The 576716-nt window shown below is 39.9% G+C and overlaps 4 protein-coding genes and 2 non-coding genes across 8 annotated transcripts; 2 read left to right on the forward strand and 4 right to left on the reverse strand.

Annotated features, from left to right (window-relative positions):
- Positions 1-44020: 44020 nt before the first annotated feature.
- LOC126413380 (protein TAPT1 homolog) lies at positions 44021-179987 on the reverse strand. The gene is made up of 10 exons (XM_050083260.1): positions 179753-179987; positions 167854-168017; positions 148125-148222; positions 123660-123837; positions 123444-123579; positions 113207-113304; positions 112826-112976; positions 60253-60422; positions 45360-45646; positions 44021-44887 (listed from the first exon to the last, which is right to left on the reverse strand). The coding sequence occupies exons 1-10, from the start codon at positions 179931-179933 to the stop codon at positions 44419-44421; spliced, it is 1932 nt and encodes a 643-aa protein (XP_049939217.1). The 5' UTR covers positions 179934-179987; the 3' UTR covers positions 44021-44418.
- Positions 76516-76590, reverse strand: Trnal-caa (transfer RNA leucine (anticodon CAA)). The gene has a single exon. It is a non-coding gene; the product is annotated as a tRNA-Leu (tRNA).
- A 20-nt stretch (positions 179988-180007) lies between the features above and the next one.
- LOC126454952 (spermine oxidase) lies at positions 180008-260570 on the forward strand. The gene is made up of 6 exons (XM_050091140.1): positions 180008-180212; positions 180358-180527; positions 180628-181600; positions 230862-231060; positions 231142-231262; positions 258695-260570. Exons 1-6 carry the CDS (start codon positions 180008-180010, stop codon positions 258878-258880), a joined length of 1854 nt encoding a protein of 617 aa, XP_049947097.1. The 3' UTR covers positions 258881-260570.
- Positions 260571-267772: 7202 nt separating this feature from the next.
- LOC126413396 (protein CREBRF homolog) lies at positions 267773-376764 on the reverse strand. 2 transcript variants are annotated; one of them, XM_050083261.1, is made up of 8 exons: positions 376478-376764; positions 374728-375899; positions 355810-355908; positions 316732-316930; positions 308751-308927; positions 296246-296319; positions 283095-283217; positions 267773-272227 (listed from the first exon to the last, which is right to left on the reverse strand). In XM_050083261.1, exons 2-8 carry the CDS (start codon positions 375887-375889, stop codon positions 272118-272120), a joined length of 1944 nt encoding a protein of 647 aa, XP_049939218.1. In that variant the 5' UTR covers positions 375890-375899; positions 376478-376764; the 3' UTR covers positions 267773-272117. The 2 variants fall into 2 exon arrangements, with proteins under 2 accessions (XP_049939218.1, XP_049939219.1); XM_050083262.1 differs by having other exon boundaries at positions 376109-376764.
- Trnat-ugu (transfer RNA threonine (anticodon UGU)) lies at positions 286643-286717 on the forward strand. The gene has a single exon. It is a non-coding gene; the product is annotated as a tRNA-Thr (tRNA).
- A 77985-nt stretch (positions 376765-454749) lies between the features above and the next one.
- Positions 454750-550934, reverse strand: LOC126413422 (uncharacterized). Of its 2 annotated transcripts, XM_050083263.1 has the most exons (11): positions 550803-550934; positions 548992-549432; positions 526438-526626; positions 503280-503396; positions 494827-494890; positions 494666-494747; positions 492241-494580; positions 465194-465410; positions 464544-464687; positions 460492-460628; positions 454750-458517 (listed from the first exon to the last, which is right to left on the reverse strand). In XM_050083263.1, exons 3-11 carry the CDS (start codon positions 526612-526614, stop codon positions 458337-458339), a joined length of 3459 nt encoding a protein of 1152 aa, XP_049939220.1. In that variant the 5' UTR covers positions 526615-526626; positions 548992-549432; positions 550803-550934; the 3' UTR covers positions 454750-458336. The 2 variants fall into 2 exon arrangements, with proteins under 2 accessions (XP_049939220.1, XP_049939221.1); XM_050083264.1 differs by lacking the exon at positions 503280-503396.
- Between the last annotated feature and the right edge of the window lie 25782 nt (positions 550935-576716).

Raw genomic sequence — 576716 nt, forward strand, 5'->3', positions numbered from 1 at the left:
GATGGAAGTCATTAAAGCAAAGATGTTTTTCGTCGCGGCGAGATCTATTTACGAAATTTCAGTAACCAACTTTCTCTTCTCAATGCGAAAATATTTTGTTGAGCCCAACCTACATATGTAGGAATGATGATCAAAATAAAATAAGAGAAATCAGAGCTCGAACAAAAAGGTTTAGGTGTTCGTTTTTCCCGCGCGCTGTTCGGGAGTGGAATGGTAGAGAGATAGTATGATTGTGGTTCGATGAACACTCTGCCAGGCACTTAAATGTGAATTGCAGAGTAATCATGTAGATGTAGATAGCTGTCTCAAATTCAGTTGTTAGAACAGGACTGTACACACATAGCTTACACAAGTTACCCTACAAAAAATACACTATCTGATCATCCCCGTGTAACGGCGAACTGGCCGCTAGATGTCACAACACCCGGACACGCTAGTATTAAAAGACGCTGGGACTATTGTCAGTATACAAGCAGTAACAGCAGAATGGGTCGCTCAGAAGTGCTCAGTGACTTCGATGGTAGACTAGTTATTGTATTTCGCCTGAGTAACAGATCCATCAGGGACATTTCAATCCTTCTAAACCTGCCCAAGTCAGCCATTGGTAATGTGACTCTGAAGTGGAAACGCCAGGGACAAGCTCCTGATCAATGACGTGTGAGATTTGGGAGTGGGGTTGCCGTTAAAGGTCACTTTTCACATTTTTCTTAAATAACTCGAATACTGCTACTTCTAGCGAACATTTTCCCCTGTAAAAAATTAAACTACATTAAATTTCACGTACACAAGGTGCTATTCATTTTTTCCCTAGGACTAATAGATTAAACACTGCAGTGGATGAAAAATTAGCAGATTATTAAAAATAGAGTTTTAAAGGTATACAATTAATGTTTATCATTAAATGAAGTGGATTACAAACAAATTTTAAATGTGTGTACCCCACGTCTAAGTGCATCAGAGCCGTACTAAGAGGTAAATTGCGTACGTGGGGTGCAACAAGGCGGGTGTGGGAATGTGTGGGCTATTTGTACGAGGAGAGATAATTCGCCGAACTGTGTTCGTACACTTCTCTCCTTCATAGGTCTATGAACTGAAGATCCTCGCCGGCCGGGGTGGCCGAGCGGTTCTAGGCGCTACAGTCTGGAACCGCGCGACCGCTACGGTCGCAGGTTCGAATTCTGCCTCGGGCATGAATGTTAGTGATGCCCTTAGGTTGGTTAGGTTTAAGTAGTTCTAAGTTCTAGGGGACTGATGACCTTAGAAGTTAAGTCCCATAGTGCTCAGAGCCATTTTTTGAAGATCCTCACTCCGTATATTCCAGTACGTCACAAGTAGCTACTACAAGTTGCATCGAAGTTATACCGACCCTCCACACTGCGCCTTATGAATCACTGGCGATGCAGTACACAGACATGCGCGAAGGGTGTTTATTTTCCACAAGTTTCGTTAACACTACATGGAATGCATGTATGAGTTACTACTAACACTAAGGAAAGAAACGCATATAGACAGAATCTACATAAATCTCTGTACACTATTCTCCATTGCCAGAGGGGAAATTGAGTGCTAGTCCTCCTGTAGGGCAGCAGTGACATTCTTCTGCGAAAGGCGACTTCCCCCACTATGAACTCTGCCCGATTTTCAGTATACCGACAGAGTATACCTCCTCAGAATTTCCTGTCCAGTTCTCCTATGTGAATAGGCAAAATAACTCCATTGAGCATTGTTTGTGAAGTGGAGTTAATTTCGGTTTGTAACTAAGTACATATTTGCAGTTGTATCTAAAAAAAGGGTCAACACCTGGAGCTGCCAGCTGTCTGCCACACTGAAGAGTCTGTCCCAATTGTACGATATTCGACAATGTCGATTTCAAGGTCTTCGCCATCATTGTCTGGAATACATTTCACTTCATAAGATATCAAATGCATCAACCCTGCCTCAGCTTTCCCAGAATCTGAAGAGGCCTGGAAACTAAAATTGACTCCCTCTGCAACAGATATATGACATCTAGGTGTTACAGAACTTCAGATATTTCATTGTAAGTCGAGCAATGCATTACAGCAGGTTATTGTTCTAAATTTTGACATGATCAATTCCTTTCCATCAGACATACCCAATCACATCTTGAAGGATATGCTGTGGATGTGTGGTAAATGTCTCCACTCAATGCATCTCACCCTACAATTCCCGAATGGAAAAGGTTTGTGAAGTCTACTAGTAACACAATCAATAGTGAGAGAAGTGCAGTGACTTTCTGGTCATTCATTAATTCTCTGCCAAGCGACTAAAGCACAATTACATGTCTTCAGAACACGCTGTCAGTAATAGGCAGCACCATGGTGCCACATTTACAATCCAACCCCTTTAGCACCAACACTAATAGGAGACTGGCTAGGCCGGCCGGTATGGCTGAGCGGTTCTAGGTGCTTCAGTCTGGAACCGCGCGACCGCTACCGTCGCAGGTTCGAATCCTGCCTCAGACATGGATGTGTCTGATGTCCTTAGGTTAGTTAGGTTTAAGTAGTTCTAAGTTCTAGGGGACTGATGACCTCAGATGTTAAGTCCCATAGTGCTCAGAGCCATTTGAACCATCTGAGATTGGCTACATCACACTCAGAAATCAAACGCTCCTCGGTCATTGTTCACAAGAATGTATTTTACATTAAAGCAACAATCGCCAAAAAGTACTCATTTGGTACAGTGAAAATAACTCCACTACGTCAACACGTGCTCAGTGAAGTTATTTTGTCCGTTCACATAAGAGAACTGAACAGAAAATGCTGGGGAAGTAAAGTCTGTCTAAACTGAAACTGAGCAGCGCTCGTTGTGGAGGAAGCCGCCTTTCCCAGAAGAACATTACAGCTGCTACACAGGTGGACAAAGAATCAATTTCCCCTCTACCAGAGTAGAACAGTGGTAGACATTTAAGTAGATTCTGTCCATACCTGCGTTCCATGTGGTGTTAACAAACTCTTCGGAAAATAGATACCCCTCCGGGCATGTCTGCGTACTGAATCGCCAGTGATTGATAAGGCGCAGTGTGGAGGGTCGGTATAACTTTGTGAAACACCTTGTAGTAGCCTCTTGTAACGCACTGGAGCAGATGGTGTGAGGATCTTCACGGCGCCATATCCACCTTGTTACACCCACAGTACGCAATTTATCTATTAGCATGGCTATGCTACATTTCGATGTGGTACACACAGTTAACATTTGTGCGTAATGAAGTTCAGTTAAAGATAAACATTAGTTTAATACAATTAAAAAAATATTTTCAATAATCTGCTATTTGTTCCATCCCCTGCGACATGAAAACTGTTACTCCTAGGGAAAGAATGAATAAGCTCCTCTTTGTTCGAAATTTAATGTGGTTTACTTTTGTACTGGGAAACGTTTTTCCTAGAAGCAGCGATTTTCGAGTTACTCAAGAAAAACGTAAAAGAGTGATCTTTGAACAGTTCCCCCCCCCCCCCCCCCCCCCGCCCACTCACACCCTATCAGTCAGGATTGTTTGGATAATATTCACAGCACTCCATCACACCTCTGTACAATAATTTGCGACTGCACGAATTTTTTCCCCTAATTCCTTGCACTAAGGTACCGACGGCCAGCAACCGTCAAGCATTTCGGAAGGTCACTGGAAAAAACTACATGAAATCAGCGAAAAGAATCACACGTTAGTTCCAAAGCGCTACTAGCTGTTCAGCTAGCAAAATGAGTGTTCGTACGCAGTTAAAAAGAACATCACCTGATAAGTTGGAGCAGTTGCTCATAAGTCACACATTTCTGTAGCCAGTTCTAAGCGAAGATTGAGATGGTATAAATAACGAAGCCAATGGACAGTGGATGATTGGAAACGAGTGATTTGGTGTGGTGAATCACGCCATGCCCTGTGGCAATCTGATAGAAGGGTTTGGCTTTGACGAATACCTGGAGAAGGTTACCTGCCATCATATCTAGTGCCAACAGTGAAGCACGTAGGAGGTGAAAAAGGTAAAAGGGTATTTTTCGTGGTAAGATTGTCCCATTATGGTGGTTAAGAAAACGCTAAATGCAGGAGGATATAAACAAAAATTTGTAGCGTTGTGTAGTGCATACAGTAGAAGTACAGTTCGGAGACGATGGTTGTTCGTATCAGCATGGCAATGCACCATGTCATAGATCAACATCCGTAAAGTAGTGCTTTGTCAACATTAACATTCCTGAAATAGAATGGCCTATGCAGAGCCCCGACCTGAACCCAACGGAACTCCTTTAGGATGAGTTAGAACGTCTACTTCGCTCCTGACCTTCTTTGGTTTCGGTTCTTGAGGAAGAATGAGCTACCCTTCCTCCACATACATTCAGTCACCTCACTGAAAGTGAGCTCAAGCCGTCCTAAAAGCGAAAGGTGAAACCACCCCATATTAATGTTCACTAATATATACATCCGTATATTTTACATAATGTTTTTAAATACCAATAACAGCAATATTTCCAGAATGAGATTTTCACTCTGCAGCGGAGTGTGCGCTGATATGAAACTTCCTGGCAGATTAAAACTGTGTTCCCGACCGAGACTCGAACTCGGGACCTTTGCCTTTTGCGGGCAAGTGCTCTACCAACTGAGCTACCCAAGCACGACTCACGCCCGGTATCACAGCCTTACTTCTGCCAGTACCTCGTCTCCTACATTTCAAACTTTACAGAAGCTCTCCTGCGAACCTAGCAGAACTAGCACTCCTGAAAGAAAGGATATTGCGGAGACATGGCTTAGCCACAGACTGGGGGATGTTTCCAGAATGAGATTTTCACTCTGCAGCGGAGTGTGCGCTGATATGAAACTTCCTGGCAGATTAAAACTGTGTGCCCGACCGACTCTCGAACTCGGGACCTTTGCCTTTCGCGGGCAAGTGCTCTACCAACTGAGCTACCGAAGCACGACTCACGCCCGGTATCACAGCCTTACTTCATATCAGCGCACACTCCGCTGCAGAGTGAAAATCTCATTCTGGAAACATCCCCCAGGCTGCGGCTAAGCCATGTCTCCGCAATATCCTTTCTTTCAGGAGTGCTAGTTCTGCTAGGTTCGCAGGAGAGCTTCTGCAAAGTTTGGAAGGTAGGAGACGAGGTACTGGCAGAATTAAGGCTATGATACCGGGCCTGAGTCGTGCTTCGGTAGCTCAGTTGGTAGAGCACTTGCCCGCGAAAGGCAAAGGTCCCGAATTCGAGTCTCGGTCGGGCACACAGTTTTAATCTGCCAGGAAGTTTCAACCGCAATATTACTAGGTTATTGTCTATTATGCTCTATTATGTGCGAGCATAGGCTCCCGCTATAACCCTACCACTACTACTGTAATTTAGTATGGCTTTACCTAAATAACAGAAAACCCTGTCACTCTGTTGACACGTATACTATACCCCAACAAGGCAAATATTCCTGTCACAGGAAAAGCCTCTTACTAAAATTTGGTTTAGTTTCCAAATGACGTACACTATGGGAGCATAGTCCTGTTAATAGGAAAAGGTAATCAACAGAGTTCCCTTGTTACAGGATTCGACTGTATGATGTGTCTAATGGAGAAGTAAATCAGACTGTTCAATTCTTTTCCTAAGATCTTACCCAGCCGTTAGATAGAACGCAGTATGAATAATATTATACTGAAGCTAGGACAACTCAGTTCCAAATTTATTTAATGGTTTAGAACAGGTACTACTGGTCGCCAGCCTATCCAGGCAATGAAACAGTGAAGTACTGGAAAAGCAGAAGTATGAATTTTGCCTACTCTCTTGCTACTGTTTAAGTTGCTTCTTCAAATAAATATTACTCCACGTATACAATGTTGGACTACACCCTTATACATTACGATTTTAAAAGAGAAAAAGCCCAGTAGATAACTTCAAGGAAGCTAAAAAAATTTTGGTCAGTGGGGACCTTTAGAAAAGCATTTTCTGTAATCAACCAACTTAAATACTAAAATACTTAGGTACTAACGCACATACTTTTTATACTGAACATTTAACTTCAAGAAAACCTCTTTCTTACTGGAATTTACTTTCAACAGCTATTATTCTTTGAACTAATTCTGTATAGTCATTTAACCCATTCTAGTAACTTTGCTACACTCTGATTGAATTTTCCTTAAGCAAACTTTGCAACACAAAAACAATTTTAATGGTGCCTCTTCATATTAATTTGGCAGTTCGTAAGTCTGTAAAACAGGATACTCGAATTAATTAAACACCAGGAAGGAACCCTATATAGGTGTATGATTATGGTGAAATGACAGGGTGAATCAGTTTATTTAAAGTTCAAGAAAGATTATTAAAACACAGTTTAAATTAGTGGTTCATACCGTTCAAAAGCAAAATATAAATAATACTTATCTGGTGACTGTAGGCTTGGGTGTGGCGAACAATTATGACGGCTCCACTACCCACAGTACGGCCTGCATGAAACTTGCTGTATGTGCTCAATTTCTCTTCTTGGCGTCGTTCAGTTTTACATACAGTAGCCCAACAAGTCGCAAGAATGCCGTGAGCTGTTTGCAGTTTTCATCCGAGGCATTTTTGTGCGAATTTGCAGGCAAACCTTCTCCTGCTCCACAAAGGTGTTGCCTCAATCACAGCTGCCTACAGACTATATGAGTTACTTCCCGCGCTTGCTCTAGGTAGAGCACCAATTCGCCCTCGCCACCTGTTCCACTCCCCAGAGCCACTTTCATTTTAAACAAAAGCGCACTGGCTTTTGTATAACACCTATTTCTTACATTGTTCCTAAGAGTCACCATTACTTAAACTGTCAAATTTACATCAATATGAACAATTTATACACACAAATATTTTAAAATCCAAAATGTCATCAGAAAATTATATAACGTAATAAACTATTTGCATAGTATTTTACATACTTTACTCATATACAATACAAAGAACTTCAAACTCCAGTATAGCACACTTTCCTTTACATCTACAGAAAATATAGTACCAATATGCGAAAATTTTAAAGCAAAAAAAATTATAAAAATTTTAATGAACAATAAACAAATATGTTATGCCGCGACCATTGTCAAATTGAATTAAACTTTTAAGCGCGTCGTCGTGTTGTTTAACAGACCAACGTTTAGGCCACTGTTGCAAGCGTCGTTCGTCAGGATAGTGTACTTTCTATTGGGCCATGGTAGCATTCAGATCTTATGTAGTGCAATTTTTTCCTGCTGGTAGAATCTGCTTGCCAAAAACGTCATTGAACTCTAGTTTTCGTTGAAGGACAAGAATGGAGAGACGGGAATTGATGAACTTTACCGACAGTAGTTTTTTTTAAATTCCTTTTGGATGTATCGACAGTATACTCACATAGTTTTGTTGCTCCCGCATTGCCCTGTGGAGGTGGAGATAACACATTCCGTCACATGCCATGGGCCCTTAGTGGCTCGCTATCAGTTTTTTTTATCTTAAATTTCTTTGTGACTAATGCCCTTTTGGCATATTTAATATTTTATAAATGACATATAAGTACTGCCAGTCTTTCATGATAATTCCGTACTTATAATTTGTATCATACTTTTTTAGTCATAATTCTGTGACCATATTATAGACCATTCTTTGGTTTAAATTCTGAGGAAGACACTCCTAGCAGTGTCGAAACCCGGTTAATTCGTTAAAATTTAGTGACCGAGGGCTGTTTTTCTTTTAATTGTTCGCCTCATATTATTTAACGTGTATTTCGTGTTGTCACACTCAGTCATTTGTGATAATTTTTTAGTTCGTGTTTGTCTCCATTCAGTGGTGTAGAGCTATGTTGAAGTACCGATTTTTCCAATAAGTACCCAATCCTCGTCTATTACCTACATTTTGTGCTTCCTAATTTTCTTTATCTCTTTATCCTCTGTTTGAATGTGAGTGTATATGTTGGATTTGCCTTTTATGCGGTAGCAGTGCAGCGTCTGGCTGTCTATTGTGGTAGAAACAGTGTAGCCAAGGTAGCTTTCTCAATCAAGGCAAAGAGATTTGTACCCTTTCGGTGGTTCAAATGGCTCTGAGCACTACGGGACTTAACATCTGAGGTCATAGTCCCCTACAACGTAGAACTACTTAAACCTAACTAACCGAAGGACATCAGACACATCCATGCCCGAGGTAGCATTCGAACCTGCGACCGTGCGGTCGCGCGGTTCCAGACTGAAGCGCCTAGAACCGCTCGGCCACACCGGCCGGCCTTCGGTGGTCATTCGGCAAAATCTTTGGTGGGAGAAAGGACCCCTCTGGTATATTCTGGCTACCTGGAGGAGGTTTGTGCTCTCGGGACTGAACGTTTAGTGAGTAGAGACGGTAGTCTCAAGAGCGGCTTGGCGCTGGTGAGTGTGTTAATGTGTAATGGTTTCAAATGGTTCAAATGGCTCTGAGCACTATGGGACTTACCATCTGAGGTCATCAGTCCCCTAGAACTTAGAACTACTTAAACCTAACTAACCTAAGGACATCACACACATCCATGCCCGAGGCAGGATTCGAACCTGCGACCGTAGCAGTCGCGCGGTTCCGGACTACAGCGCCTAGAACCGCATGGCCACCGCGGCCGGCGTGTAATGGTTTGTAACTATTCTAACTGAGGTACGCATTTGATTTGCTAGTTCAGTTTCAAGTTCGGTAGCCGATTTCATATATTTTTCAGAGTTTAGTCACGAGTATGTTTAGCGTATTTAGTAAGTTTTTCCTGGCCTTGCTTTGTGTAACCAGAAGAAGTGGTGTAGGAACTTCGTTACTTCAGCACAAATTTAAAATTCAGTTGCCTGACTTCTCTTGGAATGTATTGGAATGTATGTGTGAACTTTTCTCGCATTTGTGTGTTTTATTTCTTCTGCTTTTCATTTCGTTTCAATTTTAAGATTGTGTAGCTTTGTTCGTATCACGTGGTATAAGCATTTTGCATGACATTTTACTGTGGCTGTATGATCTACATATTTTGTTGAAGTTTTCACGAGTATTAGCAGTTTTACTTTGTTGTTGTTGAATATTGGCGGTATTTGCGGGTGTTTCACGCTAGCGTGAAGATGTGTGGAAGATGATGCAGATGAATTTCCTTGTCAGAAAATTTTCCGTAGCATTCGTATTCACAATAGTTCAATCACAGCTATGGATATGAAATTCTGAGGTCACTAATGTTCAGTGATGCCAAGGCACCAGGGAGACACGTTGGTGACGAGCAAATTCTATCATGTCTCGGTCGCCTCCTAGGGAAATCTCGCCTGTTGTCGCCTCCTAGGGAAATCTCGTCACTGGAGGTAATGCAACTTGCGACCTTCTTGAGTCGCGATGCCTGCAGCCATGTGAATATTTTCGTATCGCTGTTCAGCAACGCGATTGGTCGATAATCGTGGTCGGTTGATTGCCCCTGCAGTTTGTGAACGGGTATGATGATGCCCTCGAGATAGCTGTTAGGGACCACTGTCATTGGGGACATCAGCTCTTGCGCGATGGTCGTGCGTGTGGTAGCCAACAAAGAATTGAAACTTTAGTAAGGTTCGATGGGGATACCATTGGACCCTGGGGATCTGTTATCAGATCCCATCTTGATAGCATCGAGTACTTCATCTGTGGTCACGTCTTCTTCGAGTTCATGCACTACCTCCATCAGGACAGTGCTCGTAGTAAGTTGTGCGACCTCTGTGATCAGTTCCACGGAATGTGGTACAGCTGCATACAATCCCGCGAAATGATTGTGGAGAGCATGGCTCATGTTTTGTTGGATCTCATGCCGGTAGCCCTCCGCATCAGTGAGGACGTGGGTCAGAGCCCTGCGTCTTCGTTGTCTTTGCTGGAGGAGGTGGTACATCAATGAATGTTCTTGAGATGTACGATTAGAGATCCGAGATCGGACTGCAGTGCCTTCCAGGTGACGCCGCATTATCAAGGAGATCTGCGCCTTTGTTCGGTGTACCACCATCTGCCTGGCTGGCGAAAAAGGCATAATCGCACAAAGAATTGAATAATAAACTGCAAGATATGGTACGCCATGCCTTAGCTTCCTTACCATAGATCATCAATGTTTTACAGAAGGTCAGCTCTGCACAGGAGAGTCACCAAGATAAGGCGGACTCATAGGCGTCACGACGACGCCAGCCAGCATTGTGCCCGAGCTTCCTCGACCATACGGCGACACACTGGGGAGGTCAGGTAGACAGCATTGAATTTCCACAGACCACGACTATGCCACACACGCTGTCGGGTGAGAGTGACGTCTCAGAAGTATGCTTCATGGTCTGAAAAGGTCATGGGCCAGACTTCTGCGTGGCAGTTGATGTCAGCGAGCGGGCGGGTCAGGTAGATACGGTCTATGCGGCCTGATAAGTGAGCGGTGTAAAATGTGTAACCTGGTTGGTTCCGTACAGCTTTGTCCAGGTGTCAATGAGTCACAGGTGATCGATGACCATCGAGAGCGATGAACACTTCCTGTAGGAGTGCAATATCAACACCCACAGAGTAGATGGTGTCTCGGAACGTGGCCAGTTTGTGGGGGGCTCGGATGGTGGCAAGATTCATTGTGGCGACACGATATTGCTCTGTATGGTCCCTTGCGGTTGATTCAGAATGCGTGATGGAAGCATCCTACACTTATAGACCCACCAGGTCTGCCGCAATGGTCATGATTACTGGCAGGGCGCCGGTTCAGGCGCCTCCGTGGGATGCTCTCGCTCGGACATGCTGGTGGGCTGATCCGCTCCTTCTTCAACATCATTGGCCCAGGATGCTGACACCGAAGACAGGTGTTAGTCGTTTACTATCAGAGCGGGGAAGCAGGTGCTATGACAATAGCACAATATCTGTGGAGGATCTGTCGTCCTCATATACTGAAACATTGAGTTCGTGTTCTGGACTGAGGGAGGATTCGTCACAGGAGGAGCGTCAAGAGTGGTCGTATCATGCGACTGGACGCAGTATGGAGGGTCACCATCAGACATCCCGTCGTCATCTCGCGAGGTCATTTGAAAAATGGCTCTGAGCACTATGGGACTTAACATCTATGGTCATCAGTCGCCTAGAACTTAGAACTACTTAAACCTAACTAACCTAAGGACAGCACACAACACCCAGTCATCACGAGGCAGAGAATATCCCTGACCCCGGGTCATTTGAAGGAGAGCGTCATAGAGGAGTGTTCGTCGGCGTTTCTTGCGCTTCCCGGGCAATCGCTGTTTCCTAATGCGTTGTTCCGAATAGGAATGTGGTCGCCCATTACCCGATGCTATATACCCTTCTGGATAAAGGCAACTGTCGGCATGACATTAGTTCGACGTCCATGGTTCGATCAGGGTTGTCCGCCACGGTGCTGAGAGTGAGTGTTGCCGGTGCGAGCACTGGGGTGACGCCATGCTGGTCTTGTCGGCGTGTTGTGGTGCAGCGGGTCGCGTTGACGATGCTTCAGGCGTATCCTGAAGTGGCATGGCAGGGTTTCGTGCTACTGTCGCGTAGGTGACAGGCAGGGACGTGAACTTCGATGCCGGGGTCACTTCATCCAGCGGTGTCTGTACCAAACGTCGGCGTAACCATTCGGATTGGACATGTCCTTCCTGGCTACATCCGGAACACATTCGCGGCTGGCTGTCGTACATGACGATGGCCCGCACACCACCAATCATCGGGTACGATGGAACGTGTTTCGTCAAGTCAGTTTTGATCTGACGGACGCCATTTTACACTGGGTAGATCGTAAATGTTCGACACTTCTCCGCGAGGTGACCCAAGACGGTTCCGTATGGCTGGAAAGCGGCAATGACCACTTCTTGAGGCACCTCGAACGACAGCTCAAACACACGCAAAGTTCGGAGACTGAATCCCGCGTGGTCCAATGTCACTGCACCTGCACGTCCATCAGTGTTTAAATTTTAGTCCGGCGGCGTGTCGTTGGACAACTTCAGCGCATAGACCCTTCGTCGACATCTTGATGTATACAACACTTACTGTGATTGGAAAATGTGCTATGACCGCGTCCCGGGGTTTCAAGCGCAGATCCTCTAGTATGAACTGTTCAACTTCAAAAGCTCTTGGTAATGGATGATCGGTCTGGAACGTTACTTTGATCGTAACACGGCGGTAAGAGTGAGTCATGAGATACGGCAGTAGAGGACTCTGTAAACACGAGTACCGCGACGCGAAAGTAAACAACTCCGAGAGCGGAGCGCTGGTAGGCGCGCGGAGCAGTTCCACACTCGCTACCACGGTTGACAGCGAGAGTCGACTACCCCTAGACCACGTATAGTATGTTCCGATAAATCACGATTTTGCACCTTTCCAAACGATGCAAGGCATCGACCACGCTAACAGCCCAATGAGAAACTTAACCCACAATGTTTGGAAGGTGCAGTTTCTGCCGGAGGTGGCTCGACATTCAGATATACATAAACATGAACCAGGAAGTAAGCATAGGCTTCCGCGGCCGTTGTCACCGTCAATAAAATTCTTCCGGGCTGTTGGCCGTATTGTCAGTATATACCGACAGTACTCTCCGACGTTTCAGCCACTGTTGTAAATGGCCTTCCTTAGGGCCTCGTGCTGAGCTTGGTCAGCTCAGCACAAAGTCATGAGGAAGGCCATTTGTAACAGTGGCCTAAATGTCGGACAATTTTATGTATTGGTAATGCAGTCAACAGTCCAGAAGAATCTTATTGACCATGAACAAAGATACTTATTTCAACATTTTCTGAGACTAAGTGTCGCGCTTTCTTCTATATCTTCATGATGAGTATGCTGCGGACAATCCAGTCTCCCAAAATAACAGCAGCCGTGATCACAAGGCTGCATGCCTATGTTTCTGGTTTGATTAACACCCAGGAGCCGTATCGCATGTCGACTGGCCCTCTAAATCAGCCGGCCTTAATCCCATATAAAATGTCTGGGACTGTTTGGAAGTATGGGTGAAACGCAGCAGTCAACATCCCCAAATTTTCGTTGCTCTACAGGATACAGTACGCAACAGAAATCAAGGATCGCTTTTTCGAAACCCTTCAGTCCCGTCCAGTGAAATGCTGTAAGAGCCTGGGTCTCTTGTTACGGGTTCTGTCTGCACAGGTACGTTATAAAGATACTCAACGAAGCCGGGCGTGAGGCCGAGCGGTTCTAGGCGCTTCAGTCCGGAACTGAGCGACTGCTCGCTCGCAGGTTCGAATCCTGCCTCGGGCATGGATGTGTGTGATGTCTTTAGGTTAGTTAGGTTTAAGTAGTTTTAGGTCTAGGGGACTGATGACCTCAGATGTTAAGTCCCATAGTGCTTAGAGCCATTTGAACCGTTTGAAGGCGGGTGGTTGGCAGCGAGCATTTTGCCGAACTGGGAGATCTTTGAAAGACCCTTTGCCAATTTATTCAGACAAATGTCAATACCACATCCCCCTATGATCGCGCAACAGTAAAGCGCGAAATAAGAGGGATGAAAAAGCATAAGTGCTCTTGTCTGCTTCGGATCACATTCAGATTCGTTGAATGCTGTTGAAAGGTCCCTAGTGGTTCCAACCCTTACACGAGAGCAAAAACTGCGCTCACACTGCGCGCGAAAGGGGCCACATCACGGTTAATGGGGATGCAGCCCCACGATGCCGTTAGAGAAACGTTGAAACGTCCGAGGGTGTCAGGAGTGTCAAAGGCCGTAAAGAACGTCTTCCTGTTGCTCATCGCACTATGATTGTCGTTTTCGGCTGCGAAATGTGTGGTCTCAACACTCCAGGGAGAAGGATGGTTTCATTGATGTTCTTTATGCTGATTCTGATCGGCGGATGTCTGGAACGTTTCCCTCGGCCTCGCAGAAGAAAAAGTGTGATTTCGACGCTGTGGGTAACTGTTATAACCTCCACCACAGAGACGTCAAAAGAACGAATGAAATACGAGCAAAAGGGGCTGTGACGACCTGCCCACCGTGTGATACGTCCACGGTGGCAATGGGCAGAATTGTGGTGAAGTTTGGTGCCAATGTGACATCATTAACCCACCTTACACATCACATGAACTTCTGAGCTGTGGCCTTTCTTTCGCTCGCTGTTTGAAGCGTCATCGAGCTCAAGAATGACGTCACAGAGTGCCATTACAGAGAAAGACTGTAGGCACCTTTGAACCAAATTTCAAGCTTAAGCGTAGTGATAGGTGGGAAGTGCGCGACTATTATTGAACTATATGAAATAAAATCGTCACAACTTCTGAACAGTTTGCATTAGAACGTTCAAACTTCACGGTTGGCAGCGGGGCATGATGAGAATTAGTATGCGCTATTTGGTTTTGTTTTACGACGAAGCCCACGTCAATAAGCAAAACTGGCGCATTTGGGGGACTGAGAATCCGCATTTCGCGATCGAGAAGTCTCTTCACCCTCAACAGGCGACTGTGAGGTGTGCAATGTCCAGTCAAGGAATAATCGGTGCGATATTCCATGATGGTACGGTGACTACCGAACGGTACTTGAAGATTTTGGAAAAATATTTCTTCCCTATCATCCAAGATGTGGTTCAGCAAGACGGAGCAGGAGAGTGATGTCCTGGAGGACAACTTTGGGGACCGCATTCTGGCTCTGGGGTACCCAGAGGCCTCTGGTATGGGCCTCGATTGGCCGCCATATTCTCCGGATCTGAACACGTGCGACTCCTTTTTGTGAGGCTATATTAAAGACAAGGGGCATAGCAATGACGCAAAAACCAATGCTGAGCTGAAAATAGCCATTCAGGAGATCATCGACGGCGGATCATGCAGAATTCGTCTGCGCCATATCAATGCCAATGACGGTAAGCATATCGAACATGTCATAACCTAAATCCGAATATCTGTAGTAACGTTTACATACTGAATAAAAAGTGTGCAGTCCGTATTTTGTCCGTATTTTGTAACTAATTTAAGTGTTTTTCCATATGTATCAGTAATTGTCACCCTGTATAATCATCAGTTAAAGGCTTCAACTGGATATGGCAGACCAGAGGACTCTTTCTTGCCGAATAGAGACCACTGTCAAGGCTAGAGGCGTTGTTACAGGGTAACAGAGAGATATTTCGTGGCTGGCACTAATTTTTTGTACGGTATGCTTGCATGGAAGTAACTAACGGACTGAAGCGAAGTTTCGTGCCTGTGTTCTGGAGACTGTAATCATTTCGATTCTTTACTTTGACAACTCAGCCTGCAGTGTGTCTCCGCTAGTGCTGGAGCGTTGTTGCCCAAACAAGTCATACCAATTCTGTACTATCCTTTCTATAAATGTATTTCGCCTGACACAAACAGACGTCTTGCTTAAATAATAATAATAATCTGGTAAGAATTCTAATTTATGATAGTGAAATACGTCAAGCTGATGTCATCAGCGGCCTGAATACATCCGAATCTAAGGTTTTCGGCAGATATGACTCGAGACACAGTTGTGTATAACGGTGAATAGATACACAGTTATCTTATTTTGACTAATATTAACACATCTCTAGTTACAGCTTCCTAACAACAGTCTCATCACTTTCTTGGGTAACAATTAATGTTTGTTCTTGAAAACTGACATAATAAAGAACATTGAGAAGTTCAAATGGCTCTGAGCACTATGGACTTAACTTCTGAGGTCATCAGTCGCCTACAACTTAGAACTACTTAAACCTGACTAACCTAAGGACATCACATACGTCCATGCCCGAGGCAGGATTCGAACCTGCGGTCGCAGCGGTCGCGCGGTTCCAGACTGTAGCGCCTAGAACCGCTCGGCCACCCCGGACGGAGCATTGAGAAGTACTGCTTGCTATATGGAGCTATGTAATGAATTTGTGGCTCAGAAAAAATTTAGTTAACGTGATGACAGCGAGAAGACGTAGGGTCAAGATCACCCTACATGCCACACAATTTGCATTATGAGACCCTAAACCGCCAAAATATTACATCTCCCATCAAAATCACTATATTAGTTCAAAATGGTTCGAATGGCTCTGAGCACTATGGGACTTAACTGCTGAGGTCATTAGTCCCCTAGAACTTAGAACTAGTTAAACCTAACTAACCTAAGGACATCACAAACATCCATGCCCGAGGCAGGACACTATATTAGTGGTTTAGACTGTAAAACATGTATCCCAGGTATTTCTGCAATCCAAATATTGACTATAAATAAAAATAGTCTTTCTGATTTAAGTACAAGTACCTCAGTGGGAAAAATAAAAAGCGGTGGTCGGTGTCAGCGAGGATCACGTTTTAACATCTGTTGCGGTAACATTCATTACGAGAGTTATGTTATGCTGTAAGATGCTTGCACGTTTTGTTTCACGGCGATCACAGCGTTATTTTTTTCAGAAGAAAGTTGAAAGCAAATAACACTCTAGTTTATTGTGTTCATAAGGGCACCAGTGTCGGTTACCTCTTGCAATGTTCCTATTTTTAATAAGACTGTAATTTCACATTCTAGCTTCACTAGTTGTTCGTTGCTTCACTGAATCTCGATGCAGCTGCTCTTGTGATCTAAGCTGTTACTAACACCCTCCATTCAAGGTACTGCTTATGATTTTTTTTTCACCTTAAAGAGCTTATACGAACCATCAAATCGTTACGTTTCATTTCGCCTAAACATATCTAGATCCAGAGGGAAGCGCACCAAAGATGCAACACGTCGAGATACTCGTACATACTTGCCTTTCGTAGCTGCCAGAGAATTGGTTGCTGATAAGCTAAAGTTCAAAACGTCATAAGATAGAATGTCTGTAACAACGTTGACTGGTGACTTGAACTGTAATAATCTATACAGATATTGTCTCTTAGGTTCCTGCCTAATCACCCCCTCGAAAATCGCGACCTATTGGGCAAAACACTCAAATATTTGTGATAAGTCAGAATACAAATGCCATTGCTGTTCGTTTCACTCGCAGCAATTTCATCTTTCGTTATTTAGCCTCACTGAAATTACAAAATCGAAGAAACTCATTCCTGAGAGAGCACACTTTTGTATGTAAATGACATCGAATATTGCAGAACATACCTTTATTACACTAAGAAGAATGTCCCAGAAACTGTAACAAACGTGATGACGAAAACAATTAACATATATCAAGAGATGAACTTGATTCCATTGGCTCTGTAACCGCATGCTTCTGTTCATTTCACTACAACGAACGCATGCTAATCTTGACATTATCTTTCTTCTTACAATGGCTGGCTCTGAGCACTATGCGACTTAACTTCTGAGGTCATCAGTCTCTTCTTACAATGTCCAGAAGGTTTTCGCCACCAATATGTTATTAACTGACATTTAATTATAACAAATCGCACCAAGAGGAATGTGTCTGTGATAAGTCTTCAATGCACTGTTTTCTTGAAGCGGCATACTATCATAACACACGACTTATAATACGAATGGAATTAAATACGACGAATCGTGTATGGCGTCCCATTGCTATCACGTTTCGTGGTCGCATCGAGTTACACAATGACGTCATGAATGTTAGCCAATCAGCAAAGCCAATTGCTTGACGACTTCGAAATGCTGTGGCTTTTACATGGTCGTTATTAAGAGTCAGGACTCTTTTGATCTTTTAAAGCTATTGTATGTAGAGTACTTATGAATTGTTGCCAAGTATATACTACTATAATTGGATTTTCTGCACATAATTATCAGATCTCCGAGGCACTAAAACGTAAAAAAAGACTCCACTAACAAAGACGCCTTAGTATTCTTCATCTTCCATATGCCATGAGTTACTGTAATTTTACTAATATGTGAAGCCAGCTTTTTCGTAGCTTCATTAACTTTATTTACAATTGTGTAATTCCATCTCTACCATAGGTGGTTCATAGTGAAGTTAAAAAATACGCTGTCTTTGTCCTTAATGGTGTAGTCCTCTTCGAAAACATGAAAAATAGGTGATTTCGTGTTTGGTTTTTTTTTTGTGTCAAGTAAAATAAAAACTAACGCTAAACCTAGTGGTGCTGTTTTATTCCTTACATTTTTGTCTTTAAGAAATCATTATTCGGTTCACATCGCAGGATCTCTGTAAACGCTGCTCCAGGTGGGATTCCCGAAGCCTTCTTATTGGACCCGTAATAATAATTTTGTATAACAAACTGCCTATTGGCTTCTGTCTCGGGTTCTTCGGCCGACGTTCATCTAATGATTTTTCTGACGTTTCGCCAGCACGAGTGGCTGGCATTGTCAAAGCTTCACCCTCCATTGCCGGTAGTGAACTGGAGCCGAGCTCGCGGCCGCAGACTATATGTACGTGGCGCGCCAACGTCCGAGGGCTTCTCCGCGGTCATTTCCGACGCGGTTCTCCTCTTGCTACCTGCGACGGTCGTTCGCTGCAGTACGGAAAGCCAGGATCCGTTTACCTTAAGGCTTTCCTCTTTCTTGTTGAAACTGTTCACGTGTTTTTGTATGTTTACAGCTTCTCTGAACAAGCGCGTGTGATAGTGCTTCTCTACAGCCAGAACTTCCGTGTCGGCGAATTTTATTACGTGGTCGGTCTCATTCAGTGCGTGCTCTGCCACGGCCGATTTCTCCGTCTGCCCCAACCTGTGATGTCGCTTTTGCTCTTTGATCCTGGTGTTAATTGATCGTCCAGTCATTCCGACATAAACTTTTCCGCATGTGCATGGTATACGGTATATTCCCGACATTGCAAGTGGGTCTCTCTTCTCCTTCGCCGATGTAAGACACTCTTTGATCTTCCTTGTCGATGGCGGAAAGGCCGTACCTGACATTTCTTTTTCTGGTTCCTTACTTCGCCGAGTGTTTGGCTCTGTTACACGTGGGGAAGACCGATACATACATAAAGGACTCAGGACATTTCATTGAGAAGTTGAAGAAACTGAAACTTGCACCAAACGACATCCTGGTCAGCTTTGATGTTGTTTCGATATTTACGAAAGTGCCACTCAGTGACGCTCTGGAGCACATCGGTTCCATTTTCCCGCAAGACATCAAAAAGCTCTTCCATACATGTCTCACCGCGAGCTATTTACGTGGAATGGCGATTTCTACGAACAGCTGGAAGGTGTCGCCATGGGTAGTCCTCTTAGTCCAGTGGCGGCCAACTTCTTCATGGAACAATTCGAAGCACAGGCACTGGATTTGGCGACTTGCAAATCTAAGGTGTGGTACAGGTACGTCGATGATACTTTCGTGGTGTGGAGCCATGGTGAAGAACAGCTCGGTGACTTCCTAAGACACTTGAACAGCCTCCATGCCAACATAACATTTACCATGGAAGTAGAAAAGGACAAGACTGCCATTTCCATATGTGCTGGTCACAAGGGACGACGCCGGCCGTGGTGGCCGAGCGGTTCTAGGCGCTTCAGTTTGGAACCGCGCGACCGCTACGGTCGCAGGTTCGAATCCTGCCTCGGGAATGGATGTGTGTGATGTCCTTAGGTTGGTTACGTTTAAGTAGTTCTAAGTTCTAGGGGACTGATGACCTCAGATGTTAAGTCCCATAGTGTTCAGAGCCATTTTGAACCACAAGGGACGACGAAAACCTGGGATACAGCGTGTATCGAAAACCGACACACACGGACCGATACCTGCACAAACTGTCAAACCACCACCCGAGCCAGAAAAGAGGCATGATCAGTACGCTCGTAACGAGAGCAGGACGAATAAGTGAGCCGCAACACCTCAAACGAGAAATGCAACACCTGGAAACTGTTCTGAGGAGCAATAGGTACTCCACAAATTATATTAAAAGTGTAACAGAGCCAAACACTCGGCGAAGTAAGGAACCAGAAAAAGAAATGTCGGGTACGGCCTTTCTGCCATATATTCCCAGAGTGAAGGACAGAATCAGCCGTATATTGCGCAAATTGGCGTAAAGACGATTTTCAAACCGTCAAGGAAGATCATAGAGTGTCTTACATCGGCGAAGGAGAAAAAGAGACCCACTTGCAATGTCGGCAAAGCTCCGGGATCTATTTGCTGGCTATGGCAGCCGCCGTGGCGACAGCAGCGGCGCTGCACTCCCCCGTTCTTTATCGAAAACGCCTGCTACCGCTCATCGCTTTTGATGATTTAAAACGCTTTATTATTAAATGTTGCTCCACAGAAAATTTCTACAATTTCCATTCACGCTCAAAAGCAACGGAGACAGACGTCCTGATTAGTAGGCGGGTATTATATTACATTAATCGGCAAGAGCTGAGTATGGCCCGAAATTAATTTTATAGACTGGGACGAAATTAAACCACCTCACTACATTCGATGAATTTACAAATGCTTCATACCTCGTTTCTTTTCCTTTCAAACTCAATTATTTGTGCAACTTTTGGTCAATGTTCGGATGTTTTCGTCAAGCCAGAGTGAGCGTCTGTGGTGTAAAGTGTATTACAGTTCTTGTTTCATTCCTTATGGTAAGTCTATGCGATAAACTGTGTGAATACCTTGCAATGCATGCTCTGTAGCGGTGCAGGAACACTGCACATTTGGAGTTCCATGTATGGGTTCATGAAGTATTTATTGTTGATCGGAAGTGATAGTGAAGGTCATCAGATTTAAACCAGAAAAAATTGTCGTTTTGGAGGTTTCAGAGAACGGAAAGGAATTGCTAACGCCGGTGATAGAAAACGTCTGCAGTTAAATGCTATTGGAAAAATTTAGAAGAGGGAAAGTATATTAATCAACATGTGCACTTCATAAACAACCTTCTGACCTCTTAGACCTATATGACGAACAAAGCTCAAATTTATATCGTTGACAGTCGGTTTGAATCTTTTCAGGATCTATTTTACAGTGAAGCACCTTGGCATTTGCAAAGCAGACAACCATGATATTAACTTATTTACTAAATCGAAATCGGACGAAGATTGATATTTAAAGGCATTCTTCAGATTTCGCATAAGGAATTTTTACTAGCAGTTTGCAACTCCATTAATTAAAATGGAAAATAAAAGGTTGTAGTCAGCGGCTTCCACCGAGATTGTAACTGCTATGTCGTACAGTACGAACAACACAACGCACAAGGGAACCTCTTTTTTTTCAATTTTGCTTTTTTTCTTTTACTTTTTTTTACGATACCCCCTTTTTCTCTCTTATTTTAAAGCCCCTTAGGAAAATGGCACTAAAAAAAGAAACTAAGTGCCACTGCCACTTTTCATCCTGTAACAAAAAAAAAAAAAATCTTCTCCACTTCAGGCGTTGGCTCCTGACTAAAACTTCACCAGAGAGCTGCCTATATACCAGGGGAAATATGGGAACTCAAGGTTAGGGCTATCCTTACAAACAAAACAAAATCTTCCTTTTTCTGAATTTTATTTTTATTTTCATTTTTCTGTTTATTTTTGTTGTGTAATTGATCAGACGTTTTCTGCGCCCCGCTGGTAATATGTTGAGTCACGTCTTCTCGAAATTGATGTGTTCCGTTCAATAGTTCAGAAATGATCATTGGTTCAAACAGGAAACCTTCTTCACTCTTGGCTTAACACATTCCAGCTACGAGGCTGGTCGTGGAAAGCACTCCGAAGGAAGTTCGAGAAAAATTGTCTGTATTTAGGGTGACGGACAACGACTTAATGACGGTCGTTGAGGTATGTCCAAAAATCGAGAACAGAGTCTACTGTTTGTCCAAATAGGTAGTGAATGGCATGTCTGCGAATCCAATTCACAGCATTGGTCTTTGTCCGAGGAAAATAGTTACGTCCAGGAACTAATAATGAAAGGGGAGTATTCCGATTCAGAATGTCTCGCGTTAGAAAAGCCACAATACGACGAATAACCTCTGAGCTAACGACACACTGGCGACAACAGACGGACTATAATCACTGCGATGTTGCCTGAGCCTCAAAACGCAACCTTAAAACACACAAACAGGTGTTACTTATGTGAAGAACGCCGTTCTTGGAGTCCAGAAATTAAATATACTTTCTAATTGTGTCATCTTACGGTGGATTATGTCGTACGAGTCTTCGATGTGGAAAACGAATGTCAAGTGAATTTAGCGACGTAATGCCGGCCTACACCAGGAAGTAAATGCACTATCAGAGTGTTGACAAATACTTGCTACGACGCTACCATTTCTCGGCTGTCTTACGAGGCAGCTATACAGCGAAATGCTTGCCGTGATTCTCCGATACGGTTCTTCAGAGTGGAGACGCGCGCGCACGTTTGGTTTCTATGCGGCGTTCTCCCCTGATGGTTTCTGACGTCGCCTTGTGGGCTATGTATACATTCGAGACATTCAATTATCATTAATCCAGAATGATACAAGTTTCAGCTTCCGGCGTGGAAGAAGGCTGTTGACGCCGACATTATGTCATTTCAACGTAGGGAAAGCAAAACGGATCATTCAATGTTTCTCATTCAACATAAAGCATGTGAGATAATTTTCCGTAACGTTCATAATCATCTAAAAATACAAACGAAGTAAAAATATATCGGAAGCTTATTCGAATTGAATATAATGTAAGATACCAAACGCTTTGCACCTCGATGTCGAATTTGTCCACGTGCAATGTTTTGCAGCATACACAGAGAATGTCATGATTACCACGATAATGAAGAAATATGTTGGTAAGGATGGAAGCAAGAAGAGACGCAGCCAACAAAAATTCGATTCCTCATGGCATTCATTTCATTTGAGACGTAAGAAGGGGTAAAGCGGGATATTACTTTCGTTAACACGAAAGATATGCCGCACATATTGATAACGAGCAAGTCTGCGTCTTCATACGTTTCCTCCTTGAAATCTGTATGCTCTATTATATACTAAGTAGCCCGATCATTGTTTCAGTAATGTTACCCTCTTGTTTGACCCCGTAACGATGAACAGATTCCAAATGCATGTCTTTGCATGAAAGTAGCTGTTCGACCCTTCCTGGGTTGTTTTTTGTGTTTTATTGCTTGGAATTCCTGAAGCAGACCACTGTGCCTTCCCCCCTCGTGGGTTAGGTCTCAAAACTAAACCGCTTTTTATCCAATGGCATAATTTATTCAGGCAGCATCAGCACAAGACTATCAAACAAAGCCTTTCATTTACAGTTGCAGCACTCTAACCAGCACTGACCGAAGTGTAATCCACGGTCATGGTCCGAAATTAGCAGCTGTCTGCTACTGCGGCAAAGTCCGTACTACACTTTCGATTCCGCAGCACCATTTTATCTGGTAACACTGTGGTTGCAGAGTTGTGCCAGCATGTCTGCCCTCACACTGTCAACTTTATGTATCTCACTTCTCCTGTAGCGTTGATCACGAGGAGTCGAAGTAAATGAGTGTATTCTGCATGACGTAACATTCAGTATTTCCTTCTTTCATAGCCACTCTTCATGTGCATCGATACCAAATAGGAATGTGAAAACTCTGACGAGTGAGAGAATGACAATAACAATCATAACAAGAACAAGCAAATAATGAATGATAATTATTCCAACGCAGAACGAAAATGGCTTTAAATATAAAAATCTATATTTATATCTATATCCATATCTATTGATCTTTGAGTTGGCACAATGCAAATATATTCTTAGCATTTAGTTACTGAATTTAGTTCTGGATGTTTACAGAGAAAAGGAAACGTCGGTACTTCTCGCTAGTGTAATATAATGTGAAGCAGCAACTACCCTTTCCTTAGAACACGACTCAAGCAGGTCCCCAAGTAGGTACCAAGGCACTGCTGCATTCTGTTCCCGGACATTGCTCTGATGACGGTTAATGCAGATAGTTCCGATTATGAAGTACAAAACGTATTGCAGGTTAGTTCCTAGGATAGTAACATTAAATTTGCGTTGTAGACGGCATATGAACGTGACGACTATCCATATTACTCATCAGTATAAAAAGACAATATTATGGGAATTTAGCAGGATTACTCAACATGAATTCTGAAATTGGGTGACTGACCGCACAGGTGCTAAACGTCGTCAAGAGTATACGATGTCCTAATCGCATTAGGAATATGAAGATCGTCTTCGACAGCTCGCAACTTTCACATTGCTATCTCCACCCTACTCCAAACAGCCCTCGATGGAGTTGCACTACGTTGCCGATGTAATGGAAGGCCTTCAAACCGACAACAGACCACATATTGAAAAATACAAGCGAATTCTCTTGCAGCGTAAGCTTATTGTAACTAATCTAAAAATTATTGGAGAGGAACATTGTCCTATTCAAAAAAAGTAAAATGTTACACACTGTTGACGTCGAACGGACATTATCTATGTCCTGTCTTGTGTCCTACTCATCTATAATATCAAGTGTACTATGAAAATGATTATATATAATGGATGATAATGTAATGTATTGATACCAGATGGTGGGTTCACAACAGTATTAATGCGAAAATAAAACAGAAGTTCGCAAAAGTGCAGGTGTGCATTTTCGTACGTTCTCACCTCGAGATGTACAGTCGTGCTCAAAAGTATCCGAACGACCTGAATTGCATTTCGCCTGATTCGCATGCAACCGGCATAACGCAGCTGTCTAGCAGGTCCTCTAATCGCTCCTTGGTACAGTCGTTTGACTATTGAAAATGGTTCCAATAAGTCACCACTAGAAAACACTGCTCTGAATCGCAATAACTCAAGATGTAAAGTAATACCACGATACTACAAATATCAGGGAACACCTTATCACAGATAAGACTGTCCTTAAGACTTGTAAGCTCACATTTACTACAGTAAATGACATACCTGAAATGTTACCACTCTCATTATTACGTCAGATTGGTAATGCACGTAGGAAGTTCGTCGTATTCATGATTTCCTCTTCAAAGTAACATACCGTACTTATTATTTAACACAAAATGACATTAAAAATTTAAGTTATTTACGAGCAGCTAGTTGAGAATATGTATGAACTTCAAATAACACGACGAACCGTCTTGTTCCGCATATGGATTCAAACCCAGCTCATGCAGACTAAGCAAAAATTTCGTGACTGACGGAAACTAACAGTCATTCCTGATTAGGCATACAGAGAGTGATATACCTCGATTTTAGACAGTATCAATTAGCAAATATCAACTTTAAATTGCATAACGCAAACATTTTTAACGGACGCGAATTCCTACCCAGCATCTATTGTCCCTGTTAACGAACTACGAGAGATGTTAAATATTGCTTCTTCACAAGTAACTTACTTGAAATTCCCTGAGGTAAAGCTTTGTGTTGGACACGGATTCGAACCCAGAACCTAATCGGATTGCTATCGAAGCACAGTCAAATGTGACATATCGGATTTTCGCGGCAGTAGCTAGATGTTTTAACTGAAATGACGAGACGAAACATTAATTTTTTCTTTCCCAGGACTCCAACCCGGCACCTATCGCTGTTATATTCTAGAGAAAACGAACGTTAAATATGGGTTTGTTGCACCAGCAGTGACATGTGAGCATGTCTGAACTAGAAATAATATGACGAAGAGTTCAGCGCTCACTGGGAATAGAGCCCCACACATATCGTTGTTGACTACACACAAAGAAACGTCAGCTACCGAATTTTTCTCCACCAGCTGCTCAGAATAACATCTTGAACTTACAGTCATCTCGCAAATAGTTCTGTGTCTCACTGGGAGTTAAAAACGTCAGATATCGTTAGTGTTGACAACGAATGAAAATACATTAAAAATCAGAATTATTATCCACCAGCAGATAGGTGTTCTCATGCTAGAGCTTGATAATACATAATTAAATCTTTAATGCCGGGCCAGGATTCGATCCCATTCACGAGTAATATGTGGAGATGTTGAGGAATCTGCAGTTTTGAACAAACAACAAATTGTAGCCGAGCTGTATTGCCACGAAGGGATCAAATTCCGCGTTAAGGGCGGTCTGAGTTGCATTCCCAGTTCAGAACCAATTTTATCAACATACAGAAGCTCGGATAAAAGATGGAATAAGTGTCCTGTGACCATACATAGCATTTGTTTCGTCACTTGAAATAAATAACTAGTACAAGAAAGGTTACTGGTGATAGAGTTTCTACATGTCGCCACTCCAGACTTTATTGAGGTTCAACCTACCGTCTACTTGGTAGAGGACGAATATCATCTTTAATGTGAATTTTCAGACCACACTGCCATTATATCTTCTTCACTTGCTGTAGCCAGGAGAGAATGGAATCTGCCTCTCCCTATCTAAAATCATTGACAGAAGTGGGAATCGAACCCAGACCATAGGTATAACAACCTACCATCCGTCCAACAGACCACGAAATCCTCTTCTCTGCGACTCATTTTTCTGTCGTAACGCCGTTGCGCCACACTGGATGAGAATTCTGACACACAGGCTCCCTGTAGTAATTTGCAGCATGTTCAGTAAATTCATTTACTTCGTTGACCGAATCACCATGAACTAGCTGCCTCGGCTACCCAGTGCATACATTCGACTCTATTTTGTAATCACCGAAATAAAATCACGTAACTGCCACCTACACAGAACTGCCAACAGTGAAGGATGCAGAAGTATTAATAGGAAGTATTCCTTTCCACTTGAGCTATTCTATTGCGCTATCTGTTTGTAGAAAACGTCGTTCAGTCCAAAAGGAAAGCTATAACTGTTTCTCTCTCAGAAGTCAAGACCTGGCCATATGCACAATCTCACAGTGCTGTGGGATCCAAAAGTTCTGGTGGAATAGCTGTCAAGTGCTGGAGCTGTTATAGCTATGTGTCAGCTAGTAGCGTAGATAATATGTTGCGAGTTCGAATACATTCAGTGCTACATTTTTTAAAACGCAATTCTGCTGAAGTTATCAATCTAATGGAACTTTGAACATAATTCCCTTCACTTCTCAACCCAAAGTAGTCGCATGTGGAAAAAGGGCTAACTACTGTGACATTTTGTTCTATTCAGGTTTAATAGACAGCAGGCAGCAGATGCAGCTCGAAGATGTGTAGGGAGAGCGCATCGTGCCATAATGTGTTAGAAAAGTATTTTCTACATTAGCTGTCGTGTGGTAGTGAGATTTTATTCTTCTTCAAACTTTGTTTGACAGCGTTAACTCAGAACAAGTTTTCTACATGCATGTAATCAATAAACTGCATGTGCATTGTCAGACTGTCATAGGTAACATCAGAGAATTCGCATATATCGTATGATTAATTTCTCTCTCGTGTTTACTATTATTTTAACAACACTAAAGGAAACCTTACGAAAATTGTGCACTGTATTATAAGAAATGAAATAAAACTAACCACGATAACCTTACGACGAAAGTCTGTTTTAATAAAACCGAGTATCTGTACACAAGCGTGCCTCTATCGACACGAAGTAGTAAAATACTACTCACTTAAATTTTGATTGGATCTGTGTTTAATTGGTATGCTGTGTCATACTCAAGAGGTATGCAAATGTGGCATTTCATAAATATAGTTACGTATTACTTGAAACTCAAAATTCGCTTGTCAGCAGCGGAAAGAGGCGTTATCTGTTGTGCAGCATTGTAAGTTTTTCAACATTGCACTATGAGCCGAAAGCATTTTCTTGCGATTTCCTTATTGATGTTTGATCCAACTGCTTGTAGCTCTTTCACAGAAGGGATAAAAACGTTACAGTCAGTGAGACTGGAACTGCGAACCATAACAGACGCGTCTTCACAAGTCAGCACGTTTCCACAGGGCTGGCGAAGAGGTATGGGTCTGAGCTTCCTCTTACGAGGTCAATACTGACTATAACTCGTAAACCGCTATTTAAAGGTCGAGATTAGTTGCGATTTCCACCTGCAACGACTTTCCTGGGCTGAAAACCGTAAATTTACAATCTTTTGTTACCCTTCAAGCGATAATAACTCAGATTATTCAATGGAAATGACAGGTAAAATCAAGTGAACTTTGAGGCTTAATTCTGTGCACACCGGGAAGTAACTCGTCGATCACAGAGTTGCCAAACATACGTTGCCTTGTTGCCAAATCTCAGTTACAGTACTAGCAGGAAGAAGATGATCCGATATGATACTACAGGGGGCTGGGAAGTGACCATAGCTGGTGTCTCCAAATCGTTGCTGCTATGGCCTGGAATACGTAATGCGTCTGATTCGCTTTCTGTAACTAGGTTTAGCGACTGGAACGTAGTTACTAATAATACTCAGAACTGACTGCAAACTAAGCATCATAAATCAGTAACTCTCATTGTTGTTTTTATATTTCTTTCGTAAGTGTACTCAAAACTAGGAAACTCATTCACAGGCGTTTTCGTGCCTCGCCGATGGACGATATATTCGTGGATGCACGGTAGGTGTGCAGTTCGATTGTCGCTTAGGCACGAAAGTTTGTATTCTCATTTTAGATTCAGACACCTAGCGGCTCGTAAGAAAAACCGATACGTAACATTTGATTTTTCTTAGTTAACAATCCAATTACGTGTTGGTTCCTATCTCCGTTACAGAACTTCACATCATGCACTTCATCTTAAATGCATGCACACTTTGTTACTTCAGAATGGAGGTATATCAGACATCTTCCGTAGTTAGATAACAGGGACGAAAGGGTCTTGAGAGGAGTCACGGTTTATTACAAAAATTGTCGTCTTTTATTTTCAAGTTTAGATTTGGTTACTGGTATTGGCAAAAATTTCGGTAATTCATGACTCTTCATGGCTAGTCATCAATATTACATTAGATTAATTCTTGTTCCATGGATCATGAATACGACATTTCGTAATGATGTGGAACATGTCATTTTAATGAAAGATTTCCTTAAATACCATGATTCAATTTCTTTTCAAAAGTTTTTTACACTCTCTCTCATTGCTTTTTATATCTCGCTCTCTCTCTCTCTCTCTCTCTCTCTCTCTCTCTCTCACACACACACACACACACATACACATTCTTTTTTATTTTTATTTGTTTGTTGTGCTCGACTATCGGCGAGGCACGAAAACGCCTGTGAATGAGTTTCCTAGTTTTGAGTACACTTACGAAAGAAATATAAAAACAACAATGAGAGTTACTGATTTATAATGCTTAGTTTGCAGTCAATTCTGAGTATAACTAGTAACTACGCTCCAGTCCCTAAGCCTAGTTACAGAAAGCGGATCAGACGCATTACGTATTCCAGACCTTAGCAGCCACGACTGGGAGACACCAGCTATGGTCACTTCCCAGCCCGCTGTAGGATCACATCGGTTTGTCTTCTTCCTGCTAGTACTGTAACTGAGATTTGGCAACAAGGCAACGTATGTTTGGCAACTCTGTGATCGACGAGTTACTTCCTGGTGTGCACGGAATTAAGCCTCAAAGTTCACTTGATTTTACCTGTCATTTCCATTGAATAATCTGAGTTATTATCGCTTGAAGGGTAACAAAAGATTGTAAATTTACGGTTTTCAGCCCAGGAAAGTCGTTGCAGGTGGAAATCGCAACTAATCTCGACCTTTAAATAGCGGTTTACGAGTTATAGTCAGTATTGACCTCCTAAGAGGAAGCCCAGGCCAATACATCTTCGCCAGCTCTGTGGAAACGTGCTGACCTGTGAAGACGCGTCTGTTATGGTTCGCAGTTCCAGTCTCACTGACTGTAACGTTTTTATCCCTTCTGTGAAAGAGCTACAAGCGGTCGGATCAAACATCAATAAGGAAATCGCAAGAAAATGCTTTCGGCTCATAGTGCAATGTTGAAAAACTTACAATGCTGCACAACAGGTAACGCCTCTTTCCGCTGCTGACAAGCGAATTTTGAGTTTCTAGGAATACGTAACTATATTTATGAAATGCCACATTTGCATACCTCATGAGTATGACACAGCATACCAATTAAACACAGATGCAATCAAAATTTAAGTGAGTAGTATTTTACTACTTCGTGTCGATAGAGGCACGCTTGTGTACAGATACTCGGTTTTATTAAAACAGACTTTCGTCGTAAGGTTATCGTGGTTAGTTTTATTTCATTTCTTATAATACAGTGCACAATTTTCGTAAGGTTTCCTTTAGTGTTCTTAAAACAATAGTAAACATGAAAGAGAAATTAATCATCAACGATATATGCGAATTCTCTGATGTTACCTATGACAGTCTGACAATGCACATGCAGTTTATTGATTACATGCATGTAGAAAACTTGTTCTGAGTTAAAGTTGTCAAACAAAGTTTGAAGAAGAATAAAATCTCGCTACCACACGACAGCTAATGTAGAAAATACTTTTCTAACATATTATGGCACGATGCGCTCTCCCTAAACATCTTCGAGCTGCATCTGCTGCCTGCTGTCTATTAAACCTGAATAGAACAAAATGTCACAGTAGTTAGTCTTTTTTCCACAAGCGACTACTTTGGGTTGAGAAGTGAAGGGAATTATGTTCAAAGTTCCATTAGATTGATAACTTCAGCAGAATTGCGTTTTAAAAAATGTAGCACTGAATGTATTCGAACTCGCAACATATTATCTACGCTACTAGCTGACACATAGCTATAACAGCTCCAGCACTTGACAGCTATTCCACCAGAACTTTTGGATCCCACAGCACTGTGAGATTGTGCATATGGCCAGGTCTTGACTTCTGAGAGAGAAACAGTTATAGCTTTCCTTTTGGACTGAACGACGTTTTCTACAAACAGATAGCGCAATAGAATAGCTCAAGTGGAAAGGAATACTTCCTATTAATACTTCTGCATCCTTCACTGTTGGCAGTTCTGTGTAGGTGGCAGTTACGTGATTTTATTTCGGTGATTACAAAATAGAGTCGAATGTATGCACTGGGTAGCCGAGGCAGCTAGTTCATGGTGATTCGGTCAACGAAGTAAATGAATTTACTGAACATGCTGCAAATTACTACAGGGAGCCTGTGTGTCAGAATTCTCATCCAGTGTGGCGCAACGGCGTTACGACAGAAAAATGAGTCGCAGAGAAGAGGATTTCGTGGTCTGTTGGACGGATGGTAGGTTGTTATACCTATGGTCTGGGTTCGATTCCCACTTCTGTCAATGATTTTAGATAGGGAGAGACAGATTCCATTCTCTCCTGGCTACAGCAAGTGAAGAAGATACAATGGCAGTGTGGTCTGAAAATTCACATTAAAGATGATATTCGTCCTCTACCAAGTAGACGGTAGGTTGAACCTCAATAAAGTCTGGAGTGGCGACATGTAGAAACTCTATCACCAGTAACCTTTCTTGTACTAGTTATTTATTTCAAGTGACGAAACAAATGCTATGTATGGTCACAGGACACTTATTCCATCTTTTATCCGAGCTTCTGTATGTCGATAAAATTGGTTCTGAACTGGGAATGCAACTCAGACCGCCCTTAACGCGGAATTTGATCCCTTCGTGGCAATACAGCTCGGCTACAATTTGTTGTTTGTTCAAAACTGCAGATTCCTCAACATCTCCACATATTACTCGTGAATGGGATCGAATCCTGGCCCGGCATTAAAGATTTAATTATGGATTATCAAGCTCTAGCATGAGAACACCTATCTGCTGGTGGATAATAATTTTGATTTTTAATGTATTTTCATTCGTTGTCAGCACTAACGATATCTGACGTTTTTAACTCCCAGTGAGACACAGAACTATTTGCGAGATGACTGTAAGTTCAAGATGTTATTCTGAGCAGCTGGTGGAGAAAAATTCGGTAGCTGACGTCTCTTTGTGTGTAGTCAACAACGATATGTGTGGGGCTCTATTCCCAGTGAGCGCTGAACTCTTCGTCATATTATTTCTAGTTCAGACATGCTCACATGTCACTGCTGGTGCAACAAACCCATATTTAACGTTCGTTTTCTCTAGAATATAACAGCGATAGGTGCCGGGTTGGAGTCCTGGGAAAGAAAAAATTAATGTTTCGTCTCGTCATTTCAGTTAAAACATCTAGCTACTGCCGCGAAAATCCGATATGTCACATTTGACTGTGCTTCGATAGCAATCCGATTAGGTTCTGGGTTCGAATCCGTGTCCAACACAAAGCTTTACCTCAGGGAATTTCAAGTAAGTTACTTGTGAAGAAGCAATATTTAACATCTCTCGTAGTTCGTTAACAGGGACAATAGATGCTGGGTAGGAATTCGCGTCCGTTAAAAATGTTTGCGTTATGCAATTTAAATGGTTGAAATGGCTCTGAGCACTATGGGACTTAACATCTATGGTCATCAGTCCCCTAGAACTACTTAAACCTAACTAACCTAAGGACAGCACACAACACCCAGCCATCACGAGGCAGAGAAAATCCCTGACCCCGCCGGGAATCGAACCCGGGAACCCGGGCGTGGGAAGCGAGAACGCTACCGCACGACCACGAGATGCGGGCTATGCAATTTAAAGTTGATATTTGCTAATTGATACTGTCTAAAATCGAGGTATATCACTCTCTGTATGCCTAATCAGGAATGACTGTTAGTTTCCGTCAGTCACGAAATTTTTGCTTAGTCTGCATGAGCTGGGTTTGAATCCATATGCGGAACAAGACGGTTCGTCGTGTTATTTGAAGTTCATACATATTCTCAACTAGCTGCTCGTAAATAACTTAAATTTTTAATGTCATTTTGTGTTAAATAATAAGTACGGTATGTTACTTTGAAGAGGAAATCATGAATACGACGAACTTCCTACGTGCATTACCAATCTGACGTAATAATGAGAGTGGTAACATTTCAGGTATGTCATTTACTGTAGTAAATGTGAGCTTACAAGTCTTAAGGACAGTCTTATCTGTGATAAGGTGTTCCCTGATATTTGTAGTATCGTGGTATTACTTTACATCTTGAGTTATTGCGATTCAGAGCAGTGTTTTCTAGTGGTGACTTATTGGAACCATTTTCAATAGTCAAACGACTGTACCAAGGAGCGATTAGAGGACCTGCTAGACAGCTGCGTTATGCCGGTTGCATGCGAATCAGGCGAAATGCAATTCAGGTCGTTCGGATACTTTTGAGCACGACTGTACATCTCGAGGTGAGAACGTACGAAAATGCACACCTGCACTTTTGCGAACTTCTGTTTTATTTTCGCATTAATACTGTTGTGAACCCACCATCTGGTATCAATACATTACATTATCATCCATTATATATAATCATTTTCATAGTACACTTGATATTATAGATGAGTAGGACACAAGACAGGACATAGATAATGTCCGTTCGACGTCAACAGTGTGTAACATTTTACTTTTTTTGAATAGGACAATGTCGAAGACGATCTTCATATTCCTAATGCGATTAGGACATCGTATACTCTTGACGACGTTTAGCACCTGTGCGGTCAGTCACCCAATTTCAGAATTCATGTTGAGTAATCCTGCTAAATTCCCATAATATTGTCTTTTTATACTGATGAGTAATATGGATAGTCGTCACGTTCATATGCCGTCTACAACGCAAATTTAATGTTACTATCCTAGGAACTAACCTGCAATACGTTTTGTACTTCATAATCGGAACTATCTGCATTAACCGTCATCAGAGCAATGTCAGGGAACAGAATGCAGCAGTGCCTTGGTACCTACTTGGGGACCTGCTTGAGTCGTGTTCTAAGGAAAGGGTAGTTGCTGGTTCACATTATATTACACTAGCGAGAAGTACCGACGTTTCCTTTTCTCTGTAAACATCCAGAACTAAATTCAGTAACTAAATGCTAAGAATATATTTGCATTGTGCCAACTCAAAGATCAATAGATATGGATATAGATATAAATATAGATTTTTATATTTAAAGCCATTTTCGTTCTGCGTTGGAATAATTATCATTCATTATTTGCTTGTTCTTGTTATGATTGTTATTGTCATTCTCTCACTCGTCAGAGTTTTCACATTCCTATTTGGTATCGATGCACATGAAGAGTGGCTATGAAAGAAGGAAATACTGAATGTTACGTCATGCAGAATACACTCATTTACTTCGACTCCTCGTGATCAACGCTACAGGAGAAGTGAGATACATAAAGTTGACAGTGTGAGGGCAGACATGCTGGCACAACTCTGCAACCACAGTGTTACCAGATAAAATGGTGCTGCGGAATCGAAAGTGTAGTACGGACTTTGCCGCAGTAGCAGACAGCTGCTAATTTCGGACCATGACCGTGGATTACACTTCGGTCAGTGCTGGTTAGAGTGCTGCAACTGTAAATGAAAGGCTTTGTTTGATAGTCTTGTGCTGATGCTGCCTGAATAAATTATGCCATTGGATAAAAAGCGGTTTAGTTTTGAGACCTAACCCACGAGGGGGGAAGGCACAGTGGTCTGCTTCAGGAATTCCAAGCAATAAAACACAAAAAACAACCCAGGAAGGGTCGAACAGCTACTTTCATGCAAAGACATGCATTTGGAATCTGTTCATCGTTACGGGGTCAAACAAGAGGGTAACATTACTGAAACAATGATCGGGCTACTTAGTATATAATAGAGCATACAGATTTCAAGGAGGAAACGTATGAAGACGCAGACTTGCTCGTTATCAATATGTGCGGCATATCTTTCGTGTTAACGAAAGTAATATCCCGCTTTACCCCTTCTTACGTCTCAAATGAAATGAATGCCATGAGGAATCGAATTTTTGTTGGCTGCGTCTCTTCTTGCTTCCATCCTTACCAACATATTTCTTCATTATCGTGGTAATCATGACATTCTCTGTGTATGCTGCAAAACATTGCACGTGGACAAATTCGACATCGAGGTGCAAAGCGTTTGGTATCTTACATTATATTCAATTCGAATAAGCTTCCGATATATTTTTACTTCGTTTGTATTTTTAGATGATTATGAACGTTACGGAAAATTATCTCACATGCTTTATGTTGAATGAGAAACATTGAATGATCCGTTTTGCTTTCCCTACGTTGACCGAGCGGGGTGGCGCAGTGGTTAGACACTGGACTCGCATTCGGGAGGACGACGGTTCTATCCCGCGTCCGGCCGTCCTGATTTAGTTTTTCCGTGATTTCCCTAAATCACTCCAGGCAAATGCCGGGATGGTTCCTCTGAAAGGGCACGGCCGACTTCCTTCCCAATCCTTCCCTAATCCGATGAGACCGATGACCACGCTGTCTGGTCTCCTTCCCCAAACCAACCAACCAACCAACCCTACGTTGAAATGACATAATGTCGGCGTCAACAGCCTTCTTCCACGCCGGAAGCTGAAACTTGTATCATTCTGGATTAATGATAATTGAATGTCTCGAATGTATACATAGCCCACAAGAAGACGTCAGAAACCATCAGGGGAGAACGCCGCATAAAAACCAAACGTGCGAGCGCGTCTCCACTCTGAAGAACCGTATCGGAGAATCACGGCAAGCATTTCGCTGTAGAGCTGCCTCGTAAGAGAGCCGAGAAATGGTAGCGTCGTAGCAAGTATTTGTCAACACTCTGATAGTGCATTTACTTCCTGGTGTAGGCCGGCATTACCTCGCTAAATTCACTTGACATTCGTTTTCCACATCGAAGACTCGTACGATATAATCCACCGTAAGATGACACAATTAGAAAGTATATTTAATTTCTGGACTCCAAGAACGGCGTTCTTCACATAAGTAACACCTGTTTGTGTGTTTTAAGGTTGCGTTTTGAGGCTCAGGCAACATCGCAGTGACTATAGTCCGTCTGTTGTCGCCAGTGTGTCGTTAGCTCAGAGGTTATTCGTCGTATTGTGGCTTTTCTAACGCAAGACATTCTGAATCGGAATACTCCCCTTTCATTATTAGTTCCTGGACGTAACTATTTTCCTCGGACAAAGACCAATGCTGTGAATTGGATTCGCAGACATGCCATTCACTACCTATTTGGACAAACAGTAGACTCTGTTCTCGATTTTTGGACATACCTCAACGACCGTCATTAAGTCGTTGTCCGTCACCCTAAATACAGACAATTTTTCTCGAACTTCCTTCGGAGTGCTTTCCACGACCAGCCTCGTAGCTGGAATGTGTTAAGCCAAGAGTGAAGAAGGTTTCCTGTTTGAACCAATGATCATTTCTGAACTATTGAACGGAACACATCAATTTCGAGAAGACGTGACTCAACATATTACCAGCGGGGCGCAGAAAACGTCTGATCAATTACACAACAAAAATAAACAGAAAAATGAAAATAAAAATAAAATTCAGAAAAAGGAAGATTTTGTTTTGTTTGTAAGGATAGCCCTAACCTTGAGTTCCCATATTTCCCCTGGTATATAGGCAGCTCTCTGGTGAAGGTTTAGTCAGGAGCCAACGCCTGAAGTGGACAAGATTTTTTTTTTTTGTTACAGGATGAAAAGTGGCAGTGGCACTTAGTTTCTTTTTTTAGTGCCATTTTCCTAAGGGGCTTTAAAATAAGAGAGAAAAAGGGGGTATCGTAAAAAAAAGTAAAAGAAAAAAAGCAAAATTGAAAAAAAAGAGGTTCCCTTGTGCGTTGCGTTGTTCGTACTGTACGACATAGCAGTTACAATCTCGGTGGAAGCCGCTGACTACAACCTTTTATTTTCCATTTTAATTAATGGAGTTGCAAACTGCTAGTAAAAATTCCTTATGCGAAATCTGAAGAATGCCTTTAAATATCAATCTTCGTCCGATTTCGATTTAGTAAATAAGTTAATATCATGGTTGTCTGCTTTGCAAATGCCAAGGTGCTTCACTGTAAAATAGATCCTGAAAAGATTCAAACCGACTGTCAACGATATAAATTTGAGCTTTGTTCGTCATATAGGTCTAAGAGGTCAGAAGGTTGTTTATGAAGTGCACATGTTGATTAATATACTTTCCCTCTTCTAAATTTTTCCAATAGCATTTAACTGCAGACGTTTTCTATCACCGGCGTTAGCAATTCCTTTCCGTTCTCTGAAACCTCCAAAACGACAATTTTTTCTGGTTTAAATCTGATGACCTTCACTATCACTTCCGATCAACAATAAATACTTCATGAACCCATACATGGAACTCCAAATGTGCAGTGTTCCTGCACCGCTACAGAGCATGCATTGCAAGGTATTCACACAGTTTATCGCATAGACTTACCATAAGGAATGAAACAAGAACTGTAATACACTTTACACCACAGACGCTCACTCTGGCTTGACGAAAACATCCGAACATTGACCAAAAGTTGCACAAATAATTGAGTTTGAAAGGAAAAGAAACGAGGTATGAAGCATTTGTAAATTCATCGAATGTAGTGAGGTGGTTTAATTTCGTCCCAGTCTATAAAATTAATTTCGGGCCATACTCAGCTCTTGCCGATTAATGTAATATAATACCCGCCTACTAATCAGGACGTCTGTCTCCGTTGCTTTTGAGCGTGAATGGAAATTGTAGAAATTTTCTGTGGAGCAACTTTTAATAATAAAGCGTTTTAAATCATCAAAAGCGATGAGCGGTAGCAGGCGTTTTCGATAAAGAACGGGGGAGTGCAGCGCCGCTGCTGTCGCCATGGCCGCTGCCAGTAGCCAGCAAATGGATTCCGGAGCTTTGCCGCGTACAGCGTCCAGAGGAGGACAGTCTGCAGGAAATCTGCCGCAAAATGGTTACTGGATAAAATTTTGATATCGGTGTGTCAGAAAGCGAAATAGATTCAATCTGCGCTACCATTACATTCACGTTTTCAGCATTCAGACAGAAGAGGCTATAAAAATATTTTATTCCAAATGCTCTCGATCCACTGACATTATGAACAGAAACAACGCACGCTACCGCTAGACCACAGGCGTAATCAGCCTAGGGTTTCTCTATCATGGGACAAGTTTTCCTCCAGGAAGTGCTGCAGTATACAGTGTTGCCAGATTGTGCAGATAACCGGACTAGGAGAATTAGCGAGTTGGCCAGTTTTTTTGTCCCATGTCGCGATCAGCGCGGACTTAGCCTCTGAAGCGGCCGGCCGCCGGTCGAGTTTTATGTCAAAGAGTGTACATATAGTCTGCGGCCGCGAGCTCGGCTCCAGTTCACCACCGGCAATGAAGGGTTAAGCATTGACAATGCCAGCCACTCGTGCTGGCGAAACGCCAGAAAAATCATTAGATGAACGTCGGCCGAAGAACCCGAGACAGAAGCCAATAGGCAGTTTGTCAACAAGTGGTCACGAAAGCCTTAACAATTTTGTAATTTTGTATAAGTCATTTCCAATGTATTTGTGTGTTAAAAAATTTGTCGTTTCCTTTGCCCACAAATCCGAGACAAAAAGTGCACCTAAAATAGAGTTTTGGAGATATCGCAAAACGGCTACGTATGCTGATAGAGAATTCAGTTGTGAATGCTGATACCAAATTACAATCAAAATCGTATGTACCGTTCTCAAGTTATGTTTCCCAGCAATTTGAAAAATACTTTTAAAGATACGAGTTACAGTTTTTGTAGTTGTGTTAAACTAGTCAGCATTCCCCATATCGTACGGCAATCCTTCCAGCTCCGGAAGGAAGTCTCCCCCCATCTTCTTCGTGGCCGAGGTGGCCCCGAGGACCTCTTTGACAGCTCCTGTCTTCCTCTGCTCACCTCGCTCGATACGCTTTCTGTCCGTTTTTGTGCAGAAGTGTGCCACATCTGGCTGGTTCGATCTCAAGTTAGAGTATGATTATAATTTCCTTAATGCCTCTTAGGCCGTCGTTGATATTATATGTTGTTTATTTCGTTCCCACTGTGAATGGTTTTCCGGAAACACTTTTCCACCAATGGCCTAGTAACTCGATAGCGGAGTTTCTAGAGAATTTGGGATCAACGCTACAATAAAGTAGACATCCTGAAGCACATTTTAAGCTATAAATAAAATTAAAAAGATTTTTAAATTTTTGAAAGAGGACTACTCCCTTAACAGTGTAACTGTTATTACCACAATGTCGGATCTGACGCAGTTTCTGTAGAGTGTGCAATGTCTCCATTGCTGGTGCTAAAACTGCAACAGCAGGAAAGTTAGGAAATGATGAAATTTTACTTACTGGGCGTATACAGCATGGTGGGAAACAAACGTGCCCAAATTTGTAGGGAATTTGGGATATACAGAGTGCGAAATTTTGTACAGGGAGCTACCACATCTGGCAGCAATGATGATTCTAACCCTGCTGCGGAACGAGTCGAAGTGAGCTTGAATGACAGGAAAGAGAACGCCATTACATGCTGCTTCAAGTCATTGCCAGAGTTCGTGAACCACAGTGGCTGCCAAGTGGTGGCATGCTAGTCTTTCGGTAACTGTTGACCAAATGTTTTCAGTGGTTGAGTGGTCTGGATAACGTGCTGGCCAGGGAAACAGTCCAATACGCTCTTTAGCGAGGGTAACCAGGGCAGCACAGGAAATATGTGGTTTTGCGTTATCTTGTTGAAAGATAACGTCTTTAAGTTCTCGAACATAGGTAACAACCACCGGCCTGACCAAGACACAAACTTAAGGCCTGTTGTCTAAATTACTAGCTTTGAGAACCAGAGGTGATCGTACTGAGAACCAAATGGCATCCCATGCCATTGCGCCAGGTACTTTCGTGGTACAAAGGTGATGAATGCTGTCTGGCAACTTTCGTCCCACTCGGAGCCTCCACCATGATTCTACGTGCAAAACTGACACATGTCTGAACACACGACATGCTGCCAACTCTGTATCTAGTGTTGTCGTTGGCAGTACCATCGCCATCGCACCTCTGTTTGTTGGAGCCTCATGAGGAGCCGTCACTTTGGTCAGCACGCTGGCAGTCCATGGTACTCCAGACATCATCACACTGTTCATGTGGATACAGCTGCAAGCAGACCCATTTCCTGACTCAAGATATGTGAAGTGATTGCACGATAGTACATGGTCGAACAAACAATAAGTGTCGTTGGCAGTACCATCGCCATCGCACCTCTGTTTGTTGGAGCCTCATGAGGAGCCGTCACTTTGGTCAGCACGCTGGCAGTCCATGGTACTCCAGACATCATCACACTGTTCATGTGGATACAGCTGCAAGCAGACCCATTTCCTGACTCAAGATATGTGAAGTGATTGCACGATAGTACATGGTCGAACAAACATTAAGCCTTTGCTCTCCGGTGCCTGGCACGAGGAGCCAATGAAGTCAAGTGTGGCATCGAGTATTACTGTCCTGAACTTGTGGACTCCATATTCACATGACAGTTGAGGTACCTGGACCAATACAAATGGCAGTATCACAATACTATAAACTGCATGCTCGATAAGCCACGAACCTGGCACTGTCGAGTTCTGGTACATATTGGTGATGTTGCTCTTATCTCACGTAAAGCGTAACACAATTTTCTCACGAGCAACCAACGTCCAACTGTGATTTCTGCATGAGAAACCTACTGTGCAGTTTTTCCCTATACAGGATGTTATTAGGAGTGTAGGTACAGATATTGTAATCATTAATATCTTAGTATATACCCACATCAATATGTTTGTTGCTTTTGTGCTGCGTTTAACAGCCTTCCCACAAAAACATCACATAATTCACTACCTGACACCTTCTACATGGTCGTAACTGCGCCGTAAAGTGGACAACGCCCGTCAGTATAAACTAAACATTTTGCATCTGCGCACCCACACTTCAATTACTGACCTGCTGGCCAGAGGGAAATTAATGTTAATGGCCTGCTTGTAGTGTACATAATTGGGGGTACTAAGCAAACTAAAAAAATATTACTCGTTATAGCTATAATTATGAATTGGCAAATGAAGTAAATATTGATGTAATGTTGTTCAGTATGCTGTTTCAGCCATCAGTAGAAATATTAGGTTGGTGCATAAGATAGAAGCCTTTTTCTTTCGCATGTAGATATTCTGATTGCTACCGGTTTATTTATCGATTATCATTTTCATTTATAGTTCACTGTTGCTATTTGAGTTTACATATTGTCATTTTGTCAACTGGAGGGAGGGAGTGGCGTTTTGGACGTTAGAAAATGGAGTGTCAAGTTGAGAAAGTGGAACATTTCCGACATATTCTTTCTGTTTGAATTCAGTAGGGGGTGACAGCAGCAGAAGCAACCAGAAACATTTGGGCCTTGTATGGGGATTATGCCATTGGACAGAACAAGGCAAGAAAATGGTTTTCTCGTTTTAAGGGGAATCGTTTAGACATTAATGACTCTCCACTTTCATGAAGACCTTCACGGTTTGATGAAGGTCGTTTAAACACATTCATCCACAATTACCCTCGTCATTGAACTCGAGAACTGGTAAATGTGATGAACTGTGATCATTCACCATCGTGCAACATTTGCTTGTGGTGGGGTAGGTTTAAAAATCAAATGTATGTATACCGCATGTGCTAGGCCAAAAATCAGAAAAATCAGCAGGTGGCCGGCCATATTGCATCTCTGCTTGCTCGTCACCAATTGGCTCATGAACAACACCTATGCTGTATCGTTACTGATGACGAGAAATGGTGTCTAAATGCTAACTTAAGGAAAAGAAGGGAACGGCTGAATCCAAACAAAGCAGCAACTCCCTGTACAAAGACCTGCGCGCACATACATAGTTCACTACACAGACTTTCCATCCCAGGCCCCTAACCTGTCAGAATGTGCTGGTATTTACAATAGTAAACATAAATAACAGTTACTTTGATCACAATACACATGTATTCAGATATCAGCATGACAGACAAAAGCAATAAGACAGTCCACATCTTACAGACAGCAATCACAAAGAGATAAGGCACCACATTACCAGCATAGCAACAGCATTTACATACTGTACTTACAACTTAGAACAGATAGGACAGGAGTGTGTCCATGGGCTTTAAGTAGGAATCATCCAGGCATTTGACTGAATTAATTTAGGGAAACATTGGAAAGCCTAAATCATGATGGCTAGAAGAAGAATAGAGCCTCCACCTTCCCAAATACAAGGCTAAACTGTCTGAAACTGTGCTACCTAATATGGTCTATCCCTCGTGTACAATGCTGATTTGCAAAGAAGTTATTTAATAATGTAAAGGTTAGAGCTACACTGTTCATTCATTTCTCACTCCTAGTCACTGTGCACATGTTATTTCATAATGTAACACTACAAACATGATGTCAGGACCATAGCAACAATGTTTGGTTTCCATTTTGTGTACCACAACTTCCCATTTGCTAGCCTGAAAAACTGAGTCATTATTCCTCTGCAACAAGTCAAATGCTGAACTCAGAAAGAGGATAAAGTATTGGTACCAGCACAGTACATTGCATTGCTTTGGAAGTAAAGTTTTCCAGAAAAGAAAACCAAGAAAAAAAATACACAAACTAGTGTAAATGTGTTATGGTAAACATATGATAGACGTTTTATCACTGTTGTTCTTCTTATTCTTATTCTTATTATTATTTTTATGGTATAGTTTTTACTGTACATCTACTCTACATTATCTAAATAATCCTTCCTATACACAAAGTATTGCAGAACAGTTACTTTTTAACCAACTTTTAAAATAAGTTTCTTTTAGTAATGTCTTTAATCTCCTTGGGTGATTTAAATTTTATGCTTATTTTTTCATGGTAAATGTTCAATGTAGATCTTATTCTATGGTCACGGACAATGTTATTTTTGATGTGCACAATTGATTGGTAAATGTATTCACGTTGTGTACTGTTAAAATCCCTATTGTTAGGAAAAGCACTTTACTATGAACTAGATTCTTATTTTCGGTTATATTCTTACAGCCTTTTTCTGCAGTTAAAAAACTTTATTCTTATTTTGTATACTTGTTCCTCAGAAAACAATTCCATAGTTAAGAACTGAGTGTGCATGTGAACACTATGAAAAATAAATAAATAAAATAAAAAAAAACACTGCCTGTTACACATTGATGACAGGACCCTTCCGGCATAATATGTTGATGACTTTTTATTTGAATGTATCTTTGTGTGTTTGCAAAACTTTAACAGAAAATCAGTACATATTTCTGAAAATTTTGTGTTTATTATGTAGTCTGTAGAGATGTTTTCTATGTTTAATTAAACAGTGCCATTTTTCGTCTTCAAACTTAAGCTCTTGGCATTTGTTTTCTTTATGTTCAGTTTCACTTTATTGCATATTGACCTTTGATTTCGTTTGCTTTCTCTGCAATAAGTTCTCTTATTTTCTCAGAGGCTATAATTAATACTGCTTTCCAATACCGCTCTCATTAGCAAAAAGATTTTTCCCCATGACTAACACTATTGGGAAATCTGTTGATGTTTATCAGGAACAGTATTGGTCCTAGTATGCCGCTCTGAGTGACTTCTGTGTAATTACTGTCTTTAAATAAAAGTGTCACTCTTTGATATAAGTAAATAGTTATTTCAAGTAAGTCTTTGGGTTTGAACACGATAGTCTTGTTTGGTGCAAAACAGCAAGTTGCATTAACGAACTGAAAATACTCATTTTTAACACTCTGACTGCTCTTCTTTCAATTTTATGGTTAAATTTTAAAGCGAGTTAAGTTTGGTGGATAATCCTCCAATACTTTTACCTCCATTTAATCACCCATACATTTTACACACCAGAAATCATGCAATTGCTACTCACACAAAGACTGTATTTAACAGTTACACAGTATCCACTGGAGGCTGTTGATACTTATATTTTCATATAATTTCTTGATACACTTCTGAGTTCTTGTAATGCCGTAATATTAAAGTTTAACTTAATTTCATCTTCACAAAATACCTTGGATGTCTGATGTGTTTTTACTGAACAATTAAAATCCGACATCGAGACAACACCTTGCATTCCTATTGTGAACACTGACAACATCCCCCCATAAAACAAAATATTAACCTTACTATCAACCTTTATCTTCATACACCATTCACTTGCAATGACCCTTACATAAGACCAAACCAATCCTTTCATACCTACCAATTTACCAAGATACACAGGTACTATGGAGTTAATTTTGGACAACTGGTGTCAACTGTCCAGTCATTTTCAAACTACATCCTGCAACATTCGAGCACATGTTCCAGCACTTACGATTTCGTCTTGGAGAAACCACATACAGTGTGCTGCTATTACACAATGGAGACCACCATTACACTCCACAGTTTCTGGAAAGCTCTTCCAGGTACCCAACGCAGATTAGCCACAGAAAATGTAACAAACTCCTAATTTTAATGGCCCCTGGTTGCTGTCTGTGCCACAAATATGCACACGTTAGTCAGGACACTGGTATGTGGAGAGTTATGCTAGAAGAGGCAGAGAAACTCTTGATGGTTGTGTTCAGCTGTCTGCAGTGTTTTGCTTGAATGAAGTTCTACTAAAAAAATAAAATTTATTTCAAATAAAAAGTATGAATATACAGACTTAGTCATGTACAATAATCCATCATGCAATACCGACAAATGAAAGAAGAACATATCATCACTATTGCCAAGTTTTTGCAGCAGAGCTGTGAATTAAAAGCAACAATTTTTTTCACATATTCTTTGTAGCTGTTCTTTGAATGTAGAGTGACAAATCTTTCATGCAGAATCAAAAATAACATTTTAGTCCACTTGTAGTCATCAGCACAAAACGCCATATGGCATGACTTTTGCAGAGCTACACATTACATTGCAAAACGAAATTTAACATTTTTAAGTCACAAAATGCATGGGAAGTCAAAAACTGTTTTCTTTACAGTTCCCACCATGTCAGCAGAAAATGTCACTTTAAAATTAGAGTGTAAGAAGCAAAAAGAAACATTGAAGTTATGAAACACTGGCCCTTTCTGCATCAATCACAGAAGGTATGGAAGGTTCTGATTCTGCTCTCTTTTTGGAAAATTCATCACTCTTCTGTGCGGCAGATTCATCCTGCACCAATGAATCACTAGCACCATCAACATTTAGATTAGCCTGGATATTTGGAACACTTCTAGTTAGAACTTCATGTTCAACAATGCTTGCAAGACCAGTCTCTGGACTTCGTTCATGTCGCAACAATTCCTCATTCAGGCAGACACTATCAATGCTCACAGCACTGTTAGAAAATATTGCTGCTGGACCCAGGCTGCGGTCAGAAGGCGCTTGGAGTGGAGGTTCTTTTTTTTCTACCTCACTAACTCCAAAACCCTGTTTTAAAGAACTTGCATCAACAGTCACTGATCTCTGCAAAGTATGGTGTGCTGGGCTTGCTGATATGCCACCATCTGGTAACAACTGGCGCGCTACATTTGGTCTGTAACAAAATACATTTTTAGTGCTTAGAAATACTTTTTAATATTGTTAAAGATTGCCAGATGTGTCCAACATTATGTATTGAAGAATACGTATAATGTTTATAAGTGGCTTATGTAGAAACTGTCCTAATGATGAAGATGGAAGTCCATACAATGTTCTCTAAAGTTAATGCTGTATTCACTGATAAAAGATAAAAATTATCACAGAAGATGTAAGTCAATAAATGCCTTCTATTGCACGATTTAAAACAAGAATTAAACATTCATAATTCTTTGTATGCATCTCTAACATCTGTCAAAGAACTGTTGTGTTGCAATCATCACTAATAACCATTTTGTATGAGTATCATGATTCAATGTTGGTTGAGCTGACACCATTGCCTTTATTAAATGCTGATACTGTATCACTGAACAATAGTACTTGTAGTAATACAAATTTTTAAATACTGTTTTTTAAATTGATTTCCTCACCTGCCATTTATAGGACTTGTTGCTCGGCTTACAGTTGATGAAACTGCAGGGGTCCCAACTTTCTCTTGCTGATATTGCTTTATTAATCCACATGCTTTCCCAAGCATTATAACACTGTTGAGAATGCGAAAAGAAGCAAGACACAAATATGAAAGCAGTAGAAGTATGAATGCTGCAGGTCCTTCGATGTGCAATGCATGACCAAGCACTCGCATCATCACAACTCCAAGAGGCAGGGGTATAAAACCCATTCTTCGGGCCACAAGATCAGATGGATCCGAAAAAGCCTGTACAAAATAAACATACAATAGGATAAGTTGTTTTACAAACGAATAACACTTTTTAAAAAATCAGTTGTACAACATTGTATTAATAGTTATGATATGGTTTCTCAAAAGCAATGTGCCAACAATGTAATACGTGAAAAAGACAGAAAATTAAATGTTTTAAACTTTTTTTTTTAATAGGAAACTCTTTCATGCTGAGACATACATGATTCATACACTTAACTAACACAGTTATTTTAGGTTGTGTAAAATTCCAGGAATCTGCATTTCAATTGTATGTATATATTTTCCAATGCCATTGAAGATTTTTCACTGTACGGGAAACTATGCAGCTTCACATCCCAATAACACACAATTGTTCAAAATGAAGGTGATAGCTGGCCTCCATTATCTCACAGAAACTCTTATAAGAAAGTAACACGTAATATGGTGTGGTAATAGGTCAACAATACTGCATCCATACCTTCAATACAAGCAGGAGGCAATTTGAATCCAAGATACACATGTGCGAAAAACTTAAGGATGAAAATGACTTTCATATGATGTGTCACTGCCAAGTAACAAGAGCTCGATAAAACTTGGACAACACGTAGAAAGGACTGATATAGTATAGTACAGAAGCTGACTGAATGAAATATGCAATGAGACAAACAGAAATGGCACTTCTATTCAAAGACAAGACAGTGGTTGGTGCATGTGATCATACGGCAATACATCTCCCCAACACACACCAATGTCCTCAATGGGATTTAAGCAACCCTGAAAAGACACACATGGGGAAAGAGTACAATTTCACAACAATGTGGACCGGTGAGTATACTGTATTCAAAGAACTGGAGGTCAGTACACACACACACAATACTAAGCCTCCCTACACCGTAACACCTGGACCACCAAAACAATCACATTCGGCAACGTTCTTGGTTGCATTACATGTACCCACCTCTCGTCACATAAGGGTGTATGCAGCATTGTGTCAGGCATGATTGGTTTGGAGGTGCTGGTTGTGATATAGCATGGTCGATTCTTCCCAATCCCCCCCCCCCCCCCCCCCCCCCCCCCCCCCGTCACACACACACAAGTAATCAAATATTTTTTGCTTTTTTTAATCTCATTTTCAATATTTTTATTTGCTGGCACGAAACACTTCCCTCAAAATTGAAGTTCTTATTTACACTGTATTTCATTTAAATTTATTTTTCATATTCTTATTTTCATTTTTTGGATTCTACTTGGTGGTTAATTTTCATTAGGGCACTCATAATTAGAAAATACTGTTAACTGATATACTTCGCTACAAGCAGAAACCCTATGAGTTAATAAACATATTTGAGGAAAGTGACTTACAGCACCAGTCAAAAATTAAGCATTGCGACTTTTCAGTGACATATTTTAAATTACCTAGAATTAATTACTATCTGCACTAATTAAACTTGAAGCTTAGAGCCACTACCATTTTCAATTGCAGATTTTGTCATAAACACTTTACATTCATACTTGACTATGTACTTTTGTTGCCTTAATTTTTCAGAACAAGATGACATACAGCATTGAGTAACTGACTCACTAATCAATAGTTTCATGTAATTTAGTAAAATTAAATCACTCATACATGAAAACAAGGGGATGTGCATTGCACAAGGATAGTAGTGACAATGTATTTTTCTAAATTTCTGACCAGTCAGACATTTCTATAGGCCAAAATCACCTTAGTTCTTGCAGTTCATCAAAAACAGTAAAATGGAATCTAGTCAATTTTCAATGTATAACATAATTTGCAAAATAACAGTTTGTTCTTATGCCCATCTGTAAGTAATCAAACATCACCCAATATAGTTATGTGGTTTGCAAACTCACAAGTAAGACCTGTGTTTCAGCGCACTCTCAGTGTTAACTCACATCACAGATATGTTGTTCTGCACGCAAAAATTTGTGCACCAATCACCGAGAAACTCAAGAACTCCAATGTTTAATACGTTTTGAGTGACCTCTGTAAACTAAATTACTGGCTATTCTAAATAGACTGAGTTGTGGTTAATGTAAGTGCGGAATGTCATTGTCAGCAAGGTGAGGTATTATTGGAATCTGTGATGTGCATTACAGACTGATTTAGTTAAAGTGCTGGGGTGTATGGTATTCTAATGAATTACAAGGGCAGTGCAGAGTACTAGCTGGAAATATCATGTAAATGTGAACTGTTTTTAGGTGCCACAACAGAATATTCAACTTTTCCATTGTGGCTGTTAGGTACTGTAGGGGCTATCCTGATGAATATGCTAATTATTCGTTTTATATCCGATAAATTGGTCATTGATTTAACAAAGCTTACTAAAGGTGAATAAAAGTGTTAATTGAAACTAAAATTGTTGAGTTGTGTACATTATTCAATGAAAACCTCCCAATAGCCACTAAGGTTTTTGCAGCTTCATTTCATCTATGCACTGAAGATTGCCAGCAAGAGGCCTCAAGACAAGCCGTGTCAGGTTTGGTTTGCTAAAGCATTATGGTGTGGAGAGGCATAATGTTCCATGGGTGTACTCACCCTCAAATCTTTGAACACGGTACAAACACCTGTCAATGTTATTGTGACACTGTACTCCTTCTACATGTGCATCTTTTCAGGGATGCATTTAGTGGCAACTTCATTTTCAGGGATGACTGTGCACAACCATACAGAACAGCACAGGTGAAGGAGCTCTTGGAATGAGAGGGTATTAAGCAAATTGACTGGTCTGCCTATTCACCTGAGTTAAATCCCATCTAGCCCATGTGTGAAGCACTGGGGAGACATATTCCGGCATATCTACATGCACCAATGACCACCCAGCAGTCATCAGCTGCACTGGTGGAGCAATGGAACACACTACCACAAGCACTCCTTACCAACCTTGTGGCCAGCAGGGGAACACATTGCAGAGCATGCACTGCTGCCTGTGGGGGTCACACACTTTATAAAGAACCATGTCCCTCATTTTGCAAATGTCCAGGGACCATCATGGATCATGGTGACTTCAGTGTAATTATTGTCTTTAAATAAAAAATGTGATTTCTGTTTGTCTCATTGCATATTTGTTCAAGTTTGCTCCTATACTATATTTGTATCAGTTATTTCTATGTACGGTCCAAGTATTATCAGACCATGTTACCTGGTAGTGAAACAACATGCAAAAGTTACTTTTGGCCTAAAGTTTTGGTCTCCAAAGCAGAAGACAACAGTAAAACTAAACTACAAGATTGAGTGTAATCATAACATGGCAGTACTTTCTTAGTTGGCAGTTACTGGTGTATGCAATGCAATGCAATGCAATGCACTAACACTGCAGTTATAGCCAACACAAAAAGCCAGTGCCCAGATGAGGATGAGAAAACCATCCAGATATGTATGTTTTGCCAATACAGACCAGTGCAATTTGTTATGAATTACAATTTTGCTCCTTGGTATTAGTTATACTTTGTCAACTGAAGTTAATATGACTACTACAAGCAGTAATTTTCGTCTCCATAATGGAATTATTTTAACATTTTGTTATTTATCAGGTTAATTTCTTCATTATCTGACTTTTTAAATTAGCCATTAGTTTAATCATTGTCTGCCACATTATCTACATTGCTACTGTCTGCATATTACTGAATCCAGAATTAGCCATTAGTTTAATCATTGTCTGCCACATTGTCTACATTGCTACTGTCTGCATATTACTGAATCCAGAATTAGCCATTAGTTTAATCATTGTCTGCCACATTATCTACATTGCTACTGTCTGCATATTACTGAATCCAGGCTTGTGATACGAGATTTAACAGAAATCATTATAAAACATCCACTGCCATATCATCAAAACTGCTTCTGTCTGCACACTGTTGAATCCAGCCTTGTGATATGAGGATTAACACTGTTTGCATTGCTATTTCCTTGCTCCAGTCCTTGCTATCTGTGATCTGATGGTAGGACACTATTACTCTGCAGATAAATGCTCCACTGTAGTGATATTTGATTGCAGGAAGTATGTGGCATATGCACTTCAAAGATCACCAAAGCTCTCATTTCAAAAATCATAACTTAGCATATTTACTTGTTCATCATGACCACATTCCTTCCATTAAGACAACTGTACAATATCTTAAAAGCCCAATGCCTCTCACAAATGCCCCCAGAAAAATCCTTACACCTCCTGAAAAATTAACTTCTATTTCAAATGCAGTGTTACGCAAAGAGGAGCATCCTGGCAATTCTGCTGCAGTAGGCTTCAAAGTCCTAAATAAATTCATTTCCATACTGGTAGAATGTCACTTCCTAGCTATCACAGAGGGTTTCCCATACTACACAAAATACATCAACTACTTCCAAGAATGTCTCAAAGCCATTCCTAAACCCCTCCCATCTGAAACCATCCTTTTCAACCTACTCTATGCCAACATTCCCCACATGCATGGGCATTAAACCCTTGAATGCTACCTCTTTCAAGCAGGATGGCCCAGCCCTACTGCAACCTTCTCAAGCGACCAAATGAAAAAGGCTCTCCTCATCCAGAAACTGAGCTACCTAGCTTGATAAAGATTCATCATCTTTGTGGTCTGGATTCAAGGTGAAGAACAACTCCGGACCCTTTTCAAAACACAAAGCTATCTATTTGGATGTTGACCTCCACCTCACTGAGTCTTGGATCCAAACTTCACTCCACATCTGCTTCCTTTCCTACAGTGTATCCATGATACACGTATCTGTTATAACATCAAATCCCTAAACATATGTACCAATAATATCTCTCTGGCTTTTGTCTTCTGCAACTATCCCACTGACTCTGATCACAAACTAAACTCCCAGACAAGTTGTTCTTTTGTTCCAATAACCAATATAGCTCTCACTTCCAACAAAATCAGAAGCCACGCACTAGCCAGTTAGTACAAACTAGGTCTTGAACACACGAAAGATTACTCCTTTTCAGATACAGCCCTGAAATGATGTTATCTCTTTCTTATATCCTCCCTCGCTGTTCTCTGTCACCTTCTTAACCTACGCAAATCTCAAACTCATAACATTCCCACATCATTGTCCATACCCCAATATATTCTTAACACAACTGCTTACACATAATATCGGTCCCAAACATCCTCCCACAATCATTTATTCTGGGCCCACAAATGGATAATTGTACAACATCAAAGACAAGGGAACATTTAAATCAATAACACTGTTTACCCACTGAACTGTATTCACTACACAGCTACATACAGGCTGACTGGCAGAATGTATAAATGTGAATGTTCACCTGTGGGACAACCAGTAACCAGTTGCTGAGCACTCTCCACTGTAGATCAAGGAGACCTAATGACCTGTTATATCAAACAGACCATTTGGATTATCCCTCTGAGCAATAGTTTCCCCAAACTTCAGATATGGATTCTTGCTTTCTACAAATCTTATGAGCCTACCACCCTCTTGGACTTAAGACTGTCATGTATTGCCTACTTTTTATTAGTTTAAATTTCAACTTATTTCATTACTGACTCTTTTACCCCCCCCCCTCCCTTGTCCTCTTTCTATCTCTCTCTCTCTATGTTTTGCATAAAAATAAGGGAAAGGTAGTCACTTATCTATCTTTTCCTTCATATTGTCCCGCCCTCCTCTTATGTTAAGGTCTGAATGTGCTCCTCCCACCCTTCGATTCTGCCACCCCTCAAATCCTTTCTTCCTGAAGAGGGAGTTTACTGTTCTGAAAGTTATTAGTGCTGTATTCTGTTTAAAGTGGTTCTATCCACATTACTGTTAGTTGTTGCTTGAACATAAGTAATTGTCTGCCTTTCCATCTCTAGTTAATTTAACCATGAAGAAAACCTAAAAACAATCTGGATTTACCAATAAAAGTAGGTGCAGCTGAGGTATATATAGTGTGTCATTTCAACGTACTGTAGAATGAGAACCACTGATCAGAATGACATCAAATTTGAACTGCATATTATTGATTTAAGAGGAAACATCATGGAACAAAATAAATTAGCAAAAATTTGAGCAGTAGATGATGCTGCAAGTGTTAGAATATAAATATCAACAGATGCACAGCACGCAGCTGTTCCTCAGCTTGCGTCCAACACACTCAATATGATTGTCTCCCTGAAGGATCATGCACTGTTAGCAAAGCTCTATTACAAGAATGTTGACTGTGCACCAATAGCCCTGCAGAAGTTCCGGACACTCAAGGGTACGAAAAAAGGCATTGGTCTGACATCTGCTAAGGGTCTGGAGAAAATTATTACACAATTCAAACACACAGTTTCTTTTAGAGTTCAATGTGGCAGAGGGAGGAAAGTAGTTGATCCAAAGTCTGTCAAAGATGTGGCCATAGCACTGCAGTAGCAGTCAAGTGGTGATGTGCACACATGCAGTGGACAGAGAACTGCCCGAACCCTGGACATGCCTGTGAGCACGGTGCATAAAATCCTGTGAACAATCTGCATTGTTATCCACAGAAAATCACCGATGTTCAGGAGTTACTTCCTGCTGACCTGCCAGCGAAACAAATGTTCGCTCTGTAATTTCATGCTCAGCTGGGAGTGGACAATGAATGGCCAAGGAACCTTCTCTGGACTGATGAACCATATCTCCAAGGATAGGTCAATATGTGAATTGCAGAATATTGTCAATGTAAAATCCATAGACACATCAACTGATACCATTTCATTCTGAAAAGGTGACTCTGTGGTGCAGATTGACAGCATTGTTTATTGTAGGGTCATATATTTTTGAGGAGAAGTCCTGTTACCTGTACCATCACTGGTAAACAATATGAGAGTCATGTATGCATCAATGTCATTCCAACCCTTCAACAGTGTGGACGTGTGGGTAGGATCAATTTTATGCAAGATGGCACTCCTCTGCACATTGCACTGCCAGTGAAGCCGCTGCTGCAGAGGCATTTTGGAAATGGTAGAATTATCAGCTTTCATTTCTCTACAGCCTGACCATTCAGAACACTTGAACCTAATCTCTGTGACTTCTGGCTGTGGTGTTATCTGAAAGATGGCATGTTCAGTGTTCCAATTGTGAACACAGCTGAAATGAAGGCATACATTGCACAAAACATTCTCAATGTAACCCTCAAGACACTTCAATTTGCTGTGGAACATGCTGTTTCTCGAAATCAACTTGTGGCAGCAAATGGTGGACAGCAGGTTGAACATGTCTTGCATCAGTCTCATGACAATTACAAACCAATGGCATTGGGCTTTTTATGCAGTCTTTTTACCTCAGGACAACTAAAAACTGATTTTTCCATCTGATGTGGTACAGCACTGATGTGGTGGATGCGCTTATCTAACTAACAGTGCCACAACTGTTGATGGCCAAACTTGTGCAGTTATGCATGCTGAACAGTGGGGATGGTGTAATGTACAACTCAAGCCATAGCCACTGTATTGCGATTAATCTGTCATTTGTAGCAGACCCGGTTTACGTTGAGATACTTACAGTGCCATCTATTGCTAAAATGTTCATCCCTCCCACCATAATGTTTTCCCCTGTGTCAGTAATATCCTGATCAAATTTTACATCATTCTGATAGTGGTTCTCTCTCTCTACACCATTTTGAAACTGGAACTTTGATTATGGACACCCTGTATTTAACATAGAAGGCAGCATGCACTATAGCCATGCACAAAACATGTATTCATTATACCTGCATTAAGGCAACTGCTTGCCAGAAAGAACTAATGTTAAATTTTCGAATGCTGGAAATTTCATATTTGTTTACGCCTATTTTGCAGACTGTGGCATCAACAAAATGTGGCACACCATTTTTCATTCCATTATGCACTGAATCCGTACTCTATGTTTGCAATTATTTCAAAAATCATCCCGTAGTAATAAATCACTACATAACTTCAGCACAGAAGAATGCACCCGAAGGCACATGCACGTGAAGATTCTTTTTGTCACTGGAACTGGTCATCCTTTGGCAACAGGAGGGCAATTTAAAAATGTTGACTAGTGTTTCAGAGAAATGAAAGAGCAGATTCTCTCGGAAGAAAAGGAATACCAATCAGGAGTAATTCATTTAAGAGTAAGACATAAATGCTTAAAGCTATCATTCGAGATAAGACTGAAAATACTCACTACTAGTCACAACCACTATTCACATGGCTAATGCATAGAAGAAGGGACATCTTAGGACTCCAAAAGCTATGCTGAAATGAAATCCAAGCCATAGCTCCCTCTTCTGTAAGGTGTGAATCCATATAGTTCTGTTCCTATCTGGTACATAATAATGCCTGTCAGCTTAAGCTGTAGACAAGTCTCATCACAGCATTCCTTGGCAGTTATGATACACTGCTGCAAAATGTACAATTCTGTGAAAAACCAATATTAAAGGTAAAATTTTCTAGATTGTTAGACCATGTCATGTTCCACTTCAGTTTCTTCTAACACAACCAACATTTTGACCCCTTTGCTGGAATCTTCTACAGGATCTTCTGTAATCAGCCGATCCTGAAGAAGATCTCGCAAGAGGGGTTGAAATGTCTGTTGTGTAAGAAGAAACTAAGGAGGAACATGACACGGCCTAACCAACTAGAAAATTTTACCTCGAGACCTGCAGATTCAATTAGTCCCATATATTTGTAATAATCAGGGGTGGGAGCACAAGGCTACCTGGTGAATATTACAACAGTATGTGCCATGAACCATTCTGAATAAATTTCATAATACTTCTATGAAGTCTGTATGGTAGCTGATACGTCAGCCTGTCCACTTTTGTGTGAGGAAACCAGGTTTAATTTCTGGTACTGTTAGCAGTTTCCTGGATGGGAAAAGGTGCACTCAGCTTCATGACACCAACTGACGAGCTTTGAGAGCTTCCTGAATGAAATGAAGTAGCTCCAACGTCTAGAAAGCTGACAATAACCAGAATGATGTGTCCCATATCCTTTATTCCATATCCAAATGATGCCATATGGCAGAGGATGACATGACAGAGCAGCCAGTGAAATACAGTTTCTCTCTGTGCCTGCTCATGGAGATAATTTAAAACAAAATGTATTTCCAATTTGAAACTTCAGTTAAGAGAGAAGAGAGAGAGAGAGAGAGAGAGAGAGAGAGAAATCCTATTGATGAGATCCACATTCCTCAAAAGTAAATATTATTGTGTTTGGGGTATAACAAATATCAGCAAGCCAAAGACCACATTTTTTCTCATGTGACTGAGCGATGTGTCAAAGCAGTTAGCACACTTGACTCACATTTGGAAGGTCACCAGTTCACAATACAGTTTAGCCATCCAGATTGCAAATTATCAGTGGTTTCCTTTAACTGCTTAAGGGAAATGTTGGAACAGCTTCTTTTAAAAGGACACACCAATATCCTTCCTCATCCTTCCCCCAATCTCAATTTGTGCCCCGCCTCGAATGATCTCATTGTCGATGGAATGTTAAACTGTAATTTTCATTTCTTTTTTTAGGCACCCTGTAGTTTATCTGTTACATGATCTGTAACTGCACTGTTTTCTTAACAGAAATTTGAAATTTCATCACTTTTATAATTTTAGATCTCCCATGCGATGGGTGCTGTTGATGTGATTTAACATTGGGATACATAAAAAACTTATTAACGATCACAATAACTCACATATTCTCATAATGGCCACCACTCCTTTATCCTTCCACCATGATGTATTCATCTATAATGGTGTGCCAGTAAGAATTCATTTCACCCTAGTCAGTCAGTCAGATTCATTCCAGCTGTCCTACTTACACACCAGCAGAACAACAAGTTACGCATTTACTTTTTTCTGTGTTTTCTTTGTAAGTTAATTCTTAAATTATGTACGTTTTTATGTTTAAGAGGCATAATCTAAAGTTTTTTGAATTGTAAAGTTTAGATTCGAAATCTGTAGCCAGTTGTCATTTCTTTTGAAAAGCCAGCTACATTTCTCAGTAAGCCATCAGCCCCCATTGGTGACATGTTAGGAGGGGAACAATTTGGATATTTAGGTTTCACTGTGTGCTTTTATATTTCAATTCTTAAGTTAGTCATGGCGGCATAGATAGGAGGTGCACATGCTGTGTGTGGATGCACAAAGAGCTGCCCGCAGTTCACCAACAATTGAAAGCACTTTTGGCTGCAGCCAGCTGTCTTCAGGCTGTTGCCTCAAAGTGCAGCAGTGGCAGCGGATCTGGCGCACTGTATGGATCACCTCAGGTTTTGCTTGTTTCACCCATGGGCTCTGCTGCTGAGGCATCTTCCAAGTGTAACCCATTCAGAGTATCTGCTCTCACTGCATGATATGCTGTGGATGTTTGCGTTGCTCAAGGGGCAGAGTCAATGTGGAGGCTCACTGTCTGGCCTCGCTCCTTCAGCTGGGTCTGAGCAGGCAAATGGGGATGGGAGGTTGCTGGTTATTGAAAGTTCCAATGTTTGGCATGTTATGGAGCTCTTTAGGGAAATAGCATTCAGGGCCAGAAAGAAAGACAACATGCACTCAGTACATCTGATGGGATGCTCATCCAAGATGTGAAAGAGCATGCAGGGTGCAGTCATCTGAAATTTGTGGCTGACATCGGCATAACTGACGTCTTGGGTTCTGATACCATACTCAGTTCATACAGGCCATTGGCAGAAGTGGTGAATACTGCTGGCCTAGCAAGCAGGGTGGACAGAGTGCTCACAATTTGCAGCATTGTTCCTAGAGTTGACTGGTGTCCTTTGGTTTGGAACTAAGTGGAGGGAGTCAGCCAAAGGCTTCATCGACCTTGCGATGGTCTTAGTTGCCAGTTTCTGGACCTGCTTTATCAGGTGGACTGGTTAGGGGTGCACTACACAAAGAAAGCAGTACTCAGCTACCAGGGTACCTGTGTAACGCACAAAGGGCTTTTTTTAGGGTAGCCATTAGTTTGAGATCAACAGTCAAAGCACAAAATTGCAAAATCAGACCGCATTCAGGGTAAAGACACTTACACCCTCAAAATTTTATCAATATTCATAACAAAATTTCCAAGTTTACAGCCCTCCAGGAAATTCTTTGCACTCAATTATTTTCTGCACAATGTTTTGAGAAATGGAATAAAAGATTAGACAAATATATTAGTGCCAGTGGAGAGTACACTGAAGGAGATTGAAGGTTTGTGTTTAAAAACGTGAATAAATAAGTTGAAAAAAATGTTAAGTTTTTTTTGGATACCCCCTTCTATAGCTATGGACCTAAATGCTTTTGTAGACTTTTCTTAACCATCAGATCTCATGACATGTTTTACGCTTTTGTTCTTAGAATGATAAAGTATTCGTTCTTCTAGGGGTTGAGTGCTGGTATGTACTTCTTTCAGGTATTAAAACTGCATTAAGCATTCATTCTGATCCACCATAATCATTTCTGTCCTGAATATAGGCTCCAGACAAAACATACAATTTAATTATTGTAATATGAAATGTAATTACCTACCAGTAATAACTAGCTTTCTATCACAGTGGCCAAATAATACTTGCTTCCTTTTGCAAATAGTATACCTTTGGCAATACACACACCAAAAAAAGTTTTGCATCACCTTGGTTCTGAGAGTTCCAGAACCTGTACAGAAAACTGGAGTAGAGATCAACATAAACATCATTTCAGCCCTTTTTATGGCTCATGAAAACCACACAATGCATGTTGTACCACCATGCAGCAAGACCTTCAGAGGTGGTGGTCCACATTGCTGTGCACACCGGTACCTCTCATACCCAGTAGCACATCCCGTTGCATTGATGCATGCCTGTATTCGTCGTGGCATACTATCCACAAGTTCATCAAGGCACTGTTGGTCCAGATTGTCCCACTCCTCAACGGCAATTCGGCATAGATCCCTCAGAGTGGTTGGTGGGTCATGTTGTCCATAAACAGCACTTTTCAATCTATCTCAGGCATGTTCGATTGGGTTCATGGCTGAAGAACATGCTGGTCACTCTAGTCGAGCGATGTCGTTATCCTGAAGGAAGTCATTCACAAGACGTGCACAATGGGGCACGAATTATCATCCATGAAGACTAATGCCTCGCCAATAAGCCACCAATACAGCTGCACTATCAGTCGGACAATAGCATTCACTTATCCTACAGTTGTTTGGGCGCCTTCCATAACCACCAGCGGCATATGTCAGCCCCACATAATGCCACCCCAAAACATCAGGGAACTTCCACCTTGCTGCACTCGCTGGACAGTGTGTCTAAGGCGTTCAGCCTTACCAGGTTGGCTCCAAACATGTCTCCTACGATTGTCTGGTTGAAGGCATATGCAACATGATCGACGAAGAGAACGTGATGCCAATCCTGAGCAGTCCATTCGGCATGTTGTTGGTCCCATCTGTACCACACTGCATGGTGTCGTGGTTGCAAAGATGGACCTCATCATGGACGTCTGGAGTGAAGTTGCGCATCATGCAGCCTATTGCGCACAGTTTGAGTCATAACATAACATCCTGTGGCTGCACGAAAAGCATTATTCAACATGGTGGCATTGCTGTCAGGGTTCCTCCGAGCCTTAATCAGTAGGTAGCCATCATCCACTGTAGTAGTAGCCCTTGGGCGGCCTGAGTGAGGCATGTCATCAACAGTTCCTGTTTCTCTGTATCTCCTCCATGTCTGAACAACATCGCTTTGGTTCACTCCAAGATGCATGGACACTTCCCTTGTTGAGAGCCCTTCCTGGCACGAAGTAACAGTGCAGACGTGATTCAACCACGGTATTGACCATCTAGGCATGGTTGATCTACAGACAACTCCAGCTGTGTACCACCTTCCTTGTGGAATGACTGGAACCGATCGGCTGTCGGACCACCTCCATCTAAATAGGCGCTGCTCATGCATGGTTGTTGACATCTTTTGGTGGGTTTAGTGGCATCTCTGAACAGTCAAAGGGACTGTGTCTGTGATACAATATCCACAGTCAACGACCATCTTCAGGAGTTATGGGAACTGGGGTGATGAAAAACTTTTTTTGATTTGTGTAGTATAAAACAGTCATCGTCAAACTGCAGCCCAAATCAAATACTCATGCAGCCCTTGGTTCTCAACCGTACTTTATAACAATATGCGTCTAGCAGCTTAAATCCAATAACACCAGCTAGTGTTAAGACCTACATGAGAGTGTAGTTTTGCTGCTCAGTAACAGAAAAAGATAACAACAGGGACAGTAACAGTTTAAGATGTGCTCAATTGTAATTGATGTTCATGAATTCAGCCTTGAGCTATGTAAAATAGGCTGCCTAACCTCAGGGGCAGAAGGATAAATAGTGTTGCAGAGGGGTAAGTAGTGCTACCACTGTGTAGTTAGGGGACATTATCGGGGGATTGTTTTATTGTGTGTCTTCCAGTGCTGACAACCCACAGCCAAATGTGCCTCATACTGACTATCTGTAAGAATGGATTTCAAACAGAAGTAGCATTGATTTGTGAATGCATTTTATAGAGATGGTTATCTTCTTATCTGCAGCAAAGAATATCTAGTTAAATAATGCAGTACAATCAACAGAAGAAAAATGACATTGAAAATAGTTAGTAAAAATTTCTGATAGTTTTTCATGCTGCATTATGCATTTAAATGTAAGTATAATTACTATTATTAATCAGTCACTCACATAGACAACACAACAACAATTCATCAGGCAATTACAATGTCACAAATTTGGTGTCACTGAGGAGGGCAGCAATCTTAAACAGATGACGACAGGAAGTGTTCAGAATTGTCCCCAGTTTTAATTATTAGTATTTGGTGGATGATGGCCAAGTTATTGCACCATTACTATAGGGGCTCACATCATACATATTTACATAGGTTAGCAATTAATATGATTATGACATTGCAGTGCCTGTGTTGCATGTCCAAAGGAACACTGCATCATATTTCTGAACAATACAACCACTGCAATATCATATTTATCCATTGACACCAGGTAAGTGACTTTCAATTAAAATCTCTCTCTTGTACAGGAATATATATAATGAATGTATGAGTGCAGGTGGTAGACACATGGTGGACAACATAAGAAAGTTTTGGTCTGGCCATGAGTCATGCTCGGATAGCCTAAGGATAAGGCGCGATTGCTCATGATAAACGAGAAATCCAGGTTCAAGCCCCAGTCCGGCATAAATTTTCATATCGTCCATTACACAGCTGATGGTTGTCTGTATTTACAACTGTGAATGTGTTTCATGTAATAATAAGATTGATGTATATGTGGCCTGAGGTGCCTCCCCTGACTCTTGAACACAAAACTTTGATGACCACTGGTATAAAAGATGAAGAACTGTTCCACTTACTGAAATGAGTTTTCATCATATGTACTTAAGATCTGTTAAGTGCTGAAACATATTTTTTCACTTTCTGGTCACAATAAAATTAAAAAAATTCAGACATTTCATCCGGATTGTCTTCCCCTTAATTTAAACTTTTTCTTGTCTATTTGAATTATGCCTTGCTGTCACCTTCTTTCTCAATATGTGAAGGATAAAAACATATTCCATAATATATATACCTTTTATACTTGAGTGTATGAAGTTCACATGCACATGCACTTAAATCCACATTTTAATACAGGAAAAAAACTGAAAACATACAGACCACAGGAATCAATAATAAATATCTTACATGCTTCTGTCGTGTTTCAGCCATATCGTAGGCCAAACTAGTTGTGTAATCCTTATACACATCAACAGGTAGTTCATTGAACCGAGTAATAAATGCATGCTTAATCCAGTCAACGAACACTTCTGCCAAAAGCACCATCATACAGTCTGGTAAAAGCACCCAAAATCTTTCTGTGGGATGAAATAAACAGTAATCAAAAATTAATAAACAGACAAAATGTGAAAAAAATCAAAACTGGGAAGTAATCTTCCACAAACTATACGCAATACAAAGGATGCCAAGAAATTTTGGCAATCTGGGCTACAAGTGGATAAGTCACAATTTTTAACTAATGAGTTTTTAATCACATGATTAATAAATAATATAGTTTTTTATGTCTAGCCAGACTGACAATTCCACTTTAACATGTTGGATGTTCTGGCAGTGATCACATCTAGAACCATCATCATAGCATTGGATGACGACAACTAGCCCAATCATCAAAATTCTGAGCATCAATAAAGAATCATCAAACCGTCTGGGCACCTTAAAACATATCTGCTTCTGAGTCTGTTTGGAATTGTTCACACATGCACTGTCAAACAGGCCTCAATTTTTTTTTTTATAATACTCTGTTCTGAACCACACAAAACTGTAAGAATATTAAGAACATGAGTATGCAAAAAACCAACCAATAAGACATTTCTTGGTGGACGAAGAAGTGACGGAAAAGATGCGAATGGGCATCCTTGGCAGCACGGGAAGGAGTGGAACGTTGCCCGACACATAATCAGAAATATATGTATGTGTGTGTGTGTGTGTGTGTGTGGGGGGGGGGGGGGGGTGTTTACAAGCTTCGCAGTGGCAGGTGCAGCGAGGAGGGTATGCCACAATGCACCTATGGCTCCGTCTCATACTGCCATTGCCAGCAACACTTCTGCTATAGTTTTGGAGACTACAGGTGGAGTTAAGGGTTAATTCAGTGCAACCTCTAACATAAAGATGGTACCCATTCTCTTTGCCATATAGAGGAAAGGATGGCTCCCATCTTATGAAATGAACTATAAATTCATTGATTTGTTGCAGCACTATCCAGTTAGTGACATTAACTCTGTAGTGAAATTTGTTGTTGTTGTGTTCTTCAGTCCAGAGACTGGTCCGACGCTCCTCCCCGTGCTTCTCCCCACTTCAGTTCAGTAGTTACATGATATACCCACCTAATCGTCAGCATTCTTCTGTAACACCACATTTCAAAAGCGTCTATTCACTTGTTGTCTAAACTATTTATCGTGCTTGTTTCAGATCCATACAAATACTTTCAGAAAAGACTTCCTGATACATAAATCTATACTCAATATCAACAAATTTCTCTTCTTCGGAAAGGCTGTCCTTGTATCACCAGTCTACATTTTATATCCTCTCTACTTCGACCATCATCAGTTATTTTGCTCCCCAAATAGAAAAACTCATCTGCTATTTTAAATGTCTCATTTCCTAATCCAATTCCCTCAGCATCACCTGATTTAATTCAACTACATTCCATTATCCTCATTTTGCTTTTGTTGATGTTCATCTTACATCCTCCTTTCAAGACATTGTCCATTCCAATCAACTGTTCTTGCAAGTCCTTTGCTGTCTCCGACAGAATTACAATGTCATGGGGCAAACCTCAAGGTTTTTATTTCTTCTACCTGTATTTTAATTACAATGCCCAATTTTTCTTTGGTTTCCTTTACTGCTTGTTCAGTGTACAGATTGAATAACATTGGGGATAGGCTACAAGCCTGTCCGACTCCATTCTCAACCACTGCTTCCATTTCATGCCCTTGACTGGGGCAGGTTACAGAGGATTTAGGTTCACTATGTAGAGGCTTTACTAAGGAAGATACTGTGGTTATTGTGGGTGGGCCGGGCAACAGTATTGACACAGATCCAGGGTACAGCATAGACTGTGACCTGGCAAAGATTGCATCAACATCAAGTCATACCAGTGTTCGGTTTGTGTTGGTTCTGGAGCGCCACGACCGACCTCATTTGAGCTCTTCTGTCAGGAGAGTTAATTTGGAGTTGGAACGGCTACTTGGATCTGGTGCAGGGTCACACATTGGTGTGGTTCCTGTTGATTCACTCTGTAGGTGGGACTATACTAGACATGGCCTACACCTCAAGAAGAAAGGGAAGGGTAAACTGGCTGGGCTGATAGCAGGAAATTTAAAGGGGGGAGGAACTACATCTCATGGTGGATACTCTCTTTTAGTGTAAGATCAGTATCCAGTGGGAAACTCAGCCAGGCAAGTACTAAAGATGTTAAAAAAGTTCAAGATACAAAAGTAAAGTGGAAAATAATGTTAGTATATATCATCAAAATATTGGGGGATTGAAGAATAAAATTGATTAGCTTCTGCTTTGTTTAGGAGATATAGAAACTGAGAATGTAATAGATGTACTATGCCTGTCTGAGCATCACGTTGTCACAGATATGCAAAAGGTTAGCATCAATGGGTACAAATTAGCTGCACATGGAAGTAGAGATAATATGATGAGAGGAGGAGTTGCCATATATGTCAAAAGCTTCCACAGTGTAAAAAATTTAGAAACTAAAAAATTTTGTGTAGAGCAACATATGGAAGCATGTGCCACTGAACTTAAACTAAAGGATGGCACTTTCATAATTGTAACAGTGTATAGGTCCCCCTCAGGGAATTTCCAGCTATTTCTAGACAACTTGGATGCTTTGTTGTGCTATCTGTCAGACCGGGGCAAGCAAATTATCATTTGTGGGGATTTCAATATTGACTCCCTGAAAGAGTGTAATAGGAAGAATGGCCTTGTAGTATTACTCAGTTCTTTCAATTTGAGTTCCGCCATTGATTTTCCTACTTGGATAACAAAGAACAGCAGTACATTGATAGATAACTTTTTTATAGACCAAGATAAGTTTAAGGACATAAATGCTTATCCTGTTGAGAATGGTCTTTCTGATCATGGTGCACAGCTAGTTACAGTACATGACATAGCTCCATGCAGTATATCACATCAGACTTTCAAAGCAGTGTGTTCAATTAACAATATAAATATTGCAAACTTTAGGGAAAGCCTACAGCAGCTAGACTGGGATGAAGTGTATAAGGAACCCGATGCAAACTTGAAATATAACTTATTTCACGATACATTTTTAAGGGTATTTGAAAATTGTTTTCCCAAGAAAATAGTTAAACATAATTCCAAGAAAACATATAAAAAACCTTGGCTAACTAAAGGAATAAGAATATCTTGCAACCGTAAAAGAGAACTGTATCTAACAGCAAGAGTGAGTACTGACCCTGAAATTGCTCAATATTATAAAAACTATTGCGAGGTACTATGAAAAGTTATTAAAAAGTCCAGAATCATGTGTATCATGTCTGAGATCAGTAACTCTGATAATAAAATTAAAGCAATTTGGAATATTATTGAAAGGGAAACAAGGCAACCAAGAGCACAGGAAGACTTTAGTGCCATAAAACTGAATGACAAGTGCACTAACAAACAATCAGAAACTGAAAATATTTTCAATAATCATTTTTTAAATGTTGTGGAGAAAATAGGATCTAGATCTTCACTAGAAGAGGCAAGGCTACTAATAGAAGAGGCCATACCTGCGCAGTTTGAAACAACTGTAATTCCACCAACCTCTCCCTCTGAAATCAGTAAAATAATAAACTCACTGAAAAGTAAAAGCTCTTACGGAATTGATGGCATTTCCAGCAAGGTACTTAAAGCTTGTTCCCCACAGGATTCTCAGCCACGTATGTAATAGCTCTTTGGAGCAGGGTGTTTTCCGCAATAGACTGAAATATGCCATCGTAAAACCACTGAATAAAAAGGGGGATATGTCGGATGTCAACAACTACCGCCCAACCTCTCTTCTGACAGCTCTATCAAAAATGTTTGAAAAAGTAATGTACTCAAGAGTAGCCTCCCATATTTGTAAAAATAAAGTACTAACAAAATGTCAGTTTGGTTTTCAGAAAGGCTTTTCAACAGAAAATGCTATATACCCTTTCACCGATCAAATATTAAATGCTCTGAATCACCGGACATCACCCATTGGTATTTTTTGTGATCTCTCAAAGGCCTTTGATTGTGTAAACCATGGAATTCTTTTAGATAAGCTAAATCATTATGGTTTGAAGAGGGCAGTGCACAAATGGTTTAATTCATACTTAACTGGAAGAATGCAGAAAGTTGAAATAAGTGGTTCATGTAATGTTAAAAGAACAGCTGATTCCTCAAACTAGGGGCCTATCAAGTATGGGATCCCACAGGGTTCGGTCTTAGGTCCTTTACTGTTCTTGATATACATTAATGACTTACCATTCCACATTGATGAAGATGCAAAGTTAGTTCTTTTTGCTGATGATACAAATATAGTAATAACATCCAAGAACTAAGTGATGTAAATTGTAAATGATGTTTTTCACACAATTATTAAGTGGTTCTCAGCAAACAGACTCTCTTTAAATTTTGATAAAACACAGTATATACAGTTCCATCCTCCCCATGAACCATGGACCTTGCCATTGGTGGGGAGGCTTGTGTGCCTCAGCGATACAGATAGCCGTACCGTAGGTGCAACCACAACGGAGGGGTATCTGTTGAGAGGCCAGACAAACATGTGGTTCCTGAAGAGGGGCAACAGCCTTTTCAGTAGTTGCAGGGGCAACAGTCTGGATGATGGATTGATCTGGCCTTGTAACACTAACCAAAACGGCCTTGCTGTGCTGGTACTGCGAACGGTTGAAAGCAAGGGGGAAACTACAGCCGTAATTTTTCCCGAGGGCATGCAGCTTTACTGTATGGATAAATGATGATGGCATCCTCTTGGGTAAAATATTCCGGAGGTAAAATAGTCCCCCATTCGGATCTCCAGGCGGGGACTACTCAAGAGGACGTCGTTATCAGGAGAAAGAAAACTGGCATTCTACGGATCGGAGCGTGGAATGTCAGGTCCCTTAATCGGGCAGGTAGGTTAGAAAATTTAAAAAGGGAAATGGATAGGTTAAAGTTAGATATAGTAGGAATTAATGAAGTTCGGTGGCAGGAGGAACAAGACTTTTGGTCAGGCGAATACAGGCTTATAAATACAAAGTCAAATAGGGGTAATGCAGGAGTAGGTTTAATAATGAATTAAAAAAAAATAGGAATGGGGGTAAGCTACTACAAACAGCATAGTGAACGCATTATTGTGGCCAAGATAGACACGAAGCCCACGCCTACTACAGTAGTACAAGTTTATATGCCAACTAGCTCTGCAGATGATGAAGAAATTGAAGAAATGTATGATGAAATAAAAGAAATTATTCAGATAGTGAAGGGAGACGAAAATTTAATAGTCATGGGTGACTGGAATTTGGTAGTAGGAAAAGGGAGAGAAGGAAACATAGTGGGTGAATATGGATTGGGGGTAAGAAATGAAAGAGGAAGCCGCATGGTAGAATTTTGTGCAGAGCATAACTTAATCATAGCTAACACTTGGTTCAAGAATCATGAAAGAAGGTTGTATACATGGAAGAACCCTGGAGATACTAAAAGATATCAGATAGATTATATAATGGTAAGACAGAGATTTAGGAACCAGGAGATGAGACCTGGAAAAACTGACTAAACCAGAGGTTGTACAGAGTTTCAGGGAGAGCGTAAGGAAACAAATGGCAGGAATGGGGGAAAGAAATACAGTAGAAGAAGAATGGGTAGCTTTGAGGGATGAAGTAGTGAAGGCAGCAGAGGATCAAGTAGGTAAAAAGACGAGGGCTAGTAGAAATCCTTGGGTAAGAGAAGAAATATTGAATTTAATTGATGAAAGGAGAAAATATAAAAATGCAGTAAATGAAGCAGGCAAAAAGGAATACAAACGTCTCAAAAATGAGATTGACAGGAAGTGCAAAATGGCTAAGCAGGGATGGCTAGAGGATAAATGTAACGATGTAGAGGCTTATCTCACTAAGGGTAAGATAGATACAGCCTACAGGAAAATTAAGGAGACCTTTGGAGAAAAGAGAACCATTTGTATGAATATCAAGAGATCAGATGGAAACCCAGTTCTAAGCAAAGAAGGGAAAGCAGAAAGGTGGAAGGAGTATACAGAAGGCCTATACAAGGGTGATGTACTTGAGGACAATATTATGGAAATGGATGAGGATGTAGATGAAGATGATATGGGAGATACGATACTGCGTGAAGAGTTCGCCAGAGCACTGAAAGACCTGAGTCAAAACAAGGCCCCCGGAGTAGACAACATGCCCTTAGAACTACTGACGGCCTTGGGAGAGCCAGTCCTGACAAAACTCAACCATCTGGTGAGCAAAATGTATGAGACAGGCGAAATACCCTCAGACTTCAAGAAGAATACAATAATCCCAATCCCAAAGAAAGCAGGTGTTGACAGATGTGAAAATTACCGAACTGTCAGTTTAATAAGTCACGGCTGCAAAATACTAACGCGAATTCTTTACAGATGAATGGAAAAACTAGTAGAAGCCGACCTTGGGGAAGATCAGTTTGGATTCCGTAGAAATATTGGAACACATGAGGCAATACTGACCCTATGTTTTATCTTAGAAGCTAGATTAAGGAAAGACAAACCTACATTTCTAGCATTGTAGACTTAGAGAAAGCTTTTGACAATGTTGACTGGAATACTCTCTTTCAAATTCTAAAGGTGGCAGGGGTAAAGTACAGGGGGCGAAAGGCTATTTACAATTTGTACAGAAACCAGATGGCAGTTATAAGAGTTGAGGGGCATGAAAGGGAAGCAGTGGTTGGGAAGGGAGTCAGACAGGGTTGTAGCCTCTCCCCGATGTTATTCAATATGTATATTGAGCAAGCAGTGAAGGAAACAAAAGAAAAATTCGGTGTAGGTATTAAAATCCATGGAGAAGAAATAAAAACTTTGAGGTTCACCGATGACATTGTAATTTTGTCAGAGACAGCAAAGGACTTGGAAGAGCAGTTGAACGGAATGGATGGTGTCTTGAAGGGAGGATATAAGATGAACATCAACAAAAGCAAAACGAGGATCATAGAATGTAGACGAATTAAGTCGGGTGATGTTGAGGGTATTAGATTAGGAAATGAGACACTTAAAGTAGTAAAGGAGTTTTGCTATTTGGGGAGTAAAATAACTGATGATGGTCGAAGTAGAGAGGATATAAAATGTAGACTGGCAATGGGAAGGAAAGTGTTTCTGAAGAAGAGAAATTTGTTAACATCGAGTATTGCTTTAAGTGTTAGGAAGTCGTTTCTGAAAGTATTTGTATGGAGTGTAGCCATGTATGGAAGTGAAACATGGACGATAAATAGTTTAGACAAGAAGAGAATAGAAGCTTTCGAAATGTGGTGCTACAGAAGAATGCTGAAGATTAGATGGGTAGATCACATAACTAATGAGGAGGTGTTGAATAGGATTGGGGAGAAGAGAAGTTTGTGGCACAATTTGACTAGAAGAAGGGATCGGTTGGTAGGACATGTTCTGAGGCATCAAGGGATCACCAATTTAGTATTGGAGGGCAGCGTGGAGGGTCAAAATCGTAGAGGGAGACCAAGAGATGAATACACCAAGCAGTTTCAGAAGGATGTAGGTTGCAGTAGGTACTGGGAGATGAAGAAGCTTGCACAGCAGAGAGTAGCATGGAGAGCTGCATCAAACCAGTCTCATGACTGAAGACCACAACAACAACATACAGTTCCATACAGTAAATGGCACAACTCCAGTAATAAATATAGACTTTGAACAGAAGTCTGTAGCTAAGGTAGAATTTTCAAAATTTTTAGGTGTGTCCATGGATGAGAGGCTAAACTGGAAGCAACACATTGATGGTCTGCTGAAACGTCTGAGTTCAGCTATGTATGCTATTAGGGTTATTGCAAATTTTGGTGATAAGAATCTCAGTAAATTAGCTTACTATGCCTACTTTCATTCACTGCTTTCGTATGGCATCATATTCTGGGGTAATTCATCGTTGAGTAGAAAAGTATTCATTGGTCAAAAATGTGTAATCAGAATAATTGCTGGAGCCCACCCACATCTATTTAAGGATCTAGGGATCCTCACAGTATATATATTCACGTATGAAATTTGTTGTTAATAATCCAACCCAGTTCAAAAGTAATAGCAGTGTGCATAGCTATAACACCAGGAGAAAGGATGATCTTCACTATGCAGGGTTAAATCTGACTTTGGCACAGAAAGGGATAAATTATGCTGCCACAATAGTCTTTGTTCACCCACCAAACAGCATCAAAAGTCTGACAGATAGTCAACTAACATTTAAAAATAAATTAAAAGAATTTCTAGATGACAACTCCTCCTACTCATTGGCTGGATTTTTAGATATAAATTAAGGGAAAAAAAACACAACTTAAACATTAGTGTCATGCAATATTTTGTGTAATGTAATATCTTGGACAGACATCTTTTATTAACCTGACACATTCCACAAGGTGTCGTATTCATGATCTATAGAACAAGTATTAATCTAATCTAACCTAATCTATAACTGCCATCTGATCTCTGTACAAATGGTACATAGCCTTTTGCTCCCTGTATTTTAACCATGCCACCTTCAGAATTTGAAACAGAGTATTCCAGTCAACACTGTCAAAAACTTTCTCTAAGTCTATAAATGCTATTAACATAGGTTTCCCTTAATCTATCTTCTAAGATAAGTTGTAGGGTCAGTATTGCCTTGCTTGTTCCTACATTTCTACAGAATCCAAACTGATCTTCCCCAAGGTTGGTTTCTATCAGCTTTTCGACTTGTCTGTAACGAATTTATGTTGGTTCTTTGCAACCGTGACTTATTAAACTGATAGTTTGGTAATTTTCACACTGTCAGCACCTGCTTTCTTTGTAATTGGAATTATTATATTATTCTTGAAGTATGAGGGCATTTCATCTGTCTCATACATCTTGCCCACCACATGGAAGAGTTTGGTCATGGCTGGCTCTCCCTAGGCTTTCACTAGTTCTAATGGAATGTTGTCTACTCCAGTGCCCTGTCAAATTCTTCATGCAGTATCATGTCGCCCAATTCGTCTTCATCTACATCCTCTTCTATTTCCATAATATTGCCATCAAGTAAATCGCCCTTGTATAGACCCTCTATGTACTCTTTCCACCTTTCTGCTTTCCCTTCTTTGCTTAGAACTGGGTTTCCATCTGAGCTCTTGATATTCATACAAGTGGTTCCCTTTTCTCCAAAGGTCTCTTTGATTTTCCTGTAGGCAGTATCTATCTTACCCCTAGTGCTATACACCTCTACATCCTTACATTTGTCCTCTAGCCATCCTTGCTTAGCCATTTTGCACTTCCTGTCGATCTCACTTTTGAGATGTTTGTATTCCATTTTGCCTGCTTCATTTACTGCATTTTTATATATTCTCCTTCCATCAGTTAAATTCAATATCTCTTCTGTTACCCAAGGATTTCTACTAGCCCTTGTCTTTTCACCTAATTGATCCTCTGCTGCCTTCACTATTTCATCTCTCAAAGCTACCCATTCTTATTCTACTTAATTTAATTCCCCCGTTCTTGTCAATTGTTCCCTAATGCTCTGCCTGAAACACTCAACAACCTCTGTTTCTTTCAGTCTATCCAGGTCCCATCTCCTTAATTTCCTGCCCTTTTGCAGTTTCTTCAGTTTTAATCTACACTTCATAACCAATAAATTGTGGTCAGAGTCCACTTCTGCCCATGGAAATGTCTTACAATTTAAAACCTGGTTCCTAAATGTCTGCCTTACCATTATATAATCTGAAACCTTCCAGTGTCTCCACTTCTCTTCCATGTATACAGCCTTCTTTCATGATTCTTAAACCAAGTGTTAGCTATGATTAAGTTATATTCTGAGCAAAATTCTACAAGGCGGCTTCCTCTTTCATTCCTTACCCCCAGTCCATATTCAACTACTACTTTTCCTTCTTTTCCTACTATCAAATTCCAGTCCCCCATGACTATTACATTTTCATCTCCCTTCACTATATTTATGTTATCTCATCATACATTTCTTCAAACTCTTCATCATCTTTGTAGCTAGTTGGCATGTAAACGTGTACTATGGTGGTAGGCGTTGTGATGTTTGAGAAAGAAATATTTTATATTCCCAACAAAGACAAACAGAGATGTTTAAGAAAGAAATATTTATTTTTGTGGGTAATATAGAATCCAGGAACGATTTTTTGAACCATTTATTTGACATCTCCTGAAGCCCTGACAATCATTCACTCTATGTATTACAAATTTTCCTCCAAACTTTTAAGCAGGGAGCACCATCAAATAAAGTATGAAGCTGCCTGATGTCATCTCACTGAAATGAGCACTGTGAAGACGATAAATAGGTGCATTTTACAACTAAGATATCTTTGGCTTCCCTCTGACAACCATGCCTCCATCCTTGCAACCCTCCCTGTTTTCCTTTCCCTGTTGCTTCATAACCTAGGTTGTGAGTAACTGAATCTACTTTCCCTTCTTCCCTTTCTTTCCCCTCTCCTCCCTGATGAAGGAACATTTGTTCCGAAAGCTAGGAACGTAAATTTTCGGTTCTGTTTTTTGTGTATCTATCAGCTGTACTGAGCTGAGGTAAGTACTGGCCAGCCCCTCTATCTCTTTGTTAGTATTTGTTTCACATCTTTATATGAGATTTTCCATTAAACAATTAAAATACAGTTACACATACCCTTTCAGCCATGGACTTCATCAGAAAAAGAAAGAAAACACACACCATTCATTCACACAAGCCAGCAAACCTCATACCTGTCTTCTGCAATTTAATGTGTCATTTTTACGGTAAGTGGAATCTATCTTTTCCCACATTGCTGATATTCCAATCTAGAGTTTCCATCGTTTGAACTTAACAACTAAATACAAGTTTTCCATGCCATTATACATTCACCATACTTTCACTTGATTAGTTATGTCACTATTGCAGCTTGGTGCTGGAGCCATGTAAGGTAATGTCTATCGGTAGTAGTCATAGTAGTCAATCATTAATACTAATAGTAAATTTTATCAGAAAAGGAGAATCATCAACATACGGGGTGGCCAATTGCTGAGAGCAGAAATTTTTGGAAATTTGTGGTAAGGTTCTATGGTGCCAAACTGCTGAGGTAATCGGTGCTTCTTAATGTGCATATTTCTATCAGTCACCGAAATCATTTACTCTCAACAAACATATATTGAATCATTATGCTAAATCTAATGAAGTCCAATGGCTACAATTACAGCTACCTACTGAAAAGTAGAATGCAGTTTTGTGAGTTTTGTGACAACTCGTACCTGATGCTGTACCAAACACTGGTGAACACTACACAAGGTTTGCTAATTAGATGACGGTTGTCACATTTCATGTACAGACTGTGAAGAGTGGTACTGTGTGTGACATGATGAATTTGAAAAGACTTGTCCTATTAAGAATTGGTTCCAATTAAAGGCAATGCCATTTTGCAGTCAGAAGAAGGGGCATAAGTAGGATAAGAAGTAAGTAATGGTCAAAACAATAAGTTGAGGCAATTGATGAATATGATAATAAGTACCAAGAAGATATGAAGTCAAAGTAGGATGACTTGCTAAAAATGAATTAGGCAATGCATTCAGAAAATTCCTTACTTACAGCGGATTTTTTTAAAAAAAATAAAGAATTGTAAGGTATGGAACTGTGGAACAAAAATAAACAAATGTAATATATATTGAAACTGTTGCTAGAATAGGAAACAAGTGCTCAGGTGAAAACGAGAAAGAGAATAATTGTAACAGTGGAAATGAGCCAAAAAGGATAGAATGAGACAATGTTCTCCACCTAATGTTCCCATTTACATGGTGGCACAAATAGTGAAATCGTATTTCCACAATGGAAGGAGATGACTCAGGCAGAGGAAAGAAGACTTGTGAAACAGAAAGAAGTGACACAGAACAGTCAAATTAGGAAGAATAGGCATGGAGCAAAGAAAAAATTCACTACCATTTATTTAGGAGATAAGCTGTTGGTCAAAATTCAAGGAGGTGCTGAAACCGCAATTTTTCGAAGTGAACGTGGGATCATCTGAATTAGTGAACATTCCCACGTTAATGCTTTATATTTGATTTGTCCTAAATACAGAAAAAGTTTGGAATGATAAATGCTGAAGATTTTAACTGAATCATGAAAGGAAGAAATAAAGGAAGGGAGTAGGGGAGTTTATAACTTAAGAGAACCTACATGTGGCATACACAGCTCCCCAGTGTGTTTGCAGTCTTACTTAATTTTCATCTTTCAAACTGCTTTCCCTTAACCTTCATACTCTTCTCTAAATCTGTTAGTAGTCTTGAACAGTATACGAAAGAAGGAAGGGAGAAAGGTTAAGGTTTAAAACCCTGTTGACATTGGGGTCACTAGAGATAGAGCACTTCATGGAATGTGTCAAGGATGGGGAAGGAAATCGGCTGTATCCTTTCAAAGGAATCGGCCCGCATTTGCATGAAGCAGTTTAGGGAAATCATGGGAAACATAAATCTGGATGGCCGGATGCATATTTGAAATGTTGTTCTTCCAAATGTGAGTCCAGATTCAAGAAAAGAAAGGGAACTCAGAACTTAGAAAGAAAAATTGGCTGTGAAAGAGATTCTCAATTGAATTAGAAGGGTTATAGTAACATTAATGATTTCAACCAAAGGTAAAGGTATGTAAAGGAAGGTAGAATAACATGAAGGAAAGCTATGGGAAGGATTCCAAAATGACAGCAGATAAAATCTGAACCTCTCATAAGAAATGAAAAGCATAAAATACTGCAGGTTAAACTAGAAGCCAAGAATGAAGAGAAGTGTGCTGAGATAACAAGACAATGTGACTCAAAAGGATTTCAGTGAGAAAGATCGGGAATAGAGAAAGAGAATGAAAGAGATTCTATTGAAGGAGTAACAGAATATAAAATAAAAACTGCAATTAAAAAAGTTAGAAGGATGAACTGAGTAGGAATTTATGAAGGAAATCTGACCTGCAAGGAGTAAATGGAGAAAGAATATGGTGTTCCAGATGATATACATCTTATAAATGGGAGACACCTTTCCGAATGTTAGTGAAGCACACAAACTGAAGGAGGTAACATAAAGAAAACAGGTGTGAAAATGACCAGACTATCAATTTAATAAGTCACGGTTGCAAAACACTAACACGAATTCTCTACAGACAAATGGAAAAACTGGTAAAAGCCAACCTTGGGGAAGAAATGTAGGAACATGTGAGGCTAAACTGACCCTCAACTTATCTTAGAAGAAAGGTTAAGGAAAGACAAACATACATTTATAGCATTTGTAGACTTAGAGAAAGCTTTTGACAATGTTAACTGGAATACTCTCTTTCAAATTCTGATGGTGGAAGGGGTTAAATACAGGGAGCAAAATGCTATTTACAATTTGTACAGAAGCCAGATGGCAGTCATAAGAGTCGAGGCGCACGAATGGGAAGCAGTGGTTGAGAAGGAAGTGAGACAATGTTATTCAATCTGTATATTGAGCAGGCAGTAAAGAGAACAAAAGAAAAATTTGGAATAGGAATTAAAATCAAGGGAGAAGAAATAAAAACTTTGAGGAGTGCCAAAGACATTGTAATTCTGTCAGAGACAGCAAAGGACTTGGTAGAGCAGTTGAACGGAATGGACAGTGTCTTGAAATGAGGATATAAGATGAACATCAACAAAAGTAAAACGAGGATAATGGAATGTAGTCAAATTAAATCAGGTGATGCTGAGGGAATTGGATTAGGAAATTAGACAATAGCAGATGAGTTTTGCTATTTGGGAAGCAAAATAACTGATGGTTGAAGTAGAGAGGATATAAAACACAGACTGGCTATGGCAAGGAAAGCGTTTCTGAAGAAGAGAAATTTGTTAACATCGAGTATAGATTTAAGTGTCAGGAAGTCTTTTCTGAAAGTGTTTGTATGGAGTGTATCCACATGCAGAAGTGAAACATGGATGATAAATAGTTCAGACAAGAAGAGAATAGAAGCTTTCGAAATGTGGTGCTACAGAAGAATGCTGAAGATTAGATGGGTAGATCATATAACTAATGAGGAGGTATTGAATAGGATTGGGGAGAAGAGAAGTTTGTGGCACAACTTGACTAGAAGAAGGGATCGGTTGGTAGGACATGTTTTGAGGCATCAAGGGGTCACCAATTTAGTGTTGGAGGGAAGCATGGAGGGTAAAAATCATAGAGGGAGACCACGAGATGAATACACTAAACAGATCTGGAAGGATGTAGGTTGCAGTAGTCACTTAGAGATGAAGAGGCTTGCACAGGATAGAGTAGCATAGAGAGCTGCATCAAACCAGTCTTTGGACTGAAGACGACCACCATGATGACCACCACCACCACCACCACCACCACCACCACCACCACCAAAAAAAAAAAAATCACTTAGTCTACAGCAAGAGATATTGAATGCTCTACGAGTCTTCTGTAGCTTATCCATAAGAGGCACTGAATAATTATTCTAAAAAATTAGAAACTCAATCTTCCAGTAGTTGTGGTACTCAAACCAATGAACGGTGAGATCATAACCACCATGCTTACTTAATAATGTATTTCAGACCACACACCAAAAATGGATGTGTGTTATTTCACTTCCACTACAGTCTTTTAATACCACGGATCCAATTCATATTTTTATTTCGCATATAGACTGAGGTTCATTTCTTAAAACTAAGAATCAAGATTAGTACAAATGATCAGCAATCAGGTGACATTAAAGCCTATAATTAAATGGAAGGATACAGGGGTTGGGCAAAAATAGGGGAATACTACAAGAAATGCATGTTAGAACATAAATGCAGTTGCTGGTCAAATCTGCACATATGGTTCCAGAATAGGGGCAAAAAACCTTTTCAGTAGTTGCATGGGCAACAGCCTGGATGATTGGCTGATGTGGCCTAATAACATCAGCTAACACAACCTTGCCGTGCTGGTATTATGAACAGCTGAAAGCAAGGGGAAGCTACAGATATCCATTTTTCTCAAGGGCACGCAGCTCTATGGTATGGTTAAATGATGACGACATCCTCTCTGGTAAAATATTAAGGAGCTAAAATAGTCCCTCATTTGGATTTCAGGGCAGGTACAACTCATGGTAATGTCGCTTTCAAGAAAAACAAAATTGGACATCTATGGGTTGGAGTGTCGAATGTTACATCCACATCTGCAAGCCACTGTACGACACTTGGCGGAGGGTACCCTGTACCACTACTTGTCATTTCCCCTCCTGTTCCACTTGCAAATAGAGCAAGGGAAAACCGACTGTCTGTACACCTCCGTATGATCCCTAACTTCTCGTATTTGATCCTTCCAGGCTGTCCCATTTGAGTTCCTGAAGCATATCCGTAACACTTACATGTTGTTTGAACCTACATCTAGCAGCCCACCTCTGAATTGCTCCAATGCCTTCCTTCAATCTGGTCTGGTACAGATCCCAAACACTCAAGAAGTACTCAAGATCATGTTGCACGAGCATCCTATATGTGGTCTGGCTTACTGGTAAACCACTCTTTCCTAAAACTCTCCCAATAAACTGAAGTTGACCATCTGTCTTCCCTACCACAGTTTTCACATGCTCGTTCTGTCTCATATTGCTTTGCAGTATTACACCCAGATATTTAAATGACTTAACTGTGTCAAGCAGGACACTATTAATACTGTATCTGAACATTACAAGTTTTTCTTGCTACTCAACCACATTAACTTACATTTTTCCACATTTAGGGCTAGCTGCCATTTGCACACCAATTAGAAATATTGTCTAAGTCATCTTGTATCTTTCTACAATCACTCAACTTCGACACCTTACCATATACTATGACATCATCAGCAAGCAACTGCAGATTGCTGTCCACCCTCTCCGACAAATCACTTATGTATAAAGAGAAAAACAGCAGTCCTATCACACTTCTCCTGGGCACTTCTGACAATATCCTTGTCTCTTAAGAGCACTCGTCATTGAGGACAACATACTGGGTCCTATTATTTAAAAAGTCTTCGAGCCACTCACATATCTGTGAACTTATTCCATGTGCTCATAACTTCGTTAACAGCCCGGAAATCTAGAAACATGGAATCTGCTAGTTGACCTTCATCCATAATTCTCAATATATCACGTGAAAAAAGGGCAAGGCGAGTTTCGCATGAGTGATGCTTTCTAAAACCATGCTAATTCATGGACATAAGCCTCCTAGCCTCAAGCAAGTTCATTATAAAACTTCCTGGCAGATTAAAACTGTGTGCCGGACCGAGACTCGAACTCGGGACCTTTGCCTTTTGCGGGCAAGTGCTCTACCAACTGAGCTACCCAAGCACGACTCACGCCCCATCCTCACAGCTTTACTTCTTGCCAGTATCTCGTCTCCTACCTTCCAAACTTTACAAAAGCTCTCTTGCGAACCCTGCAGAACTAGCAATCCTGAAAGAAAGGATATTGCGGAGACATGGCTTAGCCATAGCCTGGGGGATGTTTCCAGAATGAGATTTTCACTCTGCAGCGGAGTGTGTGCTGATATGAAACTTCCTGGCAGATTAGTTCATTATATGATATGAAACTTCCTGGCAGATTAGTTCATTATATTCAAACTGAGAATATGTTCCAGGATTCTGCAGATTTACGATAAATCCAATGCCAATGTCATAGAGTACTCTTTGTAGAATCGAACTGGTCTTCCATCCGGAGCTGGTGATTTATTTGCTTTCAAATCATTCAGTTGTTTCTCTATGCCGGGTATGCTTAATTCTATGTTGTCCATAGGGGAGTCTGACTGATGGTCAAATGACTGCATGTTTGTACAGTTCTCCTATGTGAATGATTTCTTGAATATGAAATTTAAAACTTTGGCTTTCGTTTTGCTATCTTCAACTGCCACACCAGACTGGTGAACAAGGGACTGAATGGAAGCCTTAGACCTGCTTAGTGATTTTAGATATGAGCAGAATTTTCTCGGGTTCTCTGCCAGATCTTTTTCTAAGGTGTGATAGTGGTAGTTGTTGCATGCTTCATGAATAGATCTTTTCCCAGATGCAAGAATCTCTACTAACCTTCACTTATTATCATTTGTGCGTCCCCTTTTGCTTCCTCAGCATCTGCCAAATTTTGTTATTAGCAAATGGAGGGTCTTTTCCATCCTCCATCCACTTACTAGGTATGTAACTCTTCAGACAATGATTTACAATCTGCTTAAACTTTGCCCATAATTCCTCTATATCCATCTTACTGGATGCTAATTCACTGCCTGGTTAATAACTGCTTATCTGCTCTATCTAGCAGAAACACTCTCCTAGCCTTCTTGACTGATTTATTAACTGTCGTCAGAATAGTTGCTATAATGACATCACGATCGCTAATCCCCATTTCTATACTGACACAGTCAATAAGGTCTGGCCTATTCGTAGCTACAAGGTCCAAGATATTTCCATTTCACACAGGCTGCCAAGCTGGCGTCTAAAAACAATTTTCAGAAAATGTGTTCAAAAGTATTTCACATGACTGACTGTCTGTAAACCCCTCCCCCGCAATGAATCCATAGATACCCCAGTCTATATACTCAGCAGGTTAAGGTCACCTCGAACTAGTATTGCATGATCTGGGTATTTATGTGCTATAGGCCATAAACCATAAACTATCTTTGAATGACTCTAGAACTGTCAGGGCAGAATTGGGTGGCTGGTAAAAAACATCCAACAATTAACTTAGTTTCACCTACACCTACCTCTTATACACAATTCAATGACTTCAAAGTCACACTCAACTTCCGACCTCAATAGAGACAATATTTTTGATAACTGCAATGAACTCTTCCCCTCCTATGACCTCTAATCTGTCTTTTGATATACGTTCCATGACTCGCTAAATATCTCAGAGCTTTCCACTTCAGGTTTCAGCCAGCTCTCGGTCCCAAGAATAATTTGAACACAAGAACTTTCCTGGAAGGCAGTAAATTTGAGAACTTTACTTTGAATACGTAGACAGATTACTGATAAAATTGTGACAGTTGAAATGTCTTTATTCTGAACACAGTCTGACTCCCCATGCTGTGAATTGACTGGCAATTATTCATCAAAGCACCTCCAACTACTGCCTAGCCACAAAACCCTCATGCGCACTTCACAAGTACCCTGCTACCCAAGTAGCTGCTTGTTTTGTGTATTGCACCCCTGACCTATCAAGTGGAGCTCTACAAATCCCCACATAGTAACGCAGGTCTAGAAATCTGCAACCAGAACCATCAGAGAGTTGACGAAGACTTCTGTTGAGACCCTCCACACAGATCCAAATCAAAGGACCCCAATCAACTCTGGGAAAAGTGCTACAAATTGTGAGCTCTGCTTGCACCCTGCACTCGAGACCAGCAGCCTTCACGACCTCTGTCAGCCACCCATTCAAACTGAAGATTGTCTCAGAGCCCATGTAACAGGTGTCGTTGGTAATGACATGAGCCACACCTTGCAGACAACTGCACCCTACAAGCTTGATAGCCAAAGGCAAGGCCGCCTTCAAATCTCAGATGATGCCCATAGGCAGACATACCGAGTGCACACTGGCTTTCCTTCCAGCCCTCAATGCTATCAGCTCAGAGGCTCCATAAGGCACCAAACATTGGAGCTCCCAATAACAAGTAAACCCCTCTCCCTGTGTGCCTGCTCAGACCCTGCTCAAGAAGCAGCCACCTGTCCACTTACAGGGTGAATGGGCAAGGCTAAGTGCCAGTCTCCACATTGGCCCTCTGCCTCAAACAAAGTTAGCACGTTACCACCCGCCACTCACCTTGCTGTGAGTGAGAATCCACTGTGTCGGATAAACTAGGAGTGTCTTGGAAGCAGAGCCAGTGGGCAAAACAAGTGACACCTTAGGTATCCCATGTGAAGCACCAGATTCTCTGCCACTGCTACACCCTGAGGCAGCAGCCTGAAGGCGACTAGGCGACTGACCGTAGCCAACACTAAGTTCAGCTGTTCGTGAACTGCGGCCAGCTTCCCCTGCATCCGCACAAAGCATGCACACATCCCATCCATCCTAGAAGGACTAACTGAGAAAGTGAACTACAGAAGCAGATAATCCTACAGATGCGACTTGCCACCCTCCTGACGTGTCACCAATGAATGCTGATGCGTTAAAGAGCTCCACAGCTGGCTGTTAAATGAGCAACTATTACGCTGAAGACTGAATGAAATTACACTTACAAAAACGCAAGAATAACCATTTTAAACACAGAAACATGCATGAAATGTGATAAATAAACTATGTGGAAAACATAGAAAAGGATAAACACTTAACTTGCTGCTCTGTAAACGTACTCATATCACAGCCGAGAGCTGGAGCCTGTTAGATCCCTTAATCAGACAGGTAGGTCAGAAAAATTAAAAAGGGAAATGGATAAGTTGAAATTAAATGTAGCAGTAATTATGAACACATCATGGTAGGCAAAAATGACACAAAACCAACATCCACCACAGCAGTACAAGTCTAAGAATTATTGAAGCTGAATCAGTCTTTGCTTATCACCGTGACCAACGGGTGTCCCCTGACTCTTTTTTGGGGGTTTTGGGCAACTTTTCTATAACTCTCCCCATTTCCTAAACCTCACCAGTCCTTTCCCTTCATCCCTCTTCCTTTCCCTTCCACCATTCTACCAAAAGAAGGAGCCAAGGACTCTGAATGCTTGTGCTATCAGGCCAGAGGCTCCATAAGGCACCAAACATTGGAGCTCCCAATAGCAAGTAAACCCCTCTCCCTGTGTGCCTGCTCAAACCCTGCTGAAGGAACAGCCACCTGTCCACTTACAGGGTGATGAGTAGATACTTTATCTATCCATATTATATTATGGTGAAATAGTTAATGAGTGAACAGTTGTATATCAGTGTCCATCAGACACAATAATGTAATTTACGGAAATATATGTACTACATTTTTATTTAGAACCATATGCATGAGTAACTAAATTTTCATGAAGGTGATTACAGACAAAATTTTCTTCCTGCACAAATTTAATACACTGAAGGAAACACTGTGATAAAATGGCACAGACACATCACATCATTCAAGGACTTGTTACTGCTCATACCAGTCTCAAACGTCTGTATGCATCCAGTGGCGTCAGACCTATCTACATATAATATGGTGACACATTCTTATAGAATTCGAACAGGGCAAGCTAACAGGTGACAGTCAGAAGAAATTTCCATTTTTTTTTTTTAATTCTGTGGATATGCAGTGCTCATAAGCTCATGATGTCATTCAAAAAGTGCTCATAAGCTCATGATGTCATTCATATGTAAAGAGTACAACTTTGAAGATGTTACTATCCAGTGCATAGTACGTTTCCAATACTACAACCAATTGTGAAAAGTAAAATTACGAGTCTAAAGTAATGAACTTAGCTGCAATGGTAACACAATAACATAATGGAAGTTAAAATGAAACCAGTAGATAATTTGAGTGAGAGATACCTTTCCACACAGTAAACAAATTTGACAGAAAATGGCAATATGATGGAGAGAGAATGAAAAGTGAACTAGTTGTTTAGGGATACATTTGACATGTATGATGAATTTGACAATTATTTCAGTCTTTAACAGAGAAGAGCAATATACTGGGAACTGGATGCTAAGCTGTAGGATTTCTCCCACAAACTGCATGGCTGTTCATTCAGTGTGCAATGTGATGTTTCCTTCTACCTCCATTGCAAATTAAACAGACAGTTCTTCACATTCCAAATTCAGAGTATGTCTGATTTTAGTAAATGAAGACTTAACGGGAAAAATAGGATGCTTAGGGTATAACATACAACTGACGATGAGCTCATTAGATATGTAATAGTTACTTGTACTTGAAGAATGGGATCAAAAAGTTCATCTCTCAATCAAGTCTTACCTGTTCAAGTAAACTAGGGATAATGTCAAGATATGTGTCCAATAATGTTCCTTATTCTTACAAGTGTATGTCACACAGGCAAAGCTAGAAGCAGTGAATTTCAACGACTGTGTCACAAATTCTTGATCAACAGACAATTGAAGCTGAATTTATTTGATATAACAGGTCACTCATCTGTCAGCTCAAAATGTTGAACCAACAGTGAGAACTTGTCTACATCTACATCTGCATCTAAGTTGGTTCTAGACACTTTCTAAGCCAGTTTTCATGGAATAGTTTACATCTATCTTCACACATCTGCAATTCAATTCTTTCATCATTTTTGCGACACACTCTCATGGGTTAAACAAACCTGTGGCCAATCGTGTTGCCTTTCTTTGCATCTGTTCAATATCCTCTAGCAATATTCTGAGGTGGATCACAGAAGTGTTTTGTATGCAGTTAAAATATGGCAGAATGGGATACCACATTATGAACAGATTGATACCACCTTTTGGGGAATTACAATGTGAACAGATCAATACTAGCTCTTGGGACAATACATTATGAACAGACCAATGCCAGCTCTATTGGAAACTGCAGTACCTACATAACTGGCTGCATATGTGAAGCAGGGCCTACATTCAGTTTTCAACTCTCTGTATCAATGTTATTCAAATAAAATAGGAAGTTTTTGGTGCAATTAGTGAACCTACTATGTTATTTCAATGGACCTGCACTATACTGTACTGGAAAGATCTTCATAGCTGCCATGTAATGATACAAACACAGTTTGTGATATATTTCGAATACTGGTACAAAAATAAAAAATACAATAAATAACATATGATGAAATTACAGCAAAAATATGTTGGGAACACTTATTTTTACATAATATTGAAATAATTAACTTTTTATGTGACGCATTGTTCAGACAAATAAGATCTCATATCTATGCGAGTTAGTGAGTGTAATTCTCCTAAGCTGTTATAATGTATTAAAGTTTATACAAAAATGTACCTGGATTTACTAATCAGCTATCCAAAACTGTAAAACTTTAATTATAATCTGAAGAGGCTGAAAAAAATCAGCCAACCAGTTCCAAAGATTTATAAGCCCTTGACCTATGTTTTGATATTTCTAAAAATATTTCCTTCCGAAGGAATGGGCCTTGTTACAGCACATGGTGGTACATTACTACAATGTGATGTAATAAGGCCCACTCCTTCTGAAAATATGTTTGAATTATGAAAACCTAGGTCAAGGGCTAATAAACCTTTGTTTTGCAACTGGCTGGCTGATTTTTTCAACCTCTTCAGATTTATACAGTTGCTGATTTGCAGCCATGATTAAGATTTTAATTATAATACGTGAAATGTACTTTTCGACATTCAGTATTCTAAAACTGTAAAAGAAGCATGGTGGTAGCCACGCTTGTGTCAGTGTTGTAACAGATTTGGTGTTGCCAAGACTGTGTTACATGATGCTAAAATTTTTTAATTAATGTTTTGAAGTTAAATTCTCAGTTTCACGGGAATCATTGTGCAGTTAGCACATCACAAATCATCTGATATTGCAAGGAAATAGACCAGAGGCAACAAATTTAAATTAGGAGTTATAATACCAAACGTGTTACACCAACCTTTATTTCACCAACTGACACCAAGTTATGTAATGATCTGTACCATTCAACCTGGGAACATTTCAGTCTCCTTTGCAGACTGACTGCTTTTTCCTGGTATTCTACCATGAACAGCTGTATGCCACATACTTTACCAATGACTGAGACTGTGTGATCAGTCCATTTTATATTGCTATGAGATGTTATTTCCAGGTATTTGTATGAGTTGACAATCCACCTGTGACTCACTGATATTACAGTCGTAGGATACTGTATTTTTTGCCATTCTGTGAAGTGCACAATTTAATAATTCTGACCATTTAAAGCAAGTTACCAACATTTGCATCACTTCAAAATTTAATCCGGCTCTGACTGAATCATCTGCAAAGAGTCTGAGGTTACTGTTAATATTGTCCACAAGGTCGTTAATATGCAACGTGAACAGCAAAAGCCCCTAAACATTTACCTGGGCACAACCATAGCTACCTCTTACGTCTGTCAAAGACTCTCCAGCCAAGATGACTTTTTGCACCCCCTCTACCAAAAAATCTTCAATCCAGTGATAATAAGCATAAATATGGGATTGAGTAAAATGCTGTTTGGAAAACGAGAAATACTGTATCTACCTGACCACCTTTATCTACGTGACATGAGTTCGGTTTCACATGATCAATGTTTTCAAAATCAATGCTGGTTGGCATGGAGGAGGTCATTTTGTTCGAGATACCTCACTACATTTGAGCTCGGAATATATTCTAAGATTCTACAATAAACAAATGTCAAGGATATTGAACATCAGTTTTGTGGATCACTTCTGCTACCTTTCTTGTGAACAGGTGTGACCTGTGCTTCATTCTAACTACTGGGAAATGTTTTTCGTTCGAGGAATCTATGGTAGATCATAGTTAAAACATGGATGAACTTAGCTGCAAATTAAGTACAGGATGTGACAGGGATTCCATTGTTCCCTGGAACTTTGTTCAATTTTTAACGATTTCAGATGTTTCTCAATGCCACTGACACTACAATATATTTCACATATCTTCAGTTGTAAGAGAATTAAATTGGGATAATACTCTGGGTTTCTTTTATAAAGGATCACTTGAACACTGATTTAAGCATTACTACTTTCGCTTTACTGCCCTCAATTTCAGTTCTTGTCTCATGCTTGAGTGACTGGGCATTAACCTTTGTGTCAGTAACATCCTTTACATCTGACAAGAATTTGTCTGGGCTTTGTAAAAGATCTTTAGACAATATTCTGCTATGGTATTAATTGAAGGCTTCATGCATTGCTCCCTCGACAGCCAAATGTGTTTCATCTGTAGCCTTATGCTTTGTTTTACACTATTATGCAGTAGTCTCTATTTACTTAGAAGTTTCTTTAAAGTAACTGTATACCATGGTGGGACCATCTGATCATGAACTGTTCTTTTAGGTACATATTTATCCAGTGCATGGCCAATTAGCCTTTTAAACCTGATCCATAGTCAGTGGTGGCTAGTGCCTAAAATGACTGAGGGTTCACAACCTCTACAGCATTATGCAATTTCATTGCAAATATGTCTATGACCCTCTCGTTGAAGTCAGAAGCCTGTGGATTGTTTTGTTTTCCAATGATAGCATGACAAGAGCATACTGCCTACATTCATCCACAGTACTGCTAACAAACATATTGATCCACGGCAAAATGGAAAAAACTTCTCTGTTTCACACACTGTCACTGATACAGTAGCTAATAATTTCAACAATTTCATAATGTCACCAAAAGGTTCCTGCAAGTTATTTTCTATTATAAACTTCAGAAGAGCTACTACATTTTCATTTCTTGAAAATCACTTCAAGAATAAATGACCTGTAGTTCTGTTTTTGATTTAGCTTTATTTAAAAATAAAATGGACAGCACAACAGTAGAAAGAATTTCTTCAGTACATTTACTTTTCAGTGAAGGGAAGAAGTGCTGGTCAAATGGAGAATTAGAGGCCAAATGGAGAATTCAAACCTCTCTCTGCTCTGCTGAATTATTATGTCTCATACTTTCTTTGCTGCTACATTCATTGTTAACACGTCCTTGCATTTGCTTTTTGCTACATTTGGTTCTTCCTCAATTACAATATTACCAACGTCATCTCTGATTTTCAAAATTTCATTTTCAAAATGATTCTACTGCTTCCTTTATTGTTATGGGATCACTGGTGCACTTTTGAAATTGCCTGTACAAGACATTCACGTGGGGCAATATTTTACGAAATACCTCTAAAGAAAAGGAAAATTTTGATTGTTGCAGTTTCTACCTTAAACTATATGCTGGATTCACAGTCGTCATCTCGTTTCTCATATCTTTAATGTGCTGAAGGGAATATAGAACAGTTTCTTTATTCTCGTGAACTGTAAGGACTTTCCCAATTTAAAGTTTCATCTTCTGGCTGATCAATGGGGGTCTCTTCATTTCACAATTGCATTTAGAATAATCTCTCTTTGAGGTGAAGGAGAGAAGAATATTGGTACTTCTGCAATAGTTCTGAAAAACAGTTTTACTTGTTTATTTTGACTTTTAGCTTGGGCAAGAATTAAGTTCAGTTGGTGTTTGTAACAATTCACATATTACTTGAAATGGTACTCTTCTCTTACAATTGGGTGCAACCCTGCATGTTGGCTGCGTATGACGCAAGCATCACATAACTTTAAGTTATTACTTTTTCTTTCTGTTCTTGGCCTGCATTGGCGACATTTTTAATCCAAGCCACTAAGAAGGAGGAGGAGGAGGAGGAGGAGGAGATTAGTGTTTAACGTCCAGTCACCAACGAGGTTATTAGAGATGGAGCACAAGCTAGGTTAGTGAAGGATTGGGAAGGGAATTGGTCATGCCCTTTCAAAGGAACCATCCCGGCATTTGCTGGAAACGATGTAGGGAAAACACGGAAAACCTAAATCAGGATGGCCGGAGATGGGTTTGAACTGTCGTCCTCCCGAATGCAAGTCCAGTGTGCTACCACTACGGATGAAGTATCACCACCAGGGGGATTTAAAAATAACCAAAACCTTTCAACAGGCTCTCCAGTAGATAATAGATAACAAACTACTACAACCACCTGAAATTTAGAAGATACATGAGAAGTTTCATCTGATATCATAAACGCAAAATGTGCCTTAGTTATTTCTGTATTAATTCCTTCATGGTACACGAGGAACATAAACTCTAGTAAATCATTTCGCATATCCTTGGATGCCCCCTTAAAGACTGTACCATTTTTCGTGTGCTCTTCTACATCTGCATATGAAGCTGAAGTGGAATTAAGTAGCCCTCAGGATTGTTATAGTGTCTAATGTTTCATCATGTACACATGAGGCAAGTTCAAACACACCGCAGAACTTAATACAGTCAATTATTTTGGGACGAACATAGCAATTAGCAATTTTTTCCTTATGTTGTCATTTTGTTTTTCTATATTCTATCTGAAAGCTAAGCGGTTGCTTAATTTCCATTTTTCCAAGGACTGATAAATCTAAATATGCATACTTAGGTGCAATGAATTTGTCGTGCCACTTAACTTTGTGTGTTCGTGTCTAGCTTGTATCTCTTCCCCTGGCAAAAATCAAACACAGAAAACAAAACAGTTTACTTGTAGAAATGCTGTCATGAATCCAACTACTACGTTTACATATATTTATACTGTCACGTAGAAGAAGGTGTAATTATATGAATGACAAACACTAACTCCACTTAACGAAGGTTTATTTAGCACCTGCACATACAAGAGCGCGGAGCTAACTGCCTCCTGCCAGAACACATACAGTGTGTGTACAGCTACAGAACATTCCAGTACAATGATTCTTGACATTTTAGGATACTTCTAGAATGTACTCGAACTAAATGTACAAATTAAAATTGTACAATAAAGGTGAGTTTTCAACTCACGGCCCTCCATGCAACAGTTTAGCATCGTAACCACTACACCACAGTGCTACTCAGCTTCTTCTGCGACACTGCTTCCTCCTTAAGTGAACAGCGTCTCGGTGTTACGTCATCCTAGTCCGGGAACGAGTCATTGGTCCTGCATACTCCGACTCCCGATGACTGATTCTCGCCCTGGTGGTGATCTTCTTAGAAGTTCTTTTGCCACTATATTCTTCGTCAGCTTTCCGCTTGTTACCTGTCACTGGAGCTTCGAATTGACCCTGGGTTGCAGGATCCTTATAGGGCTTCATTCAAAGGATGTGGACCGTACCTCTGATCTTTCGTGATCTTGTGTCAGGGTCGAAATCTTCAACTTTATAAGTAACATCAGACAACTGTCTTACAACCTTATAAGGTCCAAAGTAGCGCCTGAGGAGCTTCTCAAAGAGACCAACCTTCCAAACAAGAGTGAAGATCCAGGCGAGGTCACCAGGCTGGTAGACAACAGGGCGGTGGCTCATGTCACTTTCGGCGATCGTTTTCTTGAGCCTGCAGCATGCGGAATCGACCTAACTGCCGAGCTTCCTCAGCTCTGGTTAACACCTGACCAATGTAGTTGTCGTCCGTGTCATCAGGACGTAACGGAAATAAAGTGTCTATCGCTGTAGTTGCCTCACACCCATGCACCAGTAAAAATGGCGTAAATCCTGTGATGTCTTGTTTGGTGGTGTTGTAGGCCAATGTCACAAAAAGTAGCACCTCATCCCAGTTGCTCTGCTCAACAATGACGAACATTGATAGTGGCCAAGTTCTTATTAAGGCATTCAGTAAGCCCGTTAGTGTGTGGATGGTAGGCAGTCGTCATGTGATGAGTAATGTTGCACCGATGGTTTATCTCTGTCACAAGATTCAATTGAAAAACTTTCCATCAATCCATAATTAACGACCTAGGGCACCATGTTTTAATACAATGTCTTCCACAATGAATTTGGCTACCTCGGATGCTTCGGCTGTTTTCATGCTTTTACAATGGCATAGAGTGTCAGATAATCAGTGCAAACAATAATCCATCTATTGCCACTAGCAGACGTTGGAAATCATTTGCAGAAGTCAATCCCAACACGCTAAAAAGGTGTTTCGGCAGGTGGAATTGGTATTAGTTGGCCAGGTGGTTTCTGAGGAACTGCCTTTCTCCTCTTGCACTCTCTACAGAGCGACACATAGTGACGGACACTCCTAAATAAACCTGGCCAGAAAAATCTCTAGCGGATTCTACTGTATGTCTTCATAAATCCTAAATGTCCATCCTCAGGTGTGTTATAGAATTTCTGTAGAACATCTAAGTGCATGTGTCTAGGAATCACTTGTAGCCACCTCTTTCCAAAAGGATCAAAGTTTTTCTTGCAAAGTAATCCATTAACTACCTTAAATTGTCCTTTCACATCCTCTGACTGATTTAAGGCAAGCATAATTTGAGATATCTTGGCATCCTTCTTCTGCTCAGCTGAGAGATCCTGGAGAGCAGCAAGATAGTCACTATCTTCATCAAAGTCTTGCACATGGTTCCTTGAGAGACAGTCGGCATTTTGGTGTTTTCTTCCACTTTTGTACACTATGGTAATGACATACTCCTCAAGACGTAGTGCCCACCTGGCGAGTCATCCAGTTGGATCCTTAACACCTGTCAACCAACAAAGTGAATGATAGTCTGTAACAACTGCGAATGGCCTTCCATAGAGAAACTGTCGACATTTGCACATGGTCCAGATCACAGAAAGACATTCTCTTTCTGTATTTGAGTAGTTTCTCTCGACTTTTGAAAGTGTCCTAGAAGCATAGGCTATTGCCAAGATATCTCAAATTATGCTTGCCTTAAATCAGTCAGAGGATGTGAAAGGACAATTTAAGGTAGTTAATGGATTACTTTGCAAGAAAAACTTTGATCCTTTTGGAAAGAGGTAGCTACAAGTGATTCCTAGACACATGCACTTAGATGTTCTGTTCCATCTGAAATTTGCACCAGAACAACACCAATCCCATACCCGCTGGCATCTGTGTGTAGTTCTGTAGGTGCTCTTGCATCATACAGACCAAGTACAGGGTCAGTCATCAGAGCTTTTTGCAGCACATCAAAAGAATCTTGTTGCATCAGCTTTTAACAACTCTTGGAGTGGCCTGGCTTTGATACAAAAGTCTTTGATAAAACTGTGGTAATAAGAACATAATCCTAGGAAGCTTCTCACATCTCTAATACTTTTAAGAATAGGAAATTCCGTTATGGTTCTCACCTTTTCTGGGTCTGGCCACACACCTTCATTTGACACAAGTGTCCAAGTATTTTGATTTCTTTTGCTCCAAAGAGACACTTTCTTGAATTAAGTTTCAGTCCGCCTTGTTGGAGACACTTAAGAATGGCCCTCAGTCTTTTTATATGTTCATCAAATGTCTCTGAGAACACAAAGACACATCGTCCACTTCAGGTGCCTTAGAAGATTATCCATCATCCGTTCAAAAGTAGCTGGCGCATTACACAAACCAAACAGCATTACCTTAAACTCATACAGGCCTTCAGGGATGATGAATGCAGTTCTCTCATGATCAGCCTCATCTACTTCGACTTGCCAGTATCCCGAGTACATGTCCATGGTTGAGAAAAGCTTAGCCCCCTTCAGTCAATCTACTGTATTGTCAATTCGTGGAAGAGGGTAAATGTCCTTTTTAGTTATCTTATTAAGCTTCCTGTAATCAACACAAAAGCGCCAACTGCCATCCTTCTTCCTGACAAGAACCAATGGTGACGACCATGGGCTGTGCGAAGGCTGAATGATGTCATTCTTCATCATTTTCTCTACCTCGTCGCGAATTATTCGACGTTCAATTGCTGACACACGGTATGCTCTCTGGCTTATTGGTTGATTGTCTCGAGTGCTAATCCAGTGCTTCAGCATCGATTTGTATAATTTGTTCTTCACCTGCGGATTGAAGCATTCAGAGAACTCTTGAAGAATGGCAAGTAGCTTCTTCTGTTGTTCCTTAGTGAGATCTGGTGATAGTTGAGCTAGAAGATCTTGTCTCATAGTGGTAGCACTAATTTCACCCACAGGCTCGGCATGGAAGGTTTCTATGATGCTCAGCTGTTCTTCAATTAACGGCTCAGTGTTTGCTACGCACACGCGTCTTGGAAGAATCTGCGTTACTCGGCGACAGTTAACTATCCACAAGTCACCGAATCCGTTCTTAAATGAGACGACAGAGGCTGGGAAGACCAAGTTATTCTTCAGTGGTATGCTTCTCTTACATTCCACTACAAGATCCATGGGTTGATGCATGGCATGACACGTGACAGTTACCTTTCTAGCGCTGACTGCAGGAATGATCACTTCATCCAGCACACATAGTCTCCACACACTTGGATGCGCATCTTCCTGTCCACAGTATCCCATCTCATCTAGCATAATCTTCTAGTGATCACAATCTATAATTGCCTGAGAAGCTTTCAAAAAGTCCCATCCGATAATGACGTCATGACTACACTCTTGTAAAATGATGAATTCTAAGGGCTGTGTACGGCCACTTATACCCACAGGCCACTTATACCCACACGAATAGTACACCTTCCTGTAGGTTTTACATATTTCCCATTAGCCAACTTCAGCAGAGATGTTTTGTTGTCAACGAACACCCTTTTCTGCAACTAGCGATGGTACTTCTCCCAAACGACGGTACTTCTCTGAAATGATTGAATACGATGCTCCAGAGTCCACAAGAGCTTGGGCTGGTCAGCCATCCATGAGTGTATTGACGTAGTTTCCCATCATTTTTGTAGTGATCGACAGCGAAGGATTTCTCTCTGTGGTGGCCTCCAAGGAAGGTTGCACCCTTTAGTTTTCCAGGTTGCAGCAGCTAGGTGATCGGCTGGAGCTTCTAAACAACAATGGAAACCTTGATCAGCATGTTGGGGAGTGTCCCCTACAGCGGCTAGCTTGTGGCGATGGTGACCTACGTCGTCCTGCACCCAAATCTTCCTTGTTCATCTTTGTCATCCCGAAGTTGACATTATCTAAGATCGGTCTGCTGTCTACTGGTGCGGGCGTCATCAAATATCCGACGCCTTTCTTAACAATAGCGCACCACATGTCCTGGTCGTCCTCAGTGGAAACATACTGGTTGGTTATCCTGGGTCCTCCACAAGTCAGTCTTCCTTGGTGCCCAAGCAGGTTCCTCATGCAGCAGTGTAGGAACGTAACTGCACCTGGGTCTCAACTTTTTCACCGTCTTAAAGGGACAAGAAGGACGAGAGATTGGGTTCAATGTCTGTTCCACTTCCTCCCTTATGACCTCTTGAAGCGTCTCGGTTTCTTGCTCGCCATGCAATCCAAGTGCCTTCTGAACTTCCTCTCTCACTATCTGATGAAGAACACTTGTGAAATCAGTTGCTTCCTCCATCACAGACATCGATACGACATTCTGGAAGCTGTTCAAAATTCCTGTGTGTAATTCTTTTTTGATGCATTGTCTTGATATACTGGCACCATTTTATGAAGTCGTCTGCTGCCAAAACCTCCTTCAGGAGTAGGGCTTGATACATGTCCTCAGCAACACCCTTCATGAGATGTGCAACCTTATCTTCCTCCTTCATTCTAGGATCCACTATTTTCCACGGCTCCAAGACGTCTTGAATGTAGGATGCTGTAGTTTCTCCTGGATGCTGTGCCCTGCACTTTAATTTATCTTCAGCAACACTTCTGTTGTCGTGTGTCACCGAAATACTTGTGCAGTTCCACCTGAAATACTTCCCAGCTTGTGAACTTCTCCTCGTTGTTCTCATACCATTGCTTGGCAGTGCCCTCCAAGTAGAAAAATATGTTAGCCAAACACATGGTGTCGTCCCACTTGTTAAATTTGGCTATACGCTCATATACCTTCAGCCACTTGTTCGGATCTTGGCCATTGTCACTAGAGAACCCGGAAAGATGTCTCATGTGGTGGCACACAGTTGCTGTCATCACAATGTCTTCTTCTTCTTCTTCTTCTTCTTCTTCTTCTTCTGTCTCCGATAGACTGCGATCCGTTGAATATGGCTCGAACTCGGGTTTCTCGCCATGTAAACGGCAGCTCTGTCATGGTCTCATGGGAGCCACTGTGACGTCAATAATATGCGCTATCACAAGGTCCAATACCCACCAGAATAATCTCACATAGAAGAAGGTGTAATTAGATGAATGTTGAACACTAACTTCACTTAACGAAGGTTTATTCAGCACTTGAGGATACAAGAGTGCGGAGCAAACTACCTCCAGCCAGAACACTTACAGTATATATACAGCTACCAAACATTCCAGTACAATGATTCTTGACATTTGTGGATAATTCTAGATGTACTCTAATCGAATATAGAAATTAAAATGAGTTTTGAACTCACGACTGTCCATACAACAGTTTAGTATCATAACCACTACACCACGGTGCTACTCACCTTCTTCTGCAACAATATTAACAGACCTGGTAAAAGTCTTACATCGGCTTTTTTTGCACTATTTTTAATTTGAGCTGAGGCATCAGCCTACTAATCTTCTTTATTTCACACTTCTGTTCCCAACTTAAAGCTGAGAAATTTGTTTCTAAAAGATACTGAACACTGCTGATTACTCTTTGAAAAAAACTTCAAGAACAGATGAATATGATCAGAACACTAAAACACAACAACAATGTAGGAAAAGACAGATTGCTACTAATCATAAAGATAACACACTAAATTGCAGATAGGCACAATTAAAAGACAGCTACACAAAACTTTCAGCTACAGCCTTCATCAAAAAAAGAAAAACACACACCATTCATTCACACAAGCAAGCACACCTCACACACACGGCCACCAACTCCAGCAGCTTGGGCCAGAATGGAAACATCACACGGGATGGAAGTAGCAATCTGAAGGGAGCAAGGAAGGAGAAGGAATAGCAGTGTATGGGTGGGGAAAGAGAGGAACGCTATCTGGCGGCATGTGCAGGGATCAGAATGCCACAGTTGCAGCGTCAGAGGGTTGTGGGGCAGAAGGTGGGGAAAACTGAGCAATAAAGATAGGAGAGGAGCAGATACATAAGGACAGATGCTTTGGCAGAGGGTGCCAAACAAAGAGTGTAAGAGATAAGAATGGGGAGGAGGTGATACGACAGAGTCGGTGGAAACTGTTGGGTGGAGGGCGTGGGGACAGTATGTTATCATAGTTTGAGGCCAGGATAGTTACAGGAGTGGAGAATTTGTTGTAAAGATAACTCTCATCTGTGCAGTTCAGAAAAACTGGTGTCCGAGTGGAGAAACCTGATGAGGATCCTCACCACATGAACTTGGATCCTCAAGCTAACCCATCCCTCCTCCCCCTCCGCTTACTCCCGTACCTCATCCATTCCTTTTCTCCCATGTTTCAGTACATTTTAAATATAATTGTGCATAATTTTATGTGCTTTCACATGGTTTCATGCATTTTTGCGTATTTTTATGTATATGTGTGCATTTTTGCATATCTTTACGTGTTTCTGCATCTCTTTATGTATTTTTAAGTGAATTTTTTATGTGCATTTTCTCTTATTCAGCTTCTCTCACAACCATCAGGGCCTATTTTGCCCATTTACACATCATTCCCGTTTCTTTTACAAAATTCCTACCACAATGGACCCCAGCTCCATCTGTTTGCACCAGTTCAGAAAAGTATCACTTTTCCTGGCTAAAACCCTGTCCAACATCCTATTTCTTAAATACTATCTAAACTAAGGGATCCCTCCAAACCACATAACCATAAAAACTCCTTTCACAATGACCTTCACCTTTCCAGAGTCCACCAATCCTTGGCCCTCACAAACCTAGTACCTCAAAAGCACATCTCCATTGCACAGGTATCCCAGAGCCACCTATGCTCCCTCCGAAAGATACTGCTACTGTGCAATCCCTACTTCCTACATCACATCTCTGAAGCTGAATCCCTTATTCTCCAGCACCGGGAGGAGCATTCCACATGCCACCTCCGTAAGCTATCCAACCCCTATCCTACCCACAGTGTTTCTCCTTGTCCACCCCTCACAGCAGCAACTTACCACATCCCCCAAATACAGAGCTGAAACATTCCCGCAACATGATTGTTTATCTTTCCACCAAAGCCCTCAGCTCCAAAGAAGTTTCTGTCCTATCCAAATGCCTCACCTTTAGCAACACACCCAAATTTAACCTTGCTGGACTTGTCAAAGACCTACTCCCCTTCTCCCAGTCCCTGCAATGGGAACCCTTCTTTACTTCCAATCCCTCTAACCAAAACCAACATAATTCCAACACTGAAACCTGCCTCTCCCAGTTCATACCACCATCCACCTGTGATCCTTCCCCCTCCCACCAACTACCTGCTGCTCACCTTCCAGGAATTCCTTACCTCCAGCTTAGTCTCACCATCCTTCCCCACGTCCCTAACTCACAACACCAATCTATCAACAAAAGAAAGAACAGCCACACACAACCTCAAAACTAATCCTGACCTAATCATCCCACCTGCAAACGAAGGTTCAGCATTGCTGTTATAAATCACAGTGACTACCTGGCAGGAGGCCTCCACCAATTATCTGACTACTCCGTCTAACACTGTCAGAGTGATTCCATCCCAGAAGTCCAACACAAACTCCAATCCCTGGTTAAAGCTTTAGGCCCTTCCCAGAACCTCTGCCATGAATCCATTTCTCTCCTCACCCCTATGACACTATGCACATCCACCTTCCACATTCTCCCCAAAATCCACAAACCCAACAATCCTGGACACCCCTTTGTGGCTTGTTATTGTGTCCCCCTCCCTTCCTCAACTGAAAGGATTTCGGCCCTCATTGACCAACATCTCCACCCAACTGCCCGCGATCTAGCCTCCTACATCAAAGATACCAACCCCTTCCTTTCTTGACTTTCCACCATCCCCACTCATTTACCTGGATCCCTACCTGTCCCTGCTGACATCATCTCCCTATACACCAACCTCCCTTATGCCCATGGTCTTACTACCATTGAACATACCTTTCCCAGTGCCCTTCAGACTCCGAACGCACTACCTCATTCCTCATACATCTTACTAAATTTATTGTAACCGACAACTACTTCTCCTTAGAATGGAATGTATACAAACAAACCGATGGCACAGTCATGGGCACCCGCATGACTCACTCCTATGCCAACCTGTTTATGGGCCACACAGGGGAGAGCTTCCTGCCCTCCCTAAACGTCAAAATCCTAACCTGGTTCAGGTACACTGGCGATATCTTCATGATCTAGACTCAGGGCCAAGACACCCTATCTTCGTTCCTTCACAACCTCAACAACTTCTCTCCCACCCACTCCACCTGGTCCTCCTCGAACCAGTGTGCCACATTCCAAGACATTGACCTCCCCCTCTCTGATGGCTCCATCCACACCTCTGTTGACATTAAACCCACCAGTCATAAAGATTACCTGCATTTTGACAGCTGTCATCTCTTTCACACCAAAAAAAAAAAATCCCTCCCTTACAGCCTGGTCACCTGAGGATGGTGTATCTGCAGTGACAAAAATTCCTTTACCCAGTATGCTGAGGGCCTCACCAAGCCCTGCCATTTCCCCTCACACCCCAAATTCTCCCACCACCCCCAAAAAACCAGTCACAATGGAGTGCCCCCTTTGACACCCAATACCACCTCAGACTGTAACAAGTGAACCACTTCCTTCACCAGGGATTTGATTACCTGTCATCATGGCCTGAAATGAAGGACATCCTACCTGGGTGGTGTTCCACTGCCCACACAACCTCCAGAACATCCTAGTTCATCCCTATGCCATTCCCAATCCCAACCCCTTGCCACAAGGATCATACCCCTGTGGAAGACCCAGGTGCAAAACCTACCCAATCCACTCACACAGAACTTCTTATTCCAGTCCTGTTACAGGTTTATCCCACCCCATCAGGGGTCTGGCCACCTGTGAAAGCAGCCATGCCATTTACCAGCTCTGCTGCAGTCATTGCACAGTTTTTTATACTGGTATGAATACAAACCAGCGGTCCACCAGGATGAATGACCACTTCCAAACTGTGGCCAAGACCAAAGTAGACCACCCTGTGGCACAAATGCAGCTGAGCACAAATTGCTCAATTTCAATGGCTGCTTCACTATCCGAGCTATCTGTTTTCTCCCCTCCATCACCAGAGGGAGTTATCCTTACAACATATTCTCTGCTCCATAAATATCTAGGCCTCAGCCTGCAGTAACATACTGTCCCCGTGCCCTCCACCCAACAGTTTCTGTCCCTTCTGTCCTATCACCTCTTACCCATTCTCATCTTCTAAACACTTTGCTTGCCACCCTCTGCCAATGGACCCATACATCTTTCTCCAATCCTCTCCTTTTTCACTCAGTTTTATCCACCTCCCTGCCCCACAACCGCCTGACAATGAGCCTGTTGGCATTCTACATCCTACACACTCCACCGAACAGCGCTCCTCTCTTCCTCCACCCATATACTGCTATCACTGCCCCTTCCCCTTCCCCTTCCCCTTCCCCTTCCCCTTCCCCTTCCCCTTCCCCTTCCCCTCCAGATTGCTGCTTCTGTCTCACGTGATAGTTGCATTCTGGCCTGAGCTGCCAGAGTTGGTGGTCATGTGTGTATGTGAGGTGTGCTTGCTTTTATGAATGAATGGTGAGTGTTTCTCTTTTTCCAATGAAGGCTGTAGCTTATGTGTAGGTGTCTTTTAATTGTGCCTGTCTGCAACTTAGTGTGTTATCTTTACCGTAAGTAGCAATCTATCTTTTCCTACATTGTTGATATTCCTACCTGGAGTTTCCACTAGTGCAATTAAGACACACATGCTATCTGCTTTGCTTGTGACCCACATTCTTTCACTTCAGGTCAGTTCGAGCATTTCTGCCAGTGTCTGACTGACATTTGAGCTACTTCTTCCATGAGTAGAAATGCACACATTACTAGTGATGCTTCCTCTTGCCCCTCCATGCCGAAGAAACCTCATAAGCTTACTCATGGAGGTTCTGAAGTGCCTGGGCAATGCTTTGGCACATACACAAGTTATCCGAATGACTTAAAAAAGATTTTCATCTTGTAAAAGTACTTTGAAAATGTAGATAAAATGATCTAACATGAAAAGGAAACTAAAAATGATTGTTTAAATATATACATATGTAATTTGCACAATCAGCTTTTTTCCCAAGATTCACTGAACCACTGAATACATAACACCATGCCAGTGGCAATAATTCATCTACGTGCTCCTACACTAAGCTAAAAGTTTCAAGTTCCTCACTGAGAAATGATACTACTGCTTCATTATCTAGTTTACTGAACATATAAATCTTTCTCCTTCACTTAATTGTCCTTTATACTTTGGTAATTGTTTTTGCTACAACTGCCTCATGGACACCGTCGGAATGCACAATACACATGAATGGATGCACGTGATCAGACAGGATGCTTATGTACATGTCACCTATCAGAATCGTATCTAGATGTATCAGGGGTTCCATATCATTCCAACTGCTCCCATGCCACACCATGAAGAGCCTCCACCAGCTTGAACAGTCCCCTGTTGACATGTGGGGTCCATGGATTCATGAGATTGTCTCCATATCAGTACACGTCCATCTGCTTGATACAATTTGAAACGAGATTCGTCCGACAGGGCAACATGTTTCCAGTCATCAACAGTCCAATGTCGGTCTTGATGGGCCCAGGTGAGGTGCAAATCTTTGTGTCGTGCAGTCATTAAGGGTACACAAGTGAGCCTTCAGCTCCGAAAGCCCATATGGATGATGTTTCATTTAATGTTCACACATTGATGCTTGGTGATACTCCAGCATTGAAATCTGCATCAATTTGCAGAAGGGTTGCACTTCTGTCATGCTCAACAATTCTCTTCAGTCTTCGTTGGTCCCGTTCTTGCAGGATCTTTTTCTGGCCACAGCAATGTCAGAGATTTGATGTTTCGACAAATTCCTGATATTCACGGTACACTCGTGATATGGTCATTAGGAAAATCCCCACTTCATTGCTATCTCGGAGATCCTGTGTCCCATGGCTCGTGTGTCCACTATGACACAACTTTCAAATTCCCTTAAATCGCCTGCCATTGTAGCAGCAGTAACCAATCTAACAACTGCGCCAGACAATTGTTGTCTTATATACCGGTAAGCGTTGCCGACTCCAGCACCTTATTGTGCCTGTAAACATATCTCTGTACTTGAATACAGATGCCTATATCAGTTTCTTTGGTGTTTCAGTGTAGCTCATTACTCACACAAAGTGTTGAGTGCTACTGACAGGGGATTTCAAATTGATTCCGTATTTCTAGATTTCCAGAAGACCTTTGACACTGTACCACACGAATGGCTTGTAGTGAAATTGTATGCTTATGAAATATTGTCTCAGTTATGAGATTGGATTCGTGCTTTCCTGTCAGAGAGGTCACAGTTCATAGTAACTGACGGAAAGGCATAGAGTAAAACAGACGTGATTTCTGGCATTCCCAAAGATAGTGCTATAGGCCATCTGCTGTTCCTTATCTATATAAACAATTTAGGAGACAATCTGAGCAGCCACCTTCGGTTGTTTGCTGATGATGCTATTGTTTATCGTCTAGTAAACTCATTTGAAGATCAAAATAAATTGCAAAATGATTTAGAAAAGGTATCTAAATGGTGAAAAAATGGGCAACTGACCCTAAATAATGAAAAGTGTGAGGTCATCCACATGAGTGCTACAAGGAATCCATTAAATTTCAGTTACACGATAAATCAGTCTAATCTAAAGATCGTAAATTCAACTAAATACCTAGGAATTACAATTACGGACAACTTAAATTGGAAAGAACACACAGAAAATGTTGTGGGGAAGGCAAACCAAAGACTGCATTTTATTGGCAGAACACGTAGAAAACAGATCCGCTAAAGAGACTGCCTACACTATGCTTGTCCGTCCTCTTTTGGAGAACTGCTGTGCGATCTGGGATCCTTACCCGCTAGGATTCACAGAGTATCTCAAGAAAGTCCAAAGAAGAGCAGCACACTTTGTACTATCACAAAATCGGGGAGAGTGTGTCACAGACATGATACAAATTTGGGATGGAAAGGACACCATTAAAAGAAAGGCGTTATCTGTTGCGGCAGAATCTTCTCATGAAATTTCAATCACCAACTTCCTTCTCCACATGCGAAAATATTTTGTTGATGCCAACCCACATAAGGAGAAATGATCATCATAATTAAATAAGGGAAACCAGAGCTCACACAGAAAGATATAGGTGTTTGTTTTTTCCACGTGCTGTTTAATATTGGAATAATAGAGAATTATTATAAAGGTGGCTCGATGAACCCTCTGCCAGGCTCTTAAGTGTATCCATGGTGATGTAGATGTAGAGAAGGAGAACAAAAATTTAATGATTCTATTTGTCTCTTAGCATTTCTGACTGTACTGTATGTACAGCCAGCATCAAAATCAGCACCATTTGCAGAGTTATACATGGGTCAGTATATGCTATCCACAAGACGGTTGCCAATTTTGCACACTTACTTTGGATTATAACATGAAATATAGTCATTTGTCACCACATAATATGTTTTTCCACTAATCATGGTCCTATCTCTGGTACTGACCCACACACTATATGAAGTAATGTCTAGCAATTCTCAGAATTAAATGTGGCAGCTTCTTGGCTACGTACACCTCTTTTATATTACACATACTGCATAGTGATAGAAACAGACATATTCATATATACAGCATCCAATCTTTAGTCAGAATACGACGAAGCACTTCTGAAAATACTTTTGAGAAAGAAGCTACTGTCAAGAATTATCAGATCACAAATACTTAATCTGAGTGTTGATAAGCATAAATGACTACATTCCACACAGACTTCATTCCTTGCATTATGGCGAATCCATTCACTGAAATGACATTCTGTAAATTTCTAATAACTGTTTTGTCTTAAAGTCGCCAGTTGTGATTACAATGAAATCAGACAATGCATAACAAATACTGCAATATTTCAGGGTGTTGTCTGTTGTGTATCTTTAAGAAGTGGCAGATAAACTGTAATGCGGACAAAAGCACATGCACAAGTGAATGATTGAAAGATGTGTAGTGGAGTTGAAATGCAGTGAACGTGATGGAATTTCAGAGATGCATTTCAAATGTATATGAAGAAAGCAGTGCTGGTTACAGGGATGCAACAGATAAACCACAGGATAGAGATAAAGGAAGGAAAATTACAGTTTAACATCCCATTGAAAATGATGCCATTAAGAGACAGAACAAGCTCATATTGTGTGAAGGATTAGGAATAATATTGGCTGTGTCCTTTTAAAAGGAACTGCTCCAGTATTTGCCTTAAGTAACTTAGGGAAACCACTAATAACATAAAGCTTGATAGCCAAACAGAAATTTAAACCAGTGTCCTTCCAAACATCTGTGCTACCTTGCTTAGTCACAGATGTCAAGGAGGACACACACACACACACACACACACACACACACACTCTCTCTCTCTCTCTCTCTCTCTCTCTCTCTCTCTCTCTCTCTCTCTCTCTCCCCCAGACAGACAGACAAACACACACACACAATTATTGCATGTTCAGGACCTCTTCAGGAGTTGTCTAGCAGACACAATTTTAGCTTGTTTATGGGGTCAAAGATTTTCATGGCTGAATAGCTCACTCCTTCTTGTGCCATACTTATGCTGAGCGATGAATGGTGTAAATAATTTTTTACTTCTGATATTTTATTTATGAATGTTGGCATTGTTTTTAAATTGTGATTAACAGCTAACAACAAACTTTGTAAGGGAATAAATGTGTTACTGAGAGGCTGTTGTCAGTACATGCAAATGTTTAAAGAGTTGTTTACAAGAGGTGCTAGAGGGGACATCATATATTATGCACATAACACACTTCTGTACAACAAATGTGTTCTTCCTCACTGATGAATTACACCAGAATATGATGCCATAAATCGGAAATGGAAGACAACATGTTGACATTTTCACCTCCAAAATCTGATATTATCCACAAAGCAAAACTAGTGCAGCTTAGATATTTAAGAAGATTTGACTTCCGTTCTTATCAATATAAATACCTAAGAACTTAAAATATTTTGTTTCAGTTATTGATACTATGCACATGCATTACTCTTAATGATGTGGTTAGGACATGTGTAGTACAGGACTGCATGTATCGTGTTTTGCCTAAGTAAAGTGACAGTCCATTCGCAGAGAGCCATTTTCAGGATGCTATTTACACTGTCAAGTGTGTATCGTTTATTCACTAAACTTGATTACAATAATTGAATTGAAAAAAAAAGATAATTATTTCTGCTTCTTTGATATCAGAAAAATGCGCGCAACCCCCCCCCCCCTCCTCCAACATACACACATACACACACACACACACACACACACACACACACACACACACACACACACACCTCTGTGCAGTTATTGTTTTATTGTTCCAACTGAACACACCATGCTGGGACTGCAGTTCGTCAGGTAGACCGGGTTGTGGGATTGCAACGAGTGGGGTGTTTAAATGGAGCAAAGAGACAGAAGGCAGGAGCAGGGGTTGGGGTTGGGGTTGGGGTAGGGTGGCTGATAGTTTGGAGGAAGGCAGCAGGTGCATGGGTTAAGAATGTAGGAGGAAGAAGAGGCAACAGATGCACGGGATAGGAATGCAAAATACGGACACCACCATTAGCACACGATGACAATGACATGTTGAAGTGGATTGGGAGAGGGTGACAGGACAATGGAAACGGAGGTTACTGGACAAAGGGTGAGAGGCCTGTGTGTTAGTGGACATTGAAACCAGGAGGATTACAGGAACAAATGAGGTGTTGCAATGGTAACTCCCATCAACATAGTTCAGAAAAGCCAGTGCTAGGGGAAGGATCCAGATGGCAAAGGTTGTGAAACACCCACTGAACTCAAACATGTTGTGCTTAGCAGTGTGTTCTGCAACTAGGTGTCCAACCCTGCTGCTGGCCACAGTTCATTAATGGTCATTCATTATGGTGGACAGTTGGCTGTGGTCATACCCACAAAAAAATCTGTCCGGAAATTGCAATAGAGCTGATATATGACATGGCTACTTTCACAGGTGGCCCTGCCTGTGATGGAATGGGATAAGCCTGCAACAGGAGTAGAGCAGGATGTGCTGGGTGGGAGAATCAGACAAGTCTTGCACCTGTGTCTTCCACATGAAAATAACCCCTGCCGTAAGGGCTTAGGAAAGAAAATGGCGTAGGAAGGGACCAGGATGTTGTGTAAGCTGGGTGGGTGACAGAATACCCCTTTAGGAGAGATGGGATGCATTGTGGGAAGGAAGTCCCTCATTTCCAGGGAAGACGATAGACAAGTGAAGCCCTGGCAAAGGACATGGTTTGGTTGCTACAGTCTGAGATAATACTGAGTGATGTCGGGATGTTCCTTTACAGCTGGTTCGGGGGGAATGGTAAAAATCTCCAGGCTAGGTTTGAGGGTAGTACTTGTTTGAGAAGGCCTTTGTGAGACCTTCAGTGCCCTGGGTAAGAGAATTCTCATCACTGCAAATACACAGTCCACGGGTGACCAGATTATGTGGAAGTGATTTTTGATGTGGAAGAGATGACAGCTGTCAAAATACAACTTTTTTTGATGTTTAGTGGGCCTGATATGGACAGAGGTACGGATGGAGTATGGACGGAGCCATCAGAGAGATGGAGGTCAATGTCCAGCAAGGCAGAACATCACATCATTTATATATAACAAGATCAGGCATAATAATCATCGCTGTGGTACACTCATAGTGATTATGCTCTATTCCGAAGATGCTGTTTTATTGTGCACACTTCATGAGGTCCTTAATGCAATTCTCTGCATCCTTTTAGTTAGTTAAGATGAAAAACAATTGCCAGCAAGAGTTCTGATATCATCATATTTAAGCTGCTCCAGGAGAATACTGCAATCTGCACAATCGAATGATTTTGACAATCCACATAAAATACCAGTTGGCAATATCTTCTGCAGTACCTTTGAGGATGATATAAACTGTGACACTGATCATTAATTATTAATATCTGTCTTACTATCTTTCTTGTAAGGGGGTCTGACAACAGAATATTTCAGTGTGTCAGGAAATATCCCCTTTGATAGTATGTATTGCATACGAAAACTGAATACATTGCATGTATGTGAAGAATAGGTTTGTAATATTTTAGCTGAAATATCATTAACTTCGTGAGAGTTTTTGGATTTGAGGGAGCTAATTACACTCTTAATTTCTTTGGCAGAGCATACAGTAACAGCATGTGGCAATAGCACTGCTTTTTGCATGTATTCTGTTACTTTAGCCCCTTGTCAATTTTAAGAACTACTCCTAGAAAGTGATTACTAAATACATTGACTAGCTGAATGTTATGATTTATTATTTGTCTCTTTTTCTTCAATGACCAAGTCCCCAAGCTCCTTAACTGATTTCACACTTTCCTTTTTAACAATTGCCCACATTGATTTAATTTTATTATCTGAATAATTAATTCTACACAAGATTTTCTTCTAATTTTTAATCACTTGCCTTATGAGAGTACAGTATTTCTTTGTTTGTGTTAGGCATTTCATATCATTTTCTTTTCCTTGTACATGATATTTTGATTTCTTTGGTAATTCAAAAATTTTTCATGACTTATTAGTGGCATAATTCATTGTTATCGGAAACAGCCATTCAAAATCGATACAAATCCATCTATAAATACATTAAATCTGAAATTAACATCCGCCCATCCCTACAGTTATCTTCCTGTAAGGTTGCCTTGAAACTTTCTGTTATTTGTTAAGCAATTACTCTTTTCTCCATGTCCCCACTTAGGTGTAATCAGGAATGTTATTTAATATGGTTACTGCATCATGTTCAAAGATGCCATTCACTACTGGATCAACATTTATATAATTTAACACTAATTGAATTTTCCACCTTTGCTTGGCAGAACACAATAATAGTATTCAATAGAAAAAACTTCCGAATGTTCTGTAAAATTATATTTATTTGGTCACAAACTGACTTCCAGCTTCTTAGGCCATCCTCAGGTGACAACTGAATGTCGCAAGCACAGATTAATGATGTGTGACTAAAGTAGATATTATTTACAGAAAAGCTACAGAAGTTATTATATGTAGATTACATGTATCTTTTGTATCCTCTGCGTAAAAATATATCTGTGTAAGTCACACATCATTTTATCTGTGTTTGTGACATTCAGTTGTCACTGGGCAGTACAACATATCACTTTAATGAAGTGATATGTTGCACAAGCATTTTCGGAACTGATGAATGATGATTGTCAATATAAAAAGTTTATTTTTGTAATGAATTACATACACTTCTGTTTGACTATATGTTTGGTTTATGCACATGCATCATGAGATGGATGGACACAGCATATCTACCGGTCGGGAAGATGATAAATGTAGTATCACGTTTGTGGTACCTGCTAGTCAAGAAGTTTATTCCATGTTGTCGCTTCCTTCCCTGGAGATATGGTGTGCTCCATAGAGGAAGAGTGGCTGTGACAAGCCTATGACATCATAGGGACAAGAGAAAACTTTTATGTGGATACAGTCAACTGAAATCTGTTAAATGAGATTTTTGGACTTTGTCCTTATGAATGTTTTCAAATGTTCCAAATACTGTAACAGCTTTGTAATACACAGTCAAGAGTACAATATAAGAGATAAGAGACGTGGTTAATGAGAAGCCTCGCATTTATTTCGAGAGCTGGATGTCAGATTTGTACTCTTAACTTCCAGCAGTAACTGCAGCACTTTGAGAAAAGAAGTTCAATCAGAACAGTTTGGTGAGTGTGCTGAAATAAGGGTGAGCAATATTAAATAACAGGAAGTCTTATTCCCTGTTCAGATTTTACGTCACCACCCGATATCACAGTCAAAAACCAGTGGGACATTGCAACCTGAAACTGGTTCATAACCAAAGAAATATACTTTAACAGAATATTAGGAAGTGTTTTTCCTACTTAATATTACTGATGTCATTACCTATATGTTCATCTATAAACGTGTTGTCCATTTGCAGCCATAATGTTATTCACTGATGGGTCTTCCTGCAGGCATTACAAGCAGTCACAGACTATGGACGACTGAAGTTCCGAACTGATGAAACTACTCCCAACATGTCCATGCAACAACAATTTGTCTGCATTATTGTCTAACCTTGAAGACACATTTATTCCACCAATATCATCAATGAAACATGACCTAATCAACAGTCTGAATGCCCAATCAAACTGTGAAGTTCTAGCTGAGTGCAAAAAGATACTCATCTACACCAAAGAAATTTACACGGCCATACCGACCATAACCACCAAGAGTGGACAAGGAGAATTCGGAGTCAACTGCCATGAACAGCCACAACCCATCCATAAAGGTAGGTGTATAGGTACAGCTAAAGCAGTCCAAGAAGGTAAGCTCAGTCATCCTCCCATCACACAGTACTTCAGTCAGTTGTCAGAGGAGACCTCGGTGTTCCCTTGTATCTAATATTAGGAACTGATGAGCCCTTGGATTGGGAAAGAAAGCATGTCACACTATAGATATGCTGAATGGCCAACGGTAGATTGAAGCTGACGAGGCTGAATTGGTGAAGACTGCTTTTCATGAAACCTGAAGTACTCTATGAGTTACATTGTTTGATCTGTGCACTGTTATAGCCATCTTTGAACACAAGATGGACAACTCGTTTTGATATCTTACATGGACAATATGTCTTTGGTGCTTAGATGAAGTTATTGCCTTCCTGAACATATTTGAAGAGTATCCAAGTCATCTGATAACTACACTGATAGGTGTCATAGATGCAGGTCTTTGCTTGAATTTGAGAAATGTCTCTTCACCGCCCAAGAATAAACATCTTGCTGTACCTAGTTAAAAGAAATGGAGTTCATCCCAATCCAGGCAAAGTAGCAGCCATAACATATTTTCCAATTTCTCAGTACATGTGTGATGAGAGGCTCCCTCAGAACAAGTTGTTACTACAGACACGTCATGAAGGATTTCAGTTGTACAGCACAATTACAAGAAATTCAGCAGGGACAAACCACATTTCCTTGGGGTGAAGGGGCAAGCAACGTCTTTGTGTTTCCTCGATGAGGTGCTGACATCTTCACCAGTTTTAGCACTTCTCGACAAGAATGCCAAAATGGAACAACACACTGATATGTGACAGGTGCTGTTCTGGTGCAAATCCAAGAAGGTGCCATTAAAAGAGTGAAAACAAAAATGCGCATATGCACACACACACACACACACACACACACACACACACACACACACACACACACACACACACACACACACAATACTCTTCTACTCTGATTAAAATTACTCTATGAGTGAGAGAGAGTGCCTTGTCATCGTTTGGACCATAGATAAGTTTCAATTTCATTTTACAACAGGCCACCCTCTATTGTGACTGGCCACCATTAATTAAGCTGGCAGAGAAGCAAGAAGGATCACAATGATTGGTAACATGAGTATAAAAAATGGATCCAAACACAAGGATGCCAAGTACCTTTAGCAGAAACCATCTGAGGAGCATTACAGCGTTAGTGTACACCAGTCAGTGTTGCACTAATGAACATAGCTACTGCACAAAAGGAACATCCAACAGAGGCCTTATGTAACTAACAATATGTCACCGGAAAAGTCAGATCGACAGATGGAACAAACATTGTATAAAATAAATTGTGACCCAATGGGAAGAATATTGTCAAATTGGCACTCAACATTCCAGTTCATTACCATCAGACATACTGAAATATTTTCTTGACCAAACTTCTACTAATCTGCCAGACATTATGTAAGCCGCTGTACAGAATTTCAACATTGGAACCATGTGCCTCAGTTACTTCCAGAACATCTAGTACCAATTCCACCAGCAGTAGCCCCATTTCACAGAAATGTAATTGAAGTGTCAATGGAAATCAATGGATAATGGTGTATACTCATTATCTCACCCACTAAGCTGTCACCAAGGGTTTACTAATGGCTGAAACTCTGGAAATCACCTTGTTTCTTGTACAAGACATAATTCTCAAGCACAGTGCCCAAGCCCACATGCAATGATATCTTACTGTGTAGAAGCGTTTCAGTCAAGATTGGTATCAGAAGTATTTTCAAAGCAACATTCTCTACAAATGTCAACCACCTGCAAATGAACGGCCTCAGTGAACATTTTAATAAGATGTTGGCAGATTGCTCTCTTGATGTATGTTATCACTGAACAGGGAGACTGCTTGTTCTTGCATACGCACACAATACATGCAATAGACTATAGGTTTCGTGTAATTTTTACTGATAGGAAGTCACGGAGCTGAAACAATGAGTGGATACTTTGTATTTGTACAATGGTCAGGATGATTATATCTAAAAGCTCATCACTGGAACTGAAGAAATAAACAGCTGGCATGCATATGGAGCTAGGACACTGACTCTGCACTTTGTAATGCCAAAAACTAATCTGTAACCTATGACCTAGGTGATCTGATAAGGATTCTTATAACTGTGTGGAACAGTGGTTCATGCCAAATCCTATATTGTTTGTCAGACATCACCGATGAAGTGAAGACATCTACGCCCTTCACGTGAAGTCATATCATAGTCCTGACACACAGATTGATGATATGGGCTTCTGATACAAGGAACATGAAGACCTGCTTAACCTGTCCCATGAATGCAAAGCCTTAATGGAGATAATTCTGTTTAAGTGTTGCAGTGACCATGAGGACGTTGTAATGGTACTTTAATTACATAACCATTACAGCACCTCACCTGAACCTCTCGATACCAGTAATATTCTACTGTTTTTCTTTAAAATGGTTGACATATTTCTGAGACAACATTCAGATTTGATTTCATTAATGTAGAAGTACTTTGATTCATCGATACGTTTATATTGCAATGATATTATTCTTGTGTGTATTTTTTCTTTTGTCACTATGATCTTTGACATACTTGTAACTCTGATTTTTGGGCGCGTAAGCGATTATTAGTTAGTTAGATTTAGAGAGTCGGACCTTGAGAAAGTCAAGTCTCGGACGTCATGTTCGAAAGACGCATATTGTAGCCAGTTTATAAAATGTGAATTTTAACAGTGAGGAAGACGTTTTCAAGTATGTTTTGCATTGTGAAGTGATGTTTTGTGTGTTACGCGATATTGCAGCAAAAGTAATAAAAAAAAAGTGTAACTTAAATTCAGAGTGCTGATTACTTTTTTACGTCACCACTGTCCTGCAAAAGGGTAATCTTCAAGAATGGTTTGTGAAGCGCATCTACAAAACTTTTGAATATCACAGAATAAAACCTAGGCCTCTTTGCATCCGAGCTTGGAATCACCACCACCTAGATTTTCGACGATTGAGCCATGATTTTACAACGAGACCAGAGTGGGAAACACGAAAAGATGAGTGCCTAGTTTATTTATTATTACATGAAATGACTTTATTAACTGTGTTCTAATGACACCTGCCACATAATAACTTTGTTGTTGCCCGAAAATGCAGTATTTAGCAGCGTGAGCAACACCACAATCATTATTAAATTTTGACCTTTGTTGTGGTAGGGTTGTTAGAACGTGTCACATTTAGAATACAAACATTTACTCATACATAGGACCACAGACTATGTCCAGATCCGGGAACATATAGTCCACTCCAAAACAATAAGTCACTGTTTTGCAAGGAGGGGAGCAATGTCACATGGAAGGAAGGGAGGAAGGAAGAAAGATTAGAATTTAATGTCTCACTGACAGCGGGGTCACTAGAGATGGAGTACAAGCTAAGATCATGAAAGGATGGGGAAGGAAACTAGCCATGCCCTTCCAAAGGAACCACACCAGTATTTGCCCTGGGCAATTTAGGAAAATTACAGAAAACCTAGTTCTAGATGGCCGGATGGGGAATGGAACCGTCATCCTCCCAATTGCGAATCCAGCATGCTAACTACTACAACACAATGCTTAATCACATCTTGTTCAGTGTCTGTCGTGGTTTAGCAAAATGGTAAAATGAAGGCCTCCGGTTTGATTCCTGCCTCTTGCAGTTAATTATCATTTAACATTCCTAGTTTCTGTAAGCTTCTGGTACCTGCTTATTTATGGGCATAACATGGAACACAATGTGGGATCCTACAAAATATTGATACTGAGCCCAATCTTGTTTCCCAGCTGTCTAAATAATTTTGTAACAGTTTTAAAGGGCAGTTCAAAAACTGTAATGTTTGCTGACTGACAAAAGCCTACTAATTAAGAGTCTGAACTTAACCTTGGGAGAGGCAACTTAGACGATATGTAAACAGGCCTACAACTGGTTTAAAGGTGTTGCTATTATTGTTGTTGTTGCTTTCAGTTCAAAGACTGGGTTGATGCAGCTCTCTGTGCTATGCTATTCTGTGAAAGCCTCTTCAGCTCTAAGTAACTACTGCAACCTACTTCCTTCTGAACCTGCTTCTGTATTCATCTCTTGGTCTCCCTCTACAATTTGTACCCACCATGTCTTCCTCCAGTATTAAATTGGTGATCCCTTGATATCTCAGAATGTGCTCTACCAACAGATCCCGTCTTCTACTCAGGTTGTGACACAAATTTTATTTTCTCCCCAATTCCATTCAGTACCTCCTCATTAGTTACAGCTACAGATCTAACCTTCTGTATTCTTCTGTAGCACCACATTTCAAAAGCTTCTATTCCTCTCTTGTCTAAACTGTTTATCGCCCATGTTTCACTTTTACACATGGCTACGCTCCAGACAAATACTTTCAGAAAAGACTTCATGACACTTAAATCTACATTTGATGTTAACAAACTTCTATTCTTGAGAAATGCTTTTCTTGCCATTGTCAGTATAAATTTTATATCCTCTCTACTTCGGCCATCATCAGTTATTTTGCTGCCCAAACAGCCTCTTTAATTTGATTACATTCCATTATCCTCATTTTGCTTTTGTTGATATTCATTTTATATCCTCATTTTGCTTTTGTTGATATACATTTTATATCCTTCTTTCAAGATACTACCTATTCTGTTCAACTGCTCTTCAAAGTCCCTTGCTGTCTCTGACAGAATAATGTCATCAGCAAACCTCAAAGGTTTTATTTCTTCTCCCTGGATTTTAATTCCTACTACAAATTTTTCTTTTGTTTCCTTTACTGCTTGCTCAATCTGCAAATTGAACAACATAATGGATAGACTACAATACCGTGTCACACCGTTCTCTACCACTGCTTCCCTTTCATGCCCCTCGACTCTAATTACTGCAACCTGGTTTCTGTACAAGTTGTAAATAGCCTTTTGCTCCCTGTATTTTCCCCTTGCTGCCATCAGGAATTCAAAGAGAGTATTCCATCAATCCCAAAGAAAGCAGGTGTTGACAGATGTGAAAATTACCGAACTATCAGTTTAATAAGTCACGGCTGCAAAATACTAACGCGAATTCTTTACAGACGAATGGAAAAACTAGTAGAAGCCGACCTTGGGTAAGATCAGTTTGGATTCCGTAGAAATATTGGAACACGTGAGGCAATACTGACCTTACGACTTATCTTAGAAGAAAGATTAAGGAAAGGCAAACCTACATTTCTAGCATTTGTAGACTTAGAGAAAGCTTTTGACAATGTTGACTGGAATACTCTCTTTCAAATTCTAAAGGTGGCAGGGGTAAAGTACAGGGAGCGAAAGGCTATTTACAATTTGTATAGAAACCAGATGGCAGTTATAAGAGTTGAGGTGTATGAAAGGGAAGCAGTGGTTGGGAAGGGAGTGAGACAGGGTTGTAGCCTCTTCCCAATGTTATTCAATCTGTATATTGAGCAAGCAGTGAAGGAAACAAAAGAAAAAATTGGAGTATGTATTAAAATCCAGGGAGAAGAAATAAAAACCTTGAGGTTCGCCGATGACATTGTAATTCTGTCAGAGACAGCAAAGGACTTGGAATAGCAGTTGAACGGAATGGACATTGTCTTGAAAGGAGGATATAAGATGAACATCAACAAAAGCAAACCGAGGATAATGGAATGTAGTCGGATTAAGTCGGGTGATGCTGAGGGCATTGGATTAGGAAATGAGACACTTAAAGTAGTAAAGGAGTTTTGCTATTTGCGGAGCAAAATAACTGATGATGGTCGAAGTAGAGACGATATAAAATGTAGACTGGCAATGGCAAGGAAAGTGTTTCTGAAGAAGAGAAATTTGTTAACATCGAGTATAGATTTAAGTGTCAGGAAGTCGTTTCTGAAAGTATTTGTATGGCGTGTAGCCATGTATGGAAGTGAAACATGGACGATAAATAGTTTGGACAAGAAGAGAATAGAAGCTTTCGAAATGTGGTGCTACAGAAAAATACTGAAGATTACATGGGTAGATCACATAACTAATGAGGAGGTATTGAATAGAATTGGGGAGAAGAGGAGTTTGTGGCACAACTTGACAAGAAGAAGGGACTGGTTGGTAGGACATGTTCTGAGGCATCAAGGGATCACAAATTTAGCATTAGAGGGCAGCGTGGAGGGTAAAAATCATAGAGGGAGACCAAGAGATGAATACACTAAGCAGATTCAGAAGGATGTAGGTTGCAGTAGGTACTGGGAGATGAAGCTTGCACAGGATAGAGTAGCATGGAGAGCTGCATCAAACCAGTCTCAGGACTGAAGACCACAACAACAACAACAACAACATAATAAAAATCAGTTGCAGATGAACTACTACTGCACAATCACAACATGAGAGACAAATACAATTTTTGAGTGGACCTTGTCTGCCATTCTGAATCAAGGTGTGTACTCTCGTGAGAAGACATTCAAAAAGCTCCCAGTTCACCTTTTACACAAAGTGTCTGGATTCTTGAATTCAGGGATTCAAAAATTTTGTTATCTACATAAGTAGATGTTCATTGTAAAGCTGCATGACAAGTGGTAATGTACCCTAAACAGGACTACGTATTTACAAATGCAGTAAAGTATTTTCTTTGAAAAATACCATTGTGATCAAGTACATATTAAACCACCAATAGCAGGTACAGAACAGTTATACAGTTTAAATGAGGAGACACCTGTTTTCAAAGCAATAGCTTTCTTTCTAATTTAATTGATTAAATCCAGTTAGTATTATATTTAGTAGTGTAATTTTGTATGACTGTTAATAAAAGGTACAGATTAAGTTTCTGTGATTACCTTGTCTTTTGTCCATGTATACCTTGACTCATTGCACATTATGGAAGGTTATCCTTCCTGATGGATCTACAGAACACAATGGATAAATAATGGAAAAAATATTGATGTGTGTACAAACAAGAACACATTCTGTTGAGATAGACTGTTCAGCTCCACGTGTTCTTTCATGTGCACTCAGTAAACATCATTTCTGGTGAAGTGTTAATACTTGACATATCTGCTCTCATAACTGGTATTTGATTCTGGATAATATAAAACGATATTTCCTAAGAAATTTCAATAATCCCCATAGAAACCAATGGGAGCACTACTTGTTATTGTTATGGATAACAAAAGGTCAGATGTGTTGACAGTAGTTGATACTTTGTGACAGGCTGAAGCATAGAGAAAATTGCTTTTGTGGTCAGAAATATACAATGCATCTGCTTCTACGAATGATGAGAGTACCTAGCAAAGCAACTTTATAAACATGTAAGATATTTGCCGTCACACCAGCGAATAATGCACGTGTTCAAGAAGTAGTGACAAATGTTCACAAGTGCGCTGTTACGTGAAGTAGACAAATATCATGCTTTGCAACAGAGAAAACCAAAATTTATTTTTTCAGAAAGTCTTTTGCAAGAAGGGTGCTCAAAAACATACCATTTGGTCGCAAGCAGATATTCCTACTGGTCTGAAAATGAACCAGAATTAATGTACAATTTGTTCTACAAACTTCTCAATGTGTAACAAGCATTCTGGTTTCTCTTCATCCCAGCACAATGAGCCATCAGATTTGTAAGTGAAAAATGAACTATGCCTGACCCATTTTTAGTTATTAGGTAATGACTGTGGCAATTCTTTCAATATTATATGTTCCTTTCAAACAACTAGAAAAATATATAGAAAAAATAAGAACACATTACCTTCTTTCCAGGAGTACTCCTTCATAGTCTGCAGTACTACAATAAATAGCAGCACAAATAAATGGAAACGTTCACGGACATCACTACATGACACTTGGAACAGATTATTTTTATCAAATTTCTTGAAGACACTTCCCTTCAATTCAACAAACTGAAAAAAAAATTGTTTAAGTAAGACACAAAAAATTTTTTCAGCTTAGATTTAACACCACTTTCACTTAATGGTACACTATTCTATGGTTAACAGTAAAACAAAATTTCATTTCGTTATGGCACATAACTGAAGACAGAACCATTACCATTTACCATTTCCAATTTTGGCTGTGAACTACCCGTCAATTTTAGTCATAAAATTATCAGTTAATAATGAATTGCACTTACATTATTTGACATCATAATTGTTAATAGAGCTTTATTGTTGGAGTTTATAGCTACATTGAGAGTTGTAGCTTGAAACAGCACAAGTAAGCTGTGTAATACTGCTATAAGTCAAGGAGTAACAACACAAAAATTTTCCCTAACAGTTTCTCTCCACAGATACAAATATAAATGTTACAACATATACTCTTTTTTTAATTTTTTGCAACTTTTCCAAAGAGTTTATCAAGAAATTAAAACACTTCACTTGACGATTGTACATACTGGAGGTGAAAGCATTCATCATATGTTCTATGCCCCTTGAGTGCTAATGATAAACCAGGTGCAGTTGAGAATTAGCAGCACTAATAAATTCAACACTAGGAAATAAAGGAGAAGAGAAGGAATAAAAATTAAGATTTTACATACCACTGACAACAAGGACATCAAGCAGAGCAAAAGTTGGACAACAATATGCAAGAACTTGCCAATGTACTTTTCAAGGAAAACTTCTCAAACATCCACAAAGAAATTCACGAAAACTATGGAAATTTTAAATTATTACAGCTGTAAAGGAATTTGAGCCCTGCTCCTCTAAAATGTGAATCAAATATCTCATCCACTGTGCTGCCTCAGTCAATACAAACAACTACCAAACCAGATGGATCTAATACACACTAAAACACTAAATTGTTAGAATCTTTACTTTTATGTTCATAATTATCGTAATAAAGGAAAACTGTTTAAGGGTTCAGTGTAAACTATTATGCCATGGTATTTTCAAAATGTCTTTTTTATAGAAACTCTTTATAATACATTTTCAGGATAATCCTCATCTATTGCTCCATTTCAGTTACACATTTTTAATTAGATTATATGTTTTGATCGCTCACGATTATCTTCAGAGCTAAGTAATTGTGTCAGCAACCTGTCTTATCTGCTTTACGAAGAGCAGTACGCTGATATATGGTTCTGAGCACATAAGACAGGTGGTTGATGCAACTACTGACCCCCATATGAGAAGCCTTTAGAATGAGATTTTCACTCTGCAGCGGAGTGTGCGCTGATATGAAACTTCCTGGCAGATTAAAACTGTGTGCTCGACCGAGACTCGAACTCGGGACCTTTGCCTTTCGCGGGCAAGTGCTCTACCAACTGAGCTACCGAAGCACGACTCACGCCCGGTACTCACAGCTTTACTTCTGCCAGTACCTCGTCTCCTACCTTCCAAACTTTACAGAAGCTCTCCTGCGAACCTTGCAGAACTAGCACTTCTGTAAAGTTTGGAAGGTAGGAGACGAGGTACTGGCAGAAGTAAAGCTGTGAGTACCGGGCGTGAGTCGTGCTTCGGTAGCTCAGTTGGTAGAGCACTTGCCCCGCGAAAGGCAAAGGTCCCGAGTTCGAGTCTCGGTCGGGCACACAGTTTTAATCTGCCAGGAAGTTTTGAAGCCTTTAGTTATGGTATGCACAAACATGTGGTGTTGTCATGAGAACCAATTACTGAACCATAGGCAACAATGAAGGATGGGAAAAGGACAACATCTGATCGCAAGTGTGCTAAGTAAACCAGTTGTTGAACTACGTTAATGTGCAATAATGCTACAGAAGCATGGGACAAACTACAAGCAGCACAATTTGAACATAGCAGCATGCAATGCTTAACAGGCTAATTGAATATCTCCCCCCCCCCCCCCCCCCCCATGTCTGACATGACAAAACGGAAGATATTAGCACACATGCAGCTAAGCTGCAGAAGTTATTTATAGATCTATATGATAAAGTAGCAACACATGAAAAGAATGCATTGTCTGAAGGAATATTAAATGGTCAAGTCATGCCTATGCTGGGAATGGAATACGAAAATTTAAAGATCTATGGCACGCAATATCGTCAGAACACCAGAGTTTGAGTTTCCTCACTGGATTGAATGAACAAAATACAATGCAATCTATTACATCCGTTGTTTCTAACACATGAAAGGGAACAAAATAATAATTGAAAGAAGATGACAAAAGAAAGAGCAGAGTAAAAATGTCTACGTAATAAGTGCAAAAAAACTAGGGGACTGGGGAGCAGACAACACTAACATGTGGCAAAAGGAGAAGATAAGCAGAACTGCTGCATTTACTTCATGCATCACATGTGCATCAACTGGAAACTACATTGCTGAAAATAAATGGTATAGAGGCAGTGGTGCTATGAAGTATATCACTTTAAACATAATGTAAATTGACACACAAAAAAAAATCTCTTCACCTAGTGGCAGCAGGGGAACACATACAAAAAAGTATTTAACTTCCACATGCTTTCGGAGCCAGTGGGTCCTCCTCCTGCCGGAAGACTTGAAGGGGAAGAGTTGAAGGGGAAGAATTTACGTTATAATATCAACACTTCAAATAAACAGTACTTTCAAATTTAAAGAAAAACAGCAATCACAAAATCCATCACTTATTGGAACAGATCTACATTTTGACTGTCACATAGTCATCATTGGTGCGATTAGTAAAGCATTGACACTGATACATGACACAAAAATTGAGTTTTATGTCAGTCACATAAGGTCTGTGTCATTTATCAGTTTTTATGCTCTGGCACGTTGGTATCTAAGTCACTCTTTGGTAATTGAACCGATAATGACAACATAATATTCACAATCTAGATATGTTCCAATAAATGATGGATTTTGTGACCTATTGCTGGCTTTTAAATCTGAATACTCACTGAGAATCTAATGGATTCCAACTTAGTTAAAACAGCATTCTGTTTTGTAAACAGAAATTTGATATTCTTGAAGTCGTTTTATTGGGAACACGAGGACTAATATGGGTGCATTTGATCAATAAATGGTTAATATTGACATCCTCTGAAAGATTCCAGGTGTACCACAAAAGATTTGGTGATCAAGATAACCAACACATGAAGAATATCTAGAAGAAACTTGATATCAATGCAGAACATTACAAGAATGATGTTTTCAATGGTTATACATTATAAAAAATGCACAGAAAACCATTCAAACAACTAAAACATCATTCCACAGTTGCTAGCAAATTAAGTCATGGAGCTGTCACTGGACCAATGACTACAAAATCATTTGGAGGTGCTAAATATTAATTATGTTTTAAAGCTAATTACAGTAAATTCTATCAAATTTTCTTTCTGAAACACAAATATGAAACCACATGTCGCACTTAAATGAAGCACAAAGCACTGGACATAGAGTTAAACAATTAAGATGTGATTGAGACAGAGAATTTTATAACGAGAAAATCTAGGAATTTCTCATAGATAAGCTCGTGGTGTTGCAGTAGCGTCCTTGCTTCCCAAGCAGGGGGTCCCGGATACAATTCCCAGCGGAGTCAGGGATTTTCACCTGCCTTGAGATGACTGGGTGTTATTGTGTCATCATCATCATCATCATCATCATCATCATCCATCACCATTACAGTCGGAGGAAGGCAATGGCAAACCACCTCCACAAGGACCTTGCCTAGTATGGTGGCGCGGGTCTCCCGCGTCATTCCCCTACGCTCTGTCAAGGAGTATGGGACTTCATCATCATCATCATCATCATCATCATCATCATCAAGGGAACAGAGTATTGATTCTTCCAGCCTATATCCTTGAGCAAAATGGTACAGTTGAACATGAAAGTACTCTAGTACCTTCCACCGCGGAAGTCGAACATGCGGCAGAACAAATGGACGTGGTCAGCCCATAGAGGGCTCCGCCTCCACGGCGGCTATTCCGTGTGGCGGCTATTCCGCGCAGCGGCTCTCGCGCAGTGAGGGCGCCACCACTAAGCCACGTGCAGACAGCGGCCAATAGCTGCTCCCTCCGGTTTCGTATATAGCGACCCGCTCTGCCCTAGTCCAGCCAGTCTGGTACTCGCTCTGGATTTCGTTTCTATCTCGGCAGTACTGCGTTCTGGTCGTTGCTCGTTGTTGACATTTGCCTGGCTCTGGTTCCGAGTGGATTTACGTTTGGTGTTTGGTGTTGTGGTTTCCACAAGCCTCCGTTGTTTATCTCTTCCTTGTTGTGTCGCTCATAGTCAGTCGTGGTCAGTTGTTGTCAGTTGTCGTTGGTCTGTCGTCCGACTCGTCCTGTGTTTACCCGGTGGTGCGTGCTCCACCGCCGGCGGCTTCCCCACCTGGCAGCTCCGAACCGCAGCCCAAGGCGTTCCCACTGTTTGTTGTTGTTACTACAGGTACAATAATTGTTGATGCTCAATGTTCAAGGCATGTAAACTGCCAAAAGGATTGTAGGCAGAAGCTTGCAACACAGCATTTATGTCTTAAACCATACTGGAAGGTCTTCATTTCCAGATGAAAACCTTTATGAGCTGTTTTTGCATGTCCATCCTTTTGAGAAAATGAAACTCCTACAGCCATCCTTATGATTTTATTTATTTTGTATCTATCAGTTTTGGCACTTCAATGCACCATCTTCACGCTGTAGTTGATGCTGAAGAGGTGCTTATGAGCTGTGGTACAATCAAACAACAGGAAAATTTGATCACCTCATAATTTTTGGCACAGGTTAACATATTTGTGAAAACAAATCTTTCTATTCAAAGTTTGATGACAAGGCTGTTTTTTGGATAAGTTGCTACGTATGTCAACAACATAGGTAAATTTAGAGTCTGGAGTCAAAGAAGGAAAGTAGTCTAGAGTCATAACATAAAATTTCAGCCAGGAGCAATTTTCAGCTTCTATAGTGATAATGTTGAATGCAGTATTTCTCAGACCCAAAATAGTTGGATCCGTTACCCAAAGCACAAGAAGGCAAATGTCATAGGCGGTCTGCTACCAAAGGAAGTCAAAGAACAACAATTTGGCACATTTGATTGTGGAGAAGACAAGTAACAGGTGACTGTAACAAATAATCAACAGAATTCCTGGAAAGCAAAAACTCCTGAATTTTCTGAAGGTGGTAAACTGGAGAACAACGAAGAAAACCAACCTGGGAGGAAATTGGTGAATTCTTGATGCTAACAAAAGTTGGTATTTATGAACATAAAGATCCAAAATGTGTTTTCTGACATACTGCAGTCAAATGAGAAGAGAACATAGATGCAAGCTATTAATGAAGAAATGGACTCACTTAAGAGACACAATACATGGGCATTAGTTGAATTCCTATTAATGCCAAAATACTGCTGAATCACTGGGTTCTACGCCAAAAGTCTTGAAGAAAGTGGATTTTCAAAGCAGTGCTGTACATCTTTATATGTTTCACTGCAAATGGAATGAAAATAGATTAAACATAGCAATTTACATTGATGACGGGCTAATTGTTGGCAGCAACTTTTTTGAGTACTTTACAATGTGAATTTGATATAACGACAGGTATGCTTGATAGTTTCCTCAGTATAAAAATAAAGCTACTCATCGTCACCTATGGAGAAGTGGTCAGAGAGAGAAACAATATAAGAAATTCTTCTTCATTTGCCTCAATTCAGAAATTAAAATTTATTTTTGTTTCGCAACTACCTTCATCAATTATGCCTGGAAAGTTATACGAATGAACTACTGCCTAAGGCCACATTAACCAGTAAACAGTGCCCCAGGCACACTTCCAATTCTATCCCAGTTCCACTCTGATATAATGCCACTGAAACTGAACATTGTGCATCATTGAGATGTTCATGATCACTTCACACAGTATCAACTATGTGCAACCAATATGCCTCAAATTTTAAGTGAAATGAAGTTCATGTTTAGTTGATGATTATTCTACAGCACTATAATTATCACAAGAGTAAGTACACATGCGTAGTTGTGTAAAAAACATAAAATCTTTGGTGGCGACATGAAGAAAAACCTAACAAAATGTTGATTATCAAAGAAATTAAATGACAGAAAATCCAAGACGAAATAACAGCAACATGAAAAGGATAGATTGCTACTCACCACATAAAGACGGCATTGAATTGCAACAGGCACAAAAGAAAGAATACTAAAAATATTCAGCTTTTGGACTATGTACTTCTTCAGAAATAGAAAACTCTCACACATTCACACAAGCAAAACTCACACTCCCTGTCATCTTTGGGTGCTAATGCCTGACTGTAGCTGTGTCTAGCTGGGGTGGGCAATGGAAGTATGAAAGAATCATGGGATTGAGGAGAGGGAGGGGTAACACAGTACAGGTGGGGAAAGATTCTAATGCTGCCTGTAAGCCCATGAAGGACATGTAGGAGATGGCATTGGATAGCTAGATGGAGCTTCAAGAGAATGCACTTTGAGGGAAGCAGGAGGACGGAGGAACAGGGGGGGAAGGTTGGGGGGGGGGGGGGGGGGGCAGAGAACTGGAAAGGACTTTGTATGTGTGTTGGCAGGAAAGCGTGTGAGTACTGGAGTGGGAGCTGGGAAGGGGATAGGCAAGTGGAGGGCTGAGACTAATGAAGGTTGAGTCCACCATATAGCGGAGATGCTGAGTTGCAGAAAGGCACAACAAAAAGACTGTCACACAATTAGCTTTTGCCCAACAAGGCCTTTGTCAAAATTAAACACACACACACGAGCACAGTCTCTGGCAGCTAGACCCAGGAGAGGTAAGCAGGAGACTGAGGCAGGGAGGGGGAGGGATAGCAAGATAGTGGTGGTGGAGAGCAAGTGCTGCTAGGAGCATGCAGGGTTGAGGCAGAGAGTGGGGCAGCTAGGTGCAGTCGGGAGGCTAGACAGAGTGTGGGGGAGAGGGAGGGGCATAGCAAAAAAGGAGGTGGTAAAAAGACTCAGTGCACTGGTGGAATAGAGAGTTTTGTAGTGCTAGAATAGGAACACGGAAGGGGCTACATGGGTAAGGACATTGACTAATGAACATTGAAACCACGAGGATTATGGGAACATAGGATATACTGCAGGGCAAGTTCCCACCTGCGCAATTCAGAAAAGCTGGTGATGGTGAAAAGGATCCAGATGGCACAGGCTGTGAAGCAGATATTGAAATGAAGGACATCATGTTGAGTGGCGTGCTCAAAAACAGGTTGGGCAAATTGCTTCTTGGACACAGTTTGTTCGTGGCCATTTTGCGAACAGACAGCTTGTTGGTTGTCTTGCCCACATAGATGGTTCAAATGGTTGAAGTGGGTCTGAGCACTATGGGACTTAACATCTGAGGTCGTCAGTCCCATAGAACTTAGAACTACTTAAACCTAACTAACCTAAGGACATCACACACATCTATGCCCGAGGCAGGATTCGAACCTGCGACCGTAGTGGTCGCACAATTCCAGACTGAAGTGCCTAGAACCGCTCGACCACACCGGCTGGCCTTGCCCACATAGAACGCAGCACAGTGGTTGCAGCTTAGCTTGTAGATCACATGACTGATTTCACAGGTCACCTTCCTTTGGTGGAATAGGTGATGTTTGTGAAAGATTGAGTCCAGAGGAATTTCAGGAACAACAGGTATGTCGCAGGAGAGTGCCCATTCACGCAGTTCAGAAAAGCTGGTGTTGATGGGAAGAATTCAGATGCCACAGGCAGTGAAGCAGTCATTAAAGAGAGGCACATCATGTTGAGCAGCATGCTCAGCACCTCTGTGGTCCAGCTGCCTCTTGGTAATAGTTTGCAGTGATAATTCATGCAGACAGACAGTTTGCAAGTAATCATACCCACATAGAAAGCAGCACAGTGGTTTCAGCTAATTTGTAGATCACATTGCTGATTTCACAGCTTACCCTTCGTCTGATATAGTAGGAGATTCCTGTGACAGGACTAAAGAAGTTGGTAGACGAAGGAAGTGTGGGACAGATTTTGCTTCTAGGTGTATTGCAGGGATATGTGCCAAGAGGCAAGAGGTTGGGAGCAGGGGTTCAGTATGGATGGAGAAGGATAATGTGTACATTGGGTGGGTGGCGGAATATCACTGAAAGGGTAGCGTAAGGTAGGACAGTGGGGACGATATTTCTCATTTCAGGGCATGACAAGAGGTAGCTGGATTCTGGTGGACAAAGTGATTTAGTTGCTCCAGTCCTGGGTGGTACTAAGTCATGACAGGAGAACTCCTTTATGGGCAGACAGTGGGTATGCAGGCATACGGTAGATGATTGGGAGACAAGGCAAGGAAGATCTGTTTTTGGACATGGTTTGGAGGGTAATTTCAGTCTGTGGATGACTCGGGGAGATCCTTTGTATTTTTGGAGATGGACAGAACACCACTACAGATGTGATGACTCTGTGTGGCTAGAGTGCATGGAAGGGACTTCTTGGTGTGGAATGGGTGGTATATTTGAGGTAGAGATATTGCTGGTAGTTCGTAGGTTTGATGTGAACTGAGTACTGATGTAGCCATTCTTGAGGTGGTCTACATCAAGGAAGGTGGATTGGTGGTCTGAGGAGGACCTGGTGAAACAAATGGGGGGAGGCTGTTGAGGTTATGGAGGCATGTGGATAGTGTGTCCTCCCCTTGGTCCAGATCATGAAGATTTCATAAATGAAGGAGGTTTTAGACTCTGGGTAATCAGGAAGGATTCCTCTACATCACATTGGATGTTGCCACGCAGGTGCCCACTGCTGTACATATTCTCCACTGGGGTTTCAACTATCTCTTTCATGTCCTGAAGTGAGAAATATCCTCCCTACTATCCTACCATCCATCCCACAGTGAGATTCTAACATCTGCCCAACTTAAGCAATATCCTCGTCCATATGTACTGAACCCCTGCTCCCAACCCCTTGCCTCATGGCTCACGTCCCTGCAACAAACTTAGATGCAAAACCTGTCCTACAAATTCTTCTACCACCACCTTCTACAGTCCTGTTCACAGGCAGTTCCTACACCACTGAAAGCAGGGCCACGAATAAAAGCAGCCATGTAATCTACAAACTTAGCTGCAACCACTGTGCTGCTTTCTACATGAGCATGACTACTTACAAGCTGTCTGCCGCCACCAAACTACCACCAAGAGACAACTGGACCACTGAGGTGCTGAGCATGCTGCCCAACACAATGTGCTTCACTTTAACAAATGCTTCAAAGTCCACATCATCTGGATTCTTCCCAACACCAGCTTTTCTGAACTGTGTAGATGGGAACTCTCCCTGAAACATATCTTTTGTTCCCAATATTGCTCTGGCCTCATCCTTCATTAGTCCCTGTCCTCCACTTGCCTATCCCCTTCCCTCGTCCCACTCCAGTACTCACACACCTTATATCCCACCAATATACAAACATAATTTTTACCCATTCTCTAATTCTCTCCTCTGTTACCCCTTTCCACCTCCCATCACACACCCTTCTGATGTTACAACTATCAGCCTTTTGCTGTTCCCTACACATCACCGCATGCTCCCAAAAGCAGCACTCACATCTTCCCCCACCCGTACAATGCTATCTCTCTTCTGTAGCCCCCACTACTCACCCCAGACAGAGGCTGCTAATCTCAGTTGCAGTTGCTGCAGCCTTAGGCCCTTAATATGACTAGTGTGTTTCAGTTTTCCACTTCTGATGAAGTATGAACTATGAAAGCTAAATACTTTTAACATTCTTTCTTATTGAGCCTTTCTGTGATTATGAAAGAAATGTGTTTTTAAAGCAAAGTTACTGGAAAATTAGACACAACACACTCATCTCACCCCCCCCCCTCCCCCGGGCGCGCATGTGCGCACACACACACACACACACACACACACACACACACACACACACACACACACACACACACACATGCACAGTAGACAACTTCAAAACTACATAACCAAACTAAAGGAAGAAGTACACAACTGCAAGAGAACAGTAGTTAAGTTCCTGAGAAATGGTATAACATGTATTGAAATTTGGGTGGCAGGTACCTGCAAATCTTGCCTCCTGTAATGATACCTACCTTGTCTTAACTTACACAGTATTGGCATTTAAACTCACCAATTCACCCATAAAATTATTTATCTCTCTCCATTGCTAGAATCTATGCTCTTAAAAAAACGACTTTTTCCTACTATATTCTAAAAGTAAGTACTCCACACAGCTATAATCTGCTAGCCATCACACCTGGGCACGGAGAAAATAAGAGCATCAGTACCACACACCTCCTCCTTTTCCTATAACTTTAGCAGATGGTACATATGTAGACTGACAGGCTATATACTTCTGCAAATTCCCATTATAGTCATTATGCAAAACGACCATGAGGAAGTAGTAGTCTTCCTTATTCTTATATGAATAATTCTTTCAGTTATGCACTATGCCTTTTTATGTGGCTTCCACTGTAATTAGTTAAACATTTCTGTGATGACCTCACACTGTTACTGAAGGATACATACATATACCATGGCAAATAAGAGATGAGGTATTACTCCTAAATGCTCCCTTTTCCGATCACGAGGTTCTGTTGCCGTCCAAAAGAGAGCATCTATAGTATCTTGGCCAAAAGCGGAAAACAATCTATCACCAACCTGAAAATTGGTACAACCATTTATACAAGATAATATGCACAAAAGGAAAAAAAAGTTAGGTGACTTACAGACAACTTTACCTCCAACATATTGTAGAAGATGTAGAGTTTAATGACAGACTGACTTTTAATAAGATGATACATCATAGATGTATCAATATATGACATAATCATACTACACATGACCAAAATACAAGCCTTCAAAAGATCACAGATTTCTGCAGGTTTCAAAATCTTCTTTGACTTCGAGTTCTTCAATCTGGAATCAGAAATTATCAAAAACTTTTTCAGTTCATGTCATCTGCCTTTTGACACCTCAGAATACAACATGATAAATGAATGAGTGAATCTGAATGTAAAATGATTATAAAGATATTCACATGTCTCAAGTTGAGGCACCGCAGAATGGAAGGAATTTTATATGGTGGAAGTGTGTGTGTGTGTGTGTGTGTGTGTGTGTGTGTGTGTGTGTTGGGGGGGGGGGGGGGGGTTTGTAGAGATCAAAGCTTTACTACAGTAAGGAAGATCATGTGATTGTAGCCTGCAGTAGTTCTGCAGAGATAAACAGACTTACACAGAATAAACTAACATGGAGAGCTGCATTAAACCATTCTCATGATTGACCACAACAGCAACAGCAGCAGCTGCAGCATCTTTATCTGGAGCACAAATCATTACTTCCTACAATGAACTTTGACACAATTTAGAGATGTTAACAACCTGACGGTAATACCAAAATTTGGGAGAGCAAAGTCTCGGGGAGAGTTGACTCCCCACCCAAACCCCTACAGCAACACTGCCTAGCATACTATCTAGCTGAAGGTCTTCCCAAAAAATTCATAAGTAGTGCAATGACTAATTGATATTATTGAAATATGAAACAGTTACCATAAATTAGTAACTTACTAAGAACTTTTGGGTATGTCAACATTTAGGAGAGCAAGTTCAGGCCACCTCTCCATACCAGACCCACAGAGATAGCCAACTCTCCCACACACTACCAAGTCCAATAACAACTGTAATAGTAACATCAGAGGGTGGGATTGCACCGCAGCATTCCTTTACATAACTGGGAAACTAACATTATGGGGGAAATTGGTTTTTTTAACCTCAACAACCATTCACCCCACCAATATGTATTACACTTTGAGGATTTGTGGGCAACTGAGACAAGAGCCTCATTCCCTGTAACCCACAATGTAATGCCAAACAGTGGTTACTTAACCTGGCAGATAGTTTAAGTAATGGAGGACTCGTGGTGCTGGACAGTCTGCAGCCCAGGATGCCAGGACTGCCATGCCTGTACTCAGCCATTACTTGCTAGCTCCCTGAGGCTCCCTGAGGGTAGTATAATGGACAGTCAGAGGTTACACTTGTAGCACGGAAAGGGACATAGTACTGTAAAGACTCGAGGCCTAATTTTCTAATTTTCACCAATCCTATGCTCATAGCAAGTATTGAGCCACCTGAAGGAGAAGAGGGGTGGGGTGGGGTGGGTGGTGGGGATGCTACAAAATTAAGTGTGGTTACAATGATGCATGATTATAGGATAAATACAAGACCTTCAACAAATGAAGTTTGTTTATTTCTTGTTTGTCTGATAATGAGTCTGTGGCTGAAAAAGTTCACAAAAACATATCTCTTTCTATAAACCTTAATTTTATACAGATGCATAGTTTTCTTTTACCAAGCAAATAATTTAAAATCACATGCAAAATGTCACTTGAAGGTATTTTTCACTGTAGGGTTAATATTATATATGATGTTGGATAATATGACTTGCTTTTAAAAAGGATGCAAATCTCCTCCATTGTTGTTGTCATCTTCAGTCCAAAGACTGGTTTAACGCAGCTGTCAAAGTTGGTCTATTCTGTGCAAACTTCTTCATCTCTGCATGACTAACACAACTTACATCCATTTGAAACCATTAATGTATTCAAGCACTGGTCTCCCTTTACAATTTTTACCCCCCCCCCCCCCCCCCCAACACACATGTCCTTACATTAAGAAATTGACAATTCCTTTATGCCTATGGACATTTCCTATTGATAGATCCCTTCCTTTAGTCAAGTTGTGCCATAAATTTGTTTTCCCAGATTTGATTCAGAACCACCTCATTTATCAATCTCCCCTTTCAATCTTTAGCTTCTTCTATAGTACAATATTTTGAAAACTTCTATTCTTTTCTACTCTGAACTGCTTATCGTCCATGTTTCACTGTCATACAATGTTGTGATCCAGACAAATACCATTGGAACAGACTTGCTAACACTTATTAAATGTTATCACATTCCATATTTTCAGAAATGGTTTTCACACTAATACCAGTCTGCATTTTATTTCCTCGCTATTTTGGTCATCAGGAGTTATTTTGCTGTCCAACAAAAGGGCAGTCACAAATAAACTTTTGGCCAGCAAGGCCTTTGTCAGAAATAGATGACAGACACGAGTTCAGTTGCTGGAGAATGCAGTCATGTGCATGTGAGGGGTGTGTGTGTGTGTGTGTGTGTGTGTGTGTGTGAGAGAGAGAGAGAGAGAGAGAGAGAGAGAGAGAGAGAGAGAGAGACTGTCCTCTAGTTTTGATGAAGGCCTTGCCAGCCAAAAGCTTATTTGTGACAGTCTTTTTGTTGTGCTTATCTGCGACTCAGCATCAAATATCAAAGTTTTTAATTCTTCTCCCTGGATGTTAATCCCCTTTCTAAATTTCTGCTTGGTTTCCCTCACAGTTTGCTCAGCGTACATAGTGAATAAAATTGGGGATAGGCTACAACCTTTTCACACACCCTTTTCAATCACTACTTCCCTTTCATGTCCTTTGACTCTTACAAGTGCTGTCTGGTTTCTGTACAAGCTATAAATAACCTTTTCTCTCCATATTTTACCACTGCTACCTTTGAAATTTCAGAAAGTGTAATCCAGTCAATATTGTCAAAAGCTTACTCTAAATCTATAAATGCTATAAATGTCAGTTTGTCTTTCTTCGACCTTTCTTATAAGCTACGTCATATGGTCAGTGTTGCCTTGCAGGTTCCTATGTTTCTTATCTTCCTCGAGGTTGGCTGTTATCAGTTCTTCCATTCTTCTGTAAATAATTCTTGTCAATATTTTGCAAACAGGACTTCAAATGACCGTTCAGTCACATTCAAACCTGTCAGCACCTGCCTTCTTTGGAATTAAAATTATTACTGTCTTCCTGAAGTATGAGGGCACTTCCCTTATCTCACGTATCTTACACACCATCCTTTGTCTCCCAGGGATGTCAATAATTCTGAGGGAATATCTGCTACTCCAGGGTTTGTTGACAGTTAGGTCTTTCAGCGCTCTGTCAAATTCTTTTCACAGTGTTTTATCTCCCACCTTATCATCATCTACTTTCTCTTTGTTTTCTACAATATTGTCCTCAAATTTATTTTGCCCCTCTATAAATTCCTTGCACCTTTCAGGTTTCTCTTCTTGACTAAGTACTGGTTCTCTATCTGAGATTTTCATATTCATACAGCTGCTTTTTTTTCTTCTTCAAAGGTCTCTTAATTTTTCCTATGGTTGTTGTCTATCTTTCCCCTGTACATAGGTACTTTTACTGCCTTGCATTTGTCTCTGAGCCATTCCTCTTTAGCCATTTTACACTTTCTCACAATCCCATTTTTTTACCACCATATTGCCTTTCATCTGCTTCATTTCCTGCATTTTTATATTTTCTCCTCTCATCAATTAAATTCAATATCTCGAGTGATATCTGAAATTTTTACTAGACCTTGTCTTTTTATCTATTTTGTCCTCTGCTGCCATCACCATTTCATCTCTCAAAGCTACCCATTCATCTTCTACTGCATTCCTATTGCATCACTGTCTAATGCTTCCTTTGATACTGTCAACAACCCTTGGTTCTTTGAACTCACTCACCTCCATCTACTTAATTTCTTACCTTTCTGCAGTATATTCAGTTTTAATTTAGAGTTCATAACCAATAAATTATTGTCGGGGTCCACATTTGTCACTGAAAATGTCTTACAGTTTAAAATCTGGTTCTGAAAACACTGTCTTACCATTAAATATAATCAGTCTAAATGTTCCAGTTTCCCCATCTCTTCCACGTATACAAACCCTCTTTCATCATTCTTAAATGAGTTTTAGTGATGATTAAAAAATTATGCTCAGTGCAAAATTCTACCAGGCAGCTTCCTCTTTCGTTCCCGCTATCAAATTCCAGCCACCCATCACAAGTAAATCTTCATTTCACTTAACTGCCTTAAATATCTTTCTCACATCATATTCTTTCAATCTCATCAGCATATAGCTCCGAAAGCGCGCGCGCGCGTGTGCGTGTGTGTGTGTGTGTGTGTGTGTGTGTGTGTGTGTGTGTGTGTGTGTGTGTGTGTGTGGTTCCCCCCCCCCTGCCGTTTCCAAGTGAGTAGATTTTTTATATGTATCCAATCTATATTATGCCATCATAATCATCTGTGGAACTAATTGGCATATAAACTTGCATTACTGTGGTGGGTGTTCGCTTTTTATCTATCTTGGCTCCACTAAAGCGTTCACTGTGCTGTTCATGGTACCTTAACCAGATTCCTACGTTTTTACTCAGTATTAAGCCTACTCCTTCAAAACCCCTACTGTTTTCTGTGTTGATAACCCCCCAATTCCCATTGTATATACTAACTTCAACATACCAAAATCTCTTTTTAAATTCCCTAACATACCTACCAGATTAAGGGACTTAACATTCCATGCTCCGACACGATAAATGCCAGTTTTCTTTTCTCTCATGATGACATCTTCCAGTGAAATTCTAGTACAAAGATCCGAATAGGGTTTGTTTTTTTCCAGAATATATTACCCAAGAGGATGCCTCCATAATTTAACCATACATTAGAGGTGCACACCCTATGAAAAAGAAACAGCTGTGGTTTCCCCTCGCTTTCAGCCATTCACAGTATCACCACAGTTACATTCACCAATGTTACAATGCAAGATCAGTCAATCACCCACACTGTTGCTGGTGCAACTAGTAAAAAGGTTATTTCAGGAACCACTGGTTAGTGTGATGTCTCCACAGATAATCCTCCATTGTGGTTCCACTAACAGTACAGCTATACATATCATACGGGACGCAAGATATGCCATCCAGCAAGGTCCATGGTTTATGTGGGGATGCCTTCCTCACTAGAAATTATTCTCATCTTTGGAGAAGTATTAAATATTCTTGTACATTTTGATTACACAGTCCCATATAACATCTCTAAAATGTTGTTCAATGAATGTTTATATATGTGCTGAAAATTAATAAGGTAAAGTTGTAAGTATAATCATACAGCAGTACTGTTTGATTGAAGTAGTTTCATTCTTTGATTTAAACTGAAACTTCCACCAGTACCTCTCCTGCCTCCAAACTACATAGAAGTCCTCCTGCACAAGATCTAACACTCCTCAAAACAATTCCTTAGGCTATCATTTAACAATTTTGTCTGCATTTCCTATCCTCCAGGAGTTCTAGTCCTGCAACGTAAGCGGGACAACTTCTGTGAATTTTGGAAGTCAGGAGAGAGATAGTGGTAAAAGTGATCTGTGAGGAATGGCTGTGAGATGTTCTTGAATCACTCAAGTGGTAGAGCACTTGCTCACAAAAGTCAAAGGTGTCAGATGCAGGTACAGTTTTAGTCTGCCACAAGTTTCAAATCGGCGAACACTCCTGCAAAGTGAAGATCCATGCTTGAAACTCCAAATTTCTCCACAGTTGCTGCCAACTGCCAATGTTGTTGGTGATGATTCATGAATAAAGGGACCAGCAGCGCAGAGTCTCTCTCTCTCTCTCTCTCTCTCTCTCTCTCTCTCTCTCTCTCTCAGACAGGCATGCCAAGTCAACCACACAGCCTGACGTTCCCCAGCCCCAGTGGCCAGAGACAGTGGTGTTGGTGTTGTTGTTGTTGTTGTTGTGGTCTTCAGTCCTGAGACCGGTTTGATGCAGCTCTCCATGCTACTCTATCCTGTGCAAGCTTCTTCATCTCCCAGTACCTACTGCAACCTACATCCTTCTGAATCTGCTTAGTGTATTCATCTCTTGGTCTCCCCCTACGATTTTTACCCTCCACGCTGCCCTCCAATACTAAATTGGTGATCCCTTGATGCCTCAGAACATGTCCTACCAACCGATCCCTTCTTCTGGTCAAGTTGTGCCACAAACTTCTCTTCTCCCCAATCCTATTCAATACTTCATCATTAGTTATGTGATCTACCCATCTAATCTTCAGCATTCTTCTGTAGCACCACATTTCAAAAGCTTCTATTCTCTTCTTGTCCAAAGTATTTACCGTCCATGTTTCACTTCCATACATGGCTACACTCCATACAAATACTTTCAGAAATAACTTCCTGACACTTAAATCTATACTAGATGTTAACAAATTTCTCTTCTTCAGAAACGCTTTCCTTGCCATTGCCAGTCTACATTTTATATCCTCTCTACTTCGTCCATCATCAGTTATTTTGCTCCCCAAATAGCAAAACTCCTTTACTACTTTAAGTGTCTCATTTCCTAATCTAATACCCTCAGCATCACCCGACTTAACTCGACTACATTCCATTATTCTCATTTTGCTTTTGTTGATGTTCATCTTATATCCTCCCTTCAAGACACCATCCATTCCGTTCAACTGCTCTTCCAGTGGTGATATGTGTTCGGTTGTGCTTGTTTGAATTTGTGTGTGTTTTCTACTTTAGAAGAAGTCTTTTTGGCAGAAAGCTCAAATGTATAGCAGTCTGTTTGTTTCGCTTGTCTACGACTCAAAATATCCTCTATATGATGTGTAGCAATTTATCCTTTTCATAATATTGTTATTATTCCATTCTGTATTTTCCATTGTTAGGCTTATTCTTTGGCCAGAATGTGTTTTCTGGTGCTCAGTCTTTTGCAGCTGACAAATTTTCTAAATGTTTTCTTTCAGCAGCTTTTGTATCAGCCTACAATGACTTCACATGACATGGCTTTGTACTGTATTGAAACGTAAAAGCTCTTCCCAAGCAACCCCTGAAATTACAAATATATCTGTGTCAGTAACAACATGTAACAATTGTCTAAAGACTTTCTTCTTTCACGGTGGAGAAACCACAAGATAATTTTTCTCTAATTGATTTAAAATGTTGTTTAATTTACACATTTTGTTTGCTAATGACACTGATTATGCTAAGAAATACCTGTAAAATATTCACAGTTAAAGTTTTATGACACTTTTCCTACATATGTCTAGGTTAGATAACACCAGTATATTTGTTCTTCGTTATAGAGCTATCATTACACACGCTAGGAAGTTTTATGCTGTAAAAAACGCAACTGATATATCAGATAATGCAATTTCTTGTGATATATACTTTTTAACACTTATTGATACCAGGCATCATTACCTTTAATATGTTTAATGCTTTATAAATATGATTTATTACCTATGTTATTACGTATGTTTCTTTATTAATGTTCATCCTTGACACTACACAAGAATGTTGCACATTGTCTGATTTTTAACAACTCAAAGAACAGTTAACTTGTTTGTTACGAAACACCTCATTCATAACTCATATGACAATTACATGATACACATTTGAGACAAAACTTATGGTAATGGAAAGTCTTACAGATTCTGTGTGTGAAATAAATATTTTGTTTACAGCTATCACTTGGTATGGAAAGATAGGTGTTGGAAATACCGATGGTGTTAGGAAGTTAGTGAGAGGATTTTGAAGTATTTGCTTAATGGAGATAATGTAAGAAGTTTGTGATAGAGGGGAAATAATGTTACAAGATGATGATGATGATGATGATGATGATGATGATGATGATAAAGATGATGATTACCATCATTTATGATTGCAGAAATATAGTAGATAACAACATTATGATAAAAATAGTATGTTTTGAAGCTGAAAAGTTAACTATTATAAGAAGTATGTCCAGTAAAGTATGTTGTTGTGCGACAGAGAATATAAAGTAAAATTTGATTTGGTATAGCTTCTACCTGGAATTTTCAATCAAATTTTGAACTGAAGGGATGCTCAGGCTAGCAGAAAGATCTGTAGTGTAGTGGTAAATGTTAATTTACAGTGACAATATGAAAAGGATACACACACACACACACACACACACACACACACACACACACACACACGGCCACTGTCTCGGGGCACTAATGCCTGGAGTCAGTGGCCACACGTGTGTGAGTTGTTCTTGTATGAAAGTGTGGTTTTCTACTTTTGAAGAAGGACTTTGTCCGAAGCTGAAATATTACTAGCACTCTTGTTCATTGTGCCTATCTGTAACAGTTCATCGACGTGGTGAGCAGTAATCCCAGTACTCTTCACTTCATTTTACCAGTTTTGTGTGTAGAACTCAGTAAATCATTAAATACAGCTTCTGGGGTAACAGTTGTGTAAGTAATGCTTCTGCTTGTGTCATTCTTACATATAAAACTGCTATTAATATTTCAAACAATGAAAAATCCAGGATGGAATGTAACAATATTATGAGAAGGAAAGTTGCTACACACCATATAGCGGAGAGGCTAAGTCACAAATAGGCACAACAAAAAGGACTTTCACAATTAAAGCTTTCGGTCATTAAGGCAATAGTCAAGAATAGACACACATAAGCACATACACACACTTACGCAAACACAACTCACACACACAACTGCAGTCTCAGGCTACTGAAACCACACTGCGAGCAGCAGCACCAGTGCATGATGGGAGTGGTGACTGGGTGGGGGTAAGGAGGAGGCTGAGGTGGGAAGGGGTAGGGATAGTATGTGGAGGGGAGGAGGGGACGGACAGTGAAGTGCTGCAGGTGAGGTGGAGGTAGGGGTGAGATGCAGGGGAGGGGGGGGGGGGGGGAGGTAGCGGAAAAGGAGAAAAATAAAAAGACTAGGTGTGGTGGTAGAATGACGGCTGTGTAGTGCTGGAATGGGAACAGGGAAGGAGTTGGATGGGTGAGGACAGTGACTAACGAAGGTTGAGACCAAGAGGGTTATGGGAATGAAGGATGTATTGCAAGGAAAGTTCCCACCTGTGCAATTCAGAAAAGCTGGTGTTGGTGGGAAGGATCCATATGGCACAAGCTTTGAAGCAGTCATTGACATGAAGGGTTATTGTGTTTGGCAGCATGTTCAGCAACACAGTGGTCCACTTGTTTCTTGGCCACAGATTGCCAGTGGCTATTCATGCGGACAGAGAGCTTGTTGGTGGTCATTCTTACACATAATGCAGCACAGTGATTGCAGCTTAGCTTGTAGACCACATGACTGGTCTCACAGGTAACCCTGCCTTTGGTGGGATAGGTGAGGTTAGTGACTGGACTGGAGAAGATGGTGGTGGGAGGGTGTATGAGACAGGTCTTGCATCTAGGTCCATAACAGGGGTATGTACCATGAGGTAAGGGACTGGGAGCAGGGGTTGTGTAATGATGGACAAGTATATTGTGTAGGTTCCGTTGATGGCAGGATACCACTGTAGGAGGGGTGGGAAGGATAGTGGGCAGGACATTTCTCATTTCAGGGCACGATGAGAAGTAATCAAAACCTTGGCACAGAATGTAATTCAGTTGCTCCAGTCCTGGGTGGTACTGAGTTACGAGGGGAATGCTCCTCTGTGGCCGGACGGTGGGACTTTGGGAGGTGGAGGGAGACTGGCACGATAAGGCACAGGAGATTTGTTTTTGTACACGGTTGGGAGGATAATTACAGACAGTGAAGGCTTCAGTGAGACCCTCAGTATATTTCAAGAGGGACTGCTTGTCACTGCAGATGCAACGACCATGGGTAGCTAGGTTGTAAGGAACGGGCTTCTTGGTATGGAACGGGTGGCAACTGTCGAAGTGGAGGTATTGCTGGTGATTAGGAGGTTTGATACGGACAGAGGTCCTGCTGTAGCCAACTTTGAGGTGGAGGTCAATATCTACGAAGGTAGCTTCTGGGATTGATTAGGACCAGGTGAAGCAAATGGGGAAGAAGTTGTTGAGATGCTGGAGCAATGTGGATAGGGTGTCCTCCGTCTTCGTCCAGATAGAAAGATGTCATCAATGAATCGTAAACATGTGAGGGGTTTAGTATTCTGGGATTTTAGGAAGGATTCCTCTAGAAGGCCCATGAGTAGGTTGGCACAGGATGGTGCCATGCGGGTGCCCACAGCCCCAACCTTATAATTCTACCTGCGGACTGTTGTTTTGAACCGCAAGGATTACCTGGTGGAAGAACTCCGCCAGCTGTCAGATACGTCCACATACAAACCTTGCCACGATGACCTCATTCCAATATTCCAGCAGGGTCTCCAGTCATTAATCAAATCCTTAGGCCCATCCCAGAACCTCTCCCCGGAGTCCATCTCTCTACTCACCCCTACGACTCCCCACACTCCTACCTTCTACATGCTTCCTAAAGTCCATAAACCTAACCACCCAGGACGCCCCATTGTGGGCGCACACTGTGCCCCCAATGAGAGAATCTCTGCTCTCATAGACCAACACCTGCAACCTATTACCCGGATCCTATCCTCCTATATAAAAGATACCAACCACTTCCTGCACTGACTGTCCACAGTTCCTGCACTGACTGTCCACAGTTCCTGTCCTGTTGCCACAAGGTGCCCTGCTCGTAACTGTTGATGCCACCTCCTTGTACACTAACATTCCTAATGCCCATGGCCTTACCACAATTGAACACTACCTTTCCCAATGCCCCACAGATTTCAAATCAACAGCCTCCTTCCTAATCGTGAAGACGAACTATATCCTTCCCCACTATTACTTCTCTTTGAAGGCATTATCAACAAATAAATCCGAGGTATGGCTATGGGCACCCGCGTAGCACCATCCTATGCCAACCTACTCATGGACCATATAGAGGAACCCTTCCTAAAAACCCACAATCCTGAACTCCTCACATGGTTCCGATTCATTGATGACATCTTTCTATCTGGATCGAAGGTGAGGACACCCTATCAACATTCCTTCAGAACCTCAACAACTTCTTACCCATTTGCTTCACTTGGTCCTTCTGAACCCAAAAGGAAACCTTTCTAGATGCTGACCTCCACCTCAAAGTTGGCTACAGCAGGACCTCTATCCATATCAAACCTGCTAATCACCAGCAATACCTCCACTTTGACAGCTGCACTCTTTCCATACCAAGAAACCCCTTCCGTACAGCCTAGCTACCTATAGTCATTGCATCTGCAGTGACAAGAAGTTCCTCTCGAAATATAATGAAGGTCTCACTGACCATTGTTATCCTCCCACCTTGTACAAAAACAAATTTCCCATGCCTTATCATTCCAGTATCTCACAACCTCTCAAAGTCCCACTGTCGCCACAGAGGAGCATTCCCCTTGTAACTCAGTACCACCCAGGACTGGAGCAACTGAATTACATTCTCCTCCAGAGTTTCGATTACCTCTCATCGTGCCCTGAAATGAGAAATGTCCTGCCCACTGTCCTTTCCATCCCTCCCACAGTGGTATTCTGCCCCCCACTGAACCTACACAATATACTAGTCCATCCTTACACAACCCCGATTCCTAATCCCCTACCTCATGGCTCATACCTCTGTATGGACTTGTCTCGTACATCCTCCCACTACCACCTACTCCAGCCCAGTCACTAACATCACCTATCCCATCAAAGGCAGGGCTACCTGTGAAACCAGTCATGTGGTCTACAAGCTAAGCTGCAACCACTGTGCTGCATTATGTGTAAGAATGACCACCAACAAGCTCTCTGTCCGCATGAATAGCCACCAACTAACTGTCTCCAAGAAACAAGTGGACCACACTGTTGCTAAACACTCTGCCAAATGTCAATGACAGTCATGTCAATGGCTGCTTCACAGCCTGTGCCACATGGATTCGTCCCACTGACACCAGCTTTTCTGGACTGCGCAAGTGGCAACTTTCCCTGCAATACATCCTACATTCCCATAACCCTCCTGGCCTCAACCTTTGTTAGTCACTGCCCTCACCCATCCAGACCCTTCCCCGTTCCCATTCAAACACTACACAACTGTCATTCCATCACCACACCCAGTCCTTTTATTTCTCTCCTTTTCCGTACTCCCCACCCCATTGCACCTCTCCCCTGCCCTCCGTCACACCTGCAGAACTTCACTATTAATATTTCATTATTTTTTAGTCACAATATAAAATTAATATCTTTCAAATAATTATTTCTTTTGTATTTATGTACAATTGAACACAGATTAATAAGATACAGAATCCTGTATTGCAAATAAATTATTTAAAAATTAACATTTATAGCACTCATCATGTGATCTTTCAAACCTCTAAAAGTCTGTAACTATTTTTGGCAGGATCCTTTATTTAAAAATGACCCAGTTCTAGAATGGAGTCGTTTGAGTTCATATATTATGCGACTACAAACAACAAGTTGTAAATAAATTGGAGTAGCATATGTTTTTGAGTGGGTTCCGCCTTTAGCAAAACACTATTTTGTTTTTGTCCCAGACATGTTTCACTGCAGTTGCACCATCATCAGTGGTTTTTTTTTTTTTTGTTTTTTTTATTGTTATGGCTGTTAAACTTAAGGAATGTTCTTTACCGTTTAAATACATACAAATATTAGTTTCTAAATTGTAATAACAAGTTTTTGAGGAGTACACAAAATTGTGTATTCATACCTTCTTATCACATGGTCTGGTTTTTCTGCTGTATTACATTTTTATGGCGTCTGTTTTTCTTTACAGTTACTCACCTGCAACTATATACAACTTAATGTAGGCAAAACATTTACACAAAAATTACAATTTCTAAACTGTTGGGGCTATGCCTGAGATTAATAATTCATGTGAAAGGTTGTGTGTGTGATTCATTTATTACTTGCTTTCCTTCAACTATGGCCTTTTGTATTTGATAATTTTCTTCAATAATTATTTTTGTGGGTGGCTGTTGCTGCATTTGAGAATTTTCAAATCCGTGTTGACGTCTGTTGGGATATGTTCTGTGTATCTAGTATTAAAATTTCTGCTTGTCTGTCCTATATAAACTGATTTGCAGTCCTGACATGTTAGTTGGTAAATACCAGATGTGTTGTGTTTGTCTGCGCTTGTGTTGGTTGTCCTTAGTTTCTTCTGTGTTGAGTTGTCTGTCCTGTAGGCTACTTTTAGCCCTTGTTTTTTGAGTTTATTGCCTATCTGTGGGGTGCTTTGTTGTTGTAGGTGAGAGTGAACCACTTGTTTGTTGTTGTGGGTGTTTCTTGTTCATGTGTGCTTGTTTGTGTGTTCTGTGTCTTTGTAATTTGGTGAGAAGGTTTGTGTGTATTGGGTGTATTTTCAATTTTTTTTTAATTCTGTGGTTACGTTTATCTATAGTGTGTCATGTCCATTCTCTACAGCTATTTGTCTGAAATTCATTGTTATAGTTGCTTTCAGTCAGTGGAGTTTTGTTCAGTCGGTGTATCATACATTGGAAACCAGCTAGTTTGTGTGTAGTTGGATGATTGGAATGTTTGTGAATGGTTGTGCTGGTGGTGGTTACTTTCCTAAATAAGGAGAATTGGTGTTAGTTGTTGTCTCTGTATATTGTGAGGTCAAGGAAATTTAACATTTTGTTGTTTTCTGTTTCTAATGGCATATGACATCATCTACATAACAATACCAATATATTATCCGGTATTGTTTGGGTCCTACTATTGTTTCAAATATTTTATTTTCAATGTGATTAAGAAAAATGTTGGCTAGAAGTCCACTGGCTAGTGACCCCAGTGTGGCTGTTGTGGGCATGTTGATGTCTTTGATTTTTCGTATCAGCTCTTCGTTGTTGTATATGCTTCTGTTATTTATGTATGTGTAATGTTTCTATAAGTATGTGTGCATTTCTCTGGCTAAGTGGTATGTGGGTGCACTTCTGAAGTTGACAACGGGGCATATTGGAATGACCTTTTTGTGGAACTTTAGTAGGTGTTCAGTGTGGGTGCATGGGTGTTCTTTTGTTTCAGCCATTTCGCTTTCTGTTTTGTGATTATGTGTGAGATATTTTTTAGAAGTGCTTGTGTATTTTACTCGTATATTTGTGTTGGGTCACTGGTTAGCTTTGGTATGTTGTTGTCCTCCAGAAATTTTAAGGTTTTATCTTTGTATTCATCCTGTTATATAATTATCATGGTGCTGCCTTGTCCGTACTTGTAATCAGTGCCTTGATGTTTTTAAGTTTGTTTTTTATTTTCCTGCATGTTTTTTCTTCTTCAGTTTTTGTTCCTGTCAATATGTTGTTCTTGTTTTCCTTTATTATGCATCTTATTTCTTCTGCAACTAACTCTCTTGTCAGATCCGCATTGAAGTTTTGGTTACTGTTTCCTTCTTGTTGTTTTATGATGTATTCACTTTCTGTGATGAGATTCTCCACTGTCTTGTGTGTAATGTGTGTGTGTTGAAATTGTATTTTGGGCCTTTTTCTAGAAAATTTATTTCTTGGTTAGATAGTTGTATGTCAGTAAGGTTGACCAGACGTTTGTGGAATGTGTTGTTTGTTTGCTTTCTATTCTTATGTGTAATGATTTCACTTTGTTTTAAGAGGGCATTTAGTTTTTGTTGTTGTTTATTCCATTTGGTTTTTATTTGTGTTTCTGTGTTTTGTTTGACGTATTCATGATATCATTAAATATTTCACAGATTTTGATGTGATTTCCTAGTTCCAGGTGAATTTTGAATAGTTCAACATTGAGTTCCTGCTTTTATGTATGTAGGTATCTAATTTCTCAGCCACTCAATTTCAGCTTTGTGTTTGGCTCCTCAAAAACCTGTAATTACGCTAAGGCGGAACCCACTCAAAAACATATGTTATTGTTAAAGCAAACACAGACAAAAGAGCTTCAACATCAAGATGATCAAATTGGAGTATTTAACAAAACTGGAAGTTGAAGTTAAATCATAAAAAGAATGCCAGTATCACTATTTCCTCTTGCAGAATACAAAAGTCAAGAATAATTCAGAAAAATAATGAAATGTTGCAAGGAAATTTTGACAAGATCTATTAGACAAAAGATAAGTAAAGGTATGTCATACTTTGTGACCTCAGACAATTTTAAAAAACACTACAATGTAACCACCTTTTTGTCATACACCGGAATTACAAATGAAGACAGAATTAAGTGCCAGACCATACACTTAGAAATTGTTGACAACAATTAAATCTTTAATGGAAGGTAAAATATTAAGTATTGGAGTGACGTGCAGTTAGTAATCTAATGAAATACGTAATAAATGTATTATGAAAGGGATAGACTTCTCGTCACCATACAGTGGAAATGTTGAGTCATAGACACAATGAATTTCCCATGCAATCCGCACATGTGACAGTTTGTTTAATGGGTGTATACCATGTGTTCTGAGGACATTTGTTGACTGTACTTTATCAGGGTGTATATGTGGACAAGGAAAAAAAATTCCCGGATTTCCCGGTTAAAAATACACTTCCTCCCAGGTGAAAATACAGTTTTTCCGTGTTAAGTGACAGTATACTCTTCTTCGGCACTGTAAAACTCATCAATTCTTTGAATGTTTATGTTTTTATATACCGACGTTTTGAAAGACCTTTGATGGGCAGGAACATGTACGCTGCATATTTCTGTATTACGAAGGTATAAATTTGAATTCCACCAAACACCGCATGTCACTTTCCGAAGCATTGAAATCGAGATTGCGAGGCGCTTTTGTAAGCCAGTCATAGCTCATTGTCACGTGATTTTGCCAGCTGATGACAGCACAGACACGTGATGTAGTAAGCCAATAGCAAGACCACTCTTAAGTAGCGCGAACGCACAAATAAGAAAAGTTAATGGTTCAAATTAATATACATAGCATTCACATATAATATTGGTCTCTAAGATTAATAAGCTGGAAGAGGAGCTAAGCTTCCATATATAATGTTGATCTTTTTTGCGCGTGTTACACTTTAAGATACATCACACAAATGTGCCAGCAAAATTTTTAATAACGACGTAAATGTTTGATTTTCTGGGCTCGAAATTCTTCTAAATGGTCGTCCTCAAAGAGCTGATTTTTAAATAAAGTCAAACGTTTTGTTATTTAAGTAATTCATCGTAATTCTCGCACATAGTTCATCTTGCGTAAAAGGAAATTGGGTTTGAATGTAACGCTTTTCAAACCACCATTCGCAATATTTTCCTGCGACGTGTTAGAAATAGGTTCGTTTCAGCAGTTGGAAGAGAGCGCCAGATAATAGGCGTCACCACGCTTACACAGTTATGATGACGCAGGAAGCCCATATGTTCGTACGTGTAAAACATTAAAAGATCTTACATTATGTCATAAAACAAACAAGACATAAGAGGATACTTCAAGAGCATCGGAATTTCGTGAGCCATGCTAAAATGCATAATTCGGCTTAAAATGCACATTCATATCTCCAGATTCGTATGTAAATTTTCTTGGAATACCAGTACTGTATTATCTCATGTTTGGTTCTTTATTATGGCATAATGCCATACGTGCACTTGAAATGCAGCGAACAGCTGACACTAGCCAATACTGTGAAATTAAACACCTCGTTTCAAATAAAACAGAAAAGATTAATGAACTTCATTGTTCTGCAAGACGATTAATGCTTGACTGTCAGGAAGGTGGACATAAAATCTAAAACTAATACCATATTTCAGCTTTCCGTAATTATGCGAAAGTATTTTAATTCATTTGATAACTCCCGGGCGCAAAAATCCGTTTGTTATCATTTAATGTGAGAGCAATAAACTAAGAGAAAACAACAAAATCACTGAACGTAAACACAGGTCACGTGGAGACAATCCATCTCCGCACCACAACTCAGACTGTTGTGGTCATCAACGCCAGATTTACTATATTTCCGAACTGGGGCAATATTAAGTACTGGCGCCCAGCCATATTTCTGTAACCAGAAGCGAAAGAAGGTACTACTCGTACGGGACTCAACTGCGCATGCGCATGAGCCAGCCCGCAACTGCTCAAACGAGTCGGCAGACGCTTGTATGAGCACTGTGTTTTTTCGTTCTATACGGCGCATTTCCTTTTTAAGTTTTATTTTAGTTTTTTTTCTCTCGTTCATGTTTTGTTGCTGCGTATTATTCTGCAATAGCGGGATACAGTAATATCCTTTGTTAGAGTTTTGGATCTTACCAGTCACAATCACAAAAATTTAGCTGAAAACTAAAACAATGAAAAATTCCCGGGTTTTTCCCGGTTGTCCCGGGTCGTATACACCCTGTTTATGCAGTTATTCATGGCATGTGAGTTTTAAATTAATGTTGACAATGTAGCCACAAATGCAACTAGGGGCACAGTTGAAAATGGGCAATGCCCAAAACTGATCGTGTGAGAAATAAAAGATTTTATACGCAGTTTGGTGGAGAAATGCCATCCTTCAAACTGATAATGTTGTCATTATTCCATTCCAGACTTTCCACTGTTTGAAATACTTAGTAAATGTTAGATGACAGATAAGCTTCAGGGTAATCTAGACAGAGAAGTAATGCAAAGCAGCCATCAACTCAAAGATTAGTTCGAACACCAAAGTGCTTTACTACTCATAATCATATTCCAGGTGGTATTGACACAGACTGCAGTGGAGGCACCACATGCTACAGGTTCACTCTAAACATATCTGTACCACCTACTAGACCACACTGGAATATACTACAATCTCTACCCATAATGTATGTAGTGTCCCCCTCTTCCTTCCCACAATCAGTACAATATTTTAAAAAAATACCCCACTTCCGAACAGTATAATGGCTAGGAACCTAAAAATGTAGCATCTATTTTTGGTAAACTAGAATATACTTTTTAAAAGTAAATAAATGATTACACGTATAAATTTAAAAGACTCTGAATCTTCCTGTTACTAGCATGTTACATTCTGTAGTTTATAACTGCTTCATTAACTACTACTGTTTCCTCAATCTCTTTGAAGAAAGAAACAAGACAGGTATTTCACAAATAACTTTTAAAAATCTGAATTTTTGCTGCTCAAAAGAAAGTAGTGTACATATCTCATGATTGCCCATCTTCAGACCATTTATACTGAAATGTAGATACAGAATGGATTTAGAGGGAAGTCTGATAATAGTAGAAACACACAAAATATATGATACACAACAAAAATTAAAAGAAGAAATTGTACCAATGATGATATGTGATGATGGTGAATGAATAGAGCAGCTTTTGTGATTCCACTAACATCAACTGCCAAAGAAAGTAATGTAGCTCCGTCCACTAAATATCGAATTATGTCAGCGATAACCAAAGAGACATACAGGACATAAAACAATAAGGTGCATACAGAATAGTTATACAAAAGCTAATAACAAATTAAGCAAATAGATACATCACTTTATATAAAATGAACCTAATTGCTCCATTTGTTACTAGCTTTTGTGTAACTGTTCTTTATGTATCTCACTGTAACAACTGTTTTCCATCCTGTATGCCTGACTGGCTATAACTAGTGTAATTCGGTATGAGATGGGAAGAGTGCTGCATATTTAAGCAACAACTACATTGTTGTCCTTAGTAGCTCACATTCGTTCACCGCCATCACCTACCATCATGGGCAAAATTTCCTGTTTCTATTTATGTTATAGACCATGTATTTTATATGTTACTACTATTACCAGACTCCCTCTATTTCATTATAAACAGTCAGCACTGTTTTTAATCCATTTTTAAATCTCAGCATTTAGGGAAATAACAAAAAACCTAACTCTGGATGGTTGTGCATGGATTTGAACCATCGCCTCTTGAATATGAGTCTCACACACCTCCTCGTTCAGTAACTATTGGAAACCCATATACGAGGGCTATTCAGAAAGTAGGGAATGTTTCCATCTGACGCCTCTACGTGCGTGCCAATCGTGTATATTTTGGTATGTACATGCTCGGCAGCTCAATCGGCATCCATCGGTGAAGCGGGAACATCTCTGCGCATCTGGTTTTTTCGATATTCGAATTTGAAATGTGTGCTGCAATTGAAAATCCCTCCAGTTGTGAAACGCGGTCTGTGATATGGTTTTTGTTGGCAAAAAACCTAAAACCTATAAAAATTTATCGTGAACTGTGCAAAGTGTACGGAAACAACATAATGAGTGAATGTTCTGTCCAGAAATGGTGCATTCGGTTTAAAAACGGCCAAACCAATGTTCATGATGAAGAGAAGAGTGGCACCTGAGCATTGTGACTGACGATCTTGTCGCTAAAGTTCATGAAACGATGTCTGAAAACCATCGCTTCACAATAACTGAGCTTTCGCTTTATTTTCCACAAGTTTCACGGACTTTGTTGTTTGAAATTGTCACTCAAAAGCTAGGCTGCCACAAGTCTCAGGCGGCAGAATTTTACGATGAAGGTCTTTCAGATGTGTATAACTAAATGTATTTCTTGCACTTAGTTTTTTTTCTAATGCCAAAACATTCTCTACTTTCTGAATAGCCCTCGTAACTAAAGCTACAAAAAGATAATATCCAACATATATGCTTTCAAGCCTTTCAAGATGAACTGGCCATAAGTTGTCTTAAAAACTTCTCTCCGAAAATACACAAGTAAATTCACCCAAGAGAGCCTACAGAACTCACATCTACAACAAAAAGGCTCACCCAAGCTGTTTTGTAAGTGGTCAGAAAGTGATATTCCATTGTGCTTTTCTTTTAGCTCATTTGTCTTTTAATTTCATGTATAGCTACTTTTCCTCTTTCTAAGTTGTTTTAGCACATATGATATACAAAGACTATGTGATAATTTTAGAGATTATCTCCACATTTGTTTTTTCAATGAGTGTGATATACACCTCTACAATCAGGCACTACTACAGTTATTAAAGCAGAAGCCTTGCATGCCAGTGAAGCCCTCAAGGCTTCACATAAAAGATGACATGAAAAACACCCTAAAAGAAGAAAGCAAAAATGTAATTAAGGTTCCTGACACCATACAAACTGGGGACCAAATAAATCAGAAGTTGGTTAAAGACTACAATCCTGAAAAACAGTACAAAAATTATCCAACCCCATGGCAGATATCCAAAAAAGAAGATTAAAATTCTATGGACACATCCACAGACATTCAACAAGACTTCCCCAAAAAAATTTGACACCCTTGGAACAACTGAAAACTACACCTTGGATTCAACACATCAAAAAATATCTAGAAACAACCCAGATTAATTCCATAGACAGAAATTTGTACAGTTGTAAAAACCGACAGGTGGGAAGGATAGGCGCAGAATGAAACTATGAATAAAAAGTGAACAAAACAGACTAAAGAAAGAAAGAGAATTTGTGGAGAGAAAAAAATGGAAATTCAGAAAACTGATTCAAAAAGCTTTGTATGATCCTGTAGGATCCAGTAACACTTAATAAATGTACCAAAAGTATCCACCCCGATGAAGGCTGCCTGCAATAATAGCAGAAACACTGGTAATGTTATAATATGCGGTCACACTTCAAGAATTATTTTACTGAAATAGACTCTGTCCATGAAAACCTACACTTTTATATGCACCATAATATCACCTCTGAAAAATAAATTACTTAACTGGCAATACTTCTCATGCAGAATTCTCACATACAATAGATCATCATTCAAATATTCAGCAGTCTGTCACCATCCAGTTTTTTGGGTTTTGGGAAAACAATAACAGTTCTCTGCCTAAAATTGGTTATCTCTTTTTTAGCACTATTTAAGTTTGCAGCAATAGACAATTGTTTCTATCAAAAAGTAGAGGCATTTTCACATAAGGCAACAGAATGATTCACTGACTGAAGGCTTCTCAAGGTTATCTTCCTTTTCCCATCCAACTAAACAATTACAAAATCTGGGGAGCACAGTTTTTGAATTTGTAGCAAATAAACCTTGACTAGCACATTACTGGGCCCTTTTTGATTCATAGCCATATATTCTCATACTTGACAACACTAAAGAGAGAACTGACAGGGTATTTAAAGTGGAAGTAGAAGCAAAATGAAAACTCTTTGGGTTGCCCAGAGAGACTCCCGCAATGCGGCAGATAAGAGCATCTGAAATGACAGAAATAAAATGACATCAAACAGTACTCTTTGGTCTTTGGCTGCTGCCAATGTTAGTTAGCAGACAACATTATGTTTAGGGTAACTACCGTATTTACCCGATTAGAGAATTAGATTTTTTCCCAAATTCATCATCAAAAAATACACGGTTGTCTTCTAATCGCAGATTAAAATAGTGCTGCTGAGGTTAACATTTTTACATAGTTTACTAGTGTTTATAGGGATCGTCTTTACATTTGTGGATGAAGCTTTGGTTACTAAGGTCACATGCAGATTTATTTTGAAAAATTTGGAAGGGGCAAATGATACTCACTTTCAAACAGGCTCATGATTTCCCCGATATGACAAAACACTCGATACACTGTCAACGTTGTTAGAACAGTCACATGACATTTGACTCGTGAAGCGCTAGTGCAAGGGATGCGTGAGAAACTATGAACTAATCATCAGAACAATCTATTTCTCTGCTTAAATTCTGATAGTTTTGTGAAACACAGGGGAAAATAGCACTAAATCTGTCATCTTACAAATTCTTGTTGTATTTGAATAGATTTTCAATAAATGTTCTCATACATGTAAGGGTATCGTGTACAAACATTACAGTAATCCTGATTTTTAAGTAAAGGTAACATTCAAAAGTGGAAACGTTGTCCTTCAAAAAACAGTATTTTATTCTGGACCCAGATTGGCATTTTATATGATTACGAGAGACTGTAATGATTTACTTAGTGGGTTGCAAATGAGAAATTTAGATGCTGTTAACAGACGCCAGTAGATGGTGGGATTACTGAAATTCAAGAGTTGATTCAAATCTTTTATTTATGTATAAGTTGCTGCTGTTACATATGACTTGAAAACTAGAAGATATTGCAGTTTGTGTCTCACAGTTGCTCAAGCACAGCACTAGGTAAGGTTGGAGGAGAAACAGTGGTATCAGCCTAGCTGCGAAGAAGATGAGTGTGGGGAGGGGAGTGGTGAGCAGGCAGCAAATACCATCTGATTGCCAACTATTGATATCTATACCATTTATTTTGGCCTTTAGGAGCATCTACCATGTTTAAACTGCAGTTTGCCTGAATTCATTTGAGGTTGAATTGAAATGACTTAAAAAAATGCACAAATACTCAACACTGGTATTTATTTCTACAGGAGACTGTAAAAGCCTAGACAGATGCCAGTGACATACTTATGTGTTTTGTGTTGCAATGTTGTCAACGCTCACTGGGACACGACTGGAATGAAAGGGAGTGTGTCAGCTGCCAGTCCTATGTAGTCAGTGGGCAGACAATGTGTTTGGAAGCAAGAGACACAGTAACATTCTAACATCGGCACAGAAGTGAAATACGATACGTATTTGGATGAAAACAGCTGTGTTCTAAGGTCCTGCAGTATCCACAACCCTCAGAAATCACAACCTATTTGGAACAAACAGCAAATATTTATGACAACAAAGATATAAATTTCACAGCTCAGCCGTTAGGATGATGATAATGATACCATAGACAACAGGGTTGGTAAGCGAAAAATGTAGAAAATAAAATAGTCACAAATTAATATACACCATTTCTTTTTGTTTATTTTATTTCTCAATGTATTTTCAAACTGCAGATGTTCAATAAATTTATAATAGGTATAACATTACCTGTTTAGGCAGATATTTTATGCCAATAAAACAGTTTGTCATTCGATGAGTCAAAACATGTTAAAAGTAAATTTTTCTCAAGAAACCAAGAAACCTCAAGAAAAAATGGGGGTCACCTTATACTCAGGTAAATATGGTATATCTATGAAACCAGAAGAAAGAAACAGAGTTAACAATGACTGAAAAGTTGAGTTTCATAGACGTCAAAAACATCTTAGTTGTTGGCACGCTATCTGCATTAAACACTGTGCAACCAGCGAGGTTAAGTTGGTAGCAAACAAACAACAATACAGGTCAACACATTTCAACATATATCAATTCAGTTACTCCCAAGCAGCTACCTTGCAGGCTGAAAGTCCCACGCACATATGCAGTTCTTTAACAGAACCCACAACTGAGTCCTACAATTCCATATGCAGCATGTATCTTCCAGAGACCTTTCACTTACCTGACAGCTGATGAAGGCATCTGAGCATAACTTACAAGCACCTTGACACACTGCTGTGTTCATGCAGAGGTGCATTTTTATTTTATTTTACAAACACATTATTATGCACCTACTCCTTCCAAATAAGGCTTTGCCAGGATATCATTTTTGTCCAATACCAATACAGCAACCAAAAATTGGTTACTGAGTCAACATCTGAACATCTGTGTACATATATTAAAGCTATTTGAAACTACCACAGGTAAAAATCACTCATCTGGATACAATCTGCTACAAAATAGCATTTGCTACGTAATTTTTATTTTCAGCCTCAAATTTGTACTTATGCCTAGTAATGCCACACTTCCACCTTCGTTTAACATGTAGAATTTTGCTTGTATTTTTTTACTAACACAACATATTTGTTCAATAGGAAGTGATGATAACTTCTGTGTAATGTGCTACAAGAGAGAGAGAGAGAGAGAGAGAGAGAGAGAGAGAGAGAGAGAGAGAGGGAGGGAGAATAGAGAATAAAATGAGTAAAGATACTCATTGTATAGTGTAAAGAACGAGTACAGTAATTGAAAAGCGTGTAGAAATGAAGCTGAATGTGATATTTCGGCTTTCATACTTACAATCAAATCCTGAGAGAAAGATTGTGTGTACATTAATTTTTTTTCTGGGCTAATTGAATATGAAAATATACTCGGTAGGAACAAACTACAATTGTCCTTTCCCATTCCGATCACCAAACAGTGCCAATGTTAAGCAGCTACAGGAGTCAAAAGAAGAAGTTTAACAATATAGCTCTGCCTCTGAACTTCTCACATCATCAGAGCTCATGCGCATAAATACAATCTTACCACATACTTGCGGCACACACACACACACACACACACACACACACACACACACACACACACACACACACACAAAAAAAATCACATTCTCCAAGTGTGGCTTGTGTATGTGTGTGTGAGGTGGGGGAAGGGAGAATGTGAGGGAGGGGTAGAGGGAGATGGAGGGTGGGAGCAAGGAGTACAGGAGGAGGGTGGGGAGAAAGTGTTCCGCATATGAACATAGATTCAAAGGCTAAGCTAAAATGCTAATTCTTCTTGGATACCTATCACCTACTTAACACTTGTATCGTGTTACCTTAACACAGTTCATAGTTGTTTGCATTGAGAATTTTTTCACTGCTACGTTAACACTGCAACAAATAATGCATTATTATGATTTTTCCATAGTTTTTAATGCAGTCCTGGTGCCAGTGTACAAAGGTTTAGCAATTACCATGTTTATACAGTTCAAAAAACAGTGAAATTAGACTGCTCATAACAGCTTTTGTATGATGTGAGTGACTCCTCCAAGTTTAGACCCACTCAATACAATTCATACGCAAAAAAAAGAAATTATACGTACCCAAAACATCCTCTGACTGGCCGGCTAATGACAGACCACAATGCCAATATAAATCGTAGTGGAAGAAATGTATACACAAACAAAAATGAATCAGCACACTGCAACAGAAGAAATATTGAACACACCATCAACAATTAGAAAATCAATCCAACAGAAGTTTATTAAAATGAGAGAAATAAATATAACAACAACAAAAGTAAGTGTTGCCTGCTGTAACAAAACATAAATGCTGGCAAGTTATCAGCCACTTAAAATTGTTGAAATCACTGGAGTCTAAGTATTGACTGAAGTAAGAGCATGTGGGTGGGTGGGAGATGGGTAGCCGGGATCTGCCGCAAGGCCAGAGTGGCCACCTTGACCAGCAAGTTAGGGGAATGGAAGTTCGGTTTTACCAAGGTACGGTGAAGTGATATTTCATTATAATATAAATACAATATTACCATATACTTGTGGCACTATAGTGCATCAGTTGAGACATTGACATTACAAATATAATAAAAGCTATAGAAGTTAGTCACAGTAAATGAATATTCTTACAAAAATACCCTTAGAACACTAATAATTGCTTAGCACTTCATGTGATCTTAACAAACAACATATTGGGTGAAAGCCACACGTTTATATGTTTTCATTTATTAAGTTATTGTTTTTATATCTTTTCAGTTATGTAAGTGTGTTAAAACATTGAATTCCCCACATTTATGCGACAAATGAACCGGCTTCCCCTATGTCTCTACCACTTAACCTTATGTCTAGATTATTATTTGAGTTCTAATTTAATTAAAAGTTAATTCAGCCAATATTAAAAAAAACTTGTAATTCAAAAGTGGTAAATTGTTTGTAATATTGGATAGCACCAATAGATAGTGTGTAAAAGGATGCATCTATTGAACAGGCCAACTTTATTGTTTTACATGTATTAACAACTATTTCCTTGTTATTTGTCAAATGCATGTATGCACAAAATTTATGTTTTAATTAATTGTGCTTAAACTATTGTATACAGAATAATATCTTCAGTCTTAATGGAACTGGAAGAAAAGGAGCTTTTATTTAAGCCACATATCAAATTTGTAACTTGTTTTTCAAAAATTTTCTGTAAGTTTAATTATACATATGTTATGGATTTTGGTGGCACCAGGTCATTCTGCATCTGAAAGTCAACCTGTATGGATCAGTCCTAAGGTAACATGCAGGTGAGCCAATAATGCAGTTTCAGGCTGGTAAAAATGATTGAGTTTGGGTGGCAAGCTGCCAAGTGAATACTTTAACATTCGTTTGTACTTATAAAAATTTCTAAGTCACATAGGACTTACACTCTAAGAGATGGCTGAACTCTAAGAGATGGCTGGAGCTTTAACATATCATGAGCATCCAATGATGTGCAGCCTGAACTTGAACTTATTTTGGAATGAACACTGGATAGATTATGAGAATCACCTTGAGAATTCACACATATTAATATAATGATTGGCATAAGAAGAGTTTAAGTGTTACGAGCTGGCGAACATATCGTGTTAATTAACGGAATGGGACTCTTGCTTTTCACATACCGGTGACGTTTAGATAGCATTTGGGAACTCTCCTGCCAATTTAACACACACACACACACACACACACACACACACACACACACACACACACACACACACACACACACGTCATTGACCACTAGACATACAAGGTACTACCCAAAATTTTCGGAACTGGTGCTGCCATCTGTTGAAATCCTACCTTTGGACTAATGGTCACCATCACCCTCGAAGTAGTTCCCATCTGCACATGAACACCGGTCCCAGCACTTCTGCCACTGGTCAGACGTTTTCTAGAAGTCCTGTTCTTTAAGGGTGTTATTCACCACCAGCGAAGCTTCTTGAATCCTTTCTAGAATGTTGAACCGACAGCGTTTCAACTTACTTGAGTTTCAGTTTTGGGAATAGCGCGAAGTCGTAAGGTGCCAAATCTGGTGAGTACGGTGGGTGGGGTACAACTGCCATGTTGTTTTTTGTCAAAAATGTCCTGGTGAGCAAGGACGTGTGACAGGGTGCGTTGTCGTGATGCAGCAGCCAGTTCCCTTGATCACAAAGTTCGGGCCATCGCAACACGTCCCAGTAGTATGCGGAATTCATTGTTTGGTTGGGTGGGAAGAATTCTTTGTGCACAATTGCCTTAGTATCAAAGAAAACAATGACCATACTCTTCACTTTGCTCTTCACCTGTCTCGCTTTTTTGGGTTTGGAGAGCCTGGGCTCTTCCACTGGGACGATTGTTGCTTTGTCACTGGGTCATAACCATAAATCCAGCTATCGTTGCCGGTGCTAACCCGTGACAAGAATGTTGGATCATCAGATGTGGTCTGACGAAGGTCCGTGCATACTTCAACATGCTGTGGGTTCTGATCAGCAGTCAAGATCCTTGGCACAAATTTTGCGCCGACACGATGCATGCCCAATTCATCAGTCAAAATTCGTTGACATGTCTCATAACCAATACCCACTTCATCAGCAAGGTCTTGAATGGTTCGACGTCGATGCGCACGAACCAATTGTTGAAGTCTGGCAACAATGACTGGTGTTGTGCGGCTAAAGGGCCTTCCAGTGTGATCATCATCTTCAACGTCTGTATGGCCGGCCCTGAACCGAGCATGCCATTCAAACATATGTGTACGGCTCATGCTGTCCCCCAAACACTTGTTCTATCATTGCAAGGGTCTCTGTAGCACTTTTCCCAAGATTTGCACAGAATTTGATACACACGCACTATTCTGTTCACAGATACATCGTAAAATTGCCACACCAAACACAGAGTTTTACGAAATCACTGTGGACACACAACACTTCCTCCCTGTTGAATGCCACTCCGCACACTGACTCATCAGATATGCAGCTCTCGCCACCTAGCGGTGCAAAGATCAGCTACTCCTACTTTCCAGATGGTAGCACCAGTCCCAAAAATTTTGGATTCCTCCTCATACTCTTAGCTGCTGCATCTGCTAACAGATTTTCTGGAATTTCCGTTTTCCTGACATCTTTTCTGGTTTTTTCAAGCAGGAGTGGACTGTTATATGATTTGGGATACTTTCTCTGATGGGTACGTGCATTGATGAAATTATGTGGAATTTATTAGGTCAAAACAGATACAAAATTTCACTGTCATCTACTTCATCCATCACTGAATTGAAAGTAACCCTCTGTAAAAGTGGGACTTCAGGAAATGCAATGGGAAATCCACAAAAGAATTTCTTAGTGCCATTAACTTAATAATGGTCTCTGAGACATCTTATCATTGTTTGAGTAGTGGTATATCTTATTGGATTAACTTCATTAACCTAGACCAATATACTAGAGTTACAAAGCTGTACACGTACACTCGACCTCACTGGCTGACAGGCAGTGAACCAAAAAACCCACAGCCATTAATTCTCTGGTAACCACTTCCAATTAATGATCTTCCCTTACTGGCTCATCTAAAACTTTGATTTGTTTACATGCCACTCTCTGTCAGTAACACCCACACTTCTGGTGGTAAGGAGTGGATGAAAGCAGCTCTAATCTTAACTTACACTAAGCTCATTCTGACACATACATATTTTTAAATTATGTCTCAAACTCACTAAAGTGTAAAATTTGCTGCAACATTCCCCACTGGAGTGCATCACCATCTCACTTACTAATTGCAAATCAAATTCTCCCTAGCGAATCTTCTGTGAATCCCTCCACAATTCACAAATGACTTCCTTAGACGATTTAAGAAAAATTATTGGATGTCCATTTCCATTTTGGCTTAAATGTAGAGAATCTGTAACTTACATTTCCTCCTGCCTCAAGCTTTAATTCTTCCCATACATGCTATTTGTGTTTCAGTATATACAGGGTGAAGCAAAATTTGTGCACTCGGGCTTTGCAGCGCAACTCCTCACATGCCAGTGATAAATAAGTGTGTGTCTCAAAATTTCTTCTGGCGAGAACATTCGGCAGCAAAAGGACGTTAAAGAGTGGCAGTCTGGCAACACTGTAACCACATGTATAGTACAGTGTGTAAACTTTTAGATGGCAGACCTCTCCCTAGTCCTGAATCGGTAGAAGTCGGTAAACGTCGGGAGGCTTCGGTAGGCACACAGTTTCGACTGCTGCCAACATTACGTAGCTGACTGTGTTGTACAAGGTAGCCATTGTCGTCTGCTTCATTATTGTTTTGCGCTGTACTGTTCTGCGTGTTTTTATTGTGCAGTTCTGCTAAACATTATCAAAATGAGTGAAGAGGCAGTTGCTGGCCCATCTCGGGAGTCGGCAACAACCCCTACCAGTAGGCCTAAGGTTAGAAGGAAACCAGAACTACGTAGCGATGCTCGCAAAATTATATTGCGTGTGACTGAATGCTGCGAAAGGGAAAGGGAGCAAATCTTCAGTGAGAGCTGCTACATACACAGGACAAAGCATGCATAGCATTGGAAGATTCAAACAGTTTTCCAAGAATCATCCTGGCGTATCACCACAAACGCCTGGCAAGAAAAGGTGAGTTTCCATTTCCGATATTTTGTTTGCGATCGCTTTGAAGGAGCCCCAAATTTCGTTCGAATTACCTTCTATTTCATTTTTCCTTGCTACCGTATTGCTTTGTATGGAAACATCACTGGTTACTGTATTATTTCGAAACACATTCATATTACAGTACATTTCCAAATGGTCTATGAGCGCATAGTAGACAAACATACATACATTCATTTTTATATATATAGATTTTAATGCACATGATGATTTCAGTTTCGTTTACGAACAACATTTAAAGCGAGTTTTACTTCCAAGCCTTTCGTCTGCTTTCGTGTAAGCACTCCCTTCACAACTCTGCCGTCTTACAGTTACCACACTGTAACTACCTCTGTCGGCACATATTAGTTGTGCTGTACAGTTAGTGCACTGGGTAGAGTTTTGTGTTAGCATGCAAGAAGTCGATGGTTTGATCCTGGGTTGAGGCACATGTTTTTTGTTTGGTAAATGTAGTCCAGCTGGTACAGTATCTGGCATCTTAATCGTCAACAGCAATTGCAGCGGGTCCTCTGGAAAACATATGCCCTTACATACTACAACTGTAAAAATGGAAGATTGGTCAGCTTTGAAAGAAGCCCTTTCCATGCCGTAGACATGAATTTATTTGCACCACTTCATTTACTAGATGCGAAACCTATTTTCTTTGTACCCTCCTCCAATGGTCCCATAGATTAATACCAACTATTACTCTTGCATCCTTAAGATCTATTACATTTCGTTAGGGCCCTATGTTACCAGTAGGACTAGCAATGTGCTTTACGAATGATGTCCAAACTCAGTTACTATTTGTATGTATTATCACCATGGTCCTACAAATTATGCCTTTCAACACTGAGTCTGGTAACCATATGCTGTTTGCTACGTATCTCAATGCATTGTTATCATTATCATCATCATCATCATCATCATCATCATCATCATCATCATTATTATTCTTTCCTGTCTCAGACGTTATGTCAGGTTAAAAATGGAAAGTGACGTGGACCTTGATCAGGCGTGACTTCCTTTTAACTGTACAGTATATGTTACATTGCATTTAGGAACTTTCGGGTAATTGAACATGCATCAATAATTGCAGATTTCTGTAGTTGTATATATACGTTTGGATGTAGCTGTATTGCGTTGATGTGTGGTGGATATTGTTTGGTATGTCTCCTGTAGTCAATAGTATAATTGGTATGATGTCAACTTTATCCTGATGCCACATGTCTTTGACTTCCTCAGCCAGTTGGATGTATTTTTCAATTTTTTCTCCTGTTTTCTTCTGTATATTTGTTGTATTGGGTGTGGATATTTCAATTAGTTGCGTTAATTTCTTCTTTTTATTGGTGAGTATGATGTCAGGTTTGTTATGTGGTGTTGTTTTATCTGTTATAATGGTTCTGTTCCAGTATAATTTGTATTCATCATTCTCCAGTACATTCTGTGGTGCATACTTGTATGTGGGAACATGTTGTTTTATTAGTTTATGTTGTATGGCAAGTTGTTGATGTATTATTTTTGCTACATTGTCATGTCTTCTGGGGTATTCTGTATTTGCTAGTATTGTGCATCCGCTTGTGATGTGATCTTCTGTTTCTATTTGTTGTTTGCAAAGTCTGCATTTATCTGTTGTGGTATTGGGAGCTTTAATAATATGCTTGCTGTAATATCTGGTGTTTATTGTTTGATCCTGTATTGCAATCATGAATCCTTCCGTCTCACTGTATATATTGCCTTTTCTTAGCCATGTGTTGGATGCGTCTTGATCGATGTGTGGCTGTGTTAGATGATACGGGTGCTTGCCAGGTAGTGTTTTCTTTTTCCAATTTACTTTCTTTGTATCTGTTGATGTTATGTAATCTAAAGGATTGTAGAAGTGGTTATGTAGCCAATGTATTTATATGAGTGATTGCTTTGTATATTTTGCTAGTTTCTGCTCGTTCTAGAAAAAATTTTCTTAAATTGTCTACCTGTCCATAATGTAGGTTTTTTATGTCGATAAATCCCATTCCTCCTTCCTTTCTGCTTAATGTGAATCTTTCTGTTGCTGAATGTATGTGATGTATTCTATATTTGTGGCATTTTGATTGTGTAAGTGTATTGAGTGCTTCTAGGTCTGTGTTACTCCATTTAGCTACTCCAAATGAGTAGGTCAATATTGGTATAGCATAGGTATTTATAGCTTTTGTCTTGTTTCTTGCTGTCAATTCTGTTTTCAGTATTTTTGTTAGTCTTTGTCTATCTTTTTCTTTTAGTTCTTCTTTAATATTTGTATTATCTATTCCTATTTTTTGTCTGTATCCTAGATATTTATAGGCATCTGTTTTTTCTATCGCTTCTATGCAGTCGCTGTGGTTATCCAATATGTAATCTTCTTGTTTAGTGTGTTTTCCGTTGACTATGCTATTTTTCTTACATTTGTCTGTTCCAAAAGCCATATTTATATCATTGCTGAATATTTCTGTTATCTTTAGTAATTGGCTGAGTTGTTGATTTGTTGCTGCCAGTAGTTTTAGATCATCCATGTATAGCAAATGTGTGATTTTGTGTTGGTATGTTCCAGTAATATTGTATCCGTAATTTGTATTATTTAGCATGTTGGATAGTGGGTTCAGAGCAAGGCAGAACCAGAAAGGACTTAATGAGTCTCCTTGGTATATTCCACGCTTAATCTGTATTGGCTGTGATGTGATATTATTTGAATTTGTTTGGATATTAAGTGTGGTTTTCCAATTTTTCATTAGTATGTTTAGGAACTGTATCAATTTAGGATCTACTTTGTATATTTCCAATATCTGTAGTAACCATGAGTGGGGTACACTATCGAAAGCTTTTCTGTGATCAATGTATGTGTAGTGTAGCGACCTTTGTTTAGTTTTAGCTTGATATGTCACCTCTGCATCTATTATCAGTTGCTCTTTACATCCTCGTGCTCCTTTGCAACAGCCTTTTTGTTCTTCATTTATAATTTTGTTCTGTGTTCTATGTGTCATTTATTTATGTGTAATGCCTGAAGTTAATATTCTGTATATTGTTGGTAGGCATGTTATGGGGCGATATTTTGCTGGGTTTGCTGTGTCTGCTTGATCTTTAGGTTTAAGATAAGTTATTCCATGTGTAAGTGTATCAGGGAATGTGTACGGGTCTGCAATGTAACTGTTAAATAATTTAGTTGGATGTGTATGTGTTGAGGTGAACTTCTTTAGCCAGAAATTTGCTATTTTATCTTTTCCAGGGGCTTTCCAATTATGTGTAGAATTAATTGCTCGGGTGACTTCATGTTGCAAAATTATCACTTCGGGCATTTGTGGTATCATCTTGTATGTGTCTGTTTCTGCTTGTATCCACCGTGCATGCCTGTTATGTTGTACCGGGTTTGACCATATGTTGCTCCAGAAATGTTCCATGTCTGTTATGTCTGGTGGGTTGTCTATTTTAATGTGTGTGTTATCTATTGTCTGATAAAATTTCTTTTGGTTTGTGTTGAATGTTTGGTTTTGTTTCCTTCTATTTTCACTTTTTTTGTATCTTCTAAGTCGTTTGGCCAATGCTTGTAATTTCTGCTTCTTTGCTCTATCGCTTCTTGTTGTGAGATTTTACCTAACCTTTCTCATTTTTTGTATGATATTTCATTTCTTATAAATTGTGTTAGCTGTCCGATGCCTTTTCTCAGTTTTTCTATTCTGATCTGTAGCCTGTGTTGCCATGCTGGTTTTGTGGGTTTTTTCTGTGTGTTGGTTTGTTCTGATCTCTGCCTAGTGTGTATATTTAGTGTAGTGAGTGCTCCTATAAAAACCAGTAGTTGTAACTCTTCCATAGTTGTATTTTCATTTATTTTGTTGTGTATGATTGTGTTGATAGTTGTTATTGTTGTTTCGACTTGTGCGTTATTTGGTGGTCTATGCAAAAATGGTCTAATGTCTGTATTTGTGTCTTTGTATTCTATATATGTCAGCTGAAATTTTTCTTCTATATCTAACATGTGTGTCACTTCGTGTTCTATTTGTGTTTGTTCTGGTGGCTGTCTTAAGATTTCGTTTTCCTCTGATTGTTTAATCGATGCATGTTGTTCTTTGTTTGTTTGCTCTGGGATGTTTGAGTCCATTACTGTATTTTCTTCTTCTTCTGATTGCACATTATTTTGTTCCAGTATTTGTTGTAATTGTTGTTTGATGTTTTCTAATTCTGACTGGGGTATCCTGTTATGTTTGATTACTACACGGATCTGATCAGCTAGTCGTTGTTCTGTTAAAAATCTTAATTCTGGGTATCTGGTAATAAATTTTGTGTATACTTGTGATCTGTATCCAGTTGTTTTGGTTCCTAAGTTTGTTGCTTGGTAATAACAGAACATGAGGTGTCGGTTAACTTCATCTGACCATCTCATCCTGTCTTTGTTTTCCTTCTAAGGTGGTTGCAGGAAGCATATCCTGCAAAACACCTCTATTTGGATTTAAATCATTTTCCGTGTGGCTAGCAGCGTCGTTACCATTGTGGACGGGCATAGGGTTCAAGCGTCGTCCCCGACCATGACAGCGCTTGTCCGAGGCTTCATAAGTTCTGTCCTGAACCAACTAATCATACTAAAAGGGGGGTTAGCCCTATTAGTGGTTTGTTATTTTCATCGCCTTTTAAGACTGGCAGAACATACTGAAGGCTTATTCTTTTCCCGGGCCTCCACGGGGTTCATTATTATTATTATTATTTCTTTCTTGTCTCAGACGTTATGTCTGGTTAAAAATGGAAGGTGACGCGGACCTTGATCAAGCGTGACTTCCTTTTAACTGTACGGTATATGTTACATTGCATTTAGGAACTTTCGGGTAATTGAACAAGTGTCAATAATTACAGATTTCTGTAGTTGTATATATAAGTTTGGATGTAGCTGTATTGCATTGATGTACTGGTGGATATTGTGTGGTATGATTTCTGTAGTTGATAGTATAATTGGTATAATGTCAACTTTATCCTGATGCCACATGTCCTTGACTTCCCCAGCCAGTTGGATGTATTTTTCAATTTTTTCTCCTGTTTTCTTTTGTATACTTGTTGTATTGGGTATGGATATTTCGATTAGTTGTGTTAATTTCTTCTTTTTATTGGTGAGTATGATGTCAGGTTTGTTACATGGTGTTGTTTTATCTGTTATAATGGTTCTGTTCCAGTATTTATTATTATTATTATTATTATTATTATTATTATTATTATTATTATTATTATTCTTCTATCGCTGGGCTTGTGAAACGTCACATCCATTATCGAAAGGGAAACAGTGTAATTTGAAACCGAACAATTCCATATAGCGGTGTCGGGATGAATCATGAAGAACAATATCTGTCAGAGGAGTAATCTGCAAAAGGTGGAACAGCGCACAGGACTGAGAGCATGTTTATACTGTGTGCACTGTCCACCAGGCAGGGACTAGTTGCTAGCAGAGTAATGCACCTGTCACCGACCCCAAAGTACATGTGTACACGTATCGAATTTTCTCATTGTAAACCTCTAAACCAGTGTGGCTGACGTATGGCATACGCAAACGATGAATATGTGGATATGCTTCTGGCCCTTGGTGCATCTGACAACCGGACTGGTGTTGCCGCTTGTGAATATGCTGCTAGATATCCTCGTCGCCGGCATCAAGATAAAAATTTGTTTCGTTACCTGGAGCTGCGCCTTTGAGGTTCTCTCCTTCCACCATCGCATGACAGAGGTTGTCCAGACTCGCCATACTCCTGCTACTGAGGAAGCTATTCTGGAGGTCATACGCCAAGAACCTCAACGAAATATCCGTAGCGTAGCAAGGCAGCTGCGTGCCTTGCAACGCACGGTCGTTAACGTGCTGCACAAGCATGGGCTGCACCCCTATCATTATGGTTTCACGCAACACCTGCATACTGCAGATCGCCACCAGCGGATGCAATTCTGTGAATGGTTCCAACAACAACAGGAAGCCAACAATGACTTCGTGAACACCGATATATAGTCAGATGAAGCAGCATTCACTCGTGAGTGATCAGTACATACAATGCCCACCACTGTTGCGATGTTAACCCTCACGTCACCCGTGACCGTGGATATCAAGTTCACTTTGGTATCAACGTCTGGCCAGGAATATTGGGCGACAGGTGTTTGGACCCGTACATGTTGCCTGACCAGTTGACTGCACGAAGGTATCAAAAGCATTCCTCTCAAACTATCTGCCCGATGTGCTGGAAGATGTTCCACTACATGTTCAGCAGAGGGTATGGTTCCAACATGATGGAGCACCTCCACACTCTGAAATTAATGTGTGTCAGTATTTGGATAGAACATTTCCAGGGAAATGGCTAAGACATGGTGGTCCAGTTGTATGGCCACCACATTCACCTGACTTAAATCCCCTGGATTTCATCCTGTGGGGACATCTGAAGGAGCATGTGTATTCTACACCACCAATGAATGTGGCACACAGTGTAAGACAAATACATACAGTATTGTAACGAACTCTACTGTACTTTCCCTGGAACAGGAGTAATATTTATACAGGGCTGGCTCACACGTGGTAGCGCGTGTTCATGCAGCTCTTATTACTGTGGATGCAGCTTTGCTGCGAAGGGTCCAGATCTGCATGATCCAGCGAGTTGCGCAATGTTTGGACATGCAGGGAGGTCGCTTTGAGCATCTGTTGTTCCGAGGACAACATATTCTGTTGTGAAGGTCATGTGGTCATTAATATGGAAATTATTATTGTCACTGGTTGCTAATGTGCGACATCTGAGTGTTCATATTACATGTATTATAAATAACACGTTCACGAAACTTTATTCACTGCACCAACTGTACAATGCTACTAACATCTGCTGACAGAGGTACTTATCATACATGTGGTTACAGTGTTGCCAAATTGCCACTCTTTAACGTCGTTTTTCTGCCGGATGTACTCGCCAGATGAAATTTTGACACAGACATTTTTTTATGGCTGGCATGTGAGGAGTCGTGCTGCAAACCTCGAGTGCGCGAATTTTGCTTCACCCTGTATATCTGTTAACATACTTTTTCCCACGTTCAAACTGCACTGACAGGTCGAGTACACCTCTCACTATCAACAATTAAGTAAAATGTTCTATTATACACTTGTGATTTTGTTAATTTTCCGATTGATTAATGACTATCTATACGTTCTCCAATCTAAAATATCATGTATATCATATATACACACACATTCCACGTGGGAAAAATATATCTAAAAACAAAGATGGTTTTTTGAGGTGGAGGGTGGCATGCTGTTCTAATTTGCGGTTGGTCTGTAGGAGGATGCTCTGAACAGCCAGTGCGGATGTGGGAGAGGAAAGACTGAGGACTTTTATTAAGGATAGGAGTTGATGGGTGTGTTCGTTGGCTGAGTTGATGTGTAGGTGAAGGATTAGGTGGGTGAGGGCAGTGGATTGTTCAGTTTGGAATTGGTATAGGGACTGATGGAAAGAAGGGTTGCAGCCAGAGATAGGAACTTTAAGTGTGAGGCCTTTGGGGGTAATGCCAAATGTCAGACAAGCCTGAGAAAATAAAATATGGGAGCGTAACCTGGCTAGGGCAAAAGCATGTTTGCGGAGGGAATGTAAATAAAACTTAATGGGGTCGTTGTGGGGGTGTTGTGAGGGTGACATGGTATTAGAAGGTGGAAAGTGTAACATGAGGCTGAAACAAAAATGAAAATAAAAATATATGGGGAGAGATAAAGGTGAACTAGAAAGCAACTGGAGATCTGGTGTGAAAAAAGGCGAAAAAGTGTTGGTTAAAGCTGGGCTATGTTGATCCTGTGGTGAACTTGGGTTGGTAGACAACGATGTGCACAAAGGTTAGGTGGTTGTGTTGCTGCCAAAACACGTTAAAGGGTGGAGAAATTAGGGAAAAATTCGAAAAAACTGCGAATAAATGTATTAAAAGGAGTGGTTTTGTGGTGGCAGATTATGAAAATGAGGTTGACAATTGTCTGACGAAGAAATAATGACGTTAAAACCTGTGGGAAGTGGCTAAAAATGATCAGTGATGTAGTTAAAAAACGGAAATGGAAATAAAGCGAAAGTTATTAGAACTAATCGAAATGGTTGTTTAATAGGTGAAAGGAACTGTTTGTGAACTAGAAACGGTGGATTTTATAGCGGAAAAAAAAAATTTTTTTTGGTTATGGTTTGGAAGTGGGTTACGTATTATTGAGTATATATAAGCGGGATAAAATTGTATAGTAGATTACGGTAAAAAGGAGAAGGTGAATACAAAGTGAAACTAGTGGCAAAAACAGAGAGAGAAAATAAGACAACAGAAAAGATTTCGAAATGCAACAGTGACAATAACACAATCTGGAACCACAACACCCTAATTCAGTAGTTAACCTTTCCTCCAAACCTCTCTTCCAATCCAAAACCTCTGTCCTATCCAAAGGCCTCACCTTCAGCCCCACTCCCAGATTCAACCAAACAGCCCTTGTCAAAGATTTACTGTCCTACACTCGTACTCTCTGCTGGAAATATCACTTTGCCACGAAGAAAAATGATCCTAATCCTACTCCTAATGATCCAAATCCCCAAGACACTATCCAAATTGAACCCTGCCTGGAACAGTTCCGTCCTCCATCACAGCGGGACCCACCTCCTCTTCCTCAAAATCACCCTATCCAAACCTTCCAGGAATTTCTGACTTCCAGCCTTGCCTCTCAATCCTTCTTAAAAAACCTTAATCCTACTCCAAACATCACCACTGCTGAAGCCCAGGCTATCCGTGATCTGAAGGCTGACCGATCCATCGTCATTCTTCCGGCAGACAAGGGTTCCACGGCCGTGGTACTTGATCGTCGGGAGTATGTGGCTGAGGGACTGTGTCAGCTTTCAGACAACACCACATACAAAGTTTGCCAAGGTAATCCGATTCCTGATGTCCAGGCGGAGCTTCAATAAATCCTCAGAACCTTAGGCCCCCCACAAAACCTTTCACCTGACTCCATCAACCTCCTGACCCCACCGACACCCCGCACCCCTACCTTCTTCCTAAAATTCACAAACCCAATCATCCCGGCCGCCCCATTGTAGCTGGTTACCAAGCCCCCACAGAACGTATCTCTGCCTACGTAGATCAACACCTCCAACCCATTACATGCAGTCTCCCATCCTTCATCAAAGACACCAACCACTTTCTCAAACGCCTGGAATCCTTACCCAATCTGTTACCCCTGGAAACCATCCTTGTAACCATTGATGCCACTTCCTTATACACAAATATTCCACACGTCTAGGGCCTCGCTGCGATGGAGCACTTCCTTTCATGCCGATCACCTGCCACCCTACCTAAAACCTCTTTCCTCATTACCTTGGCCAGCTTCATCCTGACCCACAACTTCTTCACTTTTGAAGGACAGACATACCAACAATTAAACGGAACAGCCATGGGTACCAGGATGGCCCCATCGTACGCCAACCTATTCATGGGTCGCTTAGAGGAAGTCTTCTTGGTTACCCAGGCCTGCCAACCCAAAGTTTGGTACAGATTTATTGATGACTCACAGTGAAGAAGAACTCCAGAATTTCCTCTCCAACCTCAACTTCTTTGGTTCCATCAGATTCACCTGGTCCTACTCTAAATCCCATGCCACTTTCCTTGACATTGACCTCCATCTGTCCAATGGCCAGCTTCACACGTCCGTCCACATCAAACCCACCAACAAGCAACAGTACCTCCATTATGACAGCTGCCACCCATTCCACATCAAATGGTCCCTTCCCTACAGCCTAGGTCTTCGTGGCAAACGAATCTGCTCAGTCCGGAATCCCTGAACCACTACACCAACAATCTGAAAACAGCTTTCGCATGCCGCAACTACCCTCCCGACCTGGTACAGAAGCAAATAACCAGAGCCACTTCCTCATCCCCTCAAGCCCAGAACCTCCCACAGAAGAACCACAAAAGTGCCCCACTTGTGAAAGGATACTTTCCGGGACTGGATCAGACTCTGAATGTGGCTCTCCAGCAGGGATATGACTTCCTCAAATCCTGCCCTGAAATGAGATCCATCCTTCATCAAATCCTCCCCACTCCACCAAGAGTGTCTTTCAGCCGTCCACCTAACCTTCGTAACCTCTTAGTTCATCCCTATGAAATCCCCAAACCACCTTCCCTACCCTCTGGCTCCTACCCTTGTAACCGCCCCCGGTGTAAAACCTGTCCCATGCACCCTCCCACCACCACCTACTCCAGTCCTGTAACCCAGAAGGTGTACACGATCAAAGGCAGAGCCACGTGTGAAAGCACCCACGTGATTTACCAACTGACCTGCCTACACTGTGAAGCTTTCTATGTGGGAATGACCAGCAACAAACTGTCCATTCGCATGAATGGACACAGGCAGACAGTGTTTGTTGGTAATGAGGACCACCCTGTGGCTAAACATGCCTTGGTGCACAGCCAGCACATCTTGGCACAGTGTTACACCGTCCGGGTTATCTGGATACTTCCCACTAATACCAACCTGTCAGAACTCCGGAGATGGGAACTTGCCCTTCAGTATATCCTCTCTTCCCGTTATCCGCCAGGCCTCAACCTCCGCTAATTTCAAGTTGCCGCCGCTCATACCTCACCTGTCTTTCAACAACATCTTTGCCACTGTACTTCTGCCTCGACTGACATCTCTGCCGAAACTCTTTGCCTTTACAAATGTCTGCTTGTGTCTGTGTATGTGCGGTTGGATATGGGTGTGTGTGCGAGTGTATACCTGTCCTTTTTTCCCCCCTAAGGTAAGTCTTTCCGCTCCCGGGATTGGAATGACTCCTTACCCTCTCCCTTAAAACCCACATCCTTTCATCTTTCCTCTCCTTCTCTCTTTCCTGACGAAGCAACCGTGGGTTGCGAAAGCTTGAATTTTGTGTGTATGTTTGTGTGTCTATCGACCTGCCAGCACTTTCGTTTGGTAAGTCACATCATCTTTGTTTTGAGATATATTTTTCCCACATGGAATGCCCCCCCCCTCTCTCTCTCTCTCTCTCTCTCTCTCTCTCTCTCTCTCTCTCTCTCTCTCTCTCTCTCTATGAATTTGCTCACCTCTACTAAAGGGCTGTATCTGTAATAGTTTGTAACCACTCACGAAAGGCTTTGTCTTTTTAAGAATATCATCTACTCATATATCTAACTGGTCAATCTGAGCTTCCATCTGAGCCTTAAAGTCCTCTAGACACTGCTCAACACAACAAACATAAAACCTAGTCTTTATGTGAGTTTGAAAGTGGTCCATCATGATTTTTAAAGTATTAAATTCCCTTTGGAGGTGCTCAACCACATGCAATAGTAGTACCCAGGCATTGCCTTCATTAACAATTGCCATTGTGAACAACTGAATAACTGTTAACTTTAAAGCCTCATAAAATTAATTAATCTACGAGAAGACTGATTTTTTTAAATTACACATGGAAACACATTTGGTTCTCGATTACAATCACATGGCACTCATTGTATACAAATCCTACATTTATTTTGTTTTTGTATAATGAAAGAAGCAATCCTTGGTACACTCCCAATTCTATAAATCAAATAGATTCCACTGGGGGACAACCCTGTAAAAGGTCCCCACTGTTGTTGTTGTTGTTGTTGTTGTTGTAGCAGCTGCATTGCTCTCCACTGGCGCCCATGATGACAGCTTGTGACAGCACGATCCTCAAGCACTGCCGACATAACGTGTAGCAGGTAATGTGATGCACACAAGTTGTAAGTAAAGTGGCACTCCCAAAGCAACCAAGTGTCAATATAAAACAGGAGAGAATATGCGCTTCTTCCCATTGAGATATAGGTACTTTCTCACGAGTGTCAATACCTTATCTTTCCTTTTCTTCTGTCTTCCATTTTCTTTCTTCTATTGATGTCCATCATACATTTCAGGTACGCCATTCTCAAGTGAAAAATAATCTCTTTCTATTATTCCCTATTTCATTCAATGTTTTATAGAAATTAATTAATTAAAGCTTTCTCTGTCTGCCTCACTTTCTTCTTCAAAACATTTAGCATGAAAGCAATAGTCAAATGTGGTTGAAACTCTTGTTTATATCTGTTGTTCAACACAGTTTCTGTGACTTTATTCCAAGGAACTGAAAAAATTTCTGATCTTCTCCTAGAAATAACACACTGCAATCTTGAATGGTAGCTATTAGAGAAATTCCACTCACTTATTACTTCCTGACTTGTGTTCCTCAGAGTAAATTTCCGCATTAATCTCCAACCTGTAACCTCGCTCATATGCTGTATACACAGTTGCAATCAAATTAATAATTTTTGTTAAAATACCAACTATTACCCAGACATAATTCATAACACGTGCTCACTTTTAATAATAATATCCACATTAACTCTGATTGCTTCATAACATCATATATCAGCACAATCCAGTTCCAATCCATTATAGTCCCATTATCATCTCATTACATTATAGTTGCTTTTCTTCCATGCATTTAAGCATGCTATTACAGAGCCTCTGTCCAGAGGACAGTGGTTGGTACCCATAGGCCCCACCCAACATTTAAACTCAGCAGGTGCATGTCCCAGGATTCATGCCACTGACCACTGACTCAAGAGGAACCTTTTAAACTCACAATGTATCAGAATTAATAGTAACACATCATGATAGTGCAGATGAGGACAACTTGAATCTCTACTCGTCTCTCTTAAACACTGGGCCACACTATATACCTCCAGTCAGCTACTGTCCTGTTTCTGTCTTGTATTGTTTGGCCCATTCAAAACATGCAGCTTTGCTGACAGCCATGACCTATGATCTTTTGCAACGTACTGGACTTCAGGTGTAAATTGTACACAGTTCCCTCCCCATTGTTCACTCAGCAACTGGTTGGAATGAACCTGTATTAACTTTGCAATCACTGTTGGGTTTCAAACTGATTGTAATTGATAAGGCATGATACTCATCTCAGGACATCGTCAGTTATGGTCTTTTTACAAAAATAGAAATATGTCATGTTTCATGGCTGCATGGAGTACACTATTCCTTGGTGACATGCGGTCTGCAGTGATTCATCAACAAATCGAGCAAATTAATTCATTCCTATATCCATATATAGGGTGATTCAGAAAAACATTTCCAAGCTGACATGGCACATCGGACCTACAACAAGCATCAGTAATCACATGCGAACTGGGGGTTACAAAGACCATCGAGAGCTACTAAATGGCATTGAAGATATAGGTCACATGCTATGAATGGACGTCCAATACAGGAGACACTCTTAGTTTTGTCCACATGCTTTGAAACACACCTGACATCAACACTGCATTAAAAGGAACACCCTCTCAAAGATATCTGGTGTATCTCAAAAACAGCTTGCTACCCCAACAATCCTGCCAGTAGGTCTTCCAGTGATGTAACAGGTGTTTCATACAGAAGGTCCTTCAGATACCCCCAGAGGAAAAAATCAGTTGGGGGGTCATTGGGTGATCGTGGTGGCCATACGACTGGCCCACCATGAACAATTCAGCAACTGGGAAAGGTTGCCTGCAAATGTGCCCCCAATTGTCTGCTGAAATGTACAGAGGCTCCATTATACTGAAATGGTGATGAGTAGGCACGGAAACATCATTCAGCATGTTCTGCAGAACTTCTCACAGGAATATGAGATATATATGACCATCAAGTCAGTCCTAGAGAATGTACAGCCCAATTAAACAGTCTCTGATGATGCCAGTCCACTCGTGACTGTAGCTTCTGCTCATGGTGTTTGCCACTACCGGTTCCTATGTGATTGCTGATCCTTGTTGTATGCCGGATGTTCCATGTCAGTTTGTAAGCAATTTTTTGAATTACCCTGTACAATATCTTCTTTCTGCTATTCTGTCACACCGACCCACATTACTGATTTGGCACATACACATCATTTCACTGCCATGACTTGTGTCAGCAGTGGATGGTCACATGACTGCTTGGTCCCAGTTTTACACCACATTCAGTACAACAAAGTGATGAGTATGCTCTTGTATGGGGAGTGACTAATATTTTGTCCACTAAAGTTATTGATGATGTATTCAAACAGTGTACATAGCAAGAACAAGAAAATTCAGTAACAAATAAGGCATCCTCTGCATAGGATTTTTCAGTCTTTCTCAAAACAGTGCAGTCATAAGATAAAGATCATGCAGCCAATTGGCAAAAAACACATTAGCACCTACAGCAAACAAACAAAGGCATCACAAAATGTCAATTGGATTCACATTTTTGGCGTCTGGGACATCCTTATAACAGATTCCTGAGCTGCCTTGATTCATGAATAGGATGGCCAAAACAGGAAAAAGGTCTCACCATTTAGGAAAGAAGACAACCAATACACTCAATAGTCTTGGGGAGCTACTTCTAAATTCTGCACTACTTTCTTTGGAAGAAGATTCATAACTGTTTGGTTGGAACAAAAAATTTTAGTAGGAATTTTGTTTTCATAAAGATGTTTTGTCTGAGATGTCATGTGCTCTAGTGTTTGGTCATCTTATCATACTCAAGATATAAAATCGAGAGGGATCTTTATTTTTGGCATCATTTTGTCACTTACAGAAACCAGAGTATTCTCTCTCTCTCTCTCTCTCTCTCTCTCTCTCTCTCTCTCTCTCTCTCTCTCTCTCTCCTCTCACACACACACACACACACACACACACACACACACACACACACACACACACCCCTTACTGTATAAATTTTATGAAGATGATATCTGTTCTTTCAGACATGTCCCAAGGAACAGATACCACCTTCATATAGATATGGCTTACCGGCCAATGATCTTCTTCAGTGCAGATGCACTCACATTGCCCGAAGTCTTACGGGAATAGGTAGATTGACTGCTGCGAGTAATGAATATAGTGGGCAGGGGCACTACAAATGTAGTGTGTGGACAGAAAGTTGGAAGTGTGGATCTCACGGGAAGCATGCCAGGGATAAGCCCCTGCAGTCACACTACCCTGTGTATCCTTGATGGCTCAGTCGGAGAGAGCGTCTACCAAGTAAGCAAGAGATCCCGGGTTCGAGTCCCGATTGGGGCACACATCAACGCCTGTAAGCAGCTAAGTGTCTGGATTTCATTGTAGTTTCATATAAATGTTTGGTAACATACGGTTGTAATGACTCAGTTTTGTTTTTTAAGTAAAACAACTCGGAGAAAATAATGTTGTACCAGAATTTACAACATACTTGCCTGGAAAAATCCATAGGCCATGAATTTCTCAACTTCACGTGGGATTTTCATAAATGAATAAATTTTCTCCCTCCGTGCAGAGTACCTTTCTTCATCATTCTCCAACAAGTAGCCTCTAGTGAGCTCCACCCTCAAGAAACGTAGTAGTGACACTGTCTCAGCTCCTGTATCCATCAAAATAAAAAGTTACTACACTACAAAGGTGTCTGTAGCTGCTGTGCCAGCTGAGAAAAAATTAATACCAATCAGTAATGTACTCAGATAAATTGACCATTAAAATAATACAACTCTAAGATAAAATTTACCAATGCAAAGAAACAACACTGAACTAACAATTAACTTCAGTTTCTCTGAAGATGTACAGCTCCAGCAGCTTACATGTCACTTTCATATGCTGCATTGTATCATGCTGTTATTGCTGTTACAGTAGAAGTGTTTCTTGTTATTTAGTTTCTTAGTTAGGTGTTCCACTGATCAATCTCACAGTAACCGTTATGAAGTGGAACAAGTCAAGTGCATAAGAAATGCACACATGAATCAAGGTTCAAATTAACTTTGGTTTCTCTGAATATATACAGCTCCAGCAGTACATGTGCATAAATTTGATGGAAAATACACTTTCATTTGATAAAATTGCAACACTAAGGTGAATACACCTAGATGAAATGGATTTCATATCGCAAGTTAGGTACATGACAATAAAAAAATTCCTACAGTTACAGAACCGTGATTTAACAGAGGCTTTTAGATATTATATCTACAAGTGTGGTTCGAAAAGTTCTCAGAATCACCATGAGAGGTCAGTGCTAGCGCAACAAGTTGTTCATGTAATATTCTTTTGAATATTGCCTATAAACACATGCCACGCCAGTGCTCTTGAAAGAGAGTTGTGGCAGTGACGTGGCCCTGTTGTTGTTCCCGCATAGTGATTTGTGAAGATAGAAAAAAAAAAAAATTTTAAAAAAATCAAGAATCAAGCAGTGATTAAGTACTTCATAAAGAAAGGTATGAAAGGAAAGGACATTCATGCTCATTTCCAGAATACACTGGGGGCTCTGCTCCTTCATATTCAACTGTTGCCAAGTGGACAAATGAATTTAAATTTGGTCGGGAGAGCTTAGATGCTGCTCTGTGCAGTGGTCGACCAAGATGTGTCACTACTAAAGAAATCATTGCAAAAGTGCACAAAATAGCCATGGTGGATCACTGATTAAAAGTGCGTAAACTGCTCACACTTGCCAGATGTCATCTGCAAGGGTATTTCACATTTTAATTGAAGAATTAGAAATGAAAAAATTATCTGCAAGATCGGCGCCGCAACAAGACAATGCATGCCCACACACAAGTGCCATTGCCTTGGCAAAATTACACAAACTAAGTATGAATTGTTGCCACACCTGCCTTATTCACCTGACATGGCTCCATTAGATTTCCATCTCTTCCCATAACTGAAAATTTTTCTTGGTGGACGAAGATTCACTTCAAACAAAGAATTGATAGCCGGAGCTGACAACTATTTTGCAGTCCTTAGAAAACACATTTTCGATATGGGATCAAGGCACTGGAACATCATTGGCCCAAGAGCATTAATCTACATGGAGACTTCATTGAAAAATAAAAAAAAGTTTCAGTGATGTAAGTACTTTTTTCTATTCTGTTCCAAGAACTTTTCAAACCACCATTGTATATCTTTACCCTGCAAAATACAGTGAAGTGCACAACACAGGGTACTTCTCGTTGTATCACTTATTGTGGCCTCTTCCCATGCCATCTGAATAATTTTATTCCACGGGACAAACGACAACTGAAATGTCTCTGTGTGGCCTGTAATTGGTTTTATTTTGTTTTTGTGGTCCCTATGGGAGGAGGAGTACATTCCTATATTCCTCATTTAATGCTAGTTCTTGAAATTTTATAAGTAGGCTGTCAAAGAAAAATTTATGTCTATATTCAAGCATTTGCCAGTTCAGATTTCTCACAATTTCCATGACACTCTGCCAAGTGTCAAATAAGCCTGCTGCTACATTTGCTGTGGCTCCTGTTATTCATTCAATATCCAATCTCTTTGTTTGTGTGTGTGTGTGTGTGTGTGTGTTTTTATTTTTTATAGTGAATTGCCAATCTTTGCACAACTTCAAAATCTTCTGAAGATGTTTCTGAATAATTGTACAGTTTTTTTTCTGGTAGTACTTCATTATAGATATCAGTATCGTCTGCAAAAAGTTTGGCGTTACTGTTAACACTGCCTACCAGGCCATTAATACACAACATGAACAGCAGAAGGACTCCCCTGGAACTTGTGTAAAATTACTTCTGCATCTGTGAATGACTCTCCATCCATGGTAACATGTGTCCTCCCTACCAGGAAATCCTCAATCCAGTTATATTTTTGCTAGACCCCATACAATCATACATTTGATAATAAGAGTAAGTGTGGTACTAAGTCAAAAACTTTTTGGAAGCCGAGAAAAACTACATCTACTTGGCTGTCTTGATCCATGGCATTCAGGGTGTCCTGTGAGAAAAGAAAGAGTTAGGTTTCACTTGATCAATGTTTTCAGAATGCATGCTGGTTGGCATGGAGGAGAACATTCTGTTCCACCTATATGGTCAATATTCAGTGACATGACTGGAATGCTCATTCAAGGCAAGAAAGTCTAATAAACAAGAGCTCTAAATGCATCCCTTAAGAGCTATGAGCACTTGTTTAGTAGCAGAGATGTGTTTCACAGGAGCGAAGATGAACAGGTTCTCACAGCTCTTAAGGAATGCATTTTAGTGCCCGCGTTTATACATATTTTTGCTTTGAATGACCATTCTCGAATATTAGCCATTCCTCCTGGGTCATCCTGTATACCATTACATGTGGGCTAAGAATGTTCTAAAAGTTTACAACTAACTGATGGCAAGGGTATCAGACAATAGTTTTATGCATCACCTCTGCTTCACTTCTTGTAGATGGATGCAGTCAGTGCTTTATCCCCACTACTGGGCACAGTTTTTAGTTCCAGAGATCTATGTATAATGTGGTTAAAAAGTGTGGCTAACTAATCTGCAAATTCTGTTCGGAATCTGACAGGGATTCCACAAGCCCTAGAGCTTTGTTCAGTTTTAACGACTTCATATTTTTCTCTTTACAAGTGATACTAATATCTATATTACTCATCCTTGCATTAAGAGTTTATCTTCCTGTTCCATTCACATATGGAACAGGGGAAGAATGACTGTTTCAATGCTTCTGTGCATGCTGTAATTATACTAATCTTGTTCTCAAAATCCCTATGTGAGCACCATGTAAGCAGGTTGTAGTATATTCTTAGAGTCATCATTTAAATCAGTTCTTGAAACTCCGTCCGTAGACTTTCTTGGGATATTTTATATCTATATTCAAGAGTTGGCCAGCTCCGTTTCTTCAGCATTACTGTAACGCTCTCCCACTGGTCAAACAAACTTATGACCATATGTGCTGCCCTTCTCTGTATATGTCCCCTCTTACTCCCACTTAGTACAAGTCCCGCACAGTTTAGCAATATTCTATAAATGGTTGCACAAGTGGTATGCAAGCAATCTCCTTTGTAGATTGACAGCACTTCCCCAGTATTCTACCACTAAATCAATGTCTACCACTTGCTTTACCCCTGACTGCGTCTATGTGATCATTCCATTTTATATCCCTACAAAGTGATACATTCAGGTATTTGTATGAGTTGACCAATTCTAAATGTTACTCAGTGATATACTGGCATAGGATACAATTTTTTTTTTTTTTTTTTTTTTTTTTTTCATTTTTGATGTGCACAGTTTTACATTTCTCAACATTTAAGGCAAATTGACAATCTTTGGAGCACTTTGAAATCTTATCAAGATGTGACTGAATATTTATGCAGCTTCTCTCTCACGGCACTTTATTATACATAACTGCATCACCTGCAATAGGTCTGAGATTACTATTAAAACAATCTGCAAGGTAATTAATATACAACAGACACAGTATGGGTCCCAACACATTTCCCTGGGGCACACTCATGAAGTTGTTTCCACTTCTGACAATCACTCTCAATCCAATATTAACATGCTGCATCCTCTCTGCCAAAAAGTCCTTAATCCAGCCACAAATTTCACTTGCTACCCCATATAATCATACTTTTGACAATTAATGTAGATGTGGACTGAGTCAAATGCTTTTCACAAATCAAGGAATACTACAGCTACCCGACTGCCTTGATCCAAAGCTTTCAAAATGACATGGGAGAAAAAGTGTGATTTGGGTTTCACACGATTGCTGTCTTCGGAATCCAGGCTGCTTGGCATGGAGGAGGTCATTCTGTTCAAGACATTTCATTATGTTTGAGCTTGAAAGCATTCTAAGATTCCATGACAAATTGATGTCAAGGATACTGGATGGTAGTTTTGTAGATCACTTCTACTTTCCTTCTTGTAGACGAGTGCAATCTGTCTTTCTTCCAACTACTGGGAACAGTTTTTTGTCCAAGGGATCGATGAAAGATTATAGAAGAAGAGGAGCTAACTCAGACGCAAATTCAGTATGGAACCCGATAGGGATTCCATCAAGCATTAGAGCTTTGCTCAATTTTAACAATTTCAGCTTTTTCTCAACTCCACCTACACTGAAACGTATTTCACTCATGTTTTCAGTGGTGCAAACTCTTGAGTTTTCCTTTGTAAAGGATCATTAGAAAACAGATTTAAGCATTTCAGCTTTTGCTTTGCTAATCTCAATTTCAATTCCTGTCTTATTTGCTAGGGACTGGATACTAACTTTGGTGCCACTAACAGCCTTTACATACAACAAGCATGTCTTTGGGTTTCTTGAAGTACCATTTGGTAATATTCAGCTATGGTAGTCACTGAAGGCTACACACATTGCTCTCTTGACAGCCAAATGTGTATCACTAAGCATATCTCTATCTGCAGTCCTATGCTGTTTCTTTAGGAGTCTCTCCCATTATGAACTGTCCCATTGGGTACATATCTATACAGTGCAGGTTCAACTATTCTTTTAAACTTGAGCCATAGTTCCTCTACATGCTCCCGTCTTGTGCTTAAAGTTTCAATTTCCCCACTGAGATATGACATTACTGACTTTTAATCTAGTTTACTAAATATATATAATTTCTGCTTGTTTTGGCTGTTCGTTGTACACTGATAATCATTATTGTGACAAGCACATCATAGTCACTGATGCCACTTTCAATGTGGACATCCTCAAAGATATCAGATCTATCTGTTGCCACTAAATCCAATATATTTCCATTATGAGTGGGGTTCTGAACTATCTGTTCTAGGAAGTTTTCACAGAAGGCATTTAGTAACATTTCTCAGGCTGTCTTATCACACCCACCAGCAACAAAACTGCAATTTTTTCAACTGATTGTTGGAAGTCTCTGCCAATGATTACAATATGATTGGGGAACATGCATACACAAGAACTGAGGTTTTCTCTGAAGTTTTTGGTCTTGGCAGCTGATGAATCTGAGTCTGGTGGATGTCACAAGGATTGTATTACCATTTTATGCCCACCCCTGACACTGAGTCTTGCCCAAACAATCTCACAAGCAGCCCAATTTCTGTCTCGCTGAACCTGAGTTTCTTGTCTTCTGTGACAAATACGTCACCTCCATTTCCCATTAGCCTATCCTTTCAATATACACTTAAATTTCCCCAATAACCTCACTGCTATCAATTTCAGGTTTCAATTAGCTTTCTGTATCTAGTACTAACTATGTGAGATTCACTGCTTTTCAGGAGGATTTCAAACTCTGGCACTTCGTTGCAAATGCTTCAGCAATTAACCACTAGGATTTTAATACTCTCACTTGTGGGGGGGGGGGGGGGGGAGGCATTTCTTTTGATCTTACACTGATATTTCTGGGTTTCCTACAGCTATCATTATCTGGGCTGCATGGAGAGTCATTTAATAAAATAAAAAAGTAATAAAAAAAAACTAATGTTCACCCCATACACAGTCAGTTACCTGGGTGGCAGCCTCTGATGTGCAGTGCAGCCCTGACCCATTTAGGGAGACCCTACTGTTCTCAAGTCTTTGGCTCAAGTCCAGGAAGTCGCAGTCTAGTTTGCCACAGAACCTTTGAAGTCTCAGGTTCAGTCCTTACACCTGACTCAGAACCAAGAAGCCACTGACTGATGGACACACACCATGGATACAGAAACATTTCTCACATCATGGGTACAGAAACATTTAAGGTGGAATGGATGTCTGAAAATTGAAGTGAAAATAGAAGCAACACTTCTAGATTTTTTGTAAGAGTAAATTACTGTAAATATTATATTTTAGGCAGTAGGTGCTGCATAATGGTCCTTAACCAAATTCAATCACACAATAAAGAATAAATTAAACAGCAGCCTAAGGAGTTACATGATGTTATTTCTACAATTTATCACAGCTTTGGAATATAAACAATAACAAAACTGGGTTTCTTCAGAAGTAACTTTGAGAGACAGTATACCATGCAGCTCCTCACTCCTCCCCTACCCCACCCCCACCCTCAAAAAAATCTGTTCTACTTGGTAAAATTCTACCAAGTGCTTAGCCAATTATCCTAACACACAGAAAGTCAACAATCAATTTCGACTGCAACTGTTATTAAAAAGTTATATGTGCACCCTTGGTAGCTTCATTTGTGTGGTACAAAATAGATAATTATTTTTACTAGAACCCATAACTGGTGACCTCAGTGTGATAGTCTGTACACAAGACTCACTCCAATCATTATTTCAGTTTTCTGTGGCAATTTAAATTTGCTTTTTAAATGGAAAACGTACCAGTATGGAAATATTGCATGTGACAGTGAAACTGTCACTTTCCTAGCAAAAGAAGTGGATCCCCAATTTATTACCGCAAATATTAGCAACGAGGTGACAAAATATCATTATATTTTTTATATCAAGAACGCACATAAAACTTTTGAATAACAGTCGCAATGGAAACTATAAATAGAAATAAACTAATTACTCCAATGTGTATACACAAATTTTACAGAGTTTGCATTTCACTGTGTCCCCTGAAGCCACACCACCTTGAGTGAGCTTCCATACTCCCTGTTCTAGGTAGTTTGCAGGGAAAGCATTTAGTAAAGTTTCACAGATTGGCACGTCACACCACCTCTTCCAAAACTGTCGTTATACCAATTGATTGTTTGATGACTGAAGTCTCTTCTGATGACAGCGCGATTGGCGGACATATGTACAGAGAGCTGAGTTCTTCTCAAAAATTCTTAGTTACGCCTGGTGCTGAGATTAATGATCATTTGAAGGAACTAATTATAAATTTATGGTCAAAAATTTAAACTGAGTCTTGCCCAGATAATCTTTACTCTGAAACCTAAGGTAGGAGGAAAAGTTTACACGAAAATTATCTTTATGTCAAGTATTGCAATTCTGTAGTTTCGCTGGAACTTTTTTATTGTCAGCAACAAAAACCATTTAGGAGAACAAGTTTTGATAAGTTAGTGTAAGAATTCAAATATCTTTCAAAAGGCTTCAGCAAGATGTTTGGTCATCTGCTTTAGAAAATATTCAAGCCCAGCAAGCTAGATAACAGTGTCCCGTTCAGATATGCATAATATACAGCTGTTAGTACACATCTTGGTAGATATCTCTGCGCAACAAAAATGTAGCTGGGCTACTCACCAACAGCCCACATTCAATCAGCAACGTGGGGGATGCCTGTAATCCGCTTTTATCAGCATGTATACTGGTGATGGTGTTGATCCCAGGAGAGATAAAAAATAGAAAGAAACTTATCACACAGATGTCTCATCTCCACTGTACAATGCACAACAAACACACATGTCCACATGCCTCTCATTTTATAAACCTACACTTTCACTTTTCTCTTTGCAGTCTCCCTCTTTTTTAGTTTATCCCCATCACCTGTGCCCTCAAACCTCTCCACCATTTCACTGTGTGTCACATTCAGTTTCTCCTGACTGCAGCAGGACGGGCTCACTAGTAACATTTCGTTTCCAGCTGTCAACCTTTCCCCTCCCACCCACACATCCCTCTCCTCTATCCATCCCTAAACCCTCTCCACTTCCCTATTCCTTTCACCCACTCCATCCAACACATCCCCTCACCGAACATGGCTGTACTGCCAGAACAATGGAGACAAGAGGCACAATGTAATTGTGTATGTGTGCTAGCCTTTGTTAGCCATGATCCTTGACTTTTTAGATGGGGATGTGCCATGTAAAAATCCAGTATCAACACTCCCCTTCTGTTAAACACTACCCCACTACTCTCTTCCAAATAACCATCAATCTATCTACCATCAGGTCACAAGTAAGCTAACCTCTTTTCTTGGGAGCTGTAAAATTTTCAAGTAGTTTCTCTTTCAGCATAGTTGTTCTGTGACGAAACACAGTTTCCTACCAACTGCAAGGACTTCCAAGAACATTTAACTTTCTTCATGTTGATGAAAACATTTTACTTCATGAATCTGCTAAATGGTATTCTTATGATCTAACAAGCATTCAAGTAGTTTGCTTAAACTGTCTACATGAAACTGAAATGTCATTCAAATTTCCTCAAAAGCATTATTCTTTGCTGCAATGTATTCCTCAGCCTACTGCAGAAACCTGGACACACTTTTGAATTCCACACAGCCTGCAGTTGGAAACTTCCTTATTGTATCCAAGTTCTCAAGCAATGGGAAATCCTTCTCTGTATTTATCTCACGCACAGCCTACTGCTCCAATTCATGTAAAGTTCCCTACAGAAGGAAGCCTGAAAGCTTTTGCATATAGAACTGCCATTCTTTAATGTATTCTTCTTCTATCACCACTAGATCAATTCATTAATGACCATGGTTTAGAGCCCATGGTAATTTGTGGGCCCTCACAAAATTCCGTCCAAAAGCCAGAAGACGACAAGGGCACACTACCTCCATTAGGAAAATGCATGGCAGAGTGGTCTTCAAATCAATCTCTGGATTGAAGATAGTTTTAAATTTTTTTACACCAATGTATCTCAATGAAGACATAGGCTGCTACTTGTGTGAGTGAGTAAGGGGTGTGCAGAAATGCTAATTTCCTTTGGTACACAGTTTATTACATATACATCTAAATACATACTCCCCAAGTCACTGTACAGTGTGTTGCAGAGGGTACCCTCTATGACTCCTGTTCCACTAGCAGACTGAGTGAGGGAAAAATGACTGTCTATATGCCTCCATATGAGCCCTAATTTCTCATATCTTATCTTTGTGAGCCTTATGTGAAATTTACATTGGTGGCAGTAGAATTGTTCTGGAGTCAGTTTCAAATGCCGGTTCTCTAAATTTTCTCAATAGTATTCCTAAAAAGAAATTTGCCTTCCCTCCACAAATTCACATTTGTGTTCCCAAAGCATCTCTGTAACACCTGCTTGTTGTTCGAACCTACTGATAACAAATCTGAATTGCTTCAATGTTTTTCTTTAATCCGACCTGGTGTGAATCCAAAATACTCAAGCAGTACTCAAGAATAGGTCGCACTAGTGTCTTATACATGGTCTCCCTTCCAGATTAACCACACTTTCCTAAAACTCTCTCAACAAACTGAAGTTGACCAATCACCTTCCCTACCACAACCCTCACATGATTGTTCAATTCAATATCACTCTGCAATGTTAAACCCAGATAATTAAATGATGTGACTGAGTCAAGCAGGACACTATTAATTCTGGATCCAGTCATTATATATGTGCTTTCATTTTGACTAAATTTTAACATGCTATAGAAACTAATGTATTTTGTAGATCATCTCTATGATATGTTTGAAGTGGTCTCTCTTTCAGGAAGCCAAACCCGCAATTTTCAACCCCTTATTGATAAGGCATATGGTCAGTTCCATGTTCCGCAGCTCATTTGTACAATAAATCATAATGATGTGAAATGGGTCATTTTACATTCCCACCACAAATTAATCTGTAAATATGGCTACATGATGACCATTCACAGAATTTTTTGTTTTATATACACAGATGTGTGTTAGTAATTCCTAACGACTACCTTTTACACATCACAATAATACAAGGAGTTTTGAGAAACTTTTTCAGTTTCTTTTCAAATTTTACTTTGCTGTCTGCCACACATCTAAATGATCAAAATTTTTACTTGCAACATTTTACAACCCTTTCTGTGCTAAAGAAACCTTTAATGTGGAGTAATTAGTGTCATTTTTTCCCTTCTGGTACTGTAATTATGTACCTCACTGTTCCTTTTGACTGCAGTGGATTATTTAGAACAAATTTCATGATGGAATAAATATACTGTGAATCACTGGTCAAAATGCCTAACTCTTTAAACAGATATCTACAAGATGATTGTGAGGGAGCAACACACATTTTTACAGCATGTTTTTGAGCAATGAATACTTTCTTTCTTAAAGACGAGTTATTCGAGAATATTGTTTCATATGACAAGAAGAATGGTGGAAAGACCGAGTAAAGTGGCAAAGTACCATTGATAGCCCAACCCGACCAGATGTTGGATAGAGGGTAAATGATGATGATGACATTACTGAATGAAAAGATGCATAATATGTCAACTTACTGGTTTGTCTCACCCCAAGATTTGCAAAGCTTCAAAATGTAAGTGCAGCTGAACTAAGCTGTTTCAGGAGCCCAAAAAAATTTTCCCCCAGTTTAAATTCTTGTCAATATGGACATCAACACATTGTGAAGTTTCCACCACATTTATTATTTCCTCAAAATGTATTACACACATCACAGATGTAGTACTTCTAGAAGTGCCGAAAAGTATATGTCGAGTCTCTTTGAAATTGAGAGTGAGAACATTTGCTGAAAGCCTGTGGATGGAATCGGCCAATTCCGTTGACCCTTGTATATGTACACTTGGACTGATCAGAATATTAGTGTGATCCACAAAAAGAACAAAATAGTTAACCACAGATTGAGCCTTGGGATATGTGATTTCTCCCCAGTCAGAATATTGTGCCATGATTACAATGGCTGTATTACTAAGTACAACTGTTTGTGTTCTTTTGGTCAGACATGGAGTTGGATGGATACAGACAACAAACTAGTCCCATCTTTACAATTGAAAACAAAGTGCATCCTCAATTTAACACCTTTTAATATCCCAGAAATAAAAACCAAATTTTAGTGTTTACAACCGATTTCATGTCAATATTCTCCCCCCACTGTTTCCTCAGCTGACAAATGTGTAGTTATCTTGCTTTCTGCAATCCTCCAGAAAGCTGAATTAAGAATATGCCCTACATGGAAATGAAGTATGATATTGCAACAAACCCACACCCTAGCTGCAGCAATGAAAATGCACATTATAGTTGTGAACAAGTATAATCAACACCCTCTCCAGAAGTGTAGTTCTCAAAAGACGAGTGTTGTTATGGTAGTAACTAATTTGTCTTAATGCTACACGTATGTATTCTCAATCAATGATCCCAGCCGCTACTAAACAAAAGCACGAGTTTGCGTTCGCATAGTTACTATTACTCGATTTAGCAATCTCCTGCTTATGAAGCACACCTTGGATATTAGCTAATAAATGAAACAGGGTACATGTCAGTCGTTTTTATAAACCGCATTGCAGCACCCACAATTACCAATAACGACAACAAAAATCATTATGTACACCCTTTGTGTGTGGTATATTACTATGAGCCAACTAACAAAGTAACTTTAAAAAGGGCTACTGCACAATTCCAGAATTTCATTAATCACTTAGTAACTGCAACTTCCAATACAGCACACAGCTATTATGTACTCAGAATTACACACGTCTTCCAATCTAATCTCCTGTTGCTTGATACAGAGTACTTGAATTTAGGAAAACGTGACGCTCGGTGACTTTTATCTGATTGTTACACCATAGTAATTAAAATACATCACTAACCTCTTCTCTTGTCGCCCTCCTTCGCTCCGGTGGAGTGATCATTTCCCGTGTAATACCTCTTATCCTTTTCGAAGAACAGTTCTTCCACTTTGTTTTCATTGTCGTAGTGAACTTTCGAGGTTTGCTCAAAGCGAATTTTTCTCTCCAACAACACGTTCGACGCTTTATTATTTTCAGGCATTGCACATGCAATAACATCACGTCAGCCGACAAAACAATAAACTGGCCCACCGGCAGAGTGCAGTATTTGAAAATATGACAGGTGCACCAACCCAGCTGACTATAAACATGGCGGCATCTAAAGACAGAGTGGGGAGTAACAGGTGTAAAATACTAATAATCGGCGCAGGTATGGCGGGATTGTCAGCGGCACATCATTTAGTAAAAAATGGCGTAACTGACTTCAAGATACTGGAAGCTAGGAGAAGAATCGGTGGCAGAATTGTTTCTATTCCAACCGGTAAGTTCCTTTAACCTGTCAACAATGTAAATACGCGCATAAATGAAATTGATAAGAAAAGTAACACATTACTAAATGCTGTATTCAGATTTGGAGTAGTCTGTTAACGCTACAGAGGGCAGTTGATTCTGATTTTTCATTATAGACCATCATAGGGTGGAATTAGGGGCCAATTGGATCCATGGAGTACTTGGGAATCCCATGTACGAACTAGCCATGACAAATGGTCTCATAGACATAGTCCACGTTCCTAAACCGCACAGAGTTGTAGCTGCTACAGAAGATGGTAAACTTATACCATTCCAGTTACTACAGGTAAAGTGACAGTTTCTGAATTTCATTGTGTTACTAGACACTTTGATCAGAGAACAGTTGCCACTGAATATTTAACTAATGTGTTATTTTTTTATTGCAGGAGATTTATGAGGCCTACGTATGTTTTCTTCGACGTTGTGAGGAATATTTCCTGTGCCACTATTTGCCTCCAGCTGGTGTTCACAGTGTAGGAGAACACATTAATCTAGAAGCTGCATTGTACTTAGACCACTGTCAAAATCCAGAAGAACGTCAGATACGTCAGTTAATATTTGATTGTTTGTTAAAACGCGAAACTTGTATTACTGGTTGTCATTCCATGGATGAAATAGATCTGTTAGAATTGGGCAGCTACACTGAACTTCAAGGAGGAAACATAGTGCTACCTTCTGGTTACAGCAGCATCCTGGAACCCATAGCAAAAGTCATACCACCCCAAAATATTGTTACAGGTAAACCTGTGGCAACAGTCAGATGGAATTGCAGTAACGAAATGCAGTTATCTAATATGACAAGCCCTGGAGGTGACTCGGGTATTGACATTCTTGCAAATGGAGATCCAGGAAATGATTCTGATGACTCTGATAGGACTGTCACTGGTGATTTCCCAAAATTTGTAGAACATTCAAGCAGGGAAGGAAGCTGTGAAGCAGCAGATAAAAAAAGTAGCACAAAATCTCAGTGCAGTGCTGAGAGTGGTGAAAGTTCTGGCACAGGTGTTCAACAGTCAACAGTGAATTCTGCTTCAGGACAGTGTAGTCAACAGGATGACAGTGAAAATTCAGATTCTTGTGTTTTACCTCCAAGTGTAGAAATTGTGTGTAATGATGGTGACACTTATTATGCTGATCATGTTATATGCACAGTACCACTTGGAGTTTTGAAAGAAAGGGCATCTACAATGTTCTGCCCTCCATTGCCTCAATATAAGACTGAATCAATCAACAGGCTTCTTTTTGGAACAGTTGACAAAATATTTCTGGAATATGATCGCCCATTTCTCAACCCAGACATATCAGAACTTATGCTTCTTTGGAAAAGTGATGCAGCAGAGAATGGAAATGAAGACTCATGTGAGTTGATTATCTTTTTGCTGTGCCTTTGTTTTCTCTCGCAATTCAGCTTTTTTATTTTAGTATAGTATTGTCATTTGTTAGGCCTCTAGTCCTAACATTAATAGGCCTATAAAAATATAAATAGTAGTTTGTTTGTTTTGAGTGCAGTTTTGTGATTCTGTCTCTCTTTCTCTTCCCTCAAATTCTGACATTGATGCATCCAAAAAATAAATTATTAACCTCTCTCTTTGCAATCAGTTGCAAGAGGTGAGTGACACACACCAGATCTCCAGCATTCAGTAAGCTACACATGCGTCCTGGATCGTCCCAAATAACAAGCACTTCCAGGTTAACACCGATTGGATTCTGGTTTAAGAAAACCAGATTCACCAGCTGGAGGCTGTTCTGTTCCACCAGTCTTGTAACTTTGTCCATGCTTCAGTGACAGCTAAAATTGCCGTATTTGACCAACAAAAAATATAAAGGCAATAAAATGCAGAAAAATGACTACAAATACACTGTAGAAAGTGGGACAACACATCAAGGTGGACAACCATGAAGTGCTTCAAGTGGACTTATAATAGCAAGAACTATGGTTCAGATCCCTGTCTGAATATTCTGATTTAGGTTTCCTGTGGCTTTCCTTATCAGTTAGGCCTAAGGTGAGTGCCAAGATTTATGCTTCTCAGTCAATCTTCATCTTACCAGATCGTGCTGTGTCACTAATGACCTAGTCATTGACATGCAGTTAAATCGTGATCATCTTTTTTTTCCATTAGTGGGAAAAAAAACACCATAAAACTTGTTACCATTGTACATATAGAAAGCATTTTATGGGATAACAGCAACTCTGACACTGGCTGAACATCTCAGAATCCTACTACAGTGTAGGATTCAAAATGACTTAGAGTAATCAGGTCTGAACAGTACTCAGTTGGACAACACCCTCAAGTTAGCAAAGTAATTGTAACATACAGGTACTTGTGGGTTTACAAATGAGCAATTTAAAGGAAGAATAAAAGGCTCATGGCTTGACTGCCATTATGATTTTATGAAAAAGTTCAGTTGCGAAAGCAAAAGATAGGGATGTTTGTTTGATTTTCAACTCATTTTCCAACCAAGGTGGCACACTGGTAAATCCCTGGACTCACATGCTGCAGAATGGCAGCTCATCTCCCCATCCACATTCAGATTTTCTGTGCTTTCCCGACACCACTTAACCAAATGCTGAGATAGTTTCTTTGAAAGGACACAGCTGATTTCCATTCCAATCGCACCACAGTCTGAGCTTGGCCACCTCTCTAATGAATTAGTCATTGATCGGATGTTAAATCCTAATCTTCCATACTTCATTCAACACATCTGTTCATGCAAAGTTCATTAAAAGAAGTTTTATACACTTAAAACTCTGCTTCAACAAACCAGTCCATTTAATGTGTTTTAATAACAGTGTTTCAGATGGAACTTTCAGGCATTAGGTTAAGTACCAGACTATATGTCTAAAGGTCTTAGCATTTTTTATTTGTTTGGCCTTTTATCTCATCATTCACCACTGGCAGTGTTTGTCAGTGTGAAAAATGCTGAGTTGCACTGTGGTTCCAATACCACATTAAACTGTAGGTCCCCCTGTAACTGGTAGGGTGTGTGAGCTCAAAGGTAAGATGAACCCAACAAGGTATCACCTCCAGCAGGACAGTGCCCAGTAAAGCACAGCATTGAAACCAGCCTTTGAAGTGATGTGCCACAGAAACCAATGAAAGTGATCCTGAAATGAATTTCTGCTGTACTGTCAACAATGTAGGAAAAGACAGATTACTATTTTCAATAAAGAAGACATGTCAAGTTGCAGACAGGCACAATTAAAAGACACTCACATGTATCTTTCGCCCATAGCCTTTGTTGTCAGTAAAAGGGCGCGCGCGCATACACACACACACACACACACACACACACACACACACACACACACACACACACACACACACAATGAGAGAGGGAGAGGAAGAGAGAGCAACCACACCTCACGTGCACACGACCGACAACTCCAGCATCTTGAGCCAGAAGGGGAAGGGAGGGAGGGGAAGGGACAGTAGCGTACGGGTGGGGAGAGAGACAAACACTGTGTGCTGGAGTGTGCAGGGACTAGACTGCCAACAGGTGCAGCGTCAGGAGGTTGTGGAGCACGGAGGTGGGGGAAAAAAGGAGCAAATAGGGAGAGGAGTGGGAAAGATGGGCAGATGCATCAACAGGGGGCTGCAAAAACGGGAAGAGATATGAGAATAGGGTGGAGTTGATTGGTCAGAGAGGGTGGAAACTCTTGGGTGGAAGGTATGGCGACAGTATGTTGCTGTAGGATGAGGCTGGGATAATTACAGAAGCAGAGAGTGTGCTGTAAAGATAACTCCCGTCTGCATAGTTCAGAAAAGTTGGTAGTGCAGGGAAGAATCCATATGGCTTGGGTAGTGAAGCAGCCATTGAAATCAAGCTTATTATGTTCAGCTGCATGGTGTGCCACAGTGTGGTCTACTTTACTCTTGGTCAAAGTTTGGCAGTGGCCGTTCATCAAGACCCCCCCCCCCCCCAGACGTAGTCTGCAAATGGATCTCCCATGCCATTTCCCCTCACACCCCCAATCCTCCCACCACCCCGCAAGAACCAGCCACAAAGCAGTGTCCCCGTCATCACCCATTACCAACCCAGACTGGAACAACTGAACTGCATCCTTCACCAGGGCTTTGATTACCTATAATTGTGCCCCAAAATGAGGGACATCCTACCTGAGATACTTCCCACTCCTCCTAAAGTGGTGTTCTGTTGCCCATCCAATCTCCATGACTTTCTAGTTTGTCCCTGTACAATCCACCACACAGTGTTCATCTCTCTCCCCACCCGTACGCTACTGTCCCTTCCCCTCCCTCCCTCTCCAGATTGCTGCTTGCATACCAGATGATGTTGCATTCTGTCCCAAAATGCTGGACTTGGCAGTCGTGTGCGTGAGGTGTGTGTGTGTGTGTGTGTGTGTGTGTGTGTGTGTGTGTGTGTGTGACTTTTACTGATGAAGGCTGTGGTGGAAAGCTATATGTGAGTATCCTTTAATTGCACCTGTCTGCAGCTTGACGCATCATCATTACAGTAAGTAGCAATCTAAGAAAAGCAGATTCAGGAAATTAAAGTGACTTAAGTATATTTGTTCTAACAAAGCAAGAAAGGCCCACCAGCCTTTCATCTTTTCAAAATCATCCAGCACTACCATAAAGAATCTAGTGTAAAACGTTATTGCATTGACCCCTAGAGATATGGGTGGTAAGTGTGTGTAAGTCTGCACTTGTAAAAGTGCACCAGCTGCAAAGTAGTTCACCTCATCTGAGCAGCTAAGCTTGCTTCTATCGGGAGTGCACAGCAAGCCATGTCTGCCCAAGAGTCTGGTAAAGACAAACATAGCTTTTAGTTCTCTCTGTGTGAAATTATATTTTTTCATTCCCATGAATCAGTGCAAAGCTAATTGGCAATCTTTTGACATCACAGCTGGATGAATCTTATTACAAGTGTGGTCTAGAATATAAATCTACATCCATGTTCTCCAATCCACACTGAAGTGCATGGTAGAGGGTATGTTCTATTGCACCTGTTAATATGGTTTCTTCATATTCCATTCACATATGGAGTGTAGGAAGAATGATTGTTTGTATGCCTCTGTGTGCACTATAATTATTCTAATCTTATCCTCACGATCCCTATGAGACATATGTGGGGATTATTGTATGTTCCTAGGGTCATACTTGAAAGCGGTTTCCTGAAACTTTGTTAGTAGACTTTCTCGGGATATTACATGTATCTTCAAGAGTCTGCCAGTTCAAGTTTTTCAGCATCACTGCTACAGGTCAAACAAACCTGTGACCATTCATGCTGCCCTTCTCTCTATACATTCAATATCCCCTCTCAGGCCTATTTGATATGGGTCCCACACACTTGAGCAATCTCTAGAATGGGTCACACAGGTGATTTGTAAGCTATCTCCTTTGTAGACTGATTGCCATTTCCCAGTATTCTACCTGTAAACTGAAACCTACCACCTGCTTTATCCACAACAGGGCCTATGTGACTCATTCCATTTCATATCCTTACAAAGTGTTACAGCCAGGTTTATCTATGAGTTGGCTGATTCCAAATGTGACTCATTGATATTATAGTTGTAGGATACTATATTGTTGTTGTTGTTGTTTTGTGACGTGCACAATTTTACATTTCTGAAAATTTAAAGCAAGTTGCCAATCTTTGCATCACTTTGAAATATTATCAAGATCTGACCGAATATTTATGCACCTTCTTTCAGACAGTGCTTAGAGATAACTGCATCATCTACAAACAGTCTGAGGTTACTATTAATACTATCTTCGAGTTCATTAATATACAACATAAACAGCAAGGGTCCCAACACACTTCGCTGGGGCATGCCCAAAGGTATTTCTACATCTGACAATTACTTTCCAGTATTAACTTGCTGTGTCCTCCCTACCAAAAAGTCCTTACTTCAGTCACAAATTTCACTTGATACCCCGTATCATCGAACCTTTGACAATAAGCATAGTTGTGATACTGACTCAAATGCTTTTTGGAAACCAAGAAATACTGCATCTACCTAACTACCTTGATCCAAAGCTTTCCACATGTCATGTGCGGAAAGTGCGAATTGGGTTTGACATGATTGATGTTTTTGGAATCCATGCTTGTTGACATAGAGGAGGTCATTCTGTTCAAGATACCTCATTATGTTTGAATTCAGAATATGTTGTAAGATCCTACAACAAATCAATGTCAGAGATATTGGTTGGTAGCTTGTGGATCACTTCTACTACCACTCTTATAGGTGGGTGTTACCTGTGCTTTTTCCGACTGTTGGGTGTGGCTTTGTGTTCGAGGTAGCTACAGTATATTATGGTTAGAAGAGTTGCTAACTCAGCTGCAGATTCAATGCCAATGCGGCAAATTCAATCCACATTGCCCCTGATCCCTCTACCCCTAAGTTCCAAGGTCACCTTCCACACCCAGCCATTGCACAAGAGCCAGAGACTTCTCATTCACTATCTGGCAGCAGCTCCTAATAATTTATCAGACTTACAAGTTATTTCCATCCCAAAATCACCGCATACCTAGCTGTTGTCCTTCATATTACAGAATTAGTTTTCATGAACCTCCTAAAAGCAACCTGCAGCTCATGGTTTTGTGATTAGTGCTCCAGACTTTCTATCATGGGTCCCCAGGTTCGATTCCCAACCAGTTTGGGGACTTTCTCCACTCTGAGCTTAATGTGTGTGTTGTTTTCATTCTCAGTTCACCATCATCAATGCACAATTGACTGCAGGACCTCAAATAAAAAGTCTTGCACCAGGCAGCCAAACTCCCCAGAAGTGGACTCCCAGCAAAGAATGCCACACTCGTATTTCATTTTTGTTCCTGCATGCAACAAAGATATTTGAGCCAAACAGAGTATGGCCTAGTGGTTCTTGATGTCAGGGAAATATCAAATCTTGAGCCATGCCTTGGTAACTGAAGGCAGCCAGAATTATATTAGATATTTTGAAGTACTGTTGGACAGATTTTTAATTTAATATTTTATTAATATGAAGTTCACAGGTTTCCAGCTGAATGAGTATGTCAAAATAGCACATTTCAAACCAGTCACTCAACTGTGAACTTGAGAGCTTTATATTAGTTCATCTTGCCGAGAAAGAGAATGAGTTTAATATTCTCTACTTTCATTGAATACCACGGTTATGTGACAATATTTGTGCAAGCAATTTAACATGGAGATTCTGTTGCCTGCTGTGTAGTTTTCCCCTGTAGTGTTTTCAACATTCAAATGAATTTACAGTGTTGAAAGGAGAGATATATGCAGTCTTGTAGGTCTTATCTGCTGGAGTAAATGAGACATACCCTTGCTGTCAAATTCTTCAGCAGCTTCAACTCTGCAAGTGTCCTTCAATCTTCTTAGAGTAGATAACAAGTGCAAAACATCTGTTATTCCCCTGTCCACCTACAAAGCATGGGAAAAGATGTTCCTTTCCATTAGATACCTTAGTATGTAAGAACTCAAGGAAATGATATGGCAGGGAAGGGGGGGGGGGGGGGGCTGGAACCAAGGAAGTGTGTGCAGGAAATACTGTGACATGTTTTTATTGTCTTCCAACATGCTGCTGTCTCATTATCAAAATTCAGTGTCTTGTGCTGATGGAAAGTAGAGCACCTAGGAATGACAGAATAAGCCATATAGGGTGAAGTCAACTTTTTGACCAAGACTACCTCATATTTTATGATACTGAACAGGTAAACTCCTTCTAACATGTCTATGAGTAAGAAACAGTGTAATGGCACATGATTTCCTTCTCCAGTGAGTAGATCCTCCAGTAAGTGGTACTTTTGTTATATGGAAATCAGTTCAGTGCATTTCAAATGCTTGTATTTTTCATGTGGACAAGAAGACAGCTGATCTGCCCTCTATTTTAGCTGATTAAGTAAAGTATGCGACGTTCCTAGTGTGATTGGCAGTGGGAGCTGTATTTTTGCCATGAGTTCTTGTGTGTTTCTTTCTTGAAGGTACAGTGTAATAGTGTTTACCATTAAGATAGAAACACAATAGAACTCGTGCTAAGATAGAAACACAATAGAACTCGTGCTAAAAATACACCTTCCCTGTGTCAAGTCAAAAGAGACGTTTAAGGCAACTAGCTTAGCACCTGCCAGTTCTCTCGTGTAGACTGTATGACCTGTGCCGATTTTTTTTTTATTTTTTTTATTTTTTTTTACTTTTTTATGTTGCTTGCAAATTACAACACCTTCAAAATTTTTCACCTTAATTAAGGCCACAGTAACACATTATTCCCAAATGTACTTCTAACTTAAAAGTGATCTGGCAGCTGGAGTTGGAGATAAGTGGTAATCGTGCCTTTTGAGTTTTTGTGGTGATATTTCCATAGAAACTCTCATCCCCTAACACACATTTCTTTATTTATAACAAATTTGTTCTACGGATCGGAGCGTGGAATGTCAGATCCCTTAATCGAGCAGGTAGGTTAGAAAATTTAAAAAGGGAAATGGATAGGTTCAAGTTAGATATAGTAGGAATTAGTGAAGTTCGGTGGCAGGAGGAACAAGGCTTTTGGTCAGGCGAATACAGGGTTATAAATACAAAATCAAATAGGGGTAATGCAGGAGTTGGTTTAATAATGAATAAAAAAATAGGAGTGCGGGTAAGCTATTACAAACAGCATAGTGAACGCATTATTGTGGCCAAGATAGGTACGAAGCCTACGCCTACTACAGTAGTACAAGTTTATATGCCAACTAGCTCTGCAGATGATGACGAAATTGAAGAAATGTATGATGAGATAAAAGAAATTATTCAGATAGTGAAGGGAGACGAAAATTTAATAGTCATGGGTGACTGGAATTCGGTAGTAGGAAAAGGGAGAGAAGGAAACGTAGTAGGTGAATGTGGATTGGGGGTAAGAAATGAAAGAGGATGCCACCTGATAGAATTTTGCACAGAGCACAACTTAATCATAGCTAACACTTGGATCAAGAATCATAAAAGAAGGTTGTATACATGGAAGAAGCCTGGAGATACTGACAGGTTTCAGATAGATTATATAATGATAAGACAGATATTTAGGAACCAGGTTTTAAATTGTAAGACATTTCCAGCGGCAGATGTGGACTCTGACCACAATCTATTGGTTATGAACTGTAGATTAAAACTGAAGAAACTACAAAAAGGTGGGAATTTAAGGAGATGGGACCTGGATAAACTGAAAGAACCAGAGGTTGTACAGAGTTTCAGGGAGAGCATACGGGAACAATTGACAGGAATGCGGGAAAGAAATACAGTAGAAGAAGAATGGGTAGCTCTGAGGGATGAAGTAGTGAAGGCAGCAGAGGATCATGTTGGTAAATAGACAAGGGCTAGTAGAAATCCTTGGGTAACAGAAGAAATATTGAATTTAATTGATGAAAGGAGAAAATGAAGCAGGCAAAAAGGAATACAAAAGTCTCAAAAATGAGATCGACAGGAAGTGCAAAATGGCTAAACAGGAATGGCTAGAGGACAAATGTAAGGATGTAGAGGCTTATCTCACTAGGGGTAAGATAGATACTGCCTACAGGAAAATTAAAGAGACCTTTGGAGAAAAGAGAACCACTTGTATGAATATCAAGAGCTCAGATGGAAACCCAGTTCTAAGCAAAGAAGGGAAAGCAGAAAGGTGGAAGGAGTATATAGAAGGTCTATACAAGGGCAATGTACGTGAGGACAATGTTATGGAAATGGAAGAGGATGTAGATGAAGATGAAATGGGAGATATGATACTGCGTGAAGAGTTTGACAGAGCACTGAAAGACCTGAGTCGAAACAAAGCTCCGGGAGTAGACAACATTCCATTAGAACTACTGACGGCTTTGGGAGAGCCAGTCCTGTCAAAACTCTACCATCTGGTGAGCAAGATGTATTAGACAGGTGAAATACCCTCAGACTTCAAGAAGAATATAATAATTCCAATCCCAAAGAATGCAGGTGCTGACAGACGTGAAAATTAGCGAACTATCAGTTTAATAAGTCACGGATGCAAAATACTAATGCAAATTCTTTACAGACGAATGGAAAAACTAGTAGAAGCTGACCTCGGGGAAGATCAGTTTGGATTCTGTAGAAATATTGGAACATGTGAGGCAATACTGACCCTATGACTTATCTTAGAAGCTAGATTAAGGAAAGGCAAACCTACGTTTCTAGCATTTGTAGACTTAGAGAAAGCTTTTGACGATGTTGACTGAAATACTCTTTCAAATTCTGAAGGTGGCAGGGGTAAAATACAGGGAGCGAAAGGCTATTTACAATTTATACAGAAACCAGATGGCAGTTATAAGAGTTGAGCGACATGAAAGGGAAGCAGTGGTTGGGAAGGGAGTGAGACAGAGTTGTAGCCTCTCCCCGATGTTATTCAATCTGTATATTGAGCAAGCAGTAAAGGAAACAAAAGAAAAATTCAGAGTAGGTATCAAAACCCATGGAGAAGAAATAAAAACTTTGAGGTTCGCCGATGACATTGTAATTCTGTCAGAGACAGCAAAGGACTTGGAAGGGCTATTGAACGGAATGGACAGTATCATGAAAGGAGGATATGAGATGAATATCAACAAAAGCAAAACGAGGATAATGGAATGTAGTCGAATTAAGTCGGGTGATGCTGAGGGAATTAGATTAGGAAATGAGACACTTAAAGTAGTAAAAGGAGTTTTGCTGTTTGGGGAGTAAAATAACTGATGATGGTCAAAGTAGAGAGGATATAAAATGTAGAATGGCAATGGCAAGGAAAGTGTTTCTGAAGAATAGAAATTTGTTAACATCAAGTATAGATTTAACTGTCAGCAAGCCATTTCTGAAAGTATTTGTATGGAGCGTAGCCATGTATGGAAGTGAAACATGGACGATAACTAGTTTGGACAAGAAGAGAATAGAAGCTTTTGAAATGTGGTGCTACAGAAGAATGCTGAAGATTAGATGGGTAGATCATATAACTAATGAGGAGGTATTGAATAGGATTGGGGAGAAGAGAAGTTTGTGGCACAACTTGGCTAGAAGAAGGGATCGGTTGGTAGGACATGTTCTGAGGCATCAAGGGATCACCAATTTAGTTCTGGAGGGCAGCATGGAGGGTAAAAATCGTAGAGGGAGACCAAGAGGTGAATACACTAAGCAGATTCAGAAGGATGTAGGTTGCAGCAGGTACTGGGAGATGAAGAAGCTTGCTCACAAGGGAACCTCCCCATCGCACCCCCCTCAGATTTAGTTATAAGTTGGCACAGGAGATAGGCCATGAAAAACTGAACACAGATCAATCGAGAAAACGGGAAGAAGTTGTGTGGAACTATGAAAAAATAAGCAATATATACAAACTGAGTAGTCCATGCGCAAGATAAGCAACATCAAGGATAATACAACCTCATGAGCGTCGTGGTCTCGTGGTTAGCGTGAGCAGTTGAGAAACGAGAGGTCCTTGGTTCAAGTCTTCCCTCAAGTAAAAGTTTTACTTTCTTTATTTTCGCAAAGTTATGATCTGTCCGTTCGTTCATTGACGTCTCTGTTCACTGTAATAAGTTTAGTGTCTGTGTTTTGCGACCGCACCGCAAAACCGTGCGATTAGTAGACGAAAGTTCGTGCCTCTCCAATGGGAACCGAAAACATTTAATCGCAAGGTCATAGGTCAACCGATTCCTCCACAGGAAAACACGTCTGATATATTCTATACGACACTGGTGACGGCATGTGCGTCACAGGACAGGAATATGTTGTCAACCCACCTAACTTGTACACTTAGCGAACGGGTAAAAAGATTCTTCTACCTTGCCCGATTTAGGTTTTCTTGTGGATGTGATAATCACTCCCAAAAAAGCGATGAAAACATAAGAGTTTGTCACATAAACTGCAACAAATGAATGCAACAGTTTCCCAGTCGCACAGTTTTCCCTGTGCTCTGTCAAAACATATGCTTTTAACGTTTTCAAATTTTTCCATGTGTAGACCGTCAAATCCTGCATATGCCCAAGCAAATCTGAACATGTCCTGGAATTTTGGAGAGCGAAGATGATTATGTGTGAGTGCCTGAACTTCGATAATTGTCTGAAAATAAAAAGTTAAACTTTTCATTCGAGGGAAGACTTGAACCAAGGACCTTTCCCTCCGCAGCTGCTCCCGCTAACCACGAGATGACGGCGCTCTTTAGCTTATAATTTCCTTGATGTTGCTTATTTTGCGGAGGGACTACTCAGTTTGTATATTTTTCTTATTTTTTTCATAGTTCCACACAAATTCTTCCTAATTTCTCGATTGATCTGTGTTCAGTTTTTCAAGGCCTATTCACTGTGCCAACTTATAACTAAATCTGAGGGGGGTGCGATGGGGAGGTTCCCTTGTCAGTATACAATAGCATGGGAAGCTGCATCAAACCAGTCTCAGGTCTGAAGACCACAACAACAACAACAACAAATTTGTTAAATCCAAGTTTTCACAGATTTAATCGTAAAAATGTTTTTATGTAATAAAATATTTTCTTAATAACCCATTAGGGGTTGAATTAAAAAGTTGAAACACTGATTTTTTGTAGATATAACTTTGAAAATGCTTTCATGATCAAATATTTCCATAAAAACTTTCGTCTCCTATTTTACCCTGCTAGGGGTTGAATGTCCAAAACCAGTGAAACATGTAACTTCTTTATTTCTGACTGAGAAACCAAATACTAGTTTTCACAGTTCTCGCTCCAAAATTGCCTTTATAGCAATATATTTTCCAGAAAAAACTTTCATCCCCTATTTCACCCCTTAGGAGTGGAATTTCAAATAAACCCTTCTGAAATGATGCCTACAGTATGTGATTAACACCTCCAAATTTCAAGTTTGTATCTGTAGCGATTTGGGCTGGGCAATGACGAGTCAGTCAGGACATTTTCTTTTATGTATAGAAATGTATGTCAAATCACTCACATTTATCACTTCATTCACTGCAGTTTTTCCAAAGTTGATATTTTGCTTTTTTATCTCAGTTGGGCTACCTGTGGACCACGTGTTTGTATTTTTAGTGTGCTGTTATCGACTGGCACTTCTGGTGTTCTTGATGAATTTTGGTAACTATATCCTTGTTTGTACCTTGAGCATTTCTGTTACCTCAGTATGCCTTCATTTTCTTCCTGGAACTCTGTCTTGTGTTTGCTGGACCATTTCCTGGTTTCATTGTGGTTAATTTCTTTAAAGGATGTAGGAAAGGTCCGGTTTCAGTAGCTAAATTGCAGTCATCCCTGTTAGTTATTATGTCTCCTCATATGAAGTTCTGCAATATCTTTCTCTGTTTGCTTGATCCACAGGGATACAGTGGCTTTGCCCTTGTAGGCTACATTGAAGATCTTCCAGCACAGCCTGTGAGTCTCCATTCTGTGTGGCCATGGATAGTAAGCCATCTTTCTTTGAGGGCACCGTTTAGATTTTCTTGGTGTTGGTAGAGTGCACAATTAGGTTTGTACTATTGCCTCCCATCTGGTAGGGCCCGTGGTCCCACTATCTTTCACAGGAATTTTCTTTCTTCTGTTCGAGGACTCTTATTGGGATCTTCTTGGATGTGGACGGGCGTTCTGCTGCATCTGACTATGGTGTTATAGTGTCTCAGTTTGAGATTCATTAATAAATGTTTCAAAGGAACATTTTTCTGTGAGCATATTGTGTCCTATCTAATTTGATTTTCATTTGTTTGAGAGCTATTGTTTCACTGAGATCCATTCTCTAAATTTGTTAACATTTTTGGCTCTCTTGATATGCTTGGTAGCACTGACTGTCATTGTTGTAGGGGCATCTTTATTACAATATTGGAAAATTCTGGGTGAAATAGAAACAGCAGAAGGCCAAGGCTGGCCTTAATGCTGGTATGATATAGCAGAGTGTGTATATGTGGCCCTGTCATCTCTGAAGAATAACTCAATGTCCATAAGCTGAGCTATTGCTTTCCAGTTCTCTTTTATGTGGCTATATGCTGCTCAACTATATGGCAAGTGAGTACCAGTCGACCACAATATTATTGCTCGTGGCCACGTATGGCCAATATTGGAAACATACCGTGATGTTACAGTAAACAAATACAGTGGTGACTAAGGAAAATGCATCACATCGTGAATTATTTCAAGGCACTTGTGCATATACTATCAAGTATATCGGTGTGTCCTCATGAAATGCCACTATAAAAATTCACAGTAAGCCGAACGAAGCAACCTCACTCTCCCGTGTAATAATATTGTGGTTGTATAATACTTTTATTTTATCTACATTGGTGCTGTTATTGTTGTGGTCTTCGGTCTCACTACTGGTACGATGCAGCTAGTCCTTTGTGTGCAAGCTTCTACATCACTGCTTAACTCCTGCAACCTACATCCACTTGAGCCTGCTTACTGTACTTAAACCATGGTCTCCCTTTACAATTTTTACCCCCCCACCCCCCCCCCCCCACCCCCACCCATACTTTTATGTCCATTACCAAACTGATGACTCCTTGATGCCTTAGGATGTGTTCTGTCAGCTGATCCCTTCTTTTAGTCATGTTGTGCCATAAATTTCTTTTCTCCCCAATTTGATTCAGTATCCCTTCATTAGCTATTCAGTCCACACATCTTATTGTCATTATTCTTCTGTAGCACCATTCTCAAGAGATTCTATTCTCTACTTATCAGAACTGTTTATTGTCTACGTTTAGTTTTCGTGCAATGCTACACTCCATACATATACCTTTAGACAAGACTTATTAACCCTTAAACTTGTATTCTGTGGTGACAAATCTCTGTTTTCAAACATTTTTCCTGCTATATTGCCAGTCTGCATATTCTAACCTCTCTACTTTGGCTATCATCAGTTATTTTGCCGCACTTTAGTGTTCCATTTTCTAACCTAATTTTATCTGCATCACCAGATTTAATTCAACCACATTCTGTTATCCTTGTTTTACTTATATTGGTTTTCGTCTTGCAACCTCTTTTCAAGACACTGTGCCTTCCATTCGACTAGTCTTTGAGGTCCTGTGTTGTCCCTGAGAAAATTAGAATATTACTGGCAAACCTCAATGATTTTGTTTCTCCATGAAATTTAATCCCCTCGCCAAATTTCGTCCTGGTTTCCTTTACTGCCTGCAGTGTAAAGATTAAATAACATCAGGAAGAGGTAACAAACCTATTACACTCCCTTCTCAATTACTGCTTTCCTTTTGACTTTGACTTTTATAACTGCAGTCTGGTCCTGTGCAAGTTGGAGATAGCTTTTCACTCTCTGTAATTCATGCTGGCTACTGTCATAATTTGAAAGAGTGAAAAATAATGATATTACTTATGCCTCCAGAGAGTGTAAATTGAAACACCAGTTCTTGGAAGTCAGCTACAGAAGTGCACCTTTTGCCAAGGCACCAATTCCTTTGAGCATATACTAACAGTATGCAGTTCACAATGTCTTTCCAATAGACAGCTAAAAGTAAATCATTTATTGTGCTACAACTGCAAAATCCCCAGTGTCGTGACTGAAAGTTGAATATCGATCTAAATGTCTGAAAGCAAGGATAGTAGATGGTGAGACCAAAGGTTATTGCATTTGTCTGACCCTACTGCAGGATCTACTAGACCTCTGATCCCATCTTAGCAGAAAAATAAAGAGATAAATGAGGATGGTTGTGTAATGGGTTTCTTGTCTAGAATTATATATAGTGGCATAAGAACAAAAGTTGAAAAATGCTGAATGATGACTAGTGTAGTATCTGAAAGTACGTGAGATGTAATTCTGAACTTACATGTAGTAAGGTAGGGAGAACAAAGAAAACCTGTAATATATGAAAGACATTTGTGGATTAGAGGAAGCCTTCTATAATTCTAGCTGGAAAAAAAGTCGAGGAGAATAGAAGTGAGATGCAGATTATCAACACTTTCCGGTAATGGGAGACTTTCACATTGGATGGACTTTGAGATGAATTAAACACTCAGTTCCAAAACTGTGTTTCATTTACTGTTTTTTTTATGATGCTAGTCAAGTAGCATAAGCTAAAACTGTCATGCCAAAACATACATACAGAGCAGAACAGAAAGTACATCCAAGTGGACGGTATCTACCATATGCTTTGTTGACTCTGGGGCGATCGTGGCTGCAGATTTTTTGACCTGTGGTATTGTGAGGATTTGTAGAACTCCCCTTGACACATCAGGGGTGCATTACACAAAGGAAGCAGCTCTCAGATAGCAGAGTACTTGTGCACGTGAGGGTTTTTTAGGCTGGATGGTAGTTTGAGGTGCTCGGATGAACACCCGTCAATCAATACGCAGGAAGGGAAGTCAGACTGCATTCAGAGTAATGACACTTCAACTGTCAATATTTTAGCAGTACACCACCAAAGTACTTGAGGTAAAGTTCCCGAATTTATTGATCTCCAGGAAAGTTCTTGTGCTCAAATTATGCTTGTGACTGAGAGCTGACTGAAGCTCTAAGTGAAAGCTCTGAGATATTTAGCAAGTCGTGGAACATTTATCGGAAATACAAAAAAATGAAATGAGCATATGGCATAGTTGGCCAGGAGGCCCCATCCAAGCCACCAAGTGCAAGTCTTATTTCAGTCAACACTACATTGGGCGACTTGAGCACCGATAATGAGGATGAAATGATGAGGACAACACAACACCCAGTCCTCAAGCGGAGAAAATCTCCTACCTGGCCGGGAATTGAACCCGAGCCCACTTGCATGGGAGGCGAGCACGTTACCAGCCAGCTAAGCAGGTGGACATCGGAAAGATAGAGTAGAGGCCATAGGAGGGGGAGTGGTCATTCAGTTGACAAAAATTTTCTGTCTGTTGAGGTTAAAGTTGAATGTGACACTGAAGATCTGGTTGTGTATTACAGGTGAAGGTGAAACCAAGTTAATTGTTGGATGTTTTTACCAGCCACTCAATTGTGCTGTGATGGTTTTAGAGTCATTCAAAGAATATTTATGGTCAGTAGTGCATAAATACCCAGATCTTGCATTAATATTTGGAGTTGACTTTAACAGTATAGACGGGAGTGTTTATGGATTCACTGCAGGGGAACAGACAGACCTGTTTTCTGAAAATTGTTTTCAGTAGCTAGTTTGTCAGCCCAAACGCAAAGGAAATATCTTAGACCTTGTAGCTACAAATAGGCTGGACCCCATCTACAATGTCAGTGTAGAAACAGAGATTAGCAATCATCATGTTGTTATAGGAACAATGGCTATGAAAGTTAATAAATACATGGTCTGGAGAGCTTTGTGCCTAGTAAGTGGAAAAGACTCACCATGGTTTAATAATGAATTTCAAAGAAGCTGAGAAACCAGTGGCTGTTGCACTCTTGGTTCAAAAGAGAATGTGCAAATAATGAGAAGCAAAGGTTAGTAGAGATTCGTGCTTCTGTGAAAAGATCAACATGCAAAGCATACAACTACTACACCATCACACCTTAGCACAAGATCTGGCAGAGAACCCGAGAAAAATTCTGGTTCTGTGTCAAATTGCTAAGTGAGTCTAAGGCTTCCATTTAGTCCTTTGTTGACCAGTCTGGTGTGGCAGTTGTAGGTAACAAAACGAAAGCCTAAGTTTTAAATTTCGCTTTCAGGAAATCATTCACATTGGTGAAGCCTACTAACATACCATCATTTGACCATTGGACAGCCACCCATACGGATGACATAATAATAAGCATTCCTGGCATAGAGAAACAACTGAAGATCCAAAAGCAAATAAATCACCATGTCCAGATGGAATCCCAATTAGGTTTTACAAAGAGTACTCTACGGCACTGCCCCCTGACCTAACTTACATTTATCATGAATCTCTCGCCCAGTACAAAGTGTCAGGAGACTGTAAAAAATTCAGGTGACTCCAGTATATAAGGAAGGTAAAAGGAAGGATCAACAAAATTACAAACCAATATCCCTAACTTCGTTTTGTTGCAGAACCCTTTATCATATTGTCAGTTCAGATGTAAGAAACTTTCTTGAGACTGAGAAGCTTATGCCTGTGAATCAGCATGGTTTTAGAAAGCATCACTCGTACGAATCTCAACTTGCCCTTTTCTCACATGATATATCATGAACTATATGGATGAAGGGCAACAGGCAAATTCCATATTTCTAGATTTCTGGAAAGCATTTGATACAGTGCTCCATTGTAAGCCATTAATGAAGGTACAAGCATATGGAATAAGTTCACAGATATGTGAGTGGCATAATGACCTCTTAAGTAATGGAACACAGAATGTTGTCCTCGATGGAGAATGTTTATCAGAGACAAGGGTATCGTCACAAGTGCACCAGGGAAGTGTGATAGGCTGCTGTTGTTTCTGTATATACATTAATGATTTGGCAGATGGGGTGGGCAGCACTCTGCGGTTTTTTGCCGATAGTGGTGTGGTGTACGGTAAGGTGCCAAAGTTGAGTGACTGTAGGAAGATACAAGATGAGTTAGACAACATTTCTAGTTGGTGTGATGATTGGCATAAAATGTAAGTTAATGTGGATAAGTAGGAAGGACCAACTCCTTAATGTTTAGTTAGTATTATAATGTCCTGTTTGACATAGTCAAGTTGTTTAAATATCTGTGCATAAGGGTACTGGGAGAATTTTAGGAAAGAGTGGTTCACCTTTAAAGGAGACCACATAAAGGATGTTGGCCCAACCTATTCTTGACTACTGCTCAAGTGTTTGGTATCTGTAACAGGTCAGATTGAATGAAGACATCGAAACAATTCAGAGGCGGGGTCCTAGATCTGTTACCAGTAGTTTCAAACAACATTTAAGTGTGACAGAGATGCTTCGGGAACTCAAATAGAAATCCCTGGGGAAGGCAATGTTCTTTTCGGGGAACACTATTGAGAAAATTTAGAAAACAGGCATTTGAAGTTGACTGCTACCAACATACATTGTTTAAGGACACAAAGATAAGATTCAAGAAATTAGTGCTCATTTGGAAGCATATAGACAGTTGTTTTTCTCTTGCTCTTTTTGCAGTGGAACAGGAAAGGAAGTGACTATAGTTCAATTCTTTTATCTTGGCGGCTCGTGCATTCCCGGCCAGACGCGGGAGATTGCGGCATTGCCAGTTGCACGCGCCAAGAGAAGCAGCACCGTAGTATAGTATAGTTCGCAAACTTATGTTTAGGGGGGAGCGCGCAGTTTATGAAGTAAAGCCGCCACGGCCGCGATAACCCTTTCGCTGCTACAGAGACGTGCTCTCCGCATTCTGTGCTGTGCGCGATTTTGTCATCACTGCACTGCTCGCCTGTGCAGACACATGGTGTTCCGACTGCTTTGACACACTTATCATTCGATTTCACAAAAACTATTTGGCCCAAAAATTTTATTTTTACACGTCACACCTTCCCCCCCCATAAATGACTTAATTTTGTTTCGATGTTCAATGCGGTTATTGTGCAGCATTAAATGTAGTAAACCATCGCACGAAATTTTGAAGAGTTTGCAGAGGTAAAAGTCCACAGCGTATACTTTCCGTATGGTCTATTTTAGTTGTTACTAGAAATTTCAAAAAATTACATTCAAACGAATAAAATTCATGAAGTAAGACACTTGAATATTGTTTTTAAATAAAGAAAATATTAAGCATCGAATAAGGTTTGAACTCAGAACATTTTGCTTAGAATCCAAACACTTTAACCATTACGCTACCGCAGCTCGTCATTCAATTGAATTCCTGGAGGACTTTAAAGAATCACGCAAAATACTGACAAACACTGTTGGTATGACTATGAATTACTCACGCTTCGTCTAAGTACAATAGGAAATAAACAATTAATGCTGTTCTTTATTGAGAAAAAGCGGTTAGTGAGAATGAATTTCCTTGCTATCGCCTGAATTAGGAGGCTTATTGCTTGTTTGGTTTAATTAATTGATAGATTATGAAGCAATTGGTATAAAGAATGCTTTTTCCAAACTTTATTTTATAGAAAGTCTGCTATCAAGACATTGCTTTTGTTCAGTTACTTTATTTATGACTGAACGTTTCTAAAACTGAAGACATGCATCCATGCTCTGCACTGCAGTCAAGCTCCGGCAACGTCGTTCTCTGTTCATTGGCTGACTGTGTTTTGTGACGTCAGATGCGTAGAACGAACCTAAACTTGGCCGCTGTCATAAATGACGCGCACTTTAGTAATGGTACAGGGTACCCTCCCCCGCACCCCACACAACAGCTTGCAGAGTATCTATGTACATGTGTATGTAGTACCATACTCTTCTCTCAGTTCATTGCTTGGACTATTTATGGAGGAAGCCACCACGCGAGGGCACAGCTATGTTGTCAGTGATGACTGGCCTTCTTCACTCTATTGTCTCTTTCAATTATATTCTGGAAGTTTCTATGCCTCTGTGCTCAGACCTTATATTAAAAAAGATGCAGTTACTTTATAACCAATAAATTAATGTAAAGCTAAAAAATAAATAAGAATATAACTCTTGTAAATACTTTAGGAGTAAAAGTAACAACTCACTGAGAAGTGGAGGCATTGAGTCATCAACAGGCACAGAGGTGATGGAACAGAGGAAGGGGGAAGATTGTGGGGAAGTATGTGTAGATGCAGAAATTTAATAGAGATTAAGGGCCTTAAGATTACAAGAATGAGGCAATTGTGAAAGCAGTGATGTTGTTTACCACCTCTGCTGCAATGTCTGCTCTGCTTTTTACGTAACCATGATCACCAACCAACTGTCCACCCAAATGAATGACCACTGACAAACTGAGGCCACGAGCGGAGTTGGCCTCCCAGTGGTGAAACCTGCTGCTGAACACAACATGCTCAGTTTCAATGGATGCTTCACAACTTGTGCCATCCGAATCCTTCCCTCTTGGCCTATCTTTTCTGAACTACATAGATAAGGGTTATCCTTACAGCACATCCATTCCTGTAATCCTCCTGGCCTCAGTCACTGCTAACCATTTGCATCCACACCTTCCTCCCCACATTTCCACTTTCCTGTGTTTTGTCACCTCCTGCCAATTCATACCCGTGCATTATCATCACCGTCACCATCATCATGCACTGCGTTAGCTCACTGGTTCTTGTGCCTGTGAGTTGCATTCCTGTCTTGTACACCCTCTGTCTCCCTCCAAGCCATCAGTCACCCCTTCTCAATCCTCCCTCCCACTTCCTGCCTCTTTTCTCCCTCCACCCACTCCAGTAGACACGAGCCCTTATCCCAGTTTCACTTCCGAACTGCAGTCCTGGCACTGCGTATTCAAGTGTGCGTGGTTGACGACTCTATGCCTCTACTGTGTGGTGGGTTGCTACCTTTCTACTAAATTATGTACATTCTGCCTCAATTTTCCATATCACATTCACAATATGACTCCTGTTTTCCTAAAGCTGTACAATTCTGATTAATGTTTTACATTGTACTATACGCCATATGGTTAACTGTTAACAACAATCAAAGTAGATGAGTAACTTCTAAAGCAGTGTGATGCAATGTGATTTGAGTTGCAAAAGAAAGATTTTTTTGCCTCTAGTCTCAGTGCTGCAGCAAGACAAGTCCTGCTATTCCCAAGATCCTTTCACAGAATTGTAGCAAACCAAAACATAATACCTCTGATACTTGTAAAAGGTGACAGCATAGGCTTGTGTCACAACATCTGTGATCACTGCTTCCGAACATCAGTGCAAAATATAAATAAAATACCACTCAGTAGTTTATTGCATAAATGGAAATACGCAACAGCTGTGTAAATTGCATAGTTTGTTATCACTGTATTCTTTATATAGTACTGTGTGTTGTATCATCTGCACTGCAGTCTATTTGTGCTCTTCATTTCTGAAAACTCTGTTAATTGATTCACTCATGTTTACATCATGTATATCAATATCCAGTAGGACACGACAATTTGTTTTCAGTTGCCATTCGCCAACAAAAACTGGTTTCTACAATGGCATATTAAAATCTTTGTATTGTTGAACTGTACATTCCTTTCCCTCATGCTTTAACTCCATTGAAAGTGCAAGTAAATCCTGGAATGCCTTTTGCAATGATGCTATCACAGTTGTTTCTAATATTTCATGATTTTATTCACGTTGCCTTATTGCTCTCCAGATACTACACATACAAGCTCAAATGCTTTTGCAGTGATGCACTGTTTGTTCAGTAGATATTTTCTCCTTTATATTTTCTTCTCCTCCTCTTTTCTTTTACAATCCTTTTCTCGGCTTCCTTTTGTTCTGCACACTGCTTTGTCCTCCTGTTACTTTTCTTCTTTTGTTCTTTTCCCTCTCTTGGACCCATCTTCATTTTCTAACAATCTTCCACTTCATTTTTCTCTTGTCTTGTATCTGTCTTATTTTGCTAAATAAATAAATAATTTCTAGGTAAATACACTGGTTAGAGTATATTCACTATTTTACTGGTTACAAACCCCCCCTAGTATATTTGTTCATATAGCATGCTTTTTAAGTACGACCACTCCCCTTAGCACCTTCTTCAGCTTTCGTCACCTTCTTAAGCTTTTTCTGTTACTTGGCTCACTACCAGGAAGATCTTTGTAAGTATAAGTAGTTATTTGAATCTTGTATAGTTACATTCCTCATTTCATGTCTAGCTGCACTCCTAGTTTACAATATTGAGGGTTCTCTTTTGTGTTGGTAAGTTAATCCACTTTTTTTGCAAATCCTTCTGCAGTTCTTTTTTCTCCCACTGCTGGCCATTAAAACTGCTCCATGAAGGTGGCATACTACAAACATCAAATTGGCATGAAGTTTCTACATGCATGCATGTGCAATACCATCTGCAAATTGTGTCTAATGGAAGATTATGCAGCAGGTTATTCATCCAAAAACTGCATCAGAATGTTGCTTGGTTGTGAAGTCATGTTATGCTTTGTGTAAGGAGGGCAGACATCTACCAGTACTTGTTGGACTTCAACACCAGCAGATAACAGAGTACTGAGACTGCAGTTCAGTGCTCTGCAATATCCCTGCTCCATAACTGTTATGCGAATATGGAGTTGAGGAGTTAAGAAGGTCCCTACTCAATGCCATGCAGAAAGTCAGTGGCCCAATGTGACTAGCACCTGAGAGGACAGAAATATTGTTTGCTCAGTTGTGCAGTACCATATAGCCACGCTACATAACTTGGCTCAAGAAACAGGGTTGATTGCAGCAAGATGAGATCTACACATACGTGTGGTAGTATCTGCAGCGTAATGGAATGTCATCACAGTTATCATTGTTGCAGTTTCTCAAGACACGCAGCAAAGAGAGGCACACCAACAATTGTGCACCCAGTGACAACACTGGACACAGGAGGGGCACCCCATTGTCTTTCCAGATGAGACGCACTTCTGTGTACAGTAACATGATGGGGTATATCCATGCATAGAAGCTCCAAGGAGAATGAATGTTGCCAAATTGCATTCATCATCAAATATTTGCTGAGAATAGTGTGTATTTATTTCATTATTCACCGATTTAAGCAACAGAGCCATTTTCACATGGACTTAACAGTGCAAGTCCTAGTGCCTCTTTGTTCATCAGCAAGAATGGGAACATATACGGCTCTTGATTTCGTAAAGTTAAAGTTTATATGATGTTTGACAGTCCTCTGAAACTTTGCATGATTTGCATAGTTGTTTATGCACTGTGGTGGCTGTATGTTGTTTGGATGTTGTGTAATTTGCATTCTTTGTATTTTAGTGTCAAGTCCACTTGAAAATAACTCTGCAGTTGAAGATAGTCTGTAAGTGTATAAATAAAACATTGATCTAAGCAAATAAAAAGTCGAGATGTACATAATTTTGCCCTTAAAAATTTCTTATTGAATGTGGAACCAAATATGAAAAATCTAATTGATCTCAAACCCTGTTTATTTGAAGACAAGTCTTCTTGCTTGTTTTCCATACTTGCACTCCCTCTGATCTTAATAAGTTATATTCTGATAGAATACAACTGAACTGAAGAAAGTATCTGTTCAGCAAAAGCAAGCTGGAGGAATACTGTGTAAAGCAAAGAACCACACGTATTGCAGAGGCTTTTTCAGAGATATTGAAATTCTTGCACTCATACATTTATTCCTCAATAGTATTTTTTATTAATAATTAAAATCAGTTGTAGTGTAATTGTAATTTATGCAACCACAAAATGAGGTATAAAAATAGTTGCCTGCTTCTGCACTGTTCAAAGTGGTAGTCTGTATTTAGGTGCAATGATTTTTTTTAATTATTTATTTATCCATCCTTAGACGATATATATTGTATGGATGTCATCAGTGAAAGCACAAATTATGGTATGAAGTCTAAATATTTTCTTAATAAATGCCATTTTACATTGTTTAATAACCGTATGTATTTTGATGTAGAACTAGCATACATAAATACAATGCCCTGCATACATATTACATAAATGAAAAAAGATAATTTATATTTTTAAAATAAATTTACTAGGTGTGTTGATATGGAACTAGCAGACATAAATACATAGGCATGAGTACATAATACATGACGAGGGGGGAAAAAATATGATGTCAGGTATAACTTATGCTAGGTGTTCCCAACAATTTTTTAGTTTTCATTTAACATATCCATCCATAGTGTAGAAACAATGCTCATGCAAAAACAGTTTTACAGTTGTTTTTTTTTTTAAAAAAGAATACATACTGCTAATTTCTTTTATATTCTGTGGCAGCTTATTATAGATTATCACACCTTGATAATCAGGACTGTTCTGAACTTTTAGCTTAGTCTTTCTATATAAATGGAGGCAATGACTCAACCTTGTCTTATGATAATGAATAATGTTATTCAAGCTGCACTTGTCAAGATTTTTTCTGATATACATTATGGTCTGGAAAATAATGCCCAGGTTTTTAAATAATTCTTTGCAATGAGCCCATTTATTGCATTTTGGCATTATTCTTACAGCTCTCTTTTGTAATCTGAAAACTCTTTGTAGATTCTGGGTTCTATCTCCCCAAAAGATTATTCCGTAGCTACGGGTGGTAGTAGGCTGACCTTACACAGATGTCACTGCATACTGATGCAAGGACTCAAAGCAGGTAGCATGCTGTGGAGACCCTCTTTGAGATAATCATGACATGTTCATTCCATTTTAGTTGGCTGTCAATGTACAGTCCTAAGAATTTAGTGTTAGATACATCTGTTATTGAAGTGTTATGGAATTTTAAATTTGTGGACTTGTTGTACTTCTTGTTTATTCTAAAGTACATGCTGTTTGTTTTCTTAATGTTGAGAGTTATCTGTTCTCTGTAGACCATTTGTAAACATCTGCTAGTGCTTCATTGGCTTTTTCCAATTGCAGGTCAGGTGTCTTCCTGGTAATCAGTATATTACTGTCATCAGCAAAAAGTACTTTTTCTCCTTGCTCCACACATTGTGGGAAATCATTAACATAAATTAAGAACAATAGTGGGCCCAAAACACTTCCTTGTGGGACTCCTATATTAACATACTATGGGTCAGATAAGTGATTTACCACGTATTTGGATGTGCTATGTGAAATTTCTACTCTCTGCAGTCTGTTATTTAGGAACGATTGGAACCATTTATTTACCGCTCCCCTGACTTCCAGAGACTCCAACTTGTGTAAAAGAATGTCATGATCAACGGTATCGAAGGCCTTAGATAGATCTAGAAAAATTCCAGTTATATAACTGTCCTCGTCTAGTGATTCAAAACCTATTTTTGTAAACTGAGTTATTGTGGTTTCAGTGCTTCTGCCCAGTCTGAAGCCATGCTGTTCCTTGCAGAGAAGATTATATTTATTTAAGTAGCTCATATGTCTATTTTTGATTCAAGTCTTCACTATTTTGGAAAATACTGGAAGTAAAGCAAATGGCCTGTAATTTTCTATGTTTTCAACATCACCTATTTTGTGAAGAGGTGTGATTTTAGCTAGTTTCAGGTAGTCTGGGAAGCAGCCAGTCTTAAAAGACTTGTTAATGATGTCAACTAAAGGGGGTTTAATGCCGTCTAAGCACTATTTTAACACACAAACTGGGACTTCATCCAGTCCTGTTGATGATTTGTTTTTTAATTGTTTTATGGTACTTCTTACTTCTCTCTCAGTGGCGGGGAGCAGAATCATTGAATTTTTTTATGTGATTTTGCACTGGAATACCAGATCTTATTGGAAATTTGCCCTGTAGGTCTTTTGCAATATTGGTGAAGTATGAGTTTATGAAGTTAGCCAGCTCTTTTTGATCACTGTACTGCCTGATTTCTTGATTTTAATATTTGAGTGTCTCTTTATTATTATTATTATTATTATTATTATTATTATTATTATTATTTCCAGTCTTGTGTTTAACTAAAGTCCAAGCAGCTTTACTTTTGTTATTTGTATTTTTTATCAGTTTGTCATTAGCTGACTTTTTAGCTGCCTGAAGTACCTTTCTGTAAATTTTTTTGTAGTTTTTGTAATAGCTTTCAAAACAAGGGTCATTGCATGTATTCTTTGTAGAGCTGAATGTCTGAAGGTTTGATCTTAACAGATCTTAGCAGAAAGATCCCTTGTGATATAAAAGAAAGAAAATTAAAATCATATCACATTAGTCCATTCTACAAATTATCTGTTTACCTAGATTCAAGGTTAGCAGTTCCTGTTAGCTGCATGGCAATTATTTACACTCATTATAAAGAGCCAGCTTTTCTTACAACATTCAGTCAGATGTTGTTCTGTGATAAATATTAACATGTTCCTGCAGTTATTAATGTAACAGTGAGAGATAAGCAGAAGTTGTTTAATATAACAGGAAAAAGCTTCGTAACCACACTCTCCCACTTCCCTGACAGTAGTCACTTCCGTGTTAATTTTGCTTCCCCAAATTTAGCTATGTGAGTACAAGTTTGACGATTTAGGGATAGTTAATTATTAATGCAGTATCTAATATCTGCTTCATTTTGTTAATGTATGTCTTGTCTCGTTCCATGCTTTAAGATTCTCCTTAGTGAGGAAAACAATAAATGAATGAATGAACAGCTTTGTGAACTGGACATAAGAATACTAACTTTGTTACTCTACTGAATAAAAAGTAGTGACTATTAGTCACACAATGTGTGCTGATGCACAATATAGCCATCAATTTTTCTGTGATGCAGATGTCATTCATGAAAATATTTAATGTGCTCATACCTGCAAAATAAAATTGTTGTTGATTATGCTTAACTGTAAATTAATGTTCATAATGGCAAATCCCATGATGAATGAAGAGCCCAAAAAAATCCAGTAAGGAACCTTGACCTTACATCTGTAGTTTTTCTGCATATTTTGTTCAGGTTGTGTACACTTACGTAATACCTACAGTAATTACTTTACCTTTTATTTATGTGATTACTTTCAGTGCATTACGTAAATTATTCCAATAGTAATATCACAAATACAGTGGAACTTCACATAGCGAGCATAATTTGTTCCAGAATCTTACTCGTAGTGAGGAACACTCATTTTTTATCCCATATAAATTAATGTAAAATATGATAGTGAATTCCATGCAGAAAAAGTACTAAAAGTTTTAACTTATTCATGCAATTTATTCAAAGATAATTTTGCATACCGTATTGTGTACTTTATATATTTAAAAACAAAGATGATGTGACTTACCATACGAAAGCGCTGGCAGGTCGACGCGTGGAATGTTTCCCTCTATTATATTGGTTTTGTGTACTTTCTCATTCATGATACATAACTATTTCTTTTTTCTAGGAAACTATCTATGGCCATTTGTTTCTGCCAGCACTTCAACACTTGGCAAAAATGTGACACATAGCTCGCATAGCCACTGCTTTATTGGGGTGATGATTTTCAGTGTACAATGTAACTGATTCCCATGCTTTCAGCATTTATCTTATTGCGCCAGAAGATGGCTGCTTTGCTGTTACCGCTTTCTCCTCCTCCAGATCCTCCTCCCCCCCCCCTCCCCCTTCTCAACTTCCTTCGGTAGTCATTTCATGGCTGTGATCTTCCACAAGCTCATCAATATCATTGTTATCCACTTCTAGTCCATGCTCTTGGCCAAAGACGCAATCTCGTTGACTACAGGCTGCACAGGTACTGACTCAAATGCCTCCTAGTCACATACGACAATGCACTCCAGCCAAATCTTCTTCCAACCAGAAGTGAGAGTTCTCTTGGTAACCCATTCTCACTCCTTTTTGATCATCTTGACGCAGGCAACAATGTCAAAGTGATATTTCCAAAACTTTCTGCAAGTGAGATTGGTAGCTTCAGTCAACTCAAAGCAATGCTCAAAGAGTGTTTTAGTATTGTTGTTATTGTGGTCTTCAGTCCCGAGACTGGTTTGATGCAGCTCTCCATGCTACTCTATCCTGTGCAAGCTTCTTCATCTCCCAGTACCTACTGCAGCCTACATCCTTCTGAATCTGCTTAGTGTATTCATCTCTTGGTCTCCCTCTACGATTTTTACCCTCCACACTGCCTTCCAATACTTAATTGGTCATCCCTCGATGTCTCAGAACATGTCCTACCAACCGATCCCTTCTTCTAGCCAAGTTGTGCCACAAGCTCCTCTTCTCCCCAATTCTATCAATACCTCCTCATTAGTTATGTGATCTACCCATCTAATCTTCAGCATTCTTCTGTAGCACCACATTTCGAAAGCTTCTATTCCCTTCTTGTCTAAATTATTTATCGTCCACGTTTCACATCCATACATGGCTACACTCCATACAAATACTTTCAGAAACGACTTCCTGACATTTAAATCTATACTCGATGTTAACAAATTTTTCTTCTTCAGAAACGCTTTCCTTGTCATTGCCATTCTACATTTTATATCCTCTCTACTTTGACCATCATCAGTTATTTTGCTCCCCAAATAGAAAAACTCCTTTACTACTTTAAGTGTCTCATTTCCTAATCTAATTCGCTCAGCATCACCTGACTTAATTCGACTACATTCCATTATCCTCGTTTTACTTTTGTTGATGTACATCTTATACCCTCCTTTCAAGACACTGTCCATTCCGTTCAACTGCTCTTCCAAGTCCTTTGCTGTCTCTGAGAGAATTACAATGTCATCAACGAACCTCAAAGTTTTTATTTCTTCTCCATGGATTTTGATACCTACTCCGAATTTTTCTTTTGTTTCCTTCACTGCTTGCTCAATATACAGATTGAATAACATCGGGGAGAGGCTACAACTCTGTCTCACTCCCTTCCCAACCACTGCTTCCCTTTCATGTCGCTCGACTCTTATTACTGCCATCTGGTTTCTGTATAAATTGTAAATAGCCTTTCGCTCCCTGTATTTTACCCCTACCACCTTCAGAATTTGAAAGAGAGTATTTCAGTCAACATTGTCAAAAACTTTCTCTAAGTCTACAAATGCTAGAAACGTAGGTTTGCCTTTCCTTAATCTTTCTTCTAAGGTAAGTCGTAGGGTCAGTATTGCCTCACGTGTTCCAACATTTCTACGGAATCCAAACTGATCTTCCCCGAGGTCAGCTTCTATCAGTTTTTCCATTCGTCTGTAAAGAATTCGCATTAGTATTTTGCAGCTGTGACTTATTAAACTGATAGTTCGCTAATTTTCACATCTGTCAACACCTGCTTTCTTTGGGATTGGGATTATTGTATTCTTCTTGAAGTCTGAGAGTATTTCGCCTGTCTCATACATCCTGCTCACCAGATGGTAGAGTTCTGTCAGGACTGGCTCTCCCAAGGCTGTCAGTAGTTCTAATGAAATGTTGTCTACTCCGGGGGCCTTGTTTCGACTCAGGTCTTTTAGTGCTCTGTCAAACTCTTCATGCAGTATCGTATCTCCCATTTCGTCTTCATCTACATCCTCTTCCATTTCCATAATATTGTCCTCAAGTACATCGCCCTTGTATAGACCCTCTATATACTCCTTCCACCTTTCTGCTTTCCCTTCTTTGCTTAGAACTGGGTTTCCATCAAAGCTCTTGATATTCATGCAAGTGGTTCTCCTTTCTCCAAAGGTTTCTTTAATTTTCCTGTAGGCAGTATCTGTCTTACCCCTAGTGAGATAAGCCTCTACATCCTTAAATTTGTCCTCTAGCCATCCCTGCTTAGCCATTTTGCACTTCCTGTCAATCTCATTTTTGAGACGTTTATATTCCTTTTTGCCTGCTTCATTTACTGCATTTTTATATTTTCTCCTTTCAGCAATTAAATTCAATATTTCTTCTGTTTTAGTGTAGAGCTCCTTAAAGTTAGAATTAATCTACTGGTCCCTAAGCTGGAGTAATGGAGTGGTCTTGGGAGGCAGAAAATGGATCTTGATCAATTGAAGTTCTTCGAGGAGGTGGTATTGTAGGCCTGAAGAATGGACAGTAGCATTGTCCATAACAAGCAAGACATGGAGTGGCAGATTTATCTCAAGCAAATATATTTTTACTGAAGGACAAAACACTTCATTGACCCAGCCTCAAAAAAGATCGCATGTCACCCAAGCCTTGTTGTTGGACCTCCATATCACATTTAACTTGCTCTTCTGGACTTTATACTTATTGAAGGCTCATGGAGATTCTGAATGGTAACCAAGAAGTGGTTTAATTTTCAAATTGCCACTTGCATTGGCACAGAATAGCAGTGTGAGATAATTACTTTTCATTTATCCATATAAGGAGCAACCTTTTGACATTGTCCAGAATAAGCAACCATTGTTTAGATCAGGCTGTTCCAACCGAGCTCCAGGGAGCCGGAGAGCTCCGGAGCGCTCACTGCAGCAGCTCGGAGCCCGCGTGGAGGGGGAAAGCGAACTCACTGCCCCCTGGCCGCATGCAGCCGCAACTGACGCAATAATCCGTGTTCAATGACAGCTATGACTAGCTGCGGGAGCCCTGTACTTCTATTGGAGGATACCTTTCTATTGATTGAGAGGGATGGTCATCCGCAGTGTGTTGTATGTCATAAAGTATTTAAATCTGTGAAGAGGTACAATATGCAACGACATTATACATGTCTTCAAGTAAATGAAGAACTCTTGGATGTGGTACCACTTGATTACACTGCAACAGGACGTGACATTTTTGAAGCTGTTTGTGAATCAGTGGACAATATGAATTTGCCGTGGGGTAAGCTCTATTCTGTAGCGACAGACGGTGCACCACAAATGATCGGGTGACACCAAAGTTTTGCTTCTCGTTTGAAAAATAAACTCAGGGACGAATTCGGGAAAGACATTTTCACTCTTCAATGTTTTATTCATCAAGAGGCACTGTGTGCTGAAACAGTAGAGCTAGGTGGCGTAATGAAATATGTCGTGAAGTGTGTGAATTTTGTGCGGAGTCACGGTATGAATCATCGCCAATTCAAAGGATTCCTGAAAGATATGGAAGCAGAGTATGGGGATATACCTTACCACAGCAGAGTTCTTTGACTGAGTCGGGGAAAAGTTCTTGATGTTTTCTTTGCCATTCGTGAGGAAGTATCCCTTTTTCTCGAAATGAAAGAGGAAGAAATGCGTTGTCAGAAAGATGTAAAATGGATATCAGACCTGGCGTTCCTAGCTGACATAATTATGCATCTGAATAATTTAAATCTGTCATTGCAGGGCAAAGGACAGCTAATCGTTGACATGCACGACCAGATCAAAGCGTTCGTGGGAAGGTTACGTTATTTTGAGAGGCACATGAGTAATAGACATTTAACGTTCTTCAATAGTCTTGCTTCTTTAAAACTACATGAAGGTATTACTTTTGGCGATTACCAAGCAAAGTTAAAGCAGCTCATCACGTCGTTTGAAACACGATTCCGAGACCTCACTAGTGTGGAAATGGAACTCCTTTTTCGATTTCCTCCGATGACTTGTCATCGTCAGTTCAATTGGAGAGTATTGATTTGCAAAATTCAACTTTGTTGAAATTGAGGTACTACAACACGTTGCATTTGTTACGATGGTATCGTTCATTACAGCAAAAAACTTTTCCCAAGCTACACAACAATGTGGCTCGGATCATGTGCATGTTTGGATCTACGTATTGTTGTGAGCAGCTTTTCTCAGCAATGAAAAGAGTAAAAAGTAAGGAACGATCGATTCTTCAGGATGTAACAATGAAGGCCATCCTCCGCATTAACGCTGCGAACACTTTGACGACTGATATTTCCGATCTTGTAATGAAAAGAAAATTTCAAGCTACAGAGGCCCAATAAATTTAGTGTGCAATTTCTAGTAAAACAGTTGTTTCTTATTTATTTCCTGGTGCCCCCAGGGGCTCAGCATTCATTTGCTGGGTACAGGCTTGGCGACCCCGGGGTTCCTGAGCTGGGGACTGGTAAGCGCCGCCAGTCCCCTGTCACCGTAAGCTCTGAGCATACTTCAGCGACCACCGTGCGGCGCGGCGGTGGAACGTTGTGTGTCTCAGGGAATGGGGATCTTGGCTTGACCGCCCAGATCGCGAGGATGGAATAAACCTCTATAAAAAAAACGTCAATCTCAAGGTGTGCTGCGCGCTGATGAGATGCATGGCTGTTGAGGTGGAACAGTCGTTAGCGGGCAACCTCTGGGGACCCTGCCGCACCTCAGTTGTATAAGGCTTACCGAGGCACGCGGGGCTCTGTCTAGGTGGACTCCTAGTTCCCTAGCTGCTCATGGTACCGAGATGGATCCTTCGAAATCCTCTTTTCTTCCTCCCAGCGGAAAGGGTGGGCCGCTGGAAGGTTCTAACACCCAGTCTCTTAAGAGGGCTCGTGCAGTCAGTCCCCCTGACTCCGGCACTTCTTTGACAAGTCCAGTCTTAGGTAACAGAATGCATTCTGGTAATCCGAATGTGTTTCTCATTGTGAAACGGGAGGAGGCTAGTTTCGAGAAGGTTTCGCCCTTCTATATACAAAAGGGATTGGAGGGAATCTGTGGCTCCTTAAAATCGGTAAAGCACTACGTAATGGGACCCTGCTAGTGGAAACTTCCACTTCCCAGCAAGTGACTAAACTTCAGTTTGCTAAATGCCTTGGAGAGTATGCCATAGACACTGAACTGCACAGCACCTTGAACTACAGCAAAGGTGTTGTGACGTGCCGGGATCTAGTTGACATTCCCAAGGAAGAACTGCAACGTGAGTGGGCTCCGGAAGGTATCATTGATGTTCAACATATCATGAGGAGGGTTGGTGGCAATCTTGTCAAATCCGACTCCTTTATTCTAACCTTCAGTAGCACGAAACTTCCTGAACATGTGAAAGCTGGCTTTCTTCGCCTTCGTGTGAGGCCTTATTTCCCGACCCCAATGCGCTGTTTCAAATGCCAGCGTTTTGGGCATACCACCTTAGGATGCAAAGGCGACGTGACTTGTGGCAACTGTGGTAAAGCTGCTCATGAAGGAGTTGGTTGCTCCTCTCCAGCCAAATGTATCAATTGCTCTGGGAACCACCCTGTTTGGAGTAGGGACTGCCAAATATTTTTAGAGGAACGCAAAGTCCAGGAAATAAAAACAACTAAGCGTATCCCCTATGGTGAGGCCAAGAAGATCTTTAAGTCGATGCAACCTCCCACATTTGCTACATCTTTTGCCTGCCTGGTTCAGAAGCCTACTCCAAAAGTCGATGCCTCAACGCAGACAGAGGTGGTGAGTGTTGGCACTAATACATGCAGCTGTCAGTGCACTTGCAATGCCGCCAGTGTTTCAGAGCCAGTAGCCCCTATTCGAATGGCAGACAAAGGTACAGTGGCGAACTTGGGCCAGCCCCTGACACCTCCAACAGCTGAGGTTGTTCCGAAGCCCAGTACAGCCATTACCACTCCCACATCAGCTCCCCCAAAGCCCACCAAACCCCAGAAAGCTCCCATACAGCAGCAACAGTGGGTCAAATCCTGTAGTAAACCGTCTGACCATGCAGATATTGTTTTTCGTGAGGCTTCCTCTGACTCTTCCCCAGAGTTGATGGAATCCAGTGTATGTGTGGGGAAATTCGCCCCACACCTGCCCCTCCACCTGCTGCAGTCTCCCCGCCCCGTCGGAGAGACAGGATGAAGGTGCTACCCCCATCATAGATGGCTCCCATCCTTCAGTGGAACTTGCAAGGGTTCAGGACGCATGTGGAGGAACTTCGTCTACTATGGCAGGGTAGACCACTGTGTCTCTGTCTCCAGGAGACTTATTTCCATCCATCATACTCCCCTGAGATACGAGGCTATACACTCCACAAAAAGGACGACCTGCGTGGAGAGAGAGCTAGAGGAGGCTTAGGTATATTTGTCAGGATGAACTACCCCTCCTCGCCTCTCTCACTTACGACAACTTTACAGGCCGTCACTGTGTCTGTGCACGTGCGTCATCCATTGACTGTATGCTCGCTTTACTTGCCCCCACATGATGCACTTGATGAAGCGGCCCTCACCGACCTTCTTACACAGCTCCCCCAGCCATTCATTATTTGTGGTGATTTTAATGCCCACAATGTGCTTTGGGGCTCTGCAATTACCTGCCCCAGGGGTAGAGCAATTGAGAGGCTTCTCCTGTCATCCTGTGCCTACTTGCTCAATGGAGGACAGAGTACTCATTTCTGCATGGCGACTGAGTCATTCTCTGCCATTGATCTCTCGCTTTGCTCTCCCGCTCTTGCCCCCAGTGCTCACTGGGAAGTGGTCGCTGACTTGCATGGCAGTGATCATTTCCCAATCTGGATTCACCTGCCAGATGGCCTGGGCCCCGAAAAGAGACCACCACGATGGGTGCTCAGTGGAGCTGACTGGACACTTTATAGCCAGTTGGCCCAATTCGAACACTGTGCGAATGTTGAGGTGTGGGTGGATCATATTACCAAAATGGTCCACCACGCCGCTGCAGCTTCCATTCCACAGGCCACCGGAAGAGGCCACCTGTGCCTTGGTGGAGTGCCGAATGCCACTCTGCAATCAGGACGAGGCGTGCGGCTCTGCGTCGGTTCCAGTGTCAGCCGACTGCTGCGAATCTTGCAGCCTTTCGGGTGGCGAGGGCAAGATGTCGCCGCATTGTTCGTGAGAGCAAGAAGAGGTCGTGGCAAACGTTCCTGAACACCATTAATCGTTCCACCAAAAGTTCCATTGTGTGGGAGACCATTGGGAGAATTTCTGGCAGAGGAGGGAGGTGCCCCATAGCTGCTGTAATGACTAACTGCACTCTCCGCACAGATCCCCGAGACATTGCCCAGACTATGGCGGTGTATTTTGCCACAGTTACTGCAACAACCAGTCAGGATCCAGGTTTCCAGCGCCATAGAGCGGTTGCTGAGAGATGTAGTCTGAACTTCCAGTCCACCTCTCATGAAGTTTACAACTGCCCATTTTCTATGTGGGAGCTGGATTCTGCATTGTCTGGTGCTCATGACACATCCCCTGGTCACGACAGGATCCATTACAGTATGCTATGGCACCTCACAATGCGCAACAGAGAACTCCTCCTCACACTTTTTAATGCCATTTGGGCGTCAGGTCACTTTCCTGACGCGTGGCGTGAGGCAGTTTTAATCCCTTTTTTAAAACCTGGGAAAGACCGCACGAGCCCAAGTAGCTACCGTAGTATTGCCCTCACTAGTTGCATAGGGAAGACCTTGGAGCGGATGGTCAACCGCCGCCTTGTCTGGATGTTAGAATCCCGGCAACTCCTTAGTCGCTTTCAGTGTGGGTTCAGGAGGTTTCATTCCACCTTCGATAACCTTGCCCTCCTGGAGGCGGCTATACAACAAACTTTCCTATGCCGTCATCACCTTCTAGGTGTATTTTTCGACATCGAGAAGGCCTACGATACCACTTGGAGGCGTCTCATCCTGGAGCAGCTTCACGACTGGGGTTTTCGTGGTTGTCTTCCTCTTTTTATTCAGTCTTTCCTCTCGCCACGATATTTTAGATACCGAATTGGTGACGTCCTGTCTGATTGCTGAGCAGGAGAACAGTGTCCCTCAGGGTAGCATTTTAAGTGTGACTCTCTTTGCCATCGCTATTAATAGCATTACGTCCATAGTGAAAAGTCCTGTCCAGTGTTCTTTGTTTGTGGATAATTTCTCTTTGTTCTGCTCTTCTTCAAGCCTTGCAACGACAACTCGTCAGTTGCAACTTACGATTAGGCGTTTGGATGACTGGGCGCAGAAGAGTGGTTTTCAGCTTTCCACCGAGAAGTCTGTATGTGTTCTTTTTAACCGTTCTTGTTCGATTTTAAACTTTCCTGAATTGCGGTTGAGGGACACTATTCTTACTTTTAAAGACACGGTGAGATTTCTGGGGCTCATTTTTGACTCGAGGCTCACGTGGTTACCTCATCGTAAAGACCTGAAACGGCGGTCGCTTCAGGCTTTAAGTATTTTAAAATGTCTTAGCCACAGTACATGGGGAGCTGACAGGACTTGTCTGCTCCAGTTTTACAGGCCGTTTGTGCGATCTCGGCTCGATTATGGTTGCACGGTGTATGGGTCGGCAGGGCCTTCTTACTTAAAGATGTTGGACGTTGTGCACCATGAAGGGCTTCGGTTGGCCACTGGGGCATTCCGAACTAGCCCCATACCAAGCCTCTGTGCAGAGGCTGGTGAACCGCCACTTCATATGCGGCGACGGCTACTTACAGTGCGCCAGGCGTATAAAACGTTGTCCACACCATACACCCCTGCTTACCATACCGTTGCTCAGCCTCCTCTGGCACGATTGTTTCATAACCGGCAACGTGCGACGCAGCCCTATGGGATTCGCGCACAGGATTGCCTCGGTGCGATGTCTATGGCTGGTCTTCGTGTTTTACGTCGCAGTTGGAGCAGATCTCCACCTTGGCTCCTCCGGAGACCCAAACTTATTTTAGATTTGACTAATTTTAAGAAAGATGGCACACCAGATTTTACGTTCCAATCTCTGTTTTTTACCATTTTAGATGTGCATCACGGTTTCACTGTCATTTATACTGATGGCTCATAACAGGAGACTTTCCTTGGCTGTTCTGTGGTGTTCCCTGATCAAGTTACCCGGATTCGCCTCCCTGCTGAATATACCATTTTCGCAGCGGAGCTCCACGTGATCCTGAAGGCACTGGAGCAGATGCATCGTGTTCGGGGTGATCGATTTCTTCTCTGCTCCGATTCTCTTAGTGCCTTACAATCACTGCAGAACCTATACCCGACTGAGAAGATGGTCCAGCTGATACATGACCAACTGTACTTGCTCCAACAGAGGGTTAAGGAGGTATCCTTCTGCTGGGTGCCTGGTTATGTCGGCATATGGGGCAATGAACAGGCTGATCGGGCTGCCAAGGAGGCCTGCAGAGGGCAGGATGTGGTCCAGTGTCCTATCCCCTTGCAGTCAGTCATCGCTGCACTCCACAGGAAGTGCATGGAGTTGTGGGAGGATGAATGGCTGGCGGTGACGGCCAATAAACAGCGGTCGGTAAAGTCAACCACTTGGCCGTGGCGTTCCTCCTGCCAGTTGCTCAGGCGGGAAGAGGTGGCCCTCACGCGTCTTTGGATCGGGCACTGTCCTCTGACGCATAGCTATTTATTACGGCGGGAGGATCCTCCGTTTTGTGATGCTTGTGGTGTGCACATCTCTGTCCGGCACATTTTAACAGACTGCATTTTATACCGTGATGCAAGGGCAGAAGCACAAGTTGATGGGGATCTGCCTTCTGTTTTAGCTAATGATGAGACGTGTGTGTCTAGGGTTTTTAAGTTTTGTGATGTGTCTGGACTCTGGCCTAAACTTTTAGGCTGGAGGTTTTAGTGTATTGCAGAGTGGCTGATTCCTCCCTTTTTTCCTTGCGGTCAGCCAGCCACTTCCATCTGCTACATTGTTTTAGCTCCCTCTACCATTTTCTTCCTGTGTTGTCCATGTTTTACTGCTGACGCCCTGCTTCATCCCACGCTTCGGTGTGGGTGAGCACATATTTTTCAATGATTGTTCCCCGTGTTTTATGTTCCGTTTTATGTCAATGTTCTGAGTTTTTTTTCTTGACACCCACCTCACTATGATACTGCACGGGCGCTGAAGACCTTGCTGTTGTGCGCCCACAAAACCCCTCTACTACTACTACTACTTATTTCCTGGTCATTGTATTTCCTTACGTAGCATGTAACCACGTCTTAGCAGCTAAGAGTATGAGGCTGTTGATCTTGTAAGACGCAGCTGGCACATCAAAACGCTTGCCTTGCCGCCTGCCTCAGCCAGCCGTGCCACGTGCTAGCGCGCCTGCCCACTTGAATGGTCACAGCGAGCGACACGGCTCCCTGGAGCAGGGAGCGCTCCGCGGCTCACAACGGAGCCGACGAGCTGGAACAGCCTGGTTTAGATACTCTTGTAACTCCCTTTGAAATATTTATCTGTATCGTTAATCTTGTACCTGTTGTTGAGGATAGTGCAAGTAGTTGATGTAGACTGATTGCATGTATGTACTAAATTAGCAATGCTCACACCACATTCATATTTTTCAATGATTGTATGTTTCATTTCTAAGGTCACTATCTTTGTCTTATGATCATCTTCTTGTGGCTTTATCTTCGGGAACATTTCTATGAAGGTTATTAATATTAAAATTTGCACACAAAAAAAGACTGTGTGTATACAAGTTTAGAAAAATGTGAGATCACAAGCTGAACTAAGATGGTAGCGGAAAGAGCGCTAAACCCGGACTGTAGTATGTACTAAAAACATTGTTCACATGTCGCTGCTGACAGTGAAAGGTGTTCAAATGGTCGAACGTTTCCTCCGGCACGTGCAAACAGCTGGTAACATCACACTAAATCATTGTCACTTGTTGTGCGAAACATCACTCGTTAAGTGAGTCATATTTTTACAATTTGTTTCGCTCGTTATGCGAATTGCACTTATGGGAGATGCTCATTAAGCAAGACTCCACTTCGAACCATTTACTGCAACGGGAACAGCTGGATCCATACTGACAGATGTGCAGCAGAATGAATGAGAGGAAATGAAAAAAGGCCATTCAGCCATCGAGGAAAAGAGAAGAAATAGGAATTGAAAAGCTGAAGTGTTCAATGATGGGAAGGGAAATGAAAATTGCCTCGACCCTAGGTGCAGAAGAGACAAGATATTGAAAGCAGACAAGATGTTGAAAGCAATCATTGCCCGTAAACACATTGTTCAAGTAGTGGCACTGTACTGCTAATATCTATTTCCCTTTTTTGCCCAAAATGATGTTAATATTCATGTTAGTGCCTTTTTTAATTTAGATGCTATCTAATATATCACATTTTATTTTTATTTACTTTTACTGAAATCTGACCATAATTTATTTGTGAACTGTAGACTAAAACTGAAGAAAATTAGGAAATTAAGTACGAGGGCAGTTCAATAAGTAATGCAACACATTTTTTGTCTGAAACAGGGATTGTTTTATTCAGCATTGAAATACACCAGGTTATTCCCCAATCTTTCAGCTACACAACACTATTTTTCAACGTAATCTCCATTCAATGCTACGGCCTTACGCCACCTTGAAATGAGGGCCTGTATGCCTGCACGGTACCATTCCACTGGTCGATGTCAGAGCCAACGTCGTACTGCATCAATAACTTCTTCATCATCTGCGTAGTGCCTCCCATGGATTGCGTCCTTCATTGGGCCAAACATGTGGAAATCCGACGGTGCGAGATCGGGGCTGTAGGGTGCATGAGGAAGAACAGTCCACTGAAGTTTTGTGAGCTCCTCTCGGGTGCAAAGACTTGTGTGAGGTCTTGCGTTGTCATGAAGAAGGACAAGTTCGTTCAGATTTTTGTGCCTACGAACACGCTGAAGTCGTTTCTTCAATTTCTGAAGAGTAGCACAATACACTTCAGAGTTGATCGTTTGACCATGGGGAAGGACATCGAACAGAATAACCCCTTCAGCGTCCCGGAAGACTGTAACCATGACTTTACCAGCTGAGGGTATGACTTTAAACTTTTTCTTGGTAGGGGAGTGGGTGTGGCACCACTCCATTGATTGCCGTTTTGTTTCAGGTTCGAAGTGATGAACCCATGTTTCATCGCCTGTAACAATCTTTGACAAGAAATTGTCACCCTCAGCCACATGACAAGCAAGCAATTCCGCACAGATGGTTCTCCTTTGCTCTTTATGGTGTTCGGTTAGACAACGAGGGACCCAGCGGGAACAAACCTTTGAATATCCCAACTGGTGAACAATTGTGACAGCACTACCAACAGAGATGTCAAGTTGAGCACTGAGTTGTTTGATGGTGATCCGTCGATCATCTCGAACGAGTGTGTTCGCACGCTCCGCCATTGCAGGAGTCACAGCTGTGCACGGCCGGCCCGCACGCGGGAGATCAGACAGTCTTGCTTGACCTTGCGGCGATGATGACACACGCTTTGCCCAACGACTCACCGTGCTTTTGTCCACTGCCAGATCACCGTAGACATTCTGCAAGCGCCTATGAATATCTGAGATGCCCTGGTTTTCCGCCAAAAGAAACTCGATCACTGCCCGTTGTTTGCAATGCACATCCATTACAGACGCCATTTTAACAGCTCCGTACAGCGCTGCCACCTGTCGGAAGTCAATGAAACTATACGAGACGAAGCGGGAATGTTTGAAAATATTCCACAAGAAATTTCCAGTTTTTTCAACCAAAATTGGCCGAGAAAAAAAATGTGTTGCATTACTTATTGAACTGCCCTCATAGATAAATTGAAAGCTCCTGCGGTTGTTGACAGTTTCAAAGGGAGAATCAGACAATGGTTGATCAAAATGTGGGTAAGGATCACAAAAGAAGACAAATGAGTAGCTTTGAGAGATGAAATAGGGAAAGTAGTTGATGATCACATGGATAAAAAGATAAGACTAAATAGAAACCGCTGGATAAATCAGGAGATACTGAATTTAATTGACAAAAGGAGAAAATATAAAAATGCAACAAATTAAGCAAGTGAAAGGGAAACCAGATGTCTGATAAATGAGATTGGTAGAAAATGCAAACTGGTTAGAGGTTTTAGAACCATGCATTAAAGAGATCTTTGGAAAGAAGGAAATTAACTGTATGAACATCAAGGGCAAGCCAGTACTAAGCAATGAAGGGGATAGGCTGAAAGGTGGAAGGAATATATTGAGGATCTATGTAAGGGAAAGAAACTTGAAGACAATATTATAGACAGCAAAGAGAATGGACATGGAGGTGAGATGGGAGATATGATACTGTGAAAAGAATTTGGCAAATCACTCAAAGAGCTAACTAAAACAAGACGGCTGAAATAAGACAACCTTCCCCGAGAGCTACTGGGATCTGTGGAAGAGTCCGCCACGATGAAGTCATTCAACCTAGTGTGCAAGATACAACATATGAGACAGACAAAATATCCTCATACTTCAGCAAAAACATAGTTATTTAACTTTCGAAGTGCTGACAGGTGTGAATGCTAATAAACCATCAGTTAAAAGTCATGGTTGCGAAATACTGACACGAATTATTTACATAAGAATGCAGAAGCTTGTAGAGGTCAACTGTGGGGAAGATCAGTTGGATCCCGGAGAAATGTAGGTACATGTGAGACAATAGTGACTACAACTTATCTTAGAAGTTAAATTGAAGAAAGGTAAGCTTATGTTTGTAAATTTAGAGGAAGCTTTTGACAATGTCGACAGGTCTACACTCTTTGAAATTCTAAAAGCATCAGAGATAAAATATAGTTAGTGAACAGTTATTTACAGCTTTTGCAAACCAGGCTGCATTTAAAAGAGTTGAAGGGCATGAAAGAGAAGCAGTGGTAGAGAAGCGAGTGTGACAGACTTATAGCCTATCCCAATTTTATTCAGTCTGTACTCTGAGCAATGTGTTCAGAAAGCCAAGGAAAAATTTAGAAAGGGGATTAAAGTTCATGGAGAAGAAATAAAAGCTGTGTGGTTTGCCAGTGATGTCGTAATTCCATTAGAGACAGCTAAGGACTTCGCAGAGCAGTAGAGCAGTTGAACTGAAAGGATAATGTGTTGAAAATAAGTTATTAGATGAACATCAATAAAACTAAAACAATGGTAGTGAAGTATAGCCAAATTAAATCAGGTGATGCAGAGGGAATTAGATCAGAAAATGAGATGCTAAAAGTAGTTGGCATTAAAATAAACGATGGTGGATGAGGTAGTGAAGTTATAAAATTCAGTCTGACAACAGCAAGAGAAGCATTTCAAAAAGAGGGGAATTTGTTAATGTCTTATGTAAATTCAAGAGTTAATCATTTTTTCTGAAAGTATTTGTCTGGAGTGTATCCTTGTAAGCAGGTGAAATGTGTACAAGATGAGCATAGAAGCTTTTGATTGTGGTGCTATAGAAGAATGCTGAAAGTTAAGTAGGTAAATTGAATAACAAATGAGCTGGTAGTGAAAAAAAAATTTTTTTTGGGGGGGGGGGGGGGCGGGTTATGGCACAACTTGACTAAAAGAAGGGATGAGGCGATAGTACACATCCTGAGGTATCAACGAATTGTCAGTTTGCTAGTGGAAGGAAGGAAGGAAGGAAGGAAGGAAGAGTGCACGTGTTGTAGTGTAAAGACGCATATGACTCAATGATTTTTGTTTGAAATATGACCATGTGCAGACTTCGTCACCTACATCATTTACAAAACACTAAAAAAATTATTTAAATTCTTGTAAAGTTCTGTATAAAAGATTCTTGAACGAAACTGTAATTAAAACACCTTCAGTTGAGTCGTTTGTGCAAAATTACGTCACTCAGTCCAACCGGTTTGCACAAAACTTTTGAAATTTAGATGTCATTTGATTCTTCTTGGTAATTATATTCTTGCAAGTTATCTTATTTTTCCCATATTAAAATTAGACTGTAAAACCTTTAAGCTTCAAAAATCGAAATCAAACTCTTCTGAAAATTAATGTCTTGGAAAAATTCAGTAATAATTCTTCCTCAATACAGCTCTTCATAAATAATTCTCAAACACGTATTTAAGCTTTAGAGCACACACTGTTTTATTGTCTTCGTATATGCTACATACAGATGTGAACATCAGACTCGACAAAACAGAACTGAACAAAATACAACATGAACTAAACATTCTGTGACGTCATTACAATGAAAAATTATAATTTTTTATTTATTTGAATGTTGGAAGTTCGACGCAAAACCTGGTCACAGGATCTTCTGCTGCTCTTTGGCCATTGACCCGCGATGTCCATTTGGGAGGACGATGGTTCAATCCCGTCTCCAGCCATCCTGATTTAGGTTTTCTGTGATTTCCTTAAATCGTTTCAGGCAAATGCCGGGATGGTTCCTTTGAAAGGGCACGGCCGATTTCCTTCCCCATCTTTCCTTAACCTGAGCTTGTGCTCTGTCTCTAATGACCTCGTTGTCGACGGGACGTTAAACACTAATCTCCTCCTCATCCTCCTCCTCCTCCTCCTCCTCCTCCTCCTCCCGCGACATCTAGTGGCCAGCAATTTTCTTTCTGGTTACGGCAGTGAAGATGCTGTTTCCGCGAGTTGCGCTGTTCTCTCCAAACTTGAAACATACAAAACAAAAATACAAACTTTAAATATTTTACAAACATAAGAAAATATTACAAATACATAAAAAAACTCTAAATTAAACTTATATTTACCTGCAAACTGAGCTGATCCTTGTGGAACGTGACGCTTTAATTTTGGTCCCATTACTGTGTGTGTGTGTGTGTGTGTGTGTGTGTGTGTGTGTGTGTGTGTGTTGTGTGTGTGTGTGTGTGTGTGTGAGATAGAGAGAGAGAGAGAGAGAGAGAGAGAGAGAGAGGAAGGAAGGTACAGAGAGAGAGAGAGAGAGAGAGAGAGAGAGAGAGAGATTGGTGAAGGGGGGAGATGGTCAAAATTTTACGGGAGATGAGGCTCGAACACAATAAGCAGTTTCAAATGGATGTTGGTTGTGGTTGTTATGCAGATACGAACTGGCTTGCACAGATAGACTAGCATAAAAAGCTGCATAAAACCACAATCACGGCAATAACATCATCAAATTCTGTAGCTCTTTGTTGGCATTGCTGTGCGTGATGTAAATTAGGACTATAAACTTCTACTGTAAATGGAAACTGTAGAGTACAGCTGTATTTTTCGCCCCGCTGAAGAATCAGCTTAAATATTCAGTAGGAGATCTGTGCTCTTTTAGTGCTAAAAGTTTTATTGATTTATCTATTTCTTGAGGATCATTTACAGAAAAATTGTCTTCCCACTACCCCAACTATAGTCAGAATCTTCTTTTAGTGCACCAGCTCTGAAATCCTTCTTTGTATCATCCTAATGGTGATGTACACCTATTTATTTATTTATTTATTTATTATTTATTTGTCCTGTAGATCAAATCAGTACAATGGCTTGTACAACTGATATGGGATAAGTCAATACAAATATACAGTTTGCAGGAGTCTAAAACAGTAAGCAAGAGCACAGAAGAATGATTATTTTACATTACCTACAAATTATGTTACTTAAAGTTACAGCTTTACAGAGAATTGTTACATGATGTGACAAAATTGACTTAATAACATTCAGCTTTGATACATTATCATGCACTAAGAAAATTTTGATTCGAAATATTCCTGGATGATATGAAAGCAGTCTTCTATTAAAAGAGATTTCACCATCTGTTTGAATTTATTTATTTCTTGGATTTCTTGTATAAAAGTTGGAAGATGGTTATATAATTTTATTCCCATGTACTTGACACCATCATTGTACAGTTTTGTTGAGTGGGGAAGTATTCTTAGAAAGGTTTTTGATCTTCTGTCATAATCATGGTAATCCATATTTTTGCTAATTTTGTTGATACTTTTTTTTGGTAAAGAATAATAATTCTAGTATGTATTGGCATGGGAGGGGCAAAATATTTAGTTTCTTAAATAATGGTTTACAAGTGTCTCTTTGTTTTTTGACCATAATTGTTCTGACTATCTTCTTTTGCAGTTTGAATATCTTAATTGATTCAGAATTTTGGCCCCAGAAGATGATTCTGTAGTTAAGTACAGAGTGAAAGAATGCATGGTACATTGTGGTTAGGGTACTTGTGTTAGTGACGTTCCTTATTGATCTAATCATGAAGCATACTTTACTAAGTTTTGTGCTGGTAACGTCAATGTGCCTTTTCCGTGTGAGCGTATCAGTAATAGTGACCCCCAAAAATTTTATTTCATTTTCAAGTTTAACATTATTTTTTTCCAGTGATATAGTTGGTAGTAATAGATTTCTGTTTTGGGCAGTGTGGAAGGTTATTCCAATTGTCTTTTTTGCATTAAGAAGCAGCCTGTTACTTTGAAGCCATCGACTTATTTGATCTGTGGTCCTATCTGCAGGGTGTCCCAGCTATCTTGTCCACCCAAAATATCTCTGGAACAATAACAGCTATTGGAAAACGACTTTCACCGGTATCAATGTAGGGCTGGGGCCCATGAATATACATATTTGGAAACATTCTCAAACGAAAGCATATGTGTTTTTTAACACAAACTTATGTTTTTTAAATGGACCTCCTATATTTTTTCTTCAGCAATCCATAGCATGACAAAGCACATACACAATGCCATTGATTGCATCGCAATATTCCCATTACATCCCGAGATATTGAGACGCGAAGTTGACGTTTGAAACACCCGACATGCGCTGCTAGCGCACGTCCTGAGGCTCAGGCGTGAACCCCATACTGCCCGTAGTCGCGATGTGATTGAGAAGTAAGTGTCCCTCTTGATAAGTATGGAGGTGTGATTAAACATGTCAATCACATCGCGATTACGGGCAGCATGGGGTTCACGCCTGAGCCTCAGGACATGCGCTAGCAGCGCATGTCGGGAGTTTCAAGCGTCAACTTCGTGTCTCAATATCTCGGGATGTAATGGGAATATTGCGATGCAATCAACGCCATTGTGTATGTGCTTTGTCATGCTATGGATTGCTGAAGAAAAACTATAGGAGGTCCATTTAAAAAAACATAAGTTTGCGTTAAAAAACACATATGCTTTCGTTTTAGGATGTTTCCAAATATGTACATCCATGGGCCCCAGCCCTACATTGATACCGGTGAAAGCCGTTTTCCAATAGCTGTTATTGTTCCAGAGATATTTTGGGTGGACAAGATAGCTGGGACACCCTGTATATTAGATTGGAGAATTTGTTCGGGCGCAGATATAAGTACAGAGGTGTCATCAGCAAACAAAAGGGTTTTTGTGTCTGGTAGGCTGTGAGGAAGGTCATTTATGTAAAGTAAGAACAGCAAGGGGCCCAGGACGGAGCCTTGGGGAACGCCTTGCTTTATGGTATGTATGGAGGAATGTACAGTGCTAGCTGTACCTGAGAGCTTAGTTTCATTTAATTTGACATACTGCTGTCGGTCTTCCAGATAGCTTTTAAACCAGTCATAGGCATTTCCTCTTATTCCATAGGAATGCATCTTTTGCAAAAGTATCCTATGATTAACCATGTCGAAGGCCTTTGTTAGATCTAGGAAGATACCAATGGCTGGGAGTTTTTTGTCCATAAGCTCCAGTGCATGATCTAGAAATTCTTGTATTGCATCAGTTGTAGCTTTCTTACTTTGGAAGCCGAACTGAGCAGGTGACAGGGTATTTTCTTTGTCTAGAAAGGATGTGATTCTGGTGGCCATTATATATTCAAATACTTTACTAAAAGTTGAAAGCAGTGCAATGGGTCGATAATTACTGGGATCCTCTTTGCTTCCTTTTTTGTGGACAGGTATGATTTTTGCAATTTTGAGCATACCAGGAAATGCACCATTCAGGAATGAGAAGTTTATTATGTGGGCTAGGGGTTTACTGATAAGGTTACTGCAATTATGAAGGAGGAAGCATGGAATTTTATCTTGTCCAGCAGATGATTTTTTTTTTTTTTTTTTTTTTTTTTTTTTTTTAATTTTGCTTTGAAGTGTCTCTTCTATTTCAATTTCACATGGAGGCCTTAAAAATAGAGTCTCAGAGCATAAGTTTGGTTCTAGTTGTAAGGGACAGCTATTTTTAAGATGGTTAGCCAGGTTTTCCACTGTTTCTGTAAGGTAGTTATTGAATTCCTCTGCTGTTTCTTTCCCACTAGAGACTAATTTTCCATTTATTTTTAAAGTAATATCACTTTGTAGTTGTTTTCCTCTATTAGTATTCATATTAATAAGTTGCCACATGCTTTTGCTCTTATTTGATGACAATTTGAGGTAGTTATCATTCTGTAGCTTTTTGGCTGCGTTTACTACGTTCCTTAATATCTTTTTATATAGAGTAAAGTATGACTTAAATGCTTCACTACTGCCTAGTTTGGATTTGCTAATGTAAAAAAGTTCTCTTTTTCTTTGTGATGATCTAATGATTCCTGGAGTGATCCAGCTGGAGAGTTTTCTATCTTTGTTGGTACATTTTGTTTGTAAGGGAAAGTGGCAATTAAAATAATAACAGAAAATATCCAAGAATGCTTCATATTTGCTGTCTACTGTTTGAGCCTCATATACATTTTGCCAGTTTTCATTTTGTGTATCAAAGAGGAAAGTATGCATGTGGGTTTTATTGAAGTTTCTCCTCTGTACAGTGATTTTATTGTGTTCGTGACTGTTATTTTGCAACCAGACCTGCATAATTAATGCATTGTGGTCTGAAAATCCTAGTTTGACGGAGGATACAGTACAATTTATATTGCTTGCTACTTGATCCAGACAAGTGGTACTGTGATTTGTTATCCTGGTTGGAGTGTTGACCATTAGGTCTAGGTTGTAGCTGTTCATAAAAATTTTAATGCTTAGATGGCTAGAGTTTTCTGAGAGAAAATCTATGTTATAGTCACCACATATTAGAACACTATATGATTTTCTTTTACTTAGATTTTCTATTACTGGTGCTAGATTTTTGTAGAATGTCCCTATGTTACCCGAGGGTGACCTGTAAAGTGCTATTATATAAACAGTTAGATCTGTAAGCTCTACACCTGACAGTTCTATATCTTTTTCAATACTATACGAATTTCAAATATCAAGAGGTGTAGCAGTAATCTTGTCTTTTACAAATATGCAACTACCTCCACCTTTGTGAGATGTTCTTGAGAAGTTACCTACGAGTTTAAAATTTGGTACCACAACACTTTCTATTTCAAAAGACCTCATGAAATGTTCATTAATAAATATTATCTGTGTATCTGACAGTTCACTTGCACTTGATAACAAAATTTCTAATTCATTAAGTTTGGTTTTGAGCCCTTGTACATTATGGATGTATACTTTTAGATCAAGAATTTTTTTTTGTTTAATTTTCTTATACATTGGTGAGGAGGTTCAGACTTTACCTTATTTACTACAATTTGCTGATCGAGTCCTTTGCAAGTTTTATGGTGTATCTTTAACTTGTTTGATGATGCTATCTTTAAGTTGTTTGGTGATGCTAAGTTTTTTCTTTTCTCAGAGGGGGATAGAAAAAATCCTCCTTCTTGGGTATATTCCACCTTGATCTTAAATTAACACTTACAGGTGTAGCTGCTGCAGTCCTTTGTGGATCTTCTGATGTCTCCTCTTTCCTGCTTTCTTCGTTCTTGTCAAATTTGCTTTTCTCATTTTTGCCTGTAAGTCTTTCAGGAAGCAGATAGACAGATCTATTTCGTAATAGTCTTTCTTTAATTATTTCACTGATGTGATCGCACATAACACTTTTTCCGTCGTAATTAAGGTACATTCCGTGTTTGGTGTGCAGGTTTCGATGTAGTTTACTTATGTCCAGTACATCTCACTTTGGATATTCTGCACACAATTTCTTAATTTTGATGTTAGTTTTCCTAATTTCTTTATTAACGCACTTGGAGGTGTAGAATCAGTGCTACTGAAGTTCTTGTCATATAAATTAAGTTTGTAGTTCTGTCTTTGTGAAATACTGTTGTTGGTCAGTAGGGTTGTTCATTAATTCTTGGTTTTCACCGCATTTGTTCACTGGAAGTATCATATCTGTACCCAGAAATCACAATATGAGGTGTGGCAATAAAGAAATGAGATTCATTGTAGTGCGCATTTCTGGCTTTGTCCATGACAAAGAGAAGATGGGGGAATAACATTGGGACTCTCCCTGACATGCGTACAAAATTTTGCACAGCTGTGGTTGCCAGTCTAGCTGTGAGCCTTCTTAGAAACAGGTTGTATGTCTGAATTCTGCCAGAATTATGCTATGCTCTGAAGTACGACAACATGTTAACATCAAATTCCTCACAAAACTTGGAAAATCCGCCCCAGAAACTTGAGATTTCTTGAAAGAAGTTGATGGTGATCAATGTCTATCTCATATGCAAGTTTTCGAGTGCGTCAAGAGGTTCAAGGACAGTAGGAAAGACATCAAAGATGATCCAAAGTCGAGTCATCCTTCCACTTCGAAAACTGAAGAGAATGTGGAGACGATCAGTTGAAGTGCTTGAGAAGACCACTGCCTGAGCATTTTAGAAATTTCAGAACTTGCCTGCATCAGTAAGGAAACCATTAGACAGATTTTGCACAATGATCTGGGCATAATCTGTGCTAAAGTAGTGCCAAGAACCCTCACAAACAAGCAAAAGCAACATGAGTGGATTGTTGTGCTGACACTCTTGTAAACATTGAAAATGACACTGATTACCTCAGCAAAGTAATTATGTGTGAAAAAACATGGATATCCCAATATGATCCAGAGACTAAAAGAGCCCTCAATCCCCTAGGAAGAAGAAAGTGTGCATGAGCAAATCAAAATTGAAAGCAATGGTGATTGTTTTCTTCAATATCTGAGGGGTTGTCTACATTGATTGGGTACCAGATGATCAGACTGTTGATCAAGCTTATTATGTAACTGTTCTGAAGACCCTCCATGAACGCGTGTGACGGAGGAGACCAGATCTGTGGAAGAATTGCTCATGGATTCTTCGTCAGAACAACATGCTGGCCCATAACACTATGTCTGTGAACAGATTTTTGACAAAAAACAACCAGTGATGGAACAGCCACTGTACTCGCCTGATCTAGCATCATGCGATTTCTTTCTCTTCCCAAAACTGAAGTCTGCACGCAAGGGAACCAGATTCGAGTCCATAAATGCAGTAAAGGAAAAGGCAACAAGCCTGCTCAACAGCATAACACAAAAAGACTCGCAGCAGTACTTCCAACAGTGGAAAATTCATGTGGAATGGTGCAGATTTCATGCAAGGGACTATGTAGAAATAGACAATATTTCAGTTTTATAAGTTTTTCAATAGAAATTTAGAGCATGAGTCCAGTTTCTTTATTGCCATACCTTGTATATTTCTTCCTTGGTAATGTTCAAGGTGAAAATCAATCTTTACCAAAAATATTGTGACTATGATAACTAAAGTTCAGCATCCATACATCTATCTGTATAATCTTCAAGTGAGAGGTGGCAGAAAATAAGTGTAGAATAAATTTAAAATTTCTTAGTGATGGGAGCACACAAGTGGAAATCTCCTCTGTTATATCTGTCAGTTAATGTACTTTTACTGCAGTTTTTTTACTGCATTACAGGTACATTGTTTGATACATGTAGCAAGGGAGATTTCCACAAGCATACTCTTGTCACTAATCAATTTCAAATTTATTCTACACTTATTTTCTGCCATGTTTCACTTGAAGGTCATAAAGCCTGATAATGAATGCTGAACTGTAGCTGTCATTGTTGTTAATAGATTGATTTTTGCCTCAAAATACCAACATATCAAGGAAAATGTTTTGTGCCATTTGGGTATAGATGTGATACATCCAGTGAGCAGATGTAATGAAAACCATGCAGTCTTTAAGTGCAACTGATTGTTTCATGCAATTGGGAATTTTTTGTTTCAGCTGATTTAAGTAAATGCTGGTTTCGTAAAATTTACTCATTTTCCAAAGTATCAGAGACACTTTTACTAGGATGGATATCAGGTAAAGAAGCAGAGTATATGGAAACATTAGCACACGAGGAAGTTGCAGAAAAGTGCACGGAGATACTGAGAAAGTTTCTTAATGATCCATTTGTACCTAAACCAAAGCTCTGTGTATGGTAAGTATACCTTTATTTATTATTTACAAGATTTTTTTACAAACCCTTGAAAATATATAAAAATATTTATTTCTCTCACAGTACCAGTTGGCGCTCTCAGCCTTACACGAGAGGTTCCTACACTGCAATGGCTGTCGGTGCTAGTCAGGTTGACATTGAGAGCATAGCACGACCACTTTATGCCAGCTCACAGGAAAAGAAGGTATAGCTAATAATTCTGTTTATTGAGGGGGAATTACTGTGGTATTTCCTCACGTTGGTATGGACTGCAGTGTTCGCTCAACAGAACGGTATGGTGAAATGTAAAGCTTTATGTTGCCTTTTGTTTTTATTGTAAGCACGTTAGTGTTATCTGCTTATAGAAACTCATAGAAAGTTGTATTTCCTCAGATACTTACTAAAAACACTGCCTGACAATTACTAAAAACACTGCCTGACAAGAAAAGGGAAGCACCATAAAGGGGAGAAGGAAATTTTTTTTGTCAGGCAGTGTACTTATGATAGTGCCTCTCGTGCTGGGATCTATGTGAGCTGCCCTTCCTTTGCAACTGTCCCCAAAGTATCCCATCCTTTCTAAGAAAGGAACTGTGAATTCGCAAATCGAGGGTTGTGTCATTTATTTTTATATATGCCTGTCAGAGTACTAATACACTACTGGCCATTAAAATTGCTACACCAAGAAGAAATGCAAATGATAAATGGGTATTCATTGGACAAATATGTTATACTAGAACTGACATGTGATTACATTTTCATGCAGTTTGGGTGCATACATCCTGAGAAATCAGTACCCAGAACAACCACCTCTGGCTGTAATAACAGCCTTGATACGCCTGGACATTGAGTCAAACAGAGTTTGGATGGCGTGTACAGGTACAGCTGCCCATGCAGCTTCAACATGATACCACAGTTTATCAAGAGTAGTGACTGGCGTATTGTGACGAGCCAGTTGCTCGGCCACCATTGACCAGACATTTTCAATTGGTGAGAGATCTGGAGAATGTGCTGGCCAGGGCAGCAGTCGAACATATTCTGTATCCAGAAAGGCCCGTACAGGACCTGCAACACGCGGTCGTGCATTATCCTGCTGAAATGTAGGGTTTCGCAGGGATCGAATGAACGGTAGAGCCATGGGTCGTAACACATCTGAAATGTAACGTCCACTGTTCAAAGTGCCATCAATGCGAACAAGAGATGACCAAGACGTGTAACCAATGGCACCCCATACCATCACACCGGGAGATACGCCAGTATGGTGATGACAAATACACGCTTCCAATGTGCGTTCACTGCGATGTCGCCGAACACGGTGCTCTGAACAGAACTTGGATTCATCCCAAAAAATGACTTTTGCCATTCATGCACCAAGGTTCGTCTTTGAGTACACCATCCCAGGCGCTCCTGTCTGTGATGCAGTGTCAAGGGTAACCCCAGCCATGATCTCCGAGCTGATTGTCCGTGCTGCTGCAAACGTCGTCGAACTGTTCGTGCAGATGGTTGTTGTCTTGCAAACGTCCCCATCTGTTGACTCAGGGATCGAGACGTGGCTGCACGATCCGTTACAGCCATGCAGATAACATGCCTGTCATCTCGACTGCTAGTGATACGAGGCCATTGGGATCCAGCACGGCGTTCCGTATTACCCTCCTGAACCCACCGATTCCATATTCTACTAACAATCATTGGATCTCGACCAACGCGAGGAGCAATGTCGCGATACGATAAACCGCAATTGTGATAGGCTACAGTCCGACCTTTATCAAAGTCGGAAACATGATGGTACGCATTTCTCCTCCTTACATGAGGCATCACAACAATGTTTCACCAGGCAACAGCGGTCAACTACTGTTTGTGTATGAGAAATCAGTTGGAAACTATCCTCATGTCAGCACGTTGTAGGTGTCGCCACCAGTGCCAACTGTATGTGAATGCTCTGAAAAGCTAATCATTTGCATATCACAGCATCTTCTTCCTGTTGGTTACATTTCGCGTCTGTAGCACGTCATCTTCGAGGTGTAGCAATTTTAATGGCCAGTAGTGTATTTCGTTTTCTGATGATAAGTACCGGTCAGCAATTTTGTCTCTTAATTACTGCTTTCCTGAGTGAATTTTCCTTTTTATACAAGTGAGGCTTCATAATTTTATGTATGGATCAGGTCCTGTAGACAAAAATTCAAGTGAGTGACTCTTTTCTTTAGAACTGCATAGGCTAAGAAATGGTAAGGTTATGCAGGCGGCTAAGAGTAAGTAGAGTAATTTCATGTTGTTGTAAGACTGCTGATGTTGATGTGATGGCGTAGTGCACTTACAACCGCAATTGAAGAAGCCATATTGCCATCAGTCTACTCAATATCATTTACAATCCACGAGGTAAAAAATATTTTTCTATTGTTTGTATTAAGTGTTGGCACTTAAAACTGTAGACTTTTTGAGGGAATGAAAATGTGGCTTTTTACTCCAAATAAAATTAAAGAACAGTTAACTTGCAACAAAATAACGTGAGTTGGAGTATTTTGTCATAACAGTTCTGGCACTACTGGCAATTCTCTGAATCTTTACTTGGGAGACCAGGAACATGCAACAGCAGAAAAAGCTTTTCAAGTACCAGGAATTGAACAACTTGAACCTTTTAGCCCTTCATTAGTGACCGATCCATCACTTAATTAATTTCCAGCAAAATATGCTCAACAACTGAATGAAATCTGATTACCAGTGATCTGAAACTGGGAAATCTTTAAACCTACCACAAATGTAATAGAGTATTTCAGAAAATAAGAGTTTGGACACCACTGGACCTTTGCAGGTATTCATGCAGTTTTTCCACTTTCTCAAATCAAATTAAAAGAAGGGACTGTTCAAAAATGGAGGAGTCCTACTAAAAAGTCACAAATAACTACATATATTAACTACTTAGAAGCAAAAGAAAAGGATAAACAGCAGCTGCAGGACACAAATTCAAATGAATTGTAGAGCTCTAAAAAAAAAATATGAAAACAGATACTGTGTAAGTATTAGAGACAAAAGAAGGAACCAGATATGAAGACGCTATTACAGTTTGGAAATGTTGATGGAAAACCTTAGGGGCACAAAATAGTGCAGCTGAAGAGGACAAATTCACCAATTGTACAGGATGGGAGCATTCAGATTCTGAGGACCAGGTACAGTTTATTTATACAAGAAGTGGTGGCACGAGGAGTGCCTTCCATGAAGGAAGCAGTCCATTTACCTGTGTGAAAAGTTAATGCAACCTCTTAATCTCATAGTATACAGCTGATTTCATTCTTTCTTCCTTTTTTTGTTTTATTTTTATTTATTGCAGTGTGATTTCTTGAAAATTAACTATGTTCTGTGATGTTCTTCATTGATAAATAACAATATTTATGTAATATTGTGAAGTTAATATTTTTTTATAACTCGGGACATTACCCAAACTCCACTAGGTGCAGACTCTTAGCCTCTCTTATCCTTACAATTCTGTGTAGAATAAACACATCAGGAACTAAGGTGCATGAGGAGAGCATGTTTGCAGGTTGATTCATTGGTGGAGGGTATTTATAAAAAGAGAAAAATGTTTAAAATTAACTCTGGATTATGGAAAGAGCAGTGAATTTAAGAATACATTAGATTTATTTTAACCTGTGTTATTGCTTACATATTTTAATAGCAGTTTGAACTTGTCCTCGTACATGGAACTATATGCGGCTATATGACTTTATTAGTACAGCAAACAAAATATGATGGTAATGCAACTAATTCATAGGGAACGTGATTTGTCCACACACAAGATAAAATATCTCGAACATAGCTGTCCATTCTGTTAACAGCTCTGCAGCCACACAGTTCATGGAAGTCTCTGCACAGTCTTAAAAGAGTCTGATAAATGTAGAAACATAACTTGACTATATAGACTCTACAGTTATCTGGTTTTTTTTGCATCCATACAGTAATTTATACTTAACTATGTACATAAAGTCTCAGATGTCACTTCAAGTTTATATCATCGTCTCCTTTTTGCTTCAAATCGAAGTTGAGGTTTATAGGCAGTTTGAAACTGAGTTGATCCATGAGGCCTTTGGGATTGCCATAAAATTATCCAAGAAGAATTCTTCTCCACTAGGACTTTATTAATGTTGTTAGAGGCTTACGGACCCGTTCTATCCTATAGAAGTCATCTGTCTTGCCCAATTCAGTCATGTATCCATTTTATATGTTATTCCTCTAATGTTATGTTGAGGAAATAATAAATAGGGTGTAAACTTCAAAATTTTTAGGTGTCCATACTGATGAGAATTTAAACTGAATAGAGCACATTTCGTATCTCCTAAAACAACTTGGTTCAGCAACATTTATCCTTAGAATCATTGCAAATCTTGGGAAGACTTGACATATTCTGCATGTTTCATTCATTAATGTCATATGGAATAATGCCCTGGTGTAACATCTCTTCAAGCAAGGAAGTCTTCATAGCTCAGAAAATGTTCTACGAGAATAGTATGTGGTGCTCCACGATCAGATTCTAGACAACTATTTTTAGGAGTTTGGCATTATGACTACTGCTTCACAGCATATATATTCCCTCATGAAGTTTGTAGTAAATAATCCACTGCAGTTCAGTAGGAAAAGTGAAAGACACAATCACATTACCAGAAGCAAAAATGGCATTCATTACTCAACATCAAGGTTTTCTTTCGCACACAATGGGGTACACAATGCTGCTACTAAAACTTTTGATCACTTGTCATTTTAAAACAACCAAAAAGTGTTTTCTTGACAACACGTATTCCATAGAAGAATTTCCATTATAGTAATCTGTCAAAGTTGGTGGGCAGGAATTACTAACTCACATCATTAAAAAAAAACCGACCTGGTATGGATCCCAAACTGATGAGCAATACTCAAGTATAGGCCGAACAAGTGTTTTGTAAGCCACCTCCTTTGTTGATGGACTACATTTTCTAAGGACTCTCCCAATGAATCTCAACCTGGCACCCGCCTTACCAACAATTAATTTTATATGATCATTCCACTTCAAATCATTCCGCACGCATACTCCCAGATATTTTACAGAAGTAACTGCTACCAGTGTTTGTTCTGCTATCATATAATCATACAATAAAGGATCCTTCTTTCTATGTATTCGCAATACATTACATTTGTCTATGTTAAGGGTCAGTTGCCACTCCCTGCACCAAGTGCCTATCTGCTGCAGATCTTCCTGCATTTTGCTGGAATTTTCTAATGCTGCAACTTCTCTGTATACTACAGCATCATCTGCAAAAAGCCACATAGAACTTCTGACGCTATCTACTAGGTCATTTATATATATTGTGAAAAGCAAAGGTCCCTCAACACTCCCCTGTGGCACGCCAGAGGTTACTTAAATGTCTGTAGACGTCTCTCCATTGAGAACAACATGCTGTGTTCCGTTTGCTAAAAGCTCTTCAATTCAGCCACACAGCTGGTCTGATATTCCGTAGGCTCTTTGTTTATCAGGCGACAGTGCAGAACTGTATCGAACGCCTTCCGGAAGTCAAGGAAAATGGCATCTACCTGGTAGCTTGTATCTAATATTTTCTGTGTCTCATGAACAAATAAAGCAAGTTGGGTCTCACATGATCGCTGTTTCCGTAATCCATGTTGATTCCTACAGAGTAGATTCTGGATTTCCAGAAATGGCATGATACGCGAGCAAAAAACATGTTCTAAAATTCTACGACAGATCGATGTCAGAGATACAGGTTTATAGTTTTGCGCATCTGTTCGATGACCCTTCTTGAAGACGGGCACTACCTGTGATCTTTTCCAATCATTTGGAACCTTCCGTTCCTCTAGAGACTTGTGGTACACGGCTGTTAGAAGGGGGGCAAGTTCTTTCGCATACTCTGTGTAGAATTGAATTGGTATCCCATCAGATCCTGTGGACTTTCCTCTGTTGAGTGATTTCAGTTGCTTTTCTATTCCTTGGACACTTATTTCGATGTCAGCCATTTTTTAGTTTGTGCGAGGATTTAGAGAAGGAACTGCAGTGCGGTCTTCCTCTGTGAAACAGCTTTGGATAAAGGTGTTTAGTATTTCAGCTCTACGCGTGTTATCCTCTGTTTCAATGCCATCATCATCCCAGAGTGTCTGGATATGCTGTTTCGAGCCACTTACTGATTTAACGTAAGACCAGAACTTCCTAGGATTTTCTGTCAGGTCGGTACATAGAATTTTACTTTCGAATTCCCTGAACACTTCACGCATAGCCCTCCTTACCCTAACATTGACAGCATTTAGCTTCTGTTTGTCTGAGAGGTTTTGGCTGTGTTTAAACTTGCAGTGAAGCTCTCTTTGCTTTCACAGTAGTTTCGTAACTTTGTTGTTGAACCACAGGGGGTTTTTCCCATCCCTCACAGTTTTGCTCGGCATGTATATGTCTAAAACGCATTTTACGATTGCCTTGAGCTTTTTCCATAAACACTCAACATTGTAAGTGTCGGAACAGAAATTTTTGTTTTGATATGTTAGGTAGTCTGAAATCTGCCTCTAATACTCTTGCTAAACAGATAAATCTTCCTCCTTTTTTTTAATATTCCTATTTACTTCCATATTCAGGGATGCTGCAATGGCCTTATAATCACTGATTCCTTGTTCTGCACTTACAGAGTTCAGGCCTGTTTGTTATCAGTGGGTCTCCAAGATGTTATCTCCACAAGTCAGTTCTCTGTTTAATTGCTCGAGGTAATTTTTGGATAGTGCACTCAGTATAATGTCACTCGATGCTCTGTCCCTACCACCCGTCCTAAACATCTGAGTGTCCCAGTCTATATCTGGTAAATTGAAATCTCCACGTAAGACTGTAACATGCTGAGAAAATTTATGTGAAATGTATTCCAGATTTTCTCTCAGTTGTTCTGCCACTAATCCTGCTGAGTCGGGAGGTCGGTAAAAGGAGCCAATTATTAACCTAGCTTGGTTGCTTGCGCACTTATATGCCACTCAGAACAAATTAATACGTTCAAGAAATTGTTACTAACAGTTTTGTTTGCCTCCAAGTAGTCATTGGCAAATTTGGTTCTCGAGTCCAACAAGATGTAAACCAGTCAGTGGAACAGCATCATAATGTGTATGCTGTGGCCAGGAAATCTGGAAAGCTCGCAAACGATACCTACCATTAGTTACTGGACAAAGTTTTGTGACCAGTCATGGGATGGGCAAAGCTGTTGCTCCTTATACAATGTCGTGATTGTCAATGAAACTGGAATATTGAAGGTTCCTTACAAGTAATTCCACCAAAGTGTATGCCATTCTGTCAACCCTACCACATATAGGTTTACTGACAAGTGAAGAATTACACTTGCCCATTACAGAAGTGTTCTGTTCTCACCGCACAGCAAATGGCAGTCACAACTATGAGCGATACGACTAATAAAATACACCCTTGGATCTGTAATCAGTTGTAGGCTGTTAATAAAATGCTTCGATATGTTTGTTTTGACATGAAATTGTCACCAAATTGTGAGGTATTTAGCAACACTGGTTGGTTAGCTGGTTTCACATTTCATGGATTGTAATAAATTGTAATGATGTGGAATTAATCATTTTAGTTTCACATTGAAAATTAATTTGTAAATGTGGCTACATGCTGAATGTTTACAAGGTGGGTGTTTTTTAATATATACAGAAGTATGTTAGTAATTCTTACACACTACGTTTTACACATTGCCAACAGCGGAAGGAGTTTCAAGAAACTTTTACAGTTTGTTTTCAAATTTTACTTTGCTCTCTGTTACACATTTTGTATCACTGGGTAAGCGATCAAAAATTTTAGTTGCAGCATTTTGCACCCCTTTTTGTGCTAAGGAAAACCTTAATGCAGAGTAATGAATGACATTTTTCCTTCTAGTATTGTAATTATGCACATCATTGTTCCTTTTGAACTACAATGGATTATTTACAACATACATCATGAGGGAATAAATGTACTGTGAAGCAGTGGTCAGAATGTCAAACTCCGTAAACAGATGTCTATGAGATGATCGTGGGTGAGCACCACATATTATTCCTACAGCACATTTTTGAGCCATGATGACTTTCTTTCTTAAGGATGAGTTACCCCTAAACAGTATTCCATATGACAGTATTGAGTGAAAATAAGCAAAATTTGTTAATTTACTGATTTGTCTCTCCCCGAGATTTGTAGTGATCCTGAGTGCAAATGTGGCTGAACTGAGTGGTTTTCAGAGTTCCAAAATGTACTTTTTCCAGTTTAATTTCCCATCAGCATGGACACCTAAGAATTTTGAAGTTTTTACCCTATTTATTATTTCCTCACCACATGTTACACTTATCATTGGTGTAGTATGCCGAGATATGCAGAACTGAATATCTCGTGTTTTTCAGAATTTATGTGAGAGTTTTTTATATGTATGCTTGGATAGATTTGCTAATGTCATCTACAAAAAGAATTAGTTCTTTTCCTAATGGTATTCACTTAAAAATATGTGACTGTGATATAAGTGTCATGATGCTCTGAATTTCTATGCACTGAATATTTTTATGATATATATCACCCTAGGAAATGCACTGGTTCTCTTTAAGTATTAAAAAATTGAAATAATAGGGTTTATATGCTTTTCATATAAGATTTGTGATGGTAAAATGTGAAATGCTTGTTTCTTTCTTCAATAAATCCAGTGTATTTCTCAATGTTACAAAAAATATTGAAGTCACATAGTTCTTCTCAAAATAAAAGGAAAAAAAGGAAGAAAAATAAATAAAGTATTGGATTTGAACTCGAGGTGCAAACAGTTGAAAAGTGCTCTTAGACAAAATCCTAAGCCTCACTTGGTTTAATGCTGCATGTGTTAATTGATGAAGCAGTGTCAATACTTTGGCTGTCATTTTCTCAGAAACTGTTGGGTGTTGGCTCCTAAGACAAAATAATTGTCTCTTTTATTTTCAACCAACTTTCACCAAGCAACGTTTAGACTGTTGCAGAAAGCAACCTATGGCAGGTTCCTCCTGTAAGACATAGTTCCAGGAAACTGCTGATGTAACTCCATGCCCGTACATGGAACATGGCATTCGTTCAGTATTTCCACACAAGAAACGTAACTGTGCCAATCCCTATGGATCTCAGATATCTGTGTTGAGAAATTAATATGCTAATGAAATTAGTCACCACATCCTGCATCCCTCAGTACTGCTGTGATGATATTAGGCTTGTTAAAGTAAGATTGAACTGTATTGACTCCATGGAAGCTGACGTGTTTCATTTCCTGTAATTTGTGGACTTTTTGTTCTCTCTCTCTCTCTCTCTCTCTCTCTCTCTCTCTCTCTCTCTCTCTCTCTCTCTCTCTCCCTCTCCCTCCCCCCCCCCCTTCTTCTTCTTCTTCTTCTTCTTCTTCTCTCTCTTTTTTTCTCTTCCTGGAACTCTACCATTGCTGAGCTTTTCAGTGAAATTTTAGGGTACTAGTTGGGGATTGCATCGCACCAGACCGGGATGACAATAGTATCAGGTGGTGGACACTCCCCACTGCAACCTTGAGTACTCAGCGTTAAATCCTGAGTTTTCAGATGTCACAGCTTGTGACGTCAGGTCACCAAGTACCTGGTGCTGCCTCTAGATGGCACACCCAATGAGTCATTTTTTAAGCTGTGGTCGTTCTTCTCAAGAATTGTGAAAGTGGCTGCAGTGTATCGGAGTTATCATTGGATTTGTTACACTTTGTGTATGTGTTTGCCCTCTGGTCAGACTGCAGGTTGTACAGATTTTATACCAGTGAGCCTAAATATGAACTTTTATCTGACAATAAGACCTTATGGACTGGCCCTGTTCGATTTTCTTTGTGTGTATTTATAGGATTTGAAAGTCTGTGCTAGAAACACATTGAACAGCAACAGTTGCTCATTGTGTGTGCATTTTTCTTTTCTGATGAAGTCTTAGTGTGTATGCTATTCAGTGTGTCATCTTTATGGTGAGTAGCAGTGTGTCCTTTTCATGATATCGTTGGTATTCCAACCTGCACTTTCCACTGTTAAGTTAAAATTTGAGACAAACATGTGAAATGACTTACATACATCAATAATACTTCAGAATGAATTTCACTCTATATCTTCTCTGTTTACCACTAATGGCCACTAATTTCTTCTTCCTTCATTCCATGAAGAAACGGGTATACAGAATGCACCAGTATTACTGATGAAATTTCCTGGAAGATTAATTGGTGAGGAAGTCTCATTTCAGCTTACACTCCACTGCAGAGTGAAAATTAATTATGGACATTTATAATGTATATAAGTTTTTTCACGTGTCTGTATCAAAGCTTAATTTGTCAATATTGTGAAAAGGATAGACTGCTACTCACCATATAGAGGATTTGCTGAGACACACACAAGCACAACAAAGAGGCTGCTATATGTTTAAACTTTTGGCCAACTGACCTTCTAAAGTAGAAAACACACACACACAGTCACACAAGTACAGCTCTCTCACACATCACTGCTGTCTCTGGCGTCTGAGGCCAGACTGTAGTGGCCACAAACAATTATCACATGCGTGTGAGTTGTGGTTTGTGAATATGTGTTTGTTTTCTACTTTAGAAGAAGACTTTTTGGCTGAAAGCTTCAATGGATAGCAGTCTTTCTGTTGTGCCTGTCTGCGTCCAGCATCTCTCCTATGTTGTGACTAGCAGTCTATTCTTTTCATAATATTGTCATTATTCCATACTGGATTTTCCATTGTTAAATTTTAATTTTTTTCATATGACCCATAATTGCAAACAAAATGATCTCAATTGTATTAGAAAATTGTGTTTCAGTATTTCTTTATTATAATTTCCACTTGGCAAAAAATGTAGAATTTCAATTTAAAAAATTAAAAAAAAGGTTATACAGGAGATTCCAACCATAAATCATTCCATTACTAGAGTTCAGTGCTACCCATTCAGCTACAGGCATCTACGAAATATCTAACAAATGTTTTGCAGTTAACACTGTTTGGAAATTGTCTCCTATTTAGAGGCCACTTTCTCAAATTTTGTTTTCTTAAAATTGTGTTGCGCTGCTTTAGGAAGCTCATATCTGGACACAAACTTTCAAATCCTATAAATACAAACAAAGAAAATTGAACAGGGCCAGTCAGTTAAAAGCTCATATATACACTCACAAGTATAAAATCTGTATAGCCTGCTGTCTCACCATTGTACAAACATGTACACAGTGCGTAACAAATTTGACAATAACTGTTGCAGTCATTTTCACAAGTCTTGAAAAGAACAACCACTGCTTTAAAAACAACTTGCTGAGTGTACCAGGTAGTTGGTGGCCTAACATCACAATCTGTAATCCCAGAAGGCTCAGAATTTAATGCCGAGTCATTGAGTTACCAAAGTGTTTAAAATGACTCAAAGAGATCATTATTTACACAAATGTGGTGTTTGTTAGCTGAGTTGGGGAAATTTCAAAACAAAAAAATTTCAGAAGAAATGATTTAGGTTTCATCTCAAAAAGTTTAATGTATTTCATCAACCGCATGTCATCGAAATTTAATGTCTTACCAGTGCTTAACTTTTTCAAGTTATTCCAGGGTGATGTAAAAATTGAGGTGTCTATTCGACTTGGCTATTTGTCCTCCTATTTTTACCCTATTTATGCAGCCTGCAACTCTTTGGTTAAGCAAGAGACAGTGAGCAATTTTACCAGAAGACAAGTTGATGTGCTGAGAATCTATCTTAAAAAACATTATTAAGCTTTTTCAATAGTCTCCAAAATGAAAGAAAACAACAGTTAGCCTTGCCCACTGATAAGGGGAAGACCTAAGACACGGCCAACCAATTCAGCTCATATTTGGCTGGTCACTTTTGTACAACGTAAAATCAAAGTTCTTTAAGATATTTTCATGCAACACCTTCCATTTTGAGAAAACCACTCCTAAATTTTCAGTATGTGCTATTGACTCGGAATTGATGGGATTCATAGATATTGAAAACTGAGCATTTTTCACCATCATATATGGAGTCTGTAAACACATATTTTCCTATAAATCAAGGAAATAAACTGTTACGACTGCCCCTTTTGTATGTATAAGGTACACATTAGTGGATGAAAGGGCTGCAGGCGTAGTGACCAAGGCATTTGTCTGGGGTGCGAAGAACCTGTATTTGATATCCAGAGATAGATGGGTTAATAAGGCAAGTAGAACAATAAGAATAATAATGAGGCCAATATAAAGATTACTCAAACTAACTTTGGTTACTAAAGAATTAAAGTTTTAATCCTGGTCATCTTACAATAGCTCTTTCACTCACTCCATAATGTGTCCTCACTTTCCCTTAAGCACCTACATGTATGGTATGTGGCATATAAACACTCAAAGCATAAATACTTGTGGCATCAAGAAATGATCAATACAATCTTCCTGCAACTATTTTGCCACTTCTGGGATTCATTGAAAAACAAACTTGGTTTACATTCAAAATATTTGTTTTTCAGGAAATCATTTTGATGCATACCAGACATACCGTAGAATCATCTGAAAAATCAGTGCTGACACCTTCCCGCTGGGTTTCTAGAAAAATATTTGCAATTTTAAAGCCACGAAGTAAAATTCTGACCTGCATCTGACTGGAAACAAGCATTGTGCAGTTGGCTGTCTGTAGTTCCTCATGGCAGATTTGCAGTGGTCTTACTTGAAATTGTTTTCATTTTAGACATAAAATTTTAATTCTTTACTCAGGAAAGTCATTTGAGAAATTTATTTGCCTACTTTGTCGTTATTCCTTATTGATTTACTTACTTTATTTTCCTTCCCATTCCTACCAGTTTCAATATGCAAAAAAAGTAGAAATTTAAAAAACATTGAAGGATTTGTTTGAGAATCAAACACGGGTTCTCCATGCCCCAACCATATGCCATGGTCACTATGCCAACAGTGCTTTTGTTCAATTGTGTGTACCTTATTGGTACATGAGGGGTAGTCATAAAAATTTCTTTCCTCAATTTCTAGGAAAATATGTGTTTGCAGACCCCATATATGATGATGGAAAATGCTCTGTTTTTAATTATTGTATGAGCCAAATTGGTTGGCTTTGCCTGAGGTCTTCCCCTTGTTAGTCAGATTCAGCAGCAAGTACCGTAATATGTAATATAGCAGTCTGTTTTAACAATTACTCCACAGTTATTGTTATAAGAATTTGTGATTGCCTATGGGAGCCATTAATGTGAAACAGCCAAGAAATAAACTATGAGCGAAATGCACCAACTGCAAGATTCTGCATATTAACTCTGATCCATGCTCACCTGTGGTAACCTCTTCTTGTAACTTTCATTCCCAACTGTTAAAGCTGTCTGATAAATGAAAAGCTCATTCATCAGCCGGTTTTCGCTTCTGTTGGCAAAGCATCACTAGCAGCTATATTGTTATCATTATGAGTTGACAGCAGTTTTCCTCCCTTTGGTTTTTATAAAATGAGTGACAGTTTTGCTTAAGAATGACATATTTCACACATTACTGTTGGCACTTTTTGATCCTCGGTTCACATTCTCGTCACAAGTGCTCGTTCTTTCATTTTATCAGAAGCTAAAATCAAACTTGCACTGCAGGGATTCACCTGTTTAATTATATTTGCAGTTTTTTGAGTCCTGTTTTTTGGTAATTGCAAAAGATTTTCTTTTGTTTGTGTGATTTGAAACTATTTGTTATTCGCAGCTTATGAAACTTAATTAAAAAATGTGACGTCCACAAGCATTGTTATGTTGTCTTCTCATTTGTGTTGTTATGTACTAGAGGTGGTGCCAATGCAATCATTCATAAGGAAACCTGTTTTCAAGTATATAATATTAAAATGAATGTTAAAAGCAAACAATGTTAACCCCAGAATGTAATAATGACAATATATTCCTGACAGCACCAGCTTTTCTGAATTCTGCTTTTGGGAACTCTCCCTGCAATATATCCTTTGTTCTGGTAACACCCTGACATCAACCTTCATTTGTCCCTCTTCTTCACCCACTAAACCCCTTCCCTGTTCCCACTCCAGCACTACACAGCTTTCTGTTCCAACAATGCATCCACTAGCCTCTTTTTCCCTCCTTTACTTCTCTTCTTTTCCATTCCCTTTCTACTCCCCTTCCCCCTCTCCTCAAACATCCCGACTGCACCTAGCTGCCCTGCCCTACCTTGTCCCCACCATGTCTCTGCATGCACACACAAGTGGCAATTTAGCTTCCTCCACCCCTACCCTGCTATCCCTCCCCTCCCCATCCCAGCCTCTTCTTTATCCCCACCACTCACCACCCACATTGCTTTTCCCATTAGGCACAGTTTCTCACAGTCAAGTCTTAGTGGCCAGAGACAGTGGTAATGTTTCTGTGAATTATGCTTGCTTAAATTTGTGTGTGATGTCTACTTTAGAAAAAGGCCTTTTAGCTGAAAACTCAACATGTATGGCAGTCTTTTTGTTGTGTCTGTCTGTGACTCAATTTCTCCTCTATGTGGTGAGTAAAATGAATGTTATGTACTCATAATGTTAATAGTGTCTGGTGAAGTGAAATGCTTTTGGTGAATGAGTTTTTTAGTTTGTAGTTTGCTTAAGTCAGAAAAAAAAAGTACCTGCAATGGCTACTGAAGTGAGAGCCACCTAAACAATTGTCCCTGCTCTTCATTTATGCTGCTCAAGTTGCAGGTGGAGCATCTGGATTTTATTCATACATACGCTCTAGACCCAAGCCATAGTTACAGAAATGCGAATAAAATTCACTGGCCTATACTAGGTATTCCTGCTTTGAGTCAATGCACCGGCAGCAGCAACACTGAATCTTTGGAAGGTGATCTTCCCGAGTGCCAGCCAGCTAAGAAAAACATCAACTGAGCAAATGTATTCTGCCTGTCACTAGTCTAACGGAAAATTGGCAGCATTGTAGAATACATTTGGCAACTGTGTGACCATCAGTTTACTTTAAGGAATGGTTCAGAATTCCCCGGGAAATTCACACAGTATTTTCTTGTCATTTAGATTAAATTTCCAAATTATTCTCACTTAAGGGATGACAGAGGCAGGAATTTTTTTGTCCAAGAAGCTCGTTCCAACAGAAACTTCACTTTGCTTTGCCATTTACTTTGTGTATTCCCCTTCTTGGGCTTATTTGTACAAAAAGGGAGTGCTGTTTTATGCAGTGGTATGGTAGCTTAGTGGTAAAGTTTTTGCCCTGCATTAGTTTTTAGTTCTAGTCTTGCTGGAGACAACATGTTTACCCCTTCTGGGAAAGAGCCCCCATAAGTTTTGTTGCTACCTTAATTCTGTACCCTGTGAATAAAAAGGTGAAAAACTTACTGAATTGTGCACTTATTAATGCGTGCTTTTTCTGCATGTCAATTATATTGACTTAATTGTGGCACTGAATGGCTTATTATCTGGATTTCATTATGTACACTGTGTGATCAAAAGTATCCGGACACCTGGCTCAAAATGACGTACAAGTTCGTGGCACACTCCATTGGTAATGTTGGAATTCAGTTTGGTGTTGGCCCACCCTTAGCCTTGATTACAGCTTCCACTCTCGCAGGCATATGTTCTATCAGGTGCTGAAAGGTTTCTTGGGGAATGACAGCCCATTCTTCAGGGAATGCTGCACTTAGGAGAGGTATCGGTGTCAGTAAGTGAGGCCTGGCATGAAGTCGGCATTCCAAAATATCTCAAGGGTTTTCTATAGGATTCAGGTCAGGACTCTGTGCAGGCCAGTCCATTACAGGGATATTAATGTCATGCAACCACTCCGCCACAGGCCATGCATTATGAACAGGTGCTCGATCATGTAGAAAGATGCAGTTGCCATCTCCTAATTGCAGTGGAAAGCAAGAAGGTGCTTAAAACATCAATGTAGGCCTGTGCTGTGATAGTGCCATGCAAAACAACAAGGGGTGCAAGCCCCCTCCATGTAAAACACAACCACACCATAACACCATCACCTCTGAATTTTACTATTGGCACTACACATGCTGGCAGATGACATTCCTTGGGCATTCACCATACCCACACTGTGCCATTGGATCGCTACATTGTGTACCATGATTCGTCACTCCATATGAGAAAATAGAAGATGCACTGACCAGTAGACATGGACATAGACAAGGAGAATAACTTGCTAAGTTTCCTGACAAAGACTCCCTTCAGAGCTAAAAAACGAATCTTATATTGTCTCTCAACACTGTGGCTCAGCTTGGGCAAGTAGTAATTTTGACAACTGCCATGATGACCTCTTCATGCACATGTGTGTTTCATATTGACACAATCTTTCTATACCACTCCCCATCCCCACCTCATTCATTTAGCATGTCCCCAACTTCCACTCCAGCCAACATCGCTACTCTCCACAATTGGGTTTCAGTGCTGGGTGACAATCTCTCTCTCTCTCTCTCTCTCTCTCTCTCTCTCTCTCTCTCTCTCTCTCTCTCTCTCTCTAGGTGTCTCTAGGTGTGCAATAGATGTCTTCCAGTTATTACAATGTACTTTCTGTACTACCATGTTCACATCATTTCTTTTAATTCTTCATGTGTTATGAAAATGTTTTGTGTGAAGATATTTTTGTACGATTTCTTCTTTTCGTTTAGGCCTTCAGCTGTTTCTGTTTCGATGTTACTAATTTCAAATCTCTTCCTATTTCCTTCTAATTTCTTTTCTAGGACTTCAACTGCTTTCTGTCATGTTCTGCAATTACAGTTCTGTATCAACGTTACTCATTGTTGTAACAGGTTTTTGTGGAAATCTTGTTGTCATAAAAATTTCTTGTACATTAATCTTCAGTCATATCTTGAAAATGTAATTGTTATTCTTAGTTTCATGTGGCATATTTTAACAATGTTTTGTCATTGTTAGTTTTGAAATCACCAAATAATTATCTAAACCTGTTTCACCATCACTGTAAATTTGAATGGCTGTCACTAAATATTGACATTTTCTCCCTTGATGACACACTCAGTCAGTGATCACTGTCTCCTTCCTCCCAAATAAGCTTGTGTTGCAAGTCTGCTTCTTTGATAACACAGATTTTATTAAGCACAATTTATTTATAATTAAATCACAAGAAGTAATAATTCCTGACTGGAAATACATAAAACAAAATAATTGAAGATATGGAATGTTTGCTGAATAACTCACATGTCAGTGCTGGACAACACTATGTGTAGATTCAACCAGGAAACACTCAGATACGAATCGCTCTCTCTTTGAACCCATATACTGTCAGTTCATTCACTGAAAACACAACAATTGGTTGAATAGTGAACAGAGACAGTCCCACATTAGGTAGAAAGGCAAATCTGTGCAGTAGCCAAATGCTGTCAGTTGTTAACATCAATGTCCAACTCACAGTTGAGAAGAATATCACTGCACCGGATCATCATCAGTAGATATACTGGAAAGCTTGCTGTGAACGTCTGCTGCTTGACATGTGTGGTGGTCTGTAGCAATTCTTAAATCTGGCACTTGTGTTTTGCCATGTGATCTGATGCAAACAGATGTATTCTTCCATGCTGCACCCAGCGACTTCACCAGGTGTATATGTAATTATACTGAATGATCTAGCAATATTTCCAGTGAGATTATAAAATCCCTCCTCCCTTGAAGTGGCCCACAAGTCTGGAACCATCTTAGTACAGGGGAGGTTGAGGTGGATACAGCATGGCCTGTTGCAAAAGCTAAATTTCAGTTTTGGATGCTTCAGTGGTAAAGGTGCCACATTTGTGTGCAGCCCCAGAGAAGCAGAATACAATGGCTCAGACCCATGGCTTGATGCTGGTTTCGGAGAAGGCTGTGGGTCAAGGTCCAGATTCATAGGGGTGATGTGGATGATGGCTGCAGAACTGGGAATGCCAGGTACCCACCACCTGGGATACCATCATGGAACCAGAACCCACATCTGCTGTTGGTGGTATGGGGTTGGGCAAGGTTGGCTGGCCTCACTGATGTGGCTGATCTGCTGTTGGAACTTGCCCCAGATGTTACAAACAGATCTGGCTCTGGCGCCAGTGATAGATGGCTCAAGGTGTGGCCAACAAGGCCAGCTGATGGCCTTTCTGGGAGTCGATGGAGACACATATCTATCCAGGCAGTATGTCCAAATGTGTACACCCAAACAAAAACACCCACCTTAAAAGGTGTGGCTGCTTTTACTTCTTGTATTAAGTCAGGACTGCAGCAGATGTAACAAGCAACAGTGAGGGCTTCTGTGCAAGAGCCTTAGTGGTATCTCAGTCATAGTTTGTTGTGTTTCGATGACATGTGGGAAATGAGAATATGCTTCTATTAAAGTCAACCACATGACCCCATGGAATGGACCCACAAAATCCACGTGCACCTGGTCCTAAGACTGGGTGGGCATGGGCTTTATTCAGGAAATGCACCTGTGGGACTGATGCAGGAGTCACAATATATGGTAGCACAGCACCTCTGGGATTGCCACTCAGCAATGGCTGTCATCTTGATTCAATAATAGGACAAGTTTGAAAAGATGTAGAGCATGGTGTTGTGGAAAGAAAGAACAAAGTTCTGGAGAGCTGCTGAAGCAACTGCAAACCTGTCTCAAAAGTGGACCCTTACGTGTGTTTGCTGCGGCATCTCTGGAAGTTATGGGAAACTCTTCCACAGACTGTTTCATTGTGAATCAATATGAAAGCAAAAAGTCTTAATTTCTCATGGCAACCCACAGGGAACTGTGACAGTGTGTCTGCATTCATGTGCTGTACCATTGTGTGATAATGAATGAAATATTGATAATTTGAAAAGAAAAGAGCCCAGCATTGTAACCTCTGAGATGTCTGTCTGGACAACGTTAACTGTGGGCCGAATATGGACAGCAGCAGCTTATGATCTGTGATCAGATGAAATTGATCACCAGAAAGAAAAATGCGGAACTCCTGAATACCAGAGATAACTGTCTGTGTCTCCTTTTCTACCTGGGAATAATTTTCTTGCAGCTTGGTGAGGGTCTTACAGGCAGACGCGATAGGCCCTTCTGAACTATTCATGTACTTAAACGATGGAATGGCCCTGACGCCATGTGATGATGCATTCATGGCCAACACTAGAGGTAGATGAGGCTGATATGAAGTCAGGCAAGAAGCAGTTTGAAAACATTTTTTCTGCTTAAGAAATGCTTGGTGACAATACTTAGACCACGGAAAAGGGACCCCTTTAATTCTCAGTAGATTCAATGGTTCAGCTATTGTTGCAGTTTGGGGACTAAATTTAGCATAATATGTAATCTTGCCCATAAAAACCTGAAGGTCCCTTACGTTCATTGTTGTCGAAATATTGCAAATGGCTACCACATTCTCTGATATCGATTTGAAATCTTCACAGTTAAGGATGTATCCTGTATACTTAACTGAAGGCTGAAAGATTGAGCATTTTGACAAGTTGCACTTTAACTCAGCTTTCAAAAGGACTGAACATACTTGTTGGAGATATGATATATAGTCCTCCTGAGTTCTTCCCATCACTACTATATCATCCACTCAACTGACACATTGTGAAATGTTGGCAGTAGTTTGTTCTAGAAATTTTTGAAAAATTGTCGGTTTGCTAGCAATATCGAAAGATAACCTGTTATATTGATAAAGGTCGAAAATAGTATTTAATGTCAGAATGGGTTTGGAAGTCTCATCCAAAGGAAGTGGAAAATAAGTCCCCAAAAAAATCAATCTTAAAGAAATATTGATCCCCTTCAAATTTTGAAAATATGGGAGGTAAGAGTCTGTAATCGACTAAGCATTAACATATTTTTGAAGGTCTCACAAAGATGTAGTACACCACCTGGTTTGTGAACAATGACTGAAAAAATGGTTCAAATGGCTCTGAGCACTATGGGACTTAACTTCTGAGGTCATCAGTCCCCTAGAACTTAGAACTACTTAAACCTAACTAACCTAAGGACATCACACAAATCCATGCCCGAGGCAGGATTCGAACCTGCGACCGTAGCGTCGCATGGCTCCAGACTGTAGCGCCTAGAACCAATGACTAAAGGTGATACCCATAAGTGAAGATTCTGCTGGAAAAATGCATGTGTTGTCTGCTAATTTAGAGTTTTTTCAACATCATAGGGCAACATCAGACATCTGTAAATCATGGATCATAGACTTACAAGGCCTGAATGAAAAATGCAAGTTTACTTGTTCTAGGCACAAGACAGTGAAGTGCATATTCAAGTGTTACAGTAAATAGCTCTTTCTTTAGCTGAAGCTTTGTGCATTGCTAGAGCATTCAAGGACTGGCTCTCTCTCAACTGAGCAGGAATCAAACCCAGTGCCATAACAATTTTTTCACTTAGTCTTGGTGGTATTTTCACATGCTGCCCAGTTGTCCTGATTGTTTTTCTGTACATGCAAGACATAGTTGCCCACATTATAATGATGTCTGTGGACAGCATTTTTGCCAGGACCACATAGCTTCTAATATACTTTGGCGGAGCTGGCCACACATCAGCAGTAAAGTGCGCCGATGTAAATAAATGACATCACAGATCAAGAATAGCATCATACCTCTTTACACTGTCAAAAACCATTCTTGGTATTCTCATTCTGTTTCTTTTTTATACCAGGGCCTCAATCTATTATTAATCAGCCACATTTGTTTTGTCATGTACCTGGTGCTGGCAGATGTAGTCTTTCACACCACAGTGCAATGTACCAGGGTGGTTTGTGGTGACGAAATTATGAAGTGAAACTACTTTGTAATCACAAAATGGGCAAACAAACAACCAAATACTATTTAATAGCTTGACTACTAGATTAGGACTTGAGAAAGTCTTGACCAAAAAATAAATTTCTTTTGTAGTAACCAGTGTCAGTCAGTTTTTGACTATCTTCAGAGCTGATACCATGATGGTAGATGGTGGCGATGAATGGAGCGGTATTATAACTCCACGAATGTCAACTGAGATCCGTTCGCTGCCACCATCTACCATCATGGTATCAGATCTGAAGATGGTCAAAAATTGACCAAAACCAGTTACCACAAAATAAATGTTTTTGCAGTCGAGACTGTGCAAGTTCATTTATAATTCATATTTTGGCAGACCGGTGTTCTCCCTGAGAAATGTTCTCAAAAATTATTAGCCTAGGAGCCAACTGTGCAATGTTATTTTGTACCCTGAGGAAATCTTTTGAATCATAAATACCCAGCCTAAGGAACAGTCAGTGGTTAAATTGCAAAACACAAATCAGTGTGAAATACAGTGAAACTGCAGTTATACATTTCTCAGGTCTATGTTTCTCACACTTGGGCTTGTATACTGTGCACTTTTTTGATTTTTCATTTTCCTCATAGGTTTTCACATTTTTATGCTATTATTTTTACTCCTCCAGAGTCTGTTTTGCTGCACATATACGAGGTGCATTCAAATTCTAAGGTCTCCGATTTTTTTTCTAATTAACTACTCACCCGAAATCGATGAAACTGGCATTATTTCTCGACATAATCGCCCTGCAGACGTACACATTTTTCACAACGCTGACGCCATGATTCCATGGCAGCGGCGAAGGCTTCTTTAGGAGTCTGTTTTGACCACTGGAAAATCGCTGAGGCAATAGCAGCACAGCTGGTGAATGTGCGGCCACGGAGAGTGTCTTTCATTGTTGGAAAAAGCCAAAAGTCACTAGGAGCCAGGTCAGGTGAGTAGGGTGCATGAGGAATCACTTCAAAGTTGTTATCATGAAGAAACTGTTGCGTAACGTTAGCTCGATGTGCGGGTGCTTTGTCTTGGTGAAACAGCACACGCGCAGCCCTTCCCGGACGTTTTTGTTGCAGTGCAGGAAGGAATTTGTTCTTCAAAACATTTTCGTAGGATGCACCTGTTACCGTAGTGCCCTTTGGAACACAATGGGTAAGGATTATGCCCTCGCTGTCCCAGAACATGGACACCATCATTTTTTCAGCACTGACTGTTACCCAAAATTTCTTTGGTGGCGGTGAATCTGTGTGCTTCCATTGAGCTGACTGGCGCTTTGTTTCTGGATTGAAAAATGGCATCCATGTCTCATCCATTGTCACAACCGACGAAAAGAAAGTCCCATTCATGCTGTCGTTGCGCGTCAACATTGCTTGGCAACATGCCACACAGGCAGCCATGTGGTCGTCCGTCAGCATTCGTGGCACCCACCTGGATGACACTTTTCGCATTTTCAGGTCGTCATGCAGGATTGTGTGCACAGAACCCACAGAAATGCCAACTCTGGAGGCGACCTTTCAACAGTCATTCGGCGATCCCCCAAAACAATTCTCTCCACTTTCTCGATCATTCCGTCAGACCGGCTTGTGCGAGCCCGAGGTTGTTTCGGCTTGTTGTCACACGATGTTCTGCCTTCATTAAACTGTCGCACCCACGAACGCACTTTCGACACATCCATAACCATCATCACATGTCTCCTTCAACTGTCGATGAATTTCAGTTGGTTTCACACCATGCAAATTCAGAAAACGAATGATTGCACGCTGTTCAAGTAAGGAAAATGTCGCCATTTTAAGTATTTAAAACAGTTCTCATTCTCGCCGCTGGCGGTAAAATTCCATCTGCCGTACAGTGCTGCCATATCTCTGGGACGTATTGACAATGAACGCGGCCTCATTTTAAAACAATGCGCATGTTTCTATCTCTTTCCAGTCCGGAGAAAAAATATCGGAGGCCTTAGAACTTGAATGCATCTCGTACAGTAGAAAGACCAAGAAATCGTCTCAAAATGTTTTGTATGTGGTGTGGCCAGTTATTGTTGGTTTGCTGTCTGCATGCAAAGTCACAGTTATTATTGCAGGCTTTAGCTACAGTACACATGATGAAACTACTGTTGTTGACCTTGTGGCAGTCGGTTTTGGTACTTATAACTTGGCAGAACATTGTTTCCAGTAGTGGCCTTCACATGACACTACTCGGGGGGTGCTGTTGACCAGTCAAGCAGCGGGTAGCCGCTTATGAACAGATGGCATGAGACGTCAGCGAAAACAGCAGCAGAAGCGGCAGTGTCGAAGTTGTTCACAGCAACAACTACACCTGTTGTCAGTGGCGGCATGGCACGCCACACCGTGTGAATGCATGAGTGCTGCAGAGTAGTGCTTCTCGATGGTATAGTGCAATTGAGTCCTAAGGAAGGAGAATGCGGCCTGCGATCCAACAATCGCACAATACATACAAGTGGCACTTAACGATAGTGTAAGCAGGCGGAGAGCACACTGAGTGAAACTAGGAGTGTTTTTGCAAGGAGTGAACCCAATTTTTTTAGTTTAGTTTCCAATTTTTGTGCACGCAAAAATGATGAGTTCATCACAAAATAAAAGATGTCTCTCTACCCAGGAGAAAGTAAACATAATTGAAGAAGTGCAAAGAAGTCCTTGTGAACCTAAAGTGAGCATCACAAAGCGTCTCAAAATCCCATATTCTACCTTAACTATTGTACTGGGCAATGAAATACAGATAATATCTAGTACTTCAAAAGCCGTGTATCCAGGACAGAAAGTTTGCAAATGTGGAAAAATGCCTACAGACTTGGTTACAGCAACAGCATACAGCCAATGTACCTACTTCAGGTGCAACACTGAAAGAAAAGTCTTTAGAATTCGCAAAAAAGTTAAATGTTGAAAACTTTCATGCTTCTTCTGAGTAGTTACATCACTTCAAAGAAAGGTATGGCATTACTGGCTGCAGAATTTGTGGGGAGACTAACAGTGTGGATAATGTTACCTTATAAAGTTGGAAAGAGCGTGATCTCTCAAGTAGAATTGCAAAATACAGTTTGAAAGATATTTACAACACAGACAAAACAGGACTTTTTTTAACTTATTACCAGACAAAACATTGGCATTTAAGTGTGATCCCTCCCTGCTTTGGAGGAAAGAGAACACATATGGTTCTGATAACTCCACCCACTAGTGATTGGGAAGTCAGTGAAGTCTCGATGTTTCAAGAACATAAAGGTGTATCCCACCAAGTATGTGTCAAACAAGGAGGCATGGATGACTGCAAACCTCTTCAAGAGTCACCTCGATAAGCTTAACACCCACAAGCATTGTGAGAAGAGGAAGATACTTTTGCTTCTGGACAATTGTTTGGCTCATTCTCTGGCACACTGCCAGTCAGCAACATAGAACTGCACGAGCCATGTTCAACCTCTGGATTTGGGCATCATTGCTGCCACAAAAGCAAAGTACAGGAAAATATTAGTTCAATGTGTTATCACACATCTCAACAGTGGGAGAGAAGATCCTAAACTGGACAAGTTGCAGGTAAACCAAAGAATTTTATCGTAGGTTAGGACATTCTTTATACATACACTACATATGTACAGCATTCCCTGTCAGTTCCCTCTGAAATTCACTAAAATTTGTAGAACTGATCTATAAATTAAATGTAGCTTTTTGATTTATTTTTCTTAACTAGGCAATGCAGTACATAAGGACTACTTGGGATCAATTGAAGCCAAACTCGATATGCAAGTGCTTTCGAAAAGCTAGCATCACAAAAGATGAAACTCAAGCTAAGCCCTAAAATTTTGATGTAGACTTCAGTATATCAGAAGACAATGACTGGACTCATATTTCAAATGGAATTGATTTTGATGATTTTGTTGATTGTGATGCTGATACTGCTGTGAATTGTGTACAAAATGAGGATGAAATAATTAAAGAAGTAGTGCGAGTATCAGCTGAAGTAAATAGTCCTGAGGAATCCGAAGAATCGAATGGTGAATCTGTGGACCCTCCCCCTCTGTCGGAAGCACTTACTGCGTTAGAAGTAACACACTGTTATATAAGATCAAGAAATACTAGTGATGACAAGACGTGCACAGTGGTTGTGTATGAAAACATGATTTATGAATGCAGTGTTGCTTCCAAAACCAAACCACAGTTGATTCATTCTTTAGGTCTAAAAAACTTTTAATTGCCCATGACTATTTGAACTACTGTATCTATTACTGTACAATATATGTACCTTCTGTTTGCACCCACTTGAGTTTTAATAGAAATATATTAAAAAGTTTCATTTTAATGTTAATCTCACTTGCTCATTAATTTTATTGACCCCCTTCAAAAACATATAAACAGGGTTTTATTTTATTAAATAAGATGCTATGGAAACAGTCCATTAGATCAGTTATGTACTAGGACAACAGTATAATATTCAGACAGCTCAAGAAAACAAGTAACATAGGATGATGGCCTTACAGAGGCTGATGTTGCATGCAGTGACACAAGTGTAATTTGAAATAGCAGCGCGTTCAGAGGAAGCAGAGCATACACAGGTAATGTTTAACATTTGCTAATGGCATTATGCACCACACTTGAATGTTAATCGAAACAAATTCCTCCATTTAACATTTCACTCAAGTCTACCTGAATAACTATTTCATCGACAACAACATTCATTAGTGAAAGTATCTATCAAAAGCCTATATTGACTCACAGTGAATACACATTATCAGTAATTCAAGCCAGGTCTAGCAAGCATGGTCTCTTTTGTTATAAAAAGTAAACAAACACTGTATGGATCATATCTTTCATTACTGACTATCGGTTTCAATCTGTGCTGTGCATCATCTTCAGGTCAAGCACCACAAATTGCAGTTCGTCAACTGTAGTTCTAAAGTGCTGTTGACAGACTGCACATTACAGCACCAGACCTGAAGACAATATGCAGTGCAGACTGAAACCAATAGTCGGTAATAAAAGTTGTGATCCAGATATTTTTATTGCACATTATCAAGTTGCAGACTGATGCACTGAAAAGACTATGTCCAATGTAGCTGTGCTCCACACTAACACTTAAACACATATGCGGCTCATAGGCTGCTCAAGCTCTTACTAAGTTACCCAACCAAGAACAACAACCAAAGACCCTGATACATGCTCTTCCTAGTCCCTCCTCAAATATCTCATGTGACTGATGTCCTTAATCGGAATAATTATTGCGTGCCTGGCCACCATTCCAAACATAATTCTGTGCAGGTTTTCTGATGTTCTAAATATGGACAATATATGTGTTTGAATAGTAGTAACTGAGTATCATTTCATTTTATTTCTATCTGAACAGTAGTAACTGAGTATTGTTTCATTTTATATCCATACCATTGAAATATTAATATAAAATAACATTTTCTATTCTGCACAAACCAGAATGGCGATTGCTAGTCAACCAACCAAATGTATTTTCTCTTGCTGGATTTACACTGCATTGTTGAGATGTCTTCCTTGTAAATGTTAATCCACAAATTTCATATTAAATGAACATAATAAATAATTCATGCATTGGTTGACCTTTTCATGTGACTGTGGAGAACTTTTTGTTTTGGCACTCATCAATAACTAATAAGATATATTTTTATTTATAATGAATAGATGGTCTGTTTATCTGTATGTCAAATATGCTCATTTTACAGCTGATTTCAGGTGCTAACAGACAATGTATTATATGCATTTGTAGCGTGTCTGTAGATTTTGTTGTTGTCATAAACGATTTCTCATACAGGTGTTAATAACCCCCTTACATATTCCCGACATACTGCTGGTTGGAACCATGATCAACATACTCAGAAAAAAGTATTTTTTGTGGTCTATAGTCGTACAGTTTTATTTAGTTCACATACTGGCTACCGGTTTCAGTAAACAGGTGCTCCCCCGGCATCACATTCGTTTCCCAAGTCGGTGTGTCAAAACTCATACCAACATGAGAAGCAAATGGGATGACTAGATCGCAGGGAAGGCCCGAGGATGTACTTTTTACTAAAACTAGTAGCCAATAGGCAAAATAAAGAAAATAGGGACTATAGACCAAAATAAATACTTTTTTCTGTTAATAACTTCAATGATAAATATGGTACAGACATGGTAATAATTTTATAGCAATTTTCTCTTTATTGTGATTTTAATATTATCTTTAAATTTCCTGTAGCTCTTTTGGAAGTGAGTTTAGTGTCTTGGGGTGTGTGTGTGTGTGTGTGTGTGTGTGTGTGTGTGTGTGTGTGTGTGTTTCCATGTGGGAAAATATATATAAAAACAAAGATGCTGTAACTTACCAAACGAGAAAGCACTGGTATGTTGATAGACACAATAAAAAAACCGCACAAACACACACACACACACACACACACACAAATTTCAAGCTTTCGCAACCCAAGGTTGCTTCATCAGGAAAGAGGGGAGGAGAGGGAAAGATGAAAGGATGTGGGTTTTAAGGGAGATGGTAAGGAGTCATTCCAATCCCGGGAGCAGAAAGACTTACCTTAGGGGGGAAAAAGGACAGGTATACACTCACGCGCACACACACCCAACCACACACGCATGCACGCACGCGCGCGCCCACACACACACACACACACACACACACACACACACACACACACACATCCATCCGCACATATACAGACGCAGGCAGACATATGTAAATGCAGAGATGTCAGTCGAGACGGAAGTACAGATTAAATTAAAATTTTTTTTAAATTAATTTAAAAAGATATTGTTAACAAAACTATTCTTTAGGTCAATTTGATGTACATTATTGTACTGGGTGTACCTTATTGACAAAAACTAATATTACATTGATATCGATGTCATTTCTGTGACAGGCTGATAACTATTAAGCTTCTGAATAAAACTTATTGTTGTTGCAGCCTGTACTTCTCTTTGCTGGAGAGCATACACACAGCAGTTTCTATTCAACGGTTCATGGTGCATACCTGACTGGTCGGAGTGCAGCCCAAGTGCTACTTGATCCTGACTCTCCTGAACAATTAATAATGCAGTGTGAAGGAACAAGTGATTTAAGTTCCTGGATTCAGGGTATCTCTCTAGATTGATGTATTGAGTGAAACTGATATACAGCCTGTAGATTGAATGTATTAAGTGAAATTGATATACGGCTAAGTAAGTATTGTGTAAATATTTTTTTATTTATTATTTGTGCGTTCATTTCGACAGTGGAGCAGTTGCCAAAGCCATTTTTTTGCCACAGTTTGAAGAGATTTGATTTTCTGAGAATGTTTTGAGTCGCAGGCCTGGGGATATCTGATATGAATCCAGTCAAAACTAACTAAAATGGGACCATTGTAGTCTAAAAGGCTTTAATTGAAAAGTGGCTGGTATGTAATGACTCATCAGCACTTAGTGGGAATTTGTTACTTATTAATAAAAATATTCTAGTGGTGTTAAAAAAATTCTGCACTTTTTACAATCTTTTTTGACACAATTTATATCATCTGAAATTCATTTTATTTTATGCAGTTACTAAGTGTGTAACTGCTGGTTATTCTAGTTTGAGAACATTTAATTTTTAATTAAACTTATTATTCTTTAGCCTGAGCAGCAGTACATGACAGTGTGCAGATACTTTCTTGTATACAGAAAAATGACAGATGGTGAAATTACTGCAAATCATTTAACATTTTAAATGAAACTTAACCTTCAACTCTTCTCATTATAGTTGGTCTTGGTAAACCAAACATTTTCAGTGAGTTATGTTTTGTCTTGTCTTTTTACAAAGCTGAGAAAGATGATGTGTATAAGAGTTTATATGGTTGCATCAGAAATGTTCAGTGTGAATAGAATGCTTCCGTGCACAATTTAGTGTCATACAACAAAAGTTTCATTTGCGGCTTCAGCACTCAAAAGATGATGTAAAAGCAGGTTGAAACATTGCAGAATTTACCTTGGCCACTTGTGAAATATATTAGATGCTTCTGACTTATTTAAGGTGATTTTATTTCTATAATTTAGAAGATTCATTAAATTTGTTTTTGTAGATTTTTATTTGTAGCACAATCTGTGGACGCAATCTTCCTTTCTCATAATACACCAGGGTAGCTGTTTGACAAGCTATAATGAGTGGTGAACCTTTAAACTTTATATATTTTTTTTAATTTTTGTGGCTCCACGTGGTAATATGTATGTATCTTTGTCATAACTTTCATTGATTTTACATAATAGTAATTAAGGTAGAAGTAATGTGCATTTATTATGAAATGAGTTCTCATGCTTTCACATCTAACACACTTGACTTTAGAGTACAGACTGAAACCACTACCACCATCAGAAAACACTAAAAACAGTGCCTTTTGAAGCAACTATCCGTCTTTGCCATGTGTACCATTTAGTTGTAGTTGCTGCAGTTCTTTCTGCAGACAACACTTTCTAATATGGATGTTCTGGATCTCCCTCCTGATTTTTCCTTCCAAGATGTTTTTTTACGAAGTAGTTGTATCAAATTATGTGTCAATTTAATTTTGATTTTCTCCTCTGTTTCATATCAATGAATGCCCTTAGCTCTTTAATTTGTTCACTAGATTTCCTTTTGGTTTAGGTTTTTTTTTATGGCTCTCTTCCACATTCGTATTTCTGTTGCTTCTGATTTTTCTTCCCTTGTTTCTACAGAGTCCACTCTTCATAGTCATAGCTTAACAGGCTCCAAATAAATGTTTTGATGAATTTCTTTCTTGTTTCTATATTAAGGTGGTTGTTTGTTAATAAATCACTCTTATATCTGAGTGCTAATTTAGTCATTATAATTCTTCTTCTTTTAATATCCATTGTACTTCTGTTATTATCAGTAGTCTATTTTCCAAGTAGCAAAATTATTTTACTTGCATTAGCATTTTATTTTAGACTGGTTGGCATTTATTTTCAGTTTGTGGTTGTCAAAGGCATCAGACAAAATTTTTAATATATAGTTCTCGTTCTTTTCAGAATCTGCTACCATAACTTGAAAACAATGTATTTGTTTACCATTAATTTTGATCCCATTGGCACTGCCTTTCATCACTTGTATTGCATTTTCTACAAATAATTATATAAGGAGAGAGAGGACTGCCTTGTCAGACCTCTTCTTATCTTAGTCTCGTTCTTAGTGCCAATGACGTCTATTTCTGTGCTCTGGTTTTTGTGTATATTGAGACTCAATCCTTTGCCTTTCCACTCCATTCTGATTTTATTAACTGTTGAACCAATTAGGCAGTAAAACAAAAATAAATAACAGATGGTTTAAGCTCAAGCTTTTAAATGCAAGTTCCTTTTCTTCTGGCTTAGTTTAGAAAGTGGAAAAAATGTTAAAGGCATAGCAGTTTTTCTTTCAAACGGAAAATCAAGACAAGTACAAGAGAAACATTTCGTGCCATGGGCCAAGAGAGAAATGAAGAGATGGTGGAAGAAATAGTTTGTTTTAATCTCCTTGTACTAAGTTTCCAATGTGGGTATGTCTTAAGTGGCTACCCAGCCCATTATTGCCTTGAAACATACAGCCACAGGTAATTAATGACTTGTAGAGCTGTATGCGGTACGCTTTGTGAGGCTTGTATATTTGTTGCATGGTTTGTCTGTGATTGTGAAATCAAATTGCAATAGGGACTGTTTATTAGCCTCACAGATGTAATCTTCTGCAAGTCCCTTTGAAGTTTGTGAATTGACTTTAGTTAGTTTCAAGAACATTTAAGTTTTAGTTTCTAACATATCAGTATGCTTCTATAAGGTCTTGAAGTGGAGCACAGTCTGCCATAAAGGAATTGGTGAGGAAACTTGGTGTCATTCATACACTGTAAATATCCCATTCATTTCAGCAGATTTATCGAACCCTGTGACACAAATATAAATGGGATTTCTTTTGTTCGTCTAAATGTGAAGAAAAATCATCCATTATTATCAAGGTAACTGTGGCCAGGCATGAGGAACTTTTGATCAACAATTTCAGTAGGTATATGAACAAAATATAGAGCCCAAATCAGACAGTTATTTGCTTTGCAGTTATTTGACTTCTGCTGTGCCCACAACTATCACTGTAGGTAAAAGATGTTTAATTTCAGATGGTAACAATTTTACATATTTCAGTAGGCATGAACCAATTTCTGAAGAGCCATGTGAGGCAATATTTTCATATCACATATACGTGCTACAGTCATGTACTCCAAGATTAAATGTCCAAAATTGTCTCTTGTAGTAAATAAAATTGCTTGATAGCATTGAAGTTGGCAATTTTTTTCCTTTTTTTTAAGTTTTCAAGTAATTACATGTGCTGAGTATTCTTTCATTTTCTGTACACCTCCTTTCTTTTAAAGCTCTTGCATGATCAAGTCTTCTTAGATGGAACTCTTTCTGTAGCAATAGACTGTTTCTTTTAATGCTTTGATTAAATTTTTAATCTGTTACAATTATGGGCAGGTTCACTTTTTAGGCTATAAAATGATGTATTAAATTCTGAATTGAACGGTTTACAATAAATGCAGGCCTTCACAGACAAAAGATTTTTTTTCTTCACACTTTTCAGTATAAGGCTCATACATTTTTGAGACAAATAATTCCAGTGACAGGTATTTCCTATGAGCATTATGTTTATGAGAATAATGTCTTGTGTAATTAGGAAAGCTTTTTATGTGGTTTATTTTGGTTCCAAGGCACTCTTCTGCAAATTTATTTCCTGGAGCATGTTTACTACATTCATCAACAGGAACAGGCCTTCCACACTTGATTTGCTTAGCACAGCTGTGGTAATGGGTAAACTGACAATTACTTATAGTTAATGTCTTAAGAAAGAACTCCTTACACACTCACTTATGATCCAGGTTAATCACAGTACTTTGTAGTTTTGACTTCTTACAATTTAATCTCGGGTGTCTTTGTTTGGTAGATGAAACAAATTTTACTATAAGGGATGTTTGTTGTTGCCAAGAAACAGTTTTCCATACTTTTCATGGATAATTAATAGTCTCTTATGTCAATGTCTTGCAGATATTTTGAAATGGTTGGATGACTCTTGCAATTGTTACTGGTGTAAATGTTTACTCTTGTCACAGATTTCTTAGCATAGTTTCTTTTATTCACTTCATAACTCCAAATTTCTGTTTTCTTGAGTTGCTAAAGGACATGGTTTTACGCAAAAATTTTCAGCAGTGGTTTGGATTTTGTCATTAACTTTTGTTTCTAGCTTGCTTTGATCTTCAATTTCACCTAAAGATGATGCACCTGGCTGGAAGTGAAACCACAGCACTAAAGGATATATAAAGCTAAAACCAATATAAAAATCAGCTTTATACATAAAACACACTTCATAATCATTTTGGTGACGTAATAGGTTCAATGTGAGTGTACATTAAAGCATTTCAATGATGTCAAAGGTATCAGACAAAATTTTTGATATATAGTTCTCGTCCTTTTCAGAATATACTAAAACTACTGTAACATCAACAAATCAAATAAATATATTTGTTTGTCCTTACTTATGATCCTATTGGCACTACCTTTCATCACTTGTATTGCATTTTCTGTAAATAAATTATATAAATAAGGAGAGAGAGGACTGCCTTGTCGGACACCTCTTTTTATCTTCGTCTCGTTCTTAGTGCATTGACATCTATTTCTGTGCTCTGGTTTTTGTTTAAACTGAGACTTTTGTCTTTCCACTCTGTTTGATTTTGTTAACTCTGAACCCAGTTAGACAGTTCCTTAAAAAACAGCTCAGAATCTGCAAGAAAAGGTGTGTGAACATGTGGCCATGGTAGCTTCGTTTACTGGTCTACGTCCACTTACAACTTGCTAACAAGTTCACTGGATCAGTTTGTTTGCTCTCGGATCTTTAGTCACACTGTATGCATCTATTTTCATGAATAGCTGTTAGTCAGTTCCACAGAGCTCATACTCTACCATAACATTTGAGTTGTTCTATTCTCCTGATGATTGTTAGTTTGCCTGCCCTTCTGGCCTCTATTCCACTTTCTCTCTGTCACCATAAGATCACCCAGACTTTTTTAACCGCCTCACCAGAACAGTTTGAGATGATTAGTGTTCTTTACTTCTTTTCCCTCTTGCACTTGTACCAAAAGTCTGTATGTCATTACAGTTGTCATAGTTCCATTTGTTAAGCATGCGGAGGGCCTTTGCTACCTTGTTTTCATTTTACCTTAGTTTTTATTGTGGTGTATTAGCAAAGTACTCTGAAGATGTGTGTAAAAGAAATGACTGTTTTAGTTTTGAAGCGACTCGAAAGAAATATGTAGCATTCTGTGTAAGCAAATAGTGTTAATGTGCACAAATTTTTCTAGGAAGAGTGTACTGTAGTTTTTATTTAATCATTATGTCAGAGTACCTGGAATCACGATTTTTGTAACTTTTCATAGGCTATAATAAGTCAGCCATAACATGCACTTTGTCATTATATTCTTTTATTCTAGAAAATTCGAATTTTGCTTTTGTAACATAACATGTACATAAGCTGTTTCTAGTCATGTATTTCAATTCTGTAATGTAAAATCTTTAACCTAATAGTAAAATCCTGAAAATCAAATTATTTCTGTACACATATATCCAATAAAAAAAAATAAAAAAAAAAACCACTACACAAACATTAAGAAAATTGTTCATATGTAATACTTATGAAATTTAAGAAAAATTCTGTGAAAATAAACTGTAAGCAATACACAACATTGGGAAACATGTTAATACAAGTGGTTTAAAAAAGATATGTTTCAAAGGTAACAGTGATTTATTTCAACAGATGAAAGCTGCATATACAAAATGTTTGCTATACATGAATTATCACATTAAAAAAATGGAAGTGAATTTCACAGTCAATAAAAATGGTACTCTTTTGCATGTAAAGGCATTACAAGTATTGAAATAGTTAACATATCCATATACAGATCAACAAAAAGACTATGACAAACATCAGACAAAGTAAACATGCAACAAAAACATTTATATTTTCTACCAATATAATAGTGGGCTCCTCAGTACATACACACATAAGATAGTTTCAAAGAGGTTATTATATGAGAATGGCACAATAATCTGATGGATCTTTAATTTAAAAAATGTGACTGCACTCTACACAAAATATATTTTCTTTTTTTCCCTTTAGGACAAAGTAAGAAAGAGATAATGTTGGCTTCACTGAAATTCCATTTGCTATACTAAATATTTGCATGAAGGGAAAAGAATTCAGTTTACACTTTTGAATAAAAGGGGACCAGGATATGAAAACTCTTATTTCACTGAACAATGACAGCAAAAAAAATAGAAGCACTAAACTAGAGTGAACATTCTTTTTTATATTCCAAAAGTACAGCCATACACATATTTGTTTAACATAATTTCCAGGGCCCTGTTACAAAGTCCTGATTTTATAACACTTTTCATGTGATACCACTGCTAACTGGGCAGGTCATAAATGAATTATACATAGAACACACATACACATGATAATGTACAGATGACAACGTGTTGCAAAAGAACGTTATGTATGTGTAAATGGGGTTCAGAAGACTTTTCCATTGTACAAGGCAGACAGAAACACAATAATGGATAAAAAAAAAAAACAGGCAGGGAAATAAATACAAAATCCACAAACATTTGGTTCTGGTAATAGACAAACCCATTCTTCAGATCGGCTTTTACCAGTACGTTCTTGAAAAATTCCTCGATTTTCAGATATACTGTTTTAAGTAATATACCCACACATAAAGTGGTTTCTTCCTATAGAGACCAACTGAACACACAGTTTCCATAACATCATATAAAAGTACAGCTTTAAATAAACATTGATTCACTTACTAGTTCTTGAAATGTATATTTGTCAGGTCACTGTGACATTATTCCTCAAGAAATGGCTTTTTGTCTTTAAAAAAAAAAGGGTGGTTGTAATAATAAATTTAAAAAATTGTATTTCAGTTCAACCTGTAGTTGTACTCATAAAAGAAATTTCTGAAATGCTATGTCTACCCTTCGAGTTTAATTTCATTACTCTGTGCTGTGTGTTAACACCACAGTTTTTAATGAAAATGCCTGTGACACTTCCCATAGGAATACTGAAAAAACTACTACTTCATAAGCATGTAAATTACATGTATTATAAAAAAAATTAATGAGCATAAGAAACTGATTTCAAATTTTGTACAATTATCAGGAACTGTCCACAGTTTTTATACTTCTGAAAGAACTGTCTTTGGAGTCAGCATTCTATGTTTATAAAATTAGCTGGAACATGAAAATATTGCTATTACTAAGACCAGAATCATGTTTCAAGCACTCTGGAAATCAGAAGTACAAGTTAACTTTTGGAAATATTGGCATCTGTTTCAGTTCTTAATATCCATTATGGAATGTTAACAATTAACACAGAAGGAATACTGCAATCTTTTGCAAACTACTACTACTCTTAAATTGTGTTTCCATTTGTTATTTAATAGTATTTCTATGATTTCAGAAACCCAAAAGCAGCACATTCTTCAAATTACATTCTGCTTTACACAGAATAAACATATCAACAATGTGGAATTGTTTACTGCCTTTAAATAAAGAAAAATGTTCAGTCATCCAATTCCAAAAGCAATTTAAAGACTAACAAAGAAACACTTTTTAGTGCTCGTTTTTCTCTACAAGAACTTGTTGGTTTATAAACCCCAGAATGTATGTACTTTAGATGATGAATGAAGTATGCAAAGTAGAGGGAGAGCTGCTGCAATATGGTCATTTTGTTCATACAGTTATTGTTTCTTTGGGAACAGGAAAGAGAGAAAGGGGGGGGGGGATAATTTTATCAGACATCCCCTACAGTAATAAATGTCAATTTATATATATATAATGCCTTAATTAATATCAATTTTACAGTTGTTACAACCCGGCTTCCCTGTGAAAGGAAGGGGTAGCCTTGCTTCAGACAGCAAAGCAAAGCAGCCATATCCAGGCAGAAAGCCAAACAGGAAGAGAAAATTAAACTGTTTTCTGAGGCTGAAAATAGTCCACACTATGTATCCCAGGAAACTACATACTACTTTCCTCACTTTCACTGGTTTGGCAGGATGTCCATCTTGACTTAACAGCACGTCTTACAATAATGGTCAACCAAAAAAGAACACTGAATTGAACTCACGGAAAATAGTAAATAAACCTGTACCTTGAAAAATAAGTAAACTAAGCACAAACCTTCAACTGAATGTCATCAGTGTCTTGGTAAAAGTGGTTTGTGCACATCGAAATGTTGGCAGTTTTTGAAAATTCTATCGGGCTGCTATTCTGACTTTTCAAACACCAATACATTTGGTAAAGCTTAAATTTCACACCGAGCAATGCTGTTTGCCAAATTGTGAACAAAATTGACTGAATCATGGAGAGTATGCACATGAATTATATTAAAGGAGGGCAAATTTATACAGGAGAGATGGACTCGGTCGTCAAAATTTAATATATTTCAGCACATTTATTCAAAGTCAGTTTTCCTGCACTGAAACAAATTATATAGTTCTTAATGGAAAACACTATTCTAAAAATAATCAAAATTTGTGTGCTGCCCAAAAACACTCTCTGATACACTAACCAACAAAGTACAGTTGGAGGATTTTTAGCATCTTAAAATTATTTACTAATATTGAATTTCCTTTCAAGAAGCACAAAGTATCAACAATATTCCTCCAGGTTAATAATAAATATATGATATAACCTAATCCGAGCTCACTAGGTGCCTAAAGAAATTCCCTTAGTATAAAGACTTTCAGTGTTGAAATGGAATTTGCAGGTCATTTATGTTTACTACCAATACACTCCAAAAGAAATAAGGAACAAAACATGTACTAATCAATAACAGTGTAAATACTGTGTTTTTGACCCATAAAACAGTAGTTCTCTTCTCCAGTATCCCAACCCAAACGTACGTGTGTGTGTGTGTGTGTGTGTGTGTGTGTGTGTGTGTGTGTGTGTGTGTGTGTGTTTTTGGGGGGGGGGGGGGGGTACCTGTTAGGGATTCAGTGCTGATAATGTGCAAAAACAATTTTGCACAAATAAAATGTTATGACCCACAAATTTGCTAAACGATGGGAATGAACAACTCACAACAGATTGACTTGATAGAACTATAATTACCTGGTTTTCTGCATGTTGTGTGTTCAAATGTACGGATACCACAAATCTTTTGAGAGTAAAATAATATGTTATAAAAAATATAGTATGTCCTGAAAGTTCACTTCTCTAACACTAACCTCCTAAAATTATGCCAAAATTTGAGTAAAAATTACAAGACATTTCAGTTTGTGACTGGGTGAACAAATTAGCCTTCACGTGAAAACTAATTGAGAAAAGAATTAGTGTCAACCTTAGAAATCTTGTGAATAAACTGAGAACTTATTTAGGTATATTGATGCCTGTATATTGCATATATTGCACAGGGATAATCAACAATTCAGAGACTGTCTTACACGGTACGATTTCCAGAAGTTTCTACCTACGCATCACCACAATAATGTGAACATCTCTTACAAGAAAGCAAGTTCGCTTTCAAAGAAATAACAATGACAGATGCATTTTCTGGATACAAACAGGAACAGGTAATCTAACAATCATATTCAATCAGCCACAAAAATGGGTTAGAATTGTACATGAAATGTGCACATATAAGGAAACAGGAAGATGTTTATGGCTTCAAAACACAGCAGTCATTTATTAACATTTAACAAGATTTTTTGTACATGAAGGCAGTAAATTAAAATTTGTATCTATTTACATAACATCACAATTATCAGTTGTGCATTAAAATAGTTATTTACATAGCTGGCATACAATATGACTGAATAGTATGACTAGTTGACACTTTATAAAAATATGTTCTGGCTCTGAAGTAATACATAAATTTGACAAATACTACAGATATGGAGGCCATGTACGATACAAAGAATGTTAGCCGATTCATGTCAGAGTAAAAAAAAAATAATAATAATAATAATAATTTTAAAGCACACATATACACAAAAAACTTTCAGAACAGAAATAAACTTTTGTAAGTACTGTACAAACACATAAATAATGTCTCATTACATATAAGTTTGCATGTAACAACAATTGCCACACTACAGAAATTATGTACACATTGGACATGTATACTTTTAGGAACTATTTATTAAGTTACTGCACAGTTTGTGATCAGCAAAATGCAGACAGTATAGCAGCATAAGTAATCAGCTTGATACTGTACCATATTCAGATAGCAATATAAAAAGAAGCAGTGCAAGAACCTTGTTGCTACCTTGCTAATTACAGATTCAACTTAATAAAGAAAATATAATATTATAAATTGCAATTACTTTGCTTCTAGAAAATTAAAAAAAAAAGGTCATTTATTTACAAATACTGAAACCAGTATAACACTAATAAATTCAGCTTCCTATTAGACACTGTTTCATAGCATTATCTACCTGTAAAATTCTGAAAATAGTGGTTTTCTGTAAAACTGTACAATAAATATTTCTTCACATTCATTCCTCTTACATCTCTCTAAATTTGTAAATCAATAATCTAAAAAGTACTAAAAAATATCCTTGCACATCTTCAAAATACGAATATATAAATACACACATCTGTATAGAATATCACAATTCACTATCACATTTTGTGAAGTCACACACTATGATGAAAAAATCTTAGTGCTACAACAGCGAACAGTACTGTTACAAATTACCTTATTATTCACTGCTCTTTATGCTCTGCCCAGAAGTAAGCAAAAACAAAAAGAAAAATACTGTTATAATTTCTCCCCATTCCCTGTTTGTGTCAAACTGCAGTAAAGAGCCAATTATGATACCCACAATGGCATTCATTTGCTGATATCACACCAATTTCACCTCTACTGGAATTTGAAATTATACACAATTATTCTAACTATTTAAAAAAGAAAAAAAAATAAGTAGCAAAATACAGTTTCCACTCTAGATGTGAAAGCAACTTTGAAATCATACATAGGTTTCCTTCTGTATCCTCATTCTGTTAATTACCTACATACTACAAGTAATTGCAAACAACCATTCAATCCTAACATTTATTTAAATGTCTTGTAGGTGATTTTTAGATGAATATTAAATGTTTATACACATAGAAGCAATACTTTTATATCCAAATGGCAATTTGCATTCCATCAAAATACTATACCTGATACCTACTAGATAATGCTTCCCACAAATTTATACATATCTGAGAATATACATTACAATATTGATAAAAATGTATATGAAATATATTCACAGGGTATATTTAGCTCTATGATTATATAATTGTTCCACTGCAGAATACAGTTATCAAACTAACATTGAGTAATTGAATGTTATAAATTCTACTTAATCCTTCTGATTTCTTCGTTATTTACTAAACACCATACATTATTTTTGTCCTTCCTCTTACAATCAAAAATAGGCATTTTCTGCCTTTGCTTTTATGTTTTGTTCTGAATGACTAAATATGTCCCAGATATTGTGTATAATAGTTTCTTCTTCAATATTAGTCATTATTAAGAACTGCTCACTTAAAGAATTATCAAAAGAAGTAGTGAGAAAGCACTATATCGAACTGATATGCTAACTGTGATAAATGGGCAATACTGACACCTTAGCATTTTGTTATTCACAATGAGACCAACTTTGCAAGCTTGTTTTTAACAGTTCACGGTACCTGATAATAGAGAACAGTCATGTTTCATTTTGTGTCAAAATTAACTTATATTTATGTCAAGGCATGCACGTGCCAATAGCTCAGCATAATCAGTAAACACCAACATTTGGATTAAAAATTTTTCTTCCAACACTCCATGTAAAACATATAGAAGCCCACATATGAAATACATATGACAATTATTTTTAGTGGCTGTCAGTCAGACAGCTTCATCTCAATGTGAAGTTAACAGTAGCAAAAAAAAGTTTATTTGCAATGCCATCATGTCAATGTTATAAAAATATGAAGCAAGCGAATAAAATTAAATACTGGACAGCAGGATTAAAATTTTTTTCATCACTATCAATACAGTTGACTGAACAAGTAACACACTGCATACTCTCGATTTGGTTTAAATATTTTTGTATTTTATTGCACATCAGTCACAATCACAAACTTACATATGACAGAAAGTTGACCATTTTTGCCATTCAGCACCTTCATATAATGCTAATGAGAGCAGGCACCACACTTCCTTTCTGTAGACTTATAAGCTGTTTAGCTACTCCCCGAACTGAGGAAAACGACATTGGTTAGAACTGGAAATCAGGGGAAAGAAGAGCACTACACAGACAATTAGCTGAGAGGAAGATGGCATAAATACTATAAATGCGACACTTTCTGCATCCACAAAGGAGACCTCGAAGTAGGATCTGCAATACAGGCTAGACACTGAGGGTAGAGGTTCAAGAAACATATATTATGAAAAATCTCTTCTGACAGCATTCTCTTAAAGACAGGAAACTTCTAAAACTGATCATGTAACATATGACAGTTACACATACTGTGCATTGTAGCTGTATCTTACAATCATTTAAAAATAAAGGAGTATTAAACAAAGTGAAGCAATTGTGTCTGAATCCTTATCAATAACTTGTTTAGCACAGACATCCATGTATTTGCTGAAAAGTAACTACGAACAAATGCTTCAAGATACAGTGTACATTTAATCCATAAAGCCATGGAACCTGTTCTCATTAAGGAAGCTTGAAGCTTTCGTAAAACAAAAGAATCACGGTTTAAAAAATTACATGAAACTGTGACTACGCTCTGTGCAAGAAAATACTGTAAACACATCATTACCTTCCAAGTTGGGCATGTTAAATAACGTGTACATTAGTATTAACAATTTTAAATTTTGAGCATACATGCACGGAAAGCAGCCAAAATAGGTATTTATGGCCATTTTTATTTATTATGCTCAAGAATTATAGTCAAAAAAGTAAGCAAGAATTAATATACAGTTAGTGTCAATGTATATCTATCTATACTGTCTCAGGGCACAATATATTTGGCATTATGTGGGGATTATTCAATGAATATAATACAATTAGTAAGGAAACAGAGCATAAAAAGTTTTACATACAGCACAATATTTTTGAATCAGCACAGTGACACTACTTACTAAGTAACACTATATATGTAAGAGCACTTTGGCCACTGTTTTTACATTACATTTACAATTACTCAGTAGTGGCCAAAGTTGCAGTACATAAAATGGGCATTGAAATTACTTTTTCCAGCGTTATCATAACACTTTTTATCATAATCATCGTAACACTATTGTCATCCATTCCCACATACCTGGATACATTACATATGTATACTCTGAAGGTCATCCAGTCCACCATTTGGTACACCATTTTTCATTTTCTCCAATACTTTATTGACAAAGTCTGTTGTGTGACCAGCAATCTTGAATTCTGCATCAAACAATACATGAATGAAACAAAATGAGTCAATTGACTGTTTTACTGTTGGTTTTATTACAAAGTAATATTTTAGGTGCACTCTTAGCTTTACTGTGATGAAAGGTGGTGTCAGGTTGAGCTGGTGAGCATAAAAAGGGAGGTCACACTTAATGCAAAACACAGTATTCTATGGCTACAATATTAAAGATCTACCACTGCAATCAGTCAACTTATACATATACCTGGATGTAGCAATTTGTGAGGATATGAAATAGAATTATCACACAGATTCATTCATAGGTGAAGTATATGGTAGACTTTGGTCCTTGGAAGGCCACTGGGAAAATGCAATGAGTATACATAGGAAATTGCTTACAAAAGACTTGTGTGTCTCAGCCTAGAATATTGCTCTCATTTCCAGGCCAAGCAGTATGTGGATGGAAGAGAAGCAACCCTGATTATGTGCTACACTGTCATATATTGTCCATCTGCCATACACTTCACAGTGCTTGATAGAGTATGGATGTGGATATACCATATTTACTCGAATCTAAGCCGCATTTTTTTCCCCAGTTTTTGTAATCCAAAAAACCGCCTGCGGCTTAGAATCGAGTGCAAAGCAAGCGGAAGTTCTGAAAAATGTTGGTAGGTGCCACCACAACTAACTTCTGCTGTCGAATATATGTAGTGCTACACAGGCGTGCTTTGCAGGCACAAAGATAAATACTGGTGCCAAAACCTCTACGTCAGTACATAAATTAAAAAAAGATGGAAGACGAGCTTTTGTATCCGCCCCGAGTTTCGACCACTGCATTTTCGTACATTATCCAACGAAGTAAATACAAATTCCGTATTGTTCATCTTCGAATGTAGCAGCATTTCAATGTACTACAAAAATCCAACTGGCGAGACTGTTTGGGATGTTTGTCAATATGGGAAACTCTACATTCTGAATTTTTTCCTACCTGTGAGAAAAGATGGTTGCTAATAGGAACTTTTATGAATTGTGAATCACATGCAGTATTCTCTTCACCATAAGAATAATACGAATATAAACATTTTGCCATGTATTGTTTCGCGTTTGCTGCTATCTCATTTAAATTGTGTCTGCCTAATAAACTACGAAACTGGAGTGAGACAACAGCAAACGCAGAAGAATATACATATCATGTCATGTTTATACTCATATATTTCTTATGCCTAATAGTGATGCAGTCAGAAATGAAGCATGGCAATTGACTAGATTTTTAAATCTAAAATGTCTCTAATTCTGTGCAGAATGTAATGTACTGGTACTAAACTCTCGTTCAGAACTTCTTCTATCATACGCAGTCTATTACTTGGTTCTTGTTGATCATTATCAAAGAAAGCAGCAGTGTAAGTAACAACAAATAGCAGGCTCTTGCCATTGTTTCGCTAATGAGATGATTCCTCTACAGGCCGTAAACAGTCATTATCAGAATGTGACAAACAATGCATGACACAGTGCAATAATGTATTTTCAGCCTAGAGTGATGTAAACATCTATAACAAAGAGAACGGCACTTGTCAGATCAAAGCAAAGTAAGCAATCAATTCAAACCAGACGAAGCACGTGAAAAAGGAAGGGTACACGTATATATACGGACAGAGTGCCTGATGCATAGCGGTGGCTACCTGGTAAAGCTTAACTGCTAAGCTTACGACTCGAACCAAACTACTGTAGCTCTATCACCATTCCTTCGACCTAAATTGTGTCTCATATTACAATGGCCTAAAACTTTTCTCTCCCCTTGAATTTCGAGTCTCAAATTTCAGATGCGGCTTAGATTCGAGTGCGGCTTGGATTCGAGTAAATACGGTAATGTAGACTTACTGCCACCACTTTCTCTCCATACCACATCCTTTCTCCATTAACTCACTCCATCCAACATGGGTGGAGAACATTGTCCAAAAGTGGAGAACATTGTCGAAAAGCTCAGCTACCTTTTCTATGTTGTTTGTGTGCCTCTCAACTGAAAATTACACTTTCCAATGGCTGGACAGTTGTTTGGTTTCATGGCTGTAACCATAGAACCATGACCACCAATAAACTTGGAAAATAAATGTTTGGATCTGTTCTGTGTGGCTGGATTGAAGAGTTTTTAGCAAACAGAACACAGCATGTTGTTATGAATGGAGAGACATCTACAGACATTAAAGTAACCTCTGGCGTGCCACAGGGGAGTGTTATGGGCCCATTGCTTTTCACAATATATCTGAATGACCTAGTAGATAGTGTCAGAAGTTCCATGCGGCTTTTTGCGGATGATGCTGTAGTATACAGAGGAGGTGCAGCATTAGAAAATTGTAGCGAAATGCAGGAAGATCTGCAGCGTATAGGCACTTGGTGCAGGGAGTGGCAACTGACCCTTAACATAGAAAATTTAATGTATTGCGAGTACATAGAAAGAAGGATCCTTTATTGTATGATTATATGATAGCGGAACAAACACTGGTAGCAGTTACTTCTGTATAATATCTGGGAGTATGCGTGCGGAACGATTTGAAGTGGAATGATCATATAAAATTAACTGTTGGTAAGGCGGGTACCACGTTGAGATTCATTGGAAGAGTCCTTAGAAAATGTATTCCATCAACAAAGGAGGTGGCTTATAAAACACTCGTTCGACCTATACTTGAGTATTGCTCATCAGTGTGAGATCCGTACCAGATCGGGTTGACGGAGGAGATAGAGAAGACCCAAAGAAGAGCGGCGCGTTTCGTCACAGGGTTATTTGGTAACCGTGATAGCGTTACGGAGATGTGTGGCAGACTCTGCAAGAGAGGCGCTCTGCATCGCGGTGTAGCTTGCTCGTCAGGTTTCGAGAGGGTGCGTTTCTGGATGAGGTAACGAATATATTGCTTCCCCCTACTTATACCTCCCGAGGAGATCACAAATGTAAAATTAGAGAGATTCGAGCACGCACAGAGGCTTTCAGACAGTCGTTCTTCCCGCGAACCATACGCGACTGGAACAGAAAAGGGAGATAATGATAGTGGCACGTAAAGTGCCCTCCGCCACACACTGTTGGGTGGCTTGCGGAGTATAATTGTAGATGTATCAAAGCATAGAATGCTTCCACTCAGTGCTCCTTTTACTTATCAATCAGAAACTGGAGCAAAAATTTGCCATTGATCCTTTTTAGTTCCCAAATCTTCTGTTAGAAATCCCTGAGCTGAGTTAAAAGACAATTCAATTCCCTCTATCATATATTCAATAGCCCATCATCAGTCTCGGCAAAAAGTTCCCAAATTTTCTCAACAATTTCATCTGTTCAGGCACTTGATGGACATCCAGCATGAAGTCTGTCATCATCCTGGGCTTTTTCCCAAGCAAGAAGCAAAATTTCACAGCTACATGTAGTTCACTTAAATCTGCCAGCTTCAAAAATGAGGAGATAGAACAAAACACATGCAGCTAAAACATTTATTACAAGCAGACAAAACATATTGAGCAATGCCACAGACAGTACTGAATCCACAAGAAGTTGCGCATCACATCCCTAGTGAGTTGAATGTGTACTGCACAACCTCCAACCAAGGCAATACTATTCTGAGAACTTTTGTGCACCGCCTCGTATTCTAAAACAGTCATCCACTATTAAATTTTGAAGATTTTAGGAGAGAGGATCGGTTGTGATTGCTTAATTGTCTATGGAAAGCAAAAATCTGGATTCTGGTAACTCTCTGGCACATTATCTGGATGTTACATTGAAGCACACAGTCTACTGGAGGAAAACGTTCAATCTAAATCCACAATTTACAAAAAGTAGCAAGCACCATAAAATAAGAAATTTAAAATCAAGATGAGTTCCACTGTTCACAACATAAAAGAAAGATCTGCCATAAACGCAAAAAATAATGCACTAAAGAAATTTTTTGAGCATTTACTCAATAAATTAAAGTATTGAAAACAACAATAGTTACATGGTTTCTGAGGTCCGACTAATTATATGTTTCCAGCTTACCAAGTAAACTGACATACATTTTTCTGTGCGATATTCCAACAAATAACTTATTATCTTTACATGTCTCAAGTAGCAGTTTTGTGTACTTGAAGCACCTGAAGACAGTTACACTAGCCTGAATACTGTGAAGAAAGTAATTGTCAACTTACAAGGGGAGGCCGCCAATTGTGAAATTCAGATTCGATTCATACTGCGCATAATAAAAGCTCATGGCCAGAGGTGTAATGTGGCAAAGCACCAAGATGCACTTCTCAGCCGTTGTCGAGAAAATCAACAGTTAAAAGAAACCGTTGCGGTGAAATACTCTCAACGATTAATAATTTTCTACAGCATCGTGGCGCAGTGGTAAGCGCTCGTGTTCGTAATCCGAAGGTTGCCGGATCGAATCTTGCGTCAGGCAACATTTTTTTTTTATTATTAGTTTTTTTGTAATTCCAAAAACAAAGATGATGCGACCCACCTAACGAAAGAGCTGGCAGGTCGACAGACACACAAACAAACACAAACACACACACAAAACTCAAGCCCTCGCAACCCACGGCCACCCCGCCAGGAAAGAGAGGGAAGGAGAGGGAAAGACGAAAGGATGTGGGCCCCAAGGGAGAGGGCAAGGAGTCACTCCAATCCCGGGAGTGGAAAGACCCACCCTAGGGGGAAAAAAGAACAGGCACACACTCGCAAACACACCCACATCCAACCGCACATACACAGACACAACTAACTGTGTACGTGCGGTTGGATGTGGGTGTGTGTGCGAGTGTGTGCCTGTTCTTTTTTCCCCCTAGGGTGGGTCTTTCCGCTCGCGGGATTGGAGTGACTCCTTGCCCTCTCCCTTGGGGCCCACATCCTTTCGTCTTTCCCTCTCCTTCCCTCTTTCCTGGCGGGGCGGCCGTGGGTTGCGAGGGCTTGAGTTTTGTGTGTGTGTTTGTGTTTGTGTTTGTTTGTGTGTCTGTCGACCTGCCAGCGCTTTCGTTTGCTTATGCATGTTGGTGAAGGCGGATCGCTCTCCGATTGTACCGCCTCCATTTTTCCATTTGTTTAACAGGGTGTACCAAAGCTCTCACGTCCGCACTGATTTTCGACGATGTTATAAGTTGCATTAGAGACCGCATCTACCTTCTTTCGAAGTTAGCAGGCAACTACGCTGTTATGCGGTGGCTCGTTTCGGCCCATTCAACATCTGTCCTTCAAGTGTAACGAGCGAGTAGCGGAGTTTATATTTCATACCTGCCACAGCAAATTTGTGTTTGTGGGGTTTCTATTCTAATTCGAACGTTTGACTTACGCTATACGTATTCGTTTCGGAATATCGTTTCTACGTCTTCCGTTAACTATACATGGTTAATATTATGAAGACAATTAATAACATTTGTGAAATACAACTTTGTTTGCGGAAAACGTAATGATGTTCGAAGTCACCAGTTTTTCCACGACAAACGACTTTCAACAACTTATTATATGCGTAATTGTTGCAACTGATTGCCGGGAATTATATGTATATATATATATATTTGTGTGTGTGTGTGTGTGTGTGTGTGTGTGTGTGTGTGTGTGTAGACACATTTGAATTTTAAAAAAAAAAAATTAAAAAAAGGTCGCATGGCGCGAGATTCGATCCGGCGACCTTCGGATTACGAACCCGAGCGCTTACCGCTGTGCCACGACACTATAGAAAATTATTAATCGTAGAGAGTATTTCACCGCAACGGTTTCTTTTAACTGTCGATTTTCTTGACAATGGCTGAGAAGTGCATCTTGGTGCTTTGCATCATTACACCTCTGGCTATGAGCTTTTATTATGCGCAGTATGAATCGAATCTGAATTTCACAATTGGCGGCCTCCCCTTGTTAGTTGGAAATCCGAAAACATACCATAAATAAAAGTTATTTTCAATATAAAATCAAGTCTATACACAACACAGCTCTTTAGTGTTTTCTACTCTATCACAATAGATTGGCAAGGGAACTGTCCAATCAGACATGTCAAAACCTACCCTCATATTTTTCAAACAGGAAACATACACCAAAAGAAATGCACTGTCAAAATTTTAGCTGCTAGGGTGCATTCTGTGGTCGTGTGTGTGCGTGTGCGTGTGCGTGTGTGTAAGTTGTTTAAGTCTAATGAAGGACTATTTGGCTAAAAGCTTTGCTTGACAGTCTTTTAAAGTTACTCAGTTTCGCTACATGAAGAACTACCTATAACAGCTGTCTGTACTGCCCTTCCGCGCATAGTGTGAACCTGGCAAATAAGCACACATGGTCATGACAAAAGACCATAGCGTGAAATCCGAAGTGCACACTAGTGAATTTTAAGCACTTAAACCAAACCAAAATTGTCTCAAATTGGTATTTTTTAATAACTTGCAGTGTGTTTTGATAGCCAAACTGTTGCAAATGTAACTGTTACACAAGTGACTGGCAGAGAAAACAAAATCAAGGCAGTGCAGTATGATACATAACAGGACTGCCATCAGTTTTAATTTATTGACATGAAATATTTTGTAAATAGTTTTCACGGGTTTGGCAAACCTGTGAAGACTATTTACAACATATCTGCTGGGAAAACTTGAAGAGTCACAACAGTTCCCTTTAGTCACCAAAAAAATGCAAAGTGTGTATTTACGATGAAAACAAACATTTTTCCTTACACAAAGCACACCTGATAAAAGCAAAATTAATGTATTAATGCACTCCACAGTAATTACTAGTTTTATTTAGGCAGAAATGGGATGGAGGAAGAAATAGTCGTGGCCTTTACCGTATTTACTCAAATCTAAGCCGCACCTGAAAAATGAGACTCGAAATCAAGGAAAAAAAAACTTCCTGAATCTAAGCCGCACCTGAAATTTGAGACTCGAAATTCAAGGCGAGAGAAAAGTTTTAGACCGCACCTTCAAATCGAAACAAAGTTGGTCCTTTGTAACATGAGACACACTTTAGGTCGAATGGATGAAGATACAGCTACAGTAGTTTGGTTCGAGCCGTAAGCTTAGCAATTAAGCTTTATTAGGTAGCCATTACTATGTGTCAGGCACTCTGTCCATATTTATGCGGGTACCCTTCCTTTTCCACGTGCTTCGTCTGGTTTGAATCGATTGCTTATTTTGCTTCGATCTGATAAGTGCCGTTCTCTTTGTTATTGGTGTTTACATCACTCTAAGCTGAAAATGCATTATTGTACTGTGTCACACATTGTTTTTCGCATTCTGATAATGAGTGTTGACGACCGTCACTGCTCGTGGCATGGCTTGGTTTTGTGCGCATTACCACCACTTAAAAAAAAAAAAAAAAAAAAAAAGAGGGGAATTGTCTCATTAGCGAAACAATGGCAATAGACTGCTATTTGTTGTTACTTATACTGCCGCTTTCTTTGATAATGATCAACAAGAACCAAATAATAGACTGCGTATGATAGAAGATGTTCTGAATGAGAGTTTAGCGAAAATTTCTCTCCGTTTGAAAATCTTTGCAGACGCCTCTTTAGTACATTACATTCTGCACAGAAATTAAGAGTCATCTTAGATTTAAAAAGCTTGTCAGTTGCCGTGCTTCATTTCTGATTATCACTATTCAGCATAAGAATATAAACATGACATGATATGTATATTCTTCCGCGTTTGCTGTTGTCTCACTCTATTTTCGAACTATATTACGCAGACAGGATTTAAATGAGATAGCAGCAAACATGAAAGAAAACATGGCATAATGTTTACATTTGTGTTGAAGGTGAAGAGAATACTGCATGTGATTCACGATTCATAAAAGTTCCTATTAGCAACCATCTTTTGTCACAGGTAGGAAAAAATTCAGAACCATATTGGCCACATTGACAAACATCCCAAACAGTCTTGCCAGTCAGATTTTTGTAGTAGATTTATAGTGATGACTTCAAATGCAGTGTGTTGTTGTTGTTGTTGTTGTTGTTGTTGTCTTCAGTCCGTAGACTGGTTTGATGCAGCTGTCCACGCTTTTCTGTCCTGTGCAATGGAGAGTAGCAACGCTTAAGAAGAAATAATGAAAATAACTTAGAAATTAACCACTGAAATTTAAAACAAAATTTTATTAGGTTTGTAATACCTCTTATACGAAATATTCAAAATATCAGTCATGATTCTGAATCACCACCACTCGATTCTTTTTTCCTCATTTCTTCATACAGAGCATCATCCTCCATACCATCTAGTGCATTGGATATCGAACATTTTTTAAATGCTTGTTGCACAGTCTGATTTGGAACACACTTCCATGCATCATAAATCCATTGGCACACCTGCGACAAACTTGCGCATTTTACACGTCCTGTTGGTGTCACTTGTCTGTCGCTTTTCGAAAGCCAGTCTGTGTACGTGCATTTAAGCCTGTCCTTAAATAGTTTATTCAAACAAATGTCAAGTAGTTGCAGAATTGCCATCATCCCACCTGGAATTACTGCCAAGTCCATTTTGATTTCCTCTAATTTTCGTTTTACTGCAGGGACACATCTAATACCAACAGACCGCGTAAACCAAGGATTGTGCCAGGATGATGATTCCACACAGGCCTAATCCATTCCAGCACCATATTCTCCTGAAACCACCCAGTTTCATTTTCTCGTACAATTACAGTTTTTGGAAACACTTCCGATTTCAGTAAACTCTTTCACCTGAAAACTATGAATGGTGGTAATTTATGTCCATCTGTTGTGCAAGCGAGCATGACGGACATCCGCTGTTTTTCACCCCCTAATGTAAGAACACTTATGTCTTTCTTTCCTTTGGTGTCACCCGTATAATTTGACAGCATGTCAAAATATATGGGAGTTTGGTCAGCATTTCCTATCTGACCAAGAAGGTATTGCTTTTCTGTGCACCGCCTAATTATGAAGCGCTGAAATTCCACAAGTTTTTCTTCATCATTTTTCGGCAGCTTCTGTGCAACTGAAGTTCACCTCCGAAGTGAAAAACCCCAGCGCTTCATAAACAGATCAATCCGCCTGGACTTGCCTTAAAATTTTCGATTGTTTGCTCCTTAGCAATTTCACGTGCCTTAATTTTTAAAATTCGACGTTCACAGACAGAAATTTCTGACACTGTTCCTTAACAAATTCATTTAAAATCACTTCTAGTACATGATATCGGCCATACTTTGGCCCAGTAAATGCTTTCCTGTGACTTGAACATTTAAATAATTTATCTCTCTGCAGTCGCCATCGCCTGACGTTGCTCTCCTCAATCTTGTATTGTAAACCTGCAGCACAATTAGAACTGTGTTGGACAAAAGAAATAACTCCCCTCTTGAATTTGGCACTATAATGAAAGCGCTTCATTATGGTTTACTAACACCGACAAGCACTTGAAAAAATTCCACTAAGCAAAAGGTGTCGCAACGTGAAATCTTAATGAGCCCCAGTGTATCAACTCTTGCAACAATCCTAAAAGTAATTTATTTTTGTTGCTACGAATATTTGAAAGGCTGCTACATTCGAAGATGAACAATACGGAATTTCTATGTATAAAAATGCAGTGGTCGAAACTCGGGGCGGAGAAAAAAAGCTCGTCTTCTAACTTTTTCTTTCTTAAATTTATTTACAGACGCAGAGGTTTTGGCCCCAGTATTTATCTTTGTGCCTGCAAATCATGCCTGTGTAGCACTACATATATTTGACGGCAGAAGTTTTTTTGGCGGCACCTACCAACATTTTTCAGAACTTCTGCTTACTTTGCCTTCAATTCTAAGCCGCAGTCGGTTTTACGGATTACAAAATCCAGAAGAAAAGTGTGGCTTAGATATGAGTAAATACGGTATTCTGCATATTTTGCTGCGTACCAGGCATACTTGATTAAATTCACAAAACATGATGATGCAAACTGATAAGTTTAACAATACTGTTACACTGATAAATCTGAAATGCCAAAGAGCCATTGAAAATTATACTGCCCAACAATTTTCCAAAAAATGCTTTACACTCTCAAAAAAAATTTTTACTGAGGGACTGAATCACACTAGTAGTTCCACGTGGAATCCAATTCCATTAACAGTCTTTTCGTCCTCCTAAAGAGAAAGGTGTCGTTATGTCCTGGCCAAGAGTCCAACAAAAGTAGTGAATTATTTTCTGCAACTAATAAGGAGGCATTCTGGATGTAGTACTGAAAATTATTCTTCTCCATTTTTCCAGATTTTGCTACTTTGATAACAAGATTCTTGCAACTCAACAATCATTAGCAAAAGTATTGTTTTATTTAAAAAAAAATTCTATGCCATAGCAAAAAAAAAAAATTCTATGCCACAGCAAAAAACGAAAGCAACTAGCCAAAATGGAGAGTGCTTTCTGAAATTGCCAATAAAGGAACAAATCATTACAACCAACTGTTAGCAAGATCTACTAAAAACCATGCACCAGGATATCAAACAGAGCTTCGGCACCAGCACACATAGCTGCAAGTGTATGTGTGAATCTGTGTACTCTGAAGAAGAATACAGATCCTTAAGCTGAGCTTCTAAGTGCAAGTTATTGTTTAAGTTGCTATTCCACTCTACAAAGTAAATAACTACCTTTTCAAATTCCATAGCTTGAATTTCCCTGTATTACTACTACTTCAAGTTATGCCACTAATATAGTAAACTCCAAATTACATGAAATAAATCAAACTGTAACAAAGTTCTTGGGTTTACGGCCACTTGATCTGGTCAAAATGGTGCAACATTTCAACAAGCAGCATTCCCATCATCTTTCTGCCAGGATAAGATGACACTCATCAAAATACCATCACATTTCGATCAACTCACACTTTATGTTGGATCAACTCGCTGGGAAAGACAATGAGATCACATCAAACTCTATTTCTATCATGTCTGTTGGCAATGTTTTGAAAAATACTGAAGTGTCAGTGTACACTATGCATTATACTTACTTGTCACAGTTCTGCTTATCTTCTCGATTTGTCTAGTCAGTTCTTCTTGTTTTTCGGGATTTTCGGTAGTGCACTTTGTCGCCAGAAGTTGTTTCACCTGGGATATTCCCATATTTAACCTTTCTGAAAGCAAAAGTAGCAATTTACAGATTTATGTAGCATCTACATAAATGAAGAAGTAAGATAGTAATGACTAAAAATTAATGCTTCAAAATACTAGAATGAAATTTTTCTGGTAACCAAGTGCAAATCTGGTGATAATGTAGAGACAGGCTTTTTTCTTAATTGCTCCCTGGAGATATCCATACAAAACATGTAATGACATTGTTTATATACATCAGTTTTTCAAATTGTTGTTATTGCTTGACACAACTGAAATGAAACGAGAGGATGCAAAATTCTCCTTAGCTAATGTGAACATATTTTTGCAGAAGGCATACGACATCGTCAAGAAAGGAATACTACACAGGATTCCACACTGGTGGTCAGTTGAGTGAGGTGGAAGATATCCAGAATTATAAAATGTGTTAGACCACTTTCAAAAATAATGAAGGTAACATGTCTGATGCCTAAGAAAGGCAATAAAATTCATACTGAGAAATGTCAAAATCTCATATTAAAGTACTGTACGCTCAAGTTCATGTAGTGTGAAAATATCATATTAAGGGTTTTGTTTTTATGCCTGATGACTTTTTACAAAGCCCAAAGATCTCACAGAGTCTTTAACATTCGAAATTATGTCCCCCATTCTAATTCTGGACACTGTGGCAAGAGCTTTCTGTAAATCTAAGAATCCCAAGTAAAGCAGTAATTCATACACATTGTTCTGCCATATAATTTAATTTACAACCTGTAAGTTAATCAACGCTGTCCTACGTCAAGCTTGGAATGAGAGAGGAGGGTTGGCCAAGTTGACAGCCAGCTGGAAAAATGTTAACGGGCAGTGTTAAATAACCTGATTATCTAAGAAAGCCAATGAAACTGGGAGGATGAGATCCTTTGAGAGTTTGATGTTAACTCAGTGAACAACGTATCACACATCCTCAAAGCTTCATCTCAAAGATGGTCACCAAAAACACCCAATGTAAGGGCAGTCTCATATCACAAGTGGAAAGCAACAGGTGCTATTAAATATACAAAGGCCCCATATCAATTGCATACATAGCACGCTGTAAAAATTAATTCCAGGCATAACATATCTCCTCATTTGGATGTCTTGGAAGGGAGGTCACACTGAAAGAAATAAAGAAGATTACAAATCGGAACATGGAGTTATAAGACCCACTTACAAGTGGGAAAGTTGGAGATACTGAAGCAGAAAATGAGAAGCAACATAGTGAATATAATGAGAATATCTTAAACGATTTGGGATATGTAGATGAAAATGCTGATAGCAGTGGAAATCCACAAAAACACTAAAAATCTAGTGATAACACATAATACACATATGCCACAAAGCAGACAACTTTGTGGACATCTCCAAAAGAAGACCCTTGATTATATGAAATACACTCTGTGGACAGCACAGAAGAAGACAGGCTTGAATTAGACTAGCTGACCCAAACAAATACCAGACTTTCTACCCTGGATCGATTGCTACTCACCACATAGTGTGTAGCAAATAGGCACAATGAAAAAGAAAGGTAGAAATACTTCAGCTTTCGAACAAAGTTCAGAAGTAGGAAAAAAAAAACACATTCTCACAACAGCAACAACAACAACAACAACATGCGTGTGTCATTCCCCTCACACACACAAAACCACTGTCACCAACTGCATCTGATGTTAGCAGCAATCTGTGAGGGGATGGGGAGAGATAGCAAGGTAGAGTTGAGGGAAGAGGCAAGTGCTGCATGTAAGGACGTTCATGGAAGTGGATGGGAAGAAAGCATAGTTCACAGGCCATTTATAACAACAGTAGTAGAAGTAATCATCAAAGCTACCAGCCAATATTTTTGACATCAGTTTCTTGTAGAATCTTAATTCAGCGTATACAGAGAAGGGCAGCAGGAATGGTCACAGGTTAGTTTGGTCCATGGGAGAGTGTCACAGAGATGCTGAAGAAACTAAACTGGCAGACTCTTGAAGGTACTTCCAAAGTTTCATGAACAGGCTTTAAATTATGACTCTAGGATCACTTGTTTACTGCTCCTATTCGGATTTTAATGGCAAGACTTGATTAATTACAGCATGCATGAATGCACTTAACCAATCCTTCTACTCAAGCTCCACATGTGAAGGGAACAGGGAAAAAACCCTAATAACTGGTACAATTGGAGATACCCTCTACCATACACTTCACAGTGGATAGATGAAGCTGGAGATGTAGGTTGGTGCTCAATAGGGCAGTTAATTGCATCTTTGGAATGCTGTGCTTTGGGGGAGGGCGAGGGGGGGGGGGGGGGGGTGTTGGGGTACAAGGTATGTGTAGTACTTGAATGGGAGCAGAGAAGTGCTGTTCAGAAAAGCTGATGTTCTTGGGAAGAATCTAGATGAACAGGCTATAAAACAGTAATTAGAGTGAAGCACATCGGATTGGGCAGCATGTTCAGCAACTGGGTGGTCCAGCTCTCTCATGGCCACTGTTTGGTGGTGACCATTCATAGACAGATAGCTTGTTAGTTGTCACAACCATACAGGATGCAGCACAGTGGTTGCAAGCTGGTTGGTCACATGTTTGCTTTCACAGATGGCCCTGCCTTTGATGGTGCAAGAGTCGCCAGTGGCTAGACTGAAATATGAAGTAGTAGTAGTAGTAGTAGTAGTATGATAATGTATAGCAGAGGTCTTGCATCTGGCTCTCTTGCAGAGAAATGAGCCATGATGCAATGGGTTGGGAGCAGGGATGGAGCATGGACAGACAAGGATATTAGAATTATATTAATACCTTCAGCTGCTCATGGGTGTTGACATATATCAACAGGGACAGGTGAAAATGTGTGCCCGGCCGGGACTCGAACCCAGGATCTCCTGCTTACATGGCAGATGCCCTATCCAGCTGAGCTACCGAGGGCAGAGAGGATAGTGCGGCTGCAGGGACTATCTTGTGCACGCCTCCCACGAGACCCACATTCTCACCTCGTATGTCCACACACTACATTCGTAGCGTCCCACCCCAACACACTCATTACTCGTAGAAGACATTCTTCCCAAGTCCCGTAAGAGTTCGGGGAATGTGTGCGCATCCACACAGAAGAAGGTCATGGCCGGTATTGCCAGAACTATGAACTTATATGGATATGAAAGTATTAATATATAACTCTTATTTCGTTCTAGACGGCTGCAGGTCATCAATGGTGTCTGCTCTTTCAGACATGTCCAAAACAACAGACACCACATCCATGTAAGTGTATAGTTCTGGCAATACTGGTCATGGCCTTCCTCTACTGTGCATATGCACACATATCCCCCGAACTCTTGCGGGACTTGGTAAGAATGTCTTCTACGAGTGATGAGTGTGTTGGGGTGAGACACTACAAATGTAGTGTGTGGACATACAAGGTGAGAAAGGGGTGCGAGATAGTCCCTGAAGCCACACTATCCTCCGTGCCCTTGGTGGCTCAGATGGATAGAGCGTCTGCCATGTAAGCAGGAGATCCCGGGTTCGAGTCCCGGTCAGGGCACAAATTTTCACCTGTCCCCGTTGATATATGTCAATGCCCATGAGCAGCTGAAGGTATTAATATAATTCTAATTTCGTTCTATACGGCTGCAGGTCATCAATGGTGTCTGTTCTTTCGGACATGTTCGAAACAACAGACACCATATCCCTATTAGAAAAGGATATTGTGCAGTAGATTGGGTGGGCAGCAGAATACCACTGTGGGAGGGGTGGGTATCATTGAGAGACATTCCACATTTCAAGGTACGATGAGAGACTGTTGAAACACTGGTGGAGAGTGTGATTCAGTTGCTGCAGTCCTGAGTTATACTGAGTCACAAGATCAGTGCTCCTTTTTGGCTACACAATGGGTATGTGGAGGATGGTAGGAATGGGGGATGATAGGTGATTTATGACACAATGCAAAGAAATACAATACGTGTCAAAAGTATCCAGACACCTGGCTGAAAATGACTTACAAGTTCATGGCGCCCTCCATTGGTAATGCTGGAATTCACCCTTAGCCTTGATGACAGCTTCCATTCTCACAGGCATACGTTCAATCAGGTGCTGGAAGGTTTCTTGGGGAATGGCACCCCATTCTTCAGAAAGTGCTGCACCGAGGAGAAATATCGATGTTGGTCGGTGAGTCCTGGCACGAAGTTGGCATTCCAAAACAAGCAGTGATGTGATAGTGCCATGCAAAACAACAATTGTTGCAAGCCCCCTCCATGAAAAACACAATCACACCATAACACCACCACCTACGAATTTTACTGTTGACACTACACAAGCTGCCAGATGATGTTCACAACACGTTCGCCATACCCACACCCCGCCATTGGACTGCCAACTGTGTACCATGACTCATCGCTCCACACAATGGTTTTCCACTGCTCAATCATCCAATGTTTACACTCCTTATATCAAGTGAGGCATCGTTTGGCATTTGCCGGCATGGTGTGTGGCTTATAAGCAGCCACTCAATCATGAAATCTAAGTTTTCTGAACTCCCACTTAACTGTCATAGTACTTGCAGTGGAACCTGATGCAGTTTCGAATTCCTTTTTGATGGTCTGGATAGATGTCTGCCTATTACACATTACAACCCTCTTCAACTGTCGGTGGTCTCTGTCAGTCAACAGACAAGGTCGGCCTGTATGCTTTTGTGCTGTATGTGTCCCTTCGCATTTCCTTCGCATTTCCACTTCACTATCACATCGGAAACAGTGGACCTAGGGATGTTTAGGAGTGTGGAAATCTTGTGTGCAGACATTTGACACAAATGACATCCAATCACCTGACCACGTTCAAAGTCTGCAAGTCCTGTCGAGTGCCCCATTCTGCTCTCGCACAATGTCTAATGACTACTGAGGTCGCTGATGTGGAGTACCTGGCAGTGGGTGGCAGCACAATGCATCTAATATGAAAAACATATGTTTTTGGTGGTGTCCGGATACTTTTGATCACATAGTGTATGTTTCTGGACAAGGTTGGAAGGATAATTTCGCTCTCTGAAGGCTTCAGTGAACCCTTAGCGTATTTGGGGAGGGACTGTTCATCAATACAGATGCACCAACCACAGATGGCTAGGCTACATGGAAGAGACTTCTTTTTGTGGAATAGCTGCTACTGTCGAAGTAGAGGTATAGTTGATTGTTGCTAGGTTTGTCGTGCACAGAAATATTGATATAACCAATCTTGAGGTGGAGGTCAAATTAGAGGAAGACAGTTTGTTGGGCTGAGGAGTACCAGGTGAAGTGAAAGGGGAAGAAGGTGCTGAGGTTCTGGAGGAGTATGTATAGGGTGTCCCCACCCTCTGTCCAGATTGTAACGTTGTCAAAAGATCTGAAGCAGTTAGGGGATGGGATTCTGGGTGATTAGGAAGGATTCTCCTAGATGGCTCATGAATAGATTAGCATAAGATGGTGCCGTGTATGTGCCCATTGCTGTACTATGGATCTGTTTGTAGGTGATGTCTTCAAAGGAGAATTAATAATGGGTGAGGATCTAGTTGGTCATGATGACCAGGAAGGACATCATAGGTTTTCAATCAGCTGGGTGTACATAAAGTTCAATAGTGACAGGGCCATGGCCAGTGGAAACATTAGTTTAGGGAAGGTAGCTTCGACAGTGACAAGCAGGGTGGGGTCTTTTATGCAGGAAGGTAGCTTATGGGCAGTAGGCTGAAAACATTGGCCCACAAGGGCAGAAATTCTGTCTCTGGGGATACAGTAACCAGCCACAATGGAGCATCCTGGGTTGTTCAGTTTATATACTTTAGGAAGCACACAGAAGGTAAGAGTGCACAGACTGGTGGGGATGAGATGAATACAGACTCAGGGAAGTGGTTTTGGAATAGGCCTAAGGATTTGTCGAGGGACTGGAGATCCTGTTGGATTTCTGAATGGATTCACCATGTTAGGGATTGTACGTTGACGTATCTGACAGCAGGTGGACTCCACCTATAAGCCCTGTCAAAAGACCCCATTCAGAAATCCAGCAGGACCTCCAGTCCCTCCTCAAATCCCTCATCCCATCACAGAACCCAATCCCTGGGTAAATCTCTCTCCAACATTCCTCACACTCTTATCTTCCAGGAAGCTCCATACAACTTGTTACTGTGCTGACGCAAGAGAATCTCCACCCTTGTGGACCAACACTTTCATCCTATTACCTGTAACCTACCCTCCTATAGAAAACAGACACACTATCTCCATAGCTGCTGTCACTTCACCACCCAGCACCATGCTTATCACTGTTGATGCCACCTGCCTTTACACTAACATATCAAATGACTGTGGCCTTGCCGCTGCTGAACACTACCTTTTCCATGCCCATCGACTCCAAACTTACAACCTCCTTCCTGATCACCATGACCAACTATATCTTCATCCATAATTACTTCTTTGAAGCCATCACCTACAAACAAATCCGTAGCACAGCAATGGTACCATCCTATTCCAACCTCTTCATGGGCCACCTAGAGGAATGCTTCCTGACCATCCATGATATCATCCTCTAACTGCTTCAGATCCTTTGACAACCTCATGATGTGGACTGAGATTGAGTGCACACTTCTCCAGAACCTCAGCAGTCCCCCCCCCCCCCCCCCCCCCCATTTTACTTGACCTGGTAACTCAAGATTAGTTACATTAATACCTCCATCCAAATCAAACCTACCAACAACCTACTATACCTCCACTTCGACAGTGGCCACCCATTCCACACTATGAAGTTCCTTCCATACAGCCTAGCCACCCAAGGTTGTCGCATTTGTACATTTATTGTCCCCCAAACACTCACTGTTTCGACACGAAGGAGCATTCCTCTCACAACGCAGTAGCATCCAGAGCTGGCGCAACTGAATCACATTCTCCACAAGGCTTTCAACTATCTCTCATTGCGGCATGAAGTGTGAGCTGTGGCAGCTCATTTCGCCTTCCCACTATCGACAGCGTCTGGCTGGCGCCTCACCAAGTGATGCATATTATTCTCTTATGCAGCTACAAATGCCCTGGCTAGGCTTCGAAAGTGGCACTAGAGCAGCATTGCAGAGGCCTTGGAACTGTGCAGTGCAAGCAGTTTACGTGTAGTCTTCAGCAGTGTGGAGCTGGGGCCAACGGCAGTGTCTGGAGCAACAGACACGTGGTGTGGATTAGCATGACGTCTTTTCTGGGTCATCATTCACTCTTCTTCATCAGGACTGGGTAGAGGGAAAAGATTTGGTTTGCTTACAATGTGTGTATCCAGTTGTTCAGCTCTGTGCACCGATCTCCCACTCTGCACAAAGTCGTCATGCACACCTTTGTTATTTGAGTCAATGTGGCACTGTGTAATCTGCCCAGCTTTCAAGCATAGTTATATCAGGGCCCTATGATTATCTAGTTTTTTTTTAAATCTTGAATTTGTTTTTGAATTGTTTTATTTGAGAGAACAAACTGTTTCTGAATTTAATATTTGTTTTCACTGTGTGACCTTAGTGAGTTGTTATTTATATTGCTTCCTCGCAGAATTTACAGCTCCCTTTGAGTAGTTCCCTTCTAAGTCTTACACTTTTAGCAAGGTTTATTTCCTAGGGCCTAAGATCTTACTGGACAGGTTCTTCAAGTGGAACCGTGGTTGAACAATAACTTTCAGTAGTTGTGTAATTCAGTGAGATATTTGTGTTCAGTGTTTTTTGACAGCACCAACTAAATTGCCACAAATGCGTTTCATGTCAGCAAATTCTTGTCGAGTGGCCCTGGCATGCTAGTGGCTGTGTGGATGGCTTTCAAGCATTGCCTAGAGTTGCTTTCTATTTGTTTGCAGTTGCATGTCCTGACTGTCTGTGCTCTAGTTGAGTTGAGTACTGTAAATGAAATTTTGCCATCTGTCAAAATGCCTTTATCTGATTAATTGGCTTTGCAAAGGGACTTTTCCCTTCAATGTTATTGTTCTGTTTAAAATCTACAGTAACATTGTTTTAAATTTTACTTTAAATTATTTGGTGTAAACCCTTTGGATAAGCCATAAAGGCGAACTGTTATTACTTATCAACTAGTTAATATTTATCTTTTGGAAGTCTGCCTAATGTCTTCGTTTTGAGCTTGCTTGCAGAAATTTATCTAGAGCTCAGTTTTTCTTATTTGCTGGTTTATTGATATTTCAAATTTTTTTAAAGGTCATTATTGTTTAAGTCTTATCTTCTTGCATCTTGCTTAAGACCATCAAAAAGGTGATTGTGCTACTAAACATTTTGAAAACTATTCAAGAGTAAATTTAACAAGACAAATTAACTTGGAACCTTACTACCTGTTTTTCTTAAAGAGGACCTTTGTTACTTTGAAAAATAAATGTTCGTTGTCAAAAGGATAAATGATGTTAGTTAAAAGGGCCTCGTACTTCCACGACATTTCCCTGATCCTTGTAATTTCTGATTACAAAGTGAAAAATATCATCCCCACTATCCTACCCATCCATCTCACAGTGGTATTCTACCTGCCCCCCACCCAACCTATGCAATATCCTTCTACTTCCTTACTCCACCCCTGCTTCCAACCTCTTGTCTCTTACCTGCAATAGACTCAGATCCAAGACATGTTCCATACATCATCCCACTGCCACCTACTCCAGTCATATTGCTGGCATCACCCATCTAATCAAAGACATGGCCATGTGTAAAGCAGAGATGTGGTCTACCTTGCTGCAAACATTGTGCCACATTCTACATGGGCATGACAAGTGACAAGCTATCTGTTTGTATAAATGGCCCTGTCAAGCTGTTGCCAAGTGACAGTTGAACCACATAGTTGCTGAACATGCCACCCAACATGATGTGCTTCACTTTAATGGCTTCTGCCATCTGGATTCTTCCCAACATCAGCTTTTCTTAATTGCATGAGTGGTAACTGCCTCTACAACGTATATTTCATCCCCATATATTCCCCCCCCCCCCCCCCCCTCAGCCTCAACCTTTGCTAGTCCCTGTCCTTCACCTGCCTATCCCCTTCCCTGCTCTCACTCCAGTATTAAACATACCTCCTATCCCCTCCAACACACCTACATAGTCATCGTCATTTCCTCTTCTCTAACACTCCCATCCCCCTCCCCCCAGCACAGCCACCCAGTGCTGTACTTAGCACTCCTATGCTGTTCCCACAACAGCCATACATCCATACACTCTCCCACAGAATGCACTAGCACCTTCCCCCATACCCCAAATGCCTCTTCCTTACCCCCTTTACCCAAGCCCAGCTAGAGTCCTGTTCACACCAGGGGCAACTGCAGTCTCGACTTAGCACCCCGAGACAGTGATCATGTATGTATGAGTTGATTTTGTTGTCTGAACATGTGTGGGTTTTCCATATCTGAACAAGGACTTTCTCTGAAAGCTGAAATACACTGACGGAAAAAAATCGCAACACCAAGTAGAAGTTGTGTGACATACACAAAAGTCAGTATGTGTGTTTCTACATGTGAAAAATGATATGTATTCAAATTTCACTTCAGTCACATAAGAGTGGCACTAGCAGTGCCACAATGAGGATGCAAATCAGGTTTTCTCTAAATACACACTGAAACGGTCACAAGTGTTCGTTGCCTTTGAGACTGGACTTGGTGAGTTGATGTCAGCCAAGAATCCCTTTAAGGTGACAAAGAAGCTATTATCAACAACACTCCACCAAGTTTGGACATGGTTGCGTGACAGGACTACAAGAAGCTGGAAGTTCCTTCTGCGATATTGCAGAAGGACTTGGCAGGAATGTAACCGCTGTTCGAGACTGGTGGCAGCAATATTCAAGAGAATGTATGGTTGCAAGAAGACTGGGCTCCAAATGGCCATGTGACACTAATAGAGGGAAGACCACTGTGTTTGGTGTAAGGCTTTGGTGCATTGTATTACATCTGCATCAGAAATATGAACACCAGTTAGCACCATAGTGACACAACAAACTGTTACGAATCCATTACTTCAAGGACAGGTCTGAGCCAGGCACCCTGTAGCATGCATGCATTCCATTGACTCCTAACCACCACTGTTTGCAACTTCAGTGGTGTCAAGCGAGAGTTCGTTGGAGGCAGGGTGAGGGTCTGTTGTGTTTTCTGATGAAAGCTAGTTCTGCCTCGATGCTAGTGCTGGCCATGTGTTGGTTAGGACGCGGCCAGCTGAAGGCTTGCAATCAACCTGTCTGCATTCTAGGCACATTGGACCTGGAGTATTCACCATGCCAGAGACAAAGGCCTTTGTCTCTGGCATGTTGAATACTTATGTTATGCAAATATTTTATTCTTAGGACTCCTGTTATAATTTTATGTAGACAAAAGCCTTTACCAGTGGACAAATACATTAGTGCATTTATTCTGACATACGCTGAATGTAATCTGGCCGCTGTCTTCAGCCAAGGCATGTGGATGTTTGTGGTTTTTCATATGAATATATGTCTTGTATATGTCAAGAGCCACTTGGCTTCAGCTAATGTAGTTTACCGCAATGTGATGTAACAAAGACCACTCCGCCTGAAGAAGATATTTTTTAAGTATCAAAACCTAGATCAAGGGCTAAATAAACCTTTGCTTTGCAACTGGTTGGCTGTTTTTATCAACCTTTTCAAATTCAGATTATGTCCTCTTGACATCGTATAAGAGATGTGGTTATAAAACTTCATCAATTATAACCACAAAAATATAATGTTACATAATTTCTTATTTCTTTGCAGTTACATGTCTGCAAGTCCTGGTACATATTTAAATCCTCATGCCGCAGAATGATAGCATGTCGTAAAGGAGCCAAAACAAAATGAGACACTCATTGATAAAGCGGAATACTGTGTAGTAATTTGTTTTCAGCCAAGTGGAAATGTTACACATGTATCAGGCCAATCGAGATGACTTCTTTTGCAACCTGGATGGATATGAAAGAGTTGCAACATGTTTATTGTTGGGGCAGAAAACAAATTATACAGGAATTGGACAAAACGTGGAAACAGCATGAAAAATGCATGTTTGAACATAAGGGCAGGTGCTAACCAAGGCTTCACATTGCACTGTTGTATTTGACCAAGAAACACACTTGTGCAATGTCATCAATATGTTGCATGTGTCAGATGTGGTTGGAACAGTGTTCTGTGTAGTTGTGAAGGTGTTATGCGGAAGCTAAGTGAATCTGAACCTGAGAAAACTGTTGATGCTCACAGGTGGGTGCTTTTGTAACCAAGGTAGCCAAAGTCTTTGGTGTTTCAAGGGGCACCAAGTCAAAAATGTATACCACATACAGGGAACATGGAAAAACCCAACTCCCTACATCATTGCGTGGACACAAATGTGTGTTGAGTGATTGACATAAGACGGTCACTGAAGACACCTGTGACAATAAATACAAGCATCATAGCTGCAAAAGTCACTGCAGAACTGAATGTCACACTCTCGAACCATCAGCTCCAAAACAATATGAAGGGAGCTCCATAATGTCCTTAACAGGAAAACGGTATACTGAAGCCACAAAACCTGGACTATGGAGCAATGGAAGAAAGTTATTTGGTCCAATGAATCTTGCTGCAAAGATTCCAACTTCTGACCAAGCTTATGTCCAAGAGTTCAGTGATGATTTGGGAAGCCACTTCATGGTGTTCCACTGGCCCCACGGGTACTCAGCAAGGTGCATGACTGTCAAGGATTATGTGACCATTTTGGCTGGTGATGTCCATCCCATACGACAATGTTTCTTCCCCAAAGGTGATGCAGTGTCCCAAGATGGCTGGCCCTTGTTCACAGAGTTTGCACCTTCCACGACAGGTTTTTTGAGCAAGAGGATGAACTGTCTCATCTCCCCTCGCTACCACAATCATCACATCTCAATATTATTGAGCCTTTGTGGACCACTTTTTAGAGAAGGGTGTGTGATTGTTATCCATCATTGTTACCTGAACTTGCTAATATTTTGCAGGAAGAATGGTACAAGATTTCCTGGAAACCAAACAGGATCTGTATTTATCCATTCTGAAATGACTGAAGGCTGTTTTGAAAGCCAATGGTTTTCCTACACCATATTAGACATCGTAATGTGTTGTGTTTTTAGTGTTTCCATATTTCTGTCAATGCCCTGTAAAGTTTCATAAGACTACACCTCATACAGTCTCCATAAATAAACATTTAATGAAAAACTGATTAAAGAAAATAAACGTAAAAGAAGCTAAGGACCAGAGAGAGAGAGAGAGAGAGAGAGAGAGAGAGAGAGAGAGAGATGCTAAATGAAACACATATGACATCACAAGAGTAGGGCATGAATCCTTAAAGACTACAGAGGCAGAATTTTTATGCACAGTACAGGCTTTTTCTTTGTCCATTTCTTGTACAACCTAAATACCTTTAGATGTTCGGTCTCTCCTGTGGGAGAACAGTAATAGGAAAAATATCAGGTCCTCACATAACCTTTGCAATTTATCACAAAACCAAAACAAACAATAAAATAAAGATTAAGAAAGAGACAAAGGTACAAAATCCACTACTATAATAAGAGTGAGTGCAGCAAGATTAGGGTAATTCCCAATGTTAGCAGACAATACCGCATTCTCCTCTTTCTGTGTGATGTCAGTGCCCACTTGCAATGTGGTAGGTGGCTGATTCATGTGCAAGCACATGACTTGCACCCTCACAACTAGCAGATTTTGACCAGTCTGTGTAACACAGGCTTTACCAAGTAGCAGATTTTGACCAGACAGTCTGTTTGTGTAAGACATGCTTTACTAAAGGAAGACCCTGCATTTGATATTGCTTTTCTACTTATCATTTCAGCTATTCCTTGGATACAGCCAAAAAATAAAATACATCATTTTTAACAACTCTGCAACAAAAGTATCATGGATACTTGACATCAAAAATGTGGATAAAAAAATATCAATCTGCAACCTGCCATAAACAAAATTAGTCATTTTTTTACAGCTTATGAAGGTTTAACATACTAAAGTTCATGCCAAAAACAAAACCTGAATTAATTAAGAAATAATTACTGTAAACTTAGTTTTACTTGAGCAATTCCTGAAGAATGTATGTAAAGGTATTTTTCACTTACTGTGCTCATTTTCCAGTCCAAATAATTTCAACTTGTTAGCCTCATGTTGAGCTTTCTTCTTAAGTCGGCAAGCTCTGTAAGGAATAAAAATATACTCGTGGATTGTTTTATCACAACCTGGCAGAAATGCATTACAATTTTTTAAAACATACTAATTAACTGGTACGAAGCAATACAATAAATGCCAATAAATAACTGTGTGTGTGTGTGTGTGTGTGTGTGTGTGTGTGTGTGTGTGGAGAGAGAGAGAGAGAGAGAGAGAGAGAGAGAGAGAGAGAGAGAGACGGGGGGGGGGGGGGGGAGGGGGGGGGGTGAGAGGGGTTGAGTGAGAGAGAGAGATTATGCAGATTGCGGTGCATGGCGGTGAGGAATAGAACCGAAGATAAGAATTTATTGGCACAGTTTAATATGCTGAATACAGGGGGTGCCTGCTGAAAGTTACCCAGTGCATTTTCTCTAGTGTTACTGAAAATATTTACCGTTTTAATGAATTGTTGCACGCTGTGTTTTTTACTAGTAAATATTTTCAGTCTTTTTATAGCTGTGAACAGTGGAGTTAGCACTGTGTGCTGCAACACAGTACAGCAGTCACATCTATTTAATCAAGCTTATGGTTTTGCTGCCAAGGTCAATAAATGTTCTTAACCGAATGTCAACAAACAATAATATGAGATTGCCCCATAGTTTTGGCGCACAAAGTTACACTTAAAATAATATTTTGTTAGTAAGAAGAACCAAAAGGACATTTTCCAACAACAATGGATGTTTAATGTAATATCACATGAACAGTCTGGGTTGACTGTACCCACAGATTCTAAAACCAAATTTAAAGTATTTTTTAAACCACTGGCTATGCTACGCCACCACAATATACTTTCTTCATGAAGTGACAGTACAGAGCTTCATGAATTGCACCAGGATTGCTTAGTCAGTAAAGCATTGCCCACCAACAGGAAAGTTCCATATTCAACTCCTATTCAGGCATACACACATAAACTGCTAAGAAGTTTTGAGATGTTTGCTTCCCCTCCCACCCTTCCTCTCTCTTCCCGTATCCACCCACAAACAAGCTACAAAGGATTGTATTTGTTGTTCTCCAAGAAGCTTAGACAACACCTGAAATATCCCCCTGGCAACACGTACACATTAGCCCATATGGGATACAGACATTGTTGGAAATGCGAGGGGGGAGTGTGCTTGTGTGGGGTACAGGCATCACACTCCAAATGTTAAAGAAATTTTCTCATTTTTCTGATAGATTTCTCATGTCTTTTTTACTATATTCAAACAGTTCTTATCTTGTTGCTCAAGGAGGCTGATTTTTTTACTTGAAAATACATAAATTTCAATGCTCTTATGACTTCACCATAACCTCACTTCACATTCCCAGAATTAATGTTTCCTGCTGTTTATGACATTTTTATCAGTTCGTTCAACTTCTCTATATCAAGAACATTAATTTCCACTCATCTCTGCATCATCAAAATACCAAACTTCCTGCCATTTATGCTTAATGAAACAATGTTAAAGAAAACAAACAAAAAGTGTAATTCAATACAATGACAATGGCAAGGTTTTGGCTTTCAAGTAGTGTTTACAAACATTATGTAATAAACTTTTTTGAGCTCTGGTCCCCTGGTTTTGAATTGGTAGAAATTTGGAACAATCTGCCACTGTTGCTTGGCCTCCTTAATATCGTCATCTAATAACAACTGTACTGTGTGTAGTGTTGTTCTTAGTCACGTTATTAAACAAAGTGTTGAACTGAACTAAACTTCAATATTAGTTCCAACAGACGAATAAATGACACAGGTTAAGGTATCGTTTCTTCTGAATAATATATGAACAATCTTCAAATCATCAGAGTTGTCAATAGGAGTACTGCACAGCTGCTTTATTCATCACTAAATAAAAAGGCACCAGCTGATAAAATGATGACTTTATTTGATGCATTTTGGATAAAACAGATCCTCAGATTGTCCCTCAAACCAGAAATACATAGCAAATAACAGAAAATGTAATTATACAAAGAATATATAAAAGTATGAAACTACAAGTAACATCAAATTAAACAGCTGAAATACACACCAAGAACATCTTGGTGAACAGATATATAAAGACAGTATGTAACAAACAAAGCTGTCATGGCATGCTAACTGACTAGCTACAATTCGATACTTGGAAGACAATCTAAGCCACCAGAAGGTGGTGATGAATACATTGAACAGGAGTTAATCCATTAATCTGCCATGACAGCTTAGTTTGTTACATACTGTCTTTCTATATCTGATTGCCAAAATGTTCATGGTGTGTATTTCAGCTGCTTAATTTTGATGATACTTGAAGTTTCATATTCTTGTATATTTTTATGCAGATAATCTGAGGATGTGTTCTACCCGAAAAATGTCAAACAGTCATTAGTTTATCAGCTAGTGGCTTCTTATTTAGTGGCCAATAGAACAATTGTGCAATACTTCTACCAATTTGCAATATTGTTGCATTCTTCCTGTCTGACTTCATGTCACAATTACATGTCAGATATTTGGTGCCTCTTGTGAAAAAATATGAACTACATACGAACTGAACACAAATTATTTCATACAAAAAATTCATTAACTTCAATTTGCAGAGTGACATTATCAAGTGGTGTATAGTATACTTTCTTTTTTTTCCCCCCCCCCTTCAGAATGTGTAGTGATTTCCGAAATAGCTGTTAGATTGGGAACTAATAGCAAAGCCTAAACAATTTAAATACTATCATTATTGTCGTACACTTCTGGTGCTTCTTTTGGAATACATCCCTATTTCCAAGGTGTTGGCTGGATGAGACCTGCACAGCTAAAACTAAAACTGCACATCTATTTTATGTTGTGTCACTTCATCTAGACTTACATCTACATATATACTCCACAATCCTCTATTATGTTCGTGGCGGAGGGTGCCCTGTGCCTCTAGTGTAATTTCCCTTCCTGTTCCACTCAAAAACAGAGCAAGGGAAAAATGACCTTCTATATGCATCCATATGAGCCCTGTTTTCTCTTAACTTTGTGGTCCTTACACGAGACATATACTGGCAACAGCAGAATCGTTTTTCAATCAGCTTCAGATGCCAGTTCTCTAAATTTTCTAAATAGCGTTCCTCAGAAAGAATGTCGCCTTCCCTCCACAGATTACCACATTTGAGTTCCCAAAGCATCTTGCATGCTGTTCTAACCTACTGGTAACATATCTAGCACCCCACCTCTAATTTATTCCAATGTCTTCCTTTAATCCAACCTGGTGTGGATCCCTTCTTATGTGAACTCCTTTACAGGCAAGTTGCCAGTTTCTTGTGTGCTGTGGAGGGCATTGTGGTTGCATCTGCCTCTACCACTGTCTTTTGGCTTTCCAGCTGCAGGAACCAACTTCCCTGTTCCAGGAGGAGTTCAGCATTATACCCATGAACTATTGCCTTCCTAAAATTCTCCCAATAAACAGGATTTGGCCCTTTGCCTTCCCTACTACATTTTACAAGCCCATTCTATTAGATGTTGCTCTGCAACATTACACCTAAATATGTAATCATGTGACTGTCAAGCAGCACACTATTAATACAGTATCCCTACATTACCTGTGTGTTTTTCCTACTCATCTGCATTAACTTAGATTTTTCTACATTTAGAGCTACTAGCTGCCATTCATCACACCAATCAGCAATTTTGTTCAAGTTATCTTGTATATTCCTACAGTCACTCAATGAGGACCTCTTCCTATACGTCACAGCAAACAGCCACATACTGCTGTTCATTCGGTCTGCCAGATCATTTATGTATCTAGAAAGAAACAGCGATCTTACCATCCTGATGGTGCCCTTGTCTCTGATAAACACTTACTGCCAAGGACAACATACTGGGTTCTGTTACTTAAGATGTCTTCAAGCCATTCACATTTCTGTTATTTAAGAAGTCTTTCAGCCACTCATATATCAGTGAACTTATTCTGTATGCTCGTACCTTTGTTAACATCCTGCAAAGGGGCACTGTGTCAAATCCTTTTCAGAAATATAGGAATATGGAATCTGCCTGTTGCCCTTCATCCATAGTTCGTGTGATATCATGTGAGATAAGGGCAAGCTGAGTATCACACTAGCCATGCTTTCTGAAACAGCGCTGATTAGTGGGCAGAAGCTTTTCTGTCTCAGGGAAATTTATTATATTTGAAATGAAAATATGTCCAAGAATTCTGCTGCAAACCGATGTTAAGATATTGATCTGTAATTTTGTGGATCCATTCTTTTCTTCTTCTTTCATTGGCACTACATCCCAGGAAGGGGCTTGGCCTCCTCAATAATTTTCCACAATTCCTCTCTGGACTTGCTTTAGATTTCCAGTTACAACAATTGACATGAGCAGCGTCTTCTCCAATCTCATCAATCCTTCTCAACCTTGGTCATCCTCTTGTTCTTCTTCGTCAAGGTTCACTGCACCAGGCTTTCCTTGCAGAATCTGTCTCATCAAGTCATATTACATGTCCAGTCCATCTCAATCTACACAACTTTATGAACTTTACCACATCACTCTCCTTATAGCTGTCATAAGGCTTGTCATTCCTTTGCCTCCTCCAACTTCCACTTTCATACACAGATTCAAAGATTCTCCTCAATATACTTATTTCGTGTGATCTCAGTCTCCTTTCATCCTACTTTGTAATCATCCATGTTTCGAACCATACATAAGTACGGGCCGTACCAGTGTTTTATAGAGCTGGCACTTAGTCTCTTGTGATAGAAGGTTGGATTTAAAATGTTGCAGCATTCCAACATCGATTAGAAGCACTTATGCGGGCCATAACTTCATTTGAAGTGCTGCCATTTGCTTCTATCTTTGCCACCAAATAAGTGAAACAGTCCACTTGCTCAAAAGTCATTCCATCGAGGATTACTGTGGGACTTAAATGTTGATTTGTACCATTATACATATACTTGGTCTTTCCTTCATTAATTTTCAGGTCCATCTTCTCTGCCCTCAGCTTTAGACCTGGGAAGTCACTTTGCAGATCTCTAAATGTTCTACTCATTAGGTCTAAATCATCTGCATATCCCAACAGTTGTATGGACTTACAGTAGATATTACCTCTTGTCTACATACCCAATTCCCGAACCACTTTCTCGAGTGCCAGCCTGAGGAGTAGGCAGGAAAGCCCATTATTTATTGTTTCATATGCAGATTTGAAATCAATGAAAAGATAGTGCACACCGACATTAAATTCACTGGTCTTTTCTTCTAATTGGCGGAGACTAAATATCTGGTTCACAGTTGACTTTCCTGGTCTGAATCCACAATGATAACTTCCAATAACGTTTTCTGTTATGGGTGAGTCTATTAAACAAGATATTTGACAATCCTTTATATGCAATATTTAGGAGTGTTATGCCTCTGTAGTTGCTGCATTTAAATATATCATCTTTCTTGTCTATCAAACACACTATACCTACATTCCATTCTTCTGGCAACTCTTCCTTTTCCCAGATACAGCACAAAATCTTGTATATCCTGTGATTTAACCCAACTCCTCCAGCTTTCAATAATTCCAATGTTATATTATCAGTTCCTTGTGCTCTATTGTTCTACAGTTGGGCTATTGCTTTGTCTACTTCTCCCTGAAAGAGGGGGTGGGGGGGGGGGGGGGGGGTTGGAGGGACTATCGTCTCATCATCTTCTTCTGGGTGGGTTAGGATCTCTTCAATAGGGGGGCTCTGGAGCATCCAACAGTTCACTAAAGTATTCTAGCCATATTCCAATACCTCTTGGTGATCAGTTAGTAATTCCTCATTTTTACCTTTACATATATTAATACGCATGTTCTTTCATTATTAATTTTCTGATAGAGTTTTCTGATCCCATTTGTCCCCCCCCCCCCCCCCCCCCCCCAATTGTCTCCAATTCTTCAATCTGTTTTCTTTCCCATTCCTTTTCCTCTTCTCATGCAGTTTCTTCTCTTCTTCCCTTTTATCTTGATAATTTCTTTCCACTTAACACGTATATGATTTCTCAAGCTTTTTTCTATAAGCAAAGTTTTTCTTGTGACTTACAATCCTCCTCAAACCAGGAATTCCTTGGTTGTTTTCCTTCTTTCCCTAACACCTCTTCTGCTGCCTTAATGACTGTGTCCCTGCAAGCACTACGTTCCTGATCCAGAGTATCACTCACACTCTCATAACCTTCTCTGAGTATGTTTTAGCAATCTCTTAAATTTTTTAGCTTTAATACCATATACTTTCTTTGAGGTGCTCCTTTCACTTTCCTTACATTAGATATTTGAGCTCTCAGTTTCGCAATTACAAGGTGATAGTCTGAATTCACATTAATTCCTCTGCAGGTACGAACATCTAGTAAGTTTTAGAAATGTCTGCCATCAATAATTACATCACTGTTTTGGTTGAAGGTAGGCTGATCAGGGCTACACCATGTTGCTTTAAGGATCCTTTTGTGTGGGAACATAGTGCTACCTACAGCCATGTTATGTGATAGTGCAAACTGAACAACTCTGTGTCCATTATCACTTGTTCATTTGTGTATTCATGGAAACTATGCTTTCCTATTGCTGGACGGTCATGATCTTCTTTTCCAATCTTTGCATTGAGGTCTCCAATAATTATATCTATACCATGCCTATGGCATCCATCATAGGCTCCCTTGAGGTTCTCATAGAAGTGTCTTTATCCTGGTCACCTGTTACTTCTGTAGGTACATGTACATTGATCAATGAATAGTTTGCAAATCAGGTCTTCAAACTCATTTGTGAGATTCTAGATGTTATTTCAGTAAGTCCACACACTATATGTTTAAATTTTTGTCTTACTCTGAACCCTGTACCAAATTCATGGCTGCTTTCCTCTAGTGCAACTATGCCAGCCTTGTTTTTATTGAGCTGTTCTTAGCAATGACCTCAAGGCCCCTGTCCTGTGTAATCATCTTATATTCCAGCTTCCAATAAACAACATCATTTTTCCTTTTTTGTTTGCCTTTGCCTTTCCCATTAACAGTGCTGCGTCATCGTCCATGCACCAGTGTGGCTTACAGGAAGGAGTTGTTAGCTGCTTGCCCAACCCCCAACTTGGAGACCAGGATTTGTGTTGTGTTTACTCCTTTAGGGAAGTTGGCTTCACTACACCTCTAGAGCCCTCCATGCCCTATATTGTGGGACCCCATTTTTGTCTGGCTCCTGTGTCATGACCACTCTGGCTTGGGTGACCCTGCCAATAGCTACACTACCACCGGTACAGCTCTTGACTTCGACGGAACATGCAAGCCCTCCTGCGCCAACAAAGCGGCATCACCTGGAATGCAGTCCATTCTTCTACCCTTCTTACATACAAGAATCACCTGCACTTTATTTCCAGTGGCTTGGGATTTTGAGCTGGGCAAGAGATTCATGATGAATGCCTGCTAAGTAATGGACCTATCCAAAGAGTACTCTTTGTAAAACAGCTGTGATTCCACCCTGACCTCGTGACTTATTTACTTTCAACGCTTTCAGTTGTTTCTCTACGCCAGGTACACCTATCACTATGTTCTCGGTATGGGAGTCTGTGTGATTGTCACACAATGGTAAGTTTTGTACTGTTCTCTTGTGTGAATGATTTCTTAAATACCCAATTTAAAACTTCAGCTTTCCTTTTGCTATCTTCTGCTGACACACCAGACTGGTCAACGAGTAACTATGCATAACTCTGCAACTTTACATGGGACCAGAATTTTCAGGGATACTTGGTAAGATCTTTTATTATGATTGACAGTGGTTGTAGTTGCACACTTAATGCATTGCTCTTTTTACAAATCTCAACAATTTTAGCCTGGCATCATTTGTGGATTCTCTTTTGAATTGAGAGAGTAACAGCCTTTGCTTCCTTAGCATTTACTGAATTTCATTGTTAAACTGCAGTGGGTCTTTTCCTTTCTTAATCCACTTATTCAGTATACACATTTCCAGAGCACAACTTACAATCTGTTAAATTCTGCCCACAATTCTCTAAGTCCACCGTATTGAAACTAAATGATGTCAATTCATTGTTTAAGTGGGATGCTAACAACTACTGACCTACATATACATCTACATCTACATACATACTCCGCAATCCACCATACGGTGCATGGCAGAGGGTACCTCATACCACAACTAGCATCTTCTCTCCCTGTTCCACTCCCAAACAGAACGTGGGAAAAATGACTGCCTATATGCCTCTGTACGAGCCCTAATCTCACTTATCTTATCTTTGTGGTCTTTCCGCAAAATGTAAGTTGGCGGCAGTAAAATTGTACTGCAGTCAACCTCAAAAGCTGGTTCTCTAAATTTCCTCAGTAGCGATTCACGAAAAGAACGCCTCCTTTCCTCTTGAGACTCCCACCCGAGTTCCTGAAGCATTTCCGTAACACTCACGTGATGATCAAACCTACCAGTAACAAATCTAGCAGCCTGCGTCTGAATTGCTTCTACGTCCTCCCTCAATCTGTCCTGATATGGATCCCAAACGCTCGAGCAGTACTCAAGAATAGGTCGCATCAGCGTTCTATAAGTGATCTCCTTTACAATGAACCACATCTTCCCAAAATTCTACCAATGAACCGAAGACGACCATCCGCCTTCCCCACAACTGCCATTACATGCTTGTCCCACTTCATATCGCTCTGCAGTGTTACGCCCAAATATTTAATCGGCGTGATTGTGTCAAGCGCTACACTACTAATGGAGTATTCAAACATTACAGGATCATTTTTCCTATTCATCTGCATTAATTTACATTATCTATATTTAGAGTTAGCTGCCATTCTTTACACCAATCACAAATCCTGTCCAAGTCATCCTGTATCCTCGTACAGTCACTCAACGACGTCACTTTCCCGTACACCATAGCAAACAGTTTTAATGAACTAACTTGCATTATGAGGAAGTTACAAGTGAACACACAAATATCATGTTCACTGATAGAATACAAAAAATACTGCAAGACAGAATGGCTGCTGGTACCGAGATGACAAAAACTGAGAGTGATGAATCACAGGTATGAAAGACTGAATATTGTGGCAACTGACTGCAGACTACTTCATGTACTCACTTTGACAACATATTGCTACTAAGCCCATTTATGTGACATGTAGGTATCCACTTCATGCTCTGCTGCAAATGATCTTGGCCTTTAGATTGATTTTTTTCACACCAAGTACCATAGGTTTACTCTACACCTAAATTTGCACTGGCATTGGTTGGAGACTGAAGACTTACATTCCTCTGAGTATTTATTTAACTGCAGCTGCATAATGATAGTGACACTGCTCCATATCAGGCAAGTATGTGGCCTCTTGTTACCTATCTGATTACTCCAATACACTCATTAAACATCCAAAAATAAACAGGAGTCTTTCCACCAATCATGCTCTAAGTGACAGCCTATGCTGACAAATTTCACTCTGCCACGTGCTAGATACAAGCACAAGGGACGAAAAATTAGATACCCACAGGAGACATCACACTGATGTCACATAAAATTTACTTTAGTCTTAACAATGTCGTAAATTCGGTGAGGACATAAGTGGACAAGCTTCTTCAGGTACGCCATACCCAGCTGAAGTCACTCACTGATGATCAGATCCTGTAAAGCTAACAAACTGCGGGGATCTTGGGCACCACGTTTCAGTCACTGTTAGAAATAGTCTCAGGCACTTCGTATTATGACCGAAGGAGTTAGTGGGTCATCTCAAAGCGGACAGGATGTCTGAGAGTTCATCAAACCAGGAATGTATGTGTGCAGCCTGTGAACATGGCTGTTGTCATCTTGGGGCACTGGAGTGTCCGCAGAAAACTCATTATGAAGATATAAGAGAAGGGTATTACTTGGAACTTCCTGGCAGATTAAAACTGTGTGCCAGGATCTGCCAACTGAGCAATCCAAGCACGACTCAAGACCCATCCTCAAAGCTTTACTTCCACAGTAAATCGACTCCTACCTTCCAAAGGAGTGCTAACCCTGCAAGTCGGAAGCTAGGAGACTAAGTACTGGCAGAATTAAAGCTATGAGGACGGGTCATGAGTCGTCCTTGGGTAGCTCAGTTGGCAGAGAACTTGTCCATGAAAGACAAAGATCCTGAGTTCGACTTTCAGTCTGGCACACAGTTTTAATCTGCCAGGTAGTTTCATATCACTCCACTGCAGAGTGGAAATTTCATTAAGGTAATACCTGGTCACCAAGAATATTTCAATAAACATTTTGGTCCACGTTTATTATAATGTGCCAAGTCACAGTAAGGAAGACAGGTCAAAAACATCAGAGAACTATATCTAGCCTGAACTAAACAATCCTCACACTGCGGATTAAACAACTCATTGGGCTGTCGGTGCACTTGATGATGTGCATTTGAAAAAAGAAGCAAGATCAAAACTCACCCCACACTACAAACCTCTAGTCAGCTGCTCTCCAGTTTGCAGGTTGCTTGTCTCACTCCTGTGCTGCTAAGAACACTAACCTTTTGTGAAGTATTTTACTCCAAATTTACACTGCATACAATGTTCACTCAGAAACTGTTTGGGATGTGCCTTAACCACTGTGAGCTACAAATACTGTCAATTTTAAAACCTATTATCTCTGGTCTCTGTTGATTAGGATCTTCTCTGACCGTTGTTCGTACACCCTGTTACAAGGATGCAACTGGTAGACCATTCCTTGCAGACATGTTGGACAATCCACATTAATACTCTGAGCCATCGGGCAACTTCAAAAATTATAGCTATATTTTGCCTGCTTGTATAAGGCCCATCTTACAGCTCAATTCCATTTGATCTACTGACATGTACACACCACTTCACTGCCTTGACTTACGTTCACAATAGAGGGCTACGTGGCTGCCTGTTACCAGTCCTCACCATCTACAGCACTCCAAAGTGACCAGTGCATTCTTTTAATGGGACAACATAGCCCTGGTGACCCAAGTCAGGCACAGAACCATCAGTAAAAATATGGTAACTCACTTCTTCAAGTTTATGCATTCTTAATTTTGTCCATTATTGTCAGTACTGTGATACTTTCATAAAAAGTAAAACTGTCCTTACTAAAAAACCTGATTTTTCTTTTAATACACCATGCATTTTCAACCCTGGGGGTTCATTTTCCAGTGCTTGAACAGTCTACATCATTTTCTTAAGAAGGTTTATAATGTTGCTGTCAAAGAGTACATAGGTGTAATTACGAGGTGACACACTGTAACTACAATTTAAAAAAAAAAAATTGTAAAATAGTGAGTGTGTATCACGTTGTAATACATCTACATACTCTTAACGCGACCAGCAGTCACCTGTTTTCAAAAATGAAACAGACTGTTCAAGCACTGGAAGATGAGCCACAGGGCTGGTAGACCATCACTTTTTCTATTAAAGGTGGCTTTTTTGTGTTTTTTAAGTATACTATGTAGTAGGTATTAAAATCCATGGAGAAGAAATAAAAACTTTGAGGTTCGCCAATGACATTGTAATTCTGTCAGAGACAGCAAAGGACATGGAAGAGCAGCTGAACGGAATTGACAATGTCTTGAAAAGGAGATGTAAGATGAACATCAACAAAAGCAAAATGAGGATAATGGAATGTGGTTGAATTAAATCGGGTGATGGTGCCGGAATTAGATTAGGAAATGAGACACTTAAAGTAGTAAAGGAGTTTTGCTATTTGGGGAGCAAAATAACTGATGATGGTCGAAGTAGAGAGGATATAAAATGTAGACTGGCAATGGCAAGGAAAGCGTTTCTGAAGAAGAGAAATTTGTTAACATCGAGTGTGGATTTAAGTGTCAGGAAGTCGTTTCTGAAAGTATTTGTATGGAGTGTAACCATATATGGAAGTGAAACATGGACAATAAATAGTTTGGACAAGAAGAGAATAGAAGCTTTCGAATTGTGGTGTTACAGAAGAATGCTGAAGATTAGATGGGTAGATCACATAACTAATGAGGAGGTACTGAATAGAAATGAAGAGAAGAGAAATTTGTGGCACAACTTGACTAGAAGAAGGGATCAGTTGGTAGGGCATATTCTGAGGCATCAAGGGATCACAAATTTAGAACTGGAGGGCAGCGTGGAGGGTAAAAATCGTAGAGGGAGACCAAGGGATGAGTACACTAAACAGATTCAGAAGGATGTAGGTTGCAGTAGGTACTGGGAGATGAAGAGGCTTGCACAGTATAGAGTAGCATGGAGAGCTGCATCAAACCAGTCTCTGGACTGAAAACCACAACAACACAACAAGTATACTATTACAAGTAACATAATTGGCAAGGCCCAGCTTTTTACATTTCTCAATAAAATAAAATAAAATATATGCCACTAAGAGAATTGAATAAAGGATCATAGCACTATTCGTACATAATATTCTTTCTGTGTCCCAATGCTTAGAAAAAGAAATGTCTATTTAAAACATGATATTAACAATAAGCACTAAAAATATAGCTACATCTTGGATAAATCCTTCTGAAAGACCACGTACCTGGAAGCTAGCTTATTTTTTTCCTTGCGTGTTTTGGGCCTCACATTGAAGGGCAGTTCACTGACTGGAGTCATATCATTAATAATCCGGTTCAGTTTGTCCAATTCTTTTCCAATATTATATAGTTTACGTGGATTTGGAGTGAGATCATTTCCATCGCCCTTTCTTGCTTTCCCACTGTGAATAAGATTTTATTTTTAGATTATAAAACTCACAGAGAAATATGAAACAATTAGAATCCTTACACGCACCACCACTTTTACATCAACTCAGTGGCATAGTTTTGAGTCTTTAAAATTGACATACATGATTAAGAATCATTAGTAGTCTCTATTACATTACCTATGGAGTACTCAAAATGAACAAAATTCAAATTATCCCAATAAATCATTATGGTCATCTAACCTTCTACTAAAAAATGATAGAAATGGATAACTGTTCAAGGCAGAAACTAAACTCGCCGAAGTTACGTATTCTAAACATTATAAAAAATTACAAGCAAACAATAATTCTCAAAACTAACAAGAAGAACAGAAGAGAGATTAAAAATCAATGTGCCATCATCAATGTAGGTATCAGAGACTGAGCACAAGCTTGACAGGATAAAGATTAGGTAAGAAATATGCAATGTCCTTTTCAAAATAAGCATTCCAATTTCTGCCTTAAGCTGGTTGGTTGGTTTGTGGGATGCAAGGGACCAGACTGTGACGGTCATCAGTCCCTTTTTCCAAATACTAAAAATACCCACAGAGACTAAAAAACATTCAACAAAATAGGAGACAGACGACACAGAACAAAAGGAACGTAGACAAGGACCAGACAAAACGAAATAAAATCACACAAAGTGTGACGGTGGTTGGCCGACCATAGGAACAAAAAAAAAGGAAAAGCCAACCACCGAGAACACATTAAAAACTGAGTTTAAAACCGTAGGCCAAATGCCAGAATCAACACAAAACAATAAAATAAAACACAAACACTCAGATTAAATGATAAAAACCCCCTGCCTGAATAAAACGCAAAACTAAGCCAGCCACAGCAGGGTCATCTGTTAAAAGGGCAGGGAGCGTGTCAGGCAGTGCGAACGTCTGCCTGAGCACAGCTAAAAGCGGACACTCCAATAAAATGTGGACCACAGATAAAACAGAGCCGCAGCGACATAGAGGTGGGTCCTCACAGCGCAATAAGTGGCCGTGCGTCAGCCGAGTGTGCCCAATGCGCAGCCGGCAGAGGACAACAGACTCCTGGCGGGAGACCCGCATGGACGACCGCCACACAGTCGTCGTCACCTTGATTGGACCGAGTTTGTTTGGCGTGGGCAGATTGCGCCATTCAGTGTCCCAAAGCTATAGAACTTCGCGGCGTAAGACTGCCCGCAAATCAGTCGCCGGGAGACCAATCTCCAGAGATGGTTTACTGGTGGCCTCTTTCACCAGGCGGTCAACATTTTCATTGCCAGGTATCCCAACATGGCCAGGGGTCCACACAAAGACCACAGACCGGCCGCAACGGGCAAGAGTATGGAGGGACTCCTGGATAGCCATCACCAGACCAGAACGAGGGAAACACGGGTCGAGAGCTCGTAAATCGCTACAGATCACGAAGGACTCACCTGAGCAGGAGCGGATATACTCTAGGGTACGAAAGATGGCGACCAGCTCAACAGTGTAAACGCTGCAGCCAGCCGGCAATGAACGTTGTTCGGAATAGTCCCCTAGAGTTAGCGCATAACCGACATGACCAGCAACCATCGAACCGTCAGTGTAAACAACGCCAGAGCCCTGATAAGTGGACAGGATGGAATAAAAGCGGCGGCGGAAGGCCTCTGGAGGGACTGAGTCCTTCGGGCAAGGGCGAGGAACACACCATGGGGGTGTACGCAAAGTGGCCCGGAAAGGAGGTGGGACAGCGAAAACCCTAAGCCCGGAGAGAAGCTCTTTGATGCGGACCGCGGTCGTACAACCTGACTGGGGCCGACGGTCTGGCAGATGGACAACTGTTTGCGGGAACAGGAGACGATAGTTTGGATGCCCGGGCAAGCTAAAAACATGGGCAGCATAAGTGGCCAGTAAATTTTGGCACCTTAACCGCAATGGAGGGACACCTGCCTCCGCAAGGATGCTGTCCACTGGGCTGGTCCGGAAGGCACCTGTGGCAAGTCGTATTCCGTTGTGTAGGATGGGGTCCAGCACCCGCAGCGCAGATGGGGATGCTGAGCCATAAGCCAGGCTCCCATAATCCAGACGAGACTGGATTAACGCCTGGTAGAGCCGTAGGAGAGTAGATCGGTCGGTGCCCCACCTGGTGTGACTCAGGCATCGCAGAGCTTTTAGATGCCGCCAACACATCTGTTTAAGCTGCCGAATATGAGGCAGCCAAGTCAACCGGGCATCAAAAACTACACCCAAAAACCTATGCGTCTCAACCACAGCAAGAAGTTCGCCATCAAGATAAAGCCGCGGCTCCGGGTGGACAGTGTGTCACCGGCAGAAATGCATAATGCAGGTCTTGGCTGCCGAAAACTGAAACCCATGAGCGACAGCCCAAGACTGTGCCTTACACATAGCGCACTGTAGCTGACGTTCAGCAGCTGCAATGCCAATAGAGCTGTAGTAAAGGCAGAAGTCGTCAGCATACAGGGAAGCAGAGACAGAATTTCCCACCGCTGCAGTGAGCCCTTTTATGGCAATTAAAAACAGGCAGACACTGAGGACAGATTCCTGTGGTACCCCGTTCTCCTGGACTCGGGAGGAACTATGGGAGGCCGCGACTTGCACACGGAAGGTACGATACGACAGAAAATTGCAGATAAAGATCGGCAGAGGGCCCCAAAGACCCCATCCATGAAGCGTAGAAAGGATGTGATGACACCATGTTGTATCGTATGCCTTCCGCATGTCAAAAAAGACAGCGACCAAGTGGTGACGGCGGGCAAAGGCAGTACGGATGGCCGACTCCAGGCTCACCAGATTGTCGGCGGCGGAGCGGCCTTTACAGAACCCACCCTGAGACGGAGCCAGAAGGCCCCGAGATTCCAGTACCCAGTTCAACCACCGGCTCACCATCCGTTCAAGCAACTTGCAAAGAATGTTGGTGAGGCTAATGGGACGGTAGCTGTCCACCTCCAAAGGGTTCTTGCCTGGTTTTAGAATGGGGATAACAATACTTTCCCGCCATTGCGACAGAAACTCACCCTCGACCCAAATACGGTTGTAAAGGTCGAGGAGCCACCACTGGCAGTCCACTGAAAGGTGTTTCAGCATCTGACAGTGGATGCCATCTGGCCCAGGAGCGGTATCAGGACAAGCGGCGAGGGCACTGTGAAATTCCCACTCACTGAATGGAACATTGTAGGATTCCGGATGGTGGGTTCGAAAAGGAAGGCTCCGATGTTCCATCCGCTCTTTAATGGAGCAGAAGGCCAGTGGGTAATTGGAAGAAGCGGAACTCAGAGCAAAATGCTCTGCCAAGCTGTTGGCAATTTCTTCGGAGTCTGTACAAAGTGCTCCATTCAGTGAGAGCGCAGGGACACTGACAGGGGTCCGATGGCCATAGAGGCATCGGATTTTGGCCCACACCTGCGATGGAGAGACATGGAGGCCAATGGTGGGCACATACTGCTCCCAGCACTCCTGCTTGCTTTGGCGGATAAGGCGGCGGGCCCACGCACGCAGCTGTTTGAAGGTGATGAGGTCTTCAATGCAGGGACGTCGCTTGTGATGCTGTAGCGCCCGCCGGAGATCTTTAATTGCCTCAGCGATCTCAGGCGACCACCAAGGCACAGTCCTCCTCCGAGGGGACACAGAAGAACGGGGAATTGAAGATTCTGCGGCAGTAACAATCACGGTGGTGACCAATTGAACAACTGCATCAATGTCATCATTAGAGAGAGGCTCAATAGCAGCAGTGGAGGAAAACAAGTCCCAGTCAGCCTTATTCATAGCCCATCTGCTAGGGCGCCAAGAAGAGTGACGTTGTGGCAGTGACAGAAAGATCGGCAAGTGGTCACTACCACATAGGTCATCATGCACTCTCCATTGGACAGACAGTAAGAGGCTAGGGCTGCAGATAGAAAGGTCAATGGCGGAGTATGTGCCATGCACGTGTGTGAAGTGTGTCAAGGCACCGTCATTTAAAATGGAAAGATCGAGCTGCGCCAATAAATGCTCAATGGTGGCGCCTCGACCTGTTGCCACTGACCCACCCCACAGAGGGTTATGGGCGTTGAAGTCGCCCAGTAACAAGAAAGGTGGCGGCAATTGGGCTATCAGCGCAGCCAGGACATGCTGCGAGACATCACCATCCGGTGGAAGGTAAAGACTGCAGACGGTAACAGCCTGTGGCGTCCACACCCGAACAGCGACAGCCTCTAAAAGTGTTTGGAGAGGGACAGACTCGCTGTGCAGAGTGTGAAGGACGTAGAGGCAGACGCCACTAGACACCCTTTCATAAGCTGCCCGGTTCTTATAATAACCCCGATAGCCACAGAGGGCAGGGGTTCACATTGCTGGAAACCAAGTTTCCTGAAGAGCAATGCGGAAGAAAAGGTGAAGGCTGATAAGTTGTCGGAGCTCAGCTAGATGGTGGAAGAAGCCGCTGCAGTTCCACTGGAGGATAATATTGTCCATGGCTGAGAAAGGCGTGAAGGGACTGGGAAGGCAATTTACGCCGCTTGTTCACTCACTGCCACCGATTCAGTACCCGTGCAAGTGACATCCATGGCGTCTGAGGGACCGGCGAGATCAAGGTCCTCAGCGGACGCCAGAATCTCGACCTCACCCTCAGACGCAGAGCACAAAGGGTGCGGTGGGGTCGGAGCCACCGCAAGTTCTTTGGCCTTAGAGGTCTTGCACTTGGACTTCTCTCGCTGAACCTTGGGTTTCACCAGCTGGGAAGGCCTCACCGAATCAGTCTCCGGGACGGAGGAGGATCGCGATGCCCTACGACCAGCCACTGGTGGGGACTCCTGCCACTGTCAGGCGTCATCCTTCCCGCCGGTGGAAGCCTGGGAAGGGAGGGTCCCAAGGGAACCCTTACGGGCGAGAGCAGCCGAAGAAGTGAGACGCTTCTCCGGCAGAGAAGTGGGGACGGACGTCCCCGATGGGTGGGAGGATGTTGCTCCTGAGGTAGGTGGTGCAGGAGCAACCGCTTGGGTAGAGCCCCCCACGGGCAAGTGGGCAGGAGTAGTTGTACTGCTCATCGATCTGGCTGGAAGTCTCGAAACTGATGGGGCTAGCACAGTTGTTGTAGCAGCTGCATAAGAAGACGTCATTCGCACAGGATGTAGTCTGTCATATTTCCTTTTGGTCTCAGTATAGGTCAGCCGGTCCAGGGTCTTATATTCCACGATTTTGCACTCTTTCTGAAAGACTTTGCAGTCTGGCGAGCAAGGTGAATGATGCTCTCCGCAGTTGACACAGATGGGAGGCAAGGCACATGGAGTATTGGGATGTGATGGGCATCCGCAATCTCGACATGTGAGGCTGGAAGTGCAGCGGGAAGACATATGGCCAAACTTCCAGCACTTAAAGCACTGCATCGGGAGAGGGATATAGGGCTTGACGTCACAACGGTAGACCTTCTCCGGTAACGTATCACCTTCGAAAGCCAAGAGGAAGGCACCGGTAGCAACCTGATTTTCCCTCGGACCCCGATGAATGCGCCGGACGAAATGAACACCTCTACGCTCTAAGTTGGCACGCAGCTCGTCATCAGACTGCAAAAGTAGGTTCCTATGGAAAATAACATCCTGGACCATATTTAAACTCTTATGTGGTGTAATGGTAACGTTAACATCCCCCAACTTGTCACAAGCAAGTAACCTGCGTGACTGGGCAGAGGATGCCATTTGTATCAGTACTGACCCAGAGCGCATTTTGGACAAGCCCTCCACCTCCCCAAACTTGTCCTCTAAATGCTCGACAAAGAACTGAGGCTTTGTGGATAGAAAAGACTCCCCATCAGCTCTCATGCAAACTAAGAATCGGGGCGAATAACTGTTAACTCCATCCTGAGACTTACGCTCCTCCCACGGCGTGGCCAGAGAGGGGAACGTTTCCGGATCGTACTTCTGAGCATTAAATTGAGCCCGAGAACGCTTAGAGACTGCTGGCGGCTGGCCGCCAGCGAGAGATGATGTACCACGCTTCATTGCGGGTCATCCGCCCTGATGCCACCTACTCCGACCAAGGGCCCTCCCCACAGGCGCCACCCAGCCATACTCACATAGTTTTTAAATCTGTGGTTTCTTCAATCCTCATCCATTTCTCATCTAGCCAAACTTTGTGTTGCAAGTGCAGAACATAAGTAGCTGAGCATGTTCCATGGTTTAGGACAATTACACAAGTTCCTTCAGTCCACTGCTCCAAATGTTCTTTAACCTGGCTCAGAATACCAATGTACAAGAAGTTAGTTGTGGCAGCAGGGCTTGTGACCACCATACCAAGCCCGAAAGTTTGACAAGACATATGAACACTGCAAAACGGCAGTCAGAACTATACGCACAGAAATCTTAGGCCAGGCCCCAGTGCTGCTAAATCTGACAGTACTGGAATAACGCAATCTTTTCAAAGACTGGTCATGTGCCAGCATAGCTCACAAGTTAATATTATCATTTATAAACAGTCATTCTTTCTGTGACTGGTGAAGCATTCCAAGTCCAGAGGCTTGTAGACATTGACTCACCATGCTGTAGCAGTACATGCCCCTTCGTATTTGTGTCCCACAAATCACTCTAGGAAGATGGATACCTTATGGGAAGTCCCTTTAATCCTCATAAGGATGTAATTCTTGACTTGTCTCAAGAGCTCCCAGGTAGAATCACCTTCTGTAGCCATTAGTTTCTTATATTTTGTTATCTTGCTATTAATTTTAATGTCAAAATGATACGGAGTTTGCTGGTGATGTGACACAGTTTAGATGGGGTAAAGTTCACAGAATATACTAAATATAATTTGCATTAAAATTATTCTATATTCCTCTACAGCTGCCCTGAGAAAACAGCACAAATCATAGAAATTACTCTTGACAGAAGAGACATACTTCATTCAATAATGAGTTCTGCACCATGTCATTTAATTACACAGCAAAGTATTTGAAAGAATTTAAATTTAACCACTACACAATGAATAATGGATATCAATATAATTCGTTTACAACAATATGCTGTTATTATCTGTGATGATTCAGATGACGTTACCTCTCACTTTGGACAGAAAAGTTTCCTAAGTTGCATGGTTACCTACAACTTCATTACATATGAGGAAGAAGTGGGACATAAGCACCTCTAGTGAGAATGTCTTACTCTCTTTTCATAATACTATTCTTTGTTGTGATGTTCACTCCATACTCAAACACTATTTTGTCCCTTTGATACTGTGTATGTTTACAGTACTTAGAAAAATTGACTGCTCCCTTCATTATTGTGCACAATTACCTGTATTTTCATATCTCCTCAACTGCATTTCATTGTCTTCATACAAATACTATCCCATACATTATCTCTTTCACTTTCCAATTTCTGTCCTCATAGTATACACTCTTCTTTTTCTATACCCCATATTTATTCATCAATGCGGACCATGCATACAACAACAAAAATGTACTGCGAAAATACTGAAACAATATATTTTAAAATATTTTGTGTGCAATGCAACAAATGGCTAATGAAAGGAAAAATTACTGCAAAAGTTTTGAGGGATATGGAAAAGCCAGCCGTCCACTGAGACAGAAGAATTACAACTGATACACGAAACGAAATAAAAATTTTGTGGAACAGAATCATTATTCCCGTTCAAAAAAACAATCTCATGCAAAAGAAATGTGATCAACTTGTATCAAGGTTAAGGGGAAAATGTATTTTTCTGGAAAAATTGCAATTTCAAAACCAACGACGTCCACTTAGTTTAATTAAGCTGTTAGTGACTGGAGTTTTGTCTGTGACTATATGTGGTAATGTACAGTAAAAAATTACAGTATTTACCTGTGCTTAATGCCTCGAACTGAGCACTGAGGACTAAATACAGGATCTGTTACTTCATTCAGGACATGTGGGTCTTCCAGCTTTGTCTTAAGCACAAGCCGCTGCCCTTTTGGTCCTTTCGCTTGTACATTATACTGCCAGAAGTAACGTTCTTTCTTTGACATAGATCGTGAAGGTCCATCTTCTCCATCACTTGAATCTAAAATAAAAAGTACTCTATAAATAATTTTCATGCACATGTCCTTTCCACATACAATTTAATACAATTTTCATCAGCATCTTTCCAAAATGTATCAATTCAGGGTATATCAATAACTTTAGCTAATTTAATGCAGATCTTGGAATTCACTTAACTCCAATTTGCATTAAAATTATTCTCTCTCTCTCTCTCTCTCTCTCTCTCTCTCTCTCTCTCTCTCTCTCTCTCCTCTTCTGCTCTTCTGCTCTGAGAAAACAAAAGAAATTACAGAAGCTATTCTTGACGGTTGAGGCATAATATATTCAATAATTACTTCTGTGGGAACACGCTGGGACAATGTGGAGGAAAGGATGGTGGAAAGCTTGGTGCAAGGATCAGGAGAGTTGGGCTGGGAGAGGGAGAAGAACTATATGAACTATTTACTGTCTGCTGTATGTTATAACTGCATGCAGATTTCTTAAGATATTAATCTCTAACAACAGTTACAATCCTTTCACTTAGGCTGCCTCCAGCATTTACTTTTTAGCAATATCTGTGTTGCATATTATAACAGAGATATCAAAATGAACAAACCATGCAACACACCCACATCCTTTGGATGTGGTTACTCTCTGTGACATGATAATCTTATGCTTCTTAAAGCATTTTTTTCCCCTTTCTTAGCCTGTATAACTTATCTTGAATAAACAATGATGTTTTATTGAACAGAAAAGAATACCTTTACAATGAGAAAAGAACTCAAATAGTGTTAGGATTTGTATCATAATAACACTGATTTAATTTTTATCTCCATGAGTAAAAGGGAGAATTTCTTTTATTTTATGTCACTTTTTTCATCTTCTCTTTTTACATGTTCGTAAGGTCTTGGCTATCTTCGCTCTGTGTTTGCACAAAACAGGTACTCTGATAAACACTCCAGAATGCTTTTCAACCTTCCTGCAGTAAAGCTCACAAAGAGCGAGTAGAAACGGAGAACTACATCAGAATGGTTCTTCTACCCTATGGTGATTGTGTGTCCTTTAAGATTGACAGGATGTTCAAGAAACATCAAACAAAATGTGTCTTCCACCCTACAGTGCGAGTGGAAACTATCTGGGTTCTGTTAAAGACAACCTAAGTCTAATGAGACAAGGATATGTAAAATCCTGTGCCAGTGTGGGAAATCATGGATTGGTCAGACATGTTGCACTATTAAGGATAGATTCACTGAACATATTGATGTCACACCAGATTGGGTCAGCTAGAAAAGTCTGCTGTGGCTGAACACTGTCTCCTCCTTACTTGTATCTGTATGGACATATGGTCCATGTAAGTCTTCTTGAATAATAAGTAAAGATAAATGAAATTCATTGTATTGTGCTTCGTCACTTTAATATCAACATCACGTTTCAAGAGCTCATTTCATGGATGTAGCCATCTCATCAAGATAATTACTAGTTACATATATATAACATACAATCTGCTTGTTTTATCTTGATGAACAGAAACTGGCACACTTATAAGGCACACTTACAGCTCTAATTTTCACAGTCGTAGAATTTCTAACCAAGCTAGTTAACTATAAAGGCAATGCATCCCATTCTCATTACTTAGTTATAGCATGAGGGAAATATATTTTATCACTAAACATTTGTTATGAAAACAGTTCAGAAAAGTTTTCTCTCTCACCAATGCGACGGATGTTTTATGTGATCTGAAACTACAATCTCACCAATGCGACGGATGTTTTATGTGATCTGAAACTACAATTCGCTAATGAATCGGTCCAACTTTGCATATTATTTACTCTGAAAGATTTTTCGTATTTCCATCTTGGCTCAGATTGCACGTAGTGGACGTTAAATTGTCTGGTGCTGCAATCAGGTTGTTGGCTGCTGTTGTATGCATAAAAGCAGCCATCTGGTGTACACGGATAGCAATAAAGCTTGCAGTATTGAACAGTGTTAAAAAAAAAAACCACCCTCAGTTAATAACTGCATTTTAAAGAGCCATAGCTCTTTATTGACTTCTGTGTATTTTGTTTGTGTGTTATGTGTCAACTCATATTTCATTGTTTTGCCATCAATTTTAACGTCACAATGACAACGAGTTTACATGTAATGCACCACAGCTTACAGGGGTCACAATATCAATCACTGCCTAATAATGTCAGAATACCAGTTTATATCTCAAAGACCCAATGAGTTCTTATACCAGTATGTACAATGAAAGCTAGGAAACAGATCATAACATCAGCCAGAAAAAAAAATAGGTAGTCTACCCGGTTCTTTCTAAACACAAAATCGTGCAATGAGCAAATGTTAATTCCTTTACTTTATAAACAGCATTTTTATTTGTATATAAAGACAAAGCTGCTTGCTTTTATTTATTTATTTCTTTAATTTACCACATTGGTATTAAGCTTATGATAATCATCTGTGGTCCTAAAGAAGATACATAAAAATAATACATAATACATGTTATACGCTGTCTGTTATGGAAGTTGGAAGGTGATTATAATTTTGTGTATACTGATTTGTACTTACTTATATTTTACTTTCAAGCCTTTGCAGCAGTTTTTGCACATGTTCTGTTAATTTTACATGATTTCTAACACATTCTCATATTACTGAAAATTAATAGTGCTTTATGATACAAGTCTCTCTCTCTCTCTCTCTCTCTCTCTCTCTCTCTCTCTCTCTCAGGTAATGTGTGTGATCTCTGTTTGTTATGTCCACTGTTAACAAATATATAAAAATATAGTTAATGTGAAACATGTAAGTATAAATACGAAGATTAGCTCAAAAGTAATGCCTCCACCTTCGTAACTCTTCAACAATTGGCAGCATTGGTATGCGGCATGTACTGGCTGGTTCCGTAGCCTCTTCTCTACAATTCCAGTTGGCGGGAAGCCTTGGCATTGAACAGGTGTGTTGTTACAGTGTACAGTAAGGAACCCTGTACCAACAATCGGTCAATGAGATTTAAGCAATGTGCAGTCATTGAATTCTTGACAGCAGACGGTGTCACCCCAAAGGTGACAGAGAGAAACTGCAAGCACAATCGGCATTTCAGACAAACGTGTGGGTCACATTATTGCTTTACTTGGCTATCGGAAGATCTGTGCACGACGGGTAACATGGATGCTGACTCCTGAAATGAAAGCACACAGACTTGTAATTTGCTAGGAACTCTTCTCGCGTTAGAAGAATGAAGGTGACGCCTTTCTAACTTCAATTGTGACAGGAGACAAAACGTGGGTACACCATTATGACCCGGACACAAAACGTCAGTCTGTGGAATATCAACACAAAGACTTGCTCCAGAAAAAGAAATTCAAGACACAGCCCCCAGCTGGAAAAATCATGGCCACAGTGTTCTGGGACGCAGATTGTGTTATGCATGTTGATTTCCTTGATCGTGGAACAACAATACATTCAGAGCGTTATATCACAATGCAGCGAACTCTGAAACAATGGCTAAGAAGGGTCCGAAAGGAAAAAGAAATGTTTTCTTGCAGCATGACAATGCCAAACCACACACTTCACGTGCCACCAAAGCAGAACTTCAGAGACTGAATCTCACTATCGTACGGCATCCTCCATACAGTCCAGATTTAGCACCATCTGACTTCCACCTGTTCCCGATAATGAAAGACGATCTGCGGGGACATCATTATGCTTCTGATGAAGACTATGAGGGAACTGTGAGACTGTGGTTGCGGAAACAGAGTGGTGATTTTTCCATGACGGCTTCAGTAAACTTGTTCATTGTAGGCAGAAATGAATCCAATTGGCTGGTGATTATGTGGAAAAGTAAATATTGGTAATTAAAGATCACATTCTAAGGATTATTTCTGCGTTTGATTTATTAAAATATTCCCATCCAAACCCACTTAATGATTATGTTTCATTTAAAATGTTGCTTTATCTTTGGACAAGGATATTTATAACATTTTCAATAAAATGTTTTGTTTTACAGGTCAGTTTGTTCATTCAGAAAAGTAGTCTGAAATTTCTTCCATGTGAGAAAAAAAATCTAGTGTCTCAAAAATGTTTAGATGTTTGCCTTTATCAGTAATGTGTAGAATTGACATGCATTGTGCTACATCTGTCTTTTCGTGTTTTTGCTTTTGCAAATGTGTACTGAATGCTGATGAACTGTTTTCACTGTTATTCACGAGTTCTCAAAATCTCATTTTAAAATTTCTTCTTGTTTGTCCACTGTATATTTTTTCACACTCTTTACATTTTAATTATCTTGTTGGTCATTCTAGTGAATGGTATGTTAACCTTTCACTGTGTTCTCTGATCTGAATCCAAGGTTTAAATTGGCTTTTTGAAGGGTGTGCTGAGTTTTTCCTGATATTTGTGACCACTGTGGTAAAACAATGTATTTAGCTCTCTTTGTTTTGAATTTCTTCATATGCAACTTTTTTATTTTAATTTACTTGTATTAATATTGTTTATTTTGGCAAGAATTTTGTCGACAACTGCAGGATTAAATCAGTTGTTTTGTACAATAGTTTTAATTATGGAAATTTCTGATTTAATATCGTCTTGACTCAGTGTATATTTGTATATTCTCATAATGCAAGATTGAAAATTCTTTGCAGCTCCCAGAATTGCAAGAGTTTTGGTTCACCATAACTGTAATTTGGTTTCTCTGAAAATAGTGGAAGTATATGGCGAATTTTTTTTCTCAATTTCTAGGTCTAAAAAAATTTATTTTGTTGTTCTCCTCGTGTTCTTAGTTTCACTGATGAGGATTACAGTGGCATCACTATATCCTCATTAGTACTGTGAATTAAGTTCCGCACTGTATGCTTATCGAAAAATCATTTTCAATTTTATTGAGAAGCATATCTGTTACAGTGCACGCACAACAATTTTTCGCTGCAAGGCCCTTGTCTTGTTTGTATTACTGTAAGTTAAAAATAAAATAGATGTGTGATAAAGTAGGTTTAAATAGCAAGATACATTCATCAACATCATCTCTTCTATTCAGCCATGTCACCAGAGATTTTCTTCAATAACGTGGATAGTTTTGCCAACCGGGATGTTAGCACATAGACTGGTAATGGCTAACAAAGATAATTTAGAATTTGCTGGGATTTTAATGTCTTTTATTTGATGTATAAGCTCTGTCAAATTTTTGATTGTACACTGCTTGTCATAAATAAAATTTTTATTGAGAATATCATTTACTACTTTTGCTGAGATGGTAGGCCAGGCTGCACATACAGAAAACAACAGACCTGGTCGGATGCTTTCATCATTATACACCAACACTTTTTACTTTTGTTGAGTATGATGACTGTGTTGTTTAATGCTGTTTTGATGTTTGCCTCAAATTTACTTGTTAGATCTCTATCAATGTGTTTTACGTAATTCTTATTTTTAAAAATCTAGGGTCATTCCATGTCAGTTCAACCAGGGGCTCCAGCTCATAGTCTCGGATTTGACTGAAATTCAGTACACTACACTAACTCTACTATGTGTGGAACACTCATGTACAAAGTATTCGTTTCCCCTGCCAATTAGTTCCATAATTATGACTTGTGAAAGAAAGTGGCGTGACCCGGAAATTGCAACCTGCATCTGGCAATCTATCTTCAGACCCAACTTCAGGTCTTAATAACTTTGGAACTATTCCACATAGTCCAGTGAAATTTTTACAACCCAGTAACATCCATTTAGAGAACACACTCCATCAATCAAAACACCAAATAGGAAAAATAAAAAATTCCAAAATGTGATTAAAAAATGTAATACGTTAAAAGGTACATATTGTAGGTGCCCTCTGTGCCAAATATGATTCAATCAAAAAGAGTATAAATTTTTTGTGGTAAGCTTAATGTGGCCTAAACACACACAGAATTCATCATGCCCACATCAGTCACAAAAACTGAGTTACATGCACACAAAAATACAAAAATTTGAAAAATTACCTGAAAAACATGGATTTTTGAAGCGTCGTAGCACAAAAGGGACAACTGGTATCCAAGCCAAATTTGACACACTGCATAAGTAGACCATAATGATATATATCTCAAAATTTCAGCACGTTATTGCAAGACATTTGTGTACAATGGAAGTTGACAGATGTATTTGGTGATGTGGCCATTGTTCCATAACTCAATTTTGTAAAAACATATCATAAACTGTACTGCCTCTTCTTATCCTCTCCCACAACTGTTTAATCACTAAGCAACAACATATATACAGATTAACGCAACCTATCATTTACGTTTACTGCACATTAACTGCTATAAACCAGTTGATTGTGCTTCGAACAGAAGTTCTCCCACACTTCAGCTACTGTACTCTGTACATTGAGTGGCAAATTGTACTGTCTTCCTGACACTGTGGTAGGAACTAGAACTGTCATAAGAATATGTTCAAAAGGAATCCAATACCTGTCTGCCAAACATGGCCAATGAAATGATCTTGCTGGTCCTGCCGGTGCCATGAAGTTCACAAATACATCACCTTCTGCTTCATAGCACTCTGCAACACATCGTAAGTACCATCTGTCATCATAAACAGCAATAACATAGCAACCTGGTTGTATGTCACTGCTTTTGCTTCTGAATCCTGAGTCAGACACACTGTGAAGACACATGTTGTGCATGAACCTATAGTTATAACCAGACACTCTGCCCATCTGCACGTTGTCAGAATCCGCTGGAGAGAAGTGATGATGGCTCCTTGCGCCTGCAACAGTTTTAACATGTTCTAGTCTGCTTTTTAGCAACTCTTTGACTGATTTCACCTCATCTTTCGAAACATAGAATGATTGTATGCCAGAGATATTTTTCTGTACCCAGATAAATAATTGAAGAGGTGTGATCTTCTGTAGGGTGCTGCAGACTATCTTGTTATGCCATGTGCTTAATGGTAGCACCAATACCATCACATACATTTTTACCATGACTTGTTGCGAAAAATTTCATTCTGTATGAATCTGAAAATCATGGTAATGCATGCATAAATTTTTGAGATTTTTACAGCTTTTGTACTGACTAGCTGCCCCATCACTGAAGTATTTCGCAAAATGTATCTGAGGCAGATTGTTTTTCACATATGCCATGACAGTGCGAATGTGGGCATGAACTGCAATGGCATCATGAATTAAACAGTCACTAAAAATGCATAGGTTCACGATAGACACATCACCTCATTCACCTCTATAATAAATCGCAAATGGCTGGAGAGTTGCTTGACTGTTGTCCCAATGATATCCTTGGATGGCATCTTGAACTATAAATGCATAATTTTCAGAAAAGTCTAGTATTACTATATTTTCATCTTGTTTCAAATTATCCTTACAAAACTGGAGATAAGCCGATTGTGCTGTTGCTGTGAAGCTGTGTGTGGTCAGTTTGTCCGTTTTTTTACAACACATTTCAACAAAATCTTCTACTGCACTTTGCTTTGTTTCAAGACCTGGGCAATCCATGTGTGTCCATTGTTTATGAGAAACAAGTTCATCGTCATCCATAAGGAGTTCAACATACAGTTTGTTATTCATGTGTTCTGCAAGATTTGCCGTACCAGGACACTTTTCACAACTGTGTATCATGCACTGGTAGGAACTGATGTCACACACTAGCAGCTTCATTGCACCTTTGTAAACCAGACCAGAATCCTTTATAGCAGCAAACACAAGCTTAGCATTTTGATGGGCCTCACATACACAAACATTGTGTGTGTCCCTTGCACTTACAGGCACAACCCATTTTGGCCAAAGATTGAAAAAGGATGATAAACCTACTTTGGTATTGGGATACTTTTCCGTGAATTCTACATATAGTTCTGATATGTTACATAGCAATGGTCTTTTTTGCATCTGTACACGTAGATTTCCCATTTTCACTGGTACATAGTCTTTTTTTCCAGGGATTATTCGGCTGTAGTCATTATTTTCATAAAACTCCGACACTAGCACCTTTATTTCTGAACTCAATTGCTTACCCTGAGCCTGCTGAAGTTGTGGAAGCACTCCTTGGGTTGCTTTTACTTTCTTAGCTTGCTTTACCATATATGTAGAAACATTGAATTCCTTTGCAGTGCAGTCAATAGACCAGCTGGAAGGTACAAGGGTAAGAATAGCTACTTTTTCTGGCATGTGGATACGGCATATTTTTCTTTCAAATCGTGCACAATTTTGTCCATATCAGAGCATTTCTGGCACGATTTCTGTTCCTTTGGAGCAGATAGTTCTTTCTCTTCCACCATTAGTGTGTCAACTATTTCGTGTTTTCATTCCATTTGAGCTTCTTGTTTTCTTCTACCATAGCTGGGCCCGTCTCTGTTCCCAACTTTGTGTGTCTTCATGGGAGACAAACCAAGAGCAGTCACTGAAGTATTTAATTGCTCATCCGCTGTGGTTGTAGGTGGCTGATATTCTTCGTCACTGTCATGTCAATTATCAGAATATTCTTCATTTTTTAGCAGTGTAACACACCTGGAACATAACTTTTGTCCTGTTTTCATGTTAAGTCCCATGCACTGATTCACTTTCAATACTGATTTTATATCAATTTCTCTGAGGCCACACTTCACACTTCACTGTCTTCTTATGAACCCGAAATGGATCAAAACAATTTCTTTGTAGGAAAGAATATTTATCCGAAAACACTTTCATATGATGATAATAAACACTAAAGTTTCCTGGAACTGTACTTCTTGTGCCCACAGGGTGTATCCCGGATCTCCATAGCAACAAATCTTGGTCCGATTCATCCAGATCATACAGTACAAAGCGAATGCCACATTTTGTTCCATATGTTGTTTTATGACATTCAGATGCTTGTGCTCTACCAATACTGCAGCTTGTTTGAACAAAAGCACCACTAGTACACTCTTCTGCCTCCATACTGACTTTCTACAACAGTACTGACCAGTCTGAACTACAATCTTAAAAACATGAGTAACCTGTAATTGTTGCTTGTTTCCTTTGTTGTTCCTGCCTAACAATGACTCATTCTGTCCCTGAAAACTACCATTGTTTAACTTTCTGTTGCCCAATGGTTATCTGAAACAAGCTGTCTGCAATCATCATTATTACTTGCTAAATCATGTTAAAAGAAACGTAACTAAATACATCTCTGTCAACTTTTATTGTACACAAATGTCTTGCAATAACAAGTTGAAATTTTGCCACATATTATATTATGGTCTACTGATGCAGTGTCTGAAATTTGGCTTGCATATCACTTGCCCCTTTTGTGCTACCACACTTAGAAAATCCATGTTTTTCTGGTAATTTTTTCAAATTTTTCTATTTTCGTGTGCATGTAAGTCTGTTTGTGTGACTGATATGGGCAAGATGAGTTCTGTGTGTGTTTAGGCCACATTAAGTTTACCACCAAAAAAATGTACACCCTTTTTGAGTGAATTATATTTGGCATGGAGGGCACCTACAGTATGTACCTTTTAACGTATTACACTTTTTAATCACATTTTGGAATGTTTTATTTTCCCTCAGAAATATGTTGTTGGTGTTTTGATTCATAAGAGTGTGTTCACCAAGTGGATGTTACTGGGTTGTAAAAATTTCACCGAACCGTGCAGAATAGTTCCAAAGTTATTAAGACCTAAAGTTGGGTCTGAAAATAGATTGCTAGATGCAAGTTACAATTTCCGGGTCACGCCACCTTCTTTCACAAGCCATAATTCTAGAACTAGTTGGCAGGGGAACTTAAAATTTTGTACATGAGTGTTCCACACTTGGTAGCATTGGTGTGCTAAATTTCAGCCAAATCTGAAACTATCAGCTGGAACATTTTCTAAAATTGGTTGAATTGACATGGAATGACCTTCTAGTGTTTTATTAATTTATTCCTGTTTGTTCATTATTATGATAGTGTTTCCTTTGTCTGCTTTTGGAAGCACATCATTGTTACGTCCCATTTTGTTATTAACAGCATAAATGATTTTGGTTTCTGTGGTCAATAGACTATTACTGCAAAGTTTATTATTATGTTTCTCGATTGTTTTCAGTATTTTATGAACTGCATTATTTTGCTTCATTGATTCACAGGCGTCACATCGGATAATGTTGTGGAAGCAGCAAAATATTTCAATAACACAGCTGCTCATCATCTTCAGGCATTTTCAAACATTCTGCTGTAATGGCTCACCAGTAAATACAATGACTCACTAAAAGTGCAGAAACCTAGTGGCAGGCAATAATTTCATTGTAGGTGAATTATACAGCACAGCAACATACAGTGCCCCCTGCCAGAGAAACAGGCCATGGTCATCACATTCGCGATGTGGGACAAGCACAGCTGCAAATTACAGCCCAGAGTGTGCACAGGCAAAGTGGTGATGGCCAGTTTAAGTGTGTGAAATCAAATTCTCTGTCTGTGTTGATTCGGGTTTGTTTGACAGTGGCCGATGCTGCCATAGTAACACTCATGCTGGTTCCCATGCCCTGCTGAGTTGAAATCCTGCTTCTCTATTAATCAGGTAATTAGTTATACATATTTCAACTGCTGCTTTAATGACACAGTCCGAATACATGGAAGCAAGTGACAAAGCAAGTAGGGAGAATTTTAATTCCCCTCTTGTTTTGTCATCTGCCTATTTAAAGGCATTTTTTCACTTTTAACAATTTACCATAACGTACATGAATATAATCTGCATTTTCATAAAAGAGAAAGGTTGGCCCTCAGTTTTAAAGAATATAACACCAGATCTCATTGTGTGCTTAGTTTTATGTATGTAATTGATTGCTTATTTATTTTAACTATTCCTAGTTAGTATCTCTTGTTATAGGGTGAAATCAGTAATTGTTTCATAACGTAAATTCTATTGTTGACATATAAACAAACATAAATTCTGTAGTAATTATAAACATTTGGAAGACGAAATACTAGTAATCTTAAAGTATCTATTTGGCTCTATTCGAAAACATGTTAGCAAAACCACCCCTTAATTAATTCCAAAGTAATTAACAGTTTTGTCGAAAGTATTGTCGGCATAACTATATTTGTTAAATTCATGATTTAAACAAATAATTCAGAATTACCCTTGTAATAGAAGAAACTGTTAAAAGAAACGAAATTTTTGATGTATTCAGTTAATTTAATGAGTTAAGTTTTAATTGTAATTTCTGTAAATTTAACTTCGAACACTGTGTAGTTTCAGTACCTATTATTGTGATGATATATAAGGGCCTGATTTTCAGTCACGAGACAGTCAGTCCATGGCTGAGTTTCAGACGAGGGACCTGTGTTGCTTAGAATGACAACAATGTATCAACTTAACAGTAAAATAAGTGTTACACAAACAGGCCGTGTGTTAGAGCAATGAGAGTGACTGTTCAATTTATTTGAAGAACGGTGAACTATGTGGTTATGTTTTTACTGCTCATAAATGTTCAACAGAAAACTATTGTGGCAGTATGTGGAGGTTCGCCTGCAAACTATTAATGAGGGTTATGGAAAGTTTAAACAATAGTGCACTGACCATACATATATAACTATCTATTATTGGAGGGGTTGTGCAAGTGAAAGTAAACTACGGTGAAACGCAAATGTGTACCCGTCGGCTACATTTTTTACAGTAGTCAGTGTTTAAATTACAAACCTCATTTTTCAGCAAATGTAGCAATGTAGTATGTCAACACCGAGGACAACAAACGAAGAAAATAAAGCATGCGGAACCGCTACAAGCAGACAAAAGGATCTTTGTCTCTCTGTAACTCATGAGATGTCCTGTTCCAGAGTGTTCAGCCAAAGCAGACTTTTCTGGCTGACCCAATTTGGCGAGTCATCTATTTTCAGTGTATTTTTCCGCCAAGAACCATGGACCTTGGCATTGGTGGGGAGGCTTGCGTGCCTCAGCGATACAGATAGCCGTATCGTAGGTGCAACCACAATGGAGGGGTATCTGTTGAGAGGCCAAACGCGTGGTTCCTGAAGAGGGGCAGCAGCCTTTTCAGTAGTTGCAGGGGGAAGAGTCTGGATGATTGACTGATCTGGCCTTGTAACACTAACCAAAACAGCCTTGCTGTGCTGGTACTGCGAACGGATGAAAGCAAGGGGGAAACTACAGCCGTAATTTTTCCCGAGGGCATGCAGCTTTACTGTATGATTACACGATGATGGCGTCCTCTTGGGTAAAATATTCCGGAGGTAAAATAGTCCCCCATTCGGATCTCCGGGTGGGGACTACACAGGAGGATGTCGTTATCAGGAGAAAGAATACTGGCATTCTATGGATCGGAGTGTGGAATGTCAGATCCCTTAATCGAGCAGGTAGGTTAGAAAATTTAAAAAGGGAAATGGATAGTTTAAAGTTAGATATAGTAGGAATTAGTGAAGTTCCGTGGCAGAAGGAACAAGACTTTTGGTCAGGCGAATACAGGAGTATAAATACAAAATCAAATAGGGGTAATGCAGGAGTCGGTTTAATAATGAATAAAAAAAATAGGAGTGCGGGTAAGCTACTAAAAACATCATAGTGAACGCCTTATTGTGGCCAAAATAGACACGAAGCCCACGCCTACTACAGTAGTACAAGTTTATATGCCAACTAGCTCTGCAGATGACGAAGAAATTGAAGAAATGTATGATGAAATAAAAGAAATTATTCAGATAATGAAGGGAGACAAAAATTTAATACTCATGGGTGACTGGAATTCGGTAGTGGGAAAAGGAAGAGAAGGTAATGTAGTAGGTGAATATGGATTGGGGTTAAGAAATGAAAGAGGAAGCTGCCTGGTAGAATTTTGCACAGAACACAGCTTAATCATTGCTAACATTTGGTTCAAGAATAATAAAAGAAGGTTGTATACATGGAAGAAGCCTGGAGATACTGACAGGATTAAGATAGATTATATAATGGTAAGACAGAGATTTAGGAAACAGGTTTTAAATTGTAAGACATTTCCAGGGGCAGATGTGGACTCTGACCACAATCTATTGGTTATGAACTGTAGATTAAAGCTGAAGAAACTGCAAAAAGGTGGGAATTTAAGAAGATGGGACCTGGATAAACTGAAAGAACCAGAGGTTGTACAGAGTTTCAGGGAGAGCATAAGGGAACAATTGCCAGGAATGGGGGAAAGAAATACAGTAGGAGAAGAATGGGTAGATTTGAGAGATAAAGTAGTGAAGGCAACAGAGGATCAAGTAGGTAAAAAGATGAGGGCTAGTAGAAATCCTTGGGTAACAGAAGAAATATTGAATTTAATTGATGAAAGGAGAAAATATAAAAATGCAGCAAACGAAGCAGGCAAAAAGGAATACAAACGTCTCAAAAATGAGATCGACAGGAAGTGCAAAATGGCTAAGCAGGGATGGCTAGAGGACAAATGTAAGGATGTAGAGGCATATCTCACTAGGGGTAAGATAGATACTGCCTACAGGAAAATCAAAGAGACCTTTGGAGAAAAGAGAACCACTTGTATGAATATCGAACTCAGATGGAAACCCAGTTCTAAGCAAAGAAGGGAAAGCAGAAAGGTGGAAGGAGTACATAGAGGGTCTATACAAGGGCGACGTACTTGAGGACAATATTATGGAAATGGAAGAGGATGTAGATGAAGATGAAATGGGAGATACGATACTGCGTGAAGAATTTGACAGAGCACTGAAAGACCTGAGTCGAAACAAGGTCCCGGGAGTAGACATTCCATTAGACCTACTGATGGCCTTGGGAGAGCCAGTCCTGACAAAACTCTACCATCTGGTGAGCAAGATGTATGAGTCAGGCAAAATACCCTCAGACTTCAAGAGGAATGTAATAATTCCAATCCCAAAGAAAGCAGGTGTTGACAGATGTGAAAATTACCGAACAATCAGTTTAACAAGTCACGGATGCAAAATACTAACGCAAATTATTTACAGATGAATGGAAAAACTGGTAGAAGCTGACCTCGGGGAAGATCAGTTTGGATTCCGTAGAAATGTTGGAACACGTGAGGCAATACTGACCCTATGACTTATCTTAGAAGCTAGGTTAAGGAAAGCCAAACCTACATTTCTAGCATTTGTACACTTAGAGAAAGCTTTTGACAATGTTGACTGGAATACTCTCTTTCAAATTCTGAAGGTGGCAGGGGTAAAATACAGGGAGCGAAAGGCTATTTACAATTTGTACAGAAACCAGACGGCAGTTATAAGAGTTGAGGGACATGAAAGGGAAGCAGTGGTTGGGAAGGGAGTGAGACAGGGTTGTAGCCTGTCCCCGATGTTATTCAATCTGTATATTGAGCAAGCAGTGAAGGAAACAAGAAATATTCAGAGTAGGTATTACAATCCATGGAGAAGAAATAAAAACTTTGAGGTTCGGCAATGACATTGTACTTCTGTCAGAAATAGCAAAGGACTTAGAAGAGCAGTTGAACGGAATGGATAGTGTCTTGAGAGGAGGATATAAGATGAACATCAACAAAAACCAAAACGAGGGTAATGGAATGTAGTCGAATTAAGTCGGGTGATGCTGAGGGAATTAGATTAGGAAATGAGACACTTAAAGTAGTAAAGGAGTTTTGCTATTTGGGGAGCAAAATAACTGATGATGGTCGAAGTAGAGAGGATATAAAAAGTAAACTGGCAAGGGCAAGGAAAGCGTTTCTGAAGAAGAGAAATTTGTTAACACCAAGTATAGATTTAAGTCTCAGGAAGTCGTTTCTGAAAGTATTTGTATGGAGTGTAGCCATGTATGGAAGTGAAACATGGACGATAACTAGTTTTGACAAGAAGAGAATAGAAGCTTTCAAAATGAGGTTCTACAGAAGAATGCTGAAGATTAGATGGGTAGATCATATAACTAATGATGAGGTACTGAATAGGGTTGGGGAGAAGAGAAGTTTGTGGCAAAACTTGATTAGAAGAAGGGATCAGTTGGTAGGATATGTTCTGAGGCATCAAAGGATCACCAATTTAGTATTGGAGGGCAGCTTGGAGGGTAAAAATCGTAGAGGAAGACCAAGAGATGAATACACTAAACAGATACAGGAAGATGTAGGTTGCAGTAGGTACTGGGAGATGCAGAAGCTAGCACAGGATAGAGTAGCATGGAGAGCTGCATCAAACCAGTCTCAGGACTGAAGACCACAACCACAACAACATCCTTAACAGTGCGACACGTCTGGCCGATGCGTGATTTCCCTCACTGGCTTGGGATTTTATGTATCCCTGATCTCCTTCAACTCAGGTTGTCTTCCGCTCGCGTTGGAGGGCGGAAGACATTTTATTTGATGTTTCCTGAACATCCTGTCAATCTTCAAGGACACGCCACCACCACAGGACACAAAACACATCCTCATGGAGTTCGTTTATACTGGCTCTTCTTGAGCTTTAGAGCATGCAGGTCAAAATGCATTCCAAATCTGTTTATCAGAGTACTCGTTTGCAGAGCGAAGATGGCCAAGCTCTGCTGGTAAGCTCCCTGCATCCGAGATAACTCTAGCGCTTTGAACAAGAGTCTGTAACATGCCATTGCATTGAGATGTGTGATGGCAGCTTGTAGCCCGTAGATGTAGGTCAGTGTGAGTTAGCTTACAAAACACACACTGATACAAAGTGTCATCTCCTTTTCTGCAGACCAAAATATCTAGGAATGAGAGGTCTCCATTTTTCTCCACTTCCATGGTGGAGCAAATGCTTAGATGGAGGGAGTTAGGGTGTTCCAGAAATGCAGGAAGCATTGCTGCTCCATGTGGCAAACTACAAAGATGTCGTCCACATATCTGCAGAAACATGTAGGTTTCAACATCGCTGATTGAAGTGCTTTTCCTCAAAGTCTTCCATAAAAAGGTTAGCGATTATAGGAGACAAAGGGCTACCCATAGCAGCACCGCCAGTGTGCTCAAAATATTGTCCCTTAAATAAAAAGTAAGTCCAGGTACACACATGTCTAAACAGATGTAAGACGTCCTCCTCCAACTTAGTTCCTGTAAGTTGTAATGAATCCACCAGAGGTACTCATGTGAACAAAGAGACCACATCAAAACTCACTAATATGTAAGTGGTTAGTGACTCAAAGTCTTCATTTGTCGTATAAAATCTTCTGAGTTTCAAATGTTATGTTCACATTTTCCTATCAAAGGGCTCAGAAGAGAAACCGGATGTTTTGCTAGGTGATATGTTGGGGCGCCTATATTGCTCATGATAGGGTGAAGCAGAACCTTTTCCTTATGGATCTTGGGCAGTCAATAAAGTCCTGGTGGAACTAGTGCTTGTACTCTTAAACTCTCTTTAAGATGTTCAGGAAACTGGCTGGATTTGACAAGCGCAGATGTCTTCCATTGAACTGCATTAGTTGGACCCTTCTTTAGCCAGTGAAACACTGAGTCCAGCAGCAACTCCACCACCTTGAAAAAGTAAGATGTTGCAGGCAAAAGAACAGTTGTGTTGCCCTTGTCTGCAGGTCAAATCAATACTTCTGTGTCTTCTCTTAACGAAGAGAGAGCTTTCCTTTCTTCAGTGTTGATATTCTGCTTCGGTGTGGGCATTCTGGTTATGGCTCTGCAAGCCTCTCACCTTATTTCTTCAGCAGTCTCACTCACAAGTTTCAAGATGCCTTGCTCAATGGCACAGATAAAATCCTTGAAAGGCACGTGCTTTTGAGTGAATGCAAAATTTAGTCCCTTTTCCAACACCAATATCAGAGGATCACTCAGTTGTGTATCTTTCTCCAGCAGGGGCACTAGATGTCAGCATGCTTTAGGATTCGTCTGCAATGACGATCTAGCCCCATCCCTTGGCACCTGTGCTTTTCTATCGAGTCAGCATATATACTGGAAAGTCATTGCAGCAACATGTCAGTAAGCACCTGAAGAAGACGAGCAGCTGTCTCATTAAAATATTGTGCAGTTTCCACAACATTATCCAACACGACAACCATGAACCAATGAAACAGTTACATTGGGGAAGTCTCAAACAGTACATTGTTTTGTTTTACTGCTGGAAGGTCTTCTGCATCTGTTGCAATTTTTACAAGTCAAATAATTTCTACTGTACATAGTTTTTGTAAATGCTGTAAGTTAATCCTTCGTGTAATAAATTTTTTGACATTAGAACTGAAATTCTGTATTACAATTGGTTTATGGTTTCATGAGATATTCCTTAGCGAGCAATGTTTAAATTTTCTTGCAATGTCAATGTCTACTTGTATTCTATTTCTTTCTGTTATACGCAGTGATAACGTTCATCATAATGTCAAAATATTGGATCCTGTAGAAGTTTGCCTATTTCTAGGTGTTAGGTATAATATAGTATTCAGATATTCCGTCTTCTTTTATTTTTCTCACTTTCTTCTTTCACCCACATTACTTCACATTTGTTTTATTCATCTTGCTATGAACGAGGCCGACTTGATGTTGGCTTCCATTCCATTCACTATAAAATTAACTACATCCCAACATCACATTCACAATAAAACATGAGGAGAAGAACAAAACATATTTTCTAGATTGGGAAAAAGTTCAACATATACCTTCACCACTATCAGAAAACCTACAACTACAGATAGAGCGATCCACAGCAACCTCCGCCATCACAGAAGCAAAAAAGAAGTGTACCTTCAATCTTGCATTAAAATACTACGCAAATATTCTCAAGTAACAACAGTGTCAAAACAGAAATTGATACATTACACCTGTAGCGCAAAACAATGGAGATAATCCCATGATTGTCGACAAAATTCTTTCCAAAATAAACAAAGCAAATAAAAGTAAATTAAAATAAGAAGCTACATTTAAAGAAATTCAAAATAAAGAGAGATCCAAATACATTGTTTGACCGCATTGGTGACAGATATCACACAAAATTCAGCACGCCCTACAAAAAACAAATTTAAAAATTGGATTCAGATCAGAGAACACAGTAAGAACACGAACATACCATTCACTGCAACAAACAGCACAATTTTGCATATCTGGAGGATATAAATTAAAAATGTATTTTTTTTTCAAAGTCTTTACATCAGTGAAACAGAGAGAAATTTTAAAATGAGATTCCAAGTACACGATAACACCTGCGAAAAGAATCCATCACCATTCAGTACACATTTGAGAGAGCAAAATCACGAAACAACACACACAGCACAGTGCAAGTCAGTTCTACACGTGGCTGATAAAGGCAAATATCTGAACATTCTTAAGGAACTAGAAACTTTTATTCACATGAAAAAAAGATTGGAGTGGTATTTTAAACAAACAAACTGACCGAAACAACAAACACATTATCAAAAACGTTACAAATACCATTGTCCAAATAGGATGCAACATTTTAGACATAACATAATAGACTTCGTACATTTTATATTAACATATTCTACTTTTATTTTAACTATATTTTCATATACTTATTGGCAATGAGTGAAAAAAAAATCTAGAGATTGTGCGCATTACCTAAACCAAAAAAATTGCTCTAAGCACTATGGGACTTAACATCTGAGGTCATCAGTCCCCTATACTTAGAACTACTTAAACCTAACTAACCTAAGGACATCACCCACATCCATACTCGAGGCAGGATTTGAACCTGCGACCGTAGCAGCAACATGGTTCCGGACTGAAGGGCCTAGAACTGCTCGGCCACAGTGGCCGGCCATGAACCAAAGAAAAGATACACAAGAATCTGACCACAAAATATGCCACTGATACTATAAAGCACTATTGTCTTCATTTATACTGAAATGTGACTGTGCTAGAAACCACATAAAATTAACAGAATATCCGCAAAAACTTCTATGACAGCTTAAAAGTAAAATACAATTAAGTACTAAACAGTCATACACAAAGTTATAAACACATTCCAACTTCCATAGTGGAAGTTGGAATGGCATGTATTATGTATTATTTTTATGTAACTTCTACAGGCCTGCTGATGATCATGTGCTCAATACCTGTTTGGTAAATTTTAAAAAAATGATAAAAGCAAGCAGCTTTGTATTTAAATGAAAATATCATTTTCAGCCATATGAAGACTGCACAATACCTCAAATACAAAATGTTAATACCTTTAAGTGTTTTTACCAACAGCTGATAATTCATTCATCATATTTCAGCACTGGACATAAGCCCATTACCAAATGGGTAAACTAGCAATCAGAGTTTATTATGAATGAACTGTACACAGAGAGAAACAAAAAGCCTCCTGGTGCCAAAATCGAAATAGCAATTTTGAACTAAAACAGGTCTCTCTTTAGATACCTCTCAAAATTGTGGATTTTTGCTCTCAAGAATATTATCCTTTTGACTTGGAGCGGAGGAGATGATGATCCACAAACAAAGGAGAAAATAATCGGAGCAAATTATTGTGACTGTAAGTGACACACGCTAATTACCTTTAAACCTACAATAGCATCCTTCTAGTTGAACGTTTATAAAGTTTTAGCAATGGTAACAATCTCTTTCACAGAAATTCAAGAATGGGAAACAGGAACCAAAATCCCCCATTCCCCCCCCCCCCCCCCCTCTCTCTCTCTCTCTCTCTCTCTCTCTCTCTCTCTCTCTCTCTCTCTCTCTCTCTCTCTCAAGGTTATTATCAGAAGTCAAAGAATATAAGCAAATATTACACAAAAGGAAAAAAAGGGGATTAACAAAGACAAAAATATCCTTTGTCCCTTTGTGTGTGTGGGTAAATTGATGGCACACAATGTATCAGCCAATTCTATTCCATTAGTTTCTAAATTGTAGGATAAGAAATTTTGATTACTGGACCTCCAATTCATGTTCTTCACATAAAGCAACTGAGGTGTCAGTCATTCACAAAATGCAAGTCTGGCTTCAGGGATGATAAATTCCTGAAATGGGTTTCTGGTTAAAGTACCCTATTATACCATAATAACTGTGGTACTGGGCCCTCCTGGCAGTAACACCCCTCTGTTCTGATATAATAAGGGAAAAAGGACTATATTTAAGCTCTTTAAAATGACTAAATATGTGCTCTTCCCAAGTAAGTTATCAAAGCCACATCTACAACTAACAGAATATTTTATTTTTTAATTACAATTGCAGCTTACAGGAACATGAAATATTTCATATTCTTGAAATTCTGAGGTTGCAGGGCAAAAAGTAGAATTTAACTGTTGTTCTGTAGCATGGCTTTGTACATTTGTTTGTTTGAAGTCAATGACACACCACAATTTTCTGCAGAATGATTCAAACACACTCAAAAGATACTCAATAACACTACTTCCTCTATATGTAAAAAATCTGTGTTATTATGACTGACAAATGGCAACAAAAATAAAATTCTGAAGTTTCATACTTGTGTGACACTGAAATCTTAAGTTCCAGGAATTCGTACCCAGTCCATCCTAGGACCGTATACAGCCTGAAGGAAGCACGGACTGTCAGGACAAGCTCAGCTTTATTTTACCAATACAAACATATTACTTGTACACAATCAATTCAATGTGAAACCACCACCCATATAACTGTCATGTCCACCTCCATATCCACATTGTGTTGGCTGCTATGTGGAGGATTTGGGTTCAATCCCCGGCACCGCCAGGGATTTTTCCTTGGTACGAACACTAGACCAGGTGCACTCAGCCTCGTAAGGCCAAGTGAGGACGATTTTGAATAAGAAGTAGCAGCTCCAAGATCAAGGTAATCGACAACGCCAGGAGAGTACCATGCTGAACCCACAATCCTCCACACCGCATCCAATGAGGCCATTGGAACAGGGTAATAACAGCAGTTAGTCAATCCCAACAAGTCCAACAGGACCAGATCAAGGAGTTTTGTTTATGCTACAATCATCGTTATGTTACTTGAGATCCACTGCTGGATGAAGGTCTCCTCCAGAATTCTCCATACATCACTGACCCCTCTCTCTCTCTCTCTCTCTCTCTCTCTCTCTCTCTCTCTCTCTCTATCTCACACACACACACTGTTGCAATCTGCAAGCGCACATTTTCCGATGCTTCTTCCCGCCGTCCACTAGTCTGCAGTGGTGGTGGTGGTTGTTGGGATGTTTAAGGGGGACTAAACAGCTAAGGTCATCAGTCCCCCATTCCAAAAACAAGCGAGACAAAGTCGCAGAGCAGATAAAACCCCAAGGGGAAGGAGACTGCCCCCCCCCCCCCCCCAGGTGCTAAAGAACACAAATTAGGCAACGAACACCACAGAAAAGAAGAGTACAGACGAACACCAGACAGAAAGAAATAGAAGAAAAGAAGATGGCCGGAGACTGGTTGACTGACCACGACAACAAAAAAGGGAAAGAGTCAACCATCCGACGACACACCAAAACAGCAACAAATATGGAGAGACGCGAGGACAAAAGACACAGAAACGGAAAAGTGCAGGACCCCCCTAAATGGATCCATAAAAAGGACTAGCACGGATAAAATGTAAAACATTGTCAGCCATGGAGGCATCGTCGCATAAAATCAAAGGCAAGGTGCCCGGGAAATTAAAAGACTGCCGAAGGGTGCGCAGTCGGGGACACTCCAATAAAATGTGGGCGACCGTCAGCCGGGACCCACGCCGACACAGGGGGGGATCCTCCTGACGCAAAAGATGGCCGTGCGTCAGGTATGTATGGCCGATGCGGAGCCGACACAGGATAACAGAGTCCCTGCGAGAAGACCGCAGGGAGGAGCGCCACACATCGGTCGTCTCCTTGACAGCCCGCAGTTTATTAGGCATTGTCAAGCCTCGCCACTCAGCAGACCACATCCCAAGCACCTTACGGCGCAACACCAGCTGCTGATCGGGAGCCGTGAGGCCGATCTCCAAAGCTGGGGCGTCGAGCGCCCCTTTGGCCAGCCTGTCAACACGTTCGTTCCCCGGGATGCCAACATGACCTGGCGTCCAAACCAAGACCACCGAACGTCCAGAACGGGCAATGGCGGAAACAGACTCCTGAATAGAGGACACCAGAGGAGAAGAGGGATAGCAGCGGTCGATGGCCTGAAGGCTGCTCAGGGAGTCACTGCAGATGACGATGGACCTACCTGAGCAGAAACGCATATGCTCAAGAGCGCGCAATATGGCCACCAGCTCTGCAGTAAAAATACTGCAGCCAGCCGGCAAGGAGCGTTGCTCAACATGGGCAGCGTGAGCAAAAGCGTAGGCAGTGCGACCATCAACCAGGGAACCATCAGTGTAGACAGGCTCACAGCCCTGAAATGATTCGAGGAGCGCAAGAAAACGGCGACGGAGGGCCACAGGCGGAACCGAGTCCTTAGGTCCCTGTGCCAAATCCAGACGGACGGACGGCCGGGACAAACACCAGGGAGGCGTAGGTGTACGGACCCGGAAGGGAGGCAGAAGAGGAAATGACCCCAGTTCTGACAGCAGGGACTGGACACGGACAGCTACGGAAAGCCCAGACCTAGGTCGCCGTTCGGGCAGATGGAGGACCATGGCAGGGAAAAGGAGGCGACGATTGGGATGGTCTGGCGAGCAATGCACGTGGACAGCATAGTCGGCGAGCAGTCGATGGCGGCGAATCCGCAGCGTGGGAACCCCGGCCTCCACCAGTAGACTATCTACGGGGCTGGTACGAAAAGCGCCAGTTGTAAGACGAACCCCACAGTGGTGTATGGGGTCTAACAACTTCAACACTGAGGGTGATGCAGACCCATAGGCCAGGCACCCATAATCAAGCCGGGACTGCACAAGGGCTCTGTACAATCGCAGCAGCGTGCAGCGATCTGCACCCCAAGACGTGTGGCTAAGGCAGCGGAGGGCGTTGAGGTGCCGCCAGCATTTTTGCTTCAGCTGAGTAACATGAGGAACCCATGTGAGCCGGGCATCAAACACGAGTCCCAAGAAGCGGCAAGTGTCCACCACTTCAAGCAGGTGGCCGCCGAGGTAAAGTTCAGGATGAGGGTGGACCGTCCGACGCCTGCAGAAGTGCATAACTCGAGTCTTGGCTGCAGAGAACTGAAAACCATGAGTCAGAGCCCATGATGCTGCCTTGCGAACGGCGACTTGCAGCCTGCGGTCGGCAACTCCCGTAGTCGTGGAGCTAAATGAGATGCAGAAGTCGTCGGCATACAAAGAAGGAGACACCGACGACCCCACTGCTGCAGCCAGACCATTAATGGCCACTAGAAATAAGGAGACGCTCAACACTGAGCCCTGTGGGACCCCATTTTCCTGTATATAAGATGAACTAGAGGTGGCACCGACTTGCACCCGGAAAGAGCGGCGCAATAAAAAGGTTTGAAGAAAAGCCGGGAGCCGACCACGAAGACCCCACTCATGCAACGTGGCGAGGATGTGATGCCGCCATGTGGTGTCATACGCCTTCCGCAGATCGAAAAATACAGCAACGAGATGCTGACGTCGGGCAAAGGCCGTACGGACTGCAGATTCCAGCCGCACCAAATTGTCCGTGGCAGACCGGCCCCGACGGAAGCCACCCTGAGATGGAGTGAGGAGACCGCACGACTCAAGGACCCAACACAAACGCCGCCCCACCATACGTTCGAGCAATTTGCACAAAACGTTGGTGAGGGTAATGGGACGATAGCTGTCCACCGCCAGTGGGTCCGCACCGGGCTTCAAGATGGGGACAATAACACCCTCTCGCCATTGCGACGGGAACACACCTTCGCTCCAAATGCGATTAAATATCGCGAGAATGTGTCTCTGGCAGTCCCTGGAGAGATGCTTCAGCATCTGCGCGTGGATGCAGTCTGCAGTCTTCGTCTTCTTATGTGTGTTGGGATCTGGAAAGAACTTCTTTACTCCACCTACCATCAGTTCACATCACAACTTGTCCTGTCCACTCCCATTTCACTTTCAGTACAATGAGTTCCTCTCCAGTATGTACCATTATTCAAATTCTTTTCTCCTGTGAATCTCTGTAATGCTAAACATAACGCTCTCCTATATGAATGTGTGGTATCTGTTCTTTTGAACGTGTCTGAAAGAATAGAGAGCACACATTTATATAATTGATATGCCTCAATGGGCAATGGATCCACAACCATCAGTTCAGATGCACATTTACATTAGACCTCTGCAGCGGGAATTTAAAATCAGTGAGCAAGGAGGACATGGATGGGGACTGTGGATAAGAGTTGGTGCTGGGTGGAAATGTAGAAAACAAGGTGACAGGATTTTGAACAATAAACTGTATATCATATGCACAACACATCACTCTCAGTCATCTATACGTGCCACTTCATTCGAAAGTTGTTATGTAAATAGCTACCACAATGACTGAGACGTATAACTTCCATACATCGTGTCAGTATATGACTCTTAAGTACACAGCAGTGCTGGGTTCTCACCATACAAGACAATATACAGTAGAAAGATGCCTTCATCTTTGGAGGTAGTTAAGCCTACACTCTGGAGAAAATATTAGGCTATTTGAGACAAAAGATGATAAAAGCAAATATGAAAGTGCTAGAGTGACAGGAACAGATGGGACATGTATTAGTAATTTACCAAAAGGGTTCTGCTAATGTATCCCTAGACACCTAAGGGTAAAACAAAGTAGTTTCTGAGATGATACCAAGTATTGTATCAAGGTAATAGAAATGATGCTGCATTGCAATTTGCCAATGAAAACATACATTGAGCATTGGGGACGTGTTAAGCCACTTAGAGGGGCTGTAGATGCTTTGCCAAGAGTACCATTATCATCACCAGTATGAGCTGTTAAATCTAGGAGTAAGAAAATGAGAGAGGAAGCTGAGATCAAGGTGTGCAGGAAGTGGCTTATGCATTTAGATCACATCACTAAATAACAATGTAAAATGTTTTATGAAGTGCTTTTGGGATAGTGTTTTAATATATTCAGAGTATATTACGAGTATATGTTGTTATTAACCCTGTATTCCTAAGGGTGGATCTCCGGGACCCTGACTTGTGTGAGCGATTCATTTTCATTACGTTCGCACCACTGCACACGAGCAGCGCTCCTTGTAGCTTCCTACCTGATGCAGCTGTGTCATTTGCTCATCAAGTGACGGTGTAAGTGCAATGTCTAGGAGTGCTTATAGCATGTTTGTTTGGGTCTGCCAGACTGACCATAGCAAGCAGGTGTACTTGTTGGAGCTATAGGACCCAGAGTAGCAATGACGGTATCATTTGTCCCAACACAAATGCGTTTGTAGCACACATTCAAACTGCTGCATCAGCCTATTTATTTCAGACGAGGGCTATAATGGATGTAACAGAAGATCTGTGTAACGATTCACTGCGATATGAAATCGTTAGTGATGAATCAGGTGATGAAGGTGGAGACGTAGACGTCGAACTATATAGTGAACACGATACGGAAAGCGACGAAAGTGGGAATGACAGTGATGGATGTCAGAACAATAAGAAATATTTTGTTGGTAAGGACAAATGTACTAAATGGATGAAAGACATGCCTACTTCTCATATCAGAATGAGGTCACATAATATTCTGTCACATATTCCTAGTGTGAGGGGAATGGCAAAGAATAAAAGGACAGATGTAGAAATATGGCAGCTGTTTTTCACAGATGAAATAATGGATGAAGTAGTGATACATACTAAGCAACGTATTGAATCCGCTAAGACGAGATACTCTTCGTCTCAGACCTTCATTCATGAGGGAGATAAAGGTGAAATTGAAGCATTTCTTGGTCTGTTGTATTTGGGTCGAATCTACAATGTTGATAGGGTTAATTTACAAGAACTCTGGGACAGAGATGGAACAGGATTGGAATTATTCTACTCTACGATGACCCTACAGAGATTCAGATTTCTCGCACAGTGTCTGAGATTTGATGATAAGTCAACAAGGTCCGACAAGCGAAAAGAGGATAAATTGGCTCCTATAAGAAATATATTTGATTTGTACACCAAAAGCTGCACAGAACACTATTCTCCTGGAGAATATGTCACTGTAGATGAAATGTTTGTCAAATTTCGAGGACGGTGTAGTTTTAGAATATACATTCCTTCCAAACCTGGCACATATGCAATAAAAGTGTTCCATCTAGCTGATGCAAGAACAGTGTACATGTCAAATTTGAAAGTTTGTTTAAGTGAGCAACCAGATGGACTGCATAAGTTGAGTAATCGTGAGCTGATGTCAAAAGGTTGTGTAATCATATTTCCAAAACATCAAGCAACATAATGATGGATAACTGGTTTACAAGCTATGAACTGACCCCGTCACTTCTCAAAGACCATAAATTAACACTTTTGGGAACAGTAAGGAAGAACAAGATGGAAATTCCCCCCGAATTCGCGAACACAAGAGATAGAAATGCTTTTACAAGTATCTTTAGCTTTCAGAAGACATGCACATTAGTGAGTTATGTACCAAAGAAAAACAGGTGCCTACTTCTAATTAGGACTATGCAATAACTAGGGAAGAAATGAAGCCGGGGATGATAACTCTGTATAATGCTACTAAGGGTGGGGTAGATTTAGTAGATCAGATGTGTGCCACCTATGATGTAGCAAGAACAACTAGGAGGTGGCTGTTGGCCTTATTCTTTTGCTTACTGAATTTAGCAGGCATAAATAGTCTCGTCATCTTCAGAGCTAACAACCAGGGGGAGACCAAGAGGAGAGAATTTCAGAAATCGCTTGGGAGGGCTCTTGTCGGAGGCCAATTACTACACAGGGCTGGCAGTAAGCATATCAACCGACCTCTCAAAAGATCTGTCAACAGACTGGCGGGGTCGAACAGCAAGAAGATGGGAGTGTGAACTAGAGTACAGTGTCTAAGAGAGGATGGTGTTATGGGTTTGAAGATAGCAAAATGCAATATATTTTTTACAAATGTTCTAAGTTTGTGTGTCTCTAAAAACATTCAGGTTAAATTTGTAAAGACTGCAAGTAGTGGCCTGGTGTGGTAAAACGACATGTGGAAACAGTATGTTCAAAAGACATTGTGGAGACTCTGTTTACTTACAACATTTTCGTACATGTTTTCTACTCATCTGTTCAGACCTGAAGTTGCTTTTCGTAGCTTTCACTGTTCTAATCTGTGTGTTATGGCACATGACAGTCGCATTGTGTACTCATTTTTGTCCTGTACGGTATGTAAGTGTTAGAATCACTGTCTAATTTGCTTATGTAGTAATAAAGAACAACAATTTACTCAAACCCAAAGCAAAACACGTTTGTTTACATCATCTAGACAACATAACATGAATGTGAAGCCCTTTTGTGCTCCCTATCCTTAACAACTCAGACTGATATGCAGGTCGGGTCTGCAAGAGCTCTTGTAGCAACAGTGGTACAAACGAATACAGTAGGAATGCATGGTTAAATGTTCTTGTTTTCAGTGTTTTTTACAGTAGTGTCTGTACAGGTTGTAAGGCTACGGTATGAGATACTGTCGAACAATGTAAGTCCATTAGTGACGCCTGTATGCATATTTTTTGAAAAGGGGAGGGAAACTGAGGCAAATTCCTTTCTCTCAGGTGGCATATCTCCGAGAGCATCCCCATTGAATGTCTTAATTCTGATGATTTTCCATCTCTTCAGGGGCGAAGTAGTGAACACACTACAAAAAGCAGACACTTGAAGCAGAACTGTTGTTTTCAAGACAGACATCAAACTAACTAGTCACCAGTGGATGTTAAGATAGGACTATAATATGTGGAAGTGAGAAATGAAATACAAAGATTGGTGGAGACATTTGCCAAGTTAGTAAGCAAGCAGAGAAAGGGAAACTGTTGACGTAAGTGCAGGGAGAATATTGGGGAGCGAGGTGGGGAGGGGGGGGGGGGGGGGGGGGGGGTGACTTTCATACAATAAGTAGAGAAAGCATTTATGTTAAATATAGTGGACTTGTTACCACAAAAGCCGATACGAAAAAAGGGGATGGTTAGATGTAGGCAGGAAGCTACCACACAGTGTTTGGTACTTGGACAGCGACAACGTTCAAGAGTTGAACAGTATGCTAGGATAAGTACAAGCAGTGGCGGAGGCAAACATGTTGAATCTAGAGTGTGGTGTGTTGAATCACAATAGGGTAGTGGACAGAATTGACATGACATACACTGAAGAGCCAAAGAAACTGGTACACCAGCCTAATATTGTGTAGGGTCCTCGCCAGAGCCCAGAAGTGCCACAGCATGACATGCATGGATTCAACCAATGTCTGAAGTAGTGTCGGAGGGAACTGACACCATGAATCCTACGGGGCTGCCCATAAATCCATAAGAGTACGAGGGGTTGGAGATTTCTTCTGGACAGCACATTGCAAAGCAACCCTGATATGCTAAATAATGTTCATGTCTGGGATGTTTGGTGGCCAGCGGAAATGTTTAAACTCGGGGAGGGTTCCTGGGGCCACTCTGTAGCAATTCTAGACGTATGGGGTATCACATTGTCCTGCTGGAATTGCCCAAGTCTGTCAGAATGCACAACTGACATGAATGGATGCAGGTGATCAGACAGGATACTTACGTAAGTGTCACCTGTCCAAGTCATATCCAGACGTACCAGGAGACCCACACCACTCCAACTGCACATGCCATTACAGAGCCTCCACCAGCTTGAACAGTCCCCTGCTGATTTACAGGGTCCATGGATTCATGAGGTTCGCTGACCCTTGTCGATCACCCAGCATTGAAATCTGCAGTGATTTGCGCAACGGGTTGCACATCTGTCACGCTGAATGATTCTCTTCAGTCTTTGTTGGTCCTGTTCTTGCAGTATCTTTTGCTGTCTGCAGTGATGTCAGAGATTTGATGTTTTACTAGATTCCTTATATTCACAGTACACTCGTGAAATGGTCATACAGAAAAATCCTCACTTCATTGCTATGTCAGAGGCGCTGTGTCCCATCGCTAGTGCGGTGACTATAACACCGCGTTCAAACACACTTAAACCTTGATAATCTGCCACTTTAGCAGCAGTAACCGATCTAACAACTGCACCAGACACTTGTTACAGCAGGCGTTGCTGACCAAAGGACCGTATTCTGCCTGTTTACATATATCTGTATTTGAATACACATGCCTATACCAGTTTCTCTGGCGCTTCGGTGTATAAGGAATACAACAGAAACAATAAATTTTGACCTGGATAAGGTGCAAACTCAGCAAAATTTATTGAATGAAAGAATGGTTGTAGCAATGTTACTACACTCTCTGGCAGATAATCATGCAAAGATTGAATTTGCAATACTGTAAGAAGTACTTCATCGTGTGGTGCACGGACAATTAAGTCCTATGTTGTTGCCAACACAGCAGTTCCTAATCAGACTATGAAAAGAACATTGAGAGGTACCTACAGAGTTGCAACAAATAAGGGGACCAATGGAACAAAGTATGCCACTATTCCATCAACTGTCAAAATCTTGAATTAACATAGATGTAGCAATAATACACGTGTTGATGCAGTTCCCAGTGGCGGGTACGAACGCACGCTACAAATGCTTCGCAGTAGGCCTACATCCCTGCCCGATGAAATGGAAGACTGAAGGAAAACTCGTACAGCTAAAGACATATGAAGTGTTGCAAGTTTCAGAACAGAGGGAGATCTAAGTAAATGAGCAACAATGATACCAGAGAGAGGGTTTTGTGGTCTGTTTAGCTAAGATGGTTCAGACTAGTACACAGGCGTGTCAAGTACAACCATTTCTAGGAAGACAGAAGGAGCCAAACGTCAAAGGAATGTCCTGTCACCACAACCTTATTTTAAGAAAGTGGGTGTGCATTGGGTTTATAACAGAACAGTGATAATTTCCACATCCATTGAGTGTTGTCAAGATCTGACCCGCTTATTTAATAATTTTTGTAAAAGGTTAATTAGAATGGTAAAGGCATGATTAAATTATTGTTCTTGAATTAAGAATATAAAACAAATCATTTCTGTACACTCTTAGCTCCTCCTTAACTTGGTATTAATTATCATTATGTAAAGTGTAATAGTGTGTAAGAAAGAAGGAAGCCATTAGACCTGAGGGCAGTCAAGCTTTTGCCCTTGTTGTTTGTGTTTGGTGAATGCCTTTTTTACATGGGAAAAGGCAAAGATAGCAGATCCAGCAGATACTGTTGAGATAGGGGTAACAGCTAGCCTTGTCACATTCTATTTGTGAGAAAACCTTTTATGTGGAAAAAAGTTTACCACAGACAGACTGAGCAGTGAAGGCAGGCAGACAGCAGTGATAGTGGGAGGTAGTGTTCTGGTGTGCTCTGCAAGATATTACTATTTGTGCTAATACAGGCACATACTAAAAGAAGACTAAGTTTATTGAAGCTTCTGCATTACAAAGTTGTCTCTTGTAATTATTAGCCATGACTGCAAAACTTACCAGGCTGTATTGCGGTGTTGCATGGTTTGTACAACTTGCCTTCAAACAGGCTTAATAAGGGCAGTCATTGCGACACCGCTGTCATATCATTTTAACCAGACATGGTGAACAAGTGTGTTTTGAGTGAATATAGATAAATTTAATTTCTGTAACTTGTCACCATTTAATTCCAACCATCAATTCCAATTTTCTTACAACCTACATTAAATTTTATCAATACTGAGTGTAACAGCAGCAATGGTAGCTGCTATGATATAATCAATTCATTGATACAGAGTATTAAAGATCTTGGGTGTGTCTCTTCGCTGCAGTACTTGAATAAATTTGTTGGCATAAAATCATCCCCCCCCCCCTTTTCTCTATCTATCCCCACCCCCACCCTCTCTCTCTCTCTCTCTCTCTCTCTCTCTCTCTCTTCCTTCCTTCCTTCCTTCCTTCCTTCCAATACTAAATTGGTGATCCCTTGATGTTTCAGAATGTGACCTATCAACCAATCCATTCTTCTGGTCCGGCTGTGCAACAAATTTATTTTCTCCCCAATAACTCCTCATTAGTTAAGTGAACTAACCATCTTATCTTCAGCATTCTTCTGCAGCACCACGTTTCAAAAGCTTCTATTCTTTTCTTACCTAAACTGTTTATTGTCCATGTTTTACTTCCACACATGGCTACACTCCATACAAATACTTTCAGAAAAGACTTCCTAACACTCAAATCTATATTCAATGTTAACAAATTTCTCTTCTTCAGAAAAGCTTTTCTTGTCATTGCCAATCTACATTTTATATACTCTCCACTTTGCGCATCATCAATTATTTTACAGCCCAAGTAGCAAACCTCATCTACTACTTTAAGTGTCTCATTTTCTAATCCAATTCCCTTTGCATCACCTGATTTCATTCGACTATATTCCATTAACCTTGTTTTGCTTTTGTCGAAATTCATCTTATATACACCTTCTGAGATACTGTCCATTCCGTTCAGCTGCTCTTCCAAGTCCTTTGCTTCGACAGAATTATGATGTCATCAGCAAACATTCTCCCTGGACTTTAATTCCTACTCCAAATTTTTCTTTGGTTTCCTTCACTGCTTGCTCAATGTACAGAATGAGTATCACATCTCAATCACTGCTCCCTTTTCATGCCCCTCGACTAACAACTACTATCTGGTTTCTGTTCAAGTTGTCAATAGCCTCCCACTCCCTATATTTTACCCCTACTGGCTTCATAATTTCAAAGACAGTATTCCCGTCAACATTGTCCAAATATTTCTCCAAGTCTGCAAATGCTATAAACATATGTTTGCTTTTCCTTAACCTATCTTCTAAGATAACACGTAAGGTCAGTATTGCCTCATGTTTGCCTACATTTCTCCAGAATCTAAACTGATCTTCCCCAAGGTCAGCTTCAACCAGTTTTTCTATTCTTCTGTAAAGATTTTGTGTTAGTATTTTGCAACTAGTATGACTTATTAAAACTGATTGTTCCGTAATATGCACACCTGTCAGCTCCTGCTCTCTTTGGAACAGGAATTATTATATTCTTCTTGGAATCTGAGGGTATTTGGCCTGTCTCATACATCTTGCATGCCAGATGGAAGAGTTTTGTCATGGCTGGCTCTCCCAAGCCTATTAGCAGTTCTGATAAGATGTCGTTTACTCCTGGGACCTTGTTTCAACTTACTTCTTCCAGTACTCTGTCAAATTCTTCTGCAGTATCATATTTCTCATCCCATATACATCTATGTCCTCTTCCATTTCTATAACATTGTCTTCAAGTACATCTCCCTTGTATAGATCCTCTACATACTCCTCCCACATTTCAGATTTCCCTTCTTTGCTTAGGACTGCTTTTCCATCTGACTTCTTGACATTCATCCTCAGTTGGCTTCACTATTTTAACTAGTAAAGCTACCCATTCATTTTCTACTCTATTTGTTTCCCTTTTTCTAGTCAGCTGTTGCCTACAGCTCCTTCTGAAACTCTTAAAAACCTCTGGTTCTTTTGACTTATCCAGGTCCCATCTCCTTAATTTCCTACCTTTTTCCCATTTCTTCAGTTTTAATCTACAGCTCATACCCAATAATTTGTGGTCAGAGTCCACATCTGCCCCAGGAAATGTCTTACAATTTAAAATCTGTTTCTGAAATCTCTGTCTTACCATTAGATGACAGCTAAACTGCAGAAGATAGTATGTTGATTGTTTAAAACTAATCTTGTAACTCAGCAATATAACAAGAATAGATTGCTGCGCACCATACAGAGGAGGTGCTGGGTTGCAGACAAGCACAATGAAAACGACTGCTAAAATATTAAACTTTCAAACAATGTTCTTCTGAAATCACACACACACACACACACACACACTTGTGAGAATGTGTGTGTGTGTTTTCTATTTCAGACGAAAGACTTTGTCAGAAAGCTTAATATCTTAGCAGCCTTTTTCATTGTGTCTGTCTATGACTCAACACCTCCTCTACCGGGTAAGTAACAATCTGTCCTTTTCATTATGTTATCATTCCATCCAGGAATTCCCAACCGTTTTAAAAAAAAATCTGTTCCTAATAGGTTTAGTAAATATTTTGGCTTTACAATGAGAAGGCTGTCACCAGAATGGTTACAGTACTGTTATAGTTTTGGAGAATTTCCTTATTGCCCTGAAACTGATTTTTAAGTTTCACTGTTTTTTTCTTCCATTTTGATTGGAATATCATCATCTCCATTTTTCTTGTTTGCTAACCAGTTGGTATTAATTTGTCAAGAAACCAGATCACACGCATTTTCAGAACAAAATGTGCTGTGTAAACTGACATGTTAAGGAAGAAGCAATACACACTGTGCATCAGGCAAACCTTCAATAGATGCCCAGGTAACGTTTTGTAAGAAAATGTCAAGAGCACATTGAATGGAGGATCTAACTTTGACCTCTAACTCCTCTACAGAAGCTGTACACTACCAGCAATACCTTCCACTGAGACAGAATAATGGTCTAAATTTTCAATTGGAACACAAGAGTTCACAACAGTTCCATATAATGCATAATAGCCTGTGTCTATTTTAAGTCAAATCAGCAGCTGCTTGAAAGTAGGATATGTTGCGAATCCAGAAATCACCATCTGTATTCTTGTTGCCACAATAGCAACAAAACAAGCTCAAAACATGATATTATTTATAAGCTTCACTTGTAGGACATGAAGCCATTACTGTGTTGTTATGTGTCAGTAAGGTATAATACACACTACTTGAATTCTGCAGTCAAAGGCACATTATACTGGGCACAAAATAGTGAAAACCAATATTTATACTGAAATTCACATGCTATGTGACATAGTAGCAAATGAAAACAGTGATCTAGGAAGTGCAGAGCCTCTTTTTCCAGTGCATGATCATTTTTTGTTTATTTACTTATTTATTTGTTTTTGTCCTCAGGCTATCAATTTCAGTCAAAATAATAATTGACAGACATGTTTAAAACATATACTAATACTTTAAAGTCAGATCTGAAGACGGTCACCAATGACAGAAATCAAAAGTCTGAAAACAAATTTTTGTTTTGTCACAGACTGGAGTAAAAGGAACAAATTCTATACTGGAAGTTGTCAGTACCAGCTAATAAAACTGTGTTTTTTGATGTCTGAGTTCAGTGCACAATGTCATCATTTCTTAGCTACATTAGTGAATACTACAAGACTACATTCACTACTGTTTTGCACAAACAACTACACTCTCGATACCATCCATATTTTTGGCACTCAGAAGATTTCCCACCATATGCAGATTCCAAATAATTCATGCCGGTAACTTATATTCCCACAAACTGTAGCAGAACATGAAATATAGCAAAACATGGAATATACTGCAGTGTAAATAATTAGATGAAGCAGTCTCAGATATGAAGTATAAGATACTACAAAAATCCATCCTGCAAGTGGTACGCACTGCATAAAAAAAAAATTAATAACTGTAAAGCAGTGTGATATTGCACCCTCCTTTTTCTACCATCAGTATCATTACAAAGCAGAATTCAGTCATTTACAGCCTTACAGTGATACAATAGTTAATTATGATCCTTACATTTCCAGAATTGGTTTGAAACTGACTACGTCTATCGTATGTTACAAGTGTTTTCTTTGTTTATAGCAAATCCAGCTGCTCTTTTATATCTGACTACATCCAGGATGAAATTATGAACTGCATTAATACCAAGTGTTGTAAACTGCTACATCTTACTCATCCAGAAACTGAACAAGAACAAAATGATGTGAACCACATCACATTTTCATCGTTTTCATGACATCAATGATCATACATCTATCAACTAACATTTCTACTATGTAATATCTATCCTCGCTGATTGCTGTGATGGATGTTTCTGATGACTTGACCACAAATGTCTAATTCTGTCCACAGCCGAAAGCCACTGACTTTCCAGCAGGACAACCTGGTACTATGATTCACACTACTGGACAGTCATTTTCTCTTGATCCATATCACAGCTGACAAATCAAGACACAACTATACAACTGCCACCCTCAATGAATACTGGGCATGGAAGTACACAGCATCTTTGCCTCGTCCCACACTGCAGACAAATGCAATAGCATCAAACACATGCTGGTCAGCTGTTTGTCACAATGAGAGGCTAAGCAGCTCAACAAGACCCTGTGAATGAAAAATAAGAGCAATCACATGCCATCTCGACTACTTTGTCATCTTCAAACACTAGCTGCTAAGGTAGTGAATGAAGGTTTAATCTGCCAGGAAGTTTCAATTCAGTAACACTCCACTGCAGAGCGAAGATTCATTCTGGAAACAATCCCCCAGACTGTAGCTAAGCCATGTCTCTACAACATCCTTTCTTCCAGAAGTGCTAGTCCTGCGAGGCGTGTAGAACTATTGTGAAGTTTGGTACATAAGAGATCAGATATTGGTAGAAATAATGCTGTGAAAGTGGGTGGCAAGCCATGTTTGGATAGCTCAGCCAATAGGGCACTAGTCCACAAAAGGCAGAAAGTCCCAGGTTCAAGTCCTGGTCCAGCGCACAGTTTTAATCTGCCAGGAAGTTTCAGTGAATGAAGACAACTTGAAAATCTTTACGGTGTATGCCACAGACTTTGATGCATAGAACTTGATCGTGAAGATGTACCCCTCCACAGGCGACACAACTTTGTTGAAGAAGATAAGAGCATTTCATTACAGCATTCCAGACAATAAGCCCCAGCCAAACACCACAAAAGTGGCATTTGACAAATAAGGACTAGCATTCAGCAACCACAAAACAGAGTTGATAGTATCAGAAAAAGGTTTTATACTGAAGCTCAACAATGCTGCCCACCTTGCAACACAGCATTTGTAGACAGGAATCATTAGTGATGGCAACTAACTAATACACAAAAAATGTCAGCTATTTATAATGGAAGATACAACGAAACTGCAATTCCTTATCGACCGAGGTGTTGACATGTCAGTATATTCCAGACTTATCCAATGCAAATTAATAGACTGTATCTATCTATACATCACAAACAGCTGAACTAATTAAGACTTATCACATTAAGTGCCATACAAAAATTATACTTGTAGATATATATATACGATGGTGTAAAACCCACCTTGTTGTTTCCATAATACAGCAAAAAATCATTTTCATCACCTACAAGTGGAGGAACAAAAGACTGCAAGGAGAGTAGCAATAAAAGAAAAACACATTACTTAGAAGACATGACAAATGAAACAGAAGGGGTTTGGCAGAGATACTATGAAATTTTGAGAGATAACTCATCTTGTTAAAAACCAATAAAAAAATCAAATCACATCACCAGTAACAAAACAATCTTACTTGTAAAACTTTTAAAATTTATTTGTAAAAATAAAATTGCAGACAATGTGACTATTATCAATCGCATTTATTACAGAAGATGCCAATGACACTGCAGAACATTGCAGACCGAGTGGTGTATTCTTCCTCAAATTGTTCAGTATTCCCACAGCAATGTGAGTAGACCTCAGCATACAGAGCCATGATTATCATCCATCTGACATCATTTGCCAGATAAAAGTGTCCACTTGATTTCTCCATCGACTACAGTCTACTACACTACACACCCATGCTGCTCCTGCATGTTTTCTATTTCCGTCTACCCACATTCCATTACATTCTCAGCTTGTCTTTTCTTTGCTCTACAAATACAGCAATGAACATCCATGATTCCTCTATCATTCTTTTGCCTCACTAGATGTCCAGCCCGTCCCCATTTACCCTTCATTATAGTCATAAAATCCACTCCAGTCAAGTTCCTTGTCAATGTCCCCATTCTCCATGTAATTCCAATATACATCTCTCCACTGTTTGCTGAGCAACCCCCAGTTTTTCACAATAGAGAGTCCATTATACCAGTCAACAAACATAAAAAGGTCAATTAGTGCAAAAATTTCATGTAGTCACACACATTGTACAGCGGTAGAGGGGAATGTCATGAAAAACATACTAAAAATCCTGACCTGTGAGGTGTGAGTGGGTGTCGGAGAGTGTTTAAAGGTCACTTTTCTACATTTTTCTTGAATAACTTGAAAACTGTAGCTTCTAACAAAAATGTTTCCTACAATAAAGTTTCTACTCTTTTCTCTCTCTCTCTCTCTCTCTCTCTCTCTCTCTCTCTGGAAATAATAGTTTCTGCAGTGCAAGAGGTGGATAAATTGCAGATTATTAAAAATGGTGTTTTAATGTATGAAATTAATGTTTATTATTAAATGATGGCTCAAATGGCTCTGAGCACTATGGGACTTAACATCTGAGGTCATAAGTCCCCTAGAACTTAGAACTACTTAAATCTAACTAACCTAAGAACATCACACACATCCATGCCCGAGGCAGGATTCGAACCTGCGACCGTAGCAGTCGCGCGGTTCCAGACTGCAGCGCTTAGAACCGCGTGGCCACTGCGGTCGGCTATTAAATGATGTGGGATAAGGACAAATACTTAATGTATGTACCACTTCTAAGTGCAGTAGAGCCGTATTAAGAGATAAACTATGTTCTAGTGGTGTAACAGGGTGAAGCAGATAGGAGGGTAGAAGTGTGAGGGTAGGTAGGGCGCCAGATTGGGATCATGCAGTTCTCTCCATCATAAGTCTGCAAACTAAAGAGCAGGTAGTGATTACCCATTTTATCTACCCCACTATGCCACAAGAAAAAACTACACGGTGTTTCACAAAGTTATACAAACCCTCTCTTACGAATCTCTAGGGACGAAGTGCACAGACATGCCAGGAAAGTGTATATTTTCCACAAAGTGCATTAACACTGCATAGGACACATACATGAGTTACTAATAACACTACCGCAAGAAAGCATGAGGACAGAATATACATTAATCTCCGCACACTGTTTTCCACTGCTAGAGTGGTAACTGATTCTTAGTCATCCCCTTCAGCAACTACAGTATTCTTCTGGGGAAGGCAGTTTCCCCACCACAAGCACTGCTTCCTTTTCAGGTTACGGACAGACTATCTCTCCAGCATTTCCTGCCCAGACTCTTACGTGAGTAGACAGACTAACGTCAATGAGTCTGTGTTTGTATAGCGGAATTCCTTTCAGTTTATTAAGTGAGTACTTATTTGCAATTGTTAAATAGGCTTTTATGTAAAATATGTTCCTATAACAATGCTGAGAAGTGTACAATTTGAGTTACTGACTGTTGTCTGTGACCTCGGTAGTGTTGGTAGGAAATATATTCGAGTGGTAAATGTGGCACTTTGCTGCTGTTTATTGTTGACAGCATAATGTAAGACCGTGTAACTGTGTTGTTGTCACTTGGTGGTGAATTAATGAATAGCCAGAGAGTTACTGCATTTCTCTCACCATTACCGGGAACTGAATAAATGATTTCCATTCAGTAACTGCTGGAACTTGTAGTGTGGCCTGCACTGACACTTACCATACATCCACATTATGTCTCAAATGGTGGGTGTCAATATTCAAGTCTACAACATGACGCTGCTATAATGCAGTGCTTGACTTATGATGAAATATAACAGCTAGGTGACCTTCCATTGCAGAGGGAAAGAGTTTAAGCCTCTTTAGATTTTGAGAAAGCTGAGGCTGGCATCATTCATTTGATACCCCTCATGCTGTGAAAAGTATTCCAGTCAGAAATGGTGGATACAATGAAAACAATGTGTCAAATACATAGTGACAGTACGTTACACCTGAGAAAGGCTCTTCAGTGGTAAGACAGTTGGCAGCTTGGCAGCTCCAGCTGTTGACCATTTTCACATAATAGCACACTTGACAACTGCCAATAAGTACCCACTCAATAAAATGAAAATATTACACACACTCAGTGGAGTTATTCTGTCTATTCACATAAGATTACTGGAGAGGAAATGCTGGAGAGATACAGTCTGTCTGTAAACTAAAAACGAACAGTGCTTGTGTTGGGAAAAGTTGCCTCTACTGGAAGAGTGCTACAATTGTGCTATGATTCCTGTACTGGATGACTATGAATCAATCATAAACCAGTAAAGAGTTCTTTAAATATTTTTCAAATAACGAAGTTTCCTCAGCAACCTTACATGGCACATGGTATCAGGAGATTTAAATTAGATCTAGTATCAAACAGTAATTACTTTAACTTCATAATCATTTATTATCAGTCAGTCTCAGTTAAGCTGTAGTAACTGGGATGTTTAAAGATATACACACACCTGCATCTGAAGAGAAGTCCTCATAATGATCGCTGTCATCTTCAGAATCAAACCCCTCATCATGAGAAAATTCATGAGACTCAGGGCTTAAAATACCACCTGCAGAAACAAACAATAAAAATTAGATGGGATAGTGTTAACAAGCACTAATAGATCAATGTAAGCATGCAAAGTTTTTAATATAGGAAGTAAAATGTCATTTTTCTTGCTGTATGACACCATTTAATGAATCATAAAAAACATGGAAACACTCTGCCAGTCTTTTTTTTTTTTTTTTCTTTTTTTTTTTTTTTTTTTTTTTTTTTTTTTTTTTTTTTTTTTTTTTTTTTTTAGCCCAGTGTTGCATAAATACAAGACAATCATCAGATCTTATTAGCAAAAGGAAACACCAGGTATAACTTCAATGTGTTCTGTATGTGATTCCTTCAGATACAGAAACAGGCTTTAATATGACCACAGTGAATATCAGAAAAAAGGAGAGATGAAAAAGTGTCAAACTACTACACACTGTATATGATAACCGAGGATTTAAAATTATATGATTCAGGTACCTCGGCTCTGTAACCTCAATCTTTCACTGATTCAACTATCTACCAAAGTGCACTGCCATGTCTCATCACCTATCTCTGTCTTCAACATTCTGTTCAATACTGTAGCTTCTTTACTTGTGACAATTTCAGTGCTATGAACTACTACATTACACTCTTCCATTCAATTTAGCCTTTACAATGTAACTAATCTGGCAGATATAATTATTTCCCATTTTACAGTGCAGCCTTATCACCCTCAAACCAGGTGTCACTAAATGTAATATGTTTGTTCAATCTGTGAATCCAATGCTGCAAAAGATTTTTTATACTCATCTGCGGTGGTGGCTGGGATCTCCTCCCTGAAATTGATTCTCTCACTTTCTTATCTGCTTCTGTGACATCAAATCAGTGTTTTACCAGACTCCTCTTTTATGGAAACAAACAGAAGTTGGATAGAGCCATGGCACGTGAGTAACATGTGTAGGGCCGTTTTGGCCAAAAACTTGTGCAAAGTGATGGCTGTGTGACCAGCAGAATTGTCATTGTGGGAAAGCCCTTATCCACATAGGACCTTATTTTGGCACTCATCGCTACACTATCTCTGATACCTCCAAATACAAAATTGATTAACAGTCTGATCTGGATGGAACACACACACACACACACACACACACACACACACACACACACACAAAAGTAGTACTCCACTGATGCTTCATGTCACTTTAGTTTATTGGGACAGGCAGCAACACCATCTTCCATTGGCTCCATTGTTTTTAGTTTTGGTGATATAACAATAGAAACATAACTAATCAGTAGTAATGATCTTGGCAAATAAAGTCTGGGCTGATATGGAGCTGTTCTTTCAAAGCACACCATGCTTCGCATCAACATTCTTTTTGGTGACCAGTCAGAAGAAGGGGCACATATCAGCAGTAGCTCTTCTCATTCCCAAAACTACTATTACAATTTTCATGAGCAGGGAGCAGAATTTCACAGCCACTTTTTTTACTTTCATCTAGCATTGCATATACAAAATAAAAATTAAAAAACTGAATAAAACAAAGGCATGCAAACAGCTGTGGTGAAGGAAATTGCTATATGAAGAAAAGCCCTGAGCAATATCTAGTGAGAAAAAGCACATTATTCAAGTTCCACCCAGGGCAGCGATATTCCACAAAACTTTGAGTACCTCTTTGTATTCTTATTCCAGGATATGTCAGTGTGTTAAAATGAAGAAACTAAAAACACATCAAACACCAATTATAATGCAACAATACTTGTATTCTTTCTCGCAATACCATTCAGTTGCTGCAGTTAACTATTCCACCTCAACTGCAACCTGCCTAGGCCATGCATGCTGCAGCAATCTTTGGAAACAACCAATATAGTTACAAAATCCTGATTAATTTTGCAGCAAATTCATTGTGGCTCAATGATTCTGAAATCCAATGATTTAGGAAGAAATGCTGTAGCAAGAATTAGGAAGAGCAAACAATTACTTACTGCAAAAGAAAGAGAAAAATTATTGATTAATGAAAATTTTTGTTACAGTTTTGGTACTCGTTTAAGCATCAATACAGAGACAAGGTCAAAGGAAATCTAACACAGGAAAAATTGCAATAATAGAAAATGATTGGTTGAATATGTGTATTATAAGGAGTAAAGTAACAGCTCACCACAAATTATTATTATTATTATTATTATTTTCTGTCAATTGACTTACGTGCCTCAATTGTACATTGAGCTGTTACCTTCACTCCTTGAATTTTTTAAAGGAGAAACTGCTGTAGAAATGAACAAACAAGAGGTATTAACTACAATTTTGAAATGCGGCCAAGTCAGAGAATAGCTAAGATAGATGGTACTTCTACATCTACAAAATTACACTGCAATTCACATTTCACTGTTAAGCATAGGGTGCACAGAATGACTTTCGGACTATTTCTCTACCTAAATTTTTGTGGGTGAGTTCTTATTTCTCATACTTTATAGTGATGGTCATTTCTTCCTATGTAGACGGGAGTAGGAAGTTGGTAATCAGAATTCAGTGAAAAGTTCTGGCCGCCACAAGAAATGCCTTTGTTTCAGTGATTGCCACCCCAAATCGTTCACCACATTCATGACACACTCCCATATTTCATGACAATACAAAACGAGCTACCCTTCTTTGAAATTTTTCCATGTCCTTCGTCAATGCTATCTGGTAAGCATCCCACGTGACATAGCAACACTCCAGGAGAGGACGGACAAGCATTGTGTAGGCAATCTCTTCAGTAGATCTATTTATAAGTGTTCTGCCAATACAACGCAGGCTCTGGTTCGCTTCCTCACGACATTTTTTATGTGATGGTCCCAACTTAAGTTGTCTGTAATTGTTATACCTAGGTATTCAGCTGAGCCTAAAATCTTTACATTTGTGTGATTTGCAGTGTAACACAAATTTAATGGAATTTTTACAGTACTCATGTGGAGGACCTTACACTTTTTATTGTTCAGGGTCAATTAGTAGTTCTTGCACCTGCAGGTATCTTGTCTAAAGCATTTGCAATTTGTTTTTCTTCTTCTGATGGCATTACTAGGTAGTAAATTATTGTGGCATCTGCAAAAAAATCTAGGAGATCTGCTCAGACTGTCTACTAAGTTGTTTATATGGATTAAGAAAAGTGTCAATTACTACTACATGAGATCTTTCTGACAGGGAATGGCTAATTCAGATGCACACAGCTGAGATGTTACTCCATATGCACACAATCTGATTAAGGAACTGTATGAAAATGCTTCTGGAAAAACAGAAATGTGGAACTGATTGAGATCCATTGGTAATAGCACTTTTATTTCATGTGAGTAAAGAGTCAGTACTGCCTCATAGGAATGGTATTTTCTGAAGTTGTGTGTCAACACACAGTTTTCTTCGAAGTATTTTATGATGTTGGAACATAATACAGGTTCAAAATACTAATAAAAATCTCTGCCAATGTTATGGGGTCTACAATTCAACAGATTACTTGTACCTCCTTTCTAGTGTTTTGGTATGACCTTTGACACTTTGCAGTCTTCAGGTAGATCTACAGATCTTTCATCAAGGAAAGGGTTGTGTACGATAGGTAAAAACTGAACTATTTCATCTGCATACTTTTTTTTTTTTTTTTTTTTTTTGCACAAAACTGCTATGGTCATTAGCGCCCGGTCAGTGACTTAGGAAACAGTAAAAACCGAAAATGGAAACCAGCAGCAATGGGAACGAAACTCAAAAAATTGGAGAAACTAAAAGCAGAAGGAAGGCTTAAAAATCCACTACAGAAAGGGGTTGGTTGTCCCCCCCCCCCCCAAAAAAAGAAAAAAAAAAACTTCAAATGACTGATGTCATTTCACTGGCACTAATAAACTCGAGAATGCGATCGGCCAAGCGTGTGTCATCTGCTAAAATTGACGATAGATCAGGCGACAGCTGTAAACAGGTGCGTAATGGAGTAAAATAGGGGCACTCAATTAAAAGGTGTCTTAGCATCCACAGCTGAGAGCAGTGGGGACAGAGTGGGGGAGGATCGCCGCTTAAAAGATGTCGATGGCTAAAAAGACAGTGCCCTATTCAGAGTCTAGTTAAAATTACCTCCTCCCGACGACGCGTTCGGGAGGAAGAGGTCCAAGCATAAGGAAGAGCTTTCACGTCCCGCAATTTATTATGGGGAAGTGTTGACCAATGTGCATGCCATAAAAGAACGACATGACAACATAAAACGCTCCGTAGATCGGCGAAGGGAATCGATTGAACAGCTGGCCTAAGAAGAGAGACTGCAGCCTTGGCCGCAATATCAGCCGCCTCATTTCCATAGATACCTATGTGTCCCGGGAGCCAGAGGAACGCCACCGAGACGCCCCCCAGGTGGAGCAAGCGCAGACAGTCCTGAATCCGATGGACCAGAGGTTGCACAGGGTAAAGAGCTTGGAGACTGAGGAGAGAGCTGAGAGAATCTGAGCAGATAACATACAGTATCCGCTGATGGCGGTGGATGTAGCGGACAGCCTGAAGAACAGCATAGAACTCCGCAGTATAAACCGAACACTGGTCGGGAAGCCGAAATTGATTTGGGGTGTCGCCAACAATATAGGCACTCCCTACACCTAACGATGTTTTCAAGCCATCAGTGTAAATAAATGTGGCTTCCTTCATTTGTGCACATAGAGCAGCAAATGCCCGACGATAAACAAGTGAAGGGGCACCATCCTTGGGAAATTGACAAAGGTCACAGAGCAGGCAGATCCGGGGACGGAGCCAAGGCAGTGCTGTACCCCAAGTTGTCAAGGTTTTAGGAAAGCGGAAGGAAAGAGAATGGAGCAGTTGACGGAAGCGGACTCCCGGTGGTAGTAGGGAGGAGGGGCGGCCTGCATACCCTACATCAAAGGAGACATCAAAAAAAATGTCATGGGCTGGATTAGCAGGCATGGAAGACAGATGGCTAGCATAATGACTCAGAAGGACTGCTCGCCGATTGGACAGCAGAGGTTCAGCAGTCTCAGCATAAAGGCTTTCCACAGGGCTGGTGTAAAAAGCTCCAGACACTAAACGTAATCCACGGTGGCGGATAGAGTCGAGACGACGAAGAATAGACGGCCGAGCAGAGGAGTAAACTATGCTTCCATAGTCCAATTTCGAGCGCACTAAGGCGCGACAGAGATGGAGAAGGACCACTCGGTCCGCTCCCCAGGAGGTACCATTCAGGACACGGAGGGTGTTGAGCGATCGCAGACAGTGAGCCGAACGATAGGAAACGTGAGAGGACCAGCACAGTTTTCTGTCAAACATAAGACCCAAGAATTTAGTGACGTCTGAAAACGGAAGGTTGACAGGTCCTAGATGTAAGGAGGGTGGAAGAAACTCCTTACGTCACCAAAAATTAACACAAACGGTCTTACTGGGAGAAAAACGGAAGCCGGTTTCGGTGCTCCAAGAGTAGAGGCAATCGAGACATCCTTGAAGACGTCGTTCAAGAAGGCTGGTCCATTGAGAGCTGTAGTAGATCGCAAAATCGTCCACAAAGAGGGAGCCCGAGACATCAGGAAGGAGACAATCCATAATTGGATTTATGGCAATAGCAAACAGTACAACACTTAGCACGGAGCCGTGGGGTACCCCATTTTCTTGGGAGAAAGTACGGGAGAGAGTAGTGTTCACCCGCACTCTAAATGTGCGCTCTGCCATAAATTTGCGAAGAAAAAGGGGCAGCCAGCCTCGAAAGCCCCAAGAGAACAGTGTGCGGAGGATGCCTGTCCTCCAACAGGTATCGTATGCTCTCTACAGATCAAAAAATATTGCTACTGTTTGGCGTTTACGGAGAAAATTGTTCATGATATAAGTGGAGAGGAAAACAATATGGTCAACTGCAGAACAATGCTTTCGGAAACCGTATTGGGCAGGTGTTAAAGACTGCGGGACTCCAGCCACCAAGCTAAACGGCAATTCACCATACGCTCCAAAACCTTACATACACTACTCGTGAGAGAAATGGGGCGATAGCTAGAGGGGAGATGTTTGTCCTTTCCAGGTTTCGGAACAGGAACGACGATAGCTTCCCGCCATCGTCTGGGAAAAGTACTGTCGGTCCAAATTCGATTATAAATGCGAAGGAGGTAACGCAGACTATGGGTTGATAAATGCAGCAACATTTGGATGTGGATACCATCCGGTCCTGGGGTGGAGGAGCGAGAAGAATAGAGTGCATGTTGGAGTTCCCGCATGGAGAAAACAGTATTATAGCTTCCAGAAAGAGATTTTCACTCTGCAGCGGAGTGTGCGCTGATATGAAACTTCCTGGCAGATTAAAACTGTGTGCCCGACCGAGACTCGAACTTTGGAAGGTAGGAGACGAGGTACTGGCAGAAGTAAAGCTGTGAGTACCGGGCGTGAGTCGTACTTCGGTAGCTCATTTGGTAGAGCACTTGCCCGCGAAAGGCAAAGGTCCCGAGTTCGAGTCTCGGTCAGGCACACAGTTTTAATATGCCAGGAAGTTTCAGTATTATAGCTTTCGCGATTTTGAGAGAAGAAAGCAAGAGGTTGCACTTCCGCTGCACGTTTCTTCGGGAGAAATGCTGATGGGTAATTTGAAGAGCTCAAAATCTCAGCAAAGTGTTTACCCAGGGAGTTAGAAATTGTGACAGGGTCCACTAATGTATCACGCGCGACAGTGAGCCCAGAGACTGGAGAGAAACTAGGCGCGCCTAATAACCGTCGAATCCGACTCCAAACTTCCGAGGAGGGAGTGAAGGTGTTAAATGAGCTAATAAAGAATTTCCAGCTTGCCTTCTTGCTATCGCGGATGACGTGACGGCATCGCGCACGGAACTGCTTATAGCGGATACAGTTGGCCAAAGTAGGATGGTGGCGGAAAACGCGAAGAGCACGTCGCCGCTCACGTATTGCGTCACGGCATGCCTTGTTCCACCAAGGAACTGGGGGGGGGGGGGGGGGCACCGGGGCAATTCGGAGGTGCGTGGTATTGAATGTTCCGCAGCTGTAAGAATAACGTTGGTAATATGTGTGACCTCATCGTCGACGCTAGGAAAGTGACGGTCATCGAATGTCGCTTGAGACGAAAAAGTGTCCAATCGGCTTGGGCAAACTTCCAGCGTCACGGGCGCATATAGGGCAGTTGAGGCTGCAGTCTAAGGACACATGGAAAGTGATCGCTCGAGTGTGTATCATCAAGGGTGAACCATTCGAAGCGCCGAGCTAGCGGAACAGTACCGACCAAAAGGTCCAAATGAGAGAAATTTGTCGTGGAGGCAGACAAAAATGTAGGGACCCCAGTGTTGAGGCAAACTAGATCCGCTTGGTGGAAGATGTCTAGCAATAGTGAGCCACGTGGACAAGGATGTGGAGATCCCCAAAGCGGGTGGTGGGCATTGAAGTCCCCAACCAGCAAATAGGGGGGTGGAAGCTGACCAAGAAGACGAAGGAGATCAGCTCATGCCATTGGTGTGGACGATGGAATGTATACAGTACAAAGAGAAAAGGTATATCCAGAAAGGGAAAGATGGACAGCGACGGCTTGGAAGGAAGTGTTTAAGTGGATTGGGTGATATAGAGAGTATCATGGAGAAGAATCACGAGTCCTCCATGGGCTGGAGTGCCTTCAACAGAGGGGAGATCAAATCGGACGGACTGAAAATGGTGGAGAACAAAGCGGTCATGGGGACGCAGCATTGTTTCCTGAAGACAGAAGATGACCGGCAAGTAGGATCGTAAGAGGATCAACAATTCATCCCGATTGGCGGAATGTGACCAAGGTTGCCGTCAACTCAACAACTGCTCAGAGCTTGCGACCGACAGCATGGAATGGCATTCAGCCGAAGGCAGAAGATCCTGTGATCCATAGGTTGTTCAGGAGCAGCTCCTGCCACCAGCGATCGGCCGGTTGATCGGCCACCAGCAGTGCGCCTCGGCGACACAGAAGACAGCCGAGGGCGATTTCCACCAGGTGGTGCTGTAGATGAGACACGGCTCGGCGGAGAAGGAGATGAACTGGGTTTCTTATTAGCCTTCTTGGAAATATGATATTTAGATGAAGGAGGAACCGATGGTTGTGAAGTTGGGGTACGTAAAAAATCTTCACGAGTATGCTCTTTTTTCAAAGTCTTGGTGTCTGACTTTTGGGCTCGAGATTTAGCAGAACCCAATGAAGGGTGAGCCGTAGAGTGGGCAGGCAAAAGTGGTGAGGTTGAACGGGCGATCTTTGCGCTGGCCGATCTGACGACTGTGGCACTAAAGGTGAAGTCGCAAGTCTACGTGGCCGCCTCCTTTGCTGGCCGAGGAGAAGCAAGGACAGTGCTGTATTTTCCTGTCTGAGGCACGGTGGGCTGTCAACTGGCAAATAATTTTCGAGCAGCAAAGGTCGACACCTTTTCCTTCACTCTGATTTCCTGGATGAGCTGTTCGTCTTTAAAAATGGGGCAATCTCGAGAGGAAGCAGCGTGGTCACCCATACAGTTGATGCAGCGAGGGGATGGAGGTGGACAAGCACCCTCATGGGCATCCTTGCCACACGTAACACATTTGGCCGGATTGGAACAGGACTGGCTGGTGTGATTGAACCGCTGACACCGATAGCAACGCGTAGGGTTTGGGACGTAAGGGCGAACGGAAATTATCTCATGGACTGCTTTGATTTTGGATGGGAGTTGAACTTTGTCAAATTTCAAGAAGACAGTGCGGGTTGGAATGATGTTCGTATCAACCCTTTTCATAACTCTATGAACAGCCGTTACGCCCTGGTCAGACAGGTAGTGCTGAATTTCGTCGTCAGACAATCCATCAAGGGAGCGTGTATAAACGACTCCACGCAAGGAATTTAAAGTACAGTGCGGTTCCACCCGGACAGGGAAGGTGTGGAGAAGTGAAGTACGCAGCAATTTTTGTGCCTGGAGGGTACTGACTGTTTCCAACAACAAGGTGCCATTCCGTATCTGGAACAAGACTTTACAGGACCTGCAATTGCGTCGACACCTTTCTGAATAATGAAAGGGTTGACCGTGGAGAAGTCGTGACCTTCATCAGACCGAGAAACAACAAGGAACTGTGGCAACGATGGAAGAACTGTCTGTGGCTGAGACTCAGTGAGCTTACGCTTGTGAGCAGACATAGTGGAAGGTGAGGAAACCATTGCGGAAGAATCCCTCATGATTACCGGCATCTCCGATGGCGCGCTCCTCCCTTGTGGGGGACCTCTGTGAGGGAACTCCCGCCTTAGGTGATTGTTCACACCTCAGGTCACACCTCCCGTCAAACAGACGGAGGGACCAATCGGCACTTTCGGAAGGTATCAGCTGGGGTAATCACCCCTCCCTGAGCCTGGCCGTTACCAGGGGGTACGTACGTGGCCTACCTGTCTACCCGGGGCGGGGAATTACGCATTACCCCGTCACCGGCTACGCACGAAAATGCATGGGTCGGCCTTCAGACACGCACAGGGAGGAAGAAAGAGAAAGGGAAAAACAAAGAAAGGGAAAGGAAAGAAGAGAGGTCTCAAACGCCGCAGCAGAGAAAAGGGTAAAGAGAAGGGGGGAAAGGAAAAGAGAAGGACAAAGGAAGGATGAAGACATACTAGCAGAGAAGGCGAAGAATGTGTTACATTTACAAGCGTCCGTCTCTGTCTCCCAGAGGGGGAGAAAGGGAAGGAAAGAGCCAGAGGTGAGGGGAGGGGGGGGGGGGCGAAGACGGGGGATAGGGAAGGATGCGGTAAAGGAAGGTATGCAGCCCGGAAAGGAAGGAGGGCCACATTAGCTCGGGGTCCCGTGCTCACTACGTATGTATCCACAAAAGAGTTGTGGACCCCCTGGGGGGGCGCATACCGTTGTTATACAAACTCAGCCAGGAGACTTTCCCTTATTAAGTTACAAAGTTGCTTTGCTACAACATGGGTATCTACTTCCGAATTACTCATGCTGTCATCAGCTCTTGAGTCAAATTCTGAAACATTTACTGATTCTTTTTTTAATGAAAGAATTTTGAAAAACAGTGTTTAATAAATACGTTTTACTGGTACTTCCGTGGCTAACATTACCACTGCAGTCATGTTGTGAAGGTACTGGCTGTCTCCTGCCACTAGTATACTTTGCGCATGACCAGAACTTCTTAGGATTTACTGCCAGATTTCAAGACAAGACAGCAGCTCACAATGAAGTCCACATTCATGAGAAGTAGAGTCCAAATTTCTGCCTGGCCATATAGATTTAGGTTTTCCATTATTTACCGAAATCAGTAAAAGCAACTTTGAAAAGGACACTTCTCATATGTCCTTTAACATCTTTGCCAATTTTGAGCTTGAGCTGTGTCTTTAATGGACGTGGCATCCCTAAGACATCTAATCTTAACCTTCTGCCATCCACGCTCAGATTTCCAGGCAAAAGTAAGACAAGTGGAGTGGTATGTCCTTAAATGCATTCAAAAATGTTAATTGTAGGTAGCACTGGTAATCAGTAAACAAAGAAAAATTTTTCTCCAACAAGAAAAACAATGAAGAAATTGAACATGTCCTATTCACAGTGGGAAAAAAAATGTTATCAACACAGAATTAATGACGTATACTAAAGCAGACATATGGTATGATGTACTCAGATGCTCTCAAAGAAAGCATAAACAAAATCTGTGCAATTGCTGCAAAGCTTTACAAACACCTTAAGGAAATACAAAATAAAACCACATTTTCCGAATATAGTATACTTACTTCAGTTGTGGACAGAAGCAAAAGCAAGCCAGTGAGCAATCAAACACAATTAAAACTCAAAATGCATTAACAAGAGTATAAGCAAGATTGACAACACAATCTCCAAGTGACTTATAATGAAAGTAGGGAACATGGTGGATCCAAAAATAAAACTAAATTTTGCTGAGGGCAATATAACACCATTAAGCAGGGATGAAGAAAGCAAATTTACAAGATATTTCATGAAGAATGATGACACTGCTGTGAACATAGAATTTAAGTAAGTGTGCATGAAAAGACGAGATGCAATTTCAGAAGTCAAGGCAAAGACAAACCAGTAGTTTGCAAAATAACAATGTACATGATAAGGTAGTAGTTTACAGAATACAACGGAAATCACAATGTACATGATAAGATTAACACCATGCAAGGCCTACCAAGTACTACGAAACAAGAATCACCAGAAATTTTAAAATGTTATTCAATCATATTTGCTTCTGAGATAGCATGCATGTGCGGTTGCATTTGTAAATTCAAAGTAGGCCTATGTGACCAACAATCTTTTTATGTTAACCCATACTCCAATCCACTGCCAACAAAGAGTACAATAGAAGCTGACACCGAGAACATGTTGGTAGGGAAAATCATTAAATAAAAACACCATCCTTTACTGGATGGAGGGAAACAAAACAATACCAGTATATCTCAAAAGAGACAGACTAGGAAAGGCCTATTATAAACATTTAAAGATATAAAATACTCTCTGGTCATACTTAACAATCACTTATTGGTAGCTAGAACTTTATAAATGAAGTCAGAGGGACTTCTATAAAAAATGAAGTTAGCAAATCAGAACAACTTTCAGACTCAGCAGTTCTGCTTCTGCCTTCATGAGTGTTGGATGAAGTTCTATGTGGAGAGTACTTCCGGAAGTTTACATCAGCGATACTGTCAGACTGACAAATACCTGGGAAGAATATCTGAAAATTTTAAAGGAAATCCTGAAAGCATTTGAAAAACCATGACTACACTGTTTTCAGCAAACTTTTGAGACGGTCCATGAAAGACTAGTCCAATGCATACATTATAGATTTGGGCAAAGTTTTACTTACAGCAGTGGCGGCATAGTGTGCTGGTGTTGGCAACAACCACTGAATGCTGGGAATTCATGACAACCAATCGATTGAAGCAAATAACTAATGCTGTTCCTGCTCTATGGGTGACAGGTTCTTGTATGTAGCCTTACCCACTCAGTAAATTAATTATTTTTGTAAACTAAATATACTGTGATAAAACATTTTTCATCAATAAGAAGAGACTGACATGAAAAGAATTCTGCCAAAACAAAATAGCAATTGTCGTTGGATACTGTATACTATCACATGACTGGCTAGCACCAATGTCACATATTTCCCAGCATTCAACAGTCATTGCCAACATCAGCACACTAAACCACCACTGCCTTAAGTAAAATTTAACCTAGATTTGGAGTAAAGCTTCCAAATTGAGTCAAAATTATATCCTGCACTAATATTACATTTCCAGCTATGGGTAAAAGCTTTTATTTTGGGTTTGACAGAAGTGGGTACAGTGAAAGTGGAAAGCTGTATTAGCTGTGCGAGAACAAAGGCAACCCATTAACAGTGTGCTAGGTGAATGTGTAGCACAATAGGATTGTAATTGTAAAGTCAATGGTTCAAATCTCACTAGCAGCAAGCACATTTTTACTTTTTTTCAAAAAAATCCATTTCTTTAAAAAAAATAAAAAAATTAATTTAAAAACACTGAATTATAATTTTTAATAATAGCTGTTCATATGAAAACAAAATATGACACAGACAAATCAATGCCTTCTTGCTAAATGATATGAATTATGTACATCATTAATACTTCTTTATCTATAAACAAAAACAAATATTTGATTTTATCTTTGATGTTTCAGAATTTGGTACAAAATTTTAGTTCACTGTGAATATTTGTATTTTCATACTGACAGTAATTAAAAATAAAATATGTTATTTTTATTGAAAAATTATGAGAAGAAGGGATCGGTTGGTACGAGATGTGTTGAGGCATCAAGGGATCACCAATTTAGTATTGGAAGGCAGTGTGGAGGGTAAAAATCGTAGAGGGAGACCAAGAGATGAATACACTAAGCAAATTCAGAAGGATGTAGGTTGCAGTAGGTACTGGGAGATGAAGAAGCTTGCACAGGATAGAGTAGCATGGAGAGCTGCATCAAACCAGTCTCAGGACTGAAGACCACAACAACAACATTTATTAACTAATATTTTTATTTGTCAATAAAGATGAAATTAAAACGAAAGAATGCTACCAGCAAGATTTGAATTAATGATCATACAAGTACAAGCAGATTATGCCATGCACTGGGCCACCAATGATTTCATAAATTATCTTCAAGTGTTTAATACTTAGCTGGGCTCAGAAATCATCTAATCTTCAAAGGCCACTTTTTCCAGCTCTCTCCCCCTGCCCCCCCCCCCCCTCTCTCTCTCTCTCTCTCTCTTTTGAGAATTACATTCTACAGCTCTAGCAATTTTATGTCCAGATACTAACCTTCAGATCCTATAAGCACAGAGAAAATCTGAGAGACATAGTCCACACACAACACAAATAATACCACTGGAGAGCGGGTCAAATATTTTTATGGTTTACAATTTCTCTTTCTTTACCACCGTCACACCATGACTTATTTTACTCCTGGTGTTGCATTACAAATACTATTGCTGTTTTCAGTTACCCCTTGGTTAGCAATTACTTGTTTCGTAGATCATATTCACAACAAACATAATGATATGGAATATGTCAATTGAACATATGGTGGCATAAAACATTCAAAAAATATATTTAGATGGCTATATGCTGGCCATTGTTAGTTTGTAATTGTCTACTCATTTCTAATCGAGAATCCTTCTACAGGATGGAGAAAAATTGTGCCACAAAATTTTAACCCTGGATAGCTGATGCCAGTGGGAACCAGAGTTACTAACGATGTGTAGGTCAACAATGCACCATTTTTAAACTACAGAAACTTGGTGCCACGCGCTCTGATTGGCCACGGGATTGAACTGTTACCAGATGCTCTGGACGTGAGGATGTCTCTTTGCTCAGGAAAGAACATTTCGAGTGTCGTAAAGGTCATCCCGATGAAAGGTGCACTTGATGTTAAACAACGCAATGATGGGGAAGTCGGGATCTCGTGCAACACGTCGCAGAAACAACTGACAAAACCCTAGCCTGTGTTCATAGTCCGCCACCGGATTTAGATCCTGGACAGGGTGGATGCTGACTGTCATCCCTCAAAGCCTCCCAGACTAACCGATTAGTGACCCCCAACTCATGTCGAACTGCTCAAGTACTTGTCGTAGGTGCTTCCTCAAAGCATTCGAGAACAGTCTCTTCAAATGCAGCATTCTGTAGCGTTCGAGTTCTTCCAGCATCATCACGATATCCCACTAACGAGGCTGTTTCGCTAAGTCGCTGGTCAATTGCTGTAAACATCTGCAGGTGTGGGTGGAGTCTTGCTGGGTACCGTTCCTCATACAACTGTGGAGCTTCATGCACATTACCATCGGCTAGTCCATAAACAAAAACCATATCTCATTGTTTCAAACGAATACTGTGCCATCATGCTTACTGTATGACTAAATTGCAAGTGATTTGTGTGTGCTCCAAAACGAAGCTTACGTGTGAATGCCTCTGACGTGAGGTGGTGACAAACAGCAAGACCTATTCAACATGTGTGCATATCACCTTAAGGCAATAACTGAGCGAGGAACAACTGTATGTGTGAACTGACAACCATAGCGCTGCCCATCAACCAACGAACGGCAACAGGGCAATCTCATGGCCAATTGAAGTGCATGAAGCCACATTTCCTCAGTTTAAAAATGGTGTGTTGTCAACCTACACAACATTAGTAATTTTGGTTCCTACTGGCATCAGTTATCCAGGGTTAAAATTTCATGACACCATTTTTCTCCACACTGTATAATAAAGGAGTAGTATTCAATAAGATACACAACTTTAATCTACATTTTAAAACATTTCTACTGCCTGTAAGAAATTTTATTTCCGTGGGAATATTATTGTATACTTGTAAACTTCACTCATTTCTGTGCCAAAGATCCAGCCGAGAGAAGTCTAGAGGTTTTTTTCCCATCTGGTACTGTATTTGTGAATATCTCTATTACTCTAAAACAACAAAGGATTGTTCACAACAAATTTCTTCAGTGAAAAAAAAAACAACTGTGGGGCTGTGATGAATATTCCAAAATATTTAAACTGATCAGATGGGTACATTGCTCATTCTGTACATTCAAAGTGAGGAAATCATTGGGAATAGATAATACGTGTGAAAATGAGAAAAAATGGAAATGACATATTACAAAAGAAATGATGTGCTAATGTCCTTTCCACTGATATTAGGTGACAGTTTTCTAACTTATGGAAAGTTTAGACATTTTTACAACACTTTAGGAAAAGATACATTGCTACCTATTGTAATGAAGACACATGAAGTCCCAGACAGGCATGATTAAAAAATACTCACATATAGCTTTCGCCCATAGCCTTGATCAGTAAAGAGAGAGACAACATTCACACTCACACAGAAGCAAGCATACCTCATGCATACACAACTGCCAACTCCATCGTCTTGGGCCCAAGATGCTGGAGTTGGCGGTCGTGTGTGCGTGAGGTGTGCTTGCCTGCAATCTATCTTTTCCTACATTGTTGATATTTCTACCTGGAGTTTCCATTATTTGATTAGACATTTTTACACATTAATTAAAAACTTATCAACAAACACCAAAATACACAAATACTAAAGTGAATAAATTAATACCAAGGTTATTGCAGCCAAACTTCTTGAGAAACAAAAATTGTTTGTGACTTATACAGACTGTAGTCTAACATGACACTTTGTTACAATTGGTGTGGTGGGCGTGTTATTCCATGCAGCCGCAGACAGAAGGTGATGGTCCACCAAAGAATAACTAAAGAGCACAACAATGAACATTATGGAAAATGTATAGTATTAGATTTACTCTATTGTATACAAACCAGATAAGAAGAGGACCCTGGCGCTCACTGTAAAGTATATTGTATTAATGGTTACAATACGAAAACGAAAGTAGCGGAGATGCTGAGTCGCAGATCAGCACAACAAAAAGACTGTCACAAATAAAGCTTTCGGCCAGTAAGGCCTTCCTGAAAAACAGACAAAGGTCTTACTGGCTGAAAGCTTTATTTGTGACAGTCTTTTTGTTGTGCTTATCTGTTCCTCTATATGGTGGGTAAAAACTTTCCTTTTCATAATATTGTTACATTCCATCCTGTATTTTCCATGGTTTGGTTGTATTAATGGTTAATCTGACAATATATGGTTGAAATGATGGAACTGTTATTATGAATTCTTTACACTGTTTGAAGAGAGAAATGAGCCCTTTTTCCAGCAATTGATGAAATCTTCAGGGAAGAGGACCTGAGCACAATGAAGAGGATTATTAGCTGGGACTGAATAGCAGGACCAGCTTTACAAGATAAATTTATAGGTGACTGCAGTGTCCAAACATAACAGCAAACAAATTGACTCTATTCCAGGAGGACGTATGTAACAGGTAGGTTTTAAGTCTCACTGTGAGAATTACACACATGACAAGATCATATTACTGTACTGCACCTGTGTCAACTTCAGGAATTATATAGCAATCATGTAATGTGATATACTTAATATCATGTACATTAGGTAGTTCTTATCAGTTAGTTCTGTTATGGAGTTTACAATCAGAGCAGAAGGAAAACACTGTACACCACAAATAACCTTCAAAGAGTAAGGGCTGTGTTATGTTGTGCGTGAAGGAGTCCCTTGTCCCAAAGAATACCTTAGACCTACATCTATTGCCCCACAATATCATTCCATAATTATACCATTAATTAATGAAAATATGCAAAATAAAATAACTTCCTCACATTATGATCACCAAACTCATTAATCACATGCAGAGAAAATGTTGCTGAAGTTAACCACGTGAAAGTGATTTAAGTGCATTGTTGAGAGATCAAACTCTTATACACATATACTCCAAAAATTTGATTTCACATATTCTTTTTCTGCCATATTCCACTATTATTATTATTATTATTATTATTATTATTATTATTGAAGATACAAACTGTCTTGCACAAAATCGCTTGAAATGCGTTTTTCAATGCGGTAGTTCATTAAAAACTGTTTTTTTATCTATTCTTTTACTTATGAGCCTATCATAGACTTCATTATGATGCTTGAATCATGTCGCAAACAATTATTTTATGCTGTACTGGTATACAAGGGAAACCTCATGCATACACAATAAAAATAACAATGACACAATACTGAAACCTGTGGCATACAGACCTGTCTGACTAGTTTTCCTCGTACAACACTTATCTGGATATTAAGTAAATCAGTTATTATTTAAATCACTGTCCCATCCTACATAAATGTTTGCAAAAGAACCAAATGCCTACGTTAGAACATACAAAATTCCTATCAATACTTTTTTTCCTCTCAAACATAACTATTTCTCTTATTTATTTGTATTTTCTGCCACAGCCACTGTTATTTGTTTTATGTTAGATTTCACATGCTGCAAACTGTTTCATGTGAACAAATACTAAATTAGGAAAATGCATATTTGTTCCATCAGCTGTACAACTTTACATTTACTCTCTAACCAGTTTAAATTATTACAATAATTTTCAACGAAAAAGACATTCTACATCAATGGCTCAACCGTATATTTCTGTCATATATGAGGCACACAAATGTAAAACTAAAATGATTGTGTGCCTAGCCACAATTACAGTAGCGCACATTTGATGGCCACAAGATGTGCACTACAGTCCTTGTGCCAAGGTACAGCATGCTTGTATTGACTATGTTAAGGTAGGCTATTACGACAATTACATATGTTCTACATTTGTATGTGATGGAAATGTTTGGTTGAGTCAGTGACAGTCAATGTTTTTCTCTTTGAAGATGATTTTAACAAATGAAACCGGTAGAAAACAGCTGTAGACAATCACCTACAAAAAGCTCTAAGTGAGTAATTATTCCACACGGTTCCCAAATGTAACCAATATGGGCCCATTCCACTCTGTTCCCAAAAATCCAATCCAAATCCATAGCACCAACAGAGTTAAAATTACATGCCATGCCAACAATCTCGCGTGAGGTCGTCGGCATTGTGTGTAGTTTTAACTCTACTGGTGCTATGGGTGTTGTACTTTCACCATTTATTCAGTTGACAACCCATCTGGGAGCATCTGTTTTATAAATGACAAATCTTGTGGAGTTCTATAATGTATTTACACTTAGTTTTCAAAATGTGTGAGAACATATACACAACAATATTTCTAAAAACAAAGATGCTGTAACTTACCAAACAAAAGCGTTGGTATGTTGATAGAGACAAAAAACACGCGAACACACACACAAATTTCAAGCTTTCACAACCCACGGTTGCTTCATCAGGAAAGAGGGAAGGAGAGGAAAAGACAAAAGGATGTGGGTTTTAAGGGAGAGGGTAAGGAGTCATTCCAATCCCAGGGGCAGAAAGGCTTACCTTAGGGGGGGAGGGGGAAGGACAGGTATACACTCGCACACACACACTTATCTATCCGCACATAAACAGACCGTCTGTCTCTTCAAGAAATGGAAACACCTCAGCTCATCACAACGAGACTGCCATGCCAGAAGAACAAAATGAGTGACCGTTACAAACCATTTTGATGCAAACACAGTCCAGCTTCCAAAATGACATCGCCTCTTACTAAGTTTTCTCTTCTTCCACAGGATAACCACAGCATTTACGAAAAGACTATGTAACATCAGTATGACCTTATTGTAAAATTATTTTTGTAATGCCATTTGCCTGAAGATGAGGCATTCCCTCGAAACAGGTCACTAAATAAATAAGTAATACGCCAGTCAACAAAGTTTGTGACTGGTAGCAGTAATTTAAAAAATCTTTACATAATGCTTTATTCCATTATAAATCACATAAAAATATAAAAGGAATCATATCAGATTCTATGCATAAGCAATGCAGTATGTATTCTCGATGAATGGATTTCGATTTTCTTGTATTTTATTATTCTATCCAAACATAAATATTTACCTGTAGAGATTGAAGAAGTGGATCCTGCTTCAGCTAATGATCCAGTAGAAAGAAGATGCTGCCGAGGTTCCCTGCGCTGCCAAATTTGTTCCAGTCCAAGATGAGTTGGAGCTGACGACGATAATCTTGATCCATATCCTGTATTACCACTTCTTGTTATTCTACTACCTGATGGCACTTCTGGGACAGGACTTACAGAGTTAGTTGGGCTGAGTGGTCCTGGAACTGACTGAACAAAAAGCTGCCTCTCCGGTGATGCTGAAGAGTATGTTTCCTTTTTGAGTAAAAGTTCATGTAGGGTACTGTGTTTCTGCTGCAATGGGCTGACTCCAAGAGGTGGAGGGGTGACAGACGATGCTGCTGAATGAAGAAGCAACGAAGAACTAGAGCTGTTTTGACTCCCTGGTGAAAGAGCATCAACTGTCTGAACACCATTACTAGGTTTGCCACTCAAAAAAACGTCCAATGGGCTGGATGGCACACTTGACGATACACTGAATGCATCCTTGTAAAAACCAAGTCCAGCTGGTGGAAATGAGGATGGAACAAGGCTCTGGGAAAGTTGTGCTTCATTATTATTTCCTAAATTAGAGTTCACATTTGTGACTTGGACAAGTGGAGGAGCAGCACCTGTCCTTGACTGTGATGCAAAAGGCGGCACATTGATGTAGTAGCTATTTTCTTCTGGCAATAACAGATCATCAAAATTCAAATCATCCAACAAGTTCTCATCATTTGCATTCAATTCTGCAAGTGTAGGTCCTTGAATAAGATCTGCTTTATCAACTTGGAAGATATCATCATCATCCATTCGAAATGTATCACTTCTACTGGTTTCACAATCACTAGGCAATTTTGTGGTCCACACTGGAGACTCTGCATACAGTTCTGTGACACTAACAATATTGGTAGCATTTGGTGTATTGTCTTGAGATACAGAAGATGGTGAGGAGATATCCACAAAGTCAAATCCAAAGTCTCTAAAATCTGAAAGATCCATGCCTCTACGATGTGGTATTGGGACACTAGCTGTTGTGCTACTAGTGCTGTCCATTACCAATGGCTCTTGCTTCACTGTTACTCCCTGGTCAATAAATAATTCCCCTGTATAAAAAGGATCAGCCATGTTTTTATTGTCTCTTATGTCATTTATTTTGCTCATGAAAGCTAACCTGTAACATACCATAAACAATAGTGTTTAATACTATCTTTCTCACTTCAGAATTATATAAAACATTAACTTTTCATTCATTACACGTAGTGTAGCTTTGGGTAACGTGTTAGCTATGTAAATATACCTAATGCACATGTTTTGATTCAAATGCCAAACACCGTCCTTGGACTTATTTTTAACCTTGGCAGAGAAGGCAATAACACTCACTTCTAAAAGCTTTTGTCTAAATGGTACATTAAAATCCAAGAATACAATGGAATAATGAAGATGACATCGTGCAATCCGTCTCTGTGTTTCATAATTTCCTTCATTCTTATCAGCAAGCGTCCAAAAACAACATGTTGCAATACAGTGTTGCCTAGACAACAACAAAATCTTTGTTTTGATTGCACAACATCATGTAGGATAACAAAGAAGGTAAGAGTTTCTGGAACATACTTGACATCGCTGTCACAAAATTTTCGCTCCTATAATACTATTTCTTTCCATGAAAATATCTGTTTACATGAATCATTTCCCAATAAACACCGTTGTAAATTTAACACTCAATATGACAAACTGTTGGTACAAAGTTACCTTGGACAGCTGAAAATACATTACTTTACTCGTTTCCCGCGCTAATCATACTGCACACCAAGACAGCAGCACGACCATGACTTTCAAAATAACATGTCTCAGCTGAAAGTCAGTTTAACATAGTAAACAATCACGACATCCCACTCATCTTCGACAGTGCTCGCACAATATTGTTTTTAATAAGAATCGAATATCACTTCTGCTATTACCGATTTAGTTACGCATGACAACACTAAAATATCAACCTGTAAACTTTGCGTTTACTGAAGAAATCACTTAAAGGTCACATGAGCACGATCAATCGACTGACAACCTAGCCAATGGCAGCGAGGTCATAGACACACCGACCAATTGCAGCTTTTGTTGTGATCCTTGGGCCAGCCTCCCAAACACAAACGTAGTACGAGAATCTAGAAAATGTCAAACTCATGAATTTCGTGAAAGTAGTAGCACTGATCCTCTTATAGTATATTGTAACAACTGTAAGCGGGTTTTTTACACTTTGGTTATCGTATAGTAAATGACCAATCTATATTTCCGCTGAAGAAATTTACGAAGCGGATAGAAAACAGAAAATAAACAATGTCCAGAGAATGTAAGCATTTACTGTTTCTTGTTCCGGGCCAGTGAGCCCCGTCACCGCAACGTCGAGCGATGGCGTTCGTGCAAGACACGTGAATGAGAAGCGTGTTTCGAAAGCAATGGAACAATCAAGATTTTTTTAGTCTTATGCTCCAATTAATTTCCTGTTTAATTATTACTCATTACGCGACTGGTTGAAACAAAACAATGAACACACTGAAAGCAGCCTTTCTCTAATTGGGGCTTGTGCGCAGTTTTTATTGCTTCACAGAATGCAAAATTAGCTGTCAATAGGACGCAAACTAAATGTGTTAACAATCACATTTAATTTTTTCACATCCAATTAATGTCAATCAGCGTAAGCCCTGAGGTAGCCATTTGTTGCGAAATTGGTTGCAGACTGCTTTCGTGGCACGGTTTTTAGGGTGTAATCATATTTGCAAAAAAAAAAAAGTAATCATATTTGAAAAAAAATGATAAGGCTCAAATAGGCGACCTGTGGACGAGATTATATAAAAAGGCGAAAACACAAACAATTCACTAGCAAGGACGGGCTAAGTACTTGTATTACTTGTAGTTAAACTTTCGTTGTCAATGAGCGAATTACCCTGATGACAGGGCTTGAGGCTACTGGGATCATGCCTTTCAATAACGATAAGCTTCTGTAGAACGTACCAAAAGGAAATGGAGATACTGCAGATGTGGAATTTGATCTGACAGCTTAAAACAGTTTTTGGAGGAATTTAAGAACCAGTGCAAAACCTTAATCAGCCAGTGCTCCAAACCACAGTCTAGGAAGAAGAAGCGTCCTGCTACAACACCTGGTTCCAGTACTGGTAAACAGAAGAAGAGGAGACTGAATAAACCATCTGAGGAGCAACAAATGCAATCTGGACAACATCAGGTTTAGAGCACTAATAAAATGAGGGAACATAATAGACCTAAAGTGATATGTACTGGCAGTGACGCCAGCAGTGATACTGATGATTATTCTGTGCGAGACTGTAGCAGTGACATAGATCTTGCTGGTAGTTATCCTGAACATGAAGCTGAAGAAAATTACTACCAGGACAAGTATGAAAACCAGTTTCATCAGCATACAACACATGCATCTGCAAGCCCCGAAAATATTGACCACAGAAAGCTAAAGCCAAATGATTTCATGTTGGTGTGTCGTACCTATATTCCCTCAAGAAGAAGAGATAGGTTCCAGTACCATAAAAAATGTTATCCATGTTGTTACCCCTTTATTTGACAGAAGATAACGTTACTGTTTTCTGTTGGAAATATAACTTTTTACTTTATAATGGAAGTACGTCTGTCATTATTTTGCACTTTCTACTGCATTTTACTGTCATGTATTGTACCCAGTTTTGTATTTTTGACAGATGAAAATATATCACATATCTTCTTTTGTAATTAGTTCACTGTTGCAAGTATCCCACAGTAATTTAAACTTGCAAAACTACAAGTTTTCAGTATAAAAGCATAGATGTTTCAAATAATGCCCTCTCATGGGGGAACATAAAACACCAATATTTTTGTAAAAAAATCAGCATAAAGAAGTTTAAGAAATAGTTTTTTCTGCCAGTAGGATCTTCACTGGAATGTCACATTACTCAATATTTTTGTAAAATTGAAAAAGCTAGATGCTGAGGAAAGTGTTTCAAGTAACCCCATTTTACGGTAGTTAAACTTTTGTTGTCAATGAGCGAAAGCAGATACTGAATAAGGCACACATTTCTGATACAGAAGGTCACCATACTTAATTGAAAAGAGCTATTAGTTCAACATCATTATTTAAAGCCTTGACAATGGTTCCTTGTACTGTTGAAGTCAAAATTGCACAGATGGCAGAATAGGTACAGTACGGTATGTCTGGGTTTTTTGAATTATGGCCCATTATTTAAAGAATAGATAATTATTCTGGGATTGATCATACGATTGTCTTATTAGAAAACGAAACAAAGTTCTCATCAGAATGGCATAGAGGATTACCAGTAATGTAACATTTTCAACATAAGTTACAAGAAGGATGAAAATAACACACTGGAGACGCAGCAATAACTGAAACACAGTTTGCTGTAAATTTTGTCAGGATTAGAATTTTTGATGTATTTACAATAATTTGAATGAGTAGCAGGGAAGAGAACCCAATCATCAAAACGAGATGAAACGCTTGAAGAAATAGTTACAAAGGAATAAGTGTCCAGACCACTGAGTATCATCATCACAGAGGAACAGAGCAGCAATAAAATGATGTGTAGGCTATGTTACACAACTGGAGAAATCTCAGACAGAATGATAAGAGCTGTTTTAGAAATAAAAAATATTGCATGGGTAGCATTAATACTCACATTCTAATGAAATGATAAAGGAGCTTTATGAAGAAGAGGGGAAACACAGAAGGCAAGATTATAATAAGGAATTTCAATGCAAATGTAGGAAAAAATGAAGAACAGTACTTAATGGAAACTTCGTGTGCAATACTGGATGAGAGATGAGAGCTGAATTTAATCAGTAGGCAGGTAAAGAGATACCATACTTTGTTCCACAGACCCACAGGGAATACATACTCAAGATTTTGAACATGTCAGAAAAACAAAAGCTAACTGCAAATAGGGCAAAGGTTGTTGAATCTCGTCTACGCATTCCCTAACCATTATGAAATAAGTGTTTCCAATGTCCATTCCACACATCCTAAGTGAAATAGTTTTGTGAGTTATGTAAGTTGATAATTTGAAACATATTTTTGTTAGCAAATTAATGAAAAAAATACCACTGTACTATAAAAGTTAGTGTAAACATATTAAAAACAAAAAGGTTTATCTTAACACCTTCCTCGTAGAAACAAAACAGAAAATGGACTTGGTAAGAACCAAATGGAGCCAAATATGAAACTGATTATATATTATTAAACTATAAGAAACTGATCAACATTTAGTACCAATAGATGTATCACTTTTGAAGTGAGAATGATAGTAGACTTGTAAGACAGAGTAAGAATATGGTGGGCTACTAGGTTCCATGAAAGAACTAAGCAAATGCATCGGATGGGAAATGGGATGATGAAAGATATGTGTGAGGCTGGATTGGGAGCAAGGAAAGAGACTGAGACAGGTGGTTGAAGGGTCTAGTGAAGACTGAAGTCGGGGTTTGTCAGAACAAAGGGTCAGTAGAAGGATCCAGGCCCCACCTGTGCAGTTCAGAAAAGCTGGTGTTAGTGGGAATAATCCTCATGGTGTGGGCTATAAAGCTTAGTTGTCCTGCTGTCTCTTGGCCACAGTTTAGTGGTGGCCATTCGCGCAGAGATACCTTGGTGGTAGATGTGCCCTGTAGAAAGCCACATAGTGGTTCCAGCTAAGTTAATCGACCAGATAGCTGCTTTCACAGGTAGCCCTGCCTTTGGTAGCGTAGCAAATACTTGTGACAGGACTGGAGCAGGTGGTAGTGGTAGGATGTAAGGGAGAGGACCAGATAGCTGCTTTCACAGGTAGCCCTGCCTTTGGTAGCGTAGCAAATACTTGTGACAGGACTGGAGCAGGTGGTAGTGGTAGGATGTAAGGGAGAGGTCTTGCATCTAGGTCTCTTACAGGGCTAAATGAGTGGGAACAGGGATACAATAACGCTGGGCAAGGATATTGACCCTGATGGAGAATTTCATTCAGTTGCCTCAGCCATCGGTGGTACTGAATCCTGAAGAGGGCAATCCTTTGTGGCCAAACCCATGTTTTCCCAGAAGACCACACCATATTTAAGCATGCTGTTTATATATGCATTCAATGCTGCAACAGTCCTAAAGCATTCTTAGTATATAACAACATTTACTTAGTTTTTTATTCAGAAATTCTAAATTCTCTAGCCATATCAAGTGTTTATCCATCCATATGCCTGGAAATTTTGTGTATGGGGCTTGTGAAATAGTGCAGCTCCTAATTAAACTCTCATGCTGTTTCTAACTTTGCTTCTGATATTACCGAAATACTTCCATGCCTTTCTCCCCCTTCTTTACAACCAAAGCATCATCCCTAAGCTATTTTCCTGTCTCATTGATTGTCTTAGACAATCTTGTGTAGCTCATCCTCTGTGCATCCTTTTATAAAAATGTTCGTATTATCAGCAGATATAACTGCATCTACTGTCATCAGGTGGTTTGGCAAATCATTTCTATACACCAGGCATAACAGAGGGTCTCACACGGATCTATGATGTACTTCGTAGCTACAATGGTTGTACTGAAAGTAAGGTTCCCATATTTTTTACAAATAGAAAACATTGTTTATTGTTATTAATTTATACTTAATTGAAAAGCTTACACTTTTATCTATTTTTCAAGATAGTCTCCATTTTTTCGACACACTTTTGAAGACGGTGCTCCAGCTTTTGTATTCCTATGTCAAAGAAGTCTCCTGCCAACCCGTTGAGTAAGCGTGTGACCTCTGCTTGGATTTCATCGTCGCTCTTGAAGCGTTTGACACCTAAGTGTTCCTTTAGCTTGGGGAAGAGGTGATAACCACTGGGGACTAAGTCTGGGCTGTACAGGGGATGGAGCATAACAGTCCACCCAGATTTCTTCAAAAGCTCCTGTGTTTGACGAGTGACGTGAGGTTGAGCATTGTCATGAAGAATCACTGTTCCCTCCGTTAGTTGTTTGTATTTGTTTCACAATATCTGTCTGAGTGTATTGTCATCCCAGGTTGCATGAAATTGATGAGGAGTACCCCATTCCGATCCCAAAACACAGTGCCCATAACCTTTCCTGCCGACTGCATTTGTTTGAATTTCTTTGGTGGCAGTGAACAAGAGTGACGCCACTGATGAGATTGTTGTTCTGTTTCAAGGGTGTAATGAAACACCCATGTTTCATCTCCAATGACAACAGAGTGCAACAACTTCTGTTGCCTCCCCCCTCACATTGTTGAAGAAACTTGTGAGCACAATCAAGGCGTTGCTCCTTGTGTCCGTCAGTCAGCATCTGGGGGACCCAGTGAGCACACACCTTGCAATAACCCAATGTTTCTGTTAAAGTTCCTTCAATTGTGCCATGGGAAGCTTCAGGAATGCGTTCAACAAGTTCATGGACAGTGACCCTCCGATCTTCGATTAGCCGAAACCGGCAGTCTTCCACTCCATTCTTCATCGTGAACTTCCATGCGACCCTCAGCAAAAGCCATGCATCATTTGCTGATGTGCTGAATGAACATGCACTCTTCACCAGAAACCTCAGTCAGTTGCTGATGAATCTCCACGGGCAGTAACTTCCTTGCCTGGAGAAACCGGATTACTGCTCGATCCTCACACTTGGCAGGAGCGGCGATCAACACTTCCATCTCTGATGGCTGTCAAGCCAACATTGAGTGATGTAGCGAATCACAGACAGGCGGACTCGAGAGTGGGAGAACCACTGCGCGCATGGCACTGTTGTTGGATTTAGCCTAGCACCTTCCCTCGAGGCTGTAGCTCATTGGGAATGCTACAAACACTGCATAGTTTTTATTTCGATGTGACTACCAGCTGTCCACCAGAGTGAATGGCCACCTCCAAACTGTTGTCGAGATCAAAGTTGACCACCCAGTCGCACAACATGCGATTGAGCATAAAATGCACAATTTTAAAGGCTACTTCACAACCCAGGCCATCTGGATCATTCTAGATCCACATCTGTACTCTGAAAACCACTGTGAAGTATATGGCAGAGGGTTCATCCCGTTGTACCAGGTATTATGGTTTCTTCTCATTCCATTCACTTATGGCACGCAGGAAGAATGATTGTTTGAATGCCCCTGTGTTTGCAGTAATTATTCTAAACTTATCCTCATGATTCTTTATGTGAGTGATACATAGGCCTAAGATTCATCATTTAAAGCTAGCTCTTGAAACTTTGTTAACTTGCTTCCTTGGGATAATTTATGTCTATCTTCAAGAGTCTGCCAGTTCAGTTTCCTCAGTATCTCTGTGACACTCTTACATATCAAACAAACCTGTGTCTATTCTTGCTGCCCTTCTCTGAACACATTCAATGGTCTTTGTTATTTCTATTTGGTACAGGTCCCAAACACTTGAGCAATATTCTGAAACCAGATGCACAAGTGATTTGTAAGCAATCTCCTTTGTAAACTGACTGCACTTCCCCACTATTCTACCAATAAACCAAAGCCTACCACCTGGTTTACTCACAACTGATCCTATGTGATTATTTCATTTCATATGCCTAAAAAATGTTGCACCCAAGTTGTATGAGTTTATGATTCCTGCAGTGACTCATTGGTATTATAGACCTATTCTACAGTTTTTTCATTTTGTTAAGTGCACGATTTTCCATTTCTGGGTATTTAAGACATGTTGCCCATCTTTACACTACTTTGAAATCTTATCAAGATCTGAACATTTATGCAACTTTTTTCAGACAGTACTTACAGAGAACTGTATCATCTGCAAACAGTATGAGGTTACTATTAATGTTGTCTGCAAGATCATTAATATACAACAAGAATAGCAAGGGTCCCAATACACTTCTCTGGGGCCCCTTCAAAGCTACTTCTACATCTGACAATGACTCTCCATCCAAGATAACATGCTGTGTCATTCGTACCAAAAAGTCCTTAACCCAATCACAAATTTCACTTCATATTCCATAAGACTGTACTTTTGACAACAAATGGAGGTGTGGTACTGAGTCAAATGCTACAAATGCTATGCAGAAATCAAGAAATACTGCATCTATCTGACTGCCTTGATCCAAAGCTTTCAATATGTTATATGAGAAAAGTGTGAGTTTGCCTTGATCCACAGCTTTCAATATGTCATGTGAGAAAAGTGTTGGTCGGGTTTTACATGAGCGATGTTTCCAGAATCCATGACAGTTGGCATTGAGGAGGTCATTCTAGTCAAAATACCTCATTATGTTTGAGCTGAGAATATGTTCTAAAATTCTTCCCTCCATGACCAGCTTCTCTGAAGTATGCAGTCCTTGCAAACACCATTTGCTCCCATAACAGTCCTGACCATCAGTCCTTTCAGCTCTCCCAATTCTCGTCACCTTCTGCACACACAGCTCCCCACTGGCTCCAATAACTGTGCCTCACATGCTTAGCTTGTCCATCTCACACCATTCTCTCCCATATTCCCAGTCAGCAAACTGGCTGCTTCTCCCTGAGCAGCTGCTGATACCCATCCTAGTCCCTCTCTCAGTCTCCTGCCTCTCTCTTCTTCTACCCACCGCACCAAACACAACCCCCATCCCACCCCAGTCCTCCTGCAGAAATGCAGCACAGACATTGTGTATACAGCCAGTGGTGTGTGTGTGTGTGTGTGTGTGTGTGTGTGTGTGTGTGTGTGTGCATTTTACTCTAGCTCAACAAAGAATACTGAAAGCTAGCACATCTTCTTTCTTTCATGTGTGTGCCTGTCAATGACTTAACACTTGTGCTTTTCAGTGAGCGGTCTCCTTCACTCCTTTTTTACAGTTATCTGAAAAGTAACAGGTGGTTATAATTAAACTTTCACTATCTAACACATTATAACATGGAAACTAATTATGTACAAGCAGTAAACTTGGTAGCAATAATGTCCAGAATATGGAATGCATGATTTCCATACATCACAGCACCACCGTCTAGTTCCAACTGTGGCCACCAGGTGCCGTGATCAGTCATTGTGATTCATTGTCTCGCACATCTGACCAGTCGCAATACACTTGTTGATGTGTCAACATGAGCTTGGACAAAAGGAGCAGGGCATTATTGGTGAAGCTCTGTTACCAAAAGAACAGTAATGGTCTAGCTGCACTTCGAGAATATCACCAGCTGAAAGGATTACGGAAGAGTCCTCTTTCTGCATCTGCTGTGTGGAGCATGATGTAGAAGTTTGAATCACCTGGAGAACTGGGTGTCACCCCAGGAAGAGGCCGACAACTGGTTGCCCCACAGGTGGTCAATGAAATCGCTGTTGCCATGGCAGACAACACTGTGCGCAATTCCCAATCATCAGGCAGTGCGCCTGCTGTGTCATGACAGTTGAACATCCCATGGTCCACTGTATGGAAGGTGCTTTGAGCCAATCGCGGCACTGGGGACCACAGCACAGCTACGACATCTGAAGATGGGCTTATAACAGTCAGAAACCGGTCATGTGAAAATAAAGAAATTTAAACTGAAGCAGTATTTTCAACCTCTGTCATTCTCAAATGGTTTCTGTGCAAGATCCATATTGTACAGCAGTTTGCACCACAGGACACACAACGACGTGTTGACTATGCTCTCCACTTTCTCGCAAGTATTGGAGTTGACGAGGACTGACCCTGGATCATCCTATGGACAGACAAAGCTCATTTGTTTTCTGATGGGCGGTTGCCAAGTGTGGAGATCTTCACCTCCAGTCACTGTGCATGAAGTTCCTCTGTATGGTGATTGTGTCACTGTATGATCTGGCTTTACAGCTACGTTCATCATTGGCCCATTATTTTTTAACTAGTTGGTACTCAAGGACCAAAGATGTGCATTGTGATTGGCCAGCATTACTGCGATATGCTTCACCAGCATGTCATACCCAATCTACAGGAGAGAGACACATTGAACTCAACAGTTTTCATGCAAGATGGGGCACCACCGCATATCGCTTGTGAAGTTCACCTGCTTCTCTAAAACACATTTGGAAATGATCGAATTATCAGCCAATCACTTCCAAATGATTGGCTGGCACACTCATCTGATCTCACTCCCTATGATTTCTGCTTGTGGGACTACCAAAAGGACAGGGTTTACCAGGGGAACATTGAAACATGTGCCGACCTGATGTGCACCACATCAAAAGAGATAGCCAGTATATCTACGGACATGCTTTGGTCTGCTGTGCAGAATGCAATCCTGCACTTTCAGTCTCCTTATTGAGCCCTTTTTGTGGCAGTAATGGTATCATCAGCATGTAATGGTACGAGATACCATAGCAGCACATTACAACAAGTACCCCTCTCATACAGTTATAATTAGTGGAGACTTCAATCTATCCTCGATTTGTTGGCGAAAATACATGTTCAGAAATACATGTTCAGAGCTGCTGGTAGACAGAAAACATCTTCTGAAATTGTACTAAATGCTTTCTCTGAGAATTACTTTGAAAAGTTAGCTCATGAGCCCACATGAATAGTAAATGGTTGCGAAAACACACTTGACCTCTTACCCACAAATAATCCTGATCTAACAGAGAGCGTCATGACGGATACAGGTATTAGTGAACACAAGGTTATTGTAGCGAGGCTCAAAACCATATCGACCAATACCACTAAAAATAAACGCAAACTATATCTATTTAAAACAGCAGATAAAACTTCGCTTGATGCCTTCCTAAGAGAGAGTCTCCATTCCTCCCAAGCTAATTATGTAAGTATAAACCAGATATGGCTCAAATTCAAAGATACAGTGTCGACAGCAATAGATAGATTCATACTGCATAAGTTAATAAGAGACTGGACTGATCTACCATGGTACCCCATCACACTTGCCTCAATAACCAAACTGATGATTCCTTGATGCCTCAGGATGTGTCTTATAAAAGAATCCCTTCTCATAGTCAAATTGTGCCATATATTTCTTTTTTTCCGCCAATTCAATTTAGTCCCCCCACCATGAACCATGGACCTTGCCGTTGGTGGGGAGGCTTGCGTGCCTCAACGATACAGATGGCTGTACCGTAGGTGCAACCACAATGGAGGGGTATCTGTTGAGAGGCCAGACAAACATGTGGTTCCTGAAGAGGGGCAGCAGCCTTTTCAGTAGTTGAACGGGCAACAGTCTGGATGATTGACTGATCTGCCCTTGTAACATTAACCAAAATGGCCTTGCTGTTCTGGTACTGCGAATGGCTGAAAGCAAGGGGAAACTACAGCCATAATTTTTCCCGGGGGCATGCAGCTTTACTGTATGATTAAATGATGATGGCGTCCTCTTGGGTAAAATATTCCGGAGGTAAAATAGTCCCCCATTCGGATCTCCGGGCGGGGACTACTCAAGAGGACGTCGTTATCAGGAGAAAGAATACTGGCGTTCTACGGATTGGAGTGTGGAATGTCAGATCCCTTAATCGAGCAGGTATTAGAACATTTAAAACGGGAAATGGATAGGTTAAAGTTAGATATAGTAGGAATTAGTAAAGTTCGGTGGCAGGAGGAATAAGACTTTTGGTCAGGTGAATACAGGGTTATAAGTACAAAATCAAATAGGGGTAATGCAGGAGTAGGTTTAATAATGAATAAAAAAAATAGTACAGGTAAGCTACTACAAACAGCATAGTGAACGCATTATTGTGGCCAAGATAGACACGAAGCCCATGTCTACTAGAGTAGTACAAGTTTATATGCCAACTAATTCTGCAGATAACGAAGAAATTGCTGAAATATATGAGGAGATAAAAGAAATTATTCAGGTAGTGAAGGGAGACAAAAATTTAATAGTCATGGGTGACTGGAATTCGAGAGTGGAAAAGGGAGAGAAGGAAACATAGTAGGTGAATATGGATTGGGGCTAAGAAATGAAAGAGGAAGCCGTATGGTAGAATTTTGCGCAGAGCATAACTTAATCATAGCTGACACTTGGTTCAAGAATCATGAAAGAAGGTTGTATACATGTAAGAACCCTGGAGATACTAAAAGGTATCAGATAGATTATATAATGGTAAGACAGAGATTTAGGAACCAGGTTTTAAATTGTAAGACATTTCCAGGGGCAGATGTGGGCTCTGACCACAAGCTATTGGTTATGAACTGTAGATTAAAGCTGAAGAAACTGCAAAAAGGTGAGAATTTAAGGAGATGGGACCTGGATAAACTGAAAGAACCAGAAGTTGTACAGAGTTTCAGGGACAGCATAAGGGAACAATTGACAGGAATGGGGGAAAGAAATACAGTAGAAGAAAAATGGGTAGCTCTGAGGGATGAAATAGTGAAGGCAGCAGAGGATCAAATAGGTAAAAAGACGAGGGCTAGTAGAAACCCTTGGGTAACAGAAGAAATATTGAATTTAATTGATGAAAGGAGAAAATATAAAAATGCAGTAAATGAAGCAGGCAAAAAGGAATACAAACGTCTCAAAAATGTTATTGACAGGAAGTGCAAAACAGCTAAGCAGGGATGGCTAGAGGACAAATTTAAGGATGTAGAGGCTTATCTCACTAGGGGTAAGATAGATACTGCCTACAGGAAAATTAAAGAGACCTTTGGAGAAAGGAGAACCACTAGCATGAATATCAAGAGCTCAGATGGAAACCCAGTTCTAAGCAAAGAAGGGAAAGCAGGAAGGTGGAAGGAGTATATAGAGGGTCTATACAAGGGCGATGTACTTGAGGATAATATTATGGAAATGGAAGAGGATGTAGATGAAGATGAAATGGGAGATATGATACTGCGTGAAGAGTTTGACAGAACACTGAAAGACCTGAGTCGAAACAAGGCCCCGGGAGTAGACAACATTCCATTAGAACTACTGATGGCCTTGGGAGAGCCAGTCCTGACAAAACTCTACCATCTGGTGAGCAAGATGTATGAGACAGGCGAAATACCCTCAGACTTCAAGTAGAATATAATAATTCCAATCCCAAAGAAAGCAGGTGTTGACAGATGTGAAAATTACCGAACTATCAGTTCAATAAGTCACAGCTGCAAAATACTAATGCGAATTCTTTACAGATGAATGTAAAAACTGATAGAAGCTGACCTCGGGGAAGATCAGTTTGGGTTCTGTAGAAATATTGGAACACGTGAGGCAATACTGACCCTACGACTTAGCTTAGAAGCTAGATTAAGGAAAGGCAAACCTACGTTTCTAGCATTTGTAGACTTAGAGAAAGCTTTTGAAAATGTTGATTGGAATACTCTCTTTCAAATTCTGAAGGTGGTAGGGGTAAAATACAAGGAGCGAAAGCCTATTTACAATTTGTACAGAAAGCAGATGGCAGTTGTAAGAGTCGAGGGACATGAAAGGGAAGCAGTAGTTGGGAAGGGAGTGAGACAGGGTTGTAGCCTCTCCCTAATGTTATTCAATCTGTATATTGAGCAAGCAATAAAGGAAACAAAAGGAAAGTTCAGAGTAGGTATTAAAATCCATGGAGAAGAAATAAAAACTTTGAGGTTCGCCGATGACATTGTAATTGTGTCAGAGACAGCAAAGGACCTGGAAGAGCAGCTGAATGGGATGGACAGTGTCTTGAAAGGAGGGTATAAGATGAATATCAACAAAAGCAAAACAAGGATAATGGAATGTAGTCAAATTAACTTGGGTGATGCCGAGGGAATTAGATTAGGAAATGAGACACTTAAAGTAGTAAAGGAGATTTGCTATTTGGGGAGCAAAATAACTCATAATGGTCAAAGTAGAGAGGATGTAAAATGCAGAAAGGCAATGGCAAGGAAAGCATTTCTGAAGCAGAAAAATTTGTTAACATCGAGTACAGATTTAAATATCAGGAAGTCGTTTCTGAAAGTATTTGTATGGAGTGTAGCCATGTATGGGAGTGAAACGTGGATGATAAATAGTTTAGACAAGAAGACAATAAAAGCTTTCAAAATGAGGTGCTACAGAAGAATGCTGGAGATTAGATGGGTAGATCACATAACTAATGAGAAGGTATTGAATAGAATTGGGGAGAAGAGGAGCTTGCGACACAACTTGACTAGAAGAATGGATCAGTTAGTAGGACATGTTCTGAGACATCAAGGGATCACCAATTTATTATTGGAGGGCAGCGTGGAGGGTAAAAATCATAAAGGGAGACCAAGAGATGAATACACTAAGCAGATTCAGAAGGATGTAGGCTGCAGTAGTTACTGGGAGATGAAGAAGCTTGCACAGGATAGAATAGCATGGAGAGCTGCATCAAACCAGTCTCAGGACTGAAGACCACAACAAGAACAACAATTTAGTACCTTCATATTAGTTGTTTTACCTACCCATCTAATCCTCAGCAGTCTTCTATAGCATCACATTTTGAAAGCTTCTATTTTCCCCTTATCTGAATTGCTTGTCATACATGCTTCATTTCTGTTCAAGAGTACACCCCAGATAAATTTTTCAGGTGAGCCTTCCTAACATTTAAATTTATATTAGACATTAATACATTCCTCTTTTTCAGAAATGCTTTTCTTGATAGAGCCAGTCTGCATTTTATATCCTGTCTACTTCAGTCATCACCAATTATTCATATGCTACTTTTAGTGACTCATTTACTAATGTAATTACCTCAGCATCACCTGATTTAATTCAATTACATTCCATTACCTTATTGTACTTTTGTTGATGTTCATCTTCAACATCTTTTCAAGACACCATCCATTCCATTCAACTGCTTTTCCAAGTCTTTTGCTCTCTCTGAGAGAATTACAAATCATCAGTGTACCCTAAAATTTTTATTTCTTTTCCCTCGATATTAATTCCATCCCTAAATTTCTCCTTGGTTTCCTTTACCACTTGTTCAGTGTGCAGACTGAATAAGATCAGGAATAGGCTATAACCCTATCTCACTCTCTTCTCAATTACTACTACTCTTTCATGCTCTTTGACCAACACAACTACAATCTGGTTTCTATGCAAGTTGTGAATAGCATTTTGCTCCCTACGTTTTATCCCTGCAACCTTCAAAATTTCAAAGAGTGTAGTCCAGTCAGCATTGTCAAAACCTTACACTAAGTTGTCAAAACCTTACTCTAAGCCTACGAATGCTGTAAATGAGGGTTTGCTTTTCTCACCTTTCTTCTACAACAAGATACAGTGTTAGAATTGCCTCATGTTCCCAAATTTTTCTAGAGCCAAAACTGAACATCCTTGAAGTCAGCCTCTACAAGTTTTTCCATTATTCTGTAAGTAATGAATGTCAATATTTTGCAACCATGATTTATTAATAATAACCTGGTGGTTTGTGTTTCCTCATACAATATTTATAATTCCATTTTAGCTACAATTTTGAGAAGTTTTCCTGTCGTTATCTTTGCATTTTTTTGTGCATAGAAAACATTGAAATATTGTCAGCAAAAGTGAGGCATTTCACCTCAAATCTCCCTCTTCCTTGTCCTAGATGGATTCATTCAATGTTTTTTCTTAAAGTTCTTCATCCCATTCTCTCATGATCTTGTCTAAGACCAGATTTAAGAATATTGGTGAGAGCCCATCACCCTGCTGAACATCTTTGTTAATTCTGAAGGGTTCAGGAACTTCACCTAGGAATTTAACTTCTGAAGCTGCTTCTGTGAGTGACTGTTTGACTAACTGTGTGGAGGTTTTGTTGATATCTGCTTCTTCCAATGTTAGGAATATTGTCTGTCTGTCTACAGAATCACAGGCTTTTTTGAAATCAGTAAATGTTATGACTGTATTAAGGTTTCACTTTGTTCTGACCCTGAGGATTATTTTCAAGTTAAAAATTTGCTCTGGCATGATCTATTTTTTCCAATCCCCACTTGATACTTGCCAATTGGGTGTTCTGCTAGGTCTCTTATCTTATTCAGTAGAATGTTGTACATAATTTTACAGGTGACTGGCAGTACATATATGCCTTGGTAACTGTTGGTGTTTGCCCTGCGTCCTTCTTATGTAGAAGATGGATTGTGGCTTGTTTCTAGTCATACAGTAATATTCCTTTGTCCCAGCAATCCTTAATAACCTCGTAAATGGTTTCAGATGAACACTTCCCTTCTAATTTCTACATCTCAGCTAATGTCCTATCTTCACAAGGCACTGTTGTTTATCACCTAGCCAGTATGTTGTTCAATTTAATGCAGTGACAGTGGTTGTAAAGGTGGATTTTCATTTCAAGGCTGTCAAAAAATTAGTCTTTGTGTTAGTTCCTCACAGTTAGGAAGATTCTGTTTGTAGCTATTATTGCTTGCAGTGGATTTAGTCAGATCATTTTATTTCTGTAAATTCTCATGGGAAAGTGGTGATCTTAAAATGTGAGTTATAGCAGTATGGTAAAAGTGTACTTTATAAGCCTGTGGGTGAAAGGAGTCTGCTTGAATAATACTGTCAGAGCAAGTTGGCTTGTGATGAATATCAAAGTTAATCCAGTTATTCTGTATGAATAGTTTCAGGCCGAGAAAATTTAACTCAGTAAATTTAATTTTCTCGTGAAAGCGACTAAAGGCATCAAACACCAGTTCCAATATTTGCATTAAATTTTCTTGACTTGAAATTATCCATACAGAATAATAGGATTAACTCTGATATTTATTGTAAGCCAGCTTACTCTGACAATATTATTCCAGCAGACACCTTTCACCCATAGGCTCATAATGTAGCCTTTTTTCATTCCGCAGAAAATCACACTTTAAGATCACCACTTTCCCTCAACAGTTTATAAAAAGAAATTAATCTGATTAAATACATTGCAAGCAATAATGGCTATGAACAAGGTACAACCAATCAGATTCTGAGTGATAAAACAACAAAAATATTTTCACTTCAGGCAGTAACAAAGATAAGAGCAATAAAAAGAAAAATTGTAAGTTTGTTTCTGTACTATATGTTTTGCAAAATTAGCCATCTGCTGACTAAAAAATATGGTTGTGATGTTGCTTTCTCCCCCAACAACAGTTTGAAGAAAAATTTAGTATACATGTTACAGGCTGAAGATCCTTTTACAAACTCAGGCATCTACAAAATGTTACATAGCAGTTGTACTAGTTATTATATAGGTCAGATTGGAAGGACTGTTAAAATCGGGTATAAGGAGTATCTGCTGGGAAAGAAAGGTGGAAATGTGTGTCTATATGTGAGATTTCCACACTCCTAAACATCCCTAGGTCAACTGGTTTCGATGTGATAGTGAGGTGGAAATGTGAAAGGACACATGCAGCACAAAAGTGTACAGGCCGACCTCGTCTGTTGACCGACAGAGATTGCCGACGGTTGGAGAGGGTTGTAATGTGTAATGGACAGATCTCTGTCCAGACCACCACACAGGAATTCCAAACCGCATGAAGGTCCTCTGCACATACTATGACAGTCAGGTGGGAGGTCATAAAACTTGGATTTCATGGTCTAGGGACTGCTCATAAGCCACACATCACGTTGGTAAAAGCCAAATGACGTCTCGCTTGGTGTAAGGAGCATATACATTGGACGATTGAACTGTGGAAAGACCTTGTGTGGAGTGACGAATCATGGTACACAATGTGGCGATCCTGTGTCAGGGTGTGGGTATGACGAATACGTGGTGAACGTCATCTGCCAGTGTGTATGGTGCCAACAGTAAAATTCGGAGGCATTGGTGTTATGGTGTGGTCATATTTTTCACGGAGGGGACTTGCACCCCTTGTTGTTTTGCATGGCACAATCATGATACACAATGTGGCAATCCAATGTCAGGGTGTGGGTATTGCGAATGCCCGGTGAATGTCATCTGCCAGCATGTATGGTGCCAACAGTAAAATTCGGAAGCATTGGTGTTATGGTGTGGTCATATTTTTCATGGAGGGGACTTGCACCCCTTGTTGTTTTGCATGGCACTATCACAGCACATAGAAGGTATCACACAGATTATATAATGGTAAGACAGAGATTTAGGAACCAGGTTTTAAATTGTAAGACATTTCCAGGGGCAGATGTGGACTCTGACCACAATCTATTGGTTATGAACTGTAGATTAAAGCTGAAGAAACTGCAAAAAGGTGGGAATTTAAGAAGATGGGACCTGGATAAACTGAAAGAACCAGAGGTTGTACAGAGTTTCAGGGACAGCATAAGGGAACAATTGACAGGAATGGGGGAATGAAATACAATAGAAGAAGAATGGGTAGCTCTGAGGGATGGAGTAGTGAAGGCAGCAGAGGATCAAGTAGGTAAAAAGACGAGGGCTAGTAGAAATCCTTGGGTAAGAGAAGAAATATTGAATTTAATTGATGAAAGGAGAAAATATAAAAATGCAGTAAATGAAGCAGTCAAAAGGGAATACAAAAGTCTCAAAAATGAGATCTACGGGAAGTGCAAAATGGCTAAGCAGGGATGGCTAGAGGACAAATGTAAGGATGTAGAGGCTTATCTCACTAGGGGTAAGATAGATACTGCCACAGGAAAATTAAAGAGACCTTTGGAGAAAAGAGAGCCGCTTGTATGAATATCAAGAGCTCAGATGGAAACCCAGTTCTAAGCAAAGAAGGGAAAGCAGAAAGGTGGAAGGAGTATATAGAGGGTCTATACAAGGGTGATGTACTTGAGGACAATATTATGGAAATGGAAGAGGATGTAGATGAAGATGAAATGGAAGATACGATACTGCGTGAAGAGTTTGACAGAGCACTGAAAGACCTGAGTCGAAACAAGGCCCCGGGAGTAGACAACATTCCATTAGAACTACTGATGGCCTTGGGAGAGCCAGTCCTGACAAAACTCTACCATCTGGTGAGCAAGATGTATGAGACAGGCGAAATACCGTCAGACTTCAAGAAGAATATAATAATTTCAATCCCGAAGAAAGCAGGTGTTGACAGATGTGAAAATTACCGAACTATCAGTTTAATAAGTCACAGCTGCAAAATACTAACGTGAATTCTTTACAGATGAATGGAAAAACTGGTAGAAGCCGACCTCAGCGAAGATCAGTTTGGATTCCGCAGAAATATTGGAACGCATGAGGCAATACTGACCCTACGACTTATCTTAGAAAATAGATTAAGGAAAGGCAAACCTACATTTCTAGCATTTGTGGACTTAGAGAAAGCTTTTGACAATGTTGACTGGAATACTCTCTTTCAAATTCTAAAGGTGGCAGGGGTAAAATACAGGGAGCGAAAGGCTATTTACAATTTGTACAGAAACCAGATGGCAGTTACAAGAGTCGAGGGGCATGAAAGGGAAGCAGCGGTTGGGAAGGGAGTGAGACAGGGTTGTAGCCTCTCCCCAATGTTATTCAATCTGTATATTGAGCAAGTAGTAAAGGAAACAAAAGAAAACTTCAGAGTAGATATTAAAGTCCATGGAGAAGAAATAAAAACGTTGAGGTTCGCCGATGACATTGTAATTGTGTCAGAGACAGCAAAGGACTTGGAAGAGCAGTTGAACGGAATGGAAAGTGTCTTGAAAGGAGGATATAAGATGAGCATCAACAAAAGCAAAATGAGGATAATGGAATGTAGTCGAATTAAGTCAGGTGATGCTGAGGGAATTAGATTAGGAAATGAGACACTTAAAGTAGTAAAGGAGTTTTGCTATTTGGGGAGCAAAATAACTGATCATGGTCAAAGTAGAGAGGATATAAAATGTAGAATGGCAATGGCAAGGAAAGCGTTTCTGAAGAAGAAAAATTTGTTAACATCGAGTATAGATTTAAGTGTCAGGAAGTCGTTTCTGAAAGTATTTGTATGGAGTGTAGCCATGTATGGAAGTGAAACATGAATGATAAATAGTTTGGACATGAAGAGAATAGAAGGTTTCGAAATATGGTGCTACAGAAGAATGCTGAAGATTAGATGGGTAGATCACATAAGTAATGAGGAGGTATTGAATAGAATTGGGGAGAAGAGGAGTTTGTGGCACAACTTGACAAGAAGAAGGGACCGGTTGGTAGGACATGTTCTGAGGCATCGAGGGATCACAAATTTAGCATTGGAGGTCAGTGTGGAGGGTAAAAATTGTAGAGGGAGACCAAGAGATGAATACACTAAGCAGATTCAGAAGGATATAGGTTGCAGTAAGTACTGGGAGATAAAGAAGCTTGCACAGGATAGAGTAGCATGGAGAGCTGCATCAAACCAGTCTCAGGACTGAAGACAACAACAACAACAACAACAACAACACAGCACAGGCCTACATTGATGTTTTAAGCACCTTCTTGCTTCCCACTGTTGAAGAGCAATTCAGGGATGGTGACTGCATCTTTCAATGTGATCGAGCATGTGTTCATAATGCACTGCCTGTGGCAGAGTGGTTACATGACATTAACATCCCTGTAATGGACTGGCCTGCACAGAGTCCTGGCCTTATCATAAAGAACACCTTCGGGATGTTTTGGAACACTGACTTCCTGCCAGGCCTCACATATTGAATTCCAGCATTACCGTTGGAGGGCACCACAAACTTGTAAGTCATTTTCAGCCAAGTGTCTGGATATGTTTGATCACATAGTGTATTTGTTTAGTGGTTAGCAGTAGCCTCAGTGAGCAGGTACTGTTCCTCAAATACTTTCTCATTACAACCTGTAATAAAGTTTCATCTGTATCACAATTTTTATATAGACATAGGATTATTCTTAGCCTTCTCGACACATTCTAGTAATACTTTCATCCTAACCTGATTCTGAACTTTGTTGGGTGTTCTGTTTCATCTGTTGTTTGTATGCTCCTTTAACACAAAGTCAAAGTTTCTCCACTTTAGCAGTTAGCTTCTAACACAAATTTTGCTAAATGGTACCCCATTCTGTACAAAACTGATAACGTTTAATAGCATTATGTTGTAAACGCATGGAGACATGCTGTTGCAATGTTGCTCAGTTATGAGTTCCTGTTTGTAAACCTTTTAATACTAAACATAGAATCATCATTCTTAAGATGGATGTTTAGCTGTTCTGCTTTATCTGGCATTCATAAATATCTCTAATGCTAAGCAGAGGTGGCTCCATTTTTGCAATTAGCTTTCAACAAATTTTAATTTATGGTACCCCTTCCTTACAGTATTTATTACTTTTAATATCACTGTTTAGTGTAAACATGGCAAAATGTTGCAATGTTGCTCTATTACAAGCTGTTGTTTGTAGCTTTGTGTAATGCTAAGCAGAAATTTCTCAATTTTAACAATCACTTTTTAAGAAATTTTAGTTTATGTTACTCCCTTCCCCTTTTATTATGGTATTTATTACTTTTGCTACCACTGCTTACTGTACACAAAGCAAAATATCATTGCAGTGTTGCTCTGTGTAAGCTACTGTTTATAAACTTCTTGAATGGTGAATGGAAGTTTCTCCATTTTAGCATTTATGTTTAATAAATTTAGAATGTTTGATGTGTTGGTCTTGAGAGCTAGGAAGAACAGAACCTAAATAAGTAGGTGCATCAGTTACAAGAAATGAATACTTTTATTGGTAATATGAAAAATAAAAAAATTCATGATTCTGATATGAAATTTGAAAAGTAAAGCCACAGGAGCTGTGGCATGCTGGTCGAGGATAGGACAATCGCAGCAGTGATGTTGTACAGAGGGACAGGCAGGAGAATCACAGTCAAGGCAGGGCCAGCGGGGACAGCACCAGTGCTGGTAGAATTGCTGTTGTGTACACGTGTGGCTGGAAGAGGGAACACCAGGCTCACCGTGGCAAGGGCTGCAGAGATGATACCAATGATTGCAGCTGTGGTGGCAACACTGACAGCAAGAGATCTAGAGAGTGTGAAGACACAACAGAGAGACTGTAATCTGGAGGCACAGAGAAACAAAAGAGAAATGCAGAGTGACAGTGCAGAAGGGCACACACATAGGAAGACCACAGTAACGGACTACTTGAACTATGTGGAAGAGAGAAGAGAAGCAAGAATGGGAAGCTGCCAAGACAGAATGGGAAATGGAAAGGAATGCGGACCAGAAGCCAACAAGGGAAAAAAAACTCACAATCTATTGAGAAAGAATGAAACTGATCTCCAGCAAAACAATTGAAAACATAGTCATAAACAGGGAAGCAGGTGGGAACAGTGGCCTCAATGATATCGTCATTATCCTATCCAAGGCCTGTCATGGGAAAAATCTGGTCATGACTGCATTGATCAGGCAAATTGTGAAACAGCATGGCAGTGTTGGGTTTGTTGTGGCAGAGGGGAGGTGGATGAGTGATGGATGAGCCCTTCATCTGGTGCAGCAGCCATTAGAACATGTGCAGACACAGAAGCAGATGGTGTAGGTGCAGACGGCAAAAGAGCAGGTGGTGCCAGAAGGGCAGGGGGCACTGGAACAGCTGATGGCAAATGATCCAGTAGCATCAGGATTCCAAAGCACAGGAAATGGATGGACACACAAAGCAGGAACCAATAGCTCCTGAGGTGCAGGAATCAGGAAGAGAGGTTGAGGAGAAGGCAGAGTAGACTGCATGCAGGTGTGTTTGGCTGCGTAGGGATGTGACAGCTTGTCAAGGTTTGCATTGGTGTGCTTAGGTATGCAGAGATGACAATGCCAACTGGCCAGCAATGTTCGGGGTGACAACACAGGAACCAGGAGCAGGCAGGCCAATGGTGAACCTGTTGGTGATGGGCAGGTCATTGATGTGCCAACTGGCAGTGGTTGGGCTGGTGACATGCGTGACAGCAGTGGGCTGGTGACGTGCATGACATCAGTGAGCTGGCTCGCAAAGAACCAGTGATGTGTTGGCAGCCATGCTCAGGTTGCCAAAGTGTATGTCAGTGCAGTGGAGCCAGTGAGGCATGGATCTGCAAAGAGCAGAACAGCGAAGCATGGACTGCCGGGAGGAGGAGGCAGAGCGGAGCCAGGACTGGGTGGTGGAGGCAGCAGAGGAAGAGGCATCTCAATAGGTGCCTGTCCTGATACCAGAGTGGCTTGAAAGTCTACAGTCTGCCTGCACGACATCTGCAGTAGCTCATGTTGTGAGACTCACAGTTGTTCCCACTGTTGCAAGAGATCAGAGTCCATGGTGGTCATAGAGAAGAGCACTGCACTGAGAAACCACAAAAAATGATGAGTGTAACAAGAAACTTTTATCTTCGTTGCCAGTGCTATGTCTTAGTCTTGCGAGACATGACAAGGACAGGACATATGCAGGTGCATCAGTTACAAGAAATAAACGCTTTTATTGGTAATACGAAAAATAAACAACTCATGATTCTGATGTGAAGGTTGAAAAGTAAAGCCACTTCTGTTAGAAATAAAGAGCCCTTATAATAGCCCAAATAGGTGTCCTCATTCATGCTGTGTTGATGTCTGGTTGGAGTGCTGGATGGTGATATGATCTGTGTTTCAGCAGATGTCTGGCTCAGTTGGGTGCCAGCTGATCATAATGTCAGTCAGAATCCCTGGGTCTGGCAGAGTCGATGTCCAGTCAAATGTCGCTGCTGATGATGGGCTGCAGGCTGCAGCCAGCAGCAAGCCCAGAGCAAGAGTGCCTAGCCATGACCGCGCTGCACCTTTTGCAATCCAGCAGATAGATTTCCATGTGGGTCACGTGATGTGCATATAAAATGTAGTGTTGTCGACTGTATGCACTGCTGGTGCCGATGATGGTGCCTATTGCGGAGTTTTGCCTGTGCACAGAGGAAAGTTTATGTCTCAGTTTTCCTTCAACTACACATTGGGAAATGGTTGCTGTTTTGATCTGGCATGTACATAGTGTGGTATGTATGACAAGAGTTTGGATAGTCGTGTATCCCTGATTTTGGTAGGAGATGCCTAGGAATTTGGGAACCCACCAGCCAATGGTTTGTTTCATGGTGGTATATGGCCAGGCGAGTGGCTTGATACTGCAGTATGTACCCTGCTCTATACAGTATGTACTTCTTAAACAATCTTACTAGATGCATGGCAAAATCATTGCTGTCTTAAGCTGTTAAAAGAATGTTTTCACATTCCATTTTTATACACACTTTTAAATTTGTTTAAGATTATATCATTTTAGATTAACAGTAGTCTAATAAAAGACATAATTTTCCTTTCTTTTTGTATTGCACTTACATAATTACTCAATGCAGTCTATATACATTCCTTGCACACAAACATTTAGTGACCTCTGTCACTAACTTGCCTTAGCACAGGGCTTAACAACTGGCTGGTTTTGAGCGCAAGTACTCGCGTCTGCTCAGGCACATGCTCGCGAGCAGGTGCAAGGTCGCGGAGTAGGGAGGGAGGGGAAATGCACGCACACGTATGAATAGGACCGCAGCGTGCCTATTGAATTTGCGCTGACTGTGTAACGTTAAAAGTACTACAATCAGCTCTAACAGTCACTTCACTGGTTAAGAATCATGTCAAGTCACCATTGTGTAACCCCAACCATGCTTTTGCAGTTCAACCCCCACTGGGAGGAATTGTATCTGTTTACAGAAAAAGATGGTGTTGCAAAATGTTTAATATGACACAAAACGCTGAATTCTTTTAGGAAATTTAATTTGCAGTGACATTATATGTCATACCACGCAAAAGACTACGGAAGTGGAAAATGTGATGGACCAGATCATGCACAGGAAGTTATTAAATTTAAAAGGAAGCTATCCGAAGAAGATCTGGATGACGAAGAAAAATCAACTGAGGCAGCTCTCAGAGTGAGCTACAAAATTGCTTTGTTTTTAGCAAAATCCCTGTGCCCCTTCACTGATGGTGATTTAATAAAAGATGTTTGGTAGTTGCAGCGGAACATTTGTGTCCATCTCAAGTTGAGCAGTTTTGGATTGTGCCATTATCTGACATGACCATTATGCGTCGCATACAGGACATGGCAGACGACATCCAGAGCCAGCTTGCAAATATCTATAAAGATTTTATGGCGTATCCTCTAGCTCTGGGTGAAAGTGTTGATATCACTGGAACATCACAGCTTTCCATATTTATTAGAGGTGTTAATAGAGATCTTCAGGTGAGGAAGGAGCTCCTCGATGTAGTAGCCATGAAGAACACTACAACCGGAGGTGATATTTTAAGTAGTGTTGAAGAAAGTGTTGAAAATATAGGATTGTCGTGGAATTCTTTAGTTTCAGTGTCTACAGATGGTGCACCAGCGATGACAGGGAAAAAAATTAGGTTTCATTGCGCTGTTGAAGGAGAAAATGCAAAAACTGACCATGCCGAATGAAATAAGAGTTGTTCACTGTGTGATCCACCAGGAAAACTTATGTGCAAAGAGTATCACTCTAAAAAATGTGATGAGTGTTGTTGTTTGTACAACCAATTATACGAGGGCGGTTCAGAAAGTAACCTCCGATTGGTCACAGTGCGGGTTGTGGGGGAAGTAGTGACGCCATCTGTGCGTTCACGCACTCAACAGGTCAGTCGGCATCAAGCCGTGGTCGAGTGAACGTCGTACCTGCGCTAGTTTAGTTTTTGTGGCAGTTTGAAATGTGTGCTGCAATAGAAAACCCCGCCAAATGTGAAGTGCGTGCTGTCATAAGGTTTTTTACAGCCAAAGGATATTCTGCAGCAGCTATTCATCGTGAGCTTTGTGCCGTGTACGGACCAAGAGTTATGAGTGAAGGAGTTGTCCGTGAATGGGTACGTTTATTTAAAAGTGGACGAGAAAACGTTCATGATGAAGAGAGGAGTGGTAGACCATCATTGGTGACTGACGAACTCGTTCAGACAGTTGATGCAAAAGTTCGTGAAAATCGACGTTTCTCAATGTCAGAGTTGTCTACTGGTTTTCCACAGATTTCTAAGACTCTCTTGTACGAGATAGTGACAGCAAGATTGGGTTACCGTAAGTTCTGTGCACGATGGGTGCCCAAAATTCGTAGCGACCACCACAAAACTCAAAGAATGGCCTCTGCATTAGACTTTCTGTCACGTTATGAGGACGAAGGAGAACCATTGTTAAACAGAATCGTGACCGGTGATGAAACCTGGATTAAGTACGTGAACCCTGAGACAAAAGAACAATCAAAGATGTGGGCACATTCAAATTCGCCTACCAAACCAAGAAAAGCCTCGCAAGATTTTTCTGCCAGAAAACTGATGGCAACGGTGTTTTGAGATGCCAAAGGGGTGTTTTTGGTTGAATTCATGGAACGTGGTATGACCATTAATCAAGATGTGTACTGTGAAACAATAAAAAAGTTACGACGGGCTATACAGAACAAACGCCGTGGTAAGCTGACTTCCGGTATCGTTTTTTTGCACGATAACACCCGTCGTCACTCTGCTCGCAGAACAACGGCCCTTCTTGAGTCCTTCAAGTGGGACGTTATCAACCATCCACCTTACAGCCCAGACCTGGCGCCAAGTGATTATCACCTCTTCATGCATTTGAAGAAATGGCTCGGGTCACAGCGGTTTGATGACGACGAAGAGCTCAAAGATGCGGTCACAGGCTGGCTCCAGGCACAAGCGGGTGATTTTTATGCAGAAGGAATTTCAAAGCTTGTGAAGAGATACGATAAGTGCCTCAATTGCTATGGAGACTATGTAGAAAAATAGTGCAAAGATGTAGTTGTAAGATGTATATATTAAAATATTTTTATTTAACTTGGTGTATTTTTTGAAATCAACCGGAGGTTACTTTCTGAACGGCCCTCGTATAAGGAAGCATGGGCTACAACACAGACAATTTAAAAGCTTTCTTGAGGTATAGAAAGCCAGTATGGTAGCCTGCCTTATTACAGCGAGGTCCACTGGCTTAGTCGTGGTGAATTATTAAATCGAATTTTTTCTATTAGATGAGATAAATATGTTCATGGAAATAAATAACATGTGTGTTCCTGAATTGAAAGAGCCTTCATGGAAATGTGATCTCGCGTTCTTAGCAGATTTAACTAGCCATCTCAATGCTTCGAACATTTCACTACAAGGTAAAGATCTGCTAATTACTCATTTCATAGATCGAATACGAGCTTTTAAAATGAAATTGACACTTTGGGTGAGTCAGCTGGAAACAGGAAATCTAGCTCATTTTCCTAAATTATCATCCATGCAAGATGTTCACAAAGACTGTGAACATTATTCACATAGTTTAGTTGCCCTTAAGGAAGAATTTGATCAACACTTTCTAGATCTGACAGCACTAGACAGTGATTCTGATCTGTTCTCCTCTCCATATTCAGCGAATATTGAAGAGATTCGTCCTGAGCTGCAACTAGAAATTATTGACCTGCAGTGTGACAGAGAATACAGAGATAAATTTCAGAACAAGAAAAACATTTTGGAATTTTACAGACACTTCCCTCAGGATAGATTTCCTCATTTGCACAAACTGGCGGCTACAATAATATCAATGTTCGGTTCCATGTATGTTTGTGAATAACTGTTCTCTGCAATGAAATGTAACAAGATGCGCCTGAGAAACGCATTGTCTGATCAAAATTTAAACTGCACGCTGCGCCTACGATGCACAAGAACAATTACTCTGAACATAGATGCAATTGTAAAGGGCAAAAAGTACAAGATAACAGAGAATCCCACACTTCAGTGATACCTTTTATTGTGTAACAGTTCACAAATTAATACGAATGTAGAGGCATACACTAAGCTAATAAAATTATGTGGCACGTGTACATTCTCCTTTATTTGTTTCATTTGTCACAGTAATAATTCGTGCGTGATATCCCTGCAGGTGGCCGCGGAATTACATTGACTGGTGGCAGCTGTTGTGTGCCCCACGTGACTCTCTCCACTCTCCACTCTGGTCTGGTAGGGGGGGAGGGGGGTAGCGTGCTCGCACTACTCCGTGCTCGCGCTACTCCGTGCTCGCGCCTTGCTGCTCACAGCATGCTCCGCGGGCACGTATGTTGTGAAGCCCTGCCTTAACACTACAATCTATACATTTGAGCAGTTGACCTTCACTGTCCTTGATGTACATACTACTATAATCCAGATGGTATCATTGTGCTCCATTGTATACAAGTCAACTTTTACACCAACAATAGTCTTATGTCAATGGGCCACTACATTCTGCATTTGATCTACACACCTGCACCTATAGTGCTTCAGTCCTAAATCATGGTCCACAGCTATTTTTGAACTTAAGATGAGTGTTGAATATAAAGAACTGTTTGGCTTTCTTCAGTGTACTTAATCAGCATCTGATGTAACAAGTGAGTATCATCATCATACAATCTTTTGGCTAAAGTTGTTACTTTGTTCTGATTAATGGCAATATTGTGGAAAGGATAGATTGGTACTCGCTATGTAGTGGAGATGTTGAATCACAGGCAGCACAACAAAAAGACTGCTAAACAAGTATGCTTTAGGCCAAAGGGCCTTCTTCCAAATTAGACAACACACACACACACACACACACACACACACACACACACACACACACACACACACACACACACATTCATGCAGACACAGCTCACTCGCACAAGACCACTGTCTCTGGCTGCTGAGGCCAGACTCAGTATTACATAGTTGCAGTCCTGTGGGGCTTGATGGATGAAGATTTTATGAAAGTTGTGTGCTTTCTGGGGGGGGGGGGGGTATTTCAGATGAGCGATACACCACATAATGCTAGTTATAGAGTGAGGGGATATGCAACAATTTTAAATTGAAGTGATCTCAGTTAGACTCAGTGATGATCTTCTCACAATGGAAGGACATCACAGTGAACAGCAGAGCAGCAAAGGGACTCCTCGAGTAATATACTCTCACCATTACAAAATTATGCAGGATGTCAACCCAGACACCACTTTCTTCTCAGTTGTCTTCAGATGGGTCCCTCACAGTCACAGCCACTAAGAAACAACCACAACCTTGCATTTGCAAACAGAACGGGATATACCTGCAGCCACAGTATTTTCACCATTCCCCACCCCACTCCAACAATGCTCCGCAGTCACTTTATGGACAACCACACTGACCTCTCCCTCACCTTGTGCAATATCATCTTTACCAACCAATAGCAACCACGTCTAGCTCCATACACTCAACATGGTAAGAAATTATCTAGCTGTGTCATGCTTAGGCAGCCAGCCACAGCACTGCTGGTCATGTGTATCTATGTGAAGAGGAGTTGGTTGGTTGGTTGGTTTGGGGAAGGAGACCAGACAGCGTGGTCATCGGTCTCATCGGATTAGGGAAGGATTGGGAAGGAAGTCGGCCGTGCCCTTTCAGAGGAACCATCCCGGCATTTGCCTGGAGTGATTTAGGGAAATCACGGAAAACCTAAATCAGGATGGCCGGACGCGGGATTGAACCGTCGTCCTCCCGAATGCGAGTCCAGTGTCTAACCACTGCGCCACCCCGCTCGGTCGAAGAGGAGTTCAATGGCAGTGTTGAGTTGTTGACAGTTGCAGACAAAAGATAAAGTAAAACTGCTAGCTTTTTAGAGTAAATCCTTCTATGAGCTAGAGTAAACACACACACACACACACACACACACACACACACACACACACACACACACACACACACACCTGTACTACACAGTGCCACAGCTGACACAGAATGCCAGGATCGCATTTCAGCAGGTGTACTAGAGTAGGCTTGGGGTGTGTTGGGTGGAGGAAGACAGAGGTGGATGGCAGAAGAAGAGTTGGGAATGGATAGCTATCAGGTTCGGGGGTGGGGGGAGGGGGGGCAGCAGACTTGGTGGCTGAAACTGTGGGAGGGAGAGGTGGCAGTTGTATGGGTTAGACATGTGATACACAGATATTAGAGCTGATATTAGAGCAATGAAGATGATGTGGAGGTGTGGACTGGGAGGAGGTGACTGAACACAGGAAGGGGAAACTGATGGATAGTTGGTGTGGGGGCAGTGAGTTTGTGGAGACTGAAACCAGGAGGGTAATGAGATTGAAGGATATGTTGCAAGGATAACATCCATCTGTGTATTTGAGAAAAGCTGGTTCTGGAGGGAATGATCCAAATGTCATGGGTTGTAAAGCACCCATTGAACTCAAGAATGCTGTGCTCAGCAGCAACTTGTGTCTCTGGGTGGTCGTCTCAGTTGTGGCCACAGTTCAGTGGTGGCCATTCATTCCAGTGGACAGCTGGTTGGTTGTCATACCAACATAAAAGACTGTACAGTGACTGCAGCAGAGTTATACCAAGAGTGGAATAGGAAGTGCTCCACTGGTGGGTTGGGCATGCCTTGCACCTAGGTCTTCCACAGGAATATGGCCCTTGTGGCAAGGGTTTGGCAGTGGGAGTGGCATAGCAATGGAACAAGATGTTGTGTAGATTGGGTGGCCAATGGAATACCATTTTAGCAGAGATGGGAAGAATCTTGGGTAGGATGTCTCTTCATTTCCAGGCATGATGGTAGACAATAATAAAAGCTCTTGCAAAGAACATTGCTCAGTTGTGGGTGATACTGAGTGATGAAGGGGCACTCCTTTGTAACTGATGCTTGGGTACTGTGGGGGGGGATTGGGGGTGTATGAGGATATGGCACAGGAAATCTGTAGACTAGGTTTGGAGTAATGCCTGTCTGTGAAGGATCTCATGAGAACTTCGGAATACTGGAGATACCATTCATGGGTGGCCAGGGTGTGTGGGAGTGACTTTTTGACATGGAAGTGGTGACAGCTGTCAGAATGCAGGTACTGTTTGTGGTTAGCGAGTTTAATATGGACAGAGGTGTGGATGGGGCCATCATAAGGGTAGAGGTGCCTTGCTGGGTTGAGAAGAATCAGATGAAGCAGGTGGGAGGGAAGGTTTTGAGGCTGTAGAGGAACGAGGATAGGGTGTTTTAGCCCTATGTCTAGATCGTCAGGATATCATCAATGAACGTGAACCAGTTAAGGGGTTTGGAGGTTCTAGGGGGCTAGGAAAGTTTTCTCTAGATGGCCCTGAAAAGGTAGGCATAGGCAGATGCCATGCAGCTGGTCATGCTTGTACAATGGGTTTGTTTACATGCCTTCCCCTGGAAGAAGTAGTGGGGCTATAGTTGTTAAAGTGTTTGAGGAATGGGGTTTGGAATCTGAAGGATGTTGGGAGACGTAGTGTCTGATAGTGAAGGATTTTGGTGTATTGGTAGATGGCATCAGTAGTGACAAATTGGGTTCCAGCTGGTAAAGGGGTGCAGATGATGGAGAGTCAGCAAAGAAAGTAGATTATATCTATATGAGAGGCTAGGCTTCGGGTAATTGGTTGGAGGTTTTCATCAACAAGAGTGGAAATTCTTTCATAGAAGCCCAATATCCATGGGACATATGGGGTTGTTGGGTTTGTGGATTTTGGGGGGCACATGAAAGGTGGGTGTGCAGGGTACCATTGGGGTGAGGAGGAAGATGGAATCAGGGAACGGGTTGTGGGATGGGCCCAAGAATTTCAGTATGGATTAGAGCTTATGTTGGACTTCAGGGATGGGATCACTATGGCCTTATAGGCAGAGGAGTCAGACAGTTGGCAGAAGCCTTCTGTCAGGTAGTCATTGCAGTTCATCACAACAGTGGTCGAGCCTTTGTCTACAGAATATGTTTTGACATTGTGAATGCCTGTGCTTTCTTTTGCTGAAAGGTTAGTGCTCTTGGGAAGGGACCTGCAGACAGATGGTGAGGCCAATTTGAAGGTAAGGAATTCCTGTCCTCACACCCTCTGTCCAAAGTTTCCCCTTCTTCTGTCCTGTCTCTCCTTCAAATTACAAACATCGACATCACCCCCATTGTGTGGCACACATCGCTAGCTCTGGTACCCTTGCATCACATGCCTAGCCCACACACCTGTCACCTTTCCTTCCTGCATTTCTAGTCAGCAAACCTGCTGCCTCTGTCTGAGCCAATAGCAACCTATCTCCAAATCCTGTTCCTGTCTCTCACCTTTCTCTTCCTCTACCCACTCCAACCCCACACTAATCCACCTGACAAAACACAATCACAGTACTGTGTGTCCAGCTAGCACTATGTAAATATAGTGTGTGTGTGTGTGTGTGTGTGTGTGTGTGTGTGTGTGTGTGTGTGTGTGTGTGTGTGTGTGTGTTTGTACTCTACATCTAGATGACTTTTCTGCAGTAAGAATTAAGTGCCTGGAAGTTCATTGAACTCTAGAAGGATTTATTTTGAAAGCTAGGAAGTTTTCATTCTCTTTTGTGTGTGCCTGCCAACAACTCAGCACTTCTGCTATTTAGTGAAAGGTCTCCTTTACTCCAAAATCATTCACATTCTGCCAGAACTTTCCTTACTACATTTATACCCATCCGAAAAACAATTGATGATCACACTCAATTTTGGCATGCTGGAATAATAAACAATGAGTCTGCTAATATATTTAGAAATAGTCTACACTAGAAATTATGGGAATAAGTCTATCATGAAGACACAAAGGGTAAGAAATTTAATTCATTTTAAACCTATTCCACAAACACTGTGAAACTTTTTAAGGGGAAAGATTGGATAACAGCTGGGATTAGAATATCATATGACAGAAAACCTGAACTTTATCTACAACAAATCACAATAAATACAAAGCAGAGGAAATACACTATAATGGATATTGTAAAATCTTAAACTGTGTAATCATGAAGGTCAAAACATGCCTTTTGTACAGATAAGTACGAGATAAAACAAAAACCATAAGGAAAATCATAAAATCTGAAACAAATAGGGACAAAAAATTAGAACAATCAGGAGTAACACAATTCATAGTAAATGGAAGCGACCATAATTATCTGAAAATTGCAGCCTCTGAATTCAATAAATTTTTCCTCTCTGAAAATATAGGAACATAAAACACTCATCCTCCCTCAGAAACCATAAAACTGCTTACCCTTACCCAACAGACACCAATGATGACTCTGCACTTCAAATCCACAACACCTAATGAAATTATAAAAGTCATCAGATCCCCAAAAAGAATCAGCTCTTCTGTGTATGGAGGAATATCAAACTTAGACAGCATTATATTGTGCTATTTATGCAACCAGTCTATGGAAACTGGGGTATTTCCTTATAGATGAAAACATGCTACACTACATCAATACACAAATGTGCTGATATTCATGCAATATCTGTCAGAATTTCTGTTTTCTGCTAGTTCTTTCAAAAATATTTGAGATGGTAATGTACAACAGACTATATGAACATTTAACACAAAATGGCTCACTGACACTCTCCCAGTTTGTCTCTGAAAAAGGGCTCTCACCAGTAAGAATAATATTCAATCTCACAAATAAATTCTAGGTGAACTGAAATGTATAATCTAGCCTGTGCAGATTTTCTGTGATTTCACTAAAGCTTTTGCTGCATAAAGCTTGTTACTTAACATTAAATATTGAATTTTTCTACCAAGATGTAATGGAAGAACCCCTAAACAAAAAACAGCACAATAGTACACAAACTCTCACACTCTGGCATCCAATACCAACCACTAAAAGGATTAGAATCATATTTACATAACAGGAAACAGCTTTGCCCTACACTTGCAGGTGAAACAATAAAAACAGAGTGGCAGACAATGAAATAGGTATTTCCCAGGGCTTGATATTTGGATCACTGATCTTTTCAGTGTACATTAGTGATCTAGCATCATCATTAAATAATAAGGCAAATATAGCCATGTTTGCCAATGATACCAAGTGAAGCGTACAGGAAAAACATTTTTATTTACAGATAATACTCAAATGATGTTGCCATTTTACAAAATTAATGCTTGAAAACATCATTTCCCGGTGATGAACGTTTTCAGTGATGCACTTCTAAAGTCACTCTTGAAAGATGGCTTTCACTCTCTCCAACATTGCTCTGTCAGTTTGAATGACTTCCACCTGAGTAGCTTCCTTCAGTTCACCAAATGTATGTGGTCTATGCTTGTATGCACATGACTTCAGGAAACCCCATAAAAAGTAGCCACACATGGACAGGTCTGAGGAAAGAGGAGGCCAATTAGTGTCACCAAACTGGGAAATGATGCAGCCACAAAAAACAGTCCTAATAGCTTCCATTGACATTCCTGCTGTGTGAGCTGTTGCCCCATTCTGCTGAAACCAAACTTGTTGGATAGGGATACATTTTCTTCTTAGGTCAAGTAGGAAGAATTCAGACATTATCTGTCTTTAATATTCCAAGGTTCCAGTTACAGCGTTCCCATTATCATCATGGAAAAAGTGTGGAACAATAACATCTATACTGGCTACAGCACATCAGTCACCTTGTGACTATGTAATGATCTCTCATGCATTAGTTTCGAGTTTTCACTGGCCCGATAATGACAGTTTTGCTGATTTACCATGCCATTCAAGTGAAAATGAGCTTCACCATTCATAAACAAGATAATGTCATTTGGCCCCCATTTCTTGACTAAAATTTAGCTGCTGTACATAATCTCTATGGTTCAATTGTTGCACCATGGCCATTTTGAAGGGATGAAACTGTATATCAGTATGTAAAATACACCTCACTGAATAATTACTGAGATGCAGTTCAGCAGAATGTCTCCTAGCAGATAGATCAGGACTATGGAGGATGGCCTGCCAAACTCTTTACAATATTTTCTGCAGTGCATACAGAGCAAGGAGCCCTTGGTGGTTTTCTTTTCATCACTGTTGCTTGTAAGCAAAATGATTCGGCCCAACGTAAAATAGTGTTATGAGTGGGAACACTATCACGTCTCACAAGATTCAAATGGTGACAAAATTCAGCCCGAACTGCAACAGTAGACTCATTATTACACGCAAAACTATTGTAAGCAAACACGCAATGTTGCATAGGCCATATCTACATGACCTTGACTAAACAAAACGGCAGGTGCTACCAAACACATGACCACATCTGTCCCACCACCACTCCTCCTACCTGAGCCTGAATACTAACTGTTCTAAAAGCCTCAACCTTTCTGCCTCACCCTGTACAAGTACCTTGATCAAGGATGTGAAAGTCTCAGTGCAGGTACAACTGAAACAATAATGCACCTAATATTCAAACACTTCAGAGCCTCAGTAGTCATAGATGGCATCCACGTGTGTATAAGTTGTGCTCGTGTGTGTGTTGTGTCTTTCTGAAACTTGGCATATCCACTCTATAATGATTAGAAATCAATCCTTTCCATGATTGTCATGGCAAATACTCAATCCTTAAATGTTTTTACTAAATCTAATGCTATTTCAACAGTGAAAACAAGCTACACACCCTTTAAACTGACATCAATGGTCAGAAAATTAATGAAACTCCACATATGAGATTTCTAGGCACACAAATGGATAATCAATTGAAATGGAATCAACATACTGATCACCTGGTCAAAAAATTAAGCTCAGCATGCTTTTCACTAAGAGCTGTTTTGCACTGTTTTGACAGGGAAATGATGATGATTTCATATTTTGCATGTTTTCACTCTTTGGTCTCCTATGGTAGGTACAGTATCTTGGGGAAATGCTGCAAATGTGGAAAAAATTTTAAACTACAAAAATGATCTGTGAGGCAGATCTGTGGTGTTACAAATTGGAGATTTTGTAAGCACCGATTCAAGATGCTTAGGCTAGTGACAATCACAATTCAAGATATCAGTGATGATATTTGTAGTCAGCATCAAAGGAAATTTTCTAGACTAACTGTGTCATTCACAGTCATGACACAAGGTATAAGGAAAGCCTTCACAAAGGCTCAATAACTCTCAATATAGTGCATAAAGGAGTTGTCATGTCTGTAATAAGGGTTTACTATAAACTTACATTGAATGTAAAGAAGGACATTGACAATCCTTATATATTCAAGAAGAAATTGAAGTAATTCTTCATAAACTACGAGGGCCGTTCAGAAAGTAACCTCCGGTTGATTTAAAAAACTACACCAAGTTAAATAAAAATATTTTAATATATACATCTTACAACTACATCTTTGCACTATTTTTCTACATAGTCTCCATAGCGATTGAGGCACTTATCGTATCTCTTCACAAGCTTTGAAATTCCTTCTGCATAAAAATCACCCGCTTGTGCCTGGAGCCAGCCTGTGACCGCATCTTTGAGCTCTTCGTCGTCATCAAACCGCTGTGACCCGAGCCATTTCTTCAAATGTATGAAGAGGTGATAATCACTTGGTGCCAGGTCTGGGCTGTAAGGTGGATGGTTGATAACGTCCCACTTGAAGGACTCAAGAACGGCCGTTGTTCTGCGAGCAGAGTGAGGATGGGCGTTATCGTGCAAAAAAACGATACCGGAAGTCAGCATACCACGGCGTTTGTTCTGTATAGCCCGTCGTAACTTTTTTATTGTTTCACAGTACACGTCTTGATTAATGGTCATACCACGTTCCATGAATTCAACCAACAACACCCCTTTGGCATCCCAAAACACCGTTGCCATCAGTTTTCTGGCAGAAAAATCTTGCGAGGCTTTTCTTGGTTTGGTAGGCGAATTTGAATGTGCCCACATCTTTGATTGTTCTTTTGTCTCAGGGTTCACGTACTTAATCCAGGTTTCGTCACCGGTCACGATTCTGTTTAACAATGGTTCTCCTTCGTCCTCATAACGTGACAGAAAGTCTAATGCAGAGGCCATTCTTTGAGTTTTGTGGTGGTCGCTACGAATTTTGGGCACCCATCGTGCACAGAACTTACGGTAACCCAATCTTGCTGTCACTATCTCGTACAAGAGAGTCTTAGAAATCTGTGGAAAACCAGTAGACAACTCTGACACTGAGAAACGTCGATTTTCACGAACTTTTACATCAACTGTCTGAACGAGTTCGTCAGTCACCAATGATGGTCTACCACTCCTCTCTTCATCATGAACGTTTTCTCGTCCACTTTTAAATAAACGTACCCATTCACGGACAACCCCTTCACTCATAACTCTTGGTCCGTACACGGCACAAAGCTCACGATGAATAGCTGCTGCAGAATATGCTTTGGCTGTAAAAAACCTTATGACAGCACGCACTTCACATTTGGCGGGGTTTTCTATTGCAGCACACATTTCAAACTGCCACAAAAACTAAACTTGCGCAGGTACAACGTTCACTCGACCACGGCTTGATGCCGACTGACCTGTTGAGTGCGTGAACGCATAAATGGCGTCGCTACTCCCCCCACAACCCGCACTGTGACCAATCGGAGGTTACTTTCTGAACCGCCCTTGTATATTATACAAGATGAGTCACTAACTATAGCCACCAAGAATAACTCTGAAAGTTTGATAGAAGTTGAAAAGTTTGTGGGACAAACATTTCGTGGGGTTGTTTCAGAGATATGAAGGTCAACTTTGTTTTTTTAGATGGGGTGCCGTAGTTTGATACTTATTTTCTGATAGCAGTCATCGAGATGAATTCAGTGATGTGTAGCAGTAAGGTCTTTGAAGGTCAACTAAGTCCACAAAGGTGGCATGAACATCCATTTACAGAAGCTGTTCAAAGTGATGACCATTGGTGTCAGTGCAGTGCTGCAATCTTCTTATCATGGATTGAGTGGTATTCCTTATCATATTGGCACTTATCGAAGTACATGCTCTGACAATTCTCTCCTGCATATCTTGAGGTGCAGTTGGAATGTCGTGATAAACAATGTCTTTTACGAATCCCCACAAGAAAAAATGCAGAGGCATCAAGTCTGGCGAATGAGCTGGCTATGACACATCTCCTCCGCATCCAATCCAACGATTTGAGAATGGTCTCTGCAGCTCATTTCTAGCCATCAGCGAAAAATGTGCCGGACCCCATCGTGTTGATAACACATTCTGTTCCTTGTTCGTAAAGGTATTTCTTCCAATAACAGACCTAATGTTTCTTGAAGGAATGTAGTGTACTTCCTACCATTAACATTTCCTTTGATGAAATAGGAGCCTATAATCCTGTCCTCCAGAATCCCACACCATACATTCACCATCCATGGTTTTTGGTGTGCAACTTGCCACAGGCAACATGGATTTTCAGTTGTCCAATAATGCATGTCATGCAAATTAACATTTCCATGATTTGTAAATGTAGCCTTGTTGGTAAATAAAGTCAAATTAATAAATGTGTCATCCCTCTGAATCTGAAGTTGAGCCCATTGGCAGAATTCAATGTGACACATACAATCCATACCAGTTAATTCTTGCTGGAAACTGATATAGTAAGGGTAATATTTATGGCAATGCAGGACACGAGCAATACTACTCTGGCTCACGCCAGATTCCCTTATGATTTGATGTGAATTAATACAAGGATCTCAAACCACAGTGGCAAGAGTACCAATTTTCATTTCCTTGTTAGTAACTTTCCTTTGCTGGATATGTTTCCAATGCGTTAAAGATCAATTTGTTCTCAATTTATCATTCACATATTTAAATGTATAACATGTAGGATGAGTACAATTAGGATATCTTTCGGTGTATAAGTCTCTAGGTCTCACTGAATTTTGTTGACATCCTCCATAAATGCATATCAACTTGTTCTTTGAAGGAATAAATAATTCACATTTGCTTGCTTTGATGATACTAGTCTTACTGTTCCTATTAGTGTTGTATTGCAAAACCATCGAATGGTGTTTACATGTCAACGAGACATTAGAAGGATATGCCATATTCGGCAGATATTTACTGTTTTCACGATATATGAGAGAGAATTGTCAGAGCATGTGCTTTGATAAGTGCCAATGTGATAAGGAATACCACTCAATCCATGATAAGAAGATTGCAGCACTTCATTGATACCAACGGTCATCACTTCGAACGGCTTGTGTAAATGGACATTCATGCCACCTTTTTGACTTTCAAAGACCTTACTGTTACACATCATTGGATTCACCTCTATAGCCACTATCAGAAAATAAGTACCAAACTATAGCATCCCATTTAAAAAAGCAAAGTTGACTTTCATATCTCTGAAGCGACCCCATCTAGCAACAAAGAATCAACATCATATTATGGTCCCCATTGTTCCATGTAACATTCGTCCCACAAACTTTTCAGCTACTATCATACTTTCAGAGTTATTCTAGGTGGCAATAGTTAGTGACTCGCCCTGTATATAACTTAAATGAATTTCTAGATATATGATTTATGTAAAAGATGTATCTTATCATAAATGATATTTTCATACTGTATGTTACGTGCATGTGTAATATTGTGTGCATGTTGTTTGCAGCATTGTTGTTTTTCTTCTCTCTTTCTCCATGTAATAATGTACTCTTTGTGGTGTCCAACATACAGTATAATCTTTGTATGGAATATAATTTAACAAGACCAAATAAAAGTCAAATCAAGAGAGGTATGATGCATTTCTAAACACATTCATGTAATATTTTCACATAGTCTACCCAAAAATGACCTCTCAGAGAAAGCAGAGCCACTGTAGACAATGGATTATCAAAGAAACAATCAAATTCTGGACTAGAATAAAAGATCTCAGACAACCAGTGAACATCGAGACCAATGACCACTACTAGTGAGCGAGGACTGCAGTATCTATGACTTTAACATTTGAAACCATGTCTGTGAATGGATGTGCTTCTTGTATTGGGATTGTCAAAAAATCATGTTCCAATATCATCATTCCCATCTCATTACTGGTGTGTTCCTACCACCTCATAGCAAATTCTTCCAAAGTGGTGGCCAAGGCTACAACTGCAAAACACAATACACAAATTTTCGTCACAAATGACCTGTTATGCACTAACAATGTACCCATCTTTTGTTGGATTCTCAATGCCTGCAGTTCCATGCACCACCACATCTGAATTAACATCATGTGAAGTGTACTGACAGTGTAATTACTATGCTCAAAGCCACAAAGTAATAAAACACAAATGGATCTCAGTGTTAAATGATATATCACCTGCTGAATCAACAACCACAATGTGACAATAATGTCCAATAACAACAACCTATTGCCAGACTTTGAACAAGATTACCCTGTGAATTCACACCCCAGTGTAATGAATCAACAAGTAGAAACTACATCTAATAATGAACAATATCCTGGAATGAACACACCTGCCGCAACCGTGTTTTGCTCGAAAATGTGCATGTTCTGCATTCACATCCCCAAACAATCAGTTACTATCCACATCAGAGTGTACTGACCCATCAAGTGGAACTAAACACTAAGTGTGATGTTTCACAAATTGTCCGTGCCTTCCATGCAATGTAGTGTGTCTGAAATCCCTCCCATCTCATGTCTGCCGACACAAGCTGTTGAGTGCAACAGTGCTCCAGATTTCACGTTTGTTACCTCACCACAACCTCTCATGTTTTCAACAATGAGCTGGCCAACTTTGGTCATGTTGCCCTAAGGATGTTTGCTTTGGCACAAACTTTGATTTCAACTAAGACAATTACCATACAGAATGGAACAGACGGTGATATGTTTTCCCACTGCTGAATGTAGGTTCAGTTCACTAAATATCATCAACAACACCACCAAATAAGTTACCGCTCATCAGTAATTTCATGGAACATACCTACTCAACCAGTGTCACATTTTGTTGCCAACCGCCAAAAATAAATACAACACAGCTAAGACAGTGCTGTCACAAAGACTGTCAAAAACACTGGAGCAACAATTGCAATAAGCCTGTATGGTGAACAGCCCAGAGACAAGATACTATTAAAACTTTGGTATCATTTCTGATCCACAGTTGACACGAATCTTATGATGAATGACACATTGTGGGTGCTCTGGATCATTAAACTACTGCAGCAGTTACAACTAACACTGATACTAAATGAAACAGAACTGCTGGATAAACACTTGTCCCTCACTGATAGGTAGTTTATGCGATTACAGCACAGGCACCACAGCAGCCAGGGAGCCACAGCACCCAAACAGCACTCTACAAACTGGCAACCAGCCCCCCATGCTGGACACCACCAAATGCAGCCAAATTCCACTGACGATGAAGTCACCACCATTACACAGTGGCAAACTGCACATGGTACCAGTCCAACCCTGCACAACACAACAAAGGCCATGGTGACCAATTCAAGATTACAATCCTGCTGGTTATCACAACCAGTTTGATGATGTCACAAGCAAATGACACACCATGTTTGATTTCCCAAACTGCAAATGTGAGCAACTGCTACATGTGTTGCAAACACACACCTCCTCACACGCCCATCAAGGAGGCAGATTATACATCATCAATCTTGAACCTGGCGAATACTTGCTTGTCAATACTAGTTCCAGTATCAGCTCTGTGCCACAAAATGACACATTCAAGCTGTCAGTTCACAGTCACTCCAACTACACGCAGCCAATAACTCCATGATTGGATTGTACAGCTCTGCAACATGCAATTTACTTTTCTCAAGTCAACACAAACTCACATGGACATTTTACATTACCGATGTTGCTGAACTTGTCCTGGGCATCAGTCTTCTTTATCATTTTTTATTATTACCTGACATCACAACTGCTTTCCTTGTACAACATAGTACTGGAGAACGCATCCCATGACTTTTTGCCCTGACCACACCTCCATCCTTGATCCAGCATGCTGCCCTACCCAGCAGCTCGACAATGGTTCTATGCATTCCCACATACTCCATGAGTGTGTTACAATAGCACAATACCTTCTCATAACCCATCAGCATTACAACAACTGCCATGTTGATAACGATGTGCTCTGCACAGAAAATGCTTTCTTACTGCAATGTACCAACGACATTTCAACTTCCTTCACATTAGCATACAAACAGCTGCAGCATACTTCGCTCATGCACAGTATAGACCATCACATGGACACAGACACACACATGCCCATGCCATCCAACTGTGCCTCAATGCACAGCATGAAGGCTAGTATCATGCTATCTGCTTTGCCTTGTGCTACCTCATGCACTGCCTCTACTTCATTCTCTAAACCACACTTACTCAAATGCAATCCACAATGTCACTGTGCACTGAATATTAACAACCAATTATCCATCTGTACAGCATAAAGCACACCGACTAGCACCAGCCGACTTACGTACCACTAAAGAAGTAGTTGACAAGATACTGCAAACTGATATTTTTCATCTGTCCAATAGCCCAAGGACATCGGCTATCAAATTAGTACTAAAAAGGTGGTGCTCTTCCCCTCTGGGGTGATTATAGAGCACCTGTACAGTGCATGACAGTTACCCAGTACCAAATATATGAAACTTTATTTATGCACTGGTAAGTGCATCCACATTTAGTGGTCTTGATTGTAAAAAATGCATATTTACAGTTCCCTAAGCACTCCAACAATATCATGAAAATAGCATTTATCACACTCTTTGGTCTGTACAAATGCCTTTTCATCCTCTGCAGGCTGAAAAATACTGCAGTTACTTGGCAACAATTTATTGACAAGGTCCTCTTTTACCACAATAATTGCTTTGTATACCTTAATCAAATCTTTATTTCTTCTACCACCCCTGAAGAACATGAGGTACACCTTGAACAAGTTCTCAGGACCTTACAAGACAATGGTGTGTTGATCAGTCATGACAAATCTCAACTACACCAAAAAGAATTCACTTTCCTTGGACACTAAGTCAGCATCACAGGCATCAAATCTATACCAGACATGGCAGATGCTGTTTGACAGCTTTCATTACCACTAACTTACCACAAACTATGACATTCCTCAGGATTTTATGTTTCTATTAACACCACCCGCCACAAACAGCTGTCTTGCAAGTGTCACTCACAGACATTATCAGGTCACAACAAAAATGGAAGAAGGAAGGTGGAACAGACCAAAGACTTGTCAAGTGCTTTTGATCAAGCAAAAGAATGTCTCACACATCCCATCCCAGATGCTCAACTGACTGTTACCACTGATGTGCGTGACACTGCCCTAGGCTATAACTATTGGTGGGCAGTGAAGTCCAACCTCTCCGTTTTTCTCTTGCAAACTGACAGCTTCCCAACCCAAATGGTTGGCATCCACACTTTATGAGGCAATCAAAGGAAGTCACCACACAATGTTTTTGACACCTGGATTTCACCTCACAGTACTCAACAGATGTACAGCACTTACACAGTACTGACAACATCATTGCCTATAATCTGTTGAGAGTTAATATCACCTCCCTGTGCTTCAACTATGAAGAGCTAGCTGCCACCCAACAAACTAACACTAGCATTGCCAAACTGTAATGCAGCAATGACACCAGTCTCAAAATTGAAAAATGCACCATGCCAGGCAGTGGAACATTGATTCTGCGTGATGTCTTTCTCAAAAAAATTAGATCACTTGTACAACTAAACCTACAATGTGAAAAGCACTCTGTCTTCAGGACACAAGTGGCTCATCAGGACCATTCAACCACCATGTCATCCTCAGCTGAGGATGCGGATAGGAGGGGCGTGTGGTCAGCACACCACTCTCCCAGTTGTTATGATAGTTTTCTTTGACCGGAGCCTCTACTATTCGGTTGAATAGCTCCTCAATTGGCATCAAGAGGCTGAGTGTACCCAGAAAAATGGCAACAGCACATAGCAGCCCAGGTGGCTGCCCATCCAAGTGTGGGCCATGCCCGACAGCTCTTAACTTCAGTGATCTGATGGAAACTGGTGTATCCACTGCGGTAAGGCCATTGCCCCTACAATGTGAAATCTTTGACTAATTGCATGGCTTTCCACATCCTGGAGCTTACCCCTCCATCTGTCTGAACATTTGTGGGGTTAAACAATAACTGAGAGACTGCTGCATCTGGAAACAAATGTATAAATCTTGTTACTTTAGCAAGGCAAGATGACATGCCCATTTCAAGAAATCCACCACTCATTTCTGTTACTTTCAAGTTGATCTCATAGTCCTCTTACTGAGTTGGAACGTTCCTTCTCTCCATTATAGACAGGGCTTTGTGGATAGTCAAAGCAACACCCATTTATGACTTTACAGCTGAAACAACAGCACATGCTTTTATTTACATTTGGATATCATGATTTGGCACACCAGAAACCATCACCACACATCAGAGCCACCAATTTGAATTGGTGGTCTTCACAGTACTTTGCAGTCTCTGCAGTACTAAATGTAACCACACCACCACTTACCACCCGCAGAGCAACAGCCTGGTTGAGAGGTGGCATAGGACCCTTAACATCCCTATGATATGACATGTCAGATCTTGGATGGAGGCTCTGCCCTGGGTCCTGCTTGTTGTATGCATAGCCTACAAAGAAGACCTGCAAGCACTATTGGCTGAAATCTTGTATGGTGAATGTCTGGTCCTCTCAACAGACTTTGTATTTCGAACACAAAACAATGAATATCCAAACCCATGAGCACTTCTACAACATGACAATGAACACATCTGATATTCCCATGTACTACCACCCAACCATTACAACACACTTCAGGTATTTGCACATACTGCAAATATATTATGTTGTTTGATGGTACAGTGCAGCTTGTGCTCTAACCACCTTATTCAGGTCCAAACAAGCCATCAAATGAAACATGCAAATTTTTGATATTGCTATCAATGATAAAACTCTATTGTTGCCATCAGTTGACTGAACCTGGTGAGGGTACTTCAAGTGGATAATACCTCAGATGATTTCAATAGCATCAGGTGCCACCTACCTCTAATTACTGTGCTGATGACCACATCCAAAGCAACACCATGTTATTTTGAACATGGCATCCGGTACAGTTGTTTATAGTGAGAAAGTGAACAAAAGTTATAGTTGTGTGGTGAAAAATGGAACATACATAAATTATAACAGTGAAATAGTGAAGCTAAATGAACGTGTATCAAGCCTGCAATTAATTGTAGATGTACTAAGGCGGGACATTGTGCATTTAGAAAATGAAAATGCCGAACTGAAAAAGGCGCGTAATATCCCGATCGCCAAAGCAAGTAAAACACGGAACTGGGAGCACAGCACTAGCATGATCACGGAAGAAAGAAGCGAAAAGGTGATAAATACAATGAATGGAACTAACCGCGGCAATAAAAGCAGTTTCAGTGTCCTACCTACAATAAACGAGTGCTCTGAAGTGGATATAGGCCTAAAGGCAGAAACAACAAGGCAACATATGTTTACTAGGCCAAAAAGAGTTGGTCGTGTGAAACCCAGTGACTGTAGAATTACTGTGGTAACAAAAAACCGTTTTCATGCACTAGATTCAGATATAAATGTGGAATCCACGGAAAACTGTGACGACAACAACACGCCGAATCTATATAGTGACAAGCACATGAGCAGAAACTTCCGCAATAAATGTGAAGACAAACTCAAAGTGAAAATATTCTCTGATAGCCATGGACGTGAGATCGCAAAAATACTACATTACAGTCATTGTATACAAGCAACTAGTATTGTCAAACCAGGTGCACCCATCCAAGATCTTGTTAGAAACATAGAAACTGAAAATGATCGTCATATTGTCTTCATAGCTGGAGCCAATAATGTATATAAAAACGACCTCCACAGTGCAACATGAAACCTTAAGGCAATACTAAATTCAACAGGAGAGAAATCAGTTTTTGTAGTCGGAATTCCACATAGGCATGACCTTTCGGAATGGTCATGTGTGAACGTGGAAATCATAAAAGCAAACAGGCAATACTCAAAGATTTGCAGGGCCTACCAAAATGCATATTTTATGAGTATGGACTCCTTGCAAAGAGACTGTTACACGAGACATGGCATGCACCTTAATAACAGAGGCAAGAAGATTCTGTGCCAAAACATCAGCATGATACTGAAAGCATCTGACAACCAAGAAGTAATTGCTGCTCTTCCAGTTCCTTGCTTGACGCAAGCAGAGCCTGAAGAAATGGTTATTTCTATTCCAGCAGTAGAAGTAGAGGTGGAAGCAGCAATTGTACCTACACACATAACAAATGCTGCAGCAGCAGTACCTACCAAACTTCATCTACAGGGTTCAACAGCAGCAGAAGATGAAGCAACATCCAAATCTCCACTGTCACCAGTTGCCACAACAATGCCTACAGCAGCAGCAGCAGTACCTATCACACTTCACCAGCAAGATTCAACAGCAGCAGAAGAAGAAGCAACCACCTTATCTCCTCAGTCACCAGATGCCACAACAGTGCCTCCAGACACCATAACAGCAGTTCCATCAATTCCTCTAGTAGCAGCTTCATCTACAATATCATCACAAGGAAGGAAGAGTAGGTATACAACAGTAGATGTGCTACCACTCCAAGTGAACAATTTTTTAGTAAAAGGCAACAAGAGGCAGAAATCCAAAAGATAAACCCTGAAAAACGTTTGAAAACCAATCACCATAGTGTTCAGTGTGTAAGCAATAAGAGCATGGATCTTAAAATATGTTACCTTAACGTTCAAGGACTGAAAGATAAAGAATTTATCGTAAATGAGTTTGGTCTTGATAACCAGTTTGATATTTTTTGTCTGAGTGAACACTGGGCTAATGAGAATGAACTTGCAGTTGCCAAATTTGACAATTTTAGTATAGTAAATAGCTACTGTAGGAAAGAGCACATTAGAGGTGGTGTGGCAATTTATTCCAACCAGTCACTCAATTGTACAATAACCAAACTAGACCTAAATTCCTTGTGTGATGAACAGCACTTTGAAGTTACAGGTATAATCATTAATAGTCATAAGCTAATAGTAGTATCCATGTACAGATCACCAAAGGGAAGCATTAACATATTTTCAGAAAAAATGGACATGCTATTGAGTGAATTAAGTAATATTAAATGGCTACATTATGATATTGCAATAGGAGGTGATTTGAATGCTGATTTTGATGTTACTAAATGTAAGAGTAGTGTTGCAGATCTGGAAAACTTACTAAGACAATACAATTTACATCATGTTAATAACAGGCCCACAAGAAATAAAGCATGTTTAGATAACATCTTTGTAAACTTCAAGACCACTGAAAACACTTGCGAAGTTGTAGTGTTCCCATTCTCTGACCTTGACTCCGTATCTCTAAATTATGCAAGTAAAATTCCCCTCAATAGGAGCAATGCAAACAGACCTGTCCCAACAGTTGTGATTACCAGACCCATAACTGAGGATAAAATTAACACATTTCGTAATTCCCTTGCTGACAGAGCATTGGCCATTGTAGTGTCGATGGACATTACACATCAAGTAATGACCTGCCAGCCAAAATAATATTTGATAGATTTTTTAATGCATTCTTGACCCTATTTAACCATAGTATTCCCATAAAGAAAATCAAAATAATGGACAGCAGCCACAAATCCAGATCTCAAAACAGACCAAATATATGGTACACTAAACAGCTGACAGATCTAAAGAAACAAGTTTTGTTACTGTACAACATATACAATAGTATGAAGTCTGACTGTGCCAAATCAGCCTATGTGGAATGCAGGAATGAATACAAAAAAGCCATCCTGCAAGCCAAAAAAACCTACAATGCCAACAGCATACATAATTCCACCAATAAATGCAAAACCACTTGGAAAGTAATTAACAGTGCTACCAGAGATACTAAAAAAGACAAAATTAATATCCCACCACAAACACTCAATGAGTTTTTTATTAATTCAGTGAAAGAAATAGGAGACGCAATTGTCAAACCAGACATTAGTCCATCAGAGTTACTCTCCCAAAATTGGGGTAGACAGTCACTAGATACAAGCATGGTAACCTTCTCCGAAGTATCGCCTAGATATGTACAAGGGGTCATAAAACAACTGAAATCATCTGATAGCTTAGATATATATGGCATATCATGCAACCTGCTAAAAAAAGTGTGTGACCGCATTCTCTACCCCTTAACCCATTGCATAAACAAGTGCTTACTTGAGGGATATTTTCCTGATGAGTTAAAACTGTCTAGGATCGTCCCAGTATACAAAAATGGAGATAAAGACTCTCCATCTAGCTACAGGCCTATTTCAATAGTACCCGCATTCTCCAAGGTAATAGAATGCATCATGTACCAACAATTATCATCTCACTTTGAGAATCTAGGAATAATTAATGCTACACAATACGGGTTTAGGAAGAATCTGTCGACCATTGATGCAATCAACATGGTAGTCAGTTACATCCTCAAAGTTTTTGAGAACAAAGGCTTTGCTCAGGTCTCATTCTGTGACCTAAGCAAGGCCTTCGACTGTGTTGAGCACATGCCACTACTAGAGAAACAAGAATTCTACGGCATCAAAGAAAACAGTCTCAGACTATTAAAAGCTTATCTCAACAACCGTAAACAGGTAGTTTGTGTTGGTAAGGAAATGTCAAACATAGAAAATGTTAAAGTAGGTGTGCCTCGGGGATCTGTACTGGGGCCCTTCCTGTTTCTGATAATGATCAATGACCTCCCCTCGTTTATTAGATCCACCACTGTATTGTATGCATATGATACGACTTTTCTCCATAGCAGTAACAATCTTAATGATCTTAAAACCTGTGCTGAAAATACACTCACTCATGCAGCATATTGGTTCAGAGCAAATGGTTTCCTGCTAAATGAAAATAAAACTCAGCAGATAATCTTCACTCTAAGAGACAAGCCACTATCTGATGACCCTAGTTCTGTTAAATTCCTGGGAGTTTATTTAGACGAGAAGTTATCCTGGGGCCAACATGTAAACTATATTAGTAGTAAACTATCTAGAGTAATTTATTTATTAAGACAACTCAGAAATTGTGTACCTGAAACATACATCAGATCATCTTATTTTGCATTTTTCCAGAGTATAATATCCTATGGCATTATCTTGTGGGGTAACTGTAGTCATATACATGACATCCTATTATTGCAGAAGAAAGCCTTAGGATAATTACAAATTCTTCACATAAGGCTCACTGCAAACCCTTATTTACTAAACAAAAAATTATGACTGTAATAAACCTCTATATATACAATGTCTTAATCTTTATGAAGAAGAACCTACAAGATGTGAAACATAGAGAAAATGTACATTGTTACAACACAAGAAGCATCAAACACATATACACGCCTTACCACAGACTATCAAAATCAATAAATAGCTATGAAGTCACAGGGCACAAGCTATTTAATAAGCTGCCACATGCCATACAGGATCTTCCTGAACATACATTCAAAGAAAGACTGCATGAATGGTTTATTGCCCACCTGTTCTATGATATCAATGAATTCTTCAACTGTAAAATGCAGTAATCCAACAGATGACCCACTGTACATTTATTGTAATATAAGCTAAAATATTTCAGTAGTCAATACCTTATCACACTGTATTATAAACTGTAACTTCATTTGACATTGTCAATTGCTGTAATGGCCTAAAGACAAAAAATCTTTATTATTATTAATATTATTATTATCTCTCACCATCCAGCTCATTGTATTGTATTGTATTGTATTTTTATTGATCCAGGCAATCATAGTATTGTACAGCTGTACATATGATATTGGACAGGTCAAGAGAGCTATTTACAAGTAATTTTTAATAAATTGATTTTACATTATTTTGTAATGAGGAAGTTAGCTATCTTTAACAAAAAAGTAAATACAAATGTTGTATGGTAAAATACAAACAGCCAATACAAATGTAATAGTAAAGTAGTCCAATGTATTTCATAGACATGCACAGTACATAATAATCCAGTATATTTCATAGACATGCACAGTATATAATTTTCAGACCTAATTGAACATTTATCATATTGTTTACATTTTTAACCCCCTTCAAAAAAATGATCAACTGCATAAAAGCAATGGTCCAAGAGATATTTTTTTAAACTTATGTGTGAAGGCTCTTGGGTTCTTTGTTGCTTTGATTTCATTGGGTAAATTATTATACATTTGTATCCCAACATTTAAAACACTTTTTTGGTAGCAGGTAGTTCTGGACTGAATCATATGTAGGTCAGATTGCTACCTTGTTGCATAGTTATGAATATCTCCATTGAATTTTAGTGTGCAGTCATTGTTTAACAGGTATGACTTGACAAATGAGACGATATTATAAATGTAAGCAGAGGGCAGTGTCATAATGCCATTTGTTTTGAAATGTTGTCTGCATGATTCGTTATGTCTTAGATTACATATTATGTGTATTGCCTTTTTTTGCATTTTGAAAATATATCTCCCTCCAGGTGAGTTCCCCCAAAATATGATTCCATACTGTAATGTAGAATGGAAGTAAGCATACTATACATGTATGAGAACAGATTTTGTGACTGATTTTTTGAGTATCCTTAAAATGTAACACACAGTTGAGAGCTTTTTTGAGATATAATTTGTGAGTCTCCCGCTTAAGATTTTCTTCAAGCCATATGCCAATAAACTTGACAGAATCCACATACATAAGCTCTTGGTTATTTAGAATCACATCAGGCATTTCTTGTTTTTGGGATGAGAGTCTGAAGTTGATGTACGTTGTTTCCTGTATGTTTATAATCAGTTTGTTCTCGTTGAACCATTTGCTGAGTGACGACATAAGCGGTTTAATTTTTTGGTTGTGGTCCTCTGTATCAGTACCTGTTATTAGTATACTTGTGTCATCGGCAAATAGTGTGGTATGTCCTGTAGCAAGCTTCGTGCTTATATTATCAATGTATAGCAGAAACAGTATGGGTCCCAGGATTGAACCTTGTGGCACACCATATCTAATAGGCATTGTGTCAGAGGAGTGGACAGTAGATTGATGGGTGGTTGTATTCTTTTTTTCAAAATTAATTTCAACTTTTTGAAATCTGTTCGACAGCTAAGATTCTAACCATTTGTTTGCAATTCCTCTTATACCTTTATTTGCTAACTTCTTAAGGAGTATGGTATGGTCAATTACATCAAAGGCTTTGGATAAATCTAAAAAGATACCAGTAGAGATTTCCTTATTATCCAGTGCTTTTAAGGTTTTGTTGAGATACTCATAAATAGCTGTGGTAGTTGTCTTTTGCTTTCTAAAACCATGCTGGTGTTTTGTTAATAAGGATAGTTTATTAGTAAAGTCTTCCAATCTGGTGTAAAAAAAATTTTTCAAATATTTTTGAGAATGAACTGAGTTGTACTATGGGCCTGTAATTGGCTACATCATTTTTAGAGCCCTTTTTGTGAAGTGGGGTAATTTTAGAAGTCTTTAGTAGGTCAGGGAAAACTCCATTTGTAAAGGATGCATTTATTATGTGGGTTAGGGGTTCTACAATGGATTCTCCACATTTCTTTACAATTAAATCAGGAATGTTGTCACTACCACTGGAGTACTTATTCTTTAGTCCTTTTATAGCTGTAAGTACTTCAGTATTGGAGACTTTGTGAAGAAACATTGATGCCTGTACTGGTATGGTTTCTATTAGTGTTTGGTGTTGAGTATTTGGTCTGTGGCAGTTGTTCTTTATCAGGTTTTCTGCTATACTCATTAAAACCATTTACTATTTTTTGGGGAGCTGATGTGACTTCATCATTTAGGTTTAGTTTTAATGTTTTGTTTATAACATGCTGCTTACTGTTTGTTTCATTTTTTACAACTGTCCACAAGCCTTTCATTTTATTGTTAGATTCCTTTACAAAATTTGTCATTGTATAATATTTTTGCTTGTTGGATAACTTTTCTGTAGATTGCAAAATAGGTCTTACAATATGACCTAAACTGATCATCGACACCATGGTGTTTCATGTGATTTTTTAAGTCACGCTTTTTTTGACTGGAAATCCTTATCCCTTTTGTTACCCATGAGTTTGTGTGTTTGTTTCTGATTTTCCTGGATTTCAGTGGAAATGCAGTATTGAAGTGGTGGAGAAATGTTTCATGGAAGGAATTAAATATGTAGTTTACATCATTTTCTTTATAGACCTCTGCCCAGTTTTCAGCCCTTAACAGACAGTTAAAAAGCCTTATATTATCATCATTAAATTGCCTTTGCATTTTAGTTATTGTGGGATATTGTCCTACGTAATTTAAATTCACTGTTAGTATTTGGGCTTCATGGTCACTGTAACCTGTGCTGATGACTTCGATTGAGTGGTGTAGTTTGTCTGTGTTTATGAAAATCTGATCTAGAGCTGTTTTTGAATTTTTTGTGATCCTGGTTGGTGTGTTTACAGTTGGGGATAGGTTGAACGAATTTGCAATATTCAACAATTCATCTTTGTTTTCTCCAGGTGTGAGGAAGTCACTATTAAAATCTCCACTTATTAATAGATTTTTGTTTAGTGAGTGAATTTTTGTGAGTAGTGCTTCGAGGGAGTGTTTGAAGGTTTGGATGTTCCCATCAGGGGATAGGTTGAACGAATTTGTAATATTCAACAATTCATCTTTGTTTTCTCCAGGTGTGAGGAAGTCACTATTAAAATCTCCACTTATTAATAGATTTTTGTTTAGTGAGTGAATTTTTGTGAGTAGTGCTTCGAGGGAGTGTTTGAAGGTTTGGATGTTCCCATCAGGGGCTCTATATACAGTCAGTATCAATAGGTTATAGTCTGTTAAGATAATTAAGGAGAATTCAAAGTCTGTTTCTATTTGCATATTATTGTACTTTGTGAGGCTTTTGTATCTTAAATTTTTTTTTTTTTGACATAGATTGCTGTACCACCTCCCTTACTTTTGTTCCGACAAGAATAACCAGCTAGAGTAAATTTGCCAAGTGGCGTTTTCTTAATCTTGTCTTCTGTCAACCAGTGTTCAGTAATACAGAGAACATCTACGTGTGACTTTGTTTTTAGGAAGAGATCTATTTCTAGTAACTTATTAAACATTGACTGCACATTATAGTGAAATATTTTAAAGGATAATAGTGGCTGTTTTCCAATGGAATGATTTTTGACACCACTCACTGGGTTTTCTTGTGGTTTTGGTTCATGAAGACTTTGCTCTGCATCTGTTTTCCTTTGGTTTGCTGCTAGCAGGGAGCTACTGGTGTTCTTGCCCATAAAAAATCCTGGCTACAGGCTAGAGGTCTGCGTTTTTGTGTTGAAGATCTTGTCACAGTTTCCAGTGGTACTGATATGGAGTGTGGCTGCACATTTTTTGCTGTTTCCACTTGGATGTCGTGGGCTGACTGATTTGTGGCACTTGACGAGATATTTGCATAGGATGTTGGTGGTGACTTGGTGCTGACTGTGGATACCTTCTTCTTTTCTAAAACTGTTTCAGATGTTTTCCTTGATGACCCTGACTGCATATTCATTTTTGTTGTTGTTATGGATGACTCTTCAGCTCCTGGTGTTGCTGTTGGTTCAGCTGCAGTATTGCTCATTCTTCTGAGATTGTCCACCAAATTAGCTTCATTGGACCACAAATATGTTTGATGTCCTGGTTTAACACGTTTTATGGCACTTATTGTTACCAGTGGACTTTTGATGGCATTCAGCAGATTAACACACAGTTTCTTTTTCCCATTTTTATGTAAGCGAAGCCCATGCCTGGTGAAGTCTTTGCATTGGAGGAAGCTATTTACATCTAAAACTCTGATGTGTTCACTGTAAGATGCCTTCTGCATCAAGTAACTGTTCATTTGGTAGATTTTGCAGTTTGACTGTCTTGGACCCTAATGATGTTGCCACCAAACTCTTGCATGACAGCTTAATTATAACTGCCCTTAACAGTGACCCACCTGTGAATGCTGCATGTATCCAAGAACTGGAACACACTTATTCCCTTCCAAATGACACTGATTAAGCGAGCATTTTTTTCAAAGTGTCTGAGGACACCATCCTCACTATTACCTGCCCTAGGACCACTAGTCTGCAACTAACCAATTCATCCACATCGCACAACACATCGGATGCATCAGCAGGAAAAACTGCACCCCTGACACCTTCTTTGGCTCTCAAGCATGCGCCAATATCTAGGTATGGCACTCATGATGCAATGATACCATCTGTTTGGCATAAGCACCATGCCCAGCTCCACAACACCTACCACTGAGAAATGGTCTGACTGTGCCCCACACCAGTGCCAGCCCCACACGGTCAGTCATGAGCACCTGCACTACTGAACCAAGTTCTCCAGTCACATCCCCACAAAAATGCTCCCTTCAGCGCTCTGCACTATGATGGAGCAGCTATATGGAGGTATTGATACCTACAACCACCACTAGCAGACAAAGACAGCAGTATCTGTGATTTTGCAAAGATGGCACCACATTCCAAGCTGTCGATTTAGAAGAGATTGGGGATACAGTATTAGAATCAGAATTTAAGAGAGCTTTGGAGGACTTAAGATCAAATAAGGTAGAAGGGATGGAAAAAATTCCACCAGAATTTCTAAAATGTTTGGGGGAAGTGACAACAAAATCACTATTCATGTTGGCATGTAGAATGTATGAGTCTGACGGCATACCATCTGACTTCCAGAAAAAATATCATCCACACAATTCTGAAGACTGCAAGAGCTGACAAGCGCACGAATGATAGCACACTCTCATACATCCAAGTTGCTAACAAGAGCAATATACAGAAGAATGGAAAAGAAAACTGAAGATGTGTTAAATGGTGATCATTTTGGCTTGAGGAAAGGTAAAGGCACCAGAGAGGCAATTCTGATGTTGTGGTTGATAATGGAGGCAAGACTAAAGAAAAATCAAGACACATTCATAGGATCTGTCAACCTGAGAAAGCATTTGACAATGTGAAATGGTGCAAGATATTCAAAATTACAATAAGCTGTAGGGAGAGATGGGTAATATACAATATGTACAAGAGCCAAGAGGGAATAACAAGAGTGGATGGTCAAAAACGAAATGCTCAAATTAAAAAGGGCATAAGACAGGCATGTAATCTTTTACTGCTACTGCTCAATCTGTACATCAAAGAAGCAATGATGGTAATAAAAGAAAGGTTCAGGAGTGGGATTAAAATTCCAGGTGAAAGGATAACAATGATGCAATTCACTGATGACATTGCTATCCTCAGTGAAAGTGATCTGCTGAATGTCTACTGAGTACAGAATATGGACTGAGAGTAAATTGAAGAAAGACAAAAAGATGAGAAGTAGCAGAAATGAGAACAGTGAGAAACTTAACATCAGGATTGATGGTCATTAAGTAGCTGAAGTTCAGGAATTCTAGTACCTAGGCAACAAAATAATCAATGAAGGGAGCAAGGAGGACATTAAAAGCAGACTACGGCTAGCAAAAAGGGCATTCCTGGCCAAGAGACGTCTACTAGTATCAAACATACGCCCTAATTTGAGGAAGAAATTTCTGAGAGTGTATGTTTGGAGCACAGCATTGTATGGTACTGAAACACGGACTGTGGGAAAACTGGAACAGAAGATAATCAAAGCATTTGAGATGTAGGGCTACAGATGAATGTTGAAAATTAGGTGCACTGATAAGGTAAGGAATGAGGAGGTTCTGTGAAGAATTGGAGAGGAAAGGAATGTGTGGAAAACAGTGATAAGAAGAAGGGACAGGATGGTAGGACATCAGGGAGAACTGTAGATGGTAAAAACAGTAGAAGAAGTCAGAGATTGGGATACATCCAGCAAATAATTGATGATGTGGGCTGAAAATGCTGCTCTGAGATGAAAAAGAGTTCCTCCACAGGACTTTGTACTTGGTTGTACTGCATGGAGTGCTGTACAGCTCTGCAGACCCCAAGCAAAATCTTACATTGATGTCATCAAGCTGGCCACTGTGGCTGAGTGGTTCTAGGTGCTTCAGTCCAGAACCGCGCTGCTGCTACAGTCGCAGGTTTGAATCCCATCTCGGGCATGGATGTGTGTGATGTCCTTAAATTAGTTAGGTTTAAGTAGTTCTAAGTTCTAGGGGACTGATGACCTCAGATGTTAGGTCCCATAGTGCTTAGGGCCATTTGAACCATTTTTGATGTCATCAAGGTGAACAGAGGTCCCCAACAACCACTCAGAGCCCCAGGAGGATCTCAAACATAACAATACCAAACATCCACAGAATCATTTCAACAACTTTAACCTGTATATTAAGACATCATCTGAATAGATGACTGCTGAATCTTACACTTGCCCATTTATGTCCAAGTTGGAAAGTTCCCCTGTATCCTCACATATGCTAACCCTACAAAGTGTGGAAACTATTTACCTACTTAACTGATCCACAAACTAATGCAAGACCACAGCCTCTTAGTTACCTAATTTATACAATATTACAGCATAACTTATTCAACACTATATACACATCCGATCTTGTCAGCCAATAAACTGCAATAAAGGCCCAAACACATAATTAATGCATAACAAACTCCTAATCTGAAGTAGCTTGCATGAATACTCCTGATATAATAATTAATTCAAACAGATCATTACATCAGTATTACAAATATTTATTTATCATGTGGACTTCCCCTTGTTTTAGGCACCACTGACATAACTCAGTCAGAAGCAACTGTTCAGGCTCACTCAAACTTCAGTTAGTGGAATGCAAGACCTCCGATTCAGTTGCTAGAACAGATGTGAAGGAGTGAGCGTTACATCCATCTGACAGCATGAGAATAGCTCACAACTTGTTGGACAATGGAATATCCAGGATGGAATGTAACATTATTATGAAAAGGATAGTTTCTACTCACTATATAACAGAGATGCTGAGGGACGCAGGTAGGCACAACAAAAAGAATGTCACAAAATAATCTTTTGGTCAACAAGGTCTTTGTCAACAATTGACCCCCCCCCCTCCCCCCACACACACACACACAAAAACAGGGTAGGGATGGGGGATGGTGAAGTGCTGCTTGGGAGCATGCAGGGATGAGGTGGAGAGAGAGTAGGGCAGCTAGGTGTAGCTGGGAGGCTAGACGGAGAGTGGGGGAGAGAGGGAGGGGTAGCGGAAAAGGAGAAGAGTAAAAAGTCTGGGTGCTTTGGTGAAATAGAGGGCTGTGTAGTGCTGGAATGGGAACAGGGAGGGGCTAATGGGTGCGAACAATGACTAACAAACGTTGAGGCCAAGAGGGTTAGGGAAATATAGGATATATTGCAGGGAGAGTTCCCAGCTGAGCAATTCAGAACAGCTGCTGTTGGTAGGAAGGCTCCATATGGCACAGGCTGTGAAGCAGTCATTGAAATGAAGAATGTCATGTTGGGCGGCGTGCTCAGCAACAGGGTGGTCCAGTTGTTTCTTGGCCACAGTTTGTCGGTTGCCATTCATGTGGGCAGACAGCTTGTTGGTTATCATGCCCACATGAATATAACGCAGTGGTTGCAGCTTAGCTTGTACATCACATGAATGGTTTCACAGATAGCCCTGCCTTTGATGGGATAGGTGATGTTTGTGACCAGACTAGATAGGTAGTGGGAGGATATATGGGACAGGTCTTGCATCTACATCTATTGCAGGGATATGAGCCATGAGGTAAGGGGTTGGGAGCAGGGGTTGTGTAAGGTTGGACGAGTATATTGTGTAGGTTCAGTGGATGGTGGAATACCACTGTGGGAGGGGTGGGAAGCATAGTGGGCAGGACATTTCTCTTTACAGGGCACAATGAGAGGCAGTTGAAACTCTGACAGAGAATGTAATTCAGTTGCTCCAGTCCTGGGTGGTACGGAGTTATGAGGGGGAAGCTCCTCTGTGGCCTTACAGTGAGACTTTGAGAGGTACTGGCTGACTGGAAAGATAAGGCATAGAAGATTTGTTTTGTACAAGGTTGGGAGGATAATTACGGTCTGTAAAGGCCTTAGTGAGACCCTCGGTATATTTTGAGTGGGACCACTCATCACTACAGATGCAACAGCTACGGGTGGCTAGACTGTGTGGAAGTGGCTTCTTGTTATGGAATGGGGGCAGCTGTCGAAGTGGAGGTATTGCTGGTGGTTGATAGGTTTGATATGGACAGAGGTTCTGGTGTAACCATCTTTGAGGTGGGGCTCAACATCTAGGAAGGTGCCCTGTTAGGTTCAGTAGGACAAGATGAAATTAATGGGTGAGAAGGTGTTGAGGTCCTAGAGGAATGTGGATAGGGTGTCCTCAAACCTCGATCCAGATCCCAAAGACGCTATCAGTGAATCTGAACCAGGTGAGGGGTTAAGGATTCTGGGTGTTTAGGAAAGATACCTCTAGATGGCCCATGAATAGGTTGGCATAGGATGGTGCCAAGCAGGTGCCCTTAACAGTACCCTGGATTTATTTGTAGGTAATGCCTACAAAGGAGAAGTAATTGTGGGTGAGGATATAGTTGGTCATGACAACTAGGGAGAAGGTTGTTGGTTTGGAATCCATCAGACATTGGGAAAGGCAGTGTTCAATATCAGTAAGGCCATGGGCATTAGGGATGTTAGTGTAAAGGGAGGTGGCTTGTGACAGGCTTTTTGTTGTGCCTATATGTGACTTAGTGCCTCTGCTATATGGTGAGTAGCAACTATCATTTTCATAGTATTTTCACTACTTATTGGCATCAACAAATAATTCATTTCATAGAGATTGTTGATTCAACCCACACTAACAGCACGTGAGCATTATGTTCACTCTGACCTGACAGTTGCGCATGATTTGCACAACTGATATCTACGACAACACTAAATGTTTGCTATCTCAATACATAGTTTGGAACAATACGTTTAAAATTTTCTTTGATGACTGGGAATTCTATTCCATTTCTAAGGCAATAGGATTTGTATTGCAACCCCCCCCCCCTTCCCCCATTTTTTCATTATCCTACATCTACCTTTACATGACTCTGTAAAGCCAAACTAATATTAATTATTCTCATTGCAATTACCACTTCTAGAAAAGTGTACAGACTCAACCAGTAAACTAAAATATCTCCAAAAGTAGAAATTCCTTTCACGCAACTTAACACAGCATACATTGTAGTTTTAGTATCTCCTTCATTTGTCACATCTATCATAGTGAAACAAACATCAGAAGTTGTTAGGAGATTGACAGTTCTTAATACAGGTATGACTGTCATAGCAGTTGTGTTATGGACCATAACCAGATTCGTTCACTTTTAGCAATGCTAGCACCAAAAACTCTGCAACAACATTCCTCCAATCAAGACTTCTCTCAGAATCTCACCTCTTCATAAACTATTGGATATCTACAACCATGTCAGGTCCCACTTAAGGATGCTAGTCTGGAAGTGGAAATGGTATCTTGACCATTACTATATATTTAATTAAACATTTAAGGCACTTCATTGAGTGCAGGTACTTACCTCGAGATTAATGGTCCTCAGAGTTTACTACCATCTACTGTGAATAGTTACTGTGATGCAACAGGACATGGCAAAGCTGGATTGAGTGGTGAGTGATCATAATTTTAAATATTTAACAACATGGCAGAAATTTTACATTATAACCAATCTTTAAAGAAATTTGTAAGAGCAATGTATTCAAATCCAACAAGTAGTTGAGTAATAGCAAAGAACATAATAAAATTACTCTGGGACAATCCACAGAATGAGAACAATTTAAAAACACCTACCAGATTAAAAAAAATGGATTGACTGCAAAAATGGGCCAGAGCACCAAATAAAATCTTATTATAACAGTGAGAAAATGCATATGAAAGTCTGATCTGGATAATCGTGCCCACAGTCTCTGCCAAATAACACACTGGTAATAAATCAGAAATATAACAACGCATAAGGAATTTCATTACAATTCAAAATTACAACAGGATGAGAGAACATTTACAAATAACTTCCCATAATAGCTTCCCAAAACAGTTTTAGGCCTTGTACTCAAAAGCAGCATAATGAACAAAAACATTAAAAAGAATATGCAAGATTCATAACTCACTTGCTGCAAAAGTAAGCAGAGCAGTAATTCAGCTACAACAAGTTTATTCAGCAACACTAGTTTGAAGACACCAAAATATGCCAACTGTTTGCTTTACTTAGACATGCTTACAAGAGATACAATAAACTAACCTAGTGGTTTGCTGGTTATTACTGCACAACTGGACAAAATGATAACAATACAGATACTCAGAATTAGGGGTAATCTATTACAAAAATGATTAACAGCCCTGCAATAATAAATAGTCATCTTCACTTGGGATAAGAACCAGAGTACACACCAATAACATTATCTGCTCTTTCCTGCCAGCATGATACCAGTTGCACAAGGGAGAGTGAACAACTTGTTCCAGAGATGAGGGAAGCATTGTATGACAACACACTCAAACAGCTCAAGATAATACCCCAATTTGTGTTTTCCAGGAAACGCTAGGAGCAGACTGCTGTATAGCAAACAACAGCACTAGGTGTGTCATACTTCCACTGCCCATACAATACACACACTTATTATAAGCTAGTGACTAGATAACAGTTACCCAGATGTCCAGTCAGATCTGTCCTATTCAGCTGCTCTAGTTGAGAGCCCAAAGGGAACACAACTGTGCTCAAACAGTTTCCAACCATTCACAAAAGTGGTTATTTGTTTTGACCCTTCTGCTGAAAGTAATTAGAAATAAGGCTAGTTAACATCAAAAGTGGTGAATACCTTACCATTTTGTAGCCATCAAAACAGAAGTGCAAATCTGGTAGTGGAACAGACCGAGTGTGCAGTAATATACCACAGGTCACAATCCACCCTTATGTTTTTGGACCAGAAAAATGGGAAACAATTACAGAATCTCAGCATTTCATCCACACTGACCTTTAACTGTTTCATGTGCAGTGAAGACAGATGATATGGAAGTTGTCTAACTGGAACAGTATCACTGCATTCTGTTTTATACTCCCTGCTCTTTACCAACCCTTTGAAACTCTTCATTCAAGTCCTCCAACTGTTTCCGCTGGCCGGTGCACAAATGACTTAATTAGTAATCAAATATGGTTCTAGAATCACTATTGCTAACCACCACACGAACACCAACTTGTGCAACATGCTTTCCAGTAATAGTGTGGGCCTCAAAATTGAAGGCAGTTTTCTTCTCATGCCAATTAGGACCTAACCCAAAATGGTAAGCAAAAGCCATGCCCAAAATCATTGGTACAGGTATCTCTATCATGACCTTGATCTTAACTGGCCATTTAAATTTATTAATGCTTAAGCTTATGTTCAGATTTCACAACAAAGACATTTCATTTAAATTAGCCACCTTATGTGATTCCCTTTTCCCAGATAGAGAAACAAATTTACAATTGTCCTTATGAACATTATAAAATTCCTTACCAATCAATGTTAAGGAACTGCCCATATTGAGCAATGTGCATACATGTTCTCCACTAATCCCTGTGCTCACAAAAAGAACCCAAGGGCATGTTGCAAATATCCTATAACATTCTGACGCTAGTCATAGTGCCTGGTTTCTTTGGTGTCAACCATTGGTAATCTTATCCACACCAGGACAGTTCCTTGCCAAGTGACCCAGACAGTTACATCCATAACATCTTATTTTATCCCTATTATAACTTCTAATTGGAGATTGCCAATCCTTCTCCGAGACCAACCCTAAACTATTCTCATCCAAATGTTTCCTACCAGCTTATCTCAAGGCCTCAATCTGTGGTATAAGCTGCTCCAGTTGCATAAAACTCCTTGGTTGAGTACTGAACATTATTTGCATCCTATCCACTGGGCACATACCCTTCAATACATTATTAATAATTTCCTCCACAGAAACAGAAAGGGACGTACATCTAGCACTCTTCCTAGTTCTAAAAGCATAATTCTCTAGTGGTTCTTGTGAATATTGTACCCCAAGGTATAATTTAACTACTAACTCATTACAAGTTGTACTGTAGAGATTTCTGTGGCAGATCAGCTCAAAAAATTAGATAAACAGTAATTTTCTCTCCATAACTACCCATAATGCCTATTTTAAATGACCAGAGGCAGTTGGCACCAACAACTGATAAAACTAAAAGGCCTTTAATCCTAACCTCTCTCCTTTATCCTGTAATTCAAGAAGGAAGTGTAGAGTTTAATGTCCTTTCAACTTTTAAGTAATTGGACCCCTCCTTCATGCAATAATCCTATCAAGGGAACAGGCCACCTTGTAAATAATTCAGAGATATGTTCAATGTTCCACTTGTTCCCTATCTTCTATTCCATTGCCACAATATCTTTCACTGTCCACCAAATGTTCCAAAATGTTACTCAGCAGTGCTTACATGTGATCTGGCAAATGCCTCACTTGATTCTGTGATGAATTATAAATTTCTCAGAGTTTTCTACTTCCTTGATCCTGTGCAAATCCTACAGTCTGTTCATATAATGCAACACTCATGACAGAATTCTGCCAACATGAGAATGTGATGGTTCACTGACTTCTAACATGCCTACTACTGAAGCTATCAGCCATTGCAACTGAATATGGGAGATGGCAGTACTCACCTCTGTCAGCTGCACTTCCTGTGGTAACTGTGGTCCTAATCTCGAGTTCGTATTTAAATTCATCCTTGCAGAGCTCCATCACCATTGTATCTCCCTTCTAGCCATACAAAACAGAGCAGCAAGCAGAGTAGTATTTCCCAAAGTATACAGAAACCAAACAGTTATACCGAAGCAAATTCTTTAAACTGATTGTATTACTCATAGCTCACCACTCCTGCAACTAAAGTCTGCTACCAGAGCATGACGTAAGAGCTGAGTTGAGGAGTGCATGATCATAATTTTAAAACTTTTATTTAACAGCTTGGCAGAGATTTTATATTACAACCAATCTTTTTTTTTTTTTAAAAAAAAAAAGCATATAATAGCTATGTGTTAAAATGCCACAAGTAGCTGAATAACAACAAATATTCAGTAATGCACTAATGTCATATCAATCAAGACAAGATGCAAGAACCATTACAGTTTATTAATATCTAAAACTAGTTAACACTTCTCACAGATATGAGCAATATCAAAGATAAAAAACAGTAAAATTACACTGGGACAACCAGCAAAATGAGAATGATCTTAAAACACCTACCAGATTCAAAAAGTGGATTGATTGCACGTGGGCCAGAGCACCAAATACAATCTTAGTACAACAATGATTTTATGGAAAATCCAGAACAGAATGTAACAATATAATGAAATGGATACAAGCCACTCACCTTACAGTAGAGATGCTGAGCAGCAGAAAGGCACAACAAAAAGAGTGTCACACAATTTGCTTTTGGCCAACAAGGCCTCTCTCAAAATCCGACAACACACACACACACACACACACACACACACACACACACTCAAGCACATGATCACAGTCTCTGGTAGCTGGAGCCAGACTGCGAGCAAAAGGGCGGCAAGGGAGAGGCAACCGCATGGAGGTAAGAGAGGGCTGGGGCAGGGAGGGAGAGGGATAGCAAGGTATGGATGGGGGACAGTAAAGTGCTGCTGAGAGCATGCAGGGACATGGTGGAAAGTGGAGCAGTTAGGTGCAGTCGGGAGGTTTGATGCAGGGGGGAAGGGAGAGGGAACATTGTAGAAAAGGAGAGAAGTAAAAAAGACTGGGTGCATTGGTGGAATAGAGGGTTTTGTAGTGCTGAAATGGGAACAGGGAAGGGGCTAGATGGGTAAGAGCAACGACTAGTGAAGGTTGAGATCAGGAAGGTTATGAGAAAGATGGATATATTGCAAGGAGAGTTCCCACCTGCGCAGTTCAGAAAAGCTGCTGTTGATGGGAAGGATCCAGACAGCACAAGCTGTGGAACTGTCATTGAAATGAAGAATGTTGTGCTGGATGGCGTGCTCAGCAACAGGGTGGTCCAGTTGTTTCTTGGCCACAGTTTGTCGGTGGCAATTCATGTGGACAGACACCTTGTTGATTGTCTTGCCCACATAGAATGCTGCCCAGCGGTTGCAGCTTAACTTGTATATCGCATGACTGCTTTCACAGGTAATGTTTGTGACAGAATTGATGGGGATCATGTATGGGACAGGTCTTGCATCAACGTCTATTGCAGGGATATGAGCCATGAGGCAAGGGGTTGGAGACAAGAGGTAGTCGAATGCCTGACGGAGAATGTAATTCAGTTGCTCCAGTCCTGGGTGTATGGAGTCATGAAGTGAATGCTCCTCTGTGGCTGGACAGGAGAGGGGGAGGGGCTTTGGGAGGTGCTGGGTCACTGGAAAGATTTGGCATGGGAGATCTGTTTTTGTACATGGTTGGGAGGATAAATATGACCTGTAAAGACCTCATTACAGACCCTCAGTATATTTCAATACTACACATGCAACAGTAATGGGTGGCTAGGCTGTATGGAAGGGTCTTCTTGGTATGGAATGGGTGGCAGCTGTCGAAGTGGAGGTATTTCTGGTGGTTAGTAGGTTTGATATAGTCAGAGGTTCTGATGTAGCAATATTTGAGGTGGAGGTCAATGATGCTGTAACTTACCAAACGAAAGCATTGGTATGTTGATAGAGACAATAGAAACCACACAAACACACACACAAATTTCAAGCTTTCGCAACGCAAGGTTGCTTCATCAGGAAAGACGAAAGGATGTGGGTTTTAAGGGAGAGGGTAAGGAGTCATTCCAATCCCAGGAGCGGAAAGACTTACCTTAGGGGGAAAAAAGGACAGTTATACACTCGCACACACACACATATCCATCCGCACATATACAGACATGTGTGTGTGTGTGTGTGTGTGTGTGTGTGTGTGTGTGTGTGTGTGTGTGTGTGTGTGGGCGCGCGTGCGCTAGTGTATACCTGTCCTTTTTTCCCCCTAAGGTAAGTCTTTCCGCTCCCGGGATTGGAATGACTCCTTACCCTCTCCCTTAAAACCCACATCCATTCGTCTTTCCCTCTTTCCTGGTGAAGCAACCTTGGGTTGCGAAAGCTTGAAATTTGTGTGTGTGTTTGTGAGTTTTTTATTGTCTCTATCAACATACCAACGCTTTCGTTTGGTAAGTTACAGCATCTTTGTTTTTAGATATATTTTTCCCACGTGGAATGTTTCCCTCAAATATATTGCACAAAGATAAGATAATGGTTTAAATGTTCACATAAAAATTTAGAACAAAATCAGATGGAGAATAACATGCACTGAAAACTTCTCACAAAGGAATCTTATTTTATATGAAAAATGAACTAAATAAATGGTTACTACATATTCCTAGAGACAAGAAAATTATTAGTGTGGTACACACAATTTGGACTAAAGAAGTATGTGATGCCTGTGGGAAAGTATTATTACTTTAAAAACATGGCTTGGTAAGCAAAGAAGATATCAAGATCCTGCAATATATGCTAGCAAGTAAAACTACAGACCTTAGGAGTATGCACATTACTGTACCCCATAATTCTGGGTGCGATCTGGGAGTTAGTGGTAGTAGACTTGTACACCATCCACCACCTAAAGGCCTGGAAGGTATGGTGCACATCTTCTCAGTTTTAAAATGCTGGTCAGAGTGAATAAAACTATATCCTATAAGAAGAGTCATGACTAATAGTGCAGTATTTCAATTAAGGAATCACTATTTCAGATATGTTGGGAAGCCTAAGAATTTGTTAAGCGATAATAGAGCCCAGTTTACTGCCAAACAATTTAAGGAGTTTTTAGCGTGGGAGAATGTTAAACACAATTTAATCTCTAGGTACTGTCCCCATACTAGAACAGCAGAAAGACTCACGCATGAGCTCGGTACATTGTGCTGGATGTATTATTGTGAATGTTTCGTGATATCTCTATTATGTGTTGTTGCTTGTCAGATGTCACATCATTTGTTGACTGTCACTGACTTCATAATTAACTCTTTTAATAAGCTTTAAGAGGAGTAAGATTTACAATAAGCTTTTTACTTATCTTATTTTCTCATAGATGTCTCCAGTTCATGTCTAGGGGCTGATACTTGAAGCTGAAATTTTTGACATTGCTGGTTCTCATAATTCCAATTGACGTAAATAATGCTGAAGTATTGCCTGAGCAGTTAATTTTATTCTCTCACATTTTTCTATGTCACACTGTCTTTACAATTTCCACAACATAACTGAAAATTATATTGTTATTGCCAAAAATAAAAACACGTCCATTCACATCAGAGACATGCCCACTACTACTCATCCATTCTGTGGTTCTAACAATATTCCAAAGAGTTTACAAATTTTTATGACAAATGAACCTTCACCAATTTATATCATCATTTTATAAATTAATCCAGAAGTAAACATAATACATATCATCAGATTGGGCAATTAATAATAGGAATTTTAAGTATGTCAGATATTTTGTAATTCCAAATATTTCTAAAAAATAGTATTTTAACTGTACATACAGAGCTAGTACATGGCAATTTAACAATGAAAATAAAGTAATTTATTTTTATCAGTTATAGCCTGAAATATACTACATCATGTACAAAATCATATGAAATTCATTTAAAAAACAGCTGAAATAAAATCAACCTGTTTAAAAAGTTGCAAATATTTTTCATTTCGACTACTTCTGCTGAGGAAAACAAATGCTAGAGGAGGATGTCCCTTTACAGGGCCTTAAGGCCCTAATCTGGTCATGCTAAATAAGCAACAGATAAATAATATTGTGCAAACAAACATTCCAAATGGACAGCACTAGTACTGGAATGAAAGAATGTTTTAAATGAACTACCACACTCCATCAGTTAGATTTCACCACTGGAAGTAATTGGGGGAAAAGTGGATGGCTAACCAATCCTGAATTGTATCAAATGGCCTCAAGGTAATTAAGTCATTCAACCAATATCAATAAATAACATCAATGAGTTGTTAACCAAGGAAGTACAAAAGCAAAAAAGGAGATGGGAGAAAGGTATTGTGGTGCATTAAAAGTTAAATGATACAGTTTTAGTTAAGAAACATAAGCAAAGTCCAAAGTATGAAAAGGTAATAAGTAAGTTCCATCATTTGTACAAAGGACTATTTTCGGTAACAAAAATGCCCCATCCAAAAGCAACAGTGCAAACCAACCCAACAACTATAAAACTTAAGGGTATGTTCAATAATCAAGATTTACAACATTACATAGCAAAACCTACCTGATCACATATCTTGTTTCCAAATTTAAAGTGGGAGTGTGTCCTGGAGACTTCCACATATAGGGGGAACAGAGGGAGATGGGAAATGTTTGACTTAGTTTAATCATAACTGAGATACATATAAGTTTTCATATTTTTCTTTTACACACCTTTTCCATAGGACCAAATTGAGGAGCAAATCTCCAATGTCATGGAACATGTGAGTACATTAAATTACAACATAAAATTAATAACAGATCAAATAAAATGTTTTTGAACCCACAAAAGACAAGCAGTCAACAATATAACACAGGAATCAGCTTAATTTTCCAAGGAAAATCCACCCATAGACTTGCAACCCACATTACAAATATAACTATTTTTAATTTGATCTCATTGTGACTTCACACCAATTTCAGTTTGTTTTCACCTCTCAGTATCAGCCTCCTCCATCAGATTTCGTCCTGTTTCCCCATATTTCATCCGTTTTGTCCTTTTTGTAACTTTTCCCATATATTTTGGTGTATTTTTGAGAGTTTTTTGGACGTAATTCTGCCTTATTTACGTAGTTTTTCACGTTTTTTTCCGCCACTATGGATCCTTTTCCTTCCATCTGCAACAATACTGAAAAGTTTCCTTATCCCTAGACAGAACCATGGGGGAAAAAAGGACGGATATACACTCGCACACACACACATATCCATCCACACATATACAGACTTGTCTGCTTGTGTCTGTATATGTGTGGATGGATGTGTGTGTGTGTGTGTGTGTGTGTGTGTGTGTGTGTGTGAGTGTATACCCGTCCTTTTTTCCCCCTAAGGTAAGTCTTTCCGCTCCCGGGATTGGAATGACTCCTTACCCTCTCCCTTAAAACCCACATCCTTTCGTCTTTCCCTCTCCTTCCCTCTTTCCTGATGAGGCAACAGTTTGTTGCGAAAGCTGGAATTTTGTGTGTATGTTTGTGTGTCTATCGATGTGCCAGTGCTTTCGTTTGGTAAGTCACATCATCTTTGTTTATATATATATATATATATATATATATATATATATATATATCTGTGTGTGTGTGTGTGTCTGTCTGTCTGTCTGTTTGTGTTTAAGTCACATCATCTTTGTTTTATATATATATCCTTAAGGTCCACAGAGTATTAGCATTGTAATAACAAACACTATTAGACAGTGTTCTAGTACCTCTTGTATTAGATGTTCCTTGAATATTTGACAGCCAAGACTGTGGCCCGAGGCACCTTTTGCCAGAATGGTAAATTAAAAACTGATTTGAATTGAACTGAATTTTATTTGATCCTGTAGGTTTACTTGATGTACAGTGAACGTACATGTTATATCGGACATGATAAAATACAAAATCCTTCATTGTCACATACTTCCTAACTATTCTAACATCATTGGTTATAATTAGCAATATCTGCAAATTTAATGTGAATAGTACTCATCAACACTGTAAAATTACTTTTCCACCAGATAGTCTTTTAGGTTCTTTGAAAACTTAGTGTCATGTATGTTGTCACAAAGTTTTTTAGGCAGACCTCATAGTAATTTGATGCACGAGTACTGGCATCTATTTTCAAGCATTGTCAGGCGCAGGGGTATGCTTCGTACGTCATTTTTCCTCCATGAATCAACTACTCATGAAACTTCTCTTTGCAGTGTTTAGTATGACCCTCCGGTATGATTTGTTTTAATAGTTTCATCTTGTGTGGTGCATTTAACACTGAAACTGGTAGAAATTTTGTATAAAATACTACCATTCCTAGGTATTATTTTAGTTATCTCTTATTTAATGATTCAGAATACTGTCTAATGGCATATAACCAATGTGGATCTTGTATGATTCCTGTTTTAGTTACAATATTCCTACAAACTTGAAATTGCTGTGATCTTTCCTCAAATAAAAATACTTTTTATTTTATGGATTCTTTATGAAGTGGTACCTACAAATAGCCTGAGTTTGGTCCATAGTACCAATGCATTTTGCCCCTCCTCAATTACAAGTGGTCTGTTTCTTTTGGGTTATATTATTCTGTTTATGGTTCTCACATCTAGTACCAACGTGAAATCCCGAAGATTGGCTAAAATTTACAGACGTGCGAAATTTGGCACGGACTTCAATGCGAGATGCCTCATTGTCTCGAAATTCGGTAGAAAATCCGAAGAAATTCTGGTCGTATGTAAAGTACACAAGCGGCAAGACGCAGTCAATACCTTCGCTGCGCAGTGCCGATGGTATTGTTACCGACGACTGTGCCGCTAAAGCGGAGTTATTGAACGCAGTTTTCCAAAATTCCTTCACTAGGGAAGACGAATGGAATATTCCAGAATTTGAAACACGAACAGCTGCTAGCATGAGTTTGTTAGAAGTAGACACCTTAGGGGTTCCGAAGCAACTCAAATCGCTTGATACGGGCAAGTCTTCAGGTCCAGATTGTATACCAATTAGGTTCCTTTCAGATTACGCTGATACAATAGCTCCCTACTTAGCAATTATATACAACCGCTCGCTCACCCATAGATCTGTGCCTGCAGATTGGAAAATTGTGCAGGTCGCACCAGTGTTTAAGAAGGGTAGTAGGAATAATCCATCGAACTACAGACCTATATCATTGACGTCAGTTTGCAGTAGGGTTTTGGAGCATATATTGTATTCAAACATTATGAATCACTTCGAAGGGAACGATCTATTGATACGTAATCAGCATGGTTTCAGAAAAAATCGTTCTTGTGCAACGCAACTAGCTCTTTATTCACACGAAGAATGGCTGCTATCGGCAGGGGATCTCAAGTTGATTCCATATTTCTAGATTTCCGGAAAGCTTTTGACACCGTTCCTCAAAAGTGACTTCTAATCAAGCTGCGGTCTTAAGGGGTATCGTCTCAGTTGTGCGACCGGATTCGTGATTTCCTGTCAGGAAGGTCGCAGTTCGTAGTAATAGACGGCAAATCATCGAGTAAAACTGAAGTGATATCAGGTGTTCCCCAGGGAAGCGTCCTGGGACCTCTGCTGTTCCTGATCTATATAAATGACCTGGGTGACAATTTGAACAGTTCTCTTAGGTTGTTCGCAGATGATGCTGTAATTTACCGTCTAGTAAGGTCATCTGAAGACCAGTATCAGTTGCAAAGCGATTTAGAAAAGATTGCTGTATGGTGTGGCAGGTGGCAGTTGACGCTAAATAACAAAAAGAGTGAGGTGATCCACATGAGTTACAAAAGAAATCAGTTGGAATTCGATTACTCAATAAATAGTACAATTCTCAAGGCTGTCAATTCAACTAAGTACCTGGGTGTTAAAATTACGAACAACTTCAGTTGGAAAGACCACATAGATAATATTGTGGGGAAGGCGAGCCAAAGGTTCCGTTTCATTGGCAGGACACTTAGAAGATGCAACAAGTCCACTAAAGAGACAGCTTACACTACACTCGTTCGTCCTCTGTTAGAATATTGCTGCGCGGAGTGGGATTGACGGAGGACATCGAAAGGGTGCAGAAAGGGGCAGCTTGTTTTGTATTATCACATAATTGGGGAGAGAGTGTGGCAGATATGATGCGCGAGTTGGGATGGAAGTCATTAAAGCAAAGACATTTTTCGTCGCGGCGAGATCTATTTACGAAATTTCAGTCACCAACTTTCTCTTCCGAATGCGAAAATATTTTGTTGAGCCCAACCTAGATAGGTAGGAATGATCATCAAAATAAAATAAGAGAAATTAGAGCTCAAACAGAAAGGTTTAGGTGTTCGTTTTTCCCACGCGCTGTTCGGGAGTGGAATGGTAGGGAGATAGTATGATTGTGGTTCGATGAACCCTATGCCAAGCACTTAAATGTGAATTGCAGAGTAATCATGTAGATGTAGATCTGTCAAGTTTTATGAACTACTGCCAATGGATTGTTATAACAGCTGTCTGAGGCCTCAGTGATATACAACTGTATTAATCTGTCAGTTTCCTTTCGTACCAAATTCTTTGTTGCTACTAACATTGGATATGTCCTTACATAGAAAGGGTCACGATATTTAATTTTCAAAGTACAGAGAAAATCTTTAATACTTCCTGGTCACAATGAGGAACTGTCTCTGTGTAATTAATGCTACCATATCTTTTTCTCTTTTATTCTAAGACTTGCTGATTTACTGATTCTGTCAACTATTTTGTCTTCACTTATTTGGAAATCATAATCCTGTGGTTGACTTTTTATCTTATTCATTAGCATGGCTTCTAGTGCAAATGTTAAATTCAACTTTTCAATAACGGCTGGCTTAAAATGTAAATGAATTGTTTCCCCTTATGATCCAAGTGGAAATCATGCTGCAAGATGCTTAAAAATGTAGTAAAACATTTTGTTCAGTGAGCCAGCCTATACCCTTAATCATAGGCATATTTTGTCCTATAACTAGGAACAATGGATAGTCCAACGTGTATCCATTTTAAGTAATGTAATCAGCAATTCTTCTCACACTGGTTCCAGAAATTTGTGCAATCCTGACTCCACTTACAAGATTTCTAGGAAACCTATGTAACACTTTATTTTGTTCCAAACATCCTTGATCTATTTCTCTTATCTCACTGTTTGGATCTAGTATTATGTGCACTACTACCCTTAATATTTGTTTGTACATTTGATAGGTAATTTGTTTTCCTCCAAAAATCTTCTGTCAAATTTTCTTCTTTATTGTACCAAATTAACTGCAAATTTACTGACTGTGGCTTATTTACCACCACTTCTGCTGGGAACCAAGTCCTTCCTCAGAAGCTTATTAGTTTTCTCTTTCCATAACTGTGTTATTATTATTACTGAATGTTTTGAGTGCCATTTCTATGCCTATGTGATCACCTGTGCTGCTCCTGATCATTTCTTCCCCGCACTCCTGTGTGGGTAATGTCATTTCTTGTTCCTCATGGTCTTCTGGAATAATTAGGACCATTTGTACTTAGTTTCTTATTACTGTTGCAGTTATTGATGGATTGCTATCTTTCCAAGTATCTTTCTGTCATGTCTACCTGTTCTAGAAATTATAATAATTTATTGACCTCATCCTGGTCTGTGCCTAAAAGTTTGGCCCTTAGTCTCTAAAGTAAGTGGCTAATAATAACTTTCAGGAAAATTTCTCATGCATCAGTTTACCAATAGATACTTGGCTTTATTAAGGTGCAGTCTATAATGTTTGTATGAAATCAAGAATGGGAAAAGAAAGGGCAGTGCTGATGGGAATTTGTGACTTCCAGCAACACAGGGCACTGTGGCGAAAGTAGAAAATTTATGACGGATCAAGACTCAAACCTGGATTTACCACTTCCCATAAGTGGTTGCCTTAACTGTTATGGCCATCCAGACATAGACTCTGACTGACTGACTCAAATTTCCAACTAATTGCACTCTGCAATACAGTGTTCTCTGTCCATTAAACCCCTACTTCCAAATTTTTGATTTTCATAGAAGTTCAGAAAATATTAGTGCATCCACACTGAAACAAACATCAAGAACCCATCATTCTCATACAGAATTGTATATATTTGAGCAGAGTATGTTCTGTTGGACAATTCCAACACAAATGATGATGAGGCCAGTGCACACATTTATATGAAATAGAGAATGGGGAAAGGAAGGGAGGGGTGGGTGGGAATCTGTGACTTCCAGCCTTACAGGGCAGTGTGGTAACGCAATGGTGAAAATTGAATATTTATGCTGCACAGGCACTCAAACCCACATTCATCGCTTCTCATGAGTGGTTGCATTAACTGCTTCAGGCATCCAGACACAATACCTGAGTAACTCAAATCTACAACTTATTGCACACTGCAGTGCAACATCCCTCATTCATTAACCCCCTACTTACAAATTATTGATTCCCGTATAGAATTTAAATGATAGTAGTGCATCTGCATTGAAATAAACATCAAGGAGCCTTCATGCTGTTACAGAAATGTACTTATTTCAATAATGTCTGGTTAATGGATGAGGGATGCCGCACTGCAGCATGTAATAAGTTGGAAATTTCACCAGGTCAGGTACCATGTCCAGATAGCCAAAGTGGTTAAGGCAGTCACTCATGAGAAGCAGTAAATCCTGGTTTGAGTCTCAGTTCAGCACATATTTTCAACTTTCGCCATTGCATTACATTAATTTCCTGTGCAGCTGAAAGTTACAAATTCCCGCTCATCCCTTCCCTCCCTCTGCATGTTCTCTGTTTGATATAAATACATGCACCAACTGCATCACCACAAGTGGTGTCTGTTGTGTAAGATATGTCCAACAGAACAGACGCCACTCAAATACAAATTCTATAAAATCTCTGTACCTTCTCCAATAGCTATTTTTATAGAGCTTAGATTTAGTTTCTTTTTGGTGTCTTTGCTGCAATATTTTGATTTAAAAGTGACTCAAAATCTTGATATGTTGCAAAATAGTCTAATTGCAGCATACTCCATTGATTCATCTCTGGTTAAATGACTTACAACAAACCTAATTTTATTGTGATCAGTCCAAGTATCTAGTAGCATTCATTTAATTCTTTTCAAAAATAAAACTGGGTGTGCATCAGCAGATAGTGTAAATTTATGATTCAGTCCTTATTTAATGTAGTTGTTATCACTTGTATTATATTGTAACTCATCTCCAGTTAATAAATCCTTGACATCCTTTCTTATTTCTGTTTCAGCGTAATCTAGGTTTAACATATTATTACTGTTATTAGAAATTATGTGGGTGCTATTCACCATAGTCTTAATTATTAGATGATGAGTATCTGTTGACAGGCTTCGTACTGGTAGTTAATAGTGGTAGATAATAGTGGCAATATCTTTATTCTTGTTATATACTTCTCAATACCTGTGGCATTTGTCAGACGCTAATCATTTTAGTCTAGTTTTGGAACTGTTAGTTATCACTGACATAGTAAACTATATCTCTATTTGTAACTCTTTGTAAGATAGCTTTTGTTTCTAAAAGTTTCTTTTCCAACAATTCAGTTCTTTGAACTAAGTTATACTCTGATTTAAATGAATGTAAATGTTCTGTTTTGTTGTCTAGTTTCTCCTCAACACTGTCTGAATTTTCCTCTATATCCCCGAACTGTTTCAAACTTAGACCTTGTGTTTTCTCAAAGCATTATATTTTGACAACAGTTCAAGCAATTCCTGATCCATTTTTGGTATTGTCTACATAGATGACTCCATTGTCATTTGCTCATCTAGAAAACCCATATTTATGACATACTTTACTACTGATCTACACAAATAAACTAAATAAGTAATAATGGTGGTCAAATGTTCTCTTATACTGTAGTTAATCCAAAACTTAATATAATCATGGGAAACTGGTAATCCACTAATTAACACTACCTCATAATTTATGATCACTCCACTGATCACAATTTAACATTAATAAGACCCATCGAGTTGTTGGTTGAGCTCTGTGGTGGATGCATTGAAAGTCGCTGGCTGCATCACTGGTCTCAGACTGCTGCACTGTTACATGCTGTTATTCTGGGATGGAATGGAGCTTTTTGAATGCTGCCAACCATTTTTGAAGTGCTCTTAGATGGTGATGATGTAGTCACAATCATAGTCACAGACTCTTCTTGACGTAACTCACTCTTGATGTTAGCATGGAAATATATGTTGTAGTTAGTAATTATGTTTCTGAAAAATCTGTGTTTAACTGAGGTGATTTCCTCAATCTGCTCAATCAGGGGCACCGAATAATAAAGGTGCTGATTCACCAGCAAAGTATCAAGCACCTTTCTTCGCAAATGAAAGAGAACTAAGAAACAAAACAGCAAAACAGAGATATAAATAACTACAACCACAAATATGACTAGAGAGCTTACATACACTGTAATGACTACTTCGAAGTCTGTGTCATTTATTTTCTTCCTACTGACACCAGCTTTTCTGAATTGTGCAGGTGGGGGTTCTTCCTACATTTCCTTTGTTCCTTTAAATCCTCTTTCTTCAACCTTCGATAGTACCTGTCCTCCACCTACCTATACCTTCCCTGATACCACTCCTGCACTACAGATGCCTTCTATCCCACCGATGCACCTGCTAGTCCTTTCCCATACACTCCCACAGGCTGCATGTCTTTCCACCAACACTCCCACAGGCTGCATGTCTTTCCACCAACACTTTCCTGCTATTCCTCTCCCTCCCCACCTTATGCTTCCTCCTTACCCGCACCACCCTGCCCAGCAGATTGCTGCTCATTTCAGACATAGTCACAGATAGCTGGCTCCCAGTGCCCATGTTTGTACGAGTTGTGATTGTGTGAATTTTCTATTTCTGTAAAAGAGTTTTGTCTGAAAACATAATATTCCTGTGGTATTTTTCATTGTGCCTGTCTGCGACTCAACGCCTGCTCAATGTGGCAAGAAGATATCTATCCTTTCCACATTGTTGGAACAATAATATCTGAATCACTAACTGCAGACAGAAAAGATGTCCAAACTTTGTTTACTGCATCGAATAAGTCCTGCTGGGTATGAACATCGTTTATGGCAGCTATGGAACTTGTCCTATCAATAAAGCCAAAGACAGGGATTTTGGCATCTTCAGGAGAAAACAGGAATGATATTACACAGTTGGTGAGGTGATAGACTTCATATTGAATTGTTCACAGGAGAAAGATAAATTTTGTGTTGCTCTCCACAGATTACAGTAGCCGGTGGCCATAAGTCTACAAAAATTTCCTTAGTAATAATTCTTAATGAAAAGGTGTCCCAAAGGCAAAAGATTTCTTTTGACCCATCAAAGTATTACGAATCTAGTCTCAGCAAAGGTAGTGCAATGTAAGATTGACACCAAAGCGCTGCAAGGTGATATGAGTAATCAGATGAATCCATGAATCTAGAAATTCCCAAGGAACCTGCCTACAAAGCCAAACTACACATAAATACATTAAAAATCGATGATGTTAGAAACAGTTCAATTTATATTCCAACAGAAAAGATGCAATTTTGGAATGAATTTTAACCATCTCATAACAATGAGACATAACTAAAGAGAATGTGCAAGATCATAAACTTATTTTGATGCAATAGTGTTAAAATGTGTTTGGTTTGAAGAAAATACGTAAAATAAATTTTTATCCTCAAAATATAAAGCTTTAATTCATATTGCACAATGTTTACTACAAAAAGGGGGAAAATAAATTATTTTGCTTTGGAGTTTTTGTATATCATTCTTAAGCGCATGGTTGAGACTATTTATCAATATTATTAACTTTTCACCACATTCCATTCACTTATTTCTTGTTACCTACTGCAATCTCTTATCTTGCATCATTTTCCTGATGTAGCTATGTTAACCAGAAGTGGCATTTTGAAGTTGTTGGACACATTTCAAATATCCATAAACTCCCTCCAAATTTTAATAAATATAGGAAGGGGACACTTTGTAAAGGATCTTCCATCCACTATTATTATAAACGATTTACAGTAAATGTGTGCCCTTCTAGCCACTATCATCCCAGAAGGCAGACACTGAAACATGAACATGATTTCCGTGCACTAAAAGACCTATTACTTCAGATTGTGTACACGTATCACTCCAGTTAAGACTTTCTGTTGTGGCTCTATTCACCAATACAAGTGATGTAACCCATTTTTTGGACAATCAGCTTTAACTTTTATACATCTGTTTTTTTCCCTTCAAATATACACTTTATTTTTAGTTTTATGTCACAACATGTTCTATTACAGCCAAATCGCAAAGTAATTATTTATGTAAGCTGCTCAGTAAAGATGGAAGTAATTCCGAGAGATTAAATGATGGGTGCATATGCTGTAGAATCAGGTAACACCTATGAGATATGAGAGAAAAAGTAGACTAATACTTTATCTACCAAAGTTTTCAAACGTTCAAAAGAATGTGACAGACATGGCCTGTCGGTGCTGTTGACAAGACTGGGAATAACAACTCTGCTGGTGTTAATCTCCCAAAGGGGACTTTGGGAGATTAACACCAGCAGAGTTGTTATTCCCAGTCTTGTCAACAGCACCGACAGGCCATGTCTGTCACATTCTTTTGAACGTTCTCCAGAGTCCCAAAACGACATTTTTCAATTTTGTGAAAAGAAAACAAAGTCACAAAGGGACTCAGATCAGTTGAATAAGTGGACTGCAGAACTACAGGAATCCCTTTTGAGGTCAAAATTTCCAGGTTGCAAGTGGCTCAGCAGTGAGGTTTCTTGGCACAATTTCGGCACAGACCTTTCATGTCCAAAACTTTGGTCAAATTTTTACTGTACAGTAAAAGTGTTTTAACAGGTGACCTAACCTTTTTGTTGAACATCAGTCTGATCTTACAAGAGCGCTCACGCAGGCGCATGCGCGCATACACATTTTTGTCAGTTTTTGAAGTTGAAGGCCTCCATGAGTGAGGTTCAGCTTAAATGTGTTCTCAGCCTTCCAAAAATGATTTGTGCCCGCAAAAAATGTGCTTTTCATGAGGACTGTTGCCCACAGGCCTACTTCAACTTTTCAAAGGTCACACGCACGGGATCCGCAAGTTTAACACAAAACTTTATATGGTATAATGTTTCTCTAAATTCTTCTGTTCAATTTTCAAAACATACAGCAAAAAACACAGCTTCATTGACTGAATTCTCAAAAATCGTGTGGTAGCTGTATGTAACTCTGACTGACAAGGAAACCTCCCCATCGCACCCCCCTCAGATTTAGTTATAAGTTGGCACAGTGGATAGGCCTTGATAAACTGAACACAGATCAATTGAGAAAACAGAAAGAAGTTGTGTGGAACTGTGAAAAAATAAGCAAAATATACAAACTGAGTAGTCCATGTGCCATATAGGCAATAACAAGGAGAACGTGAGCTCAGGAGTGCCGTGGTCCCGTGAGCAGCTGCAGAAGGAGAGGATCTTGGTTCAAGTCTTCCCACGAGTGAAAATTTTACTTTCTTTATTTTTGCATAGTTATTATCTGTCCATTCATTCATTGACGTCTCTGTTCACTGTAATAAGTTTAGTGTCTGTGTTTTGCGACCACATCGCAAAACCGTGCGATTAGTAGACGAAAGGACGTGCCTCTCCAATCGGAACCGAAAACATTTGATCGCAAGGTCATAGGTCAACCGATTCCTCCACAGGAAAACACATCTGATATATTCTATACGACACTGGTGACGGCATGTGTGTCACATGACAGGAATATGTTGTCGACCCACCTAACTTGTACACTTTGCGAATGGGTAAAAAGATTCTTCTACCTTGCCAGATTTAGGTTTTCTTGTGGATGTGATAATCACTCCCAGAAAAGTGATGAAAACATAAGAGTTTGTCACATAAACTGAAAATAAAAAATTAAAGTTTTCACTCAATGGAAGATTTGAACCAAGGACCTTTCGTTCCGCAGCTGCTCACGTTACCACGAGACCACAGCGCTCCTGCGATCTCAGTGTCCTTGATATTGCCTATCTTCCCATGAACTACTCAGTTTGTATATTTTGCTTTTTTTCACAGTTCCACACAACTTCTTCCTGTTTTCTCAATTGATCTGTGCTCAGTTTTTCAAGGCCTATCCACTGTGCCAACTTATAACTAAATCTGAGGGGGGTGTGATGGGGAGGTCCCCTTGTGAGCATCTGGAAGGTCCACAAAAGTAGAGCAACACAGCGTTGCCACATCGTTCACTATGTTGTCCACCTAATTACTTTTCCAACACACCTCATATCATACTACTACTTTCTTAGCTTTTGTCTTGCAATAATGTGGAATGCCCATTCTCATTTGCTTTCCACCACAACTTTGTCATGCAGAACCTGATGTTTGATATCAGCAAATATTAGTTTCTTTTAAAGTCACATCATACTGCAGTTTCTGTATTTGACGTGGATGAAGGAACATTGCACTGAAATTTACAGACACTGCACTAATATATTTCATGCCAAAGCCAAGGCAACATATTGAGGAAACTAAATGTGTCTCCCTATGCAAGAATTACATAATTGTGTGAGCATTTTGGGAAGCAGACACTGGGACATTTGAAGTCTGAGTCTGTCCATGAAGCAAGCATGGACAGAAGAATTTGTCTATGGAACTGCTCAAATGAAGTGTGAAATCCTTGTTAAAGTCCCAGTCTAGTACAGTACAAATTTTCATTTGCTCCCTGTAGTGGTCCAATATTTGCAAATACATTCCTTCTTTTAAAGTCATTAAGAGATCTAAAATAAAAGCAGTCCAAGAATCATGCCATGGATGCCACTTGTAATTTTTCCAACTACCTTTTTTTAAAAAAAAAAATTTGTGTGGAATCATGCTGTAAAACTAGTACCATGCTGGGGAAAGCACTTTCATTACTACCATAATGATTTAGCTTCTGTTGTAAAAATTCCATGTTTGTAAATATATGAGTGTCTGAACTACCTAGGACTTTCAGATATGTCAATTTTACCATAATCATACTGTTCATTATATACAACTTTCTTAAACAGGGACAGGATTGAACTGTAAAGAACAATAATGTAACAGAATTTATTTATTTTTCCTGCATTGTAGCACAATGATACATTTTTAACAATTATGTTAATTTTCTCATAACCCAAAAAGAAATTCCGAAGCAAAATAACATTCCTGGCTGCAGTTGGAGTGAAATTCAAAGAGAATATTACCTGTAAGATGCAATATTAGGCTTCCACAAGTAACAAGAAGCCATTTTTATTATGCACAGGCCACTGACTAACACATCCAACAACATACAGGAAATGAAATATATTTTAAAATAAGACAAAATTTCAATAAGCCTGTTAAGCAATCCAGACTTTTCTTTTAAACTGACTGACAGGTAATTTACTTTCTTCCATACACTTGAAAAACAAATGATTATTGCTTTTCTTCAAGATTTTTCCCATTTAATTTCAGGTAGGAAAATTTTCAATTCAACAGCAGTTTATTTGTTACTGATAGACAATCACAATTGTAGCCTAAAACAGTTTTTATCATTTTAAGAAATTTAGGAAAGGAAAATTTTCAGACTCATTAAATATAACAATTTTACATTATAAGCTAACACCCAAAAAAATTCTTCAAAAAGAAATTTTTTTTTTGCTTCTGATTTGAAACTGCTTTCAATGAAAAAAAGAAAATAAAAAAGTGGGCTCTGGTGACACTCAAATACTGGCCTGCTTCTACAGAACCCCGACAATTTGTAAATTTCAAACGTACCATAGACCATTTGCTAAATGGTGAAGAATAACTACTGGTTGTTAAAAACCAAAGTTTTCTTAGTACGCAGGTTAATCCGATACCTATCAAAACTTTGAATTCCCAACAATGTCACCAAAAAATGCAAGTTAGTAATGCATCACAGTGATGGGACAAAAATTCATTCTACTATTGCAGCAAGCCCTCTAGCCCTCTAGCCACAAGGCAGGTCTCACAATGTATTTGGTGGGCTTGCTAAATGCCATGATAACCTGGCTTATATTATTAACATTGTACAATTTCATGTGTACCAAATACATTTCTCTCTCTCTCTCTCTCTCTCTCTCTCTCTCTCTCACACACACACACACACACACACACACACACACACACACACACACACACACACACACACTCTCTACTAGTTTCTTCCTCCTTTTCCTCAACAATCTAAACAACAAAGGAGACACTTTTCATGTCCCCTCCCATCTCTACCTCTCTCTGAAACCATGGAACATACACAAAAACATGAGACAATGTGGCAGAGGTTAAGAAATATTTGCCAATAGTACTATCCTGAATTACGTTACAAAATAATCTCAAGATACGCGTATGTGAATACTAACTGCCTGCATGTCTCCCCCCCCCCCCCCCCCTCCCTCCCTCTCACTCGCTTACAGAGACAGAGAAACCAAGCAGGAGATAAGTTACCCCTAGAGGGAAATTTCAACATACATTATGTTCCATGGTTTCCACAAAGTAAAAATTATTAACTTGTGAAATGTGGCTGCAAATGTACACCTTGGATGATTTTCCTTAAGCAATCATTTGTAGTTTATGATTTACTAACACACTACAGAAGCCATCTACAGCCACATATCACATTAGATCTTATTATTACATTATACTGGATTAACATATATACAGAAGATTAAACAACAGTGCAATTTCATGAACTGTCAGATATCAATCTGAAGCTTCTACTCAACACTGACCCTGAATGGTAATACAGATCACCAAACTACAAGGAAACAAATCAGAGTGCCAAATCTTATACATAATGAGATTATGAAGAAAGAGGAGTGAACTTAGGTTTCACACAGAAAAATAAATATGATAAATATTTCATTGCAAAAGAACATGAAACTATTACTTTTCTGTACATCTCTGCTGTACTATTTCCATCGACTGTTAAAAGTGAGTTTTCAACAAACAAATGTTTCTCTACAGATGTCTGGTAATGTATCACAAAGTAGAGTGAAGTAAGGATTTAACCAAGTCTAGCAAGGAAAAAAAAAAATAAAAAAAAAGAAATGTCTCTGATGGAACACTTAGGTGGAACAATAAAGCAAGCTTGGAAGTTAAGATGCAGAATATCCAAAATATAGTATAAAACAGAATGGTACCACTTGGTTGCACAAATTTTTAAATTGCCTTAAAAAAATCTATAACATCAGGACAGAAACTATAACATTATCCTCACAACATTACAGAAAACAAATGACTGACAATTAGAATACAAAATCCCAAATGTCTGTCAGAATACAATTACACTATTAGTTGTGATTCTACCACTCTTAAAACATCCTGGTAACAGTCAAGTTGCAGCAACAACTAAAACAAGATCTCTAACAAAGAAAAAATGAAGATGTCTAGCAGCATGTGACAGAATTTTCTGTTACAACATGAGCTCCAAGTAAGTTCAATGAAAAATTAAGAGCAATCTTAAATAAGTCATTTCCCTCCAACACATGTATTTTTTGGTCACACTAATGATTTTTTTTAAGTGGACATATACAAATAAGTATTTAAGATTGTTCTAAGCGTAGGTGTATTCTGACACTTGCCCAAGGGAAACATCCAACACTATGCGATAAATATAACAGATAACATTTACAATATGGTGCAGTGAAATATATGATATACATAAATAACAATGATTCATATGCACCAGCTACTATGCTCATTTCTTTTCTTCTCATAAATGTGAGCACAAGTTGACACAAAAATATTTATGTATGAGATAAATATGTAGGATTCACTGGAACAGGTTTACCAGTACCCTACTAGTACTTGGTACTGCTGATGATTTCCACTACTAAACTATTTCATCAGCAGTGCCATACACAAACAATGATTTACTTAACACAATAAACAGAATATGTATAAATCAATTTTCTTCAGTACATTTAAACAGGTTACAATGATTGCTTTCCATAAATAATTGATCATATGTTAGTGTCAAGTATTTTTCCATGCCAATGGCAGCTGTTCCAGTGATATCAGCTTGTAAAAATTATGTAATTCAAACCATTTATATGACTGTAGATTCTGAAGACAGTGTACAGTCTTATAAATTAGTATGTAGCAACTATATACACAAAGATGCTAATCATTCTCATTCCTAATGAAATATTCTCATGGTTATTAACTTCCCTTTACTAAAAACAAGGGAAATGTACTGTCACTGGCAAGGAAAAATATCCAATTAACAGTTAATCATGTGCTTATATTTTCCAATTACCACTTGTTCTAATGTTTTTAAACAGATATCACACCATGCAATTGCTTCACTGGGCTGCAAACAAATTATTTCTCCCAGCACTTGGCACATTGCACAATTCCAGCTGCTATGATGAAACATCAATATTTCTCAAAACAGACAGGACTATATGCTCTAAAAGGTAACAGTGATAACTGTACTCCGTCCAATACAGATGTTAAAGCGGCCTCACATCGAAGAAAGAAATTTAAACTGTGAAGCGTGTGTCAGATATTCACACGTTATAGTTGTACACACACACACACACACACACACACACACACACACACACACACAATGAAATTCACAAACATAAAATAAATTTAATTGATCTAGTACCACCTATTACCCTGGTATCAGGTTCACAAGGTAACAGGACGAAGCGAACGGGGGACACAGGATCCCTTCAAGCGAGTTGTGTCCGGTATGGTCCGAAGACGGCATCCCATGGCAGCAGAAGGTTCACGTCCAGCAGGGAAGCCAGTGCTCGGGGCTTCAAAATGCTGATTGTCGCTGACCTGTCGCAGGCACCCGGAATGCCGCCTGCACACAGAAACTTAATCTGTATTTGCAAAATTTTTAATGTATTTGTGCACATAATAGCAAGATATTTCATTTACACTCCCCCACCCTTTTCCTCATCCTACTCCTCCTCCTCCTCCACCACCAACAACCCAAAACTCTGTAGTGTGTGGTATTATTTGCCTCTGCTTTTCCTGTCCCACTTTTGAAACGAGTCTGTAAATTTTCACTGTAGACATTGGTACGCACCATAATCTCCACCTTTCATTTTTACATTCCCCAGTGATATAATTATGTATGTAGTAGAATAACTTTACAGCCTGCCTAATATGTCGTCCCAATAATGGCTTTTCTTCCTCTTGGCTGAGCAATATACCAGCCAGAAGTGATAGTTTAACCACAGTTTTTAAACAAAAAATTTAATATTATTCACATAATTAATACACTTTGAAATATTAAGTAGTTTAAAATTTGTGATTTATAAAATTCAATAATGTCAAATTTCAATGCAAGGTTAAAAATACAGAATTCCATGGTTTTTTTTAGGTAAAATAGAATTCCTGATTTTCCAGAAGGATCGCCACCCTCTATATGAGATAATGCACAAATTGGTAGGATTTAGAGTTAATGGTCTTCGCAGGTGGCCTACTGATCTGGAGGAATGAGGAGCATGTAGCTCAGTGGTAATTATATGAATGGACAGATACTGAATGAAATTTAACGTGAGAACAAGTGCATTTGTAAGTGAGAAACCAAAGGAACAATATCAAACCTAATATGTACATATTCTGGCCTACACTTGTGAAATCAGGGCAATGGAAAAAAGGGACTTAAGCAAAGACACGTGCACATGAATGAAATTTCACATAAGCAGAGTGGGAGTACAAAGATGGACAGCATACTGCTTCTTTTGGATATGATGTGGAAGGGCCCATAGAATCAGGGAAGTGTAAAGGAAGTACCAATGCAAGAACCAGGTAGAATCAGCAAGGCTTAAATGATACAGACATGTAAAGAGAAAGGCATGTGAAACAACAGCAATGAAAATACAGTGCAAAAGGCCAAAATGACAACCAGATGGAAGCTTGCTGTTAAAAGAGGAGGAGGAGAGAATTTGGAAAAAAAGGACAGGACTGAAACAGGGTGGTGGCAGTGCAGTGATGGGAGGATTGAAAAGAATGAAGAGGCTTATGCACAAAACATACCCAGCCAATGACTAAACTGTTTCTGAAGACAGATTATGAACAATACAATTAAGATGTAATGACAGTATCCCACAATAACATGTAAGTTATATCATCAGTCAAGTTCTAAATGCTTGAAAGTTCAGCCAGTATACACAATAATACATTCTTTTATCATATTAGTTAGTGAGGGGAAGGGCGCAGAAAAAGAAGGAAGGAAGATTAAACCAACCTTCCATTACCCTCACAGTATTAAGGTGGGTAGAGGATCGTCTAAAGCTATTAAGGGAAACTACCAAAAACTCGAGCAAGGGTACACAGATGGGGAATTTAATGCAGACCTCCACAGTGAGAGCTCAGAGCCTTAACCACTGCAGCATCCTACTTGATGAGAGTTTAACACAAATTCAACATTAACACTACTAGAAAGTTAGCCTCAGCTTTGAATGGACAAGGTCTGGAGAATGACCCCTTTATAACTATAAGAAAGCTTCATTCTAGCATTTTACCCTGAAGTTATTTAGCAGACCATGTTAAATCTACATCATTACGACCTTACCAAGGAGAATGCGACCTGTTTAAAAACTGTGTTTCTTAAGTAAGTAACTCTAACACAGCATACAAATTTTAATGTTTTGTGTGTGAAAAATATCTACATATATACAATGCAACCCTGGTTATTCTAAGCCATGTATTTGTAATACTAAATCAAAAGCCAATACAAACTTTTCACTAATTAATATCCGACCAAATAAACATACTGAATGGATATGAACACCAGAACATTAATACTTTTTTAGTTTTTCATTACCTTTTTCTGTCTTTTGCTGGCATTTTTAGACTGAAGGGTCGTTCGTTCATTTTCTTTTCTGCACCCACTTCCATGGATAACAGAACCTTATTCGACAGCATCCTTCGAGAGTTTGTTGCACCAAAATCTTCAAATGACTGAAAATACAACCATAACTTACAGATAAATTTTCTTACCCCAGGTAATTCTTAATTTAACTATCCTTATAAAATAAGGTTGACAAACTGATCCAAATACAGTCAGACCTGGATATATGGGACCTGTATAAGACACAAAACTCTCTAAATGAGACTGATCAACAGGTTCATTAATTTTCACTCCTTAAAACCTTTGTTAACCGATAAGGTTGAAATCTCTATGAATGAAACCACCTGACATTCCACCTACATAACAGAGAGACTTGGGGGAAATGCAGGGAAGCAATTTATCTGAACAGATATTTTATCGAGAACTTTGATATTCTCTGCGCAAACAAGATGAACGAATGACCTACAGGTATCAAAGGTATGTTCAGTAAACAATATCACTTTAATGTAATCTACTTTGTGCCTCCTTTACTACGAGACTGGGTACACTTATTGTCCAAAAAGCAGAGATAATGCATCTCTTGCAAAAATAACCAGATTATTCATTCACAAAATCTATGTACACATAACTCACAATAATACAATCTGCGTCTACACATTGCACGCCACTTTACAGTGAATGGCAGAGAGTACTTCTGGTACTATCTTTTATCTTTGTCCCATTCACAAATGGTGCATGGGAAGAATGACAGTCAGTGAACATGTGAACAAGCTCCAATTTCTCCATTTTTCTCAACATTTCATCAAGATGAATATCGGAGGAAGAAAGTTTCTTTAGATTTGGTGATATAAGTTGAGGTCTTCTATTGAAGGATTACTAATTGATACACAGAGAATGAAATGAGATCGCATACCAAACAAAGAACTTCAAATGTCAAAATTTTAACAGTAAACTATTGAAGCATTGGAAACAAAAGTCCTGGAATTTACTGATCTCGAAAAAATCTGTCACATTTTACTCTGAATCGAAGCTAGACGAAACTCGAGGTAGAAAGATTCGTAATATTAAATGAGACATGGAACTACAGCAAAAATACAGGTTAGACACATTAGAAGCAGGAGTGTTCATTGCCAATGCCAAAAATATTGCATCTATCAAGGTCGAAATTGAGTGACTACAATGTTATCTGGACGCGAATAACCAGGCTAGGTGAAATTAAGTTAATCATCAAATGTCTTTACCGAAGACCTGATTCTGTTTTAACATTTGCAAAATCATTCCTAGAAAGTTTACACACAGTAGTGCAGAAATATCACAATCATGCAATATTAGTGGGAAGAGTCTGAACTACCAACTACAGATTGTAGAGTCATGAATTAAATGCAGGAGTTAAGGGCAGACAGCTTTGTAAAGTAATTACAACCACATTTTCCAAAAAGTGTATTGTGTAACTAGTTCAACAATCAATAGAAAATGGAAACATTTTAGACCTTATAGCTACAAGCAGCCTGACCTTTCCAACAGTCAGTCTGATGTAGTGATGATGGTTACTAAAGTTAATAAATCTGCCACGGCAGCTAGGAGAGTTTTTATGCTGGAAAAGAGTAGATAAGCAGTGTCGGCATCCTACTTAGACAATGAATGGACATCATTTAGTTTCAATACGAGTGATGAAGAGGAATTGTGGGCAAAGTTTGCATGGATTCTGACTAGTGCTCTGGAGTCTTACGTGCCTAGTAAATAAGCGAAGGACAGAAAAGAGGTTTTGGTTTAATAACAAAATTCATAAAAAGGGGGGGAGGGGGGGGGGGGGGGAGGAGGACATGGAAATGTCAACAGACAAATGTCAGTCAAATTTCTTGAGTCTGTAAAATGATTGATGTGCAAAGCATACAACTCCCACCATTAAACCTCAGCAAAAGCTCCTGCTGAGAACCCAAGAAAATTCTGGTCATCTATAAAATTCACTAAGTGGGACGAAGACTCTATAGTGTGGCAATTGAAGAAAAAGAAAGCTGAAGTTTTAAATTCAATGTTAAATCATTTATGTAGGAGGATCGTACAGACATACCACTGTCTGACAATCACACCGACTCCTGTATGGTGAACATAGAAATGGGGATCCCTGGTGTTGAGTCGTGACTTTGAAGAGTTAAAAAACAAACAAGTCACCATGTACAGACGGAATCCCAATTTGGTTTTACACAGGGTACTCTACAGCATTGGTCCTGTTCTTAGCTTGCATTTATCATGACTCTCTCGCCCACTGAAAACTCCCAAGGACCTGAGGGGGTGGGGAACAACAACAACAATGGCAGCAACTCCTACATAAAAGAATGGACCTCCAAAATTGCACACCAATACCAATATCCTTAACATCGGTTTGTTCTGAATTCTTGAACATATTCTCAGTTAGAATATAATGAAGTCCCTTGAGACAGAAAAGCTTATCATAAATCAGCATGGAGTTAGCACGCAGTGCTTGTGTGAAACTCTGCTTTTCCACTTCTCATAAGGCATCCTGTGGTCCACGGATGAAGGGCAACAGGCAGATTACATATGCCTAGAGTTTCAGAATTGACAAAGTACTACAATGGTGACTTAATGAATTTCATAGTAAATGTAATAGGTCATTGGTGTCTCAGACTTCTTCAGTAACAGAACCCAGCACATTGTCCTCAACTATGAGTGTTCATTGGATACAGAAGTATTGTTAGGATCTGATGGATAGAGTGAGAAGAAATATGTTACTTTTTGCTGAAGTTCACGTGGTGTAAGATACAGTGGCATCCTTGGAGTGGTGAACGGCAGCTTGCCCTAAATGAGAAAAAAAAAATACATTAATGCAGATGAGTAGAAAAATTATCATAGAATGTTAAAACACATTGTTGGCGGTGCGTTGCGTGACAATCCGGTTAGTTAAATACCTATGCGTAACATCGCAAAGCAATATGAAATGGAACGAGCACATCAGGCTGGTAGTAATGAAAGTGAATGGTCGACTTCTAATAAAGCATAGCTCATCTGTAAAGGAAACTGCATATAGATCACTGCTCAAGTGGCTGAGATCTTCACCAGATCGGATTAAAGTAAGACAGTGTAACTATTCATAGTTGTGCTGCTAGCTGTATTACTGGCAAGTTCGATTAACACGCTATTATTACAGAGGTGCTTCTTGTACTCAAATCTGCATTTGCACCTGAGTGCAGAGTGATTCAACTGTTGCCCACAAAGATTTTACCTAAAGACTATAAAGAGACTAAGAGAAATTATGGCTCATGTGGAGGTATTAAGGCAGTCTTTTTCCCTTTCTCCATTTGTGAGTGGAACAGAAAAAGAAGTGACTAGCAATGGTACAAGATAATCTTCTCCATGCACCATAAGGTGGCTCACTGACTATGTATACAGATACACAACGTTTCTCTTTTTGTATTTGTCACTGGAGTTCGTTGACCATCATCGTAATGCCCTTGCAGCAACTGAATGATTGTGACAAAACTCACCGCTCTTCACTGGATGTGCTCTCCCTTCTGTGGGAGAAGGTCTCAGACTGTTGAAAAATACTTAAGAATTGGTCTAACAAGTGTTTTGTAAGCCTCTTCTTTCGTTGATGAATTACATTTCTTTAAGATTCTTCCAATGAATCTTAGACACACATCTGATTCCCCTAAAGTTTTGTTTTATGTGGTTATTGCATTTTAGGTCAGTCTGGATGATTATTCCTTACATTTCACAGTTACTTATCTCAGTTATCTGTGTCCAAGAAGGTAAGGAAACAGTAGTGGATTTCTTCATCTATTTATGCCGAAACTGGTAAATACTAGAGAATTTTTTTTACGATGGCAATAGGCAGAAGAAGTCAGGGTTATCACTTAACATACAACGGCTCAGTGTAGGCATTGCAAGGTAAAACTTGACATTAACAGAACAAATTAAACAATAATGAGCATATGACAAAATATTACACCATGCATCCAGAATGCAACACATACATATCACTTTTGATACAAAAGAACTAACTATACCTCATTTTCCTTCCCATCAAGCCCATTTTGACTGGGGCTACAGTGCATAGGTGCTGCTTGACTGACACCAAAATCTGAGTCATCGTACAATTGGACGTCATTGCTTGCTTCTGTTTCTGATGATGGAGAAAGGCACTGCATCTTCTGTCAATGAAGTGTAATGATTAGGTGCTTGTATCACAAACTAAGAAGAATGACAAGCTAGTTTCTTTTCAATCTAACAAATCTGAAAATTACACTAAGCACAGATTACGGGCCTTTCAAATACCATTAAGGAGTGGCAGATTTGTTATAACAAATTGAGATGACACACACACACACACACACACACACACACACACACACACACACACGCCACCAAGTTAAACTCATTTTTCAACATTAAGATACTTGTGAGAATAATTGTGAAGCACATGAAATTACAAACACAGCTGAATATATGCAGAAATTGAAAGAATACTTTGTGATTCCACCACTGTCAAAGGATTGTCATCTTTCTGTTATCTCCAGCAAAATGAAAACTAACTACTAAGAAGCACCTGCACAAACTCAGCATGGTACTAAAGCATTTGGAAGCAAATATTTCATTAAATGGTCAAAATATTTATGCAACAAGAATCACATAATATAGTGCCTAAACATAGAAATACCTCAGCGCAACCAGCTCCAGAGTCATTCGAGTCTGATCCTTGGTACAAATGTTGCACATAGCGTAAATCAGAAAGCAGTTGCTCTCCGTCCAGACTAAGTTCTTCACGTAGCTTCATGTGCTCAGGATTCATGTCCTGTGATGCAGTGTGATCTACACCAGCACACTTCTTACAAGTGTCTCCTGTACCATCATAAGTACCACTCCAAATATCATACCTGTTCAACAAAAGTTTTTGAACTTCAGAAGCACTAAATGAACCCAAAGACAGCATAGCAATTTTTTTTATATTATTCACTTAGAAGACATAAAAAGGGACTAAATCATGCGAAGGAACAACAAGAAAGTATCATTGCAGTATGGTAAAAAAGCACCACATACAGCCTGCTCAGAAATGATTCTTTTAAGTGGATGGACTGAACTGTATATTCAGAGCTTCCTCAGATTTCAGCAGTAAGAGACTAAGTAACAACAACAAAACAATGTATGAACAAAATCTGTAAATAAGGAAAAAGCTTAGGTTTAATAAAAAACAATGGAATTTACTGATGTAGGAGCCTATAACAATACTCGATTGGGCATTTAAAAGTTTCCTACTCTCTGCTTAAACCTATAATTAGAATTCTGAACAAAGTTGGGGAAAATAATATATATTATTACATTAAGAAAAGTTGTCGTTTAATGTTGTTACCAAAAATCTCAAAGCGTCAAGGACCAATTTAATTAAAATTTTTACAGGATGTTGTAATAAACATCCATACAGACTTACGTTAAAGGTTTTTATAAAAAAAATGTACAGGTTTTCTATTAAAATTGACTCAGAAAGAAAATGCTGTGCTGTGGTGTTCTGTGAATATGTGCAGTTTTGTTTTCTTTCTTGCAATCAGTTTTTTATACACACACACACACACACACACACACACACACACACACACACACACACACACACACACACGTTAATTTGTTTACCTCTTTGCAATCCATTTGCACAGAAAACTGAGAAGTTGGGTTTTTGGCTTACGATTAGACTGCCACTATTGAATCAATAGGCAGTAACAATAAACAAGGCCCAAGGCCAGATAGAGGGCGAGTAGCAGATGGACAGAGTACAGGAGGGAATGGAAATAGGTAGGAGGAAGGAGGAGATAGGACATATACAAGGGTTGGAACTTAAATAGTGGTAACTATTTATTCACAACTGATACAAAAGAGTTACATGTTTTCACCTGTTACTGTCCTTTACAGTAGTCACCAGCATTGTGTAGAACCTGTTGCCAGCGATGTGGAAGGCGTAGTACACCGTTAGCAGAGCCTGTTCTGTTGATGGTGTGAATGGAGCGGTCAACTGCCTGTCGAACCTCTGGAAAAGTTCTGAAGTGAATGCCCCGAAGTGGTTCCTTCATCTTCGGAATCAAATCGAAGCCACAAGGACTGAAGCCAGGGAAATATGGTGGGTCCCATATACCAAACAGAGCAGCCACAGCTTGCGCTGTATGCACCCGTGCACTGTCTGTAAAATGACGGGTGGGTTAAGCAGAAAGTGCTGCCGCTTCTTTCGCAAAGCAGGTCACAGGTAATGCACCAAAAACGAACAGTAATACTGTGCAATGGTCTGCCGTGGAGGAACGTAATGCATTAGGATAACACCATCACAGTCGTACACGAGAATCAAGAGACCGCTCCTTTTGCACCATCAACAGGACAGGCTCTGTTAACGATATACTATACCTTCCACATCGCTGGTAACGGGTTCTACACACAAGGACAATAACTGGTACAAACATGTAACTCTTTTGTATCAGTTGTGAATAAATAGCTGCCACAAGTTCCAACCCTCGTACCCAATTACAATATACACTGAAATGCCAAAGAAACTAGTATAGGTGTGAGCATTCAAATACAGAGGTATGTAAACAGACATAACATGGCGCTGTGGTCGGAAACGCCTATATAAGACATGAAGCGGGGATTTTCCTTTACGACCATTTCAAGAGTGTACCGTGAATATTAGGAATCTGGTAAAACATCAAATCCCTGACATAGCTGTGGACAGAAAAGGATCCTGCAAGAATGGGACCAACAGCGATTGAAGAGAATCGTTCAACATGACAGAAGTGCAACCCTTTTGCAAATTGCTGCAGATTTCAATGATGGGCCATCAACAAGTGTCAACAAAACATCATCGATATGGGCTTTCAGAGCCGAAGGCCCACCCGTGTACCCTTGATCACTGCACGATACAAAGCTTTACGCCTCGCCTGGGCCCATCAACACAGTCATTGGACTTTTGACGACTGGAAACATGTTTTCTGGTCGGACCAGTCTAGTTTCAAATTGCATTGAATGGATGGGCGTGTACAGGTATGGAGACAACCTTATGAATCCATGGACCATGTAAATCAGCAGCAGATTGTTCAAGCTGTTGGAGGCTCTGTAATCGTGTGGGGCATGTGCAATTCGAGCGATATGGCACCCCTGAAACGTCTAGGTAAGACTGACAGGTGACACATGCGTAAGAATCCTGCCTGATCACCTGCATCCATTCGCGTCAATTGTGCATTCCAACGGACTTGGGCAATTCCAGCAGGACAATGCAACATCCACATATCCAGAATTGCTACAGAGTGCCTCTAGGAACACTCTTCCGAGTTTAAACACTTCTGCTGGCCACCAAACATCCCAGACATGAACATTATTGAGCATATCTGGGATGCCTTATTATGTGCAGTTCAGAAGAGATCTCCACCCCCTCGTACTCCTACAGATCTGTGGACAGACCTGCAGGATTCATGGTGTCAATTCCCTCTAGCACTACTTCAGACATTAGTTGAATCCATGCCATGCCATGTTGTGACACTTCTGCTTACTTGCGGGGACCTACACAATGTTAGTCAGTTTTACCAGTTTCTTTGGCTTTTCAGTGCATACTTAGCAATTGCTACAAATAGCTGTGTTTCCTAGTATACATGTATAAATAAATGTAATTAAAAGTGGGTTACTCTACAACAGCACATTTTTTGTAAACAAACATCATCTAATGCACTTTCTGTAAAAACCTGTCACTGTAACTGAAGTAACCTGTGCATACGACAATCTATTGGGACCATTTTTCTCCATGGTTTGAGAACAGGATGAGTGCAAATCCTTACCATGCAACCTCAAGCAGTATTACCAAAATAAAATTGCATATTCAAGTATCTAGAAGTAAGGGGGTATTTATTACAGTAAATAGCATGTTATGTCTATTTTCAATCCTTTCTTAACATCAAACAGAAGTAAGTACATAAGCTCGGTGGTATATGTTGTTATTTAATATAGCAATGCGTCACTTCTTGCTATACCGATGAAAGATTTTCATGGAGAAACATGTTTTTAAATGGTTGTGTAGGAAGAATGACCCACTGTTCGTATACTTTTTGGATTTATATATAGATATGAAGAGTGAAATGTGAGTATAGTGCATCCACAAAACAAGATGATGAGCAAATGTCTTTACTTGTGTTGGAGAAGTCATTTACACTTTGGCCTTGCACTGAGGGGAACCTGTGGACTCCAGAGAAGGGGCCTGATGACAATGCTCTAGCCTCAGAACAAGTGAAGCTACAGTGAAACCCAGCTTTTACACTTGTCAAGGAACTTAAATAAGGTATAAGATACCCCCTTACATTTTTCACACTTTATGTATGATGTATGTACACAACAGACATCAAAATACTTGTCAAGGACTTGTTTATTATCTAATAATAGTTTATTAACTAATAAAAACAGGTGACGTAACTGGAACTGATAAATTTCTAGGAAACAGAAATGTTTGACTCAATTTCATAGGTCACAATCCTTGTTTGCGGAAATCCTGCAGCTGTCATTCATTATTTAAATAATGAAACACTGCACCAGTTACATATCTTTTTATGTTTCACACGATGTGCTTCGAGAATTTTTTGTCAAGTGCAATTATTTACACAAGTTTTTTGTGTGGTGTTTGCATATGTGTTGTTCTGCGTCTCTTGCACTGTAGCGGTCTTTTTGATGTTATCAGGTACTGTACCTCCTCAGTTATGTAGGGAACCATACAGACGCCAATTATCATTCACATTGTTTGTGTAACATTAAACAAAATACTGGACTTGACAACGAGAATAAATTCTCGAAATATGCTTCTCAGCATGAAAACATACATAATTGGAGCTGTCTTTAAACTGAAAACATCCGAGCAATGCAGAGTGACTGAAGGTGTCAACTAGCGCTGCAAGCGATTAAACGATGAAACACGCTAAATATGGTTTGATAAAGGTGTCAACGATCACAACAATCACAGAACCGCAGATGCACAGTCAAGACAGTTTGGAAATCTGTTGTGATTGGTCATGATATCTTTATTCGAAAGGACCTAGTTACTCCCAATTAGCCATCATGCAGAGTAGAGCTTGGCAGCAGCAGGAGATACAGCACGAATTGTTCCAATTTTACAAGCACTACGTTTACATGTGACACACCTTCTGAAAGACAACAACTGAATTTCAGAAATGTTTCTTTGCTGTCGTGTTCACACATTAAGGTCTGAAGTGAATTTGCTAGCCCAGATAAATATGCTACCTAGCAAACAACTGTTACAGTTTATGATTTAGTCAGCACAATCACTATTTCTCTTCAATTAGATGCTTCAGTCTAATATTTCTTCTTACCCTTCCCTGAACGAAAAGCAACTGTGTCCATATTAGCAGAACTTTTTTTTAAAAAAAAAACAAGATGAAACCTTACATCCCAAACACATTTCACAACCAGTTGCATTTACATGGGAGCAAAAATCTATTGCAGAATGCAAAACTGGCAACCTGAAGCGGATTTCCAGAATCTTTTTTAAAGTGTTTGCATGACCACCCAAAAGCGGTATTGGGAAATCTGTTTACGAAATCCAGTATTGGCAGCCTCATGCAAACGGGGTGACATTGAAAGGTTCAAATCTGCTAAGTAAAGCACCCTGGTGTCAAGAAACTTAAACATGCCATGTTTGTAAACACTACTTGACACCCAAAATCATGCCACCATCATTTTACATAAGTTTTTTCTCTGTGAACATTTTTCATAAAGCGCAAATTGTGGAAATATTATTAATCAGGTGCAAATTAACATTTTGAACACAGGAAATTTGGTGGAAGTGATAAAAAAGTCATACACGGTGTGAAGAGTTAGTTCTGGGAAATGTGTATTACACAACCTCTCGTTTACTTACTTACTCACTGTCATTCATTCGCTAACTTATGTCTAGACAGAATCTTCACTTCATGTTATTATGGTTTATGAGATATGTTCAGAAGAGTTCTTCAAAAAGTGGTTATGTGATTTCACAGCGAGAGAATACGAGTTCTCTCTTACAGCCCTAAACCCACTGTAGTTGGTAGTGAAGTCGCATACAATTAGTGGAACTGCATAGCAGGACCACTGCAGTAAGAATCATGGAAAATATGACCTTCAGAAGATATTGAAGATAAATAATAATATGAACAGGAGAAGGGTGACAGATCTCTTCACAAAATAGGTACATCCAGTAAGGCAAGCATAAGCCTGAGTGAACAGTACCACTTCAGTATATAGGTTAATAATCTTACCACACCTATATCGCCAAACACACAATGGAAGAGAAAACCACAAATATTCTGTTAATCATACAACTCTATTTTCTGTTTGTTTTCTTTTGGAAGAATCTGTCCAAGGACACACTATTCTCAGCAAATTCTATTAATTTATGACCTCTGCAGTTACAAATATCATACCCAGAGATTCCCCACTTGCGACGAAGCAAGCTGGGATCTTTTTACTTCCTCTCGTTTTGCCATCTGCCTCCTTATATTTATTTTTTCATTTTGACTAATTACCACTAACATATATAACAGTATTAGATTCATAACAGTATAATCTGCATTTACATAAAAAATAAAGGTTCGTCTTCAGTCTTAAGAAATATAGCACCAGATATAATTTTGTGCTTAGTTTTGTGTATGTAATCAATTTCCTAATTTATTCTGACTATTCCTAGTTAATATCTTTTGTTATAGGGTGAAATCAGTAATTGTTTCATGACAGATTCTACTGTTGAGTTATAAACGAATATAAATTCTGTACTAATAATAAACATTTGGAAGAACAACAACTAGGATTCTTAAAGTATTGATTTGACTCCATTCCGAAACATGTTAGCAAAGCCAGCCCTTAATTAATTCCAAAATAATTTTCAAGTTTGTCAATAGCAGGGTTTGCATAACTATATTGGTTAATTTCATTATTTAAACAAATAATTCGGCCTAACCTTTGTGGTAGAATAAATATTAAAAAGAAGGAATTTTTCAATGTATTCAGTTAATAGAACGAGCTATGTTTTAATTGTAATTTCTGCAACTTAAACATTAAACAATGTATAGTTTAATCATCTTGTGGCGTTGCAGTTCTTCTTGTTATGCCCATGCTTGCTACAAAATGGGAAAAGCAATTCCGCCTTATGCTAGACATCTTTTTTCTGTTGACAACAACACATAATGGTGGCGAAAACTCTGCCTATGTTTAGAAAAATCAGAGGAAGTGTAGTGTCAAGTAACCATAGGCCACGAAATCTGCCCATTCACATCGCCAACATCATGTACAATAACAAAACCATGAAAAGTTGAAGCTTGTGTAGCAGAATAGCTACCAAAATAAATGTCCAATGTCTGCCCCTGTAGCTGAATGGTCAGTGCGATGGAGTGGCATACCTAACAGCCTGGGTTCGATTCCCAGCTGGGTCGAAGATTTTCTCCACTCAGGGACTGGGTGTTGTGTTGTCCTTATCATCATCATTTCACCCCTATCGACATGCAAGTTGCCGAAGTGGCGTCAACTCAAAAGACTTGCACCAGGCAAACAGTCTACCTGACGAAAGACCCTAGTCACACGGCACCACCAATGTCTAATAGTATCGTGTAAGTAAAAAATAAAAAAAGAACCCACTGAAGAGAGCACAAAATGTGTTGAAACAGGTCTGGGTGAAACAAAACAGAAAAAATGCGTCTTGCATAAGGCGGAATTGCTCTTCCCAATGTATAGTTTCTGTGCCTATTATTGTGAGGACATGTAAAGGCCCAATTTTTGGTCTCGAGACAGACAGTCCACGGCCAATTTTCAGATGGGAAGTCTGAATCAGAGTAACAATAATGCAGTAACTTAACAGTGGAATTAATGTAACACAAATAGGCCATGTGAGAAAACAGTGACAGTGTCTGTTCAATTTATGTGATAAATAATGTCACACATACCTTATTATTCTTCAAGAACTGTGAACTGTGTGGTTAGGTATTTACTGCTCATGGATGGCCAGCAGCAAACTATTGTAGCAGTATGCTGATGTTTGCCTTCAATGTACTAATAAGGCTTAACATTTACCAACAGTGAACTGGCCACAAAACTGTAATATTGGGGGGAGGGGGATGAACAGTGAAAGTAAAGAACTGGGAAACTCAACTGTTGGCTATGTCATTTACAGTAGTCAGTGTTGAACTTCCACCCTCCCATTTTTCAGACAGTATAACAATGCAGTACGTTCATACCGAGGACTATCAATGAAGAAATAAAGCTGGCGAATGTCACACACTTAGGAATGTTTCTTGTGCATTTGCTCTCCTTTTGCATGAAAATCCTTTTTTTCCTTTTTGTGGGGTTCACTTACCTCCATCAGGATTTTTTGCCAGATATTCTAGCTGGGTCATTCCATGTCATTTCAGCCAGGGGCTCCAGGTCATAGTCTCAGCTTTGACTGAAATTCAGTACACTAATTCTATCATGTGTGGAACACTCATGTACAAACTATTCGTTTCCCCTGCCAATTAGTTCCATAATTATGACTTGTGAAAGAAGGTGGCGTGGCCCGGAAATTGCAACCTGCATCTGGCAATCTATCTTCAGACCCAACTTCAGGTCTTAATAACTTTGGAACTATTTCACACAGTCCATTGAAATTTTTACAACCCAGTAACATCCATTTAGAGAACAAACTCCATGAATCAAAACACAAACAACATATTTCTGAGGGAAAATAAAAAATTCCACAATGTGATTAAAAAATGTAATATGTTAAAAGGTACATATTGTAGGTGCCCTCTATGCCAAATATAATTAACTCCAAAAGGGTATAAATTTTTTTGTGGTAAGCTTAATGTGCCTAAACACACACAGAACTCATCATGCCCATATCAGTCACAAAAACAGTTACATGCACACAAAAACACAAAAATTTGAAAAATTACCTGAAAAACATGGATTTTCGAAGCGTGGTAGCACAAAAGGGACAAGTAGTATCCAAGCCAAATTTCACACACTGCATAAGTAGACCATAATGATATATATCTCAAAATTTCAGCATGTTATTGCAAGACATTTGTGTACAATGGAAGTTGACAGATGTATTTGGTGATGTGGCCATTGTTCGACAACACAATTTTGTAAGAACATATCGTAAACTGTTCTGCCTCTTCTTATCCTCTCCCACAACTGTTTAATCACTAAGCAACAACATATATACAGATTAACGCAACCTATCATTAACGTTTACTGCACATTAACTGCTAGAAACCAGTTGATTGTGCTTCGAACAGAAGTTCTCCCACACTTTAGCTACTGTACTCTGTACACTGAGTGGCAAATTGTACTTTCTTCCTGACACTGTGGTAGGAACTGGAACTGTCATAAGAATATGTTCAAAACGAATCCAATACCTGTCTGCCAAACATGGCCAATGAAATGATCTTGCTGGTCCTGCTGGTGCCATGAAGTTCACAAATACATCACCTTCTGCTTCACAGCACTCTGCAACATGTCCTAGGTACCATTTGTCATCATAAACAGCAATAACACAACAACCTGGTTGCTGGTTGTATGTCACTGATTTTGCTTCTGCTTCTAAATCCTGAGTCAGACACACTGTAAAGACACATGTTGTGCATGAACCTATAGTTATAACCAGACACTCTGCTCATCTGCACATTGTCAGAATCCGCTGGAGAGAAGTGATGATGGCTCCTTGTGCCTGCAACAGTTTTAACGTGTTCTAGTCTGCTTTTTAGCAACTCTTTGACTGATTTCACCTCATCTTTCGAAACATAGAATGATTGTATGCCAGAGATATTTTTCCGTACCCAGATAAATAATTGAAGAGGTGTGACCTTCTGTAGGGTGCTGCAGACTAGCTTGTGATGCCACGCGCTTAATGGTAGCACCAATACCATCACATACATTTTTACCATGACTTGTTGTGAAAAATTCCATTCTGTATGAATCTGAAAATCATGGTAATGCATGCATAAAATTTTGAGATTTTTACAGCTTTTGTACTGACTAGCTGCCCCATCACTGAAGTATTTCGCAAAATGTATGTGAGGCAGCTTGTTTGTCACATATGCCATGACAGTGCGAATGTGGGCATGAACTGCAGTGGCATCATGAATTAAACAGTCACTAAAAACGCACAGGTTCATGACAGACATATCACCTGATTCACCTCTACAGTAAATCTGGAGAGTTGCTTGACTGTTGTCCCAATGATATCCTTGGATGGCATCTTGAACTATAAATGCATAATTTTCAGAAAAGTCTAGTATTACTATATTTTCATCTTGTTTCAAATTATCCTTACAAAACTGGAGATAAGCTGACTGTGCTGTTGCTGTGAAGCTGTGTGTGGTCAGTTTGACCATTTTTTGACAACACATTTCAACAAAATCTTCCACTGTACGTTGCTTTGTTTCAAGACTTGGGCAATCCATGTGTGTTCATTGTTTATGAGAAACAAGTTCATCGTCATCCATAAGGAGTTCAACATACAGTTTGTTATTCATGTGTTCTGCAAGATTTGCCGTACCAGGACACTTTTCACAACTGTGTATCATGCACTGGTAGGTATCATTGCACCTTTGTAATCCAGACCAGAATCCTTTATAGCATTTTGATGGGCCTCACATACACAAACATTGTGTGTGCCCCTTGCACTTACAGGCACAACCCATTTTGAAAAAAGATGATAAACCTACTTTGGTATAGGGATATTTTTCCGTGAATTCTACATATAGTTCTGGTATGTTGCATAGCAATGGTCTTTTTTGCATCTGTACACGTAGATTTCCCATTTTCACTGGTACATAGTCTTTTTTTTCCAGGGATTATTCGGCTGTAGTCATTATTTTCATAAAACTCCGACACTAGCACCTTTATTTCTGAACTCAATTGCTTACCCTGAACCTGCTGAAGTTGTGGAAGCACTCCTTTGGTTGCTTTTATTTTCTTAGCTTGCTTTACCATATATGTAGAAACATTGAATTCCTTTGCAGTGTAGTCAATAGACCAGCTGGAAGGTGCAAGGGTAAGAATAATGTTAAGTCCCATGCACTGATTCACTTTCAATACTGATTTTATATCAATTTCTCTGAGGTCACACTTCACTGTCGTCTAATGAACCAGAAATAGATCAAAACAATTTCTTTGTAGGAAAGAATATTTATCCGGAAACACTTTCATATGATGATGATAAACACTAAAGTTTCCTGGAACTGTACTTCTTGTGCCCACAGGGTGTATCCCGGATCTCCATAGCAACAAATCTTGGTCCGATTCATCCAGATCATACAGTACAAAGCGAATGCCACATTTTGTTCCATATGTTGTTTTATGACATTCAGATGCTTGTGCTCTACCAATACTGCAGCTTGTTTGAACAAAAGCGCCACTAGTACACTCTTCTGCCTCCATACTGACTTTCCACAACAGTACTGAACTAGAATCTTAAAAACATGAGTAACCTGTAATTGTTGCTTGTTTCCTTTGCTGTCCCTACCAAACAATGCCTCATTCTGTCCCTGAAAACTACCATTGTTTAACTTTCTGTTGCCTAATGGTTATCTGAAACAAGCTGTCGGCATCATCATTATTACTTGCTAAATCATGTTAAAAGAAACGTAACTAAATACATCTCTGTCAACTTTTATTGTACACAAATGTCTTGCAATAACAAGTTGAAATTTTGCCACATATTATATTATGGTCTACTGATGCAGTGTCTGAAATTTGGCTTGCATATCACTTGCCCCTTTTGTGCTACCACACTTAGAAAATCCATGTTTTTCAGGTAATTTTTCTAATTTTTGTATTTTCGTTTGTATGACTGATATGGGCAAGATGAGTTCTGTGTGTGTTTAGGCCACATTAAGCTTACCACAAAAAAAAATATGTATACCCTTTTTGAGTGAATTATATTTGGCATGGAGGGCACCTACAATATGTACCTTTTAACATATTACATTTTTTAATCACATTTTGGAATTTTTTATTTTCCCTCAGAAATATGTTGTTGGTGTTTTGATTCATAGAGTGTGGTCTCTAAATGGATGTTACTGGGTTGTAAAAATTTCACTGGACTGTGTGGAATAGTTCCAAAGTTAGTAAGATCTGAAGTTGGGTCTGAAGATAAAATGCCAGATGCGGGTTGCAATTTCCGGGTCACGCCAGCTTCTTTCACAAGCCATAATTCTAGAACTAATTGACAGCGGAACTTAAAATTTTGTACATGAGTGTTCCATACTTGGTAGCACTGGTGTGCTAAATTTCAGCCAAATAAGAGACTATCAGCTGGAACATTTTCTCAAATTGGTTGAATTGACATGGAATGACCCAGCTACTCATTACAATATGAGCACATCAGTGCATGGACTGAAATTATTTCCATTAACTTTCTTTTGTTTCATATTCAAAAAAACCCACTATACCATCACATTCCTCCAATCCATGTAATACTGATGCCTCTACTATATATCATTTGACCTACACAGGATTACATCTTTATCACAGTACTGACCATGTAAGCAGAGGCTTTTGTGTGTTCACATAATGCTGTGAGCTGCACTGGCAGAGGTATACTCAATGGTAATTCTTCACTGGATGGCTCCCAGCAGATGAATCAATGCATACTTCACATTATAACCCTATAAGATATCAATCCAAGCAAAGCTTGTGAATAGATACAGATGAACAACTCTCCAACTGGCTTTGCATATTCTGTGGCAAGTGTATGTCTAAAAACTTGTAGACAGAGCACATTTTCTGCAGTAGGAAATCTACGGGTATGATACTGTCTAACCAGTGTAGGATGACCCTTTGTCAGAACAAGTTCAGCATGCGACTGTTAGTATGTCTCTCCAGCTTCAACACTTGGAAGCAAACAAAGACAGGTTGAAATTATTGTGACCCTTGCTCTGTGGAGGTTTAACACTAGCACATGCCACGCCAAACTCCTACCGAACGAGGTGGTGCAGTGGTTAGCACATTGGACTCGCATCGGGAGGATGACTGTTCAAACTCTCATCTGGCCATCCACATTTAGGTTCTCCACACCTCCCTAAATCACTGCAAGAAATGCTGGGATGGTTCCTTTGAAAGGGCATGGCCGATTTCCTTCCCAATCCTTGATACAACCTGAGCTTGCATCCTGGCTCTACCGACATCAATGTAGACTGAACTGTTAGGAGATGATAATTTCTGCCATGCTCTGTCTAGAAATCCTAAATTGGAGGACTGAAGCTAAGCTACTGTAACTGTATGATACCAAGTGGATTATCACTATAGGCTGTCAGAGGTACAAATAAAGGAAGTGGATTGTACAGAGCTGCTGTAAGCAAAACCAGTAGAGGTAAAGACCAAGATAGGTACTCTGCAGTAAGTTTTACCACTGACATGAAAAAAATAAAGAATTGAATGCTGCTTTCAGAAGTAAATTCCAAAGGTCACTAAAACACATCTGTGCTCTGGTATTCAACTTGTAAGTATCAATCAAGCAGGAATCCTGGAGATGGAAGAAATTTTGCCACTAATATTTTCCCAGCAAGGGCAAGCAAGGTAGTGGCAAACATTCCAGATAAGGCTTAGCACCAATGTTCCATTAAATTTCAAACCTCTTCACAACTGAGTTTAGGCATATACTACTGATGTTTATCTGCTTGGGACGTTAAATTCAACAGCCACCTTGGTGCTATTCAACAAGAGTAGGCCATGTGCTTGCACAGAGTTGTTCTATTCTCTCATCATCATACAACACAGATGCGACAATACTATGTGCACCCCATACATTCACTTTAACTCAACAGACACACTTACAACACAACTCACTCACAGCGTGAGATAAACAGCCATTATGCACATAGGAAGAAAAGCCATTCCTATCAGGAGACTGAACCTAACAACTGTACTTTCCGCTACATATAATAAGGTGTAAATAGAGAGAGTGCCTGCAAATACATACTTCAAAAAGGAAGTTACCAGGTGTAGATGTACAAAATCTGAATTTCCCTATAGATGGTGCTAGCCCTCAGTGTAGCGCCCATGAGACCGCATCTGCAGCGCTAACTGCTTCCTGTAATGGCTGACGACGAATGTCAACACACAGTAACCCAAGTTCCACGCATCGGTATCTGTTTCAAACTCGTAAATATGTCAAGTTCTGTGCCTACGAACTACGATTTGCAGACAGCATTGGTTTCCTGTTATTTGAATGACACTGCTGAAGAATCACATCGAAAGTTTTGACAAACTTTCAGCAAACATGCTATTGGGAAAACAATTTTTCAAGTGGTTCAAAAAGTTTGTGATTTTGATGTGAGAAACAAGTTCGACGACAACGAAATGCAGGCCTTATTGGACAAAGATGATACTCAAACTCAACAGGAACTCATGGAACAATTGAATGTGATGCAGGAAACCACTTCTCTTTGGTTGAAAGCAACATGTAGTCATATTGCTCCATGATAACGCCCCATCACACACAGCAAAACAGGTAAGGGAAATGATCGAGGCGTTCAGTTGGGAAACACGGCTTATTCTCCAGACTTGGCTTAGTCCGATTATCATCTATTTGCATCACTCTTACAAGCTCCTGCTGAACAATGCCTCAATTCATATGAAAATGTACAAAAATGGCTTACAGACTGGTTTGCTTTAAAAGGAGATCTTTTTTTTTTGGTGTGGCATTCACAGCCTGCCAGAGAGGTGGGAGAAGTGTATAAATAGCAATGGAGATAATTTTGAATAAAATATTGTTTATTCAAAACAACCAAATTCCGGTTTAATACTTGTACATCTGGTAATAATCAATACATTATAGTATTGATTATATGTAGTTTTTCTTTTTCGGTTGAAGCCAAAGTCAGACAGACAAAAATCACAAAAATAGAATAAAAGAAGCTTCAAGTACAGTAAATAGATAACAAGCTAAGGGTAGTATCTATTTACTTCATCAAAATATCAGGGGAATAATAAATAAAGTAGATGAGCTGTTAGTGTGTTTAGGTGATCTCAAAAATGAGACTGTCTGAACACCACGTAACTGTGGGGATGGGAAGTGTCAGTATAAATGGGTTTAATTTAGCATCTCACACTTGCAGATTTAGCATAGACAAAGGAGCAGTTGCCATTTACACAAAACAAGGATATAAGAAAAAAATTGTAGAAGCAAGCAAATTTTGTGTCGATCAGCACTTTGACATTTGTGCATGTGAACTACAGCTTGATAATACAGGGCTATTACAAATGATTGGAGCGATTTCATAAATTCACTGTAGCTCCATTCATTGACATATGGTCACGACACACTACAGATACGTAGAAAAACTCAAAGTTTTGTTCGGCTGAAGCCGCACTTCATGTTTCTGCCGCCAGAGCGCTCGAGAGCGCAGTGAGACAAACTGGCGAAAGGAGCCGAGAAAGCGTACGTCGTGCTTGAAATGCACTCACATCAGTCAGTCATAACAGTGCAACGACACTTCAGGACGATGTTCAACAAAGATCCACCAACTGCTAACTCCATTCGGCGATGGTATGCGCAGTTTAAAGCTTCTGGATGTCTCTGTAAGGGAAAATCAACGGGTCGGCCTGCAGTGAGCGAAGAAACGGTTGAACACGTGCGGGCAAGTTTCACGCGTAGCCCGCGGAAAATTGGCTCATGCCAGAGCTGGAGACCGACAGCGCTGACTTCATCTTTCAACAGGATGGTGCTCCACCGCACTTCCATCATGATGTTCGGCATTTCTTAAACAGGAGATTGGAAAACCGATGGATCGGTCGTGGTGGAGATCATGATCAGCAATTCATGTCATGGCCTCCACGCTCTCCCGACTTAACCCCATGCGATTTCTTTATGTGGGGTTATGTGGAAGATTCAGTGTTTAAACCTCCTCTACCAAGAAACGTGCCAGAACTGCGAGCTCGCATCAACGATGCTTTCGAACTCATTGATGGGGACATGCTGCGGCGAGTGTGGGAGGAACTTGATTATCGGCTTGATGTCTGCCGAATCACTAAAGGGGCACATATCGAACATTTGTGAATGCCTAAAAACACTTTTTGAGTTTTTGTATGTGTATGCAAAGCATTGTGAAAATATCTCAAATAATAAAGTTATTGTAGAGCTGTGAAATCGCTTCAATCATTTGTAATAACCCTGTATAATGTTGACATTAGCGATAGCGTACAGGACCCCATTAGGCGATTGGAAGCTATTCATAAAAATGAATGACTCCCGATTATGCTGTCTATCAGACAAAAAAAGATGTTATTAATCTGTGATGATTTCAATGGATCTATAGAGCACTTCAGAGAAAATTTAAGAAATGTTAATTGGGGAGATGTATACAATGAGATAAATGCCATGATAAATGCAACATGTTTCTTGATAAATTTGTATCCCTCTTTGAATACTGTTGCCCCAGAAAAATTAATAAATGTAACAGTAAACAATTTTCAAAGAAACCTTGGATTACTACAGGTATTAAAGTGTCTTCAGAAAGTAAATGAAAATTGTACAAGGCAGCAAGAATTAGTAAAGACCCAGAAGTAATTATGGTAACATATTAAGAAAAGTTATCAGAAAATCAAAAAATACGTATATTAGAGATGAAACTAACAACTCTGGCAATAAGATCAAATCAGTATGGATAGGTAGTATTACTATTAAAGAGAATGAGACCACCTCAACCAACAATACACAAATAGCTAATGTATTTAACACTCATTTCTGAAGCACATATGAAAAATTGGTGAGAACAGTTCAAAAGAAAAAGCTAAGCAGCGCATGGAAGTCAGTTTTAAGAAATCCCAGTCAGATTAATTTTCATCTAACAACCTCTTGTGAAATAAGGAAAATCATTAAAATCTTTGAAAAATAAATGTTCTGTTGGAGTAAATGACATCTCTAACAAGGTATTAAAACAATCTGGAGCAGTTGTAGCTTATTTTCTGCACCACATATGTAATACTCAAGGTATTTTCCTAGACAGGTTAAAATATGCCTTTGTCAAGCCTCTCTACAAAAAAGGGGACACCACAGATGACAATAATTACCGGCCAGTATACTTGCTCACAGCATTCTCAAAAATCTTGAGAAAGTAATGTACTCAAGAGTGGTTAGCTACAACAACAGTAATGGGATACTTAGTAAATCACAGTTTGGATTTCAAAAATGCTGTTCCAATGAGACAGCAATATACAATTTCAATGCCAACATAATAGTCTTTAGATAGCAAAATGTCACCAATAGGAATATTCTGTGACTTGTCCAAAGCACTAGATTGTGTGAACCATGGCATTATGTTAAAGAAATTACAATTCTATGGTATAAATGGAACAGCATATAAATGCTTTTAGTCATATCTACAGAACTGGAAGCAAAAAGTGTCTTCATGTGGTGTAAGTGATTTAAGGAAGTTTCCTACTTAAAACAGGGTTTGATCATGAATCCCCTTCTGTTCTTGATATATGTAAATGACCTCCCTTCTTATCTGAAACAAGAAGCTACAGTGACACTGTTGGCTGATGATACAAGCATCATTCTTAACCCTTTAATTGCTCTGGACATGTTAACACGCACACCTTTGTACCTGTCCCTATGTGCTCTGAAGGTGTTTATGCTCACCACCAGTCTGGTGGTGCGCGTGAACATGTTCAGAGCACACAGGGACAGGTACAAAGGCGTGCACGTTAACATGTCCAGAGCAGTTAAAGGATTAACCCAGTAAAAGAAACTTCGATAGAAAATGATACAAATAATGTCTTTGGAAAACGTTATTAATTGGTTTTCTGCAGATGGACTTGCTCTGAACTTTGAAAAAACACAGTACATCCAATTTTTTCACTGCAAGGAGTACAGTTCCTTTAATAAACATAACACATTAACAGAAATCAGTAGCCAGGGTGGAACATACTAAGTTTTTGGGTCTACATATAGATGAGAATCTTAATTGGAAAATTCATATTTTGGATCTCCTAAAGCAACTAGGTTCAGCAACTTTTGCAATCAGAATAATTGCTAATTTTTGAGGATATAGAAATTAGCAAGTTAACATACTTTCCATACTTTTACTATCTACTGTCACATGGAATAATACTTTAGAGTAGCTCAACACTTACACAAAAAGTATTCACTTCTTAAAATAAAGTGGTAAGCATAATGTGTGGGGCTCATAGTTGCACATCTTATAGGCACCTGTTTAAGAGGTTAGGAATTCTTACAACAGCCTCACAGTACATTTACTCAGTAATAAAATTTGTTCTCAACAATACGGACCAGTTTAAAAATAACAGTGACATTCCTGATTATAATACCAGAAGAAAGACAGATTTACACTATCCTCTACTTAACCTATCTTTGGCATAGAAAGGTGTAAAATATGCTGCTGTAAAAGTTTTTGGTAAATTACAAGAGGAAATAAAATGTCTGCCAGACAGCAGTAATAGTTTTAAAAATAAACTGAAATCATGTGTCCTTGAGAACTCTTTTTATACCACAGATGAGTTCTTGAATAGGAACAAATAAATCTATGAGTATAATATATGCATTTAGTGCCATTTAAGGAAAGGGGGTTGGTAATAAAAAATCTGAAGCTTAAGAAAAGCCTTTCTTCATGTGTGCATTTCTTATGCACTTGACACATTCCACATCTTAACGGTTGCCTTGAGATTGGTCAATGGAACTCTTAATTAACAAACCAACCAACCAAACAACTTTAGGCTCTAAGAACTGAAATGTTACAGAATGAGCAACTCTACGTTTTGATTTGAGTGGACTTTTAAGAGCACTGTAGTGAATGAGATTCTAAGTGGTTGGGCAAAAGCTCACAGAAACGCAAAAGATTGGTAGGAAACTCCTTAGTCTGGGGCTTCCAATGTTTGCAAATTCCTGCAGAGGAACATTAAATGGAATGCATGTAAGGTGTACGGTTGTAATCTGTGAGCATACAGCCAAGCCTAGAAAATTATGTGAAGGATCCTTTAGAAACTTGAGGGAGTGGACATTCGTTGTGTGGGTAAAATGTCTGTAGTATTTCTAGTTCAAAAAACTGGAAGATTTCCTATTTGTTAGGCTTGCTCTGACAGTCATTGGTAGCAGTCAAGTCAGTTGGTGAGATTGTGGTTGCTGGAGCAGGTTAAACAGGCAGCAATTTGGGGCTGCCCCAGACAGCTTAAGAAACCACACCTTTGGCATGAAACTCTAACCAAAACTGACAGATGAATATCCCATCAAAATCACACTTATAACCAATTCATGCAAACATCTCAGCATGCAAAGTAAATCACTATTTCCAAACCTAAATGTCACTGTCATTAATGTGCAGAGTCCTTATGTCTTTACATTTGTAACAAAGTTAACACATGTTAGTGTAACATTTTATGAGACATTGTTCATTTTAAATACGTAGTGTTCAGCACCATTTTAATCATTTTTTGAGTGCACTATATTATGTAATTTTGATTCTACTTCATCCACATTAATGTTGGCCAACTGACTCAAAGCTGAAAAAATTGATACTACTGGGTTGGTGCCATTTTCTTAAAAACACAAGAGATACACATACTAGAGACTTTAGTCATTAATAAGATATTCCCCTTCATTATTTACAACAGTCTGCTGAAGCTGGGGTATCTTTCCGATTCTGTGACTATACAAATCAAGTGGTTTTGAGGCGAAGAACTTGTCCAGTCACGTTCAGAGCACTTTTTATCCCAGAATCCAGTCATATTGAGAGCACATTTTTATCCCAGAAAGGAAGTTTCTTCAAGGTTGTTCGATAGAAAGCAGCAAAGGTAAAAATCTGAGGGCACAAGATCAAGTGAATAAGGTGGGTGTGGAATGACTTCTGGTTGTATGCATTGCCGTCACCCTCTATTGAACTCAAACATAAGGATATGTCAGAAATGTTTTGATTTCTCTACTTGGCACTCCATTTTCTAGTATCCAAAGCACCACTCACTATCTCCAAATGACAAAATAAAAATCAAAACAGTGAACTACAAATAAAAAATGAATCAGTAAATAAACCTATAGCACGCAGAATGCCTGCAAATCAAAAACTTGACAAACTAATGAACCAGACTAACATATTGCATGTTGCAATTTGTTCTATGGCGTAAAAACAGCTAAGATCATACACACCCATGTCAGAAGTGTAGAACATAAAGACAAAAAATGAGTTAAAAGTGATTACAGGTTAAGTTCAATCGGCGGAAGGAAAGACTGCTAAAAAACAAGTACTTTCTCTAGGAGAAAGGGCTTAAAATATGCCAGACACACAACGGAAGTCCTGAACTAAAGATTAAATGTCCTCCGTCAATTTACTACTATGGATAAAATGTATAACAAGGTTGGCAGCCCACAGGTCATTTGCTAAAACAGCCAATAACTCAGAAGGCAAACACAAATGAGAATATAAGTGGTTAAAAAAAAGGGCATTCATGCCCTAAACATAATTTAGCTAAAATGATCTCCTGGCATAGAGAAGGCCGAGAGAAAGTCAGCAAAGCCACAAGAAGAGGTTTAATTGCCTGCAGCTTATTCCCATGAAGGAAAGACCAGTGGTGATGCCAAAGTGCTGAAAGACAGCAACACAGAGTGTCATCAGTATACACAAAGGTACTACTGCGAAGTTCCATCCAAAGGTCAAGAAATCTATGGCGATACAGGGAGGCTGGAGCAGTGTCCTTAGGAAGTGAATGAAGTCCAGGGTGAACATGGGCCACCACAAGAATCCAAGGCAGTGAATGCTTCACACATACCCATGGGAACCTGCATGTAGCGTGAAGTTAAGCTGTCGGAGAAATAGCTGAAAGGAAACTCCAGGAAGTAACAGAAAAGAGGGATGCACCCCATACTGGCAGTCAAAGAAGTCATCAAAGGAGGAGGCATAGGATTGGTGGCCAGGCAAGGGAGACAAATGGCATGCATATCCACTGAGGATATCAACCTGTCTGTATGAGAACGGGAGTGTGGCAGCTTCTGCATTCAGACTTGCAATCAGGCTAATGTAACAGGTACCACTGATGAAAAGGATGCTATGGTGGTGGATTGTATTGAGACGACATAAGATAGATGGACGCACAGATGTATAAACTAAATACCCATAGTCTAGTTTCGAACAGACAAGGGATCGGTACAAACGGACAAGGATGGTCCACCCACTTACAAGGAGGTACTGCTGAAGACACACAGGACATTGAAGGACTGGATACAGTGGGCAGCCAGGTAAGTCATGTGAGAGGACCAAGAAAATTTCCCATCGAGCATGAGCCTCAGGAATTTTATAGTTTCAGCATATGGAGGAGCAACAGGCCCATGATGTAATGACGGAAAAAAACCCATTGCACCGCCATAAATTCATACAAATGGTTTTGTCAATGGAAAAGTGAAAGCAATTGTCGATGCTTCACAAATAAAGACGATTGAGGCAACACTCAAGGAGACAAGCCTGTGGGGAACTGCAGTAGATGGCAAAATCCTCAACTAAAAGGGAGCCAGAGATGCCCTGTGGGAGACAGGCATAATAGAGTTAATGCCGATAGCACGTAGGACGAAACTCAGGATGGAACCTGAGGCACACAGTTTTCCTGGATAAAGGTGTCCTACAAGGCAGAGCCCACACGTATCTTGAAAACTCTGCCTTTTAAAAATTCCTGAATGAAACAGGGCATGCAGCCTTTGAAGCTCGATGCGCAGGTAGTACGGAAGACACCACTCCTCCATCAGGTGTCATAGGCTTCTTCCAAACCGAAAAACACGGCCACAGTCTGGTATTTCCGCAGAAAACCATTCATGACATGGGTGGACAAAGTGACAAGATGGTCAACCGCCGAACAACATGCTCAAAACCCAAATTGTGCAGTGGTTAGTAAATTGCGAGACTCGAGCCATCATACCAGCTGGGCATGAATAATGCGTTCTGTCACTTTGCAAACGCAGCTGGTGAGAGAAATGGGGCGGTAGCTACAATGAAGGAGTCTGTCCTTACTGGGCTTAGATATGGGCATGGCATGGCACACCAACATCTGGGAAACGCCCTCTACCCAGATGCGATAGTAAGTATGAAGGAGAGAAAGTGCTTGCCCACAAGAGAAAGGTGCTGCAACATCTGAATATGAACATCATCTGGCTCTGGGGCGGAGGATCAGGATGAAGTGAGAGTAAAAATGGTATTGCAGTACTCACAATTCTGATGGAGGAAGACAGGGTGAAAGTGGTTGGGGCTCGAAATCTCCACAAAATAGTGGCCCAAAGTGTTGAACATAGCAACAGGGTCCACTATTACATCATCTGCTATGGCCAGGTTGGAAGTTGGGGAATGGACCTTGGTCTCTGAGTGTCGTCAGAGGTTAGCCCACACAACGGAAGTGTGTGGAACTGATAAAAGAATAGTAAATGAAATCCAACTAACTTTTTGCCATCCCAAGAAAGCAACTACACTGCACACTCAACTGTTTATTATAAATACAGTTCACCATCGTAGGATGATGGTTAGAAACACGGAGAGCATATCTCCATTCATGAATTGTGTCGCGGCACACCTCTTCCACCAAGGAAAAGGGAAACGGCGTGGTAAAGATGAATTGCGAGGAATGAAACGTTCTGCGACAGTAAATATAATGTTGGTAAGGTACTCTACCGGGTCATCACGAATGGGAAAATGGTTGTTGAAGTTCGCCAGGGAGGAGTAAAGCCTCCAGTCGGCATTAGAAAGCTTACATGGGGGTTTGCACGTAGGTGGAGGTATGAGTCGGCAAATGGATAGCATACAGGAAAGGGTCGTTCAAGTACGTGTCAGACAGAACAGACCACTCGAGATGATGGGCAAGCTGGGCAGTCCAGAACGAAAGGTCCAAAAGGGGAATAGGTGTGCGTGGAGTCTGAAAGGAATGTGGGTGCTCCGGTCTTAAGGCAGATGGGGGTTGAATTCACTGAGAAGGTCATCCAAAAAGGCAGATGTCTGAAAGGTTTTGGGGAGAGCGCATTAAAGTAATCGAGCAGCAAAAAGGGGTGAGGGAGTTGCCCAATAAGCTGAAGGAAGTCTACCCTGGTGACACTGAAGACAGAGAGATGCAAACAGTACAAAGAAAAAAAGGTGAAAATGTGGTCTGCGACAGCTTGCAGCCGAGTGTTCAGGAAGATGGTTTGACTATGAACATCACCCCCGATGAGCAGCATGACTCCTCCATGATAAGGAATGCTGTCCTCGAGGGGAAGGTCAAAATGAACTGGAAAGAAATGTGAGAGGTTGAGGCAGTCATAGTGACACAATTTTGTTTCCTGGAGGCAGAGAACAAGTGGACACTGTGATTCCATGAGCAGCTGTAATTCCTCCTTGTTGGATCTAAGGCCGCAAACATTCCATTGGAGGAGAGCCATGATGAGGAATGGGGAGGAGTGAAAAATTAAAGGGTGTAACCTTGGCGGCTTAGTACTTTTAAGTCAGTGAAGGAGAAGACTGATTTCTTGGAGCCTTTGCAGTTGGCAGATGACAGTTCAGATGTTTGTTGGCTGGAGAGACGTAGAAAGTCTTCACAAGAGTATTCCTTATGTCCTTTCCGGTCTGCTGGTTGTGTAGCAGGAGGTTTCGCCACCAGAGGCAGAAATTTGGTGGCTTGTTACACAGCTGGAGGAGAAGATGGGGATACTAACGTGATGCTGGGCGATTTTACAACTGCAGCGGTGAATTTGAAGTCGCATGTCTGCGTGGCCATGTCCTTCACGGAGCGAGACGTACGAAGAATGTACTCTAAGTGCTGGATGGTACAATGCAGTGTTTCCAACTAGCCTACAACTTGCGAGTGACAGGGTAAGGCACTTTTTGCTTCACACAAATCTCCTGGATGGCCCACTCATCAAGATACATAGATTCTTGGGAGGAGGCTGCATGGTCACCATTGCAACTGATACAATGGAGATGTGGTAAGCAGCCCTCATGAGCATCCGTACCACAAGTAGCCCATTTGGCCGGGTTTCAATAGGACATCTGAGCGTGGATGCAACGTTAATACTAGTAGCAGCGCATCAGAATGTACGGTCGGACCACGATCACTTCATAGCCAGCTTTGATCTTTGATGGAAGCACAATTCTGTCAAACGTAAGAAAAGGAGTGCATTTAGGCGAGAAGGATGCCCTCATAACAGGGATAAGCTTGGATTTCTGCCTCAGTCAGGCCACTGAGCTGCCTAGTGTAAATAACATAATGCAAAGAATTTAATGTTCAATGGGCCTAGACATGAACGGAATAGCCATGGAGGGACGAAGCTGCAAGCAGTTGTGTTTGAGAATCACCACCAGTCTGCCCGGCAACTGCGTCAACACCTTTCTCAATAATAAATAGATTAACCATAGCAAAGGACTGACCGTCTTCACTACACGAAACAAGAAAGAACTGAGGAGCAGCTAGGTGGGTCTTTGAATTGTTAGCCTCATTCCATTTACATTCAGTAGATGTCAACGAGATTATGATGATTGGCTGCAAGAAAATCCTCCATGATCGCCGACATCTCCGATAGCATGTTCCTTCCAACTGAGGGTCTCCCTCACAGGGGGCTCACCTGCCTTAAGTGATTGTTCACACCTCAGGTCACATCTCCTGAATAACTGACAGAGGGACTAATTGGCAACTTGAGAAGGTGACAGCTCAGGCAATCATCCCTCCCTGGGTCTAGTGTTTACCAGCGGTTACGTGCGAACCCTACTTGTCAACCCAGGGCTGGGAATTACACGTTACCCAATCAAATGTTATGCGTCAGACGCATGGACTGGCCTTCAGGATCGTACAGGGAGGAAGAAGAAAAAGAGGAACCTCAAATGCCAAAGTGGAGGAAGGATAGGAGAAGGAACGAAAAAACAGTGAAGGGGCAGTTCTGATGTCAGGCTACCGAAAATGCAGAACACATTCCCAAAAATATACTAGACATGTTCCCCAAGGGAGGGGGGAAAAAGGATAGAGGGGAAGAGGACAGACATGCAGCACAAAAGGGAAAAAATGCTGCAAGGGCTATGGCCCCGCAGTAGCCAAGCACCAACTTGCCAAAGAGTGGTGAGCCCGCTGGGCAGCTCTGATGGAGTGGCATAGTGGGAAAGGAATGAAGGGGGCAGCCAATAGGACAAAGATATCATGGGAACATGGTACAGTAAGCTGGGAATGGATGTTGAGACAAGAAGGGGACTTGTGTTTGAGACTTGGAAAAAGGAGAACTTCTGGTTTAGTGTTTTGAGAGAGTAGGGAGCTCTGTAAGCCTGTTGAATAGTAGATTTTCTGACTGATTTTGAACAGCAGTGGTATGGACTTTGATTATTTTGTTAGACCACCACAACCTAGGATATTTCTATGTTGTGGAACTGCAAGGATTTAATTATTTTATGGGTTCATCTAGATTTAGAATTTTTCTGCAAAACTATGGTTACTGCATATACTTATGGATGTACAATCACAAATTAGCAGAGATTGTTCTTGATGACAATATATAGCGCACCATTTTAGTCAAAACAACAATGACATAGGTCAATGCGAGAATAGCTTTTTGCTGCCAGTGGATGACCAGCAGGATGAGAGGTACCAAATTTTAAACACTTCCATTATCTTTCCAACAGTAAAGACACCTTGTTAACATCAGAAACAAGTCACAGAAAAATAGGGGATGGGTAACAATAGATAAGGCAGAAGAAGGTGTAATGGATCTGGGAGATGTGTTATTTTCTACGGATTTGTCGATACCAAATCCGATGAGGGAGGTTGTAAATGTTTTCTTATATTTTTGTCAGAATATTTTTTTGTGAATTGGAATTTGCCTTATTTTATGCTAATTTGGTTATATGTTAGAGAATGACAGCATATTGATTAATATTAGTAGATGTGACGAAGAAATATCAAAGAGACGGGTTACAAGTGGAAGCTTGTGTGAAATGTCTTTTGACGCTGGAGTTGTCTCTGACAGCAGTCAGTCGGCAGTGAACTCTCGATGTGAGACAGTGGAACAATGTTCAGGTCCCCGTTATAATAATTTGCAAGTGAACAGCAAAAATGAATTATTTTACTACTTTTTTATATAAACATCGAGATGGAACTACATTCGAAGAAATGGTATTTGAAGCACCAAAAATGAGGCAAACGCATTGAACCAGGTCATTTCGGCAGCCAACTAAACACCATTGTGAAATCATACTTTCACTAGACGACTGAAGCCAACACAGAAAAGTCAAATATCATCTTATAAACATTTCACAGAAAAGCGAGTACTGTCATGAAATATTCTAAATTCAAGTATATAAAAATAGTGAGCATATTTCAAAGGGACAGGATTGCTATCTGTATGTAGCAGTGTCCACTATTCTTGTGGAAAGCAATGAATTAAGTGGCTCTTAGCCTAATGGTATTTTTAAGCGATTTTATGACTTACTCTTGCATAAAATTTTAAAAAGAGTTATGTTATACATAAACTGAACATGAGAACACTAGTAGTGTTCTATATAGAGACAATCTTGTTCCCTCCCCCGTTTTTGTGCAACTTCCGTTGATGTTCACTAATCACTTTACAACAGGGAAAATTCCTTGACTCAGATGCTATATTTTGAGAACTTTGACTGATTTTCAATTATTGAAGTAGCAAGGTCCACCAAATTGCAGTTCTCTCTTTGAACTATGTGCTACCTTCTCTAGTGTCACTGGTGTCCAACTCCCCTTTGCCACAGCTATCTGTCGATTATAGAGTTATTTTATTGAAGCTATACCATTACTTCCCTCGAATTGTGAAAGCTGTTGCTCCTTAACTGATGAGTTAAGCTGTAACAAGGACAGGTTGTTTGTCTTAAAAAACTGTAAGTTAGGGTAACTTAACTAGTTTATGTACATTTAATCCCTTAACATAGAATCTCAAATATACTTTGGGAAATTAAGAAGAGACCTTCGAGTAAATAAAACCCCAATTATATCAATTTCATGACTGTTCAAGCTGCTAGAAAGCATCTGGTACTACACTTTTAGCATGACTTATCTTGTGGCTGAAGTGGTTACCACTACATGGTCATCTTTACTATGTATAGCTTTGGATACCTGACAAAACAACACACACTTTCAGATGATCTCCTATACTGTTTAGGCAATGCTTTCAAAAAAGGATTACTATAGTGATTCTGAGTTTGACGTTGAATTTAGCAACTCAGAAAGTGAAGATGAATGTGATGTTACTTTATTAGAGACAAAGTGATGACAATCATCAGGTGAGTGACAAGTGCTTTCCAGAGGTATGACATAAATACATCAACTGTGCTTCAGCCAGCTCCTTCAAGATTTATGTTCACAGCAAACCCTTGTGAACTAATGGTTAGATTTCATAGATGTACAGAAACTAAGAAATGGCTTCAAGTTTCAGGACAAAATCCAAAGTCCAGTGGACGAGTATACTCGGTGCTATATTATTGGCGATCTTCACAATTTTGTAATCACAATTTTTAGCTTTAACAGCTGTCTTTATATGTCTTTATGCCATGTCATTCATTATAGCATTTTTCCATTGTTAAAAAATATATTTTTAAGACATTATTTGAAAAAAATTGCTAAGTTAAGGGGTTAATTAAGTTAAGGGGTTAATTATTGTCACTCGTCTGTAGCTTACAGCTAGCTCTACAAAATAATGAACATAATTTCATACAGAATGTGTATTTTAGGCTTAACAGTAGAGGAATATCTTACCAGGCATGTGACTGAATGGTGGATACTGATGCGCTCCAAATTTCATCCTGAGACATAGGTAAGCCATGTGATTCTTTCAGCCAACCTGTTTTCCAAGCAGTACTGTTACGGTTGCATTTGCAACAATTCTTTACAGCAGCACTCCACCGATATGACATTTCCTCTGATGATACAGACACATTCTCTGATGTTCTCATGGCTTGATACTGCTCACTTTGTTTCAACAGCGGTGTTAACTTACTGTCATTGGTATCGTTGCTTGTGAATAGCATAGAAAATGGTTGTTTGCTCTCCAATGTATGGTCAACATGATCGTCATCAATTTCCAAACAGTTAACAATCTTTTCAGCAAAATGTTCATCTCCTGGGAAGTAAAATTCATTTTCTTTTGACTCTTGCCTGCTTCTTTTAGTATCAACTTCCTCATCACTTGTAGCATTTTCATCAGATGCCTCAGTCTGGCAACATTTTTCAATCTGACGTACTCTAAATTTTGGTACAAAATCTTTTCCTGCTGATGTTACACCATCAGGGCTTCTTGCAGCCTTATGCCTTCCATTATAAAGTTCTTTCTCTTTGTACTCCATGTACTTTTTTGGAGTCTCTATGCCTAAATCTGTTTCCAAATACAGAGCACCACTTTCACTTCTTTTGAAAGGAACAGACTCCAAACTGTTAGGGATTACAAAAGTTGTCCCATCAGCATAGCATCCCGTGTTATTGTTATGGGAGTCTGAGCTCTCCTGTCGTATTGGACGAAAGTGTGTACGGGTAGAAGTAAGTAAATCTTCTTCTTCCTTGTCCTTAACATTATCTGTCACTTCATTTGTTTTTCTACCTTCTGTTGCTACATTATAAATTCCATCAGACTGTTTAAGAACTGTACTGGGCGGAACAGCAACAAATTTATTATCTGAAGCAAAATTGCAAAATGACTGTTTTGGAACTACTTCTGTGAAACTACTATCCTCTCTATTATGATTCAAGGTCCCAAAACTACCATCTGAAAAACTGCTGCAATTTGGAAACATATTATAATGTGGGAAGTTGTTTGTTAGTATGTTTGAACTCTCAGTAGTTGGCCATCTTCTATTCCAGACATTATTTGGTCTTTCAGGATGTAGGCATTCTTCCAATGGTAAAACATGTGCCATTGATGAAAATCCATCAAACTTATTCCATGCTGATCTTCCCATCTCCATTTTCACATTTCCAGCAGCCATGTTACTTCCAAGTTTCAAGAATGGAAAACAGTTTTTGGGAGCTATATTCTTCTTACATACTTGATCTCCCAATTTATTTGATTTACTTCCCACAACTTTTTCTGTGCCATTAATTACTGCATCAAGCTTATCAACATCCTGCTTGGTTTTGTCAATGTACTGACTTTCATCATTGTTCTCTCTGTCACTAACAAAACAACTGCTTGCATTTTCTTGTTCTACTAAGTCCACCTTGTTTTCATCTGTGGCCAGAGGTACTGTATCAGATGGCTGACTTGACCATATAGAGCTTTTAATATTTGTACCACAACGTATGAAAGAATTGTTTAAGCTCCCAACAGGTAAATTCTTACTTCCAGAGGTTTCTTGTTCAGCACAAGTAATGAAAGTGTTCTCCAATGGTGTTTCAGATCCAATTAACTTGTTACTTGGTGATGAATTTTCAGACCTACTCTCTGGACTCCACAAAGCTTCTATACTGTGGTCAAATTTTGCAATTAGTTGGGCCAAATTTTCATCCACATTCTGGCCTGACTCACCCTCATAATCCTGTATTCTTTCACTTTCATTTCCCATGTCTTCTGTTAATTCATTCTGCACCTGATGTTCATAAAAATTGCATGAACCAATATTCCACATTTCTCCTTCCATGCTCAGTGTGTCTTCCAAAGATAGTGTCTCCTGTGGTTCCCCTTGGTTTTGCCTATTGTATTTTGATATTCTCCATCCTGTCGCTATAGCTTTTACACTGGGAGCAAATGCATTTAAGCCTGTGTTTTCATTACTCCACACTCCTGTAAAACTCCATGAAAAAGGACAAACCAGTTCTTTCTCTGCATTGTCGGTCCAGTCCTTGTCCTTGATTTGGTTTCTAGATCTTATACCATTTGACAAACTGTCAACATTTCTCCCCTGGTTCTCTTTGTTCTCAGCACAATTTGTAGCACCCAATGTTTTACCACTTTTTGGTGAAATACTTATCTGGAGTTTATTTTTTCCAAAAGAATTTGCTAAAATTTTCTTATTTCCCCAAGCTGAAGAAAGATCTGAGCTTAAAACTGGTGGTTTAATACTGGAATCACTACACCTGGTTAGAGGTGGAAAAGCAGCATAATACCTGAAATTAAAAAATAAAAACACATTTAAAAATGTATTACCATGAAAACATACATGGAAGAAATCATTACAAATATTTTCCTTACTTCTGCACTAGATCACTTGGTGATTGTGATTGAGTCTCACTGACTGAAGGCAAGGATGGAGTGGAGTGATTATGGTTCTCACCTAATAAAAGAATATAAATCTATAAGAAACCATGACTTTCATGGAACTGGGGCCAAATAAACTAATCTTTCACAATTACCTTCGCTCTGTATTTCCTTTAATTTTGCACAAAGTTCATCAACCAGTTTCTCAATTCCAAATTTCTGGAAAAAAGGGAAAGAACAGTAAATAACTTACAATTTAAATTAATGTTTTGAATTGTCTACTATAAGCCTTAAACATCGTAACAGTGAGTGCAACACCCATCTCCTATTGCCACAAAGCGCAAGTTTCAACACCTGAAAGTAATGTATTATCCAATAATGACCTCTATTTTTAAATTCAAGATGGAAAAACTTTTATAAGAAATTAACAGAGTAATTAAATTTAAGTTTCCACTTCTACTGAAACATTACCACCACTCACAGCTGTCTGCATTTCTGGTAAAACATGACTTGGTATAGAAGTGTTGTAACAATGCACTGACAGCAAAGTACCATTTTTAATCATTTTTTAAAACCTATATAACATAATAATATTAGTTATTCCATTGAACTGCAAGGATAAACTTGCTCCTATAATACTATTTCACTATGTATGCTTATACAATTTTCACTGCAATATTTTTGGGGGTCCAATATGTTCACAAGTATTACTAGTTAGGAAGGGTATTTAGGTAGTATACCCTTACGGCTGCATTACAACTGGTCAAAGCTTTCTGACATTATTTTAAGAACGTACCAATCCATTCAGGTGCAACCTACTCGGCAAATTTATGATTACTACCACACATTCAATACAGAGCACTCATATGACAATACTGATAATATTTTACAGTACCACATACATTAAACCAAAACCACAAAATGAATTGATGGGAAGGGTTAAGAAATCTACATACATGGCATGAACCATGGGCACAAATCCTTAAAAAAAAAGAGAGCTTTGTTAGCACACTCAGTGATTGACATCAGCTTGTTACTGGACATTCCTCTGCATAAGACAAATGAAGTTCACTGATTCATCATTAAAATAATGAAAAGTGACATTTATGTTTCTATATGAAAAAACTATATTTATGTATGAAATGAAAAAAATTCACATCTATACACATACTAACTGTATCTGCTGAACTGTTTAAATGACTGCCACTATTCACCTTAACACATTATCCTTATATTTGCATAGTAATGCATTGCTCTTTGACTTGCAAGGCTATGCCTATCTTCGTCTATACAATCTCTGGAAGGTTTCTGCTCTTGTATGCATTCAGGGGTATTAAGCTGTGTGTGATAATGAAATGCAAACTGTAGCTTACTGGAACAACCTGTCCGAGTAAATTTGTTATGTTTATAATGTAAGATTCATTGCCATACTGGTGGTATACATGAATGCAAGTATGTGCGTATGTAAGATCAAGTGTCCAAACTGTGAGGTAATCAATCTCATGTTTGTGGAACACATGAAAGATAATAAAAATGAAGTAAAAGTGGTATGGCCAGGCTGATGAATAGAGCAAACACAGTCAAGAGCTCCCCAGTGTTCAGCATGAGGTAGGATTCACAGCCATAATCTCAATAACCAGTGAAGTAAGTATTTTATATGAAAATAAAATGCAAAGCAGATGAATGGTTGTATGAAGCAGTGCTACAAATGTAAACAACTGTATCCAACTGAAGATTACAGCACAAATGCTCAAAAACACAGTGGATATTAACCAAAAAGTCACTGATGCAGATAATTGTTTCTAACATTTTATGTAAAATGATTTCAAACATTCTCACAGCAAGCATAATAGCACATATGAAAACACTACTTTAGCCAAACAGCATTTTAAATGCAAAGCACTTTCATATATAGTGCACAGAACCCAACTTCTATTCAATTTGATTCTTGTCAATGCAATTCCCCCCAAATTTAATTCTCTTTAATTTGTTGTTGCACCTATTTAATTTTAACCACACACAGTACTCCCTGTGACCATAAATAAAATTATTTCTTATAGATCTGCATGCCAGCAAAAACTAGATTGATAGCTTACTGCACTGTTGATATCTGTCTTCTGTCCTCCTGTTACGTCCCACATTTTTACAAAGATGTAGTGGCTTTAATCTAGCAGTCAGATTTTTTAAAAGTCTTAGCCAGCATTACAAATTTGAGCATCACCTTATTTAATTTGACTACATTACATTATCCTGGTTTTGTTTTTATTGATATTCATCTTCAATTTTTCTTTCAAAATACTGTACATTCCATTCAACTGCTCTTCAAAGCCCCTTTGCTGTCTAACAGAATTACAATGTCATCGGCAAATATCAAAGTTTTTATTTCTTCTCCCTGGACTTTAATTCCTATTCCAAATTTTTCTTTGGTTTCTTTTACTGCTTGTTCAATGTACAACTTAAATAACATAGGGGATAGGCTACAACCCTGTCTCACCCCCTTTTCAACTACTGCTTCCCTTTCATACCCCATCATCTACTACAAATACTGTCTGCTTTCTGCACAAGTTGTAAATGGCCTTTCACTCCCTGTATTTTACCTCTACTACCTTCAGAATTGGAGAGGGAGTATTCCTGTGAACATTGTCAAAACAGTTATCTAAGTCTACGAATGCTATAAACATAGGTTTGCCTTTCCTTCACCTATCTTCCAAGATAAGGTTATAGGGTCAGTATTGCCTTATGTGTTCCTACATTTCTCCGGAATCCAAACTGACCTTCCCCGAGGCCGGCTTCTAACAGTTTTTCCATTCTACAGTAAAGAATCCATGTTAGTGTTTTGCAACCAAGAATTATTAAACTCTTAGTTCAGTAATTTTTACATCTGTTAGCAACTGCTTTCTTTGGAATTGGAATTACTCACTTCTTTGTCCGCGGGTATTTTGCCCATCTCCCTTCTTTACTTAACACTGGTTTGAGCCCTTCATATTCATACAGTTGCTTCTTTTTTTTTTCTGCAAAGGTCTCTCTAATTTTCCTGTGGGAAGTGTCTTTCTTTCTCCTAGCCATAAATGCTTCTGAATTCTTACATTTGTCCTCTTGCCATTCCTGCTTAGGCATTTTGCACTTCCTGTCAACCTCATTTTTAAGTGTTTTTATTCCCTTCCACCTGCTTCATTTGCTGCCTTTTTAAATTTTCTTCTTTCGTCAACTGAATTCAATATCTACTATGTTATCCATGAATTTCTACTAAGCCTTGTCTTTTGACCTATTTGATTCTCTGCTGGCTTCACTATTTCATCTCGTAAAGCTACCCATTCATCTTCTACTGAATTCCTTCCCCCGCTTTAGTCAGCTGTTGCCTACAGCAGTTCCTAGGACTCCCAACAACCTCTGCTACTTTTGACTTATCCAGGTCCCATCTCCTTAATTTCCTATCTTTTTTGAATTTTTTCAGTTTTAATCTACAGTTCATAACCAATAAATTGTGGCAAGAGTCCACATCTGCCCCTGGAAATGTCTTAGAATTTAAAATCTGGTTCCTTATCCCCATCTCACCATTATATAATTAATCTGAAACCTTCCAGTGTCTCCAGGTCTCTTCCACGTATACAACCTTTTTTATGATTCTTAAACAAAGTGTTAGCGATGATTGAATTATGCTCTGCGAAAAAGTCTACCAGGTGGCTTCTTTTTTTATTCCTTTCCCCCAGTCCATTTTCACCTATTTTTCCTTCTCATCCTTTTCCTATTATTGAATTACAGTCCACCAATGCAATGAAATTTTCATTTCCTTTAACTGTCTGAAAAATTTCTTTTATCTCACCATACATTTTCTTCAATCTCTTCATCACTGCAGAACTAGTTGGCATATTAACATGTACTATTTTGGTAGGCAAATGTGTTCACTATGCTGTTCACAGTAGCTTACCCACATTCCCATTTTATTATTCATTATTGAACCCATTCCCGCATTACCTCTATTTGACTTTTAACCCTTTATTCACCTGACCAGAAGTCCTGTTCCTCCTGCCACTGAACTTCACTAATTCCCACTATTAGTAACTTTAACCTACCTACCCATTTCTCTTTTTAAGTTTTCTAATATCTAACCTACCTGCTCGGTTAAGGCATCTAACATTATAAGCTCCGATCTGTAGAATGCCTGTTTTGTTTCTCCTGATAACAGCGTCATCCTGAGTAGTCCCCACTGGGAGAGTTTAATGGGGGATTATTTTACCTCCGGAATGTTTTGTGCAAGAGGACGAGACACCATTTAACCATGCAGTAGAGGCGCATGCCCTCGGGAAATATTATGGCTGTAGATTCCCACTGCTTTCAGTCGTTCACAGTACCAGCACACAACAACTGTTTTGGTTGATGTTACATGGACAGATAAGTCAATCGTCCCCTGCACCTACTGAAAAGGCTGCTGCCCCTCTTTAGGAACCACTCATTTGTCTGGCCTCTCAACAGATACCCCTCCATTGTGGTTGCACTTAAGGCAGGGCTATCTGTATCACCGAGGCACGGAAGCCACCCCACAGATGGCACGGTTCACAGTTCATATGACCTTTTAAAATCTATGAATATGAATTTTTTGGGCTCACTCTTGACATTCTCCCAGTTTATGTTCAACTTCCTGTTCTTTTATGTTACTGGCGGTATGGCATGATAATTCTCCACTTCTGTATCTATTATACTGTATACTGGATTTAGCAAAAATATGTACTGAAACTTACGCATTGATGCCAATTACGTCCACACAACATATTTCACTCCATGTATGTTTACCAGAAATTTTACCAGTTAAGAAAGAAATTTCACAATGTCGATCTTGCAATCTGACAGCAAGCTTCTTTTACAAAAATGGATTTTATAAACACTGATTTTAAAGGCAATTCTCTCTATTTCCCTAAGTGTTTATTGATTCACACAAATTAAGAAATGCAAAATAATTTGTCAAAAATTTAAATAAGTAGTTCAGTTCTCACATCTACGAAATCAAGTCAGAAAGATTATCAAAAGAGAGAGGAGTAAAGTATTTCAGGAGTAGTGACACATGCGAAAGAAATAAGAAACTGCCTTGTCGCGTTGTTAGATGTAAGATATGTAAATTCAGTGAATACATTTGGTCCTTGTCATGCATGCTTACTTCATTCACATTATTACATGTAAAAATTTGACACTACTGTTTCAGTTTATGTCAGTAGTTAACCGCAGACAACAAACAACATATGTGGGATTTACATAGAATCTACATACAGGGTGCCTTAAGCTCAAACATACACACACTCTTTCCCCAGTAACTAAGGGTTATATTTTTGACGTAAAACAAAATATAGGCAAATGAAGGTAAATACAATAGCAAACCTTATACTGTCTGGAAGCCACTGGAACGTGAAGTAAGCAAACTGAATACTACATTAGCAAATGGAACCTAACGATTCTTGCAGTTCTGAAGGCAGCCAGGCAATGTGCCCCTCCACTCAAGCAAATCGAGTGGGAACTGCTTGCACTAGCTAGCACAATTTTCATTTCCACTAGATTTTTCCAAGTACACTTTCAACAGTTACTGTTGTGATTTTCAGTTTATGCTATTCTATCAGTAATGGCACAAACTAACGAAGAATATCTGATATGCTTATGAGACTCAAATGATGTTGCAATAATCAACTATGAACATACCATGCTTCTGTAGAATGGTATCAGTATCATCCATATAGATCACAAGTTTCTTGACGACTGGAGTCATGGATTAGGAATAGTGGTCAGATGCAACCAGCACACAATGTCTCCACAAACATACTCTAATAGAGAACAGAGAGGATTCCAGTGTCAACAGAAACGCCACCTGGATAATTCTAGATGATATTAGCTTATGTCGGTATCACATCCATATTCATCAGGCAATAAACTAAGATATTCCCATGCCAAAATTGACTTCTGCACATAGTTTTAAAGTAAAACCGTAACTCTATGACTGTCATACTGTGGAATGGTAAAACCATTTTACAATTTAGTGGTGATGTAAATATTCAAAGTGCTTATTACTGGTCAGAAGAAAACACCTACTTCCCGTGTCAACAAGACAAACAAACCAGCACATACAGAGCATTGAAGTGTTGATTCATTCATGATAAATGTCGTCAGATCTTCCTGTATTGATGAATAATCATATGATGAACATTACTATGAATTTCTCTGTCACACACTGATGGAGCTACTAGAATATGTTCACTAGCAACATGGATGCTGCAAGATGCATGACCAGTAAACTTTTCCTTGATGATAAGGCATATCTTCATACAATTTTTTTCTGGTACAGAAATTGGTAGACAAAGGTCAGTGAGTCTACCACCAGTCACCAGTTTTAACTTCACTTTATTATATATTTTGGTGACATATTTAAACCATTATGTATCAACAGTGTCCTTAGCACGTGATATGGTAAAGAAAATTTGTTAAATATGCTGTTTGCTCCTAGATGCAAGGTTCTGCTTCGTGATACTCAAAGTGCACAAAAGCAGGCATGATTTTGCTTATAACAATATGGAAAGCATTCTGAACACCTCTGCACTAAACAGAAAACGAAAACTATTTTAATGCAAGTTTATTCAACATGAAAAATTTAAGAAAAAGTTTTTCCATCTCTACAACATTGAAAAGTACATCTATTAACTAAAACTTTCCTTCTGTGGTGTTCCTTTAGCTTTATGAATAATTTTTAGAGCTCTGTTCAACAGCACCATTGTTTTCCTATATTCTCATTCTCCTTAAGACTAGTTGTTTTCTCCATTTTTCAGCAGATTCTAGGCAATGTTAAGATTCACCATTCTATTTGGCCCCAACATTCTGCCTAACAAATTTTAACCACAAAAGAGACTTTAGCACTGTTTCAGAGAGAAACTGCCTGTATGATATGACTGAAGAATCTGTATATTAAAAACTACAATCTTAAGATTCTATGGTAGCTTTTTATGATCCACCAATGGGTACTGTTCTTACGAAACATTTAAAAAATTATTCCCATAAACAGGGGAAATGTTATGTATTATGCAGTTACATTAGACACTTAGCTTACATTAAAAGCTTTCTACATTGAACTGCACAGAAAACGCTAAAAATTTCTTCTTATTTCTTGTAGTATACAGCAATAACAATACACTAAGACCACAACTCCTACTGTGAGCTCTTTATTTACCTGCTAATAAATAAGTAATTCTCCCAAGCTCAGGACAAGCAAGTATTAGTCAATCCATTGATTTTCAGATAATGAAGTTCAAATGAGTAACAGGATATTACAAGCTTTTTGTATCACGATGTTAGAAGACCTATTTGATCCTCACATGATAGTTCTACACAAGAGCACCCATATAGCAGTTTATGAGCAGGTGGGGGGTGGTGAATGCACTAGACCTCTGGATATGGAGCATTTTTAAAATTTTGGTAGATGAATGGCGTCTTAAGTAGCCAAAAGATTCAGTTCAGACTCTCTTAAAAACCTGTATAACATTGACTTTTAAATCATTATCTTGAGTGGCCTTGGTTCTACAGAGAATTCAGATTTTAATGTTACCAATGGGCATATTCTACAATCAAGCAGCTGCCGTTGTCCACGGTGTTAGTAAAGCAGACTGGCAATTCATATTAGAATGACTAAATTACACGACATCAAGGATGACTATGATAATTACGTTGGTTTTAGGTCATTCTAAAACTCCATTATCAGAACTGTCACCAAATATATACATATGCATTTGTGAATATATATATGTGCATTTGTGACTTGACATACGTGTAAGGGTTTTAACCGACTAAATTTGACTGATTGGGCTATACAATAACATAAAACTTCAAGTGTTTGCCCATTTTAACCAATAAAAAGTTGTTACTTGGTTTGAAGTTAGTGTATCTAATACCACCTTTATTAGACTTTACAAAGAAATAGTAATGTGTATGCAAGTTTCAAATGCATAAAAAGCCTTTCTGGAATTTCTTTATGATGCAGAAGGAAGAGATGGGCTGAAGGACAGTGTTCTATATTAAGGTGAACTAAAATGATCTCTTTACCAAGGTTATGAACATGGCAAAAAATGGTTGGAAATCATCTATGAATACCCAAGTGTTGCCTAGTTTGTTACAGTAACACATTATAACACAAAAGTAAATACTATGACATTTCAGTACCTTAAATGTTTTTATCCCAATTATAGACAAAAGGTCATATGTAACAGTCGGATGAGAAACAATACTAAGTTCTGTACACAGTTGCATATAAGTTTCATGCATCATCTTTCTTTCAGGCAAGAAATCAGGTGTTCAACAGCTAAAATTTTAAACTACTACAATTTCTTTTCAGCATGAATTACTGTTACAAACAAATAATGACAAACAGAAAGCTTCAATGTAATAGCAGCCATGTTACTACAGGCAAGTGCGAAAAGCAGGCAACATAATTAAAAAAAAAAAAAAAAAAAAAAAAAAAAAAAAAAAAAAAAAAAAAAAAAAAAAAAATAGCCGCACCAAAAGATACAAAATATATGTGTCAACTCAAGCTTCTGTTATCTCAGTAAAAAAAAAGGCTTTGAATCAAACCTAAGTCTTATACCTGATCAGAAGCAGACATGAGGCATTCCACAGCAGCAGAGCGCTTGAGTTGCTCACAGTCCCAAACATCCCAGTATTCTTCCCTCCGGCCACGTTTGCGGCCTCGACGACCAACCTCCTGTTCAGATTTCCCTATTACACATCACGCTTAATCCTATTCTTTGTCATCTCAGAAAAATTACAAGTGAACAATTTGTAATCAAATTCATTTAAAATCTGAGAACATATGAAACAATATTACGGAACTTAATATTTCCTAATCCATACTGACCTATAATTTTAAGTTGAATGCCCAGCTTAAAGCACTTGGCTGAACATTCTTAAGCCACAATTATAAAGTCTGAAAAAACAAAAATAAACCTCATTCATGTGCTGAAAGGTGCTTCTTTGGTAGTGTAAGGGTGGACAAAACTAATTTTACCCTTCCTAACATATACTGTGCAGCACATTTAATCTTGTGTCACACAGTAAAGGTGCAAAGGTGGAGAACAATGAACATTTCGAAGAAGCCATCCCAGCGTTTCACCTATGCATAGAAAAACAACCTCTATGGGAGTAGCAGTATTTGAATCCCGTTACACTGGAAAGAGTGTCAAGGGCCTTACTTAAAATGCCACGTGACTTGATAAAAAGCGCTGAAAAAAGTATGGCGCAAGAAAGTCTGCAAGCAGAAAATTTTAAGTTACCCTCACTATAGGGGTCATTAGGTTGTGTATTTTTGTTGCGCAGTAACAGTTTCAAGATTTATCAGTAACATGACTACTTCTCACATCTGCAAAATGTCATCAACAAGAATGATCATCTAACTATAAGTGAGCTCAAAGCATCGAAGGGAAATAACCTATAAGTGCACTACTGCCCACGCACTGAGAACCAACGATCAATGTTACTGACATGACACAGACAGTTTGAAAACATGTACAACTGAAAATCCAGTTTTAAACATAAATCCTAACACCTATACATATGGCAGGCTAGTCTGACTGTAGTTGAGTGGTCAGCACAGCTCATTGTCATGCAGGGGGCTTGGCTTCAATTCCTGGCCAGGTCAGAAATTTTAGCTGCTCAGGGACTGGGTGTTGTGTTATCATCATAGACACACAAGTTGCTGAAGTGACATCAAATAAAGACCTGCACTAGGTGGATAAACAACGCCATAAAAACCTATATCTGGCCATACTGACTTAGGTTTTCTGTGATTTCCCTAAATCGCTGCTGACAAATGCTGGGATGGTTCCTTTGAAAGGGCACACCCCCCTCCTTCCCTAATCCAAGCCTGTGCTGCTTCTCTCATGACCTCATTGTCGACAGGGCGTTGAACACCAATCTACTACTACTCCAGAAAGTTCTTACAAGGACGCAGATAAAATAAATAAAAGAGTTAGATGTCTTTGGATAAGTCCGTCAAAGTGATAAAACGAAGAACACGAGCAGCTGCTCGAGCATCATCAGCTAAAATTTCCTGTAGGTTAGAGGGCAGAGACAGGACAACACAAGATTCATTAAAACGGGGACACGACAATAAAACATGACGGACTGTCAACGCATTACCACAAGGGCACCGCGGGGCGGGGTCACCAGATAGCAGGTAGCGGTGCCTAAACCGGCAATGCCCAATCCGCAACCTGGCCAAAATGACCTCCTCTTGCCGAGATGGTCAGGAGGAGGTTGTCCAAGCTATTGGGAACGGTTTTATGGCCCGGAGCTTATTTTCTTGAAGTGACAACCAAGTGTCCCACCATAATGACACAAACCTCTTACAAACAACCCCACTAATGTCAGATGATGGGACACAAAGGGAGGCTGGTCGAGGCAGGAGGACTGCAGCCTTGGGCGCAGCATCAGCAGCCTCATTCTCAGGCACTCCTACATGGCCTGGAACCCACATAAAGGTAACAGGAGAGCCATCATCAGCAAAAGAATGGAGGGATTGCTGGATCCGTTGCACCAAGAGATGGACCGGACATGGAGCTCCAAGGCTCTGAAGAGCACTGAGTGAATCAGAGCAGAGTACATATGGAGAATGGTGGTGGCAGTGGACATACTGAACAGCCTGAGAGAGAGCAAAAAGCTCGGCCGTAAAGCTGGAACACTGGTCGAGGAGCCGGTATTTAAAGGTGACGTCCCTGACGACAAAGGCACAGCCGACACCATCATCAGTTTTGGAGCCATCAGTGTAAATAAAGGTGTTATTGGCGAGTCGCGCACGAAGTTCGACAAACCGTGAGCAATACACTGCATCCGGAGTAGCCTCCTTCGGGAGCAAGCGGAGGTCAAGATGAATGTGAACCAGAGCCTGGAGTCAAGGTGGAGTCGGGCTCTCACCCTCTCTGAAGGTGGTAGGGAGGGCAAAATCCTATTGTCGAAGCAGGCGACGAAACCGGACTCCAGGGGGCAGCAGGGCAGACACATACAACCCATACTGACAGTTGAGAGAATCGTCGAAGAAGGATTGATAAGAGGGGTGGTCAGGCATTGATGACAGCTGGCAGGCATACCGACAAAGCAGTACGTCGCACCAGTAGGTCAATGGTAATTCGGCAGCTTCAGCATAAAGACTCTTGACGGGACTGGTATAGAATGTTCCGGTTGCAAGACGTAACCCCCGATGATGGATGGAGTTGAGATGGCGTAAGAGGGATGGCCGAGCAGACGAGTAGACGAGGCTCCCATAATCCAGCTTTGATCGGACTACGGACCGATATAATCGAAGCAGGACAGTGCGATCCGCTCCCCAAGATGAACCACTAAGAACACGGAGGACATTAAGAGAACGTGTACAACGGGCAGCCAAATAAGAGGCATGCGGAGACCAACAAAGTTTCCTGTCCAGTGTGAGCCCTAAAAACTTCGTTATCTCCACGAAGGGGAGAACAACGGGACCGAGATTTAAGGATGGTGGAAGGAATGCTTTATATCGCCAAAAGTTGATGCAAACCGTCTTCTCTTCAGAGAACCGGAAGCCATTAGCCACACTCCATGAGTAGCGGCTGTCAAGACAATGCTGAAGGCAGCGCTCCAGGAGGCATGTTCTCTGGGCACTGCAGTAGATCGCGAAGTCATCGATGAAAAGAGAGCCGGAGACGTTAGGGGGAATGAAATCCATAATGGGATTGATCGCTATGGCAAAAAGGGCTACGCTCAAAACAGAGCCCTGAAGCACTCCGTTCTCCTGGAGGAAGACGTCTGACAATACGGAACCCACACGTACCCTAAACATTCGATCTGTTAAAAACGAATCAATAAAAAGGGGCAGGCGACCACGTAGGCCCCACCTGTGCATAGTGCGGAGGATACCTCCTCTCCAACAGGTATCGTAAGCCTTCTCCAAATCTAAGAACACAGCTACCGTTTGGCGCTTTCACAAGAAGTTGTTCATGATGAACGTCGACAAGGTCACAAGGTGGTCAACAGCGGAGCGGCGTTGACGAAAGCTGCATTGAACATTAGTAAGTAGCCGTTGAGATTCAAGAATCCAAACCAACCGAGCGATAACCATGCGCTCCATCACCTTACAGACACAGCTTGTAAGAGAAATTGGGCGGTAACTAGAAGGAAGGTTTCTATCCTTCTCGGGGTTGGCTATGGGAACAACGACAGCCTCACGCCAACGCATGCGGATCTGACCTTCGGTCCAGACGCGGTTATAGGTATGAAGGAGAAAGCATTTGCCTGCCGGAGAAAGGTGTGTCAGCATCTGAACGTGAATGGCATCTGGCCCCGGAGCAGAGGACCGGGACAGTGCAAGTGCACGTTTGAGTTCCTGCATGGTAAAGGGGGCATTATAATCTTCCAGATTCAGCGAGTGGAAGGAAGATTGCCAAGCCTCTTTTCTGGGAAGGAAGGAAGGGTGGTAATGGGCGGAGCTTGAAACCTCCGCGAAAAAGCAGCCGAAAGCATTGGAGACATCCACAGGATCCACAAGTACCTCATTACCTGAAGTAGTAGTAGAGGGGTTTGTGGGCGCACGACAGCAAGGTTTTCAGCACCCGTTCAGTATCATAGTGAGACGGGTGTCAAAAAAAAAACACACTCAGAACATCGACATAAAACGGAACATAAAACAAGGGGAACAATCATTGAAAAATATGTGCTCACCCACACCGAAGTGTGGGATGAAGCAGGGCGTCAGCAGTAAAACATGGACAACACAGGAAGAAAATGGTAGAGGGAGCTAAAACAATGTAGCAGATGGAAGTGGCTAGCTGACCGCAAGGAAAAAGGGAGGAGTCAGCCACTCTGCAACACACTAAAACCTCCAGCCTAAAAGTTTAGACCAGAGTCCAGACACATCACAAAACTTAAAAACCCTAGACACACACGTCTCATCGTTAGCTAAAACACAAGGCAGATCCCCATCAACTTGTGCTTCTGCCCTTGCATCACGGTATAAAATGCAGTCTGTTAAAATGTGCCGGACAGAGATGTGCACACCACAAACATCACAAAACGGAGGATCCTCCCGCCTTAACAAATAGCTATGCGTCAGAGGACAGTGCCCGATCCGAAGACGTGTGAGGGCCACCTCTTCCCGCATGAGCAACCGGCAGGAGGAACGCCACAGCCGAGTGGTTGACTTGACTGATCGCAGTTTATTGGCCGTCACCGCCAGCCATTCGTCCTCCCACAACTCCATGCACTTCCTGTGGAGTGCAGCGATGACTGACTGCAAGGGGATAGGACACTGGACCACATCCTGCCCTCTGCAGGCCTCCTTGGCAGCCCGATCAGCCTGTTCATTGCCCCATATGCCGACATGACCAGGCACCCAGCAGACGGATACCTCTTTACCCTGCTGTTGGAGCAAGTACAGTTGGTCATGTATCAGCTGGACCATCTCCTCAGTCGGGTATAGGTTCTGCAGTGATTGTAAGGCACTAAGAGAATCAGAGCAGAAAAGAAATCGATCGCTCCAAACACGATGCATCTGCTCCAGTGCCTTCAGGATCGCGTGGAGCTCCGCTGCGAAAACGGTATATTCAGCAGGGAGGCGAATCCAGGTAACATGAGCAGGGAACACCACAGAACAGCCAAGGAAAGTCTCCTGTTTGGAGCCATCAGTGTAAACGACAGTGAAACCGTGATGCACATCTAAAATGTTAAACAGTGACTGGAATGTAAAATCTGGCATGCCATCCTTCTTAAAACGAGTCAAATCTAAAATAAGTTTGGGTCTCCGGAGGAGCCAAGGTGGAGATCTGCTCCAACCGCGACGTAAAACACGAAGACCAGCCATAGACATCGCACCGAGGCAATCCTGTGCGCGAATCCCATAGGGCTGCGTTGCACGTTGCCGGTTATGAAATAACCGTGCCAGAGGAGGCTGAGCAAAGGTATCGTATGCAGGTGTGTATGGTGTGGACAAAGTTTTATACGCCTGGCGTACCGTAAGTAGCCGTCGCCGCATATGAAGTGGCGGTTCACCTGCCTCTGCACAGAGGCTTGGTATGGGGCTAGTTCGGAATGCTCCAGTGGCCAACCGAAGCCCTTCATGGTGGACAACGTCCAACATCTTTAAGTAAGAAGGCCTCGCAGACCCATACACCGTGCACCCATAATCGAGCCAAGATTGCACAAGCGCCCTGTAAAACTGGAGCAGACAAGTCCTGTCAGCTCCCCACGTACTGTGGCTAAGACATTTTAAAATACTTAAAGCCTGAAGCGACCGCCGTTTCAGGTCTTTAAGACGAGGTAACCACGTGAGCCTCGAGTCAAAAATGAGCCCCAGAAACCTCACTGTGTCTGTAAAAGTAAGAATAGTGTCCCTCAACCGCAACTCAGGAAAGGTTAAAATCGAACGAGAACGGTTAAAAAGAACACATACAGACTTCTTGGTGGAAAACTGAAAACCACTCTTCTGCGCCCAGTCATCCAAACGCCTAATCGTAAGTTGCAACTGACGAGTTGTCGTTGCAAGGCTTGAAGAAGAGCAGAACAAAGAGAAATCATCCACAAACAAAGAACACTGGACAGGACTTTTCACTATGGACGTAATGCTATTAATAGCGATGGCAAAGAGAGTCACACTTAAAACGCTACCCTGAGGGACACCATTCGCCTGCTCAAAGCGATCAGACAGGACGTCACCAATTCGGTATCTAAAATATCGTGGTGAGAGGAAAGACTGAATATAAAGAGGAAGACAACCACGAAAACCCCATTCGTGAAGCTGCTCCAGGATGAGACGCCTCCAAGTGGTATCGTAGGCCTTCTCGATGTCGAAAAATACACCTAGAAGGTGATGACGGCGGAGGAAAGCTTGTTGTATAGCCGCCTCCAGGAGGGCAAGGTTATCGAAGGTGGAACAAAACCTCCTGAACCCACACTGAAAGCGACTAAGGAGTTGCCGGGATTCGAACATCCAGACAAGGTGGCGGTTGACCATCCGCTCCAAGGTCTTCCCTATGCAACTAGTGAGGGCAATACTATGGTAGCTACTTGGGCTCGTGCGGTCTTTCCCAGGTTTTAAAAAAGGGATTAAAACTGCCTCACGCCACGCGTCAGGAAAGTGACCCGACGCCCAAATGTCATTAAAAACTGCGAGGAGGAGTTCTCTGTTGTGCATTGTGAGGTGCCATAGCATACTGTAGTGGATCCTGTCGTGACCAGGGGATGTGTCACGAGCTCCAGACAATGCAGAATCCAGCTCCCACATAGAAAATGGGCAGTTGTAAACTTCATGAGAGGTGGACTGGAAGTTCAGACTACATCTCTCAGGAACCGCTCTATGGTGCTGGAAACCTGGATCCTGACTGGTTGTTGCAGTAACTGTGGCAAAATACACCGCCATAGTCTGGGCAATGTCTCGCGGATCTGTGTGGAGAGTGCCGTTAGTCATTACAGCAGCTATGGGGCACCTCCCTCCTCTGCCAGAAATTCTCCCAATGGTCTCCCACACAATGGAAATTTTGGTGGAACGATTAATGGTGTTCAGGAACGTTTGCCACGACCTCTTCTTGCTCTCACGAATAATGCGGCGACATCGTGCCCTCGTCACCCGAAAGGCTGCAAGATTCTCAGCAGTCGGCCGACACTTGAACCGACGCAGAGCCGCACGCCTGGTCCTGATTGCAGAGCGGCATTCGGCACTCCACCAAGGCACAGGTGGCCTCTTCCGGTGGCCTGTGGAATGGATGCTGCAGCGGCATGGTGGACCGTTTTGGTAATATGATCCACCCACACCTCAACATTCGCACAGTGTTCGAAGTGGGCCAACTGGCTATAAAGTGTCCAGTCAGCTCCACTGAGCACCCATCGTGGTGGTCTCCTTTCGGGCCCCACGCCATCTGGCAGGTGAATCCAGATTGGGAAATGATCACTGCCGTGCAACTCAGCAACCACTTCCCAGTGAGCACTGGCGGCAAGAGCTGGAGAGCAAAGCGAGAGATCAATGGCAGAGAATGACCCAGTCGCCGTGCAGAAATGAGTACTCTGTCCTCCATTGAGCAAGTAGGCACAGGATGACAGGAGAAGCCTCTCAATCGCTCTACCCCTGGGGCAGGTAATTGCAGAGCCCCAAAGCACATTGTGAATGAATGAATGGCTGGGGGAGCTGTGTAAGAAGGTCGGTGAGGGCCGCTTCATCAAGAGCATCATGTGGGGGCAAGTAAAGTGAACATACAGTCAATGGATGACGCACGTGCACGGACACAGCGACGGCCTGTAAAGTCGTCGTAAGAGAGAGAGGCGAGGAGTGGTAGTCCGTCCTGACGAAAATACCTACGCCTCCTCTAGCTCTCTCTCCACGCAGGTCGTCCTTTTTGTGGAGTGTATAGCCTCGTATCTCAGGGGAGTATGATGGATGGAAATACGTCTCCTGGAGACAGAGACACAGTGGTCTACCCTGAGAGAGTAGACGAAGTTCCTCCACATGCGTCCTGAACCCTTGCAAGTTCCACTGGAGTATAGGAGCCATCTATGTTGGGGGTAGCACCTTCATCCGGTCTCTCCGACGGGGCGGGGAGACCGCAGCAGGTGGAGGGGCGGGCGTGGGACGAGATGATTGCCCCACACATACATCGTACTCCATCAACTCTGGGGAAGAGTCAGATGAAGCCTCACGTAAAACAACATCTGCATGGTCAGATGGTTTACCACGGGATTTGACCCGCTGTTGCTGCTGTACAGTAGCTTTCTGTGGTTTGGTGGACTTTGGGGGAGCTGATGCGGGAGTGGTAATTCGCGCACTGGGCTTGGGAACAACCTCAGCTGTTGGAGGCACGAGGGGCTGGATCAAGTTCGCCACTGTACCTTTGTCTGCCGTTCGAGTAGGGGCTACTGGCTCTGAAACACTGGCTGCGTTGCAAGAGCACTGACAGCTGCAGGTGTTAGTGCCAACACTCACCACCTCAGTCTGCGTTGAGGCATCGACTTTTGGAGTAGGCTTCTGTACCAGGGATGCAAAAGACGTAGCAAATGTGGGAGGTTGCATTGACTCATTACCTGAAGTCAGGCCAGGTATCGACGAGTGGGCCTTAATGCCCAACAGCCGGCGCAGGCCATCCCAGACGACAGTAGAGGGAGTAAAACTGTTAAAGGAGCTTGTGAAAGAGGCCCAACAAGCTTTTTTGCTGCCTTTGATGACTCGACGACATTGCGTTCGGAGACGTTTGTAATTAATACAATTCGCCAGCGTAGGATAGCGGCGAAAGGTACGTAAAGCACGTCTTCAAGCAAGGATAGCGTCTCTGCAAGCCTCATTCCACCAGGGGACGGAAACGCGACGTGAAGAAAATGTAGTACGAGGAATGGAACGTTTGGCAGCATTGATGATAACAGCCGTGACTGTCACAGCCGAGAAAATCTTGGTCCGGGAAGGTCGCCAGGGAGGAGTAAAATCCCCTCGAACCGACGGGCAAGAGTGGTAGAATAGATCGAGAGGTCCAAGTGGGTGTAGGTATGAGTAGAGTCTGAGAGGAAAGTCGGGGCGAGGCAGACAAGATCAAGATGGTTGAAAACATCCACCAAGAGGGAGCCTCTCTGACAGGATGCAGGAGAACCCCAAAGGGGATGATGGGCATTGAAGTCGCCAAACAATAAAAACGGCGGAGGAAGCTGGGCAATCAGGTGCATCATGTCAACCCGACTAACTGCGGATGACGATGGAGTGTAGACAGTACAAACAGAAAAAGTAAAGGCAGAAAGAGTAATACGGACAGCTATTGCTTGGAGTGGGGTGATCAATGGGATGGGATGGTAATAGACATCGTCCCGAACGAGCAACAAGACCCCACCATGAGCTGGAGTACCGTCCACAGGGGTTAGGTCAGATCACTCGGAGGTATAGTGAGTAAAAGCAATACGGTCAGTTAGGGGTTACTTTGTTTCCTGGAGACCAATGACAAGCAGGCAGAGGAGCAGATGTAATTCCTCCCGATTAGATTGAATACCTCATATGTTCCAATGTAACAGAAGAGCCATCGCGAATCAGAGAAAGGGGGAACGAAACGGGTGAAAAGCTGGTCACCTCGACGGCCGTGGAGGGCCAGGTTTCGAGGGAACATCGCTACAACCGTCGGGAGGCGGATCCTGTTCCATCAAGTCATCGCCAGCTGCGGCCACATTCCTAGGTTCCACAGGAAGGGCACCATCGTCCGCCGATGACAGGCCAGCTGAGCGCCTGGCAGTAGAGCATCCCGGCAAAACTGAGGACGTCTGGGAGCAGTGACTGTCTGATGGAGCATCAGACGAAACGCGCCGGGGTGGAGAGGGGGATAAAGACTTCTTCTTTGAGGCCTTCTTGGAAGACCGATGAGTCACAGGGATGGTGGGCTGTGGGGGCTGGACCCATTGAAAGTCCTCACACTCAGGGTCCTTTTTGGAACGCCGGACCTCGGAAGCCGGGGTCCGTAACGTTTCCCCGATGGACGCTTGAGAAGAGGATCGCTTCTCAGATGGAGGAGGAGGAGGAAGGGTGGCCCCTGGGGCAGAGGGGGCAGGGGCTGCGAGGGAGGAGGAGTTGGAAGGGAGGGAGTTGGAAGGCGGAGGCATAGACCCCAGATGGGGTGGGGAGGCGGGACAGGATAGGGGTGAGGATATTGCGGAAGGAGTGGACACGTCCGAAGCAAACGACGTTGTCAACATCACGGGATGGAGGCGGTCACATTTCTTCTTGGCCTCAGAATAAGACAGACGGTCCAAGGTTTTCAATTCTTGTATCTTCTTCTCCTTCTGATATGCAGGGCAGTCGAAAGATCTAGGCGAGTGGAGGCCAGGACAATTGATACACCGAGGTGGTGGGGTGCTTGTATGTCCCTCACGAAGAGGACGTCCACAATCCCCAGAGGGGCTCAGCTTCACACCGTGATGACATGTGCCCAAAGCGCAGACATCGAAAGCATCGCATAGGAGGCGGGAAGTAAGGTCGCACTTCGCACCGGTAGCGCATCACCTTAACCTTCTCTGGGAGAACATCCCCCTCGAAGGCAAGGATAAAGGTCCCAGTATCGACGCGACGACCTTTGGGGCCGCGCTGGACTCGCCGGACGAAATGAATGCCATGGCGCTCCAGGTTGGCCCTGAGCTCCTCATCAGATTGCAGCAGGAGGTCCCGATGGAAAATAATCCTGTGTCCTATTGAGCACCATCCCCTGCATCCTATTAAGCACCAAATGTGGGACAATGGACACTGGGATGTCCCCTAGTCGGCCGCATGCCTGGAGCACCGCCAACTGTGTGGCGGAGGTGGTCTTTATGAGAATGGACCCCGAACGCATTTTACTAAGAGCCCCAATTTCTCCGAAGATATCCTCGATATGCTGTACAGAGAACATGCGCTTTGAGGTGGCGAACGTCCCCCCATAGCGGGGGAAGTATTTCGCCCCAAGCCGGTGGGCCTGTCCTTCCTCCCAGGGAGTGGCCAAGGGGGGAAAGGCAGAAGTACCAGAACCAGAGACAGAGACAGAACCTGTCCTCTTAGAAGATGCGGCTGCGGAGCGACCTGATGCATGTTGACGTTTCATCTGCGAAACGTCCGCCCCGATACCACCCACTTCGACCAGGGGCTCTCCCCACGGGTGCCACCCAGCCTCAGCAAGGGCCACCTGGCAGGATGACTGTTGTCGGGAGTCCTGATGCCCCAGGTAGACAGGCATCTACTCCTTGGCTTACGTGGGGAAGGTGCAGCTCAGGTATCGGCAGTACGATCCCTGTGTTGTCAGGGGGCTACAACCTAGAGGGTACATGATGGCCCCACCACAATGGGCTGGCTACCGTGCTGGATTTCGGATGCCATGGAAAGTCCATCATGATCGTAGGTGCAGATGGGACGCACTGTGGGCATAACTTGTGCAATCCATCAGGTGTTCAGGCCCAAATTGATGAACAGTGGGTGCAGTTACGACGCCGTTACGATGACGAGTGTCAAGGTCTTAGTGCACTGAGGACCGGTGATACACCACGTAAGGTGTCCTTCCCCAAAAGGCTCGTACTTCTGTAGAATTTTGAAAAATGGAGGTCAAACCCCTATGGGGACCATCACAATGAAGGCCGAAATGGTTGAAACTCCTTTTAGTCACCTCTTATGACAGGCAGAAATACCTCGGGCCTATTTGTACCCCGGACCCGCAGGGGAGGGGTGCGTTGTAACAGACACACACTTGAGAGTGATCCAAAGCTTGAAGTTTCTTTGAAAGCAACCGTTATAAAAGTCTCATGTCTCAGAGATTGAAGGACAAAGATGTCCGTTTGAAAAGAAGACCACGACAGAGATATACGTAGGAGGGGAAGGAAGGGTGGAAAGGGAGGGAGGTTAATGACATTTATACAAAATGGAATTCAGAATGAAAATGGGAAAGAGGAATAATAAAAACAAACAAGAATTGTGAAAAAAATTCCACAGATAATCCTGGTATGCAGACATATAAAACTTCGCGTAATTCATGTCAAATGAAAACAAACCTTGTAAGATAACTATCCTGCTCAACAGAGGAAAAAGGTGCAGCATACTGACTTCTGTCGGCCCAGTGGTTCGGCTTTCATTCTGTAGGGGCACCAATATACTGAGGTGGGCAAAGCTTCATAATAAGGATTAAGGAAGTTTCAGTACTGACACAAACACTTCTACATCTACTTTCCACAAGCCACCTTACAGTGTGTGGTAAAGCAAGCACACGATCCCAATCCACCACGCAAATGAAAATCTGTATCAACTATTACAACGTAAATATTTAGGTCTAAAGGAGGCCATTCACCAAATACAATGTAAGTACTACAATGGTTAAATATCCTTCAGTGAATGTTAATGTCATGATCATTTCAAATGATAAACAATCTAAATTCACACACACACACACACACACACACACACACACACACACAACTTATCAAGAAAGCTGCATAATTACAAACCACAGTTTTGCACAGTCACCTGGTATTCATACTGACTAAATTAGTGAGTTTATATGACGAGCAGATCAATTCATGACTTGCCACATCAGAAGTGGCTTATCTATACTCTAGCACTTAACAGTTTCCAATAACACTGCATCATGTGTGTAGTCCCTAAAAGTGTCTTGCATAGAGCCTTTATTTCCACACTGAGTAGTCGTTCCATACTTGTCTGTTCATTTGGAGTCCCTGTGGGCATTTGCTGCCGTGGTTCTTTGTTGTTGTTTTTTTATTTAGTTTGTAGTTATTGCCAACTGGTGAAGAATCATTTACAAGAAGAAAAATTGCACATCAATGAGATCGTGCAAAGGTAAAAAGTATCAAGAGATTCCAGTTGCACTGAGAATGAACTGCTCCATTTCCATGGTAGTAATGATTCCCCGGACACCCACTAAGTAACAATTTTGAGTCATATGCAACAAATGGTACAACACATCTGTTTGGTTCAACAAGGGATGAAAATTCTTCATAAACTGAAGGCCTGCAAACACACGATTTAGCAACAAATCTGAATGATTTGTGCATATGTTTCATAATTCACCTCCAGGCACAAATACAGATTATGGTGGAACAGCACATTTCTTTAATTTTTTCTACACCAAGACAAACACCAGTATCGGAGCATTCTCAATTGCACAGGCTGAAAGAACAGGGGTTTGAGGACTTTATATATCTTCATTGCTATTTGTCTGCTCTTGGCTCACATGAAAATACTGAAAATTAGTGACATTCTTGGATGAAATTGTGTCCAGCAACAGTATTCAGTTAATTTTGAGAATGTTTAATTTTAATAATAACTCTGCTAGTAACAAAGCAAAAGGTTATTCAAGACCAGAAACATTTTAGATAAATTTTGTGTATTACCCACAGCACTGACTAAAGCCATTTGTTGTCAAAAGGGCAATTATCTTAGAAACAGAACATTCTGTCCAAACAAGGTTTGCAATAAAAATATTTGTACTGTGTGACTGGTTATGTTCTGGATGTTATTGTGTACACAGGCATTACAATGGAATCTGTCTTCAACAATTAGGTGAAAGTGGCAACACATATGAAAGTATATTTGGAACAGAGACGAACTTTCTATGTTGACAATTGGTATTCAAGCCCAGACCTACCTCTTTGGTTTCCCAACCATGGAACAACCACATGTGATACTGTTCATAGAAACTAGTGCAACCTCCTACACAGAGCAAACTGAAACAAAGAGAGTCCAGTTTGGCCACTGACAATCACCCTTAATACCAGAGAAATATTCAAGACAGGACACACTGATAAAGATCGGTGAAAGAATCAAGAAACCACAATGTGATGGAGGCTTCAACTCCGGGGTAGGAGCAAGTTGACCACATTTTCAAGCTGTTAAGTAGAATAAGTAAGGAAGACTGAAGATGTACAAGTAGTTCTTTTTGCACAGGTGGCAGATAAATGTGCTCAGATTGCAAGATTTCCGTTTTCCTACAAGGACTTTTCAAAATGTTATTGACAGTCAACACTCAAAGAAAGCTACAACAATGTATAGATGCACAGTTTGAAACAGGATGTGTGTATGGATGCAGAAAATAAAATATACTACTGTGTCGTTCCATGTTTTAAGATTAAAAACTGTATTAAAAAAAATCCCAGTGCCAGTCAAAACCCAAATTTAAAAAAAGGATGAAAAACAAATACAGAAAGTTTTTTACTTTGAATCTACTCATCAGGTGAACAGGTTAACTTCTGCACTGAAACACACAAATGTCAAAAATTTCAGACAATTTTATATTTGTTTGGTATATGACATACAATAATTAGTGGTATACAATGCATCAATGAATCAAAGTCTTGCATAATTGTCTATTTCTGACAAGTAACTGTCATTCAGACACCAATAAAATATGTTTAGAAAACTTGATTATTTCCATTTTGAAAGTTGCCTAGGGAAATTTTTATTGGAGCTAAAATTGCTAGAAATGTAATAAATTTTCAAATAGTTTTATGGCACATAGATATCTTCTGTTGAAAGTTTTTTTTTTTTTTTTTGCAGGAAAGTTACTGCATTGGTACAGATTAAGAATAATAGTTTGACACTTTAAATTGTGCAGCATTTATTTCGATTATGTATACAAAACTAAAATTTAAACATCACTGTTGTTAAAGATTTACACCAAATAAATTAACAAACAATGGAGCTGATACCCCTCAGTACACAAGTAACGGGTCAGAATACTGTTGCGGAAACAATGGAAAAAAAGCATGCCAAATTTAAACGAATGTAAAATCCCAAAATTAATGATCTTTTACAGAAGCTCTAAATTTAGTTGGTTGTTTTTGGGGAAGGAGACCAGACAGCGAGGTAATCGGTCTCATCGGATTAGGGAAGGACGGGGAAGGAAGTTGGCCGTGCCCTTTGAAAGGAATCATCCCGGCATTTGCCTGGAGTGATTTAGGGAAATCACGGAAAACCTAAATCAGGATGGCCGGACGCGGGATTGAACCGTCGTCCTCCCGAATGCGAGTCCAGTGTCTAACCACTGCGCCACCTCGCTCGGTCGAAATTTAGTGCAGACTTCATTATGAGATGATTATAATAGTTTCCACAATGAAACTGTCTCAAAACATAGCACAAAATCCAAAGATATTCTAGTCCTACTTAAAGTATGCTAGCGGCACAACAGAATAAATGCCTTCTCTCTGCAATGGCAATGGAAACACTACTGATGCCAGTGCTACTAAAGCAAAGTTACTAAATGCAGCCTTCCACAATTCCTTCACCACAGAAGACTAAGTAAATATTGCAGAATTCAAGTCAAGAACAGCTGCCAACATAAGTTACTTAAAAGTATGTATCCTAAGATAGTGAAGCAATTTAAATCACTTAACAAAGGCAAGTCTTCTGGTTCAGACTGTACACCAATTAGATATGCTGATGCAGTATCTCCATACTTAATCATATACAGCCACTTGCTCACGAAAAATCCATACCAAAAGACTGCAAAGTTACACAGGTCACACTAATATTCAAAAAAGGCAATAGGAGTAATCCTATAAATTACTGGCACATATCATTAACATCAATATGCAGCAGGATTTTGGAACATATACTGTTTCAATTACCTCAAAGAGAACAGTCTATTGACACACAGTCAACACAGATTTAGGAACAGGGCATATACGCGGACAAGGAAAAAAATTCCTGGATCTCCCAGTTAAAAATACATTTTCTCCCGGTGAAAATACTCCTTTTGCATGTTAAGTGACAGTATACTTTCTGTTGCAACTGTAAACCTTACCAATCCTTTGACTGGATATGGTTTTATACAGCAGTGTAGAATTTCTCAGTACTTTAGAAAACGAAACTCTGGAGAAGTAACATGTTTTGGAAAGATCTTCGATGTGCAGCAACATGTAAACCGCATGTTTTCGCATTACGAAAGTATAAATTCAAATTCAACCAAAAGGAAAAGCTAATGATTTAAGTTAATATACATAGTGTTACTGCAAGAAAAGCAAAGCTCTCACATATAATGTTGATCTGTTTAGCGCATGTTTCACTTTAAGACACATCACACAAATATACCAGTAAAATTTTTAACACCGACAAATCTCTGATCTTCTGGGCTCGAAATTCTTCCAAATGGCTCGTCATCAAAGAGTTGATTTTTGAATGAGAGATTCATTTCAAATAAATTTACTGCTTCAGCAGGAAAGATTAAGAAATTCATCGTACATTCTCACACATAGTTCATCTTGCGTAAAAGGAAATTTACCTGGAAAACAATGGTTTTTGACTCACAATTCCCAATATTTTCCTGTGACCTGTCGAAAATAGATTCATTTCAGCAGTGTCAGAGAGAGCCAGATAAGAGGCATCACTGTACTTACGCAGCTACGGCGACGTAAGAAGCCAGTATGTTCGTACATGTAAAACATTAGAAGATCTTTCTTACATTTTGTCATAAAAGAAACAAGACGTTAGAGGATACTCCAAGAGCGTCGGAATTTCATGAACCATACTAAAATGCATAGTTCGCCTTAAAGCGCGCATTCGTATGTCCAGATTCCCAATGACGTAGGCTTCAACCTGATATTAAGCTTTTCAGCGTGGTTTTCGGGACAGAAATTTTCTTGGAGTACCAGTACTGTTTGGTTCTTTATTATGGCATTGTGCCATACCTGCTAGAAGATGAAAATTTGCACTTGAAATGCAGCAAACAGTTGAAACTAGCCAATAATGTGGAATTAAACACTTCATTTCAAATAAATTTACTGTTTCAGCAGGAAAGCTTAATAAAAGCCAAATTTCTTTAGCAAACCAACAAAAATAACTTTATTGTTCTGCAAGGCAATTAATGCTTGACTGTCAGAAAGGTGGAAATAAAACAAAATCTGAAACTACTAACATATTTTAGCCTTCCATAATTATGTGAATGTATTTTAATTCACTTGATAGCTCCAAGCCACAGAAATCCATCTTGTTTTCATCTGATGGGAAAGCAGTAAAAGAAAAGGAGACAGAAAAATCACTAAATGTAAACATGGGTCACGTGGAGACTCTCCCCCCCCCACTGTAACTCAGACCGCTCTGCACATCAGAACATAGTAATAAAAAAAAAAAAAAAAAAAAAAAAAAAAAAAAAAAAAAAAAAAAAAAAAAAAACCCGCAATTGATACTGGATAGGATTATTTTTAACCTGGAGAACAAGAAGTCCTCAGAAAATCTGGAGTCTTTATTGCCTATTAGCTAGTAACTTGCTCTTCTGTGTGACATAAAATTAAATATAGGATACCCAAACCCTAATGAAAAAGCAGTTAATACAAATAGTACCCAAGACTGGTGTAGTTTCTCGATCTGATTACATCTATTTTGTCATTGTGTGCTACATAAAATTGTTGCAGCAATTGTAACACACAGCAAATAAGTGAGACTGTTTTGGCAATAATGATCATTTTTATAGTATGAGAATATAATTCACGGAGTACAAATACAAAATACCTATTTGGCCTAATACAAACAAAAAGCTTTATGTTAGGAAATAGTTTAATATTTCATTCATACACTCCAGATTCTCATGCAAGAGACCAAAAAGTAGTAGAATCAACAAAATAAACAAGCAGCAGTTGGCGTTTACCGGTTCGGCTTTATTCCGCTCAGCTCGTATAGCCCCGTCCCGTTTTGTCTGCAGGAAAGTTCATTAGTTCATTTCTAGATGTGACGAGGATTCCCCTGGCAGAAACACCACATACACTACGCACGCATTCAAAAATCAACTTATAATTCATTCAGAAATCAACATAGAATGTGTTCAAAAACGTCAAAAAACCAGCAGGGGTGTGTTTCAAAATCTTACGAATAATCAATAGACCAACATATGCTGGATGCTAGGTGCTTTGTGAAACAAGATTTTTTTCTTCAAGAATATGAATTTGACCCCTCCCCCGAAATTGCCTCGGTTGCCCCCCCCCCCCCACTAGATCCAGGTCCGCTGTGAACTTGTGAATCTGGCAGCTTGGGTGCACCAGTAAAATTTTTCCGAGTACCCCATGCAGCTGGTTGCTGCTTCCACAGCCAACAGCCACTTTTTTGTAACCAGAAGTAGGAGAAAAAATTACTCATAGGCGACTCAACTGCGTGTGTGCATGAGCCCGCTTGTAACAGCATAAATGACTAATGTAAACTGTTGTGACATCACGCTCATCGGAGGCAATTTGTTGTTATGAAGCATTTTATAGTCTTGCTAAAGCCTTTGACACATTTTGTTGTTGGCAGATGCTTGTACATGCACTGTATTATTTTATATGGCACATTTCCTTTGCAATTTAAGTTGTATTTTCATTTTTTTCTCTCATTCATGTTTTAATGCTGCAGTATTATTCTGCAGTAGAGGGATACAGTAATATCCTTTGTTAGATTATCGGTTCTTACCAATCAAAATTACAAAAATTTAACTGAAAACTAAAACAACAAAGAATTCCCGAAGTTCTAAAAAATTCCAAGGTTTGTCCCATATCTACCGGGTCATATACACCCTGAGGAAACATCGTCTCATGAAACACAAATAGCTCTTTACCGATTTGAAGTGCCAAGTGTTACTGACAAAGGATTTCAAATAGATTCCCAATTTTTGGATTTCCAGGAGGCTTTTGACGCTGTACCTCACAAGTGGCTTGTAATCAAATTGTGTGCTTATGCAAATCCTCTCAGTTATGCGGCTGGATTTGTGATTCCCTGTCACAGTAGTAACATTTCATAGTGGTTTCACTGTATAGTCAGGAATCCACTACACACAGGAGGTGACCATACGGCTAGCAGGGGCTGTGTCATGTGGACTGTTCAGTTTTCTAGGTTAGAGGTCTCCGGTAAACACAAAAAGGGCTTCAGTCACAAAGGGTGCAGGCCGAACACAGGAAGAATGTAGATCCAGAAACCATCGGTATAACAATCGCAAATTTCGTAGCTGTGTTGGGAAGTACCAGAGCTCTGAGCGCTAATAGGAAGCACTGGTGCTCAAATTGTTATGGGCACTGAAAGCTGGCTAAAGCCAGAGATAAGTTCAGCCAAAATTTTTGTGAAGAACCGAATGGTGTTCCGAAAAGGATAGGCTAAACACAGTTGGCGGGGACGTGTTTTTTGTTGTTCGTAGTAGTTTACCTTGTCGCAAAATTGAAGTAGACAGTTCCCGTGAGTTAGTATGGGCAGAGGTCATTCTTGGCGACCTGAATTGAATAATAACTGGATCCTTTTACTGACCTCCCAATTCATATAATGCAATTCCTGAAAGGTTCAAAGTAAACTTGAGTTTGACTTCAAACACGTACCTGACTCATACAATTATAAATGGTGACAACTTTAATTTACACTCGATAGGTTGGCAAAAATACACGTTTAATTCCGGAGCTAGGCATAAAACATCATCCGAAATTGTGCTAAATGCATTCTCTGAAAATTATTTCAAGCAGTTAGTTCATGAGGCCACGCGAATAGTAAACGTTTGTGAAAACACACTTGAACAAATAATCCGAGATAATAAAGAGCATCAAAACATATACAGGAACTGGTGAACACGGGGTTGTCGTAGCGAGATTGAGTATTGTAACCCACAAATCCTCCAAAAATAAATGAAAAATGTACCTATTCAAAAAGCAGATAAAAATTCACTTGATGCCTTCCTGAGAGATGATCTCCACTCCTTCCAAATTAACAATGTAGGTGTAGACCAGATGTGGTTTGAATGCAAAGAAATATTATCGGTAGCAATTGAGAGATTTATACCAAATAAATTAACAAACAACGAAGCTGATCATCCTTGGTACACAAAATGGATCAGAACGTTGTTGCAGAAACAATGAAAAAACATGCCAAATTTAAACAGACGCAAAATCTCTAAGATTCGCAATATTTTATAGAAGCTCAAAATTTAGCACGGACTTCAACGTGAGATGCTTATAATAGTTTCCACAACAAAACTGTCTCAAAACCTGGAAGAAAGTTAAAAGAGATTTTGGTTGTATGTGAAGTATGCTAGTGGCAAGACACAGTCAATACCTTCTCTGCACGACAGTAATGGAGATACTATCAAAGACAGTGCTGCCAAAGCAGAAATACTAAACACAGTGTTCTGAAATTCCTTCACCAAAGGAGATGAGGTAAATATTCCAGAATTCGAATCAAGAACAGCTGCCAACATGAGTAACATAGAAGTAGATATCCTCGGAGTAGTGAAGCAACTTAAATCACTTAAAAGCAAGTCTTCCTGTCCAGATTGTATACCAGTTAGGTTCCCTGCAGAGTATGCTGATACAATAGCTCCATACTTTATCATTTACACTCATTTGCTCGATGAAAGATCCATACCTGAAGACTGGAAAATTGCACAGGTCACACCAATATTCAAGAAAGGTAGTAGGAGTAATCCACTAAATTACAGGTCCATATCATTAACGTCAATATGCAGCAGGAGTTTGGAACATATATTGTGTTTGAACATTATCAACTACATCGAAGAAAATTATCTATTGACACACAGTCATCATCACGGATTTAGAAAGCATAGTTCTTGTGAAACACAACTAGCTCTTTACTTGCACTAAGAGTTGAGTGCTATTGACAAGCGATATCAAACTGATTTCGTATTTTTGGATTTCCGGAAGGCTTTTGACACTGTACCACACAAGCAGCTTGTAATGAAATTGTGTGCTTATGGAATATAGTCTTGGTTATGTGACTGGATTTGTGATATGCTGTCAGAGAGGTCACAGTTCGTAGTAACTGATGGAAAGTCATTGTGTAAAACAGAAGCGATTTATAGCATTCTCAAAGGTAGTGCTATATGCCCTTTGCTGTTCCTTATCTATGTACATGATTTGGGAGACAATCCAAACAGCCCGACTGAGACTCGAACTCGGGACCTTTGCCTTTCGTGGGCAAGTGCTCTACCAACTGAGCTACCGAAGCACGACTCACCCCGGTACTCACAGCTTTACTTTTGCCAGTACCTCGTCTCCTACCTTCCAAACTTTACAGAAGCTCTCCTGCGAACCGGGCGTGAGTCGTGCTTCGGTAGCTCAGTTGGTAGAGCACTTGCCCGTGAAAGGCAAAGGTCCCGAGTTCGAGTCTCAGTCGGGCACACAGTTTTAATCTGCCAGGAAGTTTCATATCAGCGCACACTCCGCTGCAGAGTGAAAATCTCATTCTGGAAACATCCCCCAGGCTGTGGCTAAGCCATGTCTCCGCAATATCCTTTCTTTCAGGAGTGCTAGTTCTGCAAGGTTCGCAGGAGAGCTTCTGTAAAGTTTGGAAGGTAGGAGACAAAGTACTGGCAGAAGTAAAGCTGTGAGTACCAGGCGCGAGTCGTGCTTCGGTAGCTCAGTTGGTAGAGCACTTGCCCGCGAAAGGCAAAGGTCCCGAGTTCGAGTCTCGGTCGGGCACACAGTTTTAATCTGCCAGGAAGTTTCATATCAGCGCACACTCCGCTGCAGAGTGAAAATCTCATTCTGGAAACATCCCCCAGGCTGTGGCTAAGCCATGTCTCCGCAATATCCTTTCTTTCAGGAGTGCTAGTTCTGCAAGGTTCGCAGGAGAGCTTCTGTAAAGTTTGGAAGGTAGGAGACGAGGTACTGGCAGAAGTAGAGCTGTGAGTACCGGGCGCGAGTCGTGCTTCGGTAGCTCAGTTGGTAGAGCACTTGCCCACGAAAGGCAAAGGTCCCGAGTTCGAGTCTCGGTCGGGCACACAGTTTTAATCTGCCAGGAAGTTTCATATCAGCGCACACTCCGCTGCAGAGTGAAAATCTCATTCTGGATACCTTACACAATCCCTGATTTAAGCTTTATAAGAAATGACCAAACACAAAGCAACAAACGGAAGAGCCACTGTACCCTATAGAAAATGCTCAGTACAAGGGAAGGTAGGTCATGGGTGTAACTCAGTCCCAGTGCACGGATTTTGCAAACAACTAGACAGATTGCCGATAACAATGGGGCCAACACAACAAGGGACAAGACAAACTGCAGTAGTTTAAGGGTTAATTATTACTAGCTACCTAATAACATTTATGTTCCTTGAGATCACAGGAGAAGCCTTGTACCCCACCTGAGCACAATGCACCATTTGATGGTGATACAATGGTTGGACATAAGGGGGAAGAAAAGGGTTTGAGAATTATTTAGGGACTGATGTGTCCTTTCATTAAGCAGTAAACCTGTACAACATGGTTGATATTTGTCGAATATTTGCTGCATTCTTCATACTATTATTAAATAGGCTATGCGCAAGATCACTGTGACTGGTACCATCACCGCTATGGGACCCACCACTACAGTTGTTCTGCTATATACCAACAGCTTCATGCATGCAAGTTTCAAACCAATCACAATAGAGAAAAAATCTGACTTTGATGATTTAAAAACTGTCAATTACTGAACTAGACTATTTACCAGCTACCACACAGAGGTGCTGCCAACATAGCAGGCATCTGCTAAAACCGTTTTTACATGGGATAACACAGGACAAAAAAATTATACAGAAAATAAGATACATTTCACCATATTTTACAGTGCACTATGGTGGGCACACACATACAAGTTGTGATTTCAAATCAAGGTTAACTGAGAAAAGATACTTATGCACTACAATAATTTAAGATTAAATTATGTAAAGATGCACAATGAATTTAAAAAATGCAACTCTGCCCAAGTAATTGATTTTATGGATAAACGTAACAGAAGTACAGTGCGGATCTTCTGTGTATTTCACTTACAAGGCATGAATGTATCTTATACTACAATGTTTTGTTTTTGCATTATTAATGTACCACTTATATCCTACAAGCTCAAAGTGAAGAGCATGAAATGGGCTAACTATTAATAGATTAATGTCCAATACTACAAACCCTTTCAACAAACTCTAATCTACAAAATTTTTCTTTTCCTGGTCCATGTGTTTTACCACAGGAAAAATGTTCTACATTTTTAGCAAAATGCGAAGTTCCTGTTTAGTTACATGTAGTAATAGTAATTTAAGACTGAAAATTTTGATGGAAATATGCCAAAATTGCGCTATATCTCTTACGTTAACTGAAAACTAATTCCCTATCAATAAAAATTCAGACAATATATAATTGCATTAAATGGCTTCAGTAATATTTGTGTTACTTCAGTTACTACAAGAGATATTACAATCAGCAAAATGCTCCTCTTGCTTCCACAAGAAACTGATATCATTTTCACCAGTTTTTCTGTGGTGTCACAGATGCCACACTTCACAGCAGAAAAGTTTAGTTTCCAGTATACCTACCTTGCTCTTGCTAGAAGAAAGAGTAAGGAGATCGTCAGACAAGTCCAAGGTATCTCTTTGCAGAAGACTGAAGATGTAGCGGGTATAAACCACTGCATCAATGCCACGAGCTTCAAGCTGCTCGTCAAGCCAGTCCTGGACAGTAGAGGGCATTGACACCAGCTGTGGATACTTCATGCTACTCTAATCCTGAAAATGAATATATACAGTAGCATTATACTGATGAGAACGTAGTGCCTGTGTTAAAAAAGAAAAATTGTAAGTTTAGTGTGCGTGAGTGTGTGTGTGTGTGTGTGTGTGTGTGTGTGTGTGTGTGTGTGGCGGAGGGGGGGGGGGGGGGTGCAGTGCATTTAGCATGGGTTGGCTACTCCACAACATGTTCATTATAGGTGAGTTATGCACAGATCTGGGGCCTCATTGCAAGAATGTATCAAAATTATATGCACTCCTTTATAAACTGAGAAGTGAGTTCATTCAAAGCCCTATGCAGTCAAATGAAGCCCAAAACCTTAGTACAATATAAATGTAACAATACAGTCTCAGGCTTTTAGAAGGTTTACTAAATCACACTTTACATACAAAACAAAATATGAAAAGCTATGTAATTTCAGGATGTATGCAGCCAATTCAAGGACAAGGCAGTGAGTTTTATGAACTGGGTAGTAGATACATTAAGCTGCAAAAGCATATTTTGTATTGCTTCAACCCACAAGGTCAGAGATTAAAATTTGTGGGATATGTGACTACCGGAGGCAGTGAAGAAAGAAGATTCCTTGTTAGAAAGAAACCTGTGTGAGTATGAAGCTCAGGAACAATTTAAAAGTGCTTAGTCATTGGTGAATTGAAACAGGAATTTATGGATGGAGAGGGGAGGGTGGGGACGACATAGCAATCATGCCTTCAAGGTACTGACAAAAGTATTTAAGAATATTATGCAGCCAATCAGCTTCGAGCAATGCACTGTCAACAAGTTAGTATTAGTCAGCACTATGTAACCATGAGGGTGACACTTAATTCAGTAGTTGCACACTATAAAAAACACTAAAGGTTATGGACAGGGTTACTGTTGTTGTTAACACCTAACATATTGTAGACTTGAAAAACCAAGACAGTGATGAAAAACAGGAGTCTTCAGCTGGGACAAAAATTAATCACAGGATGCACAATATAAAAGAGACCATCACATTAAATTTATTGTCTTTGCCAGATCTCAAATAAACCTTTGCCTACAGAACTAACTTAGACCTTGTGCTACATTAGGGGTCAGCCTGTCATCACAATGCTCCTGACACATTCACTGGCTTCATCACCTCACAACGAAACTATCACCTCCTAACCTAAACCTTTGGATACACTGCAAACCTGTCAGTCATCATAACCTTCACTTGAAAAAATAACACCAACAATGTGAAAGCAGGATGACAGCAATGGACACAACAGACAATTATTTTATATATTATTTAGGGAAACCAACACAGAACTGAAGCACACATTTTTAAGGTACTTCAAAGACATGAATTACTAATGGTGACTGTCACGATAACAATAAACTTAACAGGTTACAAAAACTACAAAACCTAAAGCAATGAAATACAACCTAATCAAAAAATCATAAGGGTGGTGATTTCTCTCATTCATTATATAATGTAGATACCATCAAAGAGAACCTCAGATAATGTGGAATGAGTCAATGTATGTGTCAACAGACAACAATGAAATTGTAGAAACCACCTGTGCACAACAAATTAATAAAAAATGTCCATGCTCATTTTGTTTCTCTAAATCTGAAAAGGAGGAATAAATGTACTTTACAAGATTTGCACAGTATATGCTTGACAAAAAAAAAAAAAAAGTTATATCCACTGCCTCTCATCAAACAGTGCTTGAAGAAGGGGTATACAATGAAAATGTTCAGAGATAGCTTTAACTCTTAATGCTTCAGAACGATTGAAAACCAGCAAGTAAAGTTACACTAATTCCAATCTTTTCTCTTTAGCGTTCAATCCTGAGCTTGGGTTACACCATTCCCCTCTTCCGTGTGCCTTACTCTTCATTTCTGTGTATGTACTGCCTCCCACATCATAATATGCTGCATGTATGACGTCCCTTAGAATTCTTTCCCTCAATAGTTCCTTCTGCTACAGGTCCAATGGCGTTGTTGGGTCTCAAAATGTGTCCTACAAGTTTTGTCTCTTCTTTGGACATGTCTTTTTTCTTGTGTTCCTCTCAGCACCTCTTCACTGGAAAATGTCTCTCCAGCTGCTCATCCTTCTCCTCACCCTACCCCTCCTCATCCTGTAGCACCAAATCTTCAAGGCTTATAACCGTCAACTCTCTTGTTTTCCGACTGTCCAAGATACACACAAGTGTAGGGCCACACTCCAAACAAATATTTTCACAATCTGTTTCCTTATTTCTAGACTGATGTTCTCGCTTAGAATAAGTTCTTTCTCAAATTAATGTAATTTTGGCATACTGTATTCTGCTTACAATTTCTTTCCTATTTCTACCATACTTTATGATCCTCCTTCCCAAATAAGTAAATTCCTCCGTTATTTTTAGCCCTTCTATTCCAATTTTTATTCTTACAGGTTCGTATTCTTCTTAGTACTTTGTACCATCACTTTAGTCTTTTGCTCATTTATTCTCATACCATACTGATTACAGAAAATCCTTTCCATCATGCTCCTGTAGAACATATTTCGTCTCTGTATCACAGCAATATTACCTGCATAACACAGCAAGTCTGTATTCTGCCCATTAATTTTGATATCCACCTCAGCAGTTTCACAAACTCTGTCTACAGCTTCCTGGATGTGAGCACTGAATATAAGACCAGAAAGAGCACATCCCTGTCTCACACCTTTTCTAATTCTGCTTCTTTCTCCTGACGAAAATTCCGAATCACAGCCACATCGTTCTTACAGAAGCTGTGTATCACCTGAATATATCTGTACTTCAGACCTGCTTTCTTCAGCACTCTGAACATCTCTTACCAGACAACACTACCAAATGCACTTTTCCAGGTCTAGAAAGGCAATAGAAATTGGTTTCTTTTTCTGTATTAGCTTTTCAATAAGAAGCCTAAGTTTCAGAATCACTTCTCTTGGTCATAACCCTCTCTGAATCCAAACTGATCTTCACTCAACCCGTCCTCTGCCTTCACATCAACTCTCCAGAATTATCTTTGAGAAGTTTTGATGCATGCAGTATTAGGCTTAAGGTTCAATACTGTTCACATTCTGTAGCAACTGCCTATTACTACTATCTATTTACAGTGTAAAAGACAGTGACACGTAGCTTTTAACCCTTTCACTGCTACAAGCAGGCTTGCAACAGGCTGTGCCAAGTATAGTGACATTAACCATACAACCATCAAAGCAGGGACAAAAATTGGCCGTACATTTTTCTTTGATTAAATTTCATTTGGCAACCTCGAATGTGAGTTTTACAGTGCCCTATTGAGAGTCTAATTGTTGAGTTTCATTTTCATTGTTGATTACTAACCATTATTAGTAGTAGTTTGCTTTTCTTGTAAAATAGATTTTTTACAACGAGTTATAGAGTGTTGGACGATGCAGAAATTATTGCTGGACTTTATAAAGCTCGACACAAATATTTTACAAGTCCTGCTAGAGTATATCTTGCAGAAGCACCAAGGCACTGTAAAACGGATTTTGCCAAAATAGTCTGAATATCAGGGAAGAACTACTGCTAGGAAAGTAATATGTATATGTGATTCATTCAAGAAATTTTTCACTCCTAAAATAGAACACAAATTGTTGACCATATAAATGAGGAAGCTAAAAAAAAGAAAACTTATTTCCTGCTAGTGTTTTTGAAATATATGCTTTGATGGGAATTTCCCAGGACACCAATATTTCCATTATCTGATATATGGTCAACATTTATTAGGAAGAGCCACATATGGAGGAAGTCTAAGAAAGACAAATGTGTATCAGCTATTGAAAATTCTTTGCTTTGACGATACAGATAGCAACGCAGAAAGACTGTGGAAGTGACAAATCTGCACTGCTGCGTGAAGCACTTTAAGAACTGAATGAAATATTTCCCAGGTACTTCAGAATCTCACTGATGAAATGCTATGTCTTTTCAGAGGTCTTTGTCATTTTAAAGTTTTCCTTAAAGACAAACCTGGAAAATATGGTATATTAATTAGAATTCTTAGCAGTGTTACTGAAAAATACATAATAAAAATGGGAGTGTATGCTGGAAAAGACAGTAGACCTGCCTGTGAATGAGGTCCTCTTGAGACTGTGAAAAGGCTGGTGGAGCCAATAGAGAATACAGGCTACAATATCACAACTTCCCCACTTCTGTGGAATTGGCAGACATTCTGTATGAAGATTACAAACTTACACTGGTTGGGACACACAAATCCAACAAAAAACACATACTGCAAGAACTTAAGAAAACAGCAAGTAGAGAGCTGTATTCCTCCAAACTTGCATTCACAGGTCAATCTACTAAGAAGCCTCCAGTAACAATTGCCTCTTACATCACAAAGGGGAAGAAAAAATCTGTTGATGTTGCCAATACATCATCATGATGCAGAAGTAGTAGTTGGTACACCAGAAAAGAAAACCCATATAAATCTATACTATAATTCCACTAAGGGAGAAGTGGATGCCAAAGATCAAATTGCTAGGACATGCTCAACAAAAAGGTGTATAAGAAGATGGCCACTGTCAATGTTCTACAGCCTACTTGACACAGCTGCAGTAAACTCATACACACTGTTCAAGATGAACAAAAGGAAATCAAATGCCAGAAAACTGTATCTCCAGGAATTAGCCCCTGAACTTCTGAAACCATATGTAGAAGAGTGATCCAAGGACCTGAAAGGATTCTAGTTCCCTATTATTTGCAAGAAGAGGGAGATCCTTGGATAGAAACTAGAGGTTACCATAACTGCTGCAAATGAGGAACCAACTAGGAAAGCAAGATGCTACGTATGCTTGAAGAATGCAAATAACCCAAGCCAGAGACAAAAATCACGAAAACCAAGTTAACATGTGGAACCTATGGTCTCTATGTTAAGAGTCATTCAGACTCAACCATTCTGTGTGTAGGAGGTAAACGTCATTTGTAAATGACAGTATTCTCTCCAAGAGACAAGCTCCCCCCCCCCCCCCCCCCCCCAATGCACCATAACCTATATTTGTCCAAGTGTGTGTATTTTGAAACTTTCCATAAAGGAGGAAACTGTATTATTCAGTTATGAGATCAAAGAGTGCATTGTAACTCTGGACAGCCTGTGTATTTAAGTACATACTTTATGTTCCTAGATTTGACCACTGTTGGTTGTTACCAATGTGTTCAAAAAGTTATGTTTTCCATTATGTTGTCAATATTTCCCATTAAACTGATTTCACATTGGAAACACAATTACTCAAAATAAATACGTATTACAGGATTTTTAAGACAACTACTGACACCAATACCGTGACTGCTTCCTGCACGTTGTATTACTTGTACTGGCCTCCCAGCACTGTGAATATTTTGAAGATAGACTGCGAGCTAAATGTTGTAGAATCTGTACTTCCACTTTCTCCAGTGCTATTGGTCTATGCTATCACAAGGGAAATTGCTTGCTGGAACACATTTCTAATACTTTTTGAGTATGTAAATAAAATGAATTTATCTCTGGCAAATTTCAAGGACAGAAATAAATATTCTCAAATACAAAATAATCTTTTATGTCAGAATAATCTGATCACTTTTTTATTAGCTGTTGCTATATATGCTGTGTATGTACTTTGCACTGAACACACAGTGCTGCATATGAGAAATTAGGTCCAACCGTTACCAGTACACTATTTGATCTGCAGAAAGACTTCAAATACTGAACTTTTAAACTTTTGAAAACTTTTTACAATGTGCAGTATGTATTTTCAATTCTTTTACATGTCTGTAGACAACTTTCATGGAAACAAAATCACGATGCCTGAATATAATTACTTATATTACATGGTAATAATGATAGAGTATCATAAGCAGACAAATTATGTATAATGTTTGTTTATAAGTGGCACAATACATGCTGTGTAATTACAAAATAGAAACAGCATCAACTGAAACAGCAAGTTTGTTTCTTGCCAATGTACTACTTCAATTAGAGAGATGCCCCAAAGGGGGAAAAGTTAATCGCCTGAATACTTTTCACAACACTCAGTATGCACTTTTCACCCTTTTTGCCCTTGGGCAAGCTTCACAGCCAAAAATCAGAGTACAATCATATAATTGTTTCTGTAACATTGGACTTTCATCATATTGTGAAGTGATGAATGTGAAGTTTTTGCTTAACTGGCGAAATAAATTCTGTGTATTTACATTATATATGGAATAAGTATTGTAGTCCCCCCCATGAACCATGGACCTTGCCGTTGGTGGGGAGGCTTGCGTGCCTCAGCGATACAGATAGCCGTACCGTAGGTGCAACCACAACGGAGGGGTATCTGTTGAGAGGCCAGACAAACGTGTGGTTCCTGAAGAGGGGCAGCAGCCTTTTCAGTAGTTGCAAGGGCAACAGTCTGGATGATTGACTGATCTGGCCTTGTAACAATAACCAAAACGGCCTTGCTGTGCTGGTACTGCGAACGGCTGAAAGCAAGGGGAAACTACAGCCGTAATTTTTCCCGAGGGCATGCAGCTTTACTGTATGATTACATGATGATGGCGTCCTCTTGGGTAAAATATTCCGGAGGTAAAATAGTCCCCCATTCGGATCTCCGGGCGGGGACTACTCAAGAGGATGTCGTTATCAGGAGAAAGAAAACTGGTGTTCTACGGATCGGAGCGTGGAATGTCAGATCCCTTAATCGGGCAGGTAGGTTAGAAAATTTAAAAAGGGAAATGGATAGGTTGAAGTTAGATATAGTGGGAATTAGTGAAGTTCGGTGGCAGGAGGAACAAGACTTCTGGTCAGGTGACTACAGGGTTATAAACACAAAATCAAATAGGGGGAATGCAGGAGTAGGTTTAATAATGAATAGGAAAATAGGAATGCGGGTAAGCTACTACAAACAGCATAGTGAACGCATTATTGTGGCCAAGATAGATACGAAGCCCACACCTACTACAGTAGTACAAGTTTATATGCCAACTAGCTCTGCAGATGACGAAGAAATTGAAGAAATGTATGATGAAATAAAAGAAATTATTCAGATTGTGAAGGGAGACGAAAATTTAATAGTCATGGGTGACTGGAATTCGAGTGTAGGAAAAGGGAGAGAAGGAAACATAGTAGGTGAATATGGATTGGGGGACAGAAATGAAAGAGGAAGCCGCCTGGTAGAATTTTGTACAGAGCACAACATAATCATAACTAACACTTGGTTTAAGAATCATGAAAGAAGGTTGTATACATGGAAGAACCCTGGAGATACTAAAAGGTATCAGATAGATTATATAATGGTAAGACAGAGATTTAGGAACCAGGTTTTAAATTGTAAGACATTTCCAGGGGCAGATGTGGACTCTGACCACAATCTATTGGTTATGACCTGTAGATTAAAACTGAAGAAACTGCAAAAAGGTGGGAATTTAAGGAGATGGGACCTGGATAAACTAAAAGAACCAGAGGTTGTACAGAGATTCAGGGAGAGCATAAGGGAGCAATTGACAGGAATGGGGGAAATAAATACAGTAGAAGAAGAATGGGTAGCTTTGAGGGATGAAGTAGTGAAGGCAGCAGAGGATCAAGTAGGTAAAAAGACGAGGGCTAGTAGAAATCCTTGGGTAACAGAAGAAATATTGAATTTAATTGATGAAAGGAGAAAATATAAAAATGCAGTAAGTGAAACAGGCAAAAAGGAATACAAATGTCTCAAAAATGAGATCGACAGGAAGTGCAAAATGGCTAAGCAGGGATGGCTAGAGGACAAATGTAAGGATGTAGAGGCCTATCTCACTAGGGGTAAGATAGATACCGCCTACAGGAAAATTAAAGAGACCTTTGGAGATAAGAGAACGACTTGTATGAATATCAAGAGCTCAGATGGAAACCCAGTGCTAAGCAAAGAAGGGAAAGCAGAAAGGTGGAAGGAGTATATAGAGGGTCTATACAAGGGCGATGTACTTGAGGACAATATTATGGAAATGGAAGAGGATGTAGATGAAGATGAAATGGGAGATACGATACTGCGTGAAGAGTTTGACAGAGCACTGAAAGACCTGAGTCGAAACAAGGCCCCCGGAGTAGACAATATTCCATTGGAACTACTGACGGCCGTGGGAGAGCCAGTCCTGACAAAACTCTACCATCTGGTGAGCAAGATGTATGAAACAGGCGAAATACCCTCAGACTTCAAGAAGAATATAATAATTCCAATCCCAAAGAAAGCAGGTGTTGACAGATGTGAAAATTACCGAACTATCAGCTTAATAAGTCACAGCTGCAAAATACTAACACGAATTCTTTACAGACGAATGGAAAAACTAGTAGAAGCCAACCTCGGGGAAGATCAGTTTGGATTCCGTAGAAACACTGGAACACGTGAGGCAATACTGACCTTACGACTTATCTTAGAAGAAAGATTAAGGAAAGGCAAACCTACTTTTCTAGCATTTGTAGACTTAGAGAAAGCTTTTGACAATGTTGACTGGAATACTCTCTTTCAAATTCTAAAGGTGGCAGGGGTAAAATACAGGGAGCGAAAGGCTATTTACAATTTGTACAGAAACCAGATGGCAGTTATAAGAGTCGAGGGACATGAAAGGGAAGCAGTGGTTGGGAAGGGAGTAAGACAGGGTTGTAGCCTCTCCCCGATGTTGTTCAATCTGTATATTGAGCAAGCAGTAAAGGAAACAAAAGAAAAATTCGGAGTAGGTATTAAAATTCATGGAGAAGAAATAAAAACTTTGAGGTTCGCCGATGACATTGTAATTCTGTCAGAGACAGCAAAGGACTTGGAAGTGCAGTTGAATGGAATGGACAGTGTCTTGAAAGGAGGATATAAGATGAACATCAACAAAAGCAAAACAAGGATAATGGAATGTAGTCTAATTAAGTCGGGTGATGCTGAGGGAATTAGATTAGGAAATGAGGCACTTAAAGTAGTAAAGGAGTTTTGCTATTTGGGGAGCAAAATAACTGATGATGGTCGAAGTAGAGAGGATATAAAATGTAGACTGGCAATGGCAAGGAAAGCGTTTCTGAAGAAGAGAAATTTGTTAACATCCAGTATTGATTTAAGTGTCAGGAAGTCATTTCTGAAAGTATTCGTATGGAGTGTAGCCATGTATGGAAGTGAAACATGGACGATAAATAGTTTAGACAAGAAGAGAATAGAAGCTTTCGAAATGTGGTGCTACAGAAGAATGCTGAAGATTAGATGGGTAGATCATGTAACTAATGAGGAAGTATTGAATAGGATTGGGGAGAAGAGAAGTTTGTGGCACAACTTGACCAGAAGAAGGGATCGGTTGGTAGGGCATGTTCTGAGGCATCAATGGATCACCAATTTAGTATTGGAGGGCAGCGTGGAGGGTAAAAATCGTAGAGGGAGACCACGAGATGAATACACTAAGCAGATTCAGAAGGATGTAGGTTGCAGTAGGTACTGGGAGATGAAAAAGCTTGCACAGGATAGAGTAGCATGGAGAGCTGCATCAAACCAGTCTCAGGACTGAAGACCACAACAACAACAAGTATTGTAGTATCTAAAAGACTATATCTGTTTGTTTCCAATATATTTCTTCATCTTAAGGGGCACCTGAAACTCACAAGCACCTGATACTTGAACTTTAAACATACGTATTTTCAAGTCCTGCTTTATGTCGCTAGGTAAATTTCAATGTCAAAAGTCATAATATCCAAATTTAACTATCTACATTATGCGGTAATAATTTTACCATATTGTGAGCAAAAGTGCATATACATACGGGTTTTATTTTGTTGGTGCAATGCATGCTGTGAAGTTATGAACAGAACATACATTGTAGCATCTGAAACATTGTCTGTCTCAGCAACTTACTCCATCTGAAGAAATTGTTTGAATACTTTTTATACACATTTTATCAATTTTCCAGTCTTCCTTCTTGATTTGGGCTCTGGACGGGCAATGATGAAGTTACAATTAGCTTTTTATACTGTCTTTTTTTTACACTTTTGCATTTCTTGTTTTTTCTTTCTTTAAGTAATTTATTCAGACATGTCAAATAATTCCGATTATCAGTTTCAATTCCCGATGATCAGTAATGCTTCTTTTTATGACAAATCTTGAAAGTGTACAACATATAATTGTACATTTCAAGTTTTGCATTGGTGTCCAGTTTCCTGGCACACACACTTGTTTTGTGGAAAGCACATACCTGCTTCCATTGAATGTTCACTCACAATAGCATTCAGAAAATGCCTCCCTGTGCATCATAGGAGGATCCTCGTCATCAAAGCACTTTCCTCTACCAATTTTTCTCTGTTCTGTTGCATATTTTTCTACAATCTTCCTAACATGAGATAGGTGAAAATCTGTGAGGGCTTTTTTTTGTATTGTACCTGACCTGCAGAGAACACTAGCATTGAGAATGCACTAAAACAGAAAGTGAAAAAAAAATAAAATAAAAATTAAAAAAAAAAAAATCTTATACCATTTCTCAATCTTACACAATGATGTTACTGAACTGAGAACATATCACAACCAAGGTTGCCACGAATTTCCCCAAGTGAAATTCCCTGATTTCCAGACAAGTTCTAGCATTTTTACCTGACAAATTTTGAGATCTCAAAGGTAAATAAAGACATAAGTTGACAAAAAAATTTAAGGAATTTCGTATTTATCCCCATGTGTGCAAAAATCTTAAGTACTAACATCAACATCTTTTGTAATGAACTATTTTTAGATGGAGAAAGCAAGCCAAATGGTATCTGTGTTTCATTATGACCACTTATTTTATTTCTGAGAAAGCAAGCCAAATGCTATCTGTGTTTCATTATGACCATTGTTATTTTATTTCTATAAAACTAAACACACTTGGTGACAAAAATACGCATTTCCTCGGAGTCGCAAGACAGATTTAAAATACTTTCACTTGTTTCAGAAAAAACCTCAGGTGTCTGGAAAGAAGTGTATGAGGCAGGAAAGAGTTGTGTAAACCAACATTATAGGTGATTGCCAATAAAATGTTGGTTCTACTTTTATGTTTATTCTCAATTATTACCCACTGTGTTATGTCTATTATTTTACAGATATTGTGCTATTTTTCTTCCGAGAAATATACAAGAACATATCGAACAAACCACCAGCGACTGCCATAATTTTATCCTTCTTCTTGTCTATATTTTCTAATATATAAATTCCTTTCCAGGTGCCCAAATGTACTAGAATAAATAAAATGTCTATGAAATGCCACACCATACAAGGTACTTGCAGTGAGACAGTCATAATTCCTGAAATTCATCACCTGTGGCCTCTAGCCTGCCGAGGAGCACGCAGTCCTGGGTCCATGGATAAACCACGAAAATCTGCAGCATTATGACACACACACACACACACACACACACACACACACACATATACACAAATCATCCAGGCACAACTCATGCACACATGACCACCGTCACAGGCTGCTGCGTCAACAATCTCTGAGGATTAGATCCAAACAAAGCACTCCTCATGCCTCCCTGCCTCTCATTGGCAGCTGCTAGGCTAGCGGCAAGAAATGGCAGCAGCTCTGACTGCAAGTTGAGGGGAGTGACAGGAAAGGGAGAAAGGAAGCAGCACCCAGCCAGTGACAATGCATGGCATCTCAGTAATCAAACCATATCATCTACTGAGACCAAAACGAAATTTTTCCGGTTTTTTCTTCTTCAAATTTCCCTGATACTACTAAAATTCCCTCATTTTCTGAACATGTGTCAACCCTGCCACAACAGTAAACTGCACTTCTACTCACGTTGTAATCTACACTACACTGGAGTTTACCGATTTTCTTGCCAGTATTTCTGTCAGTATTCTCAGTATCAATCATTTGTTTAGAGTTTCAGTGGCCAACAACCATACTTCTCTTATCACAATACCTGGTGGTAATCATTCTGTCAGTTATTTCAAGTCCTATTTCTCCACATTTCATTTAACTCTACAGTTTTGGCATGTTGCACCTGTTACAAAAAACACCACATGTGGTTGCTGACAGGTTGTGGAGGAATGGGTCTGCACTGGAACATCAATATTGACGTTCACAGTATGTCATGTTCCAAATATAGTTTCATACGCGTTGCCATTACATAATCTTTTCCTTACATTGTAGAACCCAGTTCTGTTGTTGTGCTGGTATATACAAGGCATTCTAAAACGCATCCAGTCTAACAGTCACACATCATAAACGTCCATTCCAAATCGACTTCATTTTGAAGGAACATATTGTTTGAAATATAATCAATCTTCGAACAAGAGACATTGGTCAATGCACAGCTTCCGACATGGACTAAATGTGTTGCCAAAAGTCTTATGAACGTTATCATCAAAATCCCTAATTTCAACCAAACTGTTGTCTCCAGTATCTCCACAATGCCACTAAATTGTAGCATTTTCAAAAGCGAAATAAAATGTATTGGAACATAATTTCACTGAAAACTGTAGTGTTCAAAGTATATTATGGACCAATAATCGCCTATCCTCAACTATTTAACTTGAGCCGTTTGGAGACACAAACAGCAACAAAGTACTGAAGTTCCTCAAATCCAGTATCATTCCACACTGACATTCTAAAATGTCACAGATGCATGAATATTTGCATTGGTGTTATGTAAAATCTAATCATTTTATCTGCCGTAAAATGATACAAGTCTTCTTAAAGGAATATAATAAAAAATGACAAAACACTCTAGTCAGTAACCAGTTGATATTAATGCTCCAAGCCAGCTCATCAAATGCAAGCTTTAATCTGTTGTTCTCAATCAAAAGTGTCACTAGAGCAAGCTCTTTTCACTATCACATTCTGATTCTTGAGATTCTGAATATTTACTGGCTGACCTTCTTGCGGAAAAATGAAACTGGCGTAATGCACCTGCCAATGTACAGGGCTGAGGATTATTACTTCAAGATTCCATTTAAGGCTACTCATTACCACCAACATCAGAGAATCCACTATCACTGCCACTCCTTGTGAGTATCTCTAAAATCTCCCCATCTGTGCAACCACAGCAAATGGCATTTCTCTCCCAGAACAAAAGAATGCAAAGTTGATACAGACAAAAACATGCAAAGCAAAACTGAAATCTGCAGTGAGGAACCACACCAGTGAATGTAGATGCTCACTCTAAATAGGCAGCTGAATCTCTAACTGGAAAAAACGCTGCTAAAATTCAGCTCTGTATTTTAACACTTATAGAACAGGCAGGTACCTGCAGCTCAGCACACTAAAACTTGTTTGCAGCAGTGGGGGTCTGTGAACATGTCAACAGCACTTCACAGAAACACTGATACTGCACATAAAAGAGAGACCACTGCATAATAACCACAAAACAATGCATAGACTACACACACAGAGATGCTGAATGAAACATGCTTGGCTGTTCAGAGGGCAATGAGTAAACTCTTAAGTGAATACCATAGCAGGAACTGCTAAACACTCTTTCACAATACCTGAAGATTCTGGCTACATGGTAAAGACCGATAGTGGCACCAATGTCAATGTTCAGTCCCTAGCAATTGAGACAGGGACAGAACAGAGTAGCAAAGCAAAAGCTGAAATGCTTAACTCTGCTTTCAAATGTTCCTTTCCTAAGGATACTCCAGGAGAATTGCAACAATTTAATCCTTGGTACCACTGGAAAGATGAGTGAAGTCAGTAATGGTTTTAGTGGTGTCGATAAACAGCTGAATCATTAAAACTGAACAAAGCTCCAGGGCCCGATGTACTCCCTATCACATTCTATATTGAATTTGCGGCTGAGTTAGCCCCTCTTCTAACTAAAGTCTATTGCAGATCTCCCTAACAAAAAACTATGCCCAGTTCTTCTAAATAGGCAAAGGTCACACCTGTCCATAAGAAGGGTAACAGAAGTGATCCACAAAACTATTGTCCAATATCGTTGACATCCATTCATTTTAAAATCATAGAACATATTCCGAGCTCAAATATCAAGAGGTATCTCGAATGGAATGAGCTCCTCCATACCAACCAGCATGGGTTCTGAATCATCAATCATGTGAAACTGAACCTGAACTTTTATCTCATGACAACTGAAAGCTTTGGACCAAGGCAGCCAGGAAGGTGCAGCACGTCTTGATTACTGAAAAGCATTTGACTCAACATCATACCCACACTTATGGTCAAAAGTTCAATCATATGGGGTATCAAGCGAAATTTGTGACTGGATTAATGATGTTTTGGTATGAAGGACACAGCATGTAATCTTGGTTGGCATGTCAATGTCAAATTTGGAAGTAACTACAGGTGTGCCCCAGGGAAGTGTGTTACAACACTTGCTGTTAATGTTTTATATTACCGTATTTACTCGAATCTAAGCCGCACTTTTTTTCCGGTTTTTGTAATCCAAAAAACCGCCTGCAGCTTAGAATTGAGTGCAAAGTAAGTGGAAGTTCTGAAAAATGTTGGTAGGTGCCGCCACAACTAACTTCTGCCGTCGAATATATGTAGCGCTACACAGGCTTGCTTTGCACGCACCAAGATAAATACTGACGCCAAAATCTCTGCATCAGTAAATAAATTAAAAAAAGATGGAAGACAAGCTTTTTTTCTCTGCCCCGAGTTTCGACCACTGCATTTTCATACATTATCCAACGAAGCAAATACAAATTCCGTATTGTTCATCTTCGAATGTAGCAGCATTTCAGTGTACTACGAAAATGCGACTGGCAAGACTGTCTGGGGTTTTTGTCAATATGGCCAACTCTACATTCTGAACTTTTTCTTACCTGTGGGAAGAGATGGTTGCTAATAGGAACTTTTATGAATTGTGAATCACCCGCCGTATTCTCTTCACCATAAGAATAATATGAATATAAACATTTTGCCATGTATTGTTTCGTGTTTGCTGCTATCTCATTTAAATCCTGTCTGCCTAATAAACTACGAAACTAGAGTGAGACAACAGCAAACGCGGAAGAATATACATATCATGTCATGTTTATATTCGTATTATTCTTATGCCTAATAGTGATACAGTCAGAAATGAAGCACGGCAATTGACTAGATTTTTAAATCTAAGATGACTAATTTCTGTGCAGAGTGTAATGTACTAAAGATGCGTCTGCAAAGGCTTTCAAACGGAGAAAATTTTTCGCTAAACTCTCGTTCAGAACATCTTCTCATACGCAGTCTACTATTTGGTTCTTGTTGATCATTATCAAAGAAAGCAGCAGTGTAAGTAACAACAAATAGCAGTCCCTTGCCATTGTTTCGCTAATGAGACAATTCCTCTCTCTCTCTTTTTTCCCCCATTGTAAGTGGCAGTAGCGAGCACAAAAGCAAGCCATGCCGCGAGCGGCGACAGGCCGTAAACACTCATTATCAGAATGCAACAAAAAGTGCATGACACAGTACAGTAACGCATTTTCAGCTTAGAGTGAAGTAAACACCTATAACAAGAGAACAGCATTTACCAGATCAAAGCAAAATATAGCGATTCAAACCAGAAGAAGCACGTGAAAAAGGAAGGGTACCCGTATAAATACGGACGGAGCACCTGACGTATAGCAATGGCTACCTGGTAAAGCTTAAGTGCTAAGCTTACGACTCGAACCAAACTACTGTTGCTGTATCGTCATTCATTCGACCTAAATTGTGTATCATATTAAAATGGACCAACTTTGTTTCGATTTGGAGGTGCGGTCTAAAACTTTTCTCTCCCCTTGAATTTCGAGTCTCAAATTTCAGGTGTGGCTTAGATTCGGGAAATCTTTTTTTCCTTGACTTCGAGTCTCATTTTTCAGGTGCGGCTTAGATTCGAGTAAATACGGTAATGTTATTGCAGATAATATAAATACAGGATTGCCAAAAGTTTCCCTAAGTAAAATTTCCTGATTTCCAGACAACTTTAAGCTTTTTTCCCCCGACAGATTTTGTGATCTCGAGGGTGAGTAAAGACTTAAGTTGACTTTAAATATAAGGATTTCTGTATTACTAAACATGTGAGCAAATATCTTAAGTACTACCATCAACATCTTTTGTTACAAACCGTTTTAGATGGAGAAAGCAAGCCAAATGGTATATGTATTTCATTAAGACCACTGTTGTTGTTTTATTTCAATAAAACTAAACACATTTGGTGACAAAAATATGCATTTCCTTGGAATCACAAGACAGATTTCAAATACCTTCAGTGATTTCAGAAATAACCTAACAAAAAAGTAGGGCTCTTGGAACAAGTGTGTAAGGCGAGGAAGAGTTGTGTAAACTAGCACTATAAGTGACCACCAATGAAATGTTGGTTCTACTATGTTTGTTATTGTCTGCTATTACCCACTGTGTTACGTTATTTTAGAGGTATTATGTGTGCACCCGCTTAGCTGAGTGGTAACGTATTTGCCTACCATACAGCAGGCCCGGGTTGGAGATTTTCTCCACTCAGGACTGGGTGTTGTGTTGTCCTTGTCATTTCATGATCACCAACATGCAAGTCCCCCAATGCAGCATCACCTGAACGAAGACTTGCAATTCGACATCCGAACATTCTTTCTAATATATCAACTACTTTCAAAGTACCAAAATGTAACAGAATAAATAAAATGTCTATGATTCACCACACTGTGCAATGTACTTGTGGTGAGACAGTCGCAGTTCCTGAAATCCGTTGCCTGGGGCCTCCAACGTGCTGAGGAGTACCGCAGTCCTGGTGGGTCCATGGATATACCACAAAAATTTGAAGCATTATGCCACCCACAAACAGACCTGGCCTACGGACAGGTGAGGTCAGTGCAGTGTGGCAGGACCAGATGGACAGGGCCCATGATTTAGTGGGAAACGATAGGCTTCAGAATGGCAAGCCCGATCAGTTAGAGATACCTGCAGAAACGGGCTGCAGTTTTGGCCCATGGTGGAAGTCCACTTGTGTGGCCAGCTTTTAATGTGTCACAGACACCTTATTGACGAAATGAGACTGATGATCAATTCATGCAAGAGATAACTTGCGCAAATACTCTGAGAATCAATACTCCTGAGGATAGGTAAGAACTCACCATCAAGATGATTGCTGAACCACAGACAGGCACGTAGAAAAGATAATTGTGGTGTCACCGCCAGACACCACACTTGCTAGGTGGTAGCTTAAATTGGCCGCGGTCCATTTAGTACATGTCGGACCCGCGTGTCGCCACTGTGTGATCGCAGACCGAGCGCCACCACAAGGCAGGTCTCAAGTTACGGAATAGCACTCGCCCCAGTTGTACGACGACTTTGCTAGCGACTACACTGACGAAGACTTTCTCTCATTTGCCGAGAGACAGTTAGAATAGCCTTCAGCTAAGTCCATGGCTACAACCTAGCAAGGTGCCATTAGCCTTACATAGTTTGATAGTTATCGTATGAAATGTCTCATCAAGAACGTTGTAAACCAAAGGAAGATATAAAAGTTAAGTATTCGAGGAACTGCATACTTTTCTTATTAACATTCACTACTTATCCTGTTCCAGAATTCACGCCCGTCTGCATTAGATAGCGTGCATTTCGGCCTCCTCTATCTACAAGGTGTTGGCACATTTGCCAACACATCAATAATCACACTCACAACTGAATTTTCTGGCACAGCCTCTGTCAGAAAAGTAGAGGATGCACACTTTCACATAACAACTCAGACACAACGCATGCACACATGACCACCACCTCCAGCTGCTGCATCAACAGTCTCAGAATCAGATACATAAAAAGCACTCCTCATGCTTCCCTGCCTCTTTGTTGGTAGCTACTAGGCTAGTGGGCAAGAAGTGGTGGCAGCACTGACTGCAAGTTGAGGGGAATGGTAGGAAGGCAAGAAGCAGTAAGAATGAGGAAGTATGGAAGCAGTGTACATACTCAGTTGCGCCCAGGTGTGACTATACATGACATCTGAGTAAACAAACCATTTCATCTACTGAGACAAATTTCCATGACTTCCCCAACACGTTAGAAATTCCCTGATTTCCAGAACTTGTGGCAACCCTGAAATAGTAATCTCAGCCTTTTTGCAGATGATGCATCATCTATAATGAAGCACTATCTGAAAGAAGCTGCATAAACAGTCAGTCAGATCTTGGTAAGAAGTGGTGCAAAGATTAGCAACTTGTTTCAAGTGTTCACAAATGTAAAATTGTGCACTTCACAAAACGAAAAAAACTTAGTACCCTATGACTATAATGTCAATGAGTGACTGTTGGAATCAGCCAACTCATACAAATACTTGAGTGGAACACAGGATCAATTGTGGGTAAAGTAGGTGGTAGACTTCGGTTTATTGGTTGAATACTGGGAAAGTGCAGTCAATCTACAAAGGAGATGGACAACAAATTACTCGTGCAACCCACTCTAGAAATTGCTCAAGTGTGTGGGACCCTTACCAAATAGGACTAACAAGGGATATCGAACATATACAGAAAAGGTGGGACGAATGGTCACAGGTTTGTTTGGTACATGGGAGAGAGTCACAGTGATGCTGAAGAAACTAAACTGGCAGACTTGAAGATAGATGTAAACTATCCCGAGATAGTCTACTAACAAAGTTACAAGACCTGACAATAGGCCTAAATAATGATTCTATGAATATACCACCATTCCCTACATACCATGCACATAGGGATTACGAGGACAAGGTAAGAAGAATTACAACAAGCACAGTGGCATTCAAACGATCATTCTTCCTGCATCCATTTGTGAATGGAATGGGAAGAAACCCTAATAACTAGTACACAGGATGTACTCTCTGCCATGCACTTTGCAGTGGTTTTCAGAGTAAGGTTATGGACACAGATTGACAGTACCTGAGGAGCTGCATAGCATGACGGTTTAACCTGTCCACTGTAGTCAAATGAGTAACTAATTACTTTCCCAGAATTAACAATATGACATTAAGATAATCTTCTGTCTGTGCCTGGCAGGGGCTGACAACTGAATGTCACAAACACAGGTAAAATGAAATGCAATGTCCTTGTATTATTTGCAAAGGACACACAAAAATGGGTGGTGGTATTATTATTATTATTATTGGCCACATTGGACCACTTTACTAACTCCACATTCCACTTTTCTTTGCCCCACCACCCAAAAGTTTCCAACCCTCTGTCTTATCACTCACTTCCTATTCACATCCCCACCCTTATTGTGTGCCACTCTCTGCCAACAGACCCACTCGCCTTTCCCCTTCCCCACTCCTCTCCTTTGGTTGGTTGGTTGGTTTAAAGGCGGGAGAAGGGACCAACCTACAAGGTCATCGGTCCCTTGTTCCTAATAAAACAATGCCAAAAGTGTAAGAATAAGACGGACGAAACATATAACACAAAACAGAAAGCAAGGAAAAGCCACAAGAATGAAGGGAAGGCAACAAACACTAAAAGGAACAAATGAGGACAAGAAAAAAAAAAACCAGAGAGATGCTAGAAATAGAAGAGAGTAAAACGTGAAAGCAGATCATAGTGGCTGGCCAACCACGAGAATAAAAGGGGAAAACCAGCCACTCCGCAACACATTAAAACCTCCACCCTGAAAGCACTAGCGTGGAGAACACACAGGGCAAAGGACATGCGCTAAAACCTATATAGAAGTATAAAACCCACTCTCTCAGATAAAACGTAAAACTAAAGCTGCTGTAGAGGCATTGTCGCCCAACACCAAAGGCAGGGTGCTGGGAAAGTTAAAAGTCTGCCGCAGAGTGGCTAAAAATGGGCAGTCCAGCAAGAGGTGGACGACTCATTCGGGAGCCACAACGACAATGAGGTGGGTCCTCGCAATGGAGTAGGTAACCATGCATTAGCCATGTATGGTCATTGCGGAGCCGACAGAGGACAACTGATTCCCTGCGAGAGGCCTGCATGGAAGACTTCCACACATTCATAGTCTCCTTAATGACACGCAGTTTGTTGTGCGTACTGTTACGCCATTCCATCTCCCAAAGCTGGAAAACCCTGCTGTGTAAGAGAGAACGCAGGTCAGCTTCGGAGATGCATATCTCCAGAAGCGGTTTCTGCGTTGCCTGTTTGGCCAGTCTGTCGGCAAGTTCGTTGCTGGGGATTCCGACATGTCCTGGGATCCACACAAACACCACAGTGGGACTGTTCCACGACATAGATGGACTCCTGAATGGATGCTCCTCTCCTTTCCTGCTCCCCATCCCCCCCCCCTCCTCCCCTTCCTGCCCCATAGCTTCCTCCTGCTGCACCTGACGGCAGTCTTGTCACGCCTCCATATAGGCCATGCACACCTCGCCAGGCAGAGCTCTTCTCTCCCCCCACCTGTTTCCTGCTATCCCTAACCATCCCCTCCAGATTGTTGCACATAGCAGTTGCATTACGGTCTGAGCTGCCGAAGTTGGTGGTCATGTCTTTGTGAGATGTGCTTGCCAGTGTGAATGTGTTCCTTTCTCAAGAAGGCTCCTGACAAAAGCTAAGTGTGGAACAGTCTTTTCATTGCGTCTGTCTGCAACTCAATTTGTCATCTTTACAGCAAGTAGCAACCTATCCTTCCTCCTGTATTGTTGATATTTTTTGGTAGCATCTGTGGCAAAACATCAACACAATGTCTGCCACCCTGTCAAGTCTGTAGTCAAACTAAATTCTTCTACAACACGTCAAACAAACTGTTTCACAAACATGTCAAGTTGACCATACATCGGCAAAAATTTGACCAATCTAGTACAAGTTGACAAACTGTTTAACCATGTACAGAGGCCTTAACAGTTGTCTCTTCTATTACTGATGATGTGAAATAACAGCAACCAGGATTGCAACTAGCTTCTATCCATTTCCAGTTACAGCAGGCCAGACAAAATTACCGACTCCAGTTATATGCATTTCAATCTTGAAAGATATTGACACTGTTTTTGCTCCAGTTTACACACCACATGCAATTACATAAAGATTAAATTTAATAACTATAAAGAGCACCAGTAAATTATATCCTTTCAACTGCACTTGACTTCTTGGTTCTCTTCTTAGTATTTTCATAACATATTTTCAAACACTCTCAGTCATGATCTGTCCTGATGTTCTGTGAATTGAAATCAGCAACAACCTTTTTTTTTGCCTTCATGAACTTCGACAAATATTTTTCATATGGGGAGAATTTTTTCAGTGTACTTTCCTCCATCTTTTAACATAATACTTTTGATGACAAATGGTGTTTATTGATGACTACAATCAATACCTAGGGTTGAAGCATGGTAATCATGTCAGTAACCATGCTAACTTAGATCGACACTGAACCCCCTTTGCTCCGCAGGGCAGAGTCCTCAACAGAGTTCAATTTCTGAACTTATATCAAATTGAGCAACAATCAGTGATGTTTATACAATGAGCCCATTGTAACATTACCAGTGTGATAACAAAACTAAAGCTGGGTCTTCATCTAAGTTTTAGAACATACACTACTGCAACCCAACCCACACCTCAGACCAGCCCGTCAGTCAACACCTATAGCTCAAAAAATATTGAAGCAACATACAGTGTCAGTGTTCTAACTCTACAGGCTTTTTAACACTCACTCTCAACTTTATCACAAATGGACTACCAGTCCTACTTCACAAATTTTCTGCAAGAGGCACTACTGCTGCACATTGACAAGGTTACTAAGTTTTTTAAGTTTGGAATAGTATTGAAGTTTACCCTAATGACGATGTGGCAATACATAGGCCTACAATTTTATAACAGCACAGTCCGTAAGTCGAACAACGGTTAGGTAGACTGAATACATACAGATACAACAACGAGCAGTAGACGAGAAGAAGGTAAGCAGTCACAAATATGAAGGGCACACAAATGCAAAAAAGAAGACCACAAGAGAAGACACAATAAAAATACAACAAAAAAATAATAAATGAGACTGACAAATGGAGTATCAGGCCAAGTTTCAGGTAAGGTGAATGGTGACAGCCAACCACATACCACTAATAAGTTCCAACGTGACAGCCAACCACATACCACTAATAAGTTCCAACTCACTGTTTTCAAGTGCTGGTATTGCAAGGTAGCAAATGGGCTGGCCATGTGTTGTGAAGATCACATAACAGCTAGTTTTTTCCAACAAGTTTCACTACACAGCATAGTGATCTCCAGTAGAAATCCTGCCCAATCATCAGTGACATGTTACTAAGCAATATGCCTACTTAGAAATATAAGCTGTGCTTCATGTACAGAATTATACATTTATACTATTTTTTTAGACTGATTGAACACAAGTTATGTATAAAGCACTATATGGAAAAGAAAGGAAGAAGAAGTTGCTCAAAGACAGTCTGTATAAATTAAGGATTCTGCCACATTTTTCACCGACAAAAAGTTCTAAAATAATTCTACATTGTAGTGAGAAGTCACAATTATAATCCATGAAACACGTGAATAATTAACAGCAATTTGGGGTAAATTTATAAACAAACAAGGCACTCACCTCAGCATGTGAAACATGATGGCAATGAAGAGCATAAGTTAAAAATCATTGATTCTAGCTCACGAGATGTTCGGTAATGTGGAATGCTGGAGTGAGCTAGTACAGCAACTTTCCGTTTATTCTTCATGTCCAAACAACTTCTAGCTAAGAGCAGTTTCAAAGTGGCTTTCCAAATCCAAATGGCATAAAAGTTCCATAAAATAGTTCTAGTGAATAATACTCATGTGTGGCATTGTTCTTTATTGACAATGCTACCTTGATATAAGTCTGCAATAACTCAAGCACACATACTAATATAAGAAATATCTATAGTATATAATCGTCATTCCTGTTTCTTCATATTTATCCATGTCCAAAAGTGTTTTAACACTATGATGCCAACATCTATTTTTCATCTAATTATGCAGATGGACTACACAGAGGCTCCATCCCATTCTGAAACTGGAACAGAAAGAAATATATGTATGTATAACTTGTCCTACAAGAAACAAGCTGAAAATCTACACTAAAACAACGTCAAAATGTTAATAATTTCATGGCAGTAAGTACACAACAATTTATTTGAATGATCTATAATTCTGAACACAAAGGTACGTAATTAATTTTCAACAGCAGCCTTCACACTATAATTGCATTAAAAGTATTTTCAACAAATAGATCAGAAAGTGGATAAATAATGATGGCTTGGAGCAAAAAGGGACCCATAATTACCTTTTCACCCTTCACTCTTTAACTAACACACTACATGTACTGAATACTGACAGAGCAGTACTTACCAGTGCTGCCAAAACAAAAACATACTCACTCACTCACTCTCTCTCTCTCTCTCCACTAAATAACACAACTTTCAGAAGGATTAGAAGAGAGGATTATGTTGGAGAAGGTTAGAAAGAAGGGGCATGCCACTCTTAGACACAATATGAGGGATCCACCTCCTTTGACAAAGAGGGGATTTTGCAAACCATACAAACCTTCATATCCAGCATCCAGGTTTAATTTATCACAAATACTCTCTTTTCACACACATAATAAAGTCTGATAACTAATTAAGTAAGGCTCCCTATCCACAACACATACTAAATGCTTTCGAGGGGTCTTATCGCAACGAATGCACCCTTGTGGAACCTACATTACAATAAAATTATTTCAGTACATTCTTCAACTTATTACGGTACATATCTTAAATGTGGATAAAAGGAATTAATGGCAGATTTTTACGTTCATCAACTTTTGAGTGTATATTAACAACGCCTGCAACTTTTTTTTTAATACAATATACACTACTAAAAGATCAGAACAGATACGGCTAATATGAGTCTAGCGTAACTAAAGATCGGATATTTCTTAGCCCGTTGAAACTGCAGGAAAAACGTCGGTCCATGCAAGATATGGGCGAAACAGAACTATAACAAAGTTCATCTTCAAGTACATAGCATAAGAAACATCATAGGCTCCTAACGTGATGAATTAAAGTATGGTAGTCGTTCTTTTCTGGTAATGACAAAATTGTTTCCGATTTAAACAAATACCGTCAAACGACGAGCTAAGTCTCCGTATCAGTGCGTTCTAAAACAAAAACAGAAAAAGGTCTCCTGAAGCCACATCCCCTAATAATTCACACACAAAACACTGCATGTTTCAACACTGGCTACAAATATTGACGATTCAAAAGTGTTTGAAAATATCAGCAGATTTACCCTCTCGGCAGATGATTGCGAAATCCGTATTCACAATATATTTGTCCAAAACGCGAATGTTTACGGGGTAAGCATTAAACAACTCAATATTTGTGAAGACAGTTTGGAACAAACCTGTGTGTTTTCATGGGATGTTAAACCACCCCACTATGGGTCTACACACCCCACTGGAAAGTAAACATGGCTGATTGGCTGCCTTGAATTGCTACTGACCAGAGAACAATGGCGCCACTTGCAGCAATACCGCTGGCCTGAGATGTTTTCCCGCTAACGGTACGAAGTCCAGAAAACTAGAAGTATACAGTCTGTGACATTCAGTCTGAAAGTACTTACATGATTCACATTAGGATTTAAACAATGGAAAACACAAATGCCAAAGGAAACGGAATTACACATTCTGAAATACAAACTGAGCAGATGTTTTTAAAATTAAATTGTTCAAAGCTGACTTTCGATTACCCGAACGCCGATTCAAATAGCCATCAGCAGGTATCGTGGCGTCATTACAATAAACAAAGTAACAGAACTACAAGATAAAACGTACATTGCTTAGCCCACTATCACAGCCTGAAGTTGGCTACGCCACTATAGTCTGTCTGTAAACTAATGAGTGAGCAGCAGCGGTGGTGAAAGTGGCCTTTCCCGTACGATCTCTGCGACTCCTTTACAAGCACACCCAAAATCAGTTTTCCATTTTCTGTCCAGTGTCCAGTAGTGTAGCGCAGCGAGAGGGGATTCATTAAGCCGAGTTTCCACAGGCACATGCTTACCCCCACCACTGCACTCAAATGCACTAAAGTGTTTCTACACGCCTGAAGTGGAAAGGCTGTTTACGCGACTTTCAAGATGGCCACAAACGAGACTATTCGTACGGGAGTTGCGCATCTTTTAGCTGACACTGACGAAGAAAAACCGGGCCCACAGATGATGGAAATGGAAACGGGCACCTCGTACGAATCGTTTGGGATTATCAAACATGATAATAAGGGAGTTGTCTGACGAGGATTATGTTTCGCTCGAAAATTTTTTTATAATGAGTAAAATCAATTTTGAAATATTCTGAGCTATATTTCTGGTTCTGTATAAAAGTCTAATACAACAAATATGCAAGATACCTTGCCAGCTCGCTTTAAGTTACGAGTACCATTGGAATATCTGGCAATGGAATCGCTGCAGTCTGAAGAGCACTATTTCTAAAATTTTACGTTACCTTCAATGTATTGAAGGTAGATCAGAAAGTAAGGTTTTTGTCTCAACAAGTCAGCTCTGTTTCTATTTTCAGATCTTGTCAAGGTTCTGATAGTTCACAGATGCCATAAATATACTGTACATTTGTTTCGCCAATATGGTATCGGTACTTCATTTTGTAACCAAACTTTGTAATACTGTGGAGAACAGTCATTACTCATTGATAGAGACCACGTGAACGCTGTTATATTCAGACAGAATTTTACTGAGGGGCAACAGTAGTTTTAAATGTCTAAAACTACAAATAAATTTCTATTTCAAGGTAATATCTGAACTCAAAGATTCAACAAAAAAATTATCATCATTATACTGAAATAAAAAAGTACCTTTGTAGCACTGGCTGTTCTGTAGTAATATGAACTTCAGCAAGTTACCACTCACAGTTTCCAAATTTCTCAAACCATTTCGTCACTTCAAAATATGGTGTCTTACTCTACCACAAATAAGTGATTATAAAGAGTTTCTGAATGCTAAAGTGATATTCCTATCGCACCATTTAAGAACATTTTGCCACTTTAGAAAGTACTTATATACTTAGTTGCAGCCTAACCTTATTACTTTGGCAGGGCAGTAACTTTGCGTATGCATAACCAAACAATCATAGATCTGTATGTCAAATGACCCAGAACAGGTGCCCCCCCCCCCCTCCCTACTAGTGGAAGCTGCTGAAGCTTCCAAGCGATGGTCGAGGAAGTGACATCGTGTAAGAAAGTAGAATACCTATGAACTTCTGCATAAGTTCGCATGACAGTGTACAAGTTAAGTGTTTCTAGATATAAGTCGACTTATGTGAGTCCTCATGAGGGTATACACTTGTAAGAAATTCATGCCTTTGGAAACCCAGCGTATTTTGTTTGTGTGTTTATAGTTAACCAGTGACATATAGTCCAATTAATATATTTTGTAATATATTTAGTTATTCAGAAGTGATGGATAAGTGTACTACATCACATGAAAATGTGCACAACACAAAGAAGAGGTACCTCTGGAGTAAAGTGCGTTCAGGTGCCCCTAAAGTAATTACAGCTTTTATTAAGGAGTTGTCACAAAAAGAACTCAAGGCGAATATTGCCTAACCCAAGTAAAGGGTTGCAATTTATACAAAAGTCGACCTTGCCACGATAGCATCCATCGGAATGGAATGATAAAATAAACCATTGGGTTAAGTAGCATTGCCAAGAAAGAGCACTAAGAATTTTGGAAAGACATGCATTTTTGTTAACAGCTTCCCAAAATCGGTAATTCGACAAGTGCTGGGGGACTTTCACATAGACGAAAACACAGTGCCTGAATTACGAAAATTAGTTATTGCCACAAGACACTGTGAAATGGTATTTACTGTAAGGTGACCTGTATGTAAAAGAAACATTCCGGTAAATAGAACTGATGTAACCGACAGCCAATGCAAATACTTGACACAAGTAAGGACATTAAGAGACCAAAGTGGTAAGTTCTTTTATATCGATGAAACTTGGGTGGACAACACACAATGTTACTCTTACAAAATGTTGGCAGGGTCGTGGTGCTGACGCCAACATGGGCAATGCAAGTAAAAGCAACAGTGGTGAATACTGGACACAATACTGAGATTCTTTTTTAGTCTACATCAATGTGTCCGCCCCGATAGCTGAGTGATCAGCATGATAGATTGCCATACCATGGGCCCGGATTCGATTCCTGGCTAGGTCAGGGATTTTCACCGCTCAGGGACTGGGTGTTGTGTTGTCTTCATCATCATTTCATCCCCATCCAGCGCGCAGGTCTCCCAACGTGGTGTCAAATGTAATAAGACTTGTACCAAGGGGGCCGGACCTGCCTCGCAAGGCGCCCCTCGACCAATGACGCCAAACGCTCATTACATCAATGTTATCCTCATAAAAATATTTCCATAACATATTATAGATTTATCCGAGTGTTTTCCCAATTTCTGGAACACTTCTAGAACACTGCATTTGCGATAGTTTTTAGATTCAGAAGTAAATTCTTTATTAACCATTGAACTTTTGTACATGCAATAGACATTATCAGTACATTTACTTATTAATATTACAAAATATTTACATTGTTATATTTGACATTCTAGAAATACTTCTAAAGAATAAAATGGGTTAGCTAACAAGAAGCTGTGCAGTTTTTCTTTATATTATGTGACTGGCATGCTTATGACATGTCTACACAGTTCATGTTGTTTGCATGTAGGTATGACTATTATTTGTTCTGCAAGTCTGTTTTGTGGTATGAGCTTAACAGTACTGGTTCTTATTTTATAGTCATTTCTTTGATTTGTTACACTAAAATTTGGTAGTTCAGTGGGTATGTTACCAACACTGGCTATTACTGAGATCAGTGACGATGGTATGTAGTTTGCAGGTTCCGACTTGATTCCCTTGAAGGTAGTCATGCTGGATAATATGAGAGGATCAGGAAAAACACTTCCTGTATAACACAAGCTTATAAAATATATTAGTGGAACTATAATGTAATATATTACTTTTTCAGCAGGTTCTTTGACTTATTAAAAGTATCTGTATTATATGAATTTTCCATGTCTTTGAAAATTTTAAGAACATTCAATTGGTTTATCTTGCTAAAGTTGCTTAATGAAGGTCCACTCTGATCATGATGTAGGTTTGTGTTCTTAAGAAAATCCATATATGTTTCATTAGATTCTCTTATTAACTTTTTGATTTCTTTTGACAGCTTACAAGATATTGGTTGAATGTGTCTGCTGGTATCAGAACTGGACTATCACGAGTTCCTGACTACACCCTTAATATTATCAATTACTGACCAGGCTGCTTTGCTGTTTTTTACTACTTTTTTTATTAAATTAGTGTTGCATGTTTCTTTAGCCAGCTGTAACTCTTTCTTGTAGAGTTTCTAGATAATTTTTTGAAGATCCTTAATTTCAAAAGAATTATTAACTTTGCTTAAGCCCTTTAACTGCAGTAGTTAATTCTTTAGAGTCTCCAAGTCTTGGGCATACCATGGTTTCGTCTTTCTAGTTATGCGTTTTATGTTTGGAACATGATGAGCATTTAATATACTAATAAAAAACTAGAAGATTTCATAAACAAGTTGGGAACTGGAACCACATCTCAGAAATAATTTGTCCTAATCTCTAATGCCAATTAGTTTCCTCAGCGATCTATTTTATATGTCATATATATTTGTAAAAGACCTGCACTTTAAATTTTTCCTTATTTAAGGGAACAAAAAGTCACATGAGGCAAATATGGAGGCAAGGATATTATTACAGTATTGTTTTCGGCCAAAAAATCATGAACATGCAATGAAGTGTAAGTAGGTGCATTGTTGTTATGCAGAAACTATGAACTGTTATCCTACAACTCTGAACTTCTTTTGGAATGCTTCATGGAAACCATATTGAACTTGTAATAAGTACTCCTTATTCATCGTTTCACCTTGTGGCAAGAAGTCATGGTGTACTACACTATAAAAATTCGAAGAACATTGTGGGAAGCATAACATTCGCATTTTGTCACTTCTAATGAGAATTTATTGGCCTAGTAATCCTGAGTGCCATCAGGCTATCACTGAGACGATTGAGCCTTAGTTTCAAAATCGTATCTGTTAATTCATGTTTCATCCCCTATAATGCCCCAATTTGTTACTTTCACCTTCTAAACACTTACATCAGATGGAAACTCTTGTTTAACTCATAGCAGACCCACCAAAAGCAATATTTGTTTGTTGTTGTGGTCTTCAGTCCTGAGACTGGTTTGATGCAGCTCTCCATGCTACTCTATCCTGTGCAAGCTTTTTCATCTCCCAGCAATATTTAACATTTCTAAAACTTCAGTGCACTTTGTTCCATTCTTATAGGAAAATTTAATACAAATGCTCTCACCCATTTTCATTCACAATAACTAACCGCCGAAATTTCTGAAAAACCTGCAACCGTTTTAAGAACTGACAACAAACTAAATATCTGATATGCCTCACATTATACAAATACTTTTTTTCATTTATTGATCATCCATTTTATCTTATACAGTTACATAGTACTTTTCATACGTTGATGTAAAAAACTGTATACAAAGCATACATATAATTAAGTACATAAAGGGAAACAAATCATACAGATACAGATAAAACTCATACAGAGAATCAAATACATTAAACAAACAAATCCGAAGATTACACTATATCCAATGACACGTGCATATGTTTAACTTAAGTTATGGATGTTCTCAAATTCATTAAATTCAGGTACTCATCAACACTGTAAAAGCTTTCACTCAAAGCATCTTCTTAAGCTTATTTTTAAAAATGTGTAGCTTTGATATCTGTTTAACTCTTAAGGGTTGGTAACTAAGAAGAATTTTGGGATGATACATTGCCGCTTTTTGATACAGGGCTTTCTTATGTGTTGCTCTATGGGTGTCAGTTCTGTGTCTAGTTTCACAGTTAAAAGAAAAGAGCTGGGGATGGGATTTCAAAAAGGATATACTTTCATAGATATATGTAGATGTTATAGTCATAACTTTCAGTTCTTTGACTATTTCCTCACAGAACTCCCTAGACTATGCATGAATGCATAAGAGGTACTCATAACTGCAGGGATTTTGGAGTATTATTGATACATAGCAACATTTACTTAATTTTTTATTCATCCATTCCATATGTTTATTACATTCAAGATGCTCATCTAACCAAATTCCTGAAAATTTAGGACTTGAAGTTTGTAGTATTTTCTGTTCACCTAACTTCACTATTATTTTCGAGATTACTTTATTTGATGTATCCCTGTAATTCATCCATAACATTTTCTTTTCATTAACAAATACTGTTTTCTCTAAACCATTTAACTACTTCTTCATTTGTTATTTCTATTTTTTGTGTAAGTCAGGTTTCTGAGATTTAACGAGACTAGTATTGCCTGCAAACAGTACAAGATGAGCTTGTGCTAAATAACTTGGTAAGTCATTTATGAATATCAAGATCTACAGGGGTCCCAACACTGATCCTTGGGGTACTCATGAGTAACTTTCTCATATTCAGAAATGTGGGGTTTACCTTCATGAACTGTTTCCAGTTAATGGTATCTTACAGATAAGTATGATTTAAACCACATGTGGCAGTGCCACAGACTCTGTCACAGTAAAGTTCTTCAAGCAAACAAAATTTTGTGATCAGTAACATAAATGCCTTAGATAAGTCTAAAAACAATCCACAGATTATCTGGATATGCTCAATGGAATTTACAAGTTTTAGGAAATTGTATATAGTAGTTCAGACTATCTATTTTTTTCTAAAATCATTTCCTTCACTGGCAAATATTCCACATGTGTTCAAAAGAGGGGATAGTCTTTTTTTGCATATTATTCTTTCAAAAATTTTTGAGAAACAAGACAACTTTGTTAAAGGTCTGTTGTTTTTTATAGTGTGAGGATCAGTGTTTTTATATAATGATTTTGTTATTGATAGCTTATGTTCTCTAGGGAAAATACCAGTGCTGAAGGAAGTTACAGCCAGAGAAACAATATACTTGCTATGTAATTATTTTATCAGGAATGCTGTCTGTACCATAGCAAAATTTATTTTTTAGTTTGCTGGTTGCATTCTGTACCTTTTGTGCTGTTAAAAGGCACAAAAAATAATTTTGGGATTTACAGAGATGTTAGGATTAGCTTTCATATCACTTTGGTTTTTAATAAGATTTTCTACTAAACTTGTATTGTGCCTACTAAATATAGTGTCTACTAAATATAGTGGCAATTTGGAAAGGATCATTTATGGTTTTGCCCTTGCTTTTAAGACTAATGTTCATGTTTTTTGCTTTACTTCTGCATAAGTTTCTATTTATCACATTCGAACCTCATATCGTTTCTTTTTCCCCATGTTTCTGTTGATGTATGAATCATTGCTTTTTTTGCTGCTATAATGACTTTCTTTTATACTTCTCTGTAACAGTTTACACACTATTTTAGAGTTGGATTTTGCCTAGCTAATTTAATTAACAGTCTAAGTTGTTCTCCTATGTTAGTTCTGGCTTTTACTGTAATTTTTTTTGAAAGGGAATACAATTTCAGAGTCATGTTTGTAACAAAGAAAAAAAATGACTAAAACTTAATATATGATTTGTCATATTTACCCAAATTGAAGTTTGTATTTTTTTAACAATGAATTAAAAATCCTAATGTTCTCATTTATACATTTCTATGAAAGTATTTCTCACTTTTATTAGAATTTGTGCTGAGTGCATTTACCTTAAATTTTATTGCTTCATGATCTGAGAATCCAGTGTCAATCACTTCTACATTATGATCACATTTCTGCAAGCCAAAAACATTTGATCAGTTGTAGTTTTAGTGGTCCTTCCAAGTCTGGAGTATTCATGGATAGCGGGTGATACATTGTGTGAATATAACAAATTATTCACTTTAGGTACATTTTGACAGGTTATTTTAAAGTTTACATTTAAATCTCCATCTACAATAACCTTTTATTTGTAGTTTCTTGATTAACTGAAGAGTCTTCCTACACTGTCCAAAAATGCCAAATAGTTGCCTGATGGGGATCAGTATATGCACAAAATGGTTATTTTTGGTTCTTTAAGTATGCAAACTCAATATTCGAACACGTTTCCAATGTTATTATCTTACTGAACTCAATTTCTCTGCATTCACTTCCTTGCTGAACATACACTCCTGGAAATTGAAATAAGAACACCGTGAATTCATTGTCCCAGGAAGGGGAAACTTTATTGACACATTCCTGGGGTCAGATACATCACATGATCACACTGACAGAACCACAGGCACATAGACACAGGCAACAGAGCATGCACAATGTCGGCACTAGTACAGTGTATATCCACCTTTCGCAGCAATGCAGGCTGCTATTCTCCCATGGAGACGATCGTAGAGATGCTGGATGTAGTCCTGTGGAACGGCTTGCCATGCCATTTCCACCTGGCGCCTCAGTTGGACCAACGTTCGTGCTGGACGTGCATACCACGTGAGACGACGCTTCATCCAGTCCCAAACATGCTCAATGGGGGACAGATCCGGAGATCTTGCTGGCCAGGGTAGTTGACTTACACCTTCTAGAGCACGTTGGGTGGCACGGGATACATGCGGACGTGCATTGTCCTGTTGGAACAGCAAGTTCCCTTGCCGGTCTAGGAATGGTAGAACGATGGGTTCGATGACGGTTTGGATGTACCGTGCACTATTCAGTGTCCCCTCGACGATCACCAGTGGTGTACGGCCAGTGTAGGAGATCGCTCCCCACACCATGATGCCGGGTGTTGGCCCTGTGTGTCTCGGTCGTATGCAGTCCTGATTGTGCGCCAAACACGCATACGACCATCATTGGCACCAAGGCAGAAGCGACTCTCATCGCTGAAGACGACACGTCTCCATTCGTCCCTCCATTCACGCCTGTCGCGACACCACTGGAGGCGGGCTGCACGATGTTGGGGCGTGAGCGGAAGACGGCCTAACGGTGTGCGGGACCGTAGCCCAGCTTCATGGAGACGGTTGCGAATGGTCCTCGCCGATACCCCAGGAGCAACAGTGTCCCTAATTTGCTGGGAAGTGGCGGTGCGGTCCCCTACGGCACTGCGTAGGATCCTACGGTCTTGGCGTGCATCCGTGTGTCGCTGTGGTCCGGTCCCAGGTCGACGGGCACGTGCACCTTCCGCCGACCACTGGCGACAACATCGATGTACTGTGGAGACCTCACGCCCCACGTGTTGAGCAATTCGGCGGTACGTCCACCCGGCCTCCCGCATGCCCACTATACGCCCTCGCTCAAAGTCCGTCAACTGCACATACGGTTCACGTCCACGCTGTCGCGGCATGCTACCAGTGTTAAAGACTGCGATGGAGCTCTGTATGCCACAGCAAACTGGCTGACACTGACGGCGGCGGCGCACAAATGCTGCGCAGCTAGCGCCATTCGACGGCCAACTCCGCGGTTCCTGGTGTGTCCGCCGTGCTGTGCGTGTGATCATTGCTTGTACAGCCCTCTCGCAGTGTCCGGAGCAAGTATGGTGGGTCTGACAAACCGGTGTCAATGTGTTCTTTTTTCCATTTCCAGGAGTGTATATGTATGTTCCTCCACCTATAAAAGTCTCTCTAAAGAAGCTACTAATAATTTCAAATTCTGTTATTTCAACAGTACAAACTTGGTTTCCCTTTAATCAATGTTCACTTACTCATAAATGATATATCCTTTAGATGGTCAAGCAAAAGTACTTCCATTGCAGCAGTTGTAATAGTTACGCCCTGAACATTCTGGTAAAAAAATTACTAGTGATTTATGGTCGTTGGGAACTGTCACACTACTCACTTCAACGTTGGTTGCTGCTTTTCTTCAATAAGAAAATCCTTGTAGTAGCCTGGTGGTGACATTCTTCTTTTGTTTGATGGGTGTGTGGTTTTTACTGCTTCATGTGATTTAGTTGATACTGTCGTTGTTAGCGTCAGTGGAGTAAGATCTGAAAATGGTGATTGCTGTGCAGTGGAGCATGCTTTTGACTCTTTTCAGACCTGTTTACCAACACAAAGACAAAACAGTTGTGTAAATTGCACTAATAAAAAACACAAAATTACGAAGTACCCATTGCTTTTGAACACTCTTGTTGTAGCAAGAATTGTTGCATTCCAACACTCCCTGTCAAAAAAACTTCTACCTCTTAGCAGAAATTCAAAGTAAGAATAAGCCTCAGATTCTGCAGTTTAATTGCACTATATTATGTTCAAAATCCTGTTGGAATATCTACATCCATCTGTTTAGGAGACAATAGTAGTCCCACATACATTCAGATGAACAGGCATTCGGTTCTATGTTGGTAATAGATAAAGGAACACTGACATGTGACTTCTGCTCCCACATTAATGTAATTGATACTATAATGTTGAATTTCTGAAGAGAGCAATCGTCTTCTGTATTCCAGTACTGTTAATGCTGTATTGATGTATCTCCACACTGTGTCTCCACTATTATAAATCATGCATCATAGAAGGGTTGCTACTATGTTGTGAAATGGCATGTAGAAGCACCTTGTGACATAGATGGGTGGGCAAAGTTGAGACTTACTCTCTCGTTCATGAGTTTACCGACAGATTACACAAAGCAATGAAAAAAATTGAGATGTGCTACCAGAATGAAGAAACTAACGATGATAAGTTCATTAAAAGGCAAAGCAAAATTCATGACGGATGTTCTTCACAAAATGTTTGATGATAAATGGCTGAGAAGTGAAAGATTAGGAAAAGAACCATCCAAACACTTCAAAAAATTACTAGGCGATATATACATACATCAAACGTTACTTGGAACACAATGTACTGTCATTTTTGCTCTAAGAGCCACCAAAATAGCTGTATTTTTGAAACTTTCTGGCAGATTAAAACTGTGTGCCAGACCGAGACTCGAACTCCGGACCTCTGCCTTTCGCAGGCAAGTGCTCTACCAATTGAGCTACCCAAGCACGACTCACGCCCCATCCTCAAAACTTTACTTCTGCCAGTACCTCGTCTCCTACCTTCCAAACTTTACAGAAGCTCTCCTGCGAACCTAGTACTCCTGAAAGAAAGGATATTGCGGAGACATGGCTTAATCACAGCCTGGGGGATGCTTCCAGAATGGGATTTTCACTCTGCAGCGGAGTATGCGCTGATATGAAACTTCCTGGCAGATTAAAACTTGTATGCCGGACCGAGACTCGAAATCAGGACCTTTGCCTTTTGTGGGTAAGTGCTCTACCAACTGAGCTACCCAAGCACGGATCATGCCCAGTTCTCACAACATTAGTTCTGCCAGTATCTCGTCTCCTACCTTCAAAACCTTACAGAAGCTCTCCTGCGAACCTGGAAACTTTATTTTTGTCCTTCAATAGAGCTGAAAGTTTCGCTGTGATAAAAGATTATTTTCCAACTTATGTTCTTGTCTAGGCAAAGGTAGGCTTTTTATTTCTCTGTACATTGCAAAACGTAAATCTATTCTCGATTTCAGATGCCTGGCCTCTTTTGTGGAAGAACACTTAATAAATCTGTTTTAAACAAGCCACTACCTTGTACTTTTCGACTACTCGTGGCAAGTGGGTCTACTGTAGTGCCTTTGGCGGTTTATTTACATAACGAGTCTTGACTGTCATCAGCGGCCACTTTCGTTTACACATCAGCACTAAAATTGCTTGTGTTATGAGAGTTGTCTGTGGTGAAGTTTGCATTGAACAGTTATTTATATTAGCATGTTGCTAGTACAGACATACACGTATATAAATGACACATATTTACAGACAACAACTGAATAGTGAAAATGAGGCTGTGAGAGACCATCTTTTTCACACAAAAAATCGAAATATAGTAACAGAATGTAGAAATAAGCAATGGTTAGTAGGGATTATTAATAACCAATGCGGAATTCATAGTGAATGTTCTTGACAAAGGTCAAATGGTAAACTCTCCACACTTTTGAGAATTGAGAGAATGGAAACATTTGGTCCAAACATTTCAAAACATCTACATTCACCTGCTCAAAAAAATATATACTTGCAAACACTTCAAATAACTCAGTAAATAGCGACTTCTAACTTTCTTCTTTGTATCTTGTTTTTCTGCTAAGTGTGAGATGTTGTTGTTGTTGTTGTTGTGGTCTTCAGTCCTGAGACTGGTTTGATGCAGCTCTCCATGCTACTCTATCCTGTGCAAGATTCTTCATCTCCCAGTACCTACTGCAACCTACATCCTTCTGAATCTGCTTAGTGTATTCATCTCTTGGTCTCCCCCTACGATTTTTACCCTCCACGCTGCCCTCCAATACTAAATTGGTGATCCCTTGATGCCTCAGAACATGTCCTACCAACCGATCCCTTCTTCTGGTTAAGTTGTGCCACAAACTCCTCTTCTCCCCAATCCTATTCAGTACCTCCTCATTAGTTATGTGATCTACCCATCTAATCTTCAGCATTCTTCTGTAGCACCACATTTCGAAAGCTTCTATTCTCTTCTTGTCCAAACTATTTACCGTGCATGTTTCACTTCCATATATGGCTACACTCCATACAAATACTTTCAGAAATGACTTCCTGACACTTAAATCTATACCTGATGTTAACAAATTTCTCTTCTTCAGAAACGCTTTCCTTGCCATTGCCAGTCTACATTTTATATCCTCTCTACTTCGACCATCATCAGTTATTTTGCTCCCCAAATAGCAAAACTCCTTTACTACTTTAAGTGTCTCATTTCCTAATCTAATTCCCTCAGCATCAGCCGATTTAATTTGACTACATTCCATTATCCTCGTTTTGCTTTTATTGATGTTCATCTTATATCCTCCCTTCAAGACACCGTCCATTACATTCAACTGCTCTTCCAAGTCCTTTGCTGTCTCTGACAGGATTACAATGTCATCGGCGAACCTCAAAGTTTTTGTTTCTTCTCCATGGATTTTAATACCTACTCCGAATTTTTCTTTGGTTTCCTTTACTGCTTGCTCAATATACAGATTGAATAACATCGGGGAGAGGCCACAACCCTGTTTTACTCCCTTCCCAACCACTGCTTCCCTTTCATGTCCCTCGACTCTTATAACTGCCATCTGGTTTCTGTACAAATTGTAAAGAGCCTTTCGCTCTCTGTACTTTACCCCTGCCACCTTCAGAATTTGAAAGAGAGTATTCCAGTCAACATTGTCAAAAGCTTTCTCTAAGTCTACAAATGCTAGAAACGTAGGTTTGCCTTTCCTTAATCTTTCTTCTAAGATAAGTCGTGAGGTCAGTATTGCCTCACGTGTTACAACCTTTCTACGGAATCCAAACTGATCTTCCCCGAGGTCGGCCTCTACTAGTTTTTCCATTCGTCTGTAAAGAATTCGTGTTAGTATTTTGCAGCTGTGGCTTATTGAACTGATTGTTCGGTAATTCTCACATCTGTCAACACCTGCTTTCTTTGGGATTGGAATTATTATATTCTTCTTGAAGTCTGAGGGTATTTCGCCTGTTTCATACATCTTGCTCACCAGATGGTAGAGTTTTGTCAGGACTGGCTCTCCCAAGGCCGTCAGTAGTTCCAATGGAATGTTGTCTACTCCGGGGGCCTTGTTTCGACTCAGGTCTTTCAGTGCTCTGTCAAACTCTTCACGCAGTATCATATCTCCCATTTCATCTTCATCTACATCCTCTTCCATTTCCATAATACTGTCCTCAAGTACATCGCCCTTGTATAGACCCTCTATATACTCCTTCCACCTTTCTGCTTTCCCTTCTTTGCTTAGAACTGGGTTTCCATCTGAGCTCTTGATGTTCATACAAGTGATTCTCTTATCTCCAAAGGTCTCTTTAATTTTCCTGTAGGCAGTATCTATCTTACCCCTAGTAAGATAAGCCTCTACATCCTTACATTTGTCCTCTAGCCATCCCTGCTTAGCCATTTTGCACTTCCTGTCGATTTCATTTTTGAGACGTTTGTATTCCTTTTTGCCTGCTTCACTTACTGCTTTTTTATATTTTCTCCTTTCATCAATTAAATTCAATATTTCTTCTGTTACCCAAGGATTTCTACTAGCCCTCGTCTTTTTACCTACTTGATCCTCGGCTGCCTTCACTACTTCATCCCTCAAAGCTACCCATTCTTCTTCTACTGTATTTCTTTCCCCCATTCCTGTCAACTGTTCCCTTATGCTCTCCCTGAAACTCTGTACAACCTCTGGTTCTTTCAGTTTATCCAGGTCCCATCTCCTTAAATTCCCTCCTTTTTGCAGTTTCTTCAGTTTTAATCTACAGGTCATAACCAATAGATTGTGGTCAGAGTCCACATCTGCCCCTGGAAATGTCTTACAATTTAAAACCTGGTTCCTAAATCTCTGTCTTACTATTATATAATCTATCTGATACCTTTTAGTATCTCCAGGGTTCTTCCATGTATACAGCCTTCTATCATGATTCTTAAACCAAGTGTTAGCTTGGTGTGAAATAGCATTTAAAATTAAATGTGAGTGTATGCTTTCCCGGCGTATACAGCTGGCGAAGAGTTCTCGGGCTTCCAGCCGGGCATCTTCGCCAGAAGATGATGAGTATGTCACTCGTCGAAACGTCGCTGTTTGAAGACACCGCCACCCGGCTGGAAGCCCGAGAACTCTTCGCCAGCATTTAAAATTACTTTTCTCATCAAATAATTCTGGCTTTTTCACTGTTGACATAATGTTCATTTAACACTCTTATCTATTTACGTTTTTTTTATTTATGCAGCATGTAGCGTTTTTCTTTTTTCTGGCACTGTAAAACATAAATACCTTTTTGCTTTCAGATATTTCGTTTCTCTGGGCAGGAGGACAATAGTATGACAAGTACCAGGACATTGTGCAACCTTTTCAGTGTATGGTAAAAGCAAAGCAAGCAATATAATAATAATTAAGGACACAATACTACGTAATCCATTTCTATAATAAGAAGGAGCTTGGCGAGAATAGGTTAACTTATGATGTCAGCAGACGTCGACCCAATCCCCTGTTTCTGCATGTGTGCGGTCTGTAGCTTAGTCAAGATTTTAGGACGACACGTTCATCACAGTCAGTTGATCGGTGACATTACTGATTCACTGACCGTGTGACTGGTTGCCGATTTACATGTAGGCACAGATGCACATCCATGATGAGTAGTCAATTTTCCCCCAAAGTTATTCATGTAAAACGAACTTTATAGGAAGAATATTCAAGCTGTCATAGAACATCTGCATTTATGTTTGAGAAAGGAAGATTATTGTTTAATGTCCTGTCGACAATGAAGTCATTAGAGATGCAGCACAAACTCGGATTGTATCAAGGATGGGGAAGGAAATCGGTTGTGTGCTTTCGAAGGAACCGTTTTGGGATTTGCATCACGCGATTTAGGGAAATCATGGAAAACGTAATTCAGGATCGTTGTACGTGAATCTAAAACGCCATCCTCCCGAATTCAAATCCAGTGTGCTAGCCCCTGTGCTACCTTGTTCTGAATCTACAGCTGAGAAACCAGTGTAAAGTGCTTAGCAGTGTGTACTTATTTTGTACCAGTTATTAGAACATCTTCCTGTTCTACTCACATATGGTTCACAGGAACAATGTTTGCTTAAACACTATGAGGTGATACATAGGGGCTGTAGCACATTCCTAAATTCCTCACTTAAAGCTGATTCTAGAAACGTTGTGAGTTTGAAACACGTATGTAACGTAGCAGCGGTGGTGAGGCACGTTAAAATCTTTGACCAGAGAGCCTATTATCGTGGTTAGTATGCGCTTGACCGCGCGAGTGTTACGAGCAGTACTCTGTCCGTAGTCGTTGCGTGCTGTACGCTAGTAGTCGTCATGCAGAGCAGTCGGTCAGTAGTAGCAGCCCAGTGCGGTTGTGTGATGTAGTCTGTCGGCAACACTGGTCAAGATGCTGAATGAGGTATACTGTTACTTAAGATAATCATCAGATAATGTAAAGTTTATTTATTGTAATTAATTTTCAACAAGTGCCCCCAATAATAATTTTGATTTCAAAAGCAATTTTACATAAAAATTTTATTTAATTGAAGTAACTATTTTGTTCCACTTCCCTTAAAGAAAAGTTTCAGTTTTCAGTTAAATAATAATAAAAAAAAAGAATATTATTATTTGCAATGCAGTTCCTCCAAGCCTTGCGCAAGAATAAGAGCAGAAATTTGACTAGCAGTTACAATGAGGTAAGAATTTAATTCTGATTTTTGCACAGGGCCAAAGACAGATATTTCGGTTTAATTGAATTATCATTATTACTGAGATTGTTTTATCACTGAATTGACTTTCATTTTTTTTTTGTGGGAGCTTACACCAGAGTCAGATTGCGAATTTCACATTTTGTTGCCTTTGTCAGTACATTTGATTGCAGGGAGGTTATTCTTGGGTCCCATTTATTATTATATTTTGTATTTAAATATTTCTGTGGGGACGATATTGCTTCTTGGCTCCTTTTCTATTAAGTATTGTCTTTCCTTTTAAATTTCGGTGGGGAGGTTACACTTGGCGACACCCAGGCCAGGATCGTATTTCGTTGAGAGTCTTTTGAACAACAGTCAGATATCTGCTCTTATTTGCTTTAATATAATTAGGATTTAGCGCAACGCTTTTACTAATCTTGTGACTTTCTCTCTACAGGTCAACGGCAATTTGTTGCTTTGTTGTATTTGTGTGTTGCTTTTGCATATGTGCTTAATTGTTTTGTGAATAATTTTGACTATTGTTAAAATGCCGCGAAAGACTGTGAATAGTGTATCGCGAAGTATTTTGAATGAAACTACCGACTCAAACAACTTTACCGATAGGACATGTCACACGCAGTGTAATGATGACAATCCTGCGTTCACTAACAATCAGTGCATTCCAACCACTAATGATGCCTTTTACCTTAATGATGAACAAACGAACTCAATTGTCTCGTCTGTTAATTTGACGACAATTGATGACGCGGAGCGGTCTATAGTAATGAGCGCTGCCGAGCTTAACACACCCGATTTAGAAAATCCCAGTAATGTACAGACAAATTTTTCTGGTGAAAATGAACAGTGTACTGGAAGTACGACGGATTTATTTAATTCCGAAATAGGGACTGGCAGTGTATGTTTGACTGACAAACCTTTTTGTGAATCTCAGAATAACCAAATGGTTACGGAAAGCGAGACAATTCCAGATACACCACTAAACAACACGAGGAATAGAAATGATGATGTTGTGTCGAATCCAATTATGGCATTTTTGCTACAAATGAATAAACAACTTAATGAAAAACTGGATAACACTTCCAAACAACAGAGTGAAGATTTCAAACAACTTAATGAACAGGTCAAACAACTTAGGGAAGATAACAAACGCTTAAATGAAAAACTTGACAATAATGACGAAAATTTCAAACAACTTAGTGAGCAGAACAAACAGTTAAATGAAAAATTAGATGACAATTCCAAACAGCTTAGTGAACAAATTAGAGCCGTTGCCGCGCAGTGCCATGACACTAAGGAACAGTTGCGCGTGGAAATTGAGGCTTGTTCACGAAAAAATAGCGTAGAAATTAAGTCTGTTGTGCAAGAATTAAGGGAAATGCAAACAGCCGCAACAGAAACACTCAGAGACGAAATTAGCGGAGTCGCTAAACAATGCTCTGAAAAAGCTACACAATTACGGGACGAGTTTAAAGCAATGACGGTAGAACTTTCGCGCACAGTGGACGCAAAGATGGACGCGAAATTCGAACAGCAGAACACTCAGATAAACGAGCGCTTTAATCAGCACATACAAAACAGTGATACGCGTTTCCGCAGATTTATTCAAGATCAAAACAAAGTAAAACGACAAGTCATGGAAACAATCACTGCACAAAGACAAGAGGACAAACGTAAAATGTTCGCGAAAGCGAAGACGTATGTAGACAATAATATTACTACAGTGTCCGACAAAATTAATACCATAGAACAGTTGAACGCGGAATTACGGGATGAAATTTCTGATCTTAAATCAAAAACAGTTACACACACAGTAAATATTCAAACAGTGACAGACAGATTCGAACAATTAGAACTAACACAGGATTGCGATGTCATCAAAGCTGATGTTAAAAAACTGAGCGAAACTACGCGTAAGTTGCAAAAACAGATTAATGCGTCCGATTCTAAAACCGATGATCAGGCAAAAATACTGACTGAAAAATATGATGAATTGGCCAGTCGTATTGATGCTATCGAAAGTGCTAATGACAATAAATCAGACGATACTGCACCGGTTTCATTTAACCAAACACCTGAATTTCAAAATTTACAGCAGACAATTAATGAGATCGATTCATCTAACAACACGTTACGTAGGAAGTTGTCAAATTTACAACAAGAAGTAACAGAGATGAAAAACATTTCAGTTAATAACATACCACAACAGACGCCACTTTATGAACATTTGGCAGACTCACGCAGCGCGTATAATTTGGGTAATCTACAGAGAGTACGGGACTTAGATTCCGATCAACCACAGTTCAATAGATTCTCTTACGATCCTGAACCTGTTCCATTATACAGAGATGATAATTTCGATTACAAACATTTTCTGTCAGTGAGAAAGTTTAAAGTTTTCAAAAACGATAGAACGCAGATTCACCCACTGGATTGGATTCAACAATTTAGCTTTGCTCTTCCACCGACTTGGCCTGTAACACATAAACTTGAATTTATTTGCAGTTTTTTGGAAGGCGAACCGGCAACTCGTATGAGACCGATCGCGAGACAGTGTTACTCGGTAGAGGAATTTCAGAATGCTTTTCTATCAGCGTACTGGTCGAAGACGACACAGCGCGGAATTAAAGATCAGTTAATTAGTTTGCCAAATTATGAGAACTCCAATTTTCCCAGTGTCACGCAATTTTTTGAGCACATGGTGCAACAAAACCAGTACCTAAGTGAACCGTACAGTGAATCCGCACTTATACAATTATGCATCTCTAAATTACCACGGTCATTACGAGTGTCACTTCTAACGGGCCAGCAAAAAGAAAACATTTCAGCATTCAGAGATCTTTTACAGCTCTTGGAAGTACAGCAATCTGATTATTCTTTTGTAAACAAAAACCTTTCATATAATAGCCAAGGTCAACAAACTTACGGTAATTATGATCAGGGACGTAATTTCAACAGGAAAAGTAACAGACGTTTTAGGAACGACAACTACCAGAACTTAAATCACAGACAAAATTCAGATTATCAATATCGTCAAAATTTTCAGCAACAGGAAGCACATTTTGGTAACAATAGACGTTTTCCACCACAACAGCATGAAAGTCAGCCGGTTGGAATACATAACCAACAATGTAATGCACAAGGTCAACCGGGCTTTAATGTTCCGCCGCGAGCACGTATAGTCCCTGATACAACAAATAGTAACGTACGTCAGCAAGGAAACAACTACGTACAAAGAAGACAGTATTTCAATTCCTATCGTAATGCACCGTATAGGAATGACTATTACGACAGACGAAAAACGATGAGCACAATTATCAGCGTACATATAATAACAGTCGGCCTCACCAACAGCAAAATCATACGCAAGAACATATTCTCATGAATGAACCCGACAGTAGATACCATCCAGAGCGTAACACGTCTGGAAGAAGTAATAGAACAGTTCAAATAGTAGAAATGCCACAGAATCCTCCTAATAATAATAACACGTCAGATAGAATCTGACTAGATACTGCACAGGACGCATCTTCCAATAATACAAGCACTACCTTTGACACGCAAAATGTTGTTCACTAAAATGTAATTACTTTTGACGACATCAGAGACACTCTCTTGCAGGAAAGACCAGTTATTCAGAAAACCATTTCACATCCTGTTATCGAAATTAAAATTGGTTCATCGAAATTCTCAGCAGTAATCGATTCCGGCTCACCTATATCAGTAATAAATGAGGAGACTTTTAACGAGTGTAACAAAGAGAATACTTATCCGACATTACCTTTAGGCAAAACCAAAGTGAAGGGAGCAGTATCGAGTAAAGGTGTAGACGTTAAATTACAGACGCATTTATCATTTTGTATTGGAGGTCATACTTTCCACTCTAATTTTTGGATTGTTCCTTTATTGACAACAGACATAATTTTAGGTACGAATTTTCTGGTACAGCACGACGCAGTCATTGATTTTCAGAATTCTTATTTAATGTTAAAGGATGAAAATATACAATTTGCTATAGAATTTCAGCACTCACTATCTGCGGAAGAGCAAACAATTAACCGCACAGAGGTCATTTCCGCAACACGCAACATAGACTGTAATTCTGCATTGTTCACGGATACGTACGTACACAACTATAATACTCCAGACGAAGTTGACTACGACGTAATGCAAATGATTTCCGATAAAGTTAGACAAAGCAGTGCAACTACAGACGACGAACGAACGCAGTTACACAAAATTCTTTTACAGCAAGCTCCAGTTTTTGACAATATTCCTGGTACTATGTCCGGCTTTATGTATGAATTTCAAGTGAAACAGCACGACACATTTAAAGCAAAGCATTATCCTATTCCATATATCCACAGAGAACAGGTTAAAAAAGAATTGCAGGATATGCTTGACCAAGGAATTATAGAACCAGCAGTTAGTCCGTACATAAACCCGCTACATATTGTTAAGAAAAAAGATAGCTCACTTCGCCTTGTACTTGATTCACGTCACATTAATGACATTATTATTAATGAAACAGATCGACCACAGACATTAGAGGAACTTTTACAGAAATTTCACGGTACAGCTGTTTATTCTACACTAGATTTGAAATCGGGATTTTGGCAAATTCAACTTCATCCGAATTGCAGAAAATACACAGCATTTCTTTGTTTTGGCGACTGTTATCAATTTCGCAAATTACCGTTCGGCTTAACTATTTCTTCTGCAGCTTTTATTCGCGGTTTGAACACTATACTTCCGACAGAGCTTAAAGACAGAATTACGACGTACGTAGACGATATTCTTATAGCAGAAGCTAACTGGTCGGAACACAATATGATTCTTGAACAACTGTTACAAACTTTCCATGCACAAGGACTTACAGTTAACCTTAGTAAATCGCACTTTGGCAAAACTTCTATAAAATTTCTTGGACACGTAATTTCAGCAGAAGGCATTGCACCAGATCCGGAAAAACTTCAAGCTCTACGTGACATTACTGTTCCTACGACAAAGAAGCAATTACGCAGTTTTTTGGGTTTAATTAACTTTTTTCGTAAATTTATTCATCACTCTGCTTTAGACACAGCCAGATTATGTCAATTAACAGGTAAAAACAGTATTTGGTCTTGGGATAAGCAAGCACATTCTGAATTTGTGAACCTGAAACACGCTTTGTTGAATGCTCCACTGTTATCGCACCCAGATCTTACTAGAAATTTTTCCATTGCCACCGACAGTTCCAACACCGCTTTAGGCGTACATATTTTCCAGGAAATTGAAGAAGATGGTTCTACAGTAATTAAAAACATCGCATTTGCAAGTCGCATTCTGTCACCTGCTGAACGAAATTATTCTGTTACAGAACTTGAAACATTATGTGTTGTATGGGCTTTCACGAGATTTAGGCACTTTCTTTATGGCAGACATACCACCGTTTACACAGACCACAGAGCGATACAATTTTTACTTTCGGCCAAATTCACTAACGACAGATTAAGCAGATGGAAACTTTATTTACAGGAATTTAATTTTACAATAGTTCACATTCCCGGCACGCAAAATGTTATAGCAGACGCACTATCGCGTTCTCTCGGCAACAATCAGCAAGACGTAGCAACCAACTTCTGCAAAACAAATTTCAGTGTCATGTACATTCAGCAAGCTGCATTTGAAAACTTTATTTCATCGTCATTACAGGACATAGCAAAGGAGCAAAATAAAGACAACGTGTGGAAAGAAATTAAACACCTTTGGCAAGATAGGAAAAATGTTACGATTAGAAACCACTACACTGTACGCAATGACATTCTGTTTCGCCGCTCTCATCCTGACAGCAACAATTGGTTATTATGCATTCCTGACGAACTGGTCAACAAATTAATCTGGTACACTCATTTAAGTTACGCACATTACGGAGCACGAAAATGTTTTCTTATACTGAGACAGAACTGTTATTTTACCAACATGGAGAAACGTATACGACGAGTTTTAGCGTCTTGTAAAATTTGCCAGAAAGCTAAATCAGACACCACTTCACATATTCCTCCTTTATATCCCATTGTACCTGTTAAATTAAGACATATGGCCGCAGTAGATATTTTTGGTCTGATTCCGAGAACTAACAGAGGTTTTTGCTACATCTTTGTCGCTGTTGAGCTCACTTCAAAATTTGTTACTTTCACTCCATTACGCAAAGCTACTGCTAAAACTGTTTCGAAAGCATTTGTAAAACATTTTCTATTTCATGTAGGGCATGTGTTGAAAGTAATTTCTGACAATGGATCTCAATTTCGTAGTAGCGTATGGACACGCGTGTTACGAGCCAGAAACATTTCTCCGATCTATATATCCAAGTACCACGCTTCTTCGAACCCTTGTGAACGGTTAATGAAAGAAATTGGTAAGCTGTGCCGAATATACTGCCACAAAAGACATATTGATTGGGATACACACATACTCTCATTCCAAGATGTAATTAATTCCATTCCAAATGAATCCACTATGCTATCTCCGTCTGTTATATTGAAAAACGTTGAACCACCAAACAAAATTAAAGAATTAGTAAACTTCCCTAAATGTCGTCGACTAAGACACCACGAAATAATTGACATTGCGCTGAACAACATCAAACGTGCTGCAGAACTTTGAGAACCAGAAAATCGAAAGGCGACCACCATATCTCAAACATTAAACCGTTTATTGAATGAAGACACTTTATGATTCAACACACTATGATGCCATTTACTTATGCAATTATATTCACATGACTAATTACTGATGATTATCGTATTTTTTCTTGGCAAGTGCCCAGCAAGGTAAGGTTAGCAGGTCGCTTTTCTTGTCGTTACACATCAGACCGTGCACATTTTCCATTTTTTTTGTGTGTATGATTGTTTTCAAGTTTTGTTTGTATGTATTGTGAAATAGTTAAGATATAACACACACCAGTCGACTTTGACATATTTTGCCTTATGACATCTCAGCATCGTGACTGTTTTACATTTTTTGCTGCTGCATTGTATTATTCTGTGTACATTTTTGCATCTGAACACTGTCAATGTCTTTGACATATTACGTTTTCTGTCATGTTATGCTGTGTGGTTAATTATGTTACCATAAACCAGTGATTATCTAGTGGGTATATGATTTAAATGCAAGACATTAATCTTTGTTCATCGATTTCAGAAAGAAATGATGTGTGTAAGAAATAAATCCAACAGAAATGGGAATTTCACCTACGGAATAAACGAAAGAAGATGCAATAACTTTATGAGGAAGAGTAAATGGATCAGGATTAACAAGCATTAACAAGAATATACTATACTCATCGTAGAATAGCAGTCTTAACTAATTTTTTCTTTCAGAATACAAGGTGATTGATGCAGGCTGTCAGACTGAACTACACATCTTAGTTTTAGTGATGAAATATGCTAGAGATAAGGAATCGTTGTATAATGAGTAATGAAGTGATTTTTTGCAGATGATATTTAATGCTGATGAATAATGATGAAGAATATGCTGATATGAATAATGAAGTTTTTCTTTACAGGTGATGATGATAATGGTGTTATGATGAGATGTATAATGAAGTTTTCTTTACAGATGAAGATAATGTTGAAGTTATGTTTTTAGGCTATGTAGTTATTTAAGTATTTGTTGCAGTTCGTTTTGACAGCAGGTGTTATATTGCATAGTAGGATGACGGAAAGTTTTGGAAAGGACAGCTATGGAACACATTTTTATACACATTTCACTACCTGTTAATTCGAAGTTCACTACTTTTCAGCATAGTGTGCGTTTCTTCTTTCAGGTCAATAATCCATTTTGTATTTTTTCCAGGAGAAGCTTTTCATGATTCTTACTAAACCTGTTACTTATTATACCTGTTCTAGTACTTGAATTTTTATTTTTACCCATTTGTGTTTATCATTTATAAATGTGATCACATATACTGCCTTGTTACATAACCTTGCTACAGCTGACTCATGACGAATGACGTTACCTATCCTCATTTGCAGCAATAGGTCAAAAGCAAATAGTGTTATGCCTCAGCAATTAATTATCGATCCCAACGCAATGCATTGCTAACAAAAAATGTATTACCAGTCCCAAATAGTGATACCAGTTTGAGAAAGTTCTGAGTAATGCTGAACAGCAATGAATAATATGTCACTTGGAAAATGACGAATTAATTATGCTATGCTTTGTAACTGGAAAAGAATGTGATTGTTTCATAATGCTTTGTAATTAGGAAAAAGCTAATGATTCTTACTATATTGAAATGACAAATGATTAATTAACTGTAATTAGGAGAAGGCTAATGATTCTTAATTATGCTTTGTAACTGGAAAAGAATGCGACTGTTTAATAATGCTTTGTAATTAGGAGAAGGCTAATGATTCTTACTATATTGAAATGACAAATGATTAATTAACTATGCTATACTTTGTAACTGGAAAAGAATGTGATTGTTTAATAATGCTTTGTAATTAGGATAAAGCTAATGATTATTACTATTGGAATGACAAATGATTAATTAAGTATGCTATGCTTTGTAATTGGAAATGAATGCGATTGTTTAATCATGCTTTGTAATTAGGTAAAAGCTAATGATTAATACTATATTGAAAAGACAAATGATTAATTAACTATACCATATTTTGTAACTGGAAAGGAATGTGATTGTTTAATAATGCTTTGTAATTGGGAGAAGGCTAATGATTATTACTACATTGGGATGACACATAATTAATTAACTATGCCATACTTTGTAACTGGAAAAGAATGCGATTATTTAATAATGCTTTGTAACTAGGGAAAGAAGGCTACTGATTCTATGTAAAACAATTAATGAACATTTTCTGTAATACTACATACATGGTATAGAAATGTTCAATAACTGGGCTATGAATGCCGCAAACTACTATTGTAATTGACAATATTATGTAACTTAATGTCCTTCACCTTATGAGCTAACTACCCTGAATTACTGCAATGTCCATTTGTCCTGTCTATCCTAGTGATCATGGAGCACTATCTTTGGTTTTGCACTAATTCTACGTTGGTGTGCCTTGTAAGAGCGTGGTGTTGACACGACATGCTGTCCACCACCGTGAGCGATGAAGACGTTATTATGGTCCCACTGTTTGGTGTACCTAGAGTACTGCCAAAATGAGAACATGGAACATTACTACGACAGTTCAGTGTCTTGGCTACACTGATAAATTCTGATGGAAAAAGAACTTCAAGTTGTGTCACTTGGTGTTGTACTTCTGTGGAAAGATATGGACTTTCAGAACAGCTGTGTGCAATCTAAAGTGCTACAACCATGATGCAATCCTTCCCTTTCCTATCCTAATTCTTGTCACATAGTGAAAATCATTTTTTGCTAACATTATTTATGTTCATGGGTTATACATTTTTTTCGATTCGCTGAACTCCAGTGCGAGTACACCTTTCTCATTTTTCAATATGATGATTTTTTTTGCCATTATGTTTATTTATTGCGAAAATGCTAAAGACATTTTTTCGATTTGTTCTGAAGTACAGTATATGTACACTCTTGTCTTTTATATTGTATATACATTTTTTTTATTTTGAGGATATGTTCTGAACTACAGTGCATGTGCACTTATGTTAGGTGTTAATATGTTTTCTGCTGAACTTCAGTGCCTGTGCACTTTTCTCATTTTTCAATATGATTTGTACTCATTCTGTACGTTCAATACTTCAGTGTATGATTTTTTTTGCCATTCTGTTTATGCTAAAGAATTTTTTCAGTGCCTGTGCACTTCGTTTTCTGTCAAATAATTTGTATATACAGTTTTCTGATTTACTACTATGTTTTGTACTCACATTTTGTCTTTGTCTGATATATTTTGTACTCGGTGCATGTGCACAACATTTAATTTATGTACTAAATTTGAATATTCTGTAGATTGTAAAAATTTCTTGCGATGGCAAGTCCAAATGACTCACCATCGCTGCCAAATTTTTGCCCCCCCAGTGGAGGGTTATGAAACACGTATGTAACGTAGCAGCGATGGTGAGGCACGTTAAAATCTTTGACCAGAGAGCCTATTATCGT

This window comes from Schistocerca serialis, chromosome 1 (assembly GCF_023864345.2).
Source record: "Schistocerca serialis cubense isolate TAMUIC-IGC-003099 chromosome 1, iqSchSeri2.2, whole genome shotgun sequence".
NCBI classification, from domain to species: Eukaryota; Metazoa; Arthropoda; class Insecta; order Orthoptera; family Acrididae; genus Schistocerca; species Schistocerca serialis.

Excerpts from the sequence above, each read along its gene's own strand:
- LOC126413380 (XM_050083260.1), bottom strand. The coding sequence starts at position 179,933 with ATGCCTGAAAATAATAAAGCGTCGAACGTGTTGTTGGAGAGAAAAATT. Across the intron at positions 60,423-112,825 it reads GGAGTACTCCTGGAAAGAAG|AAAGATTTTGGGTGCTTTTA; the intron begins GTAATGTGTTCT and ends TTCATCCCACAG. Across the intron at positions 44,888-45,359 it reads ACAAGTCCTATAAATGGCAG|ACCAAATGTAGCGCGCCAGT; the intron begins GTGAGGAAATCA and ends ATTTTGTTACAG.
- LOC126454952 (XM_050091140.1), top strand. The coding sequence starts at position 180,008 with ATGACAGGTGCACCAACCCAGCTGACTATAAACATGGCGGCATCTAAA. Across the intron at positions 180,213-180,357 it reads AATTGTTTCTATTCCAACCG|ACCATCATAGGGTGGAATTA; the intron begins GTAAGTTCCTTT and ends TTTTCATTATAG. Across the intron at positions 231,263-258,694 it reads CCAGCTCACAGGAAAAGAAG|CCTGTACTTCTCTTTGCTGG; the intron begins GTATAGCTAATA and ends TTGTTGTTGCAG.
- LOC126413396 (XM_050083261.1), bottom strand. The coding sequence starts at position 375,889 with ATGAGCAAAATAAATGACATAAGAGACAATAAAAACATGGCTGATCCT. Across the intron at positions 355,909-374,727 it reads CACTTCTTCAATCTCTACAG|GTGGTATTTTAAGCCCTGAG; the intron begins GTAAATATTTAT and ends TTGTTTCTGCAG. Across the intron at positions 283,218-296,245 it reads TGGACTGGAAAATGAGCACA|AAAGGTTAAATATGGGAATA; the intron begins GTAAGTGAAAAA and ends TTTTGCTTTCAG.
- LOC126413422 (XM_050083263.1), bottom strand. The coding sequence starts at position 526,614 with ATGAAGTATCCACAGCTGGTGTCAATGCCCTCTACTGTCCAGGACTGG. Across the intron at positions 503,397-526,437 it reads TTTCTTCTAGCAAGAGCAAG|GAGGTTGGTCGTCGAGGCCG; the intron begins GTAGGTATACTG and ends AAATCTGAACAG. Across the intron at positions 494,748-494,826 it reads AAAGGAAATACAGAGCGAAG|GTGAGAACCATAATCACTCC; the intron begins GTAATTGTGAAA and ends TTCTTTTATTAG.